This window comes from Panthera onca, chromosome C2, assembly GCF_046562875.1.
Source record: "Panthera onca isolate mPanOnc1 chromosome C2, mPanOnc1 haplotype 2, whole genome shotgun sequence".
NCBI lineage: Eukaryota > Metazoa > Chordata > Mammalia > Carnivora > Felidae > Panthera > Panthera onca.
The window spans coordinates 39,559,592-40,136,307 of NC_138347.1; the positions used below are offsets into that span (position 1 = coordinate 39,559,592).

Below are 576,716 nucleotides of genomic sequence, written 5' to 3' on the forward strand. Positions count from 1 at the left end.
GCGTCTGACTCGAGCTTGGCTCAAGTCATGATCTCACAGTTAGTGGGATCAGGCTCGGTGTTGGGCTCTGCGCTGTGAGCATGGAGCCTTCTTGGGATTCTCTCTCTCTCCCTCTCTCAATAAATAAACAAACATTTAATAAAAGATCATGTAGTGTTGAAATTAACTATGTTTATAATGTTGGTAATGAACTATGGCAAAGCTAATGGCAGCCCATCTACTCTGTCATGCAAGCCACCCAGTTCTTAAGAACATGTTGGATTTCCAGTCACTTCAATGATTTCCTGTTGGTCAAAATGATAAAGCAAAATCTACCTATGCTAGATCCTCTATTATATGGCAACTGACTTATTCTGGTCCAATACCTGCCTGTGGTATAGCAGCTGTACTGAGTGACTGACAGGAAAAAACGATGGTTATCCTAACTGACAGAATGGAGTGAAGTTCAAGAACTCAGGTGAAGTGCAGTAAGGCTGCAAATGGATTAGTAATAAAGGCTAAAAGGCCTATTCTACATATGCAGGTGGGTGGATGAAACCAAGGGTGAGGACGGCAATCAGGAATCTCTGGCTATATGTCCAGCCGTATTTCCAAGTACGCTTCATAATGACTTCACGATCAAGCATGCTGTTTTATGACTTTATGTCTTTGTTGAGGTGGCTCCCCCTTGGAAGGTTTTTGCACTCCAGCCAGCATGATGAACTCCTACTTATCTTTTAAAACTGAATTCTGATCAAACCTTCTTAACTCTCGTATTACTCCTTTAACTGGAAAACCTGACACTCACCTCCTGCCGACACTTTGGCTAATATCTACAGGCAGTACATAGAAGATATTGAGAAACAACCCTAAGGATCTGGCTATCATGAAAATAAGATCCCCGTAAAAGATTAAACTACAAGATGAAGGTCTAATGAAATATTGCTAAGTATATTTCTACAGAAATATACACAGCCACAATAGTCAGAGTAAATTCTGGACAATGGAAATGCCACACTAGAATTGTTGATATTAGTTCAGAGTGGGAAGAGCGAGGAAGGAATTCGAGTAAAAAGGAATGTGATTCACTCTCTGCCAAGTTCTTCAGTGAATGAGGAGGACTGACCTAGAGATTAGAAACGAAGACAAAGGAGAGGCAAAAGATAATTGAACATAATGGTGTGAATCTAAATGGAGGAGGACATTTTACTAAAAAGCTGTGTAATAATCACCATGGAGCTGCAATGGAGAGAAAAAAAGACACAATCCTATTTTCCAACAGTTAGGAACGTGAGTTCAAAACTGAAAGATGCAGAGAAAGTGATATCTTCAAGGTAGAGCTAGACTTCAGCTAAGAGAAATGTAGGAGAATTAGCTGGCGTATTATCTGTGACTCTTGCTTAAATTTAGTCCCAAAGGTTTCTTGAACATGAGTGAATACTGAGCCAATAAACAGAGGACTTGTTCCAACCCCCTTGGGATGGTGTTTGCCAAGTGATAAGGGCTTAAGCAAGACTAATGCTGCAGGGACTACATCAGCATCTTGCCCACCAGGTTTTGTTGAAATGGACAAGATAGACTCATACAGAAGAGGATCAAGCAGCAATAGTCCTTTGCTATGATACTCTGTTCACAAAGCAATATTTTAATAATTTGTTTTTTTAATGTTTATATTTGAGAGAGAGAGAGAGAGAGAGAGAGAGAGAGACCACGAGTGGGGGGAGGGGCAGAGAGAAAGGGAGACAGAGGATCCAAAGCACAGAGCCCGATGCAGGGCTTGAACTCAGGAACCGTGAGAACATGACCTGAGCTGAAGTCGGATGGTTAACCGACTGAGTCACCCAAGTGCTCCTAATTTGTCTTTTATACAGTTTGCCTAAAGGGAAAGAATACACTTAGAAAATGAACATAAACATCTAATCTTCCTATAATTATATTTATTTCTGTAAATTAATAAGTTCATATATATTGGTTTTATACATCAGTCTTTTGTGAACATTGTCAAAGTTTGAAACCCTAAAGGATCATTTCTAGAACACAGAAAAGATCACTTTTCAGGCATGTCCAGATTAGGAGACGACTCCAGATTTACTTCTATTATTGAAAATAATTCCATTAATACTGAATATCTCTATATACTAAGAAATATCCCTGTAGTGCAAAGAGAAATTATGTTTCATGTGTGTCTTGTTTCCCAATCTATGGGGCTTGGAGGTCAGAAAAAGTCTCTTGTTTTCTTTTACATCCACAACATCTAATGCAGTGCCTAGGTATGTGTTAGGCAAACATTTAATAGCTTATGGAAGGAAAAGAGCAGTGCTATAAAATGAATATTTGTGTCCCCCTAAAATTCATATCTGAAACCCAATCCCCAATGTGATGATATTTGGAGGTGGGGACTTGGGAAATTATTAGGTCACAAGTACAGGGCCTTTATTAATGGGATTGTACCCTTATAATAGAGGCCCCCAGAAAGATCTCTAACCTTTTCTGCCATGTTAGATTCCATTGAAAAGATGGCTGTCTAGATTGCAAACACGGAATCTTGATTCTGTGCTTTCTAGCCTTCAGAACTGTCCAAAATAAATTTCTGCTGTTTATGGTATACCTGGTCTATGATATTTTGTTATAGCAACCCACACAGACTAAAATAAACAGTTATTCAAAACAGTTATTCAAAACAATTATTTATAGTTAAAAGAAGCCCTTTTCCATTGAACAAGACTATAATACACTCAGAATCTAGCAACTGGTTGTCTCTGTGGCAAGTTGTGTTGCACAACAGTTGTTTCGTGTGCAATGTTGCACTAAATGGCTGATACATGCAACTTGTTGAACCATGTGGCAGATCTATGTGACGGGTTGTATCATTAGTCCTATTGTTAGATGGGGGCAGGTTTAGATTTGTGAAATACCTGACCTCTTAAATGTGTGATACAGTTGGGCACCATGGGAATTTTTCCAGCTCTCTCAGTGGATGTCTGAAAGCCCTTTTTTTTTTTCCCTAAATGAATGGCAGATTTAATATAGATTTTGTTTAAACTGCATGACATTATGTAGTATGTTTAAAACAGAATATTTAACATATGAATGATTTTGATAACTTGAACTGCAAATGCTATTTTCTCCAAAATCTTGGGGATTTTTCATCTACATTGAAGCAACTGAAAAGTTTCCAGGATAAGAAAAGGTATTTGGGAAGGGAGTTTTTAAACCAAAACACGTTTTTTTTTCCCCCTCAATTCCAAATAGGCTATGGAGAACAAATTATGGTTTTGTAAGGTTAATTTATAATTGACTTCCATTGATTGTCTTAACAAATGTTTTCTTAATAAGATGGAAGCAAATGAAAAAGCCTATGTAAGACAGGAAACTGGGCAGAGAACCAGGAACCGTTCTCCTAAGATATAAAGACACAGAAACCAATTGCTATGGGTTCCACTCCATCCAGTCAAACAGTGAACCAACAGTGTGCTCAGCAGTAGAGCTAAATTCATGAATCTAGTGCCGAAACCATAGAGATGGAAATCCAAGAGAGAAAAAACAGGAGAGGAACTGGGGAAGAAATTGTGAGAAACACAAGAAATCAGAGCCAATTAGTCAAACTAAAGTTAAAACTCAGTACATCACGCAAGAATTATGAGCCCTACCCACTTGATGCCCAACCCTGAGCTACTATAAAATGATTCCTACCTTCAGAAAAGATATTGTCTACTTTGGAGGTAAGAGTAAAGGGTCAAATTAGGCTATATGAAACCGCTACAGGGCAACCAAGTTCTAATTGGTAAAATAATAAATTACAAGATGAGTTCAAAGATAGAATAAAAAGTATGTGTGGATTTAAAGTCAATATCTGGAGACAAGAGGGTCCAGACCCTTAACTATATCTGCATATAGGGTTAGCACTGAAAGGAGCCTGCCAAGGCAAAGAAATACTCTTTACATCCTGCTTTTGCAAGTTTATCTTTCTGCCATCAATGAACTTATTTCTCCTGAAGTTCTAAGAGAAATGGTAAACAGTGTAATTCCCTATCTTAACATAGGCAGATTCTGATTTTGATGAAATTGTTTTGAGGTGTTTTTTTGTTTTCGTTTTTGTTTTTAATAATCACCAAGTCACCATCACAACACGTTCCTGCTACCTTTTCTTCTGTGAGGCTATCGTGTAGACACAATCCTAAAAAAGATGAACTACTCTTATTAGATAAATGACAATCTTCCAGCAATTTATTAAGTAAGAATTGTGCACTTGTACTTTAAAGCATAAATTTTAGTCACCATTATCTTTTTGCTTCACTGTAAATTTCTTTATATTTTCCTCTCTGTTATATTCCCGAGTTTGATTTATCCAATATGTTGAAAAACTCATATTAAAGACAAATGAGTTGATGCTGAGCATGTCTCATAAAACATGTTTGGACAATAAGTTTTGATGGATAGGAAACCTTTTCGATCAAACTCGCAGTTGGTTTTCAAAGGTCGTTTTTTTGTAACCCAAATTCAATTAGTCTTATAAAATGTGAATTAGTCATGTCCATCCAATTCCCAACATATCCTGACCCAGTAGCATATGGAGCTGGTGATAGGTATGTCAGAAATAGCAAATATACCTTCAGTTTCTTCCTGTCCATTCCACTTGATGAAGTCCAATTAAACCAAAGAGGAATTGGTCTTCCAGAGAAAATTTCAGTGACTACTGAAGTAAAAGATCATTGCCTCTAAAAAATTTGGTTGGGGGAAGAGTCAGTGTTTATTTGTATCTGAAGATAGATCTCGTTATAATATCCTTTTCATTAGTTTTTCTCATCACAAACAGATGAAAACTCATTGTAGAAATTGTAATAAAAAAAACTTAGAATTAACCATTATTATTTTAGATACTTTTAAAATGGCTTTTAATGGTTTTCCTTATATAATAGCTTTTATGTCTGATACTCAGGTATTCTCAGGAATACTGCAAAATCTGCTAAGTATCATGTATTGTTTTCTAACATTTTGAGATAAAAAGCATACAAATAAGGGGAAAAAAAGATATAATTAAGCTAATAAAAGGGTGTTTTTTTTTCTAAAAAACTTCTTGGTAACATTTGACTATTAGTATTTTATAATAAAAACAGTATTCCATGCTACTCACTGAACAATATTTCCTTCTATAAAAATCTAAAAGACGTTGTAATTATAAAAAAATAACTGGAAGGCTTTCTGACAGGAAAATGCAGAGAACTTTCTTTTCTAGCAGGTCAAGCTAGTTAAAAAAGTAGAAGAAAGTTTCTTGTTCATGGTTCCACTAACAGTTTCACATAGGCTGAAAAAGGAACTATATGATCCCGTGACTGGGCAGTGCACTTTTGTTTCTCCAGCCCTCCCTGCCCCTGTGCTGCTGAAAACAAACAGGGCTTGAGAAAATGTATGAAAACAGTGATCTTATTGTGCCTGTCTTAGTGCAGTTAGATGATTGAGAAGCACAACATGCTCCACAGATGTGGAAACCATGTAATTCTGAGCTTCTTCCAGGAAAGAATGAGCTTTGATAGGCTGGAACTAAAGCTTCTTTAAAGGTGCAAAATAACCGTGAATTTCCTATTACCATGGACAACTATTTCAGATATTCACAGCCAATTTAAGCATGGTGGCTAACAGCTGTTCATAATATTGCTGCCTTAGAGTACATATACCTTCTAATAAGAGTGAGGGGTACATTCCTCACTCTTGCTTTTTTTTTTTTTTTTTTTTTTTTTTAAGAAGTTATAACCATGTTATTTTGGCTTAACTTCTAGTTCACCAGTTTACTTGATTTGGTGAGATTTGCAAATGTACGTAGACCTTTTATAAAGGACATCTAGAAGTAGTACTTTCTTGTTTTCTAAAAGTTTGAATTTTGCCTCAAAAATGCATTTTATATTTTAGAAATTTCTAGAAGTTTAACACAAGTTTATATTAGTTGCAAAGTTTGAGAAGTAAGTTTTCCAATTTCTCCTCATTCTAAGGACAATAATTTAACTATATAAATAATTGCCCAGAGATGCAACCCACATAAATTACAGTACTTGCCCATTTCATTTTATCATTAATAGAATTTTAGTTCAAAGACAAAATTGAATACAATGGAAATGGAATGTGCTTTCATAATACCTGTTAGAAAGTCTACTTTTTGATGGAATACATAAGTTTGAATATCTACTTGAAAGTTCTGTCTTTTGGGGCACCTGGGTGGCTCGGTGGGTTAAGCGTCCGACTTCGGCTCAGGTCATGATCTCACGGTCTGTGAGTTCGAGCCCCGCGTCGGCTCTGTGCTGACAGCTCAGAGCCTGGAGCCTGTTTCAGATCCTGTGTCTCCTTCTCTCTCTGCTCCTCCCCTGTTCATGCTCTGTCTCTCTCTGTCTCAAAAATAAATAAACATTAAAAAAAAAAATTTTTTGGGGGCGCCTGGGTGGCGCAGTCGGTTAAGCGTCCGACTTCAGCCAGGTCACGATCTCGCGGTCCGTGAGTTCGAGCCCCGCGTCAGGCTCTGGGCTGATGGCTCGGAGCCTGGAGCCTGTTTCCAATTCTGTGTCTCCCTCTCTCTCTGCCCCTCCCCCATTCATGCTCTGTCTCTCTCTGTCCCAAAAATAAAAAAAAAAATAAAAAAAAAATAAAAAAAAAAAAAACGTTGAAAAAAAAAAAAATTTTTTTTAAATAAAAAAAAAAAGTTCTGTCTTTTGACCTAGAGAGAAGTTTTATAATAAGTACACTAAATTTTAATATTAATTCAGATCTGTGAAATTGGCTTCAATCTGAGAAATCTCAATGGCATAGATAACAAAAGTCTAGTATATAATAGGTTTGTACGTATCACTCAACAAATACCAATAAAAGAAGGAGGAGGAGGTGGAAGAGGAAGAAATGGGGGAGGGTGTGCGTGAAATTTGGGTGCTAGTTATAACTTTAATATGAATTTCTGGAAATAGGAATCATGCAATACTAGTAATTTCTTTCCCCACATTAATTTCTCAAAGTGGAAATGAATTGCCTTGGTTTCAGAGGACAATTTATACCCATAGATATTGTACATTGGAAAAACACTCATAGATATCTGAAAATAGATGACTGAATCTACTGTGTACCCTGAAAATCATTTTATAATCAGGCCTTCAATTAATCACCTTTTCCAATTGAGGAAAATTTATGAGAATTGAGGCACCGTTCGTACTTTAGAAAGTCTTGTACTTTCCCAAGCCTTTTTATTTGCTAGGTTTGGGAACTCAGACTGATAAAGTTCAAAAATGTTATTGCATTCACTTGGATAATCATGTTTCAACATCACAGAGAATATTACTATTTTATAAGAACCACCTATTTACAAACTCCATGATGTAACAAAATGTAAAGTGCAAACCTAGATTCACTATACATACATTTCCAATTCATTTCAAAAGTTTATTTGTTTTTGTTTTGTTTCTTAAAGGGATGTAGTCAATGAAAGGAAGATTGTCTTAAAATATTTTAACCACAATGGTTGATAGAAAAGATAGAATACTGAAAAATGTTGTGATATTTTCATTTCAAAGGTCATTAATGTAGTTATTAATATTGAAATGTATATTTTATAGAAAAATGTTAATGGACGTCAGTGTTATTAAAACTTTTTTCCTTTTCCAAAAAAAATTTACTATATAATACTATTATAGAAAAGTTAGCTTTGCAGTATCTGAATTTTAATCTACCTCATATTCAGTGTTAAACTTCAGAATTTCTGGAAATAGGAATCATCCAGAAATGAAATGCAACTATACTTATTAGAGTTACATATTTTTCTAAATTGGATAAATGGTTGATATATTTTGTCATTTTGATATGAAAATGTTCTCATGATTAAAATTATATACAAAAGTATAAAACTATTTAAAACTGAGTAAAATGGTGTTTATTTTTTCAAATACTACTTGGATTCATTTCCCCCTTAAAAAGTATTAAATTTATAAATAATAATCAATCCTAAACCTCCTTAAAACTTGTTACTGGGTCTAAATATACAAAGCTTTTATGTTTGTTTTTTTCTCTGATTAAGTGACAAAATAAAGCCTTCTCAAAACAATAAATTTAAACACTACAAATGGATCACCTTCCCACACTAATAATAATAACTTATCTTCATGTAAATAGTACTTACTATGGAGTTGGCACTAATCTAGGCTTTCTGTATATATGTATATGTACAATAATTAATTCTTACCATATTCTTTTAGGAGAATGACATAATGTTATTGATATAATATTACTTTTCTTTAGAATACAGTATAGCTCAGATATGAAAAATCTTTATGATTTCCTAAATTCCCAAGTACCACCACTATAGCAAGTCATAAATGATAAAATATAAATAAAGATGATATTAATAAGATATTCTTATTAATCAGCTGGGCTCTCTCTCATCATTTTTAAGTAATTTATACCTGGTTCCATAATAATATAAAGTCATATATTATCAAAATTGCAAACTGCCACAGTTTAGAAACTTGGAGTAACTTGTTGGTAAAGAGATACAGCAAAGAGACTATTCTATTTTCATTGTGCAAAGGGTCTACAAAGAGGAAATCTTAACAAAAAAGAGGAAAAAAAAACAGTGGGGAAGTAAAAAGAGGTTTTGTAACTTCTCTTTAAAAACCGATGTTATTGTGATCATTATGTTTTTCACTGTGCCCTGTGGTTATTATCTCAGGGGAGGAAAAAGGCTTAATAGCATGAAAAGAAAATTTCAAAATTTATGTTTTTATGACAGCATCTATTTAGATCAGACCAGAGACTGGCACATAAACTAGTTCCCACAAAATGAGTCACTTGAGATGATAACATTCATTTGTTGAAATCAATGTTGTTTTGAAAATCAGCGCTGCCCTCACAATCCATTAAAAAAAAGGACTAATTTATTAGTCTTATTTTCTTCCCCAAACAAACACTTCTAAAAAAGGGGGATGGGGGGGGGGGGCATAGCGTGATTCTATTTGTAAATTATACATTAGGAGTATAGATTAATAGGAAGAGATAGCAATGATAACGATAGGGCAGTGGAATCCGAAACTTGATGCCTCATTCAACCACATCTTCAATTAACTTGTATGCGTTATTCACATTTTTCAGGAATTCCTAACAATCTTAATCTAACTTTCCTATCATCCAAAATGGCCACATAGGCAAGAATGGCCCAAAGCTGACTCCAGTGAATCTAGCAAGGAAATGGCAAATGTAAGAAAACTAATTGATTTTTATTTGATTATCATTGATAAATTCAACATTTTAAAAGTTTACTCCAACAAAGTGAAAATAAAATTCCACGAAGTTACATCTATATACATATTGATAAAACAGCTTGGCCAATGGAGACAAGTAAAAAACAAACAAAAATGAAAATCATCTACAGAAACATGGTTGTTACTTATCTGGCAAGTGAATTGATCAATAAAAGACAGTTAACCAGTTTATGATAAACCATAAGGTAGTAGGAAAAATCTGGCTTTTGAGTCAGACAGAAAATGTGGTTCAAAGCCTGGACTCTAAACTTATCTGGTTTTTTCTTCTATATTTTTTTCTTTAAAAACTTTTTTTAACATTTATTTATTTTTGAGAGAGTGAGCAAGAGACAGAGTGTGAGCAGGGGAGGAGCAGAGAGACAGGGAGACACAAAATCCGAAGCAGGCTCCAGGCTCTGTGCTGACAGCTCAGAGCCTGACGTGGGGTCACACTCTTGAACCGTGCGTTCATGACCTGAGCTAAAGTGGGATGCTAACTGAGCCACCCAGACACCCTCTTTTTTTTTTCTTTCTTTGAGATTTTACTTTTTAAAGTAATCTCAACACACAGTGTAGGGCTCAAACCCACAACTCTGAGATCAAGAGTCACATGCTCCACTGACTGAGCCAGCCAGGTGCCCCTTATCATCTTTTTAGTTCCTCTAAGTAAAGTAACCTGTATCTCAGCCTTGGAGTCCTGATTACTTGATTAATAAATTAAGTTTAAAAAATCATTTTTAAGACTTTTATAATAATTAAATAATATAGAGATTATAAAGAGCTTCACACAAGGAGGACAAAGTGTAGAGAATTTTGTCATATTTGTACATATGTGTTCTGGGCTGAATTGTCTCCCTCAAAATTCATATATTGGAGCTCTAATTCTTTTTTTTTTTTTTTAATTTTTTTTTTTTTAACGTTTATTTATTTTTGGGACACAGAGAGACAGAGCATGAACGGGGGAGGGGCAGAGAGAGAGGGAGACACAGAATCAGAAGCAGGCTCCAGGCTCTGAGCCATCAGCCCAGAGCCCGACGCGGGGCTCGAACTCACGGGCCGTGAGATGGTGACCTGAGCTGAAATTGGACGCTCAACCGACTGAGCCACCCAGGTGCCCCTGGAGCTCTAATTCTTAGTACCATAGAACATGACTGTTTTTGAAGATTGCCTTTAAATAGGAAATTAAGTAAAAATGAGGCCTTCATGGTGGGCCCTAATCTAATCTTACTTGTGCCATAGGAGGAGACAATTTGGACACTCAAAAGAGACACCAGGGATACCTGCACACAGAGGAAAGACCATATGAAGACACAGCAAGATGGCAGCCATCTGCAAGCCAAGAAGAGATGATCCAGAAGAACTCATCCTGTTGACATCTCAGTATTGGTCTCCCAGCGTGTAGAACTATGAAAAAATAAATTTCTATTGCCTGGTATTTTTTTTTAATTATTTTTTTAACATTTATTTATTTTTGAGAAACAGAGTGAGACAAAGCATGAGCGGGGGAGGGACAGAGAGAGAAGGAGACACAGAATCTGAAGCAGCCTCCAAGCTCTGAGCAAGCAGTCAGCACAGAGCCTGATGTGGAGCTCAAACCCACAAACTGTGAGATCATGACCTGAGTCAAGGTCGGACGCCCAACCGACTGAGCCACCCAGGCGCCCCTCTGTTGTCTATGTTGTCTAGTATTTTATTGTGGCAGCCCTGGTAAACTAATATAATTTGCATATGAAAAAATAGCAAATGACCCCAACATAGGCAAATGTCTAATGCTGTATGTCATAGTTGTTAGACACATGCCTCATGATGTGTTCCGAAAACTACACATATTATTTCATTTAATCCTTAAAATAGTGATAATGGGTTAAGTGCTATTTTAATGTCCATTTTACAAAGAGGAAACTGAGTCACAGAAGTTTTCAATGACCTAACTACGGTCACAGAGTTAGCCCAAAACTAGAGCCTAACCTCACAACCACTATGCTCTGAAAGAAACAGCAAAATTAATAATAAATGAGTAAGCAGTCAGTTTTACGGGCATCTAGTACAAACTGTACATCCTTATGCATCAAAGAGCATGAAGGCATGAAGTCCCACAGGCTTTGTAAAGAAAGAAGGAAAAGTCATATAGACTTTAAACCTAATTTGGGCATACATGAGTGCATGTTATCAGATCTATTTTTACAAGGACTTTTCAAAGCTCGTTTTCATGAGGAATGTAGATGACACACACAGTTCTTAGAACACTAAGAGCTGTTTTCAGTGTAGCCTAGACTATAATTTTAGAGTCCCTTGGCCCTATCAGTTCCATGTACACACTGATTAATTCCATGAGCAAAACCACAAAAGAGATATAACTCAGAAGGAAATAAAAGCTGACTATCTTATCTGACCCACAGTTAAAATGCTCATATTTTTGACTTGAAAAATTGTATTTCATTTTGCTAAAGTAATTTGGTGGAAGGATTTGAACAGGTCAAATATCTGAATTATATATTATCCTAACAGAAACTCGGCTTGATAATTTAAATTACTGTTAATCAAATATTGATATGGAGAGGCCCTAAGGGATATAAAATAAGAAATTGATACAATTGATAAGAAATGTTGAATATCAATTACTTATAAATAAATGTGTCTGTAAAGATTAAAATAGCATGGTTAGTGATGAAAAACTACTTATTACCAGATGTCAATCACTTGTCCAGAAAGACAAAAACCCTTTTATGCATTTTTCATAAATATGAGAAAAATACCTAGTAAACTTTATTTAATACCATTGCTTTTTATTGAAATGCTCTTTTAAATTTTTTTTTTAATGTTTATTTATTATTGAGAGAGAGAGAGAGACAGAGAGAGACCGAGCATGAGTTGGGGAGGGGCAGAGAGAGAGGGAGACACAGCATCCTAAGCAGGCTCCAGGCTTGGAGCTGTCAGCACAGAGCCTGACGTGGGGCTCAAACTCACAAACTGGGAGATCATGACCTGAGCCAAAGTCAGACGCCTAACCACCTGAGCCACCCAGGCGCCCTGAAATGCTTTTGTTTTTGATGGAGGAAAAGAAAACTTTATCTGATGATTCTATAAACAAAATAATAAATTCTAATATTTAATTATGTTAAAACAGTATTTTCTAAAAGAAAAATTTAATTTTATTCATTTTTGAGAGAGATAGAATGTAAGACAGAATGTAAGTGGGGGAGGGGCAGAGAGAGAGGGAGACACAGAATCTGAAGCAGGCTCCAGGCTTTAAGCTGTCATCACAGAGCCTGACACGGAGCTCAAACTCAGGGTGAGATCATGATCTAAGCTGGAGTTAGATGCTTAACTGACTGAGCTACCCAGGCACCCCCATGTTAAAGCAGGATTTTCATTCACTTATCCAATCTTACTCTTTATGTGCCCTAAAATCTAGAAGGATTGTACTTTAAATGTTTCCTCTAGTTCTAAGAGCAGTACATAACAATTGTGGAAAATTTTAATAAAGCAAATACTAGCACTTGTATTCCTTCACCATTATGGATTGGCATTATTCAGATATTGATTTGATATACTGCATTTAATTTGGTATTTGTATATATGTGTTTGTGCCCTGAAAATTTGATTCATGTATTAATTTATTATTTAGGTTAACAAATGTATATTTTGAATAACTATTCTGTACTACAGCAACAGAATACAGGAGTGACATCTATGTATTCTAAGGTGGAGAAATCCATAGATGGAAAAAAGACCAGGAATCAGACTTGGACATGTTGAGTTTTAGATGTGCATTAAACACTGAAATAAAGTTGAGCAAACGGTTGACTATAGAATTGTGTGGTCCAGAAGAAAAGTCTGGTCTGCATATGGAACATCTGGGAGTAGAAGTTATTTAAAAATTTTTAATGTTTGTTATTCATTTTTGAAAGAGAGAGAGACAGAACACGAGCAGGGGAGCGGCAGAGACAGAGGGAGACACCGAATCCAAAGCAGGCTCCAGGCTCTGAGCTGTCAGCACAGAGCCCTATGTGGGACTCAAACCCATGAACCGTGAGATCATGACCTGAGCCCAAATCAGCTGCCTAATCGACTGAGTCACCCAGGTGCCCCAGAAGTTATTTAAAACCAGAAGGCCATATAAAGCAACAAAGATGTAGAGTATGGGTAGAGAAGGGAAGAGGCCTGGGACTGAGCACTGAAGGACTTCAATATTAAAAGAGTGAGAAGAAAAGGATGAATCAGCAAATAGGACAGGGAAGGAGCAACCAGTGAGAGAAGAGGAAAACAAGGAAAGTTTATCTATCAAGTAGGGGAGAGTTCAAACTCTGTTAAATTGTGCTGATAGATCAAGTGCGACAAGAAATAGGAACTGACTGTTGGACTTAACAGGAGGAGGACACTGGTGATCTTGATGAGAGCGATTTCCATGGAACATTAGGAAAGAAAACCAGCCTGAGTGGAGTCAGGGGAGAGTGGAACGATAATTAGAGTGAGCATGTACAGGTCACACTTTCTTTAAGTTTTACTGAAAGGAAACCAAAAAAGAAAGAAGAAGAAGAAAAGAAAAAAAAAAGGAGTGGTATTTCAGAAGGAAATGGGAAATGGGGCCAAAATAAGCTGTCATTCTTTTTTTTTTTTTAAGAGGAAAAATAATATCTGGTTTGAGTGCTAATTAAAATGATCTAAAGGAGGCTGCCTGGGTGGCTTAGTTGGTTAAGCATCTGACTCTTGATTTTGGCTCAGGTCATGATCTCAGGGTTGTGAGATTGAGCCCTGAGTGGGCTTCACGCTGAGCATGGAGGCTGCTTGGGATTCCCTCTCTCCCTCTTTCTCTCTGCCCGACCCTCTCTTGTGCACACAGTCTCTCTCTTTCACTCTCTCTCAGAAGAAACAAACATTAAAATGATCTAAAGGGAACAAAAATCTGGTGGTATAAGAAAGATGCCTTGGAGCAAGAAAGGGGTAAGAGGTGGAGCTGTAGGAGGAGGCGGGAGGGCAGGGGATGTGACGGCAGGTGAGGACAGGCAGTCATGACAGTCTGAAATGACGCCTTTTGATGACTGAATGGACTAGAGATAGGACAGAGTAGACACAAAAGGTGAGAGAGAATTTCATGGATTCATAGTGAAAACCATCAGGGTAATGTGTTTGTTCGCCACTCATGTTCAGCTAATTGGATGTTGATTTGGATTTAGGTGGTATTGATTGGCTGGCTCATGGGATGGCCACAAAAGCAAAATAAAGGTTTTCATCAAATTTTTGACATTTGATATTAACTCATGAGTTTGTTTCCTGTGTTATCAAATATTCGTTAAACATTATTTTAGTGCTTGTAAATGAATACATGCAATCATATATTGAAATCTCTCCCTATTTTTACAATTATGTTTCTACTTATATATATAATATTTCAATAATTATAGAATTTGAGAATCAAACGAGAACCACTTGAAAGAAGAAAGGTGTTCGAAAGAACATAAGAAATTACAAAGGGATTTCAAAGGAATAAACTATTTTAGTAAAAACCTATTACTACATAACAATTCACTGCCAAATTCAGTCTTCAAAAACAAGAGCTATTCATTTGCTCCCATTTATGCAATTTAAGTATTACTTGGTGGGAATAGATCATTTCTCCTTCAAAATGTATCAGCTAAAGCAATTTGACTGGAAAAATTACTTCTAAAGTGGAGTCACTTACATGACTATTACTGCTGGCTGGCCCTAGGAGCAGACTGGGGATATTTGAAAGATTGTAATGTATTTTAGAAATCAATATTTCATGATGGATATGAATTTAGATTAGAAGAGTTTTTATATATTCCATTATTTTCCAAAAGCTTTTCAAAACTTACTAATTCTACTTAAAAATTTTGTTGGAATAGCTTTCCTATCTCTCTTAGGTATTTGCTGTTCTTTGCATGATCTATTAATGTAACTATTTAAGTTCTTTCATTTCTTATAATTGTTAAAATATGTAAAACTATGCTTGTGCCTCTGGTATAGTTTTTGACACACCTTATACGTTTAAAATGATGTTGGGTACTAAATATCAGCCATCATAATTTGTTTTCTATTTTACACAGTACTTTTTAGCCCAGATTTGCTGTGCTTTGTTCATTATTTTTTAATTGTTGAGGTGTGTTTTTTTGTTATTTTTTTTAAAGATTTCTAATCATGTTGATTTAATTAAATAATGTAACTCTAAAGTTTCTTCTTTGAGAAATACATTGAGGTTTTCTTTGGAATATCATCTAAGTTAATGTATTGAAGAATTTTTCATGAACTCTTAATGTGAAATCATATTCTCAGTTTGGTGGCTAGGTTCAATGTTTCCCCTTTAAGGGTGGCCTCATGATTAGTCACTAAAGTATTTTATTTCATTCTAAGTATATTATACCAGTTACTTGATTGGCTAAAGCTTTTAGTGTGTAACAAAATTATTGCACCAGATTCATGGCTGAAAACCGTTTTACAGAATCATCTCTTTTTTCAAAAAAAAATTTTTAATGTTTACTTATTTTTGAGAGACAGAGAGAGAGAGAGACAGGCCATGAACTGGGGAGAGGCAGAGAGAGAGGCAGACACAGAATCCAAAGAAGGGTACAGGCTCTGAGGTGTCAGCACAGAGCCCAACACGGGGTTCGAACCCACAAACCATGAGATCATGACCTAAGCCAAAATTGGATGCTTAACTGACCAAGCCACCCAGGTGCCCCCAGCATCATCTCTTTTGTAGAAATGCAATATTTTTATTCATATTAATGGTCTGTTACTAAATAATTAATTGTGTTTGCCAAAACACAATGAATAATCCATTCATTGTAAAGTCATACAAATACAAGAGTATTCTATTATTTTTACTGCGATATAGACAAGATATTAGCCTCTTATGTCTAGAATTATTGTTTGCTAATCCTAAATTGTATATTGTATCTGTGTGTAAAATGCCATATATCTGAATTTTATTTATCTCCCCAATACTTAAAAATACTTTAAAAACACTTTTCAAATGTATTTAAACCTTAAAAGACTGTTACCTTTTTATTCACAGAATGCCTCTTCCTACACTCACAGCGTCTCGAGCCTAACAGTACGGTAAGTCTCTTGTGATAAGTTCATCTTAAATATTCATGTTTTTATGACTTCTTAAATTATCCTAATCATTTCATCCACCTGGATATAAAACAGAGAAAGAACTGTACTAATCACAAGGTTAATAGCATTGGAGTCTAAGTGTGTTTACTGAAATCACATATCCCTTCTTTTGACTATAATTTTGCAAACTAGACGTCAGGGTTTATTTTTACACTATTATTGTAATTTTATTGAAAAGTATTACTTAGTTAAGTTAATATTTTAGCACAGCAACCATTCATTATTCATGTTTTCTAAGTTTATTATTGATAAGTTAAAATATTTCAATGACCTATCTGTATGTAATATCACAAAACTCACAACTATTTGACTTTCATTATTTGCATACTAAGGAAATGACTCTTACAGTATTTCTATGGAACAGAAAAATATTTTCTTCATGAACTTCATTAACATGGATATTTGTCTTCTTGGTTTGGAATTACACTTGTCACAACATGAGCATATTCTATGTGAATTAAATGCTTCCTAGGTGATATAAATAAATATATTCCTGTAGCCAGGCTGACTAATAGCTAATTATTTTTATAGAGAAGCTTCTGTGGCAGAATTTGTGAGGTTTATAGGTATATTTTAATGCCATTTCAACAAATGCACCTCTGTGCCCAAAGAATAAGCCTAGATTGTGGAGATCGTCTGCTGGATTTCCAGGACTACTTGACAAGTAAAAAACATGTTTATATTTTAAGTTTGCTATTATTCTATTATTTGTAGCTTTATTTCTTCTTCTATTCTTGTTCTAAATATAATTTTTATCTTCCATTTTGAACAGCATAGTTTTTCCCCTTCAGTGTAACTAAGGACTATATCAGACAGTAAATCCTTTTTATTGCGATCTATAGGTAATAATACACTACATTTAATTTCCCCAGGTAAAGAAATCTTATAAGAAAGATAAATTTTATTACGACCGCTATTCTAGAATGTAGAAATGCACTTTGTTAATATCATTACTGCAGTTTTTGCCAGTTTTTAAAGACCCAACGTCCATATGGGAATTTTTGATGTTATCATTATAATCCTTTATATATATATATATATGAATATGTGAATATATATATATATATGAAGATCACACACACAAGTAATGCCTCAGTAAATGAAAACCTAATCTAAATAAATATCAACACCTAGAGTGTTATGACCTAGATCAGTGATAGCAGATCTCTTGACTGGAGTCCTGTGTTCTCCATTTACTACCTGTTTGTTTTTTTCTTTATTTATTCATTGTGAGCTACTAAATTTTTCCAAGTTTCAAAATTCTTATCTGTAAAATGCGATTTTTACCCAGGACCGTGGTGAAGATTTAAGGAGATAACATATCTAAAGGGTGATGTATTTCTGGTACATAGTAAGCACTTGCTGTATGTTAATTAATTACTTTTATTGTATTTTTTTCATATCAATATAATTTTAAATGGAAAATATATGCACACAATTATGTGTGTCTTTGTGAAAAAAATTACTACAGTTTAGGGAAATATATGATGAATAGTATATAGTGGATGCCACAAAGAAATTTGAATAAGATCTAGATATTTCAAGAAAAGGAGATCTTTTTATTTTATCTTTCTTTAGAGAGAGAGAGAACATGTGCGAGTGGAGGGTGAGAAGGATAGAAGCAGAGAGAGAATCTTAAGGAGGCTCCATGCTGAGCATGAGCCCAACATGGGGCTCAATCCCACGGCCCTGGGAAAATGAACTGAGCTGAAATGAAGAGTTGGATGCCCAAACCAACTGATCCACCCAGGCACCCCTACTTTTAATTGATGTTTTCAGAAAAGACTCCACAAATGAATAACATACTTTTGTAATATCTGACACAGATTTGGAAGTTAATTTTGTTATTAAAATAAACTATATGGATAACTGGCTAGATGACACAGGTGCACTTTCAATAATACTAGAGATAATATATATTTTTGAATTAAAATGGATTTAATTCTCTCTATATATATGTATATGTGTGTGTGTGTGTGTGTGTGTGTGTGTGTGGCTTCTAATTGAATTCTCTATTATATTTGAGTCCTTCAGGTGTGTCCAAGAAACAAAGCAAAGTACAATTGTTTTTAAAAGTCATAGGTTAAAAAGTATGCGAAATATTTTTTAGAAAACATTTCAATTGGTTGCTGCACAGATAATAACCTTCAGCATGTGGTCATGAATTAAATGCAAAATAACATCAGGAGCCCTGCTTCAAGAAATAATTAGGCCTTCTGCAGAGTCATTCAGTAAAATTACATTATTGTGTTCAACTGAGAGGAGCTGTGTAGAATTGTATTTGTAAAATATAATTGCAGGGACAGCTGGCCTGAAAAAAGGAAGAATCTTAATAATATATGTTGCTGAGGTGGTTGGTTGTTTACTCCCCATTATGAAAGTGGTTGATAAGAAGAACAGGCATTGTTGCATGGGAGAGAGAAATTAATTCAGGAAAATAATGATGTGGCTTCTCTTGCAGTTTAACTGAATTTTAAAGTGAAATGTATTGTTAGCCAAGCAAGCAACATGCCTTGAGGATTTGTTCTCCTTGCTCCTACTCCTGAAGCTTCAAATCTTCTATGTGGCCTTTCTCAGTTGGTTTCCTCTTTTATTTTCTTAACTTCCCCCTTGTAATGTAAACATGGGAAAGAGAAAGTGGTAGAAGAACAAAGGATAAGCATACAAAATAACTCCACTCCCTCTGCAGAAAGATTTAATAGGGAAATGGTACCACACTGAGATTTTATGAAAAGATTGATAATAGTGTGTTCATTTAAACCAAATGGGGAGCCACTGTATGTTTTGCCATTTTAAAGTTAATTTCACTTTTTACTTAAAGGCCTTCTAGACTTTTTTCTACCCTTTGTCAAATAAGACAATTAATTTTATCAACATGGCCTTTCAATGCCATTGTAAACTCACATGTGCTAAAATAAATGTCTTGACACTCTCATGAACATGAATTATACAGAAAATCACATGAAATATGGGGGCTAGTATTTCATATACAATTTACTGTCATGTAAATTAAACACAAATCAAGGAAAGACAAAGAAATATTTTGGTTATTAACTCCAGAGAGAACTATAAGTTTTAATATGATATTTAACAGTAAGCTAATTTTTAAATGGCTTTGGAGACATAAATGAATATCAAGTAAATACTCATCCCTAAAAATAAAGGCATTATTAAATGAATATATTAATAATTTCCTGAAAAATAAAAATTTCTATCTTTATTCAATGTCAGAATACCTCTCTCTTTAAAACTATTGGGTGACTGAGTGGGAGAGAGCCAAAGCATAAGAGACTCTTAAAAACTGAGAACAAACTGAGGGTTAATGGGAGGTGGGAGGGGGGGAGGGTGGGTGATGGGTTTTGAGGAGGGCACCTTTTGGGATGAGCACTGGGTGTTGTATGGAAACCAATTTGACAATAAATTTCATATATTGAAAAAAATACTATTGGGGTGACTTTTATTTATATTTGTTAAAACAAAGTCTGTAATTTTCAGGTAAAATATCCAAAGTTTTACTTCTACAGCAAATATTTATTAAGGCTATTATGTGTGAGTCACTTCTATGCCAGAAACAATGTAGAGTACACTCAGGGAGGTGATATGCAAAAGTGAAGGTGGACATTACATATTTAAAATAATGTCAGTAGTGGTAAGTGTAATGAAATAAAAATAAGCAGAGTAAGGAGATCAATGAAAGATGTACAAATAGGTTGGTCAGGGAAGGCCTGTCTGAGGAGGTGAAATTTAAGCAGGGTTCCATCTTTTATTCTGGTGTTTTTTTGAGAATTCTGTAATAATTTTCTTTATTCTGAATTTAAGGAGACAAAATTATAAGATATATATGGAAGAATTCTCTTCTATTTGTCATAGGAAACCAAATAAATCCCCTCAAATATATATTGCTGTTATTCACAAAAATGTTTTTGTTTGCTTCACTTATATAGAAAATATGATTTAAATAAGGCAGTAGTAGATATTTAGAACCCATCTCTAGTTTATTATATCTCATAATCTTATGGGTCAGTAAGTCAGGCAGAACTTAGCTGGGCTATTCTGTTCCATGTGATTTTAGCAAAGGCCACTTTGGTATTCAGTGGCATGGCTGTTTTAGAAGGTCCAAGGTGGTTTACTCATACATCCGGGGCCTTAGTGGGGATGACCAAAGGCTGAGCTTGGTCAGGGGCTGTCAAGGAGGATGTCCATGTGTGCTAGTCAGCATGGCAATCTCAGGTAGTCAGAATTCTTATGTGGTGGTTCATGGCTTCCTGAAAGAGTGTTCCAAGAAACAGAAAGTAGATACTCCTAGCCTCTTAAGGTCCAGACCCAGCACCTGTCCACAGCCTTACTGTGGCCGCATGTTATTGACCAACGCAGAGCACTCACCCAGATTCAAGGTGGTGTCATAGGCTCCACTTCTTCGTGAGGGTAGCATCAGAGTTTGCAGCTATCTTGAATCTGCCCACTATCCATTTAAAAAGTTACAAAATTGGGGCACCTGGGTCAGTTCAGTTAAGCTGAGTAAGTTCAGTTAGGGCACCTCAGTCAGTTAAGCATCCTACTCTGGTCTCCGCTCAGGTCATGATCTCATGGATTGTGAGTTGGAGTCCCGCATTGGGCTCCGCGCTGACAGCACAGAGCCTGTTTGGGATTCTGCCTCTCCCTTTCTCTGCCCCTCCCCTACTCTCTCACTCTCTGTCTCTCTCTCTCTCTCAACATAAACTTTAAAAAAAATTACAGAAGTTTCTCAAATACAATGACCATAAGCAAATCACTTAAAGCATTTGAATAGTTCTATAGGATCTGCTGCATTCGTGTGTGTGTGTGTGTGTGTGTGTGTGTGTGTGTAGTATTTCAATCAAACCTAAAATGATATAGGTATCATGAGAACATGGTCTTTCTCCATTGGGTATTCTGAAACACACATTAAAAATCCAGTCAGAAAAACATTATTTACTCATGTAATGAAGGTGGTGATGTGAATCTGTGAAATGCAGAAAAAGAATACACTATTGTTAATTTTTTTATAGAAAAAGTTACATAAATGGTTTATATTCACCTCAATATTGACTTTAGCCCTTCATTTCTTACATAATGATCTCCTTTTTTTTAACACCCCACTGAAAAAAATAAGAATAATGAAATAAAGATATCTCTATAATGTCAAAATTATGACTTCCCTACGTGACTTAAAGGCTGTATTGTATTTGCTCCAGCATAAACTTGCAAACCATTCTTTCAGTAGCTCTGAGCTGTCAATCTAATCAGTATGGTCTTTGCTTCTGATGTCTCCTTGGATAGATAAATCAAAATTCTATACAAATTATTCAACCAGTTTCACCTACAGTAGCAGTAAAATTATCCTAGTAATCTAGTTGTAGTACATTTTTGTATTCCCTTTCATTCACTAAGTCTACTTTCATAGGATAAGATCACTTAGAATATCTGCTATCATCATGGAAATGCTTAATTTGGGGAACTATCAAGGACTTATAACAACTGGGATCTAATAGTAGCTGTAAGTTAGTTATTTAATTAATTTTTTCTTTAAGATTTTTAAAAAATATATATTTGTTGAGAGAGACAACACGCATGCAAGTGGGAGCAAGGGAGGAGCAGAGAGAAAGAGAGAGAGAGAGAGAGAGAATGCCAAGCAGGCTCCAAGCTGTCAGCATGGAGCCTGATTCAGGGCTCAATCTCACAAACTGTGAGATCGTGACCTGAGCTGAAATCAAGAGTTGGAGTCTCAACCGACTAAGCCACCCAGGTGCCCCAATTCTATTTTCTATGTAAAAATGTTTGGTCTATGATATTTAAATTGCCAGATGCTTACTATGATAGTGGTATGACTTTGTTAAATTAACATTTATTAAGTGGAGCACAGGGTGTTGGATGGTAAGCCATGGCTCAACTACAAACTACAAAAGAAAATGAAATAGAGAAATCTATTATTCATAGATCCTAGGGGAAGTATATAGTATTCTTCAGGGGGGTCACATGGAGAGGTCAAGTCAGGATGCAGGCAGAGAGGGGCAGAACATGGGACACATGCCTTTACTAGGTTTTGTGGCTAGAGTGCTTTGAAGTTCCTGGGCTAAGGTGGGATTGATCAATTCAGACCAAATGAGTTGGGTTTTGGAAACCTCCATGGGGTCTTATTTAAGGGGAGCATAAAGAATAGGCACTAGGAGGCAGAGGAGACTGTCGACCATAATGGCTGTTGGGTTGTTCGTGCCTCCATGGCATGTACTTGTGTGAGAGGCTAGTGTCAGTTTGAGGTCCTCCAGTCTACCTGGCCAAACAAAATGGATATGGAGGCAGAATACCATGGAGTAGCTTAATTAAACTCTTGACAGATATCTTAAGTAAGAATATATAAAATTCTAGAACAGTATTGACTCCATTATAGTAACTCTCTGATTTATCCAAATTCTGGTTTGTGTGGACAGCAAGATCTGTACTTTTCTTGAATTCACTTGAGATTTAACAGGGATTCTTATTTCTGTATATTTAGGCAAGTCTGAGGATAGCTATGTATTCTATTCACCCAGATGCAACATACTTTCTTCAGAGATTGTTTTTATTTTGTCCATTTGAAGTCCCTCTGACACTAGGTATAACTAGAACTTATATTAATTAGATAGGCTCTTTCAAGACCTAACTTCTCGTAACTTATTTTTATGGTAAAGAATCTGGGAGATCTATGGTTGCATGACTTGGAAAACAAAACTTCCCCTTGCATTTTTGCTCACTAAACATACAAAAGTTCCTCGGAAACTGGCCCAAGACATTGCCAGTTGAAATAAATTAAAAATGAAACTACATTCCATTCTTTTTGTGTTGATCTAATGGAATAGTCCCTTTCACTCCTTAAAATATGTCTCTAAAGTCTGACCTTGGCCAGGAAGGTAAGAGAACATAATCACAATCTGTTCTCTTTGAATTGGGTGGTTCTGCTGGCCAACTTCCCTTTTGGCATTCACAGTCTGAAATTAGTTGTGCAGTTAATTAATAACCATTTTAATTCCTTTCATGAAAAGCATGATAAAAAATGATATCCCAACACTTAAACATCTCCCATATCACCTGGAAATGAGAATGATATCTGTTTGGTTTGATTTCACTGTTACAGGAATATCTAAGTCTAGATATTTGGGAATATTTGAAAGCATAATAATTAAACTAGTTGCTTTCTTACAGACTTTTTTTTTTCTTTTTTCTGGGCTTTTAGGTAAGCCTAAGTAGAGGTGATTTGATAATGAATAACTTTTTATAGGAAGCACTCTTAGCACTGAGTATCTTCTTGGATTTACCATTTGTAAGTGTTTCCTTACCAGGAGCCCGGCTAGCTCAGTCGGTAGAGCATGAGACTCTTAAATGTTTCCTTACCTATTTTTTAGAGAGAGAGAGAGAGAGAGAGAGAGAACAGGGAAGGTGCAGAGAGATGGGAGTGCGCAGGGGACAGAAGATCCAAAGCAGGCTCTGAAGTTATAGCAGACAGCCCGATGCAGGGCTCAGACACACAAATCATTAGATCATGACCTGAGCCAAAGTCAGATGCTTAACCAACTGAGCTACCCACGCACCTCTGGATTTACCAATTTTATTTTCTAGGAGTCAAATATGCTTTTTAAGAGTTGTGGATCCATGAGCATTGATAATAAGAGCTCTTACTAAGGTGTTACTCCAAGTGCTTCTTTGTGTATTAACTCTTTTAATCTTCTTGATAACCCTATAAGAAAGATATTTTTTGGAAGGGAAAAAGGCATCCTCCCTAATTATAGATGGTGAGACTGACCCAGAGAGGTCACAAAGATAGTAAATGGTAGAATTGGGATTTGAAGTCAGGCTGTTTAGCCTGTGTGGTCCTTATTTGCTATATTGTCCTTTCTTTCTATATTAGATTTGGGAAGAAGCTATTTGTAAAAACTCAGTTATGACTTAAGATAAATCATAACAGAACCAGTGCATTTGAAATTGCTTGGTATGAATCATTTAGTTTCCAACATTTTGGATCTATAAACTCTATTTAAGCTAAAGTCAACACACCTTAGACCACATAGGATATCTAAACATAACCTCTTTTGGTGAAGGACACTCCTCTTCATCATTTGGACAGGTATTTCTGTATATATATCCATAGTTGTCCAGAGTTTCTGCACAAAAATGTGAACATTTTATATATATATGGAAATGTTACTATTTTAGATTTTAAAATGGAATTTTCCTCCTAAGTTTACCTTGTCTAAGGTGTGTCTAGAAGGTAAAAACAAATGATTCAAATTACATTTGGAATTTCTTTCTTCTAAATTATTGTTCTATTCTCAGTGAGTGGGAGTTGTGGTAATGGGGGTTGAGAAGGAGAAATTTTCTAAAAAGCAAAAACATTTCATATATTTTGATGTTCAATAACATGACTAATAAGTAACTGAAACATTGCTAAGAAAAGTAAAAATATGATATCAAAATAATAATTGCTTATTGTACATAATTCTTATATATACAACTGTTCATAGGATTTAAGTGAGTTTGACCTCATGAATACTAGTATACAAATATATGCTAATAGGTATAATTGACACAATTTCAAGAGAAATATCTATTGAGTTTGGCAAAATTTAGAAAATTTAGAAAACTTTAGAAAATTTCCAAGATAATTTAAAAAATTACTTAAAGGTGTGAGAATGTTTTTACATCAGCACTTATGGGCCATCAAAATATTTCTTAAATACAAGACAGAAACATTAAGATAAAATGTTCAAAATGACTGTTTTTTATAACTTGTTAAAACAGAGCCATTCTTGTAGGTTTCAAAATTTGACACATCAGCAAAATGTTCTTGCTAATTCGTAGTGTGTGAGATGACTAGCAAATTTTACTTAAATTGCTATTATGTGGTGTGCTTTTTCTACTCAGGCTATGCAAGGTATGGCTCATTAATGTCTAACTCAAAGAAATTTCTATTTGAAAAACATAACTAGATCCCCAAATAGGTCTTCCTTATGATCTCTTCAGAAAGGAACAGTATTTTTTTTCCAGACATTATTTAGCTTTCGTATTTTGTCAGTGAATCTATAAATAGAAAAGTTGTAACCTCTATGGAGATCGTAAAATGTCTGATGCGTGGTCAGGTGTGGATGTAAAAGAACAAAAATTTGAGGGACGTGATCTTGGCATTTCTCCATTAAAACATTATATGTTCTCTGAGGCTGGGACCATATGTTATTCATCTTGAGTCTAGTACAATTTCTGACACATAGTAGGCAGTTAAAAAATATTTATTGAATGGAAAAATGACTATGACTGAATGTCCTTAACTGTTCTTACTTAGCATTTAGAGGCTATTTTTAAAACTGCTCGAGTGACGAATATACTCATTGAAAACAGCAGAAAATATTTTCCTTTCACAAATCTCCAAGGATTTTTGATAGGTATGCTAGCTCCCCTGGGTGCCAAAAGCTCTAGTCACTGTTTTCTTTTTAACAAAGCACAAGTCTTTGGTTATATCTTAAAAACTTAAGTTTCTACTTCCAGTTGCTCTTTTTATGGAAATGTCAATTTACATGTTGAATTTTCCATTTAGAAATATCATTAATGGCTTTTATGCATTAAGCCTTATGGTTATGAGCATAAGCAGTTTTTTGTAAAACAACTCTCCCTACTAAAAACCATTTAACGGTTATTTTGTTATACATAAACCTCACAACAACTCCAAGATGTAGGTATTATAATGATTTTTCCTACAAAATTAGGCCTACATATGTTAAAGACATCATTCTCCTAAGAGCAGGGTCGGATGGGACAAATTCTAAATTGTTGCCACTATACTATGGTCTCTGGCAAAGCTATTTTTGTTGGCATTGTAATATGTACCTTATTCATTGCTTTAGTGTGTATGTATTAATGTGTAATTAATCCATTCCTAAATTATATGTAATCAACTTAGAGTTCTTACTTTAGCAAATTAATTCCTTTAGCAAATTAATTCCAGCCAAAAGTACATGGCTGGAAATGTTAATGTTTCAAAATACTTTATAATAACAATATAATTCATTTTTAGTATTTTTAAATATATAGAATTTCTTTTACTTTTTCATCTTCTTAAGGGCATCTACCCAGATATATAAAAGCCTGAAGAAGAAAGATAAAACTGGCTTATTTTTTAAGAGCCAGATTTGTTTTTCGTATGGTAGATACTTTAACTTGTTTTCCTGTTTCCTAAAATGCTTACATAGTTGTGCCTGGACACAGATCTACTCGTTTATGATATGATATTCTAGTGTTTTTCAGGCAAATGTATTTTCTTCTATTTTTTTCAGAATGTTAATTTATTAATGTAAGCCAATGTACTATTAAAATGTCTGTAAGACTAATTAAGGAACAAATCTGAGACCACTATTGTCCAGAAATGAGTAGAAAACACATGAATTTAAATTACCAAAAAAGTGCTCATATTATTTCTTCAATCTGTACAATTCTGATATGACTAGTGATGGACCAGACTCTCTGAGAGCCATAATTGTATTCCTATTATATCATTTGGATGCTCTTAGCTGCTTGTATCAGTGAGCCACATCATGGCCATAGAACAGACTGTTTCTTGCCAAAAGCAGCAACATTATAACAGTTCTCTGTAAAAATAGAGGCAAAGTACTGCCATGTTCATATTTTTGCATTATCATTATTTTTATAAGTTGCTTCCATTTTCAAAGTTAAACATCCATCAGGGTAATTATTATATCTGAAGCAACAGAAATAACTATATAATTTACTTTGATTAGTGTGGTAACGTAACAACTGATTCAAGGGGTCAATATAAAATTCCAATTCTACTATTGTAATACTCTTAGTATCCATATTTTTGCTTTAGACTGTCTAGATAGACAAAATGATTGACCACTTTAATGTGTAACTTACTTATGTCAATAGAAATTTATAAATTTAGATAATAAGATTTTCCTGATTGTATAGACAGATAATCAATCCTTATCTCAGTTCATTTACATAGTTATTGAATAAATGAGTGAACTAAGGACATCTCAGCTATTTGTGAGTAAAGTCAAACCAGTAAAGCAATGAGGCCGAAATAGGAGACCATGGATGCTCTTTTGAATGTTACATGTAATAAGAGAAAATTTTTCATTTATTAAAATTATGGATTTTTTAAAATGGTATAATTTGAAGATTGGTGATTTAGGAGTCAAAGCCCTAGACGCTTATTGGTTCTGCCACGTAATGCTATGTAACTTGTTGCCATTTATTTAACCACACTGGGTTCCAATTTTTCATGGAGACTATCACAACTTTCCTTGACTCATAACTTTGTGATGACTATCAAAAGATACAAGATATGGTACAAAACAAACAAACAAACAAACAGAAAAAAATGTAAATTGTAGAGAGTCTTGGTAATAGATTTTTCTTATAAATATATAATTGAAAATTGTCTGGAGTTTGCCTTATTTAGATGGAATCCATACCCCCAGTAGCCTGTTCCTTTTTAAACCTTTGGAATTTTCCATGTCTATCCCAAGAATAGCAAGTGGTAAATTTCCTTGATGAGTTTATAGATCATAGAGATAAACAAGGAAAGTGTGCACCTGTCATTAGATCAGATGACTAAACTGTAGCCATCATTCCAGATTGCTTTATGGTCTCATGTACCCAAACCAACATAAATGGTCTTATATGTATCTGTGCATGTGTATGTGCATGTACTAATATAAGTTTGTGTGCATATTTGCTGTGGGTTTTTTTATTGTAAATGTTTATTATCCCTTCAACAAAATATGCAAGTTTTCAACTCCTGAATAATCCATTGCATGTAGGAACTAAGTCAATACTCTATGTCTTAGAGAAAACCCCTCACACAAAGATAATAGATTTATGTCTCCCCAAAGGATAGCAGAGCAGGAAGACATTATACAGGAGAAATACCTGGCTTGTTTAAAAGAACCAGTCTTAAAAAGACACAGTTTATGTTATCACGTAGAAATGGTGAAGGATACTCCTCATAAATGGAATCAGATGGCAATAAGAGGAAGCATATCTGATATCAGGATTGATTAGTTAAATGAGACAGTAGCACCTAAAAGGCTACATACATCTGTTGTTACAATGTGAAGTACCCCAAGGAATTAAAGGATCATACAAGAAAGAGTAGAGGAATTTCACACACCTTAACTTTTTCTCTAGTTGACAGTTGAACTGCAGAGATACCATAAACCTATTTTCATGCTAGAATAACAATACTCTCCAAAGTAAATAAATAAATCTAAATCTATTTAAACAGATACTATGATATTCAAGAAGAAAGAAAATGTGATATTCAAGGAAAAAAATACTTTGTTTGACAGTAGTTAGCCAAGAGAAAATACATGATTTCTTTTCTGCAAAAGTCGTTTTGAAAAATAAAATAAAATTTAGCAATACAGATGACAAGAAACTAATTTCTGATCATCACATAGATAGGTACTCTTTTTTATATTAGAAAATTAAATAGTGACAATTTTTAAGTTTATTTATTTATTTTAAGAGAGAGAGAGAGAGCGTGAACATGACTGGAGGAGGGAGGGCAGAGAGAGAGGGTGAGAGAGAATCCCAAGCAGGCTCTGCACTGTCAGCACAGAACCCCCAATGCTGGGCTCAAACTCATGAACTGTGAGATCATGACCTAAGCCAAATCCAAGAGTCGGAAACTTAACCAGTTGAGCCACCCACGTGCTCCAAGAATGACCGTGTTTAAGTAGTAGTGGGCTTCAGTGGCAGCCATGTGTTATATAAACAACTATTTAACTATGTTGAAATGTTACAAAACTTTTGTGCCTATTTAACTGTCCTGTAGTCAAGATATCCAAATTGAGCACATTAAAGTCTTGTAAATGAAAGCAACTTAGTCTAATTTTTTTTCAGAAAAAAGATAATCTTCTTGGATAAACTGATATAAATTGATTTTAGTATTAACCTATTGTTCAGATTCAGACACACCTGTCTACTTTCCTATTGGAGTTATGACTAAAAGTAAATTAATGATCCTTTCTTCAGTCAGTACATTTAACTCAAGGGTGTATAGGGTCTCCTTTAAAAATAAACCACAGGGGCGCCTGGGTGGCGCAGTCGGTTAAGCGTCCGACTTCAGCCAGGTCACGATCTCGCGGTCCGTGAGTTTGAGCCCCGCGTCAGGCTCTGGGCTGATGGCTCGGAGCCTGGAGCCTGTTTCCGATTCTGTGTCTCCCTCTCTCTCTGCCCCTCCCCCGTTCATGCTCTGTCTCTCTGTCCCAAAAATAAATAAAAAACGTTGAAAAAATTTAAAAAAAAATAAAAAAAAAATAAAATAAAATAAACCACAACAGGGGCTCCTGGGTGGCTCAGTCAGTTGAGCATCCGACTTTGGCTCAGGTCATGATCTCACAGTGTGTGGATTGAGCCCCGCGTCGGGCTCTGTGCTGACAGCTCAGAGCGTGGAGCCTGCTTCCGATCCTGTGTCTTCCCCTCTCTCTGCCCCTCCCCCACTCTCACTTTGTCTCACTCTGTCTCTCAAAAATAAATAAATGTAAAAAAAAAGTTTAAAAAAATAAATAAAATAAGTAAAAATAAACCACAACATAATAGACAATATGATAACTGAGCATGAGCCCATATTCTAAAACCTCTGATATATATTATTCTCTGATGCTAGAAACAGTGAAGTAAACCTTACATAGAAGAAATAGGCCAAAAATTATGTTGCAGTATTTCTTCTCTAAACTTGGCAAGTAATGGTTTTTACTATGAAACCAATAAAAGCATTTGGTATGATCTCCATAACATCATTATTTTTTCAGTATGCCTTCAAGCTTCTCTAAGTAACATGTGCTATTTGGAAAAGGGAAACATAGTCAAATTTAGTGGCACATAGCCAATGCTATTTAAAAAAAATTGCTTTTGCGTTTGTACTAGTTGATATCAGGTTGGTGTTGGGATTGGGGGGGTTGTCTTTAGGCTAGCAATGTAAGAAGGAGTACTTTGTGGGGTAATAATTTTAAGTTATATAGTTATTTTTCAGTAACCACTTTGAATTAGGCCCTAGGATGTTAATGACTCAGTTCACTTAGAAATTTGAAAATTCAGAGGGTCTTGGGAGAAAAGAAAAGAATTACCCACTGCTGAAATATTTAGAAATATTGGTTTTTTTTTTTCCTACAAGGCTCAACCAATTTTATTTCTGTCTCACTGGTGTGTAGTTCATATAATGTTGAGCTAAAATACAGAAAAACTTCATTGGTGTAAGCAACAGATACAGGAAAACTCACATATAATGATGATGATGATGATAATAATGATGATGATATATCTAGCAAGTACACAGCATTTATTATGTGCTAGAAATTATTCTAAGACACAGAGAGATAGATGCACAGATATATATTAATATTTATATATGGTACATGTATATATGTAGAAATATATACACAGATATATAAACATGTATATATAGAAAGATAAGCAGATATATATTTATATATGACACATGTATATATGTAGAGATACATACACAGATATAATATAAACATAAGCACACAGAGAGAATGAAACAGAAACAGAGAAAGAATGTCTTTACTACAATTCCATATGTGGCAAATACTATTATCTCAATTTCAAAAATAAGAAATCAACACAAAGTATCAAATTAGCTTTTGTATGATCAAACAGCAAATAAGTTCTGGAGGCAGGATTAAAAATCAGAAGCAGGAAGTCCTTGGAGTCTATATGCTGAGTCTCTATACCAAAGTGGACTTCCCTGTTCATTAAGGCCCCAAACTTTTATTAAAAAGAAAAAAATCTGAGTTGTATCCCCTAAATCTACTTTCAAGCAAATAACTGGTTATGTTATTTTTATTGTTTCTCATTGCAAAGTGGCTCAAACAGTTGACAGACTTCAAAGTTTGCCGTACTTGAGTTTGAATCCTGATCAACATATGACTTACTACAAGTATTACTTGAGGTTAATCACTTACTATTTCTGAGCCTCAGTTTCCTCATCTCTAAACAATGAGAAATGATAGTTTCCTTTTACTATTGTATACAGAATTCAGCAAAGATCAGTTTTATCATTTGTCAAGTTCTTGACATAGAGCATAGAAAATGGAAAAGGCAGAATAAATGGCATTATTATTAATATAATTGTTGCCATCATCATCATCATCATCATCATCATCACCTTCCTTTGGCATGGTGTTCAAATTTTTAGACAAGTTAATTAATATGAAATAAGCATTTCCTAAACATATGGTGAATAATGAATGAGTGTTCATGTTATCTTGCAACATCTTACAGAATATCAACTCTGTTGTATAAACACTCTTACTATTTTAGAGAGTATTAGCCCTACACATTAAATTGAGAAAGTATGCTTGGGATGTGGTTGGGATTTCTTGGGATACTTCATTTGTATTGATACATCAATTTCCAATGTGTACTTACGACCCAGCATTCCTTCACTGGGCCAGGGTTGTATTTATGACTGTATCCATTTGACTTCAGTTTAATCCCTGATAAACTTTTGTAGTTCAGCCCTTATCTTGATCTGAGTCTCCATATCCATCTTTTTCTATGATAAAAGACCTAATAACTTCTATAATTAACTGTACTCAAATGTGTTTAAGGAAAGCTGACATCTAGCACAAGAAACATCTTGTCTTAGAGCCATATTTGAAGAGTGAAGGCCAATTTTCAGAGATTCCAAATTCTTGATTTAGTCTACATGATCTTGAACACCGCTAAAAAATTATAATTCTCTATATGTAAAAAAAACCTACCATGTTAGTGATCCTATTTTAAACATATTTAATATTGAGATTATATTATAAATGTAGTAACAAAGATATATTCTTTAATAAGAGAAAAAGAGTGTCTCCACAGATTCTTCACAATTTCTTGCTTTTTCATTTTCTTTTTTTTTTAATTAGTGACAGGAAGGATATTGACCTTTATATGTGAATCTAATAGCCCTAAAATCTTATTTGGTTCAACAAACAGTTATTTAGTACCTAATAATAAAATTAGTCATTAGTTATTATCCATTTCACATTCAACAGATCTTTTTAATTTTAGAAATGATCCCATAAGGTATCTTATGGGAAATAAGGTATTACCTCCATTAAAAAAAAAAAAAAAAAAAAAAAAAAAAAAAAAAAAGAGGGAAACTAAGACCAAACAGATGAATAGTACAAAAGACAGAGAGCTTTCACTGCAAGTAAACCTTGCAGTCCACTGCAGTGGGACACAACCATGAACACAGAAAGCTTTACACAAGGCATGACATAAGCTAAGCTATATAAGCAGAATACTTTGCATTTACACAATGAGAAGCTCATGATACTGATGGGAGAAAACTAGAAGGAACTGCCCTTTGATACAACTCAAAAGAACGAGTGAAACATCTGAAACTGTGGGAAAGGACTGTTGAGGCAGAAGAAATCATTTAATCAAAGGCGCAAAGATGTGCAAGTGTAAGGCAAAATTGGAAATGAGTGGGTCACCATGTGCAGTTGTCATGTGGAATGTTTGAGGACATCTGCTCTCAAACTTCAGCACACATCAGAATCACTCAGCAGTGGACCCAAAAAATTGTCCATTTCTACTAACAAGTGACAAGGTTATTCTGATGCTTCTGACTCAGGGAGTGCACTTTGAGAACTACTAGTTTAGGGGCATATGAGTTACTAGGTTTACTTCTGAATTGAAATTCATTGCAGAATATAAAGTAATATATTGTTTATAATTTGTAAAACAAGATGTCCAATTTTGGCCTACAATGTTGAAATCCTATGAATGAAAGTGTAATTGAATATAACTCTGAAAGGCCTATTGAGAAAGGACTTACCACAATGGAGTCAGTAGTTCATATAACTGTATATTGGACTGTCTGCTTAGAGTCCTAAGGATGAAAGTTCTGATAATATTGACATAAGACCACGCTGTTTCTAAGAACAAAAATTAAAGCAGCAAGCAGTGCCCTGGTTGTAGTAACATATCAATTGTTTCTCTAGTCTCTAGACTCCAAATGGAGACTAGAGAAACAAAGCAATACCATGTGACATATGCCAAAGCGATGCCATGTGAGACCAAAGAAAGGTCTTTGAAGTGTCTCATCTATGTGAAGATCTATTGTAAGTGGTCTATGAATTTGTACACATCCCACAAGTGTGCAACTGAAGTAGATATGGGGGAGTTAAAGTCCACCTCTAATCCCTGTATCCTGATATTTGACATGGAGTCTGGGGTATAGATTTTACTGCCACAAAATATTCATTTATCCAGATGGTGCATCCTTTTCTAATCTATCATCCCATTTTAAGAGTCTTTTTATTCAAACCCAGTAAGCCAAAGAATTGGGGCCAATTTTTCAGTTCCTGAAATATGAGAAAAAGCAATCACAATCACAACGTGGCTATATGACTATAAGTTACATGACAATACATTACGTTACTCTAAGTTACATGGCTGTAAGTGATCTAATTCTTCTGGGCTGCAGTTTTCTAAAACATGAGTTGACATAGTTGGAATAAGTAATCTAAAATGTTCTTTCATCCCTGATATCTCACAATCCTATGTTTTAGGATAAAGGAAGACATAGTATGGAATAGAAAAAAAAAAAAATCATGAGACTTGATGCTGAGCAGATCTGTGTGGAAATCCACATTCAGAAGGTTTTAGATGCACCATTTAATCTCTCTGAGTTTCAGCTTAATCATCTGAAAAATGAGGATAATGATTCTTACTTCATAAGAACAAGTAAAACTGAAGAACAATGAGTTCCAACATAAATATTTTGTTAAAGTCATTGAAGCAAAAAATTGCTTCCATTATTTGTGTGCCCTTGGTAGAATAAAGAACCACACAGAATGAAAAGTCACACATATCCCCATATCAAGTCTCCCCTTTTCCAACCCTGCAAGGTTTAAATCTATAGATAACTTTTTTAAAAAGATAATACAGAAGGAAGGAAGTGATAGAAACAGATGGAAGAAAGGAGGAAAGGATGTAGGGAAAGAGAGATATTTTAATTCTAGAAGAGAACTCTTTCTCTTTAATCCAAAATGAAAAACTCAAATCATGGCAGTATAAAGATATAGAGACCATAAGAAAAGTTACTATAAAAATTAAATTGTCAGTAGATGATAGACAGATAGATGAGATGAAGGTAGATAGATTATATAAAGTATGATCACAAAAGGAACAATCAAGCAGCACAAGAATTATTTAACAGGTATCTCTATAGAGAAAAGATTCAGTATTAACATGTTAAATTCTTGAAAGTGTCCTTCCTTAAAGGGTACGAAGTGCTTTCCTATTTTCGAGGAATACTGGAAACATGGTGGGCACAGAGGGTCAAACCAAATCCTGTTTGAATCTTGATTCCAACACTTGTACTCCAGTAATGTGACTTGGGACCGGTTGTTTACACTTTCTCAGCCTTAATTCCCTTACTTATCAAATGTAGATAACACTACCTACTTTTCTAGCAAGTCTTGTTGCTTACTCACATGAAAAAATCAATTTCAACACTCCCAGCCTCGTTTCTGAGCTGTCTCTAAGTATTGCCTCTTCCGAGGATTAAATATGATAATGTTTGTAAAGTACTTGCACATAGTATTCATTCAATGAATATTACCTTTATTAATATTAAAGTTTTGTATAAAAGTATTTAGGTTACCTTCAGTTAAAGATATTTACAAATGGGTACCATCATTTCAATTACTTTAATACCCTACAGTTTTTAACTTTGTGAAGTTAATCTAAAATATTTATGTTTATGGGGAGCCTGGGTGGCTCAGTCGGTTAAACGTCTGACTTCGGCTCAGCTCATGAGCTCGCAGTTCTAGCCCCACATGGGGTTCTGTGCTGACAGCTCAGAGCCTGGAGCCTTCTTTGGATTCTGTGTCATCCGCTCTCTCAGTCCCTCCCCTGCTCGTACACTGTCTGTCTTCTCTCTCTCTCTCAAAAATAAATAAAACATTTCAAAATTTATTTACATAAAATATTTATGTTTCCTTCAAAAACTGGTAAAAGTTAAATGAAGATGAAGCATTTTCTACAACTTTGGTTACTTTTCATGGGACAAAGGAGAAACATGGCCATTTCAAGATTCACTTTTTCCATACAAGTCAAATCCTATTACTACCATTTCTCAACATTAGCCAATTTATCCAAGCAAGCAAACATAATAGCATAAGCAGGCCTGCCTAAAACACAAATAAAAGCATCAGTCATCTTTGTGTGAGTGTTGAACATTGTTTTTCAAAAATCCCAAAATGATAATGCCCCAAGAAGTATCCTTTTATCTTTTCAATACCTGAAATTCTAAATTTTAGTGTTGCTTTGCATTCAAAGCCAAGATCTCTCCTAATATATTCAAATACTCCTGAAAAACATACTTTTTAAATATAATCACTGGTTCTCCATACTCACGCTCATCTTCAATCATGATTTTGACCAACTGCCTCCTCTGACGTAGCCAGCCTTATAATCCAGGTGATTTTTCCACTCCTTTTTGGCTAAATGCTAGTCCATTTGAAATGATTGAATGATCATTAATACTACTCAAGCTACAAACTAAACACCCTTTTTATTATTATGAGTAAATATGTAGGCACAGTGTACCGATGTTGAAAAATACAAAAGTTAAAGAAAATCAGTATCACCTTCCACTCAGAATCATCCTACATAAATAGCAACAAAAAGCTCATATCCTACTATTTTCATAAATATTATTGTAACTATTCTAATGAGTGTATAATATGCATTCACATATTTGTACTATAATTAACTTCAATAGTTTTTACTGTTGATGCCAATTTTTTAGTATCATAAATGACATGACAATAAATATAATTATATATATAAACATGTGACCATTATACATTATTTTAAAATAGCTTAAGGGGGGAATTCCTGATCCAAGGTTAATAAACAGCACCAACTTTTGGAAAGTATGTCATTTTGCTTCCCAGGAACATTGTATCAATTAACATTAAATAAGATCACTGTTTAAAATATTTCCTTCTAGTAACAGAGTGCCTGATTAGCTCAGTCAGTGGAGCATGTGATTCTTGATCTCAGGGTTGTGAGTTTGAATCCCACCCATTGGGGAGAGGGTAAAATTTAAGAAGTAAATAAAATATTTCCAGTAACATTTACTTTTAGTTTAATAAAAATATAACTAATTAATGTTCATTAAAAAAAATAGAAAATACAGGAGAAAATTTTGGGGGGCACCTAGGTGGCTCAGTCAGTTAAGCATCTGACTTTGGCTCAGGTCATGATCTCACGGTTTGTGAGTTCGAGCCCCGCATCGGACTCTGTGCTGACAACTCAGAGCCTGGAGCCTGCTTCATATTCAGTGTCTCCCTCTCTCTCTGCCCCTCTTCCACTCGCACTCTGTCTCTCTATCTCAAAAATAAATAAAAACATTTTTAAGTAAATAAAATATTCCCAGTACATTTACTTTTAGTTTAATGGAACTATAACTAATTCATGTTCATTTAAAAAAAAAATAGAAAATACAGGAGAAAATTTTGGGGGGCGCCTGGGTGGCTCAGTCAGTTAAACATCTGACTTTGGCTCAGGTCATGATCTCATGGTTTGTGAGTTCGAGCCCCACGTTGGGCTCTGTGCTGACAACTCAGAGCCTGGAGCCTGCTTCATATTCTGTGTCTCCCTTTCTCTCTGCCCCTCTTCCACTCGCACTCTATCTCAAAAATAAATAAAAACATTAAAATAATTTTTTAAGTAAATAAAATATTTCCAATAACATTTACTTTTAGTTTAATGCAAATATAACTAATTCATGTTCATTTAAAAAAATTAGAAAATACAGGAGAAAATTTTTTAAATCTACTAAAACTTTTTACCATTTACAGTGTTGTTCCCCCTTTCACCTTTCACATATTTTTGAAAGACAATTAATAATATACATTTTGGGGGCTCCTGGGTGGCTCAGTTGGTTAAGCACCTGACTCTAATTTGGCTCAGGTCATGATCTCAAGGTTATGGGATTAAGGGCTCTGTGCTAACAGTGTGGAGCCTGCTTGGAATTCTCTCTCCCTCTCTTTCTGTCTCTCCCCCATTCATGCTCACTCTCTCTCAAAATACATAAATAAACTTCAAAGAAAAAAAGAATATACACTTCCAAGCTCTACTTTTCCTCTTTACATTATATTATGAACATTTTCTAATGTTCAATTCTCTGTTTTTCTTCCCTATCTCCATCAACACCACTATCTACCCTGGTGTCCTAATCCGAAACGGAGGAATCACTCTAGATGTGACTTTCTTTTGTCCAACACCAACAGCTGACCAGCCCTCAAATGTCCACCTTTCGAACAACCCTCATGAGCCTCAGCTCTCCTCCAAACATATTTCCCCTGTTGTTCTCACTTACGCTGTTGCAAATACCTTCTACCAGCTCATTCTGTGTCCAGACAAGCCATTTTATATCCCATACTCCATGATGCTGGAGAGTGTTCTTTCTATTGTTGAAATAAAGCCCTGTCAGTCCAAGGATTACAATGATTCATTTAAGATAAAATCCTGCTTTTTCAATGTGACATTGTTCTCATTAACTTCTTTGACTTTAACTTGCCCTCAAGCAATGCCAAACCACTTGCTCTGACTGTGTGTTGCTCTTTCATGAGTACATAAATTCCGTATTGGAAGCCTCCTATAGGGACTAAGAAAAGGGGTTCTGGCAACACACTGCCTGTATTTCAGTTCTGGCTGAATTGCCCACTGTTGACTTTGGGCAATTCACTTAACTTATTGTGTGCTTCACATATAAAATTAGGATAGTAACAGTGCTTACCTGTGGGATAATTATGAGGATTGAATGAGTTAATGTTTCTGACATGCTTAGAATAGTAACCAGCACAAGTAAGTGTTACGTGTCTATTAAATAAAGGTTTTTATTTTGCCTGTTATACTGCTTAGTTTATACAGCCTACTTAACTTTGAGATCTCTCCAAAAGTGTTTCTTCTGAAACTACACTAAGATGCTTGCTTCTATGCTTTTACCTTGGTCCTATCACTTCTCACGCAGGGTTGATACTGTCTACATTTGTGACTCCTAAAACAGACAGTTGTCTGAAAGGACAGGTCATTTTTCCTCTCCTCGCCACCAGGAGCTAGCACAAAGACTAAGCAACACCCTGCTGGTTGTGGTCTGTCAGTATCTGCTTTGCAATTGAACAGTGTTTTATAACTGGCAGTTTTGACACTTCGCTTGTTCTCTTAATGTACAGTATATTTTCAAGCCCCTAGTTAAAATAGTTTAAGGGCCAAACCTCACATTACAATAAATTACAAACACACAATCTAATTTTAAAAAGGGACTGAGTCAAAATCCACTTTTATCTGGTTTTTTGCTGTATTTTTTTCATGAAGTACACAAGTAGCACATCCCACATAATACAGTGCAAATTAACAACCAATAAGCATATTTCTGAGATCACAAATTGTAGCAATCAGAACTAACTACAATGAGAAGATGTGAAAGAAAAAAAAAAAGGACTTAGACCTTACTTTAAAAGATTCTGGGGCTCTCTTTGGCTTCAGAACACACATCTACATGATTATTTAGAAACACCTAAAGTCCTGTAACAGGCTATAACTCAAAGAATAAGTACAGTAAGACAATGTAGGGTCCACAGGCATAAAAAGGCCATAAATGGAATGAGCAGGACAGATTCAGCTCATCAAGCAAATAGTTTAGGAGATGTGAGATTTAATCCAGATTACAAAGACAGACAACTGTACAAGAATTTTAACAAGAGAAGGCTAAAATAGCTAAGGGAGATGAATAGCACACTCAAAATCATGAAAGTGGAAATAAGACGGATGAACTTGAAAGCTTTTTGGAGGATGTAGAGCAATTGGCAAATTCTCTCTGCCTGAAAGTCTATCAGAAAATGAAATAGGTGAGTAGGCTATAAAGCCTGGACATTTTCCACCTAAGTCTTCAATTAATATGAGGTTAAAACACTTTGCAAATAAAGATGTTATAAAATATATTCTTATAACTCCACTAATGTTGCTATTAAGTTTATGACAACAATAATAGTAGTAAGTAATACCATAATAATATCATAACAATGGATTATAATGAAGATTATGAAGATTACCATTATACTAGTAGACTAGGGGAAATAAGATTAGAGGACAAATATAGATATCCTAGATTATGTCATTTATATACTTGAAAAACGGAACACCTGGGTATCTAAAAAGAATTATCCCAAAGAATATGCTATTCCTTTCCTAATAAAAAGAACTTCAAAGGAAAATAAATAAATTCCAAAGTCTTTTTGGTCTCCAAGTCGCTCTTATACAAGAGGAATTTGATGAGTTAAGTACAAATGCATAAGAAACATGTGGATTACATTTTCTTTAAAAATACACAAGGGCTTAAAAATTAGGGAGAAAAAGTGTTTGGCACAATGCATTTTTCATGAAGCCAAACCAAAAACATTCAAGACAGTTTCAGATTGTAGTATGACCTTCAGCATTGTTGTGTTTATGTCTCTTAAAGTAATCTAAAAATAAACACTATTTTAAGTGGGAGAACTGAAGCAATAAAATATTCACCAAGATATAGCTTTAAATGAACAATTTCTTAAAAGTTTTGCTGAGTTTCTGTCTCTCTGTCTCTCTTTTTAATAATCTACCATCCAGAGATGCTCAAACAAATGCCCACCATATGTGTCATACTCTGTGTCTATTCCATTATTTCTTCATAATGTTTCTGGTTCACGTAGTAGAGGAGACAACATCTGAATATGTGTAAGAAAAATGTCAACCCTCCCCTAGTGGTAGGATTAACTTAACCACAACTTGTGATCTTCAATTGGTTCAAATGTATTCTCAATTTGAGTCATTTTTTAATACTTTTGGCCTGTGCTTTGTTCCAATTTCTGCCTATATATTTATTGCAAAGACACTTTCTGAGATGATACTTCGTCCCTCTAAGTAGGCAGGAATGAAACTTGAACAGCTGGGTTGAGCTGTACTGGTGGGTGAACTGAGGTGATGGGACACATCCTGACAGGCAGTGTCCATCCTAATGGCCTGCAACAACAAGTGGAAAGAACAGTGAAGTAAGAATGTGAAAATTGGTGTTTTTATTTTTGGCCTTTGCTGCTGGCTCACCAGGGGCCTCTATCTGAACCTAGTGTGTCAGTGATTTGGCGCTGGTGTTTTATTCTTGAACCAGAGGTAGTGTAATGAACATTTTCCATTCCTCAAATTACTCTTCATCATGCATTATCCTCATCTCCTTCATACTTTTCATATCAACCATGAAATCTTGTCAATGATCGCTTTGCATCTTTCCTCAAAGACATCCTTTCCTTTTTCTTTCCATTATCACCTTCCAAATGGCTTTTATCTCTCTACTCCTAAATGGCAGTTATAAAAAGTGAGAAATCACCAGATTATGTCTTTGACTTCAAATATGTCTCCATAGCCCATGGACAAGCATATATTTCTAAAGCAGACTTTTTTATTCTATGACTTTTGTACTCAATGATCTTCAAGAATATCCTATTGCTCAAAAGCAAAAATCTTAAACCAGAATAGTAGAAAGCAGTATTTACTCAAATATTTGTTGAAGAAATGAATGTATTCTTCTCATGTACAGCTCTCTAAAACCTATCTCCAAACCACCTCCACTACTTTTTGAAGCACACTAAGTCTCTGGTAGGCAGAATGGTTCTCCAGAGATGTCCAAACCCTAATCCTGGGAGCGAATGAATATGTTATGTTACATGGCACAAGAGGTTTCGCTGATGTAATTAAGATTACAGATTCTAAAATATGAAAGATAGCCTGGATGATGCAAGTGTGTCCAATCTAATCATGCCAACCTTTATAAGCAGAAAAACTTTTCTGGCTGGAGGCAGAAAAAAGGTGGCAGAAGGCAAAGTAAGGGATATGTGACAGAAGGGAAAGTCAGAGGGGTTCCAAGCATGAGCATATATCATGTGCCCTTGCTCACTCTTAGATACAGGGACACACATGGAAGGACCTGGACAGGCCAGGAGCAGCCCCATTCACACAGTCAGCAAGGAAATGGGGATCTCAATTCTATAACCACATTGGAACTGGATTCTTCCAAAAACATGTGTGAGTTTGCAAACACAGATGGTCCCCAATTTATGATGGTGTGACTTATGATTTTCCTACTTTACCATGGTTCAAAAGTGATTCACATTTAGTAAAAACTGTATGTGAAATTTTAAATTTTGATCTTTTCCTGGGAAAGCTATATGCAGTGCAATACTCTCCTGATGCTTGCCATGAGCAGAAGTTCCCAGTCAGCCATGTGATCACAAGAGTAAACAACTGATACACATACAATCATTCTTTTTTTCATTTTCAGTGCAATATTCAATTAATTACATGAGATATGTAACAATTTCATGAGGTTTTGTGTTAGATGATTTTGCCCAACTGTAGGCTAATGCAAGTGTTCTGAGCACATTTAAGGTAGTCTGAGTTAATTTATGACTTCAGTATGTAGGTGTATTAATTCATTTTTTTCTTACAACATTTCCAAGTTACAGTGTGTTTATTGGGACATAACTCTATTATAAGTTGAAGAAGATCTATAGATTCTTCCCAGGAACTCCTGATAAGACCAAGTCGGCCAACATCTTTATTTCAGCCTTGTGAAAATACTAAACCCCAGAGGAGAGAAATAGGCCAACTTGGAATAACTGTAAGATAATAAATTTATGTTGTTTTAAGCTAAGCTTTTGGTTGTTACAGTAGCAACAAAAAGCTAATATACTCTCAAAAATGTTTTGCCTGGGAAACAAAAGCAAAAATGAACTATTGGGACCCCATCAAGATAAAAGCTTCTGCACAGTGAAGGAAACAATCAACAAAACTAAAAAGCAACTGACGGAATGGGAGAAGATATTTGCAAATAACATATCAGATAAAGGCTTTGTATCCAAAATCTATAAAGAACTTATCAAACTCAACACCCAAAAAACAAACAACCCAATTAAGAAATGGGCAAAAACATGAACAGACAATTTTTCCAAAGAAGACATCCAGGTGGCTAACAGACACATGGAAAGATGCTCACCATCACTCATCATCAGGGAAATACAAATCCAAATCACAATGAGATATCACTTCACACCTATCAGAATGGCTAAAATGAACAAGTCAGGAAACAACAGATGTTGGTGAGGATGCAGAGAAAGGGGAACCCTCTTGCGCTATTGGTGGGAATGCAAACTGGGGCAGCCACTCTGGAGAAAAGTATGGAGGTTCCTCAAAAAGTTAAAAATAGAACTAGTCTATGACCGAGAAATTGCACTACTAGGTATTTATCCAAAGGATACATAAATGTTGATTCGAAGGGGCACATGCACCCCAATGTTAATAGTAGCACTATCAACAAGAGCCAAATTATGGAAAGAGCCCAAATGTCCATTGACTGATGAATGGATAAAGAAAATATGGTATGTATGTATATATATAATATCCACATTTTTAAAATTTTTTCAAATGTTTTTTATTTATTTTTGAGACAGAGAGAGACAGAGTGTGAGTAGGGGAGGGGCAGAGACAGAGCAAGACACAGAATCCAAAGCAGGCTCCAGGCTCTGAGCTGTCAACACAGAGCCTGATACAGGGTTCAAACTCACGCACCGCTGGACACTTAACCAACTGAACCACCCAGGTGCCTCCATAATATCCACATTTAAATGGACATTGTGAGTATAAATGAGATCATGGATATAAGGGAAATGCTTCTTATTGTTCCCTGTGCCACATGCCCTTGGGTCAATCTGAGCTGCATATGTCATAGACAGAGAACATCACACTTATCACATACCATATGAAACATCAGCCACATTCATTGCTTCTCTCTTACAGCAACTCAGACAATACCGGCAAAGCAGCCCAGAAATGTAGTCAATGTCCATGGATGAACCCAGTGGAGCTCAGGGGTTGGCAATGAAGGTCCTAGGCTTGGGTTCTGCATTCAGAAGTGTCTTCCATACTGTTCTTTAGAGAGGTTGAGGCTCACAGTGGGATGCATCCCAGTTGTTTTCAGTAGGATTGAGTCTCAGTTGTTCTCAGTAGGAATAAGTTTTGTTTTTTGTTTTCCTTTTCCTACATTATTTTTCTCATCCCTTCATTTCTGTTTCTAGGAATTGCCTTCCAAATACACTACAGTTTAATAAGTCCTTGTCTAAAGATCTGCTTTTGGCATCACATTCACTAATCATCTTACCTGCTTTGGAATGGGATTAGGGATAGAAGAGAGAGAAAACTTTCACTAATGGAGTAGTTCTAATATTTAAACTGTATAGGGACAATGTAAGGACAATTTTAAAGATCATGGAATTAACTAACTTTTTATTTGCACTGGAAACTTTGAAGAAGTAAAATGATAGCCTGAAATCAGCTACCTATAAACTCAGAGAATGCTGGGGAAGCCAGAAGATTTTCATGGAAATTTTTTTTTAAAGATCTTCATTTCCAACAGCTAGTAGTGGACTTTACTGAAATTCATTCCTGAGTTTTAATAGTAAAGGTAGAAAAAACACAGGGAAGACAATGTTTGGCCTTAGTGGGTCTTCCATACTAAAATATGGCCAAGATACACAATATATAAGAACCTGAGATCTAGCAATACTTTGTGTATCCGAGAAGGTATGCGTTAGTGTGGAGAACATTAACATCTTTGAGAAACTCAGTGCGACTGTCCTCCATAGAACAAAAATGACAGGAAATGGTGATTCCATGAGAGAGAAGCTTCTAGTGTCAGTGAAGATGACAAAGTTCCAGAACAGCAAAGGCCAGGTGGTGGCAGAAGCAAAGTAAGCATAATTACTATAAAACACAGCAATTCTAATGTGGCACAAAAGAAGCCTTTCACCTGTAGTGTTCTGTTCTGATTGATGGCTAAGAGACTGTGGCATGTCTAGGAGTGAAATAAATGAGCAGCCAACAGGGTGTTGCTTGATTTGTAGAGAAATCTCAAGGCTTCTCCTAACTTATATAACAACAACAAAATCACTATTCCTTGCTCAATGTCCAAATCTGAGCTAGCCCCAGATACAGGACCTGGTGAACAAAATGAAGATAATTCTCTTGAGGAAAGACTGTGCTATGCCACCAAAAGCATATACAATAAATTTTACATTAAACTCTCTTTGAAAAGACCTCTGGCCTTGTACCAGAGTAATGGTGTATTGAGAAAAATGAATATCCAAGAACTTTCAAGAGATGTTGAAAACTAAGCCTTACTTAATACTGAAATTAAAGTGACCTTAATCCCTGTACATTCTTGCAAGAACAATTTCAAGTAGCTCCAGAGAACTTGTGGAAGTCATTTGAAATTAGGAGATGGCTAACTAGGAAAGAAAACAATGGTTTTAACTCTGTTAATCAGAGGTCTGTTAATCTCTGTGGCCAGGTTTTGTCCTTACTTCACTTAATGGATTTCTGATCTAAACCTATCTTGCATTGTATTTAATCATTCCATGGATTCACCCTGTGGTCATTTCCCAAGACCCTAAGTTTTGATCCAATCATAATTATGTAGAAACTGGTAGAATCTTTATATTAGATTTCTGATCTGCAGAATAAGAGATGTTCCGGTGAAATATCAAGAGCAAACTTGAGGTCACCCACCAATCCTCAGTCACAGTAGTGAGTTAGAAGTGATATTGTATTTAAGGTGGAAGTATGTGATCACAGGATCATAGACAATTTGATGGCCAAAATGCCAGCATGGGGAAGATATCTTATATGGTTAGGGCACTACCTTCTATGATGCAGTATTCTTATTTAATCAGCAGCTATTATAGGATGCCTTTACCCAATACTAGAACACACAGATGTGGAAATCAGACACTGAAAGAAGTACTGACAACTACCACTATTTCCCCCAGTGACTCGCTGGGGAGCGTGTGCTGCTCACTCCTGTAACACTGGACTCTGCGGAGTTTAAGGTCTTGAACCCCAGTTGGAAAATGTTTCTTTTAGGAAACATACTAAGGGCTCCTCCAAAGCTAGAACTTCAGCTTTTGAGTAGTCAGTCTTAGCTCCTCATGGCTCTAGACCAGCAGGTAAATAAAAGAATTAGTAATTTGACAGCATTATTGACTCTGATTATCATTAATTTCTAAGGTTGCTGCCACATAATAAAAGCACGGAGGAATGTATTGGGCCCTGGGGTAGGGGGCAGGGAGTGGATCACTGTAGTATCTGGTAGTGTCTCTATGCTCAGTAATAACAGAAAAGAAAAAGGCATTTATTGCAACAATTTCCTGATAAGGGGCCCTGCAACCAAAGACTGAGACACCTAAGGAACGAAGGACTGGGTTTCTTTTTCAGGTAAGGAGCTTATATACCAACTGGAGAGCTGGCTAAGTGTGAAAAGACTCTAGAATTGGTGGTAGAAAAGGGAGACAATGTCAGTAATAGACTTGAGACCCACTACTATAGCTAGCTTCACTAAACTTGTTTTAAATTCTTTATTTCAATATGTTGTGGCCAGCCATAATTTTGAAGGGTTATTAAAAAGTCAAACTTAGTGTGAGGCAGTAACATTTCTGAGCAGTGAATAGGGTTGCTGTAGTAGACAAAGTTGAGGCTCTGTGTTAAGTTCCCCTAAACAAACCTACAATTCATCTGGACTTGCTGAGTTCAGTCATTTGGGTAGTCATTGGGTAGCATCCTACTGCAAGTACCTGTTTCTCTTCTTTTCTGCTTTTGTGGAAGTTACAGGAAACTCATTCACTGCACACAGGACAGCTAGGGAGTGTGAGATAATTAATGCCCCTGAAACACAACCCTCAACAATGGACAAGAGTTATAACAAAGACCCCAGCTTCCTATCCTTCAGAGAAACAATTCTAAGATTCCCCAGTAGGACTAAGCCCTGATTGTCCACAGTAGTAACTCACTTTGTATTGGCATATCTTCCTGCCATATCTCATTCAGCTTACTTTTCTGTATAGTCTGTCTACTTCCACTACTTCTATAGTAGTTGTAGCAAACATGGAGTGTCCATAGGTCCCTTCTTCTCAGGGATATAGGCAGTTGGTTAAATCTTAAGAGAAATGTCTGCCCCTTGCTATACACCAAATTCTTCCCAGGAACCCCCACCTGAATGCAATGTGCTTTTAAACATGTAAATCCAGCATAGTCAAACCTGGAATAAAATTTCTGTTTAAGAAGAAGGCAGGGTTTCAAGCTTGGGGATTATAAAATTCCAGATTCAAGGTAACTTCTAATTGATTCTATTTAAAACAGAACCACTTATCTCAAGAAAATGAACTTGAATAAAATCCTAACTAGGTGAGAGTATGAGTAGGCATGCTGTGATTAATTGATATGAAACATAATCATTTTATCAGACTAGATATGCCCAATGAATAAATATGAATAGTTAGAACCTTTTGTAAAACTTCTGAGGAAATAATCTATTTTTAAATATGTTATTTTTGCATATATTAGACTCAAAGACTGTATAAAAGAAGTCCTAGGATTATAGAATATTAAACAGGAAGTCCCATAGAGAATGTCCAATGTCATCCTCTGTCTGCTTTTTCATCCTATCAGCTCAAGAAAAGCAGTGCAGTATTAAGATCAACCCAGAATCTGGAAGCAAATCACCCTGGTTCAAGTTCTGGCCATGACCAAACTACCCAACTTCTCCATCTACCGGTTTTTCACCTGTGCAATGGGGGTGATAATATGAGTAGCCAATTACAGGGCTATTGGAAAATTGAATGACTTAATACATAGGAGATCTTAGAAGAATTTGTCACACACTAAGAACACAATAAATTTTATTATTTGTGTTTGGTTTTCTTCCTTCAACAACTATTTATCACATACTTACTGGATGCAATCATTGACTAGATACTGGAAATATAAGGATGACTATCATGGTCTCTGTTTCCAAGATGGTGAGAAGCTGAGAATAGATGAACACAAGAGTACATATGACAATGGTACAATGAACAGAATGAACAGATTTCCTTGGAGCAGTCTTTACAGATGAGAGGATATTTTAACTAGCTCTTGAAAGTTAAGTAAGAGCTATCTGGGAAGTTGTTCCTGTTGCTGCTGCTGCTGCTGCTGCTGCTGCTAAGAAATAGTAATTATTAATATAACCTTTACTTAGGGTTTAACATTTACTGGGTCCATATGATAGGTCAGATAATTTGTAATATCAATATGTATTATTTTGTTTAATCATCAGAAAGATCCAATGAACTTAGTTTAATTTTTATCTCTAGCCTTGAATTTAGGAAGCTTAGGCCCAAAGAGATAATGACATTTTCCCAAGGTCACTGAGAGAAAATATGGCAGAGCTGCAAAGTGAGCAGGGGCAGAAATGCATTTTAAGCATTGAGACAAACAGTGGAGAGCACACCTAATTATGAAATAGCAAGGCATGACCCGAATGAGAAAAAATTCAGAGTGGCTTGAGTACTGAGTACTTGAGATGTTAAAGATGATGGTAGGGAGTGAAGAGTCTTGAATATTTTGCTAAAAGCTAGAATGTAATACAGAAGAACCCAGTAGGAAAGGAGAAGACTGTGGAAGTTTATGAGGGGAAAAACAAGAGTAATTGCTACTGTTTACCTAGAAATTTTCATCCATCCATGTAAAATTCTCAACAATATACTAGCAAACTGAATCCAACAATACATTAAAAGAACGACTCACCACGATCAAGTGGAATTTACTCCTGGGCTTCAGGAGTGGTTCAATATCTGCAAATCAATACATCACATTAATAAAAGAAATTATAACAACCACATGATTCTCTCAATAGATGCAGAAAAACCATTTGACAAAATATAACATCCTTTTATGATAAAACCCTCAAGAGGGTATGGATAGAGGGAACATACTTCAAGATTATAAAGACCATATATGAAAAGCCACAGCTAATATCATCTTCATGGGGAATAACTGAGAGCTTTTCCCCCTAAGGTCAGGAACATGACAGGGATATCCACTCTCACCACTGTTGTTCAATATAGTGTTGGAAGTCCTAGCCTCAGCAATCAGACAACACAAAGAAATAAAAGGCATCCAAATCAAACTTCACTCGTCACAGACAACATAATACTCTACATGGAAAACCCAAGACTCCACCAAAAAAGTGCTAGAACTGATACATGAATTCAGCAAAGACACAGGATATAAGATCAATGTACAGAAATTGGTTGCATTTCTACACACCAATAGTGAAGCAATGGAAAGAGAAATCAAGGAATCTATTCCTTTTACAATTGCCAAAAAAAATAAAAAATCATTCAATGCACATTCAATGCAATCCTTATCAAAATAACACCAGCATTCTTCACAGAGCTAGAACAAACCATTCTAAAATTTGTATGGAACCAGAAAAGACCCCGAATAACCAAAGTGAGGTTGAAAAGAAAACCAAATCTGGAGGCATCACAATTCCAGACTTCAAGCTGTATTACAAAGCTGTAATCATCAAGACAATATGGTACTGGCACAAAAACAGACACATGAATCAATGGAACAGGATAGAGAACTCAGAAATGAACCCACAAATATATAGCCAACTAATCTTCAACAAAGCAGGAAAGAATATCCAATAGAAAAAATACAGTCTTTTCAGCAAATGGTGTTGGGAAAACTGGACAGCGACATGCAGAAGAATGAAACTATACCACTTTCTTACACCATACACAAAAATAAACTCAAAATGGATGAAAGATCTACATGTAAGATAGAAAACCATCAAAATCCTAGAGGAGAAAATAGGCAGCAACCTCTGTGACCTTGCACAGCAACTTTTACTAGACATGTCTCCTGAGGAAAGGGAAATAAAAGCAAAAATGAACTATTGGGACCTCATCAAGATAAGTTTCTGAACAGCGAAAGAAACAACAAAACTAAGAGGTAATTGACAGAATGGGAAAATATATTTGCAAATGACATATCAGATAAAGGGTTAGTCTCCAAAATCTACAAAGAACTTACCAAACTTTACACCCAAAAAACAAACAACCTGATTAAGAAATGGGCAAAAGAGGGGCTCCTGGGCGGCTCAGTGGGTTAGACATCTAACTTTGGCTCAGGTCATGATCTCACTGTTTGTGGGTTTGAGCCCCATGTCGGGCTCTGTGCTGATAGAGCCTGTAGCCTGCTTTGGATTCTGTGTCTAACCTCTCTCTCTGCCCCCTCCCCCACCCCGATCACACTCTGTCTCTTTCTCAAAAATAAATAAGCATTAAAAAATAATTAAAAAAGAAAAAAAAGAAAGAAATGGGCAAAGACATGAACAGACATTTTTCCAAAGAAGAGATCCAGATGGCTAACAGACACATAAAAAGATGCTCACCATCACTCACCATCAGGGAAATACAAATCCAAACCACAATGAGATATCACCTCACACCTGTCAGAATGGCTAAAATAAATAACTCAGGAAACAACGGAAACAACAGATATTGGTAAGGATGCAGAGAAAGGGGAACACTTTTGAACTGCTGGTGGGAATGCACACTGGTGCAGCCACTCTGGAAAACAGTATGGAGGTTTCTCAAAAAATTAAAAATAGAACTACCCTATGACCCAGCAATTGCACTACTTGGTATTTATCCAAGGGATACAGGTATGCTTTTTCGAAGGGGCACATGTACCCCAATGTTAATAGTATCACTATCAACAATAGCCAAAGTATGGAAGGAGCCCAAATGTCCATCGATGTATAAAGAAGATGGATAAAGAAGACATGGTATATATATACAATGGAGTATTACTTGGTGATCAAAAAGAATGAAAACTTGCCATTTATGACAATGTGGATGGAACTAGAGGGTATTATGCTAAGTGAAATAAGTCAGTGAAAGGTATATACACTAAGATTTCACTCATATGTGGAATTTAAGTAACAAAACATGAGCATAGGGAAGGTGAAGGAAAAATAAGATAAAAACAGAGAAGAAGGCAAACTATAAAAGACTCTTAAATATAGAGAGCAAACTGAGGGTTGCTGGTGGGGTGTTGGGTGGGGGGCTGGGCTAAACAGATGATGGACATTAAGGAGGGCACTTGTTGGGATGAGCACTGGGTGTTATATGTAAGTGATGAATGAGTAAATTCTACTCCTGAAACCATTGTTACACTATATGTTAACTAACTAGGATTTAAATAATATTTTTAAAAAATTAAAAAAAAAGAAATTTACATCCATGCTTTCTCTCACTTAATTATCCCCAAATCTATAATTATGTAATTGTAGCATCGTTTGTATGAAAGAAAGAAAGAAAGAAAGAAAGAAAGAGAGAGAGAAAGACAAAGAAAAAGAAAGAAAGAAAGAAAGAAAGACAGAAAGAAAGAAAGAAAGAAAATAAGCTTACATTTAGAGATATCAATCACTTTCCTAAAAATTATGGAAAAGAAAATGATAATAGTTATCATGGCAGTAATATTTTATAATAAGAAAGTGATCTTAAATTTTGTCATTGAAGAGAAAAATAAAGATTTGTTTGATTTATTGAGTTTTCATAAAAGGGCTTTGATAAAAAGGGCTAAACTAGGTATTTTGCAATAATTAAAGTAAGCATCCATGTTCTCCTGAGGTTAGTACAGGAGGGACCATGCCAATGTGGTAAGTGAAAGAACACTTTGCTCTGACGCTGAAGGTTGGTCAGAGGCTGAGGAAGGGGAGAGAAGGAGATAGACTTGTGTCTCAGTATTTCCTCTCTGGGTTTGACCTGAGGATGAAGAAAGTCTATTAGATAATTTAAAGAGAGCACCAAATTCAGGGACTGTGACTCATTTCTTCAGTTGAGATCATTGGAGTGGAATCACTATGCTCTATAAGCTGTGCTAACATGAGGTAGCTCAATCCAGTAAAGAAGGTGGAAGAGCATAGTAAGAGAGGAACATGGTTGACACTCTTTTGGTTTTGCCATAGTTCTATAGTGGGGAGACCACATTGGAAGTCACTAGGTCTATGAGCACCCTTACTCCAGTAGGATGAGTTAAACTTGTGTTGGGGCACCTGGGTGGCTCAGTCGGTTGAGCGTCTGACTTCAGCTCAGGTCATGATCTCACAGCCCGTGAGTTTGAGCCCCGCGTCAGGCTCTTTACTGACAGCTCAGAGCCTGGAGCCTGCTTCTGCTTCTGTGTCTCCCTCTCTCTCTGCCCCTAACCCACTCACATTCTGTCTCTGTCTCTGTCTCTGTTTCTGTCAAAAATAAATAAACATTAAAAAAAAATTAAAAAAAAAAAAAATAAAAAAACTTGTGTCAAAGCCAGGAAGAGGCAGGGACAAGAATTATATCTCTTAACCAGCTAAAACTGAGGGTAAACTAAGGGAGATGGCTATGCTCTGGAAGGACTGTCACAGCCAAAATTCAAAATCTCAAACTTTAATTTCCAAAGCATGTAGGTGGCCCAACTATCAAGTGGGCCAGATTGGCACAAAAAAGATCAGGTAGTGCAAATGTAAGAAAAAGAGGGAGACCAGAGGAGGCCAAACCAAAATAAGACAAAATTAAGTCACCATGAAGAAGTTATGTGAAGGACATGTGCTCCTTCTATTTTGAGCACCTTGAGTCTGACACCTTAGACCCTTTGACCATCCTGACACATTCTTCTATTTTGAAAACCCAATTTCCTAGCAAATGAAGTAGGAGGAGAATAGCTGAACCTAGTTTCCATTTGCTGTCATTGTTCTTTGTTCCTGTTTTTGTCTTTCATTCTTTTTCTGCCCTTTGTTGTTTTAATTGAACATTTTATATGATTCCATTTTTTCTCTATTCTTTAGCATATCAGTTACACTTTCCTTTAACTTTTTTTAGTGGTTGCCCTACAGTTTGTAATATCATTTACAAATAATTCAAATCTTTTTTTCAAATAACACTATGTCATTTCATGAGTAGTGTGAGTACCTTAAAATAACAAAATAATCCTAACTTCTTCTTCCCATCCCTTGTATCATTAACATCATTCATTTCACTTACATATAAGCATACTTAGCAAATATGCATATGACTCATATATAAACATACATAATTGAAACATTGTTGCTATTTTGGGGGAAAACATTATCTGTTAGAGCAAAGAATAAGAAAAAAGTGTTTACCTTCATTTATTCCTTTTTCAATGCTCTTCTCCCCTTTACATAGATCTGAGTTCTTGACCTATATGATTTTCTTTTCCTGAAGAGTTTTTGTGTATTTGTTTGTTTTGTTTTGCTTTTAACATCTCTTGTGAGACAGGTCTACAAGCAACAAATCTTCTCAATTTTTGGTCAATGGAGAAAGTCATTATTTCTTATTCACTTTTGAAGGATAATTTTATTGGGTATAGAATTGTAGTTTGGTGGCGTTTTTGTTTTTTGTTTGTTTTTTGTTTTGTTTTGTTTTGTTTTGTTTTGTTTCCCCCCTCTCAACTCTTTAAATATTTCATTTCACTCTCTTCTTGGTTGCATGGTTTCTGGGAAGAAGTAGGATGTAATTCTTATCTTTATTCCTCTGTAGTTAAACGTGCTTTTCCCATGTGGCCTCTTCTAGGACTTTTTCTTTCATCATTGATTTTCCGTTATTGGAAAATGATATGCCAAGGTGTAGAGTTTTTTTTTTTGTTGTTGTTTGTTTGTTTGTTTTATTTTGTTTTGTATTTTATGTTTTTGTTTGTTCGTTTTTGGTGTTTATCTTGCTTGGTGTTTTCTGAGTTTCCTGGATCTATGGTTTGGTGTTGGATGTCTGACAATCATTATTTTTTCAAATACTTCTTGTGTTCCTTGCTCTTTATTTCTGATACTCCTGGTACCTGTATGCTACACCTTTTTTTAGTTTTTTTCACAGTCCTTGGGCATTTTGTTCTGTTTTTCGCGGTTTTTGCTTTATCTGTTTTTGAGGAGTTTATTGATATGTCTCTTAGGTCAGAGATTCTTTCCTCAGCTGTATCCACTCTACTAATAAGTTCGTCAAAGGCTTTTTTCATTCCTATTTCCATGTTTTTGATGTCTAGAATTTCCTTTGGGTTCTTTTTTAGGATTTCCATGTCTTTGCTGCTACTGCCCATCTGTTCTCTCATGCTGTCGACTTCACCCATTAGAGTCTTTATCATAGTAATTGCAGTTGGTTTAAATTCCGGGTCTGATCATTCCAACATCCCTCCCATCCCATGTCTGGTCTTGATGCTTGCTCTGCCCCTTCAAATTGTGGGTTTTGTTTTTTAATTTTTTAACATTTATTTATTATTGAGAGACAGAGAGACACAGAGTGTGAGCAGGGGAGGGGCAGAGAGAGGGGGAGACACAGAATCTGAATTAGCTCCAGGCTCTGAGCTGTCAGCACAGAGCCTGACGCGGGGCTCGAACCCATGAACTGTGAGATCATGACCTGAGCTGAAGTCGGTTGCCCAACCAACTGAGCCACCCAGGCGCCCCCCCCCCTTTTTTTTTTTTTGCCTTTAATATGATTGTGATTTTTCTTGAGAGCTGGACAGGACATCCTAAGCAAAAGGAACTGCTGTCAGTAAGCCTTTAGCAATGTAGTGGTGAAGTGCAAGGAAGGGGCAACTTTCTTCATTCCTAGGATTGGATCTTAATCTTTTAGTATGGCTATGCCTCAGGGCTGTGAGCTTCAGTTAAGAGTTTCTTATTGAAACACTTTCCTCTCCCGTTGGGTGAGACAGGGTAACTCGAGTGGGCTGGAGTTAAGTATTTCCCTTCTTCTACATGAAAGACTAGAGGAATTGAAGTTGGGTATTCCCCATCCCCAGGTCAGTTAGGCTTTGATAAAACCCAAACAGGTTAGGGCCTGGTTAAGTAGTTTCCCCTGAGGTCAGGCCTTGCTAAGAAAAACAGAGTGCTCTGGTTTAATTCAAATGGTTCCTTCCTCCCCCCCACCCCCCCCCCCCCACTCCACCACTGTGAGAAGCCTGAGGGGATTTTTCTGGATAGTTACCATGGGAATCTGACCAAGCTCCTAAAGGTAAATCTCACAATATGTCGAAGGCCCCTCACTCACTGAATAGTCCTGGAGCTTTGAACTCAGACTTTTCCACCACACAGAGCCTCCAGTAATCCATCCATTGCAGTTCCTGCTTTCCTGCCCCAGCAGGGGTTCCTCCAGTGGTTTCAGCTTATGGACGTCTGTTCCTGTCAGCCAAGATTGCCTGTATTTGCCTGTTTCTCCCATCTTGGGAGCAGCAGTTTGCCCTGTGTTCTATGCTCTCTTGGGGATGCAAGAGAGTTGTTGATTTTTCAGTCTGTTCAGCTTTTTACTTGTTGTAGGGATGGAGTAGTGACTTGCAATTCCCTTACCTGCACAACTGAAAACTGGGAGTCCATCCTTGCTCTCTTCCAGTGTGCCATCCACCTCAGGAGAGCAGGATCACTATGTGCATGCATGTTTGTGGACGAAAGAAAAAAAAAAATCACAACAACAAAGTCTTTTTCAGGCTCTTCAAAATTAGAAGGTAACTTGAATATTATGGCATTCAAGAGGGCCTTCTGGCTGGAAATTGGCAAGGGGGAGCAAGAGAGGACACTCCGTCCTCCTTTTTGCAATAGATTTCTGGCCATCCAGGAGCATAAAGAGGAAGAAACCTTGGGGCAGTACCACCAGAAAATTGCAGCAGAGTTGATGTTGCCCTCATTGCCTATTCATCAGCTCTCACAGATAGCACCAGATCAAAATGCTGAGAGTATAAAATTTTATATTCCAGGGTTTGTTTGGAAATAAATGCCTGTTTGAAATACATACACCAATAAAATCTGATAGAAATGTGATACAAAAATCCCTTTGATATTGTTAGAATTGGAGGCATCACATTAGATACACCTTCTATGGAAGAAACATGTTGCAAAAAATCTATATTGGGCACTTAAGATGGAGAAAGTATAAAAAAAAATGTATCAGGGGTCAGAAAATGGGAGCCTACAAATAACTAAACAAGAGTAGGCTGAAGAATCATTGGTTGGTGGGAATTCAGTTCCTTTGTTTTGTTTGAAAAAATATTTCCAGGAACTGCAAATAATGTTGAAACTTCCAAAAGTCTCAACTGAAAGCCAAAAGTTTATATAAATGGTTGGACCATTTCGACTGTGGCAGATTTTGCAATTACGCTATCAGGCATGTTCTTTCTAACTCCCTGGCCAATAAATACTAACAGTAGGTATAAAAAGGAGCAAGCTTGTAAAAGAATTTAAAATTTTCTTTCCCATTCCCTAAACAAGTATTTAACTGCCATAAAGAAAAGAAATGCTCTTACTTGAAAACATAAAGAATCCTCTCATCAGTGCTTCCTTTTGAAATTTAGACGCTGACTGTAGGTAGACTCTTAGAAAAAGAAAAACTTTATTTTTTTGTTAAGATTTTATTTTTAAGTAATCTCCACACCCAACATGGGACTTGAACTCACAACCCTCAAGATCAAGAGTCACAGGCTTCACCAACTGAGCCAGCCACAGACATCTTTGGGAGCCACTATTTTGTCTCCCTTACCCTCCATTTTCTTCATTCTGCCTTTAAAGAACTCCAATTTCATAGATGTTGACCTTCCAAGAATGATAATCTATCTCTAATACTGTTTTCTTACATGTTCATCTCTTTCTCTTTCTGTATATATTCTGATAATTTCCTAGACTTTTTTTCAAGTCTATTTTTAACATTTTATGTTAGTGATTGTGTATCTTTTTTTAAATACACAGCAGGTCATTTTTATTTTGTGAAGTTTTCTTTTGTAATGGGTTTTCTTTTGTAGTGGGTTTAAATGCCCTTTATCTGATTTATATGTTGAATAATTCCATCTGAATTTTATTACTTAGAAATTAATTAAATGTTTATTCTAATGCTTACCTCCCTTCACTTAGCCCTCTTTTTTTTTTTTTTTTGTCATCTCTATTTCTGTATTGTCATTTCATTGAATTCTCCAGAAGTGAAATAAATATATGTTTTCTGTGTAATAACTTGAACTGGAAGTTCTATAAACCTTAATTTTAGCTGCACAATGTTTTACAAATAATAAAAGATCCTTTGTGATAGAGGAAATAATACAACCTAAAGGAAAGCATTGCTAAGAAGAGAAGTAGAGGCAATTGGAAAGGCAGATGAACAGCAATGTTGACAACAAAATGTGTAAGGGAAGGGAAGGGAAGGGAAGGGAAAGGAAGGGAGAGAAGGGAGGGAAGGGAGGAAAGGGAAGAGGGAAGGAAAGAAGGAAGGAAGGAAGGAAGGAAGGAAGGAAGGAAAGAAGGAAGGAAGGAAAAGAAAACAAAAGGAAAAAAAAAAGCTGTGGAGACAGGCATCCTAGATTTCTCCCAAGAGAAATCTTTAATATTTGAAAGAAAATAATTGCAGTTGAGATGAACGGTAAACTGACCTCCTCACACAAAGACAGTAGGAGAAATAAACATAAGACCAGTGCATTAAGGAATAGAGACTCTTTTAATCTAAGGCTTAATTATGAAATAAACTTAAAGCATAGGCTTAGTTGGAGGCTGCAGTGGTTAATATTTAGGCTTTTAGCATTTTGAAGTGCTGAAGAGTATTTAGGGATATAAATTTTAATCCAGATAAACTGATTTGAGTTATGTAATAGTTCATGTTCTGTGTTAAACATTCAACAAAATACTAAGATGTGATACATGAATATAGTGGGTATTTTGGCCATCCAATAAGCATAAGTAGTGTGGTGTTTGGTAACACTGTGGGTATGGAGTGTATTAAGACTGGGGATATGACTTAACCTTCACTCAGTGCTCTGCTCTACTCTAGAAGAGACAACCAACTGACACTAATTGAAGACAAACTCCAGGCATCTTTATTGACAACACGTAGTAACTCCAGCTTTGAAAAACAGGACCTCATATCAACATCAGAACCACAACTGTGCTAAAGCCAGAGCTATGGAAGAACCTATGGCTTTCTAGATGGTTCCTGAGCAAGCTTGACTGCCAGTACCCAGCCTGCTGATGGCCAAGGACTTCACATATTACCAAGCAAGGACTCTAGGGATGTATCAAAATTTATCCACTCACAGGCACCCTCATTTAGGACCAGAGAGAAACCACTGGGTAACAGATTTACTGATTGCCTACCTTCAACAACTGCTTTCAAAAATTAAAAATTAAAAAAAAAAAAACAACCCTATTTGGGTTACCAACTGTAAACAGAGAATCTGTGCCATCCTTGTCCAAACCCTCCACACAACAACCTGAAATATCTAATGACAGGTGTCGTGCTTTATTGTGGTCCTGCCCCTTGCATCCAGACTGTGTGTGTCTGAATCCCATTTCCTTCACTCACTAGCCATGTGTGAGCTTGAACATGTTGTTTAACCTGTCTATGCCTCTGCTTTCCTTCTGAACAATCAGGATAATAACAGCACATATTTCTTAAGGTTATTGTGAGAATTAAGAAGGTCAGTATATGCAAAGCCCTCAAAAAAGTGCCAATTAGGCACTGAAAGAATGTAAGTATTCGTACCTCTGGTTTGTTGTCTCCCTTCCTTCTAGGAATAAATGAAGAGTTAATGAAACAGAGTATCAGTATATTGATTAATAATTGGTCTGCTTTTTATTTTACTAGCCATGAGGCTGACTCAGGCTTGAAGTGTATCTGTGATGTTCTCAGACAGCCAAAAACATTGCCAATTCATTCACAACTCAAAGGACCCTCATGGAAAAAGTCAGGCCATACTTAGCCTCTTCTGGCATGGCTTCTTTAGTACAGAAGTATATCTGGACCCCATGGCCCAAGAGCATATTTGAGGCCAACCCCTCATGTTTTCTACATGCAAGTTCTTTATTTCATGTTTGGGCTTTCATCTTCTTTCTGCCTATATTTCCAGTAACAATCCTTGTTTAATCCTTAAGGTTGTAAGGGTTAAAATACAGTCTGATTCTTGCTATGAGAATTGCATTGCACTCCACCCTCTTATTGAAAAGAGGCTTGCCCTTAAATGAAAGGCAAACATGAATACTACTGAGTCATGATAAATGGTGAAACTTCAGCCCACGGGACATTTATCTTTGAACATATTTTTGTTCTGACATCTTGAAAATATTATATGATGCAATTATCTCCACAAGTATTTGCTTAAACCGCTTTCCATTCAAGTGGGACCTCAGGTCCCATCATCATCATCATCATCCCATGAACTCTTAATCCATGTAAGATGTTTTAAGGGTATTGTTAACACTAAGAAGCATATCATAGGATCTTGGCCACTAAGAGGTTAAGAGTGTATTTGGGGAAATTGTGCAAGCACAGAAAGATTACAGTACTGGACAAGATTTACTATGTGGCATATAATTGTAGCAGGTGATACATATTACATACAGAGTAGAAGGATCTTAAAAGATGAGTAAGATTTAGACAAGGGAAATATGTATATCAGAGCATTCTTGACAGAAGGAATGTAGTGAGCACACACTGTGGAGTCGAAATCATGTGACATGCCTAAGAATCAATAGCAGGACTGGCCACTGTGAAGAATTTCAGTATGGAATCATTTTTCTGTTTAGTAAAAACTACAAAGAGTTCATTAGATAAGAGGAAAAGAACCCCCCAAACATCAATAAAAACACAATATGAATGATAGCTGTTGGGTGAGTATTCTTGCTTTAAACAAATATTCCTTTTGCATGTCTTTTCTCCTTTTCCCTCTCTTTTTAATGGCAACCTAATGTTCAAAGAATCCATTTGACTTTGCCAAGTTATATGACACCAAGCAAGATCTTGAATTTTTCATGAAAGAAATAGAAAATAAGACACAAAAAACAAAAACAAAAAAAACAAAAACAAAAACAAAAACAAAACACCTAGAATGATTATCACCTGAAGGATATAGAAACTAAGGGAGTATCTGCATGGCTTAGTTAAGCGATCAACTCGATTTTGGCCCGGGTCATGACCTCACTGTTCATGGGTTCGAGCCCCACATCAAGCTCCGCACTGACAGAGTGGAGCCTATTTGGGATTCTCTCTCTCCTCTTTCTCTCTCCCCCTCCCCCTGCTTATGTTCCCCACCACTCTCACTGTTAAGATAAATAAATACATTGAGGAGGGCACTTGTTGGGATGAGCACTGGCTGTTGTATGTTAGCCAATTTGACAATTATATTAAAAAATAAAAATAAAATAAAAAAATAAATTTTTTACAAAAAGAATATAGGAACTAAGAAGAGTCCATGTGGTGTATCTAATACAAAATGGGTCTAGTATCTCCAGAAGGCCCCTGCTTCTACTGTACAGGCTAGTTTTATTGTATTTCACAATATGGTCAAGTTCTGTGCTGTACTGAACTCATAGTTCTTTTTCTCCTTCTCTCCAAAGTTAAAATAAGCAAGAGAAATTGGGTGATGATCATAACAGGAAGAATGTGGGTGTGGGAGGTGTGAGAAAGCAGTGCCTGGGGCTTGAGTTGGTTCTCCCTAGAATGACTGGAAGTTACCATGCAGCCTGATGACCAGAAAGTACACCAAAAATTTCAAGTAGAAACTGTAGTCCAGGCTCAAGGGAACAGTATTCTGCAAGGATGAATCTAATCATCCTTTACTCACGTTTGCCAAAACAATTAGCCCGGAGAAAGACGTCTCTTTCCCACCAGGTCCTGCTTCTTTCTCCCAGGATGTAGTATTGCGTGTTGCTAATGAACCCTTAGGACCGCCTCAAACACACCCTGACAGCTGCAGAAGATTTTGGTAACAGCCTTAATTCCATTTCCCCTTCCATCTGTCTACAGATGTTTTAAATTTGACCCCTCAAGAAAAATAAAAGTATCCTACCAAGAAGCAATTACTATGCTTGTAGATGTCCCATTTAAAAAATGACAGGATTGTGATTTGCAGGAGTCTTGTAATTGTGGATTATGTTGGGAGTTTGACACTCATTCTGGACATGGAGATTTTGACACTATGTGGGGCTGGATTGCTAATATTTCACTGAGATTTATTCAAACTGTCAATCATAATGACATAGAAAATAATCAGAAATGTCAGCCATCATGCTTAAGGAAGTCAGTCCTTTCAAAATTATTCATTGCTTTTATTTTTCTTTTTCAAAATATCTTTAAACTACAACAGGATGATACAACACCAGAATGTTTCTGTTTATTACGTGCCATCTGGATTTCCTTTATTAATTAATTATATAATTCTTTCTACAAAATTTTTCTTCTGAGAATTGCAAAACAATTTTAAGGTATTATTTCAATTTTCATCATTCTTCAAGGAGATTATTTTAGGATGAATGATGTAATCAAGATAATTTTGGAGAAATAAATGTTGGATGTGAATAAATTTTGGAAATGAATTTTGGATGTGAATAGAAACTAGAATATTTCAAAGAATTATAGAATTGTAGAATCTTTATGGCCTTAAAGCTTTCTGGTCCAAGTCTCTCTTTTGCTAGTTGGGGATCTCAGGTACAGGAAGGGTTGACTTGCCCTGAATCACTCCTTTAGTTTGCCACTGAGCCAGAAGGAGATGCCAGTCCTGATGCCTGATTGAATCATTCTAACACCAAATTTCTTCTAAGATTTACTTTTGACACCTAAGTCACATATAAGTAATTCTTTACGAGTAAGTCAAGTTTCTGTAATGCTTTCATTTCTCTCTAAATAAAAATCTCTGAAATAGAAGAACTTTTCATTTGTAACATATCAAAGGAATATTGTAAAACACTTGCTTTGTGTACAGTGCTGTAGAACTTACCAATAAGGGACAAAGTCCCTTGTGTAAAGAAGCATATTATTCTCTAGGGAAATAAACCTGGGGAGTCAAGGCCAATACAAGTGAAAATACAATTAAGATTGTAAGGATGTATATGATAGAAAATGAATGATGCAGTAAATATGCGAGAGAAAAGGGCCTCTCACTGGCTTCCAGCAGGTGCCATGTGAACACTTATTGAGGCATTGAGCTGTATTTACTTGGAGAACAGCTTCTCTCTGGGAAGAGGAGGGATGAAGTCAACAATGTCACCTACTAATTTTCAGTAAAATTTCTACAGACAGCCTTCTTTGTGTACTTAATTGTGTGCCTTTTAAAAATTTAAATGTAAAATAAATCTGGAAAGACATCTGGGTGTTATGCATTTATTCTATAAACCTATTAAAAGTACAGATTATATTATATGTGAGAAAAAAATATTTTTTTAAAATAATTTTCCAAGTATTTTACCAGTAGCTTTCTGATCTGTGACGGTGAATTTCATGTCAATTTTTTTTAGACCACAGTTATACACAGATATTTAGCCAACACTAGTCTAGATGTTGCTGTGAAGGTATTTTTTAGGTGAGATTAACCTTCAAATCAGTAGACTGAGTAATGCAGATTATCCTCCATAATATTGGTGGGTTTTGTGCAACCAGTTGAAACTAATGTTTCTTGCATTAAGCACCTGAGGTTTGGTGATTATAATCTCATGTGACTCTCTTATCCTGGCTAAAATAGTTCTTAAGGAAAAACAAAACAAAAACAAAAACCTCATACCCTCCAAGGAAGAGGGAATTCTGCCTGCAATCTGCCTTGTGATTCTAACTGCAATGTCAACTGTTCCCCCAGTCTCTTGCCTGTGAGCCTACCCTGCCAATTTGGAACTTGCCTAATGAATGGATGGATGAATTAATTAATGAATTGATGAATTAATGAAATGAACAAATGAACAAGCAAATAAGTGAATAAAAAGTAAATAAAATACACACATCCTATTGCTTCTGTTTCTCTGGTAAACCCTGGCCAATAATATACCATCAAACTACAAATTTAATAAAGTATAAAAATGGGCTTCTCAAAGGAAGATTGATCTCAGTGGTTCAACAGAAAAAATGAGTGACACAGAGATCGATAGAGAACTATCACTGTAGCCATCTGACTATTACCTTGGATTTTGGTGGTTGGAATATTCTTTTGCATGTAGAGAACTGCTAATTTGTACCGTTAAGGCAGGATTATTTGCACTCTAGACTGAGAGATGAACTGCACCTTGTCTTAGTATTTACTGGCTGTATATCTTGAGTAAGGCATTTAAGCTCCCTGAATCACAGGCTCATTATTTTGAAATTGTAAGCAATTTTGAAATTACCTATTATAATTATATATGTATGTAATCATAACAATAATAATATAAAACCATGTTTCTATCCACAGGAAAAATACTCTACAGTATTTTCATTATTTTTACTGGTTATTTTCTTTCTTCCAAATGTGAATGAGTACTTGATTTTTGGAATCCTTTGGAGAAGTTGTATCATTTCAGTTGGATGACTGTATTATTGAAGAAATACTTCCATGGTTAGCTTATTGGTTTCCTGAGGACAATAGGGGATTCATATCTTACTCCGTGCTCAGATCTTCACTCAGTGATTTGCATATTTAAAGGTACTCCATAAATATTTGTTATTGTTGGGCCGCAGCCCAAAACATTCACCAGACATTTCTTGCCCAGGTTTTTTCATGTTCTTATAGCTGCATTGGACCATGTGAATAGTTTGAGCTGATTAAATATGAACAGAAGGAGGAACATGTTTAACTTCCAAAATGAATCCATTACAAAGAAAGAAAGAAAGAAAGAAAGAAAGAAAGAAAGAAAGAAAGAAGAGACTAAGTGTTCCAGATGTTGGAACTTCAAAACGCAAAGCATTCCTTATTCTGGGTTCTAGAGTGGGTAAGTGGAGTAGAGGTTCCTATCAACTTCTGTACAGACTATGGAATAAATATTTCTTACATTAAAACTTTGAGCTTCTATAATTATAGTTTCAGCCTAACTTTCTTATTCGGCCTAAAACAGTGATGTGCTCTGCTTACTGTTCAATAAGAATAATCAGTGACATTCCCAAATAACTGGAGACTTCAAACAACATTAAATTGAGTAAAATATATTGAATTATGTACATAATTTGTGCCAAGAAGACAAAAAATAAGATGATTCAGATTGAAAAGAGTGCTTTCTTTTTAACATTTTTTGTTTATACATTTGTTTTTAAAGTTTGATGTTCAAGGAATTTATATAGTCTTCACTTCAAATAAAATTTATTCTAAAATGCTCTATAGTAGGTTCAATGAAGTATAAGGAGACTGACATGTATTAAATGGGTTTGGCATTTTTAATTACAAAGTACATTTTAACATTTAAGATAAACTCTTTTATCTGTACAAATTCATAAATTTAGGTTCAGAAAATTGAAATACCATTTCCACTGTCACTCAAATATCATTGCAGAGTTGAGATTGTGTCAGAATAGTTGAAGATCTGTATCCTTCAGTTATTAGAATGTTTAGATATTGAAATGGTTCTAGAATGAATTTAAAACAATAGTTTCAACCATCCCTGATGAAACCTCGAAGAGCTGTTCAAGAACCAGTAGAACAATTTATAAAACTCTAATACTAGTGATATAAATAACATAACTGGGACATATTAGAATTCTAGATCATTGTCAAAATCTTTATAATGTTTAATATCTTGAACCATGGGAGCCTCATATGTTCTCATTAAAAGTATAAATCATTTTAAACTCCAAAAAGTAAATTTCTTTAAAAGTTTAAAGTACATTAGACCTCAGGAAAAAAAAATCCAGAAGTACATAAATTTCTTATACTTTCTAGAAATTGTAATGCTTATCTACATTTCCAATAGTAGTTATGCTAGATTTTTTTCAAAAAAAAGCATTCTAAGTAATTTAACCTTGCTTTGTAATAATTCAACTGGTCACAGCTAGTTGTTTTGAAAATATTACCTATATTAAAATGACATTGGAAAGCGGGGGGTCTAAAACATCATTTACAATCAAGAAATGTTCCATTGAAAAGGTGAAATGTTCCTTCTATTATTTTTTTAAATGTTTATTTATTTCAAGAGAGAGAGTGCGAGCGAGCATGTGTGCACATATGAGCAGGGGAGGGGCAGAGAGGGAGGGAGAGAAAGCTGTCCCATCAAGGGGCTCCATACCACAACTCTGGCATCATGACCCCAGCTGAAATCACAAGTAGGAAGCTTAACTGACTGAGCCACTTAGGCACCCCTGAAATGCTCCTTTTATAAAATTTTCCACAGAATACAATCTTAACTCTGTCTATAAAAGTAGTTGATCATGCAAAGCTAAGTAACAAAGACATGTGAAAAAAATCCTCTGAGACAATACCAAAATTATCTCCAAAGACCTGTAAAGAGGTTCCATATATAAAATACCTGTGACCGTAAGTTAGGTTCTGTAAGTTAGAAAAAAAAAAAAAATACTAGCAGAAAGTCAGATTTTAAAGTAAAAAATCAAAAGCCAGGATGATTTGTGCATATATGTGTTTAGCTCTAGGTAGGGTACCTTCATTAATTGGGGTACAGTTTGAAGATGCTACCTGTAGAGAAAATAATTTACATGTGCATAACATTTTAGTGTCTCCAAAATGTTGGACATATTACTTATTAATTAGGAGAAAAGTATTAAGCATACACAACCAGTAAGTCATGAAGGCAAAGTGCTCAATGCACAAAGATTTTAAAATTCAATTACATATGGTTCTGTCCTTAAAAAAATAACAGTAAGATAGTAAGATAAGGTATATATGAAAATAAGAATATGTCTACTTTTAAACCGTGTACTTATGTACTAAAGAGCTATATCATACCTGGATTCGCGATGTCTGTTTGCTTTAAAAGACATGTGAAATTATTTGAGGGAATAAAATGAAAATTTCATTTATTCCCAAGTCCTACCCATGACACTAGTGTTGGTAGGGGAATCTGGTCCAGAGAAACAAAGATTTTGCCTAAATGAGGACAAATTCTTTTTTTTAATTTTTTTTTTTAACACTTATTTATTTTTGAGACAGAGAGAGACAGAACATGAACGGGGGAGGGGCACAGAGAGAGGGAGACATAGAATCTGAAGCAGGCTCCAGGCTCTGAGCTGTCAGCACAGAGCCTGACGCGGGACTCGAACTCACGGACCGCGAGATCGTGACCTGAGCCGAAGTCGGACACTTAACCGACTGAGCCACCCAGGCGCCCCTAAATGAGGACAAATTCTAGTAAATTAAAAGAAAAATCAAGTTATAATAGGGAAAAATTACATGTGTGAAATCAAAATCATGAAATTGGGGCCCCTGGGTGGCTCACTGTTTGGTGTCCACTCTTGATTTCAGCTCAGGTCATGACCTCACAGTTCGTGGGTTAGAGCCCTGCATCAGACTCCATGGCTAACAGCGTGGAGGCTGCTTGGGATTCTCTCTCTCCCTCTCTCTCTGCCCCTCCCCAACTCACGCTGTCTCTGTCTCTCTCAAAAGAAAAAAAAAAAAAACTTTAAAAATCTGATTCTCTCCTCTCCTTCTCCCTCTCCTTTCCCACTCTCCCTCCCACCATCCCCCAAACCAAACCAAAACAAAACAAAACAATAGCAAAACCATGAAACGGAGTCAGATCTACACAGCTAATCATTTGGAGTCTAGAAAATCAGGAGAAGTGAGCTTCCTATACAGGGCCAGTTCATTCAGGGTGGTCTTAATAAAAGTACCAAGATCTTAAGACCTCTTGACACAGTGTACAATAAATGCAGCTACTTCAAGGACTGAGCTGAAATGACCACATTGACCCTTTCAAGTCTGACAGATAAGAAAGCAGAAAATTAGATATTCTCTCCTATTTTATAGATCCTGAGCTCCTGTGAAATGAATTCATGTCTGAATCATTTTTCTCTACTGAGAACTGACCTCAAGGATCAACAAACAGCAGGAGCAGCTTTAATTCCACAGACTCCCCACATAACATGCGCTAATGGTACCATGTCTTTGGTGCTCGAAGGCTATGTTATTTAACCTTATAAGTATGTTGTTCTTGCCCTCAGCCTGCACCTCAGATGGTCAAGTTCATCACCTACTGGGGTGATCAAACCAACATTTCTGAAGGATCTAAGTTCCTGGGCCCTGTCTTTGTAGGTTTTATGTTCTCTTTCATCGATCTTACTATGAAATATGGAATTAATAAGATACATCCTAAGAATCCCCTGAATTCCAAACATATTTCTTACCACAATTGCTAGCAATCTATTTTCCCCTTGTTTTGTAACCATCCTCCATACCCTTTGGTTCAGTAGCATGAAGAGCTCAAAATAGCGAGGTGCCAGCCTCCACTCTCAGTTTAATAAAACAACTTATATCCCTTGGTAAAACTGTTCCATCATTAGGGACTGAGATTACAGCAAAGCAGCACTCAAATCTGCGGGAAGGTAAAGCCAAAACTTGCAATGTGGATTGTTTATTGCAAAGAAGTCACAACAATGCACTGTGAGGGATGCATGTGCTTATAGTGTACATAGAGAGTTTATTAGAGAAGCATATAGCATTTATTGGGGGATAGCTCACAATGGAGAAGTGGTACCAGCATACACTGCCTCCAGAACTTAGGAGCTTCTTCTGAACTCCACATCTTAGGCAGGGTAGAGATGGCCTGAATGTATCCTGATTACTGATCCACCAAAGGGGATCTGCCAAGATAGAAGGCTAGAAGAGCAACCGAGATCATGCCAAGACAGCAAATGAGTCCCAAGCCCACACTGCATTGCACATTCACAGGTTAGACTAAGAAGAGATAGGAAAAACCAAACTAGACTAAGAAACAAAAAATATGTCAAGTTATCTCTGGGCCCAAGTACAATGCCATAGAGAATTCATTAAAATGACTCCAGTCTGCATGCTGAGTACCCTGAGAAAGTCTTGCATGCCGGGAATGCATACATAAATTAAAACCCTTCTTGTTTCTCTGTAGGCTTTTAGTACTACTCAGTCAGCTCTCTGCTAAGATACCAAAAAGGGAGAGAAAAGGAGCCTCTGGTTCATCTAGATTTATCTCTTATCAGGTTTATAAATGTACTAGTGAGAAGGGTTACTCCTACTTCCTTTAGTTCTCACACTAGTGTCATCTGACTATGGAAAAGATAGGACCACATATTAGTCAGTGTTTCAAAGAAAGTTCAGCAAACTTTGTAAGACAGTGAAACCAACCTCAGATGATGTTGTCCAGGTGGCCCCAAGATGGAATCTTTAGCCATTCCACTATTCTACTAGGTCGGTCGGTACTTGAGTTAAGATGGATGTGGATTATTGCCCTCTTCTCGGACTGTGAAATGGGTTTCTCAGTTAGAAGCAGTGAGGTGTGGGATGCTGTAAGATACATCCTAAGAATTGCATGGATGCAATCTGTAATTGCATGGATGTTTGTGCTGGAGGAAGAAGCAAGGTGCATGGCTAGGGCAAATCCACTTGTGAAATATGCATCTATTTTTATGAAAATAACTTTTGCTCCCCAAGAGTCATTTCTTCTTCTGAGAGATACATTGTACCAATTATAGCAACGTGCCTTTCACCTTAGAGAGAATATTCCAACATGCTTTTAGAAATGTCGCTGATAGGGCAGAAGCTAGGGTTTCCATCTCCTTGATTTCCTACTCCCTATACACAAATAACATCCTAGGTTTTTAGGTTATTCTTGCTACTCCTTCCTTACCAGACTCAATCTGTATCGATGCCATGGACTAGCAGAATATTCTGAGGAATATCCTGATCAAGGTCTTGAAGACTTTATTATAAACAGAAAACAGGAAAATTAAAAAGCTTTAAGATACAGTAGTGTATGTATCTTATGTATTTATACATCCAGTGTGCTGATGTCCCTGACAGGTGAAATTCTGTTAATCCTTGCAAATTATTATGGAGAATAAAAAGAATAAATGTTCCTGCTTCCAGGAACTAATATATAGCCCTTCTTATCATAACAGCCACTGCAGGGATTCTGTCATTTTCTTAATCTACTTTACCCAGCTATGTGATCAGGAACTGGGACAATAACCAAAGGATGGACCATGGATTCCTAGGCTCACTTTGAGACAGACTGGAGCCAAAACTATTCACCAGCCAACTTCCATAGGCTTCAGTGAACCATGGTGCCATTTGAAGTCTATGGGGATTAGTGTCAACTCAGGAGTCTGTGCCCGGGATTTCTCCCTTTCTCTAGTGAAGAGTGACAGGAAAAATGGCTAACTACCATATCAGGGGAAAATAGAGAAATATTTAAAGTCTGTTTACATGACAGTGTTGCAAGGCCTTTCTCAAGGGGGACCCGGTCTTTCCTTCAATCGAGCGGCTCAGGTTTACAGAGTACCTTGGGTGGAGGAGTTGGGTAAGAGGCCATGACTTAAGGCAGTGACTCATGTAAGATTTCCACTCCACAAATTTCCTGTAATATAGGTCAAGTGGTATTTTATGATTATTTATTTTGTTCCTGGGACTCTGTAATCTATTAGCCATGTCCCAGATCCCTAGCAGTTAAAACACTCTGAAAGGCAGTCCATCCCTACAGCCAGTTATGATAATTGGACTGTTCTTATCTCTGATGGTTAAGTATTGCCACCTGGCCTTTGTTGTTCTGGGATCCCACAATTCCCATTAAAATCATGTAGACTACGTCAAGGGTGGCAACTCCCACCATTATCCCCAATCTACCAATGACAGCCAGCACCAAGTTTTCAAGGATTCTGCTATTTGCCTCATAACACATTTCTCAATGCTCCAGGGATAGAAGTGTTTTCTGTAACTTTCAGGCAACATTGTCAAAAGGAGAGAAAGTAAGTTGCACATAATAATTTTATTCTAGCATTATCAAATTTGTAATTCTGTTGGATTCCTTCCTTTAAATAATTGCAGGAAAGTTCTGGCATCCTGACTTCATTAAACCTAGCCCCTTGGGAATCCATGCTTTAGTCAGTCAACCAAGCAAATTGTTAGAGCCAGCCAGTCAAGGTAGTACATTATCCAGTATCCAACAGATACAGCCAACCTAACTTTCTATTCCATCATCTTGATTTACTATTTAAATATGGATAGATGCTTCCAGGAACTAATATATAGCCCTTCTTATCATAACAGCCACTGCAGGGATTCTGTCATTTTCTTAATCTACTTTACTCAACTATGTGATCAGGAACTGGGACAATAACCAAAGATGGACCATGGATTCCCTAGGCTCACTTTGAGATAGACTGGAGCCAAAACTATTCACCAGCCAACTTCCATAAGCTTTCTATTCCATCAGGATCCATCCATGTACATGCTTCTCAGTTTCCAAATGGTACACATGAGCAAATTCTTTCAATCCCTGTGACATGTAGACTCTCTTCTCCCAAGATAACTAGTGGTTCTCCCCTGGGTCTTATTGGAATCTGACTCTAGTTTTGTCTAGAGGCAATGAAGTGTGATATGAGTAGATCTTGCAAGAAAGCTAGCATCCTCAGAAAGAGGAAAGGAGTGGGAGAACCTGGATGGCTCAGTTGGTTGGGCATCTGACTTTGGCTCAGGTCATAATCTGGCAGTTCATGGGTTCAAGCCCCACGTTGGGCTCTGTGCTGACAGCTTAGAGCCTGGAATCTGCTTCAGATTCTGTGTCTCCCTCTCTATTCACCTTCCCTGCTTGCACTATGTGTGTGTCTCTCTCTCTCAAAAATAAACATTTAAAACAATTAAAATTCAAAAAGAAAGAAGTAGTGAGTTGTTTCAGTGGTAAATGAATTTTGGGATTCAATTATGGAATTTATTTAATAATGGGAGTCCAGAGTTTTCAGCTTCATTTGAGAACACCTAAATTTTTCTGCTAATGTCTAAAAGGGAATCATTCCTTCCTCACTAAATCTCCAAACTGCACCTTTAGACTTCAGTCTTGATCATCAGCCATGCTTAGCCTTTGTCTATAATGAATAAAAACACTCACTTAAAGCTGTCATGAAGTTTTCTCCCTGTGTTTTAGCCTAAAGCCCAAAACCTTGAGTTGTTTTCTTGTCCCTCCCTTCCTTCCTTCCTCCCTCCCTCCCTTCTTTCCTTCCTTCCTCCCTCCCTCCCTCCCTCCCTCCCTCCCTTCCTTCCTTCCTTCCTCCCTCTCTCCCTTCCTTCCTTCCTTCCTTCCTTCCTTCCTTCCTTTCCTTTCCTTCCAAGCCCTTCAAGTGAAACCTCAAATACTTTTCTAACCTCTGCAATACTTGCAAACATCGACACAGCCACAGTGGCCAGGTTTAGTAGACTTAATTTCTTAGAGCCCTGATACTTCAGGTGGTTGTGATGTTACTGAATACCATGGATTACTAAAATCCCTCTTTCTGCCTAGATGGGGGCCATTTCTACACTCATGCTCTAACATGTAAACTCTATGCTACAATCCTTTGTAGAGTATTTGTTTTCTGGGACCATTCTTTATAGGCAAAAACGTTACTGCCACATTCCAACCAGGTCAATAAAAACCATTCTGAGTACTTAAAATCGCAAATTCAATTTTGGAACATGGTTACACAGTAATGGAAAAGCTAAGGAGATGGTGAAGCAAACCAGAGAATAGCAATATCAGGAAGTCACTTCCATGCAGAGAGGCAAAAAGTAGAAGAAATATTAAGGGAGTCAGGAGCCTGGGTACCTGGCAGGAGCTAGGAATATAGCAGGAGCTGAAGCTACAGAGGAACCATAGTCATTTCTGGAGACACAGCTGCTACGAGATGTTGTCAAATTTGTGCTAGAGGGGAGCCTGGGTGGCTCAGTGGGTTAAGTGTCCAACTTTGGCTCAGGTCATGATCTCATGGTTCGTGGGTTGGAGCCCCGCATGGGGCTCTGTGCTGACAGTTCAGAGCCTGGAGTCTGCTTCAGATTCTGTGTCTCCCTTTCTCTCTCTGCCCCTCCCCCGTTTATGCTCTCTCTGTCTCAAAAAAAAAAAAAAAAATGTGCATAGAGAAGGAGGCGGCAAATTATCTTGGCTTCTCCCTACCTACTGGTTTCATGTTTCAATCTCCTGTCAGTGCCAACGTCAATACTCCTATGACATCCAGTGGAACACTGAAGGGTCTAGGAAGAGATCTGAGAGCAAACAGACATGCAAAAAAATAAATGTGGTTGCCCTTTCTAGAACTGAGTGGTTTGCCTAGAGGGAGAAACTATTCTTTCTTCCACCTCAGGGTGGACTGACTGTGCTGACCACACAGAGCAAAAACCACTGCCCAGTAAGGAGCACATCAGGTCCCATGTATGCAACCCATATATAATATGTTTAGTAGGGGGGTGAAAATTGGCCAAGGATATGTTAGGATATTTACTAGGGGTAAGAAATTGAGGATAAACCAGTATTTACTTACAGAAATGAAGGACATAAAATAAGATCAGTATGGCAAAATTATTGCTAGAAGGCAATGTGATTGAGATCCAAACACATGGTACCCCCAGACTAATGAGGTTGAACATATTTTTAGGGAACAGGGACTGAGTCCATTTAACTCATTTTATCCAACATGAGAGATGGCTTCCTGAGGAGATTCAGATGATGATAAATTTTTCTTCTTGATGACGTGTGAATGGCTATAGGTATTGGACACAAGGAAATTCCATCAATGAATGTTTATTGATATTGAAATATATTCAATCATTAGTCTTCCAGTGGAAATCATAGAAGCTAAGGTGGTTTGTTAAAATTAAACTGGACACATTGCAAGGATTTTGTTTTTTAAACCAGTCAGAGCTAACTGAGTAGGGGGTAAGGAGAGATAACCTGTTACGTCTTTAATAATATATGTCTGTAACTTTGTCTACTGTGTTGGACATAATTAGTAATAAGAATGCTGTAAGCGAACTTTTTTTGATTTCTACATTTCTATTTTCCACAGCTGACTAATTCAAACCAGGACATGGAACACATGGGATGAGCAAAAAGTCTAAATTATACACAGGTTTGAACATTGGCTCCTTGAGGAATAAATTGTGTTAGAAATACAAATTCCAGAATGTCTAATTTCTAAAGGAGTTGTGTCTCTCTCTCTTTTTTTTTAAATCTTCAGATTATATAAATGTCAATGGCATTTGTTACAAAGAGATTCTTTGGAATTTTTGTTCCACTCTGTACAATAATATCATGATCGAATTTTTTTATAGCTCAGACTTACATTGACATCTGAAGAAGTTGTCAAATAATCTTTTCCAATTAGGTTATTCTTTCCAAAGTATTTCAGCTCCAGGAAAATTTTAATTCTGATGCCTAAATAGGTTAAAGTATTATATTTAAAGAAAATACATGGAGAATCACAGAACTTTTAGAACTAGAAGAAGCCTTAAAGACTGTCTAGTTTTAATGCCTTTGTTTTACAGATGAGAAAACACACCAAGGACATTTAATGATTTTTCCAGAAACACATAGCTTGTTAATGACAGAACTATGTCAGAAATCTCCCCCCCCCCCCCCCCAACCAGGTAATCTAAGAAAGCATTCTTTGCTTCATTACGTGGTAAGACCATGTTATATAGTTCTGGTTCATGGTCATGAATAGTTGCAAACATCATATAGTCTTTTTTTATCCTTAAGAAACAAGACTGTTTTTTCCAGGAGGTAATTCATTCCTCACTGTTCTCAGCTTCAGGTTATTTTTACATAAATTCTTCAGTCCAGTCATCTTTTAAACCATTTTCTCCTTGTTTGTCTATGTTGAATAACTTCCAAAAAAATTCAGCCTTTTCTTCTGTCTCTCTCTTTCAAACTGAAGCCTTTTTAAATCTTGGTTATTCAGTATGGAACTCTTATCATCTTATCATAGTTTAATGTACTGTAATAGATAGGAATCAGAAAATTAACAAAGTGAAGCCACATATCAGTGCTCTTGTAAGTAGGACTTTTGTTGTTGTTGTTTCCTTTTTTTTTTTTTTTTTTTTTTTACCATGGGAGACAAGTTGAAGAGGCCTGTGCATAGGCAAATTTTCCCTAAGCTAATGAGGATAAAGCTTCTGAGCCTCTTATTGGCATAGGCCACCTTCCAAAGCTCTGAGATTTAATCCTAGCATCCATATTGACATAAGTTATGCAAACTGAAAAAAAATATAAGCTATTTTAACCACAATCATATAAAATCACTCTCTCTTTCACTCAGGTGTCCCTTCTGAGTGTTCCCTTTGTGGGGTGGTAAGGATCAAGCTAAGGGAAAATTGAGTTGGTAGATATATAGGTAGGATTTGGATTTAGTGGGATATGTTTATACCATTCCCAAACACTTCTAGGTATAATTAAGAAATCATGTCCCAGTGAGCAAACGGTGTCTAGAAATACTACAGACCCCTACTACATTGTTTCAAGAGGGGCTAAGAACATATCACTCTATGAACAGAACCTACCTTTTCTACCACTAAATATAAGAAGGTAAAGACACATGTTTGAAATGTACTGAAGTTAAAATGAAGGTAAATGTGCTAACTGTTGGAGGAGTAGCATGTTACGTTATACATGTACCTAAGCAGGTAGTTAATACAAATTTACATGATGTTTCTGAATTTTGTGTTTATGGTATTCATTAGATTTTCAAAGTTCGTTGTCATTTCCCATTCTAAATAAATACTTTCATGATTTATTATGCCTTTGTATCTTCTTAAAAAGCTCCCCTCTGTATAAACCTTTTATAGGTTTCAGATCCTAGATCAGCCCTTGGGTGATTAACTTGCCAAAGTTAATCCATTCTGCCTTCAGAATAGCCTGATCCTGGCTCACTCCAGAAGATAAAATTCAGTGGGGCTAGGGCAGGAGAGATCTATTATAAGCAACCAAAGAAGTCAAAACAGGTAAAAACTTCTGGGAAGTGCAATAAAGATCAACATCAGAGAGTTTGAATTCTATTGACAAATCTAAGGGGATCATCATGGAGCCAGGAAACATAGACAAGTTCAGAAGCCTCACAGGCCTAGACATACAGCAGAGAGCAAGCAGCAGTGGTTGCATCTAAGAATGTGTCCACGAAAAAGCTGGCTTTTTTAAAACTAGTTTTTTCTTTTAATATTTATTTATTTTGAGAGAGAGTGAGCAAGTGGGCGAGGGTCAGAGAGAGAGGGAGAGAGGGAATCTCAAGCAGGCTCCATGTTGTCAGTGCAGAGCCTGATGTGAGGCTCGATCCCATGAACCATGAGATCATGTCCCCAGCCAAAACCAAGAGTCAGACACTTAATTGACTGAGGCACTCAGGTGCCCCAAGACTTGTTTTTATGAATGGGCACTGCCTAATAGGAAGGTAATTGGCCTATTTCAAATAGTCAATACAGACACTATATCTATTATCAACTATCTAGGTTAAGAGATTTAACATCCATATGACTTCAGACAAGGGCTCCCAGGAATTGAAATCATTACTTCACTTTACTTGTATGAATATTATTAGCATATTTAGTTGACCCTGTAGAAAAAGTAAATGAAGGAAAAATATGTTACATACACATACACATACACACATTAAGTTCTGGGGTTCCAGGAGTAGAAAGATTTCTACTACTCCATTTTCATAGGATAGGATTTGTAGAAAGAAGTTGGCTAAGAAATTATTAAAATATGCTCACAGCAAATGCATTCATAGATGTGACAATAGCAAAAACCTTAGAGGGTAGTGTGGTGGTGTAAGATTCTTTTTTTCTTTTTTGGTTAAATCTGAGTTTGAGGGGAACCTGGGTGGCTCAGTCGGTTAAGCATCTGACTTCACCTCAGGTCATGATCTCACGGTTTGTGGGTTCAAGCCCCATGTTGGGGTCTGTGCTGACAGCTCAGAGCCCGGAGCTGTTTTGGATTCTGTCTCTCCCTCTCTCTCAAAAGTAAATAAACATTACAAAAAAAAAAAAATCCAGGTTTGAATCCTCACTCTGTCACTTGAAGTCAAGTGCTCTTGGGCTGTCTTAACTGATTTCCTAAATTCCTAAGTTTAGGAATTACTAAAAAATTACTAAATTTACTAAATTACTAAAAAATAAGCTTAATAAAAAGAAAAGCCATAGTATTTACTTAGTGGTAAATGATTTATAGACTTTATTTAATTCCTTTAACAATTCTATGAAGTAGTTACTTTGCATATCTTCATTTTACAGACGAATACACTGAGACTTAAAGGGGTTAAGTAAATTGTCCAAGGACATCAGCTTCTGAGTTGCATCACTAAACATTAAAGCCTCATGTTTTTTTATATTGCAAACTTCCTCTCAAATAATACTCTCTACATATTGCTATTTGTGATATTTCCTTAACATAAATTCATGTAATGTTCATGGTATATAGAAGAGTTTTAATAAATATCAGTTCCTCTTTGTATCTGTGCAGTACTTTTACTTTTCTCAAAGCAGTTTACATTTATTTCATCTGATCTTTTACATTACTGATAAGGAAACTGACCAAATGCTATCAACAAATTACCAGTAGAACTGCTCTGAGGACCCAGGGTTTCTCATTTCATATTTGTCATCTTCTCCTCTCCATCCTGTTAAAATGATGTATTACGAGAAGAGACCTTCATTTTTAACTTTTCTTGGGTCCTCCCTTCCTCTTTTAGGCTGTAGGCAGAAAGCCGTATGTGCTTATTTTCATAAATGAATGAGTGCCTTGATTTTATGGAAACTGATAGCACACATTTAAAATGATTACTCTGTGTTCTTTAGGATCATCATAGGAAGGCCACTCTCAACCAGACATTCCCTCTCCTTGCAAGGACAAGCCTTAATGGAATCTGGTCTGCAGAGTGTCTGGGCTGTGTGCAAGGCTGGTGTCAGAGCAAGTGCAAGCAAGTTCATGGAGCTCAGCCTTTACAACATCCTGTAACTCAAACAGCCCTTCAAGGCACCACCCACCTTTTCCAGGGGGAATCTGTTGAAATGATTCTCTTGGAAGCAGCATGGAAATGGGGGGGGGGGGTGGTGGTGTTAAGTATGTGTTTTTGTATGTGGATGGGTGAGTGGGTGGAGACAGGGGTAGGACGGTGAGGGAGATGAGAAGCTAAGATGGAAAAAACAACCATCACTGCCATCAAAATATTCTGCTCGAGGATGAGGGAGTACATACACCCTACAGCTGTTAGCACTGTTCAGCATATTTTGCATATTTGCATATACCAAGTATTTCCAAACAGCCTTGTGTTTGTTTTAAAATCCCACACGAAGATGTCTGGTAAAGCTGTCACTGGAAAGCTTATTTTCTTGGTGATGTTTGCAAAACTGTTTTTAAAATTCTGTATATACATCATAAACCAAGCAGAAGAGTTAACTGTCATTACCAACATTATAATCTAGACTAGTCAGACGACATTCAGAGCAAAACACCCATGTTCTAAGGCCTTTAAAGAAAGCACCTGTTGGTTGAAGCCGATTTAAAAAAAAATTTTTTTTTTGGTTCAATACAAAATGAAACATAGAACATCACCCAGTGATACATAGTTAGTATTGAAACTAGCAAAGTGTGATTTTCTTTTTTTTTTTTTTTTTTTTTTTTTAAAGACTGAGGCTGTTCTTGTGCAGGCCTTCTGTACTTTTTTTTTTTAATTTTTTTTTCAACGTTTTTAATTTATTTTTGGGACAGAGAGAGACAGAGCATGAATGGGGGAGGGGCAGAGAGAGAGGGAGACACAGAATCGGAAACAGGCTCCAGGCTCCGAGCCATCAGCCCAGAGCCTGACGCGGGGCTCGAACTCACAGACCGCAAGATCGTGACCTGGCTGAAGTCGGACGCTTAACCGACTGCGCCACCCAGGCGCCCCCAAAGTGTGATTTTCTTAATTGCTGTTGACTCTCTTCTTTGCTTTAGAAACATTTTCGGTTTTGTTTGTTTGTTTGTTTGTTTTGGCAAGGAACATGAATAATACTGGATGGATTTTGCATACAGCCATTTTCTTTAGGAAACATAAAACACAAAACCACACATAGCCCATTTGAAAAAACGTAGGAAACTTTCAGCAGAAGGAATGGGGTAGTTTAGAGCTATATTTTCCTTTTAGCAAGATCCACAAGAAAAGGATAGAGTATCGTGTTTAAAGGGGAACAGATTTTGTATTTTTTGGCAAGATAATAAATCCTCTGTTGCTATATTTGGCTCCCAGCAAATAGTCTCTTTTACAAGTGAGAAGCAAAGATCAATGCTGGTGTTCTTCATTCAGCCACAGCCAAACTTGGTGTGGAAAGTAAAACAGTTGTGTTTGAGTGTTATTTCTAAGACAGTCTAGCTCATTTATTGATCAACAGCATTCCAAAGCACAGGAACCTACTTTACACATTAAATGTATCAAAATATGTTTGCTTTCCATAACAGTTTTTCCACTGCTTAACTGATAACAGATGTAATGATTCAATCTGGACAAAAATGTAAAAGCTTTACCATGTCAATGTGGTCATATATAGATATTTTGTCAAATGTGTATAAGCAGGTCAAATGAGATGCTTGGAGACTTAGGACATCACAGGATGATCATGTTCCCAAAAAAAGGAAGCAAAACAATTAAATGGTAGTTGATTGTCCCCAGAGAAAACACACTTCAGCTAGGAAGAATCTGCACCAGATGTCCTTCTCTCCACCACCCCCCCCACCCCCTGAGCGTTTGTCTGACATAAATACCACATAGCCCTTTAGATTCCAAGGCACTATAATAACCACGTGAAATGTTTGAAATAAGAACAGAAATTCCCTTTGTATGCAATTATTTAAGTGAATGAAGACGAATCCTACACAAACGACCATTGCGAACATGGAACAAGCCTTGCTAGTTTCAGTGATGTATTAAATACTCCCAGATTACAAGGCTGGTAAAAAATAAATAAATAAATAAATAAACTTAAATCTAATAATAATTGTGGTAGTAGAATAGTGCCCACCCCCCCAAAATACTCACATCCTAATCCTTAGAACCTGTGAGTATGTTACCTTATATTTAAGGACTTTACAGATGCAATTAAATTAAGAACTCTGAGTTGAGGAGATTATCAAGGTAGAGCCAATGTAACTACAAATTTCTTTAAACATGTAAGAGAGAGGTGAAAGAGAGGGTCAGAATGATGCCTTGTGAGAAGGACTTGATGGCTAATGGCTTACAAGATGAAGAGGGGGCCTTTAGTCAAGGACTCTAGAAACTTGGAACAGCAAAGAAAGAGATTCTCCCTTAGGGCATCCAGAAGGAATGCAGCTGACACTGATTTTAGCCTGAGAGCAGTGCCAAATGTCTGACCTACCAAGTGGTTAAGATAATAAATTTGTTTGAAGATGTTAAGATTGTGGTAATTTTTACAGCAGCCATAGAATACTCATAACACTAGTCTAGTCTAAATATAGCAACAATTAAGAATGCCAAATTATTTCACCTATAATGTTGGAGGGTCTACTGATTTAAACACTTATTTCTAGACTTTTGCACTTCCACATTAAAAATTCATTTAATAAGAAAGTAGACGCCATTGTAGGAAAACTCTAACTTCCTTCAAAAATATAGTCTTGGAATTTTCCTTTCTAGGTGTAGTTCTTCACTGTCAATGAACTGTAAGTTTTTGGTCGTGTGTGTGTGTGTGTGTGTGTGTGTGTGTGTGTGTTTGTGATTTTCCATACTACTTACAGCAAGTTCTGTATCAATAAGAGTAAAAACAAAACAACAAAATGTACTTTGTGTAAAGAGTCAATTGATAGCTTTAGAAGCATTGTATTAAAAAATTCACGGTGTGCCTGGGTGGCTCAGTTGGTTGTGTTCAACTCTTGGTCCTGGCGCAGGTCATGATTTCACGGTTGGTTTGGTTGGTTCATGGGATCAAGCCCTGCCTTGGGTTCCAGACTAGCAGCGTAGAGCCTGCTTGACATTGTCTCTCTCTCCCAAATAAGTAAACATTGAAAAAACTTCAGAAGCTTCCTGTTGCTATGTAATTTAGTACATTTCACTTGTTCTTCCATTATGAACACTTGTTTTATAACCCACTCTTCACTATTAACAACTTGGCCTTAGAAATTAACTTGGCCTTAGAAATTAACTTCATAAAAAAGACTCACTAATATTTAGCTTTAGTTTTCAAAGATATTTATAAACTCCTTAACTGGAGAAGAAGAAAACAGTGAGCTTGAGTTCATTTTCAAGAAAGGCAGACCAAACGAAAATGCTACATTAAAATATAAACATTAAATTCACATTAAATTATTTATTGAACAAATTGAAGGTGACAGTTTTTACTACAAAGTCCTCCATCATCTTATATCACTGACACATAGTTATGTGACCTGCATTTGAAGAGTGAATAGAAATATAAAAATGTCTCTTTCCACAATCCCAAGAAAAACAAACAAAAATTATGATTTCATAATGAGCTTGTAAACCCAAAAGTTTTATGAATTAAAGACTGACAACTAGGTAAGATTAGTTAATTTGTCTTTCTGGAAATGTAAAATTAAGATAGCATAAAATTGCTCATAAAACTCACAAGTCTGGAATTTCATTGTATTTCAATGTTGTAAGATAATATTTCTATTATTATTTTCAGTTTACCTAACCAAGTGACAAATATAGTCTTCTACACTATTTTTTTATAAAAGTATTTCACCTTACCTAGATGTATATGATAAAAACAAATTAATCCACGTTTTCTCTTTCAATATATGCACTTTAAAATGAACAAAGAATTCACATGAAAACTCTTCCCTATATTGTACATCCAGAAAAATGAATGGAATAGTATTTTAAAATCATATATAATATCCAAGATTGTAAATATCCTAAGAAATTAAATCATGTGTGTAAATAATTATTCATTTTTGCCCTAGCCACAGCATAGAAAAAAAAATGTACATCTCTACTAGTATAAAGAGATATCATTAGAAAAGTTCACATCTTATGCATACACCAAAAAAAAAACCCCTAAAGAATCTTATATTCTAAAAGAGTTATTCTTTTTTTTTTTTTTTTTTTTTTTTTTTTTTTTAACATTTTTTATTTTTATTTTTGGGACAGAGAGAGACAGAGCATGAACGGGGGAGGGGCAGAGAGAGAGGGAGACACAGAATCGGAAACAGGCTCCAGGCTCCGAGCCATCAGCCCAGAGCCTGACGCGGGGCTCGAACTCACGGACCGCGAGATCGTGACCTGGCTGAAGTCGGACGCTTAACCGACTGCGCCACCCAGGCGCCCCTCTAAAAGAGTTATTCTTAAGTCAAAATTTAGTAGTCCAGAAATTGTTAAAAAGGAAGCTACTTGATGGTGACTGTCCCTTTTCTAGAAGGTATCATTGTTTACTTACATAATTAGTTAATTCAATAGTATGCCTTGACCTTTAAAAGGACATTTACATATTATCGGATCAAGTTAATTTGCAATTTTGACTGAACATTAGTTTGATTAATTATTTGAAACTATAAAAATTTTTCAAACAAATAAAAAAGCATAATGGACAATAAAGGAAATAAGAAAATCAAGATATTTTAATAATAATGGCTATTTCTATACTTTGGGAAAGTATATAGGAGTAAATTCCAAGAGAGCACTAAAAGAGAAAAGCCTGAAAGTCTGTTCTGTGACCAATGTCCATGACTAAGTTACTAAGGTAATTAAAGCTATTGAGACCAAGGTTTCCTGGAAGGGCCCACCCATACCCCAATCTTCAATCATCCATTTTTGTGTAGTTTATGTATTTATTTTCAACATACATCACTGAACTAAAACTATAACCTGATTTTTCTAAAATGACTTTAATAATACTTTTAGTATTTTAAAAATAAGAGATTTAAAGGGCTCTTAGGCCATGTTTTTAGAGAATAAAAGTAAATTTCTCAAAGAAGCCTTAAATTTTCTGAAAGATGTGTCTTTCATCCTGGAGGAAAGAAAAAACAAAACAAACAAAACAAAATGAAACTGGATCCTTAGGATCCTGTACGTTAAAATCAGCAGGCTGATTTCAGTGGTCTCATATAGTTTCTGCTTTTCTGCTGTCCTTATGTCTGCTGTGAAGGTGATCCATCACAGGGATTCTAACTGCCATCAATACCCCTTTGTAACTGCAATGGCTCAAGCGAACTCTTTCCATCTTCAATAACTGACACAGTGTCAACATCTGCTTCCAATAAAATTGTTTCTTTTTTTCTCAAGCAGAGTAAATCTGCTGAGATCGTAAAGGGTTTTCTTTTCCCTCCCCTTTTCATGCAAACGATCTTTTTCCACCATATTCTGCAATTTTTCCTCCAAGGCAAGTAAAAGAAAAAAAAATGGATAACTTCAAAAGAGATGTTTTTATTCCAGGTGCTAAGGAAGCCCAAAATGTAATTGAAAAATATAAACTTTGGTGATTTAATAAAGATGTTGCCTTGATTTGGGATCCTGGATGAATAAAACTTTGGAATATGTAAGAACACTCACAGTTGGGGCTACATACCACTAAAAGGTTATTTTCTTTCATAAATGACACACTAAAGTAACAGAAATAATTAAGAAATTTACATTTTATCTTCAACAAATAGTAGTGGGCAAAGATTCTCTTGCAACAATTTGTCATGAAAAAGTAGTCCTATATCTATTGGATTGCTGCAGAAATAGATATGGAAAGTATAGAGAAGGGACATTTAGGAGCTCAGTTTTATGACCTACTTACAAAATTGATAGACATTTGTGGTGCCTGTCATTTATTAAATAGCTATAATGAGACAGATATGATTGATCACATATATATGATATATATATCATACATATATATGATATATATATCATATAGATATCATTTCCACACTTCACAGCCTGCCAGTTAGGTATTATTATCTCACTTTCTTCATAAGATAAACCCCAAATCACACATATCTAACTGTGGCCAAGGCAGAATTCAGAGAATGACCTAATATACAAACCAATGATCTTTTCCATTAATTCATTCTACTTCTCTATTCATCCCCCAGTCAAAACTCCAGCATGTATACTTTCCTTTACCACCACTTAATGCCTCATTGACTTAATTTGGCAAATACAGTGTAACAAAGGGAGGGACACCCAGTAAGAAATAGAATTTAGTTTCTTAAAATATAGTTTCTGACTGCAACTTTAAATGACACATGTAACACTAAACCACAGAACAAATGCAAAAACTAGATAGATCCAGTCCTATTCTGCAAGTCTTAGAACAGGAATAGGAAAGATGGTTTGCAAAATGAATAATGAGCTCCTCAAGGGCATGTTTTACACCAGTGCCTAGAATTTGTTTTGTTTTTTTTGTTTTTTGGTTTTTTTTTTTTTAAGGTTTGTTATAAAGTTCAAAGAACTAATTCCTCAATTATTTGCAAACCACTGGTTCTTATTTGCAACATTTGGAGCAACCCTGGGCATTTTTGCTTAAATAATAATGTAAATAATTTTAAGAAGAAAGAGAAAGAAGAAAAATGACAGATGAAAGTTAGGAAGGGGATGATTAACCTTCTTAAGAAACATTGATTTTTAAAATATTTAGAGGCTCTTTCAAATAAATGATGAGGGACAAAGTAGCCTGTTGAGATCCAACTCATGAGTTGTTCATTAACTTATGATAGTGTAGTGGCCAAAGCCTGGATTAGATGTCAAATAAATGAGATGATTTTATATGGTTTAGCTCACATCTTCCAAAACCTTGAATAAAGTCTAATTTTTAAAATAGTCAAAGGTGGAGTGGTTTCAAATGATTTAGGGAGGAAGCTGGTAGCCTCTTTAAAGCAGGTTAGAAGCCTGTAAGTTCAACAGCATCGTTTTGATGTGAGGAAAGCAGAACCAGAGAGTGATAGCCTTTTAAACTTAAGGTCAGAATATCATGCTAAATTACAACCCATTCTCTTTTATAACTTCTGGTGGTAAAGGTAAAATGATCATAACAAGGGGATGCCAGGCAATTATAGAGACATGCACTCTGTTTTCATTTAGACTTTGATCTATTCCTTATCTTGCAAGGATCTAATCCTTGCAATATGTCAATGATGTCTTTTCTCAACAAGAGACCTCACTTGCAAATCTTTCCTAGATACAGCAGAATTCAGGTCCCCAACTTTTCTTGGGCCCCAGAGCCAAGGAATGTTTCATCCTACATTCTACTGTGCACAATGTACCATCCTACAGTGGCACAGAACACAGTCCAAATTCAGGGTGAAGCTATCCAATTGTCTGCTCTCCTTTTGAATTCAATTCAATGGAGAAGAAGGAACGGAGCAGAGAGTTAATACTTTTCTTCTCCCTTAATTGGGAAAATCCAATTGCATGATCTGAATGAGTTGGAGTACAACACTGTTCTAAGAGAAACTGCAAAGGAAGTTAATAGGTTCCAAAGGAAGAGGAAGGAAATAAATAATCCCCAATGAGTCATCCCATGGGAACTGCTGAATACTTGTTTTTGAAAACTCAGGAGGACACAAGAGGAAACCAATTTTATAGATTCAATCAACTTCATGCTCCACAGATTGGACAAAGTACATACAACCATAACAAATCACAGATCAAAATATAGATAATTTAACTAAGCCACTCCCTAGAACTCAAAGTTCATGTCATTAGTAAGTGGAAAATTCCTTAAGTTTCAACCTCACATTAGGTAAAAATATGCATATTGTGTTAAGGAGAGTCTAGGTAAGAAGAAGCAATTTATGGAGTGATAAGAATACAAGAGAGTGTATAGATTTATAACTCACAGGAGGCACCAGGGAAGACAACCAATGTAAAAAACAGAGATAAGGGAATTACTTTAAATTTTCTGTAAGAACCCTGCCTAGCTGAGCAAAGGTTGTGTTGTTCTTATAGCTAAAATCTTTACACACAAGATATACACAATTTAAAATGGAAAGTGGTATTTCACTAAACACTGTATTTCATATTGGTGAAGACAAGGATGGGGGACATTTGAGAAACTTTTACCAAACTAAAACTTCTATATAGCCCTAACTCTTTAATGTGACCCATCTCTGGAAGCAGCTTTGAGAGAATGGACTTGAATCAAAAATCCTTAAAATATTACTAACTGCTACTTTTATAACCCTAATCTTTTCCCAGTAGGGTCTTAATGATAATTCCAACTTCACCTCATTTAGGTCCTGAGGGCCACGTCAAGTTGAATCCTGAGTTTTCATGAATAAATTTCAAATAATAAATGGCTAATTTATTACCCCAATTTAAGTAATTGTGGCATATTCTAATTTAAATTTCATTTTACCCTAAATCATTTTCTTAAAAAGAGTTCAATCAACTAAGACCAGATTTAAACAACCAAAAAAAGACTTGAAAAAAACCTATGTTTAAAATCACATATACAATATATTATTTTTCAATATATAATGATGAGTAACGTCAGAAATAGCCACTGAATTCAAGGCTTGTGCTGTGTCTAGTACCCTCCCAAATATTTTCCATTCAAAATATCTCGGAAAATAAAAACAAAAACAAACAAAAACATCCACTTAAAATATGACCTTAAAAATTGCCATGATTGAATAATTAGAAACAAGGAAACTAAGTCACTGGCAGTCAAAGGTAGCATGGGTTAATGTATTTTTTTTTTCCAGTGGTTGGATACAAACCGGTTCCATTTATCAAAGTTGGATGGGCTAGAAAGACAATTATATACTCCAGGCAGTCTCTCCCTCTGACTGAAAGTTGATGCAAACTTTCTTCTTAGTCAAACTCCAAGTACTCTTTGGGACAAATCGAAGTAATGAAATATCCTTTCTTTAGTATGGTCATTAAAAAACTTCCTTTCCAATCTATACATATAACTCAAAGCTAAGTGAGCTAACATGGAATTAAATCTTCGCCGAGATTTAATGTAAAACAATACTATCTTGGCTTGGCTATGCTGCTACTTTTGTAAAAAGGAGGAACTATCAAACACTTGAGGTAACCTAGAAAGCACAGAGCATATCACAGACATTTTAAAGACAAGCATTTTTAACATTTTTGCCAGTGCTTCTCTGAGAGCAAGTTCTTTAAACAGAACTTACCAATTTTTACAATATTAAAAAAAATACATCCCTCAAAAATAGCCCATCAATGCTAAATCAAACTTTCTGTATTCTACAAAAATAGATACACATAGAGCTACAAAATTGTATTCCTGAAAGGATGAGCATTTTCACGTCTGGTTCATCTTTTCCTGACAAGATGGTTGGTTCAAAAAGGAAAAAGAAAAAAAAAATCAGAATGAAACAAAAATTAAATCATGTATTGATAAAAGCAAGACAAAAAAAAAAAAAAAAAAAAAAAAGATTTGCACAGTTGACAAAGGCTCAGATGAGGGGAAAAAAAAAAAAAAACAAATAAAAATGCTTTTCTTCAATGTCTAGGACCCACTCTGCTTTCTCAAGAAAAGGCTCCAAACCAAAGTTAGCTGGCTGACATTTCCTCTTCTTCTTCCATGTCCATTGTGTCCCACTGCAGAATGGGAAATCCTGGCAGCCTCTTTCCCAGTGGGCCCATGGATTCACACTTCAACCTGACTTGCTAATACTGTGTTTCAGTACCAGGGTGATTCCTTGCTCTTGTCTTGATGCTGCAGACCTAGAAAAGGTGACAGTGAGAAAAACGAAAAGCATTAGAACAGGAATCACTCAAAACTGGGCCTCATCTGCTAGACCAGAGCAGTGCTATTTGTGCAGTATCAATTCTTTACTGTGGTTTTCATTTTCTTGGAGTATAAATGAATAATCAATAAAATAAAATAATGTAAATGAAACCTTTTTACTTCTAATGTCAAAAGTTGCTGAAATTTGGAAAAAACAATGTAACTAATCTTTGGGGGAATTTAGGTAGCATCTCAGTTAATACTTTTCAGGAATAATAATGATACTTTTGAACTAAAATAGTAAATAAATTCTGGTGCTATTTTGAAATGTACTCCACATATTTTGTATTGCTACAAAATATGGTGAGCAATTAGACATGGTTAAAAGCTGGATCTAATATTGCCAGTAAAATAGACATAGTTGGTTCCCAGCTAATAGCACACACCTATATTGTTTTATAAGTTTACTTATTTTTTTCTCCAGAAAATATTTAACATGGCTTATAAAAATCTATAGTTCATAGCAAGAAAATATGATTTACAGATAAGTTTCTAAAAGTAGTAACAAAAGGAAAATAAGCGAACATGTATAGCTTCCAACTGAAAACTAAAATGAGTAGGAAGAAGTCTATCAAACAAGAAACAGAAAACGTGACTGATTTCGTTCTAATGGAGTCAGGTGACTAATTTCTGATATGGGCAATTAGCATAGCACCTTCAGCTTATACCCATTTGAAGTCACTTACCTCAGTTTCCTTTATTTTTGGCATAATCATTTGGAAGAATAAGACAGGGAACTGATTGCTCTTAAGTTGTTTAAAACCAAATACCAAAACATAAAGGAAGGCTATGGACTAAGCGGGTGGAAATGCAACAGCACTGCCGCTGGGAGAGTGCTCAGATCACAGGATTTTTTCTTGATCCTTGATCTAAAATTGTGTTAAGTCTGGGCTGGTTGTCAGACATTGAATGGTTAAATGAGCCAGTATGGTTCTAAATTATAATTGTTACTAAAATAGCTGCAGTGATTTCACTTCTTGTCCCTCCAATTTGTCAAAGAATTTCACAAAACAATGAGTGCCATTACAAAACAGTCAGTGATGGCAGACATTAAGACAATCTACAAAAAATACTACATAAAGGGAGAACAAACAGAAAAAGTCAAAGAAGCACCTCACAGAACCACAAGTCACTATCTAAATTCTACAGCACTTGCATACTGGGGAAAAAGCAACACTGGCTGAAAAAAGGTTAGTTCCATCTTAATTTTTTTTTTCTCATGTGACTAGTATTATGTTTAGATAGAGAGTCAATAGTTTTCCTTTCAAAAAAAAAAAAAAAGAGGAGAAAGAGAAGACGGGAAAAAAAGGGGGGAAGAAAGAAAAGGACTTTGGAGTATACCAATTCACTCTAAATTTGCTTTACTTGTTTTCAAATGAGCTTGTGGTCGGAATAATTTGCAACCTGACACAGTCTCTGTTTGGTGACTCTTATAATCTAAACCACCTTAACTGACAATCTGCTGACTGCATAAATATTTTTTTCATTATTGAAACGTCTCATCTTCTGTATGACTCAGTATTTCCACACTTGAAGACTCCATCAATCTATAGAATGTCAGCACGGCAAGTCATGAATAGTGTTGGAATCATCAAGCGGTTTCAGTGTCTTTTTTTTGTCTTAAACAAAGGCAATCCCTAGTTTGCTTTGCAAAGACACATGAGTCCTTCAAAATCATGTTTGTCTTTTTCTGTGGACAAGTATTGCATTACTTAACATAGCTCTGCATTTTCCAACCAGAATAACAGAGGATATTTTCTCATATTAAAACTTCATCTCTTCAATTCTTTTGTTTCCAAGTCTTTGTATTACTCTAATGCAAACCTTAAAAAAGTCAATTCATCTGTGACCTAAAATGTATTAAATATCTGATGTGGTCCCTATGGTTTAGCCTCTTCTTGGTTATGGTACATTAAATCAGACCTTTGTTTTAACTACCAGGTATTTTGAAAATATCCATAACATTCAACAATAAGCATAAGTAAAACACAAGAAAGTGAACAACCACAAACAAAAGACCCTACTACTAATAAGTTGCAACAGACAGAGAAGTGGTGCTATGATTTTTCTTCTTAGACAATTGATGAAGATAGATCAGGATATTTAAGAGTCAGCTAGTACATTTAGTTTTCTCAACAAGAGTTAAAGGGGACAAAATCATTAACGTATTATCCTTATGTGGTCTCCAGAACCCTTATGTGATCTACATACATTTGGGGTTTCCCCAACTTCTTACCAGAACACGAAATCTACTCTGCTGTAATTTTGCTTCTATTCAGGCTTGTTTTGCCTCTCACTTTCCTAACTCGAATCTATGGGATATTGGTTCATAACACATCCTGAAATCTCCCCACTGGCTGCCTGAAATCACCCATGTTTTTCTTCTTGATACCAGTAACTCAGTTTTAATTTTATTCTTTATTCTGTGACATTTTTAGTAGGGGGGAAAAGAAACATAATAAAAATGTCAGTGAACATCTTCTTCGGGCTGAATATGACAGGCACTGTGTGAAGTACTTTACATGAAATATCTCATTTAATGCTCTCAACTATGCTACAATATTTATTTAATGAATGAGAAAATTGAGATTAGGAGAAATTATGAAACTATTAAATGGTAGAGCTAGGATTTAAAACAAGGTGGTCTGATGTCAAGAGTCTAAGGTCTTTCTTAGTCACAATGTATATGTCTCTCCCCATATGGATTATATTTGTCATAGACTATGCCACTAGCCTATACCACAACTCTGCAAGTCAAAATCCTTTCTTTAAAGCAATATGAGGAAAAAATAATAAAGTTTTATATTTCTTTTTGCACTGTTTAAAAATACTCTGATTTAATAGAATCAATAGCAGTTAACAATACAGCTCTGTTAGTAATCTTTTTAAACTATAAATCTTCAATGTTTTTCCTAAGATGCAGTAACTGATTACACAGTTTACTATACACTTCAGATGAAGACTACTTCAATTGTGTAACAGGATATCCCACATTAACTGATATGGTTTTTTTGATATATAACCTCCTCCCCCTCCCCCCCCCCCCATAACTAAAAGAAACCTTCCCCAGTGTGAACACTGAAAACACAGGGTGGTCATTCGGTGGTTTTCAGAAATGGGACCAGAGAACAAATACAATAGATTGTTGGTTTCAGAGTTTGAGAATCTGGGATTCAGTTAGGAAAAAAAGCCTGAATGGAAATGCAAGCCCACAGATCCAACTCCTCAATTCAGTTCCAACACCACTAACACCTGACCACCAAAAGAAAAGGAAAAAGGAAAAAAAAATCCAGACTTAAGACAGCAAAGGAAATATGAACACAGAAAAGAAGTGTAGAATAATTAGAAGCAGGAGAGAAGTCTTGGTCAAGGAAGAAAGATTGTAATAGAATCTCCCTTTAAAATCTGAAGTATTTGATTATATAACAAGGCATCATAACTCATTTTCTCACTTTCTAGCTGAGGTTTTTGGGAGGCAACAGCTTCAGAGGCTCACGTCTTACAACAGACTCCAGGAATAAGAAAGTATAGATAGCAACAAGGTGTGTCTAAGGGCAAAAGCCTGGAGACTCCCCCCTCTCTAGTTTCCCTCAACTCCTGGGTGTCTTGTGAAAAGATCCTAAAGTTTCCATGTGACCCCAGTATATCCGATAGCTATGATATGGGTACCCCGCAGCAGAAGACATGGCCCAAGCAACCCCAACTGAGAATTTTGGAAGAATCACAATGACTAGGAGATGAACTGGACTTAAATAGGTCATTACTTAGTTGGGCGGGGGGGGGGGGGGGGGGGACTGTACAGAGAATGCCCTGAGAAACAGAGTAGGGGGAGGGAGTATGTTTGGAAACACAGGCCAGGATAGGAAGGAAATGACAAAACCAAGCAGCAATCAGCAACCTCTTAATTGACAGTTTTTGTGAAACAACTGACTCTAGGAATACAGAGGCAAACTCAGGGAGAGGGTGAGGAAAGAATCTGAGAGGAGGTGTCAACTCTAAATTGGACATTGCAATAAACTGAGAGCAGCAGAGATATCATTAGACTAAGAATACTCAGAATTAATTAGGTTAGGTTTTCTGCTATTGGGTAGAAATGAATAATCGATTAAGTTACTGAAAAGCTACACTCCAGCACACCTGAGTTTTAGGGAATGTTTGATTATCAGAGTCATATCCACTATGAAAGCATGTCTTACTTCTAAGAAAGCACAATCACTTGCCAACACCATTTACTATAGCTCTTAAGTAAGTTGAACATGCTTCCAATTAATTTTATTGCTATAGATAAGATGTAATGTGGTAACCATATACTGGGGAACATGATCCTGATAAAAAGAGAAGATGAAAAATAGGAATGTAAAACCTGGAAGTGTGAGTAGAATGTTTTATGACCTGAAAGTCAAGAAATGCTTAGATGCATAAAAATAAACTTTTCATTTCACAGGTACTAAGAGTCTAGATACTCTTTTGGATCAGAATTCTTGCCATTAGACTAAAAGAAGCTGGTAGCTTATTCCTACATTAAAAAAAAAAAATGAATCCCCTGCTTTATCCCTGCTTTAATAAAGATAAGTCATATTTATTATAAATACAAATATAAATATATCTTGTGTTGGATACTGTACCAAAATATCCAACCTTTACCAACAACTTGACATGTAACACTGACACAGTGACAAATGATCACAAACCGATGCGAGAGACAGTCCTACTATCTTCTCCTACTTTATAACATTATCACTGGTAATGATCATACAACTGCATTTGTTTGTCTGAGCCCCAGGGCAATCATTTTAAATGCTAGTTAAGAATTTCTAAGTAAGATCTACGTGGAGATAGCACCTCAACACTAAGTACGGGAAACACAAAGTAGAGGAAACACAAAGTGGGGGGAAAAATAAGAGTTGGAGCCATCCAACTCAGGAACTGTAATTTCATTTCAGGTAAATATTTAGATCATGTTTAACCACATAAAAACCTCCCTTCTTTCTTTTCAAAAACCTCCTCTTTTCAAATTTCAAAACATCACAGATTTCTTGTTTAATGCTAAGTTGCAGAATATTTAGAAAGTCTAAGTTCTACATAATATCCCTTGTAACCAAAAAAATTCACCAAGTACACTTTGGATGTATATACATACTCACATCACTATTTATACTGTGCTAAAACATGCTTATTTCACTAGCAATATTATCTTGGAAAACCATTCCATGTCAGTATATGTAGATTAACCCCTCTGGAGGGATTTATAATATTCATTCTACCCTGTAATATAAATTACCCAATTCTCTATAGATGTACAACATTTGGATACACAGACATGTGTACAAATATACTTGTTACATGATCATTTGGTAGATAAGATAAATTCCTAAAAATATGTGTAGATAATTTGTTGAACCTAAGCATATATATATACACTTACATATTTCACTGTGGGTGCTAAATATTTCAGCAAGTTTGTACCAATATTCACATTATTTTTTACTACTAATTATCATTATTACAGATTAAAAGTATCTATTTAATTTGCATTTCTTTTCATATTAGTGAAGGTAAACATTATGCAAATATAGCATTCTTTTCTCTGTGTTTTGTCTTTAGCCAACTTTCTATGCATTTAAGAAAGCAGTGTATTTATTTCTAAATGCTTTTTGTATTGTATGTATATAAGAATTATTTTTCTCATATTTTACAAATATTTTTGCCAGTTTGATGAGCACTAAATATCTTCATAGTTAGTACTTCAATGTTGGACAATAATTCTTCTTAAAGTCATCACAAGCAAAATGTATTCTTGAACCAGACCAAAGATTAAATTCATTATGACACGTGAATTACAATTATCTTCTTATTACTACAACCCTTGCACACGAAAACAATGGTAAAAGATACTTAACTATGGTAGTGAAATAATTTATTAGCAGAGGGATGTTTTTCTGTGCTTAAAGATGTTTTTTCAAGACACATTTAGAACTGACTTAAAAATTTCCATGTAGTAGTACTGTCAGAAACAATGAGGTGAAAACTGTCTAAACTTGCCAAAATATCTTTAAGTTCAGATTCAAAAGAGGAGTAGAAACATAAAACCCACGGAACCTCGCAGACCATAATTTACTGCGTTTTTGTAAGAAACACAGCACCTGCACACCGGAGGCAATCATTGCAGGTTGACAAGCACTTCAGTGCCCAGGTGTTTTCCACCACCCTGTTTTCCCAGACCCAGACTGCAAGCCCCGCTAGCCTGGCTGCCCTCTCAGAACCTCCCTCCCTCCAAAAACCACCAACTCTTTTGTGCACAGAATCTCCAGCCTTTGCGTTTAGTGATATCCACTTCCTCAGACTTGTGTAGGTTAAAATGTCCAGCTGGAAGGAAACTTGGCAAGTACTGAAACCATCAGGATATGGTCTTTCGTGTCTGAACCAGTCATTTTAAAATTGACCTTGTGGACAGATATAAAATATAAATTACAGAATTAGGTAGTTTTCCATCACAGTGGCAATTTACTATGTGCCAAATTTGAATATGAATTTGGTAACCTCTTAGGTGAGAGAAACCAGGTGAGAGAAACTTAGGCGAGAAACCAACTAGGAGATGCAATATGTAATAGACACAGCTCACCAATTCCAAAAGCAGATATTAAAACACACACACACACACACACACACACACACACACACACACACACACACTTTGAAGACAAGAGACAAAGAATAAAGGAAAAGCAGAGTGGGGAATAGTGAAATGGAATACCCTTTGTAATTTCTTCTACAGATTTTCTCCCAGAACTAGAGAGGAGCAAGACCAAAAAATGCTTGGATCACTTATTGTAACTGAAACCACAAGTTATAATACTCTAGAGATTCTAACTATCCAGACATCTGTTGGATAACAAATGCAGCCAAACATGCATCTTTAAAGAGGTTTCTAGGTTATGCAGTGACAGCTTTATGATCCAGAAAATAGATAATCCAACCAGAGGAAGAGCTAATCTGGATCCATTGCTTACCCATAAAAACATAATTAGGGACACAACACCAACACAGAAAACCCTGTACCTAGGATTAGGAGTTATTTAAAGACTGCAAAAATTAAAAAATTACTTGAGAACTACAGAAATACCAATGTATTTTTATGCCCATTTGATTTACATAATCAATCTCTCCATTAAAGCAAAACATATTGGAAAATATTTGGTAAGAATAAGATATGTTGCATATCAATCAATTCTACATTGACATCAATAATTTTTCATCTCACTTATATGTGATATAAACACAAGCTTGTTCTGACATTTTCCAGAAAAGACTGTCCAATCCAAGCAAACATAAATAGGCCTTCAAAGATTATGAAGATAATAAACACTGCCTGATATTGCTCATGCAAAGCAAACATGAAAATAAGCATTGTAACACATGCTTTATACTTGACAAAAATTATGAAGGTAAATAACGTAATATATCAGGCTATTTCTAAACAGCACATTTTGCCTCTTAAGTGCAGTCTCTCCTAAGACTTTCCTTGGTCATATTTTTGCCAAGGAATTCACAACATGTTGGCTACAGACAAATGTTTGTGAAACCTTATACTGTTGATAAATAGAACAATAAGAAAAGAGTTAGACAGCCTGGAAGGGAATAAAAAGAATCTGTAAATTCCATAGGCCATATAGAATTTTTGTATACAGTCTTTGCAGCCTATTTGAAAACTGATGTGAAACTCTGAGAACAAGTTCTGGAACAGATTTCTTCATTCGAGCTGTTTCTTTTATATGTACCCCTATATGTGATATGAGAAACAGTAAAGCATTAGTGAAAAGATAGCTCACAATACAAATACACTGACCCTGAAACAGGACTTTTAATGCTTTGAGTGATTCTCCATCTTCTCCATTCAGAGTCACACTAGATTATCCTGGGAGTTTTTTCAACCTCTATAGCTCCCCTGTCAGATGAGCACCTAAGTTTCCCTTGGAAGATATGGTGTAGATTGAAAAAGTATCCAACTCCTAATCATAGCTAGTTGATGAAGGCTCCTTTAAGACAACAGTCAAAAAATGATGTCATTGCCTAATTTTGCTTTCAGTTTTTAGGAAAATATTTCAGAAAGCAAGAGATGCTACCCAATTTATACAGCAATACATAGAAACTTGCTGACAAAATTAATACTGGAATGGAAAATGAATCAATTTTTAGCACACAGCTTTTAAAGATTAGCATGTATTAATGGAGTTTTGGTGAGTCTAATTATACTTGGTCTGTCTCATTCTACACATAAAATTTCCTTTTCATCTATATGAGTGATGAGGATAAATATCTCAACAGTACTTAAACCCAAAGGGATAGGATCTATTTTTTGGTGTCCTCTCATCCTACATGGCAGAGTGTTTTAAACAGAAAAAAGAAAAAAAAAAAAAAACTATGTTTAAAACTGTCTTGGAGATGCACATCCTGATACTCTTTCAAATTCTTTCTTCTTGATTCTTTTTTTAAATTTATTTTTATTTTTTACATTTATTTATTTTTGAGAGACAGAGAGACAGAGCACAAGTTGGGGGAGGGCCAGAGAGAGAAGGAGACACAGATTCTGAAGCAGGCTCCAGGCTCTGAGCCATTAGCACAGAGCCTGATGTGGGGCTCGAACTCACAAACTGTGAGATCAGGACCTGAGCTGAAGTCGGACACTTAACCGACTGAGCCACCTAGGTGCCCCTCTTCTTGATTCTTTATCACATCTCTCCAATTATCTGCCCAACCAATACAAAAGCACCCAGTTTTCATCATATGGCAAATAGCAGTGAACAACAGTATTAGGAAATTTAGCTCCAGCAAATACCACAGCTATTCTTCAAGAACAGAAACAAATTAAGGCAGATAAAGTCAGGAAGTGACAGAGGCATTCAAGGCTTGCATCTCAATTATTCATGATGTCTCACATCTCCAGTGTGATTTCCTTTTTCTGTTTTACATGCATGTATGTATTTAATAAGAATAATGAGAGCTTTAGTTCTCCCTCAAGTGTACCAACTAGAAAACACAACCATGTGCAATAGTTCATTGGAATCTCCCAGGGACAGCACAGTAGGAAGTATTATCTCCATTTTCAATCTAAGGGAGAGGAGGTACATACAGATTATGAAACTTGTTCAACATAATACAGCTAAGTGGTGACATGTGTCTTGGAATTTCTTTTTTGGTCCTCTGCTTTTCTCATATACATCTCTACATCTCTGTGAAGATTAAAGTTCTCATTCTTTGTACTGACCATTATTGTTATGATCCCCTAAGTGATTAGGGGTGCAAGTAAATTATTAATAAGATCAATATCTCTCATCTACCCTTGACTCTTTCTCTTTCACTCACACACACACACACACGTACCATTATTTGTATTATTATGTAAATGATCCTGAAACATTTGGAATCTTCTCAGAAGGCTCCTGCACTTGTTCTATAAAGTAGGAGGAAGATCCATGAGACAAAATCCCCATGCTTCGGGCATTGTGACATTATGGAACCATTCTATGGATGAAGGCCCAGAAGACAGCATGGGCAAGATCTACATGGCTCTGGGAGAGCAGGGGAAATTCATTAAGGCTCTACAGAATCCAGCCATGCATACTTGAAACTGACAGCAGTGTTCTGGAATGCATTTCTCCCTCTGATTCACCATCCAGTTACTTTTCATGCAGATCTCACTCTCTGGCTAGGATCTCCTGGCATTTTGCATGCATCTCAAAGATGGTTTCCATTACCCTTCTGGTCACGAAATTGTCATTCTGGACATGTGCCCTATACAACTAACACCATTCAAGAGTGTGTAAATATTTTAACATACCTTTGATGTTTTTTTTTTTTTCTCTCAGTGGAAAATAGCATTATGACTTATGCCAAAGAAAAAAGTTTGCAGAAAGCGTTAAGCAGTTGGTTGTTAAGTACTAGAGTCTTTATTATTACCAAATCATAATAAACTTTTAAAAGTCCAGAGAAAAGTATTAGTTCAAAAAACATCCCCACAGATTTTTTTTAATCTGCAACTATTGCTTTGTGACATCTTAACTATCCTAATTGAGATAATGCCTTCAAGATAAGTATCCAGAAATCTATAAATCTTTATTGAATAGCACAATTGCCAATGACAAACCACATAATCCTATGGGCTGGCTTCTATATAATATTCCATTTAATATGTCTACCTGCTGAAATCATATGATTAGAAGTAAGGTTCTGTGCCTATTCTATTTTAAAACACCATTAAAGTTGGGGTGCCTGGGTGGCTCAGTTGTTGAGTGTCTGACTTCAGCTCAGGTCATGATCTCGCGGTCTGCGAGTTCGAGCCCTGCGTTGGTCTCTGTGCTGACAGCTCAGAGTCTGGAGCCTGCTTTGGATTCTGTGTCTCCCTCTCTCTCTGCCCCTCCCCCACTCATGCTCTGTCTCTCTCCCTCTCTCTCTGTCAAAAATAAATAAAACATTAAAAAAATATTTAAAAAATAAAACACCATTAAAGCAAATTTCCTAATTTCTTCATCGCTTAAAAAATTACTAATAATATCAGGAAAGGCTGTAATGAATCATTAACCCCATAGCTTTCAGAATTTAGCATATATATGCTCCATGAGAAGACATGAAGAGGAAAAGAAGGAAATTGTTTTTAGTTGAGCACCACCATATATGTTACTTTGATGCCCCCTATTCTCTAGAATAAAAATTACTTTAGTGATTTAATATTTTATATAAATCATACTATCCTGTCAATTATTACTGAAGCTTCCTGTTGATTTCTGCCCAAGCTTACCACATTTCTGTCTTACTGTAAAGCCTGGAATTGGAGCACTATGATATCAAGTAAATATCCAAATGCACAGAGTTGGTAACTACTGGTTTCCTATAGTCTTTTTTTTAATTGTCTATTTTTAGATAAATAATTTCCAAAAGGGCAATGGATATAAAGCTCCATGATGTTAACCCTTTGATATCCCCAGTGAAATTCAAAATTTGGCAACATTTTACAAGGGGATGTTAAAATAGTTTAGCATGGTTATTTTGAGGACTTTCATGCAATCACAATCTTATTTGCCCAGGCTTCTCAGCACCAGACCACTTACAAGAAAGCACAGGTCTTGAGATGGGATCTAGAGAGGTGGCAAACTTACAGGATGAACGGCAAAGCAAGTGGTAACTTGATGTCCATCTCTCTTTCATGGAGATAAACTGCCTCTCCATTTGCTGTTCTAGTTCTCTAGCTACTTTTCATCTTGCCTTTTATTTCCTGTATTTGATAAAACAAAGATATGTAGGCTTCTACTAACGGATTTCAATGTAAAGCATCCACACAGTATTGAACAAGACTGACCATCATTGTCTTAACAACCAGTCATTTGACTAGTCTATTTCAAAGGGATCACTGTATAACAATCTTGAGCAGTAATAACTTAAATTGCTTTAAGATATAATTTTTGCCATTTGTGAATGAGGTCCTTTCACAAAATATTCAGATTAGAAGATTCAAATTAAACCTAATTTTTAAAAAAACTGTAGTACACAGAACTTATACAATGAAAAAAATAAAAGAATATGCTGATTCTTTTATAATATTATCAGACACCAAGTGTCCATGGAAAGAAAAAAAATAGATAAAAAGGACATTTGTATATTCCTAACTTTCCCATTGGTACCCATTGCTCCCTATCTGTTATCAAAATTTAAGTTCTCAAAGAATTTTTTCCAGAGTCCTTGACAGAGTCACTTTCCTTACAGGTTTATCAAAGCCATTATTATTAAAGTATTTTCAGAAATAATTCAGTTTCTCTAACATCTGAGAGAATACTAGAAATATAGCTTCTTGTGCTTATGGAAAATATCACAGCCTGTAACCAGAAACTTGTTTTTAGAATTAGTAGCCTTTGTAGTTTGTTTTTCTGTCTTGCAAGAGCCAATGTCCCATCCTATAATACATAATCTTGATTTCACTTGATATCTGAAGATATGCTCATTAGAGATAAACCAGACACTGTTAAGTATCTGGCTATAATCATAGTTTGGGGCAGAATCGTATCATGATCTCCTCATCACATCTATTACTTGCACAAATGTATGGCTAATGCTTTACATGACACATTTTTTAAGAAGCCAGAAGACACATCAACACATATTAATTCCCTTTTAGAGCCAGATTTCCCAAATCTGTGTTACAGCACAGAATTGTTGTTTTATTTTGTTAGGCTACTTAAATGTATTTTAGCAAAACGCTGTTTATGTATATTTTATATTGAGTTATTATGGCATTCCTCAAAGTAAAAAAATAAATTTGTAACAAAATTGTAGCTAAAATAACATGAGGGATCCTAAGAAAAATAAATCTGTGGATCTGCAGATGAAAACAATCTCAAGCCATGAGCAGCTTGTGTTTATAGAGAAGAAGTCATACCACAAACATGACACTTGCTCCTTTTGGTAAATTTAAATCTAGTGGATGAAGTGGAACGTATAAATAGAGTCAACTTTGTATTTCAGTAAAAAGGCCTCATGAGCAAAACTTTACTTGAAAAATTAATTCAAATTGGCTGGAATGTCTTACATTGTATATTTTACATTAAGTCAATTATTGGCAATAACAGGAAATGCGAATGACACCACTTCAGTGCAATGAATTGTATGGCGCTGGCTACTGGAAGGTGAATACTAGAACAGAATTTACTTAATATCATCATAAAACAATCTGAGCATGGTTATATATCCATCTGAGCATAGAGATACATCCTTTTATTTATATGTACATACCAAATAACATGTTGTATCACAATAAGATAAAACCAAGAAATACAGAAGTATGTAAAATAAAAAGTGAAGTTCTCTCAACCCCATAATTTCACCCCTCGGTACATACCTAAGAGAACTGAGACTATCCGTTCACACAAAAACTGGTATGTGAGTGTTCGTAGCAGCATGAGTCATATTATTCAAAAAGTAGAAACAAACCAACGAGCGAAGAATAAACCAAATGTGCTATATCTATACAATGGAATAACATCTACTCCTAAAAAGGAAATGAACTTCTGATTTGTGCTACACAAATGAATCTAGAAAACACAGGTTAAGTGAAAGAAGGCAGACACAAAAGGCCACATACCACATGATTCCATTTATATGAAATGTCCAAACTAGAAAAATCCATGGAGGCAGAAAGTAGATTAGTGGTTGCCCGGGCATAAGGGGAAGAAAGAATATATGTTGGGGATATATTTTATATCCCTGAGATATACATATTTTTTGTTGAGGTGATGGAAATGTTCTGGATTTAGATAGTGGGGATGGCTTCACAACATCATGAACATACTAAAACCATTAAATTGTACTTTCAAATGGTAAAGTGTATGATATGTGAAATACAGCTCAATAATATGTTTTTTTTTTTAAGATTTTACTTTTTAAGTAGTCTCTACACCCAAATGGGGCTCAAACTCAACCCTGAGACCAAGAGTCACATGCTCCACTGGCTGAGCCAGCCAGGCACCCCGTCAATAATTTTTTTTAAAGCTACAAAATGTGAGTCTCTGATCACCTTCTCTTGTATAGCTAAAATGTATATAGTACCTATTATCAGAGCACATTTGTAAACGTTTTAGTTCATTAATTCATTTAATCCTCAAAACAGCCCAATGAAGCAACTTTTAAAGGTAAGTTGAGGCACCAAGGAGGTTCAGTACTTTGTATAAAGTCCTGTAGCTAATTAAGTGATGGAGCTCTGCTTATAAAACCAGGCAGTCTGGCTTCAAAGCTCAGGCCACACACTAATTACCAGGACCAATGACCATTAAAAGTTGTGATATATACTTCCAGATGATTTTTATTTAGGGAATGGAGGTACACATATGCATATGTGTGGGTGCAGACGGATAAAAACTATACACGTGGAACTATACTAGAGGTCAGCAAACTATAGCCCATGGGCCAAATCAGTCTCACTGTGTGTTACCTATGTAGCCCATGAGCTAAGAATGGAAAATGGGATTTATACGTTTACATTTTGGAGAAAGAAGGGAATTAAAAAAAAAGAAGAGTAGCATTTCATTATACATGAAAAGCATTTCATGACACATAAAATTCAAATTTCAGTGCCCATCAATGAAGTTTTATTGGGACACAGCCATCTTCCTTTATCTAAGTAAGTCTGTGGCTGCTTCTACACTATCAAGACAGAGTTGAGTAGTAACAGACATAGTATGACCCTGCAAAGCATTGAATATTTGTATCAGGCCTTCTATAGAAAAGTTTTACAGACTCTTGGATTATACCATACATGATACTCTAGTATTTGTCTCTAAACATTATGTCATTTTCAACATTCCAGATTTCCTTAATTTCTTTAAATGGCTGCAAAATAAAAATGCACCTGAAATTATCAAACCTTTCCCCTGATGAAAATGTCATATCCTTCACCAAATTGCTCTCTCTCAAAATAGTGGTATTAATTTATTTCCCGCCTAACAGAATGTGAAAATGACCTCCATTTTGGTGGCCTGGGTACCAGCATTTCAAGAAGTTTCATACCTGTCTCACCTGAATACAAGTTCTTCCCCCAACTTCTTAGTAGCCACCCAGCACTGATGCTGAGTTCTGAGCTAAGCCACTCCTTTGGGCTACCTGGTCCAATCAACTTTAGAGGGACCCACTTTGCATTCTTTTCAATTGTCTTATCTTCTTAGCTTGGACTATCACATGGAAACATATGTTCTTTTTAAGTGTTAGAAAAGTGGAAAGGTAGCTACCTCCTGTACTTGTCCCCCTGCACTGGATACTGTTGTGGGCCATCAGATCCCTCCCCATTCCATGTTGAGACTGGGGAATTGCCTTCAGTAGAACAAAGCCACCTTGCCTAAAGTCATGTCCCCTTTTCAGAGACAAACACATCCAATAACTGGTCAATGTAGTTGTATAAAAGCCCATTCACTTCAACTTAAGGTAGTGCAATTAAAAAGTATCACCCCAACTCCAGAGCTCCTTACACAACCCACTAAGTCTCGTTGAATTTAATCACAGTGAGATTTCTCTTGCCCAACTCGCTCATTGCACAGAGATGCATTCCTGAGAACACTACCACACAAATTGTCTCCAATCAAATCTGCATCTTAGAGTCTGTTTCTCGGGGAAACTGACCTAAAACACTCCTCTATAACTCTTCCCAAAGGAAGACAGATGTGATATTTGATATGACTCCTGAGTTTAGGCGAATACAGTGAGTACACACAGCTCAGCCCCTCCCACCATCTCATTTTCTGGGCCAACATCCATGCAGACAGGTGTGTGCCCTTTCTGCCACTGTCCTTTGCAGGGCAATCACCCAGCTTCATGCCACAGACTATGCTTTTCAAAGCAAATCCGAGCAGCTACCAGTCTCTTTTCAGAGTAATGAGGCTTAAAACTATGTGACAATGAAGAGGTAGGTCTAAGGGAATCTTCTCTGAAGTCTACTTTTCCTAGGATTCTACCTCCCAGAATCGAAACTTTGGTGAGGATACTAGAAGTCCAATTGTGGAAATAAACCTAATTGAGGATCTCCAATTTGTCAATAATTATATCAATGATGTGATCTTTATCGGCTTTATTCCTTTGCCTTTGTTTTCAAAACTATGGGACAGATATGAACCATGAACATTATCCTAAACCACACTGAAAAGAATAGCACTATGTACTTCCAATAGGTAAATCTTCATTTCTCATTAGTAACTATTAACAGTCTGACTTAACAGTCTTACTTAATAATCTAATTTACCTATATTTACAGAGATGCTACTGCAGCAACTCCTTAGATTTGGGGAAGGTTTTAGTTTAAATCTAGGTTGAACATTTTAGACTTAAAAAGCAGTTTTCAAATAGGAAAACTAAGCCTCGTTTCCTTGTTATTAATGAATCTGGGAACTACCAACTAAGATTTAGTTTAAGAATTAAAAGCAACAACACAAATAAAGTGCCTCTGACAAGACCTTATAAAGTAGGTATTCAATAAATGTTAATTCACAACCCAGTAAGTACTAAGAACTATTATATATTATACCCAAATGGGTCTGCTGTAGGTTTTTCAGAAAAAAATAAAAATACTCTCTCCTTCACTTCCAAAAGATAGCATGACTTTTCATCCTAAGGAGACTGTTTCAAGTCAAAATTCTGAACAATGAGTAGGTGAATAAAGCTCATACCAAAAATAAGCAAAAGTAGGTAACAGGTGACAGAGAATTAGAAACAGAGCAACAGGCAATCACGTCCATTTTCCCCTTTATGTTATGGAATGCACAGAGAGGATGGTATATAGCCTGAATGTTTGTGACCCTCCCAAAGTTCATATGTTACATCCTAACCCCCAAGTGATGGTATGAGGAGGCAGATATTTTTAGGGAAGTGATTATGTCATGAAGGCAGAGCCTTCTTTAATGGGATTAGTGTCCTTATAAATGAGATCTCAGAGAATTCCCTTGTCTCTTCTACCATGTGAGGACACACTGAGAAGATAGTGTCTATGAACCAGGATACAGGCCGTCACCAGACACTGAATGAGTTGACACCTTGATCTCAGACTTATCAGCCTTCAGAACTATGAGAAGTAAATGTTTGCTGTTTGAGCCACCCAGTATATGGTATTCTGTTACAGCAGCCCAGACTTACTAAGATTCTATGCCTTTGAAGAGCACTGTTAGCTTTGGCCACACAGTATCCCAGAAATGAGATAGAGAAGAGCCTCCACAGACTGGCTGACCGTGATGGCAGTTACCAGACTGGGACTCTAATCAGACCTGGCCCCATGCATCAAGTCACTTAAGAGCTGCCTTCATTCTGTTAGTATGTGGCAAAGAAAGAAAGTATGTGGTGATTAGCCCCACCATATTCTCTTCTCCTAGAGAGAGAGAATCAAGTCTCCTGATACTTTTTTAGAAAAGCCACTTGAGGGGTGCCTGGGTGGCTCAGGTGGTTGACTGTCTGACTCTTGGTTTCAGTTCAGGTCATGATCCCAGGGTTGTGGGATCAGACTGAGCTCTGCATAGGGCTCCATGCTCAGCACAGGGCCTACTTAAGATTCTCTCTCTCTCTCTCTCTCTCTCTCTCTCTCTCTCTCCGTCTCCCTCTCTCCCTGTCTTTCTCAGGGTGCCTGGGTGGGTCAGTAGGTTAAGCATCCCACTTTGGCTCAGGTTATGATCTCACCACTGGTGATTTTGAGCCCTGCATCAGACTCTGTACTGACAGCCCAGCACGGAGCCTGGAGCCTGCTTCCGATTCTGTGTCTCCCTCTCTCTCTGTCCTTCCCCCACTCATGCTCATCTGTCTCTTCAAAAGTAAATAAACATTAAAAAAATTAAACAAAAAAAGATTCTTTCTCACTCCCTCTGCCCCCTTCCCCACTTGCACACACTCTCTCTTTCTCTAAAATAAAAAAAGAAAAGAAAAGCAGCTTGAACCCAGGGACTTAATAAGAAGCTGAACTGGGTGTGTTTAAGCAATGACCAACACTCAAAAGCTCACCAGAGAGAACCACTTAACCAAGATAAGAATGTTCACTTATGTCAGGGTGAATGCAACTTGATGGTAAGCATTTATTACTCTGGGGACTTCTCTGCTGGGAATCAGCATTCAGGTGAAAGATCTTGCACACTAAGAATAGAAGAGAAACTAGAAAAACTAAGAAAAGAGTGAGTTCCTTTAAATGTCTGGACAGTCTAGGACAAGCACCTGGCACTGGAGGTGGAGGTGGGTGACTTTGGGATGTAAACTCTGGGGATGCAATCAATGACTTGGTTTGTATTTTTAGCCTCTGATACCTGTGATTTTTGTGAACTCAGAACTATTAATACTATTAATATGAGTCATCTGGTCTAAAAACTAAGACCAAACTTCACACACTTCCTTAAGAACTAGTGAATTCCAGAGAGGAGCTAAATGTTCCTTAGCAATTTTATTGAAATCTGTTGAATATAAACTTTATAGCAGTCTTTTAAGTCCCGTGTTATTTAAAACAGAGAGAGAGAAAGAGAGGGAGGAGGAAGAGGAGAAGGCAAAGGAAGGAAGGGAAATCCATTCCTTTAAAATATGTTCCCTAACTCTTTTCAAAAGACCATGATTATATTCCATGGGTTATAATCCAGAAGGCAGTTTGTTCTACAAATCAGAAGGCCTGACAAAAAGGACAGAAGGAAAAGTTACCAAAGCACACTCTCTCTGAATTCTATTAGGCATTCCACATGGTATGGAGCACAGAGACAGGGGAGACTTACAGAATGTGCTAAACTCTTTGTAAACATAGGGTATGAGAGATTCCAGTTCAAAGGAAGATCACCAGTTTAAGAAATGGGAGAAAAGTTCGGAGACCTCTCTCAGGCCAGTCATACCGGTTCCTGCAGGAGTGGAGAGATTACTGCAAAGTAGTTAGCTCCATAAACATATCGGCAAAGCTTAGCATTACACAGAAGAGAAAAATACTGCACAGCATTCACAAAACGTCCTCCATATTTTTATACTTGTTTCCTTGCTTTCCCTTCTTTTTTTTAGACAGGAAGAGATTCTCCAGCTCACCTGTTTCAAACCCCACACTTGGCACTAAGTCCATGGTTCCGTGAAAGGCTCCGGCCCACGCTGAGGTAGCAGTGGTGACTGTAGTCGGGTCTGTCTTTGTGATGTCACACTGGGGAGCAGGAATCCTGGCTGCACGCACTGAAGGCATCAGCAGGGGCCCATAGGACGGATCCAGGGCAGAGCCAGCAGAAGGGTGGTGGTGGTGGTGGTGGTGGTGGCGGTGGTGCATGTGGGCGTGGGGGTGGTGGTGCCGCATGTACACATCATGCATGTGGCTGTAGGATGGGCTCACCTGAGATGCCAAAGGATAGTGCCAGGACTCGGATGCGGTCGGGGGAGGGGCTGGGCCAGTCTGATGCAGGCCGTGTCCTGGCCAGGGGCTGGGGTCGGCCGCAGTAAAGGTGCCAGGGGGTGCAGTGACCTGGAAGTCAGGATGAACACCCCCCAAGCAGGGTGCAGGTGGGGGCTGGTAAGAGCTGGTCCAAAAGGAAGTCGGGAAACTATTCCGCTGGCTTGAGAGAGCTGAGCTGTCTGAGAAGACAGAAAAATTATTTACATAAGATTCAGTTCTAGGACAGACTTGCCTCTACTTGTCCAACATTTTACAGGCGGGCTAATTACCATGCACTCTTTTCTCCGCACACAGAGGTAAATTGATACCAGGTAAGCCTCTGAGCTCCCATACCAAGTCAGTCCACACGGTTCAAGGTGCTGAATGAGTGCCCCCCACCCGTTGTTTGCTTAGCTTATGCAGTCACAGCCTATGCTGAAGTTTGCAAGTATGAGATTCAAAAGCTTCATTTCCTATTGGGCAGATCGCTGCCACCAGGTCTGAGCAGAGGTCGCAGGTACATGTGTCGCAGGTAAAGAAAGCTTATGCCACAGGTGTGATTCAGGTGGTTGGAAATGATGATGTTTACCAAACTTCTTACAAATGCAAATATAATTTTCACTCGAACTGAACATTTTAAGGCTGAAAGTAATAAATGGAAGATCACACTTAATTATGCTCACCAACACTCATCTTCCTTCAAGAAGATAACAGTTGCTAATATTTAATGACAGTGACCAAAAGCCCAATCCTAGTCCAGGGGCTTTTCATGGATGATCTTATTGGAGCCTCACTCCAACCCTATGAGTTACTGTTATTATCCCCATTTTAGAGATATGGAAATTGAGGCAGGGAAGAAGCCTAAGACTTCACAGCTAGCAAGCAGGAGACTGGGCTTTGAAGACAGGTAGCCTGCCCCAGTGGCTGGCACTGTTCATAACTGTGCCACAAGAGGGCACAATTGCAACCATAACATGAACATCTAGAATTTGGTCATCGTTCTGTGGAAATCATGATTGGAGGAGATTCAAGCAGGGACAATAGATTTGAGGAAGGGTTTGGGGGGGGGGGATATAAAAAAATAGCACTTAGAGATAAATAAAGAGGGAAAACCCTCCCCAACTGTTGCCTTCAGTTAAATTTCTCCAATCAATCATCCTAACTTATTTATAGATGACCTACTATGTACCAAATAGAGAGAGGTCAGGGATGAGCAAAGAGACATCATTCTTAATCACAATCGAGCAGGGGACATATAAATAAATAAACACATGCAATGTGTGACCTGGTAGGGCTCTCATAAGGGGAAGCACAGAGAGAGGGCACAGAAGCAGCCGAAGAAAAGATCAATTGGAAAGGTGGGGAGGGCTAGCTTTGTGAAAAGGTAGGGAAGAGTGGTTTAGGCAAAAAAGTACATGAAAAAAAGACCAAAAATTGCACAGACCGGAACACACACACACACACACACACACACACACACACACAAAGTAGCATATGGGGAACAAGAATTCTGTGGGTAGAAGGTGGCAAAAAAATTAGACTAAAAAGTCAGACTGGGTCCAAGAAAGACCCAGATGGGTATGGCCTTGCAAGCTACGTAATGAATGTGGGTGCTGTCCTGAGAAGGTGCCAGTGAGCTTTGGAGGGTTTTAATCTAGGGAATGATACAGTCAGATCTGTGACTGCAAACATCCATACCTCCAGCCATAGCCTGCTCTGTACTGTGTGGTGTAAAAGAGCAAGCACCAGACAGGGAGTCTAGAGAGCTCAGCCAGAGAGCTAGCACCTAGCAATTACCTTATCTGATTTTATGACCTCACATGGATCTGTTGATCTCTCTGTGGCTCACTTTCTTCCATATGAGGTATTTGAATGAAAATGCCAAATATCTTCTGGCTCTATACTTCTATCATTCTGTGAAGTGGCCTACGATGTCTATCTATAGATGAAGATAAGGTTGCCTAGCACATTAGTCATGCATGTGTAATACTATTTCCATACAGGGTTCTAGAGAAAAGAGCCTGGCTAGATCTTTTCATTGAATGAAGAATATCCTGAGAAGTACTCTGAAATAAAAGTATTCACAACTCTGACATAGCCATGTTCTCACTTCATAAATGTCCAGGACATAATTTCCTTACCTCAGAGGAAAGCTTCTGTAACTTGAACCAACCATAGTATATGTAACTTGACGAACATAATTAGGGTATCAACATGGTGTTCAAATGTTTCCTTTCCCTAACTCCCCTAAGGACGGTGCCACTAGCATTGCAAACGTTGCTTCTCTGTCCATCAGCCCTACAGCAGGGCTATCATCATTCACCCCATCCATTCTATGGACAGACAGCTATTTGGTATCTCGCATTCAAGTCTGTCCCTACAGAATCTCCAAGGATCTCAAAGCCCTTGGGGAAATAAAACAAATAATCATATTCTCCTAACGGGAAAGGATGGAAGCACACATTGTTCTTCGAGTCTTCAAACAGTCCAGGCGAACTTTTAATTGAATGACTTTATTTTGTCACTATCACATCTATCAGAAAATAGCACTTAAAGTCAAACCTGCTGGCATCGGGGCAAATATATTTTATTTCAGAACTGTCTTCCTTTGACATATGAAGAGTGGGTGCTAATGGCCAACAAAGAAAGTTGTGTAAGCTGTGAGAAGAAAATTCAATTTGCCTTAAATGATGGCCATTTGTAGAATATTCTGTCAACACCCACAGTGCTAGCTGTCAATGTTTAAAATTAAAACCCATACAGAAAGTGTATAGAGGCTCCTTATATTATACAGTGCAGCTTTGCCACCTCAGGGTGCCACTTTTCTGCCACTTCACTGTCATAGACTCAATCTTTGGTAGCAAACCCTTCATTCTGCTCATAACTTTCATCTCCTGGTGGGGCCACAAACCCATTATGAAAATTGCTAAATCCAACCCAGAGGTGTGTGTCAGAGAAACTGAGTTTACTAATGAAAATCCCCCATTAAAATATCAAAACTATGTCATTTTCCTGGATGCTTTTCTTTTATTTCATTTGTATACATTTGGACCCAATTTTATAGATGTTTAAGCATTTTGCATATGCATGCACAAATGTGGACAATGAACAAATTCCTTACCCAAAATACTACCCTATTTATGAATTATTGTATTATAATTAGTGAGCACATTATCAATGAAAGTGGAAACTTATTTTTAAAAACATGCTCTAAACGTGCTGAACAAAGCTTTAAAATACCTCAGGGAAAAATAAAATTAGAAGCAACTTAATATTTTCCTAGTCCTGCTATGTCTCCTGAGATTAATATAAAGTTTGCAGAGATCTATGCAGCCTTTTTAAAAGACAATGTTGCATTTTACAAGTAAATTAAACAATATTGAAGAGAAAATATGTTTATGGACAAGTCTACACTTCAAAACCACTATTTGGTATCTCGTTAAAAAATAATCTTAATACAAAGAAACAGATGATATGCTTTGTTTCATGCCTGGGAATCAATGTGCTTATTTCATATGTATGTAAATTTTTTTCATTACATGACTCTTTGCCTAAGAGTACTTAATCACAGCCACATTTGTTTGATGAAAAAACATATGAAAAACTTGTGCACAAACTATTCCCATGCCATATTACTTTTCAGGTTAGTAGAGGCAATTCACAATTGTCAAATGTTAACACTCCATGGTGATGTTGGGCTTAATGTTACTCAGTATTTGGATGATGTTAACACTGACATTCTGGCACATATAAAAATCTGAATATACTTTGGTTCAATTTGCATTTGGAATTTAAAAATATCACACACACACACACACACACACACACACACACACACACACACACCTTATTTCTAAATGATAAAAATGACAAAATTGATATGCTGTCTGATACAACCCACCCAAGGCATACCCAGTAATCTCACTGTGTGAATTATACAGAAATATATCTTAAGGACACAGAAGAGTTAGCATGGAACATGAAGTTGTTCTTTCAATTTCATAATAGCCGGGATATCTTTTGTATTAACTGTAAATATTTCTGAAAAAAAAAAATCTAAGGGCAAACAACTTAAGCCAGAGAAAGTTCAACATTCAATTTCAACCTTTAACATTTCACTACTTAATTTAAAAAAAATAAAAACTATATTAAAAGGAAAATGGGACAGTAAAATGTTGTAAAACCTCTATCTTAAGTCATCTTAAAAGTCTCCAGAAAACACATTCTTAGAGTAGTGATTCAAAACATTAATGTTAAAAGGTAACATTTACCTTTTTATTAACTTCAGTGAAAAAAAAAATGCCACTCAATTCTTAACCCAAAGTGTCCTTGCTGTAATTTAATTCCCATCCTCTTATTCTGCTTCCCATGAAAACAAAGTGTTGGGTCAGAGGTGAAAGGCTACATTTTCCAATGTTTTCTGTCACTCAGGAATTAGTCATTTCCATCATGTCCAAAGATTGTCCTCTACTTTGCTCTAGAGTCGCTCAAAATGGACATTGTGGCTCTACAATGAGTTTCAAGGAGGCAGGATGATGAAGTAAGTCAGACCACACTTTCCTTCCATGTGTTTGTCCTAAACTTGCCATCAGCAATAACCTCCAGTGCCTCCTGGAGGTGGAGCCCAGCTGTCTTTTCTAGTCTCACCCAGCTTAAGAGACCCACCCTCTTTCCCATACTCCTCTTTTGTTATTTTAGGCTAGTACTCATTCTGAGAGGTCTTTCCTATGAGAATGAGTTGCTCTAAGCAACACTATGTAAATCAATTAGCAATAAATATTTACTTTGCAACAACAACAACAACAACAACAACAAAATATCAAGTTCTCACCATTCAGCATGGTTTTTAAGTTAATGACATATTTTGCTAAGCGTCAACTACTACTCGGCTTTCCTACATGACACAGACACACACACACACACACACACACACACACACACACACACTTTCTGTAATAACACTTGGGCACTGAGATCAATACACAGACATATTTGAAGCCAGTGTTTCTATTTAGATGGGGATAACAGGGCCATTAGATTCATTAGGTTTTCTCAACTGAGAAGCCCTATTAGTAAGAATGTATAACTGGGATAAGAGGTCATCAATGTGATGTTGTGTCAAATAGAGTACAAATATTTCCTATCAATTGCTTGCCTAAAAGCTGCAAAACACCTAAAGAGGACTTTCCTAACTCCATCAAGACACACACTCAAAGTATGACCATTATTCCATTATTAGCTGACACTCTATCCTTGTCTAAAGATTTACTGTGGAAATATATTCTGCAACCAAACATAACTCAGTTTTAAATTCCTTCGTAGCACTATACCACTTGTGTAGCACTGTAAAAACTTCATGCCATAAATTAGACCCGTTAATTTAGCACAGCTGGCTAGTGCTCCTGCATAAACTATCACTGCTATGGCCATCAACATTGTCAATAGTGTTGAGTAGCTACTTTGTCCAAGACACTGTGTTTTTGCCAGAAATTCAAAGAATATTTCTGGGTAAAAACCCAAGGTTGGTTTTCTATATGACAAATGAGTGGAAACCTACTTAAGGAAGAGAGAAAAGGCATCATTGTTTAGCACCTTGCATAAAGCCATGTGCCACAAATCATTCATATGCATTATCATAGAACCCTTACAATAACCCAAGGAAACATATATCAATAAACACATACTGTAATTTAAATTGAGCTCAGAGCAATGTTAACTCATTAATCCAAGATCATGTTGCCATCAGACATTGTAAGGCCCACACTGGAACCCCAAAACAAGGAGAATCCAATGACCGCATTATCCAAACCTGTGTTACTTTGGCAATTAACACAAAATTACCGGTAACTCTCTTCACTAAACATGGGAATCTCAATTTATTACACCTCTCTTAAAGATATTATTTTCTAAATCTTTATTTATATTTTTGTGGATCTCCTTTAAATCACATCCAAGTTATTTCAGTTTATTAAAAATCGACTAATTCCCAACTAAACAACTATGGAAAAGTTGTATCACAAATGGAAAGTAAAAAATACACTTGAAATCACAGAAGCTTGCAGAGACAAGATTTTAGCAATCATTTCATTCATCCCCCTTATTTTACACACAAGGAAACTATAACCAAAAATTTCATACTCAATGCTAATAAATTCTACATTGACAACTTTTTTATTTTCTAATCTGGGATAAATGGTATGAACTTGATTCATCTAATTCAGTCATAATCATTCAATTCATATTTATTCTTTATTTTCCAGGTAGAAATGCATTACGTTGAGGGAAAATTAGGTGAGAAAACTAGATACGATATACCTAGTCTTAGTGGAAGAGGAAGAGATGGAAATTAAAGTATCGGCCGCATTTGCCTGCACTACCCTGATACACTAAACTGACACACAAAGCCCTAAAAATTCTAGTCTCTGCCTGTCACTCTGCTTCTCATTCCACTCATGGCAGCACTATTGCTTCTCATCGGACACTCCAAGCTCAGTCCTTCCATAGGCCTTTTGTACCAGCTGTTCCCGCTGCCTCAAATAACTTCCCCATAGATATTCACATGATGAAGACCACTCTTATTCCCTTCAGGTCTGTACTCACATGTAACGGTCTCAGAGACAGCATCTATTGTCACCCTAAGTAAATCCACACCTAGCATTTCATTCTATACTTCGTACCTTTCTCTTTCACTAAAAAGCTCCATGAACACAGAGGCTTAGGCTCTCCTGTTCACCGATACATTTCCACTACATAGCAGTACCTTTAACATTTGCTGTGTATGTCAAGGAATGAAACAGGAGGCAGGTTTGAAGACCAAATATAAAATAATCCCAAGAAAATTGTAATAATAGTTGCTGAAACATTACCATTCTCTATCCTTTCTATATGGAAATTTGAGATCAGTCCAAAGATTTCTATTTAGTCACATGGATAATGGGAAAACACTGGATTATTATAGAGTTTTTGCATATATACTATACCTCACTTAAAACTATCCTGATTATAATACTTACTAATCACTCACATCTAACTATAATTTGGGACTCTTGTTTCTATATTCCAGATTAAATGAGTCCTAGGCTGTGTATACCACTACGTTTAAAAAAAAAAAAAAGAAAAAAAAGAAAAAAAAGTAGGCATTGTATTTAATACTCTCCAATGACAGATTATCCTGACATGATTTATTATTGAGATACAGACTATTTATGAAAGTCAGCCAATTTACTGAAGTTTTCCTGTTTTTACCTTCCACACATATTAAAAGTATTTACCACATGCTACCAAACAGGATATTGGTTGATTCCACAAACATCTTAGGCCTCCAAGAAGGACTCAGTTCTCAATTTTGTGGGAAATCTGTAACATTTACTAATCAAATAAAGCAATTATGCTTCCCGAATCATTTCTATCGAGGTCTACCATTTCTTGAATGTGCATTCCACCTTCCTCTCTACAGTCACTACGATCTTAGTGTTGTTCATATGTACTAAAAGGAAGAAAGGAGGAAGGAAGGAAGGCAAACCGGCAAATAGGTCAGGCCTGGCAATTTCATCCAGCCACGACCTCCCCTACAGTGGAGCAGAACCATTCCTCTGATGCTGACAGGAAATGACCATGTAGCACCTGCCCTCTTCCCTGCCCTCTACCACAGGTGGCCAGCCTTTCCTCACCATAGGATCACTTGGGGCACTTGTTAAGATGTGATTCCCAGAGTCTCCCTCTGAAGACTCTGATTTAATAGGTCTGAGTTAGGGGCCTGCAATCTTTGTTTTTAACAGCACTAGATTAAGGATTTTCAAACTTGAGCCTGTATTAGAATCACCAGGAGGGCTGGCTAAAACACAGTTTGTTCTGAGATTCTCGGGTGCAGCCTGAGAATCCTGCATTTCTAACAAGCTCCCATGTGATGCTCATGTTCCTGGTACAGGAAACCACACTTTGAGAATGATTTTACTAGAGGCTTCTTATAACCAGGTGAGTTCAAAAGAAACATCCATAACGCATTTCTCTACAACTAGCATTAAAATGATGCGTAATTTTCCCCTAATCTTGTCATTGGCCCAATTAGATGTCATCCAATGATCTTCTGTGAGCCAGTAATCAGTTCAAACACACCTCTGTGACCTCTACAGAGAAGGAAATAGAGAAGAGGATGCCCCATGTACTGCTTTACCTTACCAAGGCAAGAACAACAGCCTAAACCATGTAGACACAGTCAATAATGTCTGGACTGTAAACTGAAAGAGTTCATACCACAACAAAGCAGGACAGAGAAAACTATCAAGAAAACACTGAAGGCTTTTAAAGTTTGTACTCCTAGGTTAGACTCAGATTTCTGCTATGTCACCACGTAGCACCTAGTGGAATGAGCAAGAGCTAATTTCTAAAAGCTGATCCAGGCACGCCTATCATTTAGAGATCCAAATTGGGCCACTGGGGCTTAAGGAATGGTGCTTCACAGCTCCGTCCTGCCACTATAAACTCAGGCTGGTTGCATCACTACTTTCCATGAGGAATTTAAGGGGTGTGACTGCATCCTTTCCGACCCTGCATTCCACATGTGACAAAACTGATCCAGCTGTTTGTCTGAAAGAAATTCCTTGCTGTCCTTAAAAATTAAAAACCAAGTGGATATCCGTCCTCCAGGGGCAAGTCTCCAGCTGGAACCTGGTACAGGCAGTTGCGAAACAGAGACAGTGCCCTGGAGAGCATCCGCTTTTGAATTCTTACCTCGCCATAGTGGGGTTAGCCCCATCTTGCTTTTTGAAATGGCAGATTCTGGATGGAGGGTGCTGGCTTGGCCCAAAGCTCTTGAGAAGTGTTCATCCACTACTGACCCAATGTCTCCCTGGAAATAAGTGAAAAGGACACAGCGAGAGTTAAGGTACTCCATCTCGGCAGGCTGGTCTTTCTCCTCCTCCTCCTCCTCCTCCTCCTCATCCTCCTCCTCCTCTTGTTTGCTGGGAAGGGTGACTTCCAGAGAGTCCTGCATCTTGCTGTATACCGCTAACTTCTTCTGGGATGGAATAAACAAAACACGGTATCAAAGACAGTTTGTAAAAAAGCATTAACTACTTAACTTTTCACTTAAAAAAATCTAAATATTAACACATGTTTGCAAACTGATTCTTCGTCTGTTTTCCTCCATTCTTTCCCCTCCCCAAACCAGTCTTCTCCTTCCCACCCTGAAAGAAAGGTCACTTATTATCAGACAGTACATTTTCACAGTGTAAAAGACAGGTTTGTTTTTTTTTGGTTTTGTTTTATGTTTTTGTTTTTTGGTTTTGTTTTTGTTTTTTGGTAATCTAAATATATCAAAAGGAGAATGACTTTTAAAGAGTGACAGATTCCTTCCAGTTTCTGATCCATTTTTTTTTTTTATTTTAAAGTTTTAAATGTACATCAACATTATAGTTTGGGACAGAGAGGAATGGGGGCTAAGAGGGGGTGCCTGTGGGAGGAGTGGAGAAGAAAAGAGCTTTCCATAAATGAAATAAACTAAAATAAAAACAGGAATGTAGCATCTTATGAAAGGATTTGGCAGATGTGCCAAACTCATTTCTCAAAAATCAAACTAAAATGACAACATAAGTCTGTGTGAAGATCCATTTTTCATGGAACATATTTTGCAGATGTCCCACTTGCCACCATTATCATGGAGGGGGGAAAAAAAGATAATATTATGGCTTACTGAAAATAATACAATATGCTACCAATGACTGGGGTGGCTTTCAAATAAAAATGAGAAATTTTTGATGATTTTAAAATATTTTTAAAACATATGATCATAGCTATAATAATAGTTAATACATATTATGCCAGGCACTCTTATAAAACTTTGAATTTATTACATCACTTAATTTTTATAATTCTGTATCATGGTTTCTACCACTATCCATATTTTAAAGATGAAGGAACAAAGGCACAGAGAATTGAGGTAACTTGCTAAAGGTCACAAAGCATGAGAATGGTAGAGCCTGAATGCACAATAAAAACATGCAGGTATATTTATGCGTGTTGTAGAAAGGCAGGGGAGGCGTATTTGGTGTGGGGGGGAAAAATCACCAACATGATATGTTATTGTTTTCCGGTTAGTAAGTTTTGTATTTGTTAGTCCTGCTTTTCAATATTTCCAAATGTTTTCCACTGAGCACATATTATTTTTATAAGCAGCAACTTCATTGTGAATCATATATAAGAAAACACTGCTAAAGATTATAAGATTTATTACCCTAATCATTGTATACCTCTAAAATCTGATTCTTTGTTATACCATTTTTATTTCAGAAAAAAAATATATGCTGGACAATAAATGTGAGTAGAAAAAAAAATCATTCTAGAATACTCAGTAAGCACACAGTTTTGCAAATGTTATCAAAACACATAACCTAGACTCATGTTTCTAATGTAATTACTAGCTTCAAAAACCTATAGCCCCAAATTATAAATGCATCATTCAATAAATTGAACCCTTTCCCCGAGCAATGAATATGCTGTTCTTGTGTGAAGTGGGCCCTGAAATGTATATTATGAGCTGTTGGTTATTATTTAGGAGCTGTTATTTATAAATATATGTATTACTTTTTATTTAAAATCTGTGTCAATAGGGTTATCGCTGGTTGATGAATAAATAATTCATTCCTGTGAGTGAATATGCCTTGCTGATGAATAGGCGATTGTAATGACTGTGTGGTGATATTTCTTCCAATCTGTTTTGCACAGGTTTGAACATGTTTATACTTAACTTCAATAGTAAAAACACCACAGTAACAAAGGTTATGTATAAAATAAGGGGATTGAACTAAATGGCCTTGAAAGTTACTCCTGACTTTAAATTCCATTATAAAATAAACAAATATTACAATTTATTAGTCAAATCACAGTGCTATGTCTCTGTGTGCATGTGTATTTATCTGAAGTTATACCATTAAAGCATACACATACCCTCTCTGCTGAGTACTCCGGCATATTAAGAAGCACTGTTTTTATAAAGGAAAGGAGTTTAAAACTCATCTAGAGAGTGACTTCACTGTCCACTGGTGTCCATTACTATCTATGGAACTGGTTTTTTATTCCTGCCAATGTCCAGTTCAGCATCAGTGTGTAAGATTTTTCATCTAATTGTTTCATTTGTTTAAATTTACATTTATTCTTTAAGTGAAAGAGCCCTGGGTTGGGCTAATGATCCAAAGAAAGGCAGTGTTTTATTCTATCCCAAGGAGCAAATATTTCTTAGAAGAAATAAAATTAATTAGAACATTATATATATGTAAAAGATTGTCAACTGCAAATCCTGATAGAAAGGTAGAATATTATTATAATCAATAATAGCAATAATAAAATGTCTTAATTTATTAACTGATGGCAGTGGAATTTAATCTATAGATATTTAGTTTATTTAAGACTATCCAATTTTCTAAATGTTACATAATTTCATGTTATTCTTTTTTGACCAATTGTTGAATGGTTGTATACAAATGAATTAACTTGAAATTTACATATGAAAAATTTAATATGGAATGGGGAAAATGTGAACAAAATCTGCCACTGGATCAAAATACCTTTCATTAGCTTATTTTCTAAAAATCATTTCTCTGTTTATGGATGCATATATCCCCTATCATTAATATTTCATACACGTGTAACATATGTCTGTATTTACATGTGCATTTATATAAATACATACTTATATATTATTCCTCTTAATAGGCAAACACCTGTGATTTTATAAAAAATATATGTAGAGACTCTACTTAAATACAATTTTTTGGAATGAATTTAAAATACACTTTTTGTTTTTCTCTCCCAGCTCTTTAAGACAGGTTTTCTATGAAGTAGAAATAAATTTAAGTAAATAAATTAAAAAAAAAAAAAACATCAAAAACATAAAATGGAAAGGGGGCCTATGATCCAGTTCCCAATAGGCAGGACATAAATCACATCTATCATTCTCGCTTTTCAGATAAAGTTGAGTCAACTTTCACAAATATAGTGAACCAACTTAAATATTTACATTTACCACACAAACACTCTCTCTCTCTCTCTCTCTCTTTTAGCTTCACCATCAACACCACTAAATATTAAAGTAAGAATTCTAAAGTATCCAAATGACCTGAAAACTTCCTAAAATGCTAACACTGAATTTGCATACTTTTTAAATATTTATTGAGGAATGGTATAAACAGGAAAGGCTACATATCACAAATGTATAGTTCATAAACTTCATAAACTGAGCATACCAATGAAACTAACAAGAGATCAAGGACTAGAACATCATCAGGACCCAGGAGGCACTTACTTCCTTCAAGCCACTATCTCCTCAACAGCAACCACTATCCAGACTCCATCAATGTAGATTAGCCATAACTGTCTTTTGTACTTTATATAAATGAAATCATACAGCACGTACCCTTTGGTGTCTGGCCTCTTTCACCCCACATCATGTTCATGAGATTCATGCATATCGTTGCATGCAGTTTTAGACGTTCAGCCCTAGCGGATAGGGCTGATTTTAACCAATTTACACATCCAATGCCAGTTTATGAGAGTTCCTGTTGTTCCATATCCCTGTCAACACTTGGTACTGTATATCTTTTTTTTTTCTTCCAGTTTTGCTCTCCTGATAGATATCCCAATTTTCTTAAACTTTTCATTGAGGTGAAATTCACATATAAATTAACCTCTTAAATTTTTTTTTTAACGTTTATTTTTGAGAGACAGAGACAGAGCACGAGCGGGGGAGAGGCAGAGAGAGAGAGGCACAGAATCTGAAGCAGGCTCCAGGCTTTCAGCTATCAGCACAGAGCCCGATGCAAGGCTTGAACTCAAAAACTGTGAGATCATGACCTGAGCTGAAGTCGGATGCTTAACTGACTGAACCCCCCAGGCGCCCCTAAAATTAACCTTTTAAAAGTGAATGATTCTGGGGCATTTAGTACATTGAGAATTTTGTGCAGTCACCATCTCTATCTAGTCCAAAACATTTCATCACCCCAAAAGGAAATTCTGTACCTGTTAAGTATTAACTCCATATTCTTTGACTCCTCTCCATCAGTCCATGATAGCCACCAATGTGCCTTCTGTCTCTATGAGTTTATCTATTCTGGATATTTCATATAAATGAAATCATTCATATGTGACTTGTTTGCTTCTAGCTTTTTTCTCTTAGCATAATGTTTTTAAGGTTCATTCACATTGTACCAGTATTTCATTCTTTTTATAGCCAAATAATATTTCATTATATGTATATACCACGATCTGTTTATCCTTGTATCCATGGATGGACGTCTGAGTCATATCCACCTTCTGGCTATTGCAGATAGTGCTGTTACGAATATGTGTGTACATGTATTTGGTTGCATTCCTCTTTTCAGTTCTTTTAGATAGGTATATATGATAGCTGGGTCATATGATAACATGATGCTTAACTTATTAGGGAACTGCCAAACTATTTCCACAGCAGCTGAACCATTTTAGATTCCCACCAGCAATGTACTATGGGTCCAATTTGTCTACTTCTTTGGCAGAAAAATAACACTTGTTATTTTCTGGATTCTTAAAAGAATTATTATTACAGTTATAACCATCCTAGTGGGTATGAAGTGGTACCTCATTGTGGTTTTGATTTACATTTCCCTAATGACTAATGATGTTGAGCAATTTGCATACATTTAAAAAATATGAAGTGTGAACACAAAGAAAACAGGGACAGAATTTAAACAGCAATTGACTCATATGCTGACAATCACACCATCTTAATATTCTTCTCTACAGGCTCTTAAGCCTTAACTACTTTCTGGTATCTGTGCTTTGGTGACTGTAAATCAATTCTTTGCCTATTTTTAACTAAGTAAATTATTCATGTACATTTTTGCCATATTCTGTATTCACTTGGTGTTTGCTCCTTGGAACAAAACTTGCCTGGTGTCACATTCTTTCTTGAGAATAATATATAACATTCAAAACGGTAAGAATAAATCTCAAGTCATCAGAACCTAGATTTCCTGAATCAAGGTCAAAAGGCAATCTAGTTGATATTTTTCTCAAGAGGCACAATCACTTCCTAAAAATATTCAAATCTCAGAAATGTTGAGGCTTTTCTTCGGAGACCGAAGAATCAGAATCCTTAACTAAATAAAGACGTCATCAAAAGGGACTTCAACACCTACAAGCTGGTTTACTTAGAGCACATTAACTGGCTCATCTCCATTTCAGAGTCATGCCGAATTTCCCCCAGGCGAAATGACCCTCAGGTTACGTGAAACCAGGGCTAAGTGAGCAGCCACAAAGTTAAAACTAACTCACAAAAAGAGGTTAAAGCCACAGTATGAAGGAGTAGGCCCAGGCAGTGTAAGCCATACCCAACCACTTTACAGCCTGCCATAAGGCACAGCAGGAACAAACTCTCACAGGAATGTGCAGGGGAAAGGATTTGTCTGACAAGAGAGACTTCCATGTCAGGAGCCAAATACCACTAACTCCCCAAGGCTTAAGCTTACAAAATGCCAAATGATTACTGTGCATATGTGGAAACTTCTTTTCCTAAAAAAACAAAAGTATTTTAATGAATCATTGGATATTTGGAAACAGATTTTACTTTTTTTTTTTCATTCTTTTTTTTTTTTTCTTTTCTTTTTTCAATTTCTACTGGCTCTCTTCTCCAAAGGCAATGCTTCTTTTATGTTCAAAAACAAGGTTTGAGCCTATAAGAAAGGACCACGAGCCTGGAGTAAATGTTTCAAAATGTTTGCATGTCTGAAAGGGTAAAGTGCCATAAAAGCAGGTAATTGCTCCTTGATCATATTTTTCTGAATTCACTTGGCAACAGATTTTTAAAAATATCTCAGAGAGATTTGAAATTTTGGTCCTTAGCCTGTTTGGAAAAGGAGGAGGAATCAGGTTAAGGGAGGGTGGGTTAGGATAAAGAAGCTATGCCACAGACCTTTTATATATATTATTTCGCGTACCTCTCTCAAACATTCACATACAAATATTGTCCAAATAATTATTCCCAATTTACATATGCAGAAACTGATTTGCTTGGCTAGGATCATCTAACTAGTAAATGGCAGAGATAGGATTAGAACCCATTTCTGTCTGACTCCAAAGCATGTGCCAAGACCGTGGACTGAAGGAAAAGGGTCTCTATATAATTATTCTAATTGAATAAGTAAACAGAAGCCCCAGACCAGCAAGGCATCAAATGGCATCACATAATGAAGGAGAGTCAAAGTTACTTGTAGTATTAAAAAAAAAAAAAAAACTGAAATGTGGGAGCACCTGGGTGGCTCAGTCAGTTAGGATCAGACTCTTGATTTCTGCTGAGGTCATGATCTCACAGTTTGTGAGTTCAAGCCCCACGTTGGACTCTATGCTGACGGTGCGGAGCCTGCTTCAGATTCTCTCTCTCCCTCTCTGCCCCTCCCACACACACATGCACGCATTCTCTCTGTCTCTCTCAAAATAAATAAATAAACTTAAAAAATAGAAATGTATAAACATCTATCACAGTTTTGGCTACTAAAACATGCAGCACTCTTCAAAATATATGTGCATCTAGATAAAACTGAATTCTGTATCTAAAAATGTACTGTCCCCTTGGCAAATCAGATGCATAATACAATTGCCTACCATTTTTCTGGAAATCCTATTTTGAAAATGTGAGCAGAGCCTATTTTGTGAGATACAGTCACAACTCAAGATTCTGTGTTTGTTTTGTCTTGTTTTTATTTTTCTTAACAGTAGGGAGGAGCAAACCAAAAACAATATTAACTTGACCAGCTATTTTTGAACATACTTGCCTCTCAATGATTCTGGTCATTATCAAAAATCAAAACCTTCTCCTCCAAGGATGAAAATTTTCCAGTTTTGAGGATTTTCAAAAAGAAAAAAAATGTACCACATGCTTACAGAGAATTTCAAAATTTGCATTCCCAAAATACTTTAAGCAATGATCACATCTTAGAGGTATGTGTTCTCTCTCAAACTGACTACTTTGAATGAAACAAGTTTTCAGTGTGTGAATTTCTGATATGTTTTTATAAGCCTATTTACTAGACATAGGGTAGGACTTCATTTTTAAAAATGTATCTGTTATTTATCAAATTGTCAATTAACTTCTGCTTCCTCTCAGTAATTGTGCAAAGACATGGAGCCACTAGGTGAAAGTCATAGCCTATCCCTAAACTCAGGCTGCTTATAGTTAGTTGGCAGAGCATGGGAAGGGCAATGGTAAATAAAGAGAACCTCACAGTTTATCCATAAGGCTAATTGTCTAATTTCTCCAAGAAGCTAATATTTTAAAATTTTTAAATAAGAAAAGTAAGAAGGTAAGAGGCAAATTACTAATTGTTTTCTTGTGCCAATGAAGTCAAGACGGGAAGAGCACATAATAGAAAGAGAACTGGAATAGGAAGGAGGATTTGACTAAAATCAGTCCATGAATCTAGGTAAGTCACCGAGCCCTCTAGCCCTTAGCTTCCTCTTTTGAAAATGAAGAATTTTGAGACTTGATTATCTCAGAGGTCTTGTCCTATTCTGTATCCTAATAAGCAACATGCTGGAGCTCTAGACAAATTCACACTTAATTTTGTTTCTTACATTGGCCACCTCTTCTGATTTTTCAGGACGCTAGCCAAAAAAACCCTACAGACCATCGAAGACTAACTCATTTCTAGACACGGGTCATCTAGCCCAATTCCTAGGAATTAGTTTTGGTATCTCCTTTATGTAACTTCATAGTAACAAGAAAGGATGCATCCTTCCACATCCCCGCACTGCGCCGCCCCCCCCCCCCCCGCCCCCCGACCTCCACCACTCCATCCCGCAAGGACAAGTGTTTTGGCATACCAAAACCATACAGTTTTAAGAGGAAAGGACACCTGTTCACTTTAGGTCATTCTTCCTTTCTGTTCTTTCTTTTTCATCCCCTATACTAAAGCATAAGACAAGTGAAAAATAGTTCAGCTACCCCAGTTCAAACCACACTTGTAAATTACTGGCATAAATCTGGTGTCCACTGAAATATCTATAAATATGGCATATATGACTCATTTTTAGCAGCAGATGTTTGGATCTAATGGTTCAAGGCATTGTTGGGTCTTCCTAAATGAATAGTTAAAGCAGAAAATCAGCTGCTTAAAGAGGTGCTTTTTGAAAGATTCAGGGCAGAGTTTTGCCCAAAATTATTTCCTTCACTGTCTCTCCCAGAGCTTGAAATTGAAATGTTAGACTGCTTTTGTTTCTTGAATAAAAACATTTCTCTGGAGATAATACCTTAAGTTATTATCTATTACTGGATGAATTAGTTTGGGATTTTTTTTTAAAGCTAGCTGGAAACAGGGCCTATGGGAATTGGATTCAAGTTCAGTGCCCAGGTTTTAGAATGACAGACAAAAAGTATGATGTACAAGTTGGCTCTCAGATCTGCCCTAAGCATCCTGAGCATAAAATTTACAGTCTTGTTGAACATTCCCTTTGCACAGAAAGATATAAGACAGAAACATATATACTACCCAAAGGGGTCAGCTCAGCATCTTTGCCATAATAGCCCAAAGAGTGACACTGAGGATAGCAAGGTTTTACCTTGTGAACACCCTCATTTACTTTGGCATGGCTCATGTCCCTGTCATCCCCAGCTTTGTGAGATGGGGGACGTTAAGTGTTAGGTGAAGCAGGACTTCCTTGCATCTATCCAAAATACCCTTTCCTTTCCAAAGAATGTCATCTCATCCTGGCATTTGGTTTCCTGGTGAACATATCTTCACCACACGCGATTTTACGAATTCCAAGCCTTCCTTTACTATCATTATTGTAATCTCTATTCTGGTTGACTGCCAGAGACAACAGTTAAGTTTGGTTATTTTAAAGTTTAATTTTTTTTCTCTAGCTTTGAATTTTCTGGCGGAAAGTTATTGGGAGCATAAAACCATGGGGCACTTTAAGCTTCTAAGTCTCTGCAGGCAAGTTAATTTGTGTAGGGTGGAATTATAGGGACTGTTCTTTCTCAAATAAGTCCTGTATGAATTCTTATAAATCCACTTAAGTCCTTGCTTACAGTTGCAAGAAAATTGGATCCTCCACCTTAAATAAGTTGGTTGTGTATTGAAACTATTTAGGATATAATCGTATTCTTTCCTTTTAATGAATCTAAACTTATGTTGGAATAACAGTAATATATGAGGCACTTAAAGCTGACTGCTAATACCACTTCCTGAAGATTATTTTAAAATAAATAAACGTTCATTTACTAAGTGGATATTCTGCCCCATCAACAAAGGATGCAGAATGGATAGCAAAAGTCATTAGCATAATACAAATGCTTTCAAAAGGACTTTGGAATGCCTAAACTAAAAAAGTACACTACCAAGGACTTGGAAAGAATTTCAAGTTCCAAGGCCAAAGAATCTACTGCATATTAATCTTCTTTATCAAAAAGTTGATTTGGAGCAGTAAAGACAAAAATAAGCCTATTGTGCAATGGCAAAAAAAAAAAAAAAAAAAAAAAAAAAGGAATGAAAAGAAGAGCCTAGGAGACAGGGATGGCGTGGTGGAAAGATGCTACTTTGGGGAGCAGGGCATCTGGTGGTCTTAATTTTGTCACCGAACAGTTTTGAATTTTTAGCTAGGCATTTCAACCCTATTAACATACATTTTCCCATTTGCAAAAGGACGGGTTGAAGTATGGTTTTTCAGGGTGTCTTCTGACAAAAAGAATCTTTGAGGGGTTTTTATGACCTAAGCAAGGTAGCAAAGTCCAGAGAAATAGTTTGAAAAAAAAAAAAAAAAAAACTCCTCATAAACTTATAACTGAACTTCTGCCTCCTAAGAGCATTTAATTCTTTTAAGTGAAAGCATGCGTGCAGATTCCCCCAGCTGTCACCCTTGAAGAGGACGGAGTAAATATGCTCGAACTTATATGAAGCTCAAAGTGTAATTGTTAAAAACTCCTACACACAATTAAGAAAATGGCGACGACTTTTGTCTGCTTTCATCACCTTGTCTATAAACTACACATTTCTGAAAGCTTTAAGTATCTTTCTAATGTACACATCATAAATAAACGGGGTAGGGGGCAGATTTAGACAGTAACAGACTGTCTACATTTAAGATGCGACATCCACTGGGTATGAAGGGAATCTATGATTTCATATCACTTCCCTCAATTTTTCCTGACACATATTTGGAAATTTTTTGTCTTAGTTCCTACTGTCACTGTTAGAATACAAGCACATTCCTTTCTGTACATGTTCTGCAGTGTCATCATGCCTTTGGAGTATGTGCTGAGAGACTGAGTCAAGAGTTCCCTTGAGGAGATGTTAAAGAGATGGTGGGCATGAGGACCAGGGAGCTTAGCATCTCTCAGCAATTCCTGGCTGGATAAAGCACACTATGAGATTTACTAACAGCCATGCAATTTCTAGTAATTTATGTCAGGCACTACAAAATTTACTCTGCACAGATATTTACAAATTATTTTAATTCATGTAGCCTACTGTATGCCTAAGTAACATATCATAGTGCAGCCTGATGTAAATGCAGGCAACTATGTTTTTAAGACATTAACTTATTACCCACCTACAATGCATGACATGCTTGACAAAAAATCTGAACTTAAAATTTCAGGTGCATGTTTGTGCTTTTATGAGAAAAGCAGAGTATACATGCCTGTAGTATGATATCCTATTACTTCAAAACTAATTTTCAGCTACATGATCATACACTAAGAGGAAAAAATATACCTATGTATGAAATCCATCATAATAAACCGTTATGATATATTAATTTACAAGGACTTCTGAGCTACACAGTTTTGAGAAAAAATAAATTCAAAGTTACACTATTACAATCAATTACAGAAGTAATACAAAATTTAAATGCTTTCTCTTCTAACATTTTATAAATGACCATTCAACTTTCTTTATAACTCTATCACTTTTTCGGCTTTTCTTTTTTCTGCTTAACAAATCAATTTTTCAAATGCAGTAGGAGTTGTAGCCCTTATTTTTGTCTCCAAGGCAAGATGCTATTAGGGGTCACTTCCCATGTACGGAGAAAACAATCTTCATGGATAATAATGATAAAACCTTATGGAATGCAAAAACAACGAAAATATGTATTCTCGGATGACTGCATTAGGGCCAAGTCAATATTAGTCCCACTTCACCCACGCACCACATAGTCTAAAAATGCTGTCAGCCTGATAAGAATTTCCTGATTTGCTCTTTTTTCCAATAGAAAATATAGGTCATCAAAATAAACTCCTGACAGTAAAAGAACAGTAGTTAGACTATCAAGTCTCTTCATTTCGCTAGTCAGTTACAGTCAAATAGTTTCTTCACTTAACAACAACAAAAGTAACCTCAAACAAGTCATTTTAGTAAGAGTGACATGAAAATTTCCAAGCACACCTCTCAACTTAGTTCTTAAAGTCAACTTAACCTAATTATCTACTTGAATGATAGCCAAAGAACCCTAATGTATAGTAAAGTTGATACTTAATAATATGTGCCACTAATCAATGTGGACTACTCAGGCAAAAAAGAAAGCTCATTCTTCATTTTGTTGATGGTCTTAGCAAAAGAATGAAATTTGGGGATTGAGTTGTAGCGCTATTGAAAAAGTGAGAGTACTGGAGTTACTTCTTACCAAAAACTATATTTTATGATGAGTAACTTAGAATTTTTCTGATGCTGAATTTTATTTTCTAGTTCAAGAGTCTCACAATCCTAAGCTCCACCACATATTCATATATTAATGAAATTATTTTCATAATTCTATAAAACAAAACCCTATTCATAACTTCCATAGCTCAAGTTATTTTTTAAGGGGAAAATACATTTTTTTGTATGGTTAGTAATTTTGAGTCTGTTGCTTGTCCACATTCCAACTGACAATTGAAAGGTTCTACAGTCTCCAAGATGGAAGAAAGGAGAGGAGGAAATAGGTTGGTTTAGCTTGGACTGAGTGTTTATAAAACACATAAAACATATCCAGCATCTCTGTGCCTCGCTTGCCTAATGTGTACCTAAGTGGTTTTCTCTGTTACCTATGTCTTTTCTATTTAAACCCAAAGAAAAGCAAACAGCATAGCCAAAATGTTTTCAACCCATCACCCTTGACCATAAATTACAAAATGCTTTCCCATCTCCTCTTTATATCTTGCTTTCAATGCTGAAGCTGCTGAATATTAAAAAAAGAAAAAAAAAAGACAGCAAGAAAGTGGGGCTCCTTCCTCTCTTGCCCTACTTGGCCCTGTTAGCCTTATATTGTCTACTAGGTAAATATTGTTTAGCACGTACCCTGTTCCAGAATCAGCTGAATTTTACAGTCCCTAAATTCTAAGCAGAAATTATGATTTCTTTCCAAAGAGTAGCACTACAAGTATAGCAAAGAAACAGACGTAAAGGGAATAGAGAAATTAAAATTAAAATATTACCTAACTATATCAATAATAATAAATTAAAGAGCCAAACCCTTAAGACCATAATAAAACATACGGTTCCTAAGAAATTTAAAAAACCCAATCAATAAATTCTGTGGATGGTAATCTCCAAACCATATCTAGTTCCCTGATAAGTGTCTCCACCTCAGAGTGTGTAAATTGTATTTTTTTAAATCTCACCAAATCAACCCCCCCTAATTCCCAAAGTCTGAAGACTACTTTGGTACAAGCTAGTGCCACATACTCACATATGTGTTCTCTGTAGCACTAAGTCTTGACACACACTCTGTTGGTGTCCAGAGAGGAATGTCCAGGGGTACCTAGTGCCAAATTCTCCACACCCTATCCTCCCTTCTAAAGGAACTATATCATCTCCCTGGTTCTAGAACCCTTTTTAGCCACAGCATTCTCAGTCACTCTCACCAGCATGGTGAAGATCCAACATCCCGAGATCCAAAGTTACTTCTTGAAGACCGACACACTCCCAGCGGACTGAACTAGAACACCTCTGCGCTTTGATAGAATTAAAAATGAATGAGGAACTTTGGGATCAATTCCTGCCCTCTAAGTCACAGTCATGAGAAGACAGGCTCTACAGAGAAATCCTAGTAACATTTGACAGGCGTTACACGAGATCGATATGCCACCATAAAAGTTCCAGAAAGGTCATTCCATGAGCTCACTGTCCAAGTAGCCTCCCCTATGTCAGTGACACATTTCATCCTCTTAATCCACAAAACCCTGAAACACTCCACCTTTCCAAAGGAAACAAGATATTTGATTTAAAGGAAGTTTACTCACATACTCCTAAGACAGATGCCCTTGGTGAGTTTCAGAAAACTGAGCCCAAAGAGCTAAGGTGCCTATGAGGACCAGCCTCTGAGCTCCGGCGACAACAGCCAATGAAGCCCCCAGCCAGGTAATGAATCCCCACCCGTCCACCAGGCTGCTGTGCTCGTCCCTTCCCGAAGCCTCTCCTCTTCCCTACTAATGGCTTTCGGCTCAAGGGCGCTCCCGCAGGTCCCAGAGCATCCTCCGCGCCACCCGTCCCGGCGGGACGTCGCCCCAGTCCCAGACAGATACTCTCGGTGCCCCTCGCCCCCGCCCCCGCCCCCGGCGGGCTGCCCGGTCGGTGACTCACCTGCTGGCCAGGTTGGGGCGCCGGGTGGTAGTAGGCTGTGGGGCAGGTTGCAGCTGCCACAGGGTTGGGCAGATACTGGGGCGCTCCATACGGCTGGGGGTGATACATCACCTCCGCACAACTCATGGCAGCCGGGGCAGCGGCGGCCCCCGAGCTGCCGCCGCCGATCTACGCGCTCCGGCGACGGGCGCCGCCGCCACCGCCGTAGCTGCCTCCTCTGTCGCTGCTCCAGCTGCTACTGCGGCGAAGGCGGGTCCTGGGCGGCCGCGGGCTCCGCGCTGGGCGCGGGCTCGGGAGGGGTTGGCAATCAGTGGGGGCCCATGCGCGGGCACCTTCATCTTCAGCCCCTCCGAATGTCCCCTTGCCTGCGCTTATATAGCGGCTCCGGGGCTCAGCGGCCCGCCGCGCGGCGGGGGCATGACAGCGCCGGGCTCCGGCGAGGACAGCAGCACCCACCGCAGCTCCAGCCGCAGCCTCAGCCCCGGCCGGGTAGGGCAGCCCCGGGGAGCCGGGGCTCTGGTTTGCATATACACAATGCACGCCCGGAGCTCGTCCTATCACCGGAGCTCGAGCCTGGGCGAGGACCGGGAGGCGGGGGCAGAGGGAGGGGGCCGCTGGGGAGGAGGGGGAGCACTTCGCCGCTCCAGGCTCTGACGCCGAGCTCCGTAAAGTTCTTCAAACTGGGTCCGCTGCGGGCGGGTCGCCCAGCAGGGGACCCCGGGGAAGGCCGGCTGCGGATTGGAGCTAAGTTTGAAGCCCTCTCCGCCTCCTAGCAGCGGATGATGGTGGGAGGGGAACGGTATGCGTGAGGCTCCGCGCCCTCAGAGCTCGGGCTTCCCACCCTGTCTCTGTCACCTGGCTGTCAGGGCGGGGTCTTCCCACTCCCGGGGGAGCATTTAGGGGGAGCAGCAACACGGGGCCAGAGCTAAACGAAGGCCAAGTGTGCAAAGAGGTAAAACAGAACAGGCGCAAAATAAACTGGCATTAGCCCCTCCATTAAATCTAACAGTAAGTGAAAGTTAACTTTATTGCCAAATGCACACATGCCAAGAATGCAACAGTTTTCTACGAGTGATCTCCGCTTTAAGTTTACACCTTCATGGTATGACATTCTTGTGGGACGTCAACCTTTTCTGGCTTTTCCTGCCTGGTTTCCATAGAGCAATAGGCAATAACAACCAATTAAACCCATTCAGCTATGACAGGTTTATCTACTTGCAAGTAGCTTATAATCCTCTCCAAAATGAAAAAGAAAAAAAAAATCTGTAGGAATATGATTGTATTTTGATATAACCAAGCAAAATGGAAAATAATTATAATTAGTTACAAATCAGTAAACTCTTTGACCTTTACCAAGCATATCTCTCCCTTTAAATACAGGCATCCTCTTTTATGACACAGAACAGTTTCTTTGTTTTCCCAGAGACTACCCTTTCTCTGAGAAAAAAATTGATGTGGACGTCAAATGCACTGAGGTTGTTATGGACTGAATTGTGTCCCCCCAAAATTCAATGAAGTCTAACGCTCATTGTGACTATGTTTGGAGACAGGGCCTATCAGGAGGTAATTAAGATTACTAACTGGTGTCTTTATAAGAAGAAGAAGGGACACCAGGGATTGCTCTCTGCACTGGCACAGAGGAAAGGACTTGTGAAACCCAGTGCGAAGGTGCAGTCTACAAGCCAGGAGGAGAGGGCTCACCAAAAACTCACCTTGAGGGCAGCTTGATCTTGGACTTTCAGACTTCAAAACTGTGAGAAAGTAAATTTCTGTTGCTTAAGGCAACCAGTCCTTTTTGTTATGGCAGCCCTAGCTGACTAATACAGATGCACAGTATTAATTTATTGCTAATCTTGATATGAATGTGTATGTGTGCATACATAACTACATAGATATACATACATCAATACATATATATTCACACGTGCACACACTATACACCCAAATACACAAACTATAATAATTTGACAGGAACTCTTTGCTATTATAACAACTCTTATTCACTCATCCATTCTTTCATCTACTAAATATTAAAAATATATTTATTACAGGCTTTCACAGCTTGGATTTTGTGCTTTTTGTCATGAAGAAGTATTCCTATCAATAAGACATATGCAAACTTATTTGAAATGTTTATCACTGTCATTTTAAAAATTGACATCCTCTGGCCATACTCCTTTCCTGTGTTCCAGGTTCATCTATCTGGCTTCTGTCTAGATGTTTCCACATAGATGTTCCATAGGAACCTCAGTCATAATAGCACTAATATTTCCCCATAGCCCCAACCTGATCCTCCTCTTTTAACTTCCAGCTCAGGTATTGAAACTCCCACCTACCAGTTGCTGAGTTAGAAATCTGAGAATCATCAGACACTTCTTTCTTCTTCTTACGGTCCCTGCTTCTGGTCTAAGTCCACTTGATCCCAACTTTTACACTTCTGACTCTGTGCCTTCATCTTTTTATCTCTGTGGCTATAATCCTTAGTTCACTTGGCATCTTTCACCCAGACTCCTGCAGGAGGCTTCTACCTGATTTCTAGGCCCCAACCTTAACCCTCTTCTGATCCATTCTTCACACAATTTATCCTCTTACTGTTTTCTGTTCCAGCCACTGCAGATCCAAGAGAGTAATAATGTTTTGTCCCTCTTTAAAAAATATTTTATAATAGCTCCCTACAATGTATAGTCCCAACTCTTTAATCTTCAAATTCTGGTCCCTGTCTATGTCACCATCTCCTATAACTGTCCATTCAGCCACCTGAGTTTAGACCTCCCTTTCCAGGAAAGAGCTTGCTAACTCCTATGACCTTGTCTTATTATATATTACCAGAACATCTGCACCAACACCCTTTACCTTCTTCACTTGCTACCTCCTTTTTGTTCTTTAGGGAACCATCTTCCAGAACATCCACTGAAGACCAGCTTTGATGCCTCTACTCTTGGCAACTCCAGCACCCTATGAACACTGCTCTCACCATACCAACTACTTGATTTGAAATTTCCCATTTGTTTTCCCCAGTATGACCATGGCCACGTAAGAGCAGGGACTGTGATTTTTTTATCTGTAATCTAAATCATATAATACCTGGCTTAATAAACATTTATTGTATAAAGTATTCTAAAAAGGGGAAAAGAAAACTCTTCAAGGAACTTACAAACTCGTAGGGGATCCAAGCATATCTGAAATCAGTTCAGGTCAGAACATGGAACATGGTTTTAGATTCTGTGTCAGGATCTCCACTGTATGTTAGAATGAGAAGTTCCTTGTTATGTGAGGAACTTTGGACCTAGACTGTAAAGTGATGAATCAGACCACAAAGCTGGTTTGCAAGGGCCCCCTTTCCTCTACAGCAAGCCCCCTGTTTGAAGCACTGTATCTTCCAACTGTATCTTCAAATAACTTAATGTATCTGTAGCTCATTATTATTGGTATAATTACATGTTCAATATATCTCCTCTACTAGACTTGCAGAGAGCACTTATATCTTGTTATTTAACATTTAGAAGATGTTCAGTATGTATTTGTTGACTTAGAAAAAAAATCCAGAACTAAATCCAGAATGTCCATACTCCCAATTTCTGCATCTTCCTTATTCCCCCATATGGCCTCTACTATGGTGCAAATATTTATTATATGACAAAGATGTAGTTCTTGGATACCAGTAAGTCATGGACTCAAAAGTCTGGAGTTATTTGGCAAAATCTTTCTATACTACAGTATTTTTGGTTTTCTGTTTGTTTATTTATTTGTTTTTTTTTTTTTTATTTTAGAGAGAGAGTGAGAGCATGCAAGTGGTAGAGAGGGACACAGGGAGAGAGAGAGAATCCCAATCAGGCTCCAAGCTCAGCATGGAGCCCAATGTGGGGCTCGATCTCACGACCCCGGGAACATGACCTGAGCCAAAATCAAGAGTTGTATGCTCAACCGACTGAGCCACCCAGGCACCTCTGCCATATCTTTGTTTTGATACCTTCCTTCATTTCTGTATTGTACTGATAGGGGAAAAAAATGAAAGACTAAAGATAAATTCTGTCCATAATTAGAATCTAGAAGAAACAATTCCTGTTAAGGAAAGCTAAGTTGGAGCTCTGACTTCCCAGATAGATATTTAGAGTTTTAGGGTGAAAAAGAATCAAGAAAGATCATCTAGTCTAACATCTTTCAACATCTTTCAACAATAAGCAAACACATGGTCTGGTTAATGTCTCCTACAGAATTAATGTCTCCTTTTGGCACACTCTAACCAAAATCCCAAATCTTTTCACTCTTGGCTCAGTTCTCTATCACCCCAAGATAAGGATATACAAACAAGCATATATATATATATATATATATATATATATATATATATATATATGGTATCTATTTATGCCTATACACACATGTATGCATGCATGTATATTCATAGATATCCATTTAAGCATATACGTACACAAAAGAAGAGGTTTTAGATTAGATCATCCTTTGGTTACATTGATGTTTTAGAAAAGAGGTGGCGTAGAAATGTAGGCCAATTGCATTTAACAGTTGTGAGTCACACAGATCAGAGAATATGATCTGATCACTGGTGTACTCACTGTCATGTTAATTATGTGGAGGTGTCACAATTATTTGGAATAATTGAGATGAAATAAATGAGATGAAATTTGATTATTTGCACTTCTGAGCTAAAGTTCCTGAAATTTACCCTTTTATCTTTTCTCTTCCTTCTCTGAAACCATCCCACCTCCCTTCTGGCTCAGATGTGGAACCAGATCCTACCCATTGGTGTTGATCCTCTTACTCTTTTCTACCCAGCCACTATAATTCCAACAGAATATTAAAATTACCTTAAATGTTCCCAACTCTTCTGAGCCAGGGGTTTACAGTCCCTATATTTTTGCCTCACTCACCAAATTTCCCAGAATGTTCCCAATTTTACGGCTGGAATTTGGTGTGGTGAACTCCCCAAACCAGTTTTAATTAGAGAGGGTAACATGAAGTAGGTTTCCCAGTATCTCTTGGGATAAGATAGGGCAAAAAAGAAAGCAGTTTTTTGTTTTGTTTTTCTGAGTGATGACAGCCAGGCTTGTCTTTAATTGGGGTGCCAGTGTAAGAAACATGGAACCTTCTGTACACACACATGGATTTCTCAACCTGTGTATCTAGCTACTCCCCTCCCAATTCACCAAACAGCAGATCCTTGACCAGCTGTCTGGCCTAAGCTGAGTCCCTGATAATGCAGCCCACTCTAAAATCATGGCTCTGAGGAAGCAGGTTTGGCTCATCTGCACAGGAATTTCCCAGGTCTTAAGAAACATGGTTGTTCTAGGCAGAATGATGCCTGTCCAACCCTCAAAAATGTTGTACTCTAATCCCTAGAATTTATGAACATGCCTATCTCACATAGCAAAAGGGAGAGAGACTGCTGATGGAATTAAGTTTATTAACGAGTAGATTTTAAGACAGGAAAATTATCCTGGATTATCTGGCTGGGCCCAGTGTAATCACAAGGGTCCTTTTAAGAAGGAGTCAGGAGGCAGAAGAGTCAGTGTCACATTGATCTGAAGTGAGAAGTACTCTACAGACCATAGATAACTGTGATGATGAAAGGGAACAATGAGCTAAGGAACAGAAGGAACCTCTAGAAGACAAAAAAGGCAAGCAACTGGGGTGTTGTAGAGCCACAAGAAGGAACACAGCCTTGCCGACATCATTTTGGACTTCTGACCTCCGTAACTGTAAGATAATCAATCTACATAGTTTTAAGCCACTGAGTTTGTGGCAATTTGTTACAGCAGCAATAGAAAACTAATGCAATAGTTTAATGGGGAAAGGGGTACAAGAAGGAAGTTTTGGGTAAGCATGTCCCCTTTGCCCTACAGAGAGGCACAACAGGAAAGAGGGCCAGTGAGGACTACTCTAAAACTCAGAGGCCAGGGAGGGGCTCTGTTTGCCTGGATCTAGGGCTGGTGCCAGTAATACCAGTAGAATAGTTGTAAGAACAGAAGGTCAAATCTCACATGTTAAGCAATAAGCCACTTTATTCAGTTGCCCTCTAGGATTACCTGCCTTAAATGGGCCTTCTTCAATGCTCAGCAACTTTACTGTATTTCTCTAGCACGTTTATCCATGTTCTCTTGCAACTATTGCCTCCTATCTTCTCCATCATTCTCAAAGCCCTCAAATTCACTTTCTCCTTATTCTCCCTTTCCATTCCCTATTTAGTCCACTTACAGTCAGATTTCTGTCCCATTACCCCACTAAAATTTATTAAAATCACCAATAATGATCATTATTGGTCATTGATCCAATGACCAATGATCCAATGATCAATGCTTGATTGATCCAATGATCAATGCTTGATCATGATAGCAAGTTCAAAGTTCATTTTCAAACTGCATCCTAATTGATGCTTCATTAATTTTGACATTAAGGATTAATCACTCCTTAAAATTCTCTTTTCTCTTGACATCCTTCCATGACACCCCCTCCCCCCGTCTTAAACTTTCTACTTACACTTTGGCTATTCTCAGTTTCCTCTGCCAAGTCCTCCTCTACTTAAACTCTAAATATTGAGTTTATTGGTTGCTTTGTCCTAGACCTTTTAGTTATCTTACTCTAGCCTCTCATCCTAAAAGATCTCATCCATCTTCAAATCACCTATACTGAATATACGAATAACTCACAAAAATTAACCTCCAACCCAGAGCACTCCTCAGAACCCAAGACTTACAGAGTAGAGATACATCTTACATGGAGTTCTAAAGTCAATAAATAAAGCAAATGAAACCATATGCAGCTCAAATTATTATTGAAAATTTCTTCAATATGTACTGAGTCTTAATAAGTTCAACACAGACAATTTGACCTTTAGCATTGAAAAGACTACCTTTTTTTGGATTGAACACCAGATGAAATATGGTCAATGTTTAAGGAATCATGTCTTTTAAGAATTATGCTAATTTTTAAATGCTAAAATCTTATTCAAATTGGCAAGATACACACATAATGGGAGAGAAGCATTGGAAATTTAGGCCAACTCAAGAAATGAAAGATTCATGCATCCCATCTTACTCTTATTCTGGGCTAGGTCAATGTCCACTGAGTTGAATGGTGAATATAGTGCCTCTTTATTATAAATTATCTTTCCATCTCTCTCCCTCTCTGTGTCTGTCTCTTTCTCTGTCTCTGTCGCTCTTTCTCATTTCTTCTGTCTCTCTTCCTCTGCCAACTTACCTCCATAGCCTCCTATCCATTTCCTCCTGCCCACTATGAGACTTTGCAATAACACATGCCATCCATTCATTTGTTCCAGCACAATAAACTCTCTCTTTTATTTAGTCTTTGCATGCATTATTTACTTGGATAATTCTTCCCCCCACACTTGGTCTAGTTGCCATCTAGTTTGTAACTTCAATGTGCTTTCTCAAAGACACTTCCCAATCTAAAGTACACCCATCCCATCTCCACTATTCTCTCCAATAACTGCCTTCTCAACACCCCTCTTCCTTTTGAAATACATGCTTTTTCTCAGCCTTTTTTTCCCCTTGTCTCTTCATTATGATTAATATAGGCATAAAACATATATATTTCATTCACTATTATGGTACCTTATAAACATTCATTCAATATTTATTGAATGAGATAATGATATTATGCTTTATTAAGGGATAATATCCTTTGGGGTTCAACATAGTCACAGTTGTAGGGATAGGCTTAATTTAAAAGTAGATTTTCACCACTTGAAATGTAGGTTATAGACTAGATGATTTAATGCATGTGCTCTTGTAAGAGGATGACAAAAAATGGAGGGAGTTTATATAGATCAGGTATTTATGATTTTTTTACTTAATGAAGAAAATGGTGATAAAGGAAACTCACACTTTATGAGGATCTGCAACGGACTAGGCATTTGTGTTAAAAATGCTTTCATCTCCCTCATGTGATTCTTACAATAATCCTATGCAGTAGTTGCTATCACCATTTCAGATACGGAAGAACTAAAGATCAGAAAAATTAAATACTTTAAAATCACCTAGCTCATGAGTGACTGAACCAGGATCTGACCACAGTGTTTGATTCCAAAACACTTCCAAAAAACCATATCACTTAATAATAAATGGGCATTAGGTCTAATTAACTGCATACCCATCTAACTTCACATATATGTATGGAGGAGGCAAGAGGCTAGATTTACCAAAGAATTGACAAGCCTCAAGAGAAAACTTCATAGATCAATTATTTGTCTAATGGGTCAATTGAATTAAAATTTCTGCTAAGCCCGGGTTTCTTTTCTTTTTTTTAAATATAATTTATTGTCAAATTGTGTGTACAGTGTGCTCTTGGTTTTGGAGGCAGATTCCCATTGCTCATCACTTACATACAACACCCAGGGCTCATCCCAACAAGTGCCGTCCTTAATGCCCATCACCCACTTTCCCCTCTCCCCCAACCCCCACCAACCCTCAGTTTGTTCTCTGTATTTAAGGGTCTCTTATGGTTTGCCTCCCTCCCTCTCTGTTTGTAACTTTTTTTATCCCCTTCCCTTCCCCCATGGTCTCCTAAGTTTCTGAAGATCCATATATGAGTGAAAACATATGGTATCTGTCTTTCTCTGACTGACTTATTTCATGTAACATAATACCCTCCAGTTCCATCCACATTGCTGTCAATGGCAGGATTTCATTCTTTCTCATTGCCAAGTAGTATTCCATTGTATATATAAACCACATCTTCTTTATCCATTCATCAATTGATGGACATTTAGGTTCTTTCCATAATTTCTGGGTTTCTAGCTTTAAGAATTGGTTTGGAAATAACTAAACAAGGAACTCCTGAAAATTCCCAAGTTCAACAGGAAAAATAACTGCAAGGGATTATAGGAGCAGCTTAAAATTTTTCTTTTTGGATTGAATTGTGAGTTTTTATCTCAAAAGTACTTTTCTGGTTAATTTTTCTTTGTTTCCTTCATAATCTGTTAAAAATTGAATAGCATATGATACCACCAGAAACATGGCCTTGGTTTCAGGAAACAAGGACTTTAAATGGAGTAAAGAAGAGTGGCCAGAGTAGGCAGGTGGCCAGGACAGCAAGCTGCACAGGAGAGGGTGATTAGAGAAGTCCCTGGTAACAGACCTCCTTACAAGGAGGGCAGAGCTGGCCAGGCTGTGGGGTGACAATAAAATGCAGGGTCACCATCGGGCTCTCAGATATTCACATGAAGAATTAAAAGAGCATAAACACTGCCTTCAGAAAAAGAAAATGTCAGTTCTCTCATATCTAGTAAAGATAATCAGATATATAGGACTTCTATGAGGATAAATAATGTACATAAATCTCATAAGGCACCACCTGACCCATGCTGAACTTCAAAATGTTAATGCATTTCCCTGTTACAAACCTACCTTGGCAAGTTGTGGAACAGACAAAAATCAAGAACAAGATTTATCATAGAACAATCAAAAATTAAAAAAAAAAAAAAACCAACCATGGGGCGCTCAGTTAAGTGGTTGGACTCTTGATTTGGGCTCAGGTCATGACCTCACAGGTTCATTTGGTGAGATGGAGCCCCACGTCATGCTCCACACTGACAGTAGGGATCCTGCCTGGGATTCTCTCTCTCCCTCTCCCTTTCCCTCTGCCCCTCCCCCACTTCCTCTCTCTCTCTCTCTCTCTCTCTCTCTCCCTCCCTCCCTCCCTCCCTCTCAAATATAAATTAATAAACTTATTTAAAAACCCACATAATTTGCAGGTCTTTTTATGAGTTCTGACCTAAAAACACACAAAGCAAGCATCCATCCAGTCCCATGAATTCAGGGACAATCTAGGGTGTAACACATGTGAGAGTTATGCATGGCACATGCCTGTTATGTCTTGCATTATTTTATTCACTTTCAACCTGTAACATTTAATGGGTAAGCTCATAATAGCATGTTCTCTCTGTCGAGTATTTTAAAAACACCCATGCAAGAATTTCTTAGGGCTTCTTACAGAGGTTTTTTTTTTGTACTCTGATTCAAGGTGGCACTTTTTTTTTCTAATGGTTTTCAACATCTAGTAAAGTGGTCCCTTCTGTGACATATTTACTCCTTTTATAACATCTTTAGGTTAGCGTACACAGTGCAAGTTACAAGTTGAAGACCTCACTTAAAGACTCTGAGGATAAAGTTTCACCTATCTACAATTAATAATGAGGCTACTTCTAATCCTCATAGTTTGGTTTGCTTAATATATAGTGAGGTTTTAAATATCTCCCACTGGGGCGCCTGGGTGGCTCAGTCGGTTAAGCGTCTGACTTCAGCTCAGGTCACGATCTCGCAGTCCGTGAGTTCGAGCCCCGCGTCGGGCTCTGGGCTGATGGCTCAGAGCCTGGAGCCTGCTTCCAGTTCTGTGTCTCCCTCTCTCTCTGCCCCTCCCCCGTTCATGCTCTGTCTCTCTCTGTCCCAAAAATAAATAAATAAATAAATAAATAAATAAATAAATAAATAAATATCTCCCACTGATCCAGAAGAGACACATAGGAAACTGGCAGCACCTGCTTCCCTAGTTCTGACTTGTGGAAAGTTGGCCATGACCCTCTCTTAGTACCTCTATTTACCACCTAGAATGTATTCCTAAAACAGGCCACTTGCTCTCTCTGTAGAGGTCTGTTTTCAAGAATTAATTTTGGCTGGTATTGTAGGATTTCATAGTATTCCTGATATAGTGTATTTTATAGAGATTTAATAATAAAAGTCTCTAAGTTGGGAAACAATAAGATGAGATGAAGAGATGTCAGGACACTCCTTAGCCTGAATTAAAACATCACCAAAGAATATGTACTTAACCATGAGATAGAATCATTTGTCTTCATGGAAGATAATGACAGACCATTAGTTCATTATGTACCTTGAGTTCCTTGTCTGTTTCTTCGCTGGTTTTCCTGGTAGTAATGGTAGACCTGGGCCAATTTAAGTCCATTGTCTTTGTCAGCCTTTGACAAGTGAATACAATCACATGAAGTCTGGTCTGGGTGGGGGTATGGTTCTATCCATGAAATGGAACAAAGCTAAGTAGGCCAGGGAGGATTAAACTCTTGATCTTGGCATCATTAACACTCTGTTCTAACCCACCGGGCTAACTAGCCACAGACAAAGACCAATTGGAGTAATAAATCACAGCAGCCAGAACAATGTGGTTTGAATTTATTTCTCATTTTTAATACATTAGTTTTATAATTTGATTTAAATATTTTAGGATTAATGAAGCCAAAGGCCCATGTTGCTGTCATTCAGAAGAGAGAAAGCAGAGAGGAAAAGCTATGCCACATAACTTCCTATGATCACCAGGCACAAAATGGTATTAAGGGCTGTGATGTCACTTTGTACAAGAGGTGTTAACCTAGAACATTGAGAGTAAATAACAATTTTTGAAAGTAATTTATGTTTAATAAACACAAAAGAGGTTTTGCATTTAAGGAAACCTTTCTGGACCACTTCGAATGCCAGTAACTTATGAAACAAACAAAAAAAATTACTCCATTGTCTGTTGTTTGTTTGGTTTTGCCAAATTTTCATGCACTGTGTTTGATCCAAAAATGAGGTATGCATGTATCTTCAAATCCTGAAAGTGATTTATTTGCCTCCCAACTGCCTATTTCATTCTTATTATATAAATAGATTACTGGAGAGGATGTCTTAACATTATTATCCCTGTGGCTTTAGATGCCTGGAATATATTCAAAATCCCACTTACTTCCAAGGCCCATTATAAGTGGCACCTCTTCTAGGAAGCAGATCTTAACATTTTAAAATTGATTTCTTTTATACCATTATCATTTGTACTGCCTGCACCTTATATTTTGTGACTTGATTGTATGCAATTATTATTATTGTTGTTCGTTACTTTGCCTTGATCATTTCAATTATCATAACTGCCTCCCTTATGAAAAGATAAAACAATAAATTCCATGGGGGAAAAGGCAGAGTTAGACATTTCTTTGGTGACTGACACAGTACCAAATGTAAGTACAGTGTAAACCTGCTGAAGTTAATTTGAATTGAACGACTCTGTCTGTGATCTTTAAATGTTGTGGAATTGTTAATCTATAATGTTTTTGTTTTGGTCTCTTTCAACACCAAATAGGAAGAACACAGATGCTAAGAATATTTTATGTGAACTTTATCCAGAAAATATACTTTAATTACTTTTTAGCCTAATTTTCATTCCCTTTTTGGCGAGTAAATTGTCTTCAAACACGTCTCTTCTCATATTGTCTATGGAATAATGATAAAATGTTAGATGTGGTGAGTATTTTCAATACCTTTAAAAATACTTTTTCTTTCATTTTCTAAGGTTTTTAATCAGTACTTTAATATAGTACGACTGTAGCACAACTGAAAAATATAAACTCCATCGCAATTTCAGGAGATTCATATCATCTCCCATGACAATAAATTATCGCCATTCATCCTTCATATGTTAGTGTCCAAAAAGATTAAGAAAATCATGTCCACCCTGGCAGTATAGGTAGAGACATACCGCCTGAAGTTATCTAACCACAACAGAAACTTGATCAGGATAAGGAAATGAAGTAACAGTAATAATGGTGATAAAGATAATAATAATGATAATAGTCAACTTTTATATAGTACTTGCTATGTGCCTGGCACTTTACATATATTAACTCATTTAATCCTCAAAAAAGCTTCATGAGCTAAATACAATAATTATCTCCATTATACAGATGGGAAATCAAGGTATCAAGTGATTAAGTGATTTCCTCAACATTATCCACTCAGGTAATCTGTTTCTACAGTCCAGTTCTTAGCCAGTGTGCATACCATATCTAAAAAGGGATGGTGAGAGAAGTTGATGTGTAAATTTGGCAATTCTGGATGCTTTTACCCATTCTATCCTAGAAGCAAGCCACAATCTCTTGTGTACAACGTTTTCTTAGTAGCTGAATAAATGACATCATTTCTAATGTCTGCCATGATGTTCTGTACCCTAGACAGCAGTGGTGCCCACCAGAGGGACAGAAGCATGAGTGACAACAACCTGTTCCACCACAGACACCACCCTCCTGGAATCTCAAAAAGACAGAGACAGTAAAAACAAACAAAATAAAACAGTGCCTCTATTGCCTTAATACTTGTTTCACTTTCTTACTTATAATATCCAAATATAAATTTTGTTCATTTCTTAAAAGTGAATAACTGAAATAACGGTATGTCTGCTGCCAAATTGTGGGATTAAATCTCATAAATTCTCAAGGACTGAGCTGTTTGTTTATACTTTCCCTGGAAGCACACCATGTTCTTTATGGATAATAACAAATATAAAAAAAAAAACTCTAAAAGTAATTTCAGAGCATTTGATAATCAGGTCATGACATCATCCATATCAGATATGCTGAGAATATGAAGAACTTGATATGAACAGATGGGAGAGATAAAGAAATGTGGGAGCTATTGCTGAGGCAATGTGAGGTGCAGTATTAAATTTTAATTGTTACTTCAAGCTCAGGAAATGTACAAAAATTAGTTGTTAACTACAGCACTGTTCCTCCAAGTGTGGTCTATAGTCCAGCATAATTATTATCTACAAAGTAGATAATAGAAAGTAGAAAATCTACTTAGAAGTAGAAAGTAGAAAGTTAGAAGTAGAAAATCTCAGGTCCCGGGCCAAACCTGCTGAATCTGAATTTACATTTTGATAAGATCTTCCAGGTGATTCCTATGCACATTAAAATCTGAAAAGGTGGGGCGCCTGGGTGGCGCAGTCGGTTAAGCGTCCGACTTCAGCCAGGTCACGATCTCGCGGTCCGTGAGTTCGAGCCCCGCGTCGGGCTCTGGGCTGATGGCTCAGAGCCTGGAGCCTGTTTCCGATTCTGTGTCTCCCTCTCTCTCTGCCCCTCCCCCTTTCATGCTCTGTCTCTCTCTGTCCCAAAAATAAATAAAAAACATTGTAAAAAAAAAAAAAAAAAAAAAAAATCTGAAAAGGAGCAAACTAGAGTGTCTCCTTATACTCAATATCAAAATGTAATATCAAATTACTTATATTCAACCTAGCATAATTTTAAGACCACAACTACCTGGTAGAAATAGAGTAATGGTAATATATTTTTGGCAATTTAAATATTACAAAACTATTTTGCAGGAATTTAGCTCACCTGATATCTCATTCCGCTATGAGAAAGTCAGAATGTGTGTTTTTCCTGATGAAACTATTGCTAAAAGAGAAACTATACACGTGGCCAAATATGTAGAGATGGTAATTTACACTTAGATCTTCTAAATCCAAATCCAATACCTTTTTCATTCACAAGCAAACCAGCTGTAGCTGTCAGAATATTTTTAAGATGTGTCCTTAGAAGTGCTAAAAAGTTGACAGTATTTTTCTAAAACATAACTTATTCCCTGTTACAGCATATAGCATTCAGTGCTCCTAAAGGCAGAAAAGGTAATCTTAGTCAAGTACAAGTAAACTCAGTCACTGATGGATTTTCTCAACTTTTTCTGGGTACACTCATGATTTCAGGTTAAACTGGACATTTCAGATTTTGCCCTTCTCCTGAAATGGCATTTGGCTAATTGTGGGGCTGGGGTGGGGGGTGGGGAGGGAGAACATGGTTGCTTCAGTTCTCAGTTCTGACTCCCCACAAAGCCACCTCTACTCATTTCTCATGCTATGGTAACATTCTCGGCAGGCTGCTGCCTCTCAGCATGCTAAACAAAGGGCAGAGACACAGGTATTGTATCTTCTCAAATTTTAGTTCTGACTGACTTTTATTGCTCCTCTCCCCTTTTCAGGACCAAATCCAAAGGTGATGGTGGAAGTGGAGAGGACAGGGCACAGAAAACTGCTCTCCTATGCCTTCCTCAGTGTCTAACTCTCTAGCTTCCTCTGTAATTCTTCCCTATTTCTTCTAGCCCAGAGAATTATTATCTCTTCAAAGGCAGGAAAAACTTGATCTTCAAGTATTCTTGTGTGGCTTTTTTTTTTTTTTTTAAGCTTAAAAGCCAGGAATTTCCATAGTTGCCACTCCTCCTTGAGGCAATGCCTGTGTAAAGTCTAGTGACCTAAATGGAGGAGAGGTGACAGGCTAAAATGGAATGAAGTATGGCGAGCATCAGTCAATACTTAAAAATACTGTCCTTCCTGGTGTTCCATAATTCTCACAAGATAATATGTAAGGCTAGAGGTGTTGGACTCTCTAGAATTTAAATCATGGGAAATTAGGCTCACTTCATCTATGTTTGTCTGACAACATCTGAGGTACTATATTCAGTTTTTAGTGGTTCTCTTTTTTTTTTTTTTTTTAAATATTTTTTTTTTAACGTTTATTTATTTTTGAGACAGAGACAGAGCATGAACGGGGGAGGTCACAGAGAGAGGGAGACACAGAATCTGAAACAGGCTCCAGGCTCTGAGCTGTCAGCACAGAGCCGGATGCGGGGCTCGAACCCACGGACCGTGAGATCATGACCTAAGCTGAAGTCGGACGCTTAACCGACCAAGCCACCCAGGCGCCCCAGTTTTTAGTGGTTCTCTTGAAATGTTATTGACAATGCAAGGGATGCCCAAAGGAAAATAATCAAAGCGGTGAGGTACCTGAGAATGATATAATGCGTGACCTGATTATAGGAATTATGATTATTTAGCCTAGGAAAAATAAAGACTAAAGGGAAATAAGTATTTGATTGTCTACAATATCATGCTGAAAAGAGTAAACATGCTGCTGTTGTTGTTGTTGTTGTTGTTGTTGTTGGGTTTTGCTCTAATGGAAGACTTAGAATCAATGAATTAAGTTCAAAAACTCAAATTTTAGTTCAATTAAGTACACCAGAGATAATTCTGCCATTTTTATTTTACTCCTGCATAGAGCAACAGTACAGAAGAGCCCCAATTCCTGACATATCACTTAAAAGAGAAAGTCACTAGAAAGGCAAGCTTGCTGACCCATATTGAATGACGATGTGAGAAAGAAATAAACTTTTTATTATTTAATGACATTCCCTAATATTTTGTGGTTTTTACATTCTCACAGCACAGTCTCTTCTAGCTTGATTAATACAGTAAGGAAGAACTTCCAAAGAAAAGAGTTCAGCAAAGGACCGAATTTCCCACGCAGAAGTGCCTACCCTATTATGGAGATGGTCAGGCAGTAAGGAATACACATTCTTTTAACAAATGTATTCATAAATTACTTACACATTTATTAAGCAATATATTCAGTGAGTGGATACTGTGCCCCAGTTATTCTGTCGTGCACTGGAGAAAAAGTGGTAGGTAACATCAGTATCACCATCAGTATTGGCTAGTAGTTTTGATTAGGTGATTCCCACGTTTGTTTCCCATTCTAAGGTTTTTAGTGTCCATTTATAATAGAATACTGCTACTGCCACATCCTACTCCTTAATGTTCCTATAATATCTAGCCATTCTCATTTTTTCTATATACACGAGAAGAACATGTTTGTATGTGTATATGTACTTTTTGTGTTTATGCAGATGTGCTTTACATTTCTGATCATTCACCTAACGATTGTTAGGAATTGTGAAGAATTTGAGATTTTATCTGAATTGCACATTAAGTCAGCTTGGATGCTAGCAGAAGGCAAAACACTCCTGGATCAGAAACAAAGGACAGTTTATTATTCACAGCAATAGCTGCAGCCAAAATATCAACATTTGCCTGAATCTCAGTTCCTTCAAGGAAGAATGATGAGGTCCAGGTGACATATGGGCATGCAATGGGTTACATGAGAGAAAAGGAATACCAAATTTAGAAAATGTCAGTCTTTCAGAATTGGCTCTAAGCAACCCTGCCCACACTTTGTCCCAGAGAGACATTATTATTTTTTTATATAATGGACAACAAACAAACCTGCTCTCTGCTCTGGAAGGAGACATAACCTCTCTCTTCTAAGGTTGTTCTCTACAAAAACATATTTGAAAATATAATCAGAACAAAAGTCTGTCAATACTTCTGCTCACAAGACATGCAGAAACATTAGATGTCCGTATAGAATTGTCTTGCAGTAATGATGCACACGAAATTATAAACTGTCACGAACCAGAACAAAGTCTAATTTTTCATCACCATACCTTCAATTTATTTTTTTTTAATTTTTTTATATTTATTTATTTTTGAGAGAGATAGAGTGTGTGTGTAAGTGGCACAGGGGCAGAAAGAGAGAGGGAGACACAGAATCTGAAACAGGCTCCAGGTTCTGAGCAGTAAAAGGAGCTAATATTTATTGAGGTCTTATCATATGCCAGGTCTTTTCAAACATCGCATGTGTCAACTCAATCCCAGAAACTACCAAGATATTTACAAATATTATCTGCACTTTATATATGAGGAAGCTGATGCCAAAACATTTAGCAACTCATTTAAGATGTTCGATTAAATAATAGTTACCCCAACTAATAAGCAACTCATCTAATAAGTGGTGGGACTTAAATATGCATTTCTTGAAGAAGTGAATTGAATGAATAGATGGATAAATAAGTCTGGAACAGAAATGAAGCATCTGCAATTTATATGCGTTGAACTATGTACCAGATTTCAGTTTTGAGTTTGAATACAGTGCAGTTCTGTCCCAGACCTCACATATTACTAAAACCAGAGCAAAATCAGAGGCTAATGCATATTGTTATAGTATCTGTCGATTTCTGGAACTATAATCTACTCAGAGACTCTTCATGTAAGTCTGTGCTGTAGCATGTCTAATTGAAGCTTTGTTGTCTAGGTTTAATTTGCCTGGCTTGGCCAAATTTCATGGTAAAAGACTAATTCTCTCTGAAAAAAATATGAGAATTTATTTCATACTTATTGTTCCTAGCAGTATGTACACTGGCAGAACATTAAAAACAAGCAGAATTGCTCTGTTTTATTAGCTGTGGAATAGTACAATGGAAAAACTAGCTCATGACTGAAACAGAGAGAAGTCATTTCTGTGCTATGTCACTATCTCTGGATGTAGACAAAACTGTTGCTACACAAAGTACATACACACTATGTCTTGACTTTTGTTTTTCAAAAAATGCAATCTGTTTATTTCTAATCTTTCTCTTTACAGAATTATCTCTTTTGTCCATCTGTAAACATAAATGAGCATGTACTGGGGTAGAAGGAGATTGAAAATATGTATTACTGCATATCAACAGGATATATATGTGGACAGCAAGGTAGGAGAAGGGTGGGAAAAGTTCAGAAAATTAGGAAAAATGTACCCATAATTCAACACCGCAAGATGGAATCATTACCACACTAATCTGTATATTTTTCCAATGTTTACTTTAAATAATCAATAAATTCACACAATATTTTTTGAGCACCTGCTATGTGCCAGATACAGTTTAAGACACCAGAGATACAGAGATATACAAAATGATACAGACAAATATTCCTCCCGCACATTCTAGAGACAGCTTTTCAGACAGTATACAGCAAATTTTGAAAACTACTTTTTAAACATATGAACATTTACTCAAGTTACTCTTTGGTACCTGAATAGCTAATGACAAACTATTTTTCTGTGGTTGTTGTATGTTCTTGGTGTCTTTTCTTTTTCTTTCCCTGTTTTTAGCAAATAACATAATAAACATCTTGACAGATCAATTTTTCCTCTATATTGTGCACAAGTATATTCTTTCAGTGATATTTCCCCTGGACTTCTGCATGCTGCCTTTGGACCCTGTTCTGCTCTTGTTTCGTGCAAGAATCACATTTAATACACTGACATTTCTGCCAGCAGAATTATCATTAAATTACTTCAGAGGTAGTATAGAGTGATGCTTCTGAAATCTCCTTATCCATAACTGATAGTTGACATTTCAAGATTAAAGTTCCATCTGTGTTCTCCTTTAAAATGCACATACCACTATAATACTAATATCTTGCAAACCTATAATCATCCACACATTTTAAAGAATAAATAAGAAAAAGGCTTGATAGGGTAGAAGAAGAAAGCAGGAGGCCAATGGTGAACACACTATCCTATGCATAAAATGAAGGTTAAGTTCATTTGTGTGTGTGTGTGTGTGTGTGTGTGCATGTGTGTGAGATTGCATATTTCATCATTACTATGAATATCTGCTATGGGATTATCTGGCATTAAAGAATTCTGTCCCGGGCATCTGGATGGCTCAGTAAAGTGTCCAACTCTTGATTTTGGCTCAGGTCATGATCCTAGGGTTGGGGGATCTGGCTCCCAGTTGAGCTTGACATGGAGCCTGCCTAAGATTCTCTCTCTCTCCCTGTGCCCCTTCTCCATCCATGCGTGCTTGTGTGTGTGCACATGCAAACTCCCTCCCTCTTCCTCTCTCTCTCTCTCTCCCTCTCAAAAAAAAAAAAAAAAAAAAAAGAATCCTTTCCAAGTATAAGCATGTGTGTAGTTGGCTGGGTAAAAGGGAACAGGTGTGGCTCTCATTAGCACGACATTTTTGTTGTCTGAAGTCAATAAATAGGAGTGATTTATATATATCATTAGACTGCTATAATGCTTAAGGGTAAGAAAAAGCTGGGGATGAGGTAGGTTCATAGATTGTTGTAACTGTAAAATCTAGTATAGTTATTTCATTTTCATTTTCAGATAAAGGAGCTGAGGACTAAATAAACTGAAACTTGAGCAAGTCATAAAAATAGTATATTTCTAATCCAATGTCCTTTCAGTTCTAGCTCGCTGCCTCCATTCCAGGGTGAGCATTGGGACATTTTATAGTGGCTGTTGAAAACTTCTACAGTCTTTCATCTTTTTGGAGGAATGATGAAATTAGTAAATGTTTTTCTTTATTTCTTCCTTTTGACCTAGGACTTTAATATTTTTTCTGAACTGCTTTATGAATGCACTTTATGTAAACACAGAACAGGATGGGAAAAGGAGTAAAGGAAAATAGAATACAATAATTTAAAAGGAAATTCAATGAGTTAAATCTTTCTTCCTTAATGTGTAACAATATATAAAGCTTCAATTTGTGTTTTTTTCATATGAAAATTCAAAACATTGCATTACATTGACAGGAGCCATTCAATCTCTCCTTTGGGGGTCCTGTTTCTCAAGACAAAATGGTGCATCTCCTTTTCCCGGTTGGGAATTATGCCAGCCACAAACTTTTTGGGCTTCTTAAGGCAAAGTCCTGTCTGTCCTTAAGGAAAGCTAACTAATTGTTTTTCATTCTAATGGATCTAGGCTCTGTTCTAACAGATGATTGTGCTCTTCTCCAAGAGTCTGATAGTCATAATAGGAGAGAAAAAGGAGCAAAAAAACAATTTGTGCATTTATTTATGAGGGAGTGAAAGAGTGTGGGTGAAAATTCTTGGGAATACTGGAAAGTTGGGAAGATGAGTCAGAGGAGTGCAGAAACCAAAGGTCAAATGCTAAGCATAAGCCCTAAATGGACCTGCTTTCAGAAATTCCTGGGGCAAGGAAGTAGGGACAAAGACTTTACAGGAAGGCTATTCTAATACTCAGAAGCTGAGCTAGGCAAGAAACCCATCTTCAGCCATCTGTGTCATTATATGATGGAAATACTTCCTTTGCCTGCTAACTTGTGACTGAGACCAGTGAGGCACACATCACTCCAGTCTTCCCAGGTAACGTTATTTGGTTGCTCCACTGCTGATTGCCCACAAATTCCCAGGATATCTGTATGCTGATGGATTATCAATCACTTATTACTGAGGAGAAATGTGAATCTGTATTTGAGGGCAGAATGGAATATACCAAACAAGACTGGAGACATAAATCTCATTACTCATTTTCTGTAAAAGTTGATCTTTTTTTGCTATCAATTTTTCTGAGAAGATAGAAGAATACTTGGATAAACGTATATTTTTGATGACTCTCTATTTTTTTTTTATCAATTCCTTTGGTCCTCAAAGGGTCTATGATTTAGGAAGTGAGAAATAAAAGGCTATAGTGCTTTGTAAGGTACACACTATTAGGTGAGAAGTAGCTGGCAATTGTTTCTTATTAACCCTACTTAAGGAATGTTGAATAGACAGGCAGTGTCATGATGCTGCACTAATAGCAAATCTAATTTAGATTCAGTTTTCAAACAGAACAAGACTCTTCCCACCAAAATCTTTTACACAAGATTATAGACACCAGATAGGGAAGCCAGAGCATAAAATGTATCCCCTCTGACTGTCTACAGTCTTTAGCAATCAAGAGGACAGAGCTGAAGTTTTACTCTGGTATCTTGGGGTTCACAAGGAGAGATTAACAAAAGTGATTAACAATAAGCTATTTATGTAAAAGAAGATCTTTAGTAGATGAGAATGTGGAAGTGTATAACACATATTAGTCCTTGGTAAGTTTAACCTCCCATTACCCTCCCAGAAAATACCCATAAGCAATCAATGTGATTTGGTTTGGCTTTGTTTTAAAATATTTAGTTAAAAATTAATCTGGATATTTCTCTTAATTCACCAGTTCTTCAGCTAAATTATTTAATCATGCAAGACTATTTTAGAGACAATTTAAATTATTTCCCCCCATGCTATTTTAGCTTATTTTTTTTTACTATTTACTGGATCATTAGTGGAAATAATGAAATAATCATTACCTTCTTTTTCTGTACTTACTATGCTATCTTGGAGAAAAAGAGAGAAACAGAGAGAGACAGAGAAGAGAAGAGAAGAGAGCTTGTATTTCATTCTTTTTTCTATACTCATCTATCTGGATTATTATTCATTCTTGAATAATGCATGTCAGTTGAATTTGCACATGTTTACATAATTTATAACTGCCAATACACAGTTTTGTGCAACTAACAAATTAAAATATTATGCCCATTAAAATGTACATTCCTTATTTAGATTATGCAGTATTTCTTAGGGAATGGGAATGACTTAAAAACATTTTATAGTTATTTACTGAGGCCTACTTCTCTTGTAAAACATGCAAGCCATAAACTCCAAGATAGGCATTATATTCTGAGGGTTATTTCCTTAAAATAAAAATAAAATTTGTTATTTGTAAAATTTAATATATAATTGTAATTATCAGAAGTTGTATCTACATTTATGAATTACTGTCCCCCCAAAGACTATATATAAATGAATACTTAATATGCCTAGTCTATTAATTTGGTTACATATTTTTATGTATCAATTAGTTTTTTAAGTGTGTGTATTAAGTAATTTAAGTATGAGGTTATAATTTATTAAGGCATGATTTATGTACATACACTTTTTCTTTTTAGGGATATGTTTGAGAAACATATACAGCTATGTAACCACCATCACACTTAATATAGAGAATATTCCTGTCATCCTTCCCAAATTCCCGGATTTGCATTTGTGGTCAGTGCCCCCTCCCACCACCAGTCTCTACAAACCACCACTTTGTTTTCTAAGTTTTGTCCTTCGCAGAATGTCTTATAAATGAAATAATATGGTATGTAACCATTCAAATCTGGCTTCTTAGTATAATGTCTTTGATATTCATCCATGTTGTTGCATGTAACATTAGTAGTTCGCTGATTTTTTTATTCCTATTATTTTATTGTATGGATGTACCACAATATGTTTTTCCATTCACCAGTTGATACACATTTGGATTGTTTCCATCCTTGAGGATCATTGTCAATAGATATTTATTTACTGCCTCTCCCTATAAGAAGATTATATTTTTCTCCCTTTGATATCAGGGTTCTTCAATAAAATGTGAGCAGAAGTACTTGTACAGCTTCTGAATAAAAGCTTTGAGGAACAATTCATGATTCTTCTTCATGTTTTTCCCTCCACCATGAAAAATGCATGTCCCCAATAGGGCTGCCCCTTCAGCCGAGATCTAGAAAGAAGACACATGAAGCAGAGTCACAGTCAACCCACAGTCTACCTGAGTGAGAAATGAACATTTGCTGTTGTATGAAATGGAAGTTTTGAGTTTGTTACCTCAGCATAAGCTACGACAAACTGACTGCTAAACCTCAGAAACTGCTTCTTTCTACCTTGCTTAACTTCATCTAACATTTGAAATCCATTTCCTTGAACTTCTGTCTTCACTCCCTTGAGCTTGATACAGGACTGACTTTCAGTTCCAACTTTTTTACTTCGTCATTATTATTTTGATTGTGTTGTCTTCCTGCTGCCATTCCCTCCAAAACCGAGTCTTTAAATCGCCAATTTACATCTTCATACTAATGTGCTATAGCAGATGTTCAACTAGTCTCACAGTTTTGAATTTATAATCTCCTAACCTAGATGATGTATTCATGATAATTATATGAACCTTAAAAAAAAACAATAAAACTCTCCTAATATTATGTTTTGTCTAAAAACCTCCAGTGACTACTCACTAATTGTAGGGTTAATCTGACCATCTCACCTTTGCTTACAAGGTACTTTTTGTTGGCTCTTGAACTCCCTCCTCTGTCACTTTTACCATTACAAACATCTTCTGATACTCTACTGAATGAATCTCTCTTCCAATCATATAGGTATATCCCTTGCTCCAGGATTTACAGCAGATTATTTCTATCTACTTTGTGCCCTATTTTTTCCCCATCATTCAAAATTCTCCAGGACATCTTAAATTCCATTATTGTAGAAAAACTTTCTACTAATTCCACTCAGTTACCATTAGGTCCTCTAAGCCATGCTCCACAAAACAGCCAAAAGGAACTTTAAAAGCACATATTTATCTTCCCTTCTCTCTACCCTACTTAAAATTATTTCACTGGCAGTTAGGATAAATACTGAAATCTTTAGAACTAGAGGGATTGTCCCTCCCTACCTTTCAGCCTCTGCCCTTCCCTCTCTAGCATTCTGGCTGTTTGGGTTCTCTTTTTTGTTCCACTAAACATGGTGCTCCCTCCCACTGTGGGATCTTTGGGCTTGCTATTCTCTCTGCCTAGAATGTTATTCTTTCATCTCCCTTTTCTAGTTAACTCCTTCCTATCCTTCAGATCTCAGCCCTGTTATTACTTTTTCAGAGAAGCCTTCCCTGACTTCTCCAAGGAAGTCCGAACTTCTTAATATATGCTTACCTACCCCGCCTCAACCTACTTACCACACTTAAAATTTTGCATTTATTTGTGTGATTATTACATCATCTACCTGTTTGGGCTCCAGCACTGTAGACTCATATCACCCATGGAACAAAATTTGTATATTTTTTGCTGGATGTTCCTCAAAGTCCAGCAGCCCATGGTATGTGGAGTCTTCACTCAGTATCTCTACTATACTGATTTGTAGTCTTGCATTAATTTGTAATTTAGATCTGTATCACTCTGTATTGGCATTTCTTCTTGTTTGCATGTCTCGTCACTGTACCAACAGACACAGACACTTAGTGAGTTCTATGCTGTTAGTTGAATAAATGAATAATCTCTGGTTACTCTCAAATATGAATACTATTAGATTGAAGGTTAGTCGATGTAGCAAAATTACTATCAAGATGCAGCCACTTCCAAAAATTTTAGTCCAGTTCATTTACATATTCAAACAAAACTGTTTAAATAAAACCACTGAACGCCTACTATCATCAGCACCATGATTAAGGTTGCCAGATAAAATTTCAATCATGAATAATTTTTTTTATCGTATGTCCCCAATATTGTAGAGGGCAGAATTATACTAAAAGTAATCTGTGGTTTATCTAAAGCTCAGGATTTTTATTTGCTTAGTCTGGCAACCCTAACAATGATACTCCTTGAAATGATAATTGTTGTTTTCCATTGAGTGCTGATTGTTAATCACACAGAGCATCAAGTGCTGTCTATTGATGATTTTATTTCATCTTTACAACCAAATGAGTAGGTCCTATGAACATTCATTTTGAACACATGGAGAAATTAAGGCACAGAATAAAGACCTTGCTCACAGTTACACAACTATTAAATGGCAAGTCCTATAAATATATCTCTCAAGGTATTTAAGAACTCGAAGTCTACACTCATAATCACTATAATATGCCACATCATCTTACATTATCTAAGCTATTGAACATATACCAGGCAACTTCAGAGACAACAAACTTTTGTCATTGAGTACTCTGAGTATTTTATAACTATGGTAATCCAAAGATCCCAACATAAGACCCAGAATTAGATTTGTGAAACAGCAAATGAATTTCTGACATCGCCTAAGAAATTTCAGCCACTATATGGATTTTGAATTTACATGAATGTGCTACATATCACTGTCTCTGTAACCTATTACATTGGGTCTATTATTGCCCATGAGTTAACTTTTAAAGAGTTTTCTATGACATAGAGAAAAATCTAGATATAATTTTCATGTCCTAAGGTCAATGCAATGGATACCTCTCCTGGTGACAAAACATCTCCAAAATCAAGTTTTCTTTGAAGATTTATAAAGATTTGCACTATAGTCACTGTTTTATTTTAGTGGTAACTTTCAATATTAGTGGACCACCCAGTGCTTCCTAGTGTAATCATGTAAATACTATGTAAATGGGTCCAGTTTTTTTTTTTTTATGTTTCTACTTTTGTATCTCTTTTGTAAGTATTAATTCCAATTTCCCTCTCTTTAAATTGAACTGTGAGGTAACTTAAAATAGTTCCTGAGTTCTATCCAAAAGGCACCTTGAGCAAATTGATGGATTAAGTGATTCTTGTGCAGAGTTTAAATATTAGCTTCAAAGATGGTAAGGAAGAAATTTCAAAGAATATCATATATCAAGAATGTTGATCCTTAAAGATGTTGTGCATTCAATCATCCTTTTTTACCATATTCTTTCAAGAAAATGAGACTCCTCAGGTTTCATACAAAGTAAATCTCTGTTCCTTCATCACTAGATAACTTTCGCCAAGCAGTGGGTCTTAGACACAGATTTAAAATGGCTATGTCCCACACCGAGCCTATACATGTTCTCTCCCTGGTTTATTTAACTTAGCTCCCTCATTCTTTCTGACCCTCTTCACACCACTCCCATGAGATCTTGTTCACTCAGCACACCCAGGGATAAGCTGCCTCTTTCTCTGATGTGGTGACAATAATACAAAGACAGTATACAGGCTTTTGAGTCAGACAGACTTGAGTTTAAATCCCAGATCTATTTATTAGCTGTGTGACTAGAGCTAAGTATTTAATCATTCTCTCTTTCAATGTATTCACTTGAAAAACCACAATAATAGTAGCACCAACCTCTTAGGGTTGTTGCAAATATTAAGTGGATAATGCATGAAGATCATAGGTAAAGAGTAAGGAGTCAAAATGTTAACCAATCATTGTTTTTATCATTTCACGGCAGCAAAATGTGAATAACGTACTTCGTAAACAAAACAAAAGTCCCAGTTTGTGTCTATTAGACTACACTCAAATCTCTCCTCTCAATTTTCCTACCAATAAACTGGTATTCTTTTTAGATTTCAAAATGCACCAAAGGAAAGCTATTAAATTTGGCAATATCAGTGAAAAACACAGAGCAGCACATATTGCCAACTTTGCTCACTTCTACCCATCCCCCACATGTCAGTACTCTAACTGGACTGGACTTGTCCTTGAGTACAGCCTTCAAAAAGTAAAATAAATGTATTCATTTGCTTAAATTATCAAAAGTATACTCTCCTAGTATAAAATTCTCTCCTGGTTTAGAATAGAGATTTGGAGCAAATATTTTCATTTTGTTCATACCATTATCATTGGGTTCTGCAAAGTATGGTAGAACTTCAGTGCTCCCCAGTGAGAAATATATTAATTCTCTTTCTTCCTGGTTGAATGCCACACCAGCCTGCCTGCCATTTTTTTTTCAACCTGATGGGAATATTGTCTATTCATTCATATCTCAATAGAAATTGCATCAGACCTGGGATAAATTACTCAGATCAAAACAGTCTCTCTCTCTCTCTCTCTCTCTCTCTCTCTCTCTCTCTCTCTGTCTTTCTCACTTTCTCTGTCCTCAGACCTCATTGTGCATAATGCATCATTTTCTTAGGACACAAAAACTAATTTTCCCTTCCTAGCAGTAGTAGTAGTAGTAGTAGTAGTAGTAGTAGTAGTGTGTACACATGGGAGACATCCATGTATCTCCACACCAGGGAGACTTGTAAAAGCGCATATTTGCATTCTCATTAGGTAGAGTTTCCTATGTCTGCATCTTTAAAATTGTGTCAGTGCTTGAAGCAGCAGATATTTTGCCACAAAATAAACTTTGGAAGTCTTCACGATCTCCAAAACTGATTATGGATCCACAAGTAGCTGCTTATGGTAATTGCAACAATATCTCCATGTTGGTATATTCTCCACTATAAATGTTGTTAACAAATAATTAGTGCTTGAAACTCTCTTGTAGGAAAATAGTGTTTGAGAGGGTGGCACTGGTCATTGTTAAGTTATATCGTTTTTTAATTAAAATAAATTAAATCTGTTTGTCTTCTTTTTTATTTAATTTGCTTAATGTTTATTTATTTATTTTTGAGAGAGTGACAGACTGTGAGTGGTGGAGGGGCAGAGAGAGAGAGAGGGAGACACAGAATCTGAAGCAGGCTCCAGGCTCTGAGCTGTCAGTACAGATTTATTAAATTAAAATAAATTTAAATAAATGAACCATAGGACCCCTTATACAAAAACTCTGTGCTGAATACTTGGAAAAATGGAAAACACTAATATGTGTACGAAGCATTCAATTCTTAAATTCATTCCTTTGATAAATATTTGTTAAAAAAGTACTACAGTTCAAACTTTGGGCAAACCCTAAGGATCCAGGTTCCTATTTTCATGCATTTTGCATTCTAAAGAAGATACATATTAACTAAGTAACCATTATTTTCATTTATACAATTCTTTAAAGAAGGTTTAGTTGGTCCTATCAATGTGCATTAGACTGAATGGGGAATGAGGATGAATCAAAAAAAAAAAAAATCTAAAAACCTAGCATTGCTACTTCAAATAAAATAAAAATTACTAGATAATCATTTGGTCTGTCATATTTTTAACTAAAAATGAATTTCCCATGTGTGTTTATTTGATTAGCCTCTCATATAAAATTGTGGAAAATTGTAGTTATCTATATTATGCCTGGATTAAAACAGAATTCTCCTTGAAGGAAAAATGTATATTCTGAAATCTACTGTTTTCACCAATTGGTGGTGGTGGTGGGGGGGGGGGGGGGAGTATTATGTAACTTCTTTAGGAAGATCAGAGCTCCAAAACTTAAACGCGAGTTAATGAACAGATATGATTTTATATAGTGCTATCACGTTAAGTTTCTTTGAATACTACTGCTTTAGGACTGTAACTCAGATGTAATGAAGTTGAAGTTATGAGCAGAAGATTACTTATATAGGAAAGCCAAATGTGTAATGGAAAAGAACTCTAATTCATAACTCAACAAAATGTTACTAAATTCTTCATTTGGGCTAGATCCAGGGCTTTGAGTTTATCATAATAGTGACTTCTCTGGGGGAAATCAGGAAGGTTTCCCCAAAGAATGTTTTTGCCAGGTTTTCAAGTGTGAATAGATGCTCATCAGATTGAGAGGAGGCAAATGAACATTCCAGGGCTATGGAACAACTGGGATAAACCCATGAAGGTATTAAAGAGCACTGCATGTTCAGGGGACAGAAAAAAAAAAAAAATAGAATGGATTATTAGGAAACAGTAGTGGCATTGTTGTATATCATACTAAAGAGTTTAGATTCCATTGTTTTTAGTGGTGAACCAGCAGTGGTTTTCATGTAGCCCTGTGACAAGATCAGATTTACTTTTTAGAAATTCTTCTCTGCGGGGCACCTGGGTGGTTCAGTAGGCTGAGCATCCGACTTCGGCTCAGGTCATGATCTCACAGTTGGTGAGTTCAAGCCTCACGTCAGGCTCTGTGATGACAGCTTGGAGCCTGAAGCCTGCTTCAGATTCTGTGTCTCCCTCTCTCTCTGCCCCTCCTTGCTCTCTCTCTCTCTCTCTCTCTCTCTCTCAAAAATAAACTTAAAAACTTTTTAAAAAATTCTTCTCTGCTGTTAGTGTGAACTATATGAGGATTGAGCAGAATACAAACAGGAAGACAACTAGAGCAATAATCTAGTTAAGAGATTACTAGCTACATAATCCATAATCTGGAATTATTACATCTATGGTAGTTATTCCTAATGGGAAAGAACAGGGACATTTAATACATATAGGATTGTCAGATTGTTTTAAACCGAAAATATTTAAGCATAGCAACAACTTGACTATAAATTAACATCATGGGTGAACAGTTTTTGACCAGACAAGCAGGAAGCCATAGCTCATGGGATATCACCCTCATAACCAGCATGGATTTTGATCTGAAACCCAAACAATAAAAATCAGGGTTTCAGGTTTTATATTTCTTAAACATCACAAGAAAGCTAAAATGTTTAGGCCTATTTATGTTCCTGTTTTTATCTTTTACAGATGACTTATATTTCCATACTTCTTTAAGCTATAGTCACCAATGTCAGTTTCTAGACAGGGGCAGTTTGTAGAATCTACAGTTGCTGGGCGAACTCTCTGCTTTGGGTTTCTAAGCAACATACTCCGCATGTGGTCAGAGCTAAAGTTTGTTTTAGTCTGGGGTGTTTTGGCATCTGCAGAAAGTTTTCTTCTTCTTTTTTTTTTTTTTTTAAGTTTTCAACCATGCTTATTAGTAGTTTATCATCAAATGCATAAAATTGCCTACCATAAGGAAAGTTGCAGGTATGAAAGAAAACAAAGACATGGGCAATACTTTTCTAAATATTGATTTGTACAGAGTTAGATTCACTCATGCTATCCTTTAAACCAATTTTCCTGCTTCTCTGACTTAATATTTTTCTGTGTACTTATTTCCCTTGTTGGTCAAGAAAATCAATGACATCTCTCCAGGCATACAAGGTAAAATGGAGAGGGTTTCCTTTCAGTGTGCTACTACATTCTCTAATCCAACTGGGGTCAGTCGCTGCTGAGGAAAATCAAACCCAACTCCCCATTTGTCATCAAGCACTGGCTGCCCTGTTGGGAGAGAGAAACCTCCTAAGCACACATTAAGTGCATGTAAGCATTTCCTCTGGCTCTGGAATGCAGTAGAGCCTGCAAAGCCTGTAGCATAATCTCGAGGATGTCTATTCCTGTGCTGCTGAATCCTACTTGGGGACTGGGAATTTGGATTGATCTTTGTTGACCTGAAGCATTTATTAATTCTTCCAGGCTATGAAACACCGGAAAATCTAATTGTGGAAGATTGTAATTTAACCCCACCTCTCTCATCTCAAACACAGGCAGATGACCCCAAAACACAGCCCTTGAAAGAGACTTCTCCCTTGGGAAGAATGGGGTCATTAACTTATATGCTGTACCAGTAGCAAAATGAAGTTTGGAAATAATGTTCAGAAGTCAGAAGTCAGAAGACCCTCCTCCCTCCTAGTAGATCACTGCATACATTCCAACTCCTTCGTATTTCTCTCACATCAGGTTCCTTCTTATTTTCTGGTTGATCAGATTCTCATTTGTACCTTATGATCCATCCATACTAACCTATCTGTAGCTCAATGAAAACACAATGCTTTCATGCTTCTCTTCTAATTCTCTAAGCCCATGTAAAGGGTCTTTTTCTCTCCTGTTTACCTTCTGAAACTTCACTTTTTCTCTAAGATGTGATTCTGAAGTTACTTCTTCTGTGAAAATGGTTTCAATAACACATTCTTACTTTCTTTAATTCCAAAATCCTTGCTCAAAGCTGCACATAGAAGCTATTTGATACATATGTTTTTTAGAATGGAACACAAGAAATTTGTTTATAACCAGTTTTTAATTAATTAGGTTACGATTTTGAGCAGATTTCTTCATTTTGCTAGGAATAAGTTTCTACATCTGTAAAATGGGTATAAACTAGATGATCTCAAAGATTCTTCCTATGGTAGCTACTAGCGTCATTAGGGCTGTTCATATTCAGTGAATATTCTCATCCTTCACCTATCAGACCTATGTTGGGCTGAAGTATGGCATGGTCAAGTGACTTTCATGGAAATGACACATGCTCCTTACCAAAGTGAGACCCTGCACTGCCTGCTTCTTTCTTCTCCATCCCTTCCTTGTAATGACTAAAAGCAGGGGTTGAAATAAAACTGTGCACTATGATGGCCTATATTGGATAAGTAACAGGAGTGAAAAACTTTTTTCTCAGACTTCGGAGTTGTACCACAGTATACCAAGTATAGTCTTTCTGAAGTTCAACCCTCACATTTCATGATTCTATTTTATTTAATAGAAGATACACACTTGAATACAAGTCTAAAGCCTGGTCATAAAAGTTATGGTTTCCAAAAAACTATTACATTAATATGTACTATATAAGAGTTATTTTAAAACTATCAACAACATTTGAAGCATTAAAATGTGCTTCTATTTAATGTCAGTAAGCAATTACAATAAAATAAAAAGACTTCAAAATTAGTTTTATGTAAACCATAAAGAGAAATGGGGTAGAATGGGAACTATTTTCCTCTTCTGCATTTAATTTATAGTCAGAAAAGATGGTTTAGTTTCTATATTTTGGAAAACAGTGTTGCACATGGACTTAATTTTACTAAAAATGCAGTGTTTGTATATATTATTTTCCAAGTCACTCCTCTTTCCATGAAATGTGGCTAATTTTTCCCTTCTCTGCTGTAATACATTTTCACAATTTCATGAGTTATATGGTAATGTTTTTTAATATTAGAGAAATTTTTAAAATATATTTTCCAACTTTAAAGCTATCATCAGAAAGTTAGACAAATGTCAAAACAATCCAAATAAATATTTTAAAAATTCAGGCATCCATATGTTTCTAATTTGAGAGACCAGTCATTTGAATAGATTGAAAAATCAAAAGATGGCTGATATTTTTTAATTTTATTCAGAAAGTTTTATAATGCCAAATTTGAAAAATACATTTTCTATGGGAAAATCTTTTAGTTGCTTATCAATAAATTACATCCTCTCTTGCCATTAGTTATACAACTTTTGCTTTTTCTAACTAGACTCTGTGTTAGCAGAGAATGAAGATGCTATTAGTTTTTGATTTATAATACTTATCCAAAACACTTCGGATCTCCACTTTTATTCATGCTAACTAATAATAAAGCAGTCCTATTTTCATACTGAAATCTGAATCATGCTCCTTAATCATATACCAAGGTTTAAAAAGCCCTGAGACCATTAAGAACAGATTTGTGATTTAACAAATTGAGTTCAAACTCCTAGTAGTCAGCCAACCAGCTGGTATCCTTGGAGAATTACCTCCATTCTAGAAGCCTCTGATTCCATGTTTACAAATTTAGGTATCGATAATTATCTGCTTCATAGATTTGTATGAGAGATAAATGGAATATGACATTTAGTTCCAGAACTATGGGTTCAAGAAAGCCATTTTGTTTTGTTTATTCTATAGTTCCAGTGCCCACCATGCCTTAAACAGAGGAAGTTTGTATAATGTTTGCTGAGTCAATGACTGAAGATGAATACAATGGATCAATGACTGAATAAAGAACTTTACATAATATACAATATCTTGAATAAGTTTTATAAACCATTGTAATCATTATTACTATTCCAAGATACACTCTCTACTTTTACCCTTACACTTACCCAAGATTTTGTGGTTTGGCTCTTTTAAGAAAATGTTTTGATTGATTTTTTATAATGTTAATAAATCAAATGCTATGGCCTAAGATCCTAGACTACTACAAAGAAAAATCCTTACATAGCTCTGATGAAAAGTCATTCATTCTTTTCAGTGTTCTTTACTTTCACCATCTTTCAGGATTTGATTCACTTAAGATATGTTCATTCTACTGACGGTAATGAAAATCTGATAGAGTTTATTTTGTGTAAGATGTTGTAAGACCCATATTGTCCAGATTTCTTTTCCTTTCTTCAATTTCCTACCACTTTACTAAATGCTCCTCAACTACATCTCCAAACACTCAGCACATGAACACAAACACAGTCTCTTCCTCCTCTTAAAACCACTTTTCTAAGACAGTCTCTTTAACAAATGGTGCTGGGAGAACTGGACAGCAACACGCAGAAGGTTGAAACTAGACCACTTTCTCACACCATTCACAAAAATAAACTCAAAATGGATAAAGGACCTGAATGTGAGACAGGAAACCATCAAAACCTTAGAGGAGAAAGCAGGAAAAGACCTCTCTGACCTCAGCTGTAGCAATCTCTTACTCGACACATCCCCAAAGGCAAGAGAATTAAAAGCAAAAGTGAATTACTGGGACCTTATGAAGACAAAAGCTTCTGCACAGCAAAGGGAACAGTCAACAAGACTAAAAGGCAACCAACGGAATGGGAAAAGATATTTGCAAATGACATATCGGACAAAGGGCTAGTATCCAAAATCTATAAAGAGCTCACCAAACTCCACACCCGAAAAACAAATAACCCAGTGAAGAAATGGGCAGAAAACATGAATAGACACTTCTCTAAAGAAGACATCCGGATGGCCAACAGGCACATGAAAAGATGTTCAACGTCGCTCCTTATCAGGGAAATACAAATCAAAACCACACTCAGATATCACCTCACGCCAGTCAGAGTGGCCAAAATGAACAAATCAGGAGACTATAGATGCTGGAGAGGATGTGGAGAAACGGGAACCCTCTTGCACTGTTGGTGGGAATGCAACCTGGTACAGCCGCTCTGGAAAGCAGTGTGGAGGTTCCTCAGAAAATTAAAAATAGACCTACCCTATGACCCAGCAATAGCACTGCTAGGAATTTACCCAACGGATACAGCAGTACTGATGCATAGGGGCACTTGTACCCCAATGTTTATAGCAGCACTCTCAATAATAGCCAAATTATGGAAAGAGCCTAAATGTCCATCAACTGATGAATGGATAAAGAAATTGTGGTTTATATACACAATGGAATACTACGTGGCAATGAGAAAGAATGAAATATGGCCTTTTGTAGCAACGTGGATGGAACTGGAGAATGTGATGCTAAGTGAAATAAGCCATACAGAGAAAGACAGATACCATATGGTTTCACTCTTATGTGGATCCTGAGAAACGTAACAGAAACCCATGGGGGAGGGGAAGGAAAAAAAAAAAAAAAGAGGTTAGAGTGGGAGAGAGCCAAAGCATAAGAGACTGTTAAAAACTGAGAACAAACTGAGGGTTGATGGGGGGTGGGAGGGAGTGGAGGGTGGGTGATGGGTATTGAGGAGGGCACCTTTTGGGATGAGCACTGGGTGTTGTATGGAAACCAATTTGACAATAAATTTCATATATTAAAAAAAAAAAACACTTTTCTAGAGGCTGGGGATGAGTTTGACAAGATCACACCATGGAAAAGGCATCAGCATATAACCACACTTGGTTTTTGCCTCACAGTGTTGACCATTTCACTTGTGGACTATAGAGACTTAAAACACGGAATACCACACCCCTCCTGGAGTTGAGCTCTTCAGTAGATTGGGATTCCTGGCTCAGGAATTTTGCTATCCCTATGAAGTTCTGTGATGAGCCAAAAAAGTAATGAGCAGAACTTTGAATTCCCTCCTGGGTCACGCTAAATGAGGATAGCAGAGCAAAGGCAATTTTTGGGATGCAAGACAAACCCAGAAACCTGTGGCTGTGGTAAAATCCCTCCTAAACCCAAATGATTACTAAAATTATGTCGGCTAATCTTGAAGGAAAGAGTTAAGGAATAAAACAACATATATATTTGTTGTCACCATACATATCTCCTCAAATATTCTACATTTTTGCACTAATATGCTATCATTTTATGCTATTCTAGAAGTATTTGCCAGTGTGGCAGTACCTGGATATCTATGTTTTGCTACTAAAGAGAGAAACTGTCATTTCCTTTTAAAATAGAGGTAAGTCCCAGCTGGGATGCAACAGCTACATTGAAATTAGTCCCATAAAGGACTTTTACAACTTACGTGAAGAAACACATTCTGCCCCCACCTCTCCCTCCCCCATAAGTTAACTAGCAAAATCCATAGCAACATACTGAAGAATTATAGGTAAGAAGCATAAAGGATGTCAGCTCATTCTAGTCCAGAATTTCTTTAGGAAAAGTGTATACATTGTTTTAACAGGTCCATACTTCTAAATTATTACAAACTTTATTGTTCCTGGTTACCTGGCCCAAAAGCAATAAAGTCACTCTTCAGGGTAGGGACAATGTCTGGAGTCTGGCTGCCTGAAGCAGGAAAACAGGGATGTTACACACATGTTTGCTAAAATTCTCAGAGTCTTACTAAAACATGTTAGAATGTAAGGTTTTGATTTTTACAACAAATGAGAGGAACTCTTTGTTTTTGGCCCATGGATATTTCCCACTGCCCACTTACATGTCTGGCGCACAATAGTTGCTTGATGAATATTTATGAAATAAATGACTGGAAGAACACATTCTCTGGTAAATTGATTAAATAGGATATCAGGATTAATTTATAGTTATTCAGTTTCCCAACAGTTTGTGAACAACTTTAGAACACATCAGCTTCATCCTTTTCATTTTAAATATGGAGAATTTGGGGCGCCTGGGTGGCTCAGTCGGTTAAGCGTCCGACTTCGGCTCAGGTCACAATCTCACGGTCTGTGAGTTTGAGCCCCACGTCGGGCTCTGGGCTGATGGCTCAGAGCCTGGAGCCTGCTTCCGATTCTGTGTCTCCCTCTCTCTCTGCCCCTCCCCCGTTCATGCTCTGTCTCTGTCTCAAAAATAAATAGACGTTAAAAAAACTTAAATATGGAGAATTTGATGCCAAGAAAAGTGCAGTGTCAGCTATTTATCCTCAAAGGGACCAATATCAACATGGTCCTGAGGGATCTGGAGATGTTATTCCAGAGAACCTGACCTACATGCCCAAGTGTACAAAGTATGAGCCAGATACAGCATTGGTGAAGAATTTTACTCCAGATTATATCACATGTTTCAGAATTGTTAAAATCCAGTTCTCTTGATGCTCAGGTCAGTTATTTTCTTTTAGTGCCGATTGTGGTCCGGTTTTGCAATACGAAATTCCTCTTGAAAAAAAAATACATTGGTCGCCCCTTACCTGCGGGGGATGCATTCCAAGCCTCCCAGTGAATACCTGAAAAAGTGGATAGGACTGAATCCTGTATATTCTATGTTTTTTTTTTCCTATTCATACACATCTATGGTAAAATTTAATTTATAAAATAGGCACAGTAAGAGATTAACAACAATAATAATAAAATAGAGTAATTATAGCACTAACTGTAATAGAAGTTATGTAAATGTAGCTTCTCTCTCTCTCTCTCTCTCTCTCTCTGTCTTTCTCTCTCTCTCTCTCAGAATATTTTATTATATATATTCAGCCTTCTTCTTCTTGGGATCATGAGGGATGATAAAATGCTTGCATGATGAGGTGGAATCAAGTGGATGACACAGGTATTGGGATACAACATTAGGCTACTGCTGACCTTCTGACAACGCTCAGAAGGAGGATCTCTGCTTCTGCAATCTGCTTGACTGCGGGAAACTGAAATCATGAAGAGCAAAACTGTGGAGGAGGAGGATTATAGTAACTCACAACGCTCTTCTGTTCTTCCTCCCACTTAGACTATAAATCCAGGATCATTTGGATCTGAGGTTTCCTTCGGCTCTAAGCAGCATACTTTCCAATGGCTGCCTGTATTTGCTCTCTTACCACCCTCCCCTCCCCCAGTCCTTTCCCAGACCACACTTCCAGTACCAGTTCTTACTGGAGCTAGTAACTCAGTCAACAAGCATTTAATGAGAATCTGGTCACATGTGCACTAATTTGCAGTGTTCACAATCCTTCCTGTTCACACACTGGAGTTTGGGCAAGTTGGGTGAGGAAGTTTATAAAAGGCCAAGAAACTCCAGACCATACTTTCAACTAAAACAAATATGTTGTATTTCTAGGATTAGGTTTTGTTACCTCTTGGAAGAAGAGCAAGAATTTAAGAGAGTCATTTCTGCCAGTCTTAATAGTCAACTTGCCTTATCCTGTAATTCCAGACTTCAAACATCAATACAGTCCCTAGTACATTCTTCTGCTAAAAAGAAACTTCAATGATTTTTCAAAGCTGTATTTAAGATATACCTTTAAATCTAAGCAGTTTGGGGGAAAAGAAAAAGATGCTTTGCTTATTAACCAAGTATTTTATATCAAATGAAAATTTGGGAAGGTGTTCTTTTAGTTAGTAGGTATGACTTGTTTTTCTCCTGAATGTGGAAAACTGGCTGTACCACAACAATACAAAAGTTTCAAATTTGACATTTTACTTTTCTAAGTACTTAGCAAATGAATATGTAACAGAATTTTTAATTCATAAAAAAGAATATTTTTCTAAATATTTCAAAATAGGTAAATAGATTCTAGGAAAAGAAGTTAAAAATAATGTGGAACTGTACCAATTTGCCAGTTTAATAGACATGAACAAGATACAACTCATTTATAAAAACTCGCTGTTTTTATTCTAATAGCACAAAGAAGAAAAAGAAAAAGAAAAGAGATAGTTTCTACTTGTTTCTGAAGATTGCAGGTAATATATATGTGGGAAGAATAAAAATCCTATAGACTGATAAATAGAAAGCTTAGGACTGGGGTGCTTGGGTGGTTCAGTCTGTTAAGCATCTATCTGATCCTTGATCTTGGCTCAGTTCATGATCTCACTGTTTGGGAGATCGAGTCCTGTATTGTGCTCTCTGCTGTCAGCACAGAACCTGCTTCGGGTCCTCTGTCCCCCCCCCCCCCCACCCACCTGCCATCTCTGCCCTTCCCCTGCTCATGCTCTCTCTCTCTCAAAAATTAATAAACATTAAAAAAAAATCTCAGGGCTAAAGACCACTTAAAGCTAACCATAATCCAGGGCTGTCTCCAAATAGAACAATAGCTCAAAGGTAGATTCACCCACTTTATATGAAAAAGATAAAAAGATTTAGCACTTGAATCTTCTTTATTCCCAAAATAGAGGCAAAGTTTAAAACAATGCTACTGCAACATTGGAGTTTTACTCACATTATGTAAATATATAATTCTATGTTGTGTTCACCTGGGAATGTAAAGGACTATGGAAGAGTTATTAAAGTGAATGACAGCTAAAGGCTTAGTCTATTATACAACAAAGACCAAGAAATCCTTGACCTTGATCTCCTATCAACAATTCTCCCTCCAGAGAATATAACCTTATGCCATCTGAAAGAATCATGGAGTGATTCCTGACATATATATATATACACACACACACACACATATACATATTTATATATATACACATTTATATATATGTATATATATACGTATATACGTATATATACGTGTATATGTATACGTATATATACGTATATACGTATATATACATATATATAAATAAATATATAACTGTATATATTGTTTTGTTTTGTTAACCTACCCTTGACTCAAGTGTAGGAATTCTGGAATGAAGCATAGGCCACTCCAAACCATTACATATTTGGTATCTTCCTACATGTTTGGTGAGAATATATTAGCACCGAATAATTGAAAATTATAATCCCGGCCCAGCTTCAATGGGGGCTTTAAATTCTTTGGAAAACAGAGTGGTGTAAAATCAACAAATAAACCAAAACATCTTCAAGGGATTTTGTGTGGTGAATATATGTACATACACAGTTGAAGAAGTTGGTGCTCCATACTTCTTGATGACTGAATTTTCTGGTGCTCCTTGAGCGTCTAGGCAAGAGTATAGGTCTTAACCATCATACTACCAGGTCTTATCCATGTCATTTCATGTGTTTAATGCAACCTTCTTTTTCCACATTGGAAAATTATGTTATAGGAGTGGGCAAGTGTGTGTGTGTGTGTGTGTGTGTGTATGCATGCACGTGTGCAGGTGAGCACACGTTCATATGAGGGAGTAAGATGTTATTTTCGAATAAAATAATTGCAGAAATGTAGAAACACAGAAGGCTAATATTGAGGTCTTCCAGGGAGAAGATATCCTCCCTATTAGTGAAAATATCAAGAATGGTGTTGTAGACAGAATAGTCCTTTGAAATATCCTTGAAACCTGTGAATATGTTGCCTTATGTGGCAAAAGTAACTTTGCAGACATGATTAAGATTAGAATCTCGATTTAGGGAGATTATTCCGGATTATTGGGTGGGCCCAAATGAATCACAGGTATTCTTATAAGGGGGATTCAGGAGGATCAAAGTCAGAGAAGGAGATGTGACAATGGTAGTGGACTTAAAAAGATTTGAAGATGCTATATTGCTGACTTCAAAGATGAAAGAAAGAGGTACAAACCAAGGAATTCAGGGTGCCTCTAGAAGCTGGAAAAGGTAACAAATGGACTCTTCCCTAGAACCTCCAGGAGCATAGTCCTTGATTTTAATGCATTTTCATCCTTTTTGAGCTTCTGGACTTCAGAACTGGAAGAAAGTAAATTTGTGTGGTTTTAAGCCATTAGGTTTGTAGCAATTTGTTACAACAGCATAGAAAAATAGTGCAAATGAACATTATATATTGAATGAGAGCATCTCTGGAGCTACATAGCTTACATTTGAAACCACATTACTGTGCAACATTGACCAATTTAATTTTAATTTTTATGTATCTCAGTTTCTTCGTCTGTAGAATGGGAATAATGATAGTAACTACTTCATAGGGTTAAAGCAGGAACTAAATGAACTAATATATGTAAAGCATCTAAAATATGAGTTTAGAACGAAAAATCGCTGTGTATTATTAATTATTATAATAATTGGAGCGATTGGTATATGTAGTAGTAAGTTGATTCTATGTAGCTGCCACCTGCTCAGTAGGTGAGTGAATTCCTGCTTGGTCCATCTGCAAGATGATTTTCTGTGTACAGAGTATGGAAATACATTGCCTCCTAGTTTATTATTTTCCAGTTTTATTGGAATGGTTCATGGCCTATATCCTGCCACAAAGCAGGGCAAAGTTATTTTAAATCTTCCTGAGGCAAGAGGAGTATATTCAAGATTTCAAAATTAAATCAACAGAGAAAAAGTGCAATAAAAGGCAAATTGAAATCAAACATAAAGTCAGAGGCATAGGAGATGTCAACTTTGAGCAGCATTGAAAATATCAGATTTTGTTGCCTGAATGAAGAAGGAGAGTGACAGAGAAGTAGGGAAGGCAAATATTTGGAAATCTATACAAATTTATCCAAATCATGTTTTGTGGTCATGGAATTTCCCTAATCTGCTTTTAGTCCAGAAATCTTCCAGAAATCCAAGAATCTCTTTCCAATAGTCAACTGTTCATCTCTACAAATCTCCTCCCTGTATTCCTTATCTTGCTTGATTAATTGCACTAACATTCCATTCAGAAACTGGGAGATATCATCAACCGCTCCCTTATAACTAATGCCTAACCTGCCAAGTCTCATCAATGCACATGCCAAGCAAATCTCAATTGCCTCTATCTGCACTCCCATGGTTTAAACCATAATACTTTCTCACCAGCTTCCTAACTGGTCGGTCTGCCTGTATTCTCAACACGTTTGAAAGAATCCTACACACTCTACCTGAGTTATCTTTATAAAAATCAAATTTGTTCACACCGCTCCTCTGGTTAAACTACTTTAACAGATCCATATCAACTGCAGGACTAACCCAACACTTCTTAGCAAGGATTTTAATATTCCAGCTGTGTCTACTTTTTCATCCTCATGGCTCTCTGTCTGCTAATTCCTAGGTGACTGTACTCTAAATTATCTCTTGATCTTACTCAAACATACAATTCTTTCTCATTCTTTTACAGGACTGTATTTACTCTCCCTTTTCCTAAGTGCTCATCATCCATTATACATCTGGCACATTCTTATTCATCTTTCAGACTGTGCTAAATGTTGCCACCTTTGCAAATAGCCTGAGTCTTCCCTTATTGCAAGATGTTTTTAACGTGTGTGTTAATAACTGGTATGAATCTTAAGTATGCAAGAACTCAGTGTGCAAGAAATATATATTACTTTTTTGTAACACAATTTTATTTTCAGCACTCATTTTGTCAATGTAGGAGAAAATTGTTTTAAGTCAGTTCAGGCTCCCTGCCTCTTTCCTGGGGTTGTTTTAAGTTTTAGGTTAAATAATTCCAAGTACTTAGGGGTGGGGAACCACATTTTTAACTCTTCCATCCGTGCATTGCTGCATGTAATCCTTAGTAATCAGACCATTCAGCTCAACGCTGAAATTCCTACTCTTGTAGTCCTTGCAAATCAGTTTGTTATTGCCTATTAATATGAATTGTTTCCATGACATGTTAAGATCACAGAAATTGCTGCAACGTTTTCTCTGGTTTCTAGGCCAGAGGTCATAATCCCAAGACTCTAACCATAGACAAGGGGTACATGATCAATCTCTTTATCCATTTCCACAACCCTTCCAACCTTTGTTCTTATAACATCTTCTCCATCTCCCTTCTCTCCTTTTGGGAGAAATCATGGAAAAGGGAATCATTTTCCCTTCACATATTTTTATCTATATCTCAAATCTTCTCCATAACCCTCAAGGCCTTAAGTATCTGAAAACCAAAGCTAAGAAGAAGCTCAAACATTTTCTCCTTTTAAAATTATTTTTGTTTTGGTTGTTGTGCCTATTGTGGTCACTGTGTTTTTGTTTTGACACTCCCCTCCAGGAAGTGATGAAGACAACAAAGTCTTTCTGCTGACTCTGCAAGCAGAAATAATCCAGGTGGGAATAAATCCAGGTGGGAAACACAAAAGGAAACATAATTAATATCTTTACAATAGTATTCTGCTCAATAGCACAACTAAGATATGAAACAGTGACAAGTGGCAGGGTCCAAATACACTAATTTCTATCAAAGCTGTTTCAGGACAAATTGTGAAGTGGAAGAAGTTGGTCTTGGGACATCATATCTCTTCCATCATCTCATCAATAAACTCTCCTCTCATTTTGGTTTGCTGGTTTCCTCCTGAATCCACCAAAATATGCTTCCACGAAAGGCTCATTCAGCAGTGATTTACTACTAATTATAAAAGCTTTAATAGTAGTAAATTCACAACAGTTGATTTTTGCATGTTATCTCATACAGAAGTTACATGCATAAGCTAATGTGGGGAGGGGCAGGGAGAGAGAATTAAGAAAGAATATGTACTCTGATTCTGAAGGAAAAAACAAATCCTTTCTCTTTTGTCCATGGTGCACAAGGGGCCAGACCAAGAAGCTAGCTATGAAAACAGACATACATGAGATTACACCAGCCACAAATTTCGTTGTCTGCTTGTAGGCAATCAGAAAGCATAATTGCTAGTAATTCTTTTTTTGACCAACTTGTTATCTAGTTGTGCCAGGGGTCACTTTGGGTTCACTTACTCATCATAATTTGGAAGAATAATTTTGTGGGTCTTCTCTATATGCCAAGCACCAGCTGCCAGGTTTGATTTACATGGTTACAAAGGATAATATATTTTTTTATTATTCCCATATGAGTGTTTATGCATAAGGAGTTTTTATACTATCAGGGTACAATGAAACATGCTAAATATATAAAAACATTACTTTTTAACCATACTGGGCATATTAAGCCAAAAATTACCAACTTTCAGAAAAAATAATGTGCCTAAAGATGATTGTAGATAATGCTCAGGCTTAGGAAAAAATGTCACTTTCATAGAAAAGAAGCCAAATTATTATTATTATTATTATTATTATTATTATTATATTATTATTATTATTAAATACATATTTCTAGTCCTTTATTACACTTGGTAAATATTAAATATTTTTAAATGGACAATTTCTATACGTAATATGCACCAATGAAACACATATTTGAAAGTTTTAAATTGTCATTCCCAAATTTAGAAGCCAAGGGCAACTTTTTGGTTCATGCATAAGGCCAAGAACAAAACCTTGAAATAGACCCAAACCATCTCAGGGTTTAAATATCCTTGTTTTTCCAGCTGTGCATTCTAGAAGAGCCTACAGATATCTAACAGTTTACATTTCACAGATTTCACTGGAAGGGGAAAAGTTGTTTTTCATCACAGAAAACTACTTTTGGTAAATATAAATAGAAATAAAACCAGAAGGTGCACTTCCGTGTTTAGTTAAAGGGAATATTTTATCTATTTATAAAATTCATTTTTTATTCTCATCTGATTTTGACTTGAATAGCTTCCAATTCCATTTGCCTACTTTGTCTAGGCTTTGTGGTTTTCTTCCTTTAACTTATGGCTAAGGTAGTGCATCTACTGAAAATTTTCAGAACCCCATGTCTTAAGATAATTAAATGTTCTCTTCCTTTGGTTCATTGCTTGTCTACCGTAAGCTTCTTAATTCAAAAGACAAAAACATATCCACACTTAAGAAAGGCATTAACTTGCTCTACTCGCCACCTTTAAGAGAATTTAAATCCCTTTACAAATTAAATTATGAGTAAATTCCATTCATTCAGAAAACTAGTTACCTGTAATAATAATAAAAAAAAAGAACCTGATTTATTCCTGGTAGTTTTCCTTCGTTTTTTGACACTGACCAATAGGCAGAGATTATATTTGCCACAGAGTGATGAAAGTTATCAAAATACATACACATGCAGGGCCCTTACTCAGTATAATTTCCAAAATTGTGAAAGTCCCTTATCTGAAAGATACTAGGAATATATATAGATAAGTAAATGCCAGATCTAAATTTTCCTAAGAGTTCAAATTAGCATTTTCAAAACCATCTTTAGAGTTTTCTAGATACGCACTTGATTTGACAAAATAGCTAATTTGGATTATAAAATTGGTTATTGCCATTTTTATTTCAGCAAATAGTTCAAGAAGAAATTATTTGATTGACTTACACTTTACATATGTATATACCTATATCTATATCTGAATCTATATATAACTATATTTGTATTGTGCCTATATTTATACAGAAAGATAAAGTAGCATTTGGTTATTGTGTGATACAATATTTTGTCCACTAGATGGGTCTCACTTTCATATTTTTCAAAATACGACACCTATTTTTCTGTATTCATTCCAGTTGACCTCAGAGAGCTACCTGTTGGAGTTAAAAACAATACCCAACCAGTACTCTTCAAAAGGGCCAAGGTCACAAATCAAATGCCCAAAAAAGAAAAAAAAAATTGAGGAACTGTTCCTACTGTAACTAAGGGTAAACTAAATAACAATTAAAGATAATGTGAAAGCCTGGATCCAACCTTAGAGCAGACAAAAAGACAGTAGGACAACAGCTGAAACTGAATGTCTGTATTTTCGTTAATAGTATTATAGTGATACCAATTTCCTGGTTTTGATCATTATATCATGGTTATGTGAGGTTATTATTAATAGAAGTGAGATGACAAATATGAAGGAAGTCTACTATTTTTTTAATGTATTTTTATTTTGGGGGAGAGCCAAGAGGGGAGGGGCAGACAGAAGGGGACAGAGGATTTGAACCAGGCCCCGAACTGACAGTTTGACAGCAGCAAGCCTGACGTGGGGCTTAAACTCACAAACTGCGAGATCATGACCTGGATCAAAGACAGACTCTCAACTGACTGAGTCACCCAAGTGTTCCGGAACTCTACTGCTTTTGCAAGTTTTTGTAAGTCTATAACTATTTAAAAATAAAAAAGTTTTTAAAAATCAATGTTCCAGAGTTAAAGTGAAGGATAAATTAGAAAAAATAATTATCAGGAGTACTAAGACTAAGTACTGAAAAGTAAGAAAGACTCAAGAACTGAGATGCTAGAAAATGCTTAGGGTATGTTTTTTAAATCCTGCAGAACATGATCTTTTTTTTCTATTAATTTAAGGTGTAGCCTTAGTAGGGATCACAACTGCTGGTTTGGCCCATTGAAACAAAAATAATTAATCAAAGAAAACAAAGTAATATGGGTATGCTTCACATAGACCTTTCATCACATAATTTTATAATACTGTAATTTTTCTTTATATTTTGAATTATTGCTCAGTTAGTGCCAATATCTAATTTTTTTCTGTTAGAAAATACATGTAGATAGTATGTTTTCTGAACTTGTAATTACGTGAAAATTAATTATTCTTGCCTTTGTAAGTAAATATCTAAATCAATTTATAATTATCAGTTGAAACATATTTTCCTCAAATTTTTGAAGTTTGTTTTTAGTTACCTAATTTATTTTTTCCTGCCAATAAACTTTTGGAATTCTATCTAGGTCATAGAGATTTAAAATGTTACTAGTATATATCTAGTATATGTCTCTTCTTACTATTGTTATTATATTATTATTATTATTAATGTTACTTGGGACATATTAATAATGAATACTTTTAATCTCTAGATACATGCTTTTATTTATCACAGTGAAGTTTCATTCCATAAACACTATGGTTGTTCATGTTTTGTTTGTCCTGGTTTATTCTTTAGAAACATTTATATGTTGGATCTATGTTCTCTACCCTTCAGATCTAGTAATACATGACCCCTCCTTACTTTCTTCCTTCCTTCTTTTTTTCTTTCTTTCTTTCTGTCCTTTCCTCCTTTGTCCATCCCCCCCCCCCAACCTTTGCTATTCTAGTTTCTAAATTCTAGAAGATTTTATAATTTTTTCTTTATTAATGATTTGGATTGTTTACATTTTTTGACTGAATATCTAATGCATAAAGTATATTTTGATTTGGCTATTGAATTTTGACTACTGTGTTACTTTTCAACTTTGCTCAGGCACATCACAATTATTTGTCCCTAAACAATATCATAATAGCTTCTGACATTTGCCAAAGTTATGTATCTCCTATCTTGCTTTAACCTTCATTAGTAATATTTTCTAAATTCTTTTGAAAACTGCAAATCCTTGAATGCAACATAGATACTTTAAAGGGGATATTGATAAACTGCAAAGCTATCATAAATTAGTAAAGATGGACAGAACTTCCAAACTATGCCACGTAAGAATGAATAAAAGCATGAAAGCTTAAGAATAAAAGACTCTGTTCAGACTATGTTGCTGCATACATGGATATACCCAGATGAGAAAAATTGTGTAGCACATATATATGCATAATAAATACAACTAAAACTGGGGCAATCTAAATTAAATCAATAGATGGTTATCACTGCCAATATTTTGATTGTAATATTATACTAGAGTTTTGCAAAATATTACCATTGGGGGAAACTGGGAAAAATATACAAAGAATATCTCATTTTATTTCATACAATTTCATATGAATCTATAGTTACCTCAATTAAGAAAAAAATGTGAAAGCAAAATAAAGATATTCTCCAATTTTAAAAGAGAGCCAGAGAGCCAGAGAGAGGAGTCTGAAATGAAAAGAAAATAAATCTATTTTGTGTGTTTCCTGGTCAAGAATTTTTTTCTATAAAAGGCCAGACTGCAAATATTTCAGGCTTTGTGGGCCATAAGTTATCTGTTACTACTCATCTCTGACTGTGTCACAAAAGCAGCCATTGTGAATAAATATAACGAGGATAGCTGTGTCCCAGTAAAACTGTATTTATAGACACTTAATTTGAATTTGTTTAATTGTCCTATGTAATTAAATATTAGTCTTCCTTTGATTTTTCTCAATCATTTAAAAATGTAATATCTATTCTATGGGGCACCTGGGTGACTCAGTCAGTTAAGCATCCGACTCGGTTTTGGTTCAGGTCATGATCTCAGGGTTTGTGGGATCCGGCCCTGCACAGAAGCTGCTTGGGATTCTCTCTCTTTCTGCCCCTCCCCTGCTCACACACACACTCTCTCTCTCCCTCAAAATAAAATAAAATAAAATAAAATAAAAAGTAAGTAATACCTACTCTAAAAACTATAAGATGCTGATGAAAGAAATAGAAGATGATATAAATAAATGAAAAAATATAGTGTGTTCATGGATTGTTAGAATGAATATTCTTAAAATGTTCATACTACTCAAAGTCATCTATAGGTTCAACACAATCCCCATCAAAATACCAATAGTATTCTTCACAGAACTACAGCAAAAAAATCCCCAAATCTGTATGGAACCACAAAAGACTGAATAGCTAAAGCAACCTTGAGAAAGAGGAATAAAGCTGGAGGTATCACAATCCCATATTTCAAACTAACTACAAAGCTATAGTACTGAAAATAATATGTCATAGGCATAGAAATAGACCTATGTATATATCAATGGAACAAAAAAAAAGAGTCCAGAAACAAAGCCATATTTATACGGTCAACTGATCTACAACAAAGGAAGCAAGAATATACAATGAATAAGAGAAGAGACAGTATCTTCAATAAATGGTGTAGGAAGACTGGACAGCTATATGCAGAAGAATGAAACTGCACCACTTTCTTATATCATACCATACCTAAATAAATAAATAAACAAACAAACAAATAAAAGCACAATGGATTAAAAAGCTAAAAGTAAGACCTGAAGTTATAAACCTCTTCAAAGAAAACACAGGCAATAAACTCATGGACATCGACCATAGCAACATTTTTCTGGATGTGTCTCCTCAGGCAATGGAAACAAAAGAAAAAATAAACTACTGGGACTACATCAAAATAAAAAGGTTTTTGCATAGAGAAAGAAATAACAAAACAAAAAGACAACCTAGTGAATGGTAGAAGATATTTGCAAATTATATATTCAATGAAGGGTTAATTACCCAGAATATATAAAGAACTCATACAACTCAACACCAAAAAAACAAACTCATTTAAAAATGGGCAGAGGACCTACACAGACATTTTTTTCAAAGAAGACATACAGAAAGCCAACAGGCACATGAAAAGATGTTCAACATCACTAATCATCAGGGAAATGCAAATCAATACCACCTCACACCAGGGGCACCTGGGTGGCTCAGTTGAGCATCCAACTTCAGCTCAGGTTATGATCTCACAGTTTGTGGGTTTGAGCCCCCCGTGAGGCTCTGTGCTAACAGCTCGAAGCCTGGAGCCTACTTCGGATTCTCTCTCTCTCTCTCTCTCTCTCAAAAAAAAAAATAAACATTAACAAAAAAGTACCACCTCACACCTATCAGAATGGCTAGTATCAAAAAAAAAAGAGATAAAAAATAACAAGTTTTGACGAGAATGTGGAGAAGAGGGAACTCTCATGCATTGTTTGTGGGAATGTAAACTGGTGTAGCCATTATAGAAAACAGTATGTAGTTTGCTCAAAAAATTAAAAGTAGAAATACCATATGACCTAGCAATTCCAGTTCTAGATATTTACCCAAAGAAAATGAAAACACTAATTTGAAAAGACATATGTTCCCCTATGTTTATTGCAGCATTATTTACAATACCCAAGATATAAAAGCAACCTGTGTCCATCAATAGATAAATGGATACAGATGGTGTGGTATATATACACAATGGAATATTACTCAGCCATAAAAAAGAATGAATCTTGACATTTGTGACAACATGGATGGACATAGAGAGTATTACATTAAATGAAATAAGTCAGAAAAACAAATACCATATAATTTCACTTACATGTGGAATATAAAAATAAAACAAACAAATAACAACAAGACAAAAACAGAAACAGACTCATAAATACAAAAAAAAACCCCAAAAAACCTAGCAGTTGCCAGAGGAAAGGGTGTGGGAGGGTGGATAGGCAAAATAGGTGAAGGGAATTAAAAGAGATACAAACTTCCAGTTATAAAATAAATAAGGGGCACCTAGGTGGTTCATTAAGTTAAGCATGATTTCATGCTTCAAGATTTCACTTTCAAGAGCTGACTCTTGATTTCAGCTCCAGCATGATCTCTCAGTTCATAAGATCAAGCCCCAAGTCAGACTCTGCACTGACAGCACAGAGCCTGCTTGAGATCTCTCTCCCCCTCTCTCTCTGCCCCTCCCCTGTACTCTCTCTCTCAAAAATAAATAGAAATATTTTTTTAAAAGGGAAAGATACAAAATCTATGCTGCCACTTTAAAATACATTTTACAAAAAGCAAAATTATAAAGGAAATTAATAAAAGAAATACACTATTAAAGATAATAGTGGGAATCAATGAAATACAAAATAGATCAGCAACAGTAGCTAAAATCAATAGTCAAAATTAGTTCTTTGATGTGGTTAATAAAATTGTTAAATTCCTAGGAAGATTGATCATGAAAAATAAAAAAAAAGAGAGAAATACACGCAGTACCAATATCATGATAAGAGAGAACATCACTACAGATGATATTAATATTTAAAATGTTATAACAACATTGTGCCAATGAAACTGACAGGTGAAATGCATATATTCCTTAAAAATCACAACTTATCAAATTGGAATAAAAAAAAGAAAACCAAAGTAGCCTTATATCTGTTGTTGAATTTTTTTAGTCAAGAAAAATACAAAAAATTTCCAGACACAGAGCTTCACTGATGAATTATATAAGGCATTTAAGGAAGATACAATATGGTATTATGCAAAGCTTTTGGGAAATTATAAGAGGAGAGGACACTCTCCTGACAGCATAGAGCCCACTTGGGATTCTGTCTCTTCTTCTCTCTCTTTCCTCCACTGCTTTCAAACTAAATAAACTTTAAAAATATTACTTTAAAAATTATTAAAAATAAAATAAATAAGTCATGGAGATAAAAAGTACAGCAAAGGGAATATAGTTAATAAAATTATAATACCATTGTTTGGTGACAGATGATAACTACATTTACCATGGTAAGCAATTCATAAAGTTTATAATTATTGAATCACTGTGTTATACCCCTGAAACTAATATAATACTGTGTGTCAACTATACTTCAATTAAAAATTTTAAAAAAATTTCTTTAACTGTGCTAAAGGCAAGGCAAATGAGCATAATTACAGTTCTGCAACATTAAGGAAATAATCAAATTCATCGAAAACTTTTAAAATTGTATGTGGTAAAATACTCAGGCAAGGAGAGAATCATGAAAGCAGCAAGGGAAAAAAAAGTCCCTAACATACAAGGGAAGACAGATCAGGTTTGCAGCAGACCTATCCACAGAAACTTGGCAGGCCAGAAAGGAGTGGCGGGATATAGTCAGTGTGCTGAATCAGAAAAATATGCAGCCAAGAACTATCCAGCAAGGCTGTCATTCAAAATAGAAGGAGAGATCAAAAGTTTCCCAGACAAACAAAAATTAAAGGAGTTTGTGACCACTAAACCAGCTCTGCAAGAAATTTAAGGGGGACCCTCTGAGGGGAGAAAAGATGAAAAAAAAAAAAATATATATATATATACCAAAAGCAACAAAAGATTAGAAAGGACCAGAGAACACCGCCAGAAACTCCAACTCTACAAGCATCATAATGGCAATAAATTCCTATCTTTCAGTACTCATTCTAAACATCAATGGACTCAATGCTCCAATCAAAAGACATAGGGTAAAAGAATGGATAAGAAAACAAGACTTATTTATATGCTGTTTACAAGAGACCCACTTTAGACCTAAAGACACCTACAGATTGAAAATAAGGGGATGGAGAACCATCTATCATGCTAATGATCAACAAAAGAAAGCTGGAGTAGCCATACTTATATCAGACAATCTAGGCTTTAAAATAAAGACTGTATCAAGAGATGCAGAGGGCATTATATCATAATCAAGGGGTCTATAGACCAAGAAGACCTAACAATTGTAAACATTTATGTGCCAAATGTGGGAGAACCCAAATATATAAATCAATTACTCGCAAACATCAAGAAACTCATCAATAGTAATACCATAATAGTAGGAGACTTCAACACCCCACTCACAGCAATGGACAGACCTTCTAATAAAAAAAAAAATCAACAAGAAAACAATGGCTTTGAATGACACATTGGAACAGATAGACTTAACAGATATATTCAGAACATTTCATTCTAAAGCAGCAGAATATACATTCTTCTCCAGTGCACATGGAACGTTCTCCAGAATAGACCATATACTGGGACACAAATCAGCCATAAGTAAGTACAAAAAGATCAAGATCATACCATGCATATTTTTAGACCACAATGCTATGAAACTGGAAATCAACCACAAGAACAAGTTTGGAAAGGTAACAAATACTTGGAGAATGAAGAACATCCTACTAAAGAATGAATGGGCTAACCAAAGCAGTTAAAGAAGAAATTAAAAGTATATGGAAGTAAATGAAAATGATAGCACCAGAACCCAAAACCTCTGGGATGCAGCAAAGGCGTTCATAAGAGGAAAATATATAGCAATCCAGGCCTTCCTAAAGAAGGAAGAAAGATCTCAGATACACAACCTAACCTTACGCCATAAGGAGCTGGAAAAAGAACAGCAAATAAAACCCAAAACCAGCAGAAGATAGGAAATAATAAAGATTAGAGCAGAAATTAATGGTATCGAAACGAAAGAAACAGTATTACAGATCAATGAAACCAGAAGCTGGTTCTTTGAAAGAATTAACAAAAGTGATAAACCACTAGCCAGTTTGATCAAGAAGAAGAAGGAAAGGATCCAAATAAGTAAAATCAAGAATGAAAGAGGAGAAATCACAACCAACACAACAGAAATAAAAACAATAATAAGAGAATATTATGAATAATTATATGCCAATAAAATGGGCAATCTGGAAGAAATGGACAAATTCCTAGAAACATATACACTACCAAAACTGAAACAGGAAGAAATAGAAAATTTGAACAGACCCATAACCAGTAAGGAAATCAAATTAGTAATAAAAAACCTGCCAAAAAATAAGAGTCCAGGGCCAGATGGCTTTCCAGAGGAATTCTACCCACCATTTAAGGAAGAGTTAACACCTATTCTCTTGAAACTGTTCCAAAAAATAGAAATGGAAGGAAATCTTCCAAACTCTTTCTGTGAAGCCAGCATTACCCTGATTCCAAAACCAGAGACCCCACTAAAAAGGAGAACTATAGACCAATTTCCCTGATGAACATGGATGCAAAAATCCTCAACAAGATATTAGCCAACCGGATCCAACAATACATTAAAAACAATTATTCACCACGACCAAGTGGGATTTATACCTGGGATGCAGGGCTGGTTTAACCTCCACAAAACAATTAACGTGATTCATCACATGAATAAAAGAAAGGACAAGAACCATATGATCCTCTCAATAGATGCAGAGAAAGCATCTGATAAAATACAGCATCCTTTCTTGATAAAAACCCTCAAGAAAGTAGGGATAGAAGGATCATACCTTGAGATCATAAAAGCCATATATGAGCGACCCAATGCCAATATCATCCTCAATGGGGAAAAACTGAGAGCTTTCCCCCTAAGGTCAGGAATAAGACAGGGATGTCCACTCTCGCCGCTGTTATTCCACATAGTATTGGAAGTCTTAGACTCTGCAATCAGACAACACAAAGAAATAAAAGGCATCCAAATGGGCCAAGAGGAGGTCAACCTTTCACTCTTCGCAGATGACATGATACTGTATATGGAAAACCCAAAAGATTCCACCAAAAAACTGCTAGAACTGATTCATGAATTCAGCAAAGTTGCAGGATATAAAATCAATGCACAGAAATTGGTTGCATTCCTATACACCAACAATGAAGTGACAGAAAGAGAAATCAAGGAATCGATCCCATTTACAGTTGCACCAAAAACCATAAAATACCTAGGAATAAATCTAAATCAAAGAGGTGAAAAATCTATACACAGAAAACTATAGAAAGCTTATGAAAGAAATTGAAGAAGACACAAAGAAATGGAAAAAGATTCCATGCTCCCGGATAGGAAGAACAAATACTGTTAAAATGTCAATACTACCCAAAGCAATCTACATATTCAAGGCAATCCCTATCAAAGTAACAGCAGCATTCTTCACCGAGCTACAACAAATAATCCTAAAATTTGTATGGAACCAGAAAAGACCCCGAAGAGTGAAAGCAATCTTGAAAAAGAAAACCAAAGCAGGAGGCATCACAATCCCAGACTTCAAGCTATGCTACAAAGCTGTAATCATCAAGACAGTATGGTACTGGCACAAGAACAGACACTCAGATCAATGGAACAGAATAGAGAACCCAGAAATGGACCCACAAACGTATGGCCAACTAAGCTTTGACAAAGCAGGAAAGAATATCCAATGGAATAAAGACAGTCTCTTCAGCAAGTGGTGCTGGGAAAACTGGACAGTGACATGCAGAAGAATGAACCTGGACCACTTTCTTATACCATGCACACAAATAAACTCAAAGTGGATGAAAGACCTCAATGTAAGACAGGAAGCCATCAAAATCCTCGAGGAGAAAGCAGGCAAAAACCTCTTTGATCTTGCCCGCAGCAATTTCTTACTCAACATGTCACCAACCAACACATGAAAAAATGCTCAACATCACTCATCATCAGGGAAATACAAATCAAAACCACAATGAGATACCACCTGACACCTGTCAGAATGGCTAACATTAACAACTCAGGCAACAACAGATGTTGGCGAGGATGCGGAGCAAGAGGATCTCTTTTGCATTGTTGGTGGCAGTGCAAGCTGGTGCAGCCACTCTGGAAAATAGTATGGAGGTTCCTCAAAAAACTAAAAATAGAACTACCCTATGACCCAGCAACTGCACTACTAGGCATTTATCCAAGGGATACAGGTGTGCTGTTTTGAAGGGACACATGTACCCCCATGTTTATAGCAGCACTATCAAAATTGGCAAAGTATGGAAAGAGCCCAAATGCCCATCGATGGATGAATGGATAAAGAAAATGTGGCATATATATACAATGGAGTATTACTCGGGACTCAAAAAGAATGAAATCTTGCTATTTGCAACTACATGGATTGAACTGGAGGGTATTATGCTAAGTGAAATTAGTCAGAGAAAGACAAAAATCATATGACTTTACTCATATGAGGACTTTAAGAGACAAAACAGATGAACATAAGGGAAGGGAAACAAAAATAATATGAAAACAGGGAGGGGGACAAAACAAAAGAGACTCATAAATATGGAGAACAAACTGAGGGTTACTGGAGGGGTTGTGGGAGCAGGGATGGGCTAAATGGGCAAGGGGCATTAAGGAATCTACTGAAATCATTGTTTCACTATATACCAACTGACTTGGATGTAAATTTTAAAAAGTAAAAAGTAAAGTTAAAAAAGAAAATATGGTTAATATAAAAAATAATAAAATATAACTGTATGCAGTAAATTCTATTTTAATGAAATAATCCGTTCTAGGTTTAAGATGAGTTTTAAAAATCCTTATTCAATTCTAGTGTAGTTACTCTGAAAAAAAAAAAAAAAAACTAGGAAGACAATTATTCTAAATTCAAAATCATCAAGAACCCACTGTCATTACCAATAAAAAGTTTAAAATTAAAAATAATAATTAGTTAATTAAATACAAAAGTAATATCCATTCTTAGCTTGTGGGTCATAGAAAAATAAGCCACAGGGTAGACTTTGGCTCAAGGGCTACAGTTTGCTGACTCTTGCTGTAGAGAGAGATTTGGCTGAAAACTGGAGATGTTTACAAACAGCGGAACTGAAGCTACATGGTCTGTTAAAATGGGTAGAGAGGATCTTCACAAATTAGATGAGAGACTGAAATGTGTAATCCAAGATGACTTCCAATTAGAAGAGTCTGATTTTTTGTTCTTTATCTGAAATGGGGTAATTTAAGGTGATGAAAGAAGATTTTTTTACTACATACTTAAAAGGAAATTTAAAAAAATTTAGCTCAAAACATTGACTAAATTTTCCCGGGACTTAAAGAACAAGCAATAAACAAACTGCTCTTACATTTCCTGAACCCAAAAGCTACCTCCAAAACCTGAATTATCCTTACTTTCTGATTCATATCTGGTATTTAGGAAAGTTCTTCACTAAATTTATTCAAAGTTTATAGTGGAAGCCACAGTTTTGCAAAGGAATTACCAAGTATTCAATAATAGCTAACTATTCTTTCTGTTACCGTTATTATTTGCAAATTTTTCACAAATAAAAGAAGGCCTAGCCATGTCACACGAAACAAGAGAGAATGAATCAGAGTACCCCCATACTCCACGGAGATATCTATGTATCAATGCAGAAATACGTGATTCCAAATTCTGGAAAGGTTTTTTTTGTTCCTCATTGGTGTGTACCTGAAATTCACTGGTGACAGCCTCGTCTCTATTTTAAGGCTTTGGGCTCTGTGTAAATGACAGGCCTTTGGAAGAAACTCTGGACTGAACTGCATGAGTGGGGGCTGATTCAAGTTTTGTAATACTGAAACTCTCTTTAAAAAAAAAATACACTATTATGAATAAAAATTAGGTACAGGATTTGGGGTTGCTGTGCAACAGAAGTGACCTGATGCTTAAACTTCATGAGCTAACTAGTAAATTCACCTCTTTTCCAAAGAGCATTTTTGTTTACTTTTTTAAATTTTTAAAAAAAAAATTTTTAACATTTTTTTAATTTTTTGAGAGACAGAGAGAGACAGAACATAAGTGGGGAAGGGCAGAGAGAGAGGGAGACACAGAACCCAAAGCAGGCTTCAAGCTCTGAACTGTCAATGCAGAGCCCGATGCAGTGCATGAACCTGCAAACCACGAGATTATGACCCGAGCCAAAGTCAAATGCTCAACTGACTGAGCCACCCAGGCACCCCTCAAAGAACATTTTTGAAACAAAAGATGGAAAAATTGAGTTTTTGTGAATAATGAGATTTTCAGCATAACATGTTGAGCAGAAAACACTGGCAACTGGGGGAGGGGGTGATGTTATCAATGACAAACCTCACTCAGAGTTTATTATTTACCCCTTTACTTTTAGGGCCTCTTCATTATTGGTGCCATAAAGAAAGAAAATGATGCTCTTCAGTTGCCTGTTAACATTTCTAGCCCCAACAATTAAGGACGAAAAAAATCAAATAACCCAATGAAATATGTCTTGAAAATAAATAAACGTAGATTTTCAGTAAATAAAGACTATGTTGAGATAGGAAACAATGATTGGATTCGTGAAAACATCTTTTAGAAAAGTATCATCTTATTCTAAAAATGATCAAGGCTTTAGTACCTAGGAAAGTGTAGATCTTTAAACCATCAGCCTTTTGTTCACTAAGGCAGTTCTGGTTTTCATGCCACTTGCCGTTAAGCACACACACTGAAGCATGTAATTATAGCAGCATGCTGAGAATTGAACTGCTGCTACATAAGCATATGTCTTTTCCTAAATGCCCCCTGAGCAAGAGCTGATCGATGAGCATATCTTTGCAGTTCATGCCAGCATTTTTCAGTTAGGTCAATCAGATATAACCGAATCTTTTAGGTCTTTGGCTGAATACTGTCATTTTTATCTATGCAGTCATACAGAGAAAAGTTATATTTATATTTTGCTTAACAGAACTTCATGAGATTCATAGAAGTTGCAGGAAATTTTGGGTGCAGCCTGACCCAGGCCCCATGCATGTGAATGTATGGTTATCTATAGCATCAAAGGCAAAGCAATTCTCTATTAGCGGTTTTCAAGTGGGAGATAGCTACAGTTGTGAGCCAAATTTTGGGTCATTTTTCAAAAATAGAAATGGACAAAATGTATGATTAACACTTAAAAATTATGGCAGATTCAAGAGTGGCTACAATGCATCAGTTTCATAGGCTTGCATGGGTTGCATCTTCAGCCAGAGAAAAGGGGTGGTGTTATATACTAACTGAGCCAAGATTGTGCATAACTCATAATATTGGTGAAATCTTTAAATAGCGGCGTTAATTATTGACATAATCATTAACTGCTCTTAGAATGACTCACCTAAAACAACTCTGGCATGATTTCATATGTCTAACACTCCACAGCATATGACACATAGGAATTTCATCCACTGTGCCTACTGCATTGCAGGAAGTATGAGAATCACAGGCTTCAGAAATCTGAGGGCTAAACCTCACCAATGCGTGCAAATCCGTAAATGCTCCAGGGATTGCTTACAGATAGAATAAACTCTGTCTCACACATATATCTCACAAATGTTTACAACGTTTCAGATGTAAGATGTTTTCATTTCAGACTTTCTGAATTCATGATAGATTTTTTACCTTCTGTGTTTTTACAAGTAATGGACACTAAACACACAATTACCATCCATGAAAGTTGGTGAAATATTTTGAGGTTTAAAAAAAAAAGTCAGGTAGCTGAAAGTACTGGAAATCTTCAAAGGTATAATTGGTAATTAGGTGATAATATCTTCCTCCCCAGAACTCTTTTCCCAGGATTCTGGGCAGCAGAACTGAACTTCATAAAGAGGGTGCCCTTGGTACAAGTGCAGCGATGGGACTTACATTCCACTCAAGATTGTGTTTTCTCCTCCTTCTATACCGGTAGAATCATTCTCTTTTACTTTGCTAATGGAATTACTTTTCCCCAATATGATTTATGAACCAAATCTTTGCCTAAAAAAAAAAAAATGTGTGTTTCTACCCTAAATCTAACTGCTCAAAGTACGTCCTTTTAACCTGAATAATCCCTCAGTGGCAACTAACTCATGTTAATGTTCTTTGATTAAAAACAATTGTGATTTATATAGATGAATGGATAAAGAAAATGTGGTATATATATACAATGGAGTATTACTTGGCAATCAAAAAGAATGAAATCTTGCCATTTGCAACTATGTGGATGGAACTGGAGGGTATTATGCTAAGTGAAATTAGAGAAAGACAAAAATCATATGACTTCACTCATATGAGGACTTTAAGAGACAGAACAGATGAACATAAGGGAAGGGAAACAAAAGTAATATAAAAACAGGGAGGGGCACAAAACAGAAGAGACTCATAAATATGGAGAACAAACTGAGGGTTGCTGGAAGGGTTGTGGGAGGGGGGATGGACTAAATGGGTAAGGGGCACCAAGGAATCTACTCCTGAAATCATTGTTGCACTATATGCTAATTTGGATGTAAATTTTAAAAATGAAAAAATAAAGTTAAAAAAAACAATTGTGATTTACAGAATGGAGGTAATAGCTCCATTTAAGATCCTACTATTATTAACAACACAGCAGGAGAGCTCTCAAGACAACAGCTTTTCAGCAGATAATATTATGAAGCAACCATTATATATAGCTCCATCCCATCACTGTTTTACACTGAATAACTTTGACGTATAACACTGAGTGAACTTAAGATGTACATGTCACTTTGATACATTTATACATCGCAATATGATTACTGATACAGAAATATTTATCTAATTGTGGTACAATATTCATGTCTACGTTTATTATACCATGCATTAGGTTTCTATGGCTTATTTACTACTTGTTACAAATTTGTAGCCTTAAACACCATCACTCTTATCCCCCCTACCACATCCCCAGGTAACCACAATTTTACTCTGCTTTTTTACAGGTTTAACTCTTTTAGATTCCACATATAAGTGATGTCATACTTTGTTTTTCTTTATTTCTCAGCATAATGTGCTCAAGTCCATACATGGTGCTGCAAATGGGAGATTATTAGCGCATCATCTTTGAAAATGCCTAAAAAAACAGTATTTCATTAATGTGTAGGCTGCATACATATCTGAGTAAATTTCATGAACCAATTACATATAGACTTTTCTTTTTAAGAAATCACATTGTACACATTTTTACTACAGCCCTGTTTGGAAAGACTTATATAAGACACTGTGTCTCACATAGCATTAACATATTATAAATGAGAAATTCATCCATTTTGTGTTTCATTAAAAAAATTTCTTTTGTCTCACACAGATACTTAATAAAACTTTTTAAAACATTTTTTACATAATCAATTATTTGCAGCTTAATCCTAAAACCTTAACATTTAAAGGAGGAGTATCTTTATGTCTACTATTAAAATTCAGTGATATTTGACAGAAAAGTAAATGACATTTGCGGAAGGGAAGCAAATGTCCTTCACCTTTTTAAAAGCATGAGATATGTGACACGTAATTGAAACGATTATATTCCAGAAAGGAAAACAAATTATTTTATCCTTCTGCCTATCTGTGCAAACATTCAATAAAGAAACGTGGAGTCATGAGTATAGTGCTACCTTGAAACACCATGGAGAGCTGTTTTTGAAAATCTATTCTTTAGGCCTACATCAGTAAGTCACTGAAATTATGAGTAATATTTTCACCAAATAGATATTCAGAGCTCACCTGTAAGGCTTGTTCAGAGGGTAGGAATCAATATTTGAATATAAGAGCACAACAGATCCTTTGGAGTCATTTGGTAGAACCTTCTCATTTTATTGGCTAGGAAACCTCACAACAGAGAGGTGATTTGTCCAAGATCACACAAAAATCGTAACAAATTTGGCCTTTCACTAACACATTACTGCTTATACTCTACCACCACTCCTTCCCCTTAGTCTGGGTTTAAATAAAGATGTAGAGGTTGTGGACCACAGTTTTAGTTGGTCTAATACTGTTAGTATTTTTGTTTCTTCCAATTCTGCTGTGAGTAAAAAATTACACGCACTCCAGTTTTTGACTGAGTCAAACAAAATTTTGGCAATGTCTCTCTCCTTTTCCCAAGTCTTTTTGTTTATTATATGCTGTAGTGGTAAAGCCTGAGTTGGCAATGGTTAAGTGAGGACCCTGAATAAAAGATTGGCTCTTTGACTCCTCTAAATCAGCTGAGAGGACTAGATAAAAATGTCTTCAGGGATGCTCCAAATAGAAAAAGATGCAAGGCTTTTTCAGACCATTGAGAAAGGTACGATATTCCAGGACTCTGAGGCTGCTTACCTTTGCTCCAGTACTCTAGATAGATATGACAGGAGGAAAAACAGAGACAGAAGGAATCGAGATGACTTCCCTGAGCCCAAGAAGGCATGTGCTGTTCTTATTCTAAATGCAAAGCTATAAATCAACCTTTTCAAGACCAATGCTGTTTGAATTGATATTCACTGAAAGTGACCTAAGAGTTTCACAAATATTACAACCACAAGGTTGCTAAGCATCCCTCTAATGTACACAAAGCAAGAATAAAGACTTTTAACACAAGCCAAGACTATTCAAATAGAAGGATCTCAAATGATCCTGAAAGCAACGTGACCTGAATGCTTCCAGACCCTAATAGGAATGGGTTCTGCCATTGTTGGCTTACAAATCAAAGTGTTACACAATGGTCTCTTCAAATTCAAAAACAATTCCACTTCATTTTCCTCTAGTTCCATTCATAAATACATTCTATTTTTCATTTATAGGATTATTACATAAATAAAGTTAGATAACTGAAGGCAAATGTTCTTGCATAAAGAAGAAAGTTAATAAATAGTAAGATACTGCAATTTAAGAAATATTCTATTTTTTATTATACCAAAATATACTGCTGTATCATTCTTAAGTTAAACTTGTATTTACTGTGCTATATTAAGTGCCACAGGGCAAAGCAGACATTTCACTAGCAAAGTGTAAATGAAGCAAACTTATTTGGTCAAATATTTTTAAAATGCAGCTTTTTGTCTGTTTTTTTTTTTATAAGAATTTCATTTTTATAAGTATTTCACATATCTCCATATGTGAATGTTTATATATTTAAAATGAAGGCACAGAAAAAGGTAGGTATCTTTAATTTCAAAAGGGAAAAAATTCAAATGAAAGTGTTATCACTTATTTTAAACCAAATCTTCACCATGACCCCCGGATATCCTAAGCTTTAACGAAATATTTTTTCAAGACTTTAAAATGTCTAAAGAGAAATTGAGAAGTCACAGTTTCCATCTAACAACTTTTCACTCTCACCAATCACTCCACTGAATTTATGCTAAAAAATCACCAATTAACCACAATTTTGTCAAATCTAATGGACCCTCTTAGCGACTCACTGTAAAAACAACGTCCATGAACTTTCCACATAGTTGGTTTCTCCTTCCTAGAAACTCTCTTACCTTGGCTTCTGTGACACTAAATCCTCCTGGATTTTCTCTTTTCTTCCTTGGCCACTATTTCAAAATTTTTCTGCTTCTGTTCTGTGCAACATTTTAATGTTGGAGTGAGTCAGGACTCATTTTTACGCCCTCTTCAGTTATCACTGTACAGTCTTGTCTCAGGTTAACTGGCAACCTTCAATGCCATATTAACATGTCATTTTAACATGGGAGAGTCCCCACAATCCCATCCCATAGACATTTTGGTGGGAAGGGAATGTAATAAAACTGAGTAAAGAGACAAGAGAACTTATTAAATCCATAATGCATGAGGCTGAAGAAACATAGACCTAAGTGTTTTCTTATAGTGAAGACAGCAAGATTATACCATTATGATGTTGCCAGGATTCACTTTTTTTTTTTTTTTTTTAACTTTAAGGACCGCAGACAACTGGACCCTGGAGAAGAGGCCAGAGGTTTAGAAAGACCAGGTGAAATGTGAGAGGAAAGGAGAAAATGGAGAGAGACCATATGTGTTCATGAACAGCTAATGGAAAGACTCTTTATTTGCTGTTTATTTTTTTTTTTCTGGTAATTGACTCTCTATGTGCACCATTCCAGATGCTAAAGGCATAATATGAGTTACATCAGTGCCCAGAACTCCTGGTTTTTATCTCCAGATTAGACTTTCCTTTGAGTTTCAGATGCTTATACTGAGTCATTACTCAATATATTCATGTCACCTCTGGCTACGGTTTTTTTAATGTATGCTTCTTTTTGCTCTTTTTATTCTGGTGATGTTTATCACACTGTTGCTCATGAAGAAACCTAAAAGCTGAACTTGACAATTCAGTATCCCTCATCCTCCTTATCAAATCTATCCACTCTCTTCCATCTCTCCTATCACTGCCCTAGTCCAAACCACCAGGACATCTTGCTTGGATTAATTCAATTTTCACTTGTTGTTGTTGTTGTTGTTTATGGGTGTTTTTTTTCAAATTTATATATGCATGCATAAATTCTTCATGAATCAAATAGTCAAATAGTTCTACATACAAGGCTTGCAGCATAGACACACACACACACACACACACACACACACATATATATACATACACTCACATACACAAACACATGGTATCCTGGAATCTTCCTCATTTCCCATCTCTGACCATTGTCAATTCTATTAGCTAATTCTTTTAGCATTTACCTCTAAAACTCTACAAAATAAACAGATGCTGTCACTTCTTGATTCAAAGCAAAATATTAATTTGTTCCCTTACATTTTACACTCCCTGGGGCTTATAATTGCCTAATTTTTTTTTTTTTTTTTTACTATTTGATTACTTTTCTATTTAATCTAAAATCTTTGCCAGTTGCTGTCTATATCTAAAGTTGTTCAATGTATCAGATATTATTTCAGTTTCTGATTCTTGGACCATTTCTCAGAGCCTGTTGACTTGCTCTGGTCTGATTGGTTGATTTCCATACCCAGTTATCATCTCCTTTCAAAATCCTCTTGGGGATTCCTTTCAATTTGCTGTGTTTTGTGTTTTTTATATTCCATGGCTTTCAATGTCTTGGTTTATTCCCTTGTTTTAGTAGACCACCTCCTATAGTAGTCTCCTGAGAAATCGTGACTAGGAAGTAAGTTTCTGCATCTTTCATGTCTCAGAACATTTTATATTACTCTAGCAATTAATTGATAGTGGCAGACTCTAGTATATCATACATTGAAAATGGCTGTCCTTCAGAATTGGAAAGTATTGCGCCATTGTCTGCTAAGTATCCAGGGTTGTCACTGAGAACTCTATTTTGATGCCAGTGTTACATATATGTACTTTTTTCATTGTTTGGGGTTTTTTTTTTTGTTTGTTTTTAGTTTTTGTTTTCTATTCTTTCTGGAAGTTTGTAGGTTCTTAATTTTGGCCCTCTGAAATTTCATAATGGTGTACTTTGGAGGCAACTAGTGGAATATGTAGTATGAAAATGTATGTTCTTCTGACTTTGAAAAATGTAAAATTTTTCCATTTATGCTGTTTTTTATTTTCCCTCTTCTCCCTGTCTGGAATGGCAATATTTGGATATTGGCTGGCCTTCATGGGCTTATCTTCTAATTTTCTTATATATATATATATATTTTTTATATTTTTGCTCCATTATCTGAAATATAACCCACTTTGCTTTACTATCTGCAGTATATACCCTAAGTTACCTTCCAAACACACTAAAGTTTTTCATTTATGCTCTGCTTTTACTTTTAATATTACAAGTTCTTTTGTTTTTTGTATTCTGAGTATTTTTGTTATTCTTTAATAGTATCCTGTTCTTGTTTCATGTTTATATATTTTTTCATCTCTCAAGTTTTAATCATGGTTTTTATTTTTTATTTTTATAGGACTTTTATTTTTATTTTTAAAATTTATTTTTTAAAAAATTCTTCTAGATCTATTTTTATTTTTATTCCAGTATAATTAACATACATTGCTATATTAGTTTCAGGTGTACAATACAGTGATTCAAGTCTATACATTACTCGGTGCTCATCATGATAAGTGTACTCTTAATCTCCTTCACCTATTTCACACATTCCCCCCATGCACCTCACATCTGGGAATCACCAGTTCTCTATATTTAAGAGTCTATTGTCTTGTCTCCCTTTTCTTTGTTTGTTTGGTTTATTAAATTCCACATAGGAGTGATATCATACAATATTTGTCTTTCTCTGCCTGACTTATTTCACTTAGCATTATACCCTCTAGGTCCATCCATGTTGTTGCAAATGGCAACATTTCATTCTTTTTTATGGATGAGTAATATTCCATTGTACATATATACCACATCTTTTTTATGCATTTATCTATCAATGGACACTTGGGTTGCTTCCCTCTCTTGGCTATTGTAAATAATGTTGCAATAAATATAGGGGTGCATATATCTTTTCAAATTAATGCTTTCATATCCCTTGGGTAAATACCCAGTAGTGGAATTATTGGATCATATGGTAATTCTATTTTTAATTTTTTGAGGACCCTTCATACTGTTTTCCACAGTGGCTACACCAGTTTGCATTCCTACCAAAAGTGCACAAGGGCTCCTTTTTCTCCACATTCTTGCCAACACTTGTTGTTTCTTATATTTTTTTTTTATTTTAGCCATTTTGACAGGTATGATGTAATATCTCAATATAGTTTTGATTTGCATTTCCCTGATGATGAGTGATATTGAGCATCTTTTCATGTTTCTGTTGGCCATCTGTATGTCTTCTTTGGAAAAATGTCTCTGCAGATTCTTTGTGCATTTTTAATTGGATTACTGTTTTTTGAGGTGTTGAGTTGTATCAGTTCTTTTTTATGTATTTTGGATATTAACCCCCTATCAAATATATAATTTGCAAGTCTCTTCTCCTATCCATTATGTTGTCTTTTAGTTTTGTTGATTGTTTCCTTCACTGTGCATTTTTCTTTCTTTTGTTGTATTCCCAATAGTTCTTTTTGCTTTTGTTTCCCTTGCCTTAGGAGACATATCAAGAAAAATGTTCCTATAGCTAATGTCAGAGAAATTACTCTCTGTACTCTCTTCTAGGATTTTTATGGTTGCAACCCATTCACCTGAATTTACCCCCTCATTCTTTGTCCCTACTTGCATGAGACCTGGATCCACTGGTTCTTGAGATACTAGGAAAGTCAATGGTACAAATATGCTAAATACCTACCTCTCTACTGCTGGTTGACAAGTCAGTTTTTTCCATGTTGCTTAGTCAGAGAAACCTTCCCTAATCTCACAAAACAGATTTTATCTCCCCACATACACTTACCAAAATTCTCTACTTCTGAGTACTTAGTGCAATTGCAATTAAACATGCTTGCATAATTACTTATTAAAACTTTGTCTGCCATGCTAGGTTATAAGCAACTTGACAGCAGTCCATGATTGTCTTGTTTTCACTTCCAATGCAGTGCTTGGCATATTTTCTAGTACATGATAAGTACACAGTTACTTATTTTTTAAAATCAATGAATGAATCCAAGGAAATAAGAGAACTGAGATAAACATCAGGAAAATCCTCAGTACATGACTACAGCTACAACACTTAATTATTATGTTAAACTATGAAACCATTTTACAATATTACATATTAATATTATGCTTGATCTGTACATCACTTCAAACTTAGAAAAAAACTGCTAGTTGCTTCAGTTTCAAAGTAAATGAACTAAAAAAGTTTTCTGACAATTTTATCAGGTCATATGGTTCTAGAAATAATACTAAAGGTATTAAAAAGAAATGCATATATATTTCAAGTGGTGGTAAATAATATGAAGTAAAGTAAAGAAGAATAGGGAGCAATAGGGAAGCTCTCTTAAAAAGGAAGACACAAGATCTTGAAGATAAGCTCCCTTTGAGCAGAAACTGAGAAGAAATTTGAGATCAAGTCATAAGGACTGTTCTTTACACACACACACACACACACACACACACACCATTATCAGCATAAATATTAATTTTTCATGGGAACACAGTCATAAAATGCGAAAAATATTTTCCTATTTTGCAATTATGGGAAATATCTTCCATAATATTCATTGTGCTTTTCTCCAGTTCTTATCATTATTATAAGTCAGCATTTTTTTAGTTACTTTCCTTTATCTTCAGCTTCCACACTGTGGCCTTTCAAGACTGTTGGGAATAATAATAGGATTCACGTTGGGCCACACATCCATTGTTATAGAAAGTGAAGCTCTGAGATAGCGGTCTAATAGAGTCAGCTAAATTCTTTGCCAGTAGTACACAAACTCTCAGTTATTTTCTGGTTGGAATGATGATTTTGTCTTGTGGCAGACAGATATAGATATAGACATATAGATATAGACATACAGACATAGATATAGATCAATCATATAAATATATAGATATATAGATATATAGATATATAGCTATATAGATATAGACAACTCCAAAGAGGCTTGCTGATAAAAGTTTCCAAAGAATCATTCCCTTGGAGATTTATGATTCAGGGTGATTCAAAACTGAGAAACATAGTCCTACTAGTCATCCTTCTTTCCTGATATTCCCTACAAACCTCCAGTGGTCTTGACACCTAATTCCATATGATTTCTTGGATACATAACATGCAGACAATAAGCTTTATTTCCACATACATATTCTTCACTCCCAAACTAAATATCTTAAAAAGGAGAGAACAAGAGTCACAGAGAGAATACAGAAACCCAAGTACCATTTTAAATGTCAAACTACAACCTGAACACCAGGCTTCAGTAACATGACCAGCAGCAGCACTTTGTCACATCTAAATTTCAAATTTAATATGCAAATACATATCATATTCTCCTACCTACATTATGAAATTTTTATTTACATGGACATTATCATTTCTCTATATTATTAACTACCCTGCATCATTCTATCCAACCTCAAATTCATCACCCTATAATAATAGCTAACGTCAGCTGAGTATTTATTAAACTTGTTGGCACAATAGATAGATAGATAGATAGATAGAAAGATAGATAGATAAAAAGAGATTTTTATATTTAACCTCACTTAAATATCACATCAGCTCTTGTAAAGTAGGGTTAACTTACCCCTATTTTACAGAGAAGGAGGAAACCTTCACGGAGAGAGAGGGCAATTTACCCACAGTTGCAGAGCTAGTAAGTTGCAAATCCTTTATGCAAACCTAAATACTTTTAGGCTAGAATCATATTACAGAACTTTGATCCTTATCCTGTACTGTCACAATCTTCCTCTTCCTCTTCTCTCTAGTGTCTCTCATCACCCCATTTCTTCTTTTATTAGTCAGGCCAGTTGAATAACAATTTTTGTGATTCCATTCTCTATCTGCCACAAGAAAGCCCTCAACAAAAACCTTGTCCTTTTGTCCTAAGCCTATCCCCATAGATATCAATGATTCTACCATTTGTGGATATTAAGCATAAGCTTTTATGGATACCATATTACTGGTGAAATGCACACTGACCAACAAGAAAACTAAATACAGTTATAATTGACTCAACACATCCTTCTCCTTTTTAACATTATTTTTCATTACATATTCATAATCAGAAAATGACTCTGCTTTCCAATGATTTGATTAATACTTGCTCAGCCAGGTATTGAGGTAAAGAGCTTGTGGTGCATTAATCTTAACAGTCTTCCTAGTTCTATATAATAATCATAATGGGAAATTATTAAGCCAGAGTTGAGAAGATAATTTTAGAGGGCTTGGTATAAACTCACCAGATATTTATATTGACTGTCTAAGTCCGAGAAAGGGAAAAAGTTATTTTAAAATGAAAGAATGTATTATAGAACATTATACTCAAGCCAACAAGTCTGGTTCTAATCCCAGTTATATTTTTAACTTGTATTAATATGAGCAAAGTTATTTATTTTATCCATCTGTTAAGTGGGAATGTTGAATTATATTAGCACAGAGCTTCATTTATATGCTAAAATTCTATTTCCATACTATTACAAAATGAAGGAATTGGCAAGTTAATAGAGACAGCCTTTTCCAGAATTGATATCTAAGATCAAATAATTTTGACTTCCTCTTCAATTTAAAAAAAAGAAGGAAGGAAGGAAGGAAGAAAGAAAGAAGGTAGATGGGCAGGAAGGAAGGAAACAACCAAACAAGCAACAGGATATTTATTCAAATTCTTTGAAAATGTTGACATGGTTCAGCTATCCACTTGACTCCTACCAAACTTCTACAGCCCAACTTTGACTATATGGGCTTGCTGAATTCTTATTCTTTTATATTATAAACTGCATAAATAAGTAGATATTCTTTCAGAAATAACTTCTTTTTCCAAAGAACATGGATGGGCAAAGCTCATCTAACTTCCTCATCTTACTCAATTATTTTTAGTATAGTTTGTAACAGGCGGTTGACAAGATGGCACTTGGCCACTAACTAACCATCCTTTTAAGTATCCCAGTTTTTTCTAGACTAGTCATTCCCAACTTTAGCTGCACACTGGAATCATCTGCGGAAGCTTTTGAAACTACTGATGTCTAGGTCCCACCTCCAGAGATTCTGTTTAACATGTCTGGCTTAAGGCTCAAACATTGGGATTTCTTAAAAGCTCCCAGGTGATTCTCATGGGAAACCAATAGAGAGAATTTTTCTGAATTCTGAAAGTGTGTTGAAGGAACCTAAACTGGATCATTGAAAGTGTTGTGCTCACATTTCTATATCAGTTTCTCTGCTTCACTCCTGGTATAATCTGAGTTAAAAGAAAGAGCATATACCATTGATTTGTGAGTTTAAGGAAATATTGCTATTTTAAAGAAAAACACTGCTGGCTTTTCTATGTGGGAACCTGAATAAATCTTCTTAGATGCAAAATGGCTTCTTTCCATTGAAAAAATATATAGATGTTTTTCATTGTGAAAGGTAAGACATAAGGTAGAGCTGGAATGAGAAAACATAAACATAATTAACTGCTTTGCATAGTAACGTTAATATTTGCTTTTGTTGCTATAGAGAGTTAATTTTAAGATAAAGTTGAGCTTTGGAGGAGCCCGAGTGGCCCAGTCAGTTAAGCATCGACTTTGACTCAGGTCATCATCTTACAGTTGGTGAGTTTTAGCCCCATGTCTGCTCTGTGCTGACAGCTCAGAGCCTGGAGTCTACTTCAGATTCTGTGTCTCCCTCTCTTTCTGTCCTTCCCCCACTCATGCTCTTTCTTTCTCAACAATAAATAAACATTAAAAAATTTTTTAAGATAAATTTTAGCTTGGGGCACCTGGGTGGCTCAGTCAGTTGAGGGTTTGACTTCGGTTCAGGTCATGATCTCACAGCTCGTGAGTTCAAGCCCCGCATCACGCTCTGTGCTGACAGCTCAGAGCCTGGAGCCTGCTTCAGATTCTGTGTCTCCCTCTCTCTCTGCCCCTAACCCACTCGCATTCTGTCTCTGTTTCTCTCAAAAATAAATAAACATTAAAAAAAAAGATAAAGTTTAGCTTTGAAAAGATAACCTCAATGGTAGGATTTTTGTGTGTGTTTGGGGGATAGAGTTGGTTTGCTGTTTTGTTTTGTTTTTACAGTTTTGCTGGGGGTAGGGATTTTAGAAGATGGAGAAGAGATGGAGTAGTCAGCAATAGAGAATATAGAAGAATAATTAGAAAAGACTGTAAAGAGAGAATAGGTCCCAACAGCATAGGTACAGATCAAGTCCAAATGAAAAACAAGGCTATTATTTACACATTCCCTGAGATAGTGTGTGATTAATAAGTGTAAAAAGAGCAGTTTCCTATTCTATGCTATAATTTTCTTAACCCCAGGTCTCCCAAAATCTTTACCACAGCTTTTTTAACTTAGTAATGATGTCTCTTCCCCCTATTTGGGGAATAAAATCTACACTTACATTTTAGGTGAAACCAACCACAAAGAGTAAAGGAATATGTGGAGGTGGAGAGCGATGGCCAGAATGATCAGGGAGAAGCCAGCCAAAACCAGGCATTTGGCACAAAAGACAAGAAATAACCACTCAGACATGTATGCACAATCTCCAGGAATTCTCAGAAATATTTGAAAGGAATGGGAATCTCTTGAAGTCTTAAGTGTGATTGGAATTTAAATTATTTCATTTAGAAATTAAAGAAAAATTTGCTCCACTGAAGGCCAGGGGGTATAAATGGATTACATACTGATGTATTTAGGGAGGGGAACAGAATTCCTAGTACCAGAACTAGGTAGCTACATTTTCATTTATGGAATTTAGATGAAATGTTCAGCTGAAATGTTAATTGTGTATTTTTTTTCCTTGTGTGTTTTGGCCTATTCTGTTGTCCAAATATGTCCTGAGCACAAATTACATTGTACCATTTTACAGAGCAACACTCACATTCCAGTCTATTCAACTGCCTTTCCAAAGGTGGGTTGACTGATTTTCACATACATGTGCATGAAAGCATTAAATGCATTAGCAATTCCTTCTACCAAACATAAATAAATGAAATGAAATGAAAATGAAACCAGTGTTCATCCTGCTAGCTGTTGAGTTTTTAAGCTGTTTTATAATAGAATGTTTTAGATGTAAATGTTATTGGCAATTAGTTTGCTTATTTGCCTTCCTTGTTTTCTTCAATCAGAAGCATTATCTTATAGATAACATTTGTGGAGCTAACTGGAAATAAGAAGCAAGGAAATAATTTTACCAGCCAGTGTGATTAGTAGAGATAATAGCCTGCCTATTTACTTTGAAGCTGTCATTTAATGAAGTGGTTCTAACTAAAACTCTAATGGAGAAAAATTCTTAATTCCTTTTTAATATTTCCCTATGTCTGGGAATGTAATTTAAAATAAATTTGAATGTTGATGGCTTTTATTCTTTCCCATCAGTACATAAAGTTGTTTCTCTGTTTATAGGCAACAAAACAGATCATTTAAGATGTTATACAAAATAAACAGCCAATCATTAGAAAATAAGTCTAACCAAAATGCCAATTCTTAAACAATTAACCCAATTAAATGTTTATATTTTCATCCAATGTTCTGCAAATATTTATCCCAAAAAGGTTATCAATTCTCATGTCTTTTACATTATATGTTATTTATGAAAATATTTAAACAAGTCATTTATTGTAAAATCAAAGGGATATTTGTCCACAGAAACTGTATAGCTGGCATGTTTAAATTTTCCCATCAAACATATTTATTCAACATTACGCTGAGTAAAAAACGCCAATTACAAAAGGTCACCTACTCTATGATTCCATTTTGTGAATGTTGTATAAATTACAAAAATGTTTATAAATTACAAAAATGGAGAACAAGCTAGTAGTTTCCGGGTGGTAGAAATGTTGGGGGAAGAAGGGTAGGTGAGGGTATAAAGAGGTAATAAAGAAAGATCTTTGTGGTGATGGACTGACTATATCTGCATCTTGATTGTAGTGATGGTTACATGAATCTACACATGTGATAATATCACATAAAAACTATCCATAGGTACAATAGCAGTGTCAATTTCCTGGATTTGATATACTCTACTTATATAAGATGTAACCATTGGAGAAAATTGGGCAAGGAGAATATAAAACCTCTCTGTACTATTTTCACAAATGCCTGTAAATCTATAATTATTTCAGAATAAAGTTTAAGAAATTTATCTACTGAGGTAGTATAGTACTTAATTTAAGTCCATGAGCTCTAGAAACAGATTGTCCAGATTCAAATCCTGGCTTTACCTCTTACTAGCTAGTTTCTTCTCTTACCAGCTGTAAGACCTTAAATAGATCCAGAAAATTGGCCTTCAGTTATTCTTCTCAGCAAAATGTAGAAAGTTTTCCCTACCTCGTATGTAAATAACTTAAAACATCTCCTGGCCTCTAAGAAGTGGTTTTTAAGTGATTTCTATCATCATCATCATCATCATCATCAAGATTATGCATTTCATAATTCATGGAATCATTGAGGAATCATGGAATCGTTAATTTGTCTTAGATGATCAGCTTGTCCAATATAGTCACTGTTTAAGACTGCTATCTGAACCTATTTATTATTACCATCCTTTCTTTACCTTTAAGTATGTCCTACTGGGATTATAACATATATGGGCACCTTATTAAACTCCATTATACTTGGATCCAGTGCACCTTGGTCTCAATCCATGTTGTATAAACTCTGTCAACAATGGTTGACAAAAATAGTCAACAATAAAAAAGTATCTCATAGCAATCTAGTGTCTTTTTAGGCATCATTAGTTGTCAGAATGTTCTTCCTTGGATTGAGTTGTAATACGACTCCCTAAAATAACCCCTAAATTCCCATGATCCAAATCTGTTTTCCAGTGCTGTATGAATGAGGTTAATTTCTCTTTCAGTTACATCTTCCATATCTCTGAAGCTCACTAAAACTATCAAACTCTCAATTCTGCCTCCTCACTGCTCACTCAATTCAGCATTCCTTTTTCCTTAACCTTAGTATCTTCCATTACATCTACCATTTTTAAGGGACAAATGTCTATATTCTCATTGCTTTCTCCCAGAATCATTAAAGTTTGAAAATATTTCTCTTAAAATATGGTTTCAGATATCAACTAGGTTCCATATGTAGTAGGACTACTATCTGCCTTATTTAAAACTTGTAATGCATTTATTAACGCAGTTTAATATCACATTTGCTTCATTGGCTGTGACACAATATGTGTTTATGTAATTAATATTTGAACCTAGACACCATTACTTGGCATATACCATAATACATGTTAGAATGCTTTTCCTAATGTGAATGCTATTATTGTAATTAGTATATATTTTATGAATTCATAGGTAAAATATAACAATAAACCATAGAAATTATATATTAAATATGTTACTAATTAAGTTAATTTTAATAAATTGCATATAAATTATACTGTTAATAAAGTATAAGTGCATTCTATTAACATCACAATTCTAATAATATTTATATATTATACATATCATATCATAATCTACTTGATAAAATAATCTGAAGTTACATAATATTTTACCATGTTTATTGAAATGTAGATGTTGGAAAATATAGTACATATAACTTCAGTTTGTGGAGAATAAAGATGTTTTCAAAGAAAACGACTCTACACTTCCATCCTGAATATAACAGCAGGTGTATTTGGAGAACATGACGCTAATGAATGTTACATTCCCACTGTATATATTTATATGAAATAATTTTTTATTGAAGTTGGTTAGTCTATCACAGTGTAACCAGGTTCTCCTACTTACAATTCACACAATCACCTCCTAGTCATAAAACATCCCAATGTACTCCCCATGGTTAGCTGTGTTTTATTAGCACCAGCCTATAATAGCCTGTGCAGAGATATCATTGTTACTGCTTCACATTAAGATATATCTGAGTGCTACATGAGAGTGTCTGGGAATGAGGTAGTTAAATCATCCCTGAGAAAATTTACCACATAGCACTTCATTGTTTATAGTGAATGCAAAATAATCTTGACAAAAGAAAAAAAAAAGAATAACTTGGTCCCTTTGACTTAAAATAAAATGACATGAATATATTACATAAAATGATTCTTTTTTTTTAAGGCTATGCATTTTGTTTAGTAATCTCTACATCCAATGTGGGGTTCAAACTCATGACCCCAAGATCAAGAGTCATGTGCTCTTCCAACTGAGCCAGCCAGTCACCCCATATAAAATGATTCTTAATAGAAACAGGAAAAAAAAAAAGTTTATATGAGTATGTAGGGTGGACAATGGGTTGTAATCCTATGCCTCCTAAAATATTTTAATAATAAATTTACATGTGATTTTGGTCTAAGATTTTTAATTTACAGCTGGGCAGAGTGGTATTCAGAAATCACTCCCTCAGCATTGAGAACAGTGGCTAAACCATGTATAAGAAACAGTAAGTATGAACTGGGTTCTTGAGCCAGATTTCTTACAAATGACGTATTGGAGCTCTTGCTCTACCACTAGTTATGCAACCCAAGGAAGTTTAAATTTACTGAGCTTCAGTGTGTTTAAGGGCAAATTTGGGATAATGAGATGGTAAGTGTGAAACACTTTGCTAATTGTGAGAAAGACAAGATTATTGTAAGATGATCAGGTGACTAAAAATGAAACATTGAAGCTCTGGAGAAAGAACTGGCAGTAAACTGTCATAAAGTTGGGAGATGGAGATTCTATCACCATTAATTCCTGTTTCTGGAAAAGTAACTTAATCTGAGACTTCGTTCTCTGTTGTAATAATGAAGTTCAGTCAGGTGATCAATAAGGCTACTTGCAAATCCAAATTTTTGTAAATCAAAAATATATAATTGGGACAAATCTATTTGAGGCTTAAAGTTTTGGTCATGAATAAATTATAGGAAACAATGAAGAGGAAGCTATCAACAAAACATTGAAACCCCCAAGGGAGATACAAAAGAAATGGTGAGAGAGGCAAAACATGTGTTAATAAGTCAGAGGAAAAAAGAGAATTCAATATTTATTTTGTACCTTGTTTCTAGCAAGCATATGCTATATCCTTTACATGATGTATCTGATTGCACAACAAAACTGTGTGGTGCATTTTTTACTTATTACTATTCCATACATGAGGTAACTTAGGTCCAGAAAGGGTGTAGCTGCAATTAACATCTAGGTCTAGTTTCTATTTCATACAGCCCTCCACTTGCTAGAGAATATATAGAAACAAAATTATAAGTCATTAGAGAGGAAGTGGTTGATGGTGAAACATACTCTGAAAAGTTTTTGGTAAATAAAACAATGGGGTAAGACCAATAACATTGGAGTAGAAACGGGAAGAAGAGAAATAAGGAGCTTGAGTTCAACGGACAAATCTGCAAGAATTAATTTGGAAAACAGGTTAGGATTAAGCAGAGATATATCGGAATTACTGACAACAATGAAAACTTGGCTGTGATTAGGGAATAAGAAATACTAGCAGGTACAGTTGTGGGGATATCTCAGTACTCTCTGGTAATATTTATCATCAAAAGGAGAGAGACATGGGGTGGCAGCAGGCCAGACTTGGTATTTTCAAGATGTTCCCAGAAAAATCAAAGGGGAAATAACAAGAGGAAGCATCAAAGTAGTTGGCCATGGATTTCCAGCTGTGTTGGAATCAAGTATAGACTTAGAGGTTACAGAAATACTGAAATTATTTCTGATGCAAAATATTTTACATTGTAAAATGGACCATAATCATATGCACTTATTATTTGAACAACCATTTGATGCCTTTCACCAGGAACAGCAACACCTTTTTCCCTACAAATTTTCACATAACTTATTAGTATTCAGTAATGTGTTACACGGACCTACCAGGCAGCAATCCCCTATTTTGCAAGCCCAACCAACACAAAATGCATGCATTAAGAATGGACAAAATATGAGCTCTGTTTTTGTCTTTATTAACCAATGCGTTAAGTGAATTCTAATTTAAAAAACTCTTCCCTTTCCTAAGTTACTAAAAAAGAGGAGCTTGTCTTTTGTTATGAGAATTTATTGTGTACCTTCCATAAGGTTCTTAAAAGTATAGGGAATAACTTTATAGTGGACTTTCAAAAGTTAACAATTTTCTGCTTTTCTTTACTTTTCTTAAGTTTATTTACTTATTTTGAGAGGGAGAGAGAGACAGAGAGTGAGCGAACAGGAAGGGCAGAAAGAGAGGGGAGAGAGAGAGAGAGAGAGAGAGAGAGGATCCCAAACAGTTTCCACAGTGTCAGTGCAGAGCCCAATGTGGGGCTTGAACTCACAAACTGTGAGATCATGAACTGAGCCAAAACCAAGTGTCGGATGCTTAACCAACTAAGCCATCCAGGCACCCCATCTGCTTTTCTTTAATTAAGGAGATTTTAATTTAAAAGTATCTGTTGTTAAAAAATATTGTCTGTTGGGGCACCTGGGTGGTTCAGTCGATTGAGCATCCAACTTAATTTCAGCTCAGGTCATGATTTCAAGGTCATGGGATTGATCCCCTAGTGGGGCTCCATGCTGACTTGTGGAGTCAGCTTGAGACTCTCTCTTCCTCTTCCTCAAAATAAATAAAACATTTTTTTTAAAACTATGTTATTGCTACTACTGGAACTAGGCTTTTTATTTTCTACTTCTGATGGAAAGAACATTCTAACTTCCCTTTCTACTACTAATTCTTCCAATCTGCCCTCTTCCCCCATATCCGATAAACACATACATTATACCTTTCTTTCCAAAGCCATCTTAAAAGACACTACTCTTTAAGCCTCTCTTAATACCCACCAACGGTCATTTCATGAGGAACCAACCATTCTTTATTGTGCCAAAGAGATAAGCACTTTGGTGACATTTGTTAAGAGAACAGGGATGGGCTGAGCAGAGCTGCCATGAAACTCTGGCTCTGCTATGAGCTGTACCATCTGGGAAATTCATTACTCTCTCTGGGCCTTGGTTTCCTCATGACAGATATTATTATATCTATTTCTCAACCCAGAGTTCTATGCAACATCTAATTTGTAATCATATATATATGCATCTATAATAAATTAGACAATATATTAGACACATGTATATATTTGACAAGTAACTATTATTTGTTGTCCTTATTCTCAGAATCTAGCACAATTTCTCCTAATAATAAATGTAGGTAATAACTAGTTTTTTAATTAGTAAATGAATAATAAAAACAATAGCAAGAGCTTTTTATCACTTACTGAGAGCACTGGCCAACCACATTGTGTTAAGGATTTCACATGCATTTTTATTTAACCTCAATAAATTACTTATTTATTTATTTTCATTTTCCTTTCGATATTGACAAATTTTAGAAACCCAAATAGTATAGAATAATATAGTAAATATATGACAAAAAGAAAACTTGAGCCCATGTCAACCTGACTCCAAACTGAATAAATGAATGACTGAATGAATGAAACAGATGAGCTATTCAGTCAAGTTATTCCCACACATCCACAAGAGGAGAAATTCTCAAACCCTACAATGGTCCCTAATCTCTGCCTCTGAGGTGTACATGCTCAGTGCAGCCTATGTCTCTCATGCCCACATTCTAGCAGCCAAGGACCTAGGGAGAAGAAATGAGTGACATTTCCATGCACACAGCATGGAAGGGACTACAAGGACAAAGTTTTTTTTCCCAGAAGGTGGTATTCATGAAATCTGATGTAAACAAAAAGCAAATTTTACTGCATCCTCTTTTTAAAAAGATCCCCTTCAGCTTCTTGAATCTAGTCAACAATTCATTTATATGCATCCTTAAATAAAACTTTTAAAAGCTACTTTCACAAGATTGCTAAGTTTAAGTTCATCTTTTTAAATGCCTTAAAAAATCCCCTTATCAGGGGCACCTGGGTGGCTCAGTCAGTTAAGCGGTCGGACTCTGGCTCAGATCATGATCTCACGGCTTGTGAGTTTGAGCCCCACATTGGCCTTTCTGCTGTTCTCACGGAGCTTGCTTCCTCTGTCTCCCTCTCTCTCTGCCCCTCCCCCACTCGTGTTTTTTCTCCCTCTCTCTCTCTCTCTCAAAAATAAACATTAAAAAATCCCCTTATCAGTTTTGCAGATTTATATAATCACACTCACCGTGATTTCAAAATTTAAAAATCTTTCATCGTGTTCAATATTGGACAAAGTCTACTTCTAACTTGGTGTCATTCAATTTCAGCACAACATTAGACTCGTTCCTCCAGTTGTTAGGTACAGTGTCACAGTTTGAAGCTCTCCATGTTGTGTGAGGACAAGTTAGTCTTCCCAGGTGAGACCTGATGGTCAGCATGCTTTGGAACATGCTGCTCTGCAGGGCTGTTTTTACCTTTTCTCTCTGTGGCAGGTCTGGGTGCTCTTCCCAGAGCCTGCAGGGGATGGACGTCACCTAGTAACAAAGTAACCTAGCCAGTTCAGATTTCAGGGAGGTTCATTAAATTGGTCCATCCATTACATATGCAAGGGCATTCCTTCAAATATGCCTATCAATAAATCTTATAGTTTAACCACTTCATTAACTCCATTAATTCTTAGCTCTGTAAGAATTCCTGAGTTCTCATCATAGGGCTTTTTAAATTCCCACTCTTCTGCCTAGATCTGTTCTTCCTTTAGCTCTGCACAGAACTCCTCTTTCAGGACCCAAAGGTTTCCTCCCAGGGGAAGCCGTATCTGACTGCAGCAATTGTACCCCAGTCACTCCCTATTTCATTACCCTGGGTTAGTTTCTTCATAGTGCTTGGAACTATTTGGAGTTATCTTATAGTTTATTTACTTCTTTACTTTCTAATACTTTCCCCCAATAGAATGTGAGCCTCTTGTTCACACCAAGAAGATATCTAAGCCACAAATTAGCCAACAAATTTAAAAGAAAAGAGACAAGTTACAATGACTTGCTCTGCTTCTGAATTCTTGTAGCATGTTGTTGAAATCTCCACTAAACTGTTTACTATTTGGAAATAATATATACATATATAATTCCTCCACTAGATTCTCATCTCAGAAAATGGCAATATTTTATTCATTTCACACAACTTACAGACAGCGCCCAGTAAAAACTTTTAGTTTTATTAAATAATATTTAAGAAAATATATGCCGAATGGAGCTATGTTTTAAGTAGTGTTATGTTTTAAGTCAAATGATATGAATCATTACCTCTCACTGATCAAGTGGCCTTCAGGGTGTTTTACTTCTACAGAAGCCTTCTCCTTAGTACTACAAACTCACAGTATGTCCAAGATTGTTTATGTAAAACTAAGCCTTAATTAAAGATAGTTTCTTTCCTCTCTTAATATTCTTTATTTCTTTTGGTAGCACTGAAAGGAGGAGCCTCAAATGAATAAAACATTTTTGTGTTTGACAACCAATGGGAAAGTGATACTAAATAATAATATCCATAATACTGGTACTTTAACCAAGGAAATTCTATAGTGATAGGTTAAAATGTAGAGTGACTTTTAGGTCATATATTTTATGGTACAGAAAATGTCTTTCCTAATTCTGTGCACCAAGGGATTCCTTTTATAGCGTGGGTGCTTTTGGATTCAGGAGGTTAAGAGTGACCTCTGGTGGCAATGGTATTTCTTGTTCGCCTTACTCTAAAGGGGAGAAAACTGACTTCAGGGATTCTTCCATATTCTAAGAATGACAAAATTTATGGTTAAAAAGGATCGATCATAATCAATCATGTGTAAGTGAAAACAACCAACCATCCTAGAGACTGAGGATTCAGAGGTTAAAGACAACTTTCATTCCTAGAGTTTCTCTATTTCTTTCATGTAAATACCAACTTGTTCCAAGCTATGAATGAGACATTGCTGAGCAAAGAGTGGGCAAAAGATGCTTACAATCAGCTTTAACCAGCTAGTAGGATCTGGCTTCTGCACACTGCTGGCTGAAATCCTTTGCTGAGCCCTTCATAACCTTCCCCTCAAAACACATTTAAGGCTAGCCATGCATGAAACAAGGAGAGGCACTGAGAGCAGAGTTTTCTGATACCACTGTAGGCAAAATGATGCTTCCAAAGAAAAAACGTTTGCCAGATAAATACAGGAATGTCCTATTAAATCATGAATTACAGATAAACAACAAATATCTTTTTTATCATTAGTATGTCACAACTATTGCATGGAAAATATTTATACTAAAATATTATGTATTGCTTATGAAATTCAAATTCAACTGAACACTTTGTATTTCTACTGGCTAAATCTGACCATCTTAGATGAACCACAGGACACAGAATAAAAAGTTCATTTAAGAGAAGATGAAATATTGGTCAGAACTGACAACTTGCAAATCTTCCCAAACCATGCTTCACAACCAATGGAGCATCCCAATCAGTGCTCTTGAATGGTTTATAGGTGAGACAAGACACATATTTCCCAAGGTACTCTGGGAACTAGACAGGGCTGGAATGACCAGAGCCCTTGAACATTATCACTGGCCTTCTGGTCTAATTTATATCCCCTGGGATCATGCGATACTATGCTTACGTATGTCTGTCACCATGTTACACATTAGGAAAGTTGGGATATTGTCTTCTAGTGTACTTGCCCCTTCTTTCCCAACCACATTAAATTTGGTCTTGGTTATCAGGCACTTGTGTGGTTCCAGGAAGAATGTTGACAGAATTCTCTGGCTTGAAAACATGATGTCGCTTAGCTTGGCCTCTGGGGCCAAGATAGGTCAGCTGATGGCTGTGAAGTTCTGTATCACTCTCATCCTTGAGAGACCGAGGCAGGCAGAGGCACTGCTGACAAGGGACCTCAGACCAGACCCAAATCTCTACAGGTTGTTGTAGGGAGAGCAGAAGTTTTAGTTATATTAGAATTCTTTAATCTTGAGAACCCTGTTATACAGTTAGAGACAAAGACCTGGCCATCGGAGTTTCTGCCCTTCCAATGAAAAGAGAGGACATTTTTTAGATGCTTAGCATCATAAAGAATAATTCCCAGGCATCAAATTAAGTTTAATGGAAGCCAGACTTGAGAACAATTTAACAGAAATACAAAAGCTGGAGGCCATAAATAAGGACCTAGAATCTCCAACTCTTTACTTGTGCTTAAGAGACTTGGAAAAAAAACTAAAGAAGAGTTATCAAAATATTTAGAAAAAATTGGGCTGATGACAAACTTAACAAGAAAAATTCAGTCTTTAAATGGTAAATGGTGCAAGACACTTAGAATTTCAAGTACCTGCAACTAAAATGGCCTTCAATTTACACCAGAAAAATGAAGTGTAAGTTCAAGACAACATTAAAAATGCTCTGAATGAAAACTCCAATCTAGAAGCATAAAGCTGCTTTCACAGGTAGAAGGATGGAAAAGAAGAGTGGGTGAACATTAAATGAAATGCAATAATATAAAACTCTAAAGTGGTATGGGATAAGTTTGTAAAGTAAAAAATATATCAAATTACTAGGGGACGGTTTGCTAAAGCTGAGCGATCCTGGTCTTAAAGAAGACAACATGGATTGCAGGAACTTGTAATTCCATAAAACAAATGTATCAGAAACTGGAGACATCTTAGTAGAAGTTTAGAAGAAATGGACTGATGTGGTAGGTTGAATAACGGCACCCCAAAGGTATCTACATTTTAATCCCCAGAGACTTACATGGCAAAAGGGACTTGATAGATTTGACTAAGTGAAGGATTTTAAAATGAAAAGAGTGTCCTGGATTTTCTGGGTGGGCCCAATGCAATCACAAAGATCCTTTTAAGAAAGAGGCAGGAGGGTCAGAGTCAAAAAAGGAAATGATGTGATGGAAGCAGAGGTCAAAGTGATGTGGCCATAAACCAAGGAACATATGGAGCCTCCAGAAGCTGACAGATAAAGGACTCTTCCTTAGGGCCTCTAGAGGAAACGTAGCCTTGCTGACATCTAATCTTAGCTCGATGAAACTGATTTTGGACTTCTGACGTCCATACTGTAAGATAATAAATTTGTGTTGTTTAAAGCCACTAAGTTTGTGGTAATCTGTGATAGCAGCCATAGGAAACTAATCACTTTCTTAAAAAGTGTTGAAGAAAAAGAAACCAACTGTACACTAAATTAGCTGACAAAGGCAAAATAATCAACCCACTTAAAGATCATATTAAAGATCTCCAAACTGAGAAAGTAAAACAGCAAAAGTTCCAGCAGAAACCTTATGTCCTCCCTGAACTGCATCAAGAAATACATTTTCGTGAAATATCCAATTTAGAGTAAATTTAACACACAAAAAAAGGGGGAGAATCTTTCCAAAGCAATTGAAAAGATCAGCCATGCATGTGAAGAGTTGGACACATATAAAAAAGAAGCCAAAATCTTTCAGAAGAATTGGAAATAGTCATTGGCAATTATCAATGTCAGGGAATTTCCCATGAGAGAAAAGTTCATGATAACAGGTGGGGAATGCTGATGTTGGACTTTGATGACTTGAAGAAAAAAAACAACGGGGGGGGGGGGGGGGGCAGGGACGGACTTCAGACAAAACTTTGTTGGGTTAGCATTCAATGTGAATGTTTTAAAAGTATCTTTATGTCTCTTATGTTCTAATTGAGACATTTGGCAGAGTTCCTAGAAGACCACCAGGGAATCCTCTGTATGAGCAGGTCCCTCCTGAGGAAGGAGGTACATGATGCTGTACGGGGCAGTGATCCAGGGTCTCGTAGCTGGTAGGAACCAGATGCCACCAACAGGAGGTCAGGACCCCAAGCGAAAGAGATACAGCAGCTCCTCCACAAGACAAAGACAGAAATTGTCTTGCAGCTCTTGCATGAAAGATACGAAGGATCTCACTTTGATGTAAACCTCTCATCTGAAGGGACAGTCTGATCCCCCACCTCATCCGACCAGGAGAAGCCATTTGCTGCAGAAGGAACCCAAAGGGAAACTCCTAAGAAGAGAATTGCTGGCCTGCCTCCTCTTCTAGAAAGCAAGAACAAACCTCCCAAGAAATCTCCTCCTTCAAGGGACTCCCACTTCCCAGAGCATTCTTCACTGGCAACAAATGTTTCTACACGTAGCGCTGAATTCAGTTTTCTCTCCATTCAACCTAAAAACCAATTTTTCAGCTTTTGGGTTGATTCTACCTTCCAGTATGCTTACTTAAGAGATCCAGAACCATAGTAAGACACTTTCTTTTCTACTAAAATTATTTTGATTTTTTCTCTTAGTTTTGTTATTAGTTCAGTGATTATACATTGATGTAAATGAAAGTTTTATAGAATTATAAGTGTTAAAATAATGATTTATAACTTTAGGCTATAGTCCGAAGTCTAAGTCTGCTCCTTTCAGTCAGATCACTTTCTTATTCAAAGGCCCAGGATAGGGGCGCCTGGGTGGCTCAGTCGGTTAGGTGTCCGACTTCGGCTCAGGTCACGATCTCGCAGTCTGTGAGTTCGAGCCCCGCGTCAGGCTCTAGGCTGATGGCTCAGAGCCTGGAGCCTGCTTCCGATTCTGTGTCTCCTTCTCTCTCTGCCCCTCCCCCGTTCATGCTCTGTCTCTCTCTGTCTCAAAAAAAAAATAAATAAATGTTAAAAAAAAAAAAAAAAATTCAAAGGCCCAGGATAAAGGAGCTACATGGACACCTTCTCCTCATGGGGGATGTCCCAAACACAACAGGACTTGTAAAGCTTTACTCCAGGTGAACTGGCATATCCTAGTCTTCCCCATACTCCACTAGTCAAAGCAAGTCGTGTGGCCCAAGGCAATGGAGCAGGAATGTCAATTCTCCCCACTTGTAAAAACCCTAAATGTAGATGCCATCTTCTTAGGCGGTTAATGGCAAAACCCTTCTGACCTTCCCCCAACCCCTATACACAGCACTCCTCAGTGCCTGACAGATAATAAAGACTAAATGTTTCGTGAATAAATTTAACAAATTGTCCTCCAGAATGGTTTTAACGATGTACACAGTGTTTGTGAGTGCTATTAGTGCTATTAGCATTGATATAAGGACTTTTTAATATTAATCTGATCAGCATAAACAAGTACCTAATTTAACATTTTCAAAGAGGGTGCTTTTTTCTTACATATATTGGATTTTTTTTTCTGAGAATTCTCTATTCATGTTTTTCAACAATTTTCCCATTAAGTTTCACTTTAAAAAAATCTGTGATTCTCTTGTCACATATAAATTAACCTATTACAAGCTTGTTTTTCAAATTTTTCAGTGATTACTATACATGGAATTTTTGGTTTTGTTTTGTTTTACATAGTTTTATCTCTTCCCTTTTCTTTTATGGGAAGGTTAATCACCCTTTCTATGGACAACCTATGTCCCATAAAATGAACATACTATAATTGATTTAACTGGTCCTTTGTTGTAGGTGATTTAAATTGTTTTCATCTTTTTCTTCTTTAAATAGTACTGTGATGAGTTTTGTGTATTATCAGAATTTCATATAACTTTTTTTGAAAGATCCTTGAAAAGAATGGATCAAGTGCAAAAGTATTTTTAAAGTTCTTTACATATTTTCACAAATTATTAGCCAGAGAGGTTTATGTCCTTTTCACTTATCCAACAGAGCCTGCATGAGCCATCAATCTTCTCTATCTGCAACTGAGGAGCATGGGTGAGCCAGGGGCCTGTAGCAGGCTCCTTCCTGGCTCTGATCCTCACCCAGCCACTCCTGAGCTCCACCAGGCCTGTGCAGAACATCCTCAGGGTCAAAAGTGGGATTTGGACCTGGGCTTCGCACTCAATCTGTCCCAGGACAGGGACAGTGACAGTGACAGCCAGACATTTTCCTTCAAGGGCCTCAGGACTGAGTGCAGGAAGCCCCGTGACCTTCACCAGCCCTACTGCATGTTCCTCTCAACTCTCCAAGGGATTCAATTCTTTGTTGTCACTTTCTGTTACACTGGCATTTACAGAGGGCACTGCTCTATAAAGACTGACAAAGACTAAGGGCCAGCTCTGGGAAGTCTCCTCCTTTGTGGTTCCACCCCTCATCCCCCCATCACATTGGAGACTTCAAATGCTGTATGTGGGCGACCAAGCTAGGAGCAGCCTGACAAGCAGGCAGCCTCAGAGATCAGTGGTAAGTTGGGAATGATCACCGATATTTTTCAAACACATTAATGAGAAAGAGGAAATTAAACCTCGCTATATGACTTGAGCAACTTCTGTGCTGATTTGGATAATAGTTTTCAAGTATTACCTGTGTGTGTCTGTTATTGACAATGTAAAAACTACACACCCAACACACATTTACATTTAATCTGCATTATTAGCAGTTACTCTATTAATTTCTTAAGTCTAGATAATCGACAGAACTATAAATCAAGTCCTGATCTGTAGTATTTGCTTATCCTTGTGTGTAAATACCCATCATAGCCAGTTTTAGTATGTATAATGTATAGTCATTGAATACAGGCTTGGGCAGAAATTCATAGTTGCACATCTTCACATAGTATTTCTACCATAAAGATATAATAGACATAAATAACCTCAAGGACATGGAAAACCAAAAACTGTGGTAGGATAATTAAGAAGAGATGAAATTCAGTATGTTACCTTTCTGGTAAAATGTACTTTTGGCTCAAAAATGTCAGTAATTTGAACAAGTGACTCTAGTTAGCTGGTATGAACTGTCTCCAGAACATAATCCTATCCCAAGAAGAGAGGTATTATAATTTATACTTCCATTTGTATCTATATTTTCTGTAACTCAAATACAAAAAAAAAGTTAACATGCACTAACTTGTTAATCACATATATACCTTTGTATGTGTATATATCACACGAATGTATAAACATGTGTATAACATATATATACACACACACACACACACACACACATACTTTTAATTAATAGTCATTTATCAAGGACCCATTCTGTGTCAAGAATTGGACATCTCTCAGGGGCGCCTGGGTGGTAACTCAGTAGTTAAACATCCAACTTTGGCTCAAGTCATGATCTCGCAGTTTGTGAGCTCAAGCCCCACATCAGGCTCTGGGCTGACAGCTCAGAGCCTCAGAGCCTGACAGCTCAGAGCCTGGAACCTGATTTGGATTCTGTGTCTCCCTCTATCTCTGCCCCTCTCCTGCTCATGCTCTGTCTCTATCTCTCAAAAATAAATAAATGTTAAAAAAAATTAATTAAAAAAAGAATTGGACATCTCTCAGAATCGTCATGTAGTATAAATGTTCGCAATCAATGTCAAATGGGCCAAATCTAGCCTGCCACGTGTTTTTGCTCTGCCAGAGACCAATGTATGGCTATTACATACTTCCATTATAAATCAGTTATCCTTCCTGTAAGAACAGTTGCTTGAGATCTGAGAACAGCATCAATAATGAACTAAAGAACAAGGTAAATCATTTCTAGTGTTTTTGTATGAATCAACAGATGTTACTAATAATTCCTGGTTATTTATATAATAATTCTTGGTCAATAAAGAGTTTCAAGTGACTGAATAATCATTCTCTCTGAATAATCTGCTTGGAATAACTGTAAGTGACAATATTTTTAAAGAAGTTGATAAATGCCAATTCAGTACAATCTGAAGTATAATCTGCTAAAATGTATTTCAACTGATGCTGGAAAAATTCAACTGATGTGAAACAGAAAAAGGCAAATTTGGATATATTTAGAAAGCTTATGAAAATATAATGTGTTTATGTCTATATTTATTTATTATTAATCAGCAAGTACTTTCCACACAATATCTTAATCTACCACATTATTAACCAGCAACATCACTATAAATTTCATTTACTCTGGTGGGTAGTTCTGCAATTTTTTTTTTTTTTTTTTTTGTCAGAAATAGAAGCTGAATATCCTGACTTGTCCTACTATCTGGCAGTTTGATGGGTTAACATTGGGAGTGTTTTTTTTTTTGTAATTTTTCACCTTAAAGATGAGATTGGAATCTTTTTCTCAATGAGAAGAGTTGCCTCTGGACAATATTAATGATTACTGAATAGCTTTAGAAATTAGCTTTTGCTGCAGGCTTGAAAATGTTTCTTAATGAATTCAACCTATGATTACAAGGCAAAACTGGGCTTATATGTGGAACTTAAACTATATCATTCAGTTAACTAATGTTACATGAATCATTAGCAATGTCGAATTGTTCTATTCATTTATTCCTTTGTCAAAAATCAAAGCAAGATTTCCATTCCCACAGATATTTAAAGTAGGTGTATTTTCCAAGATCAAACAGTAGCTTCAATAGTATGTTTCTCATCTTAACGAAAATATAAGGGAAATTTTCTTATTTCAAAATCCATTTAACCTCACAATTGAGAAGCTGCCACCTAAACTTTTGATGAGAATGATTACTTTGCAACGCAATGACATGATAAAAGACAATTATCAAGAGAAGTATTTGACAGAATTCTAACTTCTTTTTAAGGGATACATATGTGCAATTAAAATCATATGCTAATGGACTGATATCAGTATTTGGCTGTGTCTCTATAGTTGAAAATCATTTTCAAAGATGAAATATGTAAAATTTCATTTCAGATCAGCATTAACAGATGAATATTTGCAATCAATTTTTATGATGGGGAAGACGAAAGTTTAACCTCATTTAGATGAAACGTTATTAAAATAATTCTATAATTATGCTAATTATTATATTTTGAATTCAGTCTACAAAATTTAGCAAAAACATGCTTTTTCTCTTGCTATGTAAGTGCCTTCAAAAGATGCTCAATTTTGTCTCTTGGCCAACAAAACCTAAAATATTTACTATCTGGTCTTTTACAGAAAAGATTTGCTGACCTCTGATCTAGTTGAAAACAAAATTAGTAAGCGTATGTTGACTCTTCAGAATCTCCTGTGAACGTACACTGCTTATTTGATTGCTGTACATAATCATGAATAAAATGTTTTATAAATTTTATGAAACATCCATTAGAGTAGTAATGCATAAAAGAGATTCTTCAGTCGAAGAATTTGTCATTAGATACATGGCCACTTAAAATAAAAAAGTGAAAGTAAACAATGTTGCTTCAAATAAAATATTAACTGACGTAAAATCTATTATTATTATTGACATATATTACAGTATTCCTCTGGGCCATATAGAAATACTCTATAAAACTGACCACTATATTTCTAGCTCACTCTCTCCCAATTAAAGTTTAAGATACAATTCTATGCATTAGTGGGCTGTGCACCAAAATGCAGTATCAATCCAAATCATCGCATTGAGACAAACTGCCCTCATGTTCTCTGAAAAACTGTCTTCTATATACATTATTGTAACAAAATTGCTTTGGAAAGGGAACTGCTGTCCAGGATAAAATTATTGTTTTCTTATAGAAAAGAATCTCCTATTTTGCATTCAAAAACTATTTTTTTAATATGAAATTTATTGTCAAATTGGTTTCCTTACAACACCCAGTGCTCATCCCAACAGGTGCCCTCCTCAATACCCATCACCCACCCACCCCCACCCTCCCACTCCCCCATAAACTCTCAGTTTGTTCTCAGTTTTTAGGAGTCTCTTATGTTGTGGCTCCCTCCCTCTCTAACCATTTTTTTTTTCCTTCCCCTCCCCCATGGTCTTCTGTTAAGTTTCTCAGGATCCACATAGGAGTGAAAACATATGGTATCTGTCTTTCTCTGTATGGCTTATTTCACTTAGCATCACACTCTCCAGTTCCATCCACGTTGCTACAAAAGGCCATATTTCATTCGTTCTCATTGCCACGTAGTACTCCATTGTGTATATAAACCACAATTTCTTTATCCATTCGTCAGTTGATGGACATTTAGGCTCTTTCCATACTTTAGCTATTGTTGAGAGTGCTGCTATAAACATTGGGGTACAAGTGCCCCTATGCATCAGTACTCCTGTATCCCTTGGGTCAATTCCTAGCAGTGCTGCTGCTGGGTCATAGGGTAGGTCTATTTTTAATTTTTTGAGGAACCTCCACACTGTTTTCCAGAGTGGCTGCACCAGTTTGCATTCCCACCAACAGTGCAAAAACTATTGATAATAAAGGGCTTCATAAGATGACTTATATGATTGCTGTTTTAGCAAACCAATCTATAATATATATCCTGGGGATTACATACTTGTCACAACTGATATTTCCTTTGGCAATCATTCACTTCTTGTTGCACTCAAGAAGACAGAGAAGGGGTTTTTTTGTTTTCTTTTTGTTTTTGTTTTTTGTTTTCTTTTCCTGCCACAGTTTGTTTCCTTTGCCCCCATTTGATGTGTGGAATTATCCTGTGGTTAAGTTTTCTAAAATAAATTCTGAATTTTCAAGTTTGTACTCTATTTTCTTACAGAACTTAGTGAACGTAGAACATAACATTTCCTACCATATAAAGTGCACCATGGACTTGACTTTACTTCCCTGCTTTATGAAGTCCACACTTAAAATTTGTATAGTTATTTTTCTTATAAGTAAATATATCTGTATGTTCATCTTGTCTTTAAACTTTGAAAATAAACTTTAAATCTCAGGTCATTTACATAACACACACACACACACACACACACACACACACACACACACACAGATAACATACAAACACAGAAACACTATCAGACAAATGAGAGAAGAACACAACTGCCTTTATATTCCTTCATCCATCCATTCATTCATTAAGCATATATTTACTAAATATTACCAAGTGCCCAGCACTGCACCAGATGCTTAATTCAGCCAAATAACAGCTATTGCACCACCCCATTTTTATTCAGTTATGTACTGATTTTTTAGGTTTCATTAAATGTAACCAAATGGGTTATCATTCTTTTAATGAGTGCTTTAAGCATAATATTATATCTAAAATATTTTAATATTACTTATTTCCCCCAACGTAGATTATGCTATAAGAAAATGATATTGTTTATCTCTCTTCCCCAAGTTTTATTTCTAGTAATCTTTCAAAATGAACACATAAAGTTGAATTTTATTCCAGAGACTAATTTCTTGAACTGGCCTTTGCTTTAGCCTGGATTTTGCATTATGTTTTCTTATTCCAGGAAGATGAATACATTTAATATACTTTAAATTGCATCATATTTTATGAGCTCTCAAGGGATCCACTGTTATATGAACCAAGCATTATTGCATAATTATTGCTTCAGATATCTCAAATTATGATGACTAATTAAATATACATACAATACATTTATCAGTGAAAAAATTTCAATGACTCAATTTCTATTCCCTCTTTAAAGTGCTTATATCCTCTGCAAAAGTTTTAAGAAGGAGAGAGTATCACAGCGATTGAGAACATGATTTAGCATTAATATTTCATAGTGCAATTCAGGTACATGGTTAACTAGAGAAATGCTAACATCTTACCATCCTCCAAGTAAGTGTTACTCTTGGTTTCACTAACAAGACGATGTATACGGCTCAAAGGAAGATAGTAGCCTATCTTTGTATATACATCTTATGTATGTAAACTTTTATTATTAATTTAGAATAGTATAATGAAGAGACCCATATTTTTTAAAGAAGAGTAAAAATCTGTCACTCCTTTCCCTTATGAAACCACAAACTATACAACAAATTCCACTAAATTCTAGTTCACTGGATTTCTATAGGCTTAATTCCAAGATGAATCAAGAAGTCATAGCCAGTCACTCTGACAAGGGAAAAATTCCCAATGTTATCCCTAACCTATGACCTGAAATAAAGTTTTCATGAGCTTGCAGTTAGTTGTATTCCATTTAGAAAATACAACACACAAATAAAAACAGGCAATGAGAAAACATACATCAATTACATGGTCTGAGAATGAGAACAATTTACTGACAAATGAAAGCTGCTGTCCTAGTTGATCTTTAGTACTATATTTTCTCAGAGATTTTCCCTACTTAAAATTTTTATATTGTAGAAATGACAGTGACTTATAGTTATTGATTTATTTAAAGCATTTATTTTGGTTAAATTAGTTGTATACAATATGTGCTCACTTCCCTGTTTTGTTTCGTTTTTCTTTTTGCTGTACTATTTATTCATCTTTGAAATACAAAGGCCCAAGAACTATGGCCCTGTGGAAGGCAAATACATTGTCCCTCACAAACCTTTTTTTTTTTTAATGTTTTTTAAAATTTTTGAGAGAGAGAGAGAGAGAGAGACAGAGCATGAGCGAGGGAGGAGCAGAGAGAGAGGGAGACAGAATCCAAAGCAGGCTCCAGGTTCAAGCTGTCAGCACAGAGCCCTATAAGGGGCTCAAACCCAGGAACCAAGAGATCATGACCTGAGCCGAAGTTGCACACTAAACCGACTGAGCCACCCACATGCCTCCCTCTCCTCTTTTTTTAAATGTTTAGTTACAACCCTCACAAGTCTTTTAACAAAGAATTCCAAGCAGGATGCACCTTGAATTCTTTCCTAACCAAAGGTAAGTTTAACATCTGAAGTACTTCAGGATACGGTTGCCATATGGTTGCCATAGATGATGACACTGTGATGTCCTGCAGCTTTGTGGTATGTGAAAGGTACTGTTAATTAGATTTCCTTCACAATATTCCTGCAGGGAAGGGTGGAGCAACAATCTTCTGTGAGTTCTTCTAGGGAGTAATTTATGCAGTAACTCATGCAAAACAAAGCCCTTGTTAAACCAGTCTTTGTGTTTACAAATACAAGAATCTCTGAGTTCCTAACTATAGAAAATGTTTGGATGATTCAAATTCTTTGAGGTTAGCTCCTTTTCAATATAATTCTTTCTATAAATTTGTAGAAGCCAGTGCTTAATGCAAAAGCTTTATAGTATATTGATATCTACAATTTAAAAATAATTTCCTCCCATTTCCAGACAATTGCCCACAAATAACAAGCCATTCTGGGAAAACAAAGCAAAATGGAATAGCAAGAAAAATATAAGAAATATCTTAAACATAGCAATAACATTAGGAGTTTTGAAAACTGCTTTCTTTTTATTTTTCATTAGAGGTCAGGGAAGTCCCTTCCCTCATCTCTTGTAAATTACATTTCATATTCTGTCTGTATGTTTCTTTTTTTAAACTTAAAAGAAGTGACAGGGAAATGCAGTCCCAGCTGTTAGTGAAAGAATTAAGCATTCTGTCCTTGCACTACTTATATATTTAGGAATACATATAGGACCAGAAATGATGTCAGGATGTTTGTTAAATCAATACATTATTAAAAGCAAACAAAATATTTTGCTAAAAAAATTCAGAATTGCTATATTCCTTTAAGTCATCAAAACCACACATGCTAAAATACTTTTTTATGTCTTTTTGTTTGTTTGTTTTTAACATTTATTTATTTTTGAGACAGAGAGAGACAGAGCATGAATGGGGGAGGGTCAGAGAGAGATGGAGACACAGAATCTGAAACAGGCTCCAGGCTCTGAGCGGTCAGCACAGAGCCTGACGCGGGGCTCAAACTCACGGACCGTGAGATCATGACCTGAGCAGAAGTCGGACACTTAACTGACTGAGCCACCCAGGCGCCCCTGTTTGTTTGTTTTTTAAGCAGAACTGTGTCTTCTCACTCCTTTGGTAATCATGACTTCCTAGAATTTCAGGGATGCCAGAATCCACTCAATGGTATTATTGGAATAGTACTGAACTCTTTACACCCCACTCAGAAAGGCCATTTGACATCTTAAGACAGGCAGCATCTACTCATTATAAACTAGGAAAGTTCTATACAAACAGATCTGGGAATTGCTGGCATCCTGTTACAAAGGATCCTAGATCTTTACACCTCCTCCCTCCCCAATTTCTGCCATCAATAGTCAAGGCCAAAACAAAAAGTTTACAAATTCTACACATCAAAAGGAAAAAGAAAAAAAACAAGCATTATCAGTAATAGAGTATTATTACTTATTACCAGATGGCCTTAACTCCACATGAGAAATTTTAAGTTGGAGAATAGTCAACAATACTGTTGAAATAAATTTCTAGGCCCAAGATGGAGATGCTCCTTCCTGGGGTACCACATCAGCAAACTGAAACTTACATATTTGTGTCACTTAAATGTCCTGCTGACAACACACACAGTATATCCAGTCAGCCAATCATCAAACACCAAGCCAATCCTGGACTCCATACTCATTTCCTTTCCTTTTCACCCCAGACTTGACTATGTGGCCCCAGCCAATCAGACAGTTCTGTTTTTCTCTTCTTTGTTCTTTATCTTGTAAAAGCTTCCTGCCTTCTGCCCCATTTTGCAGTTCTCTGGGTGAGCAGAGTATTAAATAAAAGTTTGTGTGTATAACCTAAATTATCTTCTTTAATCATTTTTTAATAGTACCCAATCTAGAGGCGAGTGGGGGAAAAGAATGGACTGTTTCACTGTGCAGTGTGCTTCCAGGACCAGCAGTATCAGTATTACCCAGGAGCTTACTGAAAATGCAGAATTTCAGGCCCTACCCCAAATATAATGAATGACAGTCTGCCATTTAAAAAGATTCCCTAGGTGTTATGGACTAAATGTTGGGTCCTACCAAAATTCATATGTTGAAATTCTGACCCCCAATGTTATGGTATTAGGAGGTAGGGTCTTTGGGAGGTGTTTAGGTCATGATAGTGGAGCCCTTATGAATGGGACAAACGTCCTTATAAAAGAGACCCCAGAGAGCTCTCTGGCTATGTGAGGAAATGAGAAGCTGGAAGTCAATGAACCAGGAAGTAGGTTCTCAATAGACAACCTATTCTATCAAGTGCCTTGATATTGGACTTCCTAGCCTCCAGAACTGTAGGAAATAAATGTTTGTTGTTTAAGCCACACAGTCTATAGTATTTTTATCATAGCTGTCCAAGTAGACCAAGATACTTGATTAGTATATATATTAAACTTTTTTTTTAAATTTTTTTTTAACGTTTATTTATTTTTGAGATAGAGAGAGACAGAGCATGAACGGGGGAGGGTCAGAGAGAGGGAGACACAGAATCTGAAACAGGCTCCAGGCTCTGAGCTGTCAGCACAGAGCCCGACGCAGGGCTCAAACTCACGGACCGTGAGATCGCGACCTGAGCCGAAGTAGGACGCTTAACTGACTGAGCCACCCAGGCACCCCAAGTATGTATATTAAACTTTGAGAAGGAAAAGGTAGAGGGCTATAGGAGGTTTGACCTGAAATTCCCCCCTCTGTAAGTGAAGTACCTTGCTCACCCAGTTTCAAATTAATATTACCAAGCTCACTTTCCTTTATCTAAGAGCGTTGATAAATTGTTATTAAAAAAGTCATATTGTAGTTCATAAACTTTAATGTGTAGACATAGATAAAGCCATATTTTGTTATCTCCAATGGATGTGATGAGAAACCATTGGCTTCATCTACTTTGTACTGTTTGAAATGTTTTATAACAAGCATGCCTGAAACTAAATAAATCAACAAATACATTTGCATTGAAACAACAAATTATATTCCATTGTGCAAATTTTGACCAACATAAAAAAAATTAAAACTTGAAAATTTTGACATCACACAGAGGTGACACCCTATATCACAAAGATTCTTATGCAACTTTGAAAAACCAAACTTATTAAAAACAATTTTAAAATATATGCTAGATAATATTTAATATTTTTAGGAAGAAAGTAGATTACAACCCCCACCACTCCCCTAACACACACACATACTACACATGCACACAAATGTTGGTTCAAAATAACTGTTCTACCTTTAGTGGATGAAGAGACATAGGAACAGCGAGCAATTTTCTACTGTGTGTTCAAGTATAACATCAAGATATTACCAAGAGACATTATTATAATTAGCCATAAACATGTTGTTTGCTAAGTATAATGATTCTAATGGATTCCTTCTACATGATTTACTTCTTTGCTATTGCTGAAAGAGATGGTCCAAAGAAGAGCCATTTTAGTTAAATTTGATTAATAGCCCTTGCTTCTTTGCAAAACCAGAATTATAAGTGCATAGATGGATTCAACAATAAAAATAAACAAAGACAGCATGGTTTCTACAAGAGATTCTTAACTGAATTATTTAAGCAAGAAGGTCTATGGAAGAAAACAGGCAAAATGAAAGTCCTTGAGTGTATACTGTCTTATAGAGAATAAATAAATCATTCCTTAAGAAATTAATGCAGAGTGTTTTGTAGAACTAATGGAAAAAAAGCATTAAAGAAATCTTGGGAACTGAACTATATGCACAGACTTATGTAATAATTTGTTACAACTAATTTTTAAGAAAGATAAATAAACAGAAGTATTTTGTATTATCTTTCTGTTAACTAGCACTCAAAATCATGTTTGAACTACTTCATGATTCCCTAGCAGTACAAGTGCATTCATAGGATAGAATTCCTATTGACTTGGTTCAACTGTACAAATTTGGCTTATGTAGAGGTTCTCTATAGACAGACATTACTCACCCAGATTAAGTAAAAGGCATATATACATCATCTTCTCTGTGTTCAGACATTCACAATTGAAAAGAAAAAAAAACCTGTGTCCAAAACTCTAAAAATTTAGTCTATAGGTTGCCGGGATTAATTCTGAATGATAATTCAAGCTGAATGAATTGTTTTGTCTTGAAAATTCATTTTGAAATGAATTAGAGAAATATGGGAAAAGAAAAAAATAGTTTACCTATTAACTTCCTTCTATATTTCAGGTACTCTATTAAATCATTCATCATCTCACATAATACTGACAAAACTTTGGGTTAGCTACTATTTTTATCTCCATTTTACAAATCAGAAAAATAGAATGCTGGAAGATTACATTAGTAAACTGAGTTCATATGTTTCAATACGGTAGAACAAGTGAATTAAAATGAAAAAAAAATGCTATGAATACAAATGTCTTTCACATATAAACATGCCCAGTTAAATTATACGCATATGCTAAATTCTGAGCATTTCGGCATCCTTTATCCGCCTGAATTTTCCTATAAAAATGCTTTTTTTCCCTGAAAGCATACAAAAGATTCTGCTTCCAAGAATATTTATTAACTTTAACTTTTCTCAGTGATCACAGTGATTGATTTCTTTGTGATATTTTCATTATCTAGAAAGAAGTGGTGGGCAAAAATGTCATGTGCCGCGAAAAGGTAAATAAACAGAAGGAGGCCACCAGTAGACAAAACTACTGATCATTGGTTATTACTCTAAGACCATTTTCAGAATGATGATGATGCAGAGTTTGAGTGGCATAAATTTGGTAGAAGACAGTAGCAAATACAAAACATTTTTCAAGAAGCCTAGCAGTGATGAGAAGCAGGGAGATAGTAATTCAGAGAAGAATCATGAATTAGTTTCTTTTTTAAATTAGATATAAAGACTTTATCATTAAAGAAAAAAATCGATCATGCAAAAAGAGGTTTTGCAAACTCCAAAATGAACCATACATAATTAAAGGAGTATGATAGAGGTAGAGCAATCAAGGGATAAAGAGCATAGGTACAGATTTTAGTCTTGGCAAAGAGGAAGGATATTGTTATTGAGTCTGGAATTTTAAAAAAAAGTAAAAATGGGAACAAATATCAGAACACTGTCTCTTGGAGATTAATCTTCAGAAAATATTGTAGATGGGACAAATTTTAATATACAAAGAACTCTCAAAACTTACTACAAAAGCAAACAATGTAATTTAAAATGAACAAATTTAAAATTTGAACATATACTTCACCAAAGAGGATACGAGGATGGCTAATAACTACATGAAAAAAAAATGTTCAATATCATTAGCGATTAGGGAGATACATATTTTAACCCTGAAGAGATGCCACCACATACCTATCAGAATTGCTAAAAATATTCTGATAATACTAAGTGCTATTGAGGATGCAGAGAACTAAAACTTTCAGATATAGCTAGTAGGAATGCAAAAATAGTACAGCCATCTTGGAAAACACTTTGGCAGGTTTTGTTTTTAAGTTAAATATTCACTTACCATGTGACCTACTAGTCCCACTACTGGGTATTTAACTTAGAGAAATAAAAACTTATATGCATACAAAAACCTCTACACAAAATGTTACAGCCGTTCTGTTTATAACCACTTAGACTGGAAACGACTCAAATGTCCTTTAGCACATAAACAGATAAATAAACTACAGTAAATCCACACAAAGGAATTATTATTCAGCAATAAAAAGGCTATAACTATTGATATACGCAACACCTTGGATAAATTTCAAGACATTACGCCGAGTAAAAGAAAACAGTGTCAAATAATTACATATCCTATGATTCCATTCACATGACATTCTCAAAAAGCTGTAGATCAGTTCTTAGGGCTTAGGAATGGGGGAGGGTATGTCTACAAACGGGTGGTAGAACCGTTGTGTATCCTGATCATGGTAGCAGTCACACAAATGTGTGTTAAAAATCATAACATAGTACACAAACAAGTAATTTTACTGAACAGTTTAAAAAATATGTTTCACAGCAAACAAAGTAAATGAAGCAAATAAAACAAAGTAAGAGCTAAATTGCTCTGTATAACAAAATAATTGACATTATGGAATTGTCTTCTGGATGCATAAGTAAAACACTGGAAGACTTGGAAAGGGGATGGGAGAAGGAAGGACTTGCAAAAAACACCCCAGTATTTGGGGTAGGCCAGTGAAAATTCCCTGATACAAGCATAGCCAACAAAAAATATCAGATTGGATGTTTTTCTTCTTTTCTTGGTGATATTTCCCTCTGTTACTTCCAGATTTTTAATAAAAATTCGGTGTTGCATGAAAGTTTCAAGTTAGACCGACTTTGGTGAGTACAGGAGAAATGGTTTCTGCCCATTTATGGCAGCAGCTGGAGCCACATGCACAGAGAAGAACAGCTGAAGGAAATGAGATGGTGAAAGAGAAGCAAGAATCTGAAGTAGTAGGGAAGGCATAGAAAGCAAACAGCCTTCCTCTTAAGGAGTCTTCCACAACACTGTGATGTATATTGCATCTCCCATGAAATGAGATTTATGTGTAGTCAAGGAAGAGATGAGGGAGCTTTGGGACACTCGGGTTACACAAATATAACTAAAAAATAGAATACCGAGGCACTCTCTGAATTGTGCCAATGATAATCACCATTTGGGAACTTTGCAAACAGAATTTCCATAACTTGTTACTTGATATCCAAACTCCTTTATATAGAAGACATTTTTCCATGAATTCAAATACATGTTATTGGGATTGCATATTATTAAATCAGACTCTAGCAATCATATTATTAACTTTTCCACAGTTCTGTAACTCTCACTCTCAACATTTATTGTAATGTTTTTAACTCTCGATAAACATCCACTTGAACATCTGATAAGATATTGAAGATAGTGCTGTTCCATGTGACATCATGAGGTGACCATCTATCTATCATCCCTGCGTGGCTTATGACTTCCCAGACACCAAGGTTTCTCCAAACCAGTAACAACCATAATGTACCATGAGCTTTTATGCCTTTCTCACACTGTGCATTGTACTATCTCAGTCAAAGCACATTAAAGAAAAAGAGGGTGTCATTTGTAGGTAGTCAAAAGACACCTGAGAGGTCTACTGGGTTCTGAAAAATTCTGTGACACGTAAGTATCACAACCCTTTGGCTTTACTGCAGATCTGTTTCAAACAGACAGTAATATGCAGCACTCTGCTCTTATTATTATCCTGGCAAGAATGGAATTTTTACAAAACTTAATGACTCTTACCTCACTTTTATTCACTTATTTTTAAATTAGAATTGACCCTTGAATAATACAGGGGTTAGGGACAACAGAACTCCCCCAACATGCCTTCAAAACTCTGTTACAACTTTTGACTCTCCAAAAAACTTAGCTACTAATAGCCTTGTTGACCAGAAGTCTTAGTAACAAGTCAATTAACATATTTTTGTATCTGTAATATATGCTGTAGTGTTGCAATAAAGTCGGCTAGAGAAAAGAAAATGTCATTAAGAAATCATAAGGAAGAGGGGCGCATGGGTGGCTAAGTCAGTTAAGTGTAGGACTCTTGATTTCAGCTCAGGTCATGATCTTGCGGTCATGAGTTCGAGCCCCACGTCAGGTTACATGCTGATGACTGCGGAGCCTGCTTGGGATTCTCTCTCTCCTTCTCTCCCTGCCCCTCCCCACAAATCTCTCTCTCGAAATAAAAAATTAATTAAAAAAAAAAATTGTAAGGAAGAGAAAATACACTTACAATACTCCACTGTATTTATCAAAAAATATCTCCATGTAAGTGGACTCATGCAGTTCAAACCCTTGTTTTTCAAGGGTTAACTGTACATATTTTCTTCTACCCCTCACCCCCTACTGTTATATCGCTCTGGTAGGGCTGACATAACAAAATACCACCTACTGGATGACTTAAAACAACAGAAATTAATTTTCTCACAGTTCTGCAGGTCAGAAGTCCAAGATCAAGTGTCATCAGGGTTGGTTTCTGGTGAGGATTCTCTTCCTGGCTTGCAGATGGCGTCTTCTCTTTGTTCTTGTGGGAAAGGGCCGTGAGTTCTAGTGTCTCCTCCTCTTTTTATAAGGATGCCAGCCCTAGGAGACAAGGACTCCACCTTTATGACCTCATGTAACCTCAATTACCTCCCTAAGGGCCTTGTGTCCAAACACAGTCACATCGGGGACACAGGGCTTCAACATATAAGCCGGACACGAAGGTGTTCTGTCCATAACACTTGCGTTTGTTGAATCCTTTTTTTTTTTTTTTTTTAAGAGACTGCTTATTTTTCATCACCCTTATTTGCATTTTCTGCTCTGTGGAGAAACAGTTCAAGACCACCAGTGGTTGCTCTTACCCATTCAGTAGGCTGAATAGTGGGAGCTGAAGACCAGTCTTCGCTCCAGTCTTCCTCGGGGAACTGCTGAATAGCACAGAGGACACCTGTGCTCCTCTACACCAGCCGGCAACCTCAGATTACGTTAGCAGAGAACACAGGACCTGGAGCAGCCCATTCGCCCTGAAACTCCTCCTTGGTCACAGCCTTCTCAACAGAGGCTTGCTCTCTCTTTTTTTTTTTTTCAATTCGTCAGTATCTCTGCAGAAGTAGAGCCCAGGCGTGACCTCCCGCGGCTGCTCACAGAAGATGGTGGCGCGCAGGCGCAGAACTTCCCCGGGCCGGCGTCCAGCACGTCACATTCGCTCGGTGAACCCACCCTCTGTTGCCGCGTGAGATGACAGTGTCCACAAAACACAGAGGAGGGTGTGTTATACAGAGCAGTTGTAGGCAGGTGCATGTGAGACGCCGCTGTGAAAGGCTGGTGGTCAGCCCTGGACTCAGTAACCACGGGAGATCTCCGCTCTCGGAAGGCTGCCTGGATCTGGTTAGTGAAAGCTCCGGAAGTGAAGCAGCCAGCAGGAAGAGTGGCTCCGGGGCAAAAGAAAACTTCAGCACAGCTCTCAGGCCAGTATTCCTGGAGCGTGTTACACACCAACACCGGCTGGGTGTTCAACTAACCATGGCAGGAGCTGCTAGCACCAGCTTCTCCCAGGTTCTCTTCAGATTTATGATATAAATGCCGCCACTTTCCCTTTGGTAGAAGTACTGTTCCATTTGGATGTCAAGGTTGGTGCCACGCAGGTGGGATCCTGCTATAAGAAATTTGAGGACATGGGCGCCTGGGTGGCTCAGTAGGTTAAGCGTCCGACTTCGGCTCAGGTCATGATCTCACGGTCCGTGAGTTTGAGCCCCACATTGAGCTCTGTGCTGACAGCTCAGAGCCTGGATGGAGTCTGCTTTGAATTCTATGTCTCCCTCTGTCTCTGTTCCTCCCCCACTCACGTTCTCTCAAAAATAAATGAACATTTAAAAAAAAACTTTAAAAATAAAAAATAAAAATAAAAGTGGTAGGGGAAAAAAAGCATATTTTAGTGATGTAATTTGAGGTTTTGGGCAGCACAACAAACACTGAGATAACCTGTTAGAGAAAGAGTAAATATGTAAAATATAAGCAAAAAAAAAAAAAAAAAAAAAAAGGAAGAAGATGAAGAAGAAAGAAAGAAAGAAAAAATAAGAAAGGAAAGAAACACAATGTATGGGTTAACTAATTACTTGAAAACACTGTAACAGCTCATTGGGCAATTTTGTAATCAGATGGGCCCAAGGGATGAATATGATCAAGTTTATAACAGTTCATTTTCTTTGAATGCAGCTGTATACAATGCCCCAGGAGATTCTAGAAGCAATGAAACTACAGAGACTCTTTTGATTAATAACATATTCAATCCCTGAAATCCATGAACAGAAACGCATATTGTTATGCCTTCAAGGGTACCCATAGATGCTATGGAGCCCCTTCTGGAGAGAGAGTGAAGTGGCTGGAAACCTCCTGTGAATGGTCACCTTAATTGTGTTGCCTTCTTAAAGATGATCTTTTAAAAGTTTTTTTTTTTTTCATTTTTTCTTTGTCTCTAAGTTCATAGGGTTAAACTATGCTGTGATTGCCATAATTATTATTTCTCCCCCAGTGATTTTATAGCCAACAAGGGAACATTAGCACCCACTGATTCCTTGTGGAAAATAATCTATTTAAAGATACTTGCTTCAGTTGAATCTTTTTTTAAATGCTTCACTCCATTATTTTATTATGTAGAAATCTGCACCAAGGCAGAATTGGAGCTTCCAAAGAATTCACTTGTCTCTGTATTTATTCCTCCCTGGAAGTCATAAGGCTCTGTTGATAGCAGCCCAGATGGGTGGTAGGGAAGCAATTATGATTAAAAACATAATGGGAATTCAGAGAGCTGCAGGATGTCTGCAAATATCAAGGATTCTTGTTAAGGGCCTAATCCCACACTCGTTATAGGACTTCTTTCTTAGGGTGTCTATCTCTCAGTAATTATGGAATTATCAAATACATATATTTAGCCAACATTTTGTGTAATATGCATAGACTGATTCAGCTGTTTGAACAGTATTTGATATATTTTGGTTAGACACAAAAACATCTGATATTATCTAAGAATCTCCTTTCTTTCAATTGAAGGAAAGTTACTTTAAAAGAATGCAGTAAACAAATAAATTCAGTAATAGGATTTTGCTCAGCAATGTCTGGCATATATAGTGAATGCAAATTTCCTTCTCTTTTATCATTTCTCCCTAAGGCCAAATGTATGTCATTTAGGGAAGGGGAGAAAAACTTACTATAACTACAATATAAGTAATTTTAAAAAATTAAACTGATCTCTGTTCCTTTGAATATTTTTGAAAGGAAGGGAATAAATAATATCTAAAATAAAGTAAAATTTAGATTTTAAAACATAATACGTACCTCAGAGAATATGGTTCTTTGGGGCCTAAGTGGTCCCGTTTTATAGTGTTTTCATTATGTGAAAACTTGATGATGATTGTATCTCATTGATGTCAGGTGATGTAGGTGGTCAAATCAACTCTTGTTCTAAGCTAGAGAATCTTTGGGAGAATAACAGCTTAAGGACAAAATGGAGTTGGGGTCAATGGTGGCTCACAAACTAATATGTTATTATCAAATAAATATTTGTGCAGAGAACATTCAAGGATATACAAGGAAATATAAAAGGACAAAGGAAGTAACATGGTAATAGTCAAGAGGAGAATTTTGACTTCCATATATATTGTAGCTGCTAATAGCTTTTCAAGACTACAGGCACCTCAATGCCACGACTCTAATTTAGATCAATGTTGGGTTATTAGCAAAGCATGGAACGCCTACAAAGAATTAGTTATTGTAGGTGAGGTATTAAATCACATGTAAGTTCTGTCTTAGGAAAAATTCAGTGTGCACACAAACAAGAACAAGTATGTTTGGTGAATGTTTAAAATATCAAAGTGGGGTTAAAAAGTTCTATCAGAATTCAGGGGCACCTGGGTGGCTCAGGCAGTTGAGCAACCAACTTGATTTCAGCTCAGGATCCCAGGATCATGAGATCAAGCCACATTGGACTGCATGCTGAGCTTGAAGACTGCTTGGGATTCTCTGTCTTCCCCTCTGCCTCTGCTCCCCTCCACTCCTGCATGTGCACGCTCTGTCTCACTCTCTCTCTCTCTCTCTCAAATAAATAATTTTTAAAAATTTGTAAAAAGTTCTATCAGACTTCCGAAGAAGAATATACTATATAGCTAGAGATACTGAAGGATTAAATAATAAAGTATCACGTTAGCAATGCAAAACTGAGTCTTAACAGAGTGAAGAAAATAAGGAAGAGCTTTCCAATAAGCAACAGCAGTATAAATAAGGGAAATTGCCAAAGGATTGGGATGATTCCACAGAACAAGGAACTGTTGGACAGAAGGCTGGAAGGAAGGTGGGAGCCAGGGCATATACAATACATGGGATTTCTTTTCCTTTCCTTTTCACATTTCCTTCCTTCCTTCCTTCCTTCCTTCCTTCCTTCCTTCCTTCCTTCCTTCCCTCCCAGTTTGGAGTTGTTCCAGTTACAATAGCTATATAGCACATGAATCTAAACTTTAGTTACAGCTTAAAAGAACCATTTCATTATTCTTAGGGATTTTGTAGCTCAGGAATTCAGACAGAGAACAGAGGAAGTGGCTTGTTCCTGCTCTACCATATCTGGAGCCTCATTTGAGAGGTTTTGAAGGCTAGGATGATTTCATAAGTGGGGGCCGGCATCATCTGGAGGCTTGTTCATTTACTTGTCTGGTGCCTGGACAAGACATTCTGAAGAACAGGACTGTGACTGAGTGTCCATGTGTGGCATCTCCATGTGGCTTGGCTTCCTTACAGTATGCTGGCTCTTGGATTGTTGGACTTTTTACAGGATGTATCAGGGCTCCAGAAGAGTTCCAGCAAACAAGTTGGAAGCTGTATGCCCTTTTATGATCCAGCCTCATAAATCATATGATGTCATTTTTACTCTATTGGTTGAAGCTTTTCCATACCTTTCAAGATTCAAAAGGAGGAGACATACAGTTCATTTTTTAATAACAGGGTTATCAATAAATTTAGGGATACTTCTTTTGTTTTATTTTTGGGGGGAACATTTTCAAATGTTCATATGTATGAATGATTATTCATATGAATGAATGAATTGAATAAGTGATCTGTAGATAAAATATATTTCTAAGAAATATACACTGATAACTGATCTCAAGATAAAGTCATGTTAGAATATAGAAGAGAATTAAAATATAGAATCTTCTGAGACTCTCTCTAAAAAAAAGGCATTATATTAAGTGCCCGTTCTCCGCTCATGCTCTCTGCCCCTCCCCCGCTCATGCTCTGTCTCTCTCTCTGTCAAAAATAAATAAACATTAATTTTTTTTTTTTTTTAAATAAGAACGGTTCCCAGATCACCTTATCAGGGCATTTCCAAATACTGTTTAGAAAGCCTCTACAAAACAATCTTTCTTTTTTTTTTCTTTTGACACACAAAATTTAAACTTAGGCCAGTTCTTCCAAGCCACTTTAAAATGTGTGATGAATATTCAGAATTCCTTCTTCCTCAATGTAGTGACTCTTACCTTTTTGTCTTCTTGGATCTCTTTAAGAATGTAATGAAAGCTAAGGACACTTTTCATAGAAAAAAAAAAGCACATACACATGAAACGGAAGGTGATCTCACTGTGGTCCCTGGCTCCTTGGTCCCCTGAAGTCCTTCCATGCACCCCAGATTGAGAACTTTATAGTAATCCAAACATAGTTGTTTGCAACATAAGACTCAAATTTTAACTTGAAATTCACGAATTCCAAGTGGTTATGGAGCTTGATAAATCATTCTTTACCATTGCTAATATCATGAAGGGAAAACTTCAAACCGATTTGATTTCATAGGCCATGTGTAAATATTGATTTCAGCCCTGCCACATAGCCTCTCTGCTCACTGAGTGAAGAGACTATTCGGCCCACATTTCAAGGTGAGACTTGTCTACCCCAGTGATAAATACTGAAAACAAGACACATGGGATCCAGCTGTCTCAAACCAAATCCTAGGCTGCTCCTATATGCATCCAAAAGATTAGTTAAATAAGATTGGTAGTTCTGCATGTGGTGATGGTTCCCTTATTTCCACAGACTTGAAACTAGAACTTATCTGAAGTTTCCAAATCTATGTTGAAAGGAAGAGGATTCTGAAAGCCCCTGACTTTTTAAGGTAAATATTTAAGTCTATATATAGTTTCGATAGTGATAGCTTATTTTCTGTAAATGTAAAATGTATTAAAAAGCCTATACTCTAATAAAGCAAAAATGGAATGTTTTATTTTTTTTCTGTTTAGGCAATGCATTGGCCCTACTCTCAAATTTTTTATTTTTTTAACATATTTATGAACTATCTTTTTAGAGACGGTTCATGTTCAGATTGACTATGACACACTATTCACTATTAAATATAATGCTTACTTCTTTGTTACATTTTTAGAAATTATTCCTGTATTACAGACATCATTACCTGTTACACCCTAAATGTGCTTTCTTAAAATGTCTAAAAATTCATTAAAAATATAAGACAATGTTTTAAAGATGTTATTGTGTCATGTGATTTAAGTAGTTTTCAATAATGAATATTATTTGTCTTCAAAAGTGTATTACTTTTGAAGTGTATAACATTAACATGTTATATTTCAAAACATGTTAAAAATGGAGAGGTAAGCTCAACTTTCTGTGAGATTTTTAAAGTTTTGATTCCTGGTATATAAAAATAAAACATAAGTATTTCTATCACAGGGAAATTATTAAGAATCTCTTCTAGGATTGACATCTAATTGAAAAAAAAAAGTTCCATTGAAAAGTCAAATAAGTTCCATGTAAACACAAAAGAGTTACAGATATCACATAGGCTTAATATTTATGGCCCCTCAAGTTAGTCTGAGGGTGTGTGTTCAAAAACATTGCTTTATATAACATAGACAAATAATTCACTGTTTCTTTTTGATAAACTTCAGTCTGAAGTCTCTAGCCTAAGAAATTTATAATTGAAATTATTACATTGCACCAGAGTTAGGTACATGTACAACTGAATTCCAAAATGAACATTTTTTAATGTTCATCTTTTACTTCAAAAGGAAAGCCTCAAAAATTATTTGATACATGAAATTTCCTTCTGTTTAAATGAAGATCATTGGTCTGTCAAAATATATTCTCTTTAGACACTAAACCTTTGCTGTAAAAAAAAAAAAATAGCAGTACGCATTTATTGAAAGCATACCACATGGTTGCTATTAGCTAAGTGCATTACATGTATAATCTCTTTTAATCCTCAAAATAACACTGTCCGGGGAGTGAGGTGGTCATTTTATAGATGAAGTGAGGCTTGCAGAAGCTATGTACTTCACACCACTGGCAGAAGGAGATTTGAAGCTGACTCATCCTGACTCCAAATTCTGAGCTCTTCATGCCCATCACAGACATCATGGTCTTTAATGTCTTTCCTGGTCCCACAGCTTGTGAAGTATTGAACAAAATATAAAAAACATGGCTATCTTACTACATAAAGGCATACCATTGCAGTTACAAGCTGTGAAGCAAGATTTTGCTTGGATTTAAAATTACTTACACTCTCTGTTCTCCAATTTCCACATCTGTAAGATTAGCATAATCATAATGCTAATTTCATAGATTTATTATGGGAATGAAGTAAAATCTATTCAACAGTGTATGGAAATTACTAAAAGGGAGCACTGGCAGATAATAAATATTCATAATATGTTAACAGTTAATATGATAACTACTATTATCAAATTCTCTTTGCTTCACGTATGTCATGATGCCCTACAAAGAATGGAAAGTTTTGTCAGACAGAAATCAGATTTTATGTTTTTTTCATCTCTTCTGTAATGGCAAATGATTCTTGATACATAAAACTAAATATTTAGGTTGTCTTCCATCACCCTCCAAGCCAACTAATTTGAAACAAGGGGGGTGGGCATGAACATTTAGTATTGAAAAATATTTCATTCTATGAAAACCCGGCCAAGGTCTAACATATTAACAAAAAGAAAGAAAAGAAGGGAAAAAAACTAGAGAAAAGAAATAAAGCCTTGGAAGCTAGATATTTACATCACCTCTATGAGTGAAAATAATAATGCCTCCTTCACAGATTCACTGCCAACACCTTTTCCTTTATCCTGGGCGTACCAAGCTGTTTACCATATGGGTGTTATTTAGCCATTTCAATTGCCCAAGACTGAACTGAATGGCACCCCCACACACACAAATGTCCACACATTTTGTAACTTGGAATATTGAATAATGGTTATTACTATTTCAGATGAAAGACAAATGCTTTACTTTTTCATTTAAATTCTAACATTTGCCAAAACACTTCTTAAGGTTCTCTCTTAAACAACTCATGATCACTGGTTTTCATTTTATCCGATACTTTTTTAGTTTTCAAGAAACTTAATATTTTCATCCATGTTTTTTTTTTTATTCTCTTAATGAATGGCTTGGTTTTTAAGTTAATAGTTCTGCTTGCATTGTTACTTGCACTATTGCAAAATATTGCTATAAATGACTAGCAGAGTGGTCTAAAGTATATTTCCTGAGGAATAACTTTTAAGTTGTTTTAATAATATATGATTACATTACTTATCTATACCTTCCTCTAGAAAAGAGCAACTATCTTAATATGGGCCCTCAGTATTTACTAAATAGAATTCTAAACTTCCAATAAGCTAAAAATAGTGGAGTGTAGAAAGGTAACAGGAATAAGGTAGTGGAAAAAATGTGGTTATTTCAAATGTACTAACTCCACCTTGAGAGGAGTCAGAATGGAACACTTTCTTAAAAACAAAAACCATTGATTCTTGAGATAGGACCACATAAAGCATATAACTCATATTCACTCTCAGTACCCAAAATTGTCGTTTTATATGTGTTGTACTTACCCATACTTTGTGTGACTATGCGGAGAGCACTCTGAACAAAAAGCAATGCCGATCCCTGCTTGATTTAGATTAAATCACTTCACCTTTTTGACTTTTAGTTGCATTCTGTAAAATAAGAGAAATGAACTAATGATCTCTGAGTTCCTTCAAAGCTTCAGGTTTCTACCCTCCTACTTTTTTTTCTAACTTTCTATTTCTAATAGTCGGTAACTCACCATATTTTTGGTCATCTACTGGAAAGCTTAAATTTGGAGAAGGTTCTGGACTCCCTGTATCATTTGTCCATTGGGTCAGTTTCTGCCACTGACCCAAGAAACACCAGAGACTTTTACATATCAGCAGGCTTGGTAGTATGTCATTCTCCACCTATTCTCTCTTCTAAGCTAAATACAAATAAATAAAAATGTAACATCTATCTCAATGACAGCACATGAATTGCAGTCAGTGAAATACTGAATTTTAGATGTTAAAGGTTTTGATTCCAACATTCATCAAGGCTATGTTTTGACCCAGAAAAAAAAAAAAAAGACTATTCATTTATTCAACCGTCTCATTTCTTCAAATACATATTACATGAAGTCTTAAGAATAATTACTCTGGGGCGCCTGGGTGGCTCAGTCGGGTAAGCGGCCGACTTCGGCTCAGGTCATGATCTCACGGCCCGTGAGTTCGAGCCCCGCGTCAGGCTCTGTGCTGACCGCTCAGAGTCTGGAGCCTGTTTTGGATTCTGTGTCTCCCTCTCTCTCTGATCCTCCCCCATTCATGCTCTGTCTTTCTCTGTCTCAAAAATAAATAAACGTTAAAAAAAAATTAAAAAAAAAAAGAATAATTACTCAAAAACACAAAACTGACAAATTGTCCTCTTTATGTATTCTCTTTATATTTCTTAAATGGCTTTGGATAAAACTTCAGTTTCTAACATATCATAAGGAGGACTGATGACAAGACTCCATATCACTGCTTTTGCCATTCATTACCGTCCTAGGTTTCCATCAGGCACAGAATTGATTCTGGCTCCTAAACCAGCAACTGCAGTTTCTTACTTTCATTTGATGCTTCAAGCTGCTGCCTCTTCACTATGTTAATTTATACTGATTCATTGAGCAAGCTCTTTAGGAAGCCTTCTTTTGGCTTCCTTAATGCTGCAGGATGAGACTGGGGTCCCTTCTATGGCAAGTATCAAACCATTAAACTTATCACAGTGATTCGCAAACACCTCTTCTGGTAATTTATCTCCTCTAGATTCTGAGCTATAAGAGAGTAACATTCTGAGACTAAGAACTCTGTCTTACCCCTCATGCTTATACCCCTCATGCTTAGTACAATGCTTGACATATAGCAAACTGCTATTAAGGGTATTATGAACACATGAATCAGTAGTAGGCATATACAAAATAGGGAAAATTGCCAGTACATGATAGATATTTGATCAATCCGTGTAATAAATACCATTGATCTGTGCTGAATCTGTAATTAAGGCATTACAACAGTAAAAAAAAATAATAATAATAATAGGCACCTATTTGTATTGCCAGATAATTTGACACTTAACTTGAAGAAACATTGTGACACATGGCGGATGTTTATCATCATCATGTAGAATGTTCCAGTTTCAAAGAGCATCACAAGTGATGCAACTTGAAAGTGGGAGTAAAGCTGCACATCCTTGAAGCCCCCTCCTGGGTTCTGTTGTCGGAAGGGGGTGGAACATGAGGAGAACCTGTATAGATGGCTGTGCACACTTGCCAGGGTAGCTGTGTTCAGCCACTCTCCAGTCCTGCCAAAGTGGAGGTGGTACATGGAGCATGGTCTGCAAAACAGCAGATGAGGTTGTTTTGGTCCCCATGGAAACCGGATCTCCCATTGAGAAGTAAACATGTTTGATACTTTTGTAATCAGAACCCATCAAAAAGTGAAAAACAATCCATCTTTATTGTACTTGTATTGTCTTAAGAGAATAGACATTTTAAGATTCACTGAAGTATACAGACCTTATCAGGTGATGCCTACTTTAACCATTGACATAGGAGATTTAAAAAGCTCCTCACTTATTACCATGATTTAGCTCTCTATACAAGTCTGGAAAAGTATTTGTATTCTATCATTTTATTGGGAATTATATATGGTAAAATGACCAATATAGTCAAATGTGCATCTAAGTAAGTAATTGTTCATGCCAGATTTCCACCTACAGGCAAAGGCATCGCAGGATGACAAGATTTTTACAATAAAAATAATGCTAAATGTAATTTTAAAAAACAGAGTCCTTGTCATATCTATGTCCTGCCTCAATAGGAATTTTGTTATTTCTTACACATAGAAGTAATCCGATCCCACCTATACACACTAATTTTGAAAAAACTAAATGTTTGTGTCAATGATCATATATTTATGAATATGAGATATGAAACGAAAGCTTAGTTCATTAAACATTAGGATCTAAGTGACATTAAACATCTATGTATTCTAAATAATGGAACATTTTGCATAGCTTAGACAAAGAGTTAATATGATTTCCTCCCTCCCATTTTGATATGCACTTTTTAGGATTGGCCAGATAAAGCAAAATAATAATAATACAATTCCCATAAATATGAATCCACCCTTTCTATTATATTTACACATGAAAGCTATAAAATTACTGTGTCAAAACCTTCAACAGGTTTTTCTAATTCATCACACTTGCCAATCTTATATAAAATTGTAATTTTTACATCATTTACAGAGATTGGATCCATGTGTTTCTAATATCTCATAAACATTAAGAACCCTTGTTGCTGTCTATTTATTAGGTTTGGGTAAATTTTTAAAGAGATGAATTCCAGTAATCTGTGCTGTTGTCATGGCTGATGATGATATTATAGAAAATTTTATAATATTCTTGTTAGAAATGTCAATAGCCTTTTGTATCATGTTCCAATAAAACACAAAGTTTCAAATTTATTGCTAATATCTTAACAAACTTTAAAAAAAATGAGATTGAAAATGTAACCGTCTCGCAGATAAGCACTTTTCATGTGTACATGCTGTTCTGGAACAGTATTTCAACAGGGTCTATGAAACCTGAGACAAGGACAAAATCTCAGCTGCAGGGGTTTTTGACCTTGCTTAGTACTAGTATTAAAGGGGCCAGGGATAGGAATGATTTTTTTCCAGCCTATTTGCCTGAGTCTTTACAATTAGTTTCCTAATACATTACCCTGTTCTAGTACCTTACCACCAACGCAGGCTTCAGTCAATTACATGTTCCAAAACCCTTCTCTTACCTTACTCCCTGTCTTAGTCTATTCAGACTACTTTATAAAAAATTACCATAGGTTAAATGATTTGTAAGGAACAGATATTTATATCTCACAGTTCTGGAACCTGAGAAGTCCAAGCTTAGGGTGCCAGCAAGCAAATTCAGCATCTGATGAGAGCCCACTTTCTGGTTCCAGGACAGCTGTGAGTTCTCTGGGCTCTCTTTTATAAGGCAGTAATCTCACTCATGAGGATGCCACCCTCATGACCTAATCACCTCCCAAAGTTCCCACCTCCTAATACCATGACATTGTACATTAGGTTTCAACATATGAATTTTATGGTGAAGTAAGCATTTAGTCCAATCTGCTCTCTTACCTAACTTCTTTTTGCATCTTCAATGCATTTTAAGACCTTTTTTTTTTTTTTACTGGCAAAGGGCATAATGAAACTAATACACTAATTACACTGTCATAGGACACTAGTATAAGCCATCAATTCAATGACCTTTCCTGTTGAAGAATGTCGGCATACAATAGTGTCAAATAATAGTTTCTCAAACTGTACTGGATATTTATGATGAGGAATTTCCTCCTTCCTCAGAAGCCCATTTTATCTTTAGATAGGGTTGACTTTTAGAAGGGTCTTTCTTCTCACTTCAACTTGTTAGTTCAAGTTTATTAGTAGCACATCCTAACCAATTTAGCTAACCAGCCAGTCTCATTCATTCAGCGTTAGCTCTGTGAAAAAACACAAGATAAACCTGTTTCTTCTCTTATTTCCCCTTTATGTATTAGAACATCAAATAACTGCCTCTTTGTTTCACCTGTGATACATTGACTATCATATGGGTGTTTTCTACATTTGGAAAACAAAAGCAATTTCCAAACTGAGGTCAAAACTGAAAGTGTCTTCTCAACTGGCCCAAAACTCAATTGTTGTGAGTCTTAGGCCAATTCAGTTACACAGACTCCCTTATTTAAACAGTTTAAGGGGTTGCTGTTTAACCATTTTATAGTCAATATCCTATCACTTATTGGATTGGTGAATGTCCAGTGGGGAGAGAAAATATTCACCAGTTATTCTAACAGGGGTAACTTAATATAATAAATTGTTACTAGGCCTGAGGCTGATATAGGAATAAAGGCAAATATGGAACACAAAGTCATCATGGAAGTAGCAATTACTTGAAGGAACTACCATCTGCTGGCTAGAGAAACAGAAGAGAGGCCAGTCAATTCAACATAGAAGCTTTGATGAGGGCCTCTGATTCAGTGCCAGCTCTCAGCTCAAGAGAGAGACCTTGAGGGGCTGGAATTCAGACCTCAGAGGAGAGGGCACTAGCCCACTGGATTTTGATGTTTCTGGAGAGATGTAAAAGAGGCTGTTTCTAGAAGTATTGGAAAAACTGCAAAGTGGATTCAGCTGCGGCTACTGGAACGCGCTGCCACGGTAGGGTGAAGTAACGAAGATGGGAAGACACTGACAGCAACAGAAAGCCAATGGGAGCAAGGAGGAAACAGCCTGTTCGTTCTTTTTCTAGCCTTCCAACCTTCCTTCAGCATTCCACTCAAAGCGTTTAACAGGGAGCCAGCTGCCAAACCAGAAATGTGGTCTGCAGAGTCCTAGCCCAAGCATTACAAGGGTGAGCATTAAAACTGAGAGACAATAGCTTAGTAACTGGCACGCTTATTTTACTGTGTTTCCAATTATTTGTGTAGATAGCTGTCTCTTTGGCCTAAAATTTCCTCCTGTAAGGCAGGAAATATATTTGTATCCATTCCATTATCCTGCATAACATTTGATACACAGGTGCTGTTGAATGAATGCATGGTTAAGGTAGAATGGCCTTATATTTATCCATGTTAAATATGATTCTGGGGGTGCCTTGGTGGCTCAGTCGGTTAAGCATCCAAGTTCGGCTCAGGTCACGATCTCGCAGTTCGTGAGTTCGAGCCCCGTGTCAGGTGCTGTGCTGACAGCTCAGAGCCTGGAGCCTGCCTCAGATCCTGTGTCTCCCTCTCTCTCCGCCCCGCCCCTGTTCATGCTGTCTCCATCTCTCAAAAATAAATATGAAAACAAACAAACAAATTATTGTGTTAGGTACATCAATTGTTGTAGTTTGCAGAATTATATTTTTTTCCTTCTCAAGTAATATTGTGTCTGTTGGTTATCATTCCTAGCTTTGGGGCCATCTGTAGATTTGATATGCATTGCCTTTTATAATAAGTAATCAATGTGAAATATATTGTTAAACCATCTTTCTCTAGCTTTAGAGGGCATAAAGATCACCTAAAGAGCTAGTTAAACATAGATTCCTGGGCCCTGTCCCAGAGATTCTGATTGAACAGGCCATGAGTAGGACTTGAGAACGTGTGTTTCTAACTAGTTCAGAGGTATGAAGATACTTTCCACCCAAGGTCCACATTTTTGATTACAATTGTTTCAATAAAAGATCAGAACGTGGCAGTCTTTTAAAAAGCTTTACACTTTGTTTTGTTTAATGCTTATTTATTTTGAGAGAGAGAGAGAGAATGCACAGGGGAGGGGTAGAGAGAGAGAAGGAGAGAGAGAATCCCAAGCAGGCTCTGCAGTCTCAGCACGGAACCCCGTCACAGGGCTCAGTCCCACAAACCATAAGATCATGACCTGAGCCAAAACCAAGATTTGTATGCTTAAGCACCTGAGCCACCCCTAAAACTGGTGCCCCTAAAACTGCTTTACACTTTAATTCAGTAAAACATTTACTGGACACATTGTATGTATAAATCATCGTGTTGAGAATTACAAGAAACCCAGCAATAATTAAGGTATGTTTTCTCTTTTCAAGGAGTTTATAATTTAATAACTTAGTAGGACACCTAGGAAGATTAAATAAGGACTAAAATATTATAAATAAAGTATTTGGGGATACAGAAAAGAAAAAAAAAACAGAAATAGTGATTTTTTGTTGAAAAGACTTGTTGAAAATACTGCAGTTGACATTGGTGATGAGCACCAGGTGTTGTATGTAAGTGTTGAATCACTAAACTGTACACCTGAAACTAATATTACACTGTGTTACTGAAATTTAAATAAAAATTTTAGAAGATATTGCAGATGACTTTGGGAGGTTGATTATGAATCATGTTTCACTCATTTTTTTTTTTTTGTTCTTAATGGATGGATGATGTGATGAGAATGTGACAAGAATATTCCACTACAGATCAGCATTATCTGACTTCAAATATTTCTTTTGTACTCTATCCCCATCACTTAAGTCATTTTGGAGCCTAACCTTAACCCAAAACCCTCTATTATATTTTTTATGACAGTATTTTTTTAAAAAAATCAAAATAGGACAAGACAAGTTGGAATAAGCTTCAGAAAGGGGAGCAAAGGAGAAAAGTGAAGGAGATAAAGATTTATCTCTTCATGACTCCAGATGCCAGATGTTATCACAAGAGCACTAGACATTTCCCTCCCTCTGTGTCTGTAGATAATGGCCTCATGGCCACAGACTGTTAAATGTAACCAGGTCTTATGTTCAGAAAGAGGGTCTACTGAAATGATGAGAATCAAGTAGGTTAAACCATTCCTCTGTAGTCAAGTACTGGGGGTAGGGGGGGGTTGGGGTTTGCAGATACAGCTTAGATTCAACGCCATTGGCTCATATCTCTGGGTCCTATTTCCCTAGATTCAAATTTTGGATCCCTTAATTTTTAGTTGAGCTTTGGGTGAATGATTTAAATGCTCTATGTCTCAATTTCCTCACCTGTAAAATGGATATTAATGTGGTATCTTTTTCACAAGACTGTTTTAAGAACTCAAGGCATTGATTCAGGTAAAGCAGTAAAACGTATCTGGTGGATAATAAGCACTCAACACATTATAGTTGTTATATTATCCTATAGATGGATCAATAACATCATCTTATACAGAGCACAGTTGGTCTCTACCGAAAGATGTTATTTTAAGGCCAACATGTATTATTTGAAATGTATTATTTGTATATTTTTGAAAATAAATGAAAAATTATAATAAAAAATTATTATGGTGTATTATTAAACCATTATGTTTAACCCCCTTGTTTTCCTTCCTCTTATGGAGAAAGGAGAAAGAAATACCTTTAAGAATCATTTATGTGGAAAGATATTTGGATAAATAGTATGACAAGTTATGAAAGTTTATAAAAATTTAAAAAAGATAGGGGTGCCTGGGTGGCTCATTCAGTTAGGCATCCAAATTCAGCTCAGATCATGATCTTGTCGTTTATGGGTTCGAGCCCCACATCGGGCTCTGTGCTGACAGCTCAGAGCCTGGAGCCTGCCTCAGATTCTGTACCTCCCTCTCTCTCTGCACCCCCCTCCCCACTAACTCACTCTCTCTCTCTCTCAAAAGTAAATATTAGAAGAAAATTTAAAGAAAGATAAGTAATATAGTATGAGCACTGGTTTTATTTCAGTTTGAAATAATATGTAATATGCTAACCATTTGTACATTATAGGACAAGTATTCAAATTTTCATTACACACTTGTATCTTTAATCTTTTGTCCTTACTATTTGCTAAACTACTCATGAGCATTGAACAAGGACAATATAATAATTTATAATCCTTCCACCTGATAATTAATTGTGACAGAAAGAAACATGGTAATGATAGTGCCCACTACTGAGCAACACTGGATTTGGTCATTCTAAAGCATGGTGACAAATTATAATCGTCTGAATTCAATCCAGACCACTGTAGAGTCACTTAGACTCAACATTTTTCCTAAAAATGACTTTGCCTACTTAGTAACAATGTTGGCAAAAGTATCTCCTTGACTTCTTCACCAAAAAAGAATTATCTTCCAAATAATATCTGAGAACATACTGTTATAGACCGATGCTATATTCTCTCTCTCACTACATAATTTTGAAGGGTAACTTAAGATATTTAAAGTGTATGGGGGGCACCTGGGTGGCTCAGCTGGTTAAGTGTCCAGTGTCTGCTCGGGTCATGATCTCATGGTTCATGAGTTCAAGCCCCACATTGGGCTTTGTGTTGACACCTCAGAGCCTGGAGCCTACTTTGGATTCTGTGTCTCCCTCTTTCTTTGCCCTCCTCCACTTGCACTCTCTCTCTCTCTCTCTCTCTTTCTCTCTCTCTCTCAAAAATAAACATTAAAAATTTTTAAAAAATATATTTAAGTCTATGTGCGTATGTCTGCACATGCATATATATGTATTTCTCTGTCTTAATATACTGTTTCTTGTATATGTCCATATATGTGGAGACATTCTCTATTCTTTTCATTAGTGGTAACTAACTGCAAAACTGCAGAAGTGTATTCTCAGATCTTATGGCAGAGGGAGGCGGATCCTGGGTGTAACATGATCCATCTCAGTCAGTAGTTCTCAAATATGATTGCATATTGGAATCTCCTGGGAAATGGAGACACTCAGATTTTTTTTTTTTTTTTTTTTGGTAAAAATCTTCCCAGGTTATTGTAAAGTACAGCCAAGTTCTCAGACCATTAGTTTAAAATCAGCAACTAGGTATTGCTTCTACTTTGTCATCCAATCCTTATTACCTAGATCCTGCCAATCTCTGAGTAAGATGCTCTTTGAGTTTACTAATGTTGACAATTTTTTTTTCTATTTTATCCTGTAACAATGTACATATTTGAGGAATGTCTACTTAATTCAAAGGAATTAATAATTGCTCATACCAACTACATATCAGGCACCATGCTAGCTACCAGTGGAAATACAAAAATGAAAAATTCAGTGTAGCATCTGCAATCAAGTTGCTAGAACTATGTGGAAAGAGACAAACACATACATAAAGAGGTTTTCATTTCAGAAAGGCTTTAATGTAGTTTTCTCAACACTGGCTACACATTTAAATCACCTGGAGAGTTTAAAAAACCTGCTGATGGCCAGGCACACCCTCAGAAATGCTGTTGTTCAATCTGGGCTGCATCAGAATTCTTTAATGTTCCTCAGGTGAGTGACTCTCCAGAATTCACAGCCGTAAAGCAAAGTGCTATTGCAATGAGGAAAAGAAAGTTTTTTGAGGAAGAGGTAGCATTTAATGAAAGCTATTCATCATGAGCTAGAATCTCTACATGAATCTACTTGTTTACTCATCACAGTGACCCTTGAAGTTGTTGTTACAATGATCTATTTTTTACAAGTGAATAAACTGAGTCACAGAAAAATTAATTCACTCTCCACGGCCAAGCAGGTGGGGGAGCTCAAGCTAGAACCCAGGGAGTCTGACTTTAAGGCTTCTTCTCCCACCTCTTATGCTCTTTTTCCTAATGGGAATTCAGGGAGTAAATGAATGAAAAGCACTATGGAGTAGTGTTTGCAGGCAAGGGCTCTGGAGCCAGTCTTGTGCCTGTTTGAATTCTGGCTCTGTCACTAACTAGCTGAGTCCCCTAACTTCTTTGTGCCTCGGTTTTCCCATATGTACCTTTGGAATAATAAGAGCACTTTTTTCATGGCATCGTTGTGAGGATGAAATGAGTTGTTACATAAATATTAGGAATCATAATTGCTGTTCTGAGGGAAAGAACAACTACTAGGGTAATGGAAATGCCTGGTTGTGGAACAGTGAGGAATTCAGTGTGCTAGAGGATGGGAAGCAGAGTGGCCTTTAGTCAGCATGCCTGTAATTCTAGGTTCACATCCATTGCTCTACTGTAATCAATAGTGCCTGCTTTTCTCTTACATGTGTCCCCGTTGGGACAATAAAGAGATCTACCATAGCTATTATATATCGGGGGTAACAGCCCAGGTGAGAGGGTTAGAGGTATAACTACTCAGAAGACTTTGAGTTGGGAAGTGCTATAGTCAGAAAAAAATAAGGTCTGTGCTTCATAAAGATAACTCAGGCAATGGTGTGTTGTATGGTTTGCAACTTATAAAACTTAACAGTTTCTAAATGCAAAGCAGTATAAACACGTGCCTTGAAAGATACGGTGGGCATTGGACATAAGTTAAGGGGAGAAGGGTTGAAAATGGGATGAACCCTAGCAAGACTGAATGTATCATCTTTAAAGTCAGGTATCAAGCCAGGAATTGTTTCATTATTAAGGCCACGTGTGACCTGAAACACTCAGAAAGATCAGGCCTCAGTAAGCTTGGCCAAATTGCCAGTGGTGTGTGGGTTGGGATTTTCCTCACCACAGGAAAGAGCAATTCAGGACAGACTAGAAAACGCAGTGTCCTGTCTGTCTTTGTGGCCCATAGCCTGGAATTGGGGACTAGGTGAGCAAGCTCAACTGTGCGATACTAAAGGAATAAAGAATTAAGAAAGAGGGGTCGTTGCTGTCAGCTCTTAGAACAAGTAACTGCCATTCATTTGAAAACACACGAGTGTGGCTCTTAGGAAATGCAGTTAAGTTTATCATTGTTTTCCTTACCTTGATTTTCAAGTCGATAAGATTTCTCAATCCAAGATCATTTTAAAAGAACATATCACTCTCATATAACATTCCAGGAACATGGCAAATAACAAGTGTGACTGTGAAGTGAACCTATGACTGGAAACTGAAGCCAGAATCTCTGCATTCCTTGCAAGTACCCATGGTTCCTTTAATTATACTCTGGGCTTGTAAACAGGAAAGTGTTTCACAGATGTAGAAAACCCAAGAGGTAAGCCAAAAAATATAATAAATATATGGTCTGGCAGAACCAAACTAGATTAAAGCAATATGATATACTAAGAGAGAGGAATATTTTGGAGAAATAGTAGCAACAATGGAATCATACTGAAAAAGCTACTTATTTGAAAAAGCTTAGTGACTGGGGGAGTGATCGTCAATTTTGATAAAATGCAAAGATGTAGAAAATAAAATGAGGGGAAAGGTCTACATTTAAAAAATCACAACTTTAAGTGAAAAATTAAGTCTCTTTGAGAGAGAGAGAGAGATTGAGAGAGAGAGAGGCATCCTAGAGTTCATTTCTTTTGTGGTGATAACTGAAAATATTTTATAATCCCTCTAATATGCTTCTATTAAATATCTCTTTCTTGTTTTACTGATTCATGTTTGTCTAAATTCTAAGGTTTTACAGATTCTTTAGTATTGTATTGCTTTTATTCAGATTTCCATCTATGTAACATTAAGTAAACTCTAATGCCAATATGAATTTCATATAATTTGGTAGTGAATCAGACCAACAACTTAAGAGGTAGTTTTCAGAGAAAGTCCAGTTGTGTTTAAAAACATCTGCAAAGTTGGGTGCCTGGGTGGTCAGCCGGTTGAATGGCCGACTTCAGCTCAGGTCATGATCTCGCAGTTTGTGAGTTCGAGCCCCGCGTCGGGTTCTGTGCTGACAGCTCAGAGCCTGGAGCCTGCTTCGGAATCTGTGTTTCCCTCTCTCTGCCCCTCCCCGTCTCGCACTCTGTCTCTCTCTCAAAAATAAATAAACATTGGAAAAAAAAAAAAAAAAAAGCCCTGCAAAGTACTTTTTTCCCCATAATATCTTAAAGACACACGTGAAGTTGACTGAGGCTGTCAGACATGAAGTATTTCAATCTCAATCAAAGCTATCATTCCACAAGAGTAAGAATTTGTTCCATTTATTAGCAATGAACATGTGGCTTATCACTTGACTCATTAGCACACTTATGTGAACACAGCGAGCTTGTAATTTCCCAGAATTCCTTTCACTTCTCACTTGCTCTGGCAGAAAGTCACTGTGGTGACATCTGTTTCTTGTAGAGCTATCAAGAACGATAAGCAGCTTCTTGTGTTGCATAACTCATGGATTTTTCCCCCTATTCTCCAACAGCTAATATGCTCCTTTTCTGCCATATGGAAAAGATAAATACCAGAACCTAAAATATCAGAGTAGAAGAGAAATAAGAATGAAACTCTTTGAACACTGACCATGGAGGAAATACTTATGAAGTATGTTCAAAGGTGTTTGACTTTTTTGTTATTGTTATTAAATTAGTGATCATATCAAAAGTACGTTAGCTAGCAAAAAATTTCCTTTATGTTACTCTATTCAAAAATTCAAACGGGCACAAAGTGTTAAAACCATACCTCGTTTCCAGTTATTTATTGCTATGTAACAAAACACCCCAAAATTTGTTGGCTTGAAATTACGTCTTATTATTAAGCTAAGGACTCTAGCTCAACTGAGCCCAGCGGAGCCTTCTCAGCTGCAGTCCCTCACACAGTCGCACAATAGCTAGCGATAGAATCATCTGTAGACTGGACTTGACTAGATAATCATGATGGCTCACTCATGGCTAGCAGTTGATGAAAGTTGTTGGCTGGGAGCTCAGCTGGGACTGTAAACATTAGCACTTAGACCCAACCCACCTCTCCATGTGATTTGGGTTTCTCATGCCTGGTAGATTGGTTTTAAGATGGAATATCCAAAGAGCAGTGTCCCATGATACTCAGACAATAAGAGACAAAATTTCCTATGACCCAAAATCAGAAGTCATGTGGTATCACTTCCGTCATATTCTTCGGTTCAAAAAGTAAGCCACAATGTGAGCTTAAATTTGAGAGGAAGAAACCACACAAGGGCCCAAATCGTAGGAGGCATGTCTCATTGGGGGGCCCTTTGAAAATAAGTTACCAGACCTCAAATTAAAACTTTCTATGGAAATCCAGAGGGATACTACATGTGAAAAATACTTAAATTTAAAGAATTTAGAGATTCAGGACCCAATTTGATAGTCAACGTCTAATTTCATTCAGTGTCTCTAAGATTATTATACACAATAATCAATTACATTGAGTTTCATCTTCATGATCATATGTTAATAAAAATACGTTTGTAAATCAGTTTTCACATTATTCCCATTACTGCAATATTTGAATTTTAGGTAAAAATTTTTCTCTTTTTTATTAATGATCACTTCAAATAATGATGGCTAGCATTTATTAAGCAATCACAATGATCCAGAAATTGTCAATCCTAAACAAGTCTGTAAGATAAATAAAATTATTATTCCAACTTTGTAAACTTATCACTAGAGAAAGGATTCAGAGATTAAGAATTTGCTAAGAATCATATAGCTGGTGACTGGCAAAGCTACAACTTGACCCTAGGGAATATGAATCCAAAGTTCATACTCTTAAATATAAAAGTTGCTCACAAAGTCCTGTACTTAGACACAGTATCTCAGTTACTAGTAATAAGGTCATGTTACCCTGCAATGGAATTTAGAGCAGAATTTTAAGCAGTGTCAATTTCCTCCAGCCAAAAACCACCAGGAATATACCTATACTTGAAGAAGCTGAGTATGTTACACATTACACTGTTAAAGAACACGTAACATGGAAACATGAGGTGTCTCTGTAAGAGAGTTTTAGAAATAGCCTTAGTGTTTGGGCTTTGGTGGGGTGACTTTGAGGATGGCTTAAGGAAGTGGGGATTTGTTCTAGATTAGATGCTGTCAGAAAGCAGGAGCAAATCGATGATTGGGTAAGTCAAAAAAGCCTATACATAAGAAGTGCAGATTAGAGTGATGATAAAGCTGTAATTGGCAAAGAAGTATCAGTCACTCAAGTTAGTCAGGAGAGAGAGACGCTTGGTATTTTGTGGTTTGCACAATGACCTCGTTTTTGTTGGCATTTAGACAAAATTATGAAATGGTCTTGTTTTTGTCTCAGTTTATCATGGTTTCAGAGTGAACTTGTCTCATGTTGGTGTACTGTGAGATTTGTTTATGTCCAAAAGGAGAACAACATGGCCCAGCTGTGCAGGCCAGATCAGCTTCTAAGAACACAGAGGACTTGCTATGAGTGTCAGACTGGTTCCTAGATGTCAGGGACTGCTTTTATTATTTCTTAGTAGGGTGACTTTTCTGCGCGAATATAGTGTGTCCTATTTGTTTGACATTATTATTTTACTTTAACACTTAGGGTGCTGAACCAACTATCTAAACAAAAATACTGTATATGTATATGAAACTTATAATCTTTAAGTGACATTACTAATACAAATATTTTATTAAAGATAATTTTACTTTTAACAATCAATATACAATATGCATCAGATTTTTAAATGTGGTATCATATTTTGGAGGAAAGCTTTCCTGCAAAAGAACAAATATCTGAATTCTTAATGAGATTAAGGAGATAACATTTAATGTATTGACACGCTGATTTTATATTAATTAGGCATATGTTTTAATATTTATATTAAGGTGTTACTTTCACATTAATTGCTTTTGGCATTATTTGCTATAACATTTACACTAAAAGAAAAGATCAGGGGTTTTGTACTCATATACTGAGAAGTCAACATGATACATAAGATTCATAGGAATTCTGTTTTTGGTTAATTGTTGGTAATATACTGGAACCAAATGAAGGCTTTTTATCCCACTTGGCCATCTTGGCTGACTGGGTTAAAAGCCATTAAACCTTAAGGCAGGGTTTAGAAAATCAGATGGGACACCATACAGCAGTTGCTAGAATTCAGTATTTGGGCTAAGGAGCATTACAAGGTACTTTGGTAGGAAAAAAAAAAAAAAAGAAAGAAAGAAAGAAAAGAAAGGAAAGGAAAGAAAAGAAAAGAAAGAAAAGAAACCCATTTCTAGTTCCTAAAATATACTAAGTTTCATTTCTTGGACTATATCTTCCTTTTTATACTTCAAGATTCTGGCTCAGTTCTTAACTCCTTTGTTCGAAATAAATGCCCATTCTTAGAGAACCCTATGATCCTGTTCACAGCTCTATCTGTATTTTTGTCTGTCTCCTTTGCTAGACTATGGACACTTCAAGTATGAGGTCATTCATCTCCTTACCTCAGTGCCTAACACAACGTTTGCCATTTAATGGGTGCTCAAAAAAAAAAAAAAAAGCCTATTGAATGAATAAAGGAATGAACAAATGGATATTTTTATTCTCAGTTCATTAATAAATTGGCTTAAAAATTTTTCTTTCTCATAATTAACAAAGTTGTTAAACTCTGATAAATGAAATTGAAACAATTCCATGAAACACTACAATAAACAGTTTACTTTAAAAATAAAGTGATATTCTAACTTATGTATGATCTCACCTACTAATCCTTGATGTGAAATTGCATCTTTTTTTTTTCTGCACCCAGAAAACAAGATAGATGTTTTCTAAAGACAGTTTTATTGTTTTGTTTTTGGAATTTGTTTTAGAGAATGCAAAACAGGTGTGGATCATCTGTTGTCATTTAAAGAAACTTATAAATACATTTTTGAGTGTACATTTTAGAAAACACATGCAAAGTGAACTTAATTTCCAATATAAATAAAACAAATATTGGTATTTATAAATACTACATTAAAAGTCTTTTAAATTAATATCATAACTTCAAAATAATAAACTCCAGTGGCTAGTGTGTTAAGAGAAGAACAAATAAAGTAAACTTGTTAATTCAAAAATATTTATAGTCAGATATACTCAGACTGTTATTCAGAACAAATACATAATATTTCTTTTGAAATCAGATTTTGCGAAAAAACTTTTGTTCTATAAATTAGTAGATGACAATTATGGAATTTACTTTGTTTTGTTGATTCTTCCCATTGCTAAATTTAAAATTGTCAAACAAAAAAGACCACCACCAACAGCAACAAATACTTCCAGGAATTCAAGTGGACCAATAAATAATAATTCCATAAAGTATAATACTAACTGGATTAATTTTTGCATCTCTTACAATCCCATGTGTAAAGAAGATCTTGTTGGTCCATAAATATTTTGAGAGAAATGTAAGAAGATATTCAAGAAGGAGTCATTTTTCTTTGTTAAAGAAGAAACTTAGAAATATTTTACTCATGGGGCACCTGGGTAGCTCAGTCAGTTAAGCATCTGACTTCAGCTCAGGTCATGATCTCACAGTTGATGAGTTTGAGCCCCACGTAGGGCTCTGTGCTGACAGCTTGGGGCTTGGAGACTGCTTCAGAATCTGTGTCTCCCTCTCTCTCTGCCCCTCTCCCACTCATGCTCTCTCTCGCTCAAGAATAAATAGGCATTAAAAAAAATTTTTTTAAATAAATATTTTACTCATACTTCCTGATAAGTGCATTGGAATTGTTTCCATCATTAATTAATTAATTAATTAATTAAAAAAACAAATGTAGCCAACTCCATAAAATATAGTTTAACCTATAATTTAATTTAGAAGCAGAGGAAATAGTTCAACAATTTTCTAAGTCATTTAAAATGAATGTATATAATTAATAACTTAAAGACTTTAATAATTTAATAATTAGCAAAGTTAACAGCCAATTACATAAGTAGTACTAAAATGAAATTCAGAAGTTATATAATGAACCATACAAATTTTTAAAACATAATTTAGATATTTTTATGGACCATATTTCTAAGGGGGAACAAAGTCCTAAAATAAAGATTATAAACATATATTCTTAACTTCGTTCGTGTTTTTCAACTGTTTAGCATCTCAGAAAAACAGGTACTATAATAAATTCCTTTTTTATTATAATATATGTGAGAAACATGGCAAGTCATTTGCAAATATATTATGCCATTATAAAAGGGAAATACTTCACTGCTAATAGAGATCTCACAGAATAGCCACAGCACACTCAAACCTTGACAGTTGGAAATAATTTTTCTTAGATGAAAGGTCATCATTTTATCAGAAATTCCCATTGCTAAGCGCATGAATATTTGAAGATTTTTATCCTATTTGTAAGAAATACTCTATAGTAGAACACAGTTCATAGCCAAATTTTAAGGGTAATTTACCAAATACTTGTAGTTGAGCATTTTTGGTCTAAGTTATGTTGCTGGTGATTATTTGAAGGATTAGAATGATTGTAACTGGACTCTAAGCCTGCAACATTAACAACTCACCTTTATTAAAGTACTTTCCATATGGAAAATAGATATGTTATGATAACAACTTACATTTAGAGAGGTTAAGTAATTTGCACAAGGTCACAGGACTAGTAAGTTGTAGAATCAAGATTTAAATCCAGGCAGACTGTCTTTTGTACACACACTGAATCTCTACACTGTACTGTCCCCCTATAGAGCATTGGGTAGTTCTCCTTTTGTAGATAAGAGAGCCAAGGACCACTGGGTTAAAATAACTTGTACAAAGCCATATAGTAAATCTTTGTCAAGGCAGAACAAAGCCCACATAGTTTACTTCAAGTCCCCAAATTTTCCACTATGACAAACAGTTCCCCACCTCTCTGGAAGCTCTAGTTTCTCTCAGCATCATAGATTTCCACTTCTCTTGTCCTATTCACCTCATTCTAAGTCCTGTGCCTTTTTCCAAGGGCCAACCTCCTTGTTTAATCCATGGCCAGCCTCATACAACATTCTAGATCCACCTGGACTTTGGTTAAGGCCATTTGACCAAAGTGAAAAGGCCCTGGACTAGGCCAGCTAGGCAAGAAAGTTGCATTTTTAGACTGCCAAAGGGATCTGATGAGAGACAGTAAGGAGAATGAGAAATCTCAGAAACATACAGTATAGGAGTGGGAGGAATAAATCTGCAAAACAGAGAATCCTTGGAAAAAGAGGAATTTTCTGGTTCTGAATATTTGAAGAGTGATGCACTAACTACCTTCTCATTGCCCTTCTGGTTTCATTCTCCACTTATATTCACCCTGTGTCCTGGATGCTTACCTGTATACATCGCACCAACAGGTTCTCTTTCCTCTGGCAGTAAAAGTCACCAGAAGGAAGAAGGAGTGTGAGGTCAGGTATTTGTTCCCTAGTTCCCTTCTTGCAGGGTCATTTGGCGTGGCTATGAAATTCTTCCAAAGATTCCCTCCAATCAAGCTATTTGCTCTTAGGCTATCCTCCCTGAGTTCCAGGAACTAACTTTTCTCCCTCTCCCTTCAAAACTAGCAGTGATGATGGTTCTGTTGCACTGTTACTCCCCTTGTATTATATGCTCTAAGCAGTTTCTCCAGTCCCTGGACTGATACAGGAGGTCTGAAAGATGGGTGAGAATTAATAAAATCTCAATGGCAGCAAGTAGAGAATACAGAGAGATGTATTTCAATGAAATATTAAGAAGGATTCTCTGAAGAATATCAATGTGTTGTGCAGTCTGAGAAAACACTCATCTTCATCATTTGAAGATAAAAATCAGGCAATGAGACCACTCAATACAGTTAAAAATTCTGAGGGAAGGCCCCGAACTCCCAAGAAATCAAGTCAGAAGTCAATTTGTGCTTGTTGAAAGTATACTAAGTGCCGTAGAAAGCATTGCCATTTAAAAGCTACTCATTAAAAAAAACAGTTTTACTCTGGTTAGACCCAGTCTTTGTATATTATTTTTTAAAAGAAGGGTCAAATATAAAAGAAAACTAAATAATATATATTTATATTTGTACTTATTATATACTAAGAATTTTGCTAAATATTCTTTTAACCTCAGTTTTAATTTATATAGAGCATTAGTCAACCTGTTTGGGTATAAAGTTCTAAGTTTTGAGAAATATATATAGTCATGTTACCACCACTAAAATTAAGGTATAGAATATTTCCATCACACCAGAAAATTTCTTTGTGCCCATTTGTAATCAATTCCCTCCCCCAAACCATAGACCTAGACCCTGGCAAGCAGTGACCTGACTTTTGTACTTATTGGTTTTTATTTTTCTAGAATTTCATGCATATGTAACTTTTCTGCAACATATGTAGCCTTTCTGTATGAATTCTTTGTTTAATGCAACAGTTTTGATTGTCTTCCATATCAGTGCATTTATCAATAGCTTGTTCCTTTCACTGACAAGAACTACTATAGTATGATTTCTCTATTTACCTGTCGATTCATTTTTGGGTTATTTCCAGTTTTAAATGATTACGAATAAAGCACTTATTGGGGTAAGGTTTTTGTGTTAAGCTATATTTTCATTTCTCTTGGATAAATACATAAAATGAGATCATCGGGTCATATGGTAAGCGTATATTAGGAACTTTTCAAACTGTTTTTCCTGTGCTAAGTGGTTGTAAGTATTATTTAATCCTTAGAATCCTAAATCTTTATTATCTCTTTCAAATCTTAGAGAAGACTTGTGATTCCCTTCCATTTTATGGATAAGAAAACCGAAGTTAAAGAGATTAAGTGATTTGTGCAGGGCTGTGTGTATAATAAGCTGTAAGCTCAGGATTAGAACCCAGACACTGTAGCTCATGCACAGAAAACATGACCACAGTGAGTAGCTTTTTATAAGACAAATATTGTAGTATGCATTGATTATGCACCAATCCTTGAAAATTTAAGAGTTAAAATAAAAGCAACAAAAATACATGCCCTCAGGGATATTACACAAAATCTTCATACTCAGTTCAGAGTTAGAGGCCAAACTGCTTGACTAAAAGTATAACATCTTAGAAGTACAGAGAAAAATATAGATTTAAAATCTAGCCGTAGATGATGACCTAGCCTGGAAGTAGGAATAGTACTTAGAACTCAGACTCTCTAGTTCTAAAATGTTTTTATTTTTTATTTATTTTTGAGAGATATAGAGAACAGGGGAAGCAGAGAGAGAGGGAGAGAGAATCCCAAGCAGGCTCTGCGCTGGCAGCAAAAGGGATGTAGAATGTGGGGGGCAAACTCGCAAACTGTGAGATCATGACAAATCAAGAGTCAGACATTTAACTGACTGAGCCACCCAGGTGCCCCAGACTCCCTAGCTCTAAACCCAAGCTCTGCTATTTTCTAGGAAGGCAAACTTAGGTTACATAATCTCTCAAGTCCATACTTTCTTCATTTATAAAACAGGGATAGGCATTTTTATTTGGATTAAATGAATTAACATGATGCGGCATTTAGAACAGTGTCTGGCACATAGTAAGAGCTCAATAAATGTTAGTTATTAACATTATCAGGGACATATTGTCAATTCCAGTCCAATTCCCAAGTTGGCCTCTTGCCTGAAATTCATTTAAGTTCAGTAAGATCTCTATCTGTGAATGTGTTTATTTATTTTCTTTCTTGTTCCAGCAGAGTTTAAGATTGCATCTGTCAATATTAGTGAGCTGAAGCTTACCTAAAGATAACAAATGATGACATTTGGATTTTCTTCAACTTGGGAGTTTTAAGATTCAGCCTCATACCAGTAGAATAATCAATAGGCACTTCATACATAATAATATAGTGAGTAAAATATCCCATCTATATTTATCAACTTTTATGCCTATGTAAAATTACTAAGTCCCCTACAAGAGCACTCCATTTCTTTAGTTCTGGTTTACAAAATAAGAACATAAGGCATTGACAGTTAGGGTATGTCAATAGCAAGCTTAGTGTTAAAGACAGAAATGGAATTAAATACTGATAAGATGTCTATCTCCTTTTCACATGCCAAACCAAACTGACCTCACACACACACACACACACATGTAAATATATATACATTATATATGTATATATATGAGTATATGTTTATCTCTGTATATAATACATATACATAAAATAACATACTTTCATTAATAAAAAGAGTTCTGCATTTGAATTAATTTTCCAACCTTAGAGTTTTGGAATCATTATAATTTTCAATACGTTATAAAACAACTATAGTGAACTTTCTTACCTTTCTGTTGTTATTAATATAGTATGAGAGATAGAAAGAAAAAATATGAAACCTCTAAATTTACTCCAGAAAGATAAAATTAAAGAGCAAAATTCACAAGTTGAAAATTTTATATTCTCTCAATACTTAACAATATATCTTTTAGAAATCATTTTTGTCAATTTGAGACAATTTTTGGTAGTTATCCAGAGTATTTATGTAGTGTAAGATAAATCCATTTTGTCAAGGCATGCACACACAAAAACCCTAAAATATTTAAAAGAAGAATTCAATAAGCCACTTGAATGAAACCATTACAAATGTGAATTATGCATGTGAAATAGGCTCAGATTATTTTCAGTGAATTTCCCATCATTTGGATTCACCTGAAGTTTGAGCCTATAAGGTCTTGAAGGAAACTTAGCTTGGAGTGAAATTTAGTAAGGCAGAACTAAGCAGGCGAAGCCAAGTGATGAGAGCTGTCACTAGATCTGCCGTGGGATAAAATTGGCAGGTTTTGCTTGGCTATGGCCACAGGTGGAACGTAATTTTGATGGCTTCATCTACAATTCTCTTGAGCATTTTTTTCCACATCATGGAAATCTGCTTCAACTCAGTTTGACAGATGGATATCCGGTTTGTTGAAATGTGGGAGCCCCACTTTCAGGAATGAAAGAGACATGGCCATCAGTCTTCCTGGAAACAGAAAAACAAAGTCAGTAAGTTATGACACAAGGATATCTGTTGCTTGGTTTCCTCTTCCTATCCCCAGGCATGCACTGTGCAAACCATAATATATGCATTGCCCCTGCAGATAATCCCATTCAACTAGTTAGGTTTAAGAAGAATGGAAGAATCAGATGAATTGTAGAAATAAATTCTAGATTTACCGAATTGCATTTTACATTATTCTATACAACATGTACAGTGTGACTTTGTTCTGCATGTTCATTGTCAATGAAAGAAAATAGGGGCTTTGTTCTATTCCCCAGTATCAACTGAAAGAGTTGATGTTCATGAAGATATTAGTTGAAGATTACTTTTGAGATTATGTGATGTTGCTATTCGGAATTTCAATTTTATTCAGAATTTTAATTTTATTCAGGATTTGAAAATGGGAATGTTCAATCATGAATATCACATGTACTAGTTCTCCTTTCCTAGTGCTCCTATCTTTGTAAATTGTGTTATCACTTCATACATTTGGAAATGCAGGACCTAAAAAGGCTGATTGGAGAGATAAAATGGCATCTTAGATAAGATTGTCTTTCAAGAAATTTCATTTTTAAAACAAATTGGCTGGGGCACCTGGTTGGCTCAGTTGGTTAAGCATCCAACTCTTGATCTTGGTAGGTCATGATCTCACAGTTTGTGAGATCGAGCCCTGCACCAGGCTCTGTGCTGACAGTATGGAGCCTGCATAGGATTCACTCTCTCCCTCTCTCTCTGCCCCTCCCCTGCTCATGAACACACACACACACACACACACACACACACACACACTCAAAATAAACAAATACATTTAAAAAAAGAAACAAAACAAATTGACTGTATTTTTTGATTGACAATCTATACAAATATGTATATGTTCAAGATTTCTCAGGTTTTTGTCTTGCTTTGTTTTGTTTTGTCACCTGTATGACCATATATGATCCCACAGGAAAGAACAAACAAAACCCAAACAAACAAAACCTCTGTGCTCAGTTTTTACTGAAGGATTGATAGTGCCCTGATAGTAACGTGCTCCCCACTTGAAACATTCTTGCTACCACATATCCCCAAGGTTTGATCCTTCTTTTGATTTCTTCTCAGAAGTTACTTGATTAGAGATTTTCTTGCCACACCCACTTTAACTGCCTCATTTTCTATCTACCTCTCTGCTTTGTTTTTCTTCATAACATTTATTTGTGTATTGTTTGTCTCCCCTTCTGGCATATAAGCAGCATCAGAGGAGATACTTAGTCTGTTTTTCTTGTTGTATACAAGTACCTCCAACTGTGCCTGACAGATAGTATTGGTTCAATAAATATTTGTTGAATTAATAAAGATGGATTGGCCCCAGGGAAAACAAATGAATAAATCTGGTACCATCCCAAACTTCCTTGTATACACACCTTCCCTTGTAATTTCTCTGTTCTTATTTTCTCTTATCCCAGGTTCGATCAAATCAAGAAGGGTTCTAACATCTGTCCTAGTTTTAGATTTGTCCTGTGACATCTCTGTCTGTATCCAGGCCAGGCTTGAATCCATCTGCTGTATATCTATTGCAGGACATAGCTTTTGGGAAGAGATGGAGGTTTTAATCCATGCTTTTTTCTTGGCCTCAGAATTCACCCTGAAAAAATCTCCAGAGGAGATTCCATCAGATTCCTGATAGTTTTTGAATTTGAGAAAAAAAAAAAATAGCTTTGTCCAAGTTTTGAATAGTTTTGTACTTTCATTTCTTCATCATTCTTGTACTTGGACACTTGTCGAAGGTGACATGGCTCAGATAAAGTTCCTCTTCCTCCTTCCCACAAAGATTGCCTCTCTTTCCATGGATGTAAAAAAAAAAAAACCCAGATTTTCCAGTACTTTTGAATTTTGTTTTATTTGGTATTTAAAGATATTTTCAAATATGAAACTTAAATTCATGTCGAGCTTGCTGAATTCCTAAGTCAATCCCTGTTACTCCGGCATTTTTCTATCAGTGATTATGACTCCATATTAAAAATGGCCCTGCCTACACTTATCAGAGTATAAGTGTCAAGTTGCTTCCTTAGGCTTTCAACAAAAACTTACTTATCTAGCTCCCAACTACCTGGCTGTTAATGGCCAGATCAGAAAAGCCTCTCTGTTTCAGATGGCGCTGAAAGAAAACATGGGGGAGTAACTTGATTGAGAGACACAATAGACATCTGTTGATAAAGCCACTGGAAGTACTGTCCCAAATGTGAGTGTGTTTGCAGTTCAATCTTTTCTATCCTCCATGGTAGACAACAAAAGTATCCTCAAGGAACTGGAGAGGATTTTTCTTGTCAAGAGAAAATTACATGGACTTGAATCCATCAGGCACATTTTAATATTGAGAAAGTTGTATCTTGTCTTAGAAATAAAAGGGTAGAGTTTCAGTGGTAGGCCAGAACTGGAAACACATATGCACATGTTTTCTTAGTATCCTAAAAGTGTTCTGTAGGGTAAAATTGAACACATTGAAATTCTGTTTTTCTTTAAAAATATATACTTTAGCAACCTAGTTTTGTTTGGTTCTCAGAATAATTCTACCATTAAATCTATTACTGTTAAGTAAAACTTTCTTTTGCTGAACTTTGTGTACCTAAACTCCATATTATTAATTTAATTTGCTGTGGACAACTTCACCCAGTAGATTTTGTTGCTATATATAGATATATTTTTTCCAGTTACCTATTCTATAAGCCCAGGAATCTTTGCTTTTTTCTCACTTAAGACATAAGTCAAATCCACATCTATTTAGGTAAATTTAAATGCTCAGGTTTGATTAATAAAAGAAAGCTTACTTCACATTGGTAGTATTTAAATATATTGTGAGGATGGGGGTAGAGAAGCATTCATTTTTTTTCATAACTCTTCCACAAACAAATGCCTATGAAATCAAGGGCCTCTCTAATCAAACACACTTATATTTCACTTTAGAAAGAAGCACAATCTCCCAGTAACCAGAGAGCAGCAAAATTTGCTCTAAAAACAACTAGAATTCGTGTGGATCTGACCCTTTTGAGCTCCTAACCCTTACCTTCTGCTATACCAGGAAACCTGCAGGTAGGATGATAGGCCCCATGTAGACTTTAATAAGCATTGTAAATACTGTTTTATTTCATTTCATTTCATTTCGTTTCATTTCATTTTGTTTTATTTTATCTTATTTTTTTTAGAGAGGGAGAGAGAAAGCATGCAGGGAAGAGGGGCACAGGGAGAGAGACAGACAGAGACAGAGAGACAGACAGAGAGAGAATCTTAAGTAGGCTCCACGCTGAGCATGAGCCTAAAGTGGAGCTTGGTCACAAGACCATGAGTTCATGACCTCTACTGAAATCAAGAGTCCAATGCTCAACCTGACTGAGCCACCCAGGCATCCTGCATATTAAATACTTTTAAAAAAACATCTACCAATTCCTTTTATTGCCTACCTTACTTTCAAAGAAGAATTAGAGGTCCCCAACAATTTTTTTTTTATTTTTATTTTTATTTTATTTTTATTTTTTTTAACGTTTATTTTTTTTAATTTTTTTTTTAACGTTTATTTATTTTTGAGACAGAGAGAGACAGAGCATGAACGGGGGAGGGGCAGAGAGAGAGGGAGACACAGAATCTGAAACAGGCTCCAGGCTCTGAGCGGTCAGCACAGAGCCAGACGCGGGGCTCGAACCCATGGACCGCAAGATCATGACCTGAGCCGAAGTCGGCCGCTTAACCGACTGAGCCACCCAGGCGCCCCAACGTTTATTTATTTTTGAGACAGAGAGACAGAGCATGACGGGGGCGGGGCAGAGAGAGAGGAAGACACAGAATGGGAAGCAGGCTCCAGGCTCTGAGCCATCAGCCCAGAGCCCGACACGGGGCTCGAACTCACGGACCGCGAAATCGTGACCTGAGCTGAAGTCGGATGCTTAACCGACTGAGCCACCCAGGCACCCCAATTTTTTTTTTTTTTTAATTAGAGGAAATTAGAAGAAAGAAAAAAATGAGGGCAGAAAAAAGTGAAACCAGAGATGAGGTTAGTATGTGAAATATGCGCAGTAGGATTTGGGGAATTTGATCTAGATGAACCACAATTTTGCCTCTTAAATCTCTCTAGAAGCCGAGAAAAGGGAGAAACATAATAAATGATGAGATTTCATCGTCCACACGATAGAATTGAACAGGTTGCTCAGTACTTTTCCAGGTACTGAGAAAAATGTTTCCAATAAATAGAATGTGTATAATGTCATAAATAATATTCTCTCAAAAAACGGACTCTATAGTGAATATAATACATTTTGTAGGGACTTTTTTCGCAATATGCAAATGATGTGATGAATCATTAAAAGGAAACCTACAAATAATCCAAAGGTCTTCTGTAGCCAATTTAATACCGTGTGCTCAGTGTACTAGATGATTTTTTTCCCCCACAGTTGTGGTAATATTGAGCAGCTCTACCTCAAAATACTTCCCCTCAGAAGTTTAAAAAATGCAGATATTTCATGCTGATTGATGCATGCAAACCCTAACACTTTAACATTTAGTCACACCATAGGCACATTTGACAACCACCAGGTCAAGCATACTAACGAAGAGACGAGGTGTATTAGACACACATTTTGTATAAAGTAGTTTATTTGACCTTTAAAACAAATGGGATTTGTTAAAAAGTGACAATTATATACTAAAGATAAACCATTGACTTACTTTACATAAGATTTAAATATAATTATAAGCCTATCCGGCAAGTATGAATTTAGCTTTGAACACTAAGGCTTTACAGAGAGAGCTTGTAAATATTTGTCTAGCCAGAGATGACGCCAATCAACATGTCATTCCTGCTTTTGAAACACTGTCTTCTACTCTCCTTCCCTATTGAATCTGTGCGTGTGCCCGCCCCCCCCCCCACCCCCAGAGAATTAAGAATCCACTGTATTTCCTCAAAATCCAGTGAGGATATCACCAGGGTCCTGCAGTTTTGGAGGTGAATCCAGAGAAGCTTCTTCCCTTGTTCTACACTTTCGTGTCTTGCTCTTCCCTTTGTTTTTATAGTTTCTGTTCTCTGCAGCTGCACATCTGGACAGTGTGATACATTTCTACTGCTTCTCTCTTTTGAGCTTCTCTTTCCACATATTTGGTCTCTGTCACACTGTCATCACTTTTCTTTGACCTCCTTGTGCCCTAACTCATGCCTCACTCTCTGTGGCCACGTGCCCCCCAGCAGGCAAACCTCCAGGTATTGTTCCCACTCGGTGACTTATGTGTCCCACACAGTTCAACTTCCTTGCTCAGACTTTCTCATACTGTGCGTTGCAGGAGGTTCTCAACCTTAGGAAACCGTGTTCATGGAAAGAAGTCTCTGAATTCTGAGAGCCACCAAGAATACAACTGCCCTCTCCCTGGGAATCCAAACAATTCTCTATACATGATACTTTCCTTCTGTGTTCATTGGAAATGCTCAGGTCACAGCTACAAGATGAAATCAAAGTGGCTCTCTATCCCTAAGGCTATGCAGACATCAGAAAAACTTTGATATTTAATATCAACTGGATTTGTGCTACACGTGAGTCTTTAAAAAGTTTCAGGAAGTGGATGCTCAAAAAACACACGGGGGAAAATCCTTCACAGGGAAATTTCCCAAGGCAGCATAGATTCTTTGTCCACTAGCATAGAGAATGGATGAACATCAGCAATAGGATACTCAGGAAAAATCACACTCCTGAGGTCACCTGAGGAGATTTTTTTTTCCCCAAATGGCCATGGCAACAAATGTCATGATCCCATAAGCTTTTCTCCCCATCAATATGTGTATAACAACTTTCATTGTAAGAAGAAGGCAATCTTTAAAGTAAACACTTCTATTAAACAACATGAAAAAAAGTGAGTTCATATGAAATTCTTATACATATGGGAAAATATTGGTCTATTTTTACTATTATCATTAATAGCGTATGTTGGTGATCCATTGCACAAAACATTCTGCTATGTGCCGCCATCGAGAGAAAAATACAATTGCATCACTCTCCCATTACTTCAACTCTGAGCAAAGTTCTCATAAGGAATGCTACTTCCTGGAGCACCTGGCTGGTTTAGTTGGTAAAACGTGTGACTGTTGGTCTCACGTTGTGAGTTTGAGGCCCATATTGGGTGTGGAGATCACTTAAACATTAAAAAAAAAAAAAATCTTTACAAGAAAGGAATGCTACTTCCTGAGAGCCAGTCAGGCATTTTGGATAGTGCCTTCACAGGTTCAGATCACATGGATACTAATTAGCTTACTGACAGCAAAGTAATTCTATGAATGGAGCTCCCTTAACTCAGATGATTAATTGCAATTCCCAAAAGTAACTGTCACCTAATGAGCGGTGCATATTCTCGTCGGAGCTGGATCCTATAATCAAGGCCTATTAACAACTCTAGAGAGATATGGTATCATCAACCCATCAAAAAGAGAAAACTTGCGCAAAAATGCAATTCAATCCATTATTTTCTTTGATAAACAACATCCATAATTGATAGATATGGTAAAAAGAACAGAACAAAGAATGGACTTTTTAGAAAAGGAATTTTGATTAATAATAATTAACACATACAGTGCTTTTTCTTGTAGTGCTTTATAAATATTGATTTAATCCTTACAAATTCCTATGCAGTTGGTGCATCACGATTGTGCACATTTTAAAGAAGAAGAGAGCAAGGCAGAGAGAGGTTAAGTGAATTCTAGTAAATCATCCAAGGATATATCGCTAGTGGACTTCAAAGCTAGATTTGAACTTGGTAGGCTGAATCCAGAAACTGTGTTAATTACTACACTGCAGTTTTTTACTTAAAAACAGAAAATCAGAAATGCAGCTTGATGGGCACACACTGCATGTGATCCTGACAAATTGTCATTCTAATGCTTTTGATATTTGCAGACTTAGAGAGTATCAATCATTGATAGTAATAATGGTTCAGTTTACTGACCACCTACTATGGGTTGAGCATTTTACCTACATCACTTCTAACAATATCTTTCTAAGTTATTATGTGATCCATGTATGTACACATAAAGAACCTCAGAGAAGATAAGTCATTTGCTTCAGTTTTCATAGCCGGTCAATGGCATCACCTGGATTTAAAACCAGATCTCTCCAAATTTAAAGATTATATATACACTCTACCAGGATCCCTTTCAGTTAAGACTATTTCATAAAAGACTAATTGGGGTCCACAGTCCATCTAAGTCTTTGCAGGCTGTCACCAATATAGGTTTGCCAGACAAATTTGGAAATAAGCATGATGTAACAAGAAAAAGGAAGAGAAAGAAAAACAGGATAAAGATTTTAGTGTAGGTTGCATTAACCTTTAGTCGGCATGGACCAGTGAAATGGGTAAATAGAAATTGACCCGCCAGTCCAATTTTAGCTAGTACCATATTTCTTTAAGAATGACTTCCAGATGCTGGCTTTGGTGTCCATTTTGTTATTTCTGGCAAAGAAAATTCTTTTGCATTTTGTCAGCCTGAGAGAGCAGAATCTATTAATCAGTGCCAGCCATGATTTGTTCCTCCAGCATAAAAGTACAGGCCTTTTCCTTGGAATGCTTTTATTTATAACCATCTTTTTTCTCTGTTTCTGCCTACAAGGATGCACATTCATATTTTCACCATGAACTGTGTCAGAGTGTAATGCTAGTCTGTTAATTTAGTGAATTAATTAGCATGAATAAGTAAATGGCACACTCCTTGGGGAACACAAGTAGTCCTTCTAAGGCAGCGGCTCTCAAACTTTGGTATGTACCAGAAGGATCTAGAGTATTAAAGGGAAACACAAAGGCTAGGCTTATTAAAGTAACACAGGCTTGGGTCTTTGCATTTTTGTGAAGTTACCAAGTGATTGTGATACCAAACAAAGTTTGAGAACCACTGTTCTGTGGTTTATTTCAGCCCTGCTTTTTTCTAGTTCTCGGAGCTGAGCCCATGAAGTTTCCCAAATTCATGTCTCCTTTTTCACTCATCTCCTGAACTAAAGCAATGGAGTTTAACAAAGATTACCTTGCAGGAGCGCCTGAGTGGCTCAATCGGTTGGGCTTCCGACTTCGGCTCAGGTCATGATCTCACAGTCTGTGAGTTCGAGCCCCGCGTCAGGCTCTGTGCTGACAGCTCAGAGCCTGAAGCCTGCTTCAGATTCTATGTCTCCCTCTCTCTCTGACCCTCACCCATTCATGCTCTGTCTCTCTCTGTCTCCAAAATAAATAAACATTAAAAAAACAAACAAAAAAAAAAAACCCAAAAAACAAAGATTACCTTGCAGATCCAAATGGACTCTAAGCTGACTTCTGGGTCACAGCTTCTCCTCTCTGTGCCTGGTTCTAGGCCTGGGCTTACTTAGGTTTGTATTTTCTTTAGTGTTCCTCTAGTCATCCAGACACAGGAGCCTTTCTTCCCAATGCCCATTCTGTGACCAGTTACAACTGGTTTGGGCCAGTCCCCCGCCTGGGTCTTAACATATATCCAGTGAAATATACTTCCACATAAATATCTCCTTAGAGACTTACCTGGACTATTTGATTTTTGCACACCACCCAACAGTGCTCTCAAACTTTGGATGGTGTTTTAGGCAGGCCCCAATGATTCTTTTCTCCTAGAATTCACACATTTGTATAATTCCTTCTTATTGACTGTTGGCTGGACTTGCTGCTTTACTTCTAATGAACAGAAAATGGCAGAAGTGATGGGATGTCACTTCTGAGATGAAGTTATGATAAGACCGTGGCTCCTACCTTGGAACGTTTCTCCCCACTTTCTCTTTGGGATTGCTTTGCCTCAGAAGCACACATCTGCCATGATGTGAGGCAGCCTATGGAAAGGCCCATGTGGCAAAGAACCAACTGCCATAAGACAAATGGTTGGGAGAAATGTGATAAGCCTCTTGTAAGCATAAAAATCTCACTGGACAATTTAAGCCAGGAATCAGTGTTAACAAGCTCGATGAGAACGGCTCGCCTCTAGTTCTTATTTTATGAAAGATGTACAAATGAAAAAAAAAAAAAAAACACATTAAATATACAGCAAGTGCCCACAAAAAAAACTGTTGGAAAAAATAAGATAAACCTTTGTGAGTGTGAAAATCTATTAGGGATCTGCTGAGATCTTTTCTGGCTTGTCCTGAAATATATATGGCCAGCTTCCTGATTTTATACAAAGGGTTGCATTAGTTAAGAGCAAGGAACAGAGAGTAAGTGTGTAACAGTGTCTTCTTAGGAGTTCTTGAAGTTCATTTGGCACTCACGTGCCTTGGAATGAGAGAGCAGTGTTAAAACCGTGACCACACAGAAAAGGCTGTAGAATAAAAATAAAGTAGAGAATATTGGGAATTATAATAATTGAGTCACAAATTCAACAGAGCAAGAAAAGAAGTTCCAACATTGTGATGATATTGCACAGTACCCAATTTGTGGTTATTTCTAAGAAAAATATCCTAACAGTTTTCACATGTCACCAACTTTTTACTCAAGTAAACTCCAAACCCTAAACCCTTTGCAATTTTTAAACTCACATATTTTAAATATAATTTTTTTTACTTTGTTACAGATTCCATTTATTTCTAAAATACCTTTTTCACGCTTTCAGATATTTAGCAACTGAGCAATCTCTTTTTTTTTTTTAATGCCAGCTGGAATTGTATTATTATATATATTTTTATGTGTAAAAACTAAACTAAAAATCCTATTTCTGATTTCCTGACTGAATTCCATGTGTCTTTTAGAGCACAGGAGAAAAATAAAGAAAATAAAGTTTCCTTCTAGGTCCTCCACACTTCTGAGTATCAACATATTTCAAGTATTTATTCCAATGCTAAAAATATCTCCAACATTAAAATGGTGACAAGATCCATTTTGAGTCAGTGAACTACTTCAAGAAAGCAAATGATATACTTCTGAAAGTTGTTTTATTTTTTATTTGTATTTATTTTTAATTTTTTTTAATGTTTATTATTTTTGAGAGACAGAGAGAGCACAAGCAGGGATGGGACAGAGAGAGAGGGAGACACAGAAACAGAAGTAGGCTCCAGGCTCTGAACTATCAGCCCAGAGCTTGATGCAGGGCTCGAACCCATATACTGTGAAATCATGACCTGAGCTGAAGTCGGTCACTTACCCAGATGGGCCACCCAGGTGCCCAGAAAGTTGTTTTAATTTATTTAATCCACAAGGGCACTGAGTAGGCCCTACAATATCACCACTCTTAATACTTGCTTGATGAGTTTATAGCCCTTTTGACCCTCGTAGGTGGGATTTACAGTTATAGAAATGTAATTTGCTTCTTTCTCTCTTCAAATTATATGCCTCACATCTCCCCATGTCATTGAGTACATAGTATTTTGTTATCTGGATGTCTTATTACTTATTTATCCTATCTCCTGCTGCTAAATATTTAGACCATAATTTTTCAATACAATTAACTCCAGTAGATAGTCTCATGCATAACTTTTTGCGAGTACCCAAGATTATTTCTGTAAAATAAATTCTTAGAAACAGAATTGATAAACTGAAGACAGGAATATTGCTAAAGCATCAACATGTATTGCCAAGTGACCTTCCATGAAGCTTTTTAGCACCTGGCGTTCTTCTCAGCAGCGTAAAACCCATTTCCTCATTCACTCACCATGGTGCTTTGTTTTTGACAGTTTATGTTTGTTTGTTGGTTTTCTTTTATCTGGGGCTAATTTCATAGTAGAAAATGTAACGTAATTGCTATTTGTTAGTGTTCCCCAACCTCTCTATGATTCTGAACATTTAAAAATGGTAAATATCATTTTTAGTGACTTTATACTATTCCATCCTAGGGAAGTACCAAAAGTACTTAATCAGTCCTCTTTTTTTTTTTTTTTTTTTTTTACTTTTAGATCCCTTCTAAATAATCCTTTTAATAATGTTGCAAATAACTTTAATTTACATTTCTGTTTTCCTCAAGCTGGATTCCCACAAGAAATTAGTAGAAGAAAGAGTATTGCTAAGGAGATTTACAGAAAGCCCTTATTAAATTATCAGCATGAGATAACGTTTGTTATGGGTTAAATTGTGTCCACCTAAAAGATAGGCTGAAGTCCTCGTTCGTGGGATCTATGAACATGAGCTTTTTTGGGATTAGGATCGTTTGATAATTCTCGCATGAGATTCTCTAAGAAATTATATCTAAATTATGTTTAAAAAGAACAATCTGTTGGGAGAAACAAGAGAATTAAGGGATTGCATTGGTAGTTTTATTCCTGTGAAGGGCAGGTTAGATTTGAGGATGCTTTCCCTCCCTGTAGACCATCATATTTATAGCAAGAATATTTATTACTTTCAAATAAGGTTAGATGGGGGCAAACTTCCATTAAACACAGTAGAACAGGAAGCCGTGTGATTATAAATAAGGTCAATAATACTTAAGTTATTTTTAAGAAAGAAATAACAGTGATTTTTATTGCTTACAAGGAAGGAGAGAAGTATGAATGGGAGGAAGGGATGGAAAGAGAGTGAGAAAAAAAAAAAACTCTGGAGAAACAAAAGCAATCAGATTATTTTTTTAGTTAATGAAACACTAGTGTCTTGTGATGAAGAGATGAAACTGAAGGTAAGTCATACAAAATCTCCAGGAGTTACGGTCCTGTCAGAATCCCCTCTCCACGGTAAAAACAAGAGGCCATGATGATAATCACTGTGGGAACCTCTAAGATAAGGATTTATCTCCAAGAATAGCAATAAAAAGCTGACAAGTACAATTTAATTATGATGGAGTAGGTCTTGACTGACTGTAAATCTCCCTCTGGGGTGTGTATGAAAATTAAGATGCAGGAGTATATGTTTTAATTTATAGGATTCTTCTTCGGACTGCTTATAAATCAAAAGAATAGCAGAAATTTCAAGGACAAAACACATGCTCTGATCATTTTTTGAGTCCTTCTCGGGTGGGTTAGATTTTTTTTTCCCTTTGATTCTATAAAGTCAGTGATCCTGACTTTTCATGCTTACCTTGTCCTATACCTTATCATGTTCACAGTCACAAGGCCTAATGAATAGACACTGTGAAATGATATGGTATAGACTCCTAAGATTTAATTGCAGTGTCTGTGAATAAGAAATCAGGTAGAATATTGCAAATGTACTTAATAAATATGTCCTAACGTGTAAAATAACATATAAACAATATATGAGCATGTTTAGTTAGTTATAGATACCCATATGGTTATTTATTCTATGAAACATTCACAATTATTTACTTAGCCTTTACATTTATAAGAAGTAGTAGGCTTTACGAAGCTCCCCTTTTAAACCAATGAAAAATTTATTTTCCTTGACATAAAGAAAATAGAAAAACAATGAATAATTTGTTCTTCCTCTTATCAAAGGAAAACATTAAAACATAAATCCAGTTATGGCTAATGATTTTTCTTATGTTACATTTGAAATAAATTGCTTGAATTTGCATGCTATCGTGTTTCAATTTGAGTAAATATTATGAAAATTGTTGCCTAGTCCTAGTTGTTAGTGTTCACTCCACCCAAATTTTTTAAAGCCGCCCATGGTAATGAGATAACCAAGGGACAGCAAAGACTAGGGAATGTATTAGTACAGGAGCTCAGAGGAAGCTACATGATAAAAGCAGGGCAACGATGCTTGAGGTATACAAGAGACTCAAATTGGAGTGGCGCCTAGTTTACAATAAATCAAGGATTTGATATTCCCTCGCAACCCTACCTCACTGCTTTACTCTGATATAATGTGATCCTATATTTCTGACCACAGTGATTAAAGCAATGGCTCTCAATTTGGGGACACTTATATCTACCAGAGGGCATTTGGTGATATTAGAGACATTTTTGTTTGCACAGCCTATTTGGGGGACGGGAACAGGGGGTGCTATTGATACCTAGTTGGTAGACCTTCATAGAATACACAGGACAACTATCCACAATACACCATTTGCTGGCCCAGAACGTCAGTGTGCCTAGGTCAAGGACAAATCAAGCAAATCAAGCAAGGTCAGTCAGAGCTCTTTTTTAAGAGTTTTGAATTTAACAGGGAGTTAAATGAAACAAAGGAAAATCAATGCACAAAAAAAAAAAAAGAGTTTTGAATTTGTCTTTTAGATTTTAAAGATGGGAGAATGATGTTCAGTTTCCCTGTGTGACAAAGCTTGGAAAATGGAATAAAGGAACTGCCTCATGGGAGAGAGTGAGGCTGAAGCCGTCGCACAGAAGCAGCAGAGCTGGAAGCAGAAAGGTCAGAGCCCCAAGGGCTTTCAATTCCATCTCTTGTTGCTCCTAAGTACAATCTAGCCTTTTCTAGTTACGTTAACTAAATGGATATAAATTCTCTAAGTTTGGTATGTAAAGCATCACACTCTTCTTTATAACCTGTTCCCAGTGTACAGAGGCCGGGGCAAAATGTTGGCCCTAAAAACACACCATCTAGGGGAATTTGCATGCTCCCTGTGTCTACTCTCTGTGGGGAGAGCTCTCCCACCCAGAGGCCAGGGTCCTCTAAGCCTTTTTATTCCACTGCTCACACTTGTGTGGTCTGAGCTACCTGAGGGGTAGGGGCAGACCCTTGTCAGGCTGCAGTAGTCATTAAAGAGGCTAACGTGTGTAAGTTATGTTAGGTCAAGCTGGCTCAAGACTCTTGAAGTCATGAATCACCTTAGTGATTTCTGAAGAGGAACACTTTTGGTACCAGCCCCTGCTACTTCTGGGATTCAGGCTGGTATCAGGAGGGTTCAGTCCATGCTTCTGCCTCTTCTGATTTGGTGCTAGGGCCAAGCCTCAAGTCTCATCTCCCTCAGCCTTCTTTGGGTGTTTATGGGGGGAGGGGCATGGAGATGGGGAAGAGGGAAGGAGGGAGGACCCATCTTCATGTTCCTCATATCAGCTAGGTGCCCTCGTCCCCAAGGCTCTGATTACCATAATTTCAGGCTGGTTTGCTAAGGCAAACAAAAGATCCTTTTACGAATTTACTCTAGGGCAAGTTTGCCTGTCTAGATGGGCATAATTAATAAGGGCCATAATAATCTGCTCAAAGGTGAAGCATTTGGGCTCATGCTGAGGGTGCTCTTTCCCTGAGGAAGAGAAAATCAATTACTTTCCAACAGGACATCCCTTTGATAAGATACTCTCACAATAAAAGCCCCTATCTCAATACAGTTTCACACTGCACTCTTGAAGATAAATCATTAAACAACGCTCTCACCTGCTCTTTACTCGAAGTTGGCTCTTACTGATTTTGTGATGCAGAGAGACTCTTTTCAGTAGTATGTTCAAAATAGTGTAAAATCACACTTCTAGTCCTGGAGATTTATGCCTGAGAGAAAACAATACTCCAGGGAAAGCTGTCACACTCACCTAGTCTCCTACTAGACATACCTCTCCTTCCCTCCTTCTCTCCTTTCTTCCCTCCCTTCAGTCCTTCCTTTCCAAATAATAACCCTAATGAACTGTTACACAAGTTCTTCTGAAAGAACTGCTCTTCTGAAATCATTTAGTTTTAGAATTCTCCTAACAAATGAAAAACCTTTTAATATTTCCAGATTAATTGGGTTTATGTGCAATTAGAATAAAAGTACCTATTAGCTGTCAGTGAATAAGGAGTTGCAATTTTTCTTTTCTCCTTTCTATCACTTTCCGTACCCCAAAAAGAAAAAAAAAGGGTAGAAAATGACAGGGAAAGATTTATTTTCACCTCAGCCTACCCACTTCTCTGTGTGGCCTTTTTCTCCATAATTACCTTCATTTTGTATTTTCTAATTACCGCTATAGATGTTAAGTTGACATTAAAGTTAAATTCTCACATCATCAATAAAATGCACTGTTCTTGCAAATTCTTTGTTATAGCTGAAGCCTTGAAGTTCAAGTCTATTTGTAGCAAGAAGCTTCTAGATACTATAAGCGTTTACTTAAAGAGATTTTTTTTTGAATCTTGTTCATTAAGGTAATAAGCCTTATATTTTCACTCAGCAGATATTAAAATGCTTATATGAGAGCATTGTTGACTAGTTTCTAAAGCAAGGTAAATTTTACAACACACAGTTGTTTCTGTCTTTGACAAATGGAAATTTTACAAGAAAAATCCTTGCTTCATATGCTTCCTTTCTCAATCCATGCCCAAGGGATTCACTATCCGTGGGAGATAAATGTCAAACTATATGTAAACTATACTTGAGAACTGGAGGTCCTTAGTGGCCCTGAGCAACACAGTTCTGGGATTGATGGTGTCAATAACAGTCATGTTGTAGTTTCTGGCTTCGGTTTCCTTATGCACGCAGAGATAGAATGCGCTGCATTTTTTAGAACTAGTAATTAAACATTCAATAACATCCATTCTGTTCGTCTCTCTGTATACAAATAAAGCTTTAGAGCTACCTACATATATGTGCACAGAGTTTTTTTTAATGTTATTGTGTAGTTCAATCCCAAATGTGTTTTACAGCATCCTCTTCATCAAAGTCCATTTTAACTTTCCTGACCTAAACTGTAAATCTCCTTTCTCTAAATCCACAGATAATCTGACACTCTAAAGCACAAGCGCAACATTAAATAAAATCCAAATGTAGATTCTAACAAATTTATGAAATTTTAGAATGAGGGGAACATGGTAACCCCATATCTGATTAGAAGATTACCCATGTTTGCCTTAGGTAATCCTTCCTTCTGCACTGTGTTCACACTTTCCTCTTGGACGTCTTTCATTTCTCTGAGTCTTTATACCTTTGTTCTGCTGCCTGGTTTCCTGGGACCGGAGGGGTCTCAGAAGGATTAACTACCACTCAACAAAGGAGAGTAAAGGGCCCTGAGATCAGTCTACCCTACATGTTCTCATTTTCCAGGAAAAAATAAAATTAAAAATAAAGAAGTTGCAATAAGTTAATTATTCAATTTACAAGGGAAAAATTGGGGTTTGCAAACATGGTTTCATTTTTTGAAACGATGTTCTGTATACATTTTTTAAATAACTCAAGAATTTTATTCTGGCTAGCTTTATAGTATATTTTTAGTTAAGGGACTCAAATTCAGAGAGGTAGGGAAAGAAGACATGATGTATATATTTGTCCTAGCAGTAGATATATGAATGTTTTATATTTTAACTATAAGGTATATGTCCTAAATTTTAATTACTATGCAGCTCTTACCCTCTACTGTTAAAATTAAAACAATCTACAATAGTCTATATCATCACACACACACACACACACACACACACACACACACACACACACACACAACTATAAGAAATTAGCAACCCTAGCCAACTAAAGATCAAGATAATTCATGAAACAAAGTATAGTTCTAGAAAACCAATAATTCCAAAGATCTGTGAGTATCTGTAATAGGCATTTTGCAAAATGGTTTGGTAACCCTACCTTCAAGACTAGCAATTATTCTGTTGAGTTGAACAGGTCTCCTTTAATTGTCCCTAAGAGTAACTATGTTGCCCTTAGTAGTGCAAACAGATGCAATTCTATAGAATTTCTCTCTATTGGCCTATATAAATCTAATAAAAGATTTAAACTTTTTGAGCCGAGGAAAATATTTTAAGAATCAAAGATCTGAAGTCTTCACATTGGTTCATTCCACTTCTGCTTTATGGATGGTTTTTAGTTCCTTCTCTGAATCAAACTTACCTGTCCTATGAATCATTTCTCTAAGATTCTACTCTTTTTCTTATACAGAAGTATTCTTCTGAGAATACTTATTAATTGCTGGTTTATACTGGTTTATACCCTTCCCAGGTGATAGGTGCTTAGGGGACAAGTAACATTTCTGAGAACATTATTTTCTTGGGGAGGACACAGTGCTACAGTTAACACTAGTAAACTGAATGATAAAATTGTCAGAAGAGGTACAGGATAGTAGAGAGATATTTTTTGTTGAAGAAACTTTTTTTCCTTATGTTACTTTATAGTGACTATGAGTTACTCTATACTTATTTCTTGGCATGTTCACAACATCAATATGATAATGGGTAATAAATGTCTGATATCTGAGGCACCTGGGTGGCTCAGTTGGTTCAGTATCCGACTTCGGCTCAGGTCATGATCTCAGGGTTCGTGATTTTGAGTTCGAGCCCCATGTCGCGCTCTGTGCTGACAGCTTAGATCCTGGAGCCTGCTTTGGATTCTGTGTGTGTCTCTCTCTCTACCCCTTCTCCACTCACACTCTGTCTCTCTCTCACTCTCTCAAAAGTAAACATTAATTTTTTTTTAAAACAATAAATAGTCTGATATCTTTGTAAAAGGAACTTAATATAGATATACTTTTTGGAGGCTGTTCCTCTTATCTAAGTTTATTTAGCAGTTATTTCTTACATTCCAATTACTATTAGCGTATTTTTTCTTGATATAAAAGCAATTAAACTTAAAGTGAAAATACTGCCCCACACTGTTTTGCTGTATAGTTTGTAAATGTTTTTAACATCTAGCAATTTTATATGTGAGTAGGAATGAAAAGGAGATTTCTCCTGTTTTCTTGGTCCTCATCTTGACCAAAAGTCAACTGTGTTTTTAAATACAGAGCTTTGGATTACTGAATGCTTACATTTGATAAACAAATGAGCTCTTCTTTATGGGTCGCCTAACCTTGTTGCAGGAGAAAATAAGAGAATAAGCCTTTTGTGTGATTGCGTATTTGGGGAAATTTAGGAGGGAAAGGACAAGTGTAGAGTCTGCTAGGTTCAGCTTACACATGCCGAGGATCCATTCTTGAAGAACTGTTCCAAAGTGTGGTGCCCAGAAGGTGCCCTGTAAGTGACTACAGAGGCCTCTAGTGACAGCTGCTGATAAATGACCTTTCTATCCCCATCAGTGGCAATCCAATCTTCAGATCTGTAGGAACTCTAAACTGTCTATTAGCAGAGTCACCAGCTTTCTGATTGAGAAATGATGAGTAACAACACCCTCCCCTGTCATGATTCTGTCCAGGTCATAACTTCGGGAAGAGTATTTAGTTTTTCCATTCATCCATTTTTAAATATTTACAGGCTATGAATATTATGTTGTTATCTGCATTTCTGAGTTAAGTCTAAAAGCAAATGTGACTGCAAAACAGATGACTGAAATGAGCCCATAGAAAATGTAAGAAAGAAAATTCTTCTAACTCTGAATTCTGACCAGGAATTACAGCAAGTAACAAGGAGCAAAGGTATCAAGGTGAATTATAAAGAGTCATTTGATTACTTATGGGAGAGATAAAAATGGATCTAAGTGTATTAATGATATTCGGAGTTTAAATTTAAGGTTAACCTGTAAATTATGATGACTAGACATGTGGTAGTTAAATGGTAGCTGTTAAATAGAAAATACTTATGCATACATAAATGTTTATAATTTTAGAATGCTTGGGACACCTGGCTGGCTCAGTCGGAAGAGCAGGTGACTTGGTCTCAGGGTCGTGAGTTCAAGCCCCACGTTGGGTATAGAGATTACTTAAAAATCAAATCTTTAAAAGCAAAAAGAATAATACTAAGCAAACTATAATTTTTTTCACATTTACCCTCTTACAGAACAATGAGGATCAAGGGATTTTTCTTTCACATCCTTTAACTGAAATTCCATAGGAAGATACTCAAATATAGTTCTGCCAAATAGTACATAGAAGGTTTGTAAAAAGGAGTATTGAGCAGGCTTCAGCAGATACACATCATGTCAAAATTTACTAACCAAATAAATATTCTCAGCGACACTATAGATAGAAACATGTTGGATATCCTTGACATGTACAAATGCACTTTAAAAATTGGATCTTGATGAAGATGGGTAAGATGATTTACTCTGGCTCATTTGCAAACATAAGTAATTTTCAAAACTCTGAGTTCTCTTTTTTAATTTAAATAAATGCATTTTTAGTGTAGCCAAAATATCCAGATGCGTAAAATAAAAAATTATGCATATTGGAAATGAGACAGTCACGGTCTCCTGATTTTCCATTTGAATTAGGCAAATATGGATTTGGTAGGTAGCATGTCTCCTGAAAATAGGGTTACATTTTATAAGAGTGATTAAGTGGTCCAGTGCTCAAAAAGTGAGATAACATTTTGAAATCAGCCAAGAACGCAAGGAACCTAGAAAAAGTTGATGAGTGCTCTTAGAAGGATCTTATGAGCAAGTTAGCTTCAATTTTCTGATTACTGCAACAAGGAATGAGAGAGAGAGAGAGAGAGAGAGAGAGAGAGAGAGAGAGACCACTACTGCCATCTGTTGGTCAAATAAAACACCAGCATCAAAATCTTCCCCCCAAACACTAAGGACTCTTGCTAACCCTCACTGGACTAGTTCCGGATAAACCTCGTATTCTGTTAGAATACCAAACAAGAGGCTATTGTTCAAATAAACTTCTCCTTTCTGTTCTGTACATTGTTCCTTCCCGGTGTGTTCTAAGAAAGGGAGAATGTTTGCACCCTGACACAAATCAAGAGATCTACAAAAACAGTTCATCTTGTAACTAAAGTTAACAGTGGTTCACTGTGTTTTCACATGTATGAATATGCGTGTGTGTGTGTGTGTGTGTGTGTGTGTGAGAGAGAGAGAGAGAGAGAGAGAGACAGGCAGACAGACAGACAGACAAAGAGAAATGAGTAGTGGAAAATGAGGGAAGTTTCTGGTATGGGGCACAAGTAGTTTGGAAATACTTTTCTTAACCATTCTGATTGAAAACATTATCTTCAGAAAATGACCTTTAGCTAGGATGCCAGAATTTTACTTCTTTGTTGTTCAAGTGTGGACCCTAAACCAGTTTCGTCAGCATTACCTGGCTGCTTGTTAAAAGTGTAAAATCCCAGGCTCAATCAAAGAGTGAGAATCTAATTCAGAAATTCATTTCTCTGAATCATAATCTGCATTTTAAAAAGATTCTAAAATGATTCTTATGCATGTCAAAGTTTAAGAAAGGATGTTTTACTTTGCTTCCATTAACGCATCAAAACATTGACATGTTTGCCTTAGATTTACTGATTCTAAAATGTACATTTTTAATTTATATTTTAACATCTTTAAAATTACGTTATGTATTATAATCTATAATGTCTCATATTTCAGATAGCGAAAGTGTTTTTCACTTCAGTAGTGTATAATGTAATGATATATCTTGAAATTGGTGGAATCTTTGATTATGTGAAATATAGTAGGCATCATTTTGTTAAGCAGAGAACCAAGTAGGATAAAGCATAAAGCAGGTACAATAAAAATAGCTAATATTTTCTGAGCATTTATTACACACTACATATTTTGTTAAGTCATGCATTTTCTACTTAATCATGAAGCACTTTAACCAGCTCCATTTTATGGATAGAAATAAGACTTGAGTTAAATAAATTTCCACATCACCATATGGACTATGTTAGATTCAGATAACAATCAGGTCTCTCTGATTCCAGAGGTCATGCTCTTAACCATGAAGCTATTGCTTCTGACAGATTTTTCTGTTACTGTAGAAGTAGCAGGAAAGGGTAGAAATGAGAAAAAGTCTAAAGTAGAACTTTTGTTTTGTTTTGTTTTGTTTTTGTTTTGTGGGGGGTAGGGAAGGGATATTAAGGTCCATGGACTTAGAGCTGGCAATGTTGGAGGCTGGAAATGTAAGAAAAGCATATGTAAAATAGAAGGTGATATTCAAAACTGCCAATGTATAAAAAAATTTCAGAACAGAAGAGAAGAAAAGGGCAGGCTGAAGTGAGGCTCTAAGCTGAGCACCTGGGAGTGGGGGAAAAGGTGTTAGTATTGGTGATGGTGAAGCATTGCCTTGTCTTGCTGTGTTATCAAGGGTCATCTCTCTACAGGTATTGGAAACACATCGATAGTAAGCCTGTGAAGAAAAGCAATGGGAATTTCCCAGTGTTTTATTTGCATCGATAGGGTTTTCTTCTTTTTAATTTCTCTAGTATTTTAATGTTACACAAAAATAAGAACATTTCCTATGGTAACACAATCCACATTTTACCTCCTACCTTTCTGCCAACTGCTATGACTGCAACCTTCATAAACTAGTTTGCTCAATGAGATCACCAACAGCTCCAAATTGAAGATGCTCAAGGTAAATGATGATAATAGTCTCTGTCATCAGTAGAGTACTTGCAATTTCCCAGGTACCCCAAGAAGACCTTTCTATATGACACCCACTGTGTTACTATGGCCACTCTAAAGATGAGGAAAGAGCTGCTTAGAGGACTTGAGAGCTTAATGTTGCACAAACAGTAAGTGATAGAGATGAAAGTTCCTAATTTTTATTCACATGATCAACTGGTAGAGGAGGCAGCTAAGGAAATATAAATGAAGTTGCTTCACACATAGCAAAAGTAACAAAAGACCTAGGGGCACCTGGGTGGCTCAGTCAGTTGAACGGACTACTCTTGATTTCGGTTCAGGTCATCATCCCAGGGTGGTGGGATCAAGCTCCAAGCTCAGCGTGGAGCCTGCCTAAGATTCTCTCTCTCTTTCCCTCTACCCCTCCCCACCTCTCATGCATTGTCTTTCTCTCTCAAATTAAAAAAAAAAAAAAAAAGGAAAAGGCCTAGTTTGCATGAAATAGTCTGACTTTTAGTTCTCCCAGGTTAATTCTGACTGAGGTCCCCATGCATTCTCAATATTATCCTCGATTGGACAAAGAACCATATGGTTAATTTTCAGAGAGTGGTTAACTATGGTAATTCAGAAACAATCAGAATTAGCCCTCATTCTTATTGAGTTTGGGTAATTCAGAAAGAGTGGGTTCCATTCAGATTATTTTGTTCACTTCAGTCAAGTAATTGGCTACCAAATACTTAAAACCAGAAAGATAAGCAAAGAAGTATTTGCATGACTTGGCCCAAACCACATGCAAATGTGATCTCTAACGAATAACAGCATCCTACCTCTGAATCCTCAGGGCAGGGATTCTCTTTGCTCACATCAGTTTGGAAATAAGCATATTTATTACACTAAGTAATATTGTAAGTATTGCTAATAATGATGCTGGTAATCTCTTCCTGTAAAAGGCTGCACTCACTGTTGTTGTAAGCCCCTTCCTGCTGATAAATTGCCCACAGGTTAAGGCAAGTCTCTTATAAATACTGCGGTGTGCCAGCCCAGGAGAATAAAGTAAGCACAACTTCAAAATAATTATGGCAAAAAGCCATTTCCTATTGTCACTAAGTGTTTTAAAGGTTTTTATAATATAATAAAAACATGCCCTAGCAATTTGTCGTCTCATAATATATACTTTCTTTTACAATCGGAAAATTTATTAAATAAACAGTCCATCATCTTAATTGGTATGAGAGCATGCCTGAGTCCTGAGGAGAATGAATTCCCTCAGGCACCCTTAGAAGATGATCTGTTCAGCTTAAAAGGCGCTTTCCTGCTGGGTGGATACTGTTCCAATCTGTTTATCTCTGTAAGTCTAGGAACACTTTCCGTATTTTCATATATTTCTCCCCATATTATTTGAACACATAGAGAAGGAATATTGTTACCAAGTGACTTTTTCTCATGTGTGCCTCAATGGAATTCTATTTTCAAAACATAAAAGTAGAGAAATACTGGCACGATCATAGGTGGAGAAAAATGGGAGGGGAAAAAAGGAAAGCAAGTCATCTTTTTCATCTTGAAAGAGAAGCCTGTATTTCTAATATTTTGCTTGTGGGATTTTGGTTCTGAAACTGCAAATAAGGATCTCTTAGATTTTGTGGTTCTAAATTTATTTTGGTGAAGCATGTTGCAAACCCAAACCTCCCTAATCAATACAGATAGTCTAAACTGCTTCATCTTGGGGCGCCTGGGTGGCTCAGTCAGTTGAGCAACCGACTTCGGCTCAGGTCATGATCTCAGGGTTTGTGAGTCGCCGCCCCGCGTGGGGCTCTGTGCTGACAGCTCGGAGCCTGGAGCCTGCTTCGGACGGATTCTGTGTCTCCCTCTCTCTGCCCCTCCCCCATGCATGCTGGGTCTCTCTGTGTCTCAGAAATAAATAAACATTAAAAAAAAATGTTTTTTTAAAATAAACTGCTTCATCTTTTCCTCTCAATGATGTAAAATTTGCTTCTTTTCTGAAAGGAATGTTTTCAAGCATTGCTTATATAATCATGATCCTAATCTCTGCCCCCCCCCACCTTTGTTTTTCTTAAGAAATGAGGAGAGAATCTTAGACCAGTAGAAAAGTCAAGGAAGAAAAAAGTGGATCTTTTTCTGCAATATTTCAATTGTATTATATAAAAACTGGGTTACTCCCTCCCTAGAATGCATTCTTAGCCTTAAACTTCATAGTTGATTTCTTACTCTTTCTACTTTTGTCATTTAGCTTCCTTTCCCTTTTTGGATATTATTAACAAGATTATTTGCCAGGGAATTTGAACATAATCCTACTGAATTGCTACAATTAGCTTTGTATTCCAGGTGTTATTAATATCTTTCTGTTCTTGTTGTTGTTGTAAAAATTGAATTTTTTTGTTATTTTGCTAAGGTTACTTTGGTTAAAAGGCCATTATAAGAGTTAATAGTTATTTAGGACTACCATGTGCCAGGCACTTTACAAATCATCTCAACAAAACTACAAATTATCATCATTCTACAAATGATGAAATAATGAAGTAATATTGATACAAGCTGGCTGAGTCCAAGGACCCAGTGGGGAATCCCACAGGACCTGCCAAGAGGGTCCTTGGCTTCGTGTAGGACAGAAATCAAACTCAAGCCAAGAGGAAGTGAGAGCAAGGTTTACTGAACGTACAGAGAGAATGAGGATACAGACATCGTCTAGGAGACGTGGAAAGGTAAGAAGAATGAGTCTCATCTTTGCTTGGGGTCTGGGGTTTTTACTGAGGATTGTGGTCCTGTGCACACATCTTCTCAGGCATCCAGGAACAAAGATGAGTGTTTAGATGTCCTCCATAAGTCACTTATTCCCTGGAGCTAGGGTTCTTGGTGAGTCAGTGGGCTTGGAAAACATTCACGATGACCCCATCCGGTCACTCCCTAGATGTTATCTATTGTGCTCCTGGAAGACTCCAAAGAAATCATTAACTCCTTGACCTGTATAAGGAGGACATACATTATCTGAATTATAAGCCATGTGTAAGGTGGCGATGCAGGTTCCTAGCAAGAATAGAAGCAGGAAAAGGAGCAAAAAAGTGTTTTTTTTCCATGGGGTCCCTTTAGTTTCCCTGTCTCAATGTAAAGTGTATATTAGAAAGAAAATATAATGCAGCATAATGAAGTATGGCCAACAGGTACAGCATACGGTTTGAATTTGAACTCTTACCTGTTGTGGTGCAAAGCATGTTCTTTTTTCACTATACCAATTTTGCGGTAAGTGATTAATCTGTTACATGAAAATACCAACATTAGCTGTGCTGTTTCAGGCCCTAGAAAAGATAAGGTGTGAAGACTAGTTACCACAAAAGAAACAGTGGTATCTCTTTAAGGTAGAAAAGATCTAAATATGAGGATTCATTTAGAAAAATAATAACCATGGACATATTATACACAATCCAAGTACTTACACATGTTGTAGGAAAAGGTAACTTTGTTTTAGAGAAATCATATATATAATTTGAATTTCTCCCTGCTGAAAAGGAATTTATTCACTCCCTCTGAGCAAAACAAACTCAAAAATACTGATATCCTTATCTTTAGTCTATTGGAAAACCATACTGAAGTAACACCTATGACTCATCCCTCAATTTATTCCATTTTTTATTCTTAGTTCCTCTTTTGGAAAAAAAAAAAAATAGTCGTGGTCATTTAAACAATAATAAGATTTAAAATTTTTGAAATCAGTTCCTACATGGAAACATTGGTTCTGTTAAAAAGAAAACCACAAGCCCAAGATGGAGTCATTTGCCTGCAGGACAGCAAAACAAGACTTAATTGCAGTTCCAACTTCTCCAGGGTGGAATTTTAAGCCAATCAGTCTGGAATTTTCTGTTTAGCACCAATGAGGTAATCTGTCACTTGGGCCTTCTTCATTCCTCCCAAAGGAAGATGAAGTGCTCCACCCAGTAAGACTTCCTGTTTTTCTCCCTAAGGGAAGGTGACCTTACCTGAAACAATTTTTTCTTCTTTTGCTAATAACTTCTTGCCCCACCCTTCTTCCTATAAAAACCTCCCATTTACTGGACAGCTTCTCAGAGGAACTTTACTCTACTTGCTGCCCTATTTATAAATCGCTTCACAAAGACAATTCGATCTTCAAATTTATTTGGTTGAATTTTTGTTTTCTTAAACAGTTGTTTTTCTTGTTTTTCCTCTTTTAACTTTTTTTTTTTTTTTTTTACTTAAAACAATAAGAAAGCCTGGTGATTTGATTTTATAGAATAAAAATAAAGGAAAGTTCAAGTGATTATCCCCAATATACAAACTCCTTCAACATAGAAGTACAGGGCAGAAGAGAGAAGTTTGTTTTCTATAATGAGTTATCTTGATAGGCTTTATGTACCAATTCAAAGCACTGTATAATTGCTCATTTTTCCTGTCTTTGCCTATAGTTATAATGAGAAAGAGAGGAAAAGTTAATTTTCCTACTTAATACTCATGTTTTGCTTCATTCTGAATTCGGAAAAATTTAATAGCTTTAGCACATGGTAGAAATCATGTTTATTTTAGTCCTAAGACCCTGACATATTTTTCTAGCACATGGTAGACAGAGACCCCTATTTATGCATTTAGCTCATGTTTTTATTTATGCCTTAGTGTTTTTAAAAATACCAGATCAAATTGTAAGCCAATCCATAATGTCTTCTGCATAACTGTGTGGGAGTTAAACCACAAATATTATCTATATTTATATTGGGCTGCCCCACCCCTTGGCTGTCTCCTCAGCCCTGGTTTACTAAGGCTGACACTCCTGGGTATGGTGGCGCCATTTCCATTTGGCATAGCTGTCTACACCGGCCTTTCCCTTCTGTTGTCTGTCTTTGGCACAAACCAGTGAATGAAGTCATGCAAAAATGTGTGGCTAGTCATTGGGGATGCCTGGGACTGTGATAATGGAGACAGTTAATCTGGCAGTGTGTCCTATGGTTTCTGAATTATCTCCTCTCTATACAGGTTTTTGGCTGGCCTGATAAATGTATGCTAAACTTTATATGCACAGAAGCAGTGCATTTAAGAGCAGAGTGCATGAAGTAGTGTACTAAAATGCATAGAAGTCACCCCAAGCTGCCATCTGGCCAGCAAATTCTCATTGAGCTATTCCCATAGTCCTTTAGCTTGGCTTTTTATGCACATATACTTTGTTGGAAGATAGAGACAATACTTTGTGGTTGTATATACAACTCCTGTTAAGTTCCAGGTATACTGATGATCCAGTTGTATAACAGCCTAACACTTCTATATAAGTCTACAGATCTGTGAATTGGAAAAAGCTTCAGGTGTTTTCAGAGGAGTTACTGGTCAATCATAAGTATTTATCATAAGAGCTTACTATGTGCCCAGAATCTTTAAAAGAAGAGGAGAGGGAGTGGGTGGGGAAGAAAGAGAAGATTGTTTATAAGTCTAATTTTGGTGACAGGAAAAGGAGAAACTGGCTAAAAGTATGAAAGAACTCTCAGAGATTGTAAAACTGACTTTGGCTTCATAGTCAGGTGAGGTTTGGTGCAGCAGGCAAATTGGAGCTGGGCACTGACTTGGAGTCCTGGGTAAAGGATCATTAACACCATCGACTAATATTCAGTGGGTGTCTGTAATATGCACAGTGCAATGTGATTGTACAAGATGTGGGGAAACAAAGTAATATAAGATACACACTTTTTACTCAGGGTTTCACAATCTAATAAGAAACACATCAATAGAAAAATAAATAGTAATCCATCCCAACAGATTATAATGCTAAATAAGAGATTCTGACAGCAAGTGTAACATAAAGTCAGAAGAGTGGGATTAGCTGGCCAAGAAGGAATGCATGCATGAGGTGGAATTTAAAATGGTCTTCAGGCTCTGGGCTGATGGCTCGGAGCCTGGAGCCTGTTTCCGATTCTGTGTCTCCCTCTCTCTCTGCCCCTCCCCCGTTCATGCTCTGTCTCTCTCTGTCCCAAAAATAAAAAAAATTAAAAAAAAAAAAAAAAAAGTTGAAAAATAAAATGGTCTTTAATTGGTGAGCTGATCTTGGATATGTACAAAATACACCCCCAAAGATTTGTTATCTCCAACATGCATAATTAAACAGACACAGGGTTTGTGTCAAGAATAGTGGGACTAAGTGAGAATTAAAGACAAAGAGTTGTGAATTATAGGGTCATAAATTTGGAAGAGACTAGACTATCACTTAACTCAAATGTGGCAATTGCTTTTACAACCATGAAGCTTCTATAAAACCACTTTATAGTGGTAGCAGGTGTGCTATTGAGTACATTATGCCTGGATTGGGTAGGACTATTCATGCCAGGCTTAAAGGTTTATGCATCATCCTCCAAGAGAAAAAGAATCACTGAAAAAAATTAACGAGGCAAAACGTGTATAAAAAATATATATGCAGATACTATATATTAAAATCTCACAATCAATATACCAGTTATCAGATCCAATTAGAAGACATGAGCAGGCAGATCAATGAAGAAACTATTGAATTTGTCAAACTATAAGGCGTGTGCTTTAGACAAAGTGTGGTGGCAGCAGAAATATTGAAATGATGGGTCCATTGTTAAAGAGAGGCTGAAGAAAATACTACTTTAGTGGGGGGGGGGGGACGCCCATTAATTTCAGTTTTTGGCATGCTTTTTTTTTAATGTTTATCCATTTATTTTGAGAAAGAGAGAGAGAGAGGAAGCAAATATGCAGGGGAGGGGCAGAGAGAGAGAATTCCAAACAGGCTTCACACTGTCAGCACAGGGCCCAACATGGGGCTCGATCTCATGAACCGAGAGATCATGCCCTGAGCTGAAATCAAGAATCAGATACCCAACCAACTGAGCCACCCCGGTGCCCTTAGGCATGCTTATTTTGAGTTAACAGTGGAGCAAGACAGAAATTTAGCATGAAGGTTGGCATATAAGACTGACACATTCCAGTCTCCACCTACAGGTAGAGAGAGAATGGTATCTCTTGGGTGCCTTCAGCTTGATCATTGAGCATGGTGTGAGGTCTTCATCCTGCATCATAATGGAGGTTAAGACTGGGATTATAAAAAGAAGTCACAGTTATCACAAAATTGAAAAAAATTCTAGATCTTTCTGGTTTGTAAAACTGACAAGTTGAGCTCTAAATCCGCTCTTCTTCCCACATGCTCAGAAAGATTTCAGGTGTGTTTTACGTCTATCTGTGTGGCAAAATGCAAACCACAGTGGAACTTACTGGCAAGTCTCAGATCCTCACACCAATGCTGTTACTTTGTTAAGTGGAGAGCAGCAGCAGAAAATTTACATATAAATATTTCTTTCTTGCAGAATGTAGCAGCCTTAAAATCTTTATTTCCCGTCCCCTCCAGCCTTCCAAAAAAAGGAAAAGAAGGAAGGATGGAAAGGGAAGGAAGGAAGGAAGGAAGGAAGGAAGGAAGGAAGGAAAGGAAGAAAGAAAGAGAGAAAGAAAGAAAAGAAAGAAAGAAAGATTTCCTTCTATATCTAATTTCTGCATCCAGATGAATACCGATCATAGATGAATATCACATCCAGATGATGTGATAGCAGGCTGAAGATGAACATAAAGCCAGTAAGTGGAGAGATCAATAAACAATATGGTCAGATCCATTCCACACAACACTTTTAATGCACCATATTGAATTAATACAAATGCCTTTGGTACAATAGCAAAATTATTTATGAAACAATAGAAAATCTGCTCTTAAGTAGAAAAAAAGCACTGCACACGATTTCAGTGAAAAAAAGAACCAGATGTTACACATACTTAAAAAAAACACAATCCCATATGCAGTTACCCATGAAATATTCAACACATACATAAGTTTAGGGCTTACTGGCATGATTTCTTTCCTCCCTCTCACCTTCATGCTAATCTTCCACATGTCAGCATTTCTTTGAAATCAGGGTGTATTACTAAAGTGGAGTATAGAGAGCCAACTGAGGATTGATTCCAGTTGAAATTTTTGTAGAATGCCAGGGATGTCCTCATCTGTGAAAGGAAGAGGGTGCAGTCACTACATGTCAGGAATGTAGGCGTGCAGGCAGTGCTGTGTACCATTTGCTATCTCCAGAACCAGAAATTGATTGATTTCTGCAAATAAAATTAATAACAGCAATGTGGTGCAAGGACAGGGGTTATTTATGTAGTCCAGATTCCTATACTAAGGATGAAAAAGTAGACATGAGTTTATCAATTAAATTCCCACCGATGGGAGTCACCTAAAATGTCTCAACTACAAAATCAAACCCTTTAATTCTGTAGTCTGATTGAAATACATTTGTATATTAAAGTTTTTTTTAAAGATAATATTGAATAAAAAGCAGCCAACTATACCAACCATATGTTTACCCACTTGTCTTTTCAACTGACACAGAAGCCCCAGGAACTTCTTGCATTTAGGATTTTTGTTAACTGTGCTTTACTAATGTTCTTAGACTTTTAACATGGATTTTATTTTATTTCATTTTTGCTCACAATTAGACCTGGTATATTCTAAAGCCTAGAGCCATTGTTAGGAAATACGTGGATACTCTGTCACCCACTCAAAAATGGAGACCTTTTGTTTTTATACGCTAGTTTATTTCTTTATAAATTTAACAACACTGGGACTGTCTCATGTGCCCACACTGCTGTCAGATTTCTCTCTGAAAATAAGAGTCAGTCGCTTTTCAAAGAATCGCAGGATCCTTGATCCTAGGGGGTTTAAAGAGCACTGAAGGTGGACAGCAGTGGGTTTTTCCTAGACTTATAGCTAAGCCCCTATAGGAAAACTTGGATCTCCAGGCTAGAGGAGATGTTCTAAACACAATTACTATTTCGCTAAGGGTACAAATATATCAATCAACATCTCCTTTTTTTTTTTTTTTTTTAATATTAGAACACTGATGGACAAGCTTTCCCAATACTTTACAAAACATTCCTTCCTTAACAACATTCCTTCCTTCATTCAAAACAGTCCCTTATCTAGGTATTTGGGATTCATTAATCAGCAAAGACAGAAAGACTCCTTGGTCTCCATAAAGCACCTCCATAAAGCATCAAAGATGATATAAATTTAGAATTAGATATGAATATGGATATATAAATATATAAGGATATCTAAATAGAGAAATAGCATTTTTTCAACTTTTTAAATTTAAATTTTAGTTAATACACAGTGCAATATTGGTTTCAGAAGTAGAATTCAGTGATTCATCACTTATATACAACACCCAGTACTCAACACAAGTGTCCTCCTTGGAGAACTAACATTTATATGATACACACACACACACACACACACACACACATATACCAATTCAAAATAAACTCATTTACATATATGCATACATGCAGCTATCCTAACAGACATGTATGGCTTCTACATAGAATTTCTTACAAGACAAGCAGACTTCAGGGTATTTGCTTGAGAACAGAGTTTTGGCTTGTCAATTTAATCTGCTTTCCATAATAAGGAAAAAGCATGGTATAGGCATAGCAAATCTTCTCATAACATATGTAGAGGATTTTTCTAAAACTTACCCATAACCCTTATAACACATTTCAATACAAAAAAAAAATAATTTGAGCTGGGCCACAGAAATAAATGCCTCACAAAATGATGAAGAAAAATAAAAGTAGATGGAGAAGGGTACAAAAAATGTAAATCAGCACATCATTACCTACCGTGAGTGGGGATAATGTATAAATTGTTCCCATCGTCAGGACTGAGCGGAGCCCCCTGAGCTACCGTAGAAAGTACTGTAGCTGATGATGTGCCATTTAGTTATCAGATATTCACCACTGGACATACTCTAAATTTGCTCAGTTGGAAGAGCTCACCTATTTGGGATTAATTAAGATAAGCAGAGACTTTCTTTCAGCATTGTCTTCCCTTCCCCCCAAAAAAAAAAAAATCTGCAAGATGAGCACTGATGAAAGGAATAATTAAAAACCATGTTGACAATTGAACATAGAGGGGAAAGAAAGAGAAGGAAACCAAGAAACAGACTCTTAACTATAGAGAACAAACTGATCATTACCAGAGGGGAGGTGGGTAAGGACGTGTGTTACGTAAGTGATGGAGATTAAAGAGGGCACTTGTGATAAGCTCTGGGTATTGTATGGAAGTGCTGAATCATTGTGTTGTACACCTGAAACTAATACTATGCTGCATGTTAACTAACTGGAGTTTAAATAAAAACTTAAAAAAATTAAAAAACAACTCTTTTAAGAAATTAGCAATTATGATTGTTGATATTAAAAACTGTGCTTTAATAAGTTTCTTCTCTTTTCCTCCTTCCTTCTCCTTCCTCTATCACTTCCAATATATCTTTCTTCCACACCCAGTCTTATATTTTTTCTTAAAAAATAAGCAATGAGAAGAAAATTCTATAACTCCTTAAATCTGTGCGTATTTGAGAAGACAGTGGGTCAAGTGTAAAGTTGGGAAGAAGACAAGACTATGAACGACTGACTAATAGCCCGTGTGGAAATAGAAACCAAAGACTGGCACTTAAAATATTCCAGGGGCACCTGGGTGGCTCAGTCAGTTAAGCATCTAACTCTTGAATTAGGCTTAGGTCATGAACTCACAATTTATGAGACCGAGCTCTCTGTCAGGCTTTATGCTGACAGCAAGGAGCCAGGCCAGCTTGGAATTCTCTTTCCTTTCTCTGCCTCTCTCTCTCTCTCTCTCTCTCTCAAAATACATAAATAAATATTTAAAAAAATAAACAAAAATAAATTATCCCAGACAACAGAATGGTTGTTATAAGTGGTTTTGGCTGTTACTAGCCATTCTGCAGGGTACATAGTCATAGAGTTACAAAGTGTGATGGTTTTTAGTAAAGACCTGGATTTTAGGTTTGAAGCTTTAGAGATGAGGTGCACCAGTAAGACAGATAAGCATAAACATGGACAATGTAGTTAGATGACCCATGGATGTCCACTTCAGCAGGAAGACACTGGCTTTGAGGAACTCAGTCTTTGGATATGGGACTCTAAGTCACCAACTGAATTCTGAGGTAGTCCCAGCTCCCACATAAGGGAGTAAATCAGAGCAAAGCAAGGTTCATTCATCCCAGGCACAACTAAGGGATTAGACAGGCAATGAGAACATGAATTAAAGTGGAAACCAAATCAGAAGCTGAGGCCAGTGACAAGCACAGTTAGGACTTTGAGCACAGACATTCTGTTATCAAAAACATTTTCAAAGTGAGGACACCAGAGAGGGTTCAAAACTGTGAGGCTCAAGGGTCAACCACCTGTGACCCAAGGTCTCAGGTCAGATTTGCCACAAATATGACTACTGGCACAGTACAGATCCCACATTGTGATCTGGATTAGTTTAGTGCTAATCAAGAGTCCAGAAAAAGATGCTACCATTTATCAGATTCCTTCTATATGTCTGGCCAAGTTTCAGATGCTTTGCATACCACTCTTTAAGGTAGGCAGCATTAATTCCATTATGGTGATAAAAGGAATTAAAGGCAAAAAAGAGTCTGGCTTAAACTCTTAAGTCAAGATTGTTCTAGGAGTTAAGGCAGGGTTGATTACATGGAGAGGGATCTGAAAGAGCTGAGGAAAGCACAGTGAGCTTAATGGACAGAGGGTCATTCAGCTGACTTCCTGGCAGCATTCTCATCTATAAGTCTTGTAGTCATCTACCACATGGAGTAGTCATGGGGGTTTTGGTATCTACTCAAGATTGTAAGGTGAAATTCTGTTACATGCCAGAAAATATTTAGGCACTGGGAATAGTCACGAACTAGTTGGTGTCTATTCTCACAGAGTCCATATACTAGTAGTTGATACCCAAATGGGTTTCTAAACCAATTGTGCAAATCTCATGTCCAATATAGACTTGTGAGATATGTCCTCAGCTGAGGACATTTGAAAAAGTTTTTCTTTCCAAAAAAATTATGATCCTTCCCTTTCATAATGCGAGCACAAAGCAACATAGCTCAGTGTGCAGTTGAGACCGAGGATGACAATGGTGTGGGAAGCATGGGTCCCTGATGACATTATTGAGCATCTGGTCAGACTATTCTACAACCTGCTCTGTTAACAGACTGCAGTTATGCGAAATCATTTCTTGACTCTTTAATGTGTAAGCTATTATAAATTTGGTTTGTTCTATAATTTGTAGTTAAAATTTGCCAACTCGTTACACAGACCAAGAGCTGAATCAAAGTATCTGTCATGTAGGCTAATTTTAGTACATAAGACAGGCCTTTGAAGAGACATAGTCAAAGAGTATTGTCTAGGTTGGGATAGGGCAGGTGAAGAGAGAGATGGAATCCAAATTGTAACAGATAGAAGAGTAGCATTGAAAGGATACAAAGAAAATGGCCGATAAAAAAGCCCAGCATGAGATGTGAAAGTTCTCCTCTAAAAACAAAACAAAACAAAAGTATAAGGGAAAGAACTAGAGTCAGCCAGCAAGTTGCCTTCCCAAAATATTTTTGGAAATAAAATTTACTTTTCCCAGAATTTCCGGAGCAGATTTAGTGCCCACCATTTCTGTTTGTCTATATTGGTTTTAAAGGTAGGGGTCGTAGAGTATCCAGTCAGAGTCAAATAGCATTGATCTTGATAATTTTCATTGCAATGAATTCATTATCTCCTGTGAACAGCCCTTGCACTGCTCTTCTGTTTCTACACTGGGCTCGTTTTATGCTCTGGGAGATACTAATATGAAGGTAGAGTCAGTGTAGGGCAGGAAAAAATGAATTTGGTATAGAAAAGTCTTGGATTTAAATCTCAATTTTAAAATAGACATTTTAGGATAACCAGCTGTTATTATCACGGCTTATTCCTCCTGGATGGCAATATTTTTTCAATATTTAATTGAATTCTCAAACTTAAGGACAGGAGGCTTTTTAAAAAATAATAGAAAACTACTAGTATTATAAGGAATGTGTACATTTAAAATATCAAAATATCCTTTTCAAAGACTGAACTTGAATAAAAGGGACCTCAAGAATGTTGGTAAACACTAGCATCAACTATAGTAGCAATTAAGTATTTCTTATACTTTGAAAACTTTAAATACTGTTATTTTAGAAACAGCACAGTTTTATATAGAATAATATAAAATTAAAACAATAGCTCATTGTTAAAGTTCCATGCTAAGGATACCAGACATAATTGAGTTACATTAACTCACATGAAATAGGACCCAGTGGTCACATCCTGATTACCATTCTCAATTAACACTGCTACATTTTTTAATGCCTATGTTTAATGTCAAAGCATTAAGAGGATTCCAGGATAAGAAATCTATTAGTGTTTCAAAAATATGTTCCAAACCAGAGAGACTAGAAACAGAATGAAACCATATGTCATTTGCACTAAAGTGATAATTTCAGCAATATGAATTAATCAAGTTTCTCAAGGGAAGGCTATAATTTAAAAAGTAGTAAAGAAATTCAGTGTTAAGCACAAGGCTGAATCAGCTTGTTTAAGACACAAAACAACAGACTGAAAAAACTGTAGAAGTATTATACATGAGGGAGAGACCATTTCCACATCCCTAACTGCCAAGTGAACGTATTCATATCAAATGATGACCTTTCCACTTGTTCTTGAGGACTAATGATGACCCTCCCAGGGCCTGGAAAAAGTATGCCTTCAATATATTGTTTTTGAATGAATGAAAACTCAAAAGAAAACAATATCAGAGAAAGAGAAAACTTAAAATTTAGAATTATAATTGAAAGAAGCCTGGGCAGTGCAATCTGGATCTGGGTTCTAGTGCTGACTTTGCCATTAGTTATTTTTATAATAGCAAATTAATTGAAACCCAGTTATTACATCTCTAAGTTTGGATTCCTAGGTCTCTAAAACCCTTTACAACTCTTCATTCTACCACAAAAACTATGGCTTAGCTTTAAAAAATTAGGCCATAAAATATCCCAGAAGTTGAGACAAAGGAAAGGAAATATGGAAAATGGCCAAAAATTAGTAACGGTAGATGATTTGAAAGATTGTGTTTGTTTTTAAGATTGGAACCATCTGAATAAAATTAGATGGAGACAATCCCTTAGGGTCTGAATATATTTAAATAGAAACAACCAATCTAAACTACAAAGAAGACATCCTTGAAGAAAATAGAAAGCAAAGCTTCCAAATAGGAGAGATAATATTTAGAAGTTGTTCGTTTATACATTCAGTCAACAAACACGTAAATGTGTTCTCCATGTCAGATATCCAGCTAGGCACAGAGGGTTTAAGGATAAGTGAGAGCCCCTGTCCTCCAGGAAGTATATCTGGCAATGAGTTCACAATCTAGTCTGGAAATGCAAGTCTGAGGATTTAAAAGAAAAAGCCACAAAAAATAAATTCAGATAATAATAGTGTAGTCTTCAAATTGAAATTTATGTATTTTTAAAACCAAAAAAAGAATATAATTATCATTTTCATCTTTAATTTATTGGAAAAGCTAAATTAATTGACTTGAATATTAACTTGAAATAGTTACAAGTTAAATGAGTAAAACAGGCTGAAATAGAATTTTCTCTTGCCATTTGACCTACGCAAAATGCATAATTGCTCTAAGCATCTTTAATTAGAGTGCTTAATATATGTATATTGAAACTCATTTGTTTTTTTCCTTCTCAAGCAAGAAATTTGTAAAGATTAAGAATATTGGATAAAAAGAGTAAAATTTCTTTAAAAAATTTAAACACAAAACTAAACTGCTTTGCCAAAAGTTTCTATTAATTTCAAATGCATTACTTAAAAATTCCAAACTATTCTCGTGAGCAAAGAGCATTTTAATTATTTTATATTTTTGTTGTATTACCAAAAATGTATTATTTTTAAAATTTTGTATTTTTTTTATTACTAGTTAGGGTCCACATATTTCCATATGTTTAGCAATTCATTTTCTCCTATGCAAATTGTCATGGCATTTACCACTTATTACGTGCTCGCTTCGGCAGCACATATACTAAAATTTACCACTTATTAGGACCTTGCTGTTCTATATTCTTCTAAGTTGTATGTACTTTTAAAATCAAATACATTAAATCTTCATCATATTTCCTATAAATATTATTCTGTATGTAGAAGTTGCCTCTTTAGTGTAGACTTCTCTAATTCGATTGTAATACATTTAAAGCTTAATGTATATAAAACAGTTTTAAAACCATATAACATGATACTTTACTTAATGCCATTTGTAAAATATAACATTTTTAATGATAAACCCATTATTTTTAAAAATAATATAGTTCAATGATAAAATGTCAAGTTCTGGCATTATAACATAAGCAATACATAAATTATTAATAAAATATGTAGTTCAAATGTTACAGTCAAAAATAATTTGGAAGAAAAATCAGCATTTTTTAATGTTTATTTTTTATTTTGAGAGAAAGAGAACAAACAGGGGAGAGGCAGAGAGAGAAAGAAAGAGAGAAAATCCACGCAGGCTCTGCACTGACAGACGTGGGACTCGAACTCACAAAACATGAGAATATGACCTGAGCAGAAATCAAGAGTTGGATGCTTAACTGACTTGGCCACCCAGGTGCCCCTAAAAATAGGATTTATGAACAAAATTATTTTAAGCTGATGGTGCTATCAATAGGTTTATGGTAAGCTATACACAATAACACATGTAATAACAACAGCTACGTTCTACTAAGTCCTTTCTGTATATCGGGCACTGTGCTAAGTACTTTGTAAAAAGTATCTAATCCTTTGAAAGGAGAGTTTGACCTTTCTCTACAATAAACTCTATTATTTTGGGGATGAGCTCTTTTCAAAAATATCCTGGAAAACTTTGGAAATCTATAAGGCATTGTCAGTATTTGGAGCCTAAAGGAAATTTTGCTATTCTTCAGAACAGTAGTTCCCTGAAATGTTCATGGGTGCTATTTTATTTCCTTCCCTTCCCTTCCCTTCCCTTCCCTTCCCTTCCCTTCCACTCCACTCCATTCCATCCCATCCCTTCCCATCCCATCCCATCCTATCCTATCCTGCTTCATTTCATTTCTTTCTGAATTAGAAGGGAAATCCATGGTAAATGATTTTGGGAAATCCTGAGTTAAAACTAAATGTTTCTTTCCTACAGGACTTCTTAACACTTTTTGCAAACTTCTATGCATTGTCATTCTCCAAAGAGATAACAGGATATTCAGTATATTGACTATACACATTGACCACAGAAGGTCCTCTTTTCTTTTCTTTTTTTCCCCTGTGAACCTAGAGATTCGTGAACTATTTTAAGTAATACTAGGTTAACAATTTGTTTAACAGTCCAATGGAAATGGCAATCAGGAGATTAGGTTACTAAGGCCCTTCCCAAGCAGTACTGATATTTAAAGGAAGCTCCCTTGTTTAACCATAAAACCCCACTCTTGGTGCATTCTGAAAGAGATACCTGTGCAGAGGGAGAAATTCAGAAGAGAAATGAAGTTGAGAGAAGGGATATGTTTATGAAGGCAAAATATTTTATGAGAACCATCAAAGTACCAGATACTTTTCCAACTTCTGGGGATGAACAAGTTTAAATGTGCTGTAAGGGAGATTGCTAAGTTAACAGTCACAATCCACAGGGAAAAAGTTAGGTGTTCCCCAGGAGCATAGAAAAAGAACACCCAGAGTTCTTGTAGGAGATGTCAGAGAAGGATTAATGGAAAGGAGAGTTTTTACCTAAATATTGGAAATTTAATATAATTAATTGAGTCATAGATGGTGATGTACATTCCAAGAGGGTTAATAATCAGTATAAAGGCATGGAAGTGTGAAAGAATATGGAGGTTGTTTGGAAAAGCAAATGATTTGGTAGGCTGCAGGTAGGATTGGTAAAACATGAAGCTGGAAAAGTAATCAGGGATCAGATTATGAGAGCCTTGTTTTTTATATGAACAACATAATCTTTGTAAGATTTTAGGCAGGGAAGTGATCTGACTGAATAGTTCTTTTAGAAGGGTCACCTGGGAAGTCTGTGGAGGGTGAGAAAGTGGTAAGGTGAGCAGTCAGGGGCAATACAACAGGTACAGAAGTTTGAGGATTTAGATGTATGATAAACAGGAGAAGATAGGGTAGGGAGGGAACCAAGTTGGGGCTCTATTTAAAGATATTTGTAAGTTATGACAGGACTTGGTGACATGTTGACTGTGGGTGCCTAGGATCAAAGAGGGTCTGAAGACAACAGCTTTGTCATGGAAACTGGGACCCCAATAGTGTTTTTCTTTCAAAAGGATCTGAGATCATTGCATGGTCTTATTTTTAAAATCAGAAAAAGGAATAGTCTTCAGGATAAGTGGTATATTCATAGTATTTTCATTCTTATGCCTATTTATTCAGACTATAAAAATAAAAATACATTATATTTTATACAATTATATTTTCAGATATAATTGATGTGATATTTGAGAGTATTTCCTTTCATGCTCTTTTTCTGAGAATATGGGGAGGAGCAGTGAGTGAATGTGTATGTTTATGGCTGTATGGTGAAGACCCAACTTCCATACCATGCTGCAGCCTGAGTTTCCATTTAATATTATTATATCATGAACATTTTCCCATCTGTTTTCATCTGTTTGAGCTGCTATAACAAAAATGTCATAGACTGGGTAGCTTAAACAACAAACATTTATTTTTTACAGTTCGGCAGGCTAGAAAGTCCAAAGTCAGCAGATTTAGCGTTTGGCGAAAGCTTGCTTCCTGGTTCGTAGATAGCCATCTTCTCTTTCTGTCTGTGCATGGCTAATAGAGTGAGGGAACTCTCTAGAATCTCCCAGAGAATTAAAAGGGCACTAATCCCATTTCTGAGGGCTCTACCTTCATAACCTAATTACTTCCTAAAGTGCCTACTTCCTAACACCATCATATGGTGGGGATTAGGATTTCGACATATGAATTTGGGGGGATGTGGCATTCAGTCCATAACACCATCATTAGAAATTGTTCCTCAGAGTCATTGAAGTTCATTTTTAATGGCTATATTAGATTCTATTTCCTAACTGTCTGACTTAATTTAACTTTTTCCCTCTCTTTTAATATTTAAGTTCTTTCCTTTTTCTTTCTTTTTCTTTCCTTTTTTTCTTTTTTTTTTTTCTATATAGAAGTCAGTGCCTTGATAAATATCATTTCACCTAAGTTTTTTCAGATTTTTATGATAATTTATTTGTCATAGATTCCTAGAAATGGAATTACTTTATCAGAGGCGATAAACATTCCTGATATTGTATGAGTATTGAATTTTTTTTTCAGAAAGCTTGAAACATCTTGTTACTTATTAATTGACCATTAATTATTTGACCTTCATTTAATATATTTAACCTATCTTCAAATTCTGTTTGTTAGATATTGTACAATTATTTTAATTCCGCTGGTTTAAAAATTAGCTAGAGATTGGGTTATTGCTAATTATAGTTCCTTGGAAAATGTGTTTTCTTTTTTCTAAAATAAATCACGTAATTTCTTTGCAAATTTAAGTTTTTCTAAATTTAATAAAAGTGGAAAAATCCATCAAGCATAGAAATTATTTAATTCTTCTGTGTTTAACATATGTTTCTAGTTTTTGCTAAAATTAATATGTTCATGATAGAAAATTTGGAAAAATATGATAACATCTACAGGAAGAAATTACTTACAACCCTACCATCCAAAGAGAACCATCTCTAATGTGTGTTCCACAATGGCATTTTGGGTTTTTTTTGTTTGTTTTGTCACCAATCTGACCCAAGTGCCTAGAACAGTGCAGGGTATATGGTTGGTGTTTAGCAAACATTTGTTAAATAAATAAATATTTTAACTTGATTTTCAGTATTCTACATAGTTATTTTTAATAGCTAACATGTATTGATCAATATGCCAAGCTTCATGCTAAATGTTCCATACAAGATCTCATTTAATACAACAACTGTGTTTGGAGGAACCACCGTAGTGTTCAGTTGGCAAATCTGGAGTCTGAACTTGAAACAGACGGTGCGGCCTGTAAAATTTCACATGATAGCCAACAGTTTAAGCTGTGGCAGGCTCCCAGGCACGTTGCCAATAGCGGGCATACTTCTAACCATCACACAATTCTGCCCCCTAAAAGGCAGATAAACCATCATTTTATTAGGATTTATTATTTTAAAACCACTTTTGTTTGTAATCCATTTCTTAAATCTCTAAGTGTTTGATTTCCTGGATTTAGTAGCATTTACTAAAACATTTCCATTTTTTTGGGTAATTCTAATATGTTGTTAAATTAATTTGATTTTATCATTAGAAACAATATGTGGTCTGCATTCTGATGATTACTTGAAATTTGATTGCTATCAGTTGAAGTACTAGATCAAAGAAATTATTATTTATAAGGTTCCTGATTTAAACTAAGTAGTTTCTACCCTCTGAAAGATTGCTGATGGGCTCATTACAACTGCATAAGCAGCCCTCGATCTTTTTGGTCTTAGGACTCCTTTAATTTTTTTTTTTTTTAATGTTTATTTATATTTGAGAGAGAGCAGAAAGATATGAAGACAGAATTTGAAGCAGACTCCAGGCTCTGAGCTGTCAGCATAGAGCCCGATGTGGGCCTTGAACTCATGAGCCATGAAATCATGACCTGAGCTGAAGTCAGATGCTTAACCAACTGAGCCACCCAGGCGCCCCTCTTGGGACCCCTTTAGATTCTGAAAACTTATTGAAGATCCCAAAGAGCTTTCGTTTATGTGATTCAGTGCTATCTGTACTTACCATATTGGACATCAAAATTAGAAAAAAATTGTAAACAAACATTTCATTAGCTATCAGAGTGATGATTCATCACACATTAAATAAGCTCTAGAAAACTCTACAGTACTCCTGTGAGGGACTGAGAGTGAAAAAGACAAATGATGTCATGGTGTTATGAAAATACTTTTGAGAATGTGGTTTCTGTGAAGAGTCCATGTTGATTCCCCGGGTGCCTAGATAATAACTCTTTGAGAACCACTGTACTATGCCGTGCTTAGTATTTTAATTTATCATTTAAAAATCCTTTCATGTTGATGGACAAAGAATAATACATCGTTCTTGTTTTAATTCGCATCCATTTGGGGGAACCTGAATGTCTCATTAAGTGTCTGACTTTTGATTTCAGCTCAGATCATGATCTCACAGTTCGTGAGATCAAGCCACACATTGGGCTCTGTGCTGACAGCACGGGAGACCTGCTTGGGATTCTCTCTCTCCCTCTCTCTACCTCTCTTTCTCCCTCTCTCTCTCAAAAGTAAATAATAAAAACTTTTTTAAAAACTTGCATTTATTTGGATCATTATTTGTATTTTCCCTCTTATGATCTTCTCATTTTAATTTTTTTGTCTTTCACTTTTCCTAATTGTCCAATTCAAAATCTCTTCACATTTTCACTTGAAATGTTGACAATAACACAACTTTGCTTTTCATTTTCTTTCCAGCATGCTGATGCAAATTTATGTTACTCGTTATCAACTGTTCTGGCAGACTTTAAGCTCATAAGCCCTCAGAATAAGTCTACCTGACTTCATATATGCCAGAGTTGATCCATGTGTGCCCTACAGACAGTTCCAGGAAAAGAAACCTGTCTTGAAACACTAATGATCTGTTTAACTTCTCTCTGAGAGTTTGTAATACATAACCTCCCTAATGTTTACCTCAAGGTAAGCTTCTTTTCACATTTTTTTCCTCATTCTGTTCTCAAAGGTGTAAGTCAGGAGAAAAGTCACAGGAAAAGACACAGGATAGACATGGATACCTTCACTCACTGTTATTGTGTCCCCCAAATTTACTACTTAGTGCTCTTTTAGCCATTTGGGTCTTCAAACACTTGTCAGGATACCTGCTGTTTTATAAGACTCTTTTGCTATTTAATTGCATTCTCTTAGCTCTAAAAATTATTTCTAAGTGATGCCTACACTTACATTTCTAGTCATCATCCATTTACATTTTTCACTTTAACATATAAAATTTGGATGCATTCTTAATAGATTATTGCAGGTGTCATATTGTTTCAACTGACATTGTATTGTCTTGTCTAGATATTAGTCATATTTCCTTCTGTAGAACATAACCTCCCATGTTTAAAAAGCTTATCTAATTTTTCCACAATAAGGTTGAGTTTATCTCAAAAAAAAAAATCCCTTGCAGCATTTAGGTTTACAGAAATTATGTTCTGTCAAAATATTTTATAATGGTAGCATTAAATATTGCCCTAAGGAATAATATAGCTAAAAGTTGACTGAGAAATAATATCTTGGTGTTATGCCACATTAGAATAATTTTTTATTTCCTGGAGATAATATTTTATGGCCAGACTGTTGAAAGAGCATCTATATTTGCCCACATAGTAGAATATTTAAATGGGAAAGTTAAGGATTCATGATGCATTACTAAATTATGAATTCGACTGCTACCTCCATACATTCCTACTCATAAAAGCCCCCTTTCCACTTTGGACTAAATGAAGTGGTTAATAGTTTGGGCAGAGTATTTAGCTTCTGAAAATAGCCTGCAGATAAAGGATGACATTGGTGATAAATATAACATACAACTGACAATTTACATACAGTTCTGGTGCCTACAGTAGTACATGATAATTAGCAATCACCCCTGGCAACTCTCTGTATCCTCCCCTCCATCTGTTGCTTCACTTTGGGTTTTAGGCAACTAAAATATTGAGTATTTAGAATGTTTCTTGGTGCTATGAATTTTAGTTTTAAATATATACATACAGATAAGTGTAAAAGATTATATAATACAATTAATAATATTAGTGACTCAAGGACTCAAGAACTTTTCTGTATCTAGCATTGGTTAGACTACATGTCAGATATTTGAAAAACATCTTCAACCTTCATCTAGATATCTAGCATCACTTTAGATCTTGAAAAAGTGGTAAAATCAACTCTGAGCATTATGAGTGCAATATCATGTAAAAGATTACATAGAATAGCTGAACATAGTCCGTACCAGGGAAATTTCCTCATGATGTTAAGAAAAGAAATATTGTGGGTTTTTTTGGAACACAAGACCAACTATTTAATGATATGAATGTGATGAACTCAGGAAACAAACTTTATAGTATAGTCATTAAAACATGGATGCTAGGAATCAGACTCCCTGGGTTGTAATCCATAATCAGCTATTTATTAGCCATGTAACCTTGATCAAGTTTCTTTACCTCTTTTTGCCTCAATTTTTCTCTTTGTCTCAATTTTTGCATTAGTAAAATGAGCAAAATAATAGTATCTCTAGGGTTGTTATGAGGATTGTTATGCTAATATTCATAAACACTTATAACAATGTCTGCCACAGAGTAAATTATATGTGGTTGTTAAATGGATAAAGAAAAAATAAACACTCTATGCTTATCTCATCTTTGTTCATTTTAATGTTGAAACTATGAACGAAGCTCAAAAATGTGCTTGTGCCTAATTAATCATAGAATTCTTATTGTTCTCATGTTATTCTTTTAAAGATAATCTTATTAAATATCAGTAATATCATGATAGAATGAATTCAGTTGACTTCTATCCACACTTATTATGAATAAAATATGTTTCCATTTGAAAAATAGGGTATCTATTTTCATACTGACCATTGCTTGTTGGAAGTGTTCCAAATAAGACTAATGCCAATTAATATAATAGCTGACGGTGCTTACTAGTCAATGTACCAAAAATTCTTTTTAAAAGCTACAGAAAATCTTGTATTGCATGTGAGTATTTTTAGCTGAACAAGAGAACATAACTAAAACCCTGGAGGTATAGATTAGATAATTAGTCACAGTGTGCTCTTTGCAGATCCCAATAGAAATTAACTAAATCTAAACCACTAATGATGGACAGTATGACCTGAGAGTAAATAGTGGCCCTATTACTGTCTATTTGCTGACGTCTTCCTTTTTTAAAATGTGTTTTTAAAATACATAAATGTTTTCCTGTATCTTGGTCAGAATATCTTTAATTCTAGGATAGAAGATTTTATCCTAATGCTGTTAATTAGCAGTAAAATAATGATGGAGTAGTGACATAAAAGTAGTTACCTCTCGCCTATTTTTGATATAAATTCTAAATAAAAGGCAAGAAATGAAGGAAACTAACTTGTTTCCTGTTTTAAAAATATTAATACCACTAATATTCCTTAATAGTTGAATAATCTGGAATTTGAAAGTTAGAAAATAACACCTCAATCAATGTTGTAGTTACATAGTGTATAATAAATATAAATAAAACACAAACGAAAAGCTATAGTTATCATCAAAATGTGGATATTTTGTTTATGTGAGTGACAACTGGTACTTTGTTCCTATTTTGGTAACTGGCTTGTCAGGCTGCCACTAAATACCTGCAGTCAGACTTTAGTAAACATCTCAGAAAGTAGGAGATTTGAGCAAATTGAGCTTGTCAATAATTTATTAAGAGTAGCTTCGGGGCGCCTGGGTGGCTCAGTCAGTTGAGCGGCTGACTCCGGCTCAGGTCATGATCTCACAGTCTGTGAGTTCAAGCCCCTCGTCGGGCTCTGTGCTGACAGCTCAGAGCCTGGAGCCTGTTTCGGATTCTGTGTCTCCCTCTCTCTGACCCTCCCCCGTTTATGCTCTGTCTCTCCCTGTCTCAAAAATAAATAAACGTTAAAAAAAAATAAAAATTAAAAAAAAAAAAAGTAGCTTGTCTATCAGTTAGCTATTCCTAGGTCACAAACAACCCCAAAATTCAGGAGCTCAAAACAACAACCATTTATGGGTCAGACTGAGCTGGGTCAGACTGGGTTGATCTTAGGTGGGTTCATCCATCTATCTGCACTCAGCTGGTGGGATAGGTGGGTACTGGCCATCTGGGACAGCCTGGCACTCATGTTTGGGTATTGGTCAACTGATGTCTGGGGACAACAAGGATAACTGCATCATTCTCTCATCATGCAGCAGTTAAATCTAGGCTTCTTCACAAAGCAGTCAAGAGTGAGAAAGTGAGGAAATAACATAGTCCTCTTGATCCTTGGGCTCAGAATCAGTACATCACTTCTGCCAAATTCTATTGGCCGAAGCAAGTTATAAGACCAGCCCAGAATCAAGGAATGGAGGAACAGACTCCACTTCTTAACAAAGAGTAACTGAAAGGAATTATGGTCACATCTGTAATTTACCACAGTCACTGCGGCTGATTTAGAAATAAGTCATGTTTTTTAACTGAGCTGAGGCCTAATCTAAGTACAGGGTGCACGTCATGAGCCCTATAATTGACAAACTGACTTTGTTTTTGGGTTTTGAGGTCTTCTCTGAATACTGTTAGCAAGGAGGTGGAAGCATGAAAAGAGCAGCCAGTCCACTTGGCTTCAGAAAGCCCTGAGATATTTTATCCATCACTCAGCTAACTTATTTGATTGTTGATTCACAAGAAAACATTTCCAGGCTAAAGCTCCTTGATTCCATGTGAGCAAGTCAAATCCCTATTCTTTCTTTACTTTAAACTGGGGGAATGGGAGTAGCCATTGCAGAAGTAAACAAAGTTTTTATTCATTGAAAAAAAACAAAAAAAAAAACCAAAAACCTTACTGAATTGGCCTCCCAAACTCCAGCATAATAGTGTAGTGTAAAGTTAGTATTTAAGTTACGTGCCTATGATCTCTAGCTGAAAGTATGTATGTATAATCTAAAGGGCTCTAATCATGCCTGTGGAAACATAACAAATGATGCTTATTATTTGTTTTGCTGTCCCAAGCACCAGAATCTTGCCTGAAGCTTACAGTGGAGGTCACCTGAATCTTTCTGAGCCTTCCAACGTGGATTTTTAAATAAAGGTGGCAAAAGGATTCATGGAGAAGAATGCACGTGATATACATTAATGTTAGCACAGATAACATGCATATTCGTGTGTAAACACACAGCTGCTATTACATAACTGACCCATTTCTTTCTGTTTTTTTTCTTATTTAAGCCAGATACCTTGCTTGATGTCTCCTCTCATTCTCACTCCCTGTCTGTAATGAATAATCAAGTCATACAGATTCTATTTCCTTTAAGTTTTATTTAGATTACTACACATCTCCCTAAAATACGTTTCATTTCCTCGGATCTGTTGCCTATCCTGTTGCTGAAACAAACTCCCTACAATGTAATTTTTTTTATTTCATTCCCCTAAAATTATATCATGACTCTGTGTGGCCTTCAGAATAAAATTCAAACTCACATCTACATAAAAAAGGATTTTAACTTATTCAATTAACTAATTAACCACAAGGTCAAGAACAAAACAATAGGTGCTGTATGTTGCCACATTCCCCACATGAGGTAATGCACTTTGTAGGCAGAGTTACTAAGAGAGTGGCAAAACCTGATTTGCAACTCTTAACCTATTACCCACTTCCAGGCTGACGTTGTAGAGAAAATTCTGGAGTGCTTTAATATCCACCCTCCTCCTGTGCATGCACGTCCAAACATTGGCTGAAGGAAAGGTAATTTTCCCTCTCTTGATCTAAACCAAGTGTAAGGATCATGTAGAGAAACACTTGGCCCTTGAAATTTGTTAGTCATAGAAAGGGATACCAGAACTTTATCTTAAAATGTCCATGGAGGCTAAGTGTTTGATCACTGTTGGGGTTTCCTCCTTTGCTGCCACTGATGACAACATGTTGAGTTAAGCTACTCTCGAAAACTATTTTTATGTAATTAATGTATGCTTTCTTGTTTATAAATATTTATCTACTCCGCTGTTTACCCATTAGTCCTTCGGTGCCCTTCCCCCAAATGGATGACATTGTAAAATAAAGGACTTTGAGAATTGGAAAAAAAAAAAAAAAATTACTGGTTAGCAGAGTAAAGAGGCCACAACAGAAGCAAATTTCACTGAAAGCAGAAGAAAGGTATGTGTTATATTCTGACTTGTGGGCAAGATGTGTACCACGTGCAGGCTGAAGCCCTTTTTAAATGTCACATAAATGACTGCCTGGTAGGTAGGTTGCTGTGACTTGGGCAGAAGGATGGACCTCTGGATGCCCCAGAGGGGTCTGAAAGAGGGATCATCAGTAGAATGGACTATTTGAGATCAGTATTGCCCACCTCAGAAGCACTTCAGTCAGAGGTCCCCAGCAAGGTCTGTACCTGAGAAACCCAGGAAACTATCCACCAGGGAGTATCTGTATTGGCAAAATGACCACATTCACAGGGCAAGGTCCCTGGAGTCCTACTGTGCCTATCAAAAAGCTCTTTTCCTATTTCTCACATCTCCCTGGTTCTAGTCAGTAACCTATAAAGGGAACAGAGCAGCCCAGGGATGAATTGGGGATAAAGGGAAAACAGCAAGGTGATCCTTGCCCTGGGTAAACATTCCTTGCCCCTGGCGAAGAAACTGGAATTAGTATGTGAAAAATTAAAATGGGAAATAAAGGACGCTTGGAGATCACAAAAAGATAACACAACTTTTCTTTATGCAAATTTCTTTCCCAGAAACTGATTGGAAAGCTTTCTAGAGCACATTTTTATCTGCAGTGTTGAGAAATACATAAAAATCTGATAACCTAACTTTGCAGTATTTGGTTCTTTCTAAAACTAACCTCCTCTTAGCCACAGATGGACTATGTATTTGAAGAGATAACATAAAACTCCTTCATGCTTCTCTCAGAGCAATAAAAATCAAAACCTGGGAAGTTTACTCAATGGTAACACATAAGTGTTTATAAAACACAGTGAATTCTCTGGTTAAAGGAGTTTAGAACCTGGGTAATATTCACTGGTAACCCCTCTGGTAACATTTTAATTATAATGCAGTGCCACTCCCCAGGCAATGAGTCCAATCTATTATAATATGAATAACAATCTATTTACTACAACACATTAAGAAATCCAAATATCTGGAACAGGTCATATCTCATTTGCTATTGCTGATTAAAACAAATAATGGAGTAAGATGACTTTCAGTCTCTCTCTGTCTTTCTCTCTCTCTCTTTTTAATCACCACTGCACTTGTGTCCAAGACTGTTTTGGAAATAAAGCTAATACTTTAATCCTTGAATAGATATAATTTTCTAAATTGTATTCATCATTGGAACTTAGTGTGAGAACTGTGTCTTTGAGCATTTTTTTCTAGTGATGATTTAAGAACTCTCCTGTATTGGTACTTTGTGTATTTTGTTGAATATTCCAAGGAGGTAATTTCTACACAGGTCATCATAATGCGCCAAAATACGACCTCTTGAGTTACGGAAAAGTGCAAACCGTCTTAGATAATTTTCTAATCACTTGTATGAATGACTCCTTGTTTCCCCCCTGTTCTTTCTCTGTGAATTACACAAACGGTATTTAAAGGATGGCCTAGAGCATGGAACTAGAGGCTCAGCCCAGGGGTACACAATGGGCAGAGCAGAACCCATCCCAGATGTGTCACCCTTCACCCAGTGTTAGAGGACAAGCTGCCTTTTTGCCACTCTCACATAGCAGTTGTCAGCTTTTGTGTGTGTGCGTGTGAGTTTCAAGGAGATTTCTCAGACTCCTGTTGGTATATCATTAGTTCCACTTTTCATAGAGAACAAAATCTTGAAAAGACAGATTATCTATGCGTATAGAAAATGATTTTCCCTGAAGGGCATTTTCTTTTCCTTTATCCAGTGTATTTTTAAACGTCTCAAGTGATGAGGCTGGCTGTTCAACCAAGTTCAAGAACACACTTTTTTTCAGCCCATTATCTATCATTGTGAATTCAAACCTGCTGTTTCTCTTTGCTGATAATCTATCATCTAACAAGAGCGAGGATGACTTTAAACCACAGGAGCAAAGAGCAGTCATGGACTTGGCTTACAAGGAGATTTATACATAGAACACACACAAAAATACATTCAATTCAGTATTTTCTTCTCAAGTTTTACACAATGCTCCACTCCCTATCCCTTCTAGAGACTTTGATAGTTATGATAGAGAATTACCAAACATTAAAAAGAAGAAGAAAAATGAATGGATGAATCTAAACTGTATATCTAGTCTCTTAAAATTGATTTCCAGAATGTTATTTATAATGAGCTATAAATCATTATTTTATGCACATAAATGGAAACCAGAAGGGATGTCCTACTGAAGGACTCTTTATCCTAAATGTCCTTATTCTTCCTTCATTATGCTATCTATGTTCCCAGGATAGCAACATTAATTTGACATGGCTGAATTATGCTACCTACTGTTTCCTGTATAGCACTTTCTGTGCCTGAGGCTAGGTTTCCTGCTTTGGGGATAGGGGGCAGAAAGACATTTCTAACTCTACTCTAGTATGAGAAGCAATTAAGCTACAAGTTGTTTAGCTGTAAGCAGTTACCTTCACAAACCTAATAAATTATTTGATTATATGGAATGCTTAGCACTTTGACCCCTTTTGGTAAATATGCATGAAATTGCAAAACTTGTGTTGTTTTCTTGGTTTTTGTCACTTAATTATTTTAACACTGTCCCTCTTATTCCGTGCTTTGGGATGCACAAATGGCAGATAGGATAGATGCGTATGTTCTCTTATTGCCAAATCAGTTGATTATATTGTCTCTGCTGCTACTACCCTCACGGTTTCAGTTGAAGATTTCACCACTTCTTTTCTGCATACAGGCAAAAGCAGCATTTGCTGTTTTTGTCCCTTTTAATCAATTAAAAACCAACAAACAGGCATAAAACACTTCATGGACACTAATGAACCCAAAATAGTCTGGAATTAATTTCAAATTCACTACTAGTTTCAAAAATTAGCTAACACTGCAAATTGCACTGACCATGATAAGACCCTTAATAACAAGGCCTATTGTGTGAAATGTGCAAGTCAGCAGAAACACAAATGGAAACCTTTCAGCTTCAAACACTTCTAGCAGCATGTAAAACAAAGCAAGATGAAATCTGCATTAAAAAAAAAAAAAAACAGGAAGAAGAAGAAGCTTTAAGCAACTATACCTCACACCAGACCTAAGAACAAATCCCTTCAAAGTACACTTTCTCTTCTGCACACTCAAACCCATAAGAGACATGAGAGCAAAATTCTGTCTTTTTTTCCCCTGGAACCTCAATAATGATGTATCAGGAAGTCATAGTAGGTAATCTAAAGTGCCTATAACAGATAAGTATATAAATTACCTTTATTTTTATTATGAAAATTAATTTTAAAATGTGTAAAATTAAAGAACTTTGCATTATTATTTAATCTAACACAAAGAGAGATGAAATGTTGAATTATTACTTTCCTGGTGAACAATTCTCTAATCGTGCTTTTATCTAAAATTCCTGAGATTCCTTTCTTTTAAGGAAGTACTCTGACAACTAAATCACAAATTTATTTTCATTCTCACTCTCCCTACGTACATTTACTATTTACAAATTTAAGGCAATGTAGACTCGTAGTAATAATTCCACATTATTTTTATTTGTGTTGCTATTTGTTTGCTTTTAAAGCAATACAACTTTGAGTTATAATATTTGAAATAGTACAAATGGTACAAATAGCATGCTGCATCACAGTGCGTCCTCAAGCATCATACTCTCTGAGTTTAAATGCCAGTGTCGTCATTTGTCAACTTGGGAAGATTGTTAAATCTATTCAACACTTGAATTTACTAGTCATGTAGTAGGGATCACTATCCATTTCACAGAGACACAAATTACAGGGCAATCAATAGGACTGACTCAAAGAATAAAGGAAATATATTTTTCTTCTTCCTCTATAATTATTCTGTTGATGACCAATTTCCACTGAACTCATATCCTCACCCTCTCTAGGCCTCAGAAACAGCACTGTAACTCATGGCCAATCTGTTTCTTCTTCATCAGCTCTCATCATTTTCTGTTTCCAGTCCTCTCATGAGTGAGAGTGTGACTTTCTCTCTTGAAATTCTCTTTCTTGAATACCTTCTCAATGAAGAATTTATGCAGCACTTCCTCCTACCCTTTGAAAAGCACATTCCAAAGTCTTAATGACTTTCCCAACAAAAGAAAACCAGATGTAGCCCCCAAAACTCCAGATGCTATACAACGTCTGACACCACACATAGCTAATCTTATATAAACTGAAGATTCATTTTTTTCTCTCCCTTAATTTTTTTCTATAACACATTGTTCTGCTTATGAATGTTATATATACAGTCAATTATCCAAGCTAATGGAGGCAAGCTGTGGGAGAGATAATTAAGAACAGTAGATAATCTACCCTGCTATTAGTGCAGGTGTCAGCAAAGAGTCTGGCCTGAGACATCATTGTAGGGGGTGGGTGGAGGGGATAAGGGAGGCTTGTAGTCCCAAGATAGTTATAGAGTGGTAGGAAAAAGATACCGAGGAGGGGTGGGGGAACCAGACCTGGTGAGGGAGAAACGTTAAGACAAATGATTACTCATTAATGTGAATGTTGTGAATAATCCAGAGTTTACTGTTATATTTAAATGCCTGCTTAGAATATGATACTAATTTAATCTAAAGTCATATGTTTCAATTATACCATGAACAGTTAATTTTCCCTACCCCCATTGGTTATATTTTAAGGTGACAGCTCCTATCATCAGCCCTAGAAGTCAATATTACAAATGTGCCCTTGTGATCAGTAGAGGAATTGGCATAACCCAACACCAGCACTGGGGCATCATTTAACAAATGTATTCTACTGACTATGGGTCATCACCATTAATTCTGTGCATATAAGTCAAAAAGTATATCCTAAAATTATGACCAATTGGTTTCTAATCAATTTCTTTTCCAGTACTGTTTCAATCAAGTGGTCTTTTAAATGTGTAAGAATATGTGAGCATCTCATTACTAATTCAGTAACTATTAAATGAAGGCCTATTATATGGGTTCCCAACTAATGACGCTTAGGGAGTGGTGAAATTGCATATATTCAAGAAGGCAATGGACTCTTTCCGTGTAGTAAAGGCATAATAAACATTTCAATACTCCACATACAGAATAGAAGCAAAATCATCAACCAATGAAAGCTAAAGAAATATTAAAATCTATGTGGGGAAATAGCAAGAGAAGTCCAGAAATGCTTTATTTGGTGGCTGAAAAAAAGCTGATAGTAGTGGAAATTCCTTGGCAATCTATGAGATTCTGTCATTTTTACCACTGATGGCTTCAAAGGAGAAAAAGAGTAGTTGATGCAGACCTTTCAATGTGTAACCATCTCCCCCATAGCTCTATGCTGTAGTGTCCTTTGGGCAGAAATACTCCAAAGTCTCCACTGGTGTGTTTTTCAATTACTGATACTACCCTGTCCTGATAGCCAGGAAGTGATAAAACAACAAGTAAGAAATCATTTTTCATAATCCTTTGGAGTCCAATTTAGCCTTCAAACCTGCTTCTCTTGCAGTCCTTCATGCTGTGGAAGCTGAGTTTTTAGTGGATTCCACAGGCTCAGAGTGGAATCACTTCACATATTTTTCAGCAGATTAGCCTCTGGAGTATTTCTTTCTTACTCTCAAAGTCTAGTAAAACAGTATAGCCTAGAAGCATTCTCACTGAGGAGATATAAATATCAAACAAAATATTAAAACAACCTTGATTTCCGGTATTTCAAACAATGTGTTTTCTTATATTCCTTATAACAAACAAAAAAATCCTATTTTTTTTCCCCAGCTGGTTGGAGAAACTGGAATATTTAGATGAAGCATTCAGTACAGAGAGTTCCACTTGATTTGCCTACCAAGAATGATGAAAACTATGAAATGTCTTGGCTTAAAAGAAAGTTGAATGTCTAAGGAAATTAAACTGCAAGTTGCCATAAAATAATTTCCTCTTTCAAAGAAGACAATGAATAATATATTGAATTATTAAAAATTAATATAAAGAGTCAATTTTAATTGGCTTCAATTTTGAGGTTAATAGGTATTAACTTTCATTTTTATAAAATATGTCCACGTTAATGACTCCAAGATCTATTGTTTGAAAGATTTTCCCGAGGCACATGAAGCTAAGGTTGAAAGCAGTTAAGGGTGCTTGAATTCCTTTACAAGCCTATTATAAGCCAATATTCAATCAAAACGATTATTGCTAGCCATTAAAAAATCTACCAAGTATCAAGGGTAATAACTCTTGCATGTTATTACTGGGAATTCCTACAAAGCAAAAGACTTTGTATTGCTGTTTGCAAAGACTGCTTAATTTATTTGATGTCCTTGGGAAAAAAAAAAAAAATCTGCTCAACCAGGAAAAAAAAAAAAAGAGTAGTTTGTCCCCATTATCTCTGAACAAGAAGTGTCAGGAAGCTTCAGGCTAGAATTAACATGAGATAGGCTATTAGAGTTGTAAGAGCATTTAGCAACCTTCCCTACTGACTTCGGGGTGATAATATATACAGCCCCCTGTAATCTGTCTCCTCTGCTGCTCTTTGCCTCTCTCCTCCTCTCCTTCTTTACTAATATACATGGCTTATTATAAAGCACGGTAAGTAAACAGCTGCATTTTTCTGCTGAAGTGACACCATTAGTTGGAGTTTTACCTTCGGCAAAGTCATATAAAGAATCACTGCTTAAATGTAACCATTTTTAAAAAGCCAAACACAACATTCAAGCATAGAAATTTTCCATGACCCATGCTCTAGAAAGTAAACTATCTAGTATTTGCACTAGAAAAGTTTTCACATGTTGCTAATTTTCACAAATAAGGAATGCGAATTTAGTCAAGTTGAAGTTGAAGAAAATAATTGCTTAGAATTAGTATCGAATAATTCATGAAATAAAATGCAGTCGTGTTAACAAGAGTTGAAGAATGTATCTGGATGATTCAGAGTGCCAGTAATTATTAATGTAAATAATAATGTCCCCCTGGAACTGAGTATGGTCCAAAGCACATTTAAACCAAGGCAGCCTTTTCTTTTCTTGAAACATGTAAGACAGAATGTACCAGAAGTGATATTCGAACATTTTTAGTACGTGTATTTCTCCTAGCATTTCTAGCTTAATTTCCCTTAAATTGATATTAATAATTTGGAAATTAAAAATGCAGAGCAAAACAAAAATGACACAAGCGTGTAACTCAAAATTTATTAAAGCTTAGGCAGCAAAATATCTAACGAATAACAAGAATCTATGGACATTTCTTTTAATTCAGTTGTTTTCAACCTTGGCATTATTGACAGAGGTATACAATGCTTCGTTGTAACAAACTGTTCAATGATCATAATCCCTCTTAAGTGGAAGACCTAGTCGAAATTCGGCAATGTTTTATTACAACATTGACATGGAAAAATAAGCTATCATCAAATTCTCACTCGCAAAATTCAATTTGTTTTAAGAAGATAATACACATACTAGCTGAAATAAGACACAGCTGGACTTCACCTATATTTCCTATACACTTCCTGGGAAAATGAAATATTGTTACAAATAGATGAGAAGTTTGGGATCCAAATACCAAATACTAAAATTGATAAATACCACTGTCTTAGTCTGCTTGGGCTGCCATAGCAAAATACCATAGACATGGTGGCTTAAACAACCGAAATGTATTTCTCATAGTTATAGAGGCTGTAAGTCTGAGCGCAGCCTTACAGTTCTGATGAGAGCTCTTTCCCCAGCTTGTGGATGGCTGCTTTCTTGGTGTGTACTTACATGACTTCTTTGTGTGTTCAAGGTGAAAGAGAAAGCAAGCTTGCTGGTGTCTCTTCCTGTCAGGGCACTAATCCCACGTGAGAAATGAATCCTTAAGATCTCATCTAAACCTTACTACCTCCTGAAGGCCCCATCTCTAAATACCATCACCCTGGAGGGTAGAACTTCAGTATATGAATTTTAGGAGAACATAAACATTCAGTCCATAACAACAATTAAATTCCTAGCTTAGAAATGACATGTTTGTTGAGATAAGAAGTAAAAAGTATCTGTTTCTCTTTTCCTGGAAAGTCAGAGAAATGATTACTGTCAGTTACTTTTTAGTATATTTGTACACACATGCACTATGTTCAAATTAGATGCACATTATCAATACTAGCTGACACTTTTATTGGTATAGTTAAATCTGAATTATTCTGGGTCTTGAACCTGTCATCAGTTTGTGTTTTATTCATGTGTACATAAAATAAAGAGATAAAAAGAAAAGGTACAAATTCATTTACCCAAAAATCACATGGCATCACAAAAACTATGTAAAACAGCTTCTTACTATTTATTATAAAACTAATCTATGATGTGAAATGACTGGATGTGGTTACTTTGGGACAAAGGGAAGGGATAGTGACTCTGAGGGGTGTAGAAGGGTAGGTCTGAGAAGTCCCCCTGAGTGAGGAGTGACAGAGAGTGATTCTAGGGGGATCATTTTATTTATTTATTTATTTATTTATTTATTTATTTATTTATAATTTTCTTAAATGTTTATTTATTTTTGAAAGAGAGAGACAGAGTATGGGGAGGGGCAAAGAGAGAGGGAGATGCTAAATCTGAAGCAGGCTGTCAGTACAGAGCCTGATGTGGGGCTCGAACTCATGAACCACAAGATCATGACCTGAGCCAAAGTCTGCTGCTTAACCTACTGAGCCACCCAGCTGTCCCTGAGGGGATCATTTTATGACCAAAGTTGGATACACATTATGATTCATCAAGTTGTGCACTTAGGATTTGTATAACTTTCTTCGTATAGTTGATACTACAACAAAAACATTTAAAAATTTGTTTTTAATTACATAGAATTCAAATCACACATTTATTGCTTTTGTGGATTCAAAGATAAATAAGACAGCCCCAACCCTCAAATGGGTCAAAGTCTAAAGATTTATATGTGTAAGCAGATTGCACAATGCAATGCGATAAGTGATAAATGACATATATGAGCAGAGTTCGTGAGAACACGGATAAGGAAGTAATTAACTGTGCCTGGAGAAATCAGGAAAGATTTTATGACAAATGGCATTTGAACAAGATCAGGTAGCATGTAAGAGCCCATTTTGCCACATACTAATTATTGAAAAGTAAGTTAGCTTTAAAGAAAAGATGTAAATACAGGTTGGCTAATTGTGTATAGATTTCAGTTTCAGATAGCTTCTATATTCTTGAAAAAACAAGGTAATCATGGGTAAAATGCAACTCAGCAAGAAGTCCCTTGCCTAATTTACTATTAAAAATGATCTCTATAGTAAAATAATAAAATAGTAGGCATAGATATTTGTTTATGCTCCATCTTTGGATACCTTTGTCATTAAAAGAATTTCTTCTTCTTCCTCTTCTCCTCCTCCTCCTCCTCCTCCTCCTCCTCCTCCTCCTCCTCCTCCTCCTCCTCCTCCTCCTTCTTCTTCTTCTTCTTCTTCTTCTTCTTCTTCTTCTTCTTCTTCATATAACAGCTAAAGGCAAAGGGTAAAAAAGCAATAGAAAAGATGAAATAATAAAATGTCACATAAATGCTGATGGAGTACATTATGCAAATCGATACTATGCAAGTACTTGAGAACAGTCTTAGTGATAAAGAGATGTGAAAACATGAGTAAATTTCCTCAAAAAGGATTGCCAATCATCAGTGACTGATTACAAACACAAAAACTAACCCTTGAAGAAGAATAATGGTTCTGTTCTCACAGGTCCAAGTTTTAACCTTGAGGGAAATACTGGCTTCTAGAAATAGAATAGCAGTAGTAGCCACATTTAACCAGGACTGAGTGTCAAAAAGGAACTGCCCTGTGTACTCACAGAGCGTCTGTTTCAGAGTGTGGTGAGGAAAAGGATCAGTTTTCACAAACTTAGCAGTTAGGCCTAGGAATTTCTATATTTTTGTTGGAATTGTATGCTTGAGAATTACTTTTCTCTGTCAAAACTACTGTTGAATAATAACGTTGAATCACTCAACCAGGAGTAAAATTTCAAATTATTTAAAACTCCTACTTACATTTATGTATGTATGTATGTATGTATTTATGAGAGAGAGATAGAGACAGAGCATGAGCATGAGCATGAGCATGAGCAGAGGAGAGAGACAGAAGGAAAGAGGGAGAGAGAGAATCCCAAGCAGGTTTCATCCTCAGTGTGGAGCCACACAGGGCTCAGTCACACACGCCTGGGACTATGATCTGAGCTGAAATTGAGAGTCGGAAGCTCAACAGACTAAGCCAACCAGGTGCCCCCAAACTCTTATTTACTTTTAAATTACATTTTCTGGACATGATTTTAATTGGGGGATCTCTCATCCCTCCTTCTTTAGCAAAAGATGGAACATGTGAACTAGTCAACTCTCAGGAGTACTTCTGTAAGCTTAAATTCTGAAATTCTGGTGTTCTCAAACACCCATTGCTCACCTCCTCTCTCTGAGTCTCTTTCTCTAGGCCACATTTCTTCTTTGATCCCAACCAGCCGTTCTATAGTCAACCCCACCCTGCTTAGCAGTCTCGTACTGGTATATTTCCTCATTATGATATTTTCACCACTTTCCTGAACACTCTCCCTTTCTCATCTCTCTAGTACATTCTCTGAACCAATCACTGTCCATGGATCAATACAAGCAACAGCTTCTATTCTCTTTTATCATCAATGCCTTACACACTGGGAAAGGTGAACCACATAGCGATGTTTATTGATATTCACACAAAGTTATGGTTTCTACTTTAAACTGAACCATTAACGTGCTTGCTATTATAATTCAACAGAATTATAATATTCAAAGAATTCAAAGAAATTCTTCTTTTCCAATTCTTTGAGACATTTATTATAAATATTTACTACACTCTTTAAATCCCCAACCATACTCCACAGTTAGAAAGGATGAATCTCAGTAAAAAACTCCATAACTTCACTACCATAGTCAGTTATCTATATGTAATGCCACCCATTCCTTTTTCCTTTTCTTCTGTGTCTGAGATCAGATTTATCCTATTCTCAGAGAGTAAGCCTTTGACCCATGAACTAAAAAGTTTATTTTCTTTCCTTCTTTGGGCTCTCATTTCACTAATTATTCTCTTTCTCTTTTGCATTATGAAATTCTATTTCACTTATCTAATTAAAATAGTTTAAGTCTTCTTCAACCTAAAAACAACTCTGCCTTCTACCACCCCTCCAAAAAAACAAAAACAAAAACAAAAGAACAAAAACCCAACCCTTGCCGCCCCCATAATTTGCCTCAATATTACTCCCTCTTCCAGGAGGTACTGACTTATCTCCCTTCCTCCATTTGTGGTCAAATGTCTTGAAAGAATGCTTTATACTTACTTTTGTAAATATCCAAAGTTTCCATTTATTCCTTGTCGATGGTGTATATACTAGTGTAAACTCAGTATTAATATTTGTAGAAAGCTATCTGTCTTTGGGCAAGTTATATAATTCTTCTAAGCCTATACAATTTTCATACCTACCATGAAAAAGTTGGTAGAGGAATTGAAAGGCATAATGTTATATAACATTTGTACAATGCCTGGCACTATATAAGTGTTATGTGTAAATGTTCCATAAATATTACCTATTATTATTCATATGCTTTTATATTTTTATTCCTATTATTTCTGTTATTGTTCTTCTGTCCACTTCTGCCCATAACCTCTTCCTGTCCAGAGGCATCAATGACCTCTCAATTGTCAAATCCAATGAACAATTTTAAAAGCTTTATTCTCTTGGAATGTTAATATATGATGCTTGTTAGATGCCTTTGCCACTTGAAATACTTTCCTTATTTGAGGTTTACAATGTCTTTCTTAGTTCTTTTCTCTGCTATTCCCACACTGTGTCCCTTATTGACTCCTTATTCTTAGTGAACTCTTAAAGGCTGAGTTTCATCAAGATTTCATCCTTGATTTTATTTCCTTCACTTTCATGCAGGTTCCTTAAGATAATTCATTTCAACAAGGCTAATGACTCTAGTTCCACATCTTCCCTGAGCTGTGAAACTTTACTTCCAATTGTATACTGAAGGGCTTCCTACAGATGTTTCATAGACATATCAAAATAAAATGTCTGCAATGGAACTCATTGGTATTCCCCTCAAATAATCCTCTTCCTGCAAACTTTGTTTTAATTGTCTCCCTCTTAACAGTAGTCTCCAATTCTAACTTTAATCCGATCATATCTCAATTGAAATGTTGAATTCATCTTTTATTTATTGGCTTTGAATTTCCAGTTCATCCACCACAAAATTATCTCAAACATCAAATGTCAGCACCACCATGTAAATATATGTAACAATACTGAACTGTACACTTAAGAGTAGTTAAAATGCTATATATTTTGTCCTGTATATTTTACCTCAATAAAAAAAAAATAAAAATAAAATGCTGGGAAAAATTCTTTAGTATTTCCCATTACTACAGAGGATATTTCAAAACCTGTTTCCAATTTACCCCTGTAAGTTGCTGCTAATGTTTCTGTGATTGTTATCTTCACCCTACCTGTTGAACATCCTAGGACCCTTTACTACCACTGGGCCTTTGGCATATATTGTTCTCTCTGCTCAAAATAAGTTCCTTGTTACTGGGACCTTATGAAGATAAAAAGCTTCTGCACAGTAAAGGAAACAACCAACAAAACTAAAAGGCAACCAACGGAATGGGAAAAGATATTTGCACATGACATATCGGACAAAGGGCTAGTATCCAAAATGTATAAAGAGCTCACCAAACTCCACACCCGAAAAACAAATAACCCAGTGAAGAAATGGGCAGAAAACATGAATAGACACTTCTCTAAAGAAGACATCCAGATGGCCAACAGGCACATGAAAAGATGTTCAACGTCGCTCCTTATCAGGGAAATACAAATCAAAACCACACTCAGATATCACCTCACGCCAGTCAGAGTGGCCAAAATGAACAAATCAGGAGACTATAGATGCTGGAGAGGATGTGGAGAAACGGGAACCCTCTTGCACTGTTGGTGGGAATGCAAATTGGTGCAGCCGCTCTGGAAAGCAGTGTGGAGGTTCCTCAGAAAATTAAAAATAGACCTACCCTATGACCCAGCAATAGCACTGCTAGGAATTTATCCAAGGGATACAGGAGTACTGATGCATAGGGGCACTTGTACCCCAATGTTTATAGCAGCACTCTCAACAATAGCCAAATTATGGAAAGAGCCTAAATGTCCATCAACTGATGAATGGATAAAGAAATTGTGGTTTATATACACAATGGAATACTACGTGGCAATGAGAAAAAATGAAATATGGCCTTTTGTAGCAACGTGGATGGAACTGGAGAGTGTGATGCTAAGTGAAATAAGCCATACAGAGAAAGACAGATACCATATGGTTTCACTCTTATGTGGATCCTGAGAAACGTAACAGAAACCCATGGGGGAGGGGAAGGAAAAAAAAAAAAAAAAAAAGGTTAGAGTGGGAGAGAGCCAAAGCATAAGAGACTGTTAAAAACTGAGAACAAACTGAGGGTTGATGGGGGGTGGGAGGGAGGGTAGGGTGGGTGATGGGTATTGAGGAGGGCACCTTTTGGGATGAGCACTGGGTGTTGTATGGAAACCAATTTGACAATAAATTTCATATATTAAAAAAAATAAAAAATAAAAAAAAATAAGTTCCTTGTTTTTTTTATTATTATTATTTGTCTAATGAACTCTTATTCATGATTTAATCTCTATTTTCTCTTCTGTTAAATTTTCTCAAGATCTCCCAGGCAGAGAGCCAGTGACTTCCTTATAAACACTCCAATAATAGCATTATTACATACACCTTATCACCTTATAGTTATTTATGCTAGACTGCGAACACATGGATCAAAAGACTATGCCTCATTGCCTTTTTATCCTTAGTTTTTAGTGGAATTCCTAGAACAAAGTTGCTACTTATTATGGGTTGCACAGATCAATGAATGAGAGTACATAGAAAAATGGCAAATAACATCACAAAAATTCCTGTTACACTACTTCATTTAAGATGTCATCAATTCTTAGAAGTGCCGTTATTTTATTTGCAATTGAGAAGGAAGCAATTCAGCCAATTAAGCTGTGATATAATACCTTCTTGAAACTTTTATTTTCAAAAATTTTATAGTTATTGCATGAGCTATTTTAGGCTTATTTAGATGTGCAAAAGTTTTGAAATGTAATTTATAAGCAAACTATCGTTTTGGGCAGGTTATATAACTTTTCTAAATCTCAATCCCAATTGCTTTTGGAATTTCTAAAATATATTCGCTTGCTTTCAGATTCCACTCTTTTGAATCGCTTTTTGACTTATTCATCAATGAGCATGTTTTCATACCAATTGTCATTCCCTGGGCTGCTAAGTATGTTGTGGATGAAGTTACTTCTTCCATCTTCACTATTTTCTTCAAAATTTTCATCTAGACTCTTGACTTCCTTTTGGCAGTTTTTCTACTTTTTTTTAATGTTTATTCATATTTTGAAAGAGAGAGAGAGAGAGACAGAGTGCGAGCAGGAGAGGGGCAGAGAGAGAGGGAGACACAGCATCCGAAGCAGGCTGCAGGCTCAGAGCTATTAACACAGAGCCTGATGCAGGGCTCAAACTCAGAAACTGTAAGATCATGACCTGAGCCAAAGCTGGACGCTCAACCGACTGAGCCCCTCTGGTGTTCCCCATTTGGCAGTTTTTGATATCTGACACTTTATAAGTCTTACTACAATGTGTTAATAGAGAGTTTTCTTTCAAAACAAGGACCTGCTTCAGATGGTGACTACATGGTTAGCTGATTGAAAATCATGAGGTTGAGGTTGTTCACTCACATTGGCAGGAATAATGACAAGTCATTATAGTTTCAGTAAGCTTATTTTTAAACTAGTCCAGTGGATGTACACTAACAAACTAAAATCAAGAAATAAAATATTGGGGCGCCTGGGTGGCTCAGTCGGTTAAACATCTGACTTCGGCTGAGGTCATGATCTCATGGTTTGTGAGTCCCAGCCCCGCGTTGGGCTTTGTTCTGGCAGCTCAGAGCCTGGAGCCTGCTTCGGATTCTGTGTCTCCCTCTCTGTTTGCCCCACCCCTGCTCATGCTCTGTCTCTCTCTCTCTCTCAAAAATAAACAAACATTAAAAAATATATAAATGAAGTAAAATATTAACACTTGTGAAGAAAGCTTCCTAGTTACCTCTTTCAGAAAGCATTTATCTCATTTATCAGCTTAGCCATTCCCCAGCCATCTGCATGTGTGCGTGCGTGTGCACAAGTGTGTACCCGTGCATATGTATGCAAATACAGAGTAGCATTTTTGAGGAGATATTTTTCAGAAATAACTTGAAGTTAAAATTCACCATGAAGGAAACATTTGGTCATTGGCAGTTATACACAGCGTCATGGTGATACATTGCCTTTCTTTATCAATGCTCACGACCTTCATTTAGTGCTTTGGCATTGCCACTATAATTTTACAGCATGTCAAAGAGCTCCAGTATTCATCAGCTTATCCTATTTGACTCAACATATATTTATTCAGTTTTCTTCAGTTGAATCACATGTTGCTGGAAGTGAAAGTGCTACTATTCTAGCTGGAAGTTTCTGACCAGCGGATGTGAAGGACCTTAAAGATAATCCTGGGCTACAATTGGATTGGTCACACCAATTTCTCATTGATGTAAAAGTGCATTCATCTGTTCTGAGGTGTATGCAATTTTCCTTTCCTTCAGTTGCGTTGCTTGGTGTGCGATAACCAACCTTTTTATAAACAACTCAGTAATAAATATATGTCTTACATTCTTGGATCTCATTAGAGCTTTTGGTTGTTCTTTACAAGAAATTTATAGAGTTGTGTTCATCTCCCCCCCCCCATGAATATTTGCTTCATTAATATCTAATTCATGCTCCACTGCTCTGAGTACATGCCTTTCTGAGTACAAAATAACTTATTGTTTCAATACTGAATCACAAAGTAAGTAATCTTTTTGATGACATTTTCAGCAATGCACATAACTCAATTTAAGTGACAATATGAATAGCCATGATGGAGTTCCCATATGTGCTGGAAACAGCAGTTACATCAAGACTGAGCCAGCAGTGATGCTTAGTTGCGATCAGTTGTTAAAATGTTAGGGAAAAAAAATTGTTCCTTATAAACAACAAAATATTGTTGATTCCAAGGGAACTCAGCACAGTGACCCTTCTAGAACTTCTCTGTTTTTTTTCTCCACTCACAATTCCATCCATTTACTTCTTTCTCAATAGATGACATCACTTCCTACCCTTCTTGGAGAACTCTCAAAATTTTGAAGTGTATTTTATACCTGCTGACTTTGCTTTCTTTCTCACCATCACTTGCTCTTTACCTCAAAGTATTGTGACCTTCTGCACTACACTAATGAAATGGCAGGTGGGAAGGTCACTGATGGGAATCACAAAACAAAATGGCCCTTTTCTCTGACCCATGCTTTTCATTCACTGTTCATGATTTTCACAATTTTGACTACCCATACTTGACATTATCTTTTCTTCCTACTTTCCTAACACTTAAAAGCAGGGGTTTTCAACATATTTAATTGTGTTACTTATCTCATTTTTCTTTTAAGAAGCTCAAATTTCAGGGCACCTGGATGGCTCAGTTGGTTGTGTGTCTGACTCTTGATTTCGGCTCAGGTCAGGATCCCAGTGTTGTGGGATCAAGCCCCAGGTTGCTCCACGCTGAACATCAAGCCTGCTTAAGATTCTCTCCTTCTCAGGGACACCTGAGTGGCTTAGTCAGTTAAGCGTCCAGCTCTTCAGCTGAGGTCATAATCTCACAGTTCATGAAATCGAGCCCCACCTCAGGCTCTGTGCTGACAGTGAGGAGCCTGCTTGGGATTCTCTGTCTCTCCCTCTCTCTGTGCCTCCCCCACTCATGTGCTCTGTTTCACTCTCTCTCAACATAAATAATAATAAAAATAATAATAAAACAGGGGAGAGATGTGACACCCTCCTTAAAAAAGAAAAACAGATTCTCTCTTTCCCTGTACCTCTCTCTCTCTCTCTCTCTCTCCCAAATTAAAAAATAAAATAAAGATAAAAAAAGAGAAGTTCAAATTTCACAAAAGGAAGAAGCCAAGGGAGGTTGGTAAAAGAAAGAGGTATGCTGAGGGCAAAATCTTCCCAGAAAGTCATATAAGGAAAGGAATTTGTAAACACAACTTTCATCTCTGCATGTCTTTTTTTTTAATTAAATTATTTTTTTAACGTTTATTTATTTTTGAGACAGAGAGAGACAGAGCATGAACGGGGAAGGGTCAGAAAGAGGGAGACACAGAATCCGAAACAGGCTCCAGGCTCTGAGCCGTCAGCACAGAGCCCGACGCGGGGCTTGAACTCACAAACCGCGAGATCGTGACCTGAGCCACCCAGGCGCCCCCGTCTCTGCATGTCTTAACTCTGATTTTCTCCCATGGAGGGTAAAGGGGTTAAGACAAAAACTGTTGGGCTACAGATGGTAGCAAATGTTCTCTCAAGCATGAAGAAAAGGAAGTGAGAGTGTCATCTTTCTCCCATATACCAAAGGCTTACTAACATTCAGTAATATGCTTTTTTAAAAAGGATTTTTAAGTTTATTTATTTATTTTGAGAGAGAGACAGAGCAAGTGGGGGAAGGGCAGAGAGAGAGGAGGAGAGAGAGAGAATCCCAAACAGGAACCATGCTGCTGGTACAGAGCCTGACTCGGGGCTTAAACTCATGAAATCTGAGATCATGACCTGAACCAAAACCAAGGATTGGTCGCTTAACCAACTGAGACACTCAGGCTCCCCTAAAGTTTTTATTTAAGTTCCGGTTAGTGGGGCACCTGGGTGGCTCAGTCGGTTGAGTGTTCGACTTCGGCTCAGGTCATGATCTCCCAGTTTGTGGATTCGAACCCCGTGTGGGGCTCTGTGATGACAGCTCAGAGCCTAGAGCCTGCCTCAGATTCTTTGTCTCCTTCTCTGCCTGCCATTCCCCACTCACACTCTGTCTCTCACTCTCTCTCTCAAAAATAAATACACATTAAAATTAAAAAAAAATAAATTCCGGTTAGTTAATATACAGTGTGATATTCATTTCAGGTGTACAGTACAGTGATTCAACACTTCCATACAACACTCGGTGCTCATCACAAGTGCATTCCTTAATCCCCCTCACCTATTTAACTCATCCCCCCACCCACCTCCCCTCTGCTTTTAAAATTTTTCTTTTTTTAACATTTATTTATGTTTTGAGAGACATGGAGAGACAGAGCCCAAGTTGGGGAGGGGTGGAGAGAGAAGGAGACACAGAATCCGAAGCAGGCTCCAGGCTCCAAGCTGTCAGCACAGAGCCCAACGCAGGGCTCAAACTCACAACCCATGAGATCATGACCTGAGCCGAAGTTCAGACGCTTAACTGACTGAGCCACGCAGGCGCCCCTAACTTCCCCTCTGCTTTTTAAAAGTCACCACCTGGGCTGATTTCCTGGTTCACAATAATTTTTCCTATTTTGGGAATAGGCCATTAATAAGCAAAAGTGGGAGCTTAGGGAACATATATGTACTCTGAATATCTGGGGTTAGCTGATCAAATTGGGCATGTGGATTTGGTATGCTTGGAATTCAAAATTTAGAAGGGAGAGACACAAAGGCTGTCTGGGCATTTTACCCGTGTGTTGTAATAAATGTCAACACCTGGAACGAAAATGTGTTCCTTCTACTCTTCTTCTTCTTCTTCTTTTATTTTGTTTTATTTATTTATTTTTTTTAATGTTTATTTATTTTTGAGAGACAGAGAGAGACAAAGCATGAGCAGGGGAGGGGCAGAGAGAGAGGGAGACACAGAATCCAAAGCAGGCTCCAGGCTCCGAGCTGTCACCACAGAGCTCGATGTGGGGCTTGAACCTGAACCCACAAACCATGAGATCATGACCTGAGCTGAAGTCAGATGCTTAACAGACTGAGTCACTCAGGCACCCTGTGTTCCTTCCACTCTTAATAGTTGCCCTGGTCCATGCTCTTCTGATAAAGTATACTGTTCAGTTTTTCAGTTAAAGGTATAATTTGATATTAAATACTGCATAGACATATAGTGAGAATCTACCATTAGCTGATCCCTCAACAGAGAGATAAAAAAAAACAAAAAACAAAAACAAAACTCTGTAGGTTCAGGATGTGTTTTCTCCTTTCCTGTCCTTTAAAGACTTTGGAATAAAATTTTATTCACAAAGTATACATGATTTGGATTTGGAATTTCACTTTATTTGGAATTTCATTCCAAAGTCCAAATCATGTATATTTTGCAAATAAAGTTAAGTTATATGAGAATTTTGGTAGGTAAACATTGTTAGATAATTTTTTTATATCAAGTTAAATGTCATTCTCAGAATTTTATTGTAAAGTTCAACCCATTTGTTTTGTATCTCTTAACCATTTGTTTTCCTTATTATGAGGGCTCTGAGAATGGTTGTATGTTCAGAGTTACTTTTTATTGTCTATTTTTTACAACACACCTGTGAGTTAGCAAAATATGATTATTCATACTGTACAGATGGTGGGACTAAGGTATAATGACATCTAAAAGCTGAATAGCAGAGTCGGAACCAGAATTTATGATTCCCTAAACCTTTATGTAGAGCAGTATTTCCAGTGCTATCCCTGCCCTCTCTTTAGTGTTTGTGAACAAAAGGCTGCACACAATTGCAGTCTCTAACAAAATGCTAACTACTTTTTCAGGATGGATCTGGCTCTTTCACTTTAATGGAAATTTATATATTTCACTTTAATGGAAATATATAGTTTATGGAAGTGTAGATCATGGCCATCAGTAGTACTCAGGCATCTAATCTTGTATAAATGTTTCAGTTTTCCAAACTTGGTCACAAACATAACATCAATTCATCTTTATATCATCTTAGGTTTTTTTTTTTTTTTAATTTGTTATTTGTCTTCTCTAAAGAGTGTGTCAAACATAAGTTTGCTTAATTCCTACCTCATTGGATTTCTTCTTTAGGGTATGTTTATTAAAACAAGCAGTGATCTCTGGTAGAAAAAAAAAAAGGAGCTGAAAGAAAATAGCACACGGCTAAGTCTTTAACCCTATGTGCCAGTTTTGGAAGACTACCAGTTTAGTGACCCAGAGAAAATCATGTTTTATGACAAGAAATCTAAAAATTCAGATTAAACTTATTTCACTATAGGTAGAGAAGGAAAGGACAGAGGGAGAAAAATAATTTGGACTAATACACTTTTGTTTTACTTCTAAAGAAGCTGTATGTCAATATTAATAAAAAAAGTTTTTTTCCTCTTGAAAAACTAAGTACAAAAAGAAGAGATATTGGGCTAACCTAGTACATGTTTTTCCCAGAGCCAGTTTTGGAGTAACTAGATTAATGAAACACACAGGATAATATTACAATTGATTTTTCATAATGCAGAAATAGAAATAAATCTTTGCTGTATGTATCACCTATATAAAGGTTTCTTTATATAGAAATTAAGGTTTCTTAAAGGGTTTTCAAAGTTAAGTTTACCATCCATTCCATGTCATTCAGACTCTCTTTCTGTCGGTTAATGAAGCGCAGGGGCTAACCTAGTTCATATGATTCCCATCTGTCATCGCCACAGCGGTGACGAAGCCCAAAATGAAATTCCATTCTTCATTTAATTCCTGTAGCTTGATATTAGTCAGGTAATCAAGCACAACTCCTGGGGTCTTGTGTTTTCAGATGAGGAAACTAAGGTCAAGTGACTTGCCCTGGGTCACACAGCAAGACATCATAAGAACGGGGAAAAGATCCAGTAGCCTTGGACTTTTTCAGATGTTACCAAGACCGCTGAACCATACTACCTTCTCAGGTAATTGCCTTCTTTGATATCAAGCGGGTCACATTACCTCTTTTTTTTTTTTTCTTTTTAAGCAGAATACTGTGTTTTGTTTTGTTTTGTTTTTTTTCTTTCTTTCTTTCTGTCTTCTTCTTTTAAACGGGTATTTAGAAATGCTGTTCTCCACTTAGCATTTCTGGTAATTATCTTCAAGGAAACCAGAATACAAATTTAAAGTACTCATTAACATGCTGATTAGAAATTTCTCTCAAAGACTCAAAAGGCTAGAAGAGACCCCCAGAGATCATCTGATCCAGCCCCTGACTTCAGGCATGTTTCACCTAAACGGTCTCCAGCAGATGGAAAACTATATTTATGACCCCCAAGGAGAGAGTCTCCAACCTCCTTTGGTAACACAATCCTGTGCTTAGATCTGCTTTACTATGTAATGGATTATGAGCGAAATGTAGAAAAAGAAACTGCCCTCTCTTGTAATGTCAGATATTACTAAATGACTAATATTAACCATAATTTATATTTGTTTTAATATAACTGATCAACATTTCTGATTCTATCTTGGTAAAGTCTAGTTTATCATTAGGCATTCTCTTGACATAAAACCTGTTGTAATTTATTTTTCCAGGGTAAAAACATACTCAGAATATACTGAATCTTTGTAATGTTGAGTTATAATGTCTACCCTTTTTATTTCTGTGCTTTTTGCTTCTGCAATGCAGAATATGTCCCATGGAAATACTAGTACTTTCGCTCAATCCTTACCCCGACGCCTCAACCAGGATAACCTTAGGCTGGGTTTGAGAAAAATGTGAGAATTAAGAACAGTCTCTGATGGCTTAGACATTAATGATGATCTGGGTACAAGTTTATATCCTGACTTGTTCATGGGAATTGCTTTCATCGCTTTCTAATTTCCTTAGCAGATTGTGAATAGAGCTTCAAAAAATCCCATCTCCATAATCCCAATCCCATTTCTGCATCATTCCTTTTAGGGAATAATCTCATCTCTGCCCATTTATGCTTCTGACCTAGAATAATTTTGTCTTCATGAAAATTAGAATGTCTCTATGAAAGTATTAATGAGTACTCTACCGAATCTCTATATTGAATAGCAGAGATTATTCTTTGAAAGAAAAAAAAAAAATTCCTAGCTCAAAATACTTAAGAGAATGAGAAGTTTACCTTAAGGGCTGGCTCCTCATATCTACACAACCAGCTTCAATGAACATGAATTATATCCTGGGCACTGAAGGTGGTGGGAACATCCTGTCATTTCTTTATAAGTTAAGATATTTAAATGTATCAACAACTACTGCAGATTTCTCAGAGACTACCTTCCAGATCTTCTCTCTTCTTGTATATTCTTTGCTTCCTTATTAAGACAAATCTATGAGATAGGTCAAGTATTGGCTTGAGAGTTGGGTTATCTGAGTTTCTAACTGTAGACCTTTCACTGGCCAACAGTGAAGTTCAGCAATTCTTTGCTAAGGGTCTTGATATATTTATTTGCAAAGTGAAGAGCTGATAATAGACCTATAAGATCTCTTTTGCCTCTAAAATTTTAGCATAGGGATGCCTGGGTGGCTCAGTCAGTTAGGTATCTGACTTCAGCTGAGGTCATGATCTCTCGTGGTTCATGAGTTTGAGCCCCGCATTGGGCTCTCTGCTGTCAGTGCAGATCCCACTTCAGATCCTCTGTCTCCCCCTCTCTGTCTTTCCCCCACGCGTGCATGTGTACTCTCTCACTGTCTCAAAAATAAACACTTAATAAAAATAAAATTTGAGCATAAGTGAATGAACAAGTGAAGAAATGAATGACAGAATAAACTTCTTGAACATTTTGATCTAGTTCCACCTAGTTTATCTTTCTTACAATAAAATTGAGTGATTTATTTAAATATGCATTTTTAAAATGTATTTCATTGTAAGCTAACTTTTGATTGGATATTGTTGACTCAATATTGCAATATTTATTGGACCCATATGTGCTAGATATATGAAAGATAAAAGAAAAATGCAATCTGTTACTTAAACATTTAAATATGTCAGTGGTTAATACTATGGATGCAGCTTGAGTCCAAAATTAAATATCAATTACATAAAATTTTGATTAAATACTAATGTGCTATATCCCTAGGGCAGAATTTAGAACAAAGTATTAAACCAGGTCTGTTTCAATGAGAAATTTCATGTCAGAATTTGTCCAGATATCTTTTACTGCCTCTCCTAGGAATCTGCCAGGGCTGATATGAGAAAGCATCAAAAATACTCCTGCCAGATGAAGGCTAGATAGATTAACATTTTGTACACATCTAACCATGACATAGTAATAACAAGGAAGAGCATAGCACATTCATGTCAGTAAGGTCAACAGTGCTCTTTATAATGTTAGAGGTGTTAGGGAGGTACCATTGAAAAAACAGTCTCCAACTAGAATAGCCCAACAATGTTATGTGGAACCAATGATTCATACTTGATTTAAAAATTAGTCTCACCTTTGGTAAGTAAAATGCTGTCCCTTCAAGATGTCCACATCCTACTGCCTAGAACCTGTGACTATGTGTTGTTAAATGGCGAGGGGGAATTAAAGTTGCAGATGGAATTAAGTTTGCTAATTAACTGACTTTAAAATAAGGAGACTGGGGCAACTGGGTGGCTCAGTCGCTTGAGCGCCCAACTTCAGCTCAGGTCATGATCTCATGGTTCGTGAGTTCGAGCCCCACGTCGGGCTCTGTGCTGACAGCTCAGAACCTGAAGCCTGCTTCAGATTCTGTGTCTCACTCTCTCTCTCTCTCTCTCTCTCTCTCTCTCTCTCTGCCCCTCCCCTGCTCATGCTCTGTCTCTCTCTGTCTCAAAAATAAATAAAATATTTAAAAAAATAAATAAATAAAATAAAATAAAATAAAATAAAATAAGGAGACAATTTGGGAATATCTGGGTGGGCCCAATGTAATCACAAGTGACCTTAAATGTGGAAGAAGGGCAGAAGAGTCAGAGTCAGAGACAGATTTAAAGATGCTACCCTGCTGGCTTTGAAGATGGAGGAAGGGGCAAGTAGCCAAAGAATTCAAGCAGCCTCTAAAAATTGGGAAGGCAGGAGGCAGATTTGCCCCTTGAGCTTCCAGAAGGAACACAGCCCTGATCAAACTTTGATTTTAGTCCAGTGAGATCATTTCGGACTTCTTGCCTCCATAACTATATAATAATACATTTGAGCTGTTTTAAGCCACTAAATTTGTGATAATTCATGACAGCAACAAAGGCAAACTCATAAGCATCCTTCTGATAGTAAAACCAAAGGTAAGCATTCAGTAGAGAGATGAGGAGAAAATAGCTTCTGAACAGGCTCCCTTATAAGACAATAGCTTGTGCCCACTAATCTCTGCATAGTACGTGAGACTCTGCATCTCCAGAGGCAACAACTATTATCATAAAAACTGTTGTAACCTATAAAGTCTCTTCTGATGTGACAAACCAATGTGCCTTAACCCTCTTAGTACAAGTGACTTTGATTGTGGGGTTAGTTGTCATCATCCAAAATAGATTATTCTTAATTAGGCAGAGACCCCATTTTAATACTTCTTTATATCTCTTTATGCTGTACATAGAGTAGGCCATCACTAAATATGATTATTGATTGTGTTATCATAACAACCTCATAATAGTCTTAGGTAGAGAGTAATCCCCAAACTGGGTGTAGATACATATTAAGAAGATTTCAACAAACCATGTCCAGGTCTTTGTTTATGAATGGTTATTTTAAAATTCTACTATATAAACGTAATATTAAAGTTTTTATTTTTATTTCATGTTTTGAAATAGTGGCTTGTAACCTAAATTGTAATTCTCACAATTACAGTAGAAGTAGAGAAGGCGAGGGTTAGCAATTCTCCTATTAAACCATGTAAAAACAATATAGTATTCTCTAGGAGTCTGAACATTATGTACATTCGGGTACTGTGTATCATTTCTGTTGTATCTATCAATAAGTTCAGACTCAGGCAGTTTGGACATTCTTGTGTGTCTTTGCATCAGAAATGTCTAAAATTATTTTCAAAATTGTTTTATTATTTCATCTGCTTTTAGGCATTTTTGAACTTCCAAATTACCTCCTTGAACATAAGAAAAACAGATGTATAAGGAGATATGTATTTTAATATATATGTAACATATTTTTAAATGAAGATAAATTTCTTAAAAAAAATTTTTTTTACATTTATTTATTTTTGAGAGACAGAGAGAGACAAAGCACAAGTTGGGGAGGGGCAGAGAGAGGGGAAGACACAGAATCCAAAGCAGGCTCCAGGCTCTGAGCCATCATCACAGAGCCCAATGTGGGGCTCGACCTCACGAACTGTGAGATCATGACCTGAGCTGAAGTCGGAAGCTCAACCGACTGAGCCACCCAGGTGCCCCAATGAAGATAAATTTCTAAATTCAATATATTAATTATATTCCAGCTTTCCAAAAGATTACCAAGCATAAATTTACAGTCATAAATTCAATTAATTACATAATTTTATTAGTGGCCCAAAGTTTTTCAGCCACACATTGTTCATTGTCATCTAATTCTTGATGTACCTCTAATATCTTTATTGGACTTACAACTTCGTTAGAACAAAATTCATGTCTATTTTATTTTCACATCCCTCAGAGTTACTCACCAGCATTACATATTTTATATAGTAGCTGCTCTCGAAGTGTTTGTTACAAGACTGAATAAAACAATGAAGAGAAGGCCACTTAAAAGTAGCTTGAAATAGGCCTTACAAAAAGGCCACCTTATTTGTATAGAAAACACAATGCCTTTGTTTTAGTAAATTATTTATACTTACTAATTTACCAAATTCTAACATCCAGAGCCTCTCTTAATTTCTATCCATTTGAAATAGAAAGTGAAATAGCTATTAAGGTTTATTTTATTGAAGAACCAAACCCATTACCCTTATATTGAAGTTCATTTCTATTTTGCTTGGTAGTAGTTCTGCACTCTAGAGTCCTTATTGGATTGAAGAGCAAATATATACATATGTTCTGTTGTGCCAGGGGGCACAAATTCTGTCTTGATTTACTCATGTGCAACTACTATTAACATTGTGAGGAATTCAGGGCAAAGTTTATTTTATTTTTCAAAAAGGATCATGTTGTTACATATTCCAAATAACACATGAACTCTCTTAGACTATAAAACCAATGATGTGCAGCCACACACATTTAGGGTACTCATTTAGCTTTTTCATTGACTAAATGTCTGACTAGTCTGACTCATTCTTTATGGCATATATTTTTAAAAGCAAGATTTGACAAAGAGAGAAATGAGGTAAATTTCTGGAACTATAAAGCATGGGTTCAGAAATTATAGAAAAAATTCTACATTTTAACGTTAAAACATAGCGAACACTCTGAAACATAGGGAATTGTTGCACGCATTGTTTAGCTATAAATGTACAAAGCTTATCCATATGTTTTGAGATACCCTTATTTGAGTGTTGTTGTTTAGTCAAGTAGAAGAAGCTGCCTAACTGCTGTGAATTTGGAGAAGTTGATAGATGGGGACCCTTGTGGGGATGTTGAACACTGAAAAGAGATGGGAGCCAGGAAGGGAAGTACAACAGGAGATCCTTCTGTAGCTTACCCTTCTCTGATCAAACCTTATATTCCTCTGTGAGTAAATGTTGGAAGGAGCAACCTTAGACAGTCCACGCTCTTGGCTATCCTGCCCCCCGAGCTCATACAACCTGTCTAGTAACCGTCACAAGGGAATTGACAAGCAGACCCTACAGCATTGCCTATAAAGTTTAAGCACGCTAAAAGAGTCTGTCCTTATATATTCTGGCTCAATATCTTACTAACTAAAGGATTTTGAAAATCCATTTCATTTCTCTGTTGGTTATCTACCTTTTATATGAAATAGGAGATTTTTAGAATTTGCCAATGATTATTTCTGTCCTACACTTATGTCTCTAAATTTTTAAATGCCACCTAAGTTGGCATGTTACTTATATTTTTGTTTATAAGTAGTCATACTTTGTACTGTAGCATTATTGAATGTAAAACAAAATAAAGTGTAAGGTAGAGAATGAAATGGCAAAATATCATGCAGTATGCCCCAATTTAAACCAAAGTGTAACAAGAAACAAAAATGGGGATATCCACACAAAATCCTCACTTAGACCTAAGATAGAATTATTTATTGGTTTTGAACCAGGCTCTTTAGATGTATGCTGTTTATGGAGATAGATAATGTTGGGTGCCCTTCACATATAGGGGGGCTTGAAATTGAGTATGTCAAGTCAGTATAAATATACTAAATACAAATGTCACTTTGGCATTAAAAATATTAAAATATAGAATAATATAAAGATGTTATTGCATTGTCAAGTTTAAAAAAATATATGTATCTTTCAATAGGGAAATGATTGAAGAGTATGACAACACATCCTTTCTGAACCCAAGGAGCTTAGGATCTGATGCCGAGGAGAAAAACAACAACACAAAGAAACCTGCAATGTATCTTCTTAGATAATAAAAACCAATGTTAGATACACATTCCTATAACAAGTCCATTATAAAAATAATGGAATCAAGGACAAGAAAAACAGATTTCTTTTTTAAATTAAGGAGAAAGAAATAGACTAAAGGTGGGGAGGTTGATAGAGTGAAGGTATCTAGGATTGAGTGAATTTCAAAGTAAAGACATTACTCGAGAAAATGGAAAGGTTAGCTGGGAACAATAATATAGGTAAGCAATACCTTGTTACTGCTTATTATGTGTTTAGGCCTATTCTGGGTGTTTTATATGTATTAGCTCATTTCATTCTTTCCACAGCCAAATTAAGGTGATATTATCCTGATTCTATATGCATGAAATGGACATGGAGAGGTTCAGTGATTTGCCCCAGGTCTGATTAGCTGGAAAATGGCACAGTTGGTTACAGACCCAGGTAGTTTGTGTCCAGAGTCAGCACCCTCAACCTTGACATTGTACACCTCAAGAGCCAACAGAGTAGAAGAGGGCATCCATTCAAATTATAACCTAAGATACAAAAAGCCAGTAATGGCAAATATCCAGTTTTCAAAGAAGAGGAAACTATTTTATGAAATACTGTAAAAAACAGTATTAAACAGATTATTAAATTATGTTTTGTTAATATTTGGAAAAGAAATTATTGATTTGAGTATTTTAATCATTGAAGTGAGTATTTTAATCCTCGGGTATGAATTATGCCAAACTCATCTCTTTTACCTTTATGGTTACTGTAACTATAAAGCATGAATATAAATAAGACGGGTATAATGTACCTTGATTTTAGCAGAAATGTCTTTCTGTCTTATTAAAAATCACAAAAATCTTCAAAATCATCTTAAAACTGAAAGTTAAATAAAATCTTGATGGTTTAGTATAAATGGATTCAGACATAACTATAATGCCTCAAAAGTGTTTATAAGTGAATAAATACAAAGATGAATGGATGTCTTTAGTGACGCATGAAAAGTTTCGTTTTGGGGTTTTTAGGTTAAAATTATCCATCAATCAAATACAGGATGGGGAGGACTAAGTAGGAGTTTATATTTTTAAAAAAGTGCAAAAGCTTTACTTAACTAAAACTTTGATATGATTCAAAGAATGGTAGTCAAAAATGCTAATGCACTCAAGGGGAGCGCTATCAGAAATATGGTATCAGAACAACAGAGGTAATGAATGGATGGTATAATTCTAAGATCACTTCTAAACAGTTATGTTCCACCTGAGTGACAGATAATGAAGGGAAATAGGAGAGCAACCTGGATGGTAAAAATTTGGATGCTTAATGAATAAACAACGGAAGTTTAGTCTGTAGAACAGATGTGTGTGTGCATGTGTGTGCCCACATGCATGTGTGTTCCAGACTAAGTATTGGGAGTATGTTGATCTCTTTTTGAGGAACAGGCCAGCATGATCTGATCCACATTTTAACAGGACCACTCTGTCTGCTATGCTGTGACAAAAATGGAGTGACATAAGGATAGATGCAAGGAAATAACATAGGCAGTAATGATCCAGATGAGAGATAAAGGTTACCTGAATCGGGATGATTCAAAATGATGAAATACTATGTCTTTTTGGCTTTAGCATAACTTTAAAGGTGAAGCCAATAGGATTTGGTAGTTTGGTAGTATTATCTGCAGGGTGTGAAACATCATATGCCAAGGTACTTTGGCCCGAGCTATATGTTATTCAAATAAAATTCCAGATTTTAAAGAAACCTTAGAAACTTTCTAATCAAGACTTTGATTCTTTAAAGGAATCCTGTCTACAACATGCTCCTGCTCCTTGAACACTTCCTTGACAAGGAATTTACTAACTCACATAGCACCCATTTTGGAATAGCTCTGGTTTTAAGCACTCTTTTTCTTACAAGGAGCCAAAGCCTACTTCTCCATGATGAACAAATGTGATAGTGTGTTTTATAATAAGAAATATATATATTTGATCTTCATCCTGTTTTTGGCATAGAGCTCCTAAAACCCTTGGAATTTTCTAAGGGATAAGAGTGATAAGGTATCTTGATATTCATGACAAAGCCTTTTCAAACCCACCTGACTTTATGTTAATGAGGTGACTTTTGGAAAGCACTTAAGGGTGGGGATGGTCACTAGAGAAACCAATATTGTAGTTCGGGTGTTGGAACTTTCAGTCCCATCCCTGCAACCTCTGGGGAGTAGAGAGGGGTTGGAGCTGGAGTTCAGTCACCACTGGCTGGTGATTTAATTAATCATGCAATGTAATGAAGCATCTGTGAAAACCCAAAAGGACAAGGTTGAGGGAGCTTCTGGGCTGGTGTATCAGAATGCCTCTATGTGCCCTGGGTTTCAAACTCCAAAGGGAACAGAAACTCCTGCATTCAGAGCCTTGCCCTGGTTATATCTTCTTCTGGCTGTTGATTTGTATCCTTTAATATATTTTGCAATAAACCAACAATCTAGTGAATAAACAGTGTTCCTGAGTTCTATGAGCCTATCTAGCAAATTAATCAAACCCAAGGAGGAGGGTGGGGAGGATGGGAATCTCTGATTTATAGCTGCTCAGTCAGGAGAACAAGTAACAACCTGGACTTGTGGTTGCCATCTGAAGTGGGGGCAATCCACAAGACTGAACCTTTAACCTGTGGAATCTCCAAATAGTATCACTATCTCCAAATAGTATCAGAACTGAGTTGAATTATAGAACACCTAGGTGGTGCACACATTGGAATTAGTGTCAGAATTGTAACAACTGAATGAAAAAAGATGAAAAACCTGGTAGGAAGGTGGATAAAGAAAAGAAAAGTGGGGAGGAACTGTATTTGTTTCTTCACTTCAAGCATGGTATGTGGCATTAGGTTTGTAATAAATATTCTTTGCTATCTGGGCAATTTGGAAGAAGAGCATTGGGTCATAATGATATGACCATAGGGTATTAGTTCATCATTTCTTAATGAGATTTCAAAAGAATCAAATTAAAATGTTTCCTCTATCCACTATGCTTATATATGTGTCTTATTGATTCAGTGAGTTTGTTTATGACGATGGCGTGTTTTTTTATGATAGTGGTTTTAAATAAATGGAAAATACCTATGTATTCTAGTTTTTTAGCTCCTTGGTATCTCAGCTTCTCAGCTATATTTAAGTGTACATTCCCTTTAAATAAGGAGCAAATACAAAACATACTGGTACAGTTTGGTCACCAACTAATCAGAATGGATGCCAGCCAGTCTGGTGTGTATCAACTAAATATGTGCCTGCTCAAACTATGGGAGAATCAAGCTATTAGAGTGGTGAGTTTAAATACTACATATTTTTATTTTGTCTTTATTGTAATGAACAAGCCCTGTCTTTAGCTCCTGCTGTGCACTTTTGGAGGATCTTCCATATGGTTGCTGCTAAGTATTTTGGCATTTTCCCAACTGTTACAATTGGGTCAGTGGGGGGGATTGTATAGGAGTAATAAAACAAGGGTGACTGCAGCAGGGAGGAGTACGATTACTACACACATAACAGCTTATTGCCTCATGCATTCAAGCACAGCTCAATGCCATTCATTACAACAGGCAGCCAGGGTAAACTGCCTTTTGCCACAGAGTTTACACCAGAAAGGCCAGGCTTTGGGCGCAGGGACTAAGTGTTCTTGTTTACATTTTCTCCCCGTTTCCTTACTTCTCCATTTTCCTATAAAATCTAGAATAATTTGAAGGAGTAAGACAATTATAGTTTGCATATTACCATGTCATTCTGAGAAAGTTTCTTGAGCAGTCTCTTAGCTAAATTTTAGCAACAACAGCAGGATTCTCAGTGGCACTGAGGATTTTGATATGAGAGAGAAAAAAATGGGGAAGTGAAGTCTGACTCCCACAAACACTTAAAAATCCTTGAGACATGATTCATAAATCCAGAGATGACTAATAGTATTGACACTATTCCTGGAGTGTTTTCCCTGACAGAATTGACATGAAACAAAGGCTACTATCATTTTTATCCTATGGAAGGCAGTGTTGCTTAAAGCACTAACAGATTGGAAGGAAAAAAGTTCACAGCAAAATTAATATTCTAAACAGTAAAACAACATATTAAGTTGAAATATGCACGCGCGCGCGCGCGCGCACACACACACACACACACACACACACACACACACATGCTTAAGTAAAACAATGAATTTAAGGTCTTGATCCTAAGATTGTATTTTCCATATTTATGCTTATACACGTAAGTATTCTTTGAATAATTTATTATGCTTTTCCTTTAGGGGCTCCTCCCCCCACATTAAGCACTAATATGCAGCTATATAGCATTCTAATAGGTTCACAGTACAGCCATGATTTTTTTTCACGCAATGGCAAGAAATCGAGATTTTAAGAAATAGAATTGGAGACGTTTAAACCGGTAGGCAAACATGTGTGGATTTTTTTTTTTTTTTTAATGTTTCCAGCCAAGAATTGTAAATACCAAGTGTTGCATTAAAAAAGTTGCTCCTTATTCCCTTCCTGCCCCGTCATCCTCAAGCTTAGGAACAGTGCACCCAGAGACACGCCGGGTGGTCAGATCCACGGGCCCAGGACTGCAGGTGAACGCCTTGAGACCCATGGGGGGCTGCGCCGGCGAGCGCCACGGAGATCGCCGGCCCGTCAGGGCGGGAAAGAACGTGAACTTCGGGGACAAACACCGCTGGGGCACGGACCACAGCAGTGCAACCAGCCCCTGCACTTATGAGAGTACTGATACTGACAGCAACGGGATGGTCGTAAACCAACTGGTTCCGGGACGACCCATACTTGTCCTAAAACGCTGGGGAGCCCCACTTCCAGCTTCCCCCGACGCTGGGAGGAAAGGGCTAATTAAGGCTCATCTCTCTCTGTATTCGGCAGGGAACCGAGGCACAGAAGCTTCCCGGCACCGCTCACGGTCTCCCGCACTCTGATACCACCGCAAGCCCCCTCCTGACACGCCACGCGGCGACCCCTCCAGCGGAAAAAGCGGGCAGCAGCTGAGGTGAGGGCAGAGGCAGCAGCTTCAGGCGCCCCAGTGCGCAAGCGCGCGCGCCTAATGCGCAGGCGCCGCCTAGAAGTGACTTCTCCAAAAAGTGTCTTAGTTCTCGGTCACCTGAGCTCGGGGGTGACTCGGCTGCGGTAGGCTTCGCAGCTACCCGCCCTCCGCGGGTCCTGCCTGGTGACCCCTCCCTCTTCTCCTGCCCATCGCTCCACCACCCCAAACCCTCCAAGGGCCTGTCCTTTCCGTTCTGCCTTTTCCCAGTCGCGGGTCGGACCGGGCCGAGCCGGGCAGCCTGGGCGCGGTCTCCGACCATGGCGTCTCTCTTCAAGAAGAAAACCGTGGATGGTGAGTTCAGGCCGGGCCGAAGGGGCCCAGCTCGGCGTTTCCCTGGCGTGTTTTGGGGGCTTCCGGCCACGATTCTTTCTGCTGTCCCTAGGGGCGGGGCTGGATCAAGTGGCCCCACAGGTGACCGCCCTCGTGCGTCACTTCTCTGCTTCCTCATCTCCTCTGACTCGCCGCACCTCAACCTCACCTGGGCAGTCTGGCTTCTCTCTGATAACACGGCACACACCACCTTCACCACCCCCACCCCCGCCCGGTTTTTCCTTTAGCGAGGTGTTGAGCATTTTAAGGAGACAGGATTCAGCTGGCCCTTAACTGTTAGATTGTGATTTGGTCAGTTCCTTGTTGGTTTGATCTGTTGGTTTGTTGCTCCTTCAATTTGTAGCTGTACTATTTACAGACGTATGAACAGGAAACCTGTACTGAGCTGGAGGATGGTGTAACAGGCTCCAGTTCCAAAATGAACCTGGGTCTGGGTCGTTTTGCCCTAAGAATATCCCATCAAAGAGATGTGAAACAAATGCTTTACTGGCTCCAGTAAAAATATAAAAGGAACCTAAGGAATGTGCCTTAGGTTTAGTTTTCATAATGTATTTTTCCTTCCCTTTGCTTGTCTTTTACTGTCTAAAGTAAGAGATGTGATATGTATTATCTGCATAGAAGTTTCCGTTTTAAGATACTCGCATTGTTTTGGACATTTAGCTCCACGTAATCTTAAGAGGAAAAAAGTGAATGTATAGAAATATACAAAATGGTGTTTATTAGCAATTATTGCAATGTATATTTATATAACACTGATTAGTTACTCTTGATATTTTCATTGACTGCCACCAGGAATCAAATTCATTCAAGCTATTTAAAAATCGTGTTTCCTATTACATGTTGAGTCTAGGTTGCTGCTGGTTCAACTAAAGAATCACTTCTTTGTAAGGGTCTAACTCTGCCACAAAAGGAGCAGTGGTAGCTAGACAGTGATTGGTACAAACAGGGTGCTGAGTCCAGACCTGGGGTAACTCCTTCTTTCCTTTGTATTGACTGTTCCAGTGCCAACAACATTATTTTGGTGAGGATAACAAAGACATCATTTTTACTTTGCCACTCTGCCCATCACTTCAACACATAATGTCATTTTAGCCCTCATTTAGCACACAGCATAATACATTTTTGCTTAACCTGAGTGGGTAAAAAAAAAATTTTTTTTTCAATTTATGGACTTTTTAGCAACTAAGAAGTACCATTTACAGTACCTGGAACACATTCCAAGTAGGTATAGGATGTAGTACAATTATGAAGGATGGATTTTATTTGAGAATGCTGTCTAATCTTTAATGGGGTACTTCCCCCCCCCCCCCCCCCCCCGACACACACACTTTCAGCACCAATATTGTGGTTTCCAGTTATTGTATAGTACTTCACAGGGGAAAAGGTTTTTTATTTCAGTTTTATACAGTGAGAATTGACTAAGCAGAGGAAAGGAGTTATACCTTTGTTACTGTGATGTTACCAATTATATTTTTAAAAAACATTTTAACGTTAAAGGCCAAACAGCTTTAATTGCCTAATACCTGTCAAATATTTTCAAAGACAAAAATATCAGTTCTGTATTCTCATTTCTGTGCTTCTTGGTGCTTTTGGCAGCCTAGTGACTATTGTGCTTGAAGTATATAGAGCAGAATAAAAAAAAACACAGTGAGGATGTGCAGTGAGGGTATTTAACTGTATACTCATTTGCAGTTGGGTTAATTCATCCAAGAAATAATGTTTTTTGCTAAAGAGACTTATTTGTGAAAATAAAGTCTTAAGGACTTTAGCTAGGAGCTATACTACTGATTTAAAGATTTATGTGAAATTCTGAATGCAAATTTGCCCACCATGCACATTTACTATAACTACTGCTACTATTTACTATAACTGCATACTTGTTTTTTTTTTTACATTATCACGTCAATTCAAATCACTTAATGACTTTTTAATTATATATTTGTACTTTCATTACTTTGATATAGAGCTTTGTTGATATTTTTACTCCTTGTTTTATTAAAAAGAAGGTGTTTTGTTTTGTTTAAAAGGTGACAGCATTCTTCTTAGCAGTAATGAGGCTATATATTATAAAATGTAATGTATTTTTATGCATTTCTCCCAGATCCTTGGACTCGTTGATTATTGATCATAAGATCTTTTGCTGTATGCTGCGTTTTTATCTGTTTCAGCAGTAATGAAATTCTGATATATAAGGGAAATATGTAACTGCTTATAGATCTGAAGAATAATTGAATCTTTTTGTCTCTTTGGATTGGCTGGAAGAGTTGCATACTATATCATTAAAGACTACTGCACTTGTAAATTAAAAAGGGAGACAACATTACAGCACTTATTACTATTCAGAGTTATGTTTAATTCATTTTTGACACAAAGATGAACAAGTCTCTGTAGTGTATACTTTGTTACAGAAATTAATGAGAATTATACCTCAGTGCTATAGAAGAGAAAGATTCCTTTGAACTTGAAATTACAATTGAGTATTTGGTTTTCCTTTCATTGATTTTTAAGGTATATACATAGGGTAATGTGTGTACAGTGGTTTTCCCCCCTATGTGGACTAATAGTGACCTATTTATTGAAACTATGAACCTGTAAATCAGGATGCATTGAGGATTTGTCATAAATGGACAACTAAGTGTGTCTTTTAAAAAGTGAAATTCTTTAAGCCATATGTGTGTGAGTGTGGTGTGTATAATTTTTGTCTGTTACCTTCAATAAAGACAAATTTGAGGTCCTACTCTAAGCCAGCATTGTGTTGGCATTTCGTATACAGCATCTTATTTAATTCTCACAAAACTTTTAAGTATTATTATTATTCTCACTTTATAGGTGAGGAAATTGAGATACAAAAGACTAAGTAATTTACCCATGGTCACACAACTTAGTGGCAAAACCAGGACCTCATCCCTTGAGTATTATCATTGGTATTTTCTTATTAGAGATCCTATGGCACGATTTAATTTTGCTGTTCTTGCTAGTGTGTGGAATTCTCAACTTTTAGTAGGCACCATGTAATGATAACCTTTTGTCTGAGAATCAGTCTCTTTTTCTCTTGGAATTACTGGTAGAACTCTATTTTTAACAGTGTTAGAACTAGAAACAACCTCCTTTTGCTGACTCTCCTTTGAGCCAGCATTTCTGAGGAAGTATTTTCCAATCTCTTTCTGCTCTACACGTATACTTCTTGAAGTAGTGTTGTCTTCTATCTCCACCCCTGTATTTCTCAGACACTCCCCCCTCCCTCCCGCCCGTTCTATAGCAGTTTGCTTTACATCTTAAGTGATAAGATCTTGCTAAGATCATCAGTGACTCCTAGAGTGCCAAATGACCATTTTTTAGTAATCATCTCTTGGGTCTACATTTTACATTTCTTTATTGAATAATTTCTTTATTGAATAATTTCTTTATTGAAATTCTCTTTTGGCTTCCATGAAACTCTTAATATTTTCCCCAAATTCCTCTGACCACTGTTTTTTCTTTTTTTTCTTACACATTTTTCTTTTCTTTTTTTTCCTTCTTCCTCCCTCCCTCTCTTCTTTCCTTTCTTCATTTTTTTTTTTTTAAACTTGGTCCTTAAATGTTAGTGTTCTTGTTGGTTCTATCTTGGGCTACCACTATGCTAATTGTACACTCTCCCTGCATGATATTATCCAAACTCCTATTATTTTAGTTATTACCTAAGTGCTGATGGATCACAAATTCGAATCTCTAGTTATATTTTTCTAAGTTTTAGACCAACGACTTACTGAGTGTCTCCACCTAGATGTCTCAAAGTACCTGAAATTAAAGGTATTCCAAACAATTCATCACCATCTCCTTGAAGTCAGTTCCTTTCCTGAGTCTCCTCCTCCAGTGTTGCCAGGTCCTGATTTTGCCTCCTACCTTTAATTATTACTAAGTTTTGCTCCTTTTGCCTCTTAAATATTTGACACACATGATTTTTCACTGTGTGCCTGCAACTTCTGCTCTAATTCAGATCCCATTTATCTTGTGCTTTATTACATCACCTTTCTGCTTTTCTTCTCTATAACTTCATAGCTCTTTAATTGTTTATCTACAGAGTTGCCTTGTGATTTGATCCACCTGAAATCCGAATCAGACTATGCTACTCCCCAGTGTGAACTCCTTTTTTATAACACTGGTACCAACAGGATCAGTGAGAGCTCTTTGATAAGGCATATATGGTCCTCCTTGATTTGGCCCCTGTCTTTCTTGTCATAACTCTGAACATTTTACTGTCCAGCAGTATTGTTCTTATATTTATCAGAACATACCATAAATACTCTTTCTCACTCTGACGTATTTTTGCTTATGATGTCCTTATGCATAGGATCCTCTTTTTCCTTTCTCTGGCTAACCTGCACTGTCTTGGGTGTTTTTCTTCCCCGAGAACTTTTCTCTGATGCCATCTCAGACTACATTAAGTACCTCACTCCTGTATTCTCATTTTTTTTTATCTCTGCTTCCTGACCTGCATTCATTGGAACTAGAGTAGATCCTTATGTCCTTCCAAAGTTGGATTATGCTTTTTCTGAGTTTTTCCTACTTTCCATATATGCAAGGTAGCAGAGACTTCAGAATACATGGAAGTATCTCTGTAGCAGATTAAATTTAGAGACACAATTTCAAAATAACAGTATTTACTAACCAAAAGTAGTGTTTCCAAAATCCAGAGCTTACTATAGTCTACATCCATTTACCATTGTCACCCACCTACAAGTTCAGACGTAATTGAGGAACCCTACTGACAGAAGAGGAGGAAGCTTCTTGGTTTTTACCTTATTGGGATTGTATCCATGTATGCTAATAGTCCAGAGTTCAGAATCTGTGACATTTTGACTAACTTGGGATGAATCTCCTGTCAAAAGGTAGGTTGTGATGCCACATTTGTGATATCTTAAGAGAAAATAAAACCCACCATCTGTATAAACTGAATTCTATCCAGAACTTTTCTGCTTTCTACCAAATAAGGTAGATCCTTCTGGTGCTGTCTACAATACCTAGATCTTTCCTAGTATGCTGTGTGTTCCCTTAGTGCTTGTTGTTCTGGATATTTAAAAACTCAAATTTTACTTTCTTTTGGCCCCTATGTTCTTGGCACAACAAAGAAAAATAACTGAACATGGGATTCAGGAGCACAGTACTCTTCTGAGCATTTTTCTCAGTAAATGTTCTCCATACTTGTAGTATGGTTATTTCTGTAGGAACATGTCTTCCTCTTGTATTTCTCCATCCCTAGCATGACCCCAAAGACTAGTATTTCTTTTCATGCTACTGTTTTCTACCTTCCAAGTCCATTAAGTTTGTAAAACTTCCCTTTCATAGGAGCTTTCCTGGTCATTCCCTCACTTACCTAAAGTGAGAAAATGCTCTTTCACAATTTTCTGAACTGAAGCTGTTATTGATAATGGTACCGAAGCCTGTGTCTTTGAGGACCAATTGAGACCTAAAGATCTACTGACACATAGCCCATCTGAAAACCTTCCTTCAGCCCTTGAAAAACACTGATATTTTACTAATAATAAATTAATCTGAATGAATTTCTCAGGGCTGAGTGAGTTGAGACTTTACTGGGGGGGGGGGGGGGGGGAGGGAGGGAAGCATTCCTTTTATGCTACCATAGGGCTAGACTCTCCTGTTTTCTCTTTAGGTTTATTTGTTCATTTAGAGAGAGAGAGCATGAGTAGGAGAGGGGGAGAGAGAGAGAGAGAGAGAGAGAGAGAGAGAGAGAGAGAATCCCAAGTGGGCTGTCAACCAGATGCAGGGCTCAATCCCAGGAACCTTGAAATCATTACCTGAGCCAAAATCAAGAGTTGATCATCCAACTGACCGAACCACCCAGGTACCCCTCCTATTTTCTCTTTAGTATTCCAACTCTTCCTTCCAAGAAAGACCTGCTGAGAGTTTCAACTTCAACCTAGTTTTTAAATAGATCCTTGGCTCCCTGGACCAAATATAGAAGAAATCTGTTAGCACAATCCTCCACAGTCCTTTCTCTTTCCCATAGTTGTTTTCTGTTTTATTTTTTGTTCTTATTTTTTCTTTACTATGTATCAAAACTGGTTAATTAAACTGATACCATTTCTCCCTGATTTTTTTGGTTTACCATTTCCAAAGCCTAAGAAACAGATTTGCTTGCATGTCGAATTCTGATTCCTCCCTACCCAGTCCCTCATTGTCATTTTCCTTCTGCCTCCCAGTAAATTTCGTTCCCAGAGCCAGCATTTCCAGGAACTGACCTTTAACATTTCTTTCTTATCCCTTAACTTTTGAGTTTGTAGCATTTTTGCAGTTATTTTCTCCTCATCAACCCAAGAAGGTGGTACATCCCTGCATAGCCAGGACTCCTTTCCTCTTTATTGTTGGGTGCGCTCCACCACACCTCCTTTACACTGGTGGTTCTTCTGTTCAGTCATGATCAGGGTGTATCTAATGCCCATTACCCTGCTATACCAGGGCCGCAGGCCCATCACCACTTCACTCACAGCTGCTGCAGAGATGGTAGATGAGATCTAAAGTGGACGTGCCCTCTCGTCTCAGCTCTTGATCTCCAGAGCAAGTTAGTAAAAATGGTAAAGCAGGATGTGGGAACATTTTGTGCTCCTATTTCAATCCATGTGATGGCTAAATTTAGGACAACTGATAGGCAATAAAATTGCTTAGATCAAAACTATTTTTTTCTTTAAAGAAATACGTTTAAAGCAGAAAATATGGTGTATTAGATTAAGATTTTGTTCTGACCTTATAGTAAACATGACCTTGTAGTAAAGCACATATCCTGTATATGGTAGGGAGGATGCTGTCCAGTAGACCAACTTGAATCCCACTGAATGGAAAACATCTGCATGTTGTGCCTCGGGGCTCCTAGGGCAATAATTCTCAACTACCCTGTAAACTTGAGATAGGCTCCCTCCTTCTCCCCAGAAGAAGGGCACTTTAAACATGTTTAAAATATAACTCACAAATTAATGAATGCCTGTATTTAAAGTTTTTTTTTTTTTTCTTTAATCCTGAAATGTATAAATTGTATATAAATAAGCAGGATCTGGAAGGACAGTCGTAATTCAAGTTGGGGCCTGGACTCAAATCCCAGTAGAGAATTCTAGTAAACTAGGCTGGACTACATTATGGAGACCCTTTTTGTTTTGTTTTTATTTTCGACTTTTTTTTTTTCTGTAAGCAGATATACCTTATTGACTCGGAACCGAGAAGAGCCAAATGACCTTTTCTGTCTGTATCTTGAGTCCAGAATTTAAGTCTGTGATCATTCTAGTGCATACATGTATTTTTCATTCAGTAAAAAGAGCCTGAAAGGCTTGAGATAAGCTTTTAATACCTACAGTGGAATTGACTTGGGTGGCCTTCTCTAAGTGTTGTGCTGGGTATGGGTGGGTAAAAAGGGTGATGGGTGGGGTGGCTCCAGACCCTTTTTATCTCTCAGAACATACCACAAAGAGAACATACCACAGTCACAGCCATGTAGCATTGCCATTTTAACAATGTGGAAGTTTTTTATTACTACCTGTTAAGAAGTGCTTCACAACAACCCCACAAGGCAGATGAAGTGTTGGAATCTAAAAACTGGGACTGTTTGTTTGTTTTTGCCTGGAGAAGGAAGCACACTATGGACAGGAGTCCAGTGCTGCTCCATCTCCTAGATGTCAACAACACCCAGTACCTGTTTCTATTATTGTCTTGACTCAGAATGAAAAGAGGCAGTAGGAAATTGTAAGGGAAATATCTGGTTATGTCAGTGCTCTATTTTTCCACCGTACAAAGAGATCTATCATAGTTTGGTAAAAGAGATCTATCATAGTTTTGTTACTGTTAAATTATCAACCATCTTTCTTGGTAACATATAGAGTTTATTATATATCTTAAAGGAATATGTTAACTATGCCTATGAGGCACATTCTTTTACATTTCAAATATCTTTGTACTCCCTTAGGTCACTGCTAACTATACTATATCGGGACAGTAGTTGGCATAAAGTGCAGTCAGGATACAAACAGATAAATAAATAAAATACTTGTGTTCCTTGCTCTGAAAGAGCTTGGGAGGAAATTAGACCTACCAAAAAATAAATAGAATGGGAAATAAACTTGTCCTAAAAAAATATTATAAGTTTCTCAGAACCATATTCAAATTATTCCTTCTGAATTATCTAGAAGACCAAATCATTAAATGTGGGTTTAGGATAGGAGTTGTTTTTTTGTTTTTTTGTTTTTTTGTTTTTTTTTTCCTAAAAGGTAAAGTTTTATAGGATATGCCTATCATCTCATATGAAGAAAATGTTTTACTATCTTTTTCTCATGATAATATGGTTTAAAGTGTTATGACTATATTTTAGTATGCAACATTAGATGTTCTCAGTTTATAGCTTAGAACTGTTTAAATATTAATAGGTGTATTAACTATGATATGAGGCTATGGAATATGTAGTAGTTAATTTTCTTTATTTTTCTTTCTCTAATATACAGTGACAGTTATGGTACACATAGATACATAAAATTGAAGTAAAACTGTTTTGATTAAGTTATATGTTTTGGTAAAATTTCCTGTCATAATAATGTGTTTTGCCAACAGATAGCAATATCTATTTTCTACTCTATGGTTCTCTGATACCAATGGGGTGTCTTCAAAAAGTTGATCAGTCTTAACACTCGCTGGAGTTAGCACAGAGCCCACTGGTTCAAGGCTCAGTCCTACAAGACTGTCCTCATTGTAGATGCCAGTCACAAGTCCCAGGTTGCCACCAGTACTTCTGACTAACCAGCTACAAATTCTAGAGTCCTCATAACTCTTTCCACAGTGTGATAATTTGCTAGAACAAGTCGTAGAACTCAGAAAAGTGCTTTACCTAGGAACAGCCAAATGGAAGCAAAGTTTTGGGGACTGTAAGTGGCACAAGATCTTCCCTGCCCTTTTTTGGGGCATGCTGCCCTCCCAGCATATCAGTGTGTTCACCAACCCAGCAGCTCTCCTGATCTCTTTGTTCAAGAGTTTTTTATAACCTAGTCTTCAGCCCCACTCCCTTCTCCTGAGGTCAGAGGGCTGGGGCTGAACTTCCCATTCTCTAATCAAGTATTTGGTCTTTCTGGTGACCAGTCCCCTCCAGGAGCTATCTAGGGGTCCCCTTTCTTGAGTTAAAAGATATTGCTATCACTAAGGAGCTCACTAAGGGTTTTAGGAGCTCTGTGCCAGGAACTCCAGACAAAGATCAAATATATGCTTTTTATTATATCACCCTAATAATGAAAAAGTATATATTGATAGAATTCTAGATCTTCTCCATCAAGGCTTTCAGCAATTGCTTTGCATCTGTGTCAGTTATCCGGCCACAATTTAATTTGTCAATATGGTGGCTTCTCTTTCATCTCTGTACTCTTGTGGCTTTAGAAGACTCTCATCACTATCTCAGTATTACCATTTCATTTTATATTAGTTGAGTTTAGGGACTTTTCAGTACACAAAGATGTTATACTCCAAAAGTTTATTTGTAATTTCATAGTTTTAAATTTAGAACATATTTTCTGTTGAAACAGTAGGGTAAGTGGTGAATGTTTTTATACCAATTCGTTGGCTTTGGCAAGATAGGGTACTAAGTTCAAAAGAAGAAAATTAGGAGCATTTGAGTGTTGAGGATGAAAAGGCTCATGATCGGTTTTAAAGATAGGGAAATAAGAGCTTTGCCACTTAGTGTCTGTCTGCACATGTCAGAGGAAAGATATTGTGTGCTGTGGACTGAATTGTATGCCCACAAAATTCATGTTTTTTTTGTTTTTTGTTTTGTTTTTTTAAGTTTATTCATTTTGAGAGGGAGAGAGAGAACACATGTGAGCTAGTAAGCTGGGGAAGGGTAGGGGGGAGGGTGGGGAGAGAGAAAGAAAAAGTGCAAGTAGGGGAGGGGCAGAGAAAGAAGGAGAGAGAGAATTCTAAGCAGGCTTCAAGCAGCACAGCATGGACTTGGGGCTTGATCCCATGAACGATGAGATCATGACCTGAGCTGAAATCAAGAGTTGGATGCTTAACTGACTGGGCCACCCAGGCACCCCTGCAAAATTCGTGCTAAGTCCTAACCCCTAATGTGACTGTATTTGGAGATAGGGTTGTAAAGGTTGTAAAATTGAGGTTAAAAGGTTATGAAGATGTGGCCCTAATTCAGGACGAGGGTGACCTTATAAGAAGAGAAAGAGGTACCAGGGATGGGCACACACAGAGAAAAGGCCATATGAGAACACAGCAAAGAAGGCAGACATCTGCAAGCTAAAGAGAGAGACCTCAGGAAAAGTCACACCTGCCAATACCTTGACCTTGGACTTTCAGCTTCCAGAACTGTGAGAAAATTAGTTTTCTGTTTTTTAAGCTACCCGGTCTGTGATATTTGTTATAGCAGCCATAGGAAACTAATAAATTGTGTTATTTTAGAACAGAATCCCAACAGAATGCTCCATGGAACATTAACATCTAGGAAATGTTAATAGAGATTCTTAAAAGGAATTCTTGACTTAACAAATGTAGGAAATAATCTATAATATGTTCTCCACTTAAGAATTGACTGCATATTCATATACTAAATAGTCTTAGAGGCCTTGAAGCAAAGAAACCTATTCAACTATTAGGGGCAGAGGGGCAGAGAGACGGGGAGAGAGAATCTCAAGCAAGCTGCACGCTATCAGCACAGAGCCTGATGTGAGGCTCAGCTCACAAACCATGAGACCATGACCTGAGCCGAGATCAAGAGCGGGCACTTAACCCACTGAGCCACGCAGGTGACCGTAGTTATTTTTATTATGAGTAAAGTTATACATTATACACAGAAATGTGTAAGTTTGGTGTTCCATCAGTAAAAGGATAGCGAGTGTTGGCTCTGTCGTTTTATTTGAGGTGAAATTCACATAACGTTAACCATTGCAAAGTGAACAGCAGTTCAGTGGCATTAGTACTTTCACAATGGTGTGTAACCACCATCTCTAGTTCTAAAACATTTCATCACCTCACACTAAAATCCTGTACGTGATAAGCAGTGACTCCGCATTCTCTCTCCCCAACCCCTGGCAAATACCAGTCTGCTTTCTGTCTTTGTGATTTGTCTATTCTTTTTTCTTTTTTTTAAATTTTTTTTAACGTTTATTCATTTTTGAGGCACAGAGACAGAGCATGAGCAGGGGAGAGGCAGAGAGAGAGGGAGACACAGAATCCAAAGCAGGCTCCAGGCTCTGAGCTGACAGCACAGAACCCGACACGGGCTTGAACCCAGGAGCTGTGAGATCATGACCTGAACCGAAGTCGGACACTTAACCGACTGAGCCACCCAAGCGCCCCTATGATCAATCTATTCTGATATCTCATCTGAGTATAATCATAAAATGTTACCATTTGTATCTGGCATCTTTCACTTAGTATAATATATTAATGGTTTATTCATGTTGTAGTATGTATCAGGACTTCATTTCTTATTATATTCCAGCTCTCATATCTAGAAGTGGAGTTGGTAAGATCATATGGTAATTTTATGTTTAACTTGTTAAGGAACCACCAAATTTTTATCCACAGTGGCTGAAACAATTTACATTCTTACCACCAATATATAAGGGTACCAGTCTTCACATTCTCATAACACTTGTTATTTTCCTTTTTTGTTTTTGATTATAGCCATTCTGGTGGATGTGAAATGTCTCTCATTTCCCTTATGACTAATGATGTTGAGCATCTTCTTTTTGTGTTTATTGTCCATTTCTGTATCTTCTTTGTATAAGTGTCTATTCAGGTCCTTCAACCATTTTTAATTAGATTGTCTTGTTTTTGAGTTTTAAGAGTTATTTATATATTCTGGATACTAGACTCTTGACATATATGTGTGTGTGTGTGTGTGTGTGTGTGTGTGTAGTCTTGTTTTGGGATTTTAAGAGTTATTTATATATTCTGAATACTAGACTCTCTATATATTAATAATTTGTGTGTATGTGTGTGTATATATATGTACATATATATATGTATATATAGTTTGTATATATTTTTTCCTTTTCTGTGGGATGTCTTTCCTTTGGTGCACAGCCTTTAATTTTAACAAAGTCCAATTTATCTTTTTTTTTCTTTTGTTGTTCATGCTTTTAGTGTCATATCTAAGAATCTATTGCTAAGTCCTAGATCATGCAGATTTACTCCTATGTATTCTTCTAAGAATTATGTAATTTCAGTTCTTACATTTGGGTCATTAATCTTTTTTTAGTTAATTTTCATATACATTGTGAGGTAGGGGCCCAATTTCATTCTTTTTCATGTAGACATCCTATTGTCCCAATGCCATTTGATAAAGAGACTGTTCTTTCTGTTACCATTGTTTTTAAATCTACTTCTTGACTAGAAAGGTACTCTAGTGAAGTGATTAAGATTACTGATTCAGGAGACAGAACACTTGGATCCAAATCTGGCATTACTGCATACTGTCTTGTTACCTTGGGCAAGTTATTGAAACTTCCCAACTCTCAGTTTTCTTTAAGTGTAAAATAAGGGGCCCCTAGGTGGCTTGGTCATTTAAGAGCCCGCCCGACTTCTGCTCAGGTCATGATCTCTCGGGTTCGTGAGTTCGAGCCCCGCATCGGGCTGTGTGCTAACAGCTTGGAGCCTGGAGCCTGCTTTGGATGCTGTGTCTCCCTCTCTCTCCTCTGTCTTCCCCTCCCCCACTCACACTCTTTCTCTGTCTCTCAAAAATGAATAAATGTTAAAAAAAAATTAAAATAATAGAAAAATCAACTCCATAGCATTATTGTCGATATTATATTGCATAATATATGTACAACACTTAGCAAGGTTCCTGGTAATGAAAGATCAGTTTTGGCAAGAATTACCATCAATATCTGTGATCTTTGAAGAAATTACTATTTAGTAACAGCTAACCCAAATTATAGTCCCTTGGACCTAGACTAGCACTTTAATTCTTCCAAAGATGGGACCTGATGGATCCAAATGAATAAATTAGAAAAACTTCAAGATTGAGTGGAACTTTAATAGTGTATCAGGACATTGTATGTTATTTACTCCTTAACAATTATCCTTATTTTATGAATAAGCAACCTGAGGTTTAGAATATTAACTAACTTTCCCAAGATATCATCATATAATGATCAGGTGGCAGAGGGAGGGTTCAAATCCAGGTCTGCCTCATTGGAAGGTCTACTATTTCACTCTGTTATGATGATATGATGACTTAGTGACCTGTCTTCCTTCCTGGAATTTCATATAATACTGGGGTAAGAAGAGATGAAGAATGTGTTTGTGACATATTTATGTGCTATATAAAACATTGTATAGTATCAGTTCTCTAAGGGAATCTTTTATTGTGATGTATATACACTTTTGGATACTATAGCATATCTGCAGTTATCTTTTGTAGTTCTTTAATATTTATGATCCAAGTTTTAATATATTTGACTTTATATATATATGTACTATATTGAATAAAAAAATTAACATCTAGTAAAACATGGTTTCTTTTTTTTTAATAAAGTCTCCAAGTCTGATATTTTAAATGGTATTGAAGAAAATTACATTTAAGTTTCTTTTGTGATTCTCTTAGATGTAATAAAGGAACAGAATCGAGAATTACGAGGTACGCAGAGGGCTATAATCAGAGATCGAGCAGCTTTAGAGAAACAAGAAAAACAGCTGGTAAGTAGAACATTAAATTTCAGCTTAACTTTTCAAACAAATTTGGAAATTAGTGTTAGAATAATTAGCTAACTAAGAAAAAGACACATGGCAGGTGGTAAGTGATTTACTAAGAAATGGCATTTTATGTCTTCCTGAATTTTCTGCTTACCTTCATTTATTATGTCATTCTGCTGACTTTTATCAGGATTCTGTGTATTCTGCTGATTATAAAATCAAATTATTCTTCAGTTTGTAGAAGTCATGAATGCCCAGGAGGAAATAGTTCTCAAAACACAGCTACTTTATTGTCAGTTAACAACAAAGATTAAATGGTCCTGAATAACAAAAAGTTACAGGAAATAATTATGTTAACTCACAGATATCTTACTTGATGTTTTAGTGATCATTATGTCTGTGATAATGAATGTCCTTTTTTTTAAATAGACTGTCTTGCTTGTCTTTAAATATTTTTATGTTATGTTTTTATATGTTGCTTTAAATCTTTTAAACAAACAGCACGATTGAGGTATTATTGACATGCAGTAAACTCCATTATTTAAAGCATATAATTTGATACATTTCAGCATATATATATATATATATATATACACACACATATATATATATATATATATACACACACATATATATATATATATATGATGAAACCTTTACTACAATCAAGATAATAATGAACATCCCCACCATCCTGAAAAGTTTCCTTATTCCCTTCACAATTACTTTTACCTATCCATCCCTCCCTGACACCCTCTTTTGCAGTAAATACTGATCTGTCACTGTAGGTTAGTTTACATTTTCTAGACTTTATATAAATGAAATCATATAATATGAATACTTTAAAATTTTTTTTTTTTTAATTTATTCACCTTTGAGACAGACAGAGCACAGTGGGGGAGGGGCAGAGAGAAAGGGAGACAGAATCTGAAGCAGGCTCCACGCCCTGAGCTGGCAGCACCGAGCCCGATGGCAGGGCTCGGACCCACAAACCATGAGATCATGACCTGAGCCGAAGTTGGATGCTTAACCAACTGAGTCACCCAGGTGCCCCTATGAATACTTTTTTTTAATGTGGCTTCCTTCAGTCATAATTATTTTGAGATTAATCAATGTTATATAATCAGTATTAATTTTTCAATTGATGAATATTACTTTATTGTATGGGTGTTTTCATAGTTTATCTGTTCAGCAGCCAGTGGATATTTGGGTTATTTCCAGGTTTGGGCTATTTTGAATGAAGTTGCTATTAAGATACAATTGGAGTCTTTGTGTGAACATATATTTTCGTTTCTCTTGGGTATATTCCTAGGATTGGGATTGCTAGATTATGGGGTAAATGTAATTTTAACTGTGTAAGAAACTACTAGACAATTTTTCAAATCAGCTGTAATGTTTTCTGTTCCCACCAGCTAGATATGAAAGTAAAGTTGTTCCACAACCTGGCTAATAGTTGGAGTTAACAGTCTTTACATATTAGTCATTCTAGTGGTGTATAGTAGATGGTCATTTTAAATTGCGTTTCACTTATTGCTAATGACGTTCAGTATCTTTTCATGTGCCTGTTTGCCATTTACATATGTTTTTGCCAAAAGTGTCTATTGAAATATTTTACCCATTTTTTTCATCATGTTGTTTCCTTTTGTTTATGTGTAAGAGCTTTTTATATATTTCAAATATAAGTACTTTATTAAATATATATTTGGTAAATATCTTCTCCAGTTATTGGCCTTGCCTCTTTTATTTTCCGAATAGTGTCTTTTGTGGAACAGAAGATTTTTATTTTAATCAAGTGAAATTTCTTCTTCTATGACTAGTACTTTTTAGTGTCCTAAGAAATCTTTCTCTAACCCAAAGTCGCTAATATTTTCCCTTCTGTTTTCTCCTAGAAGAATTATAGTTTTAGTTGTTACATTTAGGACACTGAACCATATTGAATTAAGTTTCACTGTGTTATCAGGTGAAGGTAGAGGTTCACTTCTGCATCTTTTGAGATGATGGTCGTGCAGTTTTTCTTCTTTAGTCTGTTAACCTAGTGAATTGCATTTATTGATTTATTAAAGTTAAAATCAGGCTTTTGCTCCTGGGTAAGTTACATTGGTAATGACGTGTTTTTTTGAGATACTATTTTCAGTAAGCTGAAATTTGTTAAGAGTACAGTAAAACCTTGGTTTGCGAGCACAGTTCATTCCAGAAACATGCTTGTAATCCAAAGCACTTGTATATCAAAGCAAATTGCCCCATAAGAAATAATGGAAACTCACATGATTCGTTCCACAACCCCAAAATATTAATATAAAAATGATTACAATACTGTAATACAATACAAAATAATAAGGAAAATACAAAATATAAAGGAAAATAAGCAAATTAGCCTTTACTTACCTTTGAAAACCTTTGTGGCTGGTATGTGAGAGACCAGAGAGGAGGGTTATTGTGTAGGACAACTTTCACTGTCACTAACAATCAATACTATCTATTGGCTCAATGGAATCTTTTTCTTTTCATGCAGCTTTACAAAGAACCTATCCAATGATACTTGCTTTTGCTTCCTTTTGAGGATTTCACGTTAAGCGTGACATTGCACTGTCGTTAAACAGATTTGTTGTTTGCACTGCCACAGCCTTATTCAGGTGGTGCTTTTCTACAACATTTTGCGCTATATCTCACATTTTACACATCTCCCTAGTCTCATTTGAAGTGAGGGATTCCTCTGCCTTTTCCTCCTCCTTCACTGCAGACAAGATGCAGACATAGACTTCTTATAAAATCTTGCAGTTTCAGCCACTTGCATACCTTGTTTGTACTTCTCGATAATTTCCTTAACTTTCACCATAATCATCTCCTTCATCTTACCGCCTTTCTTTTCAACCTTTTCCTGTGTGGGGGTACACTCACACAGATGTTGACTACAGTACAGTATTTATAAACTTTTGTCATATACTATATTTAATGTAACTGACAATAAGGCAGCAGGGGAAAGGGTCTCTATATGAAGGCAGCCTGACCTGGAATGAGGCAGAACATTCCTAAGCTTACTCTTGTTGGAAAAGCAAAAAACCATCCATTGGTGCTTTGAAGTGACAAAAAATACACTAGTGCCAGTTGTGGGCACCTTCCAACATTCTGAAAAATCACCAATTTCTGCCAAACATCTCGGTCTAAGATCGAGCATCTGAGCATGGGAAACGATCACTCACAATTCCACAGTGATATGGAGAGAGAGAGAGAGAGAGAGAGAGAGAGAGAGAGAAGAACCATTGGCTCAGTTGTGATCATGTGACGTTCAGCATCACATACTACTCGTATTGCAAGACATCGCTTGTTTATCAAGTTAAAAATTATTAGAAATGTTTGCTTGTCTTGCAGAACACTCGCAGTCCAAGGTTTTTACTGTATTTGCATCTAGGGGTGCTGGGTGACTCAGTCAGTTAAGTGTCCAACTCTTCATTTTGACTCAGGTCATGATCTCATGGTTGTGGGATCAAACCTGTGTTGCATATGGAACCTGCTTGAGATTCTCTCTCTCCTACCCCTCTTCTGCCCCTCCTGTATGTGTTACCCCTCTGTCTCTCACAAAGAAAAAGTAAAGAGTATTTGTATCTGTGTTTTGAAAGATACTGATTTGTAGTTATCTTTTCATGCAGTGTCTTTATTTAGTTTTGATGTCTGAGTGATGCTGACTTTAAAGCATGAGTTGGTTTCTCTTATTTCTTTACTGGAAGAATGTGTATTTCTTCCTTAAATATTTGAGAAGATTCATCAGTAAAGCTGCCTTTATGGATAGGTTCTTAAACTACCAGTTCAGTTTTTAGAAAAAACAGCTACAGAATGGATCATCAGATAATCTTTTTATTTTATTTTAATTTTTTTTTTTACATTTATTTATTTTTGAGAGACAGAGCACAAGTGGGAGAGGGGCAGAGAGAGGAGACACAGAATCTGAAGCAGGCTCCAGGCTCCTAGCTGTCAGCACAGAGCCCGACGTGGGGCTCGAACTCACAAACCCTGAGATCATGACCTGAGCCAAAGTCGGACGCTCAACCGACTGAGCCACCCAGGTGCCCCAATAATCTGCCTTTTTAAATGAGCTTTGGTAGTTAGCATCTGTCAAGATTCATGTTTACTAAATGTTAAAATGTAATGACCTGTTATTCATAATGTTCCCATATTATCCTTTATCATCTTTAGGATATGAAGTGATGCCCCCCTTTGCATTCCTCATCTTTGTAATTTTTATGCTCTCTTTGTATCACTTTTCCCCCTCATCTATCTGGCTAATGGTCTATCAATGCCAATGGTCAATCTCTTATAAAAAATGGCTTTTGATTTCATTAATTTTCTATATTGTTTTTTCTTTCCTATTATCTAGATTTCTTTTACTGTTTATATTTTTTCCTTGTTTACTTAGTGTTTTACTTTTTTTTTACTTTCTCTATTTTGAAGCTTATGAGATATTCATTTTTTTCTAATATAAGCTTTAATGCTATAAAGTTTCCTCTAAGAACTGTTTTAACTATAGCCCACACGTTTTGTATGTTGCATTTTCCTTTTTGTTCCAAGTTCAAAATATTATTTCTCCTGAGATCTTTCCAACCCATGACTTATTTAGAACCATGTTGTTTAATTTCTGCTTATTTATGATATTCCTTCCAGTTTTCCAGATTTCCAGTTTTATTTCATGTGGTTAGAGAACACACTTTGTATGATTTCAGTCCATGTAAATTTATTGAGCCTTGTTTTCTGATACAAAATGTGGTATATTTTGGTGATTTTTCTTCTTTTTTAGTGTACACTTGTAAAAAGAGTGTTCTGCTGTTGTTATTTTAAAAGTAAAAATGTTGTTTAGGTCAAGTCGGTGATAGTGTTTTTGTAAATCTATAGCATTACATAGTCTCTGTTCACATGTTCTAACAATTATAGCAGTGTACTTAAGAGAGAAGTTGTTGATATTCCTCATACTAATTGTGTATTTGTTTCTCTTTTCAGTTCTTTCAGTTGTGCTTCACATATTTTTTTTTAATGTTTATTTATTTTTGAGAGAGAGAGAGACAGAGCGTGAGCAGGGGGAGGCAGAAAGAGAGGGAGACACAGAATCCGAAGCAGGCTCCAGGCTCTGAGCTGTCAGCATAGGGCCCGATGCGGGGCTTGAACTCACTCATGAAACTGTGAGATCATAACCTGAGCTGAAGTTGGACACTTAACCGACTAAGCCACGCAGGCGCCCCTGTGCTTCACAGTTTGAAGCACTGTTCTTAGATGCATGCACATATAGGATTGTTTTAGTATCTTTATATTATGAAATATATCTTTATCATTATGAAATGCCCCTTTTTATTTCCTATGATATTCCTTTCTCAAATTTTTTTTTTAAATCTGATATTAATGTAGCCATTCCAGATTTTCAGAATTTAATAAATAATTATAGAGTATATTTCCTATCCTTTTACTTAGTTTTGTTTTTTGTAATTAAAGTTGGTTTCTTAATATAGCATATATTTGGGTTTATATTCTTGTCTAAAATGACAGCTTGCCTTTTATTAAGGTGTTGGATGAACCTTCTTACTTAATGTAATTGTCTATATAATTAGCCTTAAATCTACCCTTGTGCTTTTTTCTCTGTCCCACCAACTCTTTGTTTTTTGTTTTTTGTTTTTTTTTTTTTCTTTATCCTACTGACTTTTGGGTTGAGCTTTTTCCTTTTCTTCTGGGGCTTTTTGTGAATACTATTTTGTAGACTTGCTTTGTATTTGTGGATGAAGGTACTAGTTCTGTCTTTCCCATGTAAACATATGGAATAAATTGCCCTCTCCAATTACTCTTTTTCTCTGACCTTATGACTGCCTCTTCCTGTCTTCGTGATCAGGGAGAAAAGGGTATATGATGTGTGTTTGATTTTTCTTCTGAAATAAATCATTGGGAACTACCTATCAATGATTTTTTCCCCCTGTTTTTATTTCCTTCTTAGGAATTAGAAATTAAGAAAATGGCTAAGATTGGTAATAAAGAAGCTTGCAGAGTTTTAGCGAAACAGCTTGTACATCTACGGAAACAGAAAACAAGAACTTTTGCTGTAAGTTCTAAAGTCACTTCTATGTCCACACAAACAAAAGTGATGAATTCCCAGATGAAGATGGCAGGAGCAATGTCTACTACAGCAAAAGTAAGTGGGGACCTTTTTATCCATACATTTATAATTTTATCTAAGATATTTAAATGTCAGTATTCAAATCAGATTTAAAAGTACCTCCTGATGTATATGGGGTACAGAATCTGTGTAATATTTAGTAAAAGAAGTTATAAGACTAGATAATCTAAATAAATACTTCTAGATTTTTTTCATTGAAATATAGTTAACTTACAATATTATATTAGATTCAGGTGTACATAGATTCTTTACTGATTTGTTTTACTATAAAATTTCTTTGTTAGGACATGTTGATTGTCCCAAGGTCACATTTAGCTTCTAAATTTTTTAAATCGACTTAAAGTATTATTTGCTTTTTCCCTTAAATTGTCAGAAGATTTTTGGTCTTGTTATTTCATTAAGCTGTAAGTTTTGATTACTTCTTAGTAGTAATTTCCTCTTGATCCATTTTCGTGTATATGTCAGAAGGACATGTGATTTCTGTCAGAAGGATTTACCAGTTAATTTTGTCAGAAAATTATGTTTAACTTACACCCTTTGTATAAAAAAATAAATGTTTTCACTATGGAGTTTAAAGGACTTTGAGCTTTTTGATTTTTTAATAAATAATGAGCCCCTTGATGTGTATGAAGTACTGTGTAGAATAAGAAGACTTTTAAGACAAAGGCGCTGCTCTCACAGATTTTATTGTTCAGTTGAGGATGGGGTGGGAGTAAGGAGCAGGGAGGTTAAACTATTTCTAATGGGGAAACTACCCACTATACATCAGTGTGTGCTAAATTTCAGTGAACTGTTCAGATCTTTGAATTGAGTGATCTGAAAGACTTTTAGAAGACCTAGGTGTGAAAAATATCACTAGTTGTTAAATATAAGGAAGGAGGAGTATTTGAATATGGAGACCAAAAGAAAAGAAAGCCACAGAGGAAGAGCAAGTATGAGGTTCATATTAGAAAAATGGTATGTACAGTGGATTCTTGTTACTTGAAGTAGTTAATGTTCTGTAGTTGGGAACACTGAGTCTGTGAATATCGAATCATTGCTCCTAGGGGAAATACAAGGTTAGGTTCCTGTGAGCCTTTGGTGACAACATTTTTGTCAACCAACTTATACGCTAACATTGTTTAATGTGTGTTTCTGTTGAAGGACTCCATATTTAATAAGTATTATTGATTCATTAACATTGAATTCATGCCTAATCAGAGCTAATATGTATTTTTCCACAAACACATTATAGCTTCCTACACTTAGGAGCACTACACAACACTTTAGTACTATGGTTGGGGCCATTTTAAATGGCAAAGTCATCAACAAAAGTTACAAAAATGTGGCACTAAATAGACCACAATAAGGACACTTGTGTACAGTATGAGAGTTGAGACAAGAAAGCAGAGGTCACCTTGTTTGACCTCAGCTGGAAACAACCATGTTGGATAACTCAATTTTTTTGCCGTTCCCTGTGTGTCCACAAAGAACAGAAAAGCACTGTGAGTATTGGTTTGCAGTTACAAATAAATTTTAATGAGTAGGCATATCCACACATATGGAATCCAGAAATAATGAGGAGCAACTATAATTGTTTTTTAGATTACAGAGCACACGAAAATAGAATTTGCCTTTCTCAGGTGCAGTAAGTATAGTGACACATTATGTTCTTAAAAAAAATGGAGGAAATTTCAATGTAAGTTTGTTCTGTTAATTTACTCTTGATGGATCTTTGTCATTTTACAGTAAAAAATACACAGTTAAGAGCAAAAACTTTCGTTTTCCTTTTTTGTTTTCACAAGTGGACAGGACTAAACATCTAATTTGGGAAAAGATCATATGTGATGATCACACAGTTGAGCTGGGTAACCTTTCAGTAATAAGCAGAAAACCATTTACTTTGCAGTTTTTTCTTTTACAGGTAGTAGGTTAGGAGAAGGTACTGAATATGGTCCTGCCATGCAGAGATGGCTGAACTGGAATTTTCACTTCATTATCTTAGAAATGTCTTAATTCCGCAAATACTTGTTTAGACCCTAGAGTAGGTACTATAACAAATGATGGGGATGAAGTAGACAGCAAAACCAGGCAGGGGCTTAAAATGGACAGTCTGTTCCAAAAACAGCTCACCCGAAGAGGTGGTTCAGTGTAGTGATTAGGAGCATACATTTTGAACCAGATTACTTGAGTTCAAATCTCACTTCTATTCAGTAGCTTTAGGACTTGTGGCAAGTGAATTTGCCTTTCTCTGCCTTCATTCTCCATTTATAGTGTAGGGAAAATGGTGTTGCCTAGTACATAAACATTTGTTAGGTCTAAATGTCTTTTAACTTTAAATGTTATATATAAATAATTATGCTTTAGGTACAGGGCCTGGCACATAGTTAAGGCTATATAGGCATTTACTGCTTTATCATCATTATCATCATTGTTGTTAGTATTATTAAGTTGCAAGTAATATAATTTACATCAATAGAGAATTTCATTTATAACAAGTGAGATCAGTGTGGCTAGAGGGCAGCGGTACAAAAGACTAGCTTGTTCAGCAGAGTTCGGTGGTGTTTGGTCTCAGAGAATTCTGGAATTTGGCTTTTACTACTAAGAGCAATGGAAAGCCACTTGAGAGGTATGCGCTGGAGGGGGATGGGGGAAATCCAGTGTTACTAGTTACTTTGGCTGCAGCATTACATACAGATTGAGAAAAGACTGCTTGGTATCTTTGAAACTGATGTGTTTTATATTGTATAGTATCTTTCAATACTGAACTGTGTGTAATACATATGTAAATTTTGTATATAATATGTATAAAATATTTGCCCATACTAGATGGCATTACTCTCTTTTAATGCAATAACTTGTGAATATAAAATGTAAGAATTCTTTTCACATATTTTTGCAAAACTCGTTCTGTTCGTTTCTCCAAACCGTGACTTAAAATATGTTAATGGTTTAAGTATTCATGCTGTGTATCCTTTTTCATTTAGACATCAAAAGCTAAGTGACAAATTTTGTAAAATTTAAATTACAATTATTTTCAATTTAGACATTAACTGCTTGGCACATAATAAGCAAATGTAGTTTTCCCATTTGAATAGCATTGGATTTTTTGTTGCTGACAATGTTTTTTAATTACTTTATTTATTTATTTATTTATTTAGCCTACTGTTCATATGAGTTTTTCACCTGGTCTTTATTATACAACAGTTAAGCAGATGGTATCCAAATATTTCATTTTTTTCTAGAATACTTGATACTCTTATATTTGATGATGACAGAATGTATATTTTTAGAAACCCTGTATCTAATTTGATGTGTTCCCTTTGAACTTATTTCATAGTAAAATTTTTCCAATTATGTAGCCAACACGAATCTTTTCATATATTTAAAGACAATGCAAGCAGTTAACAAGAAGATGGATCCACAAAAGACGTTACAAACAATGCAGAACTTCCAGAAGGAGAACATGAAAATGGAAATGACTGAAGAAATGAGTAAGTTTAATAACTTATAATGAAATTTGCAGTTTTTTCATCTTTGAGTTAGCCAAGTTTATTTACTAGCAACCTTATATTCTAATCCATAAAAGGACAAATGTTGAAAAAAATGATATAGCACCCTTCTGAATAGACGTCTGTATTGTAACTCTAATAATTTTTATTTAATTAAAAATTTTTTTAAATGTTTGTTTTTAAGAGAGAGAGCAGGGGAGGAGCAAAAGAGTAAAACACAGAATCTGAAGCAGGCTCCAGGCTCTGAGCTGTCAGCACAAAGCTTGATGGGGGTTTGGGGGGGCTCAAACTCACAAACCGTGAGATCATGACCTGAGCTGAAGTTGGACGCTTAACCGACTAAGCCACCCAGGCACTCTTAATGCATTTTTAAATTGGTAATGTATAAGGCTCAAAATTCTATCCAACTTTAGTGGAAGGAAAAATATAAAATATGATATGCCATATTTCTATGCCATATTGGCCACAGCAGTTTTACTTTATTGATTAGTGCAGCAAAACCAACTTGTGAATAAAATAACTCTTCCTGATATGAATTTGATAGTTTCAGAGTTGTGTTGATTCTTTCATACTGTAGAAGATGTCTGTTTTTATTGGAGGTAGAGATAATGGAGCTCTTCTGTTATTTTTTTCTTTTCCTTCCCAGAGTTACTTAATACTTAGTTTTCTTCTTTTTGACTATAAGCTAATTGCATGTTGTAGTGGAAATATAGGGAATACAAAGGAATGAAATTTATGAAAAATCTATTATCACATCTCACAGATATAGTTACTGTTAATATAGTATGTTTCTTTCCTATATTTTTCCATATCTTATAGTAGTTAATCCTATTATATGTGTAATTTTGAACCTTATTCTGCTTTTAAAAAACATACTAGTATGACATACGCATGTACTTATGACCTTAAGTCTTCTCTGAAGTCTTTTTTTTAAATGGTGTTAATACTGCATAACATTGGAGCTCCTGGGTGGCTCAGTGGGTTGAGTGTCCAACTTCGGCCCAGGTCATGATCTCACAGCTTGTGAGTTCGAGCCCCACGTCAGGCTCTGTGCTGACAGCTCAGAGCCTGGAGCCTGCTTCAGATTCTGTGTCTCCCTCTCTCCCTGCCCCTAACCCACTCGCATTCTGTCTCTGTATCTCTCAAAAATAAACACTAAAAAAAAATACTGCATAACATCAATATTAAATAATCTCCATCTTAATTTATTGAACCATTCTTACATTGGTCAATAAGACTTTTAAAATTTGTATTTGATAATCCTTTGATAAATATTTCTATATTATTTTTGTCTACTTTTCTGAATCTGAGAGTATTAACGTTTATAAGGCTTTTGGTTTATACTACCAAATTCTTCCCAGAAAGACAATACCAATCTTTATTTTGCCAGTTACAGCATCTGGTCAACATTGAATAATTACCTGAAATGATATGTCAAACTGATATCATTATTTTGCAAAGATATTTCCTAATTGTTTTACAATTATGTACAGCTATGCCAGATTAGTTCTGCATAGTTACTAGCATTTTAATTTAATGGCATGTAGTGTATAAAATAGTATCAGATTAAATTACCAGATTAAATTACTAAACTCACAACTGTTCAAGTATTCAATTTCAGAATATCTATTTTCCTTTTAGGAGATAATGAAATTGTATGTGTATCTTTGATAGTTCAAAAATTTTTTTAGCTTTCACTTTGAATCTTTAAAAATATGACTTTTTTGAATCATTAGTGAATTTTTAATGACTGTGAGAATTGTCATTTATATAATGATTGCAGTATCATGTTTATGTGGCTTCCAGTGATGGCACAGGTGTGAGATCTTAGAGGAATTAACTTTTCCATTAAGCTATAATGAAGAGAATCAATAAGCTCATACTTACAACTCTTATCTGTCATAGTTTTCATTTATGTTTTAGTACTTGGCAAGTGAGTCTGAAAGAATAGTAATTGTTGGTGATTACTCATTTCTTCTATAACCTACTAAATTACATTAACAGTGTTTCATTTAAAGGTAAAGTCAAGGATTCAAGGTTTAAATTGATAGATCTTTTTCCAATTGATATTTATGTTGTGCACTGCTGCTCCAGATCTTGTTCACATTCAAGTTTTGGAAACAGGTTCTTTGAGAAGTCTGTATTTTATATATATATATATATATATATATATATATATATATATATATATATATATCTTATGTATATATATACACACACACACATATACACACATATGTATAACATAATCATATTTTATATATATGTATGTATACATATATTTATAAATGGTTAATTACAGTTTTTCTGAAAGCATTCTTTTTAATCCCGGATTATACCTTTCTGTTCTTTCTCATCTATTCCCTTCTTTCATTTTTTTTCTGCACTACTTCTTGAGGCACTTACAGACTTTGACCTGGATTCCCCACCTCCATCAGTACTTCACTAGCATTGGATTATTACAGCCGCTAAATTATTTTTCCAGAAACTTATCTCTGAGCATGCCAGTGAGATTCCTTTAGTTGCTTCTTGCTGACTTCAAAATAAAATTCTCAGATGTAAATCAAAAACAATTTTCAAGTCATGCCCCTTTATTTTGCCAGTGAGCAGAGGTAAAAGGACGGTCTCCACAAGTTGAATAGGTACTAAATGGAAGAATTGAGACTCTAATTGAAGTCTTGACATTTGCTTTATTTCTTCAGAGATGATATTTCATTTTTTGTCCTTAAATTTAATATAACCTTTTCCAAATTTACTTTTTGAGCTAACACAAAAAATCAAATTGTCAAATCATGCTCATACCAACCAGAGAGCTTTACTAATATTGTCAAGGATACAAGCAATTAAGATGCACATGTGAAACAGGGAGAGGGCTGGGACATCTCAAATTATTCCCCAGATCTTTTTTTCCCATATCAGACATAAGCTCCTTGACCCAGAATAATAGATGATGTGGCTAATGAGGTTTGCATATCATCTCATGTTGAAGGAAACATTTAGGTTATGAAACATCTTAAATTTATCCCTCAGATGGTTATCTGTCTTAGCTGATATTTCCTAGGAAGTCATCGCACATAAACTCCTACATTGTAGGTTTGTTTACTATAGCAGTCCTAAACCAAGGACATTCTGCTAACAACATTCCATAGACAAGGACACTCTTACTGGCAAATATTAGTCTGTTTGCCAGGAGTACAATTAGCAGCGTACTTACAAGGAGATAGACTTTGTTACCTTTTTTCCTTTGGGGGCATCCCCCAGTGATCAGGAGAATGATTATGGTCCATCTGCTTTAATTCTTTCCCTCCTAAGCATTTTCCACTCATGTACACAACAGAAGGACTTAATCTTCCTTGAATATATCCCTATTGTCTTCCACCAAGTCTTTGCTCATCCTATTCCACCTGTTTGATCAAATGCTTTGCAGCCTTCAAGGACCACCTCACATGTTACTTCCTCCCAGTTGGATGTAATCTCTTCCCTTTTTATAATCATTTTACCTTAGTTACCACAATCTGATTTTTTTCTTTTCTATTTTAAGTGTAAACTACTTAAGGTCTTCATTTTTCTCCCTCTATCCATTAATTGTATTTGTACTACATGCTAGGCCCTTTGATTCAGGGATAATAAACAAGGCATAATCCTAACATGATACCTTCTGTACAGAAGGCTTTCCATGAATAGTTTGGGAAGAGAAGGGAGGAAGAGAGGGATATAGCAGTAATAATCTTTGCAAGGTTAAATTGGACATCATTCTTTACACAAGTTTAATAAAATATTGAACCTTAGATTTTGTTAGAATATTCTACCTACATGTTGAATATAAATTTAAGTTGAAAAATAATTATAGGTATAAATAGAGCAAATTGTCTCCCAAATATTTATAAGATACTTGATTCCTAAATATTCTTCCATGGTCAGATTTAACAGCTACTAGCTCAATGAATACAATTTGTGGAATCATATTTTAAAACTTTAGGGGTGGCTAATTCGGTTGATCATCTGACTCTTGGTTTCGGCTCAGGTCATGATTTCATGGTTTGTGACATCAAGCCCCATTTCGGGCTCTTTGCTGACAGCATAGAGCCTGCTTGGAATTCTCTCTCCCCCTCTCTTTCTGCCCCTCCATAACTTTCTCTCACTCAAACTTAAAAAAAAAAACAAAAACAAAAACACTTTAAGCCTTTAGCTGTGAATTTCATATAGTTGTTTATTAAATACACATTTAAAAAAATCAGGGTAGACTTGTTTTATTATAGGAAAATTTGTGTTGCAACGGAAATTACTCCAGATTTAGTAACTCAGAAATGTGTAAGTGAACTTCACGAACATTTAAAAAGGACTTCTGTAGTTTGTTGGTTAAGTTTGCCCTGGGGCGCCTGGGTGGCGCAGTCGGTTAAGCGTCCGACTTCACCCAGGTCACGATCTCGCGGTCCGTGAGTTCGAGCCCCGCGTTGGGCTCTGGGCTGATGGCTCGGAGCCTGGAGCCTGTTTCCGATTCTGTGTCTCCCTCTCTCTCTGCCCCTCCCCCGTTCATGCTCTGTCTCTCTCTGTCCCAAAAATAAAAAATAAAAAAAAAAAAAAAAAAAGTAAAAAAAAAAGTTTGCCCTTGTGTAATATACAAATATGTGCACATAGTTGGACCACCTTCTAAAACTGTAAATCTAACTTGAAATCGGTTTGAAAGTAATTGCTTTGTTTCTCCCCTTCCCCCCAAGTCAATGACACACTTGATGACATCTTTGATGGCTCTGATGATGAAGAAGAAAGCCAAGATATTGTGAATCAAGTTCTTGATGAAATCGGAATTGAAATCTCTGGAAAGGTATGAATGTCTTCTTCTCTCAGTTAGAAATCGTTTCTACCACTTTTGTCACTGTAAGTTACCCTTTCCTGTTAGATGCGTGATTTTATATTTGTTTGAATGTAAAGTAAACATCTTTGAAGCACATCCTTTGTGTCCTTGCCCCACATTTGGTAATGCACATTTTTTCCCCTTTACCTTTAATATAGATGGCCAAAGCTCCATCAGCTGCTCGAAGCTTACCATCTGCCTCTACTTCAAAGGCTACGATCTCCGATGAAGAGATTGAACGGCAACTCAAAGCTTTAGGAGTAGATTAGTCAGAAAAACCATGATATTTTGCTTACTTACAATTATTTAGTATAAATCAGGCACAGTGCAGATTCCTTTCACAAAACACATTTATTTGCAAAAATGAAGACCACGAGCAAACAGTTGTTTCCTAACCTATGGCAATTTTGAATCTTTTACCAAAGAATGACAAGGATGCAAAAATGGGAACAGTTGGATTTTAATGAGAACTATTTAGGAGCGAGGATGTGTAAAAAGTTGACTTCTTTTTTGCATGGCATAGAGAAATTATATTCATTACGTAGTGTTTATGTTCTATGTGTTTTTACACGGAATACAAAAATCTTGTTAAATGCCACTAGGCACCAACTAAAGAGACTTGTAAAAAATATTAAAAATATATCATTAATTCTGTATCTGTTGCTTGTCCTTTGTGAGTGATATGTGTTATGACCATAGGCGGTTCAGCTGCCAAATTATTTTTAAATGAGCCAAAAGAAGAGTGCTATATAAACATTTGTCTTAAAAACTGTCATGGATGTTTCCTTTTTTTTCCTTTGGGAGAACATTCTAGTTGGTAAGTTTATTACCTTTCAAAATGTGCTTGGCACCTGCCTTAAACAGAACAAATATATTGTGCACATCTTTAAATTATTTTAACTGACAGAAAAAATTACATTTTAAATTAATATTGAGGCCTCTTAGAAAAATTATCCTGGTTCTCTTTTGTAAAAGCTTATAAAAATGAAAATAATTAGCAAAAACAGACACTGAATTAATAACATTTTATAGTAATAAAACTACATTTTGGTCTTTCTTCTAAGAACTGAGAAAATTTTCCCCATATGAGATACTATTTAATATGTTTAATTTTGATCTTTATTGTGTATATTGAACACTCTAAATGGAAGCCATCTTTAGTTTAAGACTACTATGACAATACTTAACGTAAATTTTAAAATAAAAATTAGCATTTTTTCCTTGGTAAATAAACTACAGCTTTGTCAGAAATTATTTCCTAAATGTGTATTAATGTATTAGCAGTATTTTTTAAGGTGAAGTTGCTATGGTATTTAATGTATGTATAGAAAGTGAGGAAAAAGTAAAGTGGCAGATTAGAGAATTTAGGATTAGGTTAGTTTGAAAAAGTTCTGTTGTAATATATGGGTTCTAGCACATCCCACCATAAACATTGGAGGAGAGATCAGTTAGGTGTGACCAGATCAACATCTGATGATGGACACTTTGGTCTAAAGTTGACAAGGTAAATCCATTTTAGGGCTAGTATCCATATGGCATATGGATTGGTGGGACGAATGAAAAGTTAAACTATTTAATTTATAATTCATGAAGCATTGTATGATGTTCATAGATAAGGTTGCATTGTTTATAGTATTAGTTTCCCTGAACATTGGTGGGTCAAAACATTTTACTGGATTATGGAATGTTAACCCAGAATTTGTTTTGATTCTTGGATGTACATAATAATGCCAACTAACTTTATTTACTTTCTTGTTTACATGCGGGGGGCTTTTGTTTTTAAAAATTATTTTGTTAAAAAGATTCCAATAAAGATTTATTGCTATTATGCTTTTTTCCCCTTTTACTTTGTTTTTGGCTTCTGCTAAAGTTAACATTTTTATGCATATCTGGTAATTTTTCAAAAGAATGATTTTTATTATTTTTCTGGAAGGAAAATAGGTAACTCTGCTTCTTAAATTTTAACAAATGTCTTTCCTAAGAATTAGCAGTTGGTACAGGATTGATGTTTGTGAATGGAGTAAGTCTAAGAATTGGTTTCACGTGTAATTTATCTGATGATTCCTTTTCTAGAACTTGTAGGGGATAAACATTTTTAAATACTATTTTTAAGCAGATAAGTCTTAGTGATTTCCTTTATTTTCAGGCAAACCTGGATACTACAGAAGGCTTTGGGACTCAAAGTAGAGAGGAGAGCCATTCTGATTTGGTTATATTTATAAAATGCTCTTGTAGCAATTTTCACAATCGTTGTAAAATTATGTTACACTATCCTTGACTAAAAATGAAACTTATTCTCCACACTTAAGATTCGGAAACAAGGATTCTTATACATTGAGTTTAATGAAAATAGAGTTGATCTTTCAACAATGTGGGTATTGGGGCAGTGACCTCATACAGTCACAAGTCTGCATATAACTTTTGACCTCCCCAAAACTTTACTAATAGCCAGTAGCCTTACCAATAACATATCAATTAACACACATTTTGTATGTTACCTGTATTATATATTGTATCCTATAGAGTAAGTTAGGGACAATAAAATGTTAAAATCATAAGAGAAAATACATTTATGGTACTGTACTGTATTTATTGAAAAAAATCCACATATAAATATGTGGACCCTGCACAGGGTAAACCCATGTTGTTTAATGGTCAGCTGTATTTTTTGTTTGTTTCCCTAATTTCTCTTTTTTCGGTGAAAGGATTACTTTAACAACTGTATTCAGACAAGAGGTTGCCAATAGAGAATGGAAAAGTATAGCAATACCTGTTTTACCAAGAAGGATGCAGTCCAATGTCACATTCTGTTGGGATGTAAAAGTCACGGGTGGAAGAGATCTCAGAATACCAGAGAAGTAGAATGTGGTTAGAAAATAAAATCATTTGTCAGGTGACTGCGTTGCATAGATTATATTCCATGCTCGGAGAGGAGTACCTGCCTAAGGCAGGGGCCAGTGGAAAGGGGTTCAAGATTGTGTCTCTGTAGACACAGGGAATCTGGCAGCCTTGGGCTTTATTCAACCTGCACAGTGATGTATATTTTATTATTTGCATCTGATTGCCTTTAGGAGAAAAGTGCATTCTCCCCTCAGCCACAAGTACATTCCTTACTACCCAGTGGCCACACTTCTAGCCTGATCCCTGTGGACCTAATTTAAATATGTGCACTCCTATTTTATTTTTTTTTGTGCACTCCTATTTTAGATACTCTTACGTTAAAACTAGGTGTGTGTCCAGATCTGAAGAGAGACTGATAATAACTTTCTCCTTTGATTACCATTATTCTGCAGGAATAGGTTTTTTGCAGCTGTAGAAAAACAGATCAACTTTCCAATTTCCTCTCTGTAGAAATTGAGTCTCCCATAAAGGGACTTGACACCATTCTTCTAGACTTAGTTCCTTTGAGTCAACTGGATTGAATTTACCTTAGAGGAAGCCTGATGAATGTGACGGCTGATACAAGGGACTCTAATTGTTGGGACAACACACAACACACACCCCCCTTCCCCCACCCCCATCTCCCCCCGAAGTTGAGAGTAGGTGCACAAAGACACATTGCTCCCATCCCCAAAACACTGAAAATATTTTTTACTAGATCAATTTTTCCACCATTAGAGATGGAAGGGTCAATGGATGAATGTCAACCATCTGTGCAAGATAAAATTGAATGTACCAATTGGTATAAGTGACAGATCTTTCCATTTTAATGGACTATTCTGAATTCCTAAAGATTTACCAGTGAAGAGTTCACAAGAACTTTAGATGGAAAGACTATTGCTAAAGTCAGGTTTTGCCATTTATTCCTGAAAGTATGAACACATAGATAACTGCATAGCAAATTACATTTGTCATTTATTTAATTGCAGTTTAGGATTCTAAATAGCATTAACCATTTTCTATTTTTATAAAAAGATCAATCTATATTAAAATATCTCTTTATATATATATGTGTGTATATATATATATATATATATATTTTTTTTTTTTAACGTTTATTTTTGAGACAGGGAGAGACAGAGCATGAACGGGGGAGGGTCAGAGAGAGAGGGAGACACAGAATCCGAAACAGGCTCCAGGCTCTGAGCTGTCAGCACAGAGCCCAACGCGGGGCTCGAACTCACGGAGTGCGAGATCATGACCTGAGCCAAAGTCAGATGCTTAACCGACTGAGCCACCCAGGCGCCCCTAAAATATCTCAATGTAGTTAGAATAGTCTCAAAAACTTTTTAATACAAATAAATTAATTCTAAATACTAATGCATTTACAACTAATGTGAATAACTATAGATTTGTTATTTTGATATTAAGTATTGATTCAAAATAACTCCTTTTAGGGAGAAAAATTATTTCCCAATGCTAGCTGTATCTAAACCTGAATGACTTTATGGATGAATGTCTGATATTATCATATATATGTGAGGATATAAGCATTTATACATGCTTATTTTTGTTGTATAAAGTCAGATTAAACATTCTCAGATTTATATTTAAAGTGCAAAAAAGTCACTATTCTAGATTTATATTGCATTATTTTTTTTTCTATTTGCAACTTTCAGACATGCATATATGCATTTTTGTGTATGTATCTAGTATATATGTATGTATATACATCCTATTCCTGCCTTTTACAAACTCAAGAATCCCTTCCCAATTAACGTATGTGGTAAGCAGGTGAGTTATACAGAGAAGAACTTACATATCTACATGGCTCAATAATATGGAATTTACTCTTGAAAAATAAAAGTCCTTGTATGTATACTTTGTTCAACACCTCCTGGGTGCTAGATGTGTACTTAAGCATAGATGATTAAGCCACTGAAAACAATTTCTTTTTGTTAATATATCAAAGTTTCTAGCAATCCAATTAATGGTGATTATGTGTGCATAAACATATATGATCTATAGAGATTATGAAATAATGTTTGATCTTTATTAGTATCACTAAAAGCAGACTGGACAGTGTAATTTATTAAGCATTCTAAATCATTAATAAAATTTGGTCTAATTGTTTCCATTTTTGTTATATAAAATAAACATTGCCAGCAGATTTATATTTTAAATGCAAAAAAAAATCACTTAGATTGCTATTATGTTACCATTTGCTTCTATTTGCAAGTTTCAAAGAAGTTCATTCTTATAATTAAATATGTTCCCTAGATATAAATCGCTAAATTAAAATACTCGATTGTCAAACTTTTTCATCAATAACAAATCATATTCTAGCCAATTAAAACAAAGTGATAGTCTTTTTGATAGGATCCTGATGATTTTCTGGGTTGTGAGACTTAAATAGTGTTATTAAATTACGCACCCTTCAAGTTTGTAGCAATTGTTAACAGCACACTCCTTCATTGGTAATATCACAACAGCACATTTCTTCATTTAACGAAGCTCGCGTGCCCATTACAAGCACTTTCCTAGGCACTGGACAAACAACAGTAAACAAGCCAGACATCATTCCTGCACTGTTGCAGCTTACAAAATAGTTTGGGTTCAGAATCCATAAACCCTATTTTCTATAAATAAACATCAAAAAAGCTAAATCTTTGGGAAGAATAAAAGATCAAAAGTATCGCTTCTAATTAAGATTTATTCCTACATGCACTAATAAAATTCTAACGCACCTCCAGCTCTTAAGTGCAAACAATTTAGTTCAAACAAACTATTAGTGCTGATGGTAAACAGGACATTGGTCACAATTTTCTAATTGTATTTTCTATGGCGATATTCTTTATTTAGCATTATGACTGAAATATTAAAAAGCTAATAAACAGCCTTGGGAAAAGGAATCTTGAAAGACCCATGTGCACACTCCATGTGTGCGTGTGTAGATAAAGAGGGAGTGAGAAAGACTTTGAAAGAATTATTGTTTTATTCCTATTGGTATCTTTGGCTTAAAAATACACAGTTTGGCTTCTGAGAATATTTTAAAGAAAATAAGTCACCAATATTTAAATTGTATTAATTTTTTAAAGTAGAAAAGCGTCTGCAAAAGTTGTTGATATAAAATTTTTGAAGCCAACCAAATAACTAATTTCTATTTTTGTTGGGGAAGAGAAAGGAAAGAAAAACAGAAAAATTGGATGTTACACAATAGTAAATTTTATCTGCATTCAAGGTGCTCCTTAGAAATAGTAAATAAACTCTGATTCAGACTTGTTTTCACCCGTTTTTCTCTCTGCCTTCTATTGCAAAACCAAACTCTTACTACTTCTTTCTCAAGATTCAGTTCTTCAGCCATTCGCATGATCTCTTGAGAGGAAGGTTTATTCTGTTCTCCAAAGTGTCTCTCCAGAGCATCTTTAGCAGCGATACTGAGTAGGGAGGGGTATAGAGAAGTGTGAGATTAAGGTGTTTTAATGATGTTTTGGCAGATCAAAATTCAGTAATGTTGAATTTCATAAATATCAACATGAAAATATTTAAAGACTCTGAAAACATTTCCAAAGCTTCAACAAAGATAAGTGTGTAGCCTGTAGAACATTTAGATGCTTGTGTTACACAGGGTACCGTAAGCAGAGTCACAGGAAGAAATAAGGGAATTTAGACTTTATGTTTATCCAACTTTGTGCCACTAGAGGGCACTGACTTCCTGAAAAGGAAATGAACACTTGTGTGGGCATTTCTAAATGTCCCTCAGAAATCATTTAAGTTATTTATAATAGGTGAGATGTTTAGTGAATAACTCATCGACCAAAACAAAATGTATATTTTAGCATTTCCTCTGTAATTTTCACACAAATTACCAAAAGATGAGCCAACAGTCTTTCTAGCTTGAAATGCAAGGAACCATGTTGGACTTTAAGAGACTGAAATACTGATTGCTACTTTTGCTATTTTTAATAACATAGATACCATATTGCCAGAGCAAGACATATCTGAAAGGACAGCAGAAATAAACACTTTGTATAAGTAATTGTTTAATTCTTGTTTTAGCCAAAAACTTGTGGAGTGAATGTTCTTACTGGCTCTAGGTTATTAAATTATGCTTTTCCACCAATCTTGTTTTTTCAATGGACTCTATTCACCATGCATTTGTGTTATGTTGCACCTATGTTATCCTCAAATACTCTTCCATATATATATATATATATATATATATATATACACACATATATATACACACACACACTATATATATATATCTGTATGAATATATATAGATATACATATATATATGTATATATTCCATTTCCTCTATACCTTTTAGTGTCTCAAAAGAATACCTTATAGTTGTTCTTCGCTTCCTTTTCCTTTCATTTGCTCCCACTTTTTCATTGTATAAAGCTGTAATGGGGAAAAGAGAAACAATTGCAAAAACAAAGGTTTTAAAAAACTGTCAGATTTGAGTTTCAAGTTTTCTTTATAAAACAATGCAAAATAAAGTCTATACATTTTTGTTTTACAGTTTTGCATTCTGTGTTATTTTATAGTACAAGACCCAGCACAAAAATGTTAAGGCAGAAATACTAACTGCAAAGACAAACATCTATAAATGATGACCCTACCATAGTTTCCTTGGAACATTTTATTGAAAAGCTCTCAAACTTTGCTCTTTATCCAGCTTTGATGGTAGTATGAGTAGGTAATTTTATTACATTAGCAATTGCTTACGTACTTATTTGGAAGACTGGTGTGTACAAATTCTCTGCCTACGGTAATATTAGGTTATAAAAATTCCTGTACAATCACTATGGTATAGCACAGAGCCAAAAAATCTGGATGTGTATAAAAAAAAAAAAAGTCATGTCATCACCTCATGCCTGTGCCACGTTATCTAGAAACCTGTTCTTCTACAGCTTATCTTCTCACTCGGTTTACCCTTCTCAGTAAACTTATTTCTATGCTTTCATTATCCTTCCTTTTTTTAGTATTATGAAACATTTTTTGTAATATGAAATTTATTGTCAAATTGGTTTCCATACAACACCCAGTGCTCATCCCAATAGGTGCCCTCCTCAATGCCCACCACCCACCCACCTCCCCTCCCTCCCACTCCCCATCAGCTCATTCTCCGTTTTTAAGAGTCTCTTATGCTTTGGCTCCCTCCCTCTCTAACCTTTTTTTTTTTTTTCTTCCCCTCCCCCATGGTCTTCTGTTAAATTTCTCAGGATCCACATAAGAGTGAAAACATATGGTATCTGTCTTTCCCTACCATTGTTTCTAGGTTAAAACATCACACAGCCCTCAGAGATCTAACTTCAGTACCTCCGACTTGCTCTGCTTCCTCCAGCCATTTTGATAATATTGCTTTTAGTTTGCATGCGTTTTTAAAGCTGAGCTGCAGGTTTTCAAATCGGCAGATAGTCGTTTGACTGAATTCTGAGCCATGCACAGCTGCCAGGGCTTCCCCAACATTGGTTTGGGTGTATCCTGTGAGAGGGCAATAAAGACCCATTAGCTCCAGCTGTTCAAGAAAGATTCACTCTGGTCTTTCTTTTGGTCTTTATGAAGTATTTCTTTTAAGCATATGCATTGGCAATTTAGAACTGTTTAGTAAGTTCCATGTAGAATTGTCAAGTACTTCAAAAAATACTCTTAGTTAATTTTTTCTAGAAGGCAAAACAATTCAGACAGGAACATCTGCCATTCACAGTACTTAGTGACATTGGATAGAGGTATCAAACATTTTATAAGACACTAAAAAATTTTTGCTGTCTTTATTAAATGTCTGATGATATATGCTAAAAAATACAGTGTATTAAATATGATGCATAAAATGTATGATATATCACAAATATTTTTATCTCAACTATAAAATTTTCAACTATATTGCTAAAGGGCACCAAGTAAAACTAAGAATTATGTTTACTTTCCCTAAAAACATGTTTATTCCGAGACTGTGATCACCCAGTATTTTACATGTATCTTCGAGGACATTTATTATATCATTTGGTAATGCTTCAGGCCAAAGATCCTCATTGATTGTCCCAAAACATTTTTAGAGTACAAGTTGATATCAACCATCAGCATTGAATTCGAAATATTAACAGCAATATAAATAGCTCATTGAAAATGGTTGTTGTAAAGATGCCTATTGCTGTGTTTATCATATATAGTCATTGCATATTAATTCAGGGCCTATAGCTATATATCTGTATGCATAAAATGGTTGCATACAATGCCCATCAATAAATATTACAAAATTACCTGTGGTTCATTCCACAGGTGCGGAGGGTGGAACTATCATTTTCAATCCATTTAAAAGATACACTACTTCATGAATTTAAATCAAGGTTAATTTTTATAGTTATTTTATGTTAAAAAACACTATTGAATAGAAAGCATGCAAAGGCTATCTACAGTTCACAGAGAAAGAATTCCAAATGACTGTAAAACACATGAAGTACCGTTTTTCAATCTTCACTCAAATTTAAAATGAAAGTACCATGAGGTACCACTTTGACCTATCTGATTTACCTGATTTGCAAAGACCCAAAAGATTAAACCACATTTTTCTTCAACAATTTTATTCTGTGTGCTGTCGGTCACTGTTCTAAGTGCTGAGGATATGCTTTTAAGGAAAAATAAAAATAAAAAATTCCTGCCTTCATAAAGATTATATTCTGAGCAGTTTGCCAAGAGACACTCGTGGTGGTAAAATTTGGTACAACCTCTATACAGACCAATTTGACGACATCTATCAAAATTACAAATACACTTTAATTAAGAAATTGTGTTTTTAACACTTGTCCTACATATAAATTTATGTAGGTACAAAATGGCATTTATGATGTGAATCATCATAGGATTTTTTAAAAATGAGTTTATTTTGAGAGAGACACATAGTGTGGAAGCAGGGGGAGGGGCAGAGAGAGAGAGAGAGAATCCCAAGTGGGCTCTGCACTGTCAGCATGGAGCCCAAAGTGGGGCTCAAACTCATTTGAGCTCAAACTCATTTTTTTTTTTATAGAAAAAAATCTATATTGAAAGGTCTGTATAGTTGCTTATATGTACATAAGGTATCTCTGGAAGGATGCAAAGAAACCTGATAAACAGGAAAGACAAACAGAAAGGATATATTTCACTTACGCCCTTTATGCCTTCGAATCATATGAATGACTTATCTATTCCTAAGCTCAAATAAAATAGAAAAGCAAGTACTTCAAGACAAATTTTGAGGTAGGTAAGTGGGAAAAAATAGCATTAATTTAAAAACCTATGTATTTAGGATATTAAGAATTAACAAGGAGATAAAGGTTTTTGTAGGATTTCCATAATTGGAGTAACTTATATCCACAGCAGAGATGTAGAATGAGAACTGTCTTAGACTTCTGAGTAGAGTATAAGAGACTGAACAGTAATATAGTAAGGATTTGCAGACTAAGGTGTATGCCTGTTACTCTTAAAAAGTGCATACCTAACTTAATTCTTCTCACTTTAAATTCATTGGCAAACTTCTCAAGTTCTCGGATTTCCGGAGAATCCATGTCTATCGGCTCTTCAATCAATTTACTTTTCCGCCTGAGTTCCTGCTTGAAATCAGTGACGGTGGGGTCTTCTGCCAGAAGAGGCTGGTGCATGGGAGGAAAGCCATGACTCAAGGTGTGGTCAGGAAACTTGTAAAGACAAGGGGTTAAGCTACCTGTGAATAAACAAAGAGAGGAAAGGAAAGGGATTTGTAATTGTCCGCCATTTCTATACAAGCAAAAGTTTTGCACCTTTGAAACCATTATTTCCCTACAGCTGTCAAAATTAAAAAAAGATTTTTTTTCATATTTATTTGAGAAAGAGAGAGAGGGGGAGGAGCAGAGAGAGAGAGGGAGACAGGGAATCCCAACCACCTCCATGCTGTCAGCCCAGAGCCCAACATAGGGCTTGATCTCAGAAACTGTGAGATCATGACCTGAGCCGAAATCAAGTTGGATGCTTAACTGACTGAGCCAACCAGGCGCCCCTAGCTGTCACAGTTCTAAAAGGTTAAGTAACATTCAGCCTTCTAAAATAGCAGAGTAGCTTAGTAAAAATGTTTCTTTTCCACCTTCCCCAGAGCAGCAAAAACAAAAATAATGCCAAAGGAAAAAAGCAGGGAATTGCAAATAATTAAAATAGAAATAAGCAAATACTCTCAGAAGTATGTTTCCCATTATTTCATTTTTCTCTTAAAAGACACCTGTTCCTGTGAATCTGAGGTTCAACTAAAACTGGAATGTAGATTTCAATCTCTGTTATTTTAATTCATTACGCAAATAATCTGTGATGTTTATTATAAACAAGGCATATGCTTAAAGTGCTGTGCTGGGAAGTTTTCTTAGTATTAGAAAATTAATTTTACAATATTAAGAAGCTCCCCTGTTTTATCAGTCAATGCTTAATTTCAAGGGAAAATAATCGTGTCTTTTTTTTTTTAATTTAACAAAGGCAGGTGAAAAGAAAATAATGAGAACATGAAATACATTAATATGGTTAAATAGATTCAAGGAGTAAAAGGAAAAAAGGTAATTTTTAAAGTTCTATTAAAAGGCAGCATCAAGATTTCTTGAAAAGTATACAATATAATGGAATCATTTCTTGATTATTATTGAAGAAGCAAAACTAATGACAAGGAAGGGTGCAATTCTAGATATGATAGGCAATCGCCCATAAATGATGAAGCATTACATCAACTGGGCTAAATAATAAATCACAAAAACACTAAAAGATGTAATTTTTTAAAAACTTCTTGCAGATTTCATTCTGTACTAGGAAAGGAGAGTCACTCTCAGTTGGGGAGCATGGGTGGATGACAGGACAGCATCAGCCAAATTTCGACACATTTCTGTTTTTCCTCATCAATACATTGTTTTTATTGGTAGAGATTTCACTTCAATTTATAGTTAATGACACTTGTATAAGCAAGACATTTTATACAAATAAAATACTTGGTAATTTATCATTTTTCTTATGAGTATAAATAAATATTTAAGCTAAAAATAAATTACTATAGAATGTATGCAATAATCATTCTTGGAAACACTGAAAAAATATATCAAATTTATGCTACCTATTATTTTTCTATAAATACATTCACAAATCAAAGACATGAGTAATAATGTAATTTTCTAGAATATATAAATCTTATATTAATATATCAATATGTAATAACCAAAGAATAGTGTAAGTCAGCAAATGATCGACTTGCATTATTTATATGACAATACGTAATTATAAAGTGTGCCCCTTTCCATAGACAATGTCCTTTTTGGGAGCAAAGTAATATACAAGTGAGGAGTTAAACAAAAATAGTATAAAATAAATTTAGCTGCTGTGAAATATATTTGAAAGAAACTATTCCTGTCTAAAAAAATTCATGCTTCTTTTACAAACCCAAATTACCCAGTTTTACTTTTTAAAGTCAGTTAATTGTCCACTCTATGCTTTAGTGGGTGGTATATTGATCAGACAAGATAAAATTTTCAAAAGCAGTTCTATCAATTTTTAAAATGTTTATTAATTTCTTTTTTTTTAATGCTTATTTTTGAGAGGGAGAAAGAGACAGAGAGTGAGTGGTGGAGGGGCAGAGAGCTAGGGAGACACAGAATCTGAAGCAGCCTCCAGGCTCTGAGCGGTCAGAGGTCGATGTGGGGCTTTAACTCATGAACCATGAGATTATTACCTGAGCCGAAGTCGGACACGCAACTGACTGAGCCACCCAGGTGTCCCAATGTTTACTAATTTCTATTAGCTTTGCATTTCTGCTAGTTGAAGTAAAAGAAATTACATAAAAGGAAACCGATCACATTTATTTTAGGATTTGCTTAATATTTATCTCAAGACTTTGCTTCCACTTAGGCTTTAAGAGTTGGTACTCAGATATATGACAACAATCTTCACTTCTTGTATCATTCAAAAACACCAAATGTCACTCAAGACACTTAATGAAGTACTATGAGAAAGAGTAAAAGCAGAGAGAAAAAAATAAGCTGCTGAGGTTTTTTCTCTACCTTACTATTTTATTATTTTTTGTATTGAAGTATATTTGACACGCAATGTTACGTTGGTTCAGGTATACGCCACAGTGATTGGACGACTCTGTGTTTGCTGTGCTTGCTCTAAGTGTAGCTACTGCCATCTGTCACCAGATGATGCTGTTACAATATCATTGACCACAGGGGCACCTGGGTGGCTCAGTCGGTTGAGCGTCCGACTTCGGCTCAGGTCATGATCTCATGGTCCGTGAGTTCGAGCCCCGCGTCGGGCTCTGTGCTGACAGCTCAGAGCCTGGAGCCTGTTTTGGATTCTGTGTCTCCCTCTCTCTCTGACCCTCCCCCGTTCATGCTCTGTCTCTGTCTCAAAAATAACCTTAAAAAAAAATTTAAGCAATATCATTGACCACATTCCTTGTGCTCTACCTTTCATCCCTGTGGCTTACTCATTCCATACCTGGAAGCCCGTATCTCCTACTCCCCCTCACCCAGTTTGCCCATGTCTCTCCCTCTTTCCTCTGGCAACCATCAGTTTGTTCTTTGTATTTATGGGTCTGTTTCTGCTTTGTTTGTTCATTTGTTTTGTTTTTTTAGATTCCACATATAAGTAAACTCATTTGGTATTTTTCTTTCTCTGACTTATTTCACTTAGCATAATACTCTCTAGCTCCATCCGTGACAAATGGCCGTCTCATTCTTTAAGGCAGAGTAATATCCCACTGTGTATATATATGTGCCGTCTGCTGTGTGATTTTACACATTTAATGTATTTTAAAGCACTTCAGATAACTCATTTTACCTAAGTCAAATTTTTATTTTCCATAAATAATTTGTTACATATCTTTTATATGCTATGCCGTAAGGTCTATTTATTAGCCTTTGTGGTCATCGTTTTTTATTTTTCTTGCTGACCATAGTCACACACTGCTACAAATCTACGTGATACTTTGTGCTGTGTCCATTTCACACTTGTCATCTTGTCTTTATATAAGTGAAATAGAAACAAATTTTATTCACAATTTAAAATTTAGAAAATTTAAGTAAAAGGAAGTTAAACAACCTCCATTGGATGCTACAATGAATCAACTATACAGCTAAAACCAGATCTAAAGTCCAATGAGCACTGTAATAAACCACACTGAAATAATCACCTCATTCAATTTTTAGGCAATCTGTACTCAGGTAAGCCAAATGTACTTTCCTTTAAAGACATCTGCAGTTTAAATATATTTGGCTACATTAAACATATACTTTCAGACAAAAATATTATAGTTTATTACAATATTAGAAGAGAGCCACCTCTATTTCTGGAAAATTATAGAGGTAGTTTATATATTATAAATACCCTGGAAAGCGGTGCCTGGGTGGCTGAGTCCCTTAAGCATCTGACTCTTGATTTCGGCTCACGTCATGATCTCACAGTCCATGAGTTTGAGCCCTGCATCTGACAGTTCAGACCCTGCTTGGGATTCTCTCTCTGCCTCTCCCCTGCGTTCTCTCTCACCCTCTCTCTCAAAATAAATAAATAAACTTAAAAGATACTCTGGGAAAATCAACATTTAAAATATAAATTTGAATGTGAGTCCATGAAAAGTACACAGGAGATACTATGTTCAAAGGTTTGGCATCCAGAGCAAAGGAAAACACAATGTGTGATATGTTTGTATTTTTCATTAAGTGAATATATCCACAGTTATCTGCACAGACACATTTCTCCTGGAATTAACTTTAAACAGAAATTCATGACAGTCATAAGCAAAGGCAAAGTGCTGTGTGTCTCATATGATCCTATATTTGGGGGAGAGTGGACAGTGACTGGTAGGGTATGTATGGAAAGATATTAAATCTTTCTGAAGTACTGATTAAAAACAAAAACAAAAACAAAAACAAAAACGGGGCACCTGGGTAGCTCAGTTGGTTAAGCGTCCGACTTTGGCTCAGGTCATGATCTCACGGTTCGTGGGTTTGGGCCCATGTGAGGCTCTGTGCTGACAGCGCAGAGCCTGGAGGCTGCTTCGGATTTTGTCTCCTCTCTCTCTGCCCCTCCCTGCTCATGCTCTGTCTCTCTCAAAAGTAAATAAATGTTAAAAAAGAGATGTCATAAAAAAAATTTTAAAAGTGGGAAGAAGATAAAAGAAGCAATGAATCCTCTGTAGCCAGAGTCTCATAAACAATTTCCAAAACACAGATAAAGCAGTGTGAGGCTAGAGAAGCACACAGCTAAACCTCTTGGAAGTGTTTGCACCTTATTTACAGTCTGAAGTATATTTTCATGTTGTAGATTAATCCACCCAAACCTTTCTTTTATTTGTGTTGAGAGAGGGAGAGGGCACGAGCAGGGAAGGGGAGGAGAAGGAGGGAGAGAGAGAGAATCTTGTACCATCAGTGCTCAGTCAGATGTGGGGCTTGAACTCACAAACTGTGAGATCAAGACCTGAGCAGAATGCTTAATGGACAGAGCCACCCAGGTGCTCCTCACAAAAGCTTTCCTAAATTGCTGGGTCATATATTTCCATGTGGCGGACGTGGGAGAAGAAAAGAGGTAAATCTTTTAAAGGTAGCAATGGGGAGGCCAAGGTGGCTGGTTCAACACACTATGGTATGGGGCGAATTGCTCTTCCGGAGCACGTGGCTCTGGATGCTGACAATGTCTCTGAGGGTCCGGACTTGAAGCCTTACAAGAACACACAGGGGAACCAGAGGGACACAGTAAAATTCACCATTTTGCTGGAGACATGCAAAGGAATGTGTATTTCAATGTTTTCATTCATTCATTCATTCATTCATTTATTTATTTATTTATTTATTTGTTCTTCACACCTGACCAAGTGAGGCAAACCAGAAGTGTGAATTGTGATCTTTTCTATGCACGGGGAAAATCTTATCCATATACAGCAGGGATCCTCTGCATGGTTTTGTAATTTATTTGGAACACGGCCATGCCCATTTGTTTCCACGTGGCCTGGGAATGCTTTCCTCCTACAGTGATCAAATTGAGTAGTTGAGAGACTAAGAAAACTTAGGGAAAATGCCTCATGTTACTGCTACGAAACAGTTTTTTCTGATTCAGAGGTTAAAAAACAAACAAACAAACAAAAACCCCAAACCTTCAGAATTACTTCCTCCCTCAGAGTCAACACCACCAGAACAAGTTAGGGAGAAACAAAATAAAAAAGGAGAGGTAGAAAAAAGGAGGAGAAAGAAGGAAGAAGAGAAAGAAGAGGAAGGAAGGAGTGGGGGGAGGAATGAGGAACTGCAGAGGGGGAGACAAAGGAGGAGAAGAGGAAAGAAAACAACTTCAGAATGAGAGCTGGGCTCCAAAGTTGACTATTTCTCTATGTCAACCATCAAACTGATTTCTGTTGTCTATTGCATATGAGCAGTTAGAGAGGGCATTTTCGGTCATAATTATCTTTTCTTATTCACTTATTATTAAAAAGAAACAAAACAAAACAATGCGGGTGCCTGGATGGTTCAGTCAGTTAAGCTTCCAACTTCAGCTCAGGTCATAATCTCACAGTTCGTGGGTTTTAGCCCCGTGTCAGGCTTTGTGCTGACAGCTCAGAGCCTGGAGCCTGCTTTGGATTCTGCATCTCCCTCTCTATCTGCCCCTCCCCCATTTTCTTTCTTTCTCAAAAATAAACTTAAAAAAAAAATTCATCGTTCCAAACCTCAGCTATTTTACTTTTCTCTTGAAATTAATTTTTTTAATGTTTATTTTTGAGACAGGGAGAGACAGAGCATGAACAGGGGAGGGTCAGGGGAGGGTCAGAGAGAGAGGTCAGAGAGAGGATCTGAAACAGGCTCCAGGCTCCGAGCTGTCAGCACAGAGCCTGAGGCGGGGCTTGAACTCACGAACTGTGAGATCATGACCTGAGCCGAAGTCAGATGCCCAACCGACTGAGCCACCCAGGAGCCCCCCTCTTGAAATTAATTTTCAAATGAGGACTCTCATACCTCATTTTGGCTTGGCCGTTATATAATATGACCTTGCTGTGTTTAACACACATTACTGTGCCGCTGATTTGCTCAGTTTCCCCAGGATGGTGGGCAGAGCGGACAGCCCACTGAGCGTGTTGCCTAGCTTTCACCCCCCTTCAGAAGAGAATCAATTTCAAATACTCAAGAATTAGCATTTGAGGTCTTTTTGTTGTTCTTTTGTGTTGTGTTCATCTAGAAGAGACTTTGAAGAGCTTTTTTTTAAATTTTTAAATTGACATTGAAAAATTTTTTTTATTTTAAATAAAGAGAGTAGGGGAGAGGGGCAGAGGAAGAGAGAGAGAATCTTAAGCAGGCTTCTTGCTTGTGCGGAATCCCACATAGGGCTCAATCCCATGATTCTGGGATCATGACCGGAGCCAAAGTCAAGAGTTGGACACTCAACCTACTGAGCCACCAGCCTCCACTTAGAGAGCAATTTTAATTCACTGTTTCCTGTTATCCATGTTGTAGGCTGTTGAATAATCTAAATTCTCAGGGATGAAGGGACAGAAGAAGGCATTTAGCTGCAACAGTATCTAAAGAGAAGATCATGGGAAAGCCAGGTCAAGTTAGTACAAATTTGCCACAATTCAACCTCAATAAAGTTGTAGCTCTCACCACAACTCAGATAGGAAGAGATTAAAACTCAGAGAGGTTAAGTGACTTGAACAGGTTTGTAATTAGTTCATGGTGTGGCTAATTCATTGTTCCCAATGCATCTTTCTCTTTGGTGTGCCCACATATGGATAAGGCATGGTGGATTCATTTCATAATTTAAAAAATCCTCCCTACTAACCTTAACAAATATTAGCTATAGCTCTTCCCTTCCAGTGGGTTATTAATTTAACAAAACATTCAAACTAAATATAAGCATCAGAGTACGGGTATAAGAGTACCACAGTAAAATAAAGCAATTTCACATCCTTTGAAATATATGTCTTTCTCTAGATTCCTTTCATATCGCATACGTGACAATAAACCTGTCTTTATTGTAGATAATAAGACGCTTCTGCGGAGTGTGGGCAAGTGGCTGATTTGATGAATGCTCTGAGGCTTCTCAGAAAATTCCAATGACATAGCCAGGTTTCTCTGGTGTATTTTATATCTCTGTGCTCTTATTTTTGAATTCCTGCGTTTTATAACTCAATTTGTGTAGCTTCTCTGGGGATAAAGACAGAAGAGTTCAGATTCTCTGGGGTTTAATCTAGGATGCAAAAACCAATACTAAATACATGTCAAAATAATGACATTCCAATAATAAAGCATATCACTCTCAAAAGATATTCAAATATAATCTCGATGCTTGCCACGGTGAGTATTTCTTTCGGTGACTAAATATAAATAACTTTTAAGACTCTAGTGATACATTCAAGTCTTAGCATGACCATATTGCTGTTCATGTCACTAAAGCAGGCTTTGGATCATTTTAAAGGGCTTTTCTGGAAGCTCTCCTTTTCAACTGCAGTGAGGAAGAGGGTTTGCTGAGTGCCTGCCGAGGGAGCTTGTCAGTACAGCCCCCACTGCCTGTGGACTCTCATTGTGAGCCTGGGCCTGGAAACTAGAAACGGGTTAGAATTCTCAGGCCAGCTGCAAACCCACTAGGGCAGTAGCCTCAAGGGGGAGGGAGGTGGTAGCAAAAACCATCTCAGTGTTTGGTCTATGGTGAACCTCCATCCTCTGCCACCTGTTGCTAGTTTCGAAGGCACCTCAAGTTGGACCTGGCTTTGTGGTCATCAAGGCTGCTCCTCCAAGAGACAGTCGCGTACAGCCATGTGCTGGTCACATCTGGTCTTCAAGATCCCAATGTGTTGTGGGCCATACAAAGCATTCTGCCTACACCTCTATTGGCTCAATGCACATTCTACTATGTTTATAATGAGAGTAGCTTATCATCAACAAGGGCTGTTCTCATTAACCATGAATACTGATTAACTATTAAATATATGAATCATAAATAATCAGTCTTCCAAGGGGAAAAATATGGCCGTCCCCATTTCATAATTACTAAAAAAAGATACTAGGACTTACAGGTCTTCATTAGTCTTCATCTTACCATAAAGGTGAGGATACTAGTTTACGTAGAATGCTCATTGACGGAATGTAAGTGGAGATCATTGTTTCTGGAATAGCTTGAAGTTTTAATGTTTTATTTAGTCTCAACATGAAAAAAATTGGAGAAATTAAATGTTGAACTAAAATACTTGTTAAATTTTATTTCAAATTTATAGTTGTAAATCCATGGGTTCCCCCCCCCCCCCACCCATCACTTATTAGGGATGATAACAAGACAAAGCAGTTAGAAAAGATTTCCTCAAGAGTGCTTGGGTGGCTCGGTCAGTTAAGTGTCTGACTTGATTTCTGCTTAGATCATGATCTCACGTTTCCTGAGATCAACCTCCACATGGGGCTCAAGCTGACAGCATGGAGCCTGCTTGGGATTCTCTCTCTTCCTATCAAAATAAATAAACTAAAAAAAAAAAAAGATTTCCTTAATATAGGATTCATTTATCTAAAGCTTCTCCCTTAGTATCACACATACTCTCTCTCTTATTTTCTCACATAGAACCTCAGTAGTTTATTGTCACCCATAAGGTTTCTCTCCCTGTAGTAACCAATATAAAAGGTCAAAGAATACCTAAAAAATATGTATACAAAATTGTGTACTTTGTTAAACCCTTAAAATCTTTTGCCTGGCCGTATCTTAAAATTAAGTCATAAGGTTTGTTATGAATAGATTAGGTCAGATTTTCCTCTTAAGAAATGTGTTATCAGTGCTTTCATACAAGCATCAATAAATAATTAACCTTGATCTAGTGATGCTTTTTTGTCCAGAGGAAAAACAAAAGTAACTTCAACTATTTCAATCTCATTTAAGACTAACAACAACTCAGAGCTGCCACAGCTTTAAACAACTATCACTAAAGCCGCTACGATTCACTCTTAGCTTTCAATGTCTTGTTTACCTCACGGGCCAAATATCCAGAAGAAATACTGCAACGAGGGAGATGTTGTAGAAGTCTGTGTTGTCTGCTTTGGTAGCCACATGAGTTTATTAACACTTGAAATGTGGCTACTGCAACCGAAGAACTAAATTTTAAATTTGACCTTATTTTAGCTAGTTTGTTTAAACTTAAATAAGCACGAGAGGCTAGTCACAACCATATTATAACTGGTGACATAAGTAACATCAATAACATCAAGTGACAATCTGCAGTTTGGCAGTAATGAACTAGAGTAAAATTCATACAAAGCAAACAAAAGAGTTAAGCACAGAAGTTCAGGGTTATGTAGAATAAGGGCAATCAGGTGTAACCATTATGATCTCTGAAGGTATCACATATTAGGGAACATTTCAGTAAGTAGTGGTTTACCAGCAATTTCCAAGGTTAAGCAATAAGAATTTCATGACACATTCTGTTAAAGGTTCCCTCAGACCCTCCTGAAGCCAAGACTACGCTGTATGTTAACTAAGTGGAGAATAAAAAATAATAAATAATAAGATTCTCTCAGACCCAAGAAATCCATCTTAGTGTCCCCAAACTCAACCTCACATATGCAGACAATTTTTCTTACCTGCCATCACTCCATAGGTCGATGGCTGGTTTCCATAATGACAGGAAGGAACAGAATAATGAAGTCCTGTTGCTGTGTTTCCCAACGATGTCACCAGGAAATATGCACACAAACATTTAGGAGTTTGGATCAAAGACAAAATAGACGGGACTGGTAAGAAAATGTATGAGGATTCAAGACACAGTCATTTCATTGCAAAAAGACACATTTATGGGATTCTTAAAGTTATATGGCAATAATTTGTTTTCACTTGGGGGAAATTTTCTGCTGAGGAGGCTAAAAGCAGAAATCAAATTTTGTCTTAGGTAACCAGATCATAAATTATCAATGTGGATGATAACAATCTTTAATTATGTTGTGCTCTATGAGGGGTGACTGACCAGTTTGGACATTGGCCAATTGGGAGTTGCAGAATTCTTGTAGGTTCCATCTCATATACACATTACAATAAACTGGAGGAATAATCTCTTAAAATTCTTGTATAATATGGTTGTATATAGTGGTCTTTCTCTAGAGGAATGAAAACAGAAACCAACTCTTGAACAGTCATTATCTCTATTCTCCTAACAATTTCTTCTATCAAAGAGAAAATGGCCAAGCAACTGGTCTCTATTTGGATACAATCATAAAAACCCCACTAAATGCAGATGTTGATGAAAAATCCATGACAGTGGATGATGTCTTTATGTTGATGTTGAAATCAAGAAGTTTTCTGGATGCCCACAATCAATGCAAAAATTCTAATAATAAAGCTGGTCAAAAAAAATTGAGTGACTTGAGATCTGTAAAGTTTGAAAGCAGTATATAAATATTACCTCATTCATAGTTTTACTTGTCTTGTGGAATCAATGTGTATTATAAAATAAATTTGAATTGCTAAACTTTAATCAAGCTTTAAGCATGAATCACCAAGTTGACTAAAAGTATGGGTATTGACAATAAAACCACTCCTTATGTATTTCCTCATTTTTCCTTCATATCCTGAACATAGTGATAGGTTTGCATAAATATGATTATAAATTCTTGAATAAATATAAGGTATTATTAAGTATAGAATTAGAATCCTTTGAAAATTCTGAGATACAATCTAGCGATTAGAGATATGAGGTCACTTCAGAAAGCAACATTTTCTCTTACTATTGATAAATCTTCAAATTTTCATTTTAAAATTGACATGTAGAAAGAACGAAAGTAATTTTACATTATAATATTTTATATTATAATGATCAAATATAAAAATCTCACTATGCAATCCAAAATTAAACAAACATGAAACCCATGTTATATCCAATGCTCTTTTCATTATAGGCATTATTTCTACTTCCTTACCTAGTATATTATAATTTGATCTGATGGAAAAATTATAAAATCAAATGCTATAATCATGTATTTAAATATTATTTAAATATATACTTAGAATAGATATACCTATTATTTAAAATATACAATTAACTGTGATAACTGCTTACATTTAATTACAGCACATATTTTTGGTTAAAATACTTTATTATATTTTCCAAAAAATATGTTTGGGAGACTTCCATTATTGCCTTTTTATTTAAATTATGAGAATCTTTGGTAGATGAAAAAAAAAAACCCTCTACATTAATAATTTTACCACAATCCAGATACATACTCTCTAGATTTTAAAAAAATTCAGCTGCAGATTAATCCCAAACTTACTTATGAAAGAAATTTACTTAATTCAAAACTTTGTCCGCTTATAAATCTACTTTAAAAACCTTGTTACTGCATAAAGAAAGGGTGCATTAGCAACACATACCTATTTGTATTTGAGACAATATATTCAAATTTTCAAGTTTAATTTTTACATAAGAAAGTTCTGTAAGAAAACATTAAAATTTCGTTAGAGATTGAAGTCTCTTCAGAACTCAGTTTTGAGAGATTTTAACTCAGTTTTATGGGTTCTAAATGTTACATGTGTCTTCTAGTTTTGATTTTTGAATTTTGAATTATGCTAAAAATATATTTGTTAAAATCATTTAATTATTTTATTCTTTGAAATCCGTAGTTTTTGGTATTGGGAATCATTCAGTTGTGTTTACTGTGAGGTATATGGCTGTTTTTGGACATGGTAAAACCAAATACATCTTTAAGATAAAGAAGTAACACCTTTTAAACACTATTTAGGCTATTGCTTTAGTTTGCTCTTGATCCATAAATGCTTACATAAAAATGCTTTTTGGATTAAAAACACCCAGACTCACTGTTATGTAGAAAATCTTCTTTATAATAAAACCAACAATTGAAATTACAACGCTTACTAATAGTTCTTTAACAATTTCTTAGGTACTTTGGCTTTTTAAATGTACTTAATATTTAACTTAAATTAAAGGAGAAAATGAAAGAAGCGAGGAGATGCTAAGCTAACAAGATCCAAAGGATCCATCCTGAAATCTTTAGGCCCAGCCGCACGGAGACCCGGATGGGAGTCAGTACCTGTAGACATCACATTGGTGGCGTGGTTGGAGACCGGGAGGCACTCGGCAGCGCTGTGATGCATTATCAGAGGCAGAGTTGCAGAAGACTCGGAATTCAGAGGTATAAAGGTATCAGCCGAAGTAAAAGGTTGGCAACTCATTCCCACAAGAGAGTAGAAAAAGGAGAACTGCTGCTCCCCAAATCAGTTTGATTATATTACAGTTTCAAAGGGCCGTTTCAAATCTCACTACCTGCATATATACATCAGGAAGGCTCTGAAGCAACCAGGAGGGCGCGTGCTGGTATTTATACTGCAGGGAAATCCCTTTCTACATGTTAATCGTCTTTTTCCCAGGGGTATTGCTTTATCAATCTGAACCATCTTCCTCCTCACCCACACATAATCCGTGCCCAAGAGGGAACCTGGTTCTGGGGTATAGATGGACGGAAAGGGAGAAATCTGAAACTTTGACAACTTCAGTAATTCAGACATTTTAGAAAGGAATCAAGAACTTCAAAAATAAGTGTCCCTCAAAGAAATAATCCTAAAGTGAATTGAAAAATACTAGGTGTCTTTTTGCTACTAATACAGTAACAAATGTTTATATGTGAGAGGTTTTGTGGGTTTTTTTTTTTTTTTGATGACTTCTCACTAGATCTTGAAAATAACATAAAAATACATACTACAAAATTTTAAGAAACTATAAATACTAAAAGTTTAAATCAAAAGGTCTAGAGAAAACTAATGAACAAATATATTGCCAACTACTGATTCAGACTCAACAATGCAATTTTGAAAAACTATGAAAACCATGCTGGGGATACTGTAGCAAACATAAGTAACCTGAGAGCCATAGATATTACTGACATAAGCGATGGCCATACTTCATAAGAATTTTTTTGAAATTTTGTATTATGGAATGTTTCAAGGTAACTTGGAATTGGTTGTTTTATGCTAAACTTAACATTGACAAGATACTTTTTCAAAAACCTTGCAACTTGGACACTTTGGTACTAACCAACTGATATTTTATAGGAAAATATAAGGTTACTCAAATCATTAGATACTGCCTAAAAAATATTTATTGTGTGACATATTTTTTCATTCTGAATTCTGCATCTTTGAAGCTCTCTTAGTTTTCTCCAAGGAGAGAAAGTCAGAAGTAATCAAAAGTATTTATTACACTCTTGCAGAGTTTAGTTTTTAATTTTTCAAACCACATAAACAAAAAAATGGTTTTCAATGTGTTTATGAAGAGAATTTACTAGAAAAATTAAAATTATAGAGAAATTTAAATAAAAATAAGTTCCTTGGACAAAGAATATTTTAAAAAATAAGCTAAACGAAAGTCATTGGAATATGCTGGTAAGTATATTAACCCAGTGGTAGATAGTGAGGAGCACTGGAAAACCTCCCCGGACAACAAGAAAAAGCTTTTTCAGCAGTTTGTCATGCTATCTAAAATTCTACAGTTGCAATCTTAGACAGCATTTCTTCAATGAAGTTTAAAAATTTTTAACTGCGGTGTGAAATGCAAACCAGAATGCCCCCGTTAAAATTGTATAAAACCAGGGGCACCTGGGTGGCTCAGTGGATTAAGTGTCCAACGTCAGCTTAGGTCATGATCTCAGAGTCCGTGAGTTTGAGCCCTGTGTCAGGATCTGTGCTGACAGCTCAAAGCCTGGAGCCTGCTTCATATTCTGGGTCTCCCTCTGTCTCTTTCTGCCCCTTCCTGGCTTGTGCTCTCTCTCAAAAATAAAACCAAAAAATAGATGTTTGGTTTGTATAAAACCAAAAAATAGATGTTTTGGTTTGTATAAAACCAAAAAATAGATGTTTCCAACTGTAAATTTATCAGTTTTGTAAGCGGTTTTAATATTGCATTATATTGAGTTGTATAGATCTATTACAATTTGACCATTTCTTTATTGTTGGGTATTTATAATCACTTTCTGCTTTTTACTTTTATAAATAACAATGCAATAAATGTTTTTATTCTAAACTTTTTTTACACAAAGCATTTTTACAATATAATCTGTATTTTACAGTATTATCTAAATATCCTCCCATAGGACAGGTTTTCAGAAGTGGGATTATTAGGTTTATCTTATTTTTTAATTTTTTTTTTTCAACGTTTTTTATTTATTTTTGGGACAGAGAGAGACAGAGCATGAACGGGGGAGGGGCAGAGAGAGAGGGAGACACAGAATCGGAAACAGGCTCCAGGCTCCGAGCCATCAGCCCAGAGCCTGACGCGGGGCTCGAACTCACGGACCGCGAGATCGTGACCTGGCTGAAGTCGGACGCTTAACCGACTGCGCCACCCAGGCGCCCCGGGTTTATCTTATTTTTAAAGGGCTTATTTGAAGGGGCACATGCACCGCAATGTTTATAGCAGCACTATCAATAATAGCCAAATTATGGAAAGAGCTAAAATGTCCATAGACTGATGAATGGATAAAGAATGTGTGGCATGCACATACATACATATATATATATATATATATATATATATATAATATATATATTATATATTGCATATATATATACTATATGCAATATAATGGAATATTGCTTGGTGATCAAAAAGAATGAAATCTTGCCTTTTGCAACTACATGGTTGGAACTAGAATATATTAAGTGAAATAAGTCAGTCAGAGACAAATATCATAGGATGTCACTTCTATGTGGAATTTAAGAAACAAAACAGATGACATATGGGAAGGGAAGGAAAAATAAGATAAAAACAGAGAGGGAGGAAAACCATAAGAGACTGTAGAGAACTGTAGAGAACAAACAGGGTTGCTGGAGGGGTATTGAGTGGTGGGATAGCTAAATGAGTGATGGGCATTAAGGAGGGCATTTGTTGGGATGAGCACTGGGTGTTATATGTAAGTGATGAATCACTAAATTCTACTCCACAAACCATTATTACACTATATATTAACTTGGATTTAAATAAAAAAGAAATACATTAAAAAAATAAAAGCTCAGAAAACAAAAGATTTTTAAAGTTCTTAAAAAACATTCCCAAATTGCTTAAAAAAAAAAAAAACAAAACTTAAGAGTAGTTTTAGGTTCACAGCATAATTGAGCACAAAGTGCGAGAGTTCCCATATACTCCCTGCCCTCAAATGTGCACAGTCCTCTCCACTATCAAAACCACCCACCAGAATGGTATATTTGTTACAATTGAATCCACATTGACACAGCATTATCACCCTAAGTCAATAATTTCAAAGTTCACTGTTGTTAAATATTCTATGGGTTTTGATAAATGTATAATGACTTGTGTCTACCATTATAGTATCAAGAAAATACAGAATAGTTTCACTGCCCAACACATCCTCTGTTCTCTATTCATTTCTCCCGTCTAACCTCTGGTACCACTTACCCTTTTTATTGTCTACGACGTTTTGCCTTTTCCAGAATGTCATAGTTTGAATTTTGTAGAATGTAGCCTTTTCAGATTGACATCTTTTGCTTAGTAATATGCATTTAAGATTCCTCCTGGTCTTTCATGGCTTGATAGCTCATTTCTTTTTAGCACTGAAAAATATTCCATTGTCTGGATGCACCAGTTGATTTATCCATTCACTTACTGAAGAATATTTTGTTGCTTCCAAGGCTTATGCATTATGGATAAGGATGCTAAAAACATTTGTCTGCAGATTTTCGTGTAGACATAAGTTTCCAACCCCTTTGGATAAATACGAAGGAACATGACTGTTGGATTGTATGGTTAATGTATGTTCAGTTTTGTAAGAAACTACCAAAATGCCATCCAAAGTGGTTGTACCATTTTGTATTCCCACTAGGAATGTATGAGAGTTTCTGTTGCTCCATATCCTTGTCAACATTTAGTGTTGTCACTATTTTGGGTCTTAGCCATTCAGGTAGGTGTGCAGTGGTATCTCATTGTGTTATTTTTTAATTCCATGATAGCATATGTCATTGAGCATCTTTTAATATGCTTATTTACTATCTATATATCTTCTTTAGTGAGGTGCTTATTCAGGTCATTTAATCATTTTTAATTGGGTGTTAGTATCCTGGTTGAGTTTTACGTGCTCTTTTTATATTTTGGGTAACAATCCATTATGATATGTCTTTTTTAAATATTTTCTTCCAGTCCTTGGCTTACATTCTGAATTAATTTTTCAAGCAATTTATTCTATTATTATTTGGTTTCAAATATCAAGAACAAGTTGAACGAAAAATAGTTGTTTGTTATTAGGAGACATGGGGTTTCCTGGAACTCATGGAAATCAGGCCATTGGGAGAGACTGAATAGAAATTAGAAAGCCATCTGCTAAATCTGACTCACCTATCTCCTTTTCTCTGTGTCTCTCACTTTTCTCAATCTCTGCAAAACAGCCTGGCTGATTCTCCATCTATGGCCACTTCACATATCTCCAGATCATATCATGCCTTAAGCTTTTTTTTTTAATTTATTTTGAGAGAGAAAAATCACAAGTGGGGAGGGGCAGAGAGAAAGGGAGAGAGAGAATTCTAAGCAGATTCCATGCCATCATCACAGAGCCCCATACAGGGCTCAAACCCACAAACTGTGAGATCATGACCTACGCGGAAATCAAGCGTCAGACGCCTAACCGACTGAGCCACCCAGTTGCCCCATGACTTAAGCTTTTAGCCAGGCAAAAAGATTACCTTGCTACTGCTCAGTTTACATTCTGATTGGCCATGGCTATGGATGTGTTCTAGAGGTAAAACACTGTTCCTGGTACCCACACTTATGAATGGATTGGTTTGCACTGGAAGCACTCAGGCATTTGTAGACAATAAGTGATAGATTGTTATCTGGGAAGACATTCATAAAATGCGACAGATGCTGTTCCACCATTTTACAAAAGCACCAGTAGAGTAAAATTGAAAATTCTCTTGCATTCTTAATGTCAATAATAAAACTAAATACTTAGGCTTTATTAGTCTGTTAAGACAATGACATCTTATTAATAGAAATTGCATTTTTGATTGCTAATATGCTATCTTTTCATATATATGTTACTTGTGTTTAGTTTTGTTAGCAGACAGTATATTTCACCTTTTATAAATTTATTTTTTAACTTTTAATGTGGATTTATTTTGAGAGTGAGAGATAGAGAAAGAGAGAATCCCAAGCAGGCTTCGAACTGTCAACACAAAGCCTGATGCAGGGCTCGAACCCACAAACTGTAAGGTCATGACCTGAGACAAAATCAAGAGTTGGATACCTGATTGAGCCACCAAGTGCCCCATTCACCCTCTTATTGAATATCCTTTTGTTTTATTATCAATTTATTTATTTTAAAGTATATTAATATTTTTGGTGTTTTCATTTTATGATTAAAATTTTTCTAATTTCTTGTTTGTCTTTTAAATTTATGTTGGACACCGACATACATAATATTTTAGGTAGGAGCTAAATTAGTTGACCTTTTGTGCATTTCTTAATTTTAAGTTTTTAAATTTTCTCTTACCCAGAAATTATATTTATTTATTTTTGCTTTGTGTTTTGTTATTTTGGAGACTTAAAAATTCCCTTTGGGGCACCCAGGTGGCCTAGTCAGTTAAGCATCCAACTTCAGCTCAGGTTGTGATCTCGCAGTTTGTGGGTTTGAGCCCTACATCGGGCTCTGTGCTGATGGCTCAGAGCCTGGAGCCTGCTTCGGGTTCTGTCTCCATCTCTCTCTGCCCCTCCCCTGCTCCTGCTGTGTCTTGGTCTCTCAAAAATAAACATACATTGAAAAATTTTTTAAAAATTCCTCTTGACATAAGCTGCCATATTCATTATATTTCTAGAGTTTCTTTATAATTGTTTAGATACTAATGAATATTATAGCGCAATTTGAAAACTATCTGATAAATAAAAAGAAAAATCTAATCAGGTTAAGCTAATAAAGGAAAATATAGCAGAAGTCTTGGGCAAATTTAGTAGCCTCATTCATCGTATCTTGTCTTCAATTAAACCAAGGAGTTTTTCTTAAATACAGTATCTAAATTTTGACAGAATGATAATATTGTGTGAAAAACCTACAAATCTAGAAAACATGCTATTAAGAAATAATAATCAAATCTATCTCCAGGTAAGAGAATTGAGAACTTTTATTTTTTTCATATCTATGTTTTCTAATTTCTCCATGTGTTTGCTCGTGTTGAAAACGATAGTGTAGGGATGCTTGGGTGGCTCAGCTGGTGAAGCGTCTGACTTCAGCTCGGGTCATGATCTGACAGCTCAGAGCCTGGAGCCTACTAAGGATTCTGTGTCTCCCACTCTCTCTCTCTGCCCCTCCCCGACTCATGTTCTGTTTCTGTCTCAAAAGTAAACACTAAAAAAAATTAAAAAAAGAAAACTATAATGATTCAGCATGTAGATAGATTCCGGAGCCAAACTGTGTGGTCTTTAACTCAAGTTTTACACCTTCGCAGCTATGTAATGATTGGCAATTAACTTCACCTTTCAGTGTCTCACTTTATCTTATCCAAAAAAATGGAGATAATACTTAAAAATACTCATTTCATTTAGGACAATGACTCAATAAACAAATGAACAAACTCTCAATAAATATTAGCAATTATTAATAAGTGCCCTTTTATATTAATGTTGATGTTTATTAAATCTACATTCTTTATGAGTATTCCATCTAATCCTGACATTAATCCAATGAGGTAGGCTCTACTGTACAGACTGGGAAACTGAGGCATGGAGAGGATAAAGACTTAACAAAAGTCATACAGTAAATAGTGGAGCTGGTATAGGAATTCAAGTAGTTTAAAGCCCAAGCAAGCCACATAATACTTACTGCCTTTTATTGTATAGGAAAAAAGTATGTGGATATTGAGATTTATCTAACTCCATTCCATATCTCTATGCACCTCTATAGGTAGACTTTTTGTTTGTCACATGGCAAAAAAGATAACTTTCCAAGATATGTAGTGTCCTATATTTTCAGCATCTGGATTGCTATATCCACCAATAAGGAATATGCAGGTATATTACATGAAAAACATAGACATTACCTCTTGTGGGGCAATGGACCGGCACTGCTGAATAATTTAACCCTATCAAATAATTCATTCAATTGATGTTATTATTTCTTCACCAACTTGCAGTTCAAAGCATTTCATACTGATTCAAATTTGTGGGTATTTTAAATATATGGGGTACCTGGGTGGCTCAGTCGGTTAAGCATCTGACTTTGGCTCAGGTCATGATGTCACAGGTCATGAGCTCAAGCCCCGTGCTGGGCTCTGTGCTGACAACTCAGAGCCTGGAGCCTGCTTCAGATCCTGTCTCTCTCTGCCCCTCCCCTGCTCATGCACTGTCCCTCTCTCTCAAGTTTAAGTAAACATTAAAAAAATTTTAAATATGTGTGTGTGTGTGTGTATATATATATATATATATACACACATATACATACATATATATATATATACACATATATAAATCTATCTACATCTGTAACTATATACTTATATTTACATACATATAGAAAGAGAAGGAGAGAAAAGGAATTAAGATGGGGGATTCCCATTAGGATATGAAAATGAATCTAAATTAATTTATTCAGATACTCTAAGTGGCAATAAAATGTATTCCCACAACTCATAACTTTTGAAAAGATGATGAATTTTACTCAAAGCAGTTTTTTAGGGAAAAGATTATACATCCATATGGCCTGAAAAGGAACTCTGTCACATTGGAAGCAGACATTATTTAAAGTGCGCGTCAGTCATGCACTCCATGTTTGGCTCTTTATTGATTGTGAAAACAGCTTTGAATGTGTGCATTATTCAGTTCTTTCTTACGTAAATTCTTTCATATCCAGAAATCAAGGTTCTTTATTGCCCAAGGAAGAGATAATGTCAATGGCTTGCAACCTTCCTGAAGATGAATGCTGTCTTAATGCTGTCTAAAGGGTAAACTCATTACTTATGGAAAATAAATGTCAAGGTGAGACACTGACTTAGGAATGATGCTCACCCATAAGGGCCATATCCCCATTGTACTATACAGTTCATGGATAGATTTATCATTTGTCTCACTCACTTAAATAGAATAAGTCTTGTCTAAACAATGGACTGCCGCGCCTGAGTTAATTTAGTTGGGAAACCTCTTTGCTCTGAATTTTATTAGACAGCATTAATATACGATGCATAGAGGTACATTTTGAAGTGTATAAATCTTTGACAAGAGATGTTTTCAATTTGAACCTGAATTAGAAGTTACATTTTTATTTCTTAACCTCATGATGAAAAAAAACTGATTACTCTTTAGTAGTCTTACTGAGTGACACAGGCATATCATATGGTGTAACAAGAAATAAATACAGAACACAGCAAATTAATTGATACTATGCTGGGTGAGTCTGCCTCCTTTTTTCATTTAGGCATCTCTGAAGATGAAAGAAGCAGAATGTTTTCCTTAGTTACTGCAATGAGGTTATTTAATTATAATCATCTGGCTATGGCTTAGTTCATGATACAAGATAATCTAATGTAGGGGGTTGTAGAAGGGAGACAAGGTAAACAGGGGTGCAAAGTGGGAGAAAGAAAGGTGTTTCATTTCCTCTGATAGAGATCAAAGGCTAAGTTTGATTATTTGGGATTGTCTCGGTGTTTTGTTGTTTTTGAGGGGGGCAGAATATGTCAACTAAAAAGTCAGTCATTTCGGTGTAATTCACAACGTTTTGTTAAAAAAAATTATAAAAGTGAATTTAAGCAAGACTTATTGCAGATTATAGTGAAGAAATAGAAAGCTTTCAGCAGACAGAGTCATACTATGTTCTGCTTTAACACTATCCAACCTAAAATGTTATCTATACCATTTATATCCTCTTCTACTTACTTTTTATTACCATGTTTAAAAGTATAATTTATGCTTTTATATTTCCTACTTATATTGCAGGAATGTCATGAGCAGATGAAATCTTTGTAAATTTCTGTGTCATCATTTGAGGAACAGAAGATCTAATAACCTAAATTTTCACAAGTCCTTACTACCCTGAATCAGATATGGCTAAATCTCTCTCAATAATTCAAATGGAGAAAATGAATGGGTTGATGGATGTGGGAGAACTAAGTGCCAGTAGACTAAATGTATTGAAAAATTCCAGTGATTGAGAGACATTATTCAAAAATAATGCTGAGGCCAATTCTTGGCACATAGGCACATAGTACTATGTAGTGCTCAATTATTAGAAAAGAACGTTTTTATTTTTAATAAGACATTTCTTTCTAACATATGAATTCATATTCAATTAACTGTTTACTGAACATCTACTCTGTGACCCACTTGCCCTAAGTGCTTTGAAATATGTTATTTCATCATTTTATTTAAATGAATGTAATTCTAATGATCTCCAAGGGGTTTTATGCTAATCTCTGTCCTTTATTTTCTCAACATTGTTAGATATGTTTCATTAAATATTGTCATGCATTTTTTACATTTTGTAAATATCAGTATTTGTATCTTTACTTGAAATTGCTTCTTTTGTATTTCTTGTAGTGTTACTATCACAGAAATATCCAAACATTCGCACTTTACTTTGAAAATAGTAATCTCTCCAAGTACTAGAAGTCTTTTGAAGTAGTAACTGGACAAGTCTATGGAGAAAAATTCAAGTTTAGTCATTTAAGAAGCAAGTAGATTCGGTTTGTCTCTGCAAGGAAAAATGGAGAGAATAGAGAAAGACAATTTAAGGAGAATACTTCCTCATGCCCTGAATAACAGCAATTAACATATAAATATGTTGTAAGAGTGTGTGTGTGTCTGTATACACACACACACATATTTATATATATTTGTAATTAACTGTCTAGATCTTAGGTCTCTGAATAAAAACAAACATAATTACATTATTCTTGACAGAAACCCAGAAGTTTAATAAAAAATGAAGGGTTCAATAAAGGGTAAATAAAATTAGAATTTCTTTCACTGAGACACCTGCCTTGCACTAGATTGAGTCTGCAAATCAAAACCACTCTGTTTTACCCTGAAGAAAGGAACTATCTCTGAGGATAAAGCTGTTCTTCCCACGGTTCTCAGAGAACATGTAGGGTGTAAACAAAGTGTCTTGACACAATTTTTAAAAAACTAGGTAAGCTAAATTTTGAATTATAAAGGATGATCGTCTAAGTAAAACAATGAACTCAACTGGATGTGTTTATGAAAAAACTGAACACATAAAAGAAATAAAACCAGTGAGTGTCATAAAACCAATGGCATTGATATTAAGAAACATGGATACATGAAAATTAAAATGTGAGTTTTAATAAAGTCATCTAATGAAACATAAAGTTGAATCTGACCAGAATCACTTAATTACTTCACACTATGAAATAAGATGACTTAAGAGTACATTATGTATTAAATTGAATATAATGTTTCTAACAAAAAATTGAATCAGTGATTCAGAAGTCATAAATGATGAAATAAATACTGATATTTACAAAATGTAAAAAATGCATGACAATTACTTTTCCAAATAGATTTCCCTTTAATAAATATATGTATTGACTTGTTGATATACAGTGAAATGAACATGTTTCTTACTTGTATTTACAACTCTCTGTATTTTCCAAGAGGTCAAATAGATTGGAAAGGGTAAGGGGAGAAGGAAAGAGGGCAACTTAGAGGGCGACGGGGGAAGGGAGTCAGAGGAAGTGAGATGGAGGGACTGAAGAGGAATAATCATATATGACGTATTTCAAGACCCTTGAGAATCCTATTTTATGGTAGGTAGGAACAGGTGCATGGAACATATATAGCAGAGAATGCTACCTATGTTTCACATATGACAGAAAAGCAAATTATACCATCATATGATTCAGTTCATTATGATAGAGGTAGTAAGCACAATATAAAATATCATGAAGAATTTTGTCTTCTTAAATTATTATTCTTAGTATTTCCTCTACTGGTACTTGATGCCCATAATTTGGAGAGAAAATTTAGGGAAATAAGGATGAAAATAGGAGTAGAACAAGTTCCTAGAATTAGTCAATTACGCAAGTTTGTAAAGCTAACTACAGAATTTCAGTTTACAAATGGTTAGTAATGAGAACAAAAGTTCTTTGGAGTTCATAGGGGCTTTGTAATATTTTAATTGCTTCTTTTATATTGAAGAGCAAAGTACAAATCATAATGGTATTGAGAAATAATGACCTAATGGAGATTAACATGTAAGCACCCAGAAAAGCCATTTCATTTTTATTCATACCTGAACTTTGGACACATACTTCTGTTTAATGAATATTGGTGTATTAAGCAGAAAAACATCATCTGTTCAAACACACTTGGTAGTTTAAGGTTTCATTTTTCTATCAAACATCTTGCAAGCCAAGTGATTTCATCAGCATATTCAAATCAATGCCCAGCACCTGTAAAAGGTCACTTGTAACACTTTGAAACAGAAGATACAGAAGACTTGAACCTAAAAACATTACAGTGGAATTGTTTTCTAACAAAATAGTTTTTAATATTTCATATTTACAACTTGTCAAATTCTAATAATTTCAAAATCATTTATACAAATGTCAATGTGAGAATTTTGTTTCTGGTGAAACTGTTTTTAATAATCAGTGAGAAAAGAAAGTGTTATTTAATAAGTGGTCCTGTGACACTTGGCTTATTTTTGAAAAACACTGGAATAAGACGTTTGCTTCTGAGCATATTTCAAATAAGTACACATGGATTGAAGTGTGTTATTTAAAAAAAAGCAATCTTCCAAACAAAATTTATAGGTGATTAACTCATGATATAAATTGACTTAAAAACATTTCTTTTAATGTTTATTTTTGAGAGAGAGAGAGAGAGAGGGAGAGAGAGATGGAGTGTGAGAGGGGAAGGGGCAGATAGGGAGACACAGAATCCAAGGCAGGCTCCAGGCTCTGAGCTGTCAGCACAGAGCCCCATGTGGGGCTTGAACTCATGAACCACAAGATCATAACCTGAGCTGAAGTTGGATGCTCAACCAACTGAACCGCCCAGGCACCCCAACTTTAATTTTTTTTTTTAATTTAAGGAAAAGGCATGCAGATTTGGCTACATATATACATATTTTAAAAGGTCTTTATATCAAAATCACCATAAACACATTAAGTTGATACTTTGAAATCTGGAACAATGGCACTCCTATAAACTAGAAAACTTTCTGTCACAATAGAAATGCTGCATGAAATCAAGTTTTTTAGTATGTGTAGCTGAGCTATACATGGAAGGAAAGGAAGGAAAGGAAGGAAGGAAGGAGAGAGGGAGGGAGGGAGTACAGGAAGGAGGGAAGGAAGGGAATCTCTAGATAATAGAAACAAATAGGGGTAAATATATTAGTGAATCAATACCACATCTGGGTTGCTGGTATGGTCACTTCAAACCATGATTTTTATGTTTCTGCCATGTTTGAGACACAGAAATCTCTGGCACAGACGTCTGCACAAGGATCGAACCTTTTCAAGCACTCGTGTCCACCCTGAGTTCCTTGGGTCCTGCCAGGGAGTAGTTTGCATGTCCCCTGTCTCCCTGTGCCAACAGCACTCTGTTCTCAGCCTGGAGAGTTTGAGGGCACACATCTCCCTTTCCTCAGGTCTTTAGACTTCTGGAAATATAATCCAGGAAGCCTTGCCCCAAAAGTCATGGAAATACTTTAAGAGATGGAAGGAAAAGACGGGGAACGAAAAGAGAAAATATAAATGAACGTTTCCAGAAAGTATTTTACCCGACATTCTAAGGCTTATTTAAAGGAGATTGCAAATAGAAAATACTGTGCCACTGGAAGTCATTATGAAAATTATTTATGGAGAGCTTGAGGCTGGAATCCAGCTGTGAAGAATGAGTAGTAATTCAACTGAAGGAAAGACATACTAGGCTGGCACAACTATAAGACATAATTAGAAAAGCTGCACAGAGGGGTTGGAGGAAACAGTAAGCAACTGGACCGTTTTCTTGCCAGTTTTCATGGCCACCAGGACAATATCCTAATTACACTACCATTTTCAAACACTGACTTTAAATTAAAAAAATCCAAATCTCACTTTATCCAAATAAATAAATAATCTTGGATGTGGAGAGGAGCTGGAACTTGTTGAATAATAATAATTAAAAGGAACAAAAAGAATATAACTACCATAAAACCTCGCCAAATCTCTTCATATGTGGGTCTCTCCAGTATAATGATCTTTACTACATTTTTAAAAATTACATATTTGAGATGAGTAAGAATCATGTATGTGTCCACGTACTTCCTGGCCTCATCCACCACTATTGGAGAAACTAGATTTTGGAATACGTACATCTGTTGATTTTAAATGATGATTTGCAGTGCTGTATTATCCCACTTACTGAAATCATAGCCTTGGAGACAGAGCATCAGTGCCTTTTTCAATTAACATTGAGTATTAAAATCTAAAAGATGATTTTTGAAAATGAAATGAATACTTTCATGGGAAGTTTAAAAAAAATCAGGGGTGCCTGTGTGGCTTAGTCTGGTAAGCACCCGAATTTGGCTCAGGTCATGATCTTGTGGTTTGTGAGTTCAAACCCCAAGTCCAGCTCTGTGCAGACAGATCAATGTTTGTTTATTTTTGAGAGACAAGGATAGTGTGAGTGGGGAGGGGCAGAAAGAGAGGGAGACACAGAATCTGAAGCAGGCTCCAGGCTCTGAAATGTCAGCACAGAGCCCCACATGGGGCCCGCACCTATGAACCATGAGATAATAACCTGAGCTGAAGTCGGATGCTTAACTAAATGAGCCAACCAGGTGCCCCTGTGCTGACAGATCAGAGCCTGGAGCCTGCTTTGGATTCCGTATCTGTGTCTCTCCCTCTGCCCCTCCTCCACTAGTTTGTTCTCTTTCTTTCTCTCTCTCTCTCTCTCTCTCTCTCTCTCTCTCTCCCAAAAACAAACAAACATTAAAAAAAAATAAATCAAACTTAACCCCTTTGGCTAGAAGGAATCAGGCTTCTTATGAAGATATGGAATAAGTTATGATACCTTACGAAAGTACACATAAAATGAGACACATTAATTAAAAAACAGAAGTAACCAAAATAGATGTGACAAAAAAGAGGCAGATCTTTGTAAAATAATGTGGCATATATTTTTTCCAGTGTTTAAGGTAGTTTTATTAAATTATGCAATCCATTTTTGGCAATTAGTATAGTAGATACCAGTTTACAATGAGGGAATCAAGTTTCAAAAAATTAATCAGTGGCAAAAATAGAATTAATGATTGTAAAGCACTGAGAAAATTCATTTCTGACACTAAGTCAAGAACAGGACTAGTCCTACATTAAGGCTAATTCACAGATGCGCACATGATATGTGAGAGCGGGAGAGGCAGAGTGAGTGAGTGAGAGAATCCCAGGCAAACAGGGCTCAATCCCACAAACCATGAGACCATGACCTGAGCCAAAATCAAGAGTCAGAGGCTTAACTGACTGAGGCAACCAGTGACCCCTGAACATGCCCTTCTTACTCCCTAGATATCTTCACTTACAAGTCTTTGATGATGACCACTGGTTATCGCTTTACTAGACTAGTCCCCTTCTCTTATAATTAGGGTGACCATATAGTTTATTATCCAAATATGGATAGCTTTTAGAAGAAACGTGTTATTTTAAAAGTTGTACTGTGGAACAATTTTTACTGTGTGAACTGGGTAACTGGATATAGCTAGGGGTCCATATGATGTGTGTCTGGCATGGTTGAGGAAGCAGTTATGGCTCATCATGACCGTTACTTGTAAGATTTATATAGCCCAAAACAGAAACCCAAATGGACATGTAAGGAGCATATTTTGGGGGTGCCTGGTTGGCTCAGTCAGTCAGGCAGCTAACTTTGTCTCAGGGCATAACTTCACGGTTTGTGAGTTCAAGCCCCACACAGGGTTTTCTGCTGTCAGCACAGAACCCACTTTGGATCCTCTTTCTTCCTCTTTCTTTGCCCCTTCCCCAACTCACACACACACACTCTCAAAAAATAAACAAACATTAAAAAAAAAGGAAGTATATTTTGATAGGGGGTTTAGAAACAGATGGTGGGAATATTTAATTTGGGCATCCTGGCGGGATAGCTTGTAACTGAGGGGCCAAAAATACATATAAAATATAGTAGAGGGCAAGGACATTCACTTTCCATAGATTAATGGGAATAAAATAAAAACCAACTATCCACTATCCAGATTTGCTACAGTGACTTAGGGAGTATTTTTTAAATATTGTTAAAAATATTGATTAAAAATAATATGACTTTCTTCCTTTTATCAACTAGATTATGATTGCTATCTAAAATTTTATTGAATTTAATATTTGAGCTCTAATTTAAGGCCTACAATTAATTTTTAATTGATTTTTTCATCGGATGGACCTCAAAAGCATTATGCTAAGTGGAATAAGTCAAAGACAAATATTGTATGACCTCACTTATATGTGTAATTAAAAAAGAAAAAAAAAACATGTTCATAGACACAGAGAACAGATTAATGGTTGTCACAAGGTAGGGGTGCAGGTGGGCAAAATGGGTGAAGGGGGTAAAAAAAAAAGTACAAACTTTCAGTTATAAAATAAATAAATCAGAGGAAGTAAGGTAAATCATGGTGGTTATAGTTAATAATTCTGTATTGCATATTTGAAAGTTGCTAAGAGAGTAAACCTTAAAAGATCTTATCCCAAGAATAAAAAACACTGTAACTAGTGTGGGAGGGGATGTTAAATAGACTTACCTTGGTGTTCATTTTACAATATATTCAAATATCAAGTCATTATGTTGTACACCACCTGAAACTAATATAATGCTATATGTCAATTTTATGCCAATTACAAAAAAAAAAAAAAAGAAAAAAACCCACTAGGACATATGTGTTTAAGAAGCCATATAAAATTTGGTTAATAATTTCTATCAATATATATTCATATCATTTTCATTTCATAGCATAGGTATTTTTGCATGTGTTTAAAAAGTCTAACAAATATATTTTAACTGTCTACATATTTCATTATATATTGGTGTATTCATTTAATGTTAACTTATTGCTGAATAGTTAGGACAATTTCAATATTTGACTAATTACACATGCACTCATGAAAATTTTATTTATAAATATGTGCTAATACCTGTGGTTGCTTCCTTAGACTCCTAAAAATGAATTGTTATGAAAATGAAAATGGATTGTTGAAAAGATAGGAACAATGTTAAGAGCTGAGATACATACCGCCAAATTACCTTCTATAGAGGACCTTTAAGTTTATACTCTTACCAGCTACTCTGGAATGTGAAGTTGTCAACATGCCCTTGAAGTATTGAACAACAGTATGTGGATAGAAAGAATATGGTGTCTGATTTTCAACTACATAGTTTTGTTTGGTTCTGTCTTATTTGTTTATTTATTTAAAGAGGCAGAGTATGCAAGTGGGGGAGGGGTAGAGAGAGAGGAAGAGACAGAATCACAAGCAGGCTCCAAACTGTTAGCTCAGAGCCTGACATGGAGCTTGAACCTGCAAACCGTGAGATTATGACTTGAGTGGAAGTCAAGAGTTGGATGTTTAAATGAGCCACCCAGGTGCCCCTGTTCGGTCTTAATTTTTTATCGGAGAACACTAATATGGAAGAATATTGAATGCACTGCCAATATTATTATATATATATAATTTCAGCAGTCTTCCCTTTCCATTGATACCATTATACTTGACTAATTTTGAAGACTGGCATACAGGAAGGAAATATTAAAAATGACTAACAGGCACAATCATGCTAGCATTGCTTAAGAATATGAAAGCCAGAAAAGACTTTGGAAGTTATCTACACCTCCAAGAATTTAGCAAATTACTTAGACGACAAATGGTCAGTTCTGGAAGGCTTTTCAGAAGAAGTCTTCCAACCTAGTCCCACAGTTCTTTTTATGAAAAGGACCTACAGACATTAACTGGCTTGTCATTACCACCTGACTGCTTGGTTGCAGCATCGAGTTATGAAAGAAGAGATGTTGGGCAGGTGGGGTTGCAGCAGGGATCCAGGGAGAGCTGGTAGTTTTCTGCCTGTTCCTGGCAGTCTTAATTGTGGATAGCATCAGAAATATTCTCTTCCAAGTTTTGTAACAATAAACCCATCTGCCATCTGGGGATGCTGATAAAAGCTCACGATATTTGCATCTCAGAGACTTCACACTGGTAAATCTTGAGGAGGCATGCACATGTTCCAAGTGCCCAGTGAACTAAGCTGCCATGATAATGCAGAGCAGGTGTAAGGAATATTCCATCTGTGCAGTGTAGGAATTAGACGTCCTTATTTAGAAAGTGAAACAAACATACATATTTCTCAAGTGTTTGTTTGGTCTCACTAAATATTCCCTCATCTAGGTTGCCCCAATAAGAGAAAATATAGATAAGGAAAAGAACAGGGTGTATTATAATTCATAATTCAACCAGTTTGTTTCCTTCATTTGAATAATTGCTCATTTAAAGCTTCCATTTATTGGCCTTGTTAAAAACATAGTCTTTTTTTCTTTCCATAGTGGTGTCTTTTGCATTAGTCATTCCATTTTTAGAACATTTACTCCTCTCTGAGTCTTCCCAAATCAGTCTGTTCAACAAATACAAATACAATTAATTCTTTAATATGAGTAATTTCATTTTAACAGCACTTTAAGTGTAGCGGCTTTTCCAAAACAGTACCACCCCCATGACTGTAACATTCCGTCCTTTCACTCAAAGGCTTTGGAAAAGTAATAGAGAAAAAAATGGTAACAAGGAGAAATCAATTCCATTAGCTGCTGTGATGTTAATTTTTCTATGTTAACTTGGTTAGGTTGTAGTCACCAGTGATTTAATCAAACACTAACATAGATGTTGCTATGAAGGTATTTTGCAGATGTAGTTAACATCTACAAGCAGTTGACCTTAAGAAAAGGAGATGACCCTCAATAATATTATCGACCTGATCCAATTAGTCAAAGGGTTTTATAAAAGAGCAAAAATTGAGATTTCACAGACAAGAAGAAATTCTACCTCAAGTGTGCAACATCAACTTCTGAGTTTCCAATAGGCTGACTGCCCTAAAGATTTCCAACTTGCTAGCCTCCACAAACATATGAGCCAATTCCTGTAAGTATATGCATGCATGTACGCACACATGCACACACACATTCTATGATTCTATGTGTCTATTTCTCGGGAAAAACCTGATACAGCTATTAATCACATTAGTGTTCAAGATTATCAGCTAGCTAAATTATCCTTACTATTGTTAACAACAATACCTTGCTTAAAGTAGCATTTCTAATCAGAACTGGAAGAGACGTGAAATGCACAGAAAAACACAATCCATGAGATTATACCAGAATATGCTGGGATTTCAGAATTTAAAAGAGTTTAAAGTATGTTTTAAGGTAAAATTATAACTAAAATTAGTCAGGTATAAATGTAAAACTGAATGTGCTAGCACCATACATTAAATAAATTGTAAATTGTATTGTATTGACGATAGAAAAATCTCCATGATCTGTTTATAAATGGTTTCCAACTTCATACACTAGCATAGATAGTGACATTCCAGATGGTCAGATAAATGATTATTTCTGGTGCTGTCAATATCCTATCTAGTATCACAGTCTAGAGAACTGCAAATTTTATAGTGGAATAAGACAATAAAATATTGTGAAATATTACTGTGAAAAAGGATTTGAAGTAAAACTATCAGGGCACCAATGATATCATGATATCCTACAACCTGACCCTACAAATATGTGCCTAGAATGAAGCATTCTCCAGAGCTAGTATTTAAACCTTTTTCATAAGCTATGACTCAAGTCCTCTACATGTTTACTTGAAACATTTTTGCAGTTTCTTCTCAAATGGCAAATATTGCCAAAGCATTGCCATATGTCAAATGTAACTCAAGAAATGTCAGATTTTGTGGATACAGAAGATGTTAAAAAGAGGATAAATATATTTATAGAATGCATTGCTATTGAGGGAAGAATCAGTTAATATTGTCACATTTCTACATCTTGCAAAGTATCAATATACTTTTAAATAACTATTAATAAGAAAGTTGATAAATATTCCTTCCCATAGTAAAAAAATATTTATTATTCTTAATGTACATATCTACCTAGGTATACTGGCAGATTTAAGCAAACAGCTTAAAATAAACACTTGAGAAAACACTTAAATTATTTCTAAATCAAGGGTTGCTTACTACAATGTCATACATAGGCTGCATTTAAATTTTGCGTTGTCTATATTTACTATAATCTTAATAGCAAGTGATATAACTGGGTGTTCAAAATTTATATACCTAGAACAGGACAGAAAACACAAATATACCCACAATTATATGGTCAATTAATCTTTGACAAAGGAGGAATGAATATCCAGTGGGAAAAAGATAGTCTCTTCAACAAATGGTATTGGGAAAACGGGACAGTCACATGCAAAAGAATGAAACTGGAACATTTTCTTTCACCAACACAAAGATAAACTCAAAATGGATTAAAGATCTAAATGTGAAATCCAAAACCATAAAAATCCTAGAAGAGAGCACAGCAGTTAATGTCTCTGACATCGGTCAAAACATTTTTCTAGATCTGTCTCCTGGGACAAGGGAAATAAAAGCAAAAATACACTATTGGGACTTCATCAAAATAAAAATTTTCTGCACAGCAAAGGAAACAATCAATAAAACTAAAAGGTAACCTGAATAGGAGAAGATATTTGCAGATGACATATCTGATAGAGTTAATATCCAAAATATATAAAGAACTGATACAGCTCAATACCCCAAAAATGAATAATCCAATTAGAAATGGGCAGAAGGAATGAACATATTTTCTTCAAAGAAGACATCCAAATGGCCACAGACACATGAAAAGATGCTCAACATCACTGATCAGGGACATGCATATCAAAACCACAATGATATATCACCTCACACCTGTCAGAATGGCTAAAATAAAAAAAACACAAGAAACAATGAGTGTTGGCAAGGATTGGAGAAAAAGAAACCCTCTTGCACTGTTGGTGGGAATGCAAAATGATGCAGCCACTCTGGAAAACAGTATGGATTTTCCGCAAAAAAAACTTAAAGCCCAGTAATCGCACTACTGGGTATTTACCAAAAAAATACAAAAACACTAATTTGAAGGGATACACACACACCCATGTCTATTGCAGCATTATCTACAATAGTCAACTACAGAAGAAGCCTAAGTGTCCCTCAATAGAAGAATGGATCAAGAAGAGGTGGAGTGTGTGTGTGTGTGTGTGTGCGCGCGCGCACACACACTGGAATATTATTCAGTCTTAAAAAGAATTAAATCTTGCCATTTGCAACATGGGTGGAACTAGAGCATATAATACTAAGTGAAGTAAGTCAGAAAAAGACAAATACATATGATATCACTCATAGGTGGAATTTAAGAAATAAAGAAAAAGTGAGAGAGAGACAAATCCAGAAACAGACTCAACTATAGAGAACAAACTGATGGTTACCAGAAGGGAGATGGGTGGGAAGATGAAGAAATAGGGGTTGGGAATTAAAAAGTACACTTATCATGATAAAAAATTGAATAAAATATAAAAAAGAAAAAAAACAACTTTATATACCACATTGGTAATCAGAATAGCAAATTATACCAGCGCTGAGTTTAGATAAGCAAATAGACTAATTAATACCCGAGTCCCTATATTTCCCAGCACAGGATCCTTATGACTTAGGAAATACTTCATGTACTTTTCTAGGTCCCAGGTTTTGGCATTTGACCATCAGGACATTTACTGGGCATTCACATTCACCAATACTGTAGACACTCTTGCACGTAAGCAAATCACAGCCAGACCGTTCAGTCTTAGAATTAGTCTGTTACCACTTGTTAATCATGATAAGCATTAATAACACAGGGGGAGATAATTTGTCATCATCTTCTAATAGCAAAGAATCTTCTATCATAAAAGCAGGCACTTTTCACAAAATTAGGATTTATTTTTCATTCTATTAGCTTTTGCGTATTCAAAATTCTCCAACTTACGCTTACAGAGTGGTTTATTGACAAGAGACTGTACATTGTGAGGTGTCAAGGATGGGCCAGGCAGTCTCCAAGTATAGTTTGAGAATTTTAAGTATAATGGGATAAGTTGAAGTTTTCTTATTCAGACTGAAACTCTTAAAAAGTTCCATAGAGGCAGAGAGGATACTTTGAGTCAACTGACATAAAGACAGAAGTTGTTTAAAAGAACAAAAGAGGGTTTCTTCAAAGGTATGTCAACTCAAATCCTCGATAAATTAACACCAAATGGAATTAGTTACTTTTCTTGTTGCTTATACAAGCAGATGCCTGGCATTGACTATCATTCAGTGATACAGCAATGAATTTTATCCTCAAAAGGAGATTAATACTTTGAATCAATACACAGTATTTTTTATTCAGGTCAAGTAATGTGTGCCCACAATGATAGGTGATAATACATGGCTTTGCTGCATTTCATTAGAATATGCAAGCACTCAATATTTTTGTATGGAAATCACATTAGATTTGTTTTACACTAGCAAGCCCACAAAAGTTTTAGAAATTCTGTTTGTTTTGTCAAGTTGGGCTGTAATGCGAACAGAAACTAGGGCAAGAGCTGTCTACGCATCTTCACTGTTAAATTCCCATAGGGGCCACTCTGGTTTGCGGTAAAAAAAAAAAAAAAAAAAAAAAAAGCCTATGATAGGTATTTATTGAATACGTTTAAAGAATGCCCACACTGTTTTGGAAAGGAATTGGAGGTCACTTACTGCAAAAGCACTTATAATTTGACAATTAAAAATGGACTAAAAAAAGAAATATCAAAAGCTATCTATCCAAAGGGAAGCAGAGAGTGGTACTCTAGACTTTGGTCCAGGTCCTGCACTAAGGGAGACAGTAAATATCCCAAGAATTAGTATTATAGTGGCAATCACTGTGTAAACGGAGTGTAGCATGAAGACACAGATATTAAATGGGGGATGGTTGCCAGAGAAGATTCTAGAAATGCCCAGAAAGTTGACATGAGGAAACTACTACATTTATATGCATTTTGTCTACTACACAACTTTACCTTCAGGGTGACTCTGCTTTGCCATTTCTCTCCTTATTTTTCTGCCCTAGGAAAATAGTAGTTAACCGTTGCTCAAAAGATGTTGGAGGAATGGGGTAAATCAAAGTTAGCCAGTTTCTGAGAGTTAATACATGGTGCTAACCCTTTTGGTTCACTCATGTATTAAAAAACAAAACACAAAACTTTCTAGGGGCTCCTGGGTGGTTCAGTCAGTTAAGCAAGCAACCAACTCTAGATTTCTGCTCAGATCGTGATCTCATGGTTTGTGAGATGGAGTCCTGCATCCAGCTCGTGCTTACAGCAAGGAGCCTGCCTGGGATTCTCTCTCTCCCTCTTGCCTCTGCCCTATGCTCTCTCACTCTCTCTCTAAATAACTAAAAGTTAAAAAAAAACTTTCTTAAAAAAATTTTTTTTAACGTTTATTTTTGAGACAGAGAGAGAGACAGCACGTGCAAGCAGGGCAGAGAGAAAGAGAGAGACACGGAATTCAAAACAGGATCTGGTCTCTGAGCTATCAGCACAGAACCTGATGAGTCAGAGCCTGACGCAGGGCTTGAACTTACGAACTGCAAGATCATGACCTAAACCGAAGTCAGACGCTTAACCAACTGAGCCACCAAGCTGCCCCTAAAAAACAAACTTTCTAAAGTAGGGATTGGTCTTCTCTCCTCCTCCCGCAAAACACACTCTAGCAATAAATTGCAAGCCTTTTTGCAAACTGACACTAATCTTTCCATTCTGATTATTTTTAAATTTTATTTTAAAAGCAGCTTTAAGTTTTTGTTAACTGTTTAGGTTGTTTTCTTGAATACATCAGATGAGTTGTTTTCTTAATATCCTGTTCAAGAAAACTAAGAAGTATAAAGACATTTTATTAACATTTCAAAAAAAAAAAGTTGAAAGGAAACCAAATTTTGGGGCCTAAACTTACAAATCTTCATTAGAAAGTTTAAAAAGTTTTATTGTCACAAAAAAGGTCATTAAAAGTCTGAGATCGATAATTTCACTGCATTTAAAAATGAACCTTTAGAAAATGAAATTCAGTTTAGGCAAAACAACCTTATGCACCTTGAATAGTGCTCAACGTATTTAATTTTCTACTTTTATTCTATTTATTCTATTCTATTTAATTTTCCACTTTTATTCTGTTCAACGTGGATTGCTTTTATTCATGAGACTGACATTTGCTTCATGTACACCAGCAGGTGGCACTACACACACCTAGAGCCAGGAAAACAAAAGGAATTAAGATTTATCTGAGAATATTGATTACTGTCAGGAAAATAGACTTTTCTTAAAAACAAGTCTATTATTTTTTAAGTAATACCTATAATGAAAAGTCAAAGCTTGACTTCTTAGCACATTTATGAATTATACAGAGATGATCAAAGATACATAGAGACAGGGAAGCACCTAGAATGCACACTGAATGTGTTTCTAGGACAAATAGAAAGAGAGCAGATCATTTTGTAGTTTTGCCTGGTGCCTTCAAGTGGCATTTTCAGGGGATTCTCAAATGTACTGAATTTATTGACTAAGAAAAATACTCCATGATGAAACTGGAATGAATTCTGAATCATAGGTAAGTGACAATTATTTTGTTTCAGTTCTCAAGAAGAAAAATGTAACATTTTATTCTATTTAAATAATCTTACCACTGAAGCCATATATACATGAGGGAATGAAATAACATTTTTTAAAAAACTAAAGTTATGCTCTGATACAAACTATCTTCTAAATTTGCAGTATCAAAGCCCACATTAAACTCGTCTGCTAGCATAAAACTTGCCAAATATCACAAAGTATGTGAAGAAAATAAAATCTGAGTGAATACTGATTTACTCTGTATCCCTAATTATAAATGAAATAAAATGCATGCTTTTTTCTGTTTAATATATCCTCATCAATACTCTAGGACAACACAGTAGAAAAGCCTTCTAGATGTGGGCAGCCAAATCTGGCTCGTCATCAGTTTTGGTAAATACATTTTATTGGAACATAGTTATTCTCATTTGTTTGTGTGTTATCTATGCATGTTCTCACACGATAATGGCTTCGTCTTCATACTGGACCCCTTTACTGTGCTTTACTTTTTCACAGGGCTAATCTTCCTCTGATATTTTGTGTATTTTCTGTCTCCCATCATTAGTATATAAGGTGCCTGAGTCCAGGAAGTTTGTATCACCGTACTATCCCTGCTTCATAGAAAATTTCATAACACTTTGCTGCTCAAAGTATGATCTGGGGACCAAGCAGCATGCGCAGCACCTGGAAGATTATTAAAACTGCAGAATTCTAGAACTACCACATTAGTAGCCAAACAGGACCCAAGTGATTAGTATACACATTAAAGTCTATGAAGCACTGGCCTATCACACTTTTAGCTTTTCAATAAATATTGGATGACAGCATAAAGTTCAGATAGAAGATGGTTCTTAGCTGAACACATAGATGGAGGTAGAGAGAAGCCAAGAGTAGTAATGGAATTTCCGGTTTAGGCAATGGGGCAGGGGGGTGGAGCCATTCAATTAGACAGGGAACACTAGGCATAGGCAAATGTATGGGTAGAAAGACGAAAATTTAATTTTGCGTATTTTGAAGTTGAGTCTGTTAGGAACAGCCAGTAGGTAATTGAATATAGAAACTTGAAGTTCAAGAAGAGATTAAAATTAGATATACAGATTTTTTTTTTCTTTACAGATATAGGCTAGAACAATTCAGAGACACACTTTGTATGTATCCCAATTATATCTTGGCCAGATGACAAACTAGGGTACTCACAAAAACATTGTTACTTAAATACTGAACTAACAGGTTAAGTGGTGTCAGCTATAATTCCCATGGACTTAACTTTGCCCGGATTGAACACACCTTGTGGTTTGGAAGGAGACTTCCTGCTACCAATTACCCAACATGTTCAATCATTTTAGTCTGTGGTTCATATTATCAGTCAATACTGGCTGATACTAAATAAATGTTGTGGTCATAGTTAACTGGTTAATGCTAAGGTTTAGAAAGACCAATCTGCATGGAACCATCATTCTGAAGCTCATGCCTTAGCTATGGATACATTAGACCCATGGCAGGTAATCAGAATAAATATTTAGGGGGCAATTCTTTCAGCTTCACTGAAGCATTTAACTTAATTGATTACACTCGGCATTTACAGATAGTGAGGATCCTTGGTTGTAAATTGCTCAGATGATTATTCTCAATGGATGATGACATAATTAAACAATTTTTGTTTTAAATAAAAACTGTACACAAACAGTGGACTGCTTCCACTTGCTTGCTGATAAAATAATTTAGAAAAATTACAGAATTTAATTACCAAAAAGTAGCAGTTGTAACAGAGAATGCTAATGGGTATGTGGTCAGTTTTTCTTTTCATTTTTACTATTAACTCAGCAAATTCTTAAAAACAATGTCAGCTATAATGAAGGAAAACTGGTGTGTTTACTGGTTTCTGTAATGTAGGGGGTTCAGTTTGCTAGTGGGGATCAAATAGAGTGCACTTATATATGTAAATGGTATATGTGATTTTGCTTAGGTATTGAGCTTCTGGGAATCTCTTCTCAAGAAATACTTCAAAATAGAAGAAAACATTTATTGAATAACACGTTGGCTAATCGATTATTGAGTCCCCCCTACCCGATATTTTTTTAGTTATTTTGCCGTTATGAACTAATCAGCTTTTTTTTTTTTTTTAAACCTGTCTCTACTTTCTCTAAAAAAGCACAACCAGGTTTTGGAATATTTGTTCTGAGCTTCCTTGTGCGAGAGAGAGCAAACTGAATAATGAGGAACGTCCAGCTTTTGGCAGAAAATAAGCAACATGATGCTACTGAAGTTGGAGATTCGCTGACAAGCTCCAGGGACATGGAGACATTAGACTTCCAAAAGACTAAGAAAGGGCCAGGGATCAATGAAGTGTGCATACGTTCCTGGATTGGAAGGGGGGTTGCTGCAGACTATGTTTAAATGAGACTGACTGGGAGCCACAGAAAGACCACACCCCCTCTTCAGGATTCCTAAGGACTTGAGGTCTGCTGTTCTGAGGCTCAGAACCCATTACCTTCAGTTTCCCAGATTACTTATCTCCAAAGTTCTTAAAAATTCCCAAGGAAGGCTGAAAGTTCTCTGTGCCTCTTTCATAAGTGGTTAGAGTTGTTGCAATATCTTCAGTATTTGAGAAATCTTTTGCACAAAGAGGAACTGTCAGAGTCTCACTTCGTGTTTAAGAACTTGATTTTATAAATCCATTAAACATAATCAAATTCTCCTATTCAGTTGAAACCACATGACTAATAGATCAGGTTCTCTTAAGTTTTTGGAACCTATAAAGGTATACAAACTGGACAGAAATCATCACAATATGAACTATCCTAAGATCTATTTCTAATCACAAACACATGTATGTAAACTGGCCACAAAATATTGTAAATATTATAATTACATACTTAGCTTGGCTTCCTTCAAAAGCAGAGCCTGAGACAAAGGCTTGTAGGCAGATGGTTTATTTGAAGACAATGCCGGGGAGCAAGAGGGAGGGACAAGCCAAGTGGAATAAAGAAGGAAGGAAAGCCCGCCAAGGTTGCCTTATGGAACTGGTTGTCACTGTCAGCACCTAACGCTAAGTTCCAGAGGATGTTCTTAGTTACCTTACGAATGCATTTCATAACTATTTGCCCAGGAAACAAAAGCACTCCCATCCTCCTTGGTCAAGAATGGACTCACCAGTGTTAACTCCTTCACACTTTTTCTACTTGGTGGGTGCCAAGTAGATTCTTGCAAGGACTTGGACACTAGTTTCAAACCCTGCATGGAGCAATCATCATGGCAATGTCCACAGGAACTGATGGACCTGGAGAGGTTAGAAATCACCTCTAACGTTCATTTGCCGTAATCAGTTTTGGCTGAATTAATATAGTGCCATCAATCTGTTTTAATTTTTTTTGTTACATAATTTTACTTCTTTTAATGTGCCTCTTACTCTCTACTGATATCCCATGGGAACAGTTTTTCCTCTGCAGTTTAGAAGTCCTCTTTTCCACCCTTGGGGTGGCTGGCTGGCTCAGTCATTTAAGCAGCTGACACTTGGGTTCAGCTCAGGTCATGATCTCATGGTTCGTGGGTTCAAGCCTCACATTGGGCTCTGCACTGACAGTGAGGATTCTGCTTGGGGTTCTCTCTCTCCTCCTTTATTTCTGCCCCTCCCATGCTCTCTCTCTCAAAATAAACAAACAAGAGAAAAAAAAGAAGTTCTGTTTTCCATCCTCAAGTGCCATTGGCCTAGAGGGAAAGGAAGATTTTCACCTTGTTTGTTCCTCATTCTGCCTTTAAGGTTATTCACCACCCACTCCTCTCAAAACCTCCTCAGCTTTAAATGTCATATCATCTAACTACATCATCTACACTCCCTTTTGGTTGCTGTCACCAATGGAATCTGGATTCATTGCCACTTTCTACAGCATTATTCATGAGCTAATTCTTGTTGATTTCAATGTCTATTTGATTAATAATTCTAGGATACTGGTCACTTAGTTCCTTGATTTCTCCTCCATCCTACCTCCACCACTAGTGGGCATATATTAGACTATGTTATTACCCATAATGGTGACATTTTCAATTACGTCTATGGAAATATCCAGCTTTCCATACATCATCAACTATATATATATTTGATAATTCTGACATTATTTAAGCCCCACAAAGACTTATAACGCATTGATATCTCTACTTCTTATTGTTGCTCTCTTGTGTTCTCATTCTCCTCATCTGAATGCACTTTCTTATCATGTATTCTGATAGCCTCTGGCATACTTCTTCAACTATCTTTCCCTCTCTTAGTATGATGAAATCATACAAGTAAAGCCATTTTGCCTGTTTTGTGCATCTTCCCACAGAGAGGGAAAGGCCTCTTGAAAGGCCAGGCTAAGTGATACCTGACACCCATGATCACCAGCCTCAAGTGGGCTCTGAATGCTGCTCAAGAATCATGTATTTCCCCAATCCACTCATTCTCTCCTTCTGTTTCACATTGATTTCATGCCATTTCCTCATTCCTTAAATTTCTAACTTGTCCTCTCTCATCTTTATTCTCTGATAACTACCTGGCTTCCTATTTCACCGAGCAAGCATAATCAGAAAGCTTCCAGAAGCTCCCACTACCTTCTCTCCCACTTACCTGCATATTCATCCATGTCTTCTACCTCATCTTCAATTTCGATGAGTGGTACCTCCTTTTGCATTCTAAATCCTGTTAGTTTTAACCTCCCAAGGACATCTTGCCAACAGGACAGATCCAGGTTTTATGGGGCCAGAGCTTACAAATTTTAAGGGCCCTCTTTAGGAAAAGAGTACAAAATAATAAATATAAAATTAGGTAAAATATAGAATTTATTTAAAACAAAATAAATCACCATAGATTTCAAGTATAAGAAATTTGGGGGAAAATGATGTATTTTGTATTATTGATAGTTTAGAAAAGTTTATTTCAACTTGAATACTGGTAATGTCATGTAACTTTGGGGATTGTTGTCAATACATATAAAACATTTTAAAAATATTTCCCTGAGATTTAACCCATCAAACAAACGTGTTCTTATATATCCCATGATTAAAAATTCTTGGCACTACTTTGCCCCATTCTTTTTTTTTTTTAACTGTAAAACTATTTGAACTCACTCTATTTCCTCCTCTCCCATTCTTTTCAAATTCACTATATTCAGCCTTAATCTCCAGTGTCACTGCTTTTGTCAGCCAGTTGAATTCCAACTCCTACCTTCTCCCTCTCCTATCTGCAACCCTTAAAAACCCTACCTGAGATCATGTAAATTTCATATATCCAGTTACTGAGGCCAGAACTACTGGAGTCCACTCTGATTTCTCTTTGTTCTTATGCAATCATGAGAGAATCCCACAGGCTCTACCTCCTAGCACCTCCATTGCTACCATCCTGGGGTAAATCACCATCTTCTCTTGTGCAGATTAACACAACATCCTCCTAACAGGTTGGTCCCTTCCTCATTATGGACCAACCAGTTAGGTTTCTTTTAAATTAAAAGCCAGTTTCATCCGCTCTTGGTAAAGCTTCGGTAGCTTTTAATTCCACTCAGCATTAAAGGCAAAATGCTTATATGATTCAAGAAGTTCTGTGCAATCTGGACATGACCTTCCTGTCCTCATTTCCTCCACTCTTCCTTTGCTCATTCAGGCTTCCTTGCTAGTTCTTGAACATCCAGGCAGGCCCCCAAGTGGCCGTTTCCTTCCAGGGCTCGAGCTCCCCAACCCCATGCTGCTGAAACTTAGCAGCCCTTTTTGAATTTACTCAAATTTTATTTCCTGTCCTGCCCCCCTGGTCGTTCTATTTTAAATTGCACTCTCTTCACATTTTCTATCATCTTTTTCTGATTTTTCCTCATAAAGTACTCACCCCTACTAACATAGTATAGAGCAGTTACTTTGGTTCGAGTCTGTTATCTCTTGATCTCACCCTTATTCTCCAAGAGGGCAGGGTTTTGTTTTATGGCTACACTGTTAGAACACGGAAGATCATCCAGCAGAGCAGGTACTCAAAAAAAAATTGGGGGTTAAATGAAAAAATGAGAAAGTGACTATAGCTTTTGCTTTTCCTCATGTTTCTGATGTATCTCTCATATGCAAATATAACATATAATCGGGATATTCTTTAATAAAGTCTTTCTCATCTTTTCATTGCCATGTTTAGTTCCTTTATATTTATGGTAATTGATGTTATTTCTACCATCTTAATAGTTTTGGAAATGCTATTTTTCTACATCGTATGCTTTACTCCTTTGTTTTCTGTTAGATTGCTGAATTTTCCTTATTTCCAGTTTACTTCCCTGCTGATTTAAAAATTATATGTCAGCCTTAGACTTCCAGACATTCTATTCATAGCTTAATTTGCTAGTCTAAGCAACAAAATTTTTTTAAGCCAAAGAAACTAGCTCTGAGCTCATTTACCATATTCTCACTTGTCAGTCTGTAAAGGCAGAGGTACAAAAAGTGAAATTTTTAATTGCAACTTTTAAAATTACACAAAACTTTATACTCAAGCACATCTTGGCATAAATGGGAACTTGGAAGGTGAAGCTAATTATGTAGTTAGAGAACACTATATAATTACCTTATCATTATCTTATCACTATATAATTACCTTAGGACAATCTGACCACACAGTAGATTCACTTGAGAAACTTTTAAATAAGCAGTAATGTCTGGGCCCCATTCCAAATCAATTAATCATAAAATGTTGGGGACAGAGTCCCCAGCAAGTGCCTCATGTGATTCAACTATATAGTCAGAACCGCGCATCAGTACTCTAAATCATTTGCATGCCTGAAATGGCAACACCTAGATTTTATATCCCAAATATCTCCACATTATTCTCAATGTCTATTTTATGTTTATACCAAAATTATTATCACAAATACAATTTCACAGCATTCAGGTTTTCATCCTTCATGCTATTGAAATTCTTACTCATTAGAAATTATTTTGGAATAATAAATGTTTTATATTGTAAGTATTCCCACCATGGTCAATTACAAGCTACCAACTTGCTGTCACTAAAAATTGAATTGGGAAAAGATGTGTTCAAGCAGCTTTCATGCACCTGATGGCCTGCTCCAGGACCCACTGAGTATTAAGGCTATCAAACATTCATTACAGAATTATAGATCTATTGCCTCATTTTATAAATGAAGAATTCGAGATGCAGAGGATTTGAGTGACTGGTTTTAGATAAAAAAAATAGCTTAGTAAAACAACAGTTTTAATTTATATGAAAACATGTGTAAACACACACATACATACACACATTAATAAATGAGGTCTCCGGGTGCCTTGGTGACTCAGTCGGTTGAACCAGGTCATGATCTCACCGCCGGTGAGTTCGAGCCCCACGTGGGGCTCTGTGCTGACAGTTCAGAGCCTGGAGCCTGCTTCTGATCCTGTGTCTCCCTCTCTCTCTGCCCCTCCCCTGCTCAAACTCTCTCTCAAAAATAAAATAAAAACATTAAAAATTAAAAAAAAAAACAAAACAAGGGTCTCAGTTAACCTAACACTACAGGCATACTGCAGAGATATTGTAGGTTCAGTTCCAGATCACAGCAATAAAGCAACTATCTCAGTAACGCAAGCCAAATAAATTTTTTGGTTTTTCAGTTTTACACTATAGTCTATTAACTGTACAATACCATTATGTCTAAAGAACAATGTATATACCTTAATTTAAAAGTACTTTTTGCTGGGGCACCATGATGGCTTGGTCAGTTGGGCATCTGACTTCGGCCCAGGTCATGATCTCAGGCTTGTGAGCTCCAGCCCTGCGTCGGCTCTGTGCTGACAGCTCGGAGCCTGGAGCCTGCTTCAGATTCTGTGTCTCCCTCTCTCTCTGTGCCTCCCCAGCACACACTCATTCTCTCTCTGCCAAAAAATAAAAACTTAAAAAAAATTTTTTTAGATTAAAAAAAATTAAATACTTTATTGCTAAAATATGGTAACCATCATCTGAGTTTTTAGCATGTCGTAATCATTGATCACAGATCACTCCAATTAATAAAATATGTTTTAAAAATGTTTTATTGGGGCGCCTGGGTGGCTCAGTCGGTTGGGCGTCCGACTTCGGCTCAGGTCATGATCTCACAGTCCGTGAGTTCGAGCCCCGCTCAGGCTCTGTGCTGACAGCTCAGAGCCTGGAGCCTGCTTCACATTCTGTGTCTCTCTCTCTCTCTGCTCCTTCTCTGCTCATGCTCGGTCTCTCTCTGTCTCAAAAATAAACAAACATTAAAAAAAAATTAAAAAAAATAAAAATGTTTTATTTAGGGGTGCCTGGGTGGCTCAGTCGGTTGAGTGTCTGACTTCAGCTCAGGTCATGATCTTGCGGTCCAGGAGTTTGAGCCCCACTTTGGGGTCTGGGCTGACAGCTCGGAGCCTGGAGCCTGCTTTGGATTCTGTGTCTCCCTCTCTCTCTGCCCCTCCCCTGCTCACACTGTCTCTATCTCAAAAATAAATAAACATTAAAAAAAAAAATTTTTTTTTTTTTAATGTTTATTTTGAGAGAGCGAGAGAGAGAGAGTACGAGTGGGGGAAGTTGCGGAGAGGGAGAAAGAGACTCCCAAGCAGGTTCTGCGCTGTCAGCACAGAGTCTGATGTGGAGCTCCATCTCATGAACCATGAGGTGATGACCCCACCCAAACCCAAGAGGGGGATGAGCCACCCAGGCACTCCTGTAATACTTTTAAAAACTGTTTTGAAATGTTGCAAGAATTACCAAATTGTGACACAAAGACACAAAGTGAGCAAATGCTGTTAGAAAAATGGCACCAAAATACTTGTTCCACGCAGGATTGCCACAAACTTTTGTGGCTTTTGTAAAAAATGCAGCATCTGTGAAGTGCAATAAAATGAGGTGTGCCTGTATTTACTGCTGATTTTTCTTCTAAGGTGTGAAGTCTCTTCATTACTCATTAAATGCTTTTACATAGTAATAACAGGTGTTTCTGGTTTACCTATTATGATCCATTTTTTTTCCTGTCTAGCCTTCTGTGACAATTTTGTTTTAATATTTGCTATGAAATCCTGTACTCCTCTTTTAAAAATACAGCTTGGCTATTTTTTACATATTTTTCCAGATTTACTTATATTTTTAAAATTTCTTTAACAAAATTATTGACAATTACATTTATAATTAACCAATTAAATTTTACAGCCAATTAAATTTATAACTAAAGAAAATTATTAACTTAAAAATTAAGAATTTCTATTTGTAGAATATTGATGCAAGTATTATATTGTCGGCATTATGCATGAATTTTTTCTTTATATGCAGCATAATTGATATGTTTTATAGACAAATAACTTTTTCTCAGCCAATTAAGTTTTCTAGGTATAAAAACATGTGACTACAATAAACTATGCCATATATATGTACACACACACGTACACACACACACACACTTGACCCTCATTATTCACAGATTGTGCATTCGCAAATTCACTTACTGAAATTTATTTTTAATCCTCAAATCAATACTGCGAATGCTTTCATGATCATTTCAGATCATTTGTGGACATGCACAAAGCAGTGAAAATTTGATCCACCCTACGACACACATGACCAGCTGAGGTCAAAGAAGGCCACACTCTTCCTTGTTTCAGCTCTTACATTGTGAACAAGTGTCCTTTTCCTAGTCAGTTTAGTACCATGTGTTCTGCATTTGTGTGCTTTTTGTTGGTGATTTGTTGTTTAAAATGGGTCCCAAGTATAGGACTGACGTGCTGCCTGGTGTTCCTAAGAAGAAGGCTGTGATGTGTCTTAAGGAGGACAGAATACAAGTGTTGGGTAAAGTTTCATTCAAGCATGAACTCTCATGTTGTTGTCCTTGAGTCCAGTGTTAATGAATCAACATGACACATCCATGATAAAGAAGAAAAAATTCATTGATTTGGACATGAGGCTGCTCTAGAAAGTGAAGTCACACCTGTCATGCTTGATGAAGTTATGGGAAAAATAGGAAATGGCTAAATTTGTGAATTTATGAGATGATGATATTAAAAGCAGTGTTCTGGACATCACTATTGTGAGGCTGAAAGCCAAAATAATTTACAGTCATGTACCCAGAATCAGGAAAATGTTAAAACTTTCATGACTAGTTCTTTATTATAAAGAAATACTGAACATAATTACTTGTAAGAAATATATATTAAATAATGTCTTTAATAGAAACACATAAAAAACAAGTGTATGTATACATTAATTGATGAAAATATTGCGACCCAAAGTGTAAAGGACCTAACTTTGTATTTTCCTGGGGAGTAATAGCCTAATATCACTAATTCAATGTCTGTGATGACTATATAGAACTGAACTACTATTGTGCATGTGTGTGTTAAACATTATCTAAAGAAGAAACATTACCTAAAGTTTCATGACCATATAAGCAGTTTGTACTATGCGTGTGTATACACGCACATATAGACTATATACACTTGAATTTTTCATCCAAAATTTTAAGCATTTTCACATGGTATTATGAATTATTTCTCACCATTACTTTTAATGTCTACTTATGAACTATATTATGGATAACTATACTTATGTAACCATTTTCCTAGTATTAAAAAGTTTAGTTTCAAGCTTCTGCTGTTAAAAATAATATACTACTGAAATATTCATGCATTTTATTCTACAGACGGGACTATTTCTTAATGATAAATTCACAGATCCCTTTTCTGTCAAAATATTTCAATATTTCTTATAAAAATCTTTAAAAATTCATGTTCCCATTTTTCTCATAAACGTAAAAGTGTATAACAATCATTTTGAAAGTCTTGTAAGAAACATCAGAAATATACCATTTTTGTTCTACCTTTTGGAAAAAACAGTATTCCCACTGTCTTTTTACATAATTTCATTAATTTAACTCAGGATTTAATTATTATCCAATTTTCCCTTTTTTCATTTTTTTAAATTTGACATGGCATGCAAATTTACAATAAATCAGGTTATCTCTGTATATTTTTGACTTAATGCTCAAAGTTAAATCCTTTTCAGTTATAATACCCAGATAATGAGTTCCTAATTTTTATGCATTTCTCACTTTTTTAGCAAGTCTTTTTGTAATTAACCATTAAGATGATCTTTATGGTTGCATATTTAACTATTACCCCTAAATAACGTGTGACCGAGCACTCATTTTTTAATTTCTAAGTACTATAGATATTGTTTCATTTTCTCCTATTTGATATTGCACAGATACATTTTGAAGAAAACTTGATTTTTGTTCCATTGTACATATCCTATTTACATTTTTTTAAATTGTTGTTCAAATCATTGGATCAAATTACTGGAGTTGGTAGTAGGTCAATCATATAAAAGTTGGTCCTTGAGCCATGTGGAAGTTAGGGGTGCCAACACCGCATGTAGTCAAAACTGAGCATAACTTTTGACTCCTCCAAAACTTAACTGCTAAGAGTCTACTGTTTATCAGAAGTCTTACCAATAACATAAGCAGTCAATAACACATGTTTTGTATGTTATATGTATTATAGACTGTATTCTTACAAGGGGGTAAGCTAGAGAAAAGAAAATGTTAAAAGAATTGTATGGATGAAAAATACATTTAGAGCATCGTACCATATTTATAAAAAAATCCATATGTAAGTAGATCAGTACAGTTCAAATCTGTGCCGTTCAAGGGTCAACTGTATTCACATGTGTTTTCATCACATTCTAAAATTTAACTATTTAGCATTTGAAAATCATACATATATTCTTTAAAAAATAGCCATATTAGTATTCCAGTTAAAAATATCTTAATTGATGAAACATTACAGGACAGTTATTTCTACATGGGTTTCCTCTCTATGTTACAATCTCTACATTATAAACATGGATTATAATGTCCATGTTGCTTAGAAACATGGACAGAAAGAGAGAATAGAAAATATTTTCAACTATTACCATAAACAATGTGATTGAAATATTTTTATATTTGTATTAATGGCATTATTTCCATTATTTCTTTGCACAGTGGCTTTTTCTCCACCAAAATGTCTTCATTGTAACTAAAATATGTTAAATAAATTCTAAGACAATATACAATATCTTAAACTTCTTTTAAGAAGCTGTTATTCAATTGCCTGATAGTATTTTTTTTAATTATTTTTATTTGAGTATAGTTGACACACACATTTGTTTCAGGTGTACAACATAGTGCTTCAACAGCTCTACGTGTTACACTAGGCTCTCCACAAGTATAGCTACCATCTGAAACCACTCAATCCTATTACAATATCATTGATTAGTTGTGATGAGCACTGGGTGTTTTATGGAAGTTTTCAATCCCTATATTGTACACCTGAAACTAATATCACACTGTATATTAACTGGAATTTAAGTAAAAACTTGAAAAACAGTATCTGACTGTATTTCCTCTACTGTCTCTTTCCCACTCCTTTTCACCCATTTTGCCCAACCCTGCACCCCCTTCCCTCTAGCAACCAACAGTTTGCTCTCTGTATTTATTGGTCTGAACAAGATGAGGATGTCCACTCTTGCCACTTTTATTCAACATAGTACTGGAAGTCCTACCCACAGCAATCAGATAAGAGAAAGAAGAGGCACTCATACTGGTAAGGAAAAAAGGTTAATAAAAATTTTTTTAAATAAAAAATTAAAAAGAAGATGACATCATACTCTACATAGGAAACCCTGAAGACTGCAAGCAAAAAACTACTAGAAAAAAATGAATTCAGTAAAGCTGCAGGACACAAAATTAACATCCAGAGAAATTTCAAAAAAACTCCATTCACTATTGTACCCAAAAGAATAAAACACTTAGAAATAAACTTAACCAAGGAAAAAGAAAGACTTGTAATTTGAAACTGTAAAACACCGATGAAAAAAATTGAAGACAACACAAATGGAAAGATACTCCATGTTCATGGATTATTAAATCAATAGTTAAAATGTCCATTACCCAAAGCAATCTACAAATTTAATGCAATCCCTATCAAAATACCAACAATATTTTTCACAGAATTAGAACGAATAATACTAAAATTTGTAGGGAACCACAAAAGACCCCAAATAACTAAAGCAATCTTTTTTTTAAGTTTATTTATTTATTTTGAAAAAGAGTATGACTGGGAGAGGGGGAGATCAAAAAGGAGAGGGAGAACCCAACCAGGCTCTGTGCTATCAGCTCAGAGCCCGGTGTGGGGCTCAATCCCACAAACCAAACTGTGAGTTCATGACCAGGGCCAAAATCAAGAGTCGGATGCTTAATTGACTCAGCCACCCAGATGTCCCTGAAACAATCTTGAGAAACAATAACAAAGCTAGAGGTATTACAATTCTGGATTTCAAGGTACATTAGAAAGCTGTAGTAATCTAAACAGTTGCCTGATGCTATTATTAGTTATTCTTTTGTATTCGTTGGGTTCCTTGTAAAGCAGACATATTCAGCTTGCTTCATCTATATTTGAAGTTGAACTTATTAACATAAAATGCAATCCTATGGCTATGTTTATCAATTTGTATAGATAACTGTTTCAGTGAAGTTCAACGCAGACCTACAGTGTTGGCAAAACAAAATAGCTACTCATAACATTAAGTAAAATTTAACTTGTTTCTCTCAAATAACACTCAAAGCAACTTAATTTTTTTATACAAACCCTACCAGCATCTCTTCACCCACATCAAAATTGTAGACAGATAATGCTCATCAAAGGTGGGTGTGATCAATATGGACTAGACAGTAGTCCATTTCTTTACAAACCTTTTGATGATGTGCTGAAGACAGTTGGTGTTTCCTTCTTATCAACTCCTCAGAGTTTGCAATTTGGCCCTCAGCCATAGTTTCCTTCAGCTTCCACTCATGCATTGTTATTGGGTTCTGCTCAGAGTGTAGTACTTTTTATGACGCCCTTTATAATTTAAGACAATGAGTAGTACTCTCTAATGAGCTATTGTTGCCATCTGTTTCCTCCACCAATTCCTGGAATATTCACCTGCCCTGATCATACATAAAATTTTCATTTTAACCCCCAGTATGACAATTTTTCTAGACTTTTTGATATCCCTCTAGTACTATCTGTTGGAGCTGCTTTGCTGGCCATTTCAGTTCATGCATTTCTCCAGAATGCAACGTAAAGGTGGAGACTAAATTAGAGCAAGAAAGCACTTATAAAAAGCCACTAAATTGGGAAAAATCCGCCATGGTGGTTCTCTTCTTGGCTAAGAACATAAGCTGTTACTCCATATTCTTTGTTGACAGGCAATGGGAAAAAAATATTTATGAACTGTAATCTTCAATGCATTTAATAACATTTTGGAGATGAACTAAACTTGAAAAATTGCAACCATATATAAGTATAATCAACTTTTAAACCCTCTACAGTGACTCCAACCTGTCTGTGCAGGGTTGTTTTCCTTTTCTTTTGGCAGAAGGTAATATGTTGCCATTAGTGGTATGATGATAAATGTTTCAAAAATAGCTTCCTGGGGAGGAGGGAGGCCTGATTTGCCAATTTCTGTGGTGTAAGTACTCCAACTATGGCTGATTTCAAGCATGATCTTTTGAGAAGAGATGTCCATAATCCGTTCTCAAGATCTGGAGCAAGCCAGCTCCAACACACCCATTGTTGTACTGAAATCTGTCTGAAGTTTAGTTCTATTCACAAATTATGTGATTTGGGTCAAATCTTCTCATTTCTTTATTTTCTAACTATCAAATAACATTTACCCTGAGGGATTTTTGAGAAATAGAGGTCCTATGTGCAAAGTAATGTGCATGTTAGCAAATAATAAACACTCATGGAATATTATCTATTATTATAGTTGTCACATCCCTGCCTTACGGCTGCCATCACACAATACCCCAGACTGGGTGGCTTAAGCAACAGACATTTATTTTCTCACAGTTCTGGAGGTTAGAAGTCCATATAATGCCATTGGGGTTAGTTTCTAGTGAGACCTCTCTTCCTGAGTTGTGGGTGATGGTCTTCTCACTGTGTCCTCACATATCTTTTCCTCTGTGCATGTGGAGAGAGAGAACTTTGTGTCTCTTCCTTTTCTTATCACAATATCAGTCCTCTCAGATTAAGCCCCACCATATGACCCCATTTAAATACCTCCTTAAATGCCCTATCACCAAATCTAGTCATATTGGTGGTTAAAGCTTCAATGTGTTAATTTTGAGGGAAAACAATTCAGTCCCTAACAATAACTGCAATTCTTTGTTTTTCCTCTCTGTACTTGCTATCTCCTGAACGTGCCCATGCATTCTTTGCTTTGTTCTTGCTATTTTCTCTATCTATATGTCACATTTATAGACAAGTTCAGATTGTCAAATCCCAATATATCAAAGCTCATCTTAGCTAACGTTTCCTCCAGAAATACCTTCCCGATCATCCCAACAAAAATTCTCTCTCCCACATTGAGCTCTCAAGAAGCTTTTCTTATATCATTCCTATGATGCATATCTCTGACAAGTCACATGCTATATTTCATCCTTTTTGAGATGTGCATTTTCCTCTACTTTAAAATCTTGAAAATACTTTGGCCAGTTTTAATAATAATATGATATAGGAATATTCCTTCAAATACTCATTTTGCCATTGATGTCTTATATATACCCATCATTATGTGTACTTATACAAATTAAAAGTGAAATTGTATTCATGTGAATTACTCTTCACATATGAAAAATTCAATTTGGGGTCTATTTATTCTGTATAAGATGGTTATCTGGTATATATTTTAGTTCATTCAACAACTTGCATATCAGATCCCAGCTGGTATGTACAAATCCAAAATTAGGAGAAATGATTAGCCTTCTATGTGTTGTATGATTTTAAATTGAAAGTTAAAGAAACTTAATTCAAATGAGCTGAAGAAAAAAGGGAATTTTATTAACTAAAGTGTAACATTTAAAATGGTAAAATCATAAAAAATATGCAATAACCATGTGTCAAAGGTGGCATAAGTTCAAAAGGCATTTGAAAAGATAAATAAACAGGTGATAGATCTTTCCAATATAAATTTAAAATACTGTTGCCCTACTCCTGATAGTTATTAATGGCCTATGTGGTAATCTTTTCTACGTTTAAATATTCATCAAGTGGACATATTGACCTAAGGTTTATAATAAGGAGAAAACTATTTAAAGTACAAGAGATTTGCACCAAATGCCTTTAGAAGGTTCATAAAAGTGAAAATTGCTTTAAATTCAAACATTAGCATTTTCTAACCTTGAATACTTCAGTTACTCTCCTCTAAGAGCATTGACATCTAATAGTCATTGCAAAGAAGATAAGCCCTTTGGTCCCTTGATTTCCATTTTTTGAACCTATGTAATTGGTGCCACTTTTTATTTGATTCAAAACATATTATGAAATCACTTATAAAACCAGTATGGAGTTTAAAGCACAGAAGCAGTAAAATCAATTATATCTACAAAAATCAGTCAAGGGATTCACAAAATAAAATAATGTAAAGCATGACATCATACACATAAAAAAATTTTTTTAAGGAAAGAACTGAGATGGGTCCAAAGACTGTTTGAAATACATTTATCAGTGAATAAATCAAATTAAGACACTAGAGCTTCCATTCTATAGGTTGGGGATAGGAGTAAGGTTATAAGTAATAAACATAAATAATAAGTGATAACATTGGTTTGAAGGTGATAATTGCTAAGGAAAGAACAGAATAGAGAAGCATTTGAGGACTGAGTTTGTGGGGGATTGAATGTGTGTGGGTTGAGAGTATGGGTTGTGGGGAAGGGGGGGCAGTATGATATTAAAGACAGGGATCAATATCTGAATCCTTAAGAAGATACAGTCTGAACAAAGACTTGGAGATGCTAGGGAACTAGCATTTCACACAGAAAGAACAGCTGAAGCAAATGCCTTACACCAGAGGGTTCCTGGTCTGGTCACGGGACATCAAAGAGAAGGGAAGCAGTAAAAGAGGAGCTCAGAGAGGCATCATGTGTGTATCTGTTGAGGTGCCAACTAACATCCTTTCTTTCTCACCTCTCCTTCACTCCAGCCATTGCTGCCTCAGCAGGCAGGCAGGATCTGCCGTCACTGCGTCCCCAGGGCTGTTTGAATAGCACTGTGGAGATGCCCATGGGTTCTGCTCTGCTCTCCTCGCTCCTGAGAAAACCTGAAAGTGCCTGGATACCATGCCTTAGAGCAGCTCATGAGCAATGGGGGATGACTGCTTCCCCCATCATGTCTAGTTACAGAGGACCATGATCTCAGAGGGGTCCTGAGGATTGAGCTATAGCTGTCCACAGAGTTAACCAGCTCAATAGCTCATCCTTGGTCATTTCTCCTCCTCACTTTGTTGTCTCTCGTTTCTACACTGGTTCTCCAGAATTACTTTCTGAAATAAACTTGTTGCTTGTAAGCGCTTGTCTCAGGCTCTACTTTTTAGGGAAGTGGAAGCAAAGAGAGAGCAGAGCGACCAGGTCAAGTAAGATCACATAGGTTATTTAAGACCTGGTAAGACTTTGGCTTCAAATGCAGGTTTTGGGACCAAAGAGTGAGATGATCTGACTCCAACAAAGTAGACATTGAGAAAAAGAGGAAGGGGATTCACTTAATCAGATAGAAGAACTCTAGGGGCCCCTGGGTGGCTCAGTTGGTTAAGCATCCAACTCTTGATTTCAAGCTCAGGTTGTGATCCCAGGCTTGTGGTGCTGAGCGTGGAGCCTGCTTAAGATTCTCTCTCTCCCTCTGCTCCTCTCGCCTGCTCACACTCTCAAAAAATTAATTAATTCATTGAAAAAGAAAAGACCTCTAGGTGACCCAGAGCATCCGCACATGCAAAAGCACCAACTCAATAATTTCATCTCAACAATCTCACAGGTTTGTAAATGGATTCACAGCAGTTATTCTGACAGTCTCTTTTGCTTGTGGAAAGTAAGAAAATTGTGCCTTTTCCCTCAGATTGGCATAAACCTTACATTCTGAGCCAAGTGGAAAGAATTCTAAGTAGACTCTCGAGGGTTTGTAGAGTGGATGAGGAATTAAGCTGATTGTAAATGAGATCACTTAATTTTAATTCTCTCAACCCCTGTGTATAACTACTATTCATAAAAGAAGAAAGCATTTTCAGTACACATAGAATGCAATCCATTCACCAAAATTATGCTAATACCAAAAAGCTTGCTTTTTATTTGATAGTCCTGGCAATCGTTTCTAAAGAATAGACTGGTACCCAAGGCTTAGTGTTTAAGAATCTGCTGCTAGCACCTCCAAATACCATGCATTGCTTTTTCTTGGAGAAATAGGTGAAATCTTGATGCTTATTTTATTATCTTCAAATTCTGTACTGATAAATGTTGCATCCTACTACAACAGAATGACTTCCTCAGTATAACACTAAGAGAGAGGAATGTCAATTTCTAACTACTTAAACAAAAAATGTGCTGCACTGTGGTACACACTATTTCAACTGAACTTATTTCAGAATATTAACAATAACTTGTATGATACTTTTCTTCTTTTAGTTTTTTTCATTTCAGAGAGAGAGAGGGAGAGAGAGAGAGGGAGGGAGGGAGGGGCAGAGGGAGAGAGGAAGAATCTTAAGCAGGTTCCATGTTCAGCGAGGAGCCCATCGCAGGGCTGGATTCCACAACCCTGGAATCATGACAGGAGCCAAAATCAAGAGGCTGACACTCAACTAACTGAAGCCACCCATGTGCCCCTCTCTTTCTTTCTTCTAATGGAAAATGTGATCATCCAGAATAATGTATGTCAAAATATTATATTTTGTTTAATTGATAAATTTTTGTGTAATTTTAATTGTAATTAAAATTATACACAATATTTTATCTTATGTATCTTATTTTAAATACATTTTTGTGTAATTCATAGGTCAAGAAACATGGAGAGATTTTATCGTATTTGGAAGCTAGTAATTTACCCTTTTTAAAGAGACACTTTAATGGACCCTGGCAGAAGGCAAAATACTCTTGGGTTGGAGACACAAGACGTTTCTTTGCTTGAGAGACAACAAGGTATAAGAGCTTTATGTTCCAACTAATGCTTCCCCCCACCTTAAACTACCCCCCTTTAAACTACCAAAGAAGTCTCATGCGGGTGAGGTGCAGGTGAGCACAGATAGATGCTGAATATGCAGTGAGTTTGTGTCACAACTAGAGAATCCAGGGTTAGGAAAGCTCAATCTTTTCTAAGAAAACTGCAAGCACATTGGCCCAATCTCCTCACCAGAGGGAGACATTATCTTTATTATACTCTTGGTAAAAAAAAAAAAAAAAAAAAAAAAAAAAAAAAAAAAAAAATCTGCCCTGTGCTCTAGAGGGAGACTTTGTCTTCAAGGCTGTTCACTATATAAACATCCTTGATAGTCTGGCACAAAAAGTTGTCAGTGCCTCTGTTTAGATGTGAATAAATGTGAGAGACTCATAACCCTGCATTATAATCGGTTTTTGTAATAGAATTCATGCTCATGGCAAAAAAAATTAGCACCTTAAGAAAAATATATAAAATAAACAAGATCCTTTCACACTATTGAGATCGTAGAATTCTTTAACTTGTCCTTTGCAATTAATTCTTAGTGTAAGCATTTTTCTATATTAAGACATATAGATATACCTGAATATTTGTATACAAATGCAAAAAACCATTATATGGATATATCATCATGAGAAGGGAGATGATTCATTTTCAGAAATACCCAATAAAAGCTGTGCTAATTAACAATAGGTTTACAACCTATTGGAAATATAGATGAACACCTCCCAGCCCACAGTGGAGTCCCAAACCCTTAGATACTTACTTCCTCATTCTTCTTTCCCTCTCAGTTCTGCAGTGTATTTTCAGGGGCTTTGTAATGAGCAGGCACCAAAGAAAAGAAGGAAGGAGGGACTGAAAGTCTGTGTATCATCTCAGGGAATGTACATTTACTCCAGTCAGACTAGTTTTTGCCCAACATGGTCATAGGTGACATCCAGGTAAGGCTGTAACCTCTGTAGTACTCAGCCAATGAGGAACCAGGGGAGGGACTTGCACATTAAGAGAGAAATCGTGTGCTGTAACTGTTCCCAGTGTGCCTGCCCGTCAGATACCCGCTCTTTTCAAGAACCTGGAGGGGCGCCTGGGTGGCTCAGTCGGTTAAGCATCGGACTTTGGCTGAGGTCATGATCTCACAGTTAGTGAGTTTGAGCCCCTCATCTGGCTCTGAGCTGTCAGCACAGATGGAGCCTGCTTCAGATTCTCTGTCTCCCTCTGTACCTGCCCCACTCTGCCCACACTCTATCAAAAAAATAAACATTAAAAAAACAAAAACAAAAACACATTGATTAAAGCCTTGCTTCACTGTGCTCTGAGTCTCTGCGTCCCCCCTTTAATTGGGTCAATGAGCTTATTTCTAACACCAAAATGTATCAAATTAATTCTGGCAAGTAAATATTTAATTCTTACAACTTTTTGCTCGTGCAAACAGTGCTGTCCTAAACTTCCTTGTACTTACATTTTGAATACTTCCTAGAGTATGGATGTATGATTCACAATCAGGAGGATGTAGGATTTACTATTGGATCAAAGAGTATGTAAGATTTTAATTTGAAGGCTATGAAAAGGATCCATTAGAAACTTTTTCTCACAATTCTGGGCATCAGTGTGACAGTCAGAATAATGGCTCTCCAAAGATGCCCACATTCTAATCCTCAGAACCTGTGTATACATTACCTTACATTGCAAAAGAGACTTCGTAGGTGTGATTAAGGTAAGGATCTTGACAGGAAGGATTATTTTGGAATATTGAAATGGGTCCAATGTAATCACAAGGGGCCTCTTATAAGTAAAAGAGGCAGAGAAGGGGATGGGATGAAGGGAGAAGAGGTTGGACTGATATACATGCTGGTTGAGGACCACGGATCAATATGGCAGCCTCTAACAACTAGGAAACAAATTCTTCCTTAGAGGCTCTAAAAGGAACACAATTCTGCTAAGACCTTAGACTCCTGAAACTCATTTCAGACTTCTAACTTCCATAACAGTAACATCATAAATGTGTGTTGTTTTAATCCACTTACTTTGTGACAATCTGTTACAGCAGCAACAGAAAACTAATACAATAAGAGTTTTTAATCTTTGCCAATATAAACAGGCAAAAGCAGCATGTGGGTTTAAAAATTTGCATTAATTTAAACATGAATGAACCTGAGTTTCCTTAATGTGGTGTTGTGCATTTTTATTTAAAGTTAGTCTTTTCACCAGCAATAGCACTGCTAGGAATTGACCCAAGGGATAGAGGAGTACTGATGCATAGGGGCACTTGTACCCCAATGTTTATAGCAGCACTCTCAACAATAGCCAAATTATGGAAAGAGCCGAAATGTCCATCAACTGATGAATGGATAAAGAAATTGTGGTTTATATACACAATGGAGTACTACAGGGCAATGAGAAAGAACGAAATATGGCCCTTTGTAGCAACGTGGATGGAACTGGAGAGTGTGATGCTAAGTGAAATAAGCCATACAGAGAAAGACAGATACCATATGTTTTCACTCTTATGTGGATCCTGAGAAACTTAACAGCAACCCATGGGGGAGGGGAAGGAAAAAAAAAAGAGGTTAGAGTGGGAGAGAGCCAAAGCATAAGAGACTCTTAAAAACTGAGAACAAACTGAGGATTGATGGGGGGTGGGAGGGAGGGGAGGGTGGGTGATGGGTATTGAGGAGGGCACCTGTTGGGATGAGCACTGGGTGTTGTATGGAAACCATTTTGACAATAAATTTCATATATTGAAAAAAAATAAAGTTAGTCTTTTCATATTCAGTTAAAGATTTTGTTGTTTTTGCTTTTGTATTTAGGAAATTCTTCCTTTGCAATAAATGCTGGAAACACTTTTGTCATTCTGTTTTTTCATGTCTTATAATTATATTCCTGATATGCCTAAACTTTTTTTCCAACAGAAATTTAAACTGTATGTATAGTTAAATGTACTGGGTTTTTTTTTTGTTGTTGTTGTTATTGTTGTTTTCTCCTTTTCCTCCCAGCTTTTGAATTCATGTAAGCCATAGAAAGTTTTTGGTTTTTTTTTTTTTTTTTTTTTTTTTTTTTGTCTCCTAAAGTATAAGAAGATCTAACAATGTTTTATTCAATTACTTTTAATGCTTTTATCTCTAAATCTTTGTTGCTGTATTGAAAGTGCCTAGAATAGAGCCTGGACTAAAAGTGCTCAAAAACATGTGAATAAATTGATTTATGATTTATTTGGATGCAATCACTGAGGTAAGGACAGAGCTTCATTCATGAAATATTTCAAATGACTCATCAGTCATCAGAAAACTGTTAATTGAAAAGCATAGATTTTACCCAGAGATCAGAAGTGATTTTTTGTTTTATTGATCCTGATACATCATTGTATCTATTTCTCTGTTTTATATTGTACTGTTGCATTTGACAATATGCCAAATCTGTGTTAATTTTTACAGCTTCATTATAGAATATGATCTCAGAGTTAAAACTATGAGATTATAATTAAGGTGTAAGCATTGTTTTGAAAATTCTTGCATTTTTCCTTAATAAATGTAGTATCATTTTCAAAATTTCCCATCTGTAAAATAATCCTGTGATTATTTATTAATCCCAAGGAAATTTGGTATTTTTTTAACCCCAAACAGGGTTTTATGTAAAATTTTGTGTAATAAGATTTTAGGTTTGGAGATTCTCTTTCGGGGTTTTCAGAATTCTCTTTTAACTTATGGGTATAGTGCCCACTTACAGATATAAGACTTTGCATATGTTTTTGAGAACATGCACAAAACTAGGAGGCTTTCTATAATTACACTGAAAGAGAAGTATGAACTTTGACTATGTTCCTAGATTGAATTTCAAGTTTGCCCCATATAATAATTTAATACAATGCCAACCAAATGTCAGGATTATTTTGTAAAATATAAAAATATACATAAAATCTTCCAGCATGGTACCTAAGCATATATAGGTAAAATAATTTGAAAAATAAATCTGCCAAAATGAATTTGGCAGATAAAATTTGAGGAAAATTTGCCTATCTAGGTATTATATTATGATGATATATTTACTAAGGAAATATGTCAACAAGCATGAGACTACTACAATGGAATAGTTAGCTTGAAATAGAACCTGCTCTGTTAATATTTATATAAGTTGAGTCTATAAATATGTAATTATAAATCACCAGGAACCAAGGAAATAGTCAATAAATGGTTTTGAATCAGCTGACTAGATTTTTTGTTTAAACAAACCTATCTATATGCTCTTTGTGGTGAGTCCTCAAGATTTCATACCTGGCCCCTGGAAACTGATTATAATGAAATATCATTCCCATGATTATGCTGTGTTATGGGGCCCCCTTGACTTTAAAATAGGGCAATTATTCAGGTGAACCTAATCTAATCATATGAGCTCTTTGAAAAGTAGAGCTTTCTACTACAGTAGAAGAGTCAGAAAGATCTCAAGAACACAGGGCTCAACTTCCTGGCTTTGACAGCTGAGCAGGACATTAAGAAAAAGTGAGGGTGGTCTTAAGTCTCTGAAAGAGGTCCCCTGGCTGAGAGCCAGGAAGTAAACAGGAACAACAGCCCCACAGCTGCATGGAACTCAATTCTACCAACAGCCCAAATGAACTTGGAAGGATTCTCCCCTAAGCCTCCAGATAAGAGCCCAACCCAGCCAATGCCTTGCTTTCAGCCTCCGGACACCCTAAAAGAAAGAATCTAGTTGAGTCTACCTGCACATCTGACCTACAGAACTATCAGCTAGTAAACTCTTGTTGCTTTAAGCTGCCATGTTTGCAGTGATTTGTTATGTAGTAATAGAAAACTTTGTGGCCTAAAATGTGTTTTTGAAAAGTTTTTAATAAGAAAATGTTTATGCTATCGTTAAGTGGAAATTATAGAATCCAGACCTCACGTATAATTTATATTCATCACCCTAGAAAAATATAAAAATACATTTACGAAAAAATATACATAAACAGTGATTTATGTAATAAAGAGATAGAGGTTGTACTCCTCTTTTGAGGAGTAAGATGAACCTCCCATAGCCTCTTCTTTGAACTATTCATTACTCACAGCTGCTATTGAAGAGGTGGGCTTTTGGATGTTTCTGTCTGTATGCACCCAGTACAAGCTAAGCCAATCAAATCGTCAGTCCTTGGGAATTTGAAACTGGAATTCATGATAAAACTAAGTGGGCCAGTCATTTTCTACTACGTATATTTACTTTAGCATTAAAGCAGCAAGAACAAATTTACAGAGAAAGGAAATAAAACTGGCAACAGAAAAGGAGAAATGATAGCTCTATAGCTCTCGATTGTTCTCTTTTAAGCATCTTCTGTCTTTGCTGGCTGTGGGTTTCATAAAAGTAACTGCATCTGTTCAATCAGTGCCCCTTCTGGCATTAGGCTGTTTCAGTAGGCTTAGGTTTCTTACAACCAATTTACAAAAAGACGGTGAATAATTTTAATTTTCTTCTGTGTATTTTTTGAAGCACCCCCAAATTTTACATTAAAGATATAGAACTTTTATAATCAAGCAAAATGACTGTCATTTAAAAGTTTAAGAAATATGCAAGGAAAAAATTTAAAAATCAAGCAATATACCTGGGTGGTCAAAGTGAAAATGCATTACACATATTCATAATGTATCTAAGTCCCAAAAGATTTGATGTGGCTTAGAGTAAAATATATACATTGTAGCCAAAATTCATTTCAAAAAATAAAAATTACGCCAATTATAGAGTTGGTTGATATCATGCCAGGAACCTAGAATAAGAAAACCATGGCAACTGAACATAAAATTTCAGTTTCCTAGCAGTCAAGGGGGAGAGAAAGCACAAGAATGATTTTCTACACATCTTCTGATTTAAAAAAGCACCCCATTCTTTAAAAGAGGCAATATCCCTCCTGATTTTTAAGTCTGAATGGAAGTTCTTTCATATATTCCCTTATAGAATTATCAAAAGTGAACATTAGAAAACTCAAAAAAATGTCATCTAAGATTATAATTTGACCCCTAGAAATTTGTGTCTTCGCAAGGTAAAGCAATATGCCTTGGATCAGATAAAAATAAGATTGGTGAATGATGCAGAAATATATTCTTACATGACTGCCTCTTTATTTTATAATATTTAAATTGCCATTTATAGACATCATTTCTCGGGTAACACAAATCAGCAGTCTTATATGCAGCTTTGCCGTTATATAAACATAAAACTTGGAAAAATCTAAGGGATAGTTGCTTGACATGCATTTTGTTTCACCTTTCTCAAAAATAAACTTGGCTCCTAATTTGGTCTTGAATGGATGGTCCCTACCATTATCCAATAAGACAGTTAATCTCTTTATGAGCGTCTGGAGTTCAAACATTTTATGTTCTTGATTAAAGTGAGAGTCATGCACTTTAAATGGCAGGTGTGCAAGTGGTAAGGTAACAACCACATGATTAAAAAAAAACCAAAAAGATAGGAACCTATTTGTATCCTTCCCTAAGTACTTCCACCTATCAACTTTGAGCAACATGGTGCACGTGTTAATAAGAGAAAAACATAATAACCCAGAGAGTACAAAATGTAGACTTGGAAAGTAAATACATGCTGCCCAAGCATTAGAACTAAAATTCTTCAAGATGAACCTGTGAGAAACATTTTTGGTTTGTTGATAAGATATAAAATCCAACGTGGTGGGAAATTTCTGGGAAATGACATACATATGTGCAGTGAACAAAAAAAAATAGTATATATTGACCTGAATCTTAGCCAGCTTCACACACGGTTGTTTTTTTGTTGTTGTTTTTTTTTTTTTTTTTTTTTTAACAGGACATTAAGCTCCATTTGGGTGGTTTACAGGGCTGAACTTTCAAGGGCACGAAGGAAAAGCTATAGTTTCATTTCTGTTCCACAGACATCACCTTCCTATTACTGCCAAAAGCCAAGATCATGAAGGTGGTTTGGACAAAGGCCCAGTGTAATCATGGCTATGTCAGGTAAAGTGAAACGTTTAATTATAATCCTCATTTTCCAAATGCCTTCTTCACTAAATGGCTGATCAAACATGAACACAAGCTGCTGGGGATGTGTGCAGACAGATGAAGGAAATTAAAGAAACAAGCCTGTTTGTGTAATTCTTAGCTGAATGAGAATCATTCTTGAACAAATATGCGAGAGTAAAAATGAAGGATAAATATGAAAGGGGGAGAATACAGAGACTGAGGTTACATATGGCCTTCACTGACAATATCACACTGACAGTAATAGAAAGTGAGAAAAGACAAGGATTAAATTTTAATATGCAGGGACTGTGCCAAGGCAATTGCCACAAGAGTCAATAAAGCATGGCATGATATTAAAATTCTTGTAAAAAGAGGGGCGTTAGCACAAATCATTACGGGGACAAAGCTGGTGGGAATTCTTTGTGTACATTAAGAGTTTAGAGAGTAAGAAATGAGTTGGGAAACAATGTAAGAAAAGCAAAATTAAAATCATTTGTTTATAAAATCAGCAAATATTGGATATAAAAATAGAAATATAAAAATATACATATCCCACGGTCCAACAATTCTTATAATTTTCTATAAAAATAATAGGTATGAATGTATGTATATATCAGTGTATATACATGCTTTATATATAGGTATATATCTACATACACAAAATATATACTAATGTACTTATATATCTGGATTTCATTGCAGTATTATTTGTATTAGCCAAAACTTGAAATAATGTGAAGTATCAATGTCATACATCTTTTTAAAGGAAATGTATCAGATGTAATAAACTAATTTAAGTAAAAAAAAAAAAAGCAGATTGCATGCTGACATGAAATAAAAACGTATATACATTTTTATGCACATAAAGATTTGTAAAAATAGATACGCACATTGATATGCATATCGCTGTATCTGTGTAAGTGGAGGAGCAAATGGGGAAGGATGTACAACTCTTACCAGTTGCTAACTTCAAAGATGGCAGTGAAGGGGCAAAAGCAAGAGATTTCATTTCCTTATGTACTTTTTAAGAGAGCTAACGGTATGGGTAAATGTTTACTTTTTCCGAATTTCTAGATTTTTAATATATAATGATTTTGGATTATGTGTCCACCTATATATTAGTTATTCGATTTACTTAGATTGTGTAATTATAGAGATTTTTTATGATAAGACAAACATATCTAATACATCTTTCACAGAAGGAAGTTCATGATTTTTACATGAATATATAATTTTTGTGTTTTATCACTTAATAAGAACATGGCAGAAAAGGACAAGGACTTAGGAAAGATTAATTGAATACACGCAGACTTTAATACCAGTAAAACAATGACTATTTCTTTAAAATATTAAAAAGTGACAAATCAATGGGAAGCAAATTCATAGGAACTAAAAGGAAATGACAGAAAAGGCACGTGCAGAAAATATGAGATCTGGTGATACATATAAGCCATACTCAAGAAGTCCTCAGAGGATTTGTTGAATTATTGAATGGACTGTCACAAGATTGATGGAAAGTGAGCCTCATTGTATGCTTGCATGTATAAAAACAAAAATAAAAGCTGTAAAGAAAACAAAGATAAAATCAATATAAAGTACGATGAAAGGGTGGATGAAAAGGTGCGAAGGCAAAGAAAATGAAAAAGGTGGATGTAAGCTGTGTGATTTACACTTGGCAGAGAATATAAAAAGATAAGTGGCAAGCTATCGCTACATAGAAGCTTTGCCTAAAGGAAAAATCAGAGAAATCACAAGCATCAGGACAACCATGACCCAAGAGTCAAGGGAACGGCATGATGCTGCACGTTAATCAATGTAAGAGAAGCTGATTAGGGAGTGAATCATATTCCTCTTTTCATCAAATGAGAAACAAACTGGAGAAATCGAAAGACTAATAAAATCGCATCTCTGCCTTATTAATCAGCATTTTCAAAGAAGCTCACTTGTGAAGAAAGTTTAAGAAAATCTTGGCACCCAGAGGAAAAATGTTTTAAGAACTTCTCTAAATTGTAAAACATTTGAGATTCTATGGATTTTCCTATAGAACCTGCCTCATACTTTATACAAATTATATACCCGCGGAACATGCAAGACTCTTTCATCTAAAATTATTTCTCTCCTGGGGCACCTGGCTGGCTCCAACATTTGAACGTCTGACTTTAGCTCAGGTCATTATCTCAGGGCTTGTTAGTTCAAGACCCACGTCAGGCTTTGTGCTGAAAGCTCAGAGCCTAGAGCCTGCTTCGGATTCTGTGCCTCCCTCTCTCTCTACCCCTCCTGTGCTCATGCTCTCCATCTCAAAAATAAATAAACGTTAAAAAACAATTGAAATTATTTCACTCCTAGTGTCGCCTAATTTTTTTTTTTTTTTTGTTTCCTTTTTTTCTCTTCTATTTAACTCACGGCTTTGGATAACCATGCTTTATTTCTTCAAATCCATAATAAATATTTTGTAAAATATTTCACTACTGTCTTCATTATGCTGATAGCCAACTTGTGTTTTTCAATTAAAATTATTATGAAGGATTATCTCAGTTATAGATGAGTTGAATAGCATCATATCCCGTCACTGCAAGGTGGAAATGAAAAAGAAAAGTTGAGAGGATCCTGGGAAGATGGCAGCGTAGGAGGATGCTGGGGTCACCACGCGTCCTGCTGATCACTTAGATTCCACCTACACCTGCCTAAATAACCCAGAAAACCTCCAGAAGACTCGCAGAACAGAGTCTCCGGAGCCAAGCGCAGACGAGAGGCCCACAGAAGAGGGTAGGAAGGGCGGCGAGGCTGTGTGCGCTCCACGGACTGGCGGGAGGGAGCCGGGGCGGAGGGGCGGCCCGCCCGCCAAGCAGAGCCCCCGAGTCTGGCTGGCAAAAGCAGAGGGGCCGGAGGGAGTGTGTTCCGACAGCAAGCGGGACTTGACATCTGGAAGGGTATAAGCTAACAGCTCTGCTCAGAGAATGGGAGGGCTGGAGGACAACAGGAGGGAGAGTTGTTGAGCCCCGGACGACAGAGCTCAGCTTGGAGGGGAACAAAGGCACTCGCCAGTGCCATCTCCCTTGCCCATCCCCCAGCCAAAATCCCAAAGGGAACCAGTTCCTGCCAGGGAACTTGCTTGCACAGTGCAAACACCCAACGCTGTGCTTCTGCGGATCCATCCCTCTGGCAGGTCTGAGTCCCTCCTGGTGCCAAAGGGCCCCTTCCGAAGCGGATTTCCAAGGAAAAGGGAGCTGAGCCTGCCCCTCCCGCCCCTGTGCACCTTGCTGATCCACCCAAGCTAATATGCCAGATCCCCAGCACCACAAGCCTGGCAGTGTGCAAGTAGCCCAGATGGGCCACACCACCCCACAGTGAATCCCGCCCCTAGGAGAGGGGAAGAGAAGGCACACACCAGTCAGACACTGGCCCCAGCGGTGGGCTGGGGGCAGACATCAGATCTGACTGCGGCCCTCCCCACCATCGCAAGTTATTCAAGACAGCACAGGGGAAGTGTCCCGCAGTCGGCACCACTCCAGGGACTATCCAAAATGACCAAACGGAAGAATTCCCCTCAGAAAAACGTCCAGGAAATAACAACAGCTAACGAACTGATCAAAAATGATTTAAACAATATAACAGAAAGTGAATTTAGAATAACTGTCATAAAATTAATCACTGGGCTTGAAAACAGTATAAAAGACAGCAGAGAATCTATTGCTACAGAGATCAAGGGACTAAGGAACAGTCACGAGGAGCTAAAAAATGCTATCAACGAGTTCCAAAATAAAATGGAGACAACTACGGCTCGGATTGAAGAGGCAGAGGAGAGAATAGGTGAACTAGAAGATAAAATTAAGGAAAAAGAAGACGCTGAGAAAAAGAGATAAAAAAATCCAGGAGTATGAGGGGAAAATTAGAGAACTAAGTGATACACTAAAAAGAAATAATATACTCATAATTGGTATCCCAGAGGAGGAAGAGAGAGGGAAAGGTGCTGAAGGGGTACTTGAAGAAATAATAGCTGAGAACTTCCCGGATCTGGGGAAGGAAAAGGCATTGAAATCCAAGAGTCACAGAGAACTCGCTTCAGACGTGACTTGAATCGATCTTCTGCTCGACATATCATAGTGAAACTGGCAAAATACAAGGATAAAGAGAAAATTCTGAAAGCAGCTAGAGATAAACGTGCCCTCACATATAAAGGGAGACCTATAAGACTCGTGACTGATCTCTCTACTGAAACTTGGCAGGCCAGAAAGGCATGGCAGGAGATCTTCAATGTGATGAACGGAAAAAAATATGCAGCCGAGAATCCTTTATCCAGCAAGTCTGTCATTTAGAATAGAAGGAGAGATAAAGGTCTTCCCAAACAAACAAAAACTGAAGGAATTTGTCACCACGAAACCAGCCCTACAAGAGATCGTAAGGGGGATCCTGTGAGACAAAGTACCAGAGACATCACTACAAGCATAAGACATACAGACATCACAATGACTCTAAACCCGTATCTTTCTATAATAACACTGAATGTAAATGGACTAAATGCACCAACCAAAAGACATAGGGTATCAGAATGGATAAAAAAACAAGACCCATCTATTTGCTGTCTACAAGAGACTCATTTTAGACCTGAGGACACCTTCAGATTGAGAGGGAGGGGATGGAGAACTATTTATCATGTCACTGGAAGTCAAAAGAAAGCTGGAGTAGCCATACTTATATCAGACAAACTAGACTTTAAATTAAAGGCTGTAACAAGAGATGAAGAAGGGCATTATATAATAATTACAGGGTCTATCCATCAGGAAGAGCTAACAATTATAAATGTCTATGCGCTGAATACAGGAGCCCCCATATATATAAAACAATTACTCATAAACATAAGCAACCTTATTGATAAGAATGTGGTAATTGCAGGGGACTTTAACACTCCACTTACAGAAATGGATAGATCATCTAGACACACGGTCAATAAAGAAACAAGGGCCCTGAATGATACATTGGATCAGATGGACTTGACAGATATATTTAGAACTCTGCATCCCAAAGCAACAGAATATACTTTCTTCTCAAGTGCACATGGAACATTCTCCAAGATAGATCATATACTGGGTCACAAAACAGCCCTTCATAAGTATACAAGAGTTGAAATCATATCATGCATACTTTCAGACCACAATGCTATGAAGCTTGAAATCAACCACAGGAAAAAGTCTGGAAAACCTCCAAAAGCATGGAGGTTAAAGAACACCCTACTAACGAATGAGTGGGTCAACCAGGCAATTAGAGAAGAAATTAAAAAATATATGGAAACAAATGAAAATGAAAATACAACAATCCAAATGCTTTGGGATGCAGCGAAGGCAGTCCTGACTGGAAAATACATTGCAACCCAGGCCTATCTCAAGAAACAAGAAAAATCCCAAATACAAAATCTAACAGCACACCTAAAGGAAATAGAAGCAGAACAGCAAAGGCATCCTAAACCCAGCAGAAGAAGAGAAATCATAAAGATCAGAGCAGAAATAAACAATATAGAATCTAAAAAAACTGTAGAGCAGATCAATGAAACCAAGAGTTGGTTTTTTTAAAAAATAAACAAAATTGACAAACCTCTAGCCAGGCTTCTCAAAAAGAAAAGGGAGATGACCCAAATAGATAAAATCATGAATGAAAATGGAATGATTACAACCAATCCCTCAGAGATACAAACAATTATCAGGGAATACTATGAAAAATTATATGCCAGCAAATTGGACAACCTGGAAGAAATGGACAAATTCCTAAATACCCACACTCTTCCAAAACTCAATCAGGAGGAAATAGAAAGCTTGAACAGACCCATAACCAGCGAAGAAATTGAATCAGTCATCAAAAATCTCCCAACAAATAAGAGTCCAGGACCAGATGGCTTCCCAGGGGAGTTCTACCAGACGTTTAGAGCAGAGATAATACCTATCCTTCTCAAGCTATTCCAACAAATGGAAAGGGAAGGAAAACTTCCAGACTCATTCTATGAAGCCAGTATTACTTTGATTCCTAAACCAGACAGAGACCCAGTAAAAAAAGAGAACTATAGGCCAATATCCCTGATGAATATGGATGCAAAAATTCTCAATAAGATACTAGCAAATCGAATTCAACAGCATATACAAAGAATTATTCACCATGATCAAGTGGGATTCATTCCTGGGCTGCAGGGCTGGTTCAACATTCGCAAATCAATCAACGTGATACATCACATTAATAAAAGATAAGAATCATATGATCCTGTCAATTGATGCAGAAAAGGCCTTTGACAAAATTCAGCAACTTTCTTAATGAAAACCCTCGAGAAAGTCGGGATAGAAGGAACATACTTAAAGATCACAAAAGCCATTTATTAAAAGCCCACAGCTAACATCATCCTCAATGGGGAAAAACTGAGAGCTTTTTCCCTGAGATCAGGAACACGACAGGGATGCCCACTCTCACCGCTGTTGTTTAACATAGTGTTGGAAGTTCTAGCATCAGCGATCAGACAACAAAAGGAAATCAAAGGCATCAAAATTGGCAAAGATGAAGTTAAGCTTTCTCTTTTTGCAAATGACATGATATCATACATGGAAAATCTGATAGACTCCACCAGAAGTCTGCTAGAACTGATACATGAATTTAACAAAGTTGCAGGATACAAAATCAATGTACAGAAATCAGTTGCATTCTTATACACTAATAATGAAGCAACAGAAAAACAAATAAAGAAACTGATCCCATTCACTATTGCACCAAGAAGCATAAAATACCTCGGAATAAATCTAACCAAAGATGTAAAAGATCTGTATGCTGAAAACTATAGAAAGCTTATGAAGGAAATTGAAGAAGATATAAAGAAATGGAAAGACATTCCCTGCTCATGGATTGGAAGAATAAATATTGTCAAAATGTCAATACTACCCAAAGCTATCAATGCAATCCTAATCAAAATTGCACCAGCATTCTTCTCAAAGCTAGAACAAGCAATCCTAAAATTCATATGGAACCACAAAAGGCCCCGAATAGCCAAAGTAATTTTGAAGAAGAAGACCAAAGCAGGAGGCATCACAATCCCAGACTTTAGCCTCTACTACAAAGCTGTAATCATCAAGACAGCATGGTATTGGCACAAAAACAGACACATAGACCAATGGAATAGAATAGAAACCCCAGAACTAGACCCACAAACGTATGGCCAACTAATCTTTGACAAAGCAGGAAAGAACATCCAATGGAAAAAAGACAGCCTCTTTAACAAATGGTGCTGGGAGAACTGGACAGCAACATGCAGAAGGATGAAACTAGACCACTTTATTACATCATTCACAAAAGTAAACTCAAAATGGATAAAGGACCTGAATATGAGACAGGAAACCATATATACACAATGGAGTACTACGTGGCAATGAGAAAGAATGAAATATGGCCTTTTGTAGCAACATGGATGGAACTGGAGAGTGTTACGCTAAGTGAAATAAGTCATACAGAGAAAGACAGATACCATATGGTTTCACTCTTATGTGGATCCTGAGAAACTTAACAGAAACCCATGGGGGAGGGGAAGGAAAAAAAGGGGGGGTTAGAGTAGAAGAGAGCCAAAGCAGAAGAGACTCTTAAAAACTGAGAACTGAGGGTTGATGGGGAGTGGGAGGGAGGGGAGGGTGGGTAATGGGTATTGAGGAGGGCACCTTTTGGGATGAGCACTGGGTGTTGTATGGAAACCAATTTGACAGTAAACTTCATATATTGAAAAAAAAAATAAAAACAAAGGATCAAAAAAAAAAAGAAAATTTGATAAGGCTTTAACATATTGGGTAAATTTGCAGTTTTGACGATTCCACTAATGAAATAATTTTTAATAAAAACCCATGAGTATATGCTAAACAAAATTAGTCAGAGAAAGATAAATATCATACGACTTCACTCATGTGGAATTTAAGAAACAAAACAGAAGAACATAAGGGAAGGGAAGCAAAAATAATATAAAAAGAGGGAAGGGGACAAAACATGAGAGACACTTACATATAGAGAACAAACTGAGGGTTCCCGGAGGGGTTGTGGGTGGGGGGATGGACTCAGTGGGCAAGGGGCATTAAGGAAGAGTCTTGTTGGGATGAGCACTGGGTGTTATACACAGGGGATGAATCTCTGGATTCTACTGAAATTATCGCACTATATGCTAACTTGGATGCAAATTAAATAAATCATGAATAAAAGCTACTGAGTAGTGGCAGATGTAGTAAAAAAATTCTTTGTTGTTTTATTGTATCTTATATGAGGGACTTAGTGATGGAAAAAAGGAATCAGAGAGCTGTGATAGAATTGCTACAACCTCTGGGCTGGGCTTGCTCTACCATGCACAGCAGCATTATCAAAGCTTCTTGGGTGTGAGAGTCAATGGGGTGAAATGAGTGAGTGCACAAAATAATAGATGATCTGAAGTTAACATAAATCCAAAGAAATGAAATACATTTGTACTATGCCATACACTAGGGATACAAAAGTAAACAATGGGTGGGCTTTCCATAAAGCCTCATAGTCTCATGAAAAGAAAAACCTGTGAATAAGTAACTGTCATTGAACTGCCTTTCATTCCTACTTGTCTACTAAACATTCTTTGTTCATTCAAAGTGCATGACATTCTTTGTATCACATGCTGTAAGAAATGTCTTCCTCCCTGGGTTATTTAGCAATCCTTGGTTTCCTTTTAGATCCCACTCCTCTGGCCGCTCCTCCCTTCTTTTGCCTTTTAACTGGATATTCTTCCAATCTCATTCCCAAACTTTTACTGTCTAGATATCAGACTATTATATTATAGTGTTTTGGGGGAGGATGGGTTGAGGGGAAGCAGAGTAAACTGTTGTAAAAGTCTAGATATGGTATGCAAGAGCTCCATGAATGTCATTAAGGCAGCTCTTGAAGCTTAATTAGAATTTCAACAGGTAGAAAATGACAGAACCGTGCTAATAAAATGGATGTAACATTTCAATTCATAGAGTCACTGTTTAACTTGACTATGGCAGAAATAGGTGCAAAACGTATTTGAGATCTAGACCTGAATTTTCAAATTGAAAAATTGAAATTGAAATTGTTGGTCATTTAAAATTTGATGTCCTGATATTACCAGAAAAAAAAGTTTGCCAAGAATCCATAGTGGAAGTTTACTCAAATTCCAAATCTCAGTGTCATCTTGGATTCATTATTACTGAAAGCAATGAAAACTAATAATAAAAGCAGTCTTTTAGTTAAAATTCTAGGAATCTACAAAATTCTCATGCCAAGAGATAAAAATGCTCATATTTCAGAAGAATGCTTTCCTCAAGGAAGGGTTCATCTCACTAAGACTTTGATGGTCTGGGGGCACCTGAGTGGCTCAGTTGGTTGAACATCTGACTTGTGGCTCAGGTCATGATCTCGCCATTAGGTTCATGAGATTGAGTTCCATATTGGGCTCACTGTTGTCAGCCTGTCAATGCAAGCCAGCCTCAGATCGCCTGTCCCCCTCTCACTGTGTTTCCCCTGACTGCCGTCTCCCAAAAATAAATGGAAAAAAAAAGATTCTGATGGTCTGTTAATAAGTAGAGTGAAATGCAATTTTTTCTTCTCTTTTGGAGTATCTTCATTCTCCCTAATCAAGAATTAAGTCAAGCAAAATCTGTCTTCCTCTTTGAAAATTTGTTTTAAGGTTTATGTTTCTTTCCAATGATTGCATATTTTGTGAAACATACACATACAAATTGTAGGTAGGCCAGAGATGGAACTCAATTATTTACATTGGAATTTTGTGGGAGTACATACACATATGTGACTTTTCTCTATCACTTAAATTCTTAAAAATTAACACTAAAAATGTGAATATCCACTTGTTTATTCATTCAAGTATTTATTAAAAATCTGTACACTAAATAATATTATCTGTTTAATATTAATAAGTAACCCTTTGTCTTTTAAATTTTCTGCCATTTATAATTTCATGCAAAAACTGAAAATCTGAATCTTCTTTTTCTTGTTTTGGCTCTAATAGTTTGGACATATTATACTTAAAAAAGTAGAAACCAGAAACTTAAGTCTTCAAATCCCAGCCCCTGGCATCTGTTTTTAGCCCTTTGTAAGACTTAAAAAACTCTAATACTGTTCCTTTCTTCCTGTAGCCAGTTCTGGTTTGGTGTTTTTCTTGATAATGTGTTGCCTGTCCATGATTACAGAATATCTAATACTGCCTTATTAAAATTAGGCTCATACCCTAGTTCATTGTTTTGATGAATGCATATTTTAAAAATATTCACACATCATTCTGAAATTAAATGCTATTAATCCCCAATTGACCATAAAATAAAACTATAAACTACTCATGTCAGAATTTGAGATATTCTACAGAGCAGCTCACTTTTCCTAATTAATATACCTGTATTTCAGTCATTAGGATTACAGACTTTAGGATCAGAGAATGACCTTAAACAGCAGTCTATCACTTACTAGATCTGAATTCAAGTAACTTAACTTCTACATGTCTTAATACTCCTGTATGTAAACTGAGGCCAAGAACACCTACCCCACAAGGTGGATGCAAAGATAAATTAATGTATTTTTCAAAATCCCAATCACTAGAAAAACAATAAAAAAGAATAGTTGTCATGATTCCTGATACCCAGTCCTGCTAGATTTCTTGACACTTATCTAGACTGATCTGCTTTTGGTCCCCTGTGCATACCAATTCAACCCAACTGAGTCTTCACTCAGAAGAGGTTGGTCCTTCCTTCAATGTTACCCTGCTCTCTTTGCATCCAGTTCTCAGCCCTCCTTCAAGGCTAATGTCAAGATTTATTTTCTCCAATGAAAACCTTTTCTGACCTCTCTCTTGTGAACCCCAAACCATAATTTTATACATATCATACATAGTTTTGTCCTATTACTCAATTATTTCATGTGTATATATAATCTTTTCAAGCAAGTTAACATTTCTTCTGAAGCACTAGTTTCCCAGTCAAGATCTTTGAGTGGATCATGAAATCAACAGAGAGAATTGTGACTCGCATTAAGTAACCAAGTACGAATAAAAGGAAAAAGTCAAAAAGGAAAAAGAGATTATAATACATCAAATTGTGATGCATCTAGTAAGTGTGAATGTTGGTTGATTACACTAAGGTTGCTTTTGTGAGTGTGCATGTGGGTTGGGCGGGTGTGTGAATGTCTGCATACAGGTTGGTGAGTAATTACTTTTCTGTCTTAAGGGTCCATTGAGTTGCAATGACTCGGGGTCATTATGGTTTGATCCACACAGGTATCTAAGAAAACCAAAGTTCCATGAGCAATGATCCTTTCAATCAAGTAGAAAAGAAATATTCCTATTACACTGAAAATGGAAAATAAAACTGTAATTTGGGAAATCCAGGCCAGAATGTCTAAATATTATAACATCTCAAAATGAGGGTAAAATGAGTTTCAGTAAGAGTGGTAGGAAATGGAAAAAGAGGTGTACTTATAAGTTATGAAATAGGTATATATAGTACAGTGGAATTAGCTTAATGGTAATTTGTCATGACACAATAATCTGGCTATTTTTAGTGAGTGCCATTTAACCCTCATGCTTGGACTATTGACTCTATTTTAAAGTGTGTTTATTATTTGTGGAAAATAAGTATTTAAAATATTACTTTACATTATTTGTATTATTTCTAAATAATAGCTATTTCCAAAACCTTTGAGGTTGTCTTATAGAACATAATATGTGGTTTTAATTTTATTTTATATGAAGGGTGGATAATAAAGAGCAATGAAATTAGGCTAAATACGCAAAAATAGAAATAAACAAACATGTTTACCATTTAGTATTCAAGATGTTACTATAAATGAATAATGAATCATTCCTCTTGGCCTATTTAACTTCATTTTGTATCGGTACCTATACCAATTTCCACTTCTTTATTTTGATTTCCTCTGTGAATTTTCTTCGTAGAAACAGACTTATCCCTTTTCTTAAGACCTTACTCAGTTGTCTACTCTTCCAGAAAGGCTTCTTTGACCACTATGCCTAAGGCCTGTCTTCTGTGATCTGCTTCCTTACACTGATCATGTTGTATTGACATGATGTGTACTTTACTCCATACAATAGTAGACTAAGAATTCTTCCATGTGAGTAAAATTTTTTATCTATTTTCATATGCCTAGACCCATAATACTTGATTGTACGCTTGATTGAATTTAAGATTTACCGGACTTATAATCAAAAAATATTTTCATGCAGATCAATGTATTTACCACTAGATGTCGCTCTTAATCACCATGATACTCGGATAAGTCCACAAAGCCTTATGCACGATTTTGAAATCCAAAACCTCAGAAAACCAAGACTTACCTTAAATATATTCCGGAAAGGCAAAACCTGACTTGGCCCGAACTTATTTTGTGACAAAATTAGACTTGATTTGACAATAGACTATTTATAGTCTGCCTTTTTCCCCTTAGTGTAAGTATCAGCGATTGATTACAGGGTACAACCCAAACCCCTTTGGGTGGGTTATGTAAACATTTGCAATATTTTAAATATGCTTCAAATTACATTTTTCAAAGCTATGATTTTTGGAAAACATCTGACCCAATAATTTTTTAAGACCATCTTATTTTTCTCTGCTTTGAGAAATAATTGGCAAATATGAATCGTATGTATTTAAAATGTACATGATGATTTGATATACATGTACACTGTGGCGTGACTACCAAGATCAAGATAATTAGCACATTCGCCATCTCACATAGTTACCTCTTTGTGTGTATGGTGAGAACACTTAAGATTTACTTTAAGTTTCAAGTACATAATACTGTATCATTAACTATCGTCATCATGCTGTGCTACACACTGGATCCTCAGAACTTATTCATCTTATAACTGAACGTTTGTACCCTCTGACCTACATCTCCTTATTTTCCCCTCCCCCCAGCCCCTGGCAATCACTATTCAATTCTCTGTTGCTATGAAATCAGCCTTCTTTTTTAGATTCCACATATAAGGGAAACCATACAGTATTTGTCTTTCCCTGTCTTGACCCAATAGTTATGGATAGATGATTCTTGTCCTGCAACAGCACTCCCTTCATTTTTTTTATGAAATATGACGATGATAGTGATAATAAAACATTCATTAAATCATGCTCTGCACATTCATGATAGCTCCAAAACCATTCATCTTTGCACAAAGCAGCTGCATGTAATTCTGGTGCCAAGAACTTTACTCTTATAACATTCACAATATGTGGCAATGTAAAAATTAAACTTTGAGAACATATGTACCTTGTGCTAAACTTTAACGGGTTACAAACTGTGGTCTATGTACAAAGATACTTAAGTTTTTCTGTCTAAATCTCGAAGTTGTAATTAGGTACTACTATGACTGATCCTTCTATTTAAAGTCTTCTGTTGTTCATCTCTCTCATGAAACATATTTAAACCATATGTAAATGAGCTGGTCCCACGTATTATGTATTTTTATAATTGTAGAAATATCTTTGGTAGCTCTTATCAGTATCCTGGTTTAAAATATTTTAGCTAAATAGGACATAAAGATACAATTTTTTAAGTTAATTCTGTCACTACTTCTTTCTTCCTTTCTCTCAAATTATATGAACTTATTTTGAAAGAGTATCTCACAAATCTATGGGTACTGACATTCACCCTTAAAATTTCCTCCCTGGTAGGATGCTCACCAGATACTAATTTCTTTGTTTCTTGACACCTGGAATTGCTTTCTCGTGTATTTTTGTTGCTCTCGAACCTACTGTCTATTTCTTGGCTTACTCTAGAAATCCCAATAAGGAACCACAGGAAAGTCCACAAGGCATATTAAGATCATTTGAGTAGGAATCAGAAGACCTCAGTGTTAGTCTCAGATCACTTGCAAATTAATTTAACAATATAGATGCCTCCTTTAGCTTCTTTGGTTCTAGTAAGTCTAAAATTATGGGTGTTTTTGTCTGCCATATCCATAGCACATTCTCCTAGTGGTTAAAAGAGACATTCTGCTTGTTTCCTGCTTAACTGTAATGTTTAGCTTGCTTGCTGGAAGAATTAGTGATGGGTTTTCCTAAGAGAAGGCCTATGTTTGTCAAATGGCTGGATCCAAACACCTTAACACAGTCCTAAACGTTTCCCTGCACTCTGTAACCTGAGCCTGTCCAATTTAGAATATTCTGCTTGTCATCCCAGTTCCCTAACAAGTCCTTCGTTTTGGCTTCCTTCCTAAGAATCTTAGCATGGTTTTGTTCCTTAGCCATGAAGAAACACAAAAATGTATTTTGCAGGTAGAAGACACAGGATGACTAAGAGGAAGTATATCATAGTAATTAAGAGAACAGATTCTGGAGCCAAATTAGCCACTTCTAAATTCTTTTTTCTATACTTTACTGGCTTTGGGAAAATTTTTAACCTCTAGGCGTTTTTCCTGATCTACAAAATAGGCATAGTAAACCCCAGAATTAGACCCACAAAAGTATGGCCAACTAATCTTTGACAAAGCAGGAAAGAATATCCAATGGAAAAAAGACTGTCTCTTTAACAAATGGTGCTGGGAGAACTGGACAGCAACATGCAGAAGGTTGAAACTAGACCCCTTTCTCACACCATTCACAAAAATAATCTCACAATGGATAAAGGACCTGAATGTGAGACAGGAAACCATCAAAACCCTAGAGGAGAAAGCAGGAAAAGACCTCTCTGACCTCAGCCGTAGAAATCTCTTACTCGACACATCCCCACAGGCAAGGGAATTAAAAGCAAAAGTGAATTACTGGGACCTTATGAAGATAAAAAGCTTCTGCACAGCAAAGGAAACAACCAACAAAACTAAAAGGCAACCAACGGAATGGGAAAAGATATTTGCAAATGACATATCGGACAAAGGGCTAGTATCCAAAATCTATAAAGAGCTCACCAAACTCCACACCCGAAAAACAAATAACCCAGTGAAGAAATGGGCAGAAAACATGAATAGACACTTCTCTAAAGAAGACATCCGGATGGCCAACAGGCACATGAAAAGATGCTCAACGTAGTTCCTCATCAGGGAAATACAAATCAAAACCACACTCAGATATCACCTCACGCCAGTCAGAGTGGCCAAAATGAACAAATCAGGAGACTATAGATGCTGGCGAGGATGTGGAGAAACGGGAACCCTCCTGCACTGTTGGTGGGAATGCAAATTGGTGCAGCCACTCTGGAAACCAGTGTGGAGGTTCCTCAGAAAATTACAAATAGACCTACCCTATGACCCAGCAATAGCACTGCTAGGAATTGACCCAAGGGATACAGGAGTACTGATGCATAGGGGCACTTGTACCCCAATGTTTATAGCAGCACTCTCAACAATAACCAAATTGTGGAAAAGCCTAAATGTCCATCAACTGATGAATGGATAAAGAAATTGTGGTTTATATACACAATGGAGTACTATGTGGCAATGAGAAAGAATGAAATATGGCCCTTTGTAGCAACATGGATGGAACTGGAGAGTGTTACGCTAAGTGAAATAAGTCATACAGAGAAAGACATATACCATATGGTTTCACTCTTATGTGGATCCTGAGAAACTTAACAGAAACCCATGGGGGAGGGGAAGGAAAAAAAAGGGGGGTTAGAGTGGAAGAGAGCCAAAGCATAAGAGACTCTTAAAAACTGAGAACTGAGGGTTGATGGGGGGTGGGAGGGAGGGGAGGGTGGGTGATGGGTATTGAGGAGGGCACCTTTTGGGATGAGCACTGGGCGTTGTATGGAAACTAATTTGACAATAAATTTCATATTTAAAAAAAATAAAAATAGATCTACCCTATGACCCAGTGATAGCACTGCTAGGAATTTACCCAAGTGATACAGGAATCCTGATGCATAGGTGCACATGTACCCCAATCTTTATAGCAGCACTTTCAACAATAGACAAATTATGGAAAAAGCCTAAATGTCCATCAACTGACGAATGGATAAAGAAGATGTGGCTTATATATACAATGGAATACTACTTGGCAATGAGAAAGAATGAAATCTGGCCATTTGTAGTAACATGGATGGAACTGGAGGGTATTATGCTAAGTGACATAAGTCAGGCAGAGGAAGACAGATACCATATGTTTTCACTCATATGTGGATCCTGAGAAACGTAACAGAAGACCATGGGGGAGGGGAAGGGGGAAAAAGTTACAGAGAGGGAGGGAGGCAAACCATGAAAGACTCTTAAATACTGAGAACAAACTGAGGGTTAATGGGGGTGGAGGAGAGGGGAAAGTGGGTGATGGACATTCAGGGGGCACCTGTTAGGATGAGCACTGGGTGTTGTATGAAAACCAATTTAACAATAACTTATATTTAATAAAATAAAATAAAACCTAAAAAAAATGAAACATAAAAAAATAGACATAGTAAGAGTATGCTCCTCATAAATGATTTAATATACCTAACGCACTTACAACTATGCTTGGTCCATAAGAAGTGCTATGAATATGCTAACTATGGTTTTATCATAATTTGAGATATACAGTGATATTTATAAACGGTAGCTCTAAAACTGAACAGTCTGTCCTGAAATCCTGGCTGTATCACTTACGAGCTACAAATCTTTCAGTACATCACTGATGCTTACTCTGCTGCAATTTCTTCATCCATAAAAAAGGGAGTAAATAATAGTGTATGCCTCATTTGTAGATTATGAGAATTAAATAATTAATGTTTATCATGAATCTATTATGACGCCTAGCACATTATATACATTTCACTTTTATGGCTAATGGCTTGAAATTAGAAGGTTCTCAAATATGTCTCTTAAAATTCTGGGTAGGGCTACGAGGTTTATATTGATCTTATTTCATGAAATAAGTAAGACAGGGTAAGACTGGGAAAATTTGAATTTAAATTGTTACAGGTTAAATATAAGATGCCCATGAGTTATAGAAATAGAGAGTTCAATTAGGACTTGGAGAAGAGTCTCAGAAAAGTGGACTTGACTGAGTTAAAATTTTCAGAGACATCACTATAGAGATGATTCTTAAAACCTTAAAAAGAGATTAAATCACCCCGCAAGAAAATGAGGTGAGAGACATTTAGGGAACCTGTTGTAAGCCTTTAAGAAATCCTGAACTTTGAGGTTAACTTGAGGAGCTAGAGCTAGCAAATGAAACAAAGATAATGAAAAGAGCAAAGCAAACAAATAAGAGACTCAGAAGAGTGTGGAATCTTCAAGTGTGTGAGAGATCAAAGCTTTCAGGAAAAAGAGACCGGCTATTTGTTAAAAGCTACTGTGTAGGCAATTGAAATGAGGACAACAGAAGTGTTCACTTTTCCTCATATAAAGGTTGATCCAACTTGACAACAGGTTTCGGGTAGAATGGTAAGGATGGACATCAGTTTGAAACAGACTGGAAAGTGAAGAAGTAGACAAAATCAGTTTAGACAACTTTTTGGTTAAATTTGCTCAGCAAGAAAGAAATTGAGGCAGTTGCTGGATAGGAATTTGGAGCCAAGGAAAGGCTTTTTGAGAAATGATTCTACTAGAATCTGATTATATTTATGAACTGTATGCATAATTAAATAATTTAAACTCAAGAAATAAATAATTAGGGCTCCTGGGTGTCTCGGTCACTTAAGCCTCTAACTTCGGCCCAGGTCATGATCTCACAGTTTGTGGGTCTGAGCAGCAGAGCACCCACCTAGGGATTCTCAGAGAGTGGGAATAGGAGAGGAATTGCAATTCAGGACAAGCAAATTCTGGTGACCCATAGGCAAGTCTGAAAGACAAAGGAGAGGAGCATTCTTTTATAGAGAAAGTGGGGAAGTTGAGAGGAACCATTTAGAACGAAAGCCCCCTGGAGGAGAATGAGAGTTTCCAGTGGTGTTGGCTTCTCTCTTGCCTAGTGTGGTGGTCTATCATTAGCCGAGCTATTACTGGGCCAGGAGAAAAGCTTCCTTCCTTCTGTTGGAGTAGGTGAAGTAAGCTTCTTCCTATTGGGGAATGGGATGTATACTTCTTCATGCTGGACATTGTGAACAGCAGCAAGTCACGGGGTGTGAAAGGAGCCCCCCTTCAGGGCTTCCTGTTTTCATTTTAAGTGAGGTTTCCTTTGCTGTTTTTATACCCTAAATTGGAAGGTCATGGGGAAGAAGAGGTGTTACTGATTCCAGGCTGAGGTCATCCCATGGAAGCTAGAAATAGAGCAAGCCTGTCCAATGGGGGCAGGAGGAGAAGCAGTTGCTGCCAGAGACACCCAAAAACACGGACACAGGGGAGCAGAACAGCTCTGGCTTCTTCTTTCCTGCTCTTTCACCGTTCCACTAGTGCCTCCCACTTGCAAACCCATCAAGCAATCAGGCGAGAAGGGAGCCTGGGGAAATCAGGGTTCAGGAATCATTTCTTTGCCACCAGAATGGAATTAGGGAGAAAATAGAACAAACAAGGCCCAGGCACCCACAGTGTAAAATTATCCCATTGGTATAAACTGAGGAGAAGGACAAGTGAGTAGAAGGGAGAAGTTTAAGGAGCAAAAAGAAGATATAAAATGGTCATTAGAAAACACAGGGAGAATTGGTGTAGCCGCTCTGGAAAGCAGTGTGGAGGTTCCTCAGAAAATTAAAAATAGACCTACCCTATGACCCAGCAATAGCACTGCTAGGAATTTATCCAAGGGATACAGGAGTACTGATGCATAGGGGCACCTGTACCCCAATGTTTATAGCGGCACTCTCAACAATAGCCAAATTATGGAAAGAGCCTAAATGTCCATCAACTGATGAATGGATAAAGAAATTGTGGTTTATATACACAATGGAATACTACGTGGCAATGAGAAAAAATGAAATATGGCCTTTTGTAGCAACATGGATGGAACTGGAGAGTGTGATGCTAAGTGAAATAAGCCATACAGAGAAAGACAGATACCATATGGTTTCACTCTTATGTGGATCCTGAGAAACATAACAGAAACCCATGGGGGAGGGGAAGGAAAAAAAAAAAAAAAAAAAAAGAGGTTAGAGTGGGAGAGAGCCAAAGCATTAGAGACTGTTAAAAACTGAGAACAAACTGAGGGTTGATGGGGGGTGGGAGGGAGGGCAGGGTGGGTGATGGGTATTGAGGAGGGCACCTTTTGGGATGAGCACTGGGTGTTGTATGGAAACCAATTTGACAGTAAATTTCATATATTAAAAAAATAAAAATAAAAATAAATAAATGTGTTGGAAGAACTTAAAAAAAAAAAAAGAAAACACAGGGAGTGAGATTAATAAATAAAATGAGGCTAAGTTTTAAGTTAAATCATCTGAAATTGCCTATTTGTAGGTTAAAAATATCTACTATTGGAAGAATCGTAGAGTTAAAACTAAGAGTTTTTTCATGTTAATGTAAACAAAATAACTATATAATTATTGCATACATTAAGAAATAACTTGTATAACTTACTATTAGTACTATTTTTGTCATTAATGTCTGGCAGAGAGTCATATAGCTATGCTATGATTTATCTAAGTCAGTAGACCTCAGAGAATGGCATTATAATGCTAAATTTACCAAGGTTTAATGTGTGGTCTTCATCCTTGTAGGTGGGAAACAGAACTTTTACCAATATGGCTAGAAATAATTTTGGTTATTATGGAGAGAAGCCAGTAATAATTATATTCACCTGATGCCAGTGTAGAATACCCACTGATGTCTTTCTTAATTTATAATGGGGACTAAAGCTTTCTAGTCACTGCATTGCTTGCATCCATTTTCTATAGTACAACATTTCTCCTTTTTCTTCTATAATATGCCTGACAATCCGCCTTATAGATGAGAAGTTTGTTTAATAATAAGCATAGAATTAAAGCAAAGGTAAATGGATTGAATTGTGGGCTACTTATCAAGGCCAGGATGAAACCTGATAAAATATTCTTGTTTCACCACATGGAAGTCCTTCTTGTGAGGTAGTTGATTGTGTCCTCATGCCACTGTGGCCAGTGCTTGATCTACACCATCACATTTTATCTTACCGCCCTTACTGTTTCTTTCTGGTTCCTTCTCTTTAAACACATCACTGACTGATCTAGGATTAAAGATGGATGTTATAGTTCCAAGGTTTGAATCTTCTGTTATTAGGAATTCAAACTTTGCTGTTCATTCTTCAAAAGTCGGCTACGCTCCTCTTATTTCTAGGTTCTTGGGTGGGAAATGGGAAGAAAGGCAGGCCTATCTCCACGTTCCACTAAATCTTATTATTTGCTGGAATCATTAAAGAGACGTTAAGAACAATGAACCTGTGTGTGTGTGCGGGCGCGTGTGCATGTAGCTATGTGTGAAAGAGATTTAGAACCAATAATAGTTGAATCTGTTATAAGTTTTGGATCTCTAATATCAGATGATTTGATGAAGTTTATTTAATAATATCTGTGCTTTGCAGTGAACACAGTCTTTTTCATTGAACATTTTGACTCATTCCCAGAATTAAGAATGATTCAGTGAAATATTTGACAATACTGCCCAGTGGAGGAGAATATGGTTACAATTGTGAAAATATGTATGGCTGCTAGAAGTAAAACTACACATAATTTGTCTTGGTAGAAATGCCAAATAAATTCATGTTCTGCTATTCTATAATGGGAAAGAACTATTTTTAAGTTTTCTAATCTCTCCAGATCATCACCTTACAATCCATTTAGTTGCTCAGCAAATCTAAGTAGCAATAAGACACGATGTAGCTTTTCAGTGAATGAACATCAAAAGATCTCCTTGATGAAGCTATTTCTTTCTATGCTATTGAACACAGCAATTTCATGGAAAGGGGCCATGAAAGTTGAAATTGAAAAAAAAAGATCCAATCATAACTTTTGAAACCAGAAGAACGCTAGATAAGAGCTTTTTGAGCATGGCTTATAGCTTTTCTACTGTGGAAAGCCTTATTATTTAGACCAAGAAAATGATAGTTAGATATAAAAATATTGAAATGGTTAATTTCCAACTTTTAGCTTCTACTAACACAATTAGAACTAAAATAAGCAGATGGAGTTACTACACAACAGCTTTTAACTGAATTATTCAAAGTAAAAATGAATGAGAAAATAATATTTGACTATGTCAATTCCACAAACTTCTATGAGAATTATTGTTTTCAAACCAATTTGGCATCCTTTTCCCCAGGAAATGTCTGAGAAATAATAATATATTAGCCCAAACATTTAAGATTCTTTATAATTTTTGAAAAAAAATTTACAAAGCACAGACTTAGATTAATGCTGTTACCATTATATTACATGAGACATGTACAATGACTAAAACCAAAGCAATAACCTTCTTAGTTATTGGTCACCTGTGGGCTAAAATTCAATCTATACCTAGTATTTTATATTCTCTAAAGCCAAAAATACTTTTGAGAAAATGTGATAGATATGAAATAATGGTGCTGGCCAACAGAAAAGTGTCCATGTCCTTACGAATATGTTAGTTATTTGAAGTCCATTTCATCTTTAAACTGATAATTTTGATAAAAAACTTTTATCTACTAAAAATGACTAATAAGTTTTATATTTACTAAACTTGTTGCAAGTTAGTTAATACTCATCCTAGTGGTATTCCACTTGATTTATATTAAGGTACAGAAGGAGTTTGTCTAGCTTTTCAAAAGCCAGAAGAAAACTAATTATGAGCCCTGTGACTGACACTTAAACAATATAAAGTTCACCCCGAGAATCAGATTATTAACTAGCAAAAGTTGCAGTTTTTACACTCCTGGAGTATAAAACAGTACAAAAGGTACATATTCTTGCACGTACCTATTTGAGAAATGTTTATAGTGAGTATGTGGGACATCATTGGACATTAACACAAATGAATCCATACTGAGATCCTAAGCTTATAGTCGTTAGAAAGGACATGACGATAAAGGGCTGTAATAGAAGGCACAAAATGATGACAGCTGTCTGCCTAATTTCTGGCACTTTCGATGCAGCCACTCTTCCTCAAAACCATTTTATGGTGAGTACATAAAAGCTGGTCATACATAACACCACCAACTGGAGGCTTTTTTCTAGAATCCTTGTTTGCTATTGGCTCTGAGCTTTCCTTAATTCTGGCTGCAAATAGTTTTTCAATCTCCCATTGTGCCTCCATGGTTTGACACAGTACTTAAGCTTTTTCTGGCTTACTGACTTTGGCTACTCACTTATTCATGGCTTGCTTTCATCTTTGAATTTGTTCTGTTAAAAGACATTTCTACTGCTCACCCTGAATATTTAAGCATGACTTAGAGGAAGGGAAGGAATTTCAGAAAATGGGTTATAGGAAATTAAAGCTGAGAAAACTGGAAGGAAGCGAGATCGGCGGAAGCTCCCTAGACAGGAGAGTACAGTAGATGCACATTATTCCTGTTATGTCCTATGAAGTCACCATAAGCAATGAATTTCCAAATATTAAACCATGGCTTATAGGAGAACACAGGGTCAGTTTACTAGGAGCATCTATTCATGACATTTTTGTCAACCAATCAATACATAATCATGTTTTATGTGTGTTTTTAATTTTTTTTAACATTTATTCATTTGAGAGAAAGAGAGCAAGCAGGGGAGTGGCAGAGAGAGAGACACACACACAGAGAATCCAAAGTAGGCTCCAGGCTCTGAGCTGTCAGCACAGAGCCCGACGCGGGGCTTGAACTCACAAGCTGTGAGACCATGACCTGAGCTGAAGTCAGAGGCTTAACTGACTGAGCCACCCAGGTGCCCCCATGTGTTTTTTTCTTTTTAAAGACACCTTATTTAATATATACTGTTGATTCATCAACATGGAATTCATGGTCAACAGCATATAACTCATGCCTGAAGGAAGCTTACAGAACTCACATTTTCTAAGTCACACCCCAGCTTTCTTGCACTTAGGAACACCAGACAGTGCTTCAGCACTATACCTGGGGGCCATTTTAAAATCACCAAGAAAAAGCACAAATCTGAAAAGCTTGGTTCAAAGTAGACTATGAAAAGGACTTTGTTTATAGTAGGAGAGATGAAATAAGAAGGCAGAACACCATGTTTGTTCTACCTCTGCTAGGAACACTGCCTTTAGGAGATAATAGGAAAAATTTCCCCATTCTACCTACATTTGCAAATGACCATGAGAATGCTAGGAGTATTGACTTGGGGATTATAAATAAATTATAGTCAGGAGGAAAATTTGCAAATATGAACTCTGCAAATAATGAGAAACTATAATGTTTGTTCATGCCCTTGAATTTTGGGTAGGATTTTAACTTGGAGAGTTGAGAAGGAAAGGTATGTGGTAAGAGACCATGCAAAAGTATCATGCAAAAGTATGATCATGGGCAAGTATATGGCTAGGGTTCCTGGAGTACATTTCAGGCAGAAACTAGGAATAAGAAGGGCAAATCAGGATGGGGATAGAGTCTATAAGGGTTGAATTCCTGGGGAATATGGATTTTGAAACCAGACTGGATTTCAAACCTTTTATGTGGATTCAGAATCCTCTCTTCATCCAGAGGATGGATTTCTTAGAAATGCAGCATCACAATGTATCAACAAGGAGCAGATCTGGTTACAAAACAGGTGAGGGTCCTCTATCAGCCAAAGGCTACCCAGGGAAGGGAAATCACTACAAATATTTGTGACAGAGTAAATACGGTTCAGGGATTTGAAACACAGGTGATGAAAATCTGAGAATCGAAGAGGGGATGGAGAGGCACCTGGAAATTATCTGGAAACCATGATCGCATCTAGGACCAAGACCTGGAGGAAAACAGGAGAAGGGGTTACTTGGCACGAAGGAGACAGCACTACAAGGAGAATGTGAAGCCAGATGAATCTGCTCTGTTGGACCTGAAACTAAAAAAAAAAAAAAAAATGTAGTCTTTGCAATGGACTGCCTTTGCCAGAAGATGCAGGCAGTGCTTCCAACAGACCAAAAGTCACTAGGAGGCAGCTGATTTTGGAGTCTAGGAAATGCTTCCTGTGATGTGACAGTGCAGTGGAATGTGGAAGCCACCACAGCAGGAAAAACATGACGAAGGTTTCCGGGGACAAATAGGCCCAACACCAGTGTAGAACTGAGCCACACGCATCCCACCTCTCTTCAGTTTGGATACAAATGATATAGAAAACCTCCACACTAAGCATTGCAGAATCATTAGCATATTTTAGTACGTAGAGTGACATGATCTGTGTCTCATGCTAACGTACTGTCCTAGAATATCAAGAGAGAACAAGAGGAAAAATATTTATATATGTAATGGGGAGTCCAGAGTTAGTAACTTAAGTCCATTTAATCAAAAGTTCAACAAGTATGAGCACCTGGGTGGCTCAGTTGGTTGAGGGTCCAACTTCTGTTCAGGTCATGATCTCACAGTTCATGAGTTTGAGCCCCACATCAGGCTTCGTTGCTGTCAGTGCAGAGCCCTCTTGGGATCTCCTGTCTCTCTCTGCCCCTCCCCCACTTGCACATGCATGCTCTCGCTCCAAAAAAAATAAATGCTAAAAAAAAAAAAAAAAGTTCAACAAGTATAAGTTGCTCTTAAAATCAGAAGGACAACTGAACACATTCATTACAAAAAAATAGATCTTTAGATTCCAAATTGCACTTTTACTGAAATATTAGAAGTTTGAGTTTCAAAATATCAAGTTGGGTGAAGTCGTTAATATGTTTCTAAAGTGCATTTCCTAATTACATCACTTAACTATTCTTTCTCATGCCCCATTTATTGCTAAGGTTTTCTTAGCTTTTGCAATTCATAACATATTGTCAGGACAGTTCCCCAATCAACAAACTACTGTTTTTAGAATTAAAACTCTGATTTTAGGCAACTGATTTACTGGCCACATGGAAAATTAAAGCCAACAAACAATAATGCTTTATGATCTAGTATGTTCATTTATTTTCATCTCCTGGGACAACAGATTAGAGCAGTCAGAATATTAGGAATAATCATGCCTCCAGTTTTCACATCTACTGTCCAATTTCCTTTTCTTCATTGGCAACCTTATAAGCATTGATGGGAAAACTTTAGAGGGATTATTTCCAATGCAGGGACCTTAAAATGCCGAAAGTTGTAGTGATCACAGCTTGATGAGCTCCCTTGGTAGCCTTGCATGAATTTTACCTTCTCTAGGACAAGCAGACTTACCACAAAACTAGCAAGCATATGGAGGATCATTTGGTGGCCATATTGCTTATGCAAAGCTAGCTTTTATTTCACACAGACATTTTGTTTCTGACCAAAATATACAAGATATGGAACTCTACCAAGAAGTGAGTCTAGGTGGGTAAAAGAGGATGAAAGGAATTTGCTCTTCTGCTTTCTTCACATTCTATATAAAAAGCAGGGCCTAAAGATTACCTCCGTCTGTGAGTCATTAGGATTCAGAAACAAAGAAAATCCAGGTCATTCATCTGTGGTTTGCTTACTTCAATTAACCTTGCATATGGCATCCATTCGTCCTCAGAATTATAGACAGCTATGCATCAAATACCAGCAAATTTCTTAGTGTCAACTATCATCATGTTTTCTACATTCATCTTGTGGAATGAAGAGGACTCAAGAGTTTGAAAAGGCAGTTTATTATTAATAAAACATGTACTATATGCACATGTTTAATTACAGGTTCTAAATGTGACACATAATATGGTTGTTTGCTTTTAATTGCCAAGCAAGTGCCTTGTAGTAGAGCTTCAATAAATATTTGCTAATTTGACTTAAATTCCATTACCAGGTAAAAGTTAAATTTCAGATTCAGTTTTCAATATTTTATATAAAAAAAGAGTACCATATACCTTGTGATTTAGAGAATTAAGAGAAAGCGACTGATTTATTTATTTATGTCACCATTCCTGTCAAAAGTTAGAATGAGCCGGTATATTTGGCAGCTCTCTGGGATAGAGTATTACAGACAATCTCAACAATTAATACTTCTCATACTTAAAAATTGGTAAATATTAATATTACCTTTATTTGCTTCTATTTAGACACTCTCATATCAGAAGACTGTTAGGAATGGATGTCTGGGCATGTGGTACTAATCCATTGCCAGGGACACATAGAGTACATGGCCAAATTGGAGTTGACATGAGGATGCGGACATATTCGCAGAGCAATTACTAGCCTATCACAGGGACTATATGTTCTGGGAAGAGTTATTTTAAAATATCCCTGTATTTCTGTATCTATTGATTAATTTATCCCCAAATTTCAATGTTTGTTTTATTTTTATTTTTTTTAAGTATGAAATGTATTGTCAAATTGGTTTCCATACAATGCAAACTGGTGCAGCCGCTCTGGAAAACAGTGTGGAGGTTCCTCAAAAAATTAAAAATAGATCTACCCTATGACCCAGCAATAGCACTGCTAGGAATTTACCCAAGGGATACAGGAGTGCTGATGCCTAGGGGCACCTGTACACCAAAGTTTATAGCAGTGCTCTCAACAATAGCCAAATTACGGGAAGAGCCTAAATGTCCATCAACTGACGAGTGGATATTTGTTTTTAAAATGTCTATGGGGGGGGAGTGGATAATGACTCCAAAGATACACAGACTCTAATCCTTGTAACCTATAAACAGTTTACTTTGCATGGCCGAAGAGATTTTTGTCAATACGATTAAGGTTAAGGACCGTGAGATAGGAGGCTGTCCTGGATTATCTGGGTGGACCCAATCTAATCACATAAGCCCCTAAAAGAACATTTCTAGCTGTGAGCTGTTAGCATGAGAAAGATTTGATAGCTCATTGCTGGTTCTGAAAAGGAGGGATTTATATATAAAAACACACAAAAGCCTCTAAAGGCTGAAAGAGGCAGGGTAACAGATTCTCCTCTAGACCTTACAGAAAGAGATGCAACTCTGGTAACACTTTGATTTTATTCCTGTGAGACCCATGGTGGAATTCAGATTTACAGAAATGCAAAATGGTATATTTGTGCTATTTAAGGTCACTAAATTTGTGGTTACTTGTAAATGGCATCAATATCTGAATTAACTCATTACTAATTCATTTTTTCATGCTTCCCTAGCCACAAAATTTCATCAGAAGGAAAATTTCAAAAAGTTAAGATTCTATTTTATCCGTTAAAAATGATAAAAAGAAAGGAGGGATGCTCAATGAGATTAAAGGAGAAAACAGTTTTGGGACACAGTTCTCCTGATGTCTAATCTATTATGCCACCCTGATTTTCCTTCAGTATTATATCACATATTTTTTTTTTTTATCTTTACGTACCTTGAAAACATGAGGTATTTTTATGAGATCTTTATTTTCAAGGGGAACAGGAAGTTGTGGCTACAGATGTGCTCCTGGTAGCAGGAAGCCAAGATCTTGAAATCACCATTCATCACTGTAGTTTGCCTATTTGCTTCTATTCTTTCCAGCTAAAGTAAAGTTCATGGAGGCTGAGAGTAGCTATCATCTAACTGTCCCCTCAACTCCTCTACTCCTACCTCTAACACAGTGCTGGTTACTTAGAAGCCACTCGCTATGTATTTGTTAAATGAAAATGTGTCACAAATATCTTTTTTCAAGGAGTAAAAGTGATTTAATATTTCAAAAGTGACCTCTATTAACATTTTGGTGATATGTACATATCTACAGCAGAAAATCAATTCTGAATGTACACATGCTGTGGTTGGTCAAGACTAGGTCAGCTGTGTCCTGTCCTAGGCTCTGAAGACAGATGGCTGTACAGACAGATGATGATTTTACAGTTCCAAAACTAGCAGCTATTTGTGATATCTGGAAATTACCGTATAACCTGCAGATAACTAGCAATATGGCACTGGATAATTAAGTAACAAAAATGTCAACAACCAAGAAGTTAGAGTTGGGTAACGTGGCTCAACAAAGCAATATTTGCGACCAACTAAACACCTATTAGCCCATATCATTTTTTAAATCTTTTACTGAAATAAGATTCCTTTGAACTTACTGTTCATATAGAGATGTAATTTATTTTTTTTTAATTTTTTTAACGTTTATTTATTTTTGAGACAGAGAGAGACAGAGCATGAACAGGGGAGGGTCAGAGAGAGAGGGAGACACAGAATCTGAAACAGGTTCCAGGCTCTGAGCTGTCAGCACAGAGCCCGACGCGGGGCTCGAACTCATGGACCGCGAGATCATGACCTGAGCCAAAGTCGGACGCCCAACCGACTGAGCCACCCAGGCGCCCCTAGAGATGTAATTTAAATAAGTTTTGTGAGGTAAATGTTCATTATGTCCAGTCTCCTTACCATCATCAGTGAGTCTCATTCATTTGTGTCTGAAACAAGATACTGGCAGGTACTAGTTTTGAAAATTGATGCAAAAGGTCACAAAATAAAAAGGGGAGTATATATGAGATCTTGAAATTCACAGTGGCCTAATATCAGCCATCCATTGATAGCAACAAACATAAGGCCCTTTCAGGTAATCTCAGCAGTTGGGTTGTCTGAAGCCAGAAGAAAGGAAAACCGGTAGAGAGGTAACTATCCCCAGGGAGAATATCATGATAAGAGTATTGAACAAGCAAATATGAGGAAACAGATGGCCAATGGGAGAAGCTGAGAAGCTGTGCTTGGAAACCTAAATTTTGCAAACATATGATCAAAGAGAAAGGGCATTAATACATTTTACTACGGTAGATGTGCAGGGAACTTGGGACTGTGGGCAGATTGCCTGAACATGGAAACATAGCAAACAAGGAATTAACCAAAATTGCCCTTGCTGAGGTCACAATCCTAGATATCATGGATACCAGGAGGACTGAAATTGAGTGAATCAATGCTTCCTCCTTCATCCAGGAGAATATGAATGGAATGAACCAGAAACAAAATGAATTAACCAAGGGGAGATTGAGTACACATTTGTGTTACAACCTTGAATGTGTAATAAGTTGTTACTTGTCAACTGCCACGACGTCTGTTTTAAGTCTTGAAGGAAGACACAGGACTCTGACCAGCCAAACGATATCATTATACCAAAATTGTACTTAATAGAAAGAAGTACAGTAGACTCTAGGTATAGTAGTGATACACTACCATAGTTTTGTCTGGGAAATGAATCTCAAGAAAATGTAAGACTCAAACTAAACTAATCCCTGTGAATACATGGGGTGAGGTACACACGAAATATCCTAGACCCAGAATACTTATAGCTGCTAGAAATCACCCATCACTTCCTAAGAATCAAGAGACTCTAAATTCTATTGGCGCACTGGCTTCTGTATAAGATATATTCAGTATTTAGGAATCTTTATGCATATAGGTGTGTAGCTATATATAGATATAGTGGGGACTGAAAGCAAAACTGTTGCCAGTGGCTCACCAGTTGTAACTGAGGTGAGTCCCTCCCATTTCTACTCCTTTTTTCTCCAGCTCATGAATGTTGGCCAAGGGACAATCATATATGCCATGCTAATTTAAAGCATATGCTGACCACATCCTAGAGGACATTGTTCTGGCACTGTAAGGTCTTGCCACCTAGCTATCAGTGTAACAGAGTTTTCAAAAGGCCATCCACCATTCTGTCAATCTAGCTATTTCAGAAAGACAGGACAAGGTAATACCAGTGAATCCTATTAGTATAGCCTAATACTGCATTTCATTTATACTGGAATTGGCTCTTTGACCAGAAATGATGTTGAATTGAATACTCTGATGGTGGATAAGGTATTCTGTAACTCGTGGATAGTAAAGTTGTGGTAAAGTAGTTGGTGGTCAAGAAAAGTAAACCATTTCCAGAATAAATCTACTAATCTAAGAAAAAAAAAAGTGCTTCTCCTTCCATGATGGAAGCAATCAATTTTAATCAACCTGACATCGGGTAGCTGGCTGATCCATATGGGTAATGGCGCCATACTAGGAATTCAGTGTTAGCCTCTGCTGTTAGCAAATTCGATATTCAGCAGTGGCTGTAGTCAGACTAGTCCTGGTGAGTGGAAGTTTAGGTTACTGGGCTCATGCATAACCTCCATCCTGCCATTATGGCCATTTTATTCATGAGACTATTGCTCAATGACAGGAGTAGGTGGGGAAAATGCCTGATTGACATCCACAGAATGAGCCATCCTGCCCGCCTTATTATAATCCTCCTCTGCTGAACATTCACAAGGGACACCAATCTTCACATCATGTACCATTTTGAGACATTTATCCATGTATCTCCTTCTTAAATCTACTTGTTGCTAGTTGTCCAAACATGTTCCTTCTAAGTCCCTGACTTTCCAGCCAAAGGTTAGCGACCGTTCATAATTTAATGTAGATTCCTATGTCTGGCCATGTCTCCCTCCCAGCAAAATAAACAACCAGATGCTCTGCTCAAAGTTCTTCCCAGTGAATATTCCCCTTCATTCCTGTCATTCGGGGCCAATTCAAATTAGGACTGTAATGAAGCACCTATCCATTATTAGACGGTTTTGGCACACTGTATAGAACCATCTGTAAACCAAGCCTGAGTAATTGCTTCCTCAGTCACTGGTTGTCAAGAATTCCTCATAAGGTAATCAGAGGGCATTGAAAAGGTAAGGTAATGTGTGTACCTCAATAAGGGGCCAAAGATATTTGAGACACTTCCTCATGCCACTTTATGGTCCAATGAGACAGATAAACACCAAGTTCATGATGGGAAGCTCTTGCGAAAATTTTGTTCCCCTTGGTCAAGAATTCAATGTCTACTAAGATCTATTTCCATAACCAGCATTCATAGGTTCCTAGTTAAAATGTGGTAATGGATGGGGCACCTGGTTAAGCGTCCGACTTCAGCTCAGGTCACCATCTCGCGGTCCGAGAGTTCGAGCCCCGTGTTGGGCTCTGGGCTGATGGCTCAGAGCCTGGAGCCGGCTTCTGATTCTGTGTCTCCCTCGCTCTCTGCCCCTCCCCCGTTCATGCTCTGTCTCTGTCTCAAAAATAAATAAACGTTAAAAAAAATAAATAAAAATAAAAAAATAAAATGTGGTAATGGAGCTGATTCCTCTGTTAACTTTGCTGATCCACTAATAACAACTTGTTTCCTGCCCCTGCTACTTCAGACTTAGCTGAGATACAGAGAAATAATTCTAAAAGGCAGACTACTTTCACCAATGGAACAAAACAATGCTTCTATTAAAGTTGAGACTGCCACCTAGCCAATGTGGTACTCCTCCCTTCAGGAAATGGTGCTTAATTCCCCTCTCCTTCAATGTGAGCTGGCTATAGCGACCTGCTTCTAGTATGGAATACAACAGAATTAATGTTATGTCACTTCCAAGAGTAGGTTATAAAGAGACTAAAGCTTCCGTCTTGGGAATTCTTGCACCTTCCCTGTCTCTTTGAACATTTGCCTTTGGGAAGCCAGATGCCATCTTAGTAGAGCACTTACGGAAGCCTATGAAGAGATTCATATGGTAAGGAAATGAAAACTCTGGAAAACAATCAGCAAGGAACTGAGGCCTCCCAACAAAGCCATGTGTGATCTTGGAAATGGATCCTTCTTCAGTTGGCTCTTCAGAGGAGTCTGCAGCCAGAGTTGACAGCTTCACCACCACCCCAGGAAAGATTTTCAGCCAGAATATCCCAGCTAAGCAGTCTCCAGATCCCTGAGAGACAAAACCTATGACATAATAAATGGCTGTTGTTTAAATCTATTAAGATTTGGTTATTTAATTATGTAGCCACAGATTACTAATACTAACCAGTATCAAAATTCATCAGGGATTGAAGACTTGTGGCATTTTATCTTCAACTGTGTACAGCACAAGAAAAGATCATATTGCATAGGAGGATCTTATGGATCACTGAAAATACTGCTTTTACTTGGAGTGAAACGGGGAGCTATTATATACAGTTTTCTGCAGAATAGTGACATGATCTAATTTATATTTAGAAGCACTACTCTGGTTGCTGAGCTGAGAATAGGCTATGGGACAGTAAATCAGAGACAAGTTATAAAACTTTTGTAATAATCAGGTGAAGATGTTGGTGTTTCTGACTAGGGTGTTAACAGTGAATGAGAAAAACTCATGTAAGTAATGCAAGAAATACAGGTATAGAGGGGTGCATGGCTGGCTCAGTTGGTAAAGCACGCGACTCTTGATCTCAGGGTTGTAAGTTTGAGCCCACATTGGGTACAGAGATTACTTAAAAATAAAATCCTTGAAAAAAAAAGAAAAATAAATACAAGTAGGAGGAATAGTTGGATCTGGGATATATTTGGAAGTAGAATCAACAGGATTTTGAAATAGATTCAGCATGGGTTGAGAAAAAAAGAGGAATTAAAAATGCTCCACATTTTCACCTGAGCAACTGAACACATGGAGTTATCATCTACTGAGATGCATCTACTGGGATGCAAGTAATCTTTTTTTGAGTTGAGGTATATGTTGTATACAATATTATATCAGTTCCAGGTACACAACATTCAGTGTTTGTATATATTGTGAAATGATCACTACAATAAGTCTAGTTAACATCTGTCACCATGAGCATTTATGGATTTTTAAAAAAAAATATTTATTTATTTAAGTAATCTCTACCCCCAACATGGGGCTCAAACTCATGACCCAGAGATCAAGAGTCACATACTGTTCTGACTGAGCCAGCCAGGTACCCCTGGAATATTTTTTCTTATGATGAGAACTTCCAAGATTTACTCTTTGAACAACTTCCACATATGCAATAGAGTATTACTAACAATAACCTCCATGCTGTACATTACTTTACCATGACTTATTTACTTCATAACTGAAGGTTTGTATCCTTTTGACCCCCTTTACCCATTTTGCCCATAACCCATCCCCTGCCTCTGGCAGCAAACAAACTATTCTCTATATCTATGAGCTTGGGGTTGTCTTTTGTTTTTGTATTTTTTTTTTTAGATTCCACATATAAGTGACATTATATGGCATTTTTCTTTGTCTCATTCCACTTAGCATAGTACCCTCTGGATCTATGTTGTCACAAAGAGCAAGATTTCATTCTTTTTTATGGCTGAATAATACTCCATTGTAGGCATATGCAGCATTCTCTTTATACATTCATCTACTGGTGGACACTTTGGTTGTTTCTGTATCGTGGCTATTACAAATAATGCTGCAATGAACATGATGGTACATGTAGCTTTTTGAGTTAGTGTTTTTGTTTTCTTTGGAGAAACACTCAAAATTGGCATCGCTGGATATGGTAGCACTACTTTTAATTTTTTGAGGAAACTGTATACTCTTTTCTATAGAGGCAGTACCAGTTTACATTCATAGAAACATTGTGCAAGTATTCCCTTTTCTCTACTTTCTCAGCAACACTTGTTATATCGTGTCTTTTTGATACAAGCCATTCTGAAAGGTGTGAGATGACATCTCATTGTGGTTTTGTTTTGCATTTCCCTGATGATTAGTGATATCGAGCATATTTTCATGTGTCTGCTGGCCATTTGTACACCTTCTTAAAAAATGTCTATTCAGAGCCTCTTCGCATTTTTTAATCAGATTGTTTTGTTGCTATTAAGTTGTACAAGTTCTTTAAATATTTTGGATATGAACCTATATCAGATATACAGTTTGCAAATATTTTCTCCCATTCAGTAGGTTTTCTTTTCATTTTGTTGATAGTTTCCTTTGCTGCACAGAAGCTGTTTAGTTTGATGCAGTCTCACTTGTTTAGTTTTGCTTTTGTTGTCTTTGATGTTGGTGTCAAATCCAAAAAAAATAGTCTCCAAGACCTATGTCAAGGTGCTTACCACCTATATTTTTTTCTAGGAGTTTATGGCTTTAGGTCTTACATTTGAGTCAACTCATTTTGAGCTATTTTTTGTGTATGGTGTAAGACAGTGATCCAGATTCATTCTTTTGCATATGGCTGTCTAGTTTTCCCAGCAACATTCCTCGAAGAGACTGTCCTTTCCCCTGGAGTTGCATTTAGATTTGAGGCATCGGTTAGACCTCCAAGCAAAAATATCAGGTAGGCACTTGGATGGATGAGCTTGAAGTTTAGGTGAAAGGTCTGCATTGAAGGTATTCATGTGGGAATTATTAGAAAATATTTAATAGTTAAAATGTTGGGGCTTGATGACATCATCAAAAGACTGAGTGTAAATTAAAAACGTAATGACCAAGTCATAGAGTCCTCCAAAAGGCAGAGTAAAGAGGGAGCACCAGAAAGGGAGAATGAAAACATACAGACACTAGAGTGAAAGAACCATTGTCCATTTCATCTGGATGACCACAATGAAATGTTTCTACCATTTCCATACTCACACTTCCAACCCATATTTCCCAAAGCAGCAAGAGTGAGTTTCTTTGCAAATCACCCTATAACACTTCCTTACTTTAATTCCTTCGGTGGCTTATTTTTGCACTTACAAGCCAAGGTCTTGCATTGCCAAATGATTCTGCAGTATTGACAATTGGTAAACTTTGGCCAGTATAGCTCCCTTTGGCCCTCCTGATTCTGATCTTCCATTCTCCTGACATTGAACGATCTGCTAAATCTGGACTTTCTGCTTCCTTGTCCTGCGTATTGCATGATGCTTTTAAGGTTTAGATCTTCATATTCTGTATACCAGCATGTAACAGACAGTATCTTTGAGGGTAGCTCAATAGAAAAAGAACTGGATCTCTTTGAGTAAAAAATTTGTTTCTTTTTTGGGGGCGCCTGGGTGGCTCAGTAGGTTAAGCGTCGGACTTCGGCCCAGGTCATGATCTCGCAGTTAGTGAGCCCGAGCCCCGCGTCAGGTTCTGTGCTGACAGCTCAGAGCCTGGCGCCTGCTTCAGATTCTGTGTCTCCCTCCCTCTCTGCCCTTCCCCTCCCCGTTCTCCCCATTCTCTCTCTCTCAAAAATAAACATTAAAAAAAATAAAAAAAAAAAAACAAAAAGGTTTGTTTCTTTTTGATACACCTCCTAAATGCCAGTCACTCTTCCGTGTAATAATTTGTAGAAAATTCCTTCAAAATAGGCCCAATAGCTCTTTTCTTACAGCGTTTAAAATTGATTGAATATTTATTATTTAATACAGAAAATCATAAGCTCGTTTTCCAAATCAAGTGATCTATAGGTTGGTAGATTATTAACACCTTCTATTTGAATGTTTTATAGAAATGATTTTTTTTAATACCATTGTTTATTGTCTTGGATATTACTATCAGTTAAATAGCTCTGTTTTAGACAATAAAATCAACATAAAAGAAATACATGTGTGCTTCTTCCTTTGTAGAAATTTATGGTTAGTACTTTACTATTCTTCTCTGTTTTTTATATTATCTCATTTGCAATTTGAAAAATGCCAAAACAATATTATATGGAGTTCCAGATATATGGGTAGGTAGAATGAAATTCTAAGTAATTTAAAGGGAGAAACAAATTCATTAATTCTCTAACATAAGACTCCTTTATTCAAGATCCATGTGCTCACAGATAGTAACATGACCAGGAATGCCATTTGAACAGAAAATAATATGATCTTAGCAATCATAACGTCCTTAAAAATGATGTAGGACTTGGCAGACAATGAAAATTATGGAATGACTGCTCTGTGAAAAGCTTGAGCAACCAGTGGAAGGTACTCCTTTATATTTTGCTTATAGTCTTTTCTTTTTCTTTCAAAAATTGTCTTTTATTTGTTTGTATATAGTCTTCTAACAGTACTGAGGGCCCTGCACAGCTATTGTTTTTGTTTTCCTTCTGAAATTCGTTGTAGATATTCAAGTAACCCAGGGATGCAGGACAATTTTTTTCCTGGCCCTTCATCAAGTCTGACTTTGCCATTACATGTTATTTCTATTCTCAGTATTCTCTCAGGCAATTATTGAAAAATCCATTTTCAATTTCCTTTATTTTTTTTTTTAATACTATCATTTCTGTCATGCATCATTCACTTTTCAGGAGTGCCTTCACTTTAAGAGGACAAACAGCTAGTGTTACCTGACTCCATGCTTTACCATTTTGGTTCAGAGCACCCTCTTGGAATTTAAGTAGACTAATCTGTCTAAATAAAAAAAGAAGGCATATCAGATTTCACTGGCTCCTGACCTCCTTGTGAACAATCAGATACACTCTTATCTCACTTTGGAAGAAAAATAAAAAAGGAAAGAAATGGATCTTTTCTGTGCTCTGATAACTCCAGGTTTATCTGAGACTGTAGCATTTGATGGACCTGTGATAGTTATGGAGTGTTAGCTACTCCATTTAGGAATAGCTCATGTTTACAAATTCACTTAGTGACTAAACTTATCTCATTCTTTTTGGTTTAAAGGTAGACTGTTTCTCTTAGCAATAAAAATACTTCTTAGGATGCTCTTTTCTCTTGAAAGAACCTTTTATATTTGTGTAGAACTCGTCTCCATATTTTCAATAAGAGAATAAAAAAGATTTTACATCAGTAAATATAAAGACAGGGAAGGTTAGAAAGAGAAATAACTGAATCCATTAGCTTTTTTTTTTCTTTTTAAAAATATTCAATAAAGTTGTTATATTAAGTCACCTCATTGTTTTTAGTATGCATATAGCTGTTAAAGCAAATGCTTCTTTGAATAGTACTGTTACCCCACCTCAAACTGTGAAAACCCAAACAAAATCTGCTATATCCAAGACCAGCTGTTTTTGTATGTATATATGATATATGCAGGTGTATTTGTATTTTTGCTTCAAACTTAGATTTCTGAATCTTTGCTCATGCTTTCCTTAGATTGAATAGTCAACCTGTCTTTGAAACCCTGTCTAATGGTTATTCATTCAGACTTTCTGACACCCACTTCTTCCTTTCCAAATCCAAATCTAGGCTTTACATTCAATGACCTTACACCTATTTGCCTACAGTCTATTCTTATTTCACAGTGCTGCCAATTTAAATTCACCCAACAACTGCTCTGATCAGAAATGGTCACTAGCTGCCCATAAGCTACAGGATGAAGTTCATCTTGGCAAGGGAAACCTCGATATCTTTTCCAACACAATGTTCTATTTCACAATAAAAATCTACTACTCCTATCAGACTTGTATCTTCATTGCCTTTTTAAATGTTCTTTCCATATCTAAATACTTGGCAGTTATTCCTTTCCTCCAATTCTTTTAATTAAAAAAATTTTTTTAATACAAATTTTTTCTCAAAGTAATGCAGTTAAAATATTGCTAAAGAACATAAAATGTGGAAATATCAAACTATGGTATTTTCCATATGCCATCTTCCAATTGCAGTTTCTTGTCTTGGAGCCATCATTCCCATGGTCTTCTTTTCTTCAGTTCCAATCTAAACTGGTTACTTTTTAGTCTTGTTCAATTGCCATCAATCATCTGAATACTATCTTTGCCCCTGTGAAAGATTCCTTTTCTTGCCATCCTAAATTTTATATCCTCATTTTATGATTCACAGTGTCCAATAGGTTCCCAATAAAGAGATTTTTAAAAAATGAACATTTTTGAGTCATCACATCTGGATGCTTTACTCTTCATGCTTGATTGACAAGTATAGAATTCTAGGTTGAAGATAACTTCACTGAGATTATTAAAGCAGGAACCTTGATTCCAAGAGGAAGTTGCCAGTGGAGTAGGAGGACCCTATGGTCATCTTCTCCCACAGATACAACTAGGGAACTATCAAAATCATTCTAAATACCCCAGAAACCAACCTGAAGACTGACAGAACAGACTCCACAATTGAAGTAAGAGAAGAAGCCATACCAAAGAAGGTAGGAAGTATGAACATGTGGTTCAAGGGAGAAACAGATCATAGGTGCTTCAGAAAGAAGGGAGCTAGAATCACAGAGAAAGTGGAGGGGTGGAGGGAAGGAGGGAGGAAGGGAGGGAGAAGTGGGGAGAGAGGGAGAGAAACAGGGAGAGAGAGGGGGAGGGAAAGAGAGAAAGAGGGAAAGGGAGGGAGGGATGGAGGGAGGGAGGGAGGGAGGGAGGGAGGGAGGGAGGGAGGGAGGGAGAGAGAGAGAGGAGCACACAAGGGAACACATAAAGAGACCATTTCCCCAAAGCCATTTGCCAGGAAAACGAGAAGGGCTGATTTTTGTGAGTTGTTACAATTAGTGGGGCTCAAAGCCTGGAGTATTAAAGGTCAGCAGTTTTGGCTGGGATAGAGCCCTGAGGGCACTGCCCTGCTCCTGGAGAGAAGGCTTGTAAGCAACCCAGGGACAGACTGTGTGGGAAATAGTGTTTTAAAGAACCCCTGGGACACACCAGGAGAGATTACTTGCTCTTCTTGAGGCATGTCTCTGAGAGGCAGAATTCATGGAGATGCTCCTCCAGGGACAAAGAAGCTGGCTGGTGCCATTTGCCTACCTTGCCTCTCAGCATAAAAACAGAGCCACCTACGGAAAGCAGCACACTACCCACACTGGCTGCCTAATTTGCTTACACCAAGCCCCACACCCCTGCACTCTAGGAGGACCACCTTTCTTAGTTAAGCTTGTCTCAGTCCCCGTGCAGTGAGCCCCTTCCCCAGAAGACCAGAGAAACCCCTGCCGACACCATATCTCCCAACCAGAGTTCTGCAGGGCTTCAGTGCTAGTCTAATTTCATAAGCAGACCAGAGCATACCTAGTTAAAATCTGCCACATACTGGCCAAGTACCAAACACTGCCCATTGCAAGCAAGGACAGCCTCTGCAGTTGATTGTCCTGAAGGACAGAGCAGCCAAAACAACAGCAGAGTGAACGCGGCACACATCTGAGATATTCCCTGAAGCTCCAGGCCCTGGACGCTATATGACATCTTCTTCATAAAGTCATTATTCTCAGAGAGCAAGAAATATAGTGGACTTTTCTAACATAGAGAATGAGGCAGAGGCTTAGATAAAATGCCAAGATGGAGGAATTCATCTCCAAGGGACACAACAAGATAAGGACACTGTCAGATATAAGCAAAACAGATATTAAGTAATACATCTGATGGAGAATTTAAAGCTACCATCATAAGAACACTTGCTGGGCTTGAGGAAAGAATGGAAGACTTCAAGTCTCAGAACTTAACACAGAGATAAAGGAGTTAAAAAAAAGAATCAGTCTGAAATAAAAAAAAAATAACTGAGATTGGAAACAGGCTTGATGCAATGAACACAAGGAGAAGAAAGAGAAAAAGGGGAAGAAAATGTATTCAAGGAAATAATAGAAACTTCCCTAATTTGGGGAAGGAAACAGACATCAGATCCAGGAGGCACAGAGAACTCCCATCAAAAATCAACAAAAGCAGGCCAACACGAAGACATATTGTAATTAGATTTGTAAAATATGTGATAATGAAAAAAAATCGTAAAAGCAACAGGGCAAAAGAAGTTCTTAGTTCTTAGAACTAAGTCTTAGTTCAAGACCTATCTATATGCTACTTACAAGAAACTTATTTTTGATCTAAACACACCGAAACTCATTTCAGATCTAAAGACACCTTCAGATTGAAAGTGGGCATGGAGAGACATTTATGATGCAACTGGATGCCAAAAGAAAGCCAGCATAGCAACACTTATATTGGACAAACTAGACCTTAAAATAAACAGAAGAGACGAAGAAGGGCACTATACAATAGTAAAGGGAACAATCTAACAAGAAGATCTAGCAGTCATAAATATTTATGCTTCCAACACGAAAGAATCCAAATATATAAAATAACAAACATAAAGGAACTGATAATACAAGAATGGTATGGGACTTTAATGCCCTCCTTACATCAATGGACAGATCATCTAAACAGAAAATCAGCAAAGAAACAATGGCTTTGAATGACACACTGGGCCAGATGAACTTAACAGATATATTCAGAACATTCTCTCTTAAGACAGCAGAAAGCACTTTCTTTTCAATTGCACATGAAACATTCTTCAGAGTAGATCACATACTAGGTCACAAATCAGACCTCAACAAGTACAAAAAGATTGAGATCATGCCATGCATATCTTCTTATTACAACTATGAAACATGAAGTCAACCACAACAAAAAATTTGGAAAGACCACAAATACATGGAGGTTAAAAACCTGCTACTACAGAAGGAAGTCGTCAACCAGAAAATCAATGAAGAAATTAAAAGATACATGGAAATGTATGAAAATGAAAACATGATAATCCAAAACCCTTGGGATGCAACAAAAGCAGTCATAACAGGGAAGTATATAGTAAGACAAACTCAGACGCTCAGCTGACTGAGCCATCCAGTCACCCCTTATCTATTTTAAATTTCCAAAATTTCTTATTATCTTGTTATTTACTGGTTCCATATATAGCTTTTCTTGTTTTACAGATACAATATCTCTCTTTATCTTTTGGCAACCTGTATTGTTCCCCTGGCTCTTTTCTTGTTTTTGCATTGATCTTTCTTTCATGTTTTAGGTGTTTAAAATAATTGCTTAATGATCTGTGAATATCCAGTCATATATATTAATTCAACAAATATTTATGGAGCACCTACTACATACCAAACAACTTTGTTCTACAAGATAGAACATTGCCCCAAAAAAGCATTCCCCTAGGATTTAGGTATTAACAAGCTGATTGGGAGTTCTGGCTGCTAGTAATTGTGGAATTTCTGTTATTGGACTAACTCTCTAACAAATAGTAATATTCAACTCTATAAATAATATAAACTGAAAGACCTGGAGAGTAACCAAAATCTGCCAGAAACTGGAGAGAATCCAACCTTGGAAATAAGGGAAACACAATGGGGGAGATTTTCACCTAAGTACTCTTACCAGCAATAGCTAATCAAGTTTAAGTAGAAAGTCATACTTTTATTGACCTGATTATACAGAGTATGAGTTCAGGAGTGCTAGAACGACAAAAATTGAAGGGCAAAATCCTAGAACAAAAGAGAACTATATGGAAGGAGTCCCAAATTCTGCATATAAATCTCCTCAAATTCTTTGCTAACTCCAGAGCTGTTCTGTGTATGCAGACAAGACTCCAAGGAGTCCAGTAGAAACCAACAACTTTAAGACTGATGGAGATGAGGGTAGCCTAGGTGGCTCAAAGTCAGTTAAGCATCCAACTCTTGATTTTGGCTCAGGTCATGATTTCGCAGGTCTTGATTTCGAGCCATGCATCAGGTTCTGTGCTGGGTCAGTGTGGAGCCTGTTTGGAATTCTCTCTCCATCTCTCTCTGTCCCTACCCCACTCATGCTTGCTTTCTCACAATCAATCAATCTTGAAAAAACAGTACGAGGAGAGACTGATGGAGATGAGGAGAGAATTTAGCTACTCCCCACCACAAGGGTGACAAAAGTATTGAGTACAAGTCTTGCCAAATTAGAGAAACCCTATAAACACCTCAAGTTTTCCACTGATATTCCAGAATGATTTCTCAGGACTAAAGGATTCAGCTTAAGACTAAGAGAAAAACCAAATTGGCTTACCTAGCCTACTGAATAAAATTAAACTTTCTCCAGAGCAAAATATAAGAATCCAGAGTATTTACAGTCTGTCAACAATGTACAAATATAATAATAATTACTAGTTATGTGACTAAGAAGAAAATATGACACATAATTAAGGGAAGAATCAATTTTTCAAAATCCACAAATAATCCAGATATTAGAACAAGCATACAAGTACTATAAAATGATTGTCTGGGTCCTCTATGAAGCAAACACCAGGAAGAACTTCGATGAGCAAGGAATTTGTTCAGGGAAAGGCATATGAGGAAAAAATAGGAGAGTCATCAGAGTATGATGCAGGTCTGACTCTGAGTCAGGGAGAAGGAAAGATTGGGTGACAGTATTTTACATTGAAGTGAAGTTTTAAGGAAGACTGTCCTCAGGCCATATTTGCCCTATAGAGGAGCCTTGCATGCGCCGGAAGTTATCCCTGAGCATCTCGGTCATATTTGGTCTTTGGGTGGGAGCCACTTGTAGGAAATCAATTACACTCTCTACACAGAGATCTGGGTAGCAAATCCTCATGGCTGCCACAGTCCACTCTTCCACCACAGAGATTTACTTCTCCACATAGGTGTGAAGAGCAGCCCCTTTGTGGTTCTGACATACCACTTTTTAAAATTTTTTAAATATTTTATTTTTGAGAGAGCGAGAGAGAGAGAATATGAATATGAATGATATGAATCATGGGGGAGGGGAAGAGAAAGAAAGAGACACAGAATCTAAGGCAGGCTCCAGGCTCTGAGCTGTTATCTCAGAACCCAACGCGGGGCTTGAGCTCGTGAACCAGGAGATCATGACCTGAGCCCAATTCAGAGGCTTAATTGACTGATCCACCCCGGGGCCCCCTAACATACCTTTTTTTTTTTTTTTTTGAGGAGAAAGTTAGCAGGACAAACTACAGTCTCTATCGGTGCAGGTGATTTATTCCTGTAACTAGTATTCATCTTCTGCCTTTTACACTAACATTTGAAATTCCTCTGATGCTCAGCTATCATTTTGACAAGTCTAGCTGGCTTAACTGATCATGTGATCCAAACCTTCAATCCTAAGGTGTTTGAACCATCTAAAATAACTTTTCTCAATCTGAGGTTACTATATGTATTGATTCACAGAGTCAGTTGGACAAAGAAATGCCAAAACGCACACAAATTAATCACCTATGTTGCACACTTCTTCTTTTCTGTCCTTGTATAAAAGCAGTCCCACCTTCTGCCAATCAAAGTCAATGTCCTCTAGTATTATGGTGACTTCTTACCTGGTGGTGCCTGGGTACAAGAAATGCAAGGTGTCCTATTGGCAGTCTAACTTGTTCAATAAAATCTTTGCTACATCCTCTGCCAAGAGTATAATTCCTTTGGAAACAAAACCTCTAATCCTACAAAACCCAGAATAATCAGGATAGGAAGCATAGATTCCCCAGTGAAGCACGGAGAGTGTTGGTAAGAAAGACTCCTCTTCCTTTCATCTGTTGTAATATATCTGAAACCACATATTATTTTATTAGGGACACAGTGTCATAGCAAGCTGCCTCTCCATATTGCGGTCATTCAGCTGGTGCTATAGTTGTACCTTAAGAAGACTGCCCCAACATACTATAAGGATCAATGCCTCTGGGTGGTGCTATAAATATTATAATCAGTGAATCCCATGGTCCTATATCCATTTCTATATCTCATTCACTTTGAAGTGTGTTACCTGGGTCATGTGTTATGCTGTGTGAATATTGATAAGCCCCTGCATAGACTGAAGTTCTACAGACAGGAGAAGAAAATTCATGTCTGAAAGAATCTATTCTGTTGACAATGAACTGCTGGTACTTCCCAAATACAAGGGGCTTGTGTATTTGAGTTGCCACCAGGGGCCAGCTGGTATCCTTGAGGAATTGTGTCCTATGTGGGGTGCCATACGGGTCTCTGTTGCTGATATAAACATTCACAGGCAGAAGCAGCTAGAAGATCTTAGTGAGAACCCATAGCATTGGGTTCAAAACAGTTTCTGTGTCTACTACTATGACTCCACATTCGTGTGCCCATTATGCTGGTTTGAACTAATGATGAAGGCTGGCTACCATCAACTGATTTATATCCTTGATCTGTGCTTCTTCAGCAATAGGTGCTTTCCAGGAGATATTAACACATGATAACAAAAATCTCCTCTTTTTGTGACCACCCCATATATCCATTCAAATGACTCTATATACTCTATATCTTCTCATCGCCAATATTCTAATCATTTTCCTTTAAACCCCCTAACCAGGAAGTATCTATATTCTCATATTGGTCATTTCTTCAACCAAAGTGGATGACGAGGTACACACTTGTATTTCTGCTCATCAGGAAGATTTTCCCTCTCCATTGTCTCTTCACAGCAGCTCTTAAATGTGGCTATGATGAAACATGTCAGTTTTAGCCTTGTAGCCATGTGCCAAGGAATCCATCTGTAAATCAGGTTTGGTCTGTTTTCCTCCTGTTTAACTTTTATTATACAATGTTTCCCATAGGATCTGTGCCTTCAGTGTGAATAAGGCAATGACTTTTCAGTATATAGTAGGGAGAGCCATCAATCAATTATACCCTCTGCACCACTGGATCTGATAGTTACCCCCAAATCCATAAGCACCAAAAGTTAACTGCAATAAATATTTTAAGATCTTAAAAGACAAAATGGATATAATGGGTGACAAGATGGGTAATTTTAGAATCTTTGGAAATTATAACAAAGGGACTAAATGGAAATAATAGAATGGAAAAATATAAAGTAAATTTATTGGATAATTTTTATAGCACATTGGACACAATTAAAAAGATCAGCTGTCTTGAACACATGTAAATCTATTTCCTATATTGAAGCATTGAGAGGAAAATTTTGAAAAATTATAAAGAACCTCAATGACTTGAGAGGACATGTCAAGCAATCTAACAAATATGTAATCAGAGTCTCAGGAGAGGAGAGAGAATGAGACAGAAAAGACTGTCTGAAAGGTATGGTTAAAATTTTTCCAAATTTGTTTATAGATAACAAGCTATGAAAGCAGAAGTTTGGCCAACTATAGAAGGGAAAAATACAAAGAAAATCAGAACTAGGCCCATCATTCAAATGGCTGAAATCCACAGGTAAAGAAGATATTTAAAAGAAACTATCCGTATTCTCATATGGCACCACTTCTTCTTCAACCAAAGAATAAACTAGGGGAGAAAAACCCACACTGCATATATGGGAACAACAATAAAAGAATGGCAACTGACTTCTCATCAGAAAAAGCGGAGGTCAAGATAATAATGACACCTTTAAAATGCTTGGTGAAAAGGAAAACACCTGCCAATGTAAAATTCTGTATGTCATGAAAATATCTTGAAAAAATTAAGGTTGAAGTAAAGATATTTCCAGATAAGCAAAATTGGGAGATTTTGTTACCAGTAAAGGAAGTTATTTAGGCTGAAGGGAAATTATACCAGATAGAAACTCAGATTTATAGGGAGTCAGAAAAAGCCCTGGAAATGGTAAATAAATGATTAAATATGAAAGGTCATCTTTCTTTTCTTAAATTCCCCGAAAGTCAATTGATTACTTAAAGAAAAAACATGACAATGTTTATGAGGATTATAACATAAGTGGAAGAAAAATAAATAACAATAGCACAACGGATGGGGACAGATTTAAATAGAATTATATTTTTGTAAGTGCATTATATTATACATGAAGTAGTATAAAATTAATTTTAACTAGAATATATTATGTTAAATAAGAACACTGGAATCCCTAGAGAAATTTACTTAAAAGTAATAAAATAAGATTTTAAACAATAATTCAGGGCATAGAATACTAAAATATTAAATCATTCCATAAGAAGACAGGAAAGGAGAAACAAAGAAACAAGAACAGAGGGCACAGGTAGAAAACAAGTAGCAAGAAGGTAAACAGAAGAAAATGTCTAATCAAAAGGCAGAGACTGGCATGTTGGACACAAGTAACATTCATTTCAAAGAATGAAATCTTGCCATTTGCAACAACATGGATGGATCTAAAGACTACTATGCTAAGTGAAATAAGCCAGTCAGAGAAAGACAAATACCAAGTGATTTCATTCATATGTGCAATCTAAGAAACAGATAAATGAAGAAAAAAGGAGACAAATCAAAAACAAACTCTGAACTATAGAGAACTGATTACAAGAGAGGAGGGGGATGGGTGGATGGATAAAACAGGTGAAGGGGATTTAAAGTATACTTATCATGATGAGCACTGAATAATGTGTAGAATTGTTGAGTCATTATGCAACTGAAAGTAATAGAATGCTGTATGTTAATTATACTGTAATTAAAATTTTAACAAATAAAAAATTAATAAGTAAATAAAAATAAAAAGATACAAGTCTATGCTGTTTACAAGGGATGCTTTATACATTAAGACACAAACAGGTTCTTGATATCCCATCCAGAAGATATACCAGGCAAACACCAAACATAATAAAGCTTGTATAAGCTATGTTAATATTGGATACAGGCTTTAAATTTTTTTTAATGTTTATTCATTTTTGAGAGATAGACGGTATGTGAGTGGGGGAGGGGCAGAGAGAGACGGAGACACAGAATCTGATGCAGGGTCCCGGCTTTGGGCTGTCAGCACAGAACCAACGCAGACCTTGAAATCAAGGACCATGAGATCATGACTTGAACCAAAGTCAGATGTTTAACCAAATGAGCCACCCAGGCTCCCCTAGACACAGCAGGTTTTAAACAAGAAACCTTACCATAAATAAACAGAGGCATTTCAAAATGATAAAAACAGCACAGCATAGTAATTATAGGCAACAATGTTGTATCATACTTCAAAACTGGGGAGACTAAATCTTAAATATTCTTGCCACATAAAAAGAAATAATTTTGTGGCATGATCAATGTATTAGCTAAAACTACAGCGGTAATCATGTTGCAATATATCCATGTATCAAATCAACATGTTGTACACTTTATTGACCATGTGTCTAGATGATCTATCCATTGTTGTAAGTGGGTATTAAAGTCCCCTGCAATTACCACATTCTTGTCAATAAGGTTGCTTATGTTTGTGTAATTATTTTATATATTTGGGGGCTCCCGTATTCGGCACATAGACATTTATAATTGTTAGTTTTTTTGATGGATAGACCCTGTAATTATTATATAATGCCCTTCTTCATCTCTTGTTACAGCCTTTAATTTAAAGTCTAGTTTGTCTGATATAAGTATGGCTACTCCAGCTCTCTATTGACTTCCAGTAGCATGATAAATAGTTCTCCATCCCCTCACTTTCAATCTGAAAGTGTCCTCAGGTCAAAAATGAGTCTGTTGTAGACAGCAAATAGATGGGTCTTGTTTTTTTATCCATTCTGATACCCTATGTCTTCTGGCTGGTGCATTTAGTCCATTTACATTCAGTGTTATTATAGAAAGATATGGGTTTAGAGTCATTGTGATGTCCGTAGGTTTCATGCTTGTAGCGATGTCTCTGGTCCTTTGTCTCACAGGATGCCCCTTAGGATCTCTTGTAGGGCTGGTTTAGTGGTGATGAATTCCTTCAGTTTTTGTTTGTTTGGGAAGACCTTTATCTCTCCTTCTATTCCAAATGACAGATTTGCTGGATAGAGGATTCTCGGCTGCATATTTTTTCTGTTCATCACATTGAAGATTTCCTGCCATTCCTTTCTGGTCTGCCAAGTTTCAGTAGAGATCTGTCACTAGTCTTATCTGTCTCCCTTCATATGTTAGAGCACATTTATCCCTAGCTGCTTTCAGAATTTTCTCTTTATCCCTGTATTTTACCAGTTTCACTATGATATGTTGTGCAGAAGATCGATTCAAGTTACGTCTGAAAGGAGTTCTCTGTTCCTCTTGGATTTCAATGCCTTTTTCCTTCCCCAGATCAGGGAAGTTCTCAGCTATTATTTCTTCAAGTACCCCTTCAGCACCTTTCCCTCTCTCTTCCTCCTCTGGAATACCAATTATGCGTGGATTATTTCTCTTTAGTGCATCACTTAGTTCTCTAATTTTCCCCTCACACTCCTGGATTTTTTTATCTCTCTTTTTCTCAGCTTCTTCTTTTTCCTTAATTTTATCTTCTAGTTCACCTATTCTCTCCTCTGCCTCTTCAATCCGAGCTGTGGTCGTCTCCATTTTATTTTGCAGCTCATTGATAGCATTTTTTAGCTCCTCCTGGCTGTTCCTTAGTCCCTTGATCTCTGTAGCAAGAGATTCTCTGCTGTCCTTTACACTGTTTTCAAGCCCAGCGATTAATTTTATGACTATTATTCTAAATTCACTTTCTGTTATATTATTTAAATCCTTTTTGATCAGTTCATTAGCTGTTGTTATTTCCTGGAGATTCTTTTGAGGGGAATTCTTCCGTTTGGTCATTTTGGATAGTCCCTGGAGTGGTGCTGCGGACCTGCAGGGTACTTCCCCTGTGCTGTGGTGTATAACTGGAGTCGGTGGGTGGGGCCGCAGTCAGACCTGATGTCTGCCCCCAGCCCACCTCTGCCGCCACAGTCAGACTGGTGTGTGCCTTCTCTTCCCCTCTCCTAAGGGCAGGATTCACTGTGGGGTGGCGTGGCCCATCTGGGCTACTCGCACACTGCCAGGCTTGTGGTGCTGGGGATCCAGCATATTAGCTGGGGTGGGTAGGCAAGGTGCACGGGGGCGGGAGGGGCAGGCTTAGCTTGCTTCTCCTTAGGTGATCCACTTCAGGAGGGGCCCTGTGGCAGTGGGAGGGAGTCAGACCCACTGCTGGAGGGGTGGGTCCGCAGAAGCACCGCATTGGGTGTTTGGGCAGAGCAAGCAGGTTCCCTGGCAGGAACCGGTTCCCTTTGGGATTTTGGCTGGGGGATGGGCGAGCGAGATGGCGCTGGCGAGTGCCTTTGTTCCCTGCCAAACTGAGTTCTGTCGTCCTGGGGCTCAGCAACTCTCCCTCCCGTTGTCCTCCAGCCCTCCCGTTTTCTGAGCAGAGCTGTTAACTTATGACCTCCCATATGCTAAGTCCCGCTTGCTGTGGAACACACTCTGTCCGGCCCCTCCGCTTTTGCGAGCCAGACTCGGGGGCTCTGCTTGGCCGGCAGGCCGCCCCTCCGCCCCAGCTCCCTCCCGCCAGTCCGTGCATCGGGCACTGCCTCTCCGCCCTTCCTACCCTCTTCTGTGGGCCTCTTGCCTATGCTTGGCTCCTTAGAATCCGTTCTGCTAGTCTTCTGGTGATTTTCTGGGTTATTTAGGAAGGTGTGGGTGGAATCTAAGTGATCTGCAGGATGCAGTGAGCCCAGCATCCTCCTACGCCGCCATCTTCCCAGCAACATGTTGTACACTTTAGGTTTACACACTGTTAAACGTAAATGAGATCTCAATTTAAAAAATCATTCAGGAAGATATTAGAATTCTAAATGTATCTACACCTAGTAACAGAGAAATATGCAAATACAGTAAAAAAAATTCTTAATACCCCTTTTTTGGTAACAGAACATCCAGTAAGGCTATGGGAGACAGATACAACCTATCAACCAACTTGACCCAACTGACATTTATAGAACAGGACACCAAACCAGTCGATTATTTTAATCTCTTGGGGACAGATGCAACTTGGAATCCAGAATTATTTGCATTTTTAGAAAGATTACTTAGTACACATAATATTCAGGTCCACATTCTCTTTTCCATAATTACCCAAAAAGCTCTGAAAACCAAATTTTTGGTCAGCTTTGAGTCATCAAAGCTTCTTTGGAAGCAGAATCTGACCTGACATGGAGCATGGGTTGTATCTCAGCTTCCTTGCAACCATAAGCGATGCTGCAATTCACTGATGTTTCATTGTTTATTTTATAGTTTTGTAATTACCTACACCATGAACAGTTTGAAAGAGCTAAAGATGCCCCTGTAGGTAACAGAGAAATAGAAAAAGAGGCATCTGCCAATATCTAGAGGGCACAAAGTGAAGATATTACAGAGGCTTCAAAACAAGCATGCAGTTGGAGACTTTAAAGGATTTCCTCATACTAATGAAAAGACTACATTAAACCTTATTAGTTCACCAAATATGCATCAGTAGAAGTGCAATTAAGCTAGAAAAAGCCTCACATTGAAGAAATGCTGAACATTAACGATGATGTGCCTGTTGTACATTCCTTCAAGGGAAAATTCTGCAATGGGAATATTACTGAAATAGCTTAAAATATAGTGAAGCAGGTGGATAATTGTGAGGAAGATGCTGACTGTGGGAAAAAAAAATTCTCTGGATGATATGGTGAAACTGTAATCAGTTAATTGGTGACCTTGAACAAAACACAAGAGGTCAGAGCAGTTGCATCAATTAAAGAAAATCTGCTTGAGTAGGTATCCATGTTAATAGCTCAGATGACATTGAAAGATGCTTTCTAAGACTATGTTATTTGAAAACATTACGCTGTGAAAGAAGTCTATCCCAGAAGACCACATACTACATTATTCTATTGACTTCAAAGTCCAGAGTAAGGAAACCCATAGAGACAGAAGGTAGATTCCTGGTTGCTTAGGGTTAGGTGAGACGGGTGGGTAAGGGTGATAGCTAAGGTATTCAGTTTCTTTGACATGATGAAAATGCTAAAAAATTGTGATGATGGTTGCATGTATCTGTGAATATACCCCAAACCACTGAATTGTAAATTTTTAAAAATGAGTGAATTGTATTTCAATAAAGCTATTAAAAAGAAAGGCCAAGTCCTAGTTCATCTTCATCTCTGAAGCATTCCTTCTTAGCCATGTTCTCAGAGGTCCAGTTCCAACAAAATGATAATGAAAGTAGTGTACACAATTCTCCAAGATTCTCAGGTTTAATCATGATTTATTGCACATATAGGTCCAACAATTCAGCCTATCTTAGAATTGCATATACTTGAAGTGTGTTTTCATTAGAAAAAAATCAACACAAAATCATTTACAGATTATATTTACACCACTATTTACTACTTTATTACTATGTAACCCGAGATAGTATTAATAGTCTTTAATTATTCCACTTAGAGTGAATATTAATACCTTGTGCTTCAGCACTTTAGACAGTGATTTTAGGGTGCTTCTGCAGACAGTGGTTTTTATATAATATACTGTGCTATGTACATAGCACTTAACATTTGAATTATGAAAAGGTATCTGTCCCTAGAGTATTGTTTAAGTGATCGTGGGGCTGTATGATATCACATCCCTAGAGTATTCTGGGACAGCAGCCTGTAGCCAGTAGCTCTATAAATGGCTTCACTTCAGGTCATATTTTGCAAACAAATTTGTACCAGAGTTTTAAGAAGGTTTTTTAGAATTTTAAATTTTGAAAATGAAAGAAATTGATTGCTACTTAGAGTGATAGTCTGTAGCAATACTGTCCAATAAATATCTACTGTTTACAAGTTTATATTTTCCAGTAGCCTTATTAGGAAAAAAAAAAGAAACAGATGAAATTAAATTTAATAATGGTCTTATTTAGCCTGATATTTTAAAAACACGATCATTTCAATGTGTAATCAATACAAAAATTGTTTAGATATTTTACATTCTCTTTTCATCTTATATATTTGAAATATGATACATTTTCTTTTCCCTTACAGGGAAACTGGGTTTGGACTAGTCACATTGCAAAAGTTCAAGGGCCACATGTATTCAGTGGCTATACTTTTGGACAGTGCAGAGATATGTAACTAGTGGTGTATCTAATGTAGTATAGCATCTGCGTTGGTGAAAAACCTCAAGTTCTACAAAATTGTACAATAAAAATAATAGGTCTAATGGAAAAAATATAGAACATACCACTCTAAAACCATGCAACTTTGATAAAGTGACCCATAATAAGGCAGTAATTTTCATCTGGAAAAAAACAACATGAAATGCCCATGAAGGTAGATCAGATTCCAGAGTATATTTTAAAATTTAGAGTAGTCACCTGGCAATATTTTATACAAACTAGAGCTGGTGTTACCAAGATAGGTGTATGAAAGTATGCGATTAGCTGAAGGCACTGTTTTTTTTTTTTTTTGTTTTTTTTGTTTTTGGTGGGGGGGGGGGGTGCAGGGGAGGCAGGTAGATGCAATTTACCTGTTATATTATTTCTAGTTTGCTGAGAATTTTTTTAGATCATGAATAAGTGAATTTTCTCAAATGCTTTTCCTTCATCAAAGCAATGATCATATAGCTTTGCTGACTAAATTGACTGTTTTTGAACAATAAACCAGTCTTACATTCTTGAGATAAATCACACGTGATCTTGTATTTATCTTTTAAAACACTGGGGAATTCAATTTACTACCTTTTGGCTGAGGAATTTTCCTTCTTTGTTCATGGAAGGTATTGGTCTCTTATTTTCATTTCTTGTAATGTTGGTCTGGGTTTGGTATGCAAGTGATGTTTCTTAGTATAAATTTCAAGTACGGAACTATTAAGAGTTACACAAAGGTATTTAGAGTAAGTTTCTTTTTCTTGAATTTGTGTCAATAATTCCTTATGTAATGGTCCTTGTTAATAAAATTTAATGAATGTGCTATTTTGATTATTGAACAAAAATAAAATGAAAAACTATACCATTTCCTTCCACTTTTAACTTTTAAAAGTGGAAAATTTCTCATTATATCTTTCAATTTAACTAATAATAGCAGTTATTGGTTTGAAGATAACTGCATGGTGTCTTAGGATCTGTTACGAGGACCTGGAAAGGCATTTGAAAATATGGGCAAGAGAAATTAAAAATATCAGGAGCTGGTGTTTTGAAACATCAGGGGTCCAGAATTGAGTTTATTATACTCTCTTGCATAAAGCAGCCTACCATTAGCTGCCTATACAAGATATTTTATTTTATGATATTTCCCAATTTATCACTCCCAATTTACGTTTTCCTTTTTAAAAATCTGTTTGTTATAGACAAATCTAGTGTTTCTGAGAGTACATTCTTCCACCATATATATGTATATATATGACATATACATATTATATATATTGCAATTACATATTCATCTCCCTAATGAGGAATAGTCTTAATTCTTGCTAACAGTCATTTAGGTTATAAAGTAAATTGCAATAAATATCCTTAACGATGTTTACTTGAAGACCTGTGTGAGTAGTTCTTTAGAGCATATATCAAAGGAAGGCATTGTTGGGGTGCCAACTATTATTTAACTATTCAATTTCACTAAATACTGAAAGTTTGCTGAAAAGTTACAGTTCTTGCTTCTACAAGGAGAACCTGTTTTTTTTTTTATTCCCCCTGAATTGTAGGGAGTCCTTCTGTTTCCTAGATATTATGATCCCTTATCAGCAATATTATTGCAAATGTCTTCCATGTTTCCCATTTGTCAACTTTTCCCCTGTAGTCTTTCACTAAACACAAATCATTAATTTTAATGTAATCATATACATTAATACTTTTCATGCAATGTTTGCACTTCATCAGTGTTAAGAAATCAACTATTCTGCAAGGTCACAAAAACATTTATATATTCATACTCCTCTTTATTTTATAAATTTAACTTTCAAATTTAGACCTTTAATTCACTTTAAATTCATTTACTTATTTTTGGTGTGAGTTCTGGATCCAACTCTGTTTTCCTTCACATATTGAGCCAAGCCTCCTAATGTCACCTACTAAGTACATCCTTTCTCCATTAATTGGTAATGACATACTACCCCATTTATTTACTAATCTGTTTCTAGATTCTGTATTCAGTTTCCATTCTATTAGTTTATTTTGTGACTGTCCTCAAATATTTTAAGTGTTATATATTTGTAATACGTCATATTTCTCTACTTTTAAATATGGGTTTAACATTCAGAAATCATGTTATTTCTGTTCATATTTTAAAATAGGTGCATTGAAAATTTTTATATTCAGCAGGAACCATTTCTCTCCTCTGACCCCAACCTAGACATAGGGATACTTCTAGCACAGGACAACTAGCTTGCTAACAGAATGGCCCACCCACTCCAGCCTGCCATCAGAAAAAGCCCATCCAAACCAGTGCCACAAGCATGGCATTGTGCAAGCAAACCTGACATGGGCAGCATCACTCTAAAGTGACTCTTCCCCCAGTGAGAGGAAAAGATATATACACCAGCTCAACTAAAGCCCAGCCGTGAACTAGAGGACAGAGATCTTGTCTGACTGCAGACCCCACTCACCAATGAAAGCCTCCGTGGGGACAAGGTAGGGAGAATTCCCTGAAGTTCAGTCTAACCATATTTCTGGCAAAACCACAGTCTGACCCAACTCAAGCTCAAGGCAGCCCAGGGCTGGCTTATTAACAACAAAGAAACCAAACCCACAACAGGCAAAGAGAACCATTGCAGAGGACTAAACCGAAGGCAAACATGGCTCAGCCACAAAAGTAAGACCCATGCAACACACATAGGAGACACCCCTAAAGCTCCAGGTTCTGGTGAACAGGGGACATTGCACGACAGGGCTCTATGGGACCTCTTCCTTATAAGGCCATTACTTGAAAAACAGGTGATGTAGCTGACTTTCCTAATAAATAGAAACAAACCCAGAGAGTTAGATAAAATAAGGAGACCGAGGTGAGGGAAACAGACACAAAAGTAAAGTATTGGGACTACATCAAAATAAAAAGCTTCTGCACAATGAAGGAAACAATCAACAAAACTAAAGGCAGTGTACTGACTGGGAAAATATACATGCAAGTGACATATCTGACAAAAGGTTAACATACAAAATATATAAAGATCTTCTATAACTCAACATCAAATCAACAAAGAATCCAATTAAAAATAGAAGATATAAACAGACATTTCTCAAAAGATGACATATGGATGACCAACAGACACATGAAAAGATCAACATTACTAATCATCAGAGAATTGCCATCAAAACCACAATGAGATATCATTCACACCTAGCAGAATGGCTAAAATCAAAAACACAAGAAACAACAAATGTTGACAAGGACATCAAGAAAGTGGGATGCTCATGCAACTGTTGGTGGGAATGCAAACTGGTACAGCCACTCTGGAAAACAGTATGGAGTTTCCTCAAAAAATTTAAGATAGAAATTACTACATTAATCAGTAATTCCACAACTGGGTATTTACCCAATGAGTATAAAAACATTAATTTTATTTTTTTAATTTTTTTTTAACATTTATTTATTTTTGAGACAGAGAGAGACAAAGCATGAAGGGGGGAGGGGCAGAGAGAGAGGGAGACACAGAATCGGAAGCAGGCTCCAGGCTCTGAGCTGTCAGCCCAGAGCCCGACGCGGGGCTCGAACTCACAGACCGTGAGATCGTGACCTGAGCTGAAGTCGGACGCTCAACTGACTGAGCCACCCAGGCGCCCCAAAAACATTAATTTTAAAAGATATACGCACCCCTATGTTTATTGAACCATTATTTACAATAGTCAAATTATGAAAGCAGCCCAAGTGTCCACTGATTGATGAATGGATAAAGAATATGTAGTATATATATACAAAAGAATATTATTCCGCTATAAGAATGAAATCTTGTCATTTGCAACAGCATAGACAGATCTAGAGGATATAATGCTAAGTGAAGTAAGTCAGAGAAAGACAAAATATGATTACACTCATGTAGAATTTAAGAAAAAAATAAAGAAAAAAGAGACAAACCAAAAAACAGACTTTTTTTTTCTTTTGAGAGAGAGTGTGCGCGCGCACGCACGCATGCAAGTAGCAGGAAGGGAAGAGAGAGAAGGGGAAAGAGAATCTTAAGCAGACTCCACTCCCAGCACAGTGCTTGATGCAGGGCTTGAGGCAGTGCTTATTCCTGCAGCCCTGAGATCAGGACCTGAGCCATCAAGAGTCTGGTGCTCAACTCAGGCACCCCATAGACTGTTAACTACAGAGTAGTAACTGATGGTTACCAGTGGGGAGGTAGATGGGTGGGTGGCGGTGAGTGAAATAGGTGGAGGGGATTAAGAATACACTTACCATGATGAATACTGAATAATGTATAGAATTACTGAATCACTATACTGTACACCTGAAGTTAGCACTGAATGCTAATTATATTAGAATTTAAAAATAAAATAGTATCTTTATTTTCATATCCATAGTCTATGCAAATGTGGAGGTACAATTTTTATTTGCATAAATTCATCTTTCATTTTGCGATCTTGGTTTAGTTTTTAGTTACATTTGCTTGTTTTTTGTTTTCTTTCCTTTTTTTTTCTTTTCATTTCCTGGAATTTAGTAACATTGGTTTATGATCCATAACAATTACCAACTTGTATTTCCTTTGCCATACATGGATAATTAAATATATAATATTTATTATACAAACTAGCTCTTTGGAAAGTATCTCAGCTTTCTGATTTGTTTAGACTAAGGATAAGATTATTTCTTTTTTTTTTTTTTAATTTTTTTTTTCAACGTTTATTTATTTTTGGGACAGAGAGAGACAGAGCATGAACGGGGGAGGGACAGAGAGAGAGGGAGACACAGAATCGGAAACAGGCTCCAGGCTCTGAGCCATCAGCCCAGAGCCTGACGCGGGGCTCGAACTCACAGACCGTGAGATCGTGACCTGGCTGAAGTCGGACGCTTAACCAACTGCGCCACCCAGGCGCCCCTAAGATTATTTCTTAATAATTTTGTGTAAATAAGTCAAAGCAGGTTTGATTGCCCATTGAAGGACCACATTTCAAAATCTATATTGCACTGGTATATATTTTCACAAAGTAACAAAAATAAAGAAGCCTAACTTTAAATTAGAAAATAATTTCTCCAAATCATTATTTTGTAAAGTCTTTGAAAATACAAACCACGAAACTGAGCACATATACTACTTAATAGTTATTTAGTAGTATTTAAAGTCATGACATTGAATGTGGCCAGTGAGGATACAAAAGTGATTCAAGGACCAAAGGTCTTGGGCACTTGACCTTCAGAGGTCTGGGAGCTGAGGGGAACAGTGAAAGGAATAAGACTAGGTAAATGGGAAATCCTAGAGGCCAAATGAAGTTTCCAAAGGAGAAGGAACACCACTTGTGTTAAATAGTATTAGGAGATCACAAAAGATGAGGACTGAGTATGGACCATTGGATTTTTCAACATTTAAGTCATTGGTGAGAAACTATTTCAATGGAGTAATGAGGACAAAGCTTGATTGGAACAGTTTAAGAGAGCTCAGAAAGAGATATTTAAGATACCCAGTATGTATAATTTTTTTTTTCTAGGAATTTTTCTTAAAAGTAGGGTAATATACATTTGCAACAATGTGGATAGATGTAGAGTCTATTATGCTAAGTGAAATCAGAGAAAGACAAATACCATATGATTTCACTCATATGTAGAATTTAAGAAAGAAAACAGATGAACATATGGAAAGGGGGGGGGAAGAGGGGAAAGCAAACCATAAGAGACTCTTAACTATACAGTACACACTGAGGGTTGATGGAAGGAGGTGGGTGGGGGATAGGTCAAATGGATGATGAATATTGAGGGCACTTGTTGTGATGGGCACTGCGTATTGTAAATAATGAATCACTAAATTCTACACTGGAAACCAATTTTACCATACATGTTAACTAACTAGAATTTAAATAAAAATTTGAATTAAAATAAAAAATAGTATAATATAGAAAGGAAAATAAACTTGGGGAGCCAGGATACAAAGATTTAAATTCTGCATCCACGACCTGCTAGCTGTGTGATGTTGCATAAATTATTCATTGCATCTTTACTTTGGTTTTCTCATCTGTAAAATGAACTTTTCTCATAAGAATATCAGGAAACCAAATGAGTTAACTGAGTCAAAATATGTAAAGGTATCCTGGCAATGTCTGACACATAGTTAATGCTATGTAATTTTGAACTATTATTAAACAGAACCAGAGAAAAGGAAGGGAAGCAGGAGGATGTGGGTAACTGGAGGGTATTTAAATATCTGTTTGAATGCTGAGGAGAATGGTTGGCTAACAAGGAAAACCCGATGCAGGAGAGAGGAGGGAGTTGCTAGAGCATGTCTTTGAGTGGGCTGGAGAAGATACCATCTAATATTTAAGGGAAGGGTTTGGTTTGTTTACAATACAGAGGTTGTATACAATCCAACCTACCAGGAGGGGATGTAAATATATGGCAGCTCTAGATGTAGGTAAGTATTTGACGATGGGAAGTTGTATATATCCTCTTCTGATTACTTCTATTTTTTCAGTGAAATAGGAAGTAAAGTCATTACCTGTGCATGGGAGGAAGTCTTGGATACTTTCCTTCATGTTTGCATCACTGTGATTACTGTTCTTCAGAATCAATTAAAGCTTCTCAATAGGTCAAAACGTATTTCCTCCTCCACTTGAACAATGAAATTTTGGTTTGTGAACAAAATAGAAATTTTCTCCTTGCTACCTTACAGCCTCAGCTGGGAGGTGAGTCACAACCAATTAATAAGTGAAAAAGGCAAGGACAAAATAAAAATCCATGGATTACACCAGGGATTGATTTGGCCACCTCAGCATGTCTCACTTCCTTCAGCTGCTCAGCTGTTGATTATTTCCATGATGTGTTTCCTTTTTCAGGAAAGCCCCTATTTTTTTTTCTTCTAGGTTGCTTTAACTTGGCTCTTATTTTTTCTAAAATTCAAACTGGACACAAGTATCAGTTCAATCACTCTAAACACATATATGAAAGAAAAGAGAACTAAAACGGAGAAATCCTGGTTTTATGTTTTTGGGGTTATCTTAGAACCCATTTGAAGTAGAACAGAATTGGAATTTTACAGAAAATTCAAAGTCCTTGTAAATAGAATTATATTACAGATGTTAACTGCCAATAGTTTTGTGGAAATTTTGAGGGGTCATTTTTAGTTTTTAAAACGTAATGTCATTTTTTCAAATTTGGAGATTGGTATAAATGCTGTTGAGTAATTTCTAAGTACAAACCTACAAATATTTTTACTGTAAAATTCTTACTATATATTTGGAAATCATTCATAGGAACACTGAATTATATTGTATACCTGAAACTAATGTGTTAATTATACCTCAATAAAACTTATACACATAACAGAAGAAAAAAATTAGAAGAATTCAGATAAAGAAATTTAAATGAATCAGAAAGAGCAAAAATTATTCCTTTAGACCATTGCTTTTGATCAGTCCCAGTAAAACAATATATTGGGATCTATGGAAAATCTAGTTAAGGAAAAAGTCTCTCTTAAGCTCAACAATGTTCCCTGCTTCTGGGAAATCCTTCCAGAGGGAACAGTCATTTATTTCCTGGTATAACCCTGCACCTAGTCCATAATATATTGACTCAATGAGATTGCAGGATCCAATGACAGGCTGCCTTAAGATGGTTACTTTGGCATAAAGATTATTCTGAGCTGAAGGCAATCAAAACTCTACTGGCCCAAGAGAGCTTTCACCCCTCCCTTAGCTACATAGAAGAATCTAAATTTGGGGTCTTTCCAAGAGTAAGTATTATTAGCACAGATAAATTTTACCTTAGTGGCCCATCTGCGTGGCAGGACAAACATCTAATTACCAAACATCTGCTCTTTTTATTGCCCTGTGAAGTGCATTCCTTTCCTTTGAAGTCCCAGACCTTTACCCTATCTCCTTAGTTCAGGATGACATATACCCCTCATTTTACCTGTCTTTGGTATTTCCAAGTCTATGTGGACTCCCTGTATAAATGGTATTAAATATGATTTTCTCTATTAATCTGTCTCATGTCAATTTGATTCTCTAGAATGTCTCTTGAAGGGGACAGAAATTCTTTCTCCCCAACAAGATTGACTGGGGCCAGTGAATTCCTTCCTTAGGAATTTTGGATTGGATACCAGGTGAGGCACCCTAAACCAAACTTTGTGTTACTGGGATCATGGTATTTAGAGATGCCAGACTCAAATTTATACCATGTAGGTTAGAGTATAGGAAAGAGGCAATTGAACAGGAGAAAGATACTCAGAGGGAAATTCAGGAGAAGATAAATTGACATTTGGAAATTTCTTTTTTGTAGGCTTTAACAACCTTAATTCCAGTTCCTAAAGTCCATCTTCATTTCTTCCCTCTGGCCCTGTGAGATATTTAAGCATTCTGTAGTACATTGTTGTTGTTGTTTTTCCCTCTGAAACTGTGTCTAGTTTGGTTTTGTCCCTTATAACCAATGAGTTACTCTCTAAAATACCCACTCTCAAGGAAATAAAAAGCAAGCTCAGCAGAAAGAAATGCAATTGTAATCTAAGTGATTTGGCAGCTAGTAAGTAGGCAATCATTTTATTCTGCTTAGCCTGGAAAAATTAGCAAAGTTTGGACAGAAGAGGTAGAATTTACTGAATGTTTTCAATTAGAGTTTTAATCAATCAACCAACAATCAAGAAAATTCTAAGATGTGGTCTTTTTCTGCAAGGGTCTAACAATTTAGTTGGTAGAAAATAGAAATGTAATTAGAAAACTATATAAACAAAATGTACATTTATGAGGACATATGTAGTTCAGACTAAGAAGAGTCTAGAGAATGAAGAAGTGGCTATGGTAGTTAGGGAAGCTCTATGGAAGGCATGGAAGCATGCAACACCTTGAAGGATGCTCAGAAACTAATTCCTTCATCCACAGCATTGGCTGGATAATCACTAATATACCAGAGATGGTTATAAATATTAATGATATGATAATTAACAGGATAAGGGCCTGGTCTATGGAAATGTTTAATGCATTGATGAAGATAAATTTGTAAACAAGTTAAAACTGAAAAAATGGGTCACTACCCTTTGGTAGGTCAAAAAATGCTTCCTTTGTAATTACAAACATACTTCTTCAAAACAGACTCAATTTCCTTTTCTAGTCTCAGCTTCTCTCATTTGGTTTCCTGCTAGCATGGGAAACTGAAGGTGGCTAAAAATGGAATTCTTAGCATTTCCATTGGCTCCTTCGGTAGTGACTTGACATTTTGGTTGTGTGTTATTTTCTTTGTGCAAGAGCAACTGAAAAATCGGTTTCTATGGCAAATTTCATTTTGAAAGCATAAAGAACCTCTGTTTGAGTTTGTAGGCTTGCTTTCCAGTTATTTTATTTAGAAACTTTTTGTTTACACGAAAGAGATTTCCTTACTTGGCTCAAAAGTTTCTTCTATCACAGTATCAGTTGAGCGGGTAACTGCTTCAGAGTGGCCAATCAAGTCGCACTTATAGAATTTAGTTGAAGGAAGAGAATCTCAAGAGCATCAAAATGAGGGATTGAAGAAGAGTCCTGACATTGGAACTAGGTCACCATTCTAGATTTAAGATAATTCTTCAATGTACTGTTTTCTATGATTTTCTACATTTAATTTTCCCACAATGAATTGATGGCTTCCTTACCTTCTATTGTATGTTACAACATAGTTTCTTCTACCTTTTTAAGTTTACTTAGCCACAAAGTCTTATTACTTAATCTAACTCAACAGCTCTCATAGATTGGACTGACTCATGAATTCTCATAACTTGAGCTAACTCATATGTTCTCATAGAGTCTATGGATCCTGCATTCTTCCAGCTTCAGCTATTGGCTATCAGTCCAGAACTTACTCCCTCCTGATAAATTTTCAAAGTGAGAATTTTACTGGTCACCCTCAAACAAATGCCCATTTCTATTTTAGTTAATTAGGCCTAAGAGAACTATGGCTTTCCAGTTTTCTAGGGCTTACTCATTAATGCAAGCTTGGCTGGGGTAAAGACCATAATGTCTTACACACCATAGAGGCATCATTTAGGGTGGAAAGACAGGCAGTCTTCTGATGATCAGTAGTAGCTGAAGTCGAGTTAAAATTGAGAAAGGGGATTGTAACCAGCTTTACAAAGAAAGAACAGTTATTTAATATGTCATTGACATTTATAATAATTTAAACTAAATGAAAATAAAGTTAAATACTGAAACATTTTTAAGCATATATTCATCATTTTCTCCTGTATTCTTCGAACTTTTTTGAAGTTCATTTATTTTGAGAAAGAGTGGGTGCAGGAGGGGCAGAGAGAGAGGGAGAGAGAGAAAGCCCAAACAGGACTCACACTGTCAGTACAGAGCCCAACATGGGGCTTAAATTCATAAACCCATGCGATCACAACCCCAGCCGAAACCGAGAGTTGGATGCTCAATCAACTGAGCCACCCAGACGCCCCTTCTTAGAAATTTTTATCATACATTTGGTATATCTTTCCCTTCCTACCCTCCATTAATTAATACCTTCTATAATTCTTTGCTGTCTAACATTAAAATATAGGTTATAAATTTTTAATTTTACTCACATTTTTTCCTTTCTTTTACCAGAAAAGCTTAGCTTCATAAAAGCACTAAACTATTTTTCTGTTGCTGAGTTGTTAGAAATTATTCTAAAATATTATATAGAGAAAACATTGTGTACAATCAGAATTAAGTTTGAGATTTTTCTATAGCCAAATACTCTAAATTATTATAGTCCTGATGAATCACCTCGGCACATGATTCAAAGGTTATAGGAAATTTGGGTAGCAGAATGGAATTGCTCAGCCCAAGAAAACATATTATCTATGCTCTATGGATCTCTAGTTTACTTTTAAGATTTCTGTGCAAAATATAAAAAACACACAGCAATTTTGACTTATTTGCTTGAGGAAATTACATACAACATTATGCATGTCTACATTTTTGGTTATGATCTCCTATAGATGTGTAGGCTAGGGTGGCAGTTACCCTCATGGTGGCCCAGCAGTCCATCAAAATTGAGACCCTGAGAGCCTGGACCAGTGATAATGCGTATACAGACTCTCCTTGGACATGGTTTCCACATCTTAACACTGGAAGTCCTCAATGGGCCATTTTTCTTCAGCATCCCTCCTTGCACATCCCCAAATAATTTCCTGAAGAAGTTTCTGTTATAGATACCATATGCTAAAAGCTGGTAAAGAAGGAGGAAAACTTTCACTATTTGAGATGACACTATATATAGAAAACCCTAAGAACTCCACCAAAATACTACTTGAATTGATAACTGAATTCAGTACAGTTCCCAGATACAAAAATAAATATGAAGAAATTCATTACATTTATTTCTATACTCTAATAATAAAGCAGGAAAAAAGAAATTAGGACAACAATCCCATTTACAATTGTACCAAAAATACTGAGTTATAAACATAACCAAAGAGGTGAAAGATCTGTACCCTGAAACTATAAACCATTGATGAAAGAAATTGAAGAGGACACAAAGAAATGGAAAAGCATTCCATGCTCATGGATTAGAAGAACAAACATTGTTAAAATGTCTACACTCCCCAAAGCAATCTACACATTTAAAGCAATTGCTATCAAAATACCACCAGCATTTTTCACAGAGCTAGACCTAACAATCCTAAAATTTGTATGGAACCACAAAAGACCTCCAACAGACAAAGCAACCTTGGAAAAGAAGAACAGAGCTGGAGGCATCACAATTTGAGACTTCAAGCTATATTACAAAGCTGTAGACAAGACTGTGGTACTGGCACAACAGACACATAGATCAATGGGACAGAATAAAAAAAAAAAACAGAAATGGACACACAACTCTGTGGTCAACTACTCTTTGACAAAGCAGAAAGAATATCCAATGAGAAAAAGACAGTCTCTTCAACAAATGGTGCTGGGAAAACTGGATAACTACATACAAAAGAATGAAAGTGGAACACTTTCTTATACCATAGACAAAAATAAATTCAAAATGGATGAAAAACCTAAATGTAAGATGTGAAATCAACAAAATCCTTGAGGAGAACAGAGGCAGTAACCTCTCTGACATCAGTTATATCAACCTCTGACTAGATATTTCTCCTGAGGCCAGGGAAACAAAGACAAAAATAAACTATTGGGACTTCATCAAGATAAAAACATCTACACAGCAAAGGAAACAACCAATAAAACTAAACTAAAAGGCAACCTATGGAATGGGAGAAGATATTTGCAAATGATATATCTGGTAAAGGATTAGTGTCCAAAATATATAAAGAAGTTATAAATCTCAACACCCTAAAAAACAAATAATCCAGTTAGAAAATGGGCAGAAGACATGAACAGACATTTCTCCACAGAAGACATCCAGATGGCTAATAGACACATGAAAAGATGTTCAACATCAGTCATCATCAGGGAAATGTGAAGCAAAACTACAGTGAGATATCACTTCACACCTGTCAGAATGGCTAGCATTAACAACACCGAAAACAACAGGTGTTGGTGAAGATGAAGAGAAAAAGGAACCCTCTTACCCTGTTAGTGGAAATGCAAACTGGTGCAGCTACTCTGGAAAACAGTATGGGCATTTCTCAAAAAATTAGAAATAGAATTACCACATGATTCAATGAATCCGCTACTGGATATTTCTCCAAAGAAAATGAAAATACTAATTTGAAGAGATACATTTACCTCTATGTTTATTTTAGCATTATTGACAACAGCCAAACTGTAGAAGCAACTGAAGTGTCCATCAATAGATGGATGAAGAAGTAGTAGTACATATATACAACATGCACGGATAGAGGATATAATGCTAAGTGAAATGCGTCAGTCAGAGAAAGACAAATACCACATGACTTCACTCCTTTGTGGAATTTAAGAAACAAAACAGGTGAACATGGGGGTTGGTGGGTGGAAAGAGAGGCAAACCGGTTTTCTAGCAGACTCTAAACAGTAGGGAACAAACAGAGTTACTGGAGGGGAGGTATGTGGGGGGATGGGTTAAATGAGTGATGGGTATTATGAGGGCATTTGTGATGAGCACTGGGTGCTGTAAGTGCTGAATCGCTAAATTCTACACCTGAAACTAATATTACACTGTATTTTAAGTAACTGGAATTTAAATAAAAACTTGAAAAAAGTTTACTTTAAGATGATATAGATAAAATATATAATAGTGCAATTATCAAAGTTGACATTAATAGTTGTTCTTATCCCTATATATTTTTGTGTAATAAATGAGTTTTATTTGGTAATTAAAATTAATGTTAGAGAAAAAAGCTAATCCAATTTATTATTGATTTAGCATATAAAAGTTTTGAAAGAAGACTTTTCCCTAAAAATGGATTATCTGTTGCTTTACATTTAAATTGTTAAGTTTATTAACAGAAGACCATGGGGGAGGGGAAGAAAAAAAAATGATTAGAGAGGGAGGGAGCCAAAACATAAGAGACTCCTAAAAACTGAGAATAAACTGAGGGTTTATGGGGGGATGGGAGGGTGGGGTGGCTGGGTGATGGACACTGAGGAGGGCACCTGTTGGGATGAGCACTGGGTGTTGTATGGAAACCAATTTGACAATACATTTCATAATAAAAAAAAATAAAAAATAAATTGTCAAGTTTATGTTTTCCTACACTTCCACTCATCAGTTTGTTATAAATTCAACTTTAATCCACAGAAATTTTCCACAGCTGCCATCTCTTAGTGATGATATATTTGACTGCAGAGTATGATTAAAAATCCAACAATGTCTAACACTATCTAGAGTATTTCATTTGTAAATGTTATTGCCCATAGAGTAATTTTAAATAATTCTAATAGAAGCTTTGTATTCATCACTCAGTTCAAATTCAATCACTCAGTTCAAAGGATATGATAAACTGTAATATTGTTTTACTATTGACTTTTTCAAAATATGGTCACAAAGTTTTTTCATGTCTTGGGTCAGCACAATGGCACAAAAGCTACCGACTCAGTTACACTGTGCTCACAATATCCTGTCTAGATCGCAATATCCCTGTACTGTTATGGGATTGCCACCCTCAACTTTTCACAATCTTATTTAATTATTTTGTTAAATTTTTATCATAATTCCAGTATAGTTGACACTGAACGTTATATTAGTTTCAGGTGTACAGCATAGTGATTCAACAATTCTATACATTACTCAGTGCTCATCATGGTAAAAGTATTCTTAATCCCTTTCACCTATTTCACCCATTCTTCCACCCACCTCCCATCTGGTAACCATCAGTTTGTTCTCTACAATTTTTTTCTTAAATGTTTATTTATTGGGGAGAGACAGCATGTGAGTGGTGAAGGGGCAGAGAGAGAGGGTGGGGGAGAGAGAGAACAAGAAGAGATAATCCCAAGCAGGCTCTGTGCTCTGACTGCAGAGCCCAGTAAGGGGTTCAAACTCACTAACCATGAGATCATGACCTGAGCCAAAATCAAGAGTCTGGCATTTAACTGACTGAGCCACCCAGGCACAACCCTTTCTGTATGGTTAGGAGTCCGTTTTTTGGTTTGTCTTTCTGTATCACTCTTTTTTTCTTTGTTAAGTTCCACATGAGTCATATCATGTGGCATTTGTCTTTCTCTGACTTATTTCACTTAGCATTATATTATCTAGCTCCATCCATGCAAATGGCAAGATTCCATTCTTTTTTATGACTGAATAATATTCATCTATCTATATATGTATCACATCACGTCTTCTTTATCCATTCATCTACTGATGGACATTTGGACTGGTTCCATAATTTGGCTTTTGTAGATAATGCTGCAGTCAACATAGGGGTACACGTATCCCTTAGAATAAGTGTTTTCATATTTTTTTTGGAGAAATACCCACTAATGTGATTACTTGATCTTAGGGTATAGAAATACCCTTTCTCTTTGCTGACAGCATGGAGCCTACTTGGGATTCTCTCCTTCCTTCTCTTTCTGCCCTCTTCTCCACTCATGCCCATGCTCTTTCTCGCAAAATAGATCAATAAACTTAAAAAAGAAAGAAATACTCTAACTTTTTGAGGAATCTCTATAGTATTTTCCAGGGTGGCTACATCAGTTTGCATTCACAGCAACAGTGTAACCTCACCAATGCTTGTTGTTTTCCTTTAATTTACATATTGATTTTAGCCATTTATCTCATTGGGTAGTTCTGATTTGCATTTCCCTGATGAGTGATGTTGAACATCTTTTCATGTGTCCATTGTCCATCTGTATGTCTTCTTTGAAGAAATGTCTTTTCATGTCTTCTTCCCATTTTTTAATTGGGTTATTTGGTTTTTGGGTGTTAAGTTCTTTGGGTATCAGTTCTTTATATATTTTGGATATTAACTTTTTATTGGATATGTTATTTGCAAATATCTTTGCCCATTCCATAAGTTATCTTTTAGTTTTGATTATTTCCTTCATTGTGCAGAATCTTTTTATTTTGATAAAAAGTCCCAATAGTTTATTTTTGCTTTTGTTTCCCTTGCCTCAGGAGACATACCTAGAAAAATGTTGCTTGCTATGGCCAGTGTCAGATTACTGCCTATGCTCTCTTCTAGGATTTTCATGGTTTCTGGTCTCACATTTAGGTATTTAATCCATTTTGGTTTATGCATATATATGGTGTAAGTAATTGATCCAATTTCTTTGGTATGTGGCTATCCCAGTGTTCTCAATATGATTTGTTTTTTTTTTTTATTTATTTATTTTTATTTTTTAATATATGAAATTTACTGTCAAATTGGTTTCCATACAACACCCAGTGCTCATCCCAAAAGGTGCCCTCCTCAATACCCATCACCCACCCTGCCCTCCCTCCCACCCTGCCCTCCCTCCCACCCCCCATCAACCCTCAGTTTGTTCTCAGTTTTTAACAGTCTCTTATGCTTTGGCTCTCTCCCACTCTAACCTCTTTTTTTTTTTTTTTTTTTTCCTTCCCCTCCCCCATGGGTTTCTGTTATGTTTCTCAGGATCCACATAAGAGTGAAACCATATGGTATCTGTCTTTCTCTGTATGGCTTATTTCACTTAGCATCACACTCTCCAGTTCCATCCATGTTGCTACAAAAGGCCATATTTCATTTTTTCTCATTGCCACGTAGTATTCCATTGTGTATATAAACCACAATTTCCTTATCCATTCATCAGTTGATGGACATTTCGGCTCTTTCCATAATTTGGCTATTGTTGAGAGTGCCGCTATAAACATTGGGGTACAGGTGCCCCTATGCATCAGTACTCCTGTATCCCTTGGGTAAATTCCTAGCAGTGCTATTGCTGGGTCATAGGGTAGGTCTATTTTTAATTTTCTGAGGAACCTCCACACTGCTTTCCAGAGCGGCTGCACCAATTTGCATTCCCACCAACAGTGCAAGAGGGTTCCTGTTTCTCCACATCCTCTCCAGCATCTATAGTCTCCTGATTTCTTCATTTTGGCCACTCTGACTGGCGTGAGGTGGTATCTGAGTGTGGTTTTGATTTGTATTTCCCTGATAAGGAGCGACGTTGAACATCTTTTCATGTGCCTGTTGGCCATCCGGATGTCTTCTTTAGAGAAGTGTCTATTCATGTTTTCTGCCCATTTCTTCACTGGGTTATTTGTTTTTCTGGTGTGGAGTTTGATGAGCTCTTTATAGATTTTGGATACTAGCCCTTTGTCCGATGTGTCATTTGCAAATATCTTTTCCCATTCCGTTGGTTGCCTTTTAGTTTTGTTGGTTGTTTCCTTTGCTGTGCAGAAGCTTTTTATCTTCATAAGGTCCCAGTAATTCACTTTTGCTTTTAATTCCCTTGCCTTTGGGGATGTGCCGAGTAAGAGATTGCTACGGCTGAGGTCAGAGAGGTCTTTTCCTGCTTTCTCCTCTAAGGTTTTGATGGTTTCCTGTCTCACATTCAGGTCCTTGATCCATTTTGAGTTTATTTTTGTGAATGGTGTGAGAAAGTGGTCTAGTTTCAACCTTCTGCATGTTGCTGTCCAGTTCTCCCAGCACCATTTGTTAAGGAGACTGTCTTTTATCCATTGGATGTTCTTTCCTGCTTTGTCAAAGATGAGTTGGCCATACGTTTGTGGGTCTAGTTCTGGTGTTTCTATTCTATTCCATTGGTCTATGTGTCTGTTTTTATGCCAATACCATGCTGTCTTGATGATGACAGCTTTGTAGTAGAGGCTAAAGTCTGGGATTGTGATGCCTCCTGCTTTGGTCTTCTTCTTCAAAATTACTTTGGCTATTCGGGGCCTTTTGTGGTTCCATATGAATTTTAGGATTGCTTGTTCTAGTTTCGAGAAGAATGCTGGTGCAATTTTGATTGGGATTGCATTGAATGTGTAGATAGCTTTGGGTAGTATTGACATTTTGACAATATTTATTCTTCCAATCCGTGAGCAGGGAATGTCTTTCCATTTCTTTATATCTTCTTCAATTACCTGCATAAGCTTTCTATAGTTTTCAGCATACAGATCTTTTACATCTTTGGTTAGATTTATTCCTAGGTATTTTATGCTTCTTGGTGCAATTGTGAATGGGATCAGTTTCTTCATTTGTCTTTCTGTTGCTTCATTGTTAGTGTATAAGAATGCAACTGATTTCTGCACATTGATTTTGTATCCTGCAACTTTGCTGAATTCATGTATCAGTTCTAGCAGACTTTTGGTGGAGTCTATCGGATTTTCCATGTATAATATCATGTCATCTGCAAAAAGCGAAAGCTTGACTTCATCTTTGCCAATTTGGATGCCTTTGATTTCCTTTTGTTGTCTGGTTGCTGATGCTAGAACTTCCAGCACTATATTAAACAACAGCGGTGACAGTGGGCATCCCTGTCGTGTTCCTGATCTCAGGGAAAAAGCTCTCAGTTTTTCCCCGTTGAGGATGATGTTAGCTGTGGGCTTTTCATAAATGGCCTTTATGATCTTTAAGTATGTTCCTTCTATCCCGACTTTCTCAAGGGTTTTTATTAAGAAAGGGTGCTGGATTTTGTCAAAGGCCTTTTCTGCATCGATTGACAGGATCATATGGTTCTTCTCTTTTTTTTTGTTAATGTGATGTATCACGTTGATCGATTTGCGAATGTTGAACCAGCCCTGCATCCCAGGAATGAATCCCACTTGATCATGGTGAATAATTCTTTGTATATGCTGTTGAATTCGATTTGCTAGTATCTTATTAAGAATGTTTGCATCCATATTCATCAGGGATATTGGCCTGTAGTTCTCTTTTTTTACTGGGTCTCTGTCTGGTTTAGGAATCAAAGTAATACTGGCTTCATAGAATGAGTCTGGAAGTTTTCCTTCCCTTTCTATTTCTTGGAATAGCTTGAGAAGGATAGGTATTATCTCTGCTTTAAATGTCTGGTAGAACTCCCCTGGGAAGCCATCTGGTCCTGGACTCTTATTTGTTGGGAGATTTTTGATAACCGATTCAATTTCTTCGCTGGTTATGGGTCTGTTCAAGCTTTCTATTTCCTCCTGATTGAGTTTTGGAAGAGTGTGGGTGTTTAGAAATTTGTCCATTTCTTCCAGGTTGTCCAATTTGCTGGCATATAATTTTTCATAGTATTCCCTGATAATTGTTTGTATCTCTGAGGGATTGGTTGTAATCATTCCATTTTCATTCATGATTTTATCTATTTGGGTCATCTCCCTTTTCTTTTTGAGAAGCCTGGCTAGAGGTTTGTCAATTTTGTTTATTTTTTCAAAAAACCAACTCTTGGTTTCGTTGATCTGCTCTACAGTTTTTTTAGATTCTATATTGTTTATTTCTGCTCTGATCTTTATGATTTCTCTTCTTCTGCTGGGTTTAGGCTGCCTTTGCTGTTCTGCTTCTGTTTCCTTTAGGTGTGCTGTTAGATTTTGTATTTGGGATTTTTCTTGTTTCTTGAGATAGGCCTGGATTGCAATGTATTTTCCTCTCAGGACTGCCTTCGCTGCATCCCAAAGCGTTTGGATTGTTGTATTTTCATTTTCGTTTGTTTCCATATATGTTTTAATTTCTTCTCTAATTGCCTGGTTGACCCACTCATTCATTAGTAGGGTGTTCTTTAACCTCCATGCTTTTGGAGGTTTTCCAGACTTTTTCCTGTGGTTGATTTCAAGCTTCATAGCATTGTGGTCTGAAAGTATGCATGGTATAATTTCAATTCTTGTAAACTTATGAAGGGCTGTTTTGTGACCCAGTATATGATCTATCTTGGAGAATGTTCCATGTGCACTCGAGAAGAAAGTATATTCTGTTGCTTTGGGATGCAGAGTTCTAAATATATCTGTCAAGTCCATCTGATCCAATGTATCATTCAGGGCCCTTGTTTCTTTATTGACCGTGTGTCTAGATGATCTATCCATTTCTGTAAGTGGGGTGTTAAAGTCCCCTGCAATGACCACATTCTTATCAATAAGGTTGCTTATGTTTATGAGTAATTGTTTTATATATCTGGGGGCTCGGGTATTTGGCGCATAGACATTTATAACAGTTAGCTCTTCCTGGTGGATAGACCCTGTGATTATTATATAATGCCCTTCTTCATCTCTTGTTACAGCCTTTAATTTAAAGTCTAGTTTGTCTGATATAAGTATGGCTACTCCAGCTTTCTTTTGGCTTCCAGGAGCATGATAAATAGTTCTCCATCCCCTCACTCTCAATCTAAAGGTGTCCTCAGATCTAAAATGAGTCTCTTGTAGACAGCAAATAGATGGGTCTTGTTTTTTTATCCATTCTGATACCCTATGTCTTTTAGTTGGCGCATTTAATCCATTTACATTCAGTGTTATTATAGAAAGATATGGGTTTAGAGTCATTGTGATGTCTGTATGTTTTATGCTTGTAGTGATGTCTCTGGTACTTTGTCTCACAGGATCCCCCTTAGGATCTCTTGTAGGGCTGGTTTCGTGGTGACAAATTCCTTCAGTTTTTGTTTGTTTGGGAAGACCTTTATCTCTCCTTCTATTCTAAATGACAGACTTGCTGGATAAAGGATTCTCGGCTGCATATTTTTTCTGTTTAGCACACTGTAGATATCGTGCCAAGCCTTTCTGGCCTGCCAAGTTTCAAAGGAGAGATCAGTCACGAGTCTTATAGGTCTCCCTTTATATGTGAGGGCACGTTTATCCCTTGCTGCTTTCAGAATTTTCTCTTTATCCTTGTATTTTGCCAGTTTCACTATGATATGTCGTGCAGAAGATCGATTCAAGTTACGTCTGAAGGGAGTTCTCTGTGCCTCTTGGATTTCAATGCCTTTTTCCTTCCCCAGTTCAGGGAAGTTCTCAGCTATAATTTGTTCAAGTACCCCTTCAGCACCCTTCCCTCTCTCTTCCTCCTCTGGGATACCAATTATGCGTATATTATTTTTTTTTAGTGTATCACTTAGTTCTCTAATTTTCCGCTCATACTCCTGGATTTTTTTATCTCTCTTTCTTTCAGCTTCCTCTTTCTCCATAACTTTATCTTCTAGTTCACCTATTCTCTCCTCTGCCTCTTCAAGCCGAGCCATCGTGGATTCCATTTTGTTTTGCAATTCGTTTAAAGCGTTTTTCAACTCCTCGTGACTGTTCCTTAGTCCCTCGATCTTTGTGGCAAGAGATTCTCTGCTGTCCTGTATACTGTTTTCAAGCCCAGCGATTAATTTTATGACTATTATTCTAAATTCACTTTCTGTTATATTATTTAAATCCTTTTTGATCAGTTCATTAGCTGTTGTTATTTCCTGGAGATTCTTCTGAGGGGAATTCTTCCGTTTGGTCATTTTGGAGAGTCCCTGGCGTGGTGAGGACCTGCAGTGCACTTCCCCTGTGCTGTGGTGTATAACTGGAGTTAGTGGGCGGGGTCGCAGTCTGACCCGATGTCTGCCCCCAGCCCACTGCTGGGGCCACAGTCAGACTGGTGTGTGCCTTCTCTTCCCCTCTCCTAGGGGCGGGATTCACTGTGGGGTGGCGTGTCCCGTCTGGGCTACTTGCACACTGCCAGGCTTGTGTTGCTGGGGATCTGGCGTATTAGCTGGGGTGGGTAGGCAAGGTGCACGGGGGCTGGAGGGGCAGGCTTAGCTCGCTTCTCCTTAGGTGATCCACTTCAGGAGGGGCCCTGTGGCAGCGGGAGGGAGTCAGATCCGCTGCCGGAGGTTTGGCTCCGCAGAAGCACAGAGTTGGGTGTTTGCGAGGAGCGAGCAAGTTCCCTGGCAGGAACTGGTTCCCTTTGGGATTTTGGCTGGGGGATGGGCGGGGGAGATGGCGCTGGCGCCTTTGTTCCCCGCCAAGCTGAGCTCTGCCGTCCGGGGGCTCAGCAGCTCTCCCTCCCTTTGTCCTCCAGCCTTCCCGCTTTCCAAGCAGAGCTGTTAACTTATGACCTCCCAGACGCTAAGTCGCGCTTGCTGTCGGAACACAGTCTGTCCGGCCCCTCCGCTTTTGACAGCCAGACTCGGGGGCTCTGCTTGGCCGGCGAGCCGCCCCTCCGCCCCGGCTCCCTCCCGCCAGTCCGTGGAGCGCGCACCGACTCGCCGCCCTTCCTACCCTCTTCCGTGGGCCTCTAGTCTGCGCTTGACTCCGGAGACTCCCTTCTGCTAATCCTCTGGCGGTTTTCTGGGTTCTTTAGGCAGGTGTAGGTGGAATCTAAGTGATCGGCAGGACGCGCTGTGAGCCCCGCGTCCTCCTACGCCGCCATCTTCCGGAACCTCTCCATGATTTGTTGAATAAACTATCTTTTTACCATTGTATAGTCTTTCCTCTTTTGTCAAAAGTTGGTCATGTAACTGTAGGTTTCTGGATTTTTTTTTTTTATTCTCTTCAATTGATCTATGTGTCCATTTTTGTGTCAATGCCATATCAGTTTGATTACTACAGCTTTGTAATATAAGTTAAAGTCTGGAATTGTGATACATCCAGTTTTGTTTTCCTTTTTCAATATAGCTTTGGATATTCAGGGTATTTCAAGGTTGCATACAAACTTTAGAATTATTCTAGTTCTGTGAAAAATGCTGTTGGTATTTTGATAGGGATTGCATTAAATGTGTAGATTGCTTTGGGTAGTGTAGATATTTTAACAATATTTGTTCTTACAACTCATTTTCTATCATCAGAATTTTATAGTCTTCAGAGTACAGGCCTTTCACCTCTTTGTTTAAAGTATGCGATCATTTTTTAAAGATTTTTTCTTAAAGTTTTTGATACTGCAAACATTAGGAGAAGAAATTTTAAGATGCGACTATTCTGTCACTATGCTAACTCCACACAGGATTCCATCTTGATGACATGAAAATACAGGTGTTATTGGCATCTGTATATAGAAGACAGTTTTCCTTTTGATCAAACTATGTAATGCTTTAGCTCTATTTCTCATTTGTTGGAGCAAGATATCAAGATCTTCAATAAAATATGATTTAGTAGATTAAAGAGAATTTAAATACTGCCTCTATGTCTACTTATGAAAATGGAGAGTTTTAATTATCTTTACTTTGAAAAAATAGAATAATAAATTCTTTCAAAGACTCTTGAAAAGTCTCAGGATTTTACAATTTGGCATGAATGAATGTGTAAAGAATCTAAATTACATCTCTTTTGATTTTTTTTTTTAATTTTAATTCTAAGCAGTATCTTCTCCAGCCTGTGGTATCCAAAAGCATTATTATGGAATTGGCATGGCATAGTGAACCTCCTCCAAGAAAACACTTTTATCTTATACATATACTTTTCTTTCTTCCCAAGAAGAATTCTAAGCAGCACCTTTTATACTAACATGATTGCATCCAGATTTTCCTTGCTCCAATCCACGTTTATAGGCTCTGTGATTGTCTGCAATCTTGAACGTAAAATACACAATTTGCTTTGTGTTCCCTCAGGCTTTCATTTAGTTATAAATGCTGGAAGTGGTGACCTTGTGTTCTATTATGACTATTGCCACAATCTCAATGCTTTCTTCATACATATTCATTAATGGTATCTAAAATATTTGGCTTCAGAAAAGGCCATTTTCTCCTTGATAGATCTCTTCTCTTGGGGATCATGGCAGGCTTGGGATTCTTTGAATGGCAATATCTTTCCAATTTAAAATATATGTGAAGAATTTTTTTTAAATCTATTTAGAAAAGACTTCATCTTATTTGAATGCAAGTAACAGAAAGCATGTCTACGTGGCTTAATTAAATGAAGGCTACTTTTCCCCTTAAAGAAATATCCTGAGGAAGGGCATCCAGCAGCTCAATAAAGTCACATACTGACACAAGAAAACACTGAATAAGTTTGCAGTGTTCACCTGGGCCCTGATGTTCATGTATGATTCCTGAGAAGCAACTGTTCTTATGTATGTTTACCTTGAACTTATAGGAAGGAAAATCACAATTCAACTTAGCGTATGATAGAGCAAATGGAAAGCTATTTCACATATAAAACTTATATCTTTCAATAGCTAAGAAGTTAAGGGCAGAAAAAATACTTAACTCACTTCTTAGCATTCTCCTTTGAACACTCTAAAATATCACTCAGGTAAGGAGGCACGTTTAGCAGTTATGATGGGCAGAGTGGGTTGGAGGGGCATCAAGCATTCATCCAAACACATAATTCTGTGTACCAGCTATTCTCCATGAAGATAAGGTGGCTGATGACAGATGACACGTAACATTTACCTCTACTATAACTTGTTTATTTCTGTGTACATGGGCCGTTCAGCAAAAGCCAAAATGTTAAGTGAGGTCTCAGTGTGATATCTAATTTAGCAGAGAATTCCTGCTTATCAGTTCCCCATCTTACACCCTATCATCCCCACTTGCAGTACTAGGTCTGTACCACCTTCGTTCATCTCTCCAAGTCTATTAAAGCAAACACTATTAGAGCCTTCTTTTTTTTAATGTTGTATTTTTTCCTGCTTTATTTATCCTTAAGACACATTCATTAGAAGTGGAATTCTAATTACTATTTGCTCACCTAATTCATCTTGCCTATGAGACAATGTTTAGTAACCAAGAGCTAAACAATTCATTCGAGGTGTCAGATGAGCAGTACTTTCTTATCATGGTAAATACAGTTCATAAACAGCCTTGTTTGCATCTCATTTTTCAGGAAGCAAAAAACACAAAGACAACTTTAAGAAATTCCTCTTGCATCCTGCAAGAGGTGATTTTTGTTTCCAGTTTTCGCTATTGAGAAAATTTACTAGTTTAAAATTTGATTCATGCTTATCATTCTTATTCATGGATATAAGCAAATTAAAATGTTGGTTGAGGGTATGTGTAAGATCTTTGCATTTATTTTTGCTTCAAGTGTGAAGAATATCTGGTCTCATCTTTAAAAAAATATAGCTAATATTTACAAAAAGAAAAAAAAAAGATAAGTAATGAAACTGACACCTAGGGTTAGCTAACATAAAGTGCCCTCTCAGGTCCAGGTTTGGGGAATCCAGTTGACTACCATCCTGACATAGTAAGAAATGCATGGAGAACTCAAGGATTATAGATTGTGAATCAGTTGGTTCTAATGGCAATAGATAACAGAAAAATATTATAAGCTCAACTTCAAAAACCCTCAGAACTGGCTTACAATTTTCATGTTACTATGAAGCTTTCATAATTATTTTAATATCTCATACTTTATAGACCTTAATTAAACATTTCCCTTTTATTGCATATTTAAATTCTGTTTTCTCTGTGTAATGCCTCAATGAACGTATTCTTGTAAATATTTTCTTTTACATGTCTGAGTTTTTCTTTAAAGGGCATTTCCAGAACTAGAAAGTTTCAAATGGTGGGGCGCCTGGGTGGCTCAGTCGGTTGAGCGTCCGACTTCAGCTCAGGTCATAATCTGGAGGTACTTCAGCTCAGGTCATGATCTCGTGGTTTGTGAGTTCCAGCCCAGCGTTAGGCTCTTTACTGACAGCTCAGAGCCTGGAGCCTGCTTCAGATTCTGTGTCTCCCTGTCTCTCTGTCCCTCCCATGCTCATGCTCTCTGTCTCTCAATAATAAATAAACATTAAAAAAAATTTTTTTAAAAAGAAAGTTTCAAATGGTATAAACTTTGTTTTGAGCCCTTTGAGTGCACTGTCATATTGCTATTCAAATGGAATTGCCTCCAGGCGTAAAACAATTTTACTGTCCCTTTTTTAGCAATGCACTGTACCATTTTTGATGGGATTTCCTGTATTTTACATTAGTTGAATAGGAGCAGTAGATAAGAAGTAAATGTCTTCAAATTGCAAGGACATCTGCACATTTACAGTTTCTTAGCTCACAATTAAGAGATTTCTTCCACGTGGCCCTCTTTAAATGCCAGTTTGTCAGTCTCTAACATATCACATGATAGTTGGTGGTTACCTAAGAGGGGATCTCAATCATTTCATCTCTATTGTTTTCTATGAAATCTGATTAACAGTATGAACAGTTTCTTAGAATAATAGATCTACTCACAGGTGCGCGCACACGCGCACCCCCCCCCCCCACACACACATACCCACAGTTTATTTTATTTTAAAAAATTCATGGATAACCTCATGTCCATCCACTCTAATGACCTTAGCCAAAGATGATAGGCTGTGAGTAAGTTACAAGTAAGGGAGAAGATACAAGAAAAGATCTGAAACTTTGAGAGGAAGACCAGGTGGGGCTCAGCATTGGGGACATGAAGAGTGGTAAGTCTGAGGATTTTTGTGGACTTCTTGGTGGAAGTCAGGACAACTAGAGAGGGAAGAAGTGTCATCAAAAATCACCATAGTCCCTTATATTTAGTCTTATTCTGGATTTAGAGACCAAGGTAATTGGTATGAGGCTACTGTTTATTTTTTCTTGATTCTCCAGTTTTCAGTCATAGGACAGGAGTTTATATAGAAAGAAACTGATTTTAAAGTTGTGGTGTTCACTTGAATCATCTAGGATGGTAAATTGACTTCCTTCTCTCCCCCTCCAGCCCCAGTCCAAGCAAAAGCTCTCTTTTAGTGGAAGACCTTACATACCTTACATAGTTACATCTAGAATAATGACTTCCCTATGTCAATGAGATGCTAATAATGTCTTCAGAGTTTTCTACTCACATGTTTTTATTTTTTATTTTTTTTTGACTTGAAGTTTTGGGACATTCTAAAGAGTTATTCAAAAATATTTTCAAGTTCAACGAAATATAAGTATCACAGTTTAGGAAGTGAATCAGTCTGATTTTCAGAATCAGAATAGTAATCTACCTATTCTGTTTATAGAAAACAAAAGACACTGCATGAAATCACTGACTAAATACAGAAAAATGTGTCCCTAATTTTTTTAGCAGATAAAGTCTTATATACATCCATTATAACCATGTTTTAAAACCTAGACTTTTATTGTATTAGATGAGTTTATACCTTCTATCTCATTAAAGCCAAGGTATCATTAGGCTTGTAGCTTGACAGGTTGAAATATTTATGTTGGTATTATCTCACTTCTGGAATTGTCATGGAAAGCACAGAATAAAATACATTAAATGTGAGCTGTAGTCAATTTGAAGGGTGTTTTACAATCAGAGTGTACCATGGATTTTCTTGGAAATTGCTTGGCTCATGACAATGTAAGAATAGTAATTAGGTTTTTAATATGAACAGAACCAAGTCTTGTCAACAGCATCTTGTTAATTTTCCTATAAAGATGTTTTACTAACATAAGAAATGTTACAATTTAGCTGTACACACTATAGACAGACGTATAATGATTATTAAAGGGCAAACTGAATGAGGAATCAATGCAATTTTTTTAAAGAAGCCATTTCAAAAACTTCTGTCAGTGCATAAAACTTACTTCTTCAAGGTTTTTTTAGAGCCATCTCTGAAAATGAGTAAAAAAGGTCATCTGAAAAATAGTGACAAATATCTTGTGATATTTTCTTCTTAAGCCTTCCTCAATCAGTGCCATATGGACACTTACTAATGTACAACCATAATAAGATTTTCTATCTGTTCCTTTAGCCCAAAGTAAATTAGAAGCAAACAGAAAGGGAAATGGGTAGCACTGGATAGAAATAACAAAATCACATCAAAAGTGACAAATAGGAAGCTGACAAAGGCAGAAGTGAGGAAAAAATTAAAAAGCAGAACAGAATTGCTAATCTATACAATTTATGGCTGCCTAAAATGTGTGAAATCATCAAGAAAATATGTACAGTATACTCATTTTAAGGATACAAAGAGCACAAAACATTTTAGAACTATTTTAATTTAACACAGATAAAATATAAAAAATGTGGACACTAGGGTGCATACACCTCAGGTATTTGTAAATTTTCATTTATATAAATATCTGAGAATACCATATGGATGTAATACTAACTGTATTTTTTAAAAAGCATGCAATTTAAAAAAGAAAATTAAAAGTTGGAGGTTAGCTAAGTAATATTTTAGCCAATCTAGGAAGTCAATAAAATATAAAATTAACATTAAAATATATCTCAAGAATCTATAATCTGTGAATCCATAACTATTATAAAGGGATGAAATGTTCACAGTTATGGCTCTACATAGTGTGTGTGTGTGTGTGTGTGTGTGTGAGAGAGAGAGAGAGAGAGAGAGACAGACAGACAGACAGGGACATAAGCACACATACTTGTGGTGCTATGGTGTTAGTGGATACATTTCTCTCTTAAATATTCATATTGTCAAAATAACCTTTTTGGCTCCAATACATAGCCAAGCTTCTGTCAATTCATGAAAAGACTTACCAATATCCAGTGAAAATTCAAGCTCCACATTTATTTCATTAGCAAATTATTAAGAAAATTAATACTGTGTATCCAACTGTAAAAAAAAAAATTGACTGTCGGAGTCTGGGGGAAGATGGTGGAGTAGGAGGATCCTGAGCTCTCCCCATCCCACTTTTCCATTAGGTATCACCCACATCCAAGTCAATAAACCAGAGAGCTATCTGAAGATTGCCAAAAAAACCCTCCATAACTACACATAGAAAAGAAGCTGCATCTGAAAGGTTAAAAGGTCAGAAAGGCAGGAGGCGGCTGCTTGCAGAAGGGAGGTAGCTGCATTCATGGATAGGACAGAGAAATAGGTCATCATACCAGGAAACTCACACAGGGAAGACTACTCCCCTGAACATTTGCCTTTAAAAAACCAGAGGGGCTGAATTCTGTAAGTTTGTAAAATCATTGGGACTTGGAACCTGGAGTTTTAAAAGTCACTGGGCTAGCTGGGACAATGAGTGATTGTTGAGTCGCTGCCCTTAAAGAGACAGTAGCCTTCACAGAAAGGCAACATAAAAACAGAAGTTCACACAATGCAGAGACAAATGGGGAGATACATCTGCCCATACTGGTTTTGGAGTGTTTAGGGGACTTCTATGAAAACTAGGGACCTGCCAGGTGCCATTTCCCAATGCTGTCTCCCAACATAAACACAGCCACCTATGGTAGGCAGGGCTGCACAGACACTTGTTACTTAACCTGCTAGTTGTGTACCATGTCAACAAATTCCACTGAGGGCTTGCTACTCTAAGCCTGTTAGCCTCAGCCCTGGGCTCAGGGCAAATGCATGTGCCTGGCCCAGCCATCAGGTGCACAGCTGTCACTACATGCCTCCCAGGTGCCCTCATGTGCTCAACTGTGTTGTGTATAGAGCCAGGCTGCACTAAGCCTTACAACCCCTGCTGCCCCAGTATGCAGGTCCCAGTAACTGCACTGCTTTAGAAGACTTGGCACAGGTCTTGTGGCCCAGCACAGATTTTGCTAACACCACCACCCCACTCTCAAGTTCCCCAGTGGGCATGCCCCCAAAGAGCTGATCTACCTAGGTCCTACTAACACCACAGAGAGCAAGCACAGGCCACCACAACAGTCAAAGTCAGAGCAGATGACTGCACAAAAAAGAAAAGTGACTCAAACACAACAGCAGGATGTAAGCAACACACATAGGATACTCTCCTGAAATGTCAGGTTCTGGTGAACAGGGGACACCACACTGCAAGGCACTCAAGGAACTCTTCTTCAAAAAGCCACTATTTCCAAGAGAGGAAGGCACAGCTGACTTTCTTAGCACAAAGAAACAAAGAGAGGCAGACAAAATGAGGAGGCAGAGAAATTTATCCTCAAAGAACAAAACAAGGCCACAGCCAGAGATCTAAGTGAAACAGACATAAGTAACATGCTTGGTAGAAAATTTAAAGCAATGATCATAAGGACATTCAATGGACTTGAGAAAAGAGTGGAAGACATAAGTGAAACCCTTAACACAGAGATAAGGAATAAAATAGTAGAGATAAAGGGGCACAGATAAACAAAATGAGAAAAGGCTTGAAGGAATTAACAGTAGGATGGAAGAAGCAAAGGAATGAATTAATGACATGGAAGACAAAATAATGGAAAGCAATCAAGCTGAACAAAAGAGAAAGAAAAGAATTATACAAAATGAAAATAGACTCAAGGAATTCAGTGAATCCATTAAACCTAATAACATTCTTAATACAGGAGTCCCAGAAGGAGCGAGAGAGAAGGAGGCAGAAATTTTATTGAAAAAAATAATAGCTGAAAACTTCTCTAATCTAGGAAAGGAAATAGATACTCAGATCCAGGAGACACAGAAAACTCCAACAAAATCAACAAAAACAGGCCAACATGACATATTGTAATTACATTTGTAAAATTTAGTGGTTAAAAAAAATCTTAAAAGCAGCAAGACAAAAGTCAGTAACTTATATGAGAAAAGCAATAAGGCTAGCAAAAGATTTTTCAACAAAAACTTGGCAAGCTGGAAAGGAGTAGCATCATATATCATTCAAAGTGCTGAAGAGGAAAAATATGCAGCCAGGAATAGTCTATCGAGCAAGGCTGTGATTCACAATATAAGGAGAGATAAATAATTTCCCAGACAAACAAAAACTAAAGGAGTTCATGACCACTAAACTAGTCCTGCAAGAAATGTTTAAAGGGACTCCGAGTGGAAAGGAGAGATCAAATCTGACAGTATGGAGGTAAGAAACACAAAAGCAGTAGAAATGAATATTTCTATAAAAAGTCAGCCAAGGAACTCACAAAAGAGATGTAAAACATAATAACATATACTTAAAATGTGGGGAGGAGAAAAGAATGGGTTTAAAATTAATGACTATCAACTTAATATAGACTTCTATGTGCAAAAGAGGTTATGTATAAACCTAACAGTAAGCATATATTTAAAAAAAACACTAATATGCAAAGTATAAAGAGAAAGAATTCCAAATATATCACTAAAGAAAATCAGCAAACCATGCAAGAGAGAAAGAGGGGATAAGAGAAAATCTTTAAAAAAAGTGGGGATCGTCGGAAGATGGCAGCATAGGAGGATGCTGGGCTCACTGCGCGTCCTGCTGATCACTTAGATTCCACCTACACCTGCCTAAATAACCCAGAAAACCGCCAGAGGATTAGCAGAACGGAGTCTCCGGAGCCAAGCGCAGACGAGAGGCCCACAGAAGAGGGTAGGAAGGGCAGCGAGGTGGTACACGCTCCACGGACTAGTGGGAGGGAGCCAGGGCGGAGGGGCGGCCCACCGGCCAAGCAGAGCCCCCGAGTCTGGCTTGCAAAAGTGGGGGGGCCGGACGGAGTGTGTTCCGACAGCAAGCGCGACTTAGCATCTGGGAGGTCATAAGTTAACAGCTCTGCTCAGAAAGCGGGAAGGCTGGAGAACAAAGGGAGGGAGAGTTGCTGAGACCCGGAAGGACAGAGCACCAGTTTGGAGGGGAACAAAGGCACTCGCCAGCGCCATCTCCCTCGCCCATCCCCCAGCCAAAATCCCAAAGGGAACCAGTTCCTGCCAGGGAAATTGCTTGCTCTGCACAAACACCCACACTGTGCTTCTGTGGAGACACCCCTCCGGCAGCGGGTCTGACTCCCTCCCGCTGCCACAGGGCCCCTCCTGAAGTGGATCACCTAAGGAGAAGCGAGCTAAGCCTGCCCCTCCTGCCTCTGCGCACCTTGCCTACCCACCCCAGCTAATACGCCAGATCCCCAGCACCACAAGCCTGGCAGTGTGCAAGTAGCCCAGACAGACTGGGCCACACCACCCCACAGTGAATCCTGCCCCTAGGAGAGGGGAAGAGAAGGCACACACCAGTCTGACTGTGGCCCCAGAGGTGGGCTGGGGGCAGACATCAGGTCTGACTGTGGCCCTGCCCACCAACTCCACTTATACACCACAGCTCAGGGGAAGTACCCTGCAGGTCCACACCACTCCAGGGACTATCCAAAATGACCAAACGGAAGAATTCCCCTCAAAAGAATCTCCAGGAAATAACAACAGCTAATGAACTGATCAAGAAGGATTTAAATGATATAACAGAAAGTGAATTTAGAATAATAATCATAAAATTAATTGCTGGGCTTGAAAACAGTACAGAGGACAGCAGAGAATCTCTTGCTACAGAGATCAAGGGACTAAGGAACAGTCACGAGGAGCTGAAAACCGCTTTAAACGACAGGCAAAATAAAATGGAAATGACCATGGCTCGGATTGAAGAGGCAGAGGAGAGAATAGGTGAACTAGAAGGTAAAATTATGGGAAAAGAGGAAGCTGACAAAAAGAGAGATAAAAAAATCCAGGAGTATGAGGGGAAAATTAGAGAACTAAGTGATACACTAAAAAGAAATAATATACTCATAATTGGTATCCCAGAGGAGGAAGAGAGAGGGAAAGGTGCTGAAGGGGTACTTGAAGAAATAATAGCTGAGAACTTCCCGGATCTGGGGAAGGAAAAAGGCACTGAAATCCAAGAGGCACAGAGAACTTCCTTCAGACGTGACTTGAATCGATCTTCTGCTCGACATATCATAGTGAAACTGGCAAAATACAAGGATAAAGAGAAAATTCTGAAAGCAGCAAGGGATAAACGTGCCCTCACATATAAAGGGAGACCTATAAGACTCGTGACTGATCACTCTTTTGAAACTTGGCAGGCCAGAAAGGCATGGCAGGAGATCTTCAATGCGATGAACAGAAAAATATGCAGCTGAGAATCCTTTATCCAGCAAGTCTGTCATTTAGAATAGAAGGAGAGATAAAGGTCTTCCCAAACAAACAAAAACTGAAGGAATTTGTCACCACGAAACCAGCCCTACAAGAGATCCTAAGGGGGATCCTGTGAGACAAAGTACCAGAGACATCACTACAATCATGAAACCTACAGACATCACAATGACTCTAAACCCATATCTTTCTATAATAACACTGAATGCAAATGGACTAAATGCGCCAACCAAAAGACATAGGGTATCAGAATGGATAAAAAACCAAGACCCATCTATTTGCTGTCTACAAGAGACTCATTTTAGACCTGAGGACACCTTTAGATTGAGAGTAAGGGGATGGAGAACTATTTATCATGCTACTGGAAGCCAAAAGAAAGCTGGAGTAACCATACTTATATCAGACAAACTGGACTTTAAATTAAAGGCTGTAAAAAGAGATGAAGAAGGACGTAATATAATAATCACAGGGTCTATCCATCAGGAAGAGCTAACAGTTATAAATGTCTATGCGCCGAATACAGGAGCCCCCAAACATATGAAACAATTACAAACATAAGCAACCTTATTGATAAGAATGTGGTAATTGCAGGGGACTTTAACACTCCACTTACAGAAATGGATAGATCATCTAGACACACGTCAATAAAGAAACAAGGGCCCTGAATGATACATTGGATCAGATGGACTTGACAGATATATTTAGAACTCTGTATCCCAAAGCAACAGAATATACTTTCTTCTCAAGTGCACATGGAACATTCTCCAAGATAGATCATATACTGGGTCACAAAACAGCCCTTCATAAGTATACAAGAATTGAAATCATACCATGCATACTTTCAGACCACAATGCTATGAAGCTTGAAATCAACCACAGGAAAAAGTCTGGAAAACCTCCAAAAGCATGGAGGTTAAAGAACACCCTACTAAAGAATGAATGGGTCAACCAGGCAATTAGAGAAGAAATTTAAAAATATATGGAAACAAATGAAAATGAAAATACAACAATCCAAACGCTTTGGGACGCAGTGAAAGCAGTCCTGAGAGGAAAATACATTGCAATCCAGGCCTATCTCAAGAAACAAGAAAAATCCCAAATACAAAATCTAACAGCACACCTAAAGGAAACAGAAGCAGAACAGCAAAGGCAGCCTAAACCCAGCGGAAGAAGAGAAATAATAAAGATCAGAGTAGAAATAAACAATATAGAATCTAAAAAAACTGTAGAGCAGATCAACGAAACCAAGAGTTGGTCTTTTGAAAAATAAGCAAAATTGATAAACCTCTAGCCAGGCTTCTCAAAAAGAAAAGGGAGATGACCCAAATAGATAAAATCATGAATAAAAATGGAATTATTACAACCAATCCCTCAGAGATACAAACAATTATCAGGGAATACTATGAAAAATTATATGCCAACAAATTGGACAACCTGGAAGAAATGGACAAATTCCTAAACACCCACACTCTTCCAAAACTCAATCAGGAGGAAATAGAAAGCTTGAACAGACCCATAACCAGCGAAGAAATTGAATCGGTTATCAAAAATCTCCCAACAAATAAGAGTCCAGGACCAGATGGCTTCCCAGGGGAGTTCTACCAGATGTTTAAAGCAGAGATAATGCCTATCCTTCTCAAGCTATTCCAAGAAATAGAAAGGGAAGGAAAACTTCCAGACTCATTCTATGAAGCCAGTATTACTTTGATTCCTAAACCAGACAGAGACTCAGTAAAAAAAGAGAACTACAGGCCACTATCCCTGATGAATATGGATGCAAAAATTCTCAACAAGACACTAGCAAATCGAATTCAACAGCATATACAAAGAATTATTCACCATGATCAAGTGGGATTCATTCCTGGGTTGCAGGGCTGGTTCAACATTCACAAATCAATCAACGTGATACATCACATTAATAAAAGAGAAGAACCATATGATCCTGTCAATCGATGCAGAAAAGGCCTTTGACAAAATCCAGCACCCTTTCTTAATAAAAACCCTTGAGAAATTCGAGATAGAAGGAACATACTTAAAGATCATAAAAGCCATTTATGAAAAGCCCACAGCTAACATCATCCTCAATGGGGAAAAACTGAGAGCTTTTTCCCTGAGATCAGGAACACGACAGGGATGCCCACGCTCACCGCTGTTGTTTAACATACTGTTGGAAGTTCTAGCATCAGCAATCAGACAACAAAAGGAAATCAAAGGCATCACAATTGGCAAAGATGAAGTCAAGCTTTCACTTTTTACAGATGACATGATACTATACATGGAAAATCCGATAGACTCCACCAAAAGTCTGCTAGAACTGATACACGAATTCAGCAAAGTTGCAGGATACAAAATCAATGTACAGAAATCAGTTGCATTCTTATACACTAATAATGAAGCAACAGAAAAACAAATAAAGAAACTGATCCCATTCACAATTGCACCAAGAAGCATAAAATACCTCGGAATAAATCTAACCAAAGATGTAAAAGATCTGTATGCTGAAAAGTATAGAAAGCTTATGAAGATAATTGAAGAAGATATAAAGAAATGGAAAGACATTCCCTGCTCATGGATTGGAAGAATAAATATTGTCAAAATATCAATACTACCCAAAGCTATCTACACATTCAATACAATCCCAATCAAAATTGCACCAGCACTCTTCTTGAAACTAGAACAAGCAATCCTAAAATTCATATGGAAACACAAAAGGCTCCGAAGAGCCAAAGTAATTTTGAAGAAGACCAAAACAGGAGGCATCACAATCCCAGACTTTAGTCTCTACTACAAAGCTGTAATCATCAAGACAGCATGGTATTGGCACAAAAACAGACACATAGACCAATGGAATAGAATAGAAACCCCAGAACTAGACCCACAAACGTATGGCCAACTCATCTTTGACAAAGCAGGAAAGAACATCCAATGGAAAAAAAGACAGTCTGTTTAACAAATGGTGCTGGGAGAACTGGACAGCAACATGCAGAAGGTTGAAACTAGACCCCTTTCTCACACCATTCACAAAAATAAACTCAAAATGGATAAAGGACCTGAATGTGAGACAGGAAACCATCAAAACCCTAGAGGAGAAAGCAGGAAAAGACCTCTCTGACCTCAGCCGTAGCAATCTCTTACTTGACACATCCCCAAAGGCAAGGGAATTAAAAGCAAAAATGAATTACTGGGACTTTATGAAGATAAAAAGCTTCTGCACAGCAAAGGAAACAACCAACAAAACTAAAAGGCAACCAACAAATGGGAAAAGATATTTGCAAATGACGTATCGGACAAAGTGCTAGTATCCAAAATCTATAAAGAGCTCACCAAACTCCACACCCGAAAAACAAATAACCCAGTGAAGAAATGGGCAGAAAACATGAATAGACACTTCTCTAAAGAAGACATCCGGGTGGCCAACAGGCACATGAAAAGATGCTCAACGCCGCTCCTTATCAGGGAAATACAAATCAAAACCACACTCAGATATCACCTCATGCCAGTCAGAGTGGCCAAAATGAACAAATCAGGAGACTATAGATGCTGGCGAGGATGTGGAGAAACGGGAACCTTCTTGCACTGTTGGTGGGAATGCAAACTGGTGCAGCCACTCTGGAAAACAGTGTGGAGGTTCCTCAGAAAATTACAAATAGACCTACCCTATGACCCAGCAATAGCACTGCTAGGAATTGACCCAAGGGATACAGAAGTGCTGATGCATAGGGGCACTTGTATAAACATTGTACACCAATGTTTATAGTAGCACTCTCAACAATAGCCAAATTATGGAAAGAGCCTAAATATCCATCAACTGATGAATGGATAAAGAAATTGTGGTTTATATACACAATGGAGTACTACATGGCAATGAGAAAGAACGAAATATGGTCCTTTGTAGCAACATGGATGGAACTGGAGAGTGTGATGCTAAGTGAAATAAGCCATACAGAGAAAGACAGATACCATATGGTTTTACTCTTATGTGGATCCTGAGAAACTTAACAGAAACCCATGAGGGAGGGGAAGGAAAAAAAAAAAGAGGTTAGAGTGGAAGAGAGCCAAAGCATAAGAGACTATTAAAAACTGAAACAAACTGAGGGTTGATGGGGGGTGGGAGGGAGTGGAGGGTGGGTGATGGGTATTGAGGAGGGCACCTTTTGGGATGGGCACTGGGTGTTGTATTGAAACCAATTTGACAATAAATTTCATATATTGAAAAAAAAGTAATAAACTATCAATAAATACATATCTATCCATAATTACTTTAAATATAAGTGGACTCAATGGTCCAGTCATAAGATATATGGTAACAGAATGGATTAAAAAAAAAAAGACACATCTATGTTACCTACAAGAGATCCATTTGAGACCTAAAGACATCTGCCGATTGAAAGTGAGGGAATGGAGAAACATTTATCATGCATATAAACGTCAAAAGAAATCTGGTGTAGCAACACTTATTTCAAACAAAATAAGCTTTAAAACAAAGACTGTAATAAGAGACTAAGACAGACGCTATATAATAATCAAGGGGACAAGCCAACAAGAAGATATAAAATATTGTAAATATTTATGCACCCAACATGGAGCACCCAAATACATAAAACAGTTAATAACAAATGTAAAGGAAGTAATTGACAAAAATCCAAGAATAATAGGGAACTTTAACACCCCACTTGCATCAATAGACAGATCATCTAAACAGAAAATCAACAAAGAAATAATGGCTTTGAATGATATACTGGGCCAGATTAAAGAGATATATTCAGAACATTCCAACCTAACACAGCAGAAGACATGTTATTTCAAGAGCACATAGAACATTCTCCAGAACATATCACATATTAGTCCACAAAACAGACCTCAACAAATTCAAGAATATCGAAATCATATATGCAAATTTTCTGACCACAACACTATGAAACTACAATTCAACCATACAAAAACCTGGAAAGACCACAAATATATGCGGGTTAAATAACATGCTATTAACCAATGAATGGGATAACTAGGAAATGAAGGAAAAAAATAAAAAGTACTTGAAACAAATGAAAATGAGAAAATAATGCCTCAAAACTTCTGGGACACAACAAAACCAGGTCTAAGATGGAAGTTCATGGCAATACAGGCCTACTCATGAAGCAAGATAAAAACTGAAAATAAATAGCTTAACCCTGTACCTAAAGGACCTAGAAAAAGAACAACAAAATCTAAAACCAGCAGAGGAAGGAAATAATAAAGATTCAAGCAGAAATAAATGATATAGAAACAAAAAACCCCCCAAAGAACAATAGAACAAATTAATGAAACCAGGAGCCAGTATTTTGAAAAAAATTAATAAAACTGGTAAATCTCTAGACAGACTTATCAGGAAAATAAGAGAAAATACTCAGATAAAACCACAAATGGGAGAGGAGAAATAAAAACCAACAACACAGAAATACAAACAATCGCAAGAGAACATTATGAGAATTTATATGCCAACAAACTGGACAACCTAGAAGGATAAATTACTAGAAATATATACACTGCCAAAACTGAACTAGGAAGAAATAGAAAATTTGCACAGACCAAAGAACAGCAAAGAAATTGACTCAGTAATCAAAAAAGCTGTCAACAAACAAAAGTCCAGGACCAGATGGTTTTACAGGAAAATTCCAAATACTTAAAGAAGAATTAATACCGGGGCACCTGGGTGGCTCAGTCGGTTAAGCATCTGACTTTGGCTTAGGTCATGATCTCACGGTTCATGGGTTTGAGCCCCGCATCGGGCTCTGTGCTGACAGCTCAGAGCCTAGAGCCTGTTTCGGATTCTGTGTCTCCCTCTCTCTCTCTGCCCCTCCCCCACTTGCACTCTGTCTCTGTCTCAAAAATAAATAAACATTAAAAAATTTTTTTAAAAAGAAGAATTAATACCTATTCTTCTTAAACTATTCCCAAAAATACAAAAGGGAAAAAAATTCCAAATCCATTCTATAAGGCCATTATTACATGGATACCAAAAGCAGACACTGCTAAAAAAAGATAAGTACAGGCCAATATCCCTGTTGAACATAGATGCAAAAATTCTCAACAAAATTTTAGCCAACTGAATTCAACAGTAGAGAAAATATTCACCACAATCAAGTGGGACTCATTCCTGGGTTGTAAGTGTGGTTCAATATTCACAAGTCAATGTGATATATCACATCAACAATAAAAAAATAAAAACCATATGATCCTTTCAATAGATACAGAAAAATCATTTGACAAGGTATGACATCCATTCATAAAAAAAAATCTTCAACAAAGTAAATTTAAGGAACATAGCTCAACATATTAAAGATCTTATATGAAAAGCCCACAGCTAATATCATACTCAATGGGAAAGAACAGAGAGCTTTTCTCCTATAGTCAGGAGCAAGACAAAGATGCCCACTCTTACCATTTTTATTCAACATAGTACTGAAGTCCTAGCCACAGCAATCACACAACAACAGGAAATAAAAGACATAGAAATATAGTAAGGAAAAAGGAAAAATTTCACTATGTGAGATGCCATGATACTATAAATAGAAAATCCAAAAGACTCCATCCAAAAACTACTAGAATTGATGAAAGAATTCAGTAATGTCATAGAATACAAAATCAATGTACAGAAATCTGTTGTATTTCTACACACCAGTAATGAAGCAGCAAAACCAAAAATTAAGAAAACAATCTAATTTATAATTACACCAAAAATAATAAAATACCTAGGTATACACATAACCGAAGAGGTGAAAGACCTGTACTCTAAAAACCATAAAACACTGATGAAAGAAATTCAAGATGACACAAATGAAAAGACATTCCATGCTCATGGATTAGAACAAATGTTGTCAAAATGTCTATACCGCCCAAAGCAATCTATACATTTAATGGCGTCCCTATCAAAATACCAACATTATTTTTCACAAAACTTGAATAAAAAAATCCTAAAATTTGCAAAGAACCACAAAGGACTCCAAATAGCCAAAGCAATCTTGAAAAACAAAACTGGAGGTGTCACAATTCCAGACTTCATATTACATTACAAAGCTGTAGGAATCAAAACGTTATGGTACTGGCAAAAAAACAAACAAAAAAAAAGTAGACACATAGATCAATAGAACAGAAGACAAAGCTCAGAATCTACAATTATATTGTCAATTACTCTTTGACAAAGCAGGGGAAATGATGCAATGTGAAAAAGATAGTATCTTCAACAAATGGTGCTGGGAAAACTGGACAGCTACATGCAAAAGAATGAAACTGGATCACTTTCTTTCACCATACACAAAAATAAACTTGCAGTATATTAAAGACCTAAATGTGAGACCTGAAACCATAAAAGTACTAGAATAGAGTACAGGCAGTAACTTCTTTGATATTGGCTGTAGCAACTTCTTTCTAGATATGTCCCCTGAGGCAAGGGAAACAAAAGTAAAAAATTAACTATTAAAAAAAATTAACAAAAGTAAAAAGTAAAAACAAAATAAAAGGCTTCTGAACAGCAAAGGAGACAATCAACAAAACTAAAAACCAACCTTTGGAAATGGGATATTTGCAAATGACATATGCAATAAAGGGTTAGTACCCAAAATATGTAAAGAAATTGTACAACACCCCAAAAAACAAATAATCCAATGAAAAATAGTCAGAATACATGAAAATACATTTCTCCAAAGAAGATATCCAGATATCTTCTCACTTATAAGGGAAATGCAAATCAAAACTATGATGAGCTATCACCTCACACCTGTCACAATGGCTAAAATCAACAACACAAGAAATAACAGGTGTTGATAAGGATGTGGAGAAAAAAGAACCTTCTTGCACTGTTGTTGGGAATACACTCTGGAAATCAGTATGGCGTTTCCTCAAAAAGGTAAAAATAAATCTACCTTATGATCCAGCAATCACACTACTAGATATTTACCAAAAGAATATGAAAACACAAATTCAAAGGTATACATGCACCCTTATGTTTATAGAAGCATTTATTTACAATAGTCAAGAATATATGGAAGCAGTCCAAGTGTCTATAAATTGCTGAACAGATAAAAATATATGGTGTGTGTGTGTGTGTGTGTGTGTGTGTGTGTGTGTTGGCATTATATATAATGGAATATTATTCAGGCATAAAAAAGACCAGGAAATATTGCCATTTGCAATGACATGGATGGAGCTAGAGAGTATATATGATTTCACTAATATGCGGAATTTAAGAAAAAAAAACAAGCTAGGGAAAAAATGAGACAGAAATCATGAGTATTATAGAGAACAAATTGATGGCTACCAGAGGTGAGGCGGATGGGGTGATGGGTAAAATAGGTGATGGGGATTAAGGAGTACGCTTTTAGTAATGAGCACCAGGTAACATATGGAAGTGTTGAATTACTGTTTGTATACCTGAAACTAATATAACACTATATGTTAGCTAACTGGAATTATAAGAATTGTGAAAAAAAAATTACTGTCAAATCAAGTGTCAGCCAGAAAAAATATTTTATGCCCTATTCAAAGCAGGACTCTCAATGGCTATTGTGTTGTCACGTGTCCATTTCTGAGAGATGCACATCAACGTTATTTGAGTTTTTAGTGTTATATTATTCTCTCTCCATGAAGAATACTCAGTTCACCACCTTCTGGTTATAAGGGGAGATCCAATTTAAGCATATATAATCTAAGCAGGAATAATATTCATTACTGGGAGAGAGAATTTGAAAGGAAGTGAAGCACAGTTGGAATGCCATGCCTTAAATGTTTTGTTTCAAAATTTTAAATATTTAACTATTTCAAATTTAGAGAAAAATATAAATTTATGAAAAATAACAAAGTATCTATCAATGCCAATGTATCTACCAATACCCATCATCTAAAAGATGTTAACACCATCTTGTTTCTTACCCATGTTGTTTAAAAACTAAAACATTATAAATTAAAAAAAAACTAAAACATTAAAGGAAAATGCTTCATGCTTCCATCATCCAGTCTACTAAATGGCATCATGCTGATTGTATACTTTTATAGTTAATTTTTATGTCATTCAACATTGTTTTAAGCATTTATACATGTTGACACACGTACATATTTTAATTACTAAGGAGTATTTTTCAGTATGAAAAAAATAAAAGAGCTTGCATACATCCTGTGATTTTACTATCACAAACAATGCTACGCTGATGTCTTCAGTAACTTTAAATGAGTGACCTGAATGAGGACAAGAGTATTTTAAGGAGAAAGGTTTGTGATGAGCATTAAAATCAGAGAGGAGGTAGATAGGAAATAAAGAAGGCCTGAGGATGTCAGCTACCTTGTCCCATTTCAATAATTAAGAAACTCCAATTTGATTCTAAGTAGGAAGACAAAATCATCAGGCAAAAGCTAAGCGGGTTGGAATGTAGAAAACTTGGTGCATTCACTACCATTTTTAGGACTTGTGACAAAGTAGCACAGAGTTGAGGAAATGTCAACTCTTCCTGTCTGTTGTGAAACCCAGGTTTGGAGGTACAGGGAGGACTGAAAAAAATATTGAAACCTTTGGTATGCCAAGAATTTTGTCATTTTGACAACAGCAAATACCAGTTAAAGAAATGGGATTCTCCGCTTGCCTGGAGTGATGCATTTCCTAGAGTAGGCCCAATTAATCACCCACCCTGATGCCAAAGTCCTTTGCTATATTCCTTGCAGTACCTCCACCAATCACAGAGCATCCTTCCCGACTCCAAACTTTGGGCTCAGCCAAATGATTTATTTGGGTCAATATGATATTAGCAGATGGATTTCAAGCATGGAATTTACTTGTGACATTGGCCTTGCACTCTTGCAATTCTGCTGTGACTATAAGAAGGCCATGTCCTGGTCCTGGCATGTGGAGCAGTCTCAGGTAGCTAGAGAGACATACGGAGCACACTGATGTGGTGATGAGCCACTCCGGTGATCATAGCTTCCCCAACAAGTACATCTGTAAGAATCCATTATTGGTTGTTGTTTTTTTTTTAACCACTGAATTTTGATGGTATTGTAACATATTATTGTAGCTCTAGTTAGTTGATTTTATTCAAAGATTGAAAGACTCAATATGGTAAAGATGTGAATTGTCTCCAAATTAATCTATAGATTCAGTGTAAATCCAATGAGGTTTTTAACAAGTATTTTTGTTTTTGAAATTGACTCTAAAAATTCATAAAGAAATGTGAAAGGTAAGAATACTCAAGGCAATTTGAAAGAAAAAAAAGTGTAGATAGCAAGACTAATGAAAAAGATTTTGTGATTAAAACAGTAAAATAATAGACAAAATGACCAAAAGGATAGAAAGGCAAGCCCAGAAATAGATCTACATATGGACCATCACCTAATTTATGACAGGTTTCAATGAAATTTAGGAGGAAAATGATAATCTTTCAACGAATAATGCTAAGATGATCAGATACCATATGGAAAACAATTCATCTTGTATTCCTATATTACCCTTTATAATAAAATAAATTCCAGATGGACTGAAGATCCAAGTAGAGAATTAAAACAAACAAAAACCCTTTAGAGTAAAGCATAGGGGAAACTCTTCATAACCATCAACAAAGACTTTCTGAACAAAGTACAAATCAAAGAACAGAGTAAGTTATATTAAAATTAAGAAATTTGATTAAAAAACACATTAACAGAGTGAAAAAGCAACTCACACAGTGGGCAAAACATTTGTAAAACATCTATCCAAGGAAAGACTTGTCTCTAGAAAGTACAAACATTCACATAAGCAACTAAGCAAAAGAAACTCAAAAACAGATAAATAGCAAAAGACTTGAACACACTTTATAAAAGATATCTATGATATCATACACACATGAAATGCGAAAATAGCCAGTAAGTACATGAAAGTACCCAGCATTAGTCATCAAGAAAAGGCAAATTCAAACCACAGTGAGATACTGGTACACACGCACAAGAATGGCTAAATTAGAAGGACTAGCAATAATGAATGGCAGCGAGGATGCCAAACAATTCAAATCCCTAACATTGCTTTCAAAGTGCAAAATGGTGCACTTACAAGCTACTTGGTGGGTTCTTATATAGTTAAATTATACTTATATAGTTAAATTTTATACTGTGACCCAGCAATTCCTTTGCAGGTATGCCTAGCATATCTTAAACAAAACCATAGGTCCCCAAATGACTTGTAACAAAAATGTCCATAGCAACTTCATTCTTAATAGCCCCTAACTGGAAAGCCCAAATGAACATCAGTAGGAAAATAGAAAAGCAAACTGTAGTATACATTTATATGATGCAATACTTCTCATCAATAAAATAGAACAAATTACTGTTATACGTAACAGCAGGGATAAATATCAAAACACATTATGCTGAGTGAGAGAAGGCAGACACAAAATAGCACATGCTGTATAATTCTGTGTGTTTGAAGTTTTAGAACAGTCAAAACTAATCCATGGTGATAAAAAGAATAGTAGTTACCTTGGGGAGATGGTGCATAAGGGAACCAAACTGGAGTGGGAATATATATCTTTATAGGGGAGGGACATGGATTATATAAGCAAATGATACATGTCAAAATTCATCAAAATTAAGATCCTTATACTTTATGTAAATTAAACATCTTATAGGTTGGAGTTTTGGTTTTTAAATACTGAAGTGTCAGCACTATAGGTAATAGTCAATGAAACTTGTACAAAAATTTACTGTGTATCATATTCTTGGTTTTATGTTTAAGTAGTTATGAAGGGTCATAAACTTTGAAGAGAGCTTTCTTATAAATGGGTAGGGAGAGAAGATTACAGGACTGTGTAAGTTGGTGTAAAAGCAGATGTAAAAAGATGTATCAGAATTTTATGCTTCAGAATTTAACCCTTGGAAATGATTAATGAAAATAGGAATATTTTAAAGCAGATGTATAAACTAACCTATGTTACAAATATATTTAAACCCATGGAAAAAAAGGAAATAATTCTTTAAAATTAATTGAATACCAATTATGTCTTCCCAGAACTGGTTAGATGTCAAATTTGATAAAGTTATTTAAACTAGTAGGTCATAATACTTAAATGTAAAATACATGGATTATGCAAACTAAATCTGAAACAGTTGAGCCCTAACTCTTTTAGATAAATAAATGTTATTGGTATGTTTGCATATCACATACACAAATGAAAAGTAAAAAATTAATTTAATCTTACCTATTGTCTGAATAGTGAATTACAGATAGAGGTGGGATTCAGCATAGGAAACTGTGGGGAAAGATAGGAGTAGGCAATAAGAAGGCAGGTAGAACTCTGAGTAATGAGATCATCATGAGAGATAAATAGTTCCTGGTCAAGGAGTGTCTCATTCAATTGTAAGTTATGACGTATACTTTGCTATTCTTTATTCTTTTTAAGCAATTTCTATAACTCCAATAAAAATCTGGCATTCTAAAAAAAAGTTGTATGAGCAGAGGAAAAGTGTAGTCTCAAATGAGGCAGGAAATTAGAGTCAGAGAGGACCAGGAAACATATGGTCAGACCACACCTCTGCCAAGCCTCCTTGGAAATACTAAGAAAGAGTGAGTCTCCCGTAGTACTTGGTATAGGCACTCAGGAGTGTTTAATTGTATCAAAGAAACAGCATTACCCCTGTAAGTTGGATCATTGGGAATTTGGGGGAGGCAGAAATGGAAAAAAGATTGGAAAAAATGGCTGGAACAAAGACTCACCTTTTTTAACTCAAACAGTTTGGCAACCAGGCTACATACAGTTCAACGGCTTTCAATAACTTCTATTCATTCCCATATGTCTTCTTCAGATCATAAGGGAGTTAAATCTCCCTTGATTTACAAGATTTTCTGAATTTTTCTGGAGTGAATATTTTTAGTTCAGGGGTTAAAACTCTAATTTTCATTGAAGGTCCCAAACACATGATCAGAATATGTAACTCATTTATTATTAAATAAGCTGGTTTCTAAAGGATGCAAACTAGCAGCTTTACTTTATTCATACTAAGGGATACCAGTATCTAACATTTACAGGGAAAGAAGAGAATAAGCAGTATCCTCTCTACTCCTAAAAATCTCTGCAAAGGGTATTTTTCCATTCCTGATCTTCTCTTATACAGTGTAAGAGGTTGTCATTACTGGAATGATTTTGCTAAGTCTATACCTTCCCTCAAAAATATAAGTACTTTTACTAAAATTCACAGCCAAAGGAAAATTTCATCCAACATCATGTTAAATATAAATATGAGCAACTAAGACCTGGAATTTCAAAACCTAGATGATTTGTGATAATTTCTAAAGAATTGTGTTCCCATATTCTTTAATATATATATTTTTGAGAGAGAGAAAGAGAGCATGTGTATGCGTGAGCAGGGGGAGGGACAGAGAATATCCCAAGCAGGCTTGAACTGTGAGATCATGACCTGAGCCAAAATCAAGAGTTAGTCGCTTATCAGACTGGGCCACTCAGGTGCCCCTCCCATAATAATTTAAAATAACTCAGTGACTCTAGAATTCCATTTACATGCATGGGGTTTAAATTTACAAGACATATGCTAACACATACAAAGAATAAAGCCTTCTTTACTTTTCAATAACTAAATTCCATCTTGAGTCCCCTTCTACCTAATGGCTGAAAACAATTTTTGTCATTTGAGTTAACACTGTCATTTCAATGCAGTTCTCAACTCAAGTATTTTCCCCACTTTCTCTTCCCCACTTGGGTATGATCTAAGTTCTCAGTGAAGTCAGGCTGCTTACATATAGTCAAGGCGTTAGGGAGAGATGTTTGTTCTGTGGTTAGCATCTTCTCTTACTAGTATCTGAGAGACATATACTGCCTTATTCTTGGTCCTCATCACCTCTCCACACTGGTGTCAACAGACACACCTGAATGTTACCTGTTCTAACAGAATGTTCCATGCTTTCTGCCATAGTATCGTCTTACCACAACTATGAGAAGCTTTACTGTCCACCAAATCTTCATTACCTCAGTAAAAGTATGATGTTCTTCCTCAAGGCACTGAGGACAGAGAATTTGGGGATTTTAAATACTTTCTGCCCAAATTCAAGATGTGCCAATTTCTGTGTTCATGAAAGTAACTGAAGTTACTGAAGGTCTCCATTTCTCAGGGCTCCAAAGGTCTACGCTCTCATAAACCCCAACTTGATGTCTTCCTCCCTTGAAGTTAAGCAGTTAATTGAATGATAGCTCTCTCCAGTTCTTTCTCAGCAACATTCACAAGCACCTGATACTGCTAGTTCTTTTTTCAATTTTACCCTGAAGGCGCATTTTCTCTCTTACTTGCTCTTTTTCTCTCTCAGAAAAAAGTCTCCATTTGTCCCATTTTTTTCCCTTTAATGTGGACTGTAATTTTGCCATTAAGTGTAAAGAATTAGTTGACTGGTTTACTGGATCTTTCTGTGACAGCTCCTTTTAGGGTCAATAGTAGCCCCATAGCCACCAATTTAAATTTGAGTGCCAACTTAAACAAAAAAATAAATTTTTTAAAAAAGGAGTGAAATAGGGACAAACAACGCATTTTACACCTGCTAATACTTAATGATAGCCATTGAGCAACAATTTGCAAAGGGATATCACCAAAGGGTAGGATGTACATCACACAGGATTTTATTTTACAGTGAATTATCCTCACTGGTACGTGTTAAAGCATTATAAAATACATGAAAACTACAAGAAATGTTCTGAAATAAAATATTGACTGTTCTTCCATAATTAACAGACTCATCATTTATATTTTCCCCTTGAATATTTTTCTTTTCTTCACTAATACTCTGAAAACAAAATTTGAGTAAAATTTAATTTTGCCTTTTATAACACTGAATTAACTAAATAGCTAAATCCACACAACCTCAGTAAAGAAAAAAAAACAGATGGAATTTACAAATCTGTAATTTGTCGTCTTTAATTTGTAATTAATTTGCCAATTCACTTTTATTCACTAAGTTGACTGTCTTTCTCCTTCGTAATTATTCCTTAGGAAGCAAATTACATTTTCTTTCTATACATTATCTTCATTTGCAGCATTCAAATAGAACGTTACTAGATATATATGCACCTCAAAGAATTCAGCACTGAACTACATCAACTATCTGCAAATTTTTAGAGACATAGACCAATGTTTTGTAATATTTAAGGACCAATGAATTTAGTGGCAATCAGAACATGAAAAGGTTAATCTCTGCCTTATGAAAGTATAACTTCTCTATTGAGAATACTCCCCCCCACCACTATGTTGTACACTATGAAGCTTAATAACTGCAATTAGTTCTCATTTCATCTCATCTGCACCCGCCTAGAAATTTTTTTTCCTCTCACCTGAAAATTTTCTGTGTTTTTTCATAATTAGAAAACAAACATGGTGTATAATGTCTAAAATAAATAAATAAAGCTCTCTGTCTTCCTCCAACTATCAGCCTATTTCTCTGTTCCTCTTTAGAAAGAGAGTCTTTAAAACATTTTCCACACTTTATATCTGCCATTCCTCTCCTCCCACTTCTAACTCATTCCAGTTAGGCATTAGCCTCTAGCATTCAATTACCCTGCATTTGTCAAAAACAATACTGGCCTGCATGAAACCCAATGGTCAATTGTCAGTTCTCACCTTACGTGGCCTACCGGTCCTATTTTTTTCCCAAATATTAATCACTCTCTTCTCCTTGTTACACTTTTGTCTTTCCAAAACCCAGACCCTCTTGGTGTTCTTGCTCCTTCACTGGCTACACTTTTTCCGTATGTTTAAAGTTCCTATTTACCCTCTCAACTTCTAAAAAAGAAGGGCCCCAATGCTCATTTTTGGAACTCTTCTCCTTGTACACTCATTTTCTTGGTCAGTAGTTGTTATAATCTGATTTGTATCTCTCTCCCAAATTCATGTTGAAGCCCTAACCTCCAGTGTAATGGTATTTGAAGATGAGGTCTTTGGGTAGGTAATTAAGGTTAAATGAGGTCACATAAGGGTGGAAGCCTAATCTGATGGAATTAGTGTTCTTGTTAGAGAGGTAGAGGTACAAAAAGCTATCTCACCTTCTCTGCACAGACAGAGAAAAAGACCCTAAGAGGACACAGTAAGAAGATGGCCAACTATAAGCCAGGAAGAGAGGCTTCGTAGAAAATGACCATGCTAGAAGTCTGATATTAGACTCCTAGTCTTCAAAACTGTGAGAAAATTAATTTTGTTTTTTTTGAGCCATCCAGTCTGTGGTATTTTTTTATGGCAGCCCAACAGAAATACCATATGATCAAGAAATTCCACTGGTGAATATTTACCCAAATAAAACCAAAACACTAATTCAAAAAGATATACATTTTTTTTTACTGTGGCATTATTTACAATAGCCAAGATATGGAAGCAACCCAAGTGTTCATCGATAGGCGAATGGATAAAAAAATATGTGGTATACATATACAAAGGAATATTACTCAGCCATAAAGGAAATGAGAACTTGTCATTTGTGATAATATGGATGGACCTAGAGGGTATTAAGAGAAATAAGTCCAATAGAGAAAGACAGCATAAGATTTCACTTATATGTGGAATCTAAAAAACAAAGGAGCAACAAACAAAAAGCAGAAACAGACCCATAAGCACAGAGAAGAAGCTGATTGTTGCCAGAGGGGAACAATGTGGGAATATGGGTAAAATGAGTGAAATGGAGGAGTGGGAGGTACAGGCTTCCAGTTATAGAATGAGGAAATCATGGGGATAAAATATACACTATAGGAAATATAGTGAATGGAATTGTAATAGTGTTATATGGTGACAGATGGTAGCTACACTTGGGGTGAGCATAGCATATATATAGAGTTGTCAAATTGCTATGTTGTACACCTAAAACTAATGTAACACAGTATGTTGACTAAACTTCAATTTAAAAAATGAATTTAAAAAAGTCCCCTCCACTTGGGGATAACCTTCTGAGATGCAAGGGAAAATTCTTGTGGCTAAATATTTAACATGTCCTTCTACAGATACCTTCTCAAACCATCCTACTTCAGTAAAACATGGATGAGTCCTAGTAAAGGCAGTGTTAATTCTGGAAAGTGAAAGCGTAGTCTGACTCCAGGAAATGAGGGGCTCCAGGTAGTATATAGACTATGTCCTAAAATTTCTTGAGACAATCAAGAAAACCAGAGGTCCTTGACAAAGACTGATGAATCTAGTCATGAGCCCTCCTTCTTGGGAAAGGAGAAAAAGAATAGAAATAATACCAATACCAATCCTATTACCCTGTATTACAGATATCCTGTAATTCATTGGAAGGTAGAAGAAAAAGGCGCTGCAAATATAGGAGTTATACACATTTTAAGATTTGTTCAAAATGTCTATAAAACTAAAAATCAGATGTTAACATAAAAATTATACTAATAAGTCAAATATTACTACTAAACCAATTAATCAACTTTCCTAAACTGGTTTAAGTTTACACATTTCTTTATTTTTCATAAACTTAATCTGAGTATGCAAATTCAGTTTTTTAGGTTTCACATATATGTGCTAGCATACAGTGTTGGTCTTTCTCTGACTTATTTTACTTAGTATAATGTCGTTAAAACCCATTGATGTTTTTGCAGATGGGAGGATTTCCTCCTTTCTCATAGCCATATAATATTCTATTGTATGCATATACTACATCTTCTTAATCCATTTGTTCACTGATGAATAAATTGTTTCTATTTCTTGACTATGAATAATGCTGCAATATACATGGGAGTACAGATATCTGATATACTGTTTTTCTTTCGTGTGTGTGTGGGTGTGTAATATCCAGAAGTGAAATTGCTGCATCATATGGTAGTTCTATTTTTAATTTTTTGAGGAAGCTCCCTACTGTTTTCCATAGTGGCTGTACTAATTTACATTCCCACCACCAGTGTACAGAGAATAGAATGATGGTTACCAGGTGCTGGAGGATGGGGAAATGTTACAGATGTTGGCCAAAGAGTACAAACATCCAGTTATAAGATGAATACATCCTGAGGATCCAGTGCACAGAACTTTGATTATAATTAACAATACTGTATTGTATGCTTGAAAATTGCTAGGAGAGTAGATCTTAAGTGTTCTCATCACAAAAAGAAATGAGAATTCTGTGCAGTCAAGGAAGTATTAGCTAATGTTGCTGTGGTGGTGATCATATCGCAATATATAAGTGTATCAAATGAACATGTTATAAGCCTTAAACATACAGGATGTTATATGTCAATTATTTTTCAAAGCTGGAAAAATAGTTAACTTGATTCATAGAATACTATATCATAATGGATCAAACTGATGCATTACTTTCAATGGTTTAATAATTCTGAAAGTAATTTCCATAGAATGTGTAAACAAAGGATATTATTATGTATTCTCCCTCTTTCCTTTTTTCCATAGGAAATCTGGACTATATTTAATTCAAAAGTGACATTATTTCCCTAAGAGTTCTTTAGACAAAGCTAATGATTAAAATGTTCTTAATTTAAACCTAGTTTTTTAATATCAAACTTCCTTCAGTAAATATGTGTAACTGTCTTATCATCACCATTTATAAAATTAAGTCCACATACATTCTAAGGCACATTGAAATCCTCCTTTTCAAGTGAAAGACACTTTTTCACCATTGTTTTGTCATTAATCTAGAGCCATAAAGATCCTTAATACATATTAAGACTGTTCATGATGAGTTTCAAAAGCAAGCATGCAATTAAATTTTGGAAGAAGTCATTTTTCTCCATAATGATCTTCCATTGTGCTTAGTTATTTTAATTCATTTAGAGAGAAATTTATTAACCTGTTTTGAAAGAATTTGTATAATTTCTTTGGTAGAAAATTGTTCCCTGGTCAAGTATTCATGGGAAGGCTCCTTCAATAGCAATTAGGTTATTAATAGTGCCTTGTAGGGCACCTGGATGGCTCAGTCTGTTAAGCATCTGACTTGGGCTCAGGTCATGATCTCACACTTCATGGTTTTGAGCCCAGCATGGGGCTCTGTGTTAGTGGTGCAGAGCCTGCTTGAGATTCTGTCTCCCTCTCTGACCCTCCCCAACTTGTGCTCTCTCTCAAAATAAATGAATAAACTTTAAAAAAAATGTGGCTTGTGATACCAGTTTCAGAATCATGGTAACCATCTGGTGGTACCACTCCTGAGCCTTGGAGATTATTACGTGATTATAAAGCCTCAAGTGCATCAATAAGAAGGGCTAACTGTAAGCATTAGTTTATCACTCACCTGTCTGCTATTATGTGATGTGCTCACTTCTTTTAGTTTCTGATATAAATATCCTCTGGTAATTTTTATCTCTTCAGTACATTCTCTGGTAAAGACTCTTCATATTTTTTTTTCATTAGGCTAACATGTTACTCTTCTCACTAATACTTTAATGTGCATTTTATTAAGTTTTCATGAACTTTCATTTCCAATGTCATTACATATGCTCTGGGAGCTGTAAGATAGGAGTTTCATCTAAAGAAAATATAGTTTTCATCATCTTTCACTGAAGTTTATATGAACTCAAAGTGAACATTAGCTTTTTGGCTAATGTTCGAGATCGACGGCTTTTCACACTCAATATCAGTGAAGTTAAGGTTAACAAATTCATCTCTTGTTTACAGTTCAGTACATCCCAAAGTTTCTGAATTCATCTATGAGTCACAGGCAAATCTGGAATGCAGAAGACTGTCTTTACTCTGGGAATCTCTAAGAGTATTACATTACCAAGCAAAATAACACCAATTTAAAGTTGATGAGCATTTTAATACCTCTCCAGACAAACAAATATAAATCCATTGATGATGATTTTACTACTAGTGATTAAGTCCTGAAGTCACTTCTTTTCTTAGGTGTGCCTCTTCAAAGACTGGATTTATGATGAGTAGAGAGTAAATCAAGAATCTAATTTTGTAGTGAACATGCATTTGATTAGATATTATACTCTGATAATTTAGGACCTACACTAATCACACTCTGAGAATCTAAAGAAATAAAATGGGGTTATAAAGACTGAGAATTTTGCATTCTTCATTTCCCTACATGTAACTATTGCCAAAAATTAAGCTTTGGTCGTGGTCATGTTTCTCTCTCATTGGTCATAAAATATCTTCCTATAAACAAAATAGCTGTCTTTATAGTTTTCCAAGTTCAGTACAGACTGTTGGATAAAAATGGACAGGAGTCTGGGAAATGCAAAGATTGATAGAAGGAACAAGTTACCGATTTCCTGGCTGAAGGAGAATCATTATGAGCCATTCCCTCATTAAAGAGTTTAGATATAAGACAGGCACATTAGGCCTGCCCCGATTTTGTATAAGTTGGTACAATGCATTGAAATTAGCCTTCTTTAGGCACATTCTGTGGCATGTTACATCTGTAAAATATAGTATTACAGAATACAGCACAAACTTGACAGGCTCAAGTTCATTGTCATGTGATCAAGGAACTGGCAGGTTTGTCTATGTTTGAAAAGAAATTCTATTATGAGCCATTTTCAAAGATATTGATCTGTGTTCAATGTGATAGTATGTGTCTGAGATTTTATTATGGTGCCTTGAGAGTCATTCTCATAAACTATTGCCATAGGAGAGTGAACAAAGAGGAAAACTGGAAATTGAAGGAAAAATATTTTTAAGAACTATCAATAACTGATGACAGACCACCAAGATTTTGATTAAGCATAAGGTAGTGATGGGCATAGTGAAGAGTTGACCTTGTAACAACAATGTAGAGAGATAACTATCAGGAGATAAATTACAAATAGTCTTATGATCTGGAAGGGGGAAAAAAAAACTTTTACTATGGGAACATTCAAAACTTACTGATCAAATATAACATCAATTGAGGGCTTTGAGGTAGTCTAAATATAAGGACATTAAAAGAAATAGGATCAAAACCCTACTGCATTTTTTTTCTAATTTCAATATATATGAGTGAAGATATAGGACTCTTTTAACACTTCCCTGTGATAACTCTCCCCTGAGAGTTCAAAACAGAAGAGAAAACAAAAGAACTCGTGCTTTAAGCTTTATTTTTCTGGAGTTTCTATTTTATTTTCTGTCTTTCATTCTTGTATTTATATATTTAAAAATATTTTAATGTTTATTTTATTTTTGACAGAAAGAGAGAGAGTGCAAGTGAGGCAGGGCAGAAAGAGAGGGAGACACAGAATCTGAAGCAGGCTCCAGGCTCTGAGCTGTCAGCACAAAGCCTGGCATGGGACTCGAACTCATGAACCTTAAGATCATGGCCAGCGCTGAAATCTGATGCTTAACTGACTGAGCCACCCAGGTGCCCTTCACTCCTGTGTTTAATCCAGGTGATGGCAGAGTGAAATTCTCCCTCTCCCCCATGTGTCCTTTCCTTTTTTCTGTGTTTAACTCTCTAGGCTCCCTCTCCCAGTAGAGGCCATGGCATCTTTCCACTTCCTCTGATTTGGGTTACTCTAAACCATTCTTGACTTTTCCCATTATATAAGATCTCAATATGAAGAGTCAACAGTTTTTTTTTAATTAATCATATCCCTTGTTTTATGACGTATTGCCAACATTGGTGTATGAATTACATGGTTTCATTTATTTGGTTGGTTTGGCAATTTAATATAATTTATTGTCAAATTGGTTTACATACCCAGTGCTCATCCCAACAAGAGTCAACAAGTTCTAATCTTAACATATAAAGGGAGATTTTGTAATCTGGAAAAAAATGTACATCATATAATCAAGGGAGTGAGCTTTGAGACTGAGAACTGATCTATGACTCCTTTTTTTTAAAAACAGCATCTCTCCTCTCCTTCCCCAAGATGAGAAATTTTGTGGTTTAGCCTTAGTGGTAGAAGAGCTGAAGAGAAACATAGATTATAGAAAAATTAAAGGCATATAGGTTAAGTATTTTTAAAATGTTATTTTTATTGTAGTTTCAGTATTCTTATGGAGGGAAAAAAAAGCACCCTACTTCAACAAAATACCACATATATGAATTTTATAAATCTTGACTTTTTAAGAACATATTGCTTATTTACATACTTCTATGGCTCCTAAATGTTTAAATGTAAAAGTATGAAATGAGTCTTGAATGTCCTAGAAATGTCAAAAGTAAAATAATGAATTTTAGGTAAAGAAGTATCTACCTAACAAGGTAACCCCTTGTGTTGTGAAAATGTGATACAGAAAATATTTTATTCACTAAAATAACTAGCAAATATGTTGCAAATACTATTCATTGTGGGTTTTTTTTTAATATTGTAATTAATGTAATATGCTAAATAAACCCCCAAATGACTAATCCTGTTCTTCAGCTTATGACTATAAAGTATAAATAAAAGTAAAATTGTCCTGAGTTGTCACATTATGATTATTATATTTGAAATAGTCATACTTCTCCCTAAGCAATTCCAATCAGGCCAATCACTGAGAGGAATTTGAGAATACTTTTTCATTCCAATTCAGCTTCTGCAGTGCCTTCAGAACGATCTTTGCAAATCATCATACTGATCATGGTATTGTGCCTTTGCTTAGTGTGGCATTCCAAGTCTTTTTACAATCACCTCAGACTCACCTACATCATTTCCATCTATTCCCATTGCCATCTATGGATCCTCATTCAGATCCATTGATCTGGTTCTTAGAATCAGATAGCTGCTTTTTCACTGCTTACTTTAGCTGTATCTCATAAAGCACATATCATCAGGGTACTTTTCAGATATAAATAGCCGAGCTGAGTTATCTACTGTCTTCCTACAATGAAGTAGTTTAGGGGTAGAAAAATGACTCAAATGGGACCAATCAGATGCTTTCTTCTAGAATTTTCAATTGAGACCAAGGGAGCCTAACTCACTCAGTAATCTAGAATGTAGGAGGCACAAACCTGAGAACTATATAATAAGTGATGTGCCACTGTCTGTGAACTGAGAAGCTGAGAATTGGTCTTCAGAGAGATGAGACGATGGAAATATACCAAAAGCATTAGAGACAAGGAACCATTAAAGCCCTCAGAGTCCATCTGTCCCTGGTTCCAAGGTCTTTCCCACACTGCTGTATTTCTGCTCTTGGGCTTTAACACACATTCCTAAGTTAGTTCTCAAATCATTTTTGTTTTGAAACAAGTTTTAGATGACTTCTGTTCCTGGTAACTCTAAAATTTTCAGACACCCTGATCAGGAACTAAAGATGAAGACAACATTGACAATTTTGGAAAATACAAAAATTTCACATGTCTCAAGATTATCCCATTAATACACACTGTAATTTATTTCCAATATGCATCAATGACTGACTCTTCCTATTCTCAAATCGTATACTAATCCCGACCACTATATTGATGTCTGTTGCTAACTTGCCATTTTTCTGTGGTAGCTTGTCACTGAGAGTTGATTTCTCATTTCCCTTAATACCTGACATGCAGTTGTTTTTGTAAGTGAACATGAACAAAATAAAGTGCATCACTTCCAGGATAGGACCTACATACAGATAGTGGGGCTTTTCTGTTCTAATTTTCTTATCTGCCGGCATACATGCAGAGGACTCCCTAGAAACAGAGGCCGGCAGAGGCACAAATTGCACATGCCACATGAAAGGCCACCTACTAGACCAGGAATACATGCATTTGGCCGACACCTGAGAAGTATACTTCTATCGTAGGAAATAGGAGATAAATGAAATGTGGGAATTTGTTATCATTAAGCTCATTAGACTTTTGGCTCCACAAAGACTAGAATTCTGCCAGTCCACAATAAAGTTTTGTTGATTATGGGTGCAAATCCATTGAACTAAAGCCAAATATTTACCTAGTTGTCTTGGAGAAGTAAATCAATATCAATCTACAATAGAAGGAATTACATTTGTTTCTGTCTGCACCAACTCACTGTAGAAATGACCCTTATTAGAGGTACCTGCATGGCCCGTTGGTTAAGCACCTGACTTCCGCTCACGTTGTGATCTCACAGTTCTTGATTTTGAGCCCCATATTGGGCTCTGTGCTGTCAGCACAGAACCCATTTCAGATCCTCTGTCCCCCTCTCTCTGCCTCTACTCTGCTCATGTGGAGTCTCTCTCTCTGAAAAATTAAAAAAAAAATAGAAATCAGCTGTGTATGATTCCACAGCAGTTGATTTAAAAAAAAAAAAAGGTTCTTATTTAAGATTGTTACTTAGGAGAGAGGAGTTGAGAAAGTGAGTCTAAAAAAATATAATTTGCGGGGGAAAAGAAGTGTCCGTGTCACAACTTTGCAGCAACTGTGTTTTAGAAATTGAGTTTTTGTTAAGCTTTTGTCCCATGAAGGTACTTAATTATTGGGTTTTATCACCTGGCTGTGAGCTTTATCCATAGATTTAAAATGTAGCTTTCTGCTTTAACTAAAAAAAAAATAACAAAAGTGGATCTTCGTTTTTGGTGAAAAGGAAATACAAGACTGAAGAATAGAGCTACTGCCTGGTTAGGCTGTCACATCTCTGGTAGTGTGCCACTCAAAGGGGATCTGAAGGATTGGCAGTTCTGATATTTGTCATTAGGGTGTTTTTTAAGTTTGTCAGTTTGTTCGTTTTGAGAGAGAGCACACCCAGGGGTGAGGGGCAGAGAGAGGGGGACAGAGGATCTGAAGCGAGCTCTGCACTGACAGCAGAGAGCCTGACATGGGGCTCAAACCCACAACCCTTGAGATCATGACCTGAGCCAAAGTCAGATGCTTAACTGACTGAGCCACCCTGGAGCCCCCAGAATGGCTTTTTAAATGAGGGAGAAAAAAAGTAAACTTTGAAGATAAGAGAATGATGGAGGCAATTTAAATCCTTCAAAATAAATCCTCTATTATTTTTTAACATTTATTCATCTTTGAGAGACAGAGACAGAGCACAAGCAGGGGAGGGGCACAGAGAGAGAGGGAGACACAGGATCTGAAGCAGGCTCCAGGCTCTGAGGCTGTCAGCGCAGAGCCCTATGTGGGGCTCAAACTCACAGAAACCACGAAATCAAGAACTAAGCCAAACTCAGACACTCACCCGAGCCACCCAAGCGCCCCTAAATCCTTTATTTTAAATTTGAAAAATAGCTAACTCTCTTTAGGTACATTTCTACCCATTTAACTTAAAGGAACTTTTTACATATTCCTTAAAATTGGAACATTTCAAGTCATGTTCAAATATACAGTTGGGAAGCAGCACTTTATGTTAAACAATGTATGATGACAATATAAATTCACTGAAAAAAATGTAAAAATATTTCTAAAAGCATTTCTAGAAAATTTGATTCACTCTTAAACTCTAGTTAATTTTTAAGACTACTCTAATGCAATTTTAAGTTTCTATTGTAAAATGATTATCCCTTATGATACTTTATTACAATTACAATTACAAAACAGGTACTTAAGGTTAAAATTTTAAAACTACATCATTGCATTTTTGTTTTGTACTTAGGGTTTTAATTGTAGATTTTATTTATTCTTCCTGTAGGTACATTGAAAAAGAAACAATTTTAATCATTTTAGTTAAATCCAGTGAAAACAGGAAGAGAATTTGTGTTTTTTATAGGCATTGATATAAGCCTTTTTCTTATCTGTGGTCATAAGAAATATAGATTCCTTATTATAGAGACCAAAAATAAAAATGGTATGATGTAGTCTAGGAGGGGGAAATAACAAAATATATGAAACAAATAAAAAATCTGTATCTACCAAATATATCAATTAAATCTTGATCAAGTGATTTAATAATTAAGTCATTTTAGACTTATTTTGAAAAGAGAACTCACCAAATTAACAAGATGGTTGAGCAAAAGTATTTTCAGTTAGATATATAATGCAAGCTGAATGTACTTATGGCAGAATTGTTTTTCCATGTATTTTTATTTCCTAATCTTCATCAAATATTTGGAACTGATGTCCAAATCATTATTTCCTGCTCATCAATAAATTATAAATTATTACACACATGTTCTTGTTTTGGAAAAATAAAATTAAAGTAAACAAAAAAACTGGACTTACATATGCTCTCTGATCTATCATTTCTGGCAAGAAGTGACAGTTTGGATCTTAAGTACTTTGGAAAGAGTAAGAAATAAGATAGCTAATATTAAGATTTTCACATAGCTCTGTGATGGGCTTCCTTTGTGAAAGCAGTCAAGGAATTTAACATTTCTAATTCTCAGGTTTTCTATCTTAAAGTGAAGGTTTTTTTTTTCAACCATATCTTAAGGGTTGTTATAAAACTAAAAAGAGATAATGTTACATAAAAGCCTTTTAAATATAAGTATTTTTTACTCATAACACTTTGAGGTTTGCCGTAGATACACTTTCCAGTTCTTTCCTTCATGAAAATATCTGAGTCCAGAAAAAGAAGAAAAATAAAGAGCAAGGAGATCATACTCCCCATAAGAAATCACCTATTCACCAGAAGAGGGGAAAATACCTTCTAAAACATGGACATGCTGTAAAGCTCTCTTTAGAACTCTAGTTAGAATACCATCTGGTCTCAACATGCTTCATAAAACAAGGAGAGTATGATGGGGCTTGGCACACCTACGGCTCTCTTTGAGTGAAGGAATGTTTGCCATAATATCCACTAATGGATGAACGGCAAAACATAAAACAATGAACAGCAAGTGGGATTGCACCTGTTAGGCAATACCATCTAAATATAAATAGCAAATCAAAGACTAAGCATGCTTATGATCATCAGTATGCACACAACATCCCAAGGACCCACTGATAGGGTCTAGAATAATAGACTCACAGAAAAGCAGCAGTCCTGGAAGAGTGAACAGATTGCTGGGCTGAACCACCATGGGGATTGCCAAAGGTTTAATGCCAAAAATACTTGGAACAATCAGAAATGTAGTGCACCTGAGTTAACACAGAGATGATGCCAATATGCCCAAGTGTACTTTTTAAAACCTGAATGACATTTCAGTTAGTAATAAAAAAAAATCAGGTATAACTATTTATCCTAAGGAATCACGTTAGCTTAATCCTACCTTTAAGGAGATCTGTTCTCCTACAGAAAATATTACCTCCCTAAACAGGAAGTATTGGTATTGGTCTCACTACTCAAAACCCTCCAAGTGGAAAAAGACCATATTATGACCCAATTGCCAGGCTGCTTTTTCCTCTGTATATAGGTTTCCCATCTCATTTTGTCAGTCTTTACAAAATGAAATTTCACTCTTTAATAACATAGAAATATGGGTCATTGGATCCCCTAAATCCTTACAGAAAATCTGTCTTTCCACTCACTGACATACCCAGGGCTAACCACATGTAGAAGCACATGTATACACATATGTATGGGACAATCTAGGATTAAAGAGTCTTATGGTCTTAGATGATTTGTGAACCTCCAAGGAAAGGTGGCTGGTTTTTCATTCATAGGAGGTAGAGTCATTTGATGTACAAAGACAGTACTCTTCTTTGATTCATTCTGTAATTATAAGCAACCAAAGGGATGCAAGGAGACTTGGAATACTTGATGGAATACCCAGATGAAGCATTCAGGGCAAGATAGAGGAAGAGGAAGATTGTAGTAATGAGAAGTATCTTCTTGTATAGAAGAAATCACACAGCAAAATTCGCAAGTAAAAAGGAATGACTGATTTATAATTTTTTTTGAAGATGCACGGGTGAACAAAATATTACAAACAATGAGAGAGCTGAAATGTCAGATTCCTGCCTCATTAGCCCTGAGTAAGAAAGTTTCTGTAACAACCACGGCAAGTTATTTCTTCACGGACTTGGAAAGGGCGAGGAGGAGAAATATATTTAAATTTATGCTAACTATAAAAAAAAGAGGGTGGATATTTGTGGTCCATTAAATGGTCTTAGAGATTTTACCAACATCTCACTTGACTCCACTCCATTTTCTCCCTCCTTCCCCCGCCCCCACAACTCTACTTTACAGACACTACCCAAAGCATAAGGTAATTAAGAGCCAAGTTTTGCTTTAGAAAAGGACATTCTAGCTAAAAACACATCTATGCTGCAATGACAATCTCTAAAACGCTGTGGCTCAACACCTGTAATGTTTATTTGTTGTTTACACGAAGTTGGCTACAGTCTGGACAACTTCATGACAACTGTTCCTGTGCAGCACTTCAGCAATTCAGATTGTTTCCACTTTTGGAACCCACTATCTTAATAATTTGTCTCAACAATTGCCACTGCAGGGGAAGAGACAGAAAAATTGCTCATGAGCTCTTCACGGTCTCAGCCAAGTGGTGATGAACATTACATCTGCATTCATTTCATGTCCCCAAATTAGTCATAAGGCCTTGTCCATCTGCAGGAGGTGCTGAAAAATGCATTTGTTTTGTTCAGAGAACAGGAGGAAAACCAGATATTGGAGAACCTTCAAAAATGGTTATCATACCATTGCTACATTTTTAAGACACTGAGGTTGTTTATAAAAAAAAAAAACCATTAACTGTAAAGAAGAACTGAGCAAATACAAAGTAAATGGAAGAACTTTGCTGTGTTTCTATAACTTAAGGTTCCCAGGCAAAACTACAGATTAGTTTTAAGGGTAATTTGGTTAAATTCACAAATGCTGGCCAGAAAATATAGAATGGAAAGGTGTTTTCTATATGCAATAAATGCTATATAATGACAAAAATCTAGAAAAGCAGCTCAAAAAATGCTCGTTTCTTGAAACCTTATTTACCAAATCCTTAAGAACAATGTCTTCTCTCTTCTTGTAAATTTTCCATCTGCTTTTATAAATGTTACCTGGACAAGGACAGGCATTCTATATCATTTCACAAACGGCTTTCATACAGTTTATCTTTTGCTTATTTTCATTCCAAAATTGATTAGGTAATACTATGAATGAAATTATATTGTTTGGAGATTTATGTAAGCAATGATGTTTTTATTTTCTCTTATCTCAACTTAAATATACTTTTACAATATGACTTGTGTAAGGTTTTAAGTTTTTTAATATTTATTTTGGAGAGAGACAGAGACAGAGGGACAGGGGAGGGGCAGATAGAGAGGGAGACACAGAACTCGAAGCAGGCTCGAACTCAAAGAACTGTGAGATTATGACCTGAGCCGAAGTCAAAAGCTTAACCAACTGAGCCGCACAGGTGCCCTTATGTTTCTTATAAGGGCAAGTAAAAAAAAATACAAATCGTGAGTTAATCACTATATTCTTAATCCTATACTTTGTGTATATGCAGTACAATAAACATCTTGATTGAAATAATTCCATTCTTGGACAGTTAGTGTACTAAGAGTAAACATCCAGAAATGTAAGTCACTATTCCAAAGTTAAGCATTATATCACTGAAACTATTATAAGTGAACAGATTCTAATATAAACATGACAAAAATGGTATATTGTTTTGGAAGATTGCTTTAATTATTTCATACTAAAATTCATTTAAAAATTAATGAAAGTACTTAGTTTTTTCAAGATAATGAAGGTATTTTATGAAAATATTGATTTCATAAATTGAAAATGAGAGCGACTATTACAAACTTGAATTCTGGGTAAGGTCTCCCACCTGAACCTATATTATGTAACAGGACACCCTATTTTTGTCTTCTTTTCTGTCTTAGCCAATGGTCTCAAAAATGCAATGTTCACTCTGTTCTCTTCCAATTCACTCCCTCTACTCTCTAATCATTTCAGTGAAACTCCTCTGGCAACTGTCACCTTTAACCTTCATATTTTCGTATCAATTGGACACTTTTTAGTCTTCATCCTACAGAGACCTCATTGATGCATTTCACAGTATCGGTCTTTTCTTACTTCTGGAAAACTACTCCCTTTTCATCCGTGATATGCCATATTCCTGGTTCCTCTCCTAATCCCTCACATCTTTTTCTTCTTGGTTTCTTTAGTGAACTTCCTTCTTCACCCTATTAGGTATTAGGAATTTCCATAACTCTAATTTCCATTCATTGAGTTTTTGGTTTTTTTTAAATCTACCTTTATCTTCTGGGTGATCTGTCATATTTTTAACCAAGACTATATGCTAGTAATGTCTATATCTGTATATATAACTCTAACCTGGCATCTGGATTTCATATTTTCATATAAAAGTAGCTGAGGGACATACATCTCTGTATTTTCTCCAGATACTTACTGATCAACAAGTTCACCTCATCTTAACTACCAGGACTATACATCTTGAATCTCATTTCACATATTGATACTATCATCCACACTGTTGTGCAAAATATACACAGGTATCATCCTGGATAGCTGTTATTCATTTAAATCAATTAATTCCTTCAATTAAGGCCTTGCAATTTTACATCCAAATTTATATTTGGATGTAAAATGTAATTTTACATTTGTTACAGCAAACAGTGTTAAGATTGATAATAAATTCTTCAGGACAATGATTTTATTTACAACATATTGATAAATAAATACATTCAGGAAATTGACATTTTCTCTATGGGTATGAGAATTTACACCTTCCACATATTCAAAACTGACCCAAAGCATATAACAGCATATTTCTTTGACAAAGAAGAGAAATATTTTCTTAGAAAAATATTTTGAGAGTAATAAGAAATATTTATAAGATGACATCTTCCTCATGAAAATCTAAGAATAATATTTAGAAATGTTCTATACTATCTTCTTCTAGAGAGCATACTCAGATAATATTAGCACTGCTCAGACATCACAATCTTGTGTGTTCAGGTTTTATTTTATGAAGGAAGCGAACAGATGGAGCTACCACTCTGTCCTAACAGAAATTTTCATAATTTCCTGAGGTAGCCAGAAAATGTAGACTGGAAAAATGCCTTTTCATACTCCCACTCAACGGTAGTTGTAAAATGTCAAAGAAAGAAAAAGACAACTCAAAAATGTTAAGTTCTTCAAGCCCCGTTTATGAAACCACTGGCATCACTGTGTTGCTCTCTCTTGACTTTCATGATCCCCACTTCCGAAAGTTACCTGCACAGGTCAGAGACTAAACATTTCTAAAATATCTTCCTTGCAGACTCTCTCCTGTTGTTTTCACTCCAATATTGATTAATTAATGTTCTAAATCAGAAGAGTCTGTTTTTCTTTTGACCTGATAGAAGTGGTTATTTCTTTAATGGTTTCGATTTTTTAAGCTTGTTAAAATTAGTTGTATGGAAAGGCTGGGAAGATGGCAAAGTAGGAGGATGCTAAGGTCACCTCCTCCCACAGATACAACTAGATAACATTCACATGGGTGTAACTAACTCAGAAAATGACCCGAAGACTGGCAGAAGAAACTTCACAACAAAAGGTAGAGAAGAGGCCACACCAAAGAGGGTAAAAAGGGCAGAGATATGGTAGGGAGCTAAATGGGCCTCCAGGACTATCAGGAAGGAAGGAGCTATGGGCATGGACATGAGAGAGAAACAGAGTATCACACTGGGGAGCCTGCAGGGAGAGGACAAATCCCCACAATATTTGGCTTTGAAAACTAGACAGGTTGATTTTGTTGAGTTTTGGAGTTTTAAAAATCTTTGGGCTTGGTTCTGGGAGAGCCCAGCGGATGATAGGAAGCCAAGTCCCTGCCCTTAAACAGACAACAGAACAGCCTTTGAAGATACAGCATAGAAGGAGGAGTTTGAAAAATGCTTGTGGCATATGGGAGGGAGGGTTATTTACTAATCTCAGAGCATGTCCATAGGGGCAGGGACTTCGCCAGGAGCAAAGGAGTTGGCAGACACCAAGTCCCTTCACCCCACCCCAAGTATAAACACAGGTCTACCCACTCCCAACACCGGGCTTCCACACGCCCACCCCTTCCAGACAAGCTGCCTCAGTCCCATTGCTGCAGGTCCCCTCCTCCAGGAGACTGGTGCTAACCTTGCCAACACCTCATCTCCCCAACCTATGTGACTTGCAGGGCCTTGATCCTGGTGGCAGCAGGCCCCCTCCCTAGGAAGGGGGCCCCACCTTTTAAAAATTGCATCCCTCTGCCAGGCACACTTTGTAGCATCTGCACTGGCTGGCCCCTGTCCAGTGGCAGTGGCTGCAGGTCTCATTTCATAAGACTGGCAGAACCCTGCTAAAACTGCATTCCTACCTTAGCTGGCTGGCCTGGCAGTGGAGGCATACCCCCCCTTGCAGGTGTGCAAACCCTGCCAGTACTACATACCCTCCCCCTAGATTAAGGTTTTGGCCAGACCCCATTCAAACCAGGGCCCCAAGACTGGAAGTATGCAAGCAGTCCTAATGGCCCAGCACCACTGCAAAGTGATTCCTGTCCCGGGGAGAGGGGAAGATAACCACACTCACCAGTTCAAGGATGGCCCCAGCAGTGGGCTAGAGGCAGACACCTGGGTCTGAATTGCAGGCCCAACAAAAACCTCTCAGGGGACAACACAGAAAAAGCACCTGGCAGTTTGGTGTTAGAGCATCTCTGACAAGTTTGATTAAACTCAAGCCCAAGTCAGGCCCAGACTGATCCACTATCATCAAAGAGACCAAATACTGCCCTCAATGGGCAAAGAGAGCAAATAACCAGGCAGAAGGAAAAAAGTGGCCAAGAGACAATAACAGATCGCACACAACACACACCCCTGACATGCCAGGTTCTGGTGAACAGTGGACACTGCACTGCAGGGCACAACAGGACCTATTCTTCATAAGGCCATTAATTTCTGGAGCAGGAGATGTATCTGACTTTCCTAACATGCAGAAATAGAGGTAGACAAAATAAGGAGACAGAGAAATACATACCAAATGAAAGAACAGGGAAAACCACAGTGAAAGACTGAAGCAAAAGGGATAGAATATGCCTGATAGAGAATTTAAAGTAATGACCATAAAGATACTCACTAGACTTCAGAAAACAGTAGAAGACATCAGGGAGACCCTTAGCAAGGAGATAAAAATAAAAGAACTGATCAGAGAAGAAGAACACAGGAAATGAAATGAAAAATAAACAGCAGGCTAGAGGAAGCAGAATAACAAAATAGCGACCTGGAGGACAGAGTAATGGAAAACAATCAAGCTGAGCAGATGAAAGAAAATAAAATATGCAAAATGAGAAGAGCCTTAGGGAACTCAGTGACTCCATCAAGCATAATAACGTTTGCATTTATATAGATCCCAAAAGAAGGAAAGAGAGAGAAAAAGGGGCAGAAAACTTACTAGAAGAAAAAATGCTGGAAACTTCCCAAATCTGGGGAAGGAAACAGATATCCAAATGCAAGGGGCACAGATATCTCCCAACAAAATCAACCCAAGGAGGTCCACAGCCAGACACACTGTAACTAAAATGGCAAAAAGTAGGTGACAGAATTCTAAAAGCAGCAAGAGTAAAGAAGGTAATTACATACAAGGAAAACCCCATAGGGCTAACAGCAGAATTTTTCAGCAGAAACTTTACAGGCCAGAAAGGAGTAGTCCAATATATTCAATGTGCTAAAAAGAAAAACCTGCAACCAAGAATAATCTATCCAGCAAGGCTATCATTCAAAATAGGAGGAGAGATAACACATTTACTGAACAAAAGCTAAAGGAGTTTATGATCACTCAGTCAGCCCTACAAAAATGTTAAAGTGGATCCTAATGGAAAGCAAAGACCATTAGTAAGAGTAAGCAAAGTAGGAAGTACAAAATCAATAAAGAAAGAAAAGTATGTCTGTGAAAATCAACCTAGGGGCTCGCTCACAAAACAGAAGAATGTAAAGTATAACACAATATACCTAAAACATGGAGTAGGGAGAGAAAGGAGTAAAGAATGCATTCAAAATTCAGTGACCATAAACTCAATATAGACTGCTAGATTCATAAGATGTTATATATAAACCTAATGGTAACCACAAACAAAAAACCACTAACAGATATGCCAAAAATAAAGAGAAAGGAATCTAAGTATATGCCTAAAGAAAGCCAGCAAACCATAAGAGAGCAAGAGAAGAATAAGAACTACAAAAACAAGCACAAAACAAGTAGCAGAATGGTAATAAATATATACCTTTGATAATACCTTGAATGCAAATAGACTAAACATTCCAATCAAAAGACATGGAATGATGAAACAGTTTAAAAAAAAAAAAGACCTATCTACTATATGTTGTCTACAAGAGTCTCTTTCAGACCTAACGTCACAGGCAGACTGAAAATGAGGGAATGGAGAAACATTTATCATGCATACTGATGTGAAAACAAAGCTGGGGTAACAATACTTTTATTGGACAAATAGACTTTAAAACAAAGACTCAAAAGGACACAAAGAAGGAAGAAGGATACTATACAATATTAAAAAAAAAAAAATCCAACAAAAAGATGTAACAATTGTAAATATGCACCCAACATGGAAGTACCCAAATACATAAAGCAGCTAGAAACAAGTATAAAAATCAATAGTAATACAATAATAGTAGGGGACTTTAACACCCACTACATGGTCATCCAAACATAAAAGCAACAAGGAAACAGTGGCTATGAATTACATACTGGACCAGATGAATTTAACAGATAAAGTCAGAACATTCCACCCTAAAACAGAATACACATTCTTTTCAAATGCACATGGAACATTCTCCAGAAGAGATCACATAGTAGACCATCAAAAAAAAGCCTCAACAAATTCAAAAACATCAGTCAGACCATGCATCTTTTCTGGCCACAACACTGAAACTAGAAATCAACTACAACAACAACAACAAAAATCCAGAAAGATCACAAGTACATGGAGGTTAAATAACATGCTACTAAAGAATGAATGAGTTGACCAAGAGATCAAAAAAGAAATAAAAAATTACATAGAAATGAAAACACAATGTTTCAAAATCTTTGGGATGAACCAAAAGCAGTTCTAACAGGGAAGTTTATAGCAATACAGACATAACTCAAGAAGAAAAATCTTGTGGCACCTGGGTGGCTCAGTTGGATAGGCATCCAACTCTTGATCTTGGTTCAGCTAATGGGAACTAGCATAATGGGAACCATCATGGCTCATGGGATCAAGCTCTAGGTTTATCAGTGCAGAGCCTGCTTGGGATTCTCATTCTCTCTCTCTTTCCCTCACTCTGCCCCTCCCCAACTCATGCTATCTCTCCCTCTTTCTCTGAAAATAAACTTTAAAAAAGAAGAAAAATTTCAAATAAACAACCTAATATTACAATTAAAGGAGCTAGACAAAAAAGAAGAAAGCCCAAAAACAGAAGAAATAATAAATTGGAGCAGGAATAAATTATACAGAAACAAATCACAAAAAAGAACAAATCCATGAAACCAGAAACTAGTTCTTTGAAAATACCAAAACTCATATACCTATAGCTAGATTCATCAAAAAAGAGGGGGGGAATCAAATAACAAAATCAGAAATGAAAGAGGAGAAATAATAACCAACAGTACAGAAATACAATGGATTGTAAGAGAATATTATGAAAGAATTATATGCTAACAAATTGGACAACATAGAAGAAATGGATAAATTCCTATAAACGTATATCCTACCAAAATTGCAGCAGGAAGAAATAGAAAATTGAATAGACTGGGGCACCTGGGTAGCACAGTCGGTTAAGCGTCCGACTTTGGCTCAGGTCATGAACTCATGGTCCGTGAGTTCGAGCCCCACGTCGGGCTCTGTGCTGACAGCTCAGAGCCTGGAGCCTGCTTCAGATTCTGTGTCTCCCTCTCTCTCTGACCCTCCCCCGTTCATGCTCTTTCTCTGTCTCAAAAATAAATAAAACATTAAAAAAAAAAGAAAATTGAATAGACTACCAGCAATAACATTGAGTCCATAATCAAAAAACTTCTGGTGAACAAAAGCCCAGGACCAGATGGCTTCACAGGTGAATTCTACCAAGTATTTAAAGAATAGTTAACACCTATTCTCACTTTACACAAAAGAGTACTCTTTACACTTTACACAAAAGAGTAAAAGAAGGAAAACTTCCAAATTCATTCTATGAGGCCAGCATTACTCTGATACCAAAACCCAATAAGGACACCAAAAAAAAAAAAAAAAAAAAAAAAAAAAAAGAAACAAAGAAAGAAAAGAAAAAAGGAGAACTATAGACCAATGTATCTGATGAATATAGATGAAAAAAATATTCAACAAAATATTAGCGGCCTCAGGCGGTAAAGTGTCCGACTTTGGCTCAGGTCATGATCTCATGGCTTGGGAATCTGAGCCCCGTGTTGGGCTCTGTGGCTGACAGCTGAGAGCCTGGACCTACTTCCGATTCTGTGTCCCTCTCTCGCTCTGCCCCTCCCCCGCTTGTGCTCTGTCTCTGTCTCTCTCAAGAACAAATAAAACATTAAAAAAATAATAAAAAAGGTCCGGAAGATGGCGGCGTAGGAGGACGCGGGGCTCACAGCGCGTCCTGCCGATCATTTAGATTCCACCTACACCTGCCTAAAGAACCCAGAAAACCGCCAGAGGATTAGCAGAAGGGAGTCTCCGGAGTCAAGCGCAGACGAGAGGCCCACGGAAGAGGGTAGGAAGGGCGGCGAGGCGGTGCGCGCTCCACGGACTGGCGGGAGGGAGCCGGGGCGGAGGGGCGGCTCGCCGGCCAAGCAGAGCCCCCGAGTCTGGCTGGCAAAAGCGGAGGGGCCGGACGGACTGTGTTCCGACAGCAAGCGTGACTTAGCGTCTGGGAGGTCATAAGTGAACAGCTCTGCTTGGAAAGCGGGAAGGCTGGAGGACAAAGGGAGGGAGAGCTGCTGAGCCCCCGGACGGCAGAGCTCAGCTTGGCGGGGAACAAAGGCGCACGCCAGCGCCATCTCCCCCGCCCATCCCCCAGCCAAAATCCCAAAGGGAACCAGTTCCTGCCAGAGAACTTGCTCGCTCCGCGCAAACACCCAACTCTGTGCTTCTGCGGAGCCAAACCTCCGGCAGCGGATCTGACTCCCTCCCGCTGCCACAGGGCTCCTCCTGAAGTGGATCACCTAAGGAGAAGAGAGCTAAGCCTGCCCCTCCAGCCCCCGTGCACCTTGCCTACCCACCCCAGCTAATACGCCAGATCCCCAGCAACACAAGCCTGGCAGTGTGCAAGTAGCCCAGACGGGACACGCCACCCCACAGTGAATCCCGCCCCTAGGAGAGGGGAAGAGAAGGCACACACCAGTCTGACTGTGGCCCCAGCAGTGGGCTGGGGGCAGACATCGGGTCGGACTGCGGCCCCGCCCACTAACTCCAGTTATACACCACAGCACAGGGGAAGTGCCCTGCAGGTCCTCACCACGCCAGGGACTCTCCAAAATGACCAAACGGAAGAATTCCCCTCAGAAGAATCTCCAGGAAATAACAACAGCTAATGAACTGATCAAAAAGGATTTAAATAATATAACAGAAAGTGAATTTAGAATAATAGTCATAAAATTAATCGCTGGGCTTGAAAACAGTATACAGGACAGCAGAGAATCTCTTGCCACAAAGATCAAGGGACTAAGGAACAGTCACGAGGAGTTGAAAAACGCTTTAAACGAATTGCAAAACAAAATGGAATCCACGATGGCTCGGCTTGAAGAGGCAGAGGAGAGAATAGGTGAACTAGAAGATAAAGTTATGGAGAAAGAGGAAGCTGAAAGAAAGAGAGATAAAAAAATCCAGGAGTATGAGCGGAAAATTAGAGAACTAAGTGATACACTAAAAAAAAATAATATACGCATAATTGGTATCCCAGAGGAGGAAGAGAGAGGGAAGGGTGCTGAAGGGGTACTTGAACAAATTATAGCTGAGAACTTCCCTGAACTGGGGAAGGAAAAAGGCATTGAAATCCAAGAGGCACAGAGAACTCCCTTCAGACGTAACTTGAATCGATCTTCTGCACGACATATCATAGTGAAACTGGCAAAATACAAGGATAAAGAGAAAATTCTGAAAGCAGCAAGGGATAAACGTGCCCTCACATATAAAGGGAGACCTATAAGACTCGTGACTGATCTCTCCTTTGAAACTTGGCAGGCCAGAAAGGCTTGGCACGATATCTACAGTGTGCTAAACAGAAAAAATATGCAGCCGAGAATCCTTTATCCAGCAAGTCTGTCATTTAGAATAGAAGGAGAGATAAAGGTCTTCCCAAACAAACAAAAACTGAAGGAATTTGTCACCACGAAACCAGCCCTACAAGAGATCCTAAGGGGGATCCTGTGAGACAAAGTACCAGAGACATCACTACAAGCATAAAACATACAGACATCACAATGACTCTAAACCCATATCTTTCTATAATAACACTGAATGTAAATGGATTAAATGCGCCAACTAAAAGACATAGGGTATCAGAATGGATAAAAAAACAAGACCCATCTATTTGCTGTCTACAAGAGACTCATTTTAGATCTGAGGACACCTTTAGATTGAGAGTGAGGGGATGGAGAACTATTTATCATGCTCCTGGAAGCCAAAAGAAAGCTGGAGTAGCCATACTTATATCAGACAAACTAGACTTTAAATTAAAGGCTGTAACAAGAGATGAAGAAGGGCATTATATAATAATCACAGGGTCTATCCACCAGGAAGAGCTAACTATTATAAATGTCTATGCGCCAAATACCCGAGCCCCCAGATATATAAAACAATTACTCATAAACATAAGCAACCTTATTGATAAGAATGTGGTCATTGCAGGGGACTTTAACACCCCACTTACAGAAATGGATAGATCATCTAGACACACGGTCAATAAAGAAACAAGGGCCCTGAATGATACATTGGATCAGATGGACTTGACAGATATATTTAGAACTCTGCATCCCAAAGCAACAGAATATACTTTCTTCTCGAGTGCACATGGAACATTCTCCAAGATAGATCATATACTGGGTCACAAAACAGCCCTTCATAAGTTTACAAGAATTGAAATTATACCATGCATACTTTCAGACCACAATGCTATGAAGCTTGAAATCAACCACAGGAAAAAGTCTGGAAAACCTCCAAAAGCATGGAGGTTAAAGAACACCCTACTAACGAATGAGTGGGTCAACCAGGCAATTAGAGAAGAAATTAAAACATATATGGAAACAAACGAAAATGAAAATACAACAATCCAAACGCTTTGGGACGCAGCGAAGGCAGTCCTGAGAGGAAAATACATTGCAATCCAGGCCTATCTCAAGAAACAAGAAAAATCCCAAATACAAAATCTAACAGCACACCTAAAGGAAATAGAAGCAGAACAGCAAAGGCAGCCTAAACCCAGCAGAAGAAGAGAAATAATAAAGATCAGAGCAGAAATAAACAATATAGAATCTAAAAAAACTGTAGAGCAGATCAACGAAACCAAGAGTTGGTTTTTTGAAAAAATAAACAAAATTGACAAACCTCTAGCCAGGCTTCTCAAAAAGAAAAGGGAGATGACCCAAATAGATAAAATCATGAATGAAAATGGAATGATTACAACCAATCCCTCAGAGATACAAACAATTATCAGGGAATACTATGAAAAATTATATGCCAGCAAATTGGACAACCTGGAAGAAATGGACAAATTTCTAAACACCCACACTCTTCCAAAACTCAATCAGGAGGAAATAGAAAGCTTGAACAGACCCATAACCAGCGAAGAAATTGAATCGGTTATCAAAAATCTCCCAACAAATAAGAGTCCAGGACCAGACGGCTTCCCAGGGGAGTTCTACCAGACATTTAAAGCAGAGATAATACCTATCCTTCTCAAGCTATTCCAAGAAATAGAAAGGGAAGGAAAACTTCCAGACTCATTCTATGAAGCCAGTATTACTTTGATTCCTAAACCAGACAGAGACCCAGTAAAAAAAGAGAACTACAGGCCAATATCCCTGATGAATATGGATGCAAAAATTCTTAATAAGATACTAGCAAATCGAATTCAACAGCATATAAAAAGAATTATTCACCATGATCAAGTGGGATTCATTCCTGGGATGCAGGGCTGGTTCAACATTCGCAAATCGATCAACGTGATACATCACATTAACAAAAAAAAAGAGAAGAACCATATGATCCTGTCAATCGATGCAGAAAAGGCCTTTGACAAAATCCAGCACCCTTTCTTAATAAAAACCCTTGAGAAAGTCGGGATAGAAGGAACATACTTAAAGATCATAAAGGCCATTTATGAAAAGCCCACAGCTAACATCATCCTCAACGGGGAAAAACTGAGAGCTTTTTCCCTGAGATCAGGAACACGACAGGGATGCCCACTGTCACCGCTGCTGTTTAACATAGTGCTGGAAGTTCTAGCCTCAGCAATCAGACAACAAAAGGAAATCAAAGGCATCCAAATTGGCAAAGATGAAGTCAAGCTTTCGCTTTTTGCAGATGACATGATATTATACATGGAAAATCCGATAGACTCCACCAAAAGTCTGCTAGAACTGATACATGAATTCAGCAAAGTTGCAGGATACAAAATCAATGTGCAGAAATCAGTTGCATTCTTATACACTAACAATGAAGCAACAGAAAGACAAATGAAGAAACTGATCCCATTCACAATAGCACCAAGAAGCATAAAATACCTAGGAATAAATCTAACCAAAGATGTAAAAGATCTGTATGCTGAAAACTATAGAAAGCTTATGCAGGTAATTGAAGAAGATATAAAGAAATGGAAAGACATTCCCTGCTCATGGATTGGAAGAATAAATATTGTCAAAATGTCAATACTACCCAAAGCTATCTACACATTCAATGCAATCCCAATCAAAATTGCACCAGCATTCTTCTCGAAACTAGAACAAGCAATCCTAAAATTCATATGGAACCACAAAAGGCCCCGAATAGCCAAAGTAATTTTGAAGAAGAAGACCAAAGCAGGAGGCATCACAATCCCAGACTTTAGCCTCTACTACAAAGCTGTCATCATCAAGACAGCATGGTATTGGCATAAAAACAGACACATAGACCAATGGAATAGAATAGAAACCCCAGAACTAGACCCACAAACGTATGGCCAACTCATCTTTGACAAAGCAGGAAAGAACATCCAATGGAAAAAAGACAGTCTCTTTAACAAATGGTGCTGGGAGAACTGGACAGCAACATGCAGAAGGTTGAAACTAGACCACTTTCTCACACCATTCACAAAAATAAACTCAAAATGGATAAAGGACCTGAATGTGAGACAGGAAACCATCAAAACCTTAGAGGAGAAAGCAGGAAAAGACCTCTCTGACCTCAGCCGTAGCAATCTCTTACTCGGCACATCCCCAAAGGCAAGGGAATTAAAAGCAAAAGTGAATTACTGGGACCTTATGAAGATAAAAAGCTTCTGCACAGCAAAGGAAACAACCAACAAAACTAAAAGGCAACCAACGGAATGGGAAAAGATATTTGCAAATGACACATCGGACAAAGGGCTAGTATCCAAAATCTATAAAGAGCTCATCAAACTCCACACCCGAAAAACAAATAACCCAGTGAAGAAATGGGCAGAAAACATGAATAGACACTTCTCTAAAGAAGACATCCGGATGGCCAACAGGCACATGAAAAGATGTTCAACGTCGCTCCTTATCAGGGAAATACAAATCAAAACCACACTCAGATACCACCTCACGCCAGTCAGAGTGGCCAAAATGAAGAAATCAGGAGACTATAGATGCTGGAGAGGATGTGGAGAAACAGGAACCCTCTTGCACTGTTGGTGGGAATGCAAATTGGTGCAGCCGCTCTGGAAAGCAGTGTGGAGGTTCCTCAGAAAATTAAAAATAGACCTACCCTATGACCCAGCAATAGCACTGCTAGGAATTTACCCAAGGGATACAGGAGTACTGATGCATAGGGGCACCTGTACCCCAATGTTTATAGCAGCACTCTCAACAATAGCCAAATTATGGAAAGAGCCTAAATGTCCATCAACTGATGAATGGATAAAGAAATTGTGGTTTATATACACAATGGAATACTACTTGGCAATGAGAAAAAATGAAATATGGCCTTTTGTAGCAACATGGATGGAACTGGAGAGTGTGATGCTAAGTGAAATAAGCCATACAGAGAAAGACAGATACCATATGGTTTCACTCTTATGTGGATCCTGAGAAACGTAACAGAAACCCATGGGGGAGGGGAAGGAAAAAAAAAAAAAAGAGGTTAGAGTGGGAGAGAGCCAAAGCATAAGAGACTGTTAAAAAACTGAGAACAAACTGAGGGTTGATGGGGGGTGGGAGGGAGGGCAGGGTGGGAGGGAGGGCAGGGTGGGTGATGGGTATTGAGGAGGGCACCTTTTGGGATGAGCACTGGGTGTTGTATGGAAACCAATTTGACAGTAAATTTCATATATTAAAAAAAAAAAAAAAAAAAAAAAAAAAAATATTAGCAAGCCAAATCCAACAATACGTTTAAAAAGTCATTCACCATGATCAAGAGAAATTTATTCCTGGGATGGAAAGGTGGTTCAATATTCGCCAATCAATCAACATGATATCACATCAATAATAAAATAAAAACCATATGATCATTTCAACAAGTGCAGAAAAAGCATTTGGCAAAGAACAATATCCATTCATGTTAAAAACTCTCAACAAAATAGGGTCAAAGGAAAGATACCTCAACATATTAAAGGCTTTGTATGAAAAACCCACAGCTAACATCATACTCAATGAGGGGAAAACTAAGAATTTTACCCTGAAGGTGAGGAATAAGACAAGGATATCCACTCTCACCACTTCTATTCAATAAAGTACTAAAAATCCTAGTCACTGCAATCAGAACCAAAAGAAATAAAGGGCATCCAAATCAGTAAGGAAGAAGTAGTAAAACTTTCACTATTTGCTGATGACTTAATACTATACAGTATATAGAAAACCCTAAGCACTCTACCAAAACCTACTAGAACTGAAATTCGGTAAAGTTATAACTTAGGAAATCAATGTATAGAAATCCATTGCGTTTTTATACACCAATAATGAAGCAGCAGAAAGAGAAATTAAGAAAACATTCCCATTTACAATTACACCAAAAATAATAAAATGCCTAGGTATAAATATAACTAAGGAGGTAAAAACTTGTACTCTAAAAACCATAAAACACTTATGAAATAAACTGAAGAGGACACAAGTGAAAGACATTTCATGCTCATGGATTGGAAAAAGAAATTTTGTTAAAATGTCCATACCATCCAAAGCATTCTACCCATTTTATGCAATCTCCATCAAAATACCAACAGCACTTTTCACAGAACTAAACAATTCTAAAATTTGCACAGAACTACAAAAGACCCCAAATAGCCAAAGCAATCTCAAAAAGAAAAATAAAACTGGAGGAATCAAAATTCCATACTTCTTGTTTTATTACAAAGCTGTAGGAATTAAAACAGTATGGTACTGGCACAAAAACAGACAACAGATCCATGGAAGAGAGTAAAAAGCTCATAAATGAACCCACAATTATATGGTCAATTGACAAAACAGGAAAGAATATGCAGTGGGAAAAAAATCTCTTCAACAAATGGTGTTAGGAAAACTGGACAGCAACATGCAAAAGATTGAAACTAAACCAATTTCTTTCACCATACACAAAAATAAATTCAAAATGGATTAAAGACCTAAATGTGATATCTGAAACCATAAAAATCCTAGAAAAGAACAAAGGAAGTAACTTCTTTGACATTGGTTGTACCAGCTTCTTTCTGGATAGGTCTCCTGAGGCAAGGGAAACAAAAGCAAAACTAAACTATTGGGACTACATCAAAGTAAAAAGCATCTGCACAACAAAGGAAACAATCAACAAAATTAAAAGGCAACCTATGGAATGGGAGAAGATATTTACAAATGACATATCCAATAAAGGGTTAGTATCCAAACTATATAAAGAACTTCCACAACTTGACACAAAATTAAATAATCCAATTTAAAAATTGGCAAAAGACATGAAGAGACATTTTTCCAAACATACAGATGGCCAACAGACTCATGAAAACATGCTCAACATCACTTGTCATCAGAGAAATGCAAATCAAAACTATAAGGAGATGGTCCCGACGGAAGATGGCGGCATAGGAGGACGCGGGGCTCACAGCGCGTCCTGCCGATCACTTAGATTCCACCTACACCTGCCTAAAGAACCCAGAAAACCGCCAGAGGATTAGCAGAAGGGAGTCTCCGGAGTCAAGCGCAGACGAGAGGCCCACGGAAGAGGGTAGGAAGGGCGGCGAGGCGGTGCGCGCTCCACGGACTGGCGGGAGGGAGCCGGGGCGGAGGGGCGGCTCGCCGGCCAAGCAGAGCCCCCGAGTCTGGCTGGCAAAAGCGGAGGGGCCGGACAGACTGTGTTCCCACAGCAAGCGCGACTTAGCGTCTGGGAGGTCATAAGTTAACAGCTCTGCGCGGAAAGCGGGAAGGCTGGAGGACAAAGGGAGGGAGAGCTGCTGAGCCCCCGGACGGCAGAGCTCAGCTTGGCGGGGAACAAAGGCGCACGCCAGCGCCATCTCCCCCGCCCATCCCCCAGCCAAAATCCCAAAGGGAACCAGTTCCTGCCAGAGAACTTGCTCGCTCCGCGCAAACACCCAACTCTGTGCTTCTGCGGAGCCAAACCTCCGGCAGCGGATCTGACTCCCTCCCGCTGCCACAGGGCTCCTCCTGAAGTGGATCACCTAAGGAGAAGAGAGCTAAGCCTGCCCCTCCAGCCCCCGTGCACCTTGCCTACCCACCCCAGCTAATACGCCAGATCCCCAGCAACACAAGCCTGGCAGTGTGCAAGTAGCCCAGACGGGACACGCCACCCCACAGTGAATCCCGCCCCTAGGAGAGGGGAAGAGAAGGCACACACCAGTCTGACTGTGGCCCCAGCAGTGGGCTGGGGGCAGACATCGGGTCGGACTGCGGCCCCGCCCACTAACTCCAGTTATACACCACAGCACAGGGGAAGTGCCCTGCAGGTCCTCACCACGCCAGGGACTCTCCAAAATGACCAAACGGAAGAATTCCCCTCAGAAGAATCTCCAGGAAATAACAACAGCTAATGAACTGATCAAAAAGGATTTAAATAATATAACAGAAAGTGAATTTAGAATAATAGTCATAAAATTAATCGCTGGGCTTGAAAACAGTATACAGGACAGCAGAGAATCTCTTGCCACAAAGATCAAGGGACTAAGGAACAGTCACGAGGAGTTGAAAAACGCTTTAAACGAATTGCAAAACAAAATGGAATCCACGATGGCTCGGCTTGAAGAGGCAGAGGAGAGAATAGGTGAACTAGAAGATAAAGTTATGGAGAAAGAGGAAGCTGAAAGAAAGAGAGATAAAAAAATCCAGGAGTATGAGCGGAAAATTAGAGAACTAAGTGATACACTAAAAAAAAATAATATACGCATAATTGGTATCCCAGAGGAGGAAGAGAGAGGGAAGGGTGCTGAAGGGGTACTTGAACAAATTATAGCTGAGAACTTCCCTGAACTGGGGAAGGAAAAAGGCATTGAAATCCAAGAGGCACAGAGAACTCCCTTCAGACGTAACTTGAATCGATCTTCTGCACGACATATCATAGTGAAACTGGCAAAATACAAGGATAAAGAGAAAATTCTGAAAGCAGCAAGGGATAAACGTGCCCTCACATATAAAGGGAGACCTATAAGACTCGTGACTGATCTCTCCTTTGAAACTTGGCAGGCCAGAAAGGCTTGGCACGATATCTACAGTGTGCTAAACAGAAAAAATATGCAGCCGAGAATCCTTTATCCAGCAAGTCTGTCATTTAGAATAGAAGGAGAGATAAAGGTCTTCCCAAACAAACAAAAACTGAAGGAATTTGTCACCACGAAACCAGCCCTACAAGAGATCCTAAGGGGGATCCTGTGAGACAAAGTACCAGAGACATCACTACAAGCATAAAACATACAGACATCACAATGACTCTAAACCCATATCTTTCTATAATAACACTGAATGTAAATGGATTAAATGCGCCAACTAAAAGACATAGGGTATCAGAATGGATAAAAAAACAAGACCCATCTATTTGCTGTCTACAAGAGACTCATTTTAGATCTGAGGACACCTTTAGATTGAGAGTGAGGGGATGGAGAACTATTTATCATGCTCCTGGAAGCCAAAAGAAAGCTGGAGTAGCCATACTTATATCAGACAAACTAGACTTTAAATTAAAGGCTGTAACAAGAGATGAAGAAGGGCATTATATAATAATCACAGGGTCTATCCACCAGGAAGAGCTAACTATTATAAATGTCTATGCGCCAAATACCCGAGCCCCCAGATATATAAAACAATTACTCATAAACATAAGCAACCTTATTGATAAGAATGTGGTCATTGCAGGGGACTTTAACACCCCACTTACAGAAATGGATAGATCATCTAGACACACGGTCAATAAAGAAACAAGGGCCCTGAATGATACATTGGATCAGATGGACTTGACAGATATATTTAGAACTCTGCATCCCAAAGCAACAGAATATACTTTCTTCTCGAGTGCACATGGAACATTCTCCAAGATAGATCATATACTGGGTCACAAAACAGCCCTTCATAAGTTTACAAGAATTGAAATTATACCATGCATACTTTCAGACCACAATGCTATGAAGCTTGAAATCAACCACAGGAAAAAGTCTGGAAAACCTCCAAAAGCATGGAGGTTAAAGAACACCCTACTAACGAATGAGTGGGTCAACCAGGCAATTAGAGAAGAAATTAAAACATATATGGAAACAAACGAAAATGAAAATACAACAATCCAAACGCTTTGGGACGCAGCGAAGGCAGTCCTGAGAGGAAAATACATTGCAATCCAGGCCTATCTCAAGAAACAAGAAAAATCCCAAATACAAAATCTAACAGCACACCTAAAGGAAATAGAAGCAGAACAGCAAAGGCAGCCTAAACCCAGCAGAAGAAGAGAAATAATAAAGATCAGAGCAGAAATAAACAATATAGAATCTAAAAAAACTGTAGAGCAGATCAACGAAACCAAGAGTTGGTTTTTTGAAAAAATAAACAAAATTGACAAACCTCTAGCCAGGCTTCTCAAAAAGAAAAGGGAGATGACCCAAATAGATAAAATCATGAATGAAAATGGAATGATTACAACCAATCCCTCAGAGATACAAACAATTATCAGGGAATACTATGAAAAATTATATGCCAGCAAATTGGACAACCTGGAAGAAATGGACAAATTTCTAAACACCCACACTCTTCCAAAACTCAATCAGGAGGAAATAGAAAGCTTGAACAGACCCATAACCAGCGAAGAAATTGAATCGGTTATCAAAAATCTCCCAACAAATAAGAGTCCAGGACCAGACGGCTTCCCAGGGGAGTTCTACCAGACATTTAAAGCAGAGATAATACCTATCCTTCTCAAGCTATTCCAAGAAATAGAAAGGGAAGGAAAACTTCCAGACTCATTCTATGAAGCCAGTATTACTTTGATTCCTAAACCAGACAGAGACCCAGTAAAAAAAGAGAACTACAGGCCAATATCCCTGATGAATATGGATGCAAAAATTCTTAATAAGATACTAGCAAATCGAATTCAACAGCATATAAAAAGAATTATTCACCATGATCAAGTGGGATTCATTCCTGGGATGCAGGGCTGGTTCAACATTCGCAAATCGATCAACGTGATACATCACATTAACAAAAAAAAAGAGAAGAACCATATGATCCTGTCAATCGATGCAGAAAAGGCCTTTGACAAAATCCAGCACCCTTTCTTAATAAAAACCCTTGAGAAAGTCGGGATAGAAGGAACATACTTAAAGATCATAAAGGCCATTTATGAAAAGCCCACAGCTAACATCATCCTCAACGGGGAAAAACTGAGAGCTTTTTCCCTGAGATCAGGAACACGACAGGGATGCCCACTGTCACCGCTGCTGTTTAACATAGTGCTGGAAGTTCTAGCCTCAGCAATCAGACAACAAAAGGAAATCAAAGGCATCAAAATTGGCAAAGATGAAGTCAAGCTTTCGCTTTTTGCAGATGACATGATATTATACATGGAAAATCCGATAGACTCCACCAAAAGTCTGCTAGAACTGATACATGAATTCAGCAAAGTTGCAGGATACAAAATCAATGTGCAGAAATCAGTTGCATTCTTATACACTAACAATGAAGCAACAGAAAGACAAATGAAGAAACTGATCCCATTCACAATAGCACCAAGAAGCATAAAATACCTAGGAATAAATCTAACCAAAGATGTAAAAGATCTGTATGCTGAAAACTATAGAAAGCTTATGCAGGTAATTGAAGAAGATATAAAGAAATGGAAAGACATTCCCTGCTCATGGATTGGAAGAATAAATATTGTCAAAATGTCAATACTACCCAAAGCTATCTACACATTCAATGCAATCCCAATCAAAATTGCACCAGCATTCTTCTCGAAACTAGAACAAGCAATCCTAAAATTCATATGGAACCACAAAAGGCCCCGAATAGCCAAAGTAATTTTGAAGAAGAAGACCAAAGCAGGAGGCATCACAATCCCAGACTTTAGCCTCTACTACAAAGCTGTCATCATCAAGACAGCATGGTATTGGCATAAAAACAGACACATAGACCAATGGAATAGAATAGAAACCCCAGAACTAGACCCACAAACGTATGGCCAACTCATCTTTGACAAAGCAGGAAAGAACATCCAATGGAAAAAAGACAGTCTCTTTAACAAATGGTGCTGGGAGAACTGGACAGCAACATGCAGAAGGTTGAAACTAGACCACTTTCTCACACCATTCACAAAAATAAACTCAAAATGGATAAAGGACCTGAATGTGAGACAGGAAACCATCAAAACCTTAGAGGAGAAAGCAGGAAAAGACCTCTCTGACCTCAGCCGTAGCAATCTCTTACTCGGCACATCCCCAAAGGCAAGGGAATTAAAAGCAAAAGTGAATTACTGGGACCTTATGAAGATAAAAAGCTTCTGCACAGCAAAGGAAACAACCAACAAAACTAAAAGGCAACCAACGGAATGGGAAAAGATATTTGCAAATGACACATCGGACAAAGGGCTAGTATCCAAAATCTATAAAGAGCTCATCAAACTCCACACCCGAAAAACAAATAACCCAGTGAAGAAATGGGCAGAAAACATGAATAGACACTTCTCTAAAGAAGACATCCGGATGGCCAACAGGCACATGAAAAGATGTTCAACGTCGCTCCTTATCAGGGAAATACAAATCAAAACCACACTCAGATACCACCTCACGCCAGTCAGAGTGGCCAAAATGAAGAAATCAGGAGACTATAGATGCTGGAGAGGATGTGGAGAAACAGGAACCCTCTTGCACTGTTGGTGGGAATGCAAATTGGTGCAGCCGCTCTGGAAAGCAGTGTGGAGGTTCCTCAGAAAATTAAAAATAGACCTACCCTATGACCCAGCAATAGCACTGCTAGGAATTTACCCAAGGGATACAGGAGTACTGATGCATAGGGGCACCTGTACCCCAATGTTTATAGCAGCACTCTCAACAATAGCCAAATTATGGAAAGAGCCTAAATGTCCATCAACTGATGAATGGATAAAGAAATTGTGGTTTATATACACAATGGAATACTACTTGGCAATGAGAAAAAATGAAATATGGCCTTTTGTAGCAACATGGATGGAACTGGAGAGTGTGATGCTAAGTGAAATAAGCCATACAGAGAAAGACAGATACCATATGGTTTCACTCTTATGTGGATCCTGAGAAACGTAACAGAAACCCATGGGGGAGGGGAAGGAAAAAAAAAAAAAAGAGGTTAGAGTGGGAGAGAGCCAAAGCATAAGAGACTGTTAAAAAACTGAGAACAAACTGAGGGTTGATGGGGGGTGGGAGGGAGGGCAGGGTGGGAGGGAGGGCAGGGTGGGTGATGGGTATTGAGGAGGGCACCTTTTGGGATGAGCACTGGGTGTTGTATGGAAACCAATTTGACAGTAAATTTCATATATTAAAAAAAAAAAAAAAAAAAAAAAAAAAAATATTAGCAAGCCAAATCTAACAATACGTTTAAAAAGTCATTCACCATGATCAAGAGAAATTTATTCCTGGGATGGAAAGGTGGTTCAATATTCGCCAATCAATCAACATGATATCACATCAATAATAAAATAAAAACCATATGATCATTTCAACAAGTGCAGAAAAAGCATTTGGCAAAGAACAATATCCATTCATGTTAAAAACTCTCAACAAAATAGGGTCAAAGGAAAGATACCTCAACATATTAAAGGCTTTGTATGAAAAACCCACAGCTAACATCATACTCAATGAGGGGAAAACTAAGAATTTTACCCTGAAGGTGAGGAATAAGACAAGGATATCCACTCTCACCACTTCTATTCAATAAAGTACTAAAAATCCTAGTCACTGCAATCAGAACCAAAAGAAATAAAGGGCATCCAAATCAGTAAGGAAGAAGTAGTAAAACTTTCACTATTTGCTGATGACTTAATACTATACAGTATATAGAAAACCCTAAGCACTCTACCAAAACCTACTAGAACTGAAATTCGGTAAAGTTATAACTTAGGAAATCAATGTATAGAAATCCATTGCGTTTTTATACACCAATAATGAAGCAGCAGAAAGAGAAATTAAGAAAACATTCCCATTTACAATTACACCAAAAATAATAAAATGCCTAGGTATAAATATAACTAAGGAGGTAAAAACTTGTACTCTAAAAACCATAAAACACTTATGAAATAAACTGAAGAGGACACAAGTGAAAGACATTTCATGCTCATGGATTGGAAAAAGAAATTTTGTTAAAATGTCCATACCATCCAAAGCATTCTACCCATTTTATGCAATCTCCATCAAAATACCAACAGCACTTTTCACAGAACTAAACAATTCTAAAATTTGCACAGAACTACAAAAGACCCCAAATAGCCAAAGCAATCTCAAAAAGAAAAATAAAACTGGAGGAATCAAAATTCCATACTTCTTGTTTTATTACAAAGCTGTAGGAATTAAAACAGTATGGTACTGGCACAAAAACAGACAACAGATCCATGGAAGAGAGTAAAAAGCTCATAAATGAACCCACAATTATATGGTCAATTGACAAAACAGGAAAGAATATGCAGTGGGAAAAAAATCTCTTCAACAAATGGTGTTAGGAAAACTGGACAGCAACATGCAAAAGATTGAAACTAAACCAATTTCTTTCACCATACACAAAAATAAATTCAAAATGGATTAAAGACCTAAATGTGATATCTGAAACCATAAAAATCCTAGAAAAGAACAAAGGAAGTAACTTCTTTGACATTGGTTGTACCAGCTTCTTTCTGGATAGGTCTCCTGAGGCAAGGGAAACAAAAGCAAAACTAAACTATTGGGACTACATCAAAGTAAAAAGCATCTGCACAACAAAGGAAACAATCAACAAAATTAAAAGGCAACCTATGGAATGGGAGAAGATATTTACAAATGACATATCCAATAAAGGGTTAGTATCCAAACTATATAAAGAACTTCCACAACTTGACACAAAATTAAATAATCCAATTTAAAAATTGGCAAAAGACATGAAGAGACATTTTTCCAAACATACAGATGGCCAACAGACTCATGAAAACATGCTCAACATCACTTGTCATCAGAGAAATGCAAATCAAAACTATAAGGAGATGGTCCCGACGGAAGATGGCGGCATAGGAGGACGCGGGGCTCACAGCGCGTCCTGCCGATCACTTAGATTCCACCTACACCTGCCTAAAGAACCCAGAAAACCGCCAGAGGATTAGCAGAAGGGAGTCTCCGGAGTCAAGCGCAGACGAGAGGCCCACGGAAGAGGGTAGGAAGGGCGGCGAGGCGGTGCGCGCTCCACGGACTGGCGGGAGGGAGCCGGGGCGGAGGGGCGGCTCGCCGGCCAAGCAGAGCCCCCGAGTCTGGCTGGCAAAAGCGGAGGGGCCGGACAGACTGTGTTCCCACAGCAAGCGCGACTTAGCGTCTGGGAGGTCATAAGTGAACAGCTCTGCGCGGAAAGCGGGAAGGCTGGAGGACAAAGGGAGGGAGAGCTGCTGAGCCCCCGGACGGCAGAGCTCAGCTTGGCGGGGAACAAAGGCGCACGCCAGCGCCATCTCCCCCGCCCATCCCCCAGCCAAAATCCCAAAGGGAACCAGTTCCTGCCAGAGAACTTGCTCGCTCCGCGCAAACACCCAACTCTGTGCTTCTGCGGAGCCAAACCTCCGGCAGCGGATCTGACTCCCTCCCGCTGCCACAGGGCTCCTCCTGAAGTGGATCACCTAAGGAGAAGAGAGCTAAGCCTGCCCCTCCAGCCCCCGTGCACCTTGCCTACCCACCCCAGCTAATACGCCAGATCCCCAGCAACACAAGCCTGGCAGTGTGCAAGTAGCCCAGACGGGACACGCCACCCCACAGTGAATCCCGCCCCTAGGAGAGGGGAAGAGAAGGCACACACCAGTCTGACTGTGGCCCCAGCAGTGGGCTGGGGGCAGACATCGGGTCGGACTGCGGCCCCGCCCACTAACTCCAGTTATACACCACAGCACAGGGGAAGTGCCCTGCAGGTCCTCACCACGCCAGGGACTCTCCAAAATGACCAAACGGAAGAATTCCCCTCAGAAGAATCTCCAGGAAATAACAACAGCTAATGAACTGATCAAAAAGGATTTAAATAATATAACAGAAAGTGAATTTAGAATAATAGTCATAAAATTAATCGCTGGGCTTGAAAACAGTATACAGGACAGCAGAGAATCTCTTGCCACAAAGATCAAGGGACTAAGGAACAGTCACGAGGAGTTGAAAAACGCTTTAAACGAATTGCAAAACAAAATGGAATCCACGATGGCTCGGCTTGAAGAGGCAGAGGAGAGAATAGGTGAACTAGAAGATAAAGTTATGGAGAAAGAGGAAGCTGAAAGAAAGAGAGATAAAAAAATCCAGGAGTATGAGCGGAAAATTAGAGAACTAAGTGATACACTAAAAAAAAATAATATACGCATAATTGGTATCCCAGAGGAGGAAGAGAGAGGGAAGGGTGCTGAAGGGGTACTTGAACAAATTATAGCTGAGAACTTCCCTGAACTGGGGAAGGAAAAAGGCATTGAAATCCAAGAGGCACAGAGAACTCCCTTCAGACGTAACTTGAATCGATCTTCTGCACGACATATCATAGTGAAACTGGCAAAATACAAGGATAAAGAGAAAATTCTGAAAGCAGCAAGGGATAAACGTGCCCTCACATATAAAGGGAGACCTATAAGACTCGTGACTGATCTCTCCTTTGAAACTTGGCAGGCCAGAAAGGCTTGGCACGATATCTACAGTGTGCTAAACAGAAAAAATATGCAGCCGAGAATCCTTTATCCAGCAAGTCTGTCATTTAGAATAGAAGGAGAGATAAAGGTCTTCCCAAACAAACAAAAACTGAAGGAATTTGTCACCACGAAACCAGCCCTACAAGAGATCCTAAGGGGGATCCTGTGAGACAAAGTACCAGAGACATCACTACAAGCATAAAACATACAGACATCACAATGACTCTAAACCCATATCTTTCTATAATAACACTGAATGTAAATGGATTAAATGCGCCAACTAAAAGACATAGGGTATCAGAATGGATAAAAAAACAAGACCCATCTATTTGCTGTCTACAAGAGACTCATTTTAGATCTGAGGACACCTTTAGATTGAGAGTGAGGGGATGGAGAACTATTTATCATGCTCCTGGAAGCCAAAAGAAAGCTGGAGTAGCCATACTTATATCAGACAAACTAGACTTTAAATTAAAGGCTGTAACAAGAGATGAAGAAGGGCATTATATAATAATCACAGGGTCTATCCACCAGGAAGAGCTAACTATTATAAATGTCTATGCGCCAAATACCCGAGCCCCCAGATATATAAAACAATTACTCATAAACATAAGCAACCTTATTGATAAGAATGTGGTCATTGCAGGGGACTTTAACACCCCACTTACAGAAATGGATAGATCATCTAGACACACGGTCAATAAAGAAACAAGGGCCCTGAATGATACATTGGATCAGATGGACTTGACAGATATATTTAGAACTCTGCATCCCAAAGCAACAGAATATACTTTCTTCTCGAGTGCACATGGAACATTCTCCAAGATAGATCATATACTGGGTCACAAAACAGCCCTTCATAAGTTTACAAGAATTGAAATTATACCATGCATACTTTCAGACCACAATGCTATGAAGCTTGAAATCAACCACAGGAAAAAGTCTGGAAAACCTCCAAAAGCATGGAGGTTAAAGAACACCCTACTAACGAATGAGTGGGTCAACCAGGCAATTAGAGAAGAAATTAAAACATATATGGAAACAAACGAAAATGAAAATACAACAATCCAAACGCTTTGGGACGCAGCGAAGGCAGTCCTGAGAGGAAAATACATTGCAATCCAGGCCTATCTCAAGAAACAAGAAAAATCCCAAATACAAAATCTAACAGCACACCTAAAGGAAATAGAAGCAGAACAGCAAAGGCAGCCTAAACCCAGCAGAAGAAGAGAAATAATAAAGATCAGAGCAGAAATAAACAATATAGAATCTAAAAAAACTGTAGAGCAGATCAACGAAACCAAGAGTTGGTTTTTTGAAAAAATAAACAAAATTGACAAACCTCTAGCCAGGCTTCTCAAAAAGAAAAGGGAGATGACCCAAATAGATAAAATCATGAATGAAAATGGAATGATTACAACCAATCCCTCAGAGATACAAACAATTATCAGGGAATACTATGAAAAATTATATGCCAGCAAATTGGACAACCTGGAAGAAATGGACAAATTTCTAAACACCCACACTCTTCCAAAACTCAATCAGGAGGAAATAGAAAGCTTGAACAGACCCATAACCAGCGAAGAAATTGAATCGGTTATCAAAAATCTCCCAACAAATAAGAGTCCAGGACCAGACGGCTTCCCAGGGGAGTTCTACCAGACATTTAAAGCAGAGATAATACCTATCCTTCTCAAGCTATTCCAAGAAATAGAAAGGGAAGGAAAACTTCCAGACTCATTCTATGAAGCCAGTATTACTTTGATTCCTAAACCAGACAGAGACCCAGTAAAAAAAGAGAACTACAGGCCAATATCCCTGATGAATATGGATGCAAAAATTCTTAATAAGATACTAGCAAATCGAATTCAACAGCATATAAAAAGAATTATTCACCATGATCAAGTGGGATTCATTCCTGGGATGCAGGGCTGGTTCAACATTCGCAAATCGATCAACGTGATACATCACATTAACAAAAAAAAAGAGAAGAACCATATGATCCTGTCAATCGATGCAGAAAAGGCCTTTGACAAAATCCAGCACCCTTTCTTAATAAAAACCCTTGAGAAAGTCGGGATAGAAGGAACATACTTAAAGATCATAAAGGCCATTTATGAAAAGCCCACAGCTAACATCATCCTCAACGGGGAAAAACTGAGAGCTTTTTCCCTGAGATCAGGAACACGACAGGGATGCCCACTGTCACCGCTGCTGTTTAACATAGTGCTGGAAGTTCTAGCCTCAGCAATCAGACAACAAAAGGAAATCAAAGGCATCCAAATTGGCAAAGATGAAGTCAAGCTTTCGCTTTTTGCAGATGACATGATATTATACATGGAAAATCCGATAGACTCCACCAAAAGTCTGCTAGAACTGATACATGAATTCAGCAAAGTTGCAGGATACAAAATCAATGTGCAGAAATCAGTTGCATTCTTATACACTAACAATGAAGCAACAGAAAGACAAATGAAGAAACTGATCCCATTCACAATAGCACCAAGAAGCATAAAATACCTAGGAATAAATCTAACCAAAGATGTAAAAGATCTGTATGCTGAAAACTATAGAAAGCTTATGCAGGTAATTGAAGAAGATATAAAGAAATGGAAAGACATTCCCTGCTCATGGATTGGAAGAATAAATATTGTCAAAATGTCAATACTACCCAAAGCTATCTACACATTCAATGCAATCCCAATCAAAATTGCACCAGCATTCTTCTCGAAACTAGAACAAGCAATCCTAAAATTCATATGGAACCACAAAAGGCCCCGAATAGCCAAAGTAATTTTGAAGAAGAAGACCAAAGCAGGAGGCATCACAATCCCAGACTTTAGCCTCTACTACAAAGCTGTCATCATCAAGACAGCATGGTATTGGCATAAAAACAGACACATAGACCAATGGAATAGAATAGAAACCCCAGAACTAGACCCACAAACGTATGGCCAACTCATCTTTGACAAAGCAGGAAAGAACATCCAATGGAAAAAAGACAGTCTCTTTAACAAATGGTGCTGGGAGAACTGGACAGCAACATGCAGAAGGTTGAAACTAGACCACTTTCTCACACCATTCACAAAAATAAACTCAAAATGGATAAAGGACCTGAATGTGAGACAGGAAACCATCAAAACCTTAGAGGAGAAAGCAGGAAAAGACCTCTCTGACCTCAGCCGTAGCAATCTCTTACTCGGCACATCCCCAAAGGCAAGGGAATTAAAAGCAAAAGTGAATTACTGGGACCTTATGAAGATAAAAAGCTTCTGCACAGCAAAGGAAACAACCAACAAAACTAAAAGGCAACCAACGGAATGGGAAAAGATATTTGCAAATGACACATCGGACAAAGGGCTAGTATCCAAAATCTATAAAGAGCTCATCAAACTCCACACCCGAAAAACAAATAACCCAGTGAAGAAATGGGCAGAAAACATGAATAGACACTTCTCTAAAGAAGACATCCGGATGGCCAACAGGCACATGAAAAGATGTTCAACGTCGCTCCTTATCAGGGAAATACAAATCAAAACCACACTCAGATACCACCTCACGCCAGTCAGAGTGGCCAAAATGAAGAAATCAGGAGACTATAGATGCTGGAGAGGATGTGGAGAAACAGGAACCCTCTTGCACTGTTGGTGGGAATGCAAATTGGTGCAGCCGCTCTGGAAAGCAGTGTGGAGGTTCCTCAGAAAATTAAAAATAGACCTACCCTATGACCCAGCAATAGCACTGCTAGGAATTTACCCAAGGGATACAGGAGTACTGATGCATAGGGGCACCTGTACCCCAATGTTTATAGCAGCACTCTCAACAATAGCCAAATTATGGAAAGAGCCTAAATGTCCATCAACTGATGAATGGATAAAGAAATTGTGGTTTATATACACAATGGAATACTACTTGGCAATGAGAAAAAATGAAATATGGCCTTTTGTAGCAACATGGATGGAACTGGAGAGTGTGATGCTAAGTGAAATAAGCCATACAGAGAAAGACAGATACCATATGGTTTCACTCTTATGTGGATCCTGAGAAACGTAACAGAAACCCATGGGGGAGGGGAAGGAAAAAAAAAAAAAAGAGGTTAGAGTGGGAGAGAGCCAAAGCATAAGAGACTGTTAAAAAACTGAGAACAAACTGAGGGTTGATGGGGGGTGGGAGGGAGGGCAGGGTGGGAGGGAGGGCAGGGTGGGTGATGGGTATTGAGGAGGGCACCTTTTGGGATGAGCACTGGGTGTTGTATGGAAACCAATTTGACAGTAAATTTCATATATTAAAAAAAAAAAAAAAAAAAAAAAAAAAAAATATTAGCAAGCCAAATCTAACAATACGTTTAAAAAGTCATTCACCATGATCAAGAGAAATTTATTCCTGGGATGGAAAGGTGGTTCAATATTCGCCAATCAATCAACATGATATCACATCAATAATAAAATAAAAACCATATGATCATTTCAACAAGTGCAGAAAAAGCATTTGGCAAAGAACAATATCCATTCATGTTAAAAACTCTCAACAAAATAGGGTCAAAGGAAAGATACCTCAACATATTAAAGGCTTTGTATGAAAAACCCACAGCTAACATCATACTCAATGAGGGGAAAACTAAGAATTTTACCCTGAAGGTGAGGAATAAGACAAGGATATCCACTCTCACCACTTCTATTCAATAAAGTACTAAAAATCCTAGTCACTGCAATCAGAACCAAAAGAAATAAAGGGCATCCAAATCAGTAAGGAAGAAGTAGTAAAACTTTCACTATTTGCTGATGACTTAATACTATACAGTATATAGAAAACCCTAAGCACTCTACCAAAACCTACTAGAACTGAAATTCGGTAAAGTTATAACTTAGGAAATCAATGTATAGAAATCCATTGCGTTTTTATACACCAATAATGAAGCAGCAGAAAGAGAAATTAAGAAAACATTCCCATTTACAATTACACCAAAAATAATAAAATGCCTAGGTATAAATATAACTAAGGAGGTAAAAACTTGTACTCTAAAAACCATAAAACACTTATGAAATAAACTGAAGAGGACACAAGTGAAAGACATTTCATGCTCATGGATTGGAAAAAGAAATTTTGTTAAAATGTCCATACCATCCAAAGCATTCTACCCATTTTATGCAATCTCCATCAAAATACCAACAGCACTTTTCACAGAACTAAACAATTCTAAAATTTGCACAGAACTACAAAAGACCCCAAATAGCCAAAGCAATCTCAAAAAGAAAAATAAAACTGGAGGAATCAAAATTCCATACTTCTTGTTTTATTACAAAGCTGTAGGAATTAAAACAGTATGGTACTGGCACAAAAACAGACAACAGATCCATGGAAGAGAGTAAAAAGCTCATAAATGAACCCACAATTATATGGTCAATTGACAAAACAGGAAAGAATATGCAGTGGGAAAAAAATCTCTTCAACAAATGGTGTTAGGAAAACTGGACAGCAACATGCAAAAGATTGAAACTAAACCAATTTCTTTCACCATACACAAAAATAAATTCAAAATGGATTAAAGACCTAAATGTGATA

At 36.6% G+C, this 576,716-nt stretch overlaps 3 protein-coding genes and 2 long non-coding RNA genes across 15 annotated transcripts; 3 read left to right on the forward strand and 2 right to left on the reverse strand.

Annotated features, from left to right (window-relative positions):
- Positions 1–71,776: 71,776 nt before the first annotated feature.
- On the reverse strand, positions 71,777–225,632 carry VGLL3 (vestigial like family member 3). 7 transcript variants are annotated; one of them, XM_078452909.2, is made up of 6 exons: positions 127,248–128,005; positions 113,395–113,680; positions 104,626–104,864; positions 104,334–104,442; positions 85,675–85,711; positions 71,777–73,021 (listed from the first exon to the last, which is right to left on the reverse strand). In XM_078452909.2, the coding sequence occupies exons 1-6, from the start codon at positions 127,371–127,373 to the stop codon at positions 72,982–72,984; spliced, it is 837 nt and encodes a 278-aa protein (XP_078309035.1). In that variant the 5' UTR covers positions 127,374–128,005; the 3' UTR covers positions 71,777–72,981. The 7 variants fall into 7 exon arrangements, 5 of the variants coding, with proteins under 5 accessions (XP_078309035.1, XP_078309034.1, XP_060496228.2 ...); XM_078452908.2 differs by lacking the exon at positions 127,248–128,005 and adding exons at positions 225,104–225,258; positions 225,519–225,632 and having other exon boundaries at positions 71,785–73,021; positions 104,334–104,864; XR_013557862.2 differs by lacking the exon at positions 71,777–73,021 and adding exons at positions 82,403–84,849; positions 96,929–97,044 and having other exon boundaries at positions 104,334–104,864; positions 127,248–128,002.
- On the forward strand, positions 126,304–140,358 carry LOC144617405 (uncharacterized). The gene is made up of 2 exons (XR_013557868.2): positions 126,304–127,025; positions 140,221–140,358. It is a non-coding gene; the product is annotated as an uncharacterized LOC144617405 (long non-coding RNA).
- A 33-nt stretch (positions 225,633–225,665) lies between the features above and the next one.
- Positions 225,666–329,561, forward strand: LOC144617404 (uncharacterized). 5 transcript variants are annotated; one of them, XR_013557866.2, is made up of 7 exons: positions 225,666–226,286; positions 230,731–230,809; positions 244,256–244,410; positions 245,551–245,669; positions 268,087–268,219; positions 322,460–322,589; positions 328,986–329,561. It is a non-coding gene; the product is annotated as an uncharacterized LOC144617404 (long non-coding RNA). The 5 variants fall into 5 exon arrangements; XR_013557863.2 differs by having other exon boundaries at positions 225,666–226,124; XR_013557864.2 differs by lacking the exon at positions 245,551–245,669 and having other exon boundaries at positions 225,666–226,124.
- A 4,530-nt stretch (positions 329,562–334,091) lies between these two features.
- CHMP2B (charged multivesicular body protein 2B) lies at positions 334,092–364,456 on the forward strand. The gene is made up of 6 exons (XM_060640240.3): positions 334,092–334,427; positions 348,046–348,137; positions 354,103–354,297; positions 357,653–357,755; positions 362,492–362,598; positions 362,787–364,456. Exons 1-6 carry the CDS (start codon positions 334,394–334,396, stop codon positions 362,895–362,897), a joined length of 642 nt encoding a protein of 213 aa, XP_060496223.1. The 5' UTR covers positions 334,092–334,393; the 3' UTR covers positions 362,898–364,456.
- A 3,928-nt stretch (positions 364,457–368,384) lies between these two features.
- On the reverse strand, positions 368,385–386,133 carry POU1F1 (POU class 1 homeobox 1). Its single transcript, XM_060640241.3, has 6 exons — positions 385,551–386,133; positions 383,091–383,240; positions 372,992–373,216; positions 370,840–371,004; positions 369,858–369,918; positions 368,385–368,945 (listed from the first exon to the last, which is right to left on the reverse strand). Exons 1-6 carry the CDS (start codon positions 385,690–385,692, stop codon positions 368,735–368,737), a joined length of 954 nt encoding a protein of 317 aa, XP_060496224.1. The 5' UTR covers positions 385,693–386,133; the 3' UTR covers positions 368,385–368,734.
- Positions 386,134–576,716: the final 190,583 nt, after the last annotated feature.

What these genes read in the sequence shown, in the direction of transcription:
- VGLL3 (XM_078452906.2), bottom strand. Translation starts at nt 127,373, where the DNA reads ATGAGTTGTGCGGAGGTGATGTATCACCCCCAGCCGTATGGAGCGCCC. An exon ending in AAGTGTGGGGTTTGAAACAG is followed by an intron (nt 85,712 to 104,333) that starts GTGAGCTGGAGA and finishes CACCTTTTCTAG; the next exon opens with GTCTGCAGCATCAAGACAAG. An exon ending in AAGAGCAAGGAATCACCCTG is followed by an intron (nt 73,022 to 85,674) that starts GTACTGAAACAC and finishes TATCTATTACAG; the next exon opens with TACATTAAACTATGATAAGA.
- CHMP2B (XM_060640240.3), top strand. Translation starts at nt 334,394, where the DNA reads ATGGCGTCTCTCTTCAAGAAGAAAACCGTGGATG. An exon ending in CAAGAAGAAAACCGTGGATG is followed by an intron (nt 334,428 to 348,045) that starts GTGAGTTCAGGC and finishes TGATTCTCTTAG; the next exon opens with ATGTAATAAAGGAACAGAAT. An exon ending in GGAAATGACTGAAGAAATGA is followed by an intron (nt 357,756 to 362,491) that starts GTAAGTTTAATA and finishes CTTCCCCCCAAG; the next exon opens with TCAATGACACACTTGATGAC.
- POU1F1 (XM_060640241.3), bottom strand. Translation starts at nt 385,692, where the DNA reads ATGAGTTGCCAACCTTTTACTTCGGCTGATACCTTTATACCTCTGAAT. An exon ending in CACCAATGTGATGTCTACAG is followed by an intron (nt 383,241 to 385,550) that starts GTACTGACTCCC and finishes TTTTCTTACCAG; the next exon opens with TCCCGTCTATTTTGTCTTTG. An exon ending in GGAAGCAGAGCAAGTCGGAG is followed by an intron (nt 369,919 to 370,839) that starts GTACTGAAGTTA and finishes TCCCCATTACAG; the next exon opens with CTTTATACAATGAAAAAGTG.